The 548671-nt window shown below is 39.8% G+C and overlaps 30 protein-coding genes and 3 long non-coding RNA genes across 64 annotated transcripts; 13 read left to right on the top strand and 20 right to left on the bottom strand.

Moving 5' to 3' along the window:
* Window positions 1-48451: 48451 nt before the first annotated feature.
* tspan18b (tetraspanin 18b) lies at window positions 48452-85681 on the top strand. Of its 2 annotated transcripts, none has more exons than XM_034684793.1 (9): window positions 48452-48744; window positions 72663-72743; window positions 80971-81066; window positions 82180-82374; window positions 82662-82736; window positions 83077-83175; window positions 83411-83587; window positions 84271-84354; window positions 84836-85681. In XM_034684793.1, exons 2-9 carry the CDS (start codon window positions 72741-72743, stop codon window positions 84881-84883), a joined length of 777 nt encoding a protein of 258 aa, XP_034540684.1. In that variant the 5' UTR covers window positions 48452-48744; window positions 72663-72740; the 3' UTR covers window positions 84884-85681. The 2 variants fall into 2 exon arrangements, with proteins under 2 accessions (XP_034540684.1, XP_034540685.1); XM_034684794.1 differs by lacking the exon at window positions 48452-48744 and adding an exon at window positions 59999-60135.
* Window positions 85682-89125: 3444 nt separating this feature from the next.
* Window positions 89126-161016, top strand: LOC117813809. 6 transcript variants are annotated; one of them, XR_004631456.1, is made up of 4 exons: window positions 89126-89283; window positions 95968-96072; window positions 112070-112153; window positions 112311-112574. It is a non-coding gene; the product is annotated as an uncharacterized LOC117813809 (long non-coding RNA). The 6 variants fall into 6 exon arrangements; XR_004631460.1 differs by lacking the exons at window positions 112070-112153; window positions 112311-112574 and adding an exon at window positions 160891-161016; XR_004631459.1 differs by lacking the exons at window positions 112070-112153; window positions 112311-112574 and adding an exon at window positions 150481-152129.
* Window positions 104471-128937, bottom strand: alx4b (ALX homeobox 4b). Its single transcript, XM_034684844.1, has 4 exons — window positions 128233-128937; window positions 117378-117691; window positions 109707-109835; window positions 104471-108500 (listed from the first exon to the last, which is right to left on the bottom strand). Exons 1-4 carry the CDS (start codon window positions 128573-128575, stop codon window positions 108180-108182), a joined length of 1107 nt encoding a protein of 368 aa, XP_034540735.1. The 5' UTR covers window positions 128576-128937; the 3' UTR covers window positions 104471-108179.
* Window positions 161017-162203: 1187 nt separating the features above from the next.
* Window positions 162204-167346, bottom strand: lmo2 (LIM domain only 2 (rhombotin-like 1)). The gene is made up of 3 exons (XM_034684705.1): window positions 166622-167346; window positions 164122-164337; window positions 162204-163403 (listed from the first exon to the last, which is right to left on the bottom strand). Exons 1-3 carry the CDS (start codon window positions 166660-166662, stop codon window positions 163175-163177), a joined length of 486 nt encoding a protein of 161 aa, XP_034540596.1. The 5' UTR covers window positions 166663-167346; the 3' UTR covers window positions 162204-163174.
* Window positions 167347-172105: 4759 nt separating this feature from the next.
* caprin1b (cell cycle associated protein 1b) lies at window positions 172106-184071 on the top strand. 4 transcript variants are annotated; one of them, XM_034685437.1, is made up of 18 exons: window positions 172106-172204; window positions 174248-174412; window positions 174542-174604; window positions 174710-174796; window positions 174882-175120; window positions 175235-175317; window positions 178495-178677; window positions 178795-178847; window positions 178932-179015; window positions 180607-180780; window positions 180860-180968; window positions 181058-181119; window positions 181209-181301; window positions 181571-181717; window positions 182049-182202; window positions 182823-183002; window positions 183335-183441; window positions 183527-184071. In XM_034685437.1, exons 2-18 carry the CDS (start codon window positions 174248-174250, stop codon window positions 183611-183613), a joined length of 2070 nt encoding a protein of 689 aa, XP_034541328.1. In that variant the 5' UTR covers window positions 172106-172204; the 3' UTR covers window positions 183614-184071. The 4 variants fall into 4 exon arrangements, with proteins under 4 accessions (XP_034541328.1, XP_034541330.1, XP_034541329.1 ...); XM_034685439.1 differs by having other exon boundaries at window positions 172107-172204; window positions 182826-183002; XM_034685438.1 differs by lacking the exon at window positions 172106-172204 and adding an exon at window positions 173119-173274 and having other exon boundaries at window positions 182826-183002.
* Window positions 184072-186139: 2068 nt separating this feature from the next.
* Window positions 186140-196777, top strand: nat10 (N-acetyltransferase 10). 3 transcript variants are annotated; one of them, XM_034685291.1, is made up of 29 exons: window positions 186140-186283; window positions 186532-186655; window positions 186803-186894; window positions 186984-187155; window positions 187274-187396; window positions 187475-187536; window positions 188261-188375; window positions 188732-188839; window positions 189393-189526; window positions 189617-189710; window positions 189801-189899; window positions 189985-190121; window positions 190226-190350; window positions 190444-190594; window positions 190724-190820; window positions 190938-191054; window positions 191364-191465; window positions 191557-191631; window positions 191718-191834; window positions 191958-192091; window positions 192185-192233; window positions 192318-192414; window positions 192523-192630; window positions 193596-193768; window positions 193847-193966; window positions 195273-195371; window positions 195655-195728; window positions 195815-195895; window positions 195978-196777. In XM_034685291.1, exons 2-29 carry the CDS (start codon window positions 186542-186544, stop codon window positions 196120-196122), a joined length of 3114 nt encoding a protein of 1037 aa, XP_034541182.1. In that variant the 5' UTR covers window positions 186140-186283; window positions 186532-186541; the 3' UTR covers window positions 196123-196777. The 3 variants fall into 3 exon arrangements, with proteins under 3 accessions (XP_034541182.1, XP_034541183.1, XP_034541184.1); XM_034685292.1 differs by having other exon boundaries at window positions 186145-186283; window positions 186535-186655; XM_034685293.1 differs by lacking the exon at window positions 186140-186283 and adding an exon at window positions 186312-186451.
* adal (adenosine deaminase-like) lies at window positions 196384-200041 on the bottom strand. The gene is made up of 10 exons (XM_034685294.1): window positions 199883-200041; window positions 199665-199795; window positions 199424-199484; window positions 198654-198741; window positions 198472-198553; window positions 198215-198341; window positions 197704-197784; window positions 197479-197617; window positions 197279-197379; window positions 196384-196734 (listed from the first exon to the last, which is right to left on the bottom strand). Exons 1-10 carry the CDS (start codon window positions 199925-199927, stop codon window positions 196543-196545), a joined length of 1047 nt encoding a protein of 348 aa, XP_034541185.1. The 5' UTR covers window positions 199928-200041; the 3' UTR covers window positions 196384-196542.
* A 1424-nt stretch (window positions 200042-201465) lies between these two features.
* On the bottom strand, window positions 201466-223236 carry LOC117813923 (tyrosine-protein kinase CSK-like). Its single transcript, XM_034684984.1, has 13 exons — window positions 222727-223236; window positions 214021-214124; window positions 213806-213919; window positions 210276-210388; window positions 208454-208673; window positions 206294-206387; window positions 206128-206193; window positions 205736-205835; window positions 205539-205629; window positions 205379-205452; window positions 203886-204081; window positions 203686-203772; window positions 201466-202519 (listed from the first exon to the last, which is right to left on the bottom strand). The coding sequence occupies exons 2-13, from the start codon at window positions 214033-214035 to the stop codon at window positions 202334-202336; spliced, it is 1356 nt and encodes a 451-aa protein (XP_034540875.1). The 5' UTR covers window positions 214036-214124; window positions 222727-223236; the 3' UTR covers window positions 201466-202333.
* Window positions 223237-223334: 98 nt separating this feature from the next.
* On the bottom strand, window positions 223335-228747 carry edc3 (enhancer of mRNA decapping 3 homolog (S. cerevisiae)). Its single transcript, XM_034684983.1, has 7 exons — window positions 228546-228747; window positions 228167-228332; window positions 227829-228055; window positions 227400-227735; window positions 227153-227306; window positions 226460-226677; window positions 223335-226359 (listed from the first exon to the last, which is right to left on the bottom strand). Exons 2-7 carry the CDS (start codon window positions 228328-228330, stop codon window positions 226025-226027), a joined length of 1434 nt encoding a protein of 477 aa, XP_034540874.1. The 5' UTR covers window positions 228331-228332; window positions 228546-228747; the 3' UTR covers window positions 223335-226024.
* Window positions 228748-231579: 2832 nt separating this feature from the next.
* On the top strand, window positions 231580-238627 carry LOC117814537 (putative leucine-rich repeat-containing protein DDB_G0290503). Of its 4 annotated transcripts, none has more exons than XM_034685933.1 (20): window positions 231580-231717; window positions 231989-232147; window positions 232229-232293; window positions 232383-232668; window positions 232830-232894; window positions 232988-233123; window positions 233226-233351; window positions 233445-233570; window positions 233646-233750; window positions 233832-233990; window positions 234067-234296; window positions 234389-234653; window positions 234879-234972; window positions 235120-235162; window positions 235271-235340; window positions 235486-235584; window positions 236683-236805; window positions 236913-237035; window positions 237955-238021; window positions 238284-238627. In XM_034685933.1, exons 2-20 carry the CDS (start codon window positions 232067-232069, stop codon window positions 238505-238507), a joined length of 2487 nt encoding a protein of 828 aa, XP_034541824.1. In that variant the 5' UTR covers window positions 231580-231717; window positions 231989-232066; the 3' UTR covers window positions 238508-238627. The 4 variants fall into 4 exon arrangements, with proteins under 4 accessions (XP_034541824.1, XP_034541821.1, XP_034541822.1 ...); XM_034685930.1 differs by having other exon boundaries at window positions 231594-231700; XM_034685931.1 differs by having other exon boundaries at window positions 231609-231717; window positions 234882-234972.
* Window positions 238628-238854: 227 nt separating this feature from the next.
* Window positions 238855-241448, bottom strand: LOC117814825 (synaptotagmin-4-like). The gene is made up of 4 exons (XM_034686369.1): window positions 241077-241448; window positions 240451-240607; window positions 239512-239672; window positions 238855-239388 (listed from the first exon to the last, which is right to left on the bottom strand). The coding sequence occupies exons 1-4, from the start codon at window positions 241443-241445 to the stop codon at window positions 239242-239244; spliced, it is 834 nt and encodes a 277-aa protein (XP_034542260.1). The 5' UTR covers window positions 241446-241448; the 3' UTR covers window positions 238855-239241.
* Window positions 241449-245126: 3678 nt separating this feature from the next.
* On the bottom strand, window positions 245127-257938 carry LOC117814413 (AT-rich interactive domain-containing protein 3B-like). Its single transcript, XM_034685727.1, has 9 exons — window positions 257639-257938; window positions 256382-257002; window positions 250984-251058; window positions 250805-250877; window positions 249016-249199; window positions 248394-248644; window positions 247687-247962; window positions 247494-247583; window positions 245127-246259 (listed from the first exon to the last, which is right to left on the bottom strand). The coding sequence occupies exons 1-9, from the start codon at window positions 257663-257665 to the stop codon at window positions 246120-246122; spliced, it is 1737 nt and encodes a 578-aa protein (XP_034541618.1). The 5' UTR covers window positions 257666-257938; the 3' UTR covers window positions 245127-246119.
* Window positions 257939-259539: 1601 nt separating this feature from the next.
* Window positions 259540-263647, bottom strand: LOC117814357 (cytochrome c oxidase subunit 5A, mitochondrial-like). Its single transcript, XM_034685636.1, has 5 exons — window positions 263421-263647; window positions 262468-262584; window positions 260451-260572; window positions 260225-260342; window positions 259540-260137 (listed from the first exon to the last, which is right to left on the bottom strand). Exons 1-4 carry the CDS (start codon window positions 263491-263493, stop codon window positions 260229-260231), a joined length of 426 nt encoding a protein of 141 aa, XP_034541527.1. The 5' UTR covers window positions 263494-263647; the 3' UTR covers window positions 259540-260137; window positions 260225-260228.
* A 3016-nt stretch (window positions 263648-266663) lies between these two features.
* Window positions 266664-267374, bottom strand: LOC117814035 (ribonuclease P protein subunit p25-like protein). The gene has a single exon (XM_034685144.1). It carries the CDS (start codon window positions 267372-267374, stop codon window positions 266664-266666), a length of 711 nt encoding a protein of 236 aa, XP_034541035.1.
* Window positions 267375-268998: 1624 nt separating this feature from the next.
* LOC117814354 (protein mono-ADP-ribosyltransferase PARP6-like) lies at window positions 268999-276515 on the bottom strand. The gene is made up of 22 exons (XM_034685634.1): window positions 276273-276515; window positions 275820-275897; window positions 274821-274915; window positions 274676-274736; window positions 274482-274572; window positions 273986-274052; window positions 273718-273867; window positions 273493-273634; window positions 273252-273383; window positions 272018-272113; window positions 271817-271909; window positions 271605-271730; window positions 271438-271503; window positions 271242-271309; window positions 271084-271132; window positions 270828-270940; window positions 270388-270460; window positions 270105-270174; window positions 269916-269995; window positions 269765-269828; window positions 269583-269667; window positions 268999-269458 (listed from the first exon to the last, which is right to left on the bottom strand). The coding sequence occupies exons 1-22, from the start codon at window positions 276273-276275 to the stop codon at window positions 269362-269364; spliced, it is 1899 nt and encodes a 632-aa protein (XP_034541525.1). The 5' UTR covers window positions 276276-276515; the 3' UTR covers window positions 268999-269361.
* Window positions 276516-280112: 3597 nt separating this feature from the next.
* Window positions 280113-288369, top strand: LOC117814356 (pyruvate kinase PKM-like). The gene is made up of 12 exons (XM_034685635.1): window positions 280113-280130; window positions 280307-280394; window positions 281794-281972; window positions 282125-282216; window positions 283352-283483; window positions 283601-283787; window positions 283878-284148; window positions 284243-284393; window positions 284485-284637; window positions 286747-286913; window positions 287485-287666; window positions 287816-288369. The coding sequence occupies exons 3-12, from the start codon at window positions 281822-281824 to the stop codon at window positions 287920-287922; spliced, it is 1593 nt and encodes a 530-aa protein (XP_034541526.1). The 5' UTR covers window positions 280113-280130; window positions 280307-280394; window positions 281794-281821; the 3' UTR covers window positions 287923-288369.
* A 1766-nt stretch (window positions 288370-290135) lies between these two features.
* Window positions 290136-330154, bottom strand: LOC117814943 (neuroplastin-like). Of its 4 annotated transcripts, none has more exons than XM_034686530.1 (8): window positions 304764-305865; window positions 299832-300255; window positions 298979-299140; window positions 297673-297891; window positions 296806-296952; window positions 295853-296093; window positions 294526-294690; window positions 290136-293416 (listed from the first exon to the last, which is right to left on the bottom strand). In XM_034686530.1, the coding sequence occupies exons 1-8, from the start codon at window positions 305423-305425 to the stop codon at window positions 291870-291872; spliced, it is 3567 nt and encodes a 1188-aa protein (XP_034542421.1). In that variant the 5' UTR covers window positions 305426-305865; the 3' UTR covers window positions 290136-291869. The 4 variants fall into 4 exon arrangements, with proteins under 4 accessions (XP_034542421.1, XP_034542424.1, XP_034542422.1 ...); XM_034686532.1 differs by lacking the exons at window positions 290136-293416; window positions 294526-294690; window positions 295853-296093; ... (3 more) ...; window positions 299832-300255; window positions 304764-305865 and adding exons at window positions 311019-312022; window positions 312185-312261; window positions 314452-314473; ... (3 more) ...; window positions 320418-320586; window positions 329794-330154; XM_034686533.1 differs by lacking the exons at window positions 290136-293416; window positions 294526-294690; window positions 295853-296093; ... (2 more) ...; window positions 298979-299140; window positions 304764-305865 and adding exons at window positions 316074-316347; window positions 318353-318486; window positions 320234-320328; window positions 320418-320586; window positions 329794-330154 and having other exon boundaries at window positions 300131-300255.
* A 6104-nt stretch (window positions 330155-336258) lies between these two features.
* Window positions 336259-340295, top strand: LOC117814115. The gene is made up of 3 exons (XR_004631510.1): window positions 336259-336344; window positions 337030-337496; window positions 338921-340295. It is a non-coding gene; the product is annotated as an uncharacterized LOC117814115 (long non-coding RNA).
* Window positions 340296-342323: 2028 nt separating this feature from the next.
* LOC117814113 (UDP-glucuronosyltransferase 2C1-like) lies at window positions 342324-347462 on the bottom strand. 3 transcript variants are annotated; one of them, XM_034685242.1, is made up of 3 exons: window positions 347184-347462; window positions 344695-344866; window positions 342324-344007 (listed from the first exon to the last, which is right to left on the bottom strand). In XM_034685242.1, exon 3 carries the CDS (start codon window positions 343987-343989, stop codon window positions 342388-342390), a length of 1602 nt encoding a protein of 533 aa, XP_034541133.1. In that variant the 5' UTR covers window positions 343990-344007; window positions 344695-344866; window positions 347184-347462; the 3' UTR covers window positions 342324-342387. The 3 variants fall into 3 exon arrangements, with proteins under 3 accessions (XP_034541133.1, XP_034541132.1, XP_034541134.1); XM_034685241.1 differs by lacking the exon at window positions 347184-347462 and having other exon boundaries at window positions 344695-345008; XM_034685243.1 differs by lacking the exon at window positions 347184-347462 and having other exon boundaries at window positions 342324-343930; window positions 344695-345008.
* On the top strand, window positions 347181-359438 carry LOC117814114 (ubiquitin-conjugating enzyme E2 Q2-like). The gene is made up of 13 exons (XM_034685244.1): window positions 347181-347467; window positions 350727-350831; window positions 350944-351066; window positions 351144-351200; window positions 351308-351460; window positions 352951-353035; window positions 353136-353196; window positions 353299-353389; window positions 353479-353537; window positions 354722-354770; window positions 354860-354955; window positions 356757-356823; window positions 356914-359438. Exons 1-13 carry the CDS (start codon window positions 347309-347311, stop codon window positions 356943-356945), a joined length of 1137 nt encoding a protein of 378 aa, XP_034541135.1. The 5' UTR covers window positions 347181-347308; the 3' UTR covers window positions 356946-359438.
* Window positions 359439-361649: 2211 nt separating this feature from the next.
* On the bottom strand, window positions 361650-370718 carry scamp5a (secretory carrier membrane protein 5a). Its single transcript, XM_034686127.1, has 7 exons — window positions 370433-370718; window positions 369477-369557; window positions 369193-369312; window positions 368034-368190; window positions 367845-367946; window positions 366265-366382; window positions 361650-364520 (listed from the first exon to the last, which is right to left on the bottom strand). Exons 2-7 carry the CDS (start codon window positions 369481-369483, stop codon window positions 364332-364334), a joined length of 693 nt encoding a protein of 230 aa, XP_034542018.1. The 5' UTR covers window positions 369484-369557; window positions 370433-370718; the 3' UTR covers window positions 361650-364331.
* A 2368-nt stretch (window positions 370719-373086) lies between these two features.
* On the top strand, window positions 373087-379413 carry parp16 (poly (ADP-ribose) polymerase family, member 16). The gene is made up of 7 exons (XM_034686125.1): window positions 373087-373216; window positions 375326-375522; window positions 376325-376462; window positions 376553-376759; window positions 376885-377056; window positions 377148-377292; window positions 378713-379413. The coding sequence occupies exons 2-7, from the start codon at window positions 375334-375336 to the stop codon at window positions 378846-378848; spliced, it is 987 nt and encodes a 328-aa protein (XP_034542016.1). The 5' UTR covers window positions 373087-373216; window positions 375326-375333; the 3' UTR covers window positions 378849-379413.
* A 3472-nt stretch (window positions 379414-382885) lies between these two features.
* si:ch73-330k17.3 (cysteine-rich motor neuron 1 protein) lies at window positions 382886-384671 on the bottom strand. Its single transcript, XM_034686417.1, has 4 exons — window positions 384338-384671; window positions 383442-383529; window positions 383161-383356; window positions 382886-383046 (listed from the first exon to the last, which is right to left on the bottom strand). Exons 1-4 carry the CDS (start codon window positions 384663-384665, stop codon window positions 382987-382989), a joined length of 672 nt encoding a protein of 223 aa, XP_034542308.1. The 5' UTR covers window positions 384666-384671; the 3' UTR covers window positions 382886-382986.
* Window positions 384672-386734: 2063 nt separating this feature from the next.
* On the bottom strand, window positions 386735-399285 carry ctdspl2a (CTD (carboxy-terminal domain, RNA polymerase II, polypeptide A) small phosphatase like 2a). Of its 3 annotated transcripts, none has more exons than XM_034686510.1 (13): window positions 398960-399285; window positions 394531-394742; window positions 392497-392632; window positions 392210-392356; window positions 391860-392087; window positions 391358-391454; window positions 390564-390675; window positions 390383-390469; window positions 390235-390297; window positions 390047-390126; window positions 388749-388875; window positions 388560-388655; window positions 386735-387970 (listed from the first exon to the last, which is right to left on the bottom strand). In XM_034686510.1, the coding sequence occupies exons 2-13, from the start codon at window positions 394717-394719 to the stop codon at window positions 387905-387907; spliced, it is 1428 nt and encodes a 475-aa protein (XP_034542401.1). In that variant the 5' UTR covers window positions 394720-394742; window positions 398960-399285; the 3' UTR covers window positions 386735-387904. The 3 variants fall into 3 exon arrangements, with proteins under 3 accessions (XP_034542401.1, XP_034542400.1, XP_034542402.1); XM_034686509.1 differs by having other exon boundaries at window positions 398956-399274; XM_034686511.1 differs by having other exon boundaries at window positions 387736-387970; window positions 391358-391451; window positions 398956-399277.
* A 696-nt stretch (window positions 399286-399981) lies between these two features.
* LOC117813773 (sulfide:quinone oxidoreductase, mitochondrial-like) lies at window positions 399982-409738 on the bottom strand. The gene is made up of 10 exons (XM_034684808.1): window positions 409587-409738; window positions 406149-406353; window positions 405841-406011; window positions 405615-405668; window positions 405332-405526; window positions 405045-405254; window positions 404641-404824; window positions 402917-402984; window positions 402643-402821; window positions 399982-401012 (listed from the first exon to the last, which is right to left on the bottom strand). Exons 2-10 carry the CDS (start codon window positions 406344-406346, stop codon window positions 400955-400957), a joined length of 1317 nt encoding a protein of 438 aa, XP_034540699.1. The 5' UTR covers window positions 406347-406353; window positions 409587-409738; the 3' UTR covers window positions 399982-400954.
* A 1174-nt stretch (window positions 409739-410912) lies between these two features.
* On the bottom strand, window positions 410913-412408 carry LOC117814833. Its single transcript, XR_004631647.1, has 3 exons — window positions 412353-412408; window positions 411822-412267; window positions 410913-411273 (listed from the first exon to the last, which is right to left on the bottom strand). It is a non-coding gene; the product is annotated as an uncharacterized LOC117814833 (long non-coding RNA).
* A 710-nt stretch (window positions 412409-413118) lies between these two features.
* Window positions 413119-420230, bottom strand: LOC117814302 (sulfide:quinone oxidoreductase, mitochondrial-like). Of its 2 annotated transcripts, none has more exons than XM_034685555.1 (11): window positions 419881-420230; window positions 419608-419638; window positions 418979-419183; window positions 418623-418793; window positions 418397-418450; window positions 418118-418312; window positions 417808-418017; window positions 417219-417402; window positions 414506-414573; window positions 414250-414428; window positions 413119-414153 (listed from the first exon to the last, which is right to left on the bottom strand). In XM_034685555.1, the coding sequence occupies exons 3-11, from the start codon at window positions 419174-419176 to the stop codon at window positions 414096-414098; spliced, it is 1317 nt and encodes a 438-aa protein (XP_034541446.1). In that variant the 5' UTR covers window positions 419177-419183; window positions 419608-419638; window positions 419881-420230; the 3' UTR covers window positions 413119-414095. The 2 variants fall into 2 exon arrangements, with proteins under 2 accessions (XP_034541446.1, XP_034541447.1); XM_034685556.1 differs by having other exon boundaries at window positions 418979-419188; window positions 419881-420227.
* Window positions 420231-430037: 9807 nt separating this feature from the next.
* Window positions 430038-444411, top strand: atp8b4 (ATPase phospholipid transporting 8B4). Its single transcript, XM_034685553.1, has 26 exons — window positions 430038-430124; window positions 430241-430354; window positions 430461-430559; window positions 430640-430701; window positions 430809-430881; window positions 431141-431211; window positions 431405-431484; window positions 432947-433105; window positions 433186-433274; window positions 433385-433581; window positions 433793-434001; window positions 435303-435346; window positions 435439-435604; window positions 435691-435879; window positions 436171-436286; window positions 436950-437114; window positions 437195-437306; window positions 437391-437496; window positions 437652-437793; window positions 438162-438345; window positions 439239-439462; window positions 439590-439673; window positions 441101-441346; window positions 441424-441562; window positions 441639-441769; window positions 442778-444411. The coding sequence occupies exons 1-26, from the start codon at window positions 430041-430043 to the stop codon at window positions 443099-443101; spliced, it is 3609 nt and encodes a 1202-aa protein (XP_034541444.1). The 5' UTR covers window positions 430038-430040; the 3' UTR covers window positions 443102-444411.
* galk2 (galactokinase 2) lies at window positions 444001-448333 on the bottom strand. The gene is made up of 10 exons (XM_034685554.1): window positions 448000-448333; window positions 447826-447914; window positions 446921-447044; window positions 446712-446805; window positions 446455-446601; window positions 446211-446309; window positions 445722-445874; window positions 445406-445616; window positions 445037-445238; window positions 444001-444881 (listed from the first exon to the last, which is right to left on the bottom strand). The coding sequence occupies exons 1-10, from the start codon at window positions 448047-448049 to the stop codon at window positions 444674-444676; spliced, it is 1377 nt and encodes a 458-aa protein (XP_034541445.1). The 5' UTR covers window positions 448050-448333; the 3' UTR covers window positions 444001-444673.
* A 1296-nt stretch (window positions 448334-449629) lies between these two features.
* On the top strand, window positions 449630-465178 carry cep152 (centrosomal protein 152). Of its 3 annotated transcripts, none has more exons than XM_034685833.1 (28): window positions 449630-450208; window positions 450351-450465; window positions 453123-453232; window positions 453359-453419; window positions 453530-453832; window positions 454014-454182; window positions 455378-455518; window positions 456108-456247; window positions 456457-456657; window positions 456780-456927; window positions 457582-457673; window positions 457788-457948; window positions 458057-458258; window positions 458501-458605; window positions 458706-458836; window positions 458932-459060; window positions 459146-459284; window positions 459373-459558; window positions 459645-459899; window positions 460095-460226; window positions 460315-460971; window positions 461087-461162; window positions 461247-461414; window positions 461502-461586; window positions 463006-463088; window positions 463360-463516; window positions 463604-463704; window positions 463794-465178. In XM_034685833.1, exons 2-28 carry the CDS (start codon window positions 450379-450381, stop codon window positions 464576-464578), a joined length of 5004 nt encoding a protein of 1667 aa, XP_034541724.1. In that variant the 5' UTR covers window positions 449630-450208; window positions 450351-450378; the 3' UTR covers window positions 464579-465178. The 3 variants fall into 3 exon arrangements, with proteins under 3 accessions (XP_034541724.1, XP_034541723.1, XP_034541722.1); XM_034685832.1 differs by having other exon boundaries at window positions 449635-450208; window positions 453506-453832; XM_034685831.1 differs by lacking the exons at window positions 449630-450208; window positions 450351-450465 and adding an exon at window positions 452448-452525.
* A 1471-nt stretch (window positions 465179-466649) lies between these two features.
* On the top strand, window positions 466650-480539 carry LOC117814905 (very long-chain acyl-CoA synthetase-like). Its single transcript, XM_034686477.1, has 10 exons — window positions 466650-467207; window positions 469293-469502; window positions 469575-469730; window positions 471923-472047; window positions 472135-472329; window positions 472412-472502; window positions 472738-472936; window positions 473021-473118; window positions 479673-479803; window positions 479897-480539. Exons 1-10 carry the CDS (start codon window positions 466748-466750, stop codon window positions 480071-480073), a joined length of 1842 nt encoding a protein of 613 aa, XP_034542368.1. The 5' UTR covers window positions 466650-466747; the 3' UTR covers window positions 480074-480539.
* A 2491-nt stretch (window positions 480540-483030) lies between these two features.
* On the top strand, window positions 483031-496992 carry zgc:101540 (hsFATP2a_ACSVL_like domain-containing protein). Its single transcript, XM_034684766.1, has 10 exons — window positions 483031-483625; window positions 486629-486838; window positions 489844-490002; window positions 490128-490252; window positions 490351-490545; window positions 491064-491154; window positions 492109-492307; window positions 492433-492530; window positions 492667-492797; window positions 494549-496992. The coding sequence occupies exons 1-10, from the start codon at window positions 483148-483150 to the stop codon at window positions 494723-494725; spliced, it is 1863 nt and encodes a 620-aa protein (XP_034540657.1). The 5' UTR covers window positions 483031-483147; the 3' UTR covers window positions 494726-496992.
* A 1463-nt stretch (window positions 496993-498455) lies between these two features.
* tjp1b (tight junction protein 1b) lies at window positions 498456-548048 on the bottom strand. 8 transcript variants are annotated; one of them, XM_034685449.1, is made up of 28 exons: window positions 547654-548048; window positions 524584-524640; window positions 524000-524124; window positions 523793-523895; window positions 523288-523603; window positions 522846-522952; window positions 521638-521806; window positions 521375-521519; window positions 515997-516130; window positions 515135-515240; window positions 514572-514722; window positions 513851-513959; window positions 513536-513755; window positions 510266-510450; window positions 510079-510174; window positions 509883-509965; window positions 509586-509796; window positions 509380-509480; window positions 508927-509277; window positions 508391-508621; window positions 506494-507351; window positions 505916-506004; window positions 505259-505474; window positions 505017-505153; window positions 504452-504920; window positions 504092-504309; window positions 503657-503761; window positions 498456-500260 (listed from the first exon to the last, which is right to left on the bottom strand). In XM_034685449.1, the coding sequence occupies exons 2-28, from the start codon at window positions 524629-524631 to the stop codon at window positions 500166-500168; spliced, it is 5178 nt and encodes a 1725-aa protein (XP_034541340.1). In that variant the 5' UTR covers window positions 524632-524640; window positions 547654-548048; the 3' UTR covers window positions 498456-500165. The 8 variants fall into 8 exon arrangements, with proteins under 8 accessions (XP_034541340.1, XP_034541343.1, XP_034541344.1 ...); XM_034685452.1 differs by having other exon boundaries at window positions 503678-503761; window positions 547654-548014; XM_034685453.1 differs by having other exon boundaries at window positions 503678-503761; window positions 547624-547877.
* Window positions 548049-548671: the final 623 nt, after the last annotated feature.

The raw sequence follows: 548671 nt of genomic DNA, 5'->3' as shown, positions 1-548671 counted from the left end.
TTTTAATATGTAGGACCCAAAATGCTGGTCTCTTCTTGTGTCTAACTGTAGTGCAGCCACCTGCCACTAGCTGGGGCTGTAGCTCTGCTTAATAGCTACTGCCATAATGCTATGATGCTGTACTACCCCATTGTAAACAAGCACAGACAGCAGATGGCATCTTGTATCATGGTGTAGCATAGCAGTATTTTGATCTAGAAGCCTGTGTCTAGTTAAAGTTGCATAAAACCATTCATTGTATAACCAGCACAGGCATGTAGATGTTAACCTGCAAGGAGGACCAAAGGCTTCTGGTGCTTGCTCTGCTAACCATAGCCACACTTGGAAAACCAATATTGACACTGTTGGCGTACAGATTCTGTGATTTCATGTTTTAGTCGTGAATATGTGATTATTCTGAGTGATTCTTTTAACTTTACACCAGTGGGCTAGTCATGATTAAAAATTCTACTTGAAGAACTAGGAAATGAGTTGCTTGAAAATAGGGTCTGTAAATGATGTATGAAAGAGTACAGTCTGAATCTGCTCTCTTAGAGTCCTGTCCTGAGATCACTTTTGTTATGAATTGGCTCTATACAAATAACAATGGATTGATTACTAAGACGTACTCCTGTCTAGTACATTATATAAAGGAGATGTATTCATTAACTTTTTGTTATCCACACATGTCAGAATCAATGACCTTTTCAGATTTGTTAGTGATAACATCTTTATAGATTTTAAGATTATTTGTGGACATTTTGAGATTTGGTGTCATCAAATACCCCAATAAGGAGATTGAATATTTTTGATATTTTTTTAAGCCGACCATATTCACACATTGGCTGTCTTCCTCTGTCATTTAGGGTGTGAGGCTCCAGTTCTGTTGCCCTACCAAGCGGCAACCTCTGGTCTAAAAATATGAGTCCAATGCGGAAGTGCTAAAAACTGCAGTTCATTGAGGATCCGCTTGAGGCTGGCTCCGGAAGTACCGGAAGTCATATACACATGAATGGGAAAAAGACGATCTTTACAGCAGAAATAAACATGTTTACAGCCTGGTACAAAAGACGAGTGTAGTCCGGATAGCTTATTTCTCGATCGGCACACACTGTGAGGGGGGAGAATTTTTTTCTAACGCAGCAATTTTGAAGATATTGAGATTACGAGTCTTCCAATGAGAGGCACAGCTGACTGTGGGAACACTGTAGCTGTTGGCTAGGAGGCTCAAAGCCCACCTCTTTATGTCACAATCGCTCGACAGCAGCAATATGGCTCCCGCCGACGATTGGCCTCAAAACAGCGCTTCAGAAACAGATGGGTGACGTCACGGATACTACGTCCATATATTATACAGTCTATGTGCCCTACCCACTGAAAGTGAAGAGGTGTGGCCAATAATTTGCCTCCTCTGATCCCATGCTGGGATACCTACAGACATGAACCAAGCTGGCGGTGCCACTTCCTGACAGCTTTTCTCCCTCATTATGTCAAAGTGATTCCTACGAGGTGAACTGGTGATAAAGTGCTCAGAAAATAAACCTTGTGAAGTGTTGATATCTTCGAAAAGACTCCTCAATTCAAGACAACCGGTCAGCAGAGGTGGACGAGGCAGGTCTTGACAAATTGGACTCCCTTAGATGGTCTGAACTGTTACAGTTGTTTTCCAGGTTTCAAGTTCTACAAATGAAGAGAGTCAGAGAAGACTGAGACAGAAAAGTCTATACAAAGGGAAAGTTGAAGATACATCCAGTTATATCCAAAAATAAAACAACATATCTGATGACATATTTGCTCGTCAATAGAGGGATAAGGCCACCATGTGTTTGTGGTGAATGTTGTCAATATTTAACATTTCTGAATCTGAGTTTAGAAATTAAAATCTTGTTCCCAGAAGGATAACGATCAATATCTGAAACTACTCTCTAATTGGACTGACCAAATCAATTACTGAAATCATTTGTTAATTTGAGCTACAGTTGATAACTTAGAAAAAAAACCCTGATTAATAATGAGGAAAATAGTTCTTCTAATGTGGGGTTCTTCTTTGTGTGCAGGCTGTGGAAAACTATGTCTTTGTTTAAGGCAGGAGGATACTGTGTGCTGCTGCTGCTGCTGCTTGGCTCATCAGATCACACACACGCATACACACACACCCAACCCACTGAGGAAGGAAAAGCTTCCTCTGTTTTTTCCACATTACTGTCAGTCAGGGCAGAGGAAGTGGGACAGATGATGATCCCTCTGAGAAGGAATGAAATAAAAGCATGAATGATGAAGATGTCAGGCCCATGTGTTCAGTAAGTAACCTGGAATGATTTAAAAGAATAGACTGATTTGAAAAGCAGGTCTCTGGAGGACGTTCGACTCGAGGTGAAACCTTTAGAACACTGTGTTTTCTGTCTATGGAGCATACATGTATGCACTTTACTCTTCTGTGCAAAGCTCCTGCATACAAATGAGATGTGTGTTTACCAAGATGATCTCTCTGTGGCTGTTTGTCTCAGTTTCTAGTTAGTTCTCTGCTTCACTGATGCTCATCCTGGTTTCTGTGTTCTGCTCTCGGCATCCTGTGTTGAGGACATGTTCAGGCAGCACCCCCACATGCCCCTCAGTCACCCCACAGAGGACCCCACCTTCACCTGCAGGCTGACCCATCTGCCTGCCCCCTTCCTCCTCTAACGCAGACCTTTGCTGGCTTTCCTGTTTGTAATCTCTCTCAGGGATCATACCCAAACACTGGCTCGCTCATACATATCCGTCTCATAGATGTGTTTTATAACAGGACCGTCTGCAGCAGATGACTTTTAAGCTTTAATCAGAGCTGAGCAGTGTGAGTCACAGCATCTCTGTATGCATTTGAGAGAGGATCATGCTTGCTTCCATTAGCAGTTTAAATTGTTTCTGTGATAGGCTGAGAGACAGCAAGTGGCTGCAGGTCAGCGGGTGTCCCCTGCCTCATTTCCTGCCTAGCGGCTTGTAGAATTGAGGACAGAAGAAGAATGATTTTCTGACTCGCACTCAGAGCTACCTGATTCTCTATGGCCCCCCCTCTCTCTCTCTCCCTCTCTCCTCTCTCTCTATCACTCCTCTCGTGGGCTAATCCAGTGTGATAAGGCCGAGCCCTACTCTCCATGTGGCCTCTTTGGCCCTCCGTGAGTAAAATCACTCTGCTGCAGCTCCACTGCCTCTGCCAAGCACCGGTGAATATCAGCAATTTGAGTCCATGAAAACACAGATTCCACTCCAGTCCAGTGAGATGGAGGTGAGTGAGAGAGAGAGAGAGAGAGAGAGAGAGAGAGAGAGAGAGAGAGAGAGAGAGAGAGAGAGAGAGAGAGAGAGAGAGAGAGAGAGAGTATGAGAGAGGAGATGAGCATGAAGAGAGGCTCTTGGCACCAAAAGTGGACTGGAAAAAATAAACTATGACTAAGAGTTGGTTACTTTCATATTCTATAAACAGCAGCAGCAGCAGCAGCTGATTTATACATTCAAAACTTCATAAACAATGTTTCTCTAATAGATAAGAACAGATTTGTTTCATTTTAATGACCTTACACTTTTAGGATTTCAGGAAATTTACTGCGGCCTCCCGTCCTCGGGAGTTTGAACTCCCCAGCCGTTCTCCTGTGATGGTTCTGGGGAGTGGCCAACAGGGGCCGGTGCCCCTGTAAAACTGAACCTGGACCCCCCCTGTGGCCCCCCCTCCACACCAAACAAATATTATACAATAAAAAAGCTTCGGTATCACGCCCATGTTACAGGTGGAACACATGCGTGTGGCACTTGGTTTCAGTCCCTTATAGCGCTACACCGCCAGAAGGTAAAGTCAACATGCTCATCACCTACCCTCAGAACTAGATCATTGACAACCCGCGCACTACACTCTTTTTGAGTGTAAACAGCCAAACAGCTGCTGTCAGTCTACATTTTGATCTCGTACACAGTAGTATATCTGTCTAGTATATAGGGATGCACTGATGTTTTGCCAGTTTGTTCTCAGCCGGTCCTCGCCCTTCTCAGTCTCTTTTGTCAGGGTTAATTGTGTCCCTCTGACAACACCCTTGGCCCCAGCCTGGCCCCCCCAGTAAAATTGGTCTAGAACCGCCACTGCCGTTCTCCCAAGTCCGTGCTTCGGAAGTTTGGAAGTCCGCACTCGGCATACTTGGTATTGAGAAAGGCCTTAGGAGTTGTTCAGGCTCCTTGGCTGTGGAACAACCTGCCTGAGGAACTCCCGCTCAATATATAGGTATCTTCTTTTAAATCTTTTTATTTTTTATTTTATCCATGGGCATTTTTTTTTGGAAATGAACCATTGTTGAGTTGTGCATCTTTTATTCCTCATGTCACCCTGTTTTAAGTTTGTTAAATTACTAAAGCTGGTTTTGAAACACACTTAAAAAATAACCTTCATCAAATATGTAGTTTAAATTTTGTTTTTAAAGCTGTTATTTGAAGGCTAAGATACATAAAACCACCACCAGTGATTAATTCTGTCAATGAATGCAGTGCGCATTTATTTGACCTCCTGAAAGCCAGAGCACATTTTTGTTGGCAGGCTTGGACTCAGCTCAGCGTAGCCTGCCAAGTTTTTTTTATCCAACAGAAATGTGGTGTGAGGTGCCCCATACAGAAATCCTTTCCAGACAAATAGATGTATTACACCCATGGTCCATCAACATCTTTATAGAGTCAGTAAGGATGACATGTCTGCAGCTCAATGAGCCTCCTCCACTGTTGTAAAGACAAAAGAGCCAAAATATGAGCACTCCTCTGATTTCAGGACCTGAGGCTTTCAACATGTAAATCATAGGCTTGAATTAACTGTTAAGCCAATCTGTGACACTTCCTTCCCAAGTGAGTAGGTTGTGTCTGCAGACCCGGAGGCTGTCGCAAAAATATGCCGTTTACATGTGAGTGAACGGCCAAACGCACCGATAGTTCACTGTTTTCTATTGAACATGTTTCTGTAAACAGGGCCAAGCTGAGGAATATCATTTGGGATTCCTTGGCACTCCATGATACATAAACAGTGACTCTAGGGGCCTTGGGCAGCAACAACCCATGAATACCGTCATGCTTGATACCCTACTCTGTATGTTAAAGAAGACTGTACTTTATTTGGATGGTTTCATTTTACTTTATCCTTATCAAATAAAAGTAGAAAAGATTGTTGCAGATAATTTAGATTAAAATACATTTCTTTGATATTACAGGAAATTGTTTTACATTTTTCTGGTATATATATTAGATGCAATAATTGATAAGTTATTTTGGAAAAAATCATTAGATAAACTAATGATTTAAGTCATCTCTGGCTGTGTCCTCTGCAGGTTAGAAAAAACATCCCTAAATTATTTTAATTAAAACCCCAGCTGGCAACTCTGCTCCTCTCTCTCTCTCTCTCTCTCTCTCTCTCTCTCTCTCTCTCTGTGTGTGTGTGGTCAGATTTTGACTGACAGCAGGCTCCTCCAAGCAATCTGAGCACCAAAACACCAGCTATCATCTTTTAATTCCACTTAATGCTCACATCTGATCTCATTTCTGACTTTAAACCTAAAAAAGGGACAAAATAATCTGTAAAGGCTTCTGATTGAAAAGAAAATGTTTTAACCATTGGGTCTTTTTACACAGATCCCAGACTGCAGCACCAGTTGTAATTAACATCTTTACGTGATCACACTTCAGGGCTGTGCTCAATGTGCTAATTATCTCTCATTGTGTCCATAAATACCTCATGATCACGCTGTAATATTTTACACCAAAGTGCTTACACAATAATGTTTTACTGGTGGAGCCGACAGGCTGTAAGCTCTGTCTGTATTTTTTTGTTGTTGAACTGTGTATACCTGTGTGTGCTTGTGAGTGTGAGCTCTGTGCTTCAGCGGGAGTTTGTGTCTGATCTGATTGATGGAGAAGGTAGAGGAGGCAGAGAAGCTACAGGCAGCACGAGGCTTCTCATTAACCTATGATAATGCACCTGTCACCCTGATCGCAAAGCCTTGCAGCACATTTGTTGCGGGTGGCTGTGTTCACCTCTTCTTCACTTTCTGTTTCTCGTCTGACTTACCAGCTTTGTCTTCCTATTTCTGTATTATTCTCCCCCAATTTCATGAGCACTCTTGTATTAACACACAAAAACACACCATATTCAAGCTCTTGTTTTGGAGGGTTTTTGCTTTCTCACTTCACAGGAAATACAATGTTTTAACTAAACCGTTAGGACCAGGTTTGATGGGGGATCCGCCACTCCTTTTACATTTTTGTTTCTGAATGGACTACAGATGCTGTACAGGACTCTTTTGCTGGCTGACAGAGATGTGATCCATCTTTGTCTGGTCAGTGATTTAATTTTATTTCACAATGAAAAGGCTGTTCCAGCTTTCTTTCAGCTTAAAACGGGGTTGGGAAAGATTGAGTGGGATCTTCTGCAGTATTCATAAATCCATTTTGAAGTTTATTTGCAAAGTTTTTAGAAACTACTAAATTAGGTTACACCATCAAAACTTAAAAACATGTCTGAGCCAGACTTAAACAATGTTCAAAGTGAATAACTGGATTCATCTGCGGAGCATCCAGTCAAAAGCAATAAATCCTGTCAAACAAAGAGTAAGCGTCAGAGGCTGGAACATGACCTCAAAAACTTAGTTTTGAGGATGCAACTAAACATCACTGCCAGTGGTGTTTAAATGATAAACATATTGTTTATATCTTTACAATTCATGAATTGTGTGAGTTTAATAGTTTATTCACTATTTTTGAACTATGTCATGCTCAGAGGAATAGCTGTGGAATGCTGTTATGATGCTGTACGGCTTTATTCCAGGTTGAAGCATAAAATGCAAAATATCATTGTAGTTCAATTTCAGTCCACAACTTTTTGCATAAGCTAGCTAGCTTACATGTGTTTTGAATTATGGTACATTATCAAATGTTTGCTAGCTCAGCTTGGGCGTTGTTTTCTGAAACCGGAAATTCAGTGACGTCTGGCACAGCGTAGTGCAACCAAGCGGCAACCTCCGGTCTAAAAATATGAGTCCAATGCGGAAATGTTAAAAACTGCAGTTCATCGAGGATCCGCTTGAGGCTGGCTCCGGAAGTACCAGAAGTCACATACACATGAATGGAAAAAAGACGATCTTTACAGCAGAAATAAACATGTTTACAGCCTGGTACAAAAGACGAGCGTAGTCTGGATAGCTCATTTCTCGATCGGCACACACTGTGAGGGGGGTGAATTTTTTTCAATCGCGGCAATTTTGAAGATATGTGGATTACTAGTCTAAATATCACTCAAATGAATGGGGGAAGACGACCTATACTGCAGCCAGCCACTAGGGGGCAGACGCTCTGCTGAAAGCTTCACTTCGAGCCAAGCAAGGTGCACCCCTGGATACCACCGATTTCCTTTCCGATCCAAAACTGAGTAAAATTCAGGCTGGTATCTGCGATACCAATCCGATACCGCCAGAATTTGTGCAAATACACCTAATGTGTCTGGTAAATCTAAAAAAAGTAGTGTATTTCTGAGTAATTTAATTATTTATTTATTTTAAACTTGTAAGTATATCGAGGTAGTGGCTTCATTTACAATATAGCTAATACAACAACAGAAAAAACAAACAGAGGACACAGTCATACAAAATATGTGAAAATGGTGTTTTAAACACTAACAAAAATAGAAAATAAGTAAAACAATAAAACCATTAAAATAAATTATTGTTTAATTATTAAGAACTAGAACTAGTAGTTCCCACCAACCGCGTACCATTTAGACAAGATCTCAATGGTTTAGTTACTTTCCACTGTGTTCCTGTTAATGATATACATTGCCTCAAATGACTGAAGTATCAAAAGTATCAATATTTTGATTTGAGAATCGATTTAAGAGCATAAAGGTCTGGTATCGGAAGTATCGATATTTCAGTATCGATCCGCACATCACTACTTTTCATTCTAAATGTGGATATTACATGGCTATTGTAAGCTTCAAGAGTTGATAAAGTTAGCTGTGAACTGTCAGCCTAAACCAGGCCTCTAAACCCAGGTGTCATCCCAGGAAGTGAAACCAAGAACTTTCAAATTGTAATGGTGAAAACTAGTGGTGACCCCAAATAGTCGAATATTCGACTATTCGTTCTAACGAGCCTTAGTCGACTGCCGATCTTATAGTCAAATATTTGCATATGAAACGTGGATCATTCCATTCAAACCATTATTATTACATTATTTTTCTGTTTCCCGTAAAAATAGTGTCTCATATATCCTATTTTAATATAAATATAGACTTATTTAATGTAATTCTGAGAACAGCTCTTGAAGTGTTAAATCTCTTTAAAATGGTAATTAAATCTCCCCTGGTAATTAAAGGTGGACCATTTAGCGGGGATCTGTGCAGCAGACGTACCTCAGCTGGCCTTTAAATCTTTCTACGTTCATGGTAGCTCAAAATGTCAGGAAATAAAACCGAAGCCTCAAAAACAATCCACAGCATCATATCCACCTCCACGCCATCAGAGAGGATATTATCAAAGACAGGATTTACAGTCAACAAAGCGAGGAGCGCACTTCTGCCCGTAAACACGATGGTTTTCCTCGCGTACAATTTGAAAAGACTCAAGAGGACAAAGACGCGATGAAAGACTGTTTTAAAAGGTACTGTTAAAAGATTTAAAAACCCTTTAGCTGGTTCAGGTTTGATTATGAACATTATACAAATGTTTAGCCTTAAGTTGGACAGACTACCCTCCGCAGTGCTGCTCTCCTCTGTGTGAACACTGTTTAAATATCTCCTGATTCCTTTCTCTATAACGGCGCGTTGTTCCATGTTTAACAGATGGTGGCCTTATTTGAGTTTTCTCTCCATCCCCTCGTTGTTTTTGCAATATAGATTTAAAAAATCTAAGTTTTATACTTATAATATTCTTTTGTCCCTTTTACTTTAAGCTACGAGTCTCTTGATTGTAAAGAGTTATACGTAATATTGTCATGCGGTCACCATCATGCAGACTTTGGGTCAATAAGGAAAAACAACAGACATATTCGACTATTCGTCGACTATAGGCAAAATCTGATGAATCAGATTCGACTAAGCAAATCCTTAGTCGGGCTCACCCCTAGTGAAAACATACCTCTCTTTGGTGATGTGAGGTGATTTAACAGACATTAATTTAAATGACTTGGGGACCCTTAAAGTTGACTCTTGAGTAGGCCTAAACATACTTGGTAACATCCCCCCACTGGATGATACTGTGTTTAAATAAATGTTAAACTCAGAGTACTTATTATAACAGTTTATATTGAAGTTATGAAGAGCTGGAGTGTCTGGCTCCAGTAGCTCGTCTCCTGTCATGATGTTCCTCTATAAGTCATTTTCTCCTCATCAGAAAGACTCCAGCTCCTCCGCCAGATGTCTTCTTTATTCCCTGCAGCCCGTTCCAGTCAGTTTCCCTGCTCTCCAGAGGGCCTGTCTGTGATTTATTTACCCTATCTGCACGTTCAGAGCCAGGAACCCACCCTGAGAGCACACAGGACTCTGGGAACAACACTGAGTCGTGCTGCTGGAGAGCGTCAAAAAAAAGGGAGAGGACTTTGAGGATGGAAACTAAATCAGTCTGGACCTTTAACTGCATGTCAGAGCTGTTACACAGGCTGCTTCAGAACATGTTAAGAGTCAGAGTCTAGTCTGTGTTGAGGGTGTTTAGGTTTGGGGGTGTGTGGTGGGGTGAGGCTTCAGTAGCTCCCATTAGTCACTCTGTCAGATGTTGGAGAGATAGACCAAACTGTGCTCATCCATTTGATGCCAAGCAGCCTTTGGAATTCAGATTTCCCAATATTGGCAGGACTTTATCATGATTAAAGAATGAACATGTGTGGTGTTGGGGATGTCTCTGGCATGACTCTTTGCTTCAACCTCTAATCTTGTCTGTTTCATCTCATGCCATGCAAATCTCTCGGAGGACGATCAAATATTAGTGTTTTCATGTCTCTGGACAATAGCGGCTGCTTTGTTTGTGTTGGATACCATCTGCTCTCATTAAGGGGAAGAAAAGAGCTGATAAAAGAGAGGAACACCCCTTCATGGGGTCAGTCCTTCCTGTTTAACAAGCAGCCAGCTTCCTGTTGGGGCCCATGTCCTGTGACACATGTGACACCTCTTTGTCCCTGAGTGTTCATCCTCAGCGTTTGAGGGGAAACATGCGCTACATTTCAGTGATGCAAATATCCTGTCATCCTTTTTTTCTTTTCATGAATGCATACGCACACCACAAAGATTTGAAAGAATTTACGAGTAGCTCTATGGTGTCAACAAATCAAAAAAAGATAAAAGCAGGAGCACTCTTGTGAGTATCTCAGAAATTACTGTACAATATTCAAGCAACCCCAAATTTTAAGTGTCGCTCTAAGCAATGTTTGGTGGTGTTTATCTACTGAGCTGTCATTAGGAAAAGACAGGCTTTCAGCATGAGTGCCCATTTATTTCCACTGCTTATTGAGCGCAGCTGAAACAGAAAGAAAATAAGCCTTTCCTGATGTGACGAGTACAGAGTGGATATCCTTAGAATGGCAGTCTACTTTGTTTCGAATGGACAGACAATACACAGGATTCAATTCAAAAACCTTTATTTATTCTCGAAAAGACATTGAGGTTTCACTCATTTCCAATGTCGTCGAGATCACAGGCACATTAGAAACAGCAAACAAACACAATCATTCACAAAATAATATATTGATTAAAACAGATACAATTTGAGACCAAGCGGCAACCTCCAGTCTCAAACGATGAAGCCCATGCTGAAGTGTTATAAACTGCAATACATCGAGAATCCGCTTGAGGCTGGCTGCAGAAACACCGGAAACCACATAGACATGAATGGGAAAAAGACGATCTTTGCAGCATTAATAAACATGTTTACAGCCTGGTTCAAAAAACGGCTTGGCTCTATGAAGCTAATCACTCTATCGGCACACACTGTACGGGGGGTGAATTTTTTCTAACGTGACGGTTCAGAAGATATTAAGATTTCGAGTTTTTGCCCAAATAAGGACATGACTGACGTGACTGTTGGCTAAGAAGGCTCACACTACGTCTCACTCTGCCTGGTTGAGTTCCGCATTTCCAATATGGCTGCCGCCGTCAACTGGCTTCAAAACAGTGCTCAGGAACAGATGGGTGACGTCACGGATACTACATCCATATTTTATACAGTCTATGGTTTGAGACACAGTGGTCCAAGATCAAAGTCTTACATTCTGAAAAAGAGGGAATGGATGTCAGCTTTAAAGTCTGTTGGAGGGTATTCCATGATTTAGGGGCATCAAGGGAAAATGCTGATTGACCCAGTTCAGTGTTAACTCGAGGGGCTTTCAAAATGAGCCAATCAGAAGAGCGAGTCCCGTAGGATACATAATTCCATTCCAACAAGTCTGTAAGGTAGGTGGGGAGCTTTCCAACAATTGCTTTAAAAATATACAAAAGCTAGTGTTTGTTCCTCCTTTGCTCAAGAGAGGGCCAACCAACCTTGGATGTAGCAGGAGCAGAGAAGGACAGACACTGCTTTCTCAAAGAGTTTAAATCAAACTTAATTGATGGACAGAAAAGAAATAAACGGTAAATTGATGCATGTGTAATCATGAGAGGTAGGAGATGGGGAGCAGAGCGGATGGCCTTCAGTGGAATATTCTCATATGCTGATTAGTGAAGTCGTGTTAATGAGATTCATTGACAGGCTAATGCAGCGAACAGCATGCCCCCTGCTGTGGCTGTCTGTGCCGTCCCTTCCTCTTAGCCCCTTTCCTCCTCTCATATTTTGCTCTATTTCTTCCTCTTCTTCACAGAGGGAGCCATGTTTACACAGGACTGAGACAGCAGGGGATCCAGCCTTTTCCGGCAGCATCTCCAACAATCACATCTACCTTTAACATCACACGCTTTTCTTACGGCCATTCTGTCACTTTTTTCCTGAGGCAGGAGGAGCAGCCAGCCGAGACACACACATTACACAAGCATGCACACAAAGAAAGCATCCTGGGATTTAGGTGCAGGTGGTGCCATGTGACAGGCAGCCAGCTGGGCCACATTACCAGGAGTAATGACAAACGGGCCACTCCTGTTGTTTTTTTTCGCCTATGAGGAGTACATCACAGCTTGTCAGGTGCTGTCACTCAACAGACTGCTTCAGTATGTGTGTGTGCACACCTATGTGTGTTGCCTCCCAGTCAAGTCCTGAAGGATTCATCGCGGGGCTCAGTAGAAAGCTATGCAGGGGAAAGAAGGGGGCCCAGATGTTTTAGCTCAATAAGCTTAAGGATGAGTTCATGGCGAGAGCATCTACGGCTTTCAGCTCTGTTGACCCCTGAAAGAAACTCATAATCCAGAAAGTTCCAAGACACACGTGTAAATATCCCCTTTATAAGAGAGAAAGAGGGGGATATAGCTATTCTGCAATGCTTTTGTTCAGATAAACTGTGACCTAATTACTTTTTTTTGGCATAAGAGAGCTTAAAAACAGAGATGGGAGAGATGGCCAGATGCAGAAACAGAAACAAATGTGTTGGAATGCCTCTGCGTGTGCATGTGTCTGTGTGTGTGTAAGAAAGAAAGAGGCAGAAAGAGAGAAAGAATCCTGGTGGATGGGGAGGTTTTAAGGAAACACTTGAGACTGTGATTGTGAACGGCAGGAAGGAGGGCTGGAGGTGTTTGCAGTCAGACTAAAGTGGCCCCTGTTAAGCAGAAGTCTGTCTGTGTGTGTAGGTGATCCTGTTTCAGAAGGTAGACCGGAGCTAATGGTCTCCCCCGGGCCACACACTCCCCCAGCAATGTTAGCTGATGGGCTGCTCGTGACAAAGAAGTGAGAGGTCAGCAGGGGTCAGATGGAGGGATGAATCCCGGGGTGCTGCGTTTGCACTCTGGTCACAACAGTGCACTTCCCCCGGCTGAGGAAAAATAAAACAAAGACCAAACCACAAGCAAACATGCAGGAAAAAGTCCCCCACAGATTCTGTCCACCCAGTACTGCTACAAACCACAGAAACTTTACCATCATCACTGTGGACTTAAAGTCATGATCAGCACATACCATCATTTAACCCCCACCTCAAAAACGGACAGGTAAGAGGATTATGTAACAAACCCTTAAAATAATCCATGCACTGTCAAAGTGGTCCAATCCAATCCACTTTATTTATATAGCACATTTAAAAAAAACTATCAAGTTTAACAAAGTGCTGCACAGTGAGGTAAAATAAGTTAAAACACACAGAAAAATAAAACACTGTCAGAAAATAAAATAGAATAAAGTAAAAGAATCATGATAAAACTAATAAAACACTTAAAAAGGGTAAAAACACTGTAAGAGCAAATAAAAATCTAATAAAAGAACAGACAGAGACAGAGACCACACAACTCTCAAGCTGGGTTAAAAGCCAAGGAGTAACAATATGTTTTAAGTCAGGTTTTTAAAGTCAGTAATGTTGGGGACAATCTAACATGGGGGGGGGGGGGGGGGCAGCGCGTTCCACAGTTTGGGGGCCACTGCTGAGAAGGCACGGCCACCCCTGGTTTTCAGCCTGGTCTTAGGGACCACAAGAAGCTGCTGTCCTGTAGACCTCAAATACCTCGCGCGAGTGTAGCTTTGCAGGAGGTCGGTGATGTACCGTGGAGCGATTCCATTTAAAGATTTAAAAACAAACAATAAAATCTTAAAATGAATCCTAAAATGAACAGGGAGCCAGTGGAGGGAGGTAAGGATGGGGGTTATGTGCTCTCGCTTACAGGTGCCAGCTAAAAGCAGAGCAGCAGCATTCTGAACTAGCTGAAGGCGTGCCAGGGAGGTCTGGTTAACGCCTACATAAAGTGCATTGCAGTAGTCCAGTCGAGTCAAAATAAAAGCATGTATAACTCTCTCAAAATCATTGAAAGATAAAAAACGATTTAATCTCAGATAAAAGCCTCTAATGATAAAAACAAGATCAGACAACAGAATTTATCTGTTTATCTAATTTAAAATCATGGTCAACCATAGACCATGGACGTAGTCTCAGTGATGTCACCCATTAGTTTCTGACACAGAGTTTTAAAGTCTAATGATGGCGGTCGCCGTGTAGGAAAAAGTTACTCAATCTAACTTTGGGCAAAGAAGTAGAATTTAGCCCCTTCGCTAACAGCTAGTGTGCCTGCTTGTCAGTCAAGTCAGCAGTGCCCCTTATTATGCAGAATTTGTAACCTTAATATCTCCAAAATATCTCCCTGTAGGAATAGAGAAATCAGCCATTCAGAATCAAATCCTTGTCTGAACCAGGCACATTTTTATTTTTGCTGTTAACATGGGCTTTTGAGAATTGGTGTGTATCATAGAATGTATAAAATATGGACGTAGTATCCGTGACGTCACCCATCTGAGCGCTGTTTTGAAGCAAATCGACGGCGGCAGCTATATTGGCAATGCGGAACTCAATCAGGCATAGTGTGATGTAAAGGGGCGGAGTTTGAGCCTCTTAGCCAACAGCTATGTGTTCCCGACTGGGAGTCAAGTCAGTCATGTCCTTATTTGGGCAAAAACTTCACCCCCGTACAGTGTGTGCTGATAGAGAGATTAGCTACTTATCTGAACCCTTTACTCACATTTCTCCAGCCAAGCTGATTTTTGCCTCTTCATACAGACCAGAAAGCAGGACCCGATGAGCTCGACAGAGAACCACCTTGCCCTTTACAGCCTGAAGCCGTCCAATCAAATCCTCTGTTTTAAAGATCCAGCCCATCACGTCACCAGTGGACAGAGGGGTCATGCGAGACCAGTTAAGTATTTTATGAGGCCTTACCAGACAGACGGGGGGATTGGACTGAGAAACACTGTCTTTTACGGGCTGCTGGGGGATAGTGTGCTTCCATCTCAAGGCTGTTAAAGGTCTCCCCATGCATGGAGCGTCTCACAGCCTTGGGGTTGGGATGTGGTGCACCTGGGCCCTGGGTGGAAAATGAAGCTTAACGCCTTCTCCTCTGTAACCTGTTGTTTGCATGTTTCATTATGCTCATCTAACCACTTATACTACATAAACATCTTTAGATGAGAGGTTTCAAAACTTATGAGCTTGCTTCTGTAATCCAGCTAAATCTCAACACAGTCATAGTACACACCTATAGATACAATGTAAGATAAGATAGTCCTTTAACTTCTGGAGAGTATTAAATCTGGTCTCAGCTAAAACCATAGACTGTATAAAATATGGACGTAGTATCCGTGACATCACCCATCTGTTTCTGAAGCGCTGTTTTGAGGCCAATCGTCGACAGCAGCCATACTGCTGCTGTCGAGCGATTGTGACGTAAAGAGGCGGAGTTTGAACCTCCTAGCCAACAGCTACAGTGTTCCCACCTGTCAATCAAGTCAGCTGTGCCTCTCATTGGAAGACTCGTAATCTCAATATCTTCGAAATTGCTGCTTTAGAAAAAAATTCACCCCCCCTACAGTGTGTGCCGTTCTAGAAATGAGCTATCCAGACTACACTCGTCTTTTGTACCAGGCTGTAAACATGTTTATTTCTGCTGTAAAGATCAGCTTTTTTTAATTGGTGTGTATGTGGTTTCCAGTACTTTCGGAGCCAACCTCAAGCGGATCCTTGATGAACTGCAGTTTTTAGCATTGGACTCATATTTTTAGACCAGAGGTTGCCGCTTGGTAGGGCAACAGAACTGGAGCCTCACACCCTATGTGTGACAGCCAATGTGTGAATATGGTCAGCTTAAAAAAATATCAAAAATATTCAATCTCCTCATTGATTCTGACATGTGTGGACAACAAAAAGTTAATGAATACATCTCCTTTATATAATGTACTAGACAGGAGTACGTCTTAGTAATCAATCCATTGTTATTTGTATAGAGCCAGTTCATAACAAAAGTGATCTCAGGACAGGACTCTAAGAGAGCAGATTCAGACTGTACTCTTTCATACATCATTTACAGACCGGATTGAAAATCTGCTGTTTTTCTTTGAAACATATATCCCTGTGGATCTTTTCAAATATTCAACAATCCTGAAGCCACAAAACTAGAACTGTCAAAGTCCTTGCATTATCATGGCTGAAAACAGGAATATAGCAGTTTTTCAAAACAACTGAGGTTTAGCTTTCCGCTTGAGTTTGATTCAACAGAAAAATAGCTGTCATGTAAATCAGTGAATTGTACCTACTACCAGCTCCATGGCATTATTTCATGACTATTATTAAAGGGAGTTTTCTGTGCTAAGGACCTGTTTGCTTTCATGTTTTTGATACTCCTTCTAGAGGCAGCAGAATTCAGCACTATATAAGTTTATTGTACTCCCTTGAGGTTAGCTTGTGGTCCTGGTTGGTTTTATGCTCTCCAAGCAGCTGCAAGGATAAGTGAACTCTCTTTTACTGACCTTCCCCATCTCTGCTGACAGGCCTTTATGATCCACTCATGCACCCACAAAATTCAAAGCCTGTATCACTCAAAGGAATACTAGTCCTATAAAGGAAGATGTTATTAAAACCACAGCAGAGACGAGGAGGCAGGGCTGCACACCTAACTGAGTTTTACTCTCTAGATTTAACTCACGCTCTCATCAGTTTGTACTCCTGTATCCAGCCATCCACAGAGCTAAGCAGTTTACTGCAACAAGACAGACTTTGTCTCTAGATTGGCTTTGTCATTTTGATTCATGTGGACCAAACTATAGCGAGTGTGTAATTGTGTGATCCTGTGCCTGTTCCCCTGCTCCATGCCCTCCTCCTGGTGTTATTAACTTGGCCCCTTAGACCTGCGCTGTAAGAGATAATAGTGACTGTGGGAACTTGGAAAATGATAAAGTGTTAGAGGAAAGTTTCTTTTTCTTCCACACTTCCTGTTTTTTTCTCTCTCTCTCTTCTGAAATCTTTCTGCTGATTGAAATAGCACCATCTTCTCTTATTTTACCCTCTGCTGTGAGCTGAAGGTGGCTGGATGAATGGCGTAACAGGAGAGAGGAGGAAGATAAAAGAGTGTGAAGAAGAAGGTACAACGGCGAGTATCGAAGAGGCCTGATTTGGCATGCAGCGCACGACGGCAGAGAGCAGCATGTGATTGTGGGTGTAACAGCCTCCTTTTACACCTCTTTTCTTTTCTGATGTTAGATCATCAGCCGCCACAGGGACTCTGTCTCCCACCGCAGAGGGTGATGAACACTGTGTTCACACAAAATCAGATGAAATATCAGGTTTCTGATTCATCAGAAACATTATTTCCTCACATGGCAGAAAATGTGTTTCAAGTGCAACTAGCTTTGATTCTAATAGATGTTGTGCAATGACATTAATCGAGCATATCATCAGGACTGGAAGGGATGTCAGCAGCTTTGATTTTTGCAAATAACTCGGTTATACAAACTGTTCGCTCGTACTTAACTTTCTATGTAGATTGACAAACTAAAGATATAAAATGTAAAGGCTGTTGAGCACCTGTAATACAACCTGATCACAATATACCTCTGACTGTAGAGCTATAACAAAAAGTTGATTTAGGCACAAACTGTCTTGATAAGTTGTATTGACACATTATTTGACAAATCCTAGACTTTAAATTGTGTTTAAGTTATATTCAACAATGTTTCAGGAAAGTAAGATGATCATAAGAAGGAATCGGGCCATTTACAGTGACAGCTCATAGCCAAAGGTGCATTTCGACAAAGACTTAAACCTTAACTAAAAGGTTCTGTGCCCCCCATTGTTGTCTGCGTTTCAACTGCAGGGCCGAAGCCCTGGGTAGATTGTGCAAATCAGAACGCATCTGCGGTGGGCTGAGAGAAGACAACTGTTACAAGCTGCTAAATCAAGTGGATTACGGCTTCTTCTTTTGAAAAGTACACACACACACACACACACACACAAAAAAAAGATAGAACAAAGTAAAGAAAGAGAAATCAAGTGAATCACAGAAGTGTGTGATGTTATTTTGGACGACAGGCGGAATAAAAACACTTTGGTTAATCAGACACGTTCAGCATTGCAGGCCCTGCCCCTCAAAAGCCCCGGGGCTTTTTGAAAAGTACTACCCCCCTAGCAGTCAAAATTTGCGTAGTTCCGGGATAAAGTTCCTCTGGTCGAAATGCCCCTTTAGCATGAAAGCTGGAAAAAAAGGCACTAATGGCTAGCCTCATAGAAAAACTCAAGGAAGTACCTCTTGCTGACCAACAAATACTCTAACCCATAATACCATGTAAAACCCTAACATGTCCTTTTGTCCTTCATTCATTTAATCTTCTAATAAGTTATATCAGGAGATGCTGGCCAGTGAATTTCTCTGCCTATGTTAAGCTAAGCTGCTGTTGGTCTGAGTGCCTCCATTTTTATTGTATAGACACAAGAGTTTTAATATTTACCTCATCTAGATCGCTCAAGGAAGTTAATAAGTAAATCAAAGGCACTGTGATGAGCTTTAATGTTATGTTGATTCTGGTGAGCTCTCTAATTGAAATCGGTTGTGCTGTTCTGGTATGAAGACTGTACTTCCCATAAGCCCCATCACCCACTGCTGTAAAGATGTGTCTCTCACCACAGCATGCATTTGTTGCAGAAGCAAAAGATACGAGTAGAGATCTTTGTTTTAATACTACTTTTCTTTGTTCAAGATAAATTCTTGCAGGATGCAGAGTGATGAGATAATGTATTCATTTGTAGCTATGTACAATTCTTAACTGTAACAATGATGAAACTTTGCAAAATCGGATTTGTTTCTGTGAGTTAGCTTATAAAAGGTGGCCAGACATACTGGTTTAATGTTAGCTGTTAAAGGCACCATGTCAGCCCTGGTGTCCCAATAAATGTCTGCCAAATATAAATATGCACATGGTTTAACTCTTTAGCCCTCAAAGAGCAATGAAGCATTCACACATCAGCACAAACACCGTATCCTGTTCATAGACATTTTTCTCTTTTACTTAGTAGAGCCTGGGTTGTAGAGCATGGGTTCCCAAACTTTTCAGCCTGCGACCCACAAAATATAGGAACCAAAGATTTGCAAGCCCCACTAAATAAAGCAAGCTGCCTATCCCTCGAAGAGATTAAACCTTGTTTAATTCTTCATTTAGCCGTTCTGCAGAAAATTAAGCACCTACATGCACACATGGCAGTATTTCCTGTGGTGCTGCGAACTTGCTGCTGTAGATGCTTTTGTTATTTCATTGTTAACTTACCCTGTCCTTAGGAGTCATCAGGCAACAAATGGAAACTAATGAAACAATTTTGCAAGATTTGATTTGAGATTGAACTATTTTTGTTGATATTTTTTAGAGTAATGGGTAAAATAGGCAAGTTTAGATCTTTCAAAGAAGGAAAAAAATTTGGAAGACATCTTGCGACCTCAAATTAGTGTCTCGCGGCCCCCCAGTGGATCCCGACCCACACTTTGGGAACCACTGTTGTAGAGGGGTCTTGTTCACGAGTGAGGGGAAGAGGGAGCGCGAGATTGACAGATGGATCAGGGCGCCGTCTGCAGTGATGTTGACGCTGTACCGGTCTGTTCTGGTGAAGAGAGAGCTGAGCCAGAAGGCAAAGCTCTCAATTTATCCGGTCAATCTACGTTCTGACCCTCACCTATGGTCACGAGCTGTGGGTAGTGACCAAAAGAACGAGATCGCGAATACAAGCGGCCGAAATTAGCTTTCTCTGCAGGGTGGCTGGGCTCAGCCTTAGAGATAGGGTTAGGAGCTCAGACATCCGGGAGAGGCTCAAAGTAGAGCTGCTGCTCCTCCGGATCAAGAGGAGCCAGATGAGGTGGTTCGGGCATCTGGTCAGGATGCCTCCCGGACGTCTCCCTTGGGAGATGTTTCGGGTTTGTCAGTCTGGGAGGAGGCCACGGGGAAGGCCCAGGACACGCTGGCGAGACTACGTCTCTCAGCTGGCCTGGGAGCACCTCGGTGTCCTCCCAGAAGAGCTGGTGGAAGTGGCCGGAGAGAAGAGTGTCTGGGCTTCCCTGCTGAGGCTGCTGCCCCCGCAACCCGCACCCGGATAAGCGGAAGAAGATGGATGAATGGATGTTGTAGAGTGTCTCTATCTAAAACAATACTTCAACAGGAAACACTTTTGTTAACCCTGCTTCTGTATCAGCCATGAGTAGAAAACATTATTTAAAAATAAATTATCTGAAGAAAAAAATACTCGTACTTAGTTACTTACTTCTTGGTGACAAACTTAACCAGTGGAGTAGACACACCTCCAGGTGAGTGGTGAATATTGACTTGACTATTATTCAGAAAATCTGACCCGAACATAGGCACTAAGACTCTGTAAAAAGAAACAATCCATCTTGACGCTGATAATCTCATTCTACTATGTAGGTCATGAGGAGGCATCAGTGTGAGGGTGCGATGATTTTAAAATAAGTTAAAAAGTCATCATAGTGCCTTAAACTCTTTTATTTCTTTAAACCCGATTAAACATTAGACAAACACTCCATCATTACAAAAACTGTCAGCTATTTCAGACCTTCTGCTGAGTAATCAGCTTCTTTTTTTTCCTTTCCTTCTCTCTTCCCTTCCCTTCTCCACTCTCTCTCTCACAGCAGTCTGGACTTATGTGCCATGTGTTGTGGCTTGTGGATAAGAAAGTGAAAGTGACAGGGCGGTACGGCATTCGTCCCCAGAGGGACATGATGTCCTTCTGCCTCAGCAGTGAGAGAGAGTCAGCCAGTCCTAAGTGAAAGCTTTAACCCAAACTCACCATGACAGAGAGGATGAAGACTCAGCTCTGCCCCGGTGGTGACTGGACTCTCAGTTTGGCCTCGTATGAAGCTGTGTTTTCATGCAACACTTCAAAAAATATGATCTGAAAAAGTACCTTGGGGATCCTTCATATGTTGGAAATCCGGATCCCAGGCATAAAAGGACAAAATTATGTAAAACAGCTTTAAATCTGCTGTATTCTCAACAGGTGCCATGAGTCTGGCTCTTAGCCATCGTCCAATGGTCTGTGGTGTGGAGATAGAAGCTGGCAGCAGCAAGGCCAATCAATGTCGTTATAAATCACTCACAGAGGAGTTTTACTGGCTCGTCTGCTGTAGTGCATATGCAGACGTGCTGGTAAACCTCAGAAGTCCGCCCTGTGATTGGAGAGAGAAATGATGGGCCTCTTGGTTAATGGAGAAAGCAAGCAGCAGAGGAAGCCTGTGTTTTTCTATCTCATCTGGCTTAGATTAGAGCACGCCTGCACTCCAGTGTCACAGTGAGAGTGGAGGAGAGATAGAGGCATTAAGATATGAGGAGAGCAGAGGGAGGGAGGGAGGGAGGGAGGGGACAAAGAGGAGGGTAGTGGAAAGAGAGAGAAGGGAGGGATGGTAAAAAAAAAAAAAAAACAATAATAAAAGCTGAAAGCAGAAAAAAAGACAGACAGAAAGGCATTTGCAAAGGGTTTTTAGGATTTGTGATGAGCTCTGGCACTGTCACCCAGAGTGCTTAGCACAAGTCAGAAGCATAAACCCTTTAGACAGGCCGTGTGTGACAATGGAGGAGGAAAAAGCTCTTATGACAAGACCATGAATGAAAGCAGAGAGTCTGGGTGCAGGGAACAGAGCCAAAAACATCCTTGAATGTTAACACACAGGACGACGACTTTCACCCTCCTCACCTTCAGAACATCCTTCCTCCTGCTGCTTCCGTCAGTGTGGCTCCTTGTACTCTGATGGTTTTTCCATGCAGTCTAAATGAAGTAAAACAAAAGGGACAAAACTGGGAGTATCTATATCACTCACTGCAGGTTGTTGACATGGTTCACCAGCTTTCATGTAAAACTGTGTACATGCACAGTCACAGAAACAAGCTACGGGCATGCTGGAACTAATTGTCTACTCTGTTGACAACTGCACAGACAGCAATTACAAAGGCTTTCAATTAGTTGCCTAATTTCAGTCTTGGCACTCCACCAAATTCTGTTTTTGTTTTTTGTTGTCTCTCATGTAAAATGCACCGTCTATGTGCCTCTCTACATGTAGCTGCATCTGTAACCCAGTCTTTTTTTTAATGGCATTTTCTGTCTGCCTGCATTTTGTCCAGTAAATATATGTGTGTGTTTATATGTGTGTGAGTTAATCCAGGCTTTCAGACATAGCAGTAAGTGGAGGGATTTGAGCCCATCAGTCTGTTTCAGCTTGTTGTGCAGCCTTCGTGCAGACAGGCTTTCTGGGTCAGGCCTAATTGACAACCTGTATTAATAACAGTAAGTGGCGTGCTTGCCTCTGTGAGTGTGTGTGTGTGTGTGTGTGTGTGTGTGTGTGTGTGTGTGTGTGTGTGTGTGTGTGTGTGTCTGTGTGTGTGTGTGTGTGTGTGTGTGTGTGTGTGTGTGTGTGTGTGTGTGTGTGTGTGTGTGTGTGTGTGTGTGCATTCTTGTCCTGGATTTTGCTGTCTCACTGTCCTCGGGCACAGCTGAGATCCCAAACCAACCTCCCACCCTTCTCTAAAATATCACCCCCCAACCCCTCCTTTCTGCCCGGGGTTCCTGCTGCTTTTAGGGATATCAGTGGGACACAGAGGATTTGTGTGTGTTTGCATGTGAGTGGGCATGGGAACGTCCTGCTGTAACTGCAGGCAGTCTTCATCCACACCCTTGTCTGTTTAGTCTCTACATGGGGTCTCTCTCTCTCTCTCTCTCTCTCTCTCTCTCCCTCTCTCAGTCGAGAGAGCAGTCAAGGTTGTTTGGGGTCATAGTCTGAACAAATAAAATCATCTCTACATCATATTTTTCAGTGGACTGTGGTATGAATATGATAAAAACAGAATGAAAAATTTTACTCTAATTATAGAAATAATTTTTATGTCCCTACAAACTCATGAATGTTAACCTAATTTGCACCTTACTAATGGCCCCTTTCCACCGGCCCGTCTCAGCCCTACTCTACCCAACTCTGCTCGGTTTGTGTTGCGTTTCCACGGGTGCAGTACCTCGTGTCAGATACCAGTTTTTCGTATCTGCTCTGCTCTGGTTCCAGGTTAGCTGAGCCGATACTAAAAGGTGACGTCGACGGACTGCCGGCCACTGATTGGTCAGAGAATGTCGTCACTGAAGAGTCATGAGTGCGACGCCCAACACAGGAATCAAACCCGCCATTTTTAAAAAACAACATCAGTACTGTATAATGTCTGCACGCAAAGACAAAAAGCCACAGACCGAGCAGCAAGTACACCATCACCTCCATGTCCTCCATTGTTTGTGATTGTTGTGTTTGTGTCACGTTCAAAATGACGTGAACGCAGTTTCGCGCAGCTGTGTTATGACGACCCCGCCCACTGTGAGTCGGAAATCAGGCTGGTGGAAAAGGTACCCAAACCAAGTAGAGTCGGGTAGAGCTGAGTCGATTCGAGTAAGGCTGGAACTGTGTAGTGGAAAAGGGCCATTAGACTAAAACATCATGAACTGGCAGCTTGATACTGAAAGCAGATGCTATTTTAACAAGGGGGGGATATTTTAGCTGAATCAAATGTTTATTTGCATTTTGAAAACAGGTTGAATCCATAATAATTGCTTATTCGTGAGTCAGGTCTGAAACTGGTCCAAAATATAATGAGTTCTCCCTTGGCCCTTCTACCCCCCCCTCCACCAAGTTTCATGAAAATCGGGCCATTAGTTTTTTTTTATTCTGCTGACAAACAAACATATCTGAAAATAAAATCACCTGGGGGAAGGTAATTAGAAAAGATGGCCAAAAAATGAAAACAAACTACAGGTTGTAATCTGCATTTCCTTGTGGAAAAGGTGCATCATGCCCTGTTCTCATGGTTTTTGTTAGTGTTACTTACAGAAAAGTTTGAGAAAGCTTCAATAAAATTAAACTGTGTGTATATCCTCATAATCTCCCTCATGCTGTTTATTAAGTTCATAGAGAAGATTCTGAGAAGCTGGTGTTAGTTAATAAATAACATCATTGATAAAGGTCCAAAATACATTTCTAATTCGCTTGAAGAGCACAAAGTGGAGATCTTTTAGGAAGTGCTTAACTGGTACCAAAAACACAATCAAGCTGCATGAAATTACAGCACTAATGGAACCATCTTCCTAATGATATTAAATGCACACTGTTATTAACCACTTCAACATTTTAATTAAAATGTTTTCTGTTCCCCACATTTTGATTCGCTCATTTAATACTGGAAAATAGTTGCTTTTTCCCTTTTTCCATTTTTTGTACTCTTCATGATTTCTCCGTCCTCTTTCTTGTGTTTTTCAGTACATGTCTTTATAACTATGATGAGCGCATACAGCTGGCTCTGCTTTTGAAAGGTGCCATAAATTGTGAGTTATAATCAGGACAATCAAAACAGAGAGCAAGTTATAACTGAGACCAACATGTATCGAGACTGATGCAAGACCTAGACTTTAAGAGATCAAGACCAAAGCAAAACCAAGACTGAGGCAGGGTGAGAAAAAGTCAATACCAGACCAGCAGTGAGCTAGAACAAAGCTTTATATGACTGCTTACAGCAATGAATTTCATAAAAGAAGTATTGAAGAAATATCATGTATCTCAACAATTTAACCTCAAAACAACAACTGTCTTCATTCTTCAATGTAAAGTATGTACAGTTGAATGCACAGACATTTTTTTTCTGAAATCTCTGCAGTTGTGATCTTGATTAATTCAACACAGTACTTTACGGTAAAAGTGACAACAAGTGACAACACCTCAGTTAGGCGACTATCTGATGCAATACATCATGATACGAAAAAATACTATATTAATACAATTTGTGCTGATACAAGACTATGCGATACAAGACAAATAGATTCAATTGGATTCGATTTTAATATGAACCGATACGACAGGATACCATTATGACATGACACGATACAATACAAGACTAGACGTTACAAGACAAAACGAGACTATATGATATGATATGATATAATATGATATAATATGATATGATATGATATGATATGATATGATATGATATAATATGATATGATATGATATGATATGATATGATATGATATGATATGATATGATACAATATGATACGATACGATACGATACAATACAATATGATATGATATGATCAAGCGGCAACCTCCGGTCTCAAACTATGAAGCCCATGTGGAAGTGTTATAAACTGCAATTCATTGAGAATCCGCTTGAGGCTGGCTGTAGAAACACCGGAAACCACATAGACACAAATTCAAAAAAGATGATCTTTGCAGCATTAATAAACATGTTTACAGCCTGGTTAAAAAAAACAGCTTGGCTCTACATAAGTAATCTCTCTATCGGCACACACTGTACGATGGGAGGGATTTTTTTCTAACGTGACGGTTCAGAAGTTATTAAGATTACAAGTTTTTGCCCAAATAAGGACATGACTGACGTGACTCTCAGACGGGAACACATAGCTGTTGGCTAGGAGGCTCAAATTCCGCCTCTTTACGTCCCACTCTGCCTGGTTGAGTTCCGCATTTCCAATATGGCTGCCACCACCAATTGGCTTCAAAACAGCGTTCAAGAACAGATGGGTGACGTCACAGATACTACGTCCATATTTTATACAGTCTATGATCATGATACGACACGATACAATTCAAGAAGATACGATTCAAGACTAGACGATACAATATGAGATGAGACGAGACAATATGATACGATTTGATACTTCATGATTTGAGATGATACAAGACAAGGCTATACGATAAGACATGGTACGATATGAGATATAACAAACCATACTATACGAGGCGACTCTTTTCGATTCGATTCAAGTTGAGACAATACAGTTAGTGGTGATACATGATGATCTGATAGGATAGGGTAAGATTATAAGATTCTTTGAGAGACAATACGTGACAATAAGATACTCTTTATTTTCTGCATAAGACATTTTTTCTTGAACTTTTGTGCCACATACGTTTAGCTTGCATGGTATAGAGATAAGAAAGAGTGACAATGGTCAAGTCTAGACAGAGATCCTCAGTGTGGTGGAATTCATAAACAAACTGGACACTGGACACAGAAGACTCAGGAGACTCTGATGGCTTACATTGAAATAGTTTATGTAGAACTTGATCAAGGAGAAATAACATAACAGTACACAGGCAGGAGAGTGCAGTGCAATGCCAAGTCAGTTCTGCAGACAAATCCTCATGCATGTACCTTTATTCCCCCAAAGACGGCACTACAGTTAGATAACCATATTTGGACAATAGGAAACAAAACAATTGGGAAGAAGGGCTGTGCTCTAGTCTGGAGACAGTAAGTTGGTCACAACACACAGATAAAGACAGGACCAGGAGGAGAGACCTTGATTGCTACACTGACCCTGTCTCGTCTATCCCCCCGTAGGCACAGCTGACATAGGAGAAGTTACTCTGCACCTGACACTTAGACTGGAAGAATACACGAGTTAAACATTCTTACATACATATAAGACATACATACATAAGACTATGAAAATTCCACGACACTCAGAAAGTGGTCTTGTGTCCAGCCTCCAGACCAGGATGTAAGCTCTCAAATACCACATGGCTTACTAGGTAAATTAACTTGCTCTAACTCTCTCATATGACCAGCTCCCTGCTGAAAAGTGAAAATGTCGTTACAGAGGAAACCCTCGTGGGCAAAAGGACTAACTGAATGATGTAAATCCTCACCTCAAACTTTTTTGATGGGAAAAAACTCAACTTTTCTGACTCTGCTTGCTGGTGGAGGATGTTCGTTTTTCTTCTCACAATGAAAAAACTTCCTTGTTAATCTTGCAGGATGCACTTTGAGCCAGCATGTGCGTGCATGCTAAGTCTGGAGCTGAAAGCTGTGCTACCTTGAAAGCAAAAAAAAAAGTCAGTAAGCTGTTCTCTCTGGAGCAAATCGCTCCTGCTACTCAGCCTGCTATAATCCCACATGAGGCTGCTGTGTTCGACACACACTCCAATAACCCTCCGCTTGTGTTTTCTGACACACGCCTCGGCTTTATCGGAGCTTCCTGTCTTTCATTAGTTTCTTATCCACTAGCTGGGGCCTGGAAAGAACCTCCCTCTTCTTTCTCCATCCATCTTCTATCCCAGAACAAGTCGCTGCTCCCAGAGGAGTTGTCAGAGCAAAGAGAAATCATGTCCGTGATCACAAAACTTCAGTGCTCTGACAGACTGAAGACTGGAGCTCCAGCAGCTGCACATGTGTGAGAGACAGATGAAAAGAAAAAGCAGTGAAGAAAGGGTGAAATTCTTTGTTTGTTTGGGTGAGTGGATGATTGTTTATAATTCCCCCATGGACTAACATCTGACAGCATGAGGACAATAAATCTGTTGCTCCTTGTTAAGACAATATTTTGGACTTGGACTCCGGCAGGGACTGCTCTGTGGAATGTGAATGTGATAGCTTATAATTCTTCACATCTGCTTTCCTCATCTACATCTTTATATGGTCAAAGTACTCTGTGGCTGGCTCCTGCTGTTTGGTAACAATGCCTACAAACGGCCTGAGATCATCTAATCATGTCCACATCCACATTTTGACATCATTGTGTAGCGTATTCACAGATGTAGCACTAACACATCTTGTTCACTCTCTCTCTCTCTTGCTAACACACATGTCCTTGTGGTGTTTACTTCAAGTTAAAGGTGACATATCACGCAAAATCGACTTTTTAATGGTTCTCTACCTGAAATATGTTTCCCTGGCATGTCTACAAACCTCCCGAAAATGAAAATAATCCATTCTGCCCCTGTTCTGATTTCTCCACCTTTCTGTAAATGTGTGCTGAAACGAGCCGTTTCAGTTTTCCGTGGTTTTCATACGTCACAACGACATCCGCCGGTCTGTAACGGAAGTCAGAGCTCGGAGCTTGTTCAGCCCATAGACTGTATAAAATACAACTCAACTCCGCCTCCGTTTTTCATTACCTGCACACATGTGTGCTAACAAGGAACTTAGGGGGGAGGCATGCTAGTTGTAGGCTGTCTTAATAAACACAAATGTCGGTTTTACTCCCCACGTCTGCAGATTTGAAGATCTAGTGGATGAATTTTTATTTTTCATGGAAAAGTGCTAGCGCTATTTAGCATAGCCACATAGCTACATGTTCATAGCTGTGTACCAAGACCCATGTCAACATACTGACAAATAAAACAACAAGAAACACTAAATCTGTGACAGTTCAGAAAGGTCCTGCTGCAGGCACTGCAGGTAAGTGTGATTAGCTGCAGTTTTAGACTCCGGTAGTGTAACCTCCTCCCACAGCTCCACAGTAATAATATCTTTCATATACTCTTCTTTCTGTCAGTGTATCTCAGTAAACAGGTAACAGGTTTAGATACTTTCATTGCATGTATTACAGGGAAATGGTACAACACATTTTCAACTCGCTATAAGTTCCTCTGCTGCTTCATCACTTTGTCTGGTGTCTCCTTTGTCCATGCTGTCACTTCTGTGTAATGTTTATGCAGCCTAGAAAAAAGTAGCTTTTATATTATTACTATTAAAGGTACAGACAGAGAAAACAGACTGTTCTGAGCAGGGCTGAAAAAGAGGGGTTTACAGGCATGCCAAAATCTGATTTCAAAGTGTTTTTTTGAGCAATAAACTTTAAAGACATGTTTTGGGACCTCTTAGACCAATCTAATTTGATGAAAAAGAGCATAATATGTCATCTTTAACATTACAATGCATATTGCAGCTGGAGCACACTTAATGTGCACATTGTTTCCCTCCTCTTTATGAGAATCATGCTACTTTTGTCTGAACAGGCTGACGGGGCCAAGTCCTGCTTGGCGCTAGCTGAACTCCGTTGTCATAGCGACAGAGCCGTCATGGCAGTTGGAGTGCATCTCCTTCGGAAAATAAGACCAGCGCGGGGCATTATGCATCTCCTCCTGCCGCCTCTTTACTATTAATGGACATAAATATTTATGTGGTTTGGTGGATATTTTCACGGTGGAGGAGAGCCGGTGGCCTGTGGCGAGCGCAGACATGAGCTGATGAAGTGTTCTGTGTCAGACATTTGTGACCGTGTGAGCTCATGTGTGGAGGCACAAGTGCATCTATCAGCAGCTTTTAATCTCTCATGGTTATACGAGGAATAATGCAGGATTTTAATGCAACAAAGGAGCAGGCCTTTTGTTGTGATTTACATACGTTTAAATCTCACTCATCTCCAATGATCCACTAAATTGGACTCATTAATCTTGGTTGCAGAGCCCTCATGCTGCAGTGGTGCTGTTTGCTTAAACACTGTAATGATTTGAGCTGCTCTAGTGTAAAAATGAACAGTTTATCTCTTTTTAATTTCACTGTCACTTTAATATGCCTGGGTTCTCAGGTTTTAAGTAAAAAACTAGGGGCTCGTGGTTGTAGGAACAGAGCTAGGGGGTAAGGATGGATGTCTAGGGGTTAGGAGTTTACAGTTAGAGCAGTGGTTCTCAATTGGTCTAGCCTCAGGACCTACCACCACCTCCCCAATGACAACCATGACCCATGCCTGACTGCCACCTGCTGTATTGGAGTGTGAATAAATTAGTACCCTGCAGAAGGCTTTTGGCTGAAACGCATCTATTGCTGCGGACGTTCTGGACTCCAGCTGATACAGACGTGCTAGACTCCAGCGGCAACAGCTTCTACTACTCGTCTCATCACTATCACCTCTCTCTCTCATTCTCCTCTATCCCTCTTTCAAGACCCAACTCGGTTGAGGCATGATGGCTGTCTAACATGAGTCTGGTTCTGCCTGAGGTTTCTGCCTGTTAAAAGGAAGTTTTTCCTCGCCCCTGTAACTAGCTAAATATTGTGATGTGCAATGCTCATGATGGATTAAGGTGGGGTAAGACTGAGTCTTATCCTGTCTTGAAGTTGGGTCTCTTTTCATAATTTAACATAGAGTATGGTCTAGACCTCTTGTTTGTAAAAGCGTCTTGAGATAACGTTTGTTGTGATTTGGCGCTATACAAATAAAGATTGATTGATTGATTGATCTATTGCTTGTTGCCCAGATTAAAGGTTGTAAAGGTCATTTAGTGTGCTGACTTTTTTACCTCTTCAATAGCCTCTGTGTTGTTGTGCACTCTGAGAAGTTGTAAGTTATAGTGTGCTCCTTTTTTGTTTTTTTGTAGTGGAAATAAATTACCTGACTGCGTCATAGCAAACGCAGCCTTTAAAATAAAGATGAGCTAACAATTTTTGCCATAAGTGCTTTTCCAGGCACACAGTCGGGAAATAGCTTGTGGTTGTTTGCCTTTTGAGAACTATCTACCTGTTACCTGATAGAGTGCTGGTTGAAAGTTTAGATAAGGGGTCGTTTTAGAGGTGATGTGTAATTTATTACCTTTGGACAGATCCAGGCTAACTGTTTCCCTATTTTTTCAACTCTGCACAGGCTAAGCTAATCGCCCTCTGGCTTGAGCTTTATTTATAATATAGACAAGGATGATATCAATCCTGCCATCCGACTCATAAATTAGAGTTTGACCCCAATTTGTCACACTTTTTTTTTTTTTACTATTTTCGCCTTTATTGGAAAGGACAGCTGAAGAGAGAAGAAATGTGGGGAGTAGAGAGAGGGGGAAGACATGCAGCAAATGGTTGAGACAAATTAGCGACTGCTGCAACAAGGATTATTGCCTCTATACATGGGATGCAGGTTTCAACTGCTAGGCCAAGGGTGCCCCCACACTTTTCTTTTAATGCAAACCTGCATCAAAACTGCAAAGGTATCAAAACTGATATTTTTTTTCAAATCAGATGGAAAAAGAGTTTTTCTCTCAGTGAAACAGAGATTTAGAGTCTGGAGACAGTCGAACCACCTTTTCAAAATGCCTAAACCAAACAGAAGTAGAAAAAGTAGTGTTGGCTTACAATAAATAATCACAGCCTAATCTCACTGTATTAGCCTTTTCTGTAGCTTCCCTTTGCTTTTCATAAATGGCACTCACTGGTTACAAGGTCACCCTTTTACTTCAGTGTGATGTTTGAGATCTATATTTTATTGGCTTCTGCAGAGCGAGTATTTCACGCTCCTCGCCTTGCTCCTCTCTTCTTCTTTGTTCTTCAACACACACGTCCTCTTTTGTCTCCCCTCCTTCTCTTAAGATTCTCTTAAATCTGTAACATTATTTCTGGTAAAAGCGTGGAACATAGGCTCCTCCTTGAGGGCTTTTCCACAGTGGGCTCGGCTTTATAGCAGATTAAATCAAAAGAAGAGCCCGTGGAATCTACAGAGAGAGAAGAAAAATCATCCTTTTTTATATTTCATTTGCATTTGCTCATCTTTCCTCTAGGCCTTTTCGTGAACGTGACCCACCTCCCATGGCTGTGTCACAATCCATCCTCTGCATGATGACTAATTTAAATGGCTTTGATAATCCGTTAGTACTATGAATTAAATAGCCATTAGAGGAGGGTTCGCTGGGAAATGGGGTGAATGGAGGCTGTGGCCTGAGTCTGCTCTCCATCTCGCCTCTCTTTCTACAGAGAAGTATTTTCACTGATTAAAGCATTCCTTAAAACAAAAGGAGCTCTGACAAAAGGCTTAGATATATCCCAGGCATTCAAAACTATACTCTGCCTTGTGACTGCCAGTATAGTTTTTTTATTTGATATTTGAGTGCGGGCTGGCCCCCTTCAGCAGCGGTTGATAGCTAAGATTTCATGATCTCATCTTGGTTTCTCAACAAACTGACAGAGCTGACCGGCGCCTGACAAATACGTCATAAAACCCCACTAAGGAAGAAGCCAACAACCCCTTTCAGGTTCTCTTCAAGCAGCGAGAACTAAAATAAGACTGTCATTATTTTTTAAACCTTCTTTTCCCCTAACAACTAAAATTATAAGACTGGCTCCTGTCATGTGAAAAGCTTCTCTGACATGTTTTACTGAATGTAAAGCCTTTATTAAATAGAAACAATCCATAATTTCTGACCTCAATGAAGTTATTTCATGAAAAACTGTTAATATTTTGGTGACAACTTGCAGATAAGTCTTCCCACATCATTTCTTTAATAATTATATTCAGCTGTAGTCCGAACCTGTCTCGTATCTCTGCTTTGTCAGCCTATTACATTTTGTCAAACAGATTTTTTTGCGAAGGGGCTCTGTCACATTAAGAGGTATTTGGTTTTGGGTGAAAAATGATTTAATTAAGTTAGGGACAGGGAATTCGATAAAAAACATAACTGATGGTATTGCTCTACATAATATGAATGTCACAAGTAGTCATTTAGCTGTTCAGTTATTGGAAGCTACAACCCAGTTAGCCCAAAGTCTGTTAGTATGGTATATAGTATAAGGCGGAGACAAGAATCTTTTTAAATTACCATGTATCAAATAATTCAGTAAAAAAGTTTGAAGCAATTACATTGTCCAAAACTTCTACTCTGGATTCTTCAAACCATCATCTGCTATTGCAAATGAAAGCTTGGCCTGAGACCTCACACGTGTTTGTGCAGTTAGTGCACACAGCACAGCACTCACTTACAGATTACATTCACAAACAACCAGATTCAAACTGGAAATCACACAATAACCTCTCACGGTCAAACTTGACTTTAAAGTAAACAAACATGGGGATGAAAAGATGGTTTACAAGCTCAACATTGCTAGCTGTGTAGCTACCTGGAACATCCATTGCCGAAGTCATTTCTGTACAACTCCTCTCTTTATGCTTCATGTCCACAATTGTTGCCATGGTTCAATTGTTGCATTCTTCTTCAGTCAGCTGGCTTCCTGATTAGCTATCATTCATTTCCATGTGACAACCCAGAGTGTCCTCTAGGACAGGGGTTCCCAAAGTGTGGGTCGTGACTCCCTGGGGGTTGTGAGACACAAATCGGGGGTCGTGAGATGTCTCCAAGAAGGCTATTATTTTTCTTTTTTCTTTTTTTTATTGATCTTGTTTTCTTATGTTTATTTTCCTTTTTGTTTTTACTGTTAATTTGTATTATTCCTTTATTATTATTATTATTATTATTATTATTATTATTATTATTATTATTATTATTATTATTATTATTATTATTATTATTATCATCATTATTATTATCATTATTATTATTTGAATTTATTTATTTTTTCTTCCCTTTGTTGGTTTTGTATTACTTATATATAATTTGTTGACTTGTGGTCAACTAAGAAATACTGAAAAAAACCTGCATGACAAAAGTTATCTAAAAATAGTACATTTTACTCATTTATAGATTAAAAAATATCGACAAACATAGTAGCTAAACTTGAAACAAAACCTTGAAAATAGAAAATGTAATGAGTTTTTGTCTTTCTTTTTGCCAGATGACTCCTAAGTTTAGAGTTAGTGAATAGTTAATTATCAAAAGCATCAGTAGCAGCGGGCTAATTCATAACAGCACAGGAAACACACCCACATGCTCATATAGGTAGGTCTTTGGCGCCTATATTTTGGGGGTCACGTGCTGAAAAGTTTGGGATCCCCTGCTCTAGGATATCTGATCACAAATATCAAACATGTTTAATATTTACAAATTTAAATCAGTGAAATTGATAGTTTTCCAAGCAGATCAAGGGAAGTGAAATATCTCTTAACATACCTAATACATAAGGAAAATCTGGCAAGAACATCTATCAAATAAAAACAGACTTTTGTCAGAAAGGGGGAACCAGGCCCAAAATCAGCTCCATTATCTTCTAGTGTGAACCCTGCTTAAGAGTAAAGCTAGTTCCCGCAAATGCCACTTCCACTTTTGCTTAAATAAAATCCTTTTAACAGGTTGTTCAAATGTTCCTTGACTTTTACAGTAGCTCTTTATCACGACAAAAGAGGTCAAGTCAGGGCTCTGGAAAAGACAGGAAGTCACTTTTGTTAAAAGCAAGTTGATTACAATCATGCCTTTCTCTACCAGTCCTCTGAAAGACACATCCCTCATTCTGTTGAAAGGGCTGAGTCTAAAATACCAGTAACTGACTCATGGATGAGGACGCTATCAAATCCGGTTTCCTCATCTTTTTTCCTTTTTTACAGTTCTTCAAACTTCTTGAGACTCAATTAGACAGAAAAAAAGAAGAACAAGTATTTTATTCCTAAGTTTGACTCTTTGGACTTACCTTTCATCACTTTTCAGCTAAAAGAAAACAAGTAGTAATCTGTGCCACTTTACCAGTAGTTTACCACAGGTTGTCACATCCTTGCCAGGAGGGAGGAATATCCCTTCATTATTAAACAAGCCCCTACGGCACCTCACATATGCACAGTTAGTGGTAATTAACAATGCACTCTCCTTCAGGATAAACATTTTAATAACAAAACGGAAAAGCAGCTGAGTTGGAAAATCTTGACTCAGAGTGGTGAGTGGCCAGAGCTGATTTACAACAAGCTTTCCTTCAAAGCTCAAATGAGAAAAACTGATGGAGGTGGCTTGCCTTTTTACACAAGCAATAATCCCTGAATTCACTCTCCATGTAAAAGTTTCATGTATCTGTCACTTTGTGAGTGGTATCACTAAGTCAGAGCAAATTGCACATTCATCCTGGGGGAATATGAATATCACATCAAAGAATCAGATCCTTTTTATTAAGAATATGTACACTGCCAACGCAAAGAGGCATCACTGCTCCCCTGATGGACCTGAGCTCTTGGATTTATGATTTAAAAATGAGCTTTTATTTGAAACTCCAGAGTCAGGTGTTTCCCCTGAAATCTCCTGCTGAGATTTGACATGAAGAAGAAAATAAGAGTCAATCTCCTTTCCTCCGCTTCTTTTTTTCCCATTACTTCCCCTTTCCATCTCATGCAGTGTTTGACATGTTTGCCATTTATTCTTTGATGCTCCAACAGATGGATCTTGATCTTATGCAACAAAGGTATTTCACAGCTCATCACCTGAGCTTTGAATCACCGCTGATGGTGATCTGAGGATAAACGTCCAATCAGGCGCTCTACTTCCACCTTGTCTTGTCCTTGTGCAGATATAATTACACTATTGTGCCTCTGTTTCTCATGATAGACCGATCCAATCAATCACCTGGCTTATCTTTAGACACCGATCACATCTTAGAATAATGAAACAGAGATCCAGGGGTAAATTAATGTGTCACATCACTAAGACGTGATTGAGGTCATCGTTGTTCTGGTGGACAAACAACTGTTCGTTTCTCATCCATCACTCAACTTACTCGACGGCTGTATTGGCGAATGACATTACAAATAGGTAGCCAAGCCATTACTACTATCTTTATTTCAGCTCTTAGGATTTAATAATAATAATTACATGTTTTTATTCCATTTAGTCCAGAGTGTGTTATATATTGGTTGTAAAGAATGGTGTGCATTAGCAGATGCAGCAGCTGTAACAGTAGTGAAATGAATCCCTGTCAAGGCAAACACTGGGGGGCTTAATTGTCCTGATCTCTCAGTAAAGACAGCAACCAATTTGACCCAATTACTTTTATTTAACTCAAAGCGATAAGTCTGGAGTTTTGAAGTGCTGTTACATGAAATATTCACTAATAGTGAGGGGATGCATACAGTAGATAACAGTCAGCACATGCTCTGTAAGGAGAAGCCTGCTGTAGTTCCTACACAGATGCTCTGATACAGACAGGGTCACCTGTAGCACCTTTCACCTTCACATGTTACAATGTTACTTAGCAGACACTTTTATTCAAACGTCATATGAGAACAAGAACAACACAAGCAAATATCTAGACAAGAGGAAACAAGATCAGTAAGAGTAACAAAGTGCTTCAAGACCATTTGGATGCAGGTACTGACAAGCAGTGTAAAGGCTATGCACAAAGAAAATAAGGATTTTTTTTTTTTGTAAAATAAGGAACATCTACAATGAAGCAACCAAACAATTTAAGACCTTCCATTATCATCATCAACAATTAACTTGTCATCACCACAATAATTACCAAAGTACCAAGTGCTGGGTCACTCCAGAGCTGAACACAGATTATCAGAGTAGAGCAGGACAGTGCGAGTCAACTGTAGCTGGAAGACATGATCTGCCACAGGGGACAACAGTGGAGAATAGTCTAGCTTAGTGCATAGTGCTTCCTAAAGAGCTGGGTCTTTAGCTGTCTTTTGAAAGTAGAGAGGGACTCTGCAGATCGAATGGAGTTGGACAATTCATTCCACCATTTAGGGACAACAGAAGAGAAGAGTCGAGCTAGTGATTTTGAGGCCTTATGTGCTGGAAGCACTAGGCGCTTTTCTGAGGCTGAGCGTAGCGGGCGAGAAGGGCAGTAGACCTGGATGAGGGGATCCAGGTAAACTGGAGCAGTTTGGTTACCGCTTTGTAAGTGATGATTAGAGTTTTGTATCTGATGCGAGCTGCAACTGGAAGCCTGTGTAGCGAAATGAGCAGGGGAAATGAGCAGGGGAGTGACATGTAACAGCTCTTTTCCTCAGCACTATGCCTTACTCTGCACAGTGCTGAGTAGTTTGAACGATACCAGAACAGCTGTTTGGGTCAGCTGTACCAGGAGAAACAACAAGTTGAAGCTCAAAAATTATAATGAATACTAAACAAATCTGCAGAAGTTATTCTTCTGTGTTCTCTGGTTCATTAAAGAGCCCCCTTTGTCTCCCCTGTGAGTTACTGTTTTAAGTCCTGGTGCAAATACCCAGATTTTGATAAGATTAGCTGGAACATGATATGGAAAAATTCACATTACTGAAAGCTCTTGTGAGGGGGTTGTGAAACAACTTGAAATTGTCAGTGACGCAATGTTGTGACACACAAAAGCAAACAAGACCATCACTGACAAGATTGACAATCTACTGTATATCATACTTCTTAAAGCCTGTAACTGCTGCAAGGGGGTAAGTGTCAGACAAGATGATTGACAGCACGCTGAGGAAACAGCCTTTCGTTACTATTTTTGACAGCAAATATTCAAAGTGAGTGATGTGTTTCACAGTTAAAAGACTGCAGGATGACCTCTTCTGTCAGAAAACACTGCTTTTGTAAATACAGGACAAATCAGTAAAAGTATTAAGAGATATAATTTTTTTTCACCAGAAGGCGCCAAAATCGAGACAAACAGGAAGTTACTAACAGGAACTTTAAGCTGTTTATTGTGAGTGGCATGATCATTTTCTTTGAGTACTGTTTGTGGAAGTATGATGAATTTAAGTCAAAAATGAATGGTCCTTTTATCTCTGATTTGGTCCCCACCAGCTTCCTAGCCTCCTAATATCCACTCTGAGTCCTTCAGCAGTAAAATTGAGCAATGTAACCAACAGCAGAGTACAGTGAGATTTGGAGCTATTTAAAGCTAAATACAGCTACTTAAGAGCAGTTTAAGTGAGCCCAAAAGTCAAGCTTTGAGCTGTAAACCCAAGCAATGTGGCAAATGACACCAACATTTTTCTTTAAAACCAAGGGACACATTAGGCGTTTTTCGACTGCAGGAACTTTACCCCGGAACTAGGGACTTTACCCCTGAATTACATGTGTTTCGACTGGAGGAACCAGGGTCTAAATGTAGTTCGGGGTAGATAATCTCCCCCCTGAAAAGCCCCTGCTTTGAGGGGTAGTACTTTTTAAAGGTCCTGGGATTTCGGCTGAACGTAACAGTGTTTGTTGAGTTGTTGAAACACAGAGGGAGTTCCTAGGAATGCATACTAATTTAGTTTTTTATTAAGATTTCAAAATATTATTTAATATAATTTTTTTTCTCCATACGTCACTGGCCTGATTTGCACATTCTACCCGGGACTTCAGCCCGCGTTCGAAACGCAGACAACAATGGGGGCACAGGAACCTTTTAGTTCCGGGGAAAGTAGTTCTGGGGGCTAAAAGACCCCGGAACCCTTGGTCGAAATGCATCTATACACTCATTTAAATCCCTTTAATTCTAAATTTTAATGATTAGAGTTCCATCAAACTGTGAATATTATTTGTTGTCTTTCAACAAAGTTCACTTTCATCCAGATTTGAGCTTACATTTAAAAACCTGTTTGCTATTTTTTCTATGCATTGACCTTTCAGGCTGATTCCAGATGGTAACCTCACTACTGACGTCTGCTTTCAAACTAAATGTTTTCCACTGCATGGATTTTCAGGACATGACAGCCTGTGCTGCTGCTGACCTTGTGTAACCATTAGGTGCTTGCTGAGGAGCCCACTTGTATTTCAGTCTGTATGGGGAGAGGAATCGATTCAGAAATACAGTGCTTATATTGTTTTCTTCTCCCCCATCACCAGTGACCTTATAGACATGCTTTGATATTTTTAATTCAGCAGCTTGTTCAATTTACAAGAGCTGCAGCTTGGTGTGCTGTGAGAAAAATCTGTCCAGGTGTGTCTTTGAACATGACATCGCCATAGAAACACACATTCATCCAACGCGTTAAGCTTCTTTTGGACAGTGATTCTTAGATATCCCCTGTTGCATCTGCGTATAAAACAGGTTAGCAAACACGGCTGTCACAGGAGGAGCAGCTTATCTGTGTTTTGTTCTCTCAAATAAAATTATGCATGCAAGTTCTGGCGCTTTGAACATGTTTGTGCAATTTTCAATTTTCTCAGGGGGTTGTGTTTACATCCGTATCCGATGACATCTGGAGTGTGATGAGAACAGAATCTTGTGTTTGTCATCTTAGATATCAGCTCTATTGGAGTATTGGACAGGTGTTTCTGAGGAGCACGCCTGTCCTTTTTATTGGCCTCACTGTGCACACACACACGTAGAAGTCCCTGATGGTTGTCCCAGGGCCTGCAGGATCTCACATCAAGCAGACAGTAATGAGAAAAAGGATAACTGTGCTCCATCAACAGCTGAGCCTGGCAGCTCCTGTCAGCATTAAACGTACATATATAGCCTCTGGTCATGCAGTTGCCAAGGAAGTGTTGGTATCCAAGCAGGAGTTGGCAGGGAAAACATCCCCAAAGTTGATTCAAGAGATTGGATGCCGCTGGAGTTGATTTCAAGCTGCATCCATATTTCATTTATGTATACCAGTTCTCTGAAGGGAAGGCGGGAAATTACCTGAGCATGTGTAAAAAGGCTGGGTCTGGGATCGTCATTATCAGCTTTGTGGACTCAAAAACAGCATCAGTGGTGAGATGGGGCAGTCACAAGAGTTGTGGTTCTGACAGCCCATCGCCTCAAACTGTATTAACAGCTCTCAGCATTAATCCTGGTCAGCAGGGTCTCCTACAGACTGGAGGCCCATTAAAATGGTGACCACCATGACAGTGTTGTTTCCACACCCGGTTACTGCTCTGCAGTTTAAAGCTCTTGAAACCAGACATTCAGGCCACAGATACACACTGTAAAACATTGTACAAGAGTACTAACATTGATTCCTTCATGTTGTGCTGTATGTTAAAGTGGTGATTTAATGAATATCTAATAGAAGCAATTCATTTGTGGTGAGGCATGTGTTGTTCAACAGTGCTGTACATGAGATTTGTGTGTCTATGTACATGACACAACTTCCACCAAGTTTAAAGGAAAGCAAAATAATATATTTCAAACATCCCGCTGACAAATTAAAAATGATTTTTAGATTTATCCGTAGCTTAAAGGCTCTCCACGGCCTTTCTCCTCACTTTATCTCTGACCTTTTAATGCAGAATGGGCATGTCAGTACGTTGAGATCCTCGTGCAGAGGTTTTAAGTCTGTACCAAATGCCAAACCAAAAACTAAAGGGGATGGAGTATTAGTTGTCAGAGCCACACGGCTCTTGAACATACTCCAATGGAAAACAAATTAATTGAATTTTTTCCTTCGACTTTTCACTTTTAAAGCTCCTGTGAGGGTTTTTTTCTGGTTGTGAAACATTCACATTGATGACTCTACAAGACCTACAACAGCAAACAAGAGCATCAAACAGAGAATGAAAATGTTTTTATGAGTACAACTTTCGATTGTTAGAAACCCCAGGATGCACTAATGAATAAATGAGCAAAGAAATAAGAGAAACCACTTGGTCCACAGAGGTAGCCAAAATCAGCACAGAAAAGTTCTTCACAGGAGCTTTAATATTCTTTTAATTGTATTTCATGCAGGGATGTGTGCTATTAATTTATTAATAAAGTTCTCTAATCTAATCTTTTAGTGGACTAAACAATTAGATATAGTCACCCTCACTCGATGGCATCAGAATTACTGTTCAACAAACTATCAGTATTTTGATTTTCATGGAAATACCAGTCACATGTTGTCTCAATGCTGTATTGTAGTTACCTGCCACTAGGCTGGGCTGTAGCTCTTGTTAATGACTAAGTAATGCTATAATGCTCTACTACCCTGATGTAAACAGGCACAGATGACAGATGGCATCTCGTAGCGTGGTGCGGTTTGGCAGGATTTTGATCTTGATAAGGGAGATGAAGTACAATGTACATGGGCTGTGTCTGGTTAAACTGGCATATGACCACTTGATCAGAGCATTACAACCAGACATTGACATTGACAATTTGACATTGTTTAGCAGGAGACTCTGTGGCCCTGTGTTTAGTTGTGTTAAATAATCAATCCATCCATTATCTTGACCGCTTATCCCTTTGGGGGTTACGGGGGGCTGGAGCCTATCCCATCTGGCTTCAGGTGGAAGGCAGGGTACACCCTGGACAGGTCTCCAACCTATCAGATGGGCTAACACAGAGAGACAGACAACCATTCACGCACACACTCACACCTACGGGCAATTTAGAGTGATCAATCAACCTGGTGAGCATGTTTTTGGACTGTGGGAGGAAGCCGGAGTACCCGGAGAGAACCCACGCATGCACGGGGAGAACATGCAAACTCCACACAGAAAGGCACCTGCCCAGCCAGAGATTCGAACCAGGAACCTTCTAGCTGTGAGGCTACTCAGTGCACCACCTCGTGTTAAAGAAATCATGCTCAACTTTAAATTTTCTTAGTGCCTCCTATCTTAAGACAAGTCGGTTAGTCTCAATTTGAATTTTTGTTTTAACGACTAGGATAATGAGTCACATCCCTAAGTAGAATATCCCCAATTCTATGTCTTTAAATATATTATTTTGCGTAAACTGTATTGTTTGCAATTCTTTTTTAGAACGAATATTCTGTGCAACTCATGAATATCATATTTTGTCTTTAAAAAGCATGTTGTAACTTAGACTTGGTAAAGTGCTTTATAAATAAAGGTGATTATTATCATCATAATCAAAATATACTGAAAACACAGCTAAACAGTGGAGGAGGTGGTTTAAACTGCTTGCTATCTCAAAGCACTTTAACACTCCAAGCTTTGCAGCCTAGTTCAGACAGAGTGATCATAACATGATTGTCCCTGTCGCTGTAACCATATGCTTTCAAGAGGGTATAAGGTAGTCCACTTATATATACTTAGACTGCATCAAAGCTGGGTTAACAACTGTGCAGTCAGTCAGCAATAAGTGCTTAAAACAACCGACTCATTCAGCCTGTATTCACTCCTGTCTGAGGATTCGTCTTAGAAAGATTTCTTTGTACATCGACTTAGCACCTCTGTATCTTTTTTGTTTTACCAAGGATATTTTACAGTGCACGAGGCCTACAAAGCCTCAGTTGACAAATCATAATTCATTTTTTAGAAATCTTTTATATCCCACTGTTCCACCTCCAAGTCTCCCAGACCAGAAAATGTGTCTGGGCTGGACCAGTAACCACAGAGCTCCATACTTGCGCTGCACACACAACCACAGTCCCCCTGACAGAAGAAGTGGTTCGGACCCATTCGAATGTAACTAAACAGTGGCGTCTCATAAGGAAATTTATAGCACACCTTCAGCATCTGAGTGATCATGAGAAATACATTTATGGATTTAAAAAATTCATGTTGTCTTTGGGGTAAATGAAATCCCAGAATAGAATGGAAGGGGAAGATAAATTCTGTGTGACAGACAAACTGATCTTTTCCTCCCGGTGAATCAGATTTCTGGAGAAAGAGGAGGAGGAGGAGGGGGGTGCAGTGGTGGCTTCCCTGGCCTACTTTCCTCCATTCACCAGCCAGTTCGTCCTCCTGGGATCACTGGAGGTACAGTATATGAAGGGAGTTCAGCCACGCTTGGCCTGTCACCGCAGGACAGCAAAGAAATAGCTGCACTCAAGAGGGGTGCGAGAGAAGAGGGGGGTAAAGTCAGCACACTTACTGTACGTAAAGCAGGAGCAAGGGCAGGAGAGGTCCAGTCATTCCTTGTTTCCATCTTTACACTCTCCATTTACTCCCGCTCTTCAGCCTCTGTGCCCTGTGTGTGTGTGTGTGTGTGTGTGTGTGTGTGTGTGTGTGTGTGTGTGTGTGTGTGTGTGTGTGTGTGTGTGTGTGTGTGTGTGTGTGTGTGTGTGTGTGTGTGTGGGTGTGTGCTCTCTCTTGCTGCCTGGTTAAACTCTGCGCCGCCAGACGTTTCTGAATCCCTGAAAGAAAAAATACGGTATGAAATATCTCAACAGACTGACATACATCTCTGCACATTCCCTCCCACTCTCTCTGGTTTCTCCAGGCTGCTGTCAGTGACTGAGCTACAGCAGGTATACAGGCTCCGTAATTACTAAGGTGGAGGAGAGCTTCACACAAGATCGCCCACAGGTGTTTTTACAAGTAGAGGATCACACAGAGACACAGAGAAAGAAGTTCAAACAAAAACACACGATGGTGAAACCTCAATACATAAAGCATTAACACACTCCTAAAAGCATTCTAATTTCGTTGCATGTTGATACTTTCATTTTCTCCTTTTAAGCTCTTACCCTCCTACGGATTAGTCCAATTACTTCTTTGAACGGTGTGTGTGTGGGGGGGGGCTTGTTGCTAGGTTACAGCCAGGTAATACACAACATAACTGCAGGAGTCTTCGTCAGGGTGAAGGTGTTACCAAATAAAGATGATTCATTACGTTCCGGCTTCAGATTGAAACTGTCGTTTCTATTGTCACCCTCCTGTACCCCGTGTTCTCCGTCAGCTTGGCGATGTGACAGACACAGACAGGCTCACTAAGCCAGATGGAGATGCATGAATTCACAGACGATTTCATGTGAAAGCACACTGAATCTGAACCGTGTCTCACACATATTCTTGGAGGGGATGTTTGTGACTTGGAGACGGTTTCTGCTTTAATATCTAGGTTAAGGAGGTCTATTTTCCAAAAGATTTGCCTCAAGATCAACATGTAAAAGTTAAACTCTGGAAAACCAGATTATGACTCAGACAATGCACCAGAAAATCTAAGTCTGCAAGTCTATTAAGCTGCAGACTAACTGACTGTGTATGTGGTTTTCTTTAAAGGGTATCCAGTCGTGGAGTCCTGCCCGTCTGCAGCCCGTCTCCCTGTCTTTTAATCCAGGACCTGGAGTCACAGGGTGCAGGATGCCGCGAGACAGGGCCCGTCTCCCCTGGGCAATGGCTGATGCCCCCTGACAGATTGGGGCTACACTTATGTGTTCAACGTCTTGGTGTGTGTCTGTGTTTATGTATTTCAATGTGCATTTCAGAGCTGTTACATTTATTAGAATAATGGGAGACATAACGCACAGTTGGGGGCAGAACCTTCTCGGCTTTGCTTGTTTATTTAGGCAAATGAAAAAAAATATATAATTAATGAATCATAAAAGCATACAGCAGCGTTTCATGACTCATCCTGCTACTGTGATCTGCTCTTTATTTTTTATTTGAAAGTTTCTGACTATCTTTTAAATTTGTTAATGTGAGCCTGATCGAAGTGCTTTAATAGCTCTCTCCCAGATGCCCACAGTAAATCTACATTTAAAAGGAAGGAACATTTTACATGAATCTGTAATAAAAGCAAGTTATGGTTTTAACTTGAGATTATGTGGTGGAACTTTTTCTTGCCAAACATCTACTGGATACTGTGGCTTCAGCGAGAGCTTAAAAAGCAACAGATACAAGACGTGACTGACTCTGCTTGATGCTCTCTTACAAATAACTTCCACATATAATTTCCTGTAAAACAACAACTTATCAGTATTATGTTTTAGTTTGTGTATGACTTAAACAACTGTAAGACACAACGGTGGTAATTTAAGTTACTGTCAGGGTCAGTCATTTGAAGGTACCATGTGGAACTTTCATGTTGTGTTGATTCTGGTGACTCCTTTGGATTGAATCAGTAGTTTTTTCTAGGATGGAGACTGCATTTCCCATGAGCACAGTCACCCACTGTCGAAAAGATGTGGCTCTCACCAAAGCGTGCATTTATTGTGGAAGCAAATGAACAGAAGACAGATCTCCTTTTTAATACTACTTGTCTTTGTTCACGACAACTTCTTGCAGGATGCAGAGTGATGAGGTAACATATTGATTTGTAGCTATGTACAATTCATAACTATATCATAACAACAAAGCTTTGTCAACTCTGATTTATTACCGTTAGTTAGCTTACAACCAGATGTACAGGTTTAATGTTACCTGTCACAGCCCTGGCGTCATGATGTGTACTCCAGTGTCCCAATAAATGTCTAACGTAGATATGCACAAAGTTGAACTCTTTTGTCCCCAAAGAGCAGTAAAGCATTCACACACCGGCATAAACATTAAATCCTGTTCAAAGACATTTTGCTATTTTACTTTGCAAAGCCTTGATCATATAGTTTCTTTATCCAAAACAATGCTTCTACTGGTAATCCTGCTCCAGCATCAGTAATGAGTACAAATCATTATGAAGAAGAACATTCTCTAAAAAAAACAAAACTATTCCTGCTCACTATCTTATTTCTCTCTGCAAAACTTTATCAGCAGAATGCTTGACAAAGCTAACTCAAGGTGAAGGCTGAATACCAACTCCACTTTTTTCCTTAAAAATTCCAACCTAAACACAGGCACTAAAATATAATACAAATATTTCCAATATTGTCCCTGATAATCTAATTTTACTATGTAGGTCATGAGGAGGCATCAGTATGAGAGTGAGACTATTTCACAATCAGTTAGAAACTCCTCACAGTGCCTTTAATCAGGACATGATAGCAAATTCTGAACATACCATACCAATGGCAGCCATATTGGTTGTTTACAAAACTGCCTCAATGGTGCTTAAACCTGCCTCATATTAGATAAACAGCCCTTTTAACAGCACAACATGCATGTCGGCTTGAATAGAAAAGAAGCTGCACATTTAAATAAAATGAAAAAAAGCGTGTATGCCATTTTAAACCTGAATAACAAACAAAGACAGTTTTATCTCAATGCAGCAACCAGACTGCTAAAATTACACCCTGTTTATTTACACACTGGTATTAAAAAAAAAGAAATTAGACAAACCAATCCTGCATCACATTCCTAACAAAATTCAGTATTTTACTTCTCCTATGCTGTTGCTGGGGAATTCCTTTGACTATATCCCCTGTGTGTATCTGCGTGTGTGAACAATGAAGTCTACTTGGAGAGAGCCTGTGATGCATGTCCACAGCCTGTTTAATGAGATAGCATGTGGTATGATGCTATGTGTGTGAAATTGAAGCGCAGGCTGTGTAAATTGAATTAAACGGGTTGGTGTGTGATAAGAATGTGCATGTGAGGATCGGCCTGTAGGTTAGCATATAGTCTGCCTAACAGAGTGTGTGTTATGCTATTAACATGGATACAGGAGTGTATTGTATTGCCAGCAGCACTGATGTAGGAGGAACATGTTGACTGCAGACCAAATCAAGCCAGAAAAAAATGGGTTTCAAGGGATTCTTGTGCATGTAACAAGCACCAGACTGCAATCCAAATTCCCCCGATGTTTTACCTCCACATGGCTATGTTTGAAAGCTTTTTAGTTACACACAGTGACTGTATCTGTTCCATCAAGCAGCAAAACCTTGAACAATCTCAAGTCAGTCTACTAGAATATCTTACATTTGAGTTTCTAGGGCAGACAGCATCACATAGTTTTTTTTCAGTTGCAAATTCACTTTGAGATTTTCCTTCAGGTTCTACAAAAATCTTTACCCCATCACTGGAACTGCAGAACGTAAGATGGTAATCACATTATGGGGCTGTGTCAGGTAATAAGCTATATCCTGAGGGCCTCAGATCACTGCATTTGTTGATTAATCACTGATTAGCAAGGAACAACAAATAATCACTGAACTGAGCAGAGTCTGGTTCTTAGAAGAGAGGGTTTCTCCCCAACAAGGGTGTTCCATGTGATCGCTCCAAAGCGGGGGGAGGAGACGCTTCAGTTTGTGATTCACCTCAGCCTTTTCTTTACTCCCTGAGCCCTCTGAAAATACCAAAGGAGCCAAAAAGAAAATACCTCACAGCTGTTCCCTCTGCAGCCAGGCCATTCCTGCAATGCTTTTCTTGCACAGGCAGAGGCCCTGTATGTCTGAAACGAACTCCTGACTGTTTTTTGAGTCTAACCTTTTCATAAACTTATCTCTGCCTTGTTTACAACTCCACTTGAATCCACAGGTCGTAAGTCATTCTTTACTTCAAATATGCTCTTAAAATTGCAGAATTCCTAAGGGCCAATAAGAAAGGGATTGGGTGAAAACACAAGGAGACTGGGGGTTGGAAGTATCACATATGCCACTGGGAATGTCAGTGTCACGACCTTAGCGGAGAAGGCAAAAAGATCAGTCTCTGGAGCGCTTATCTTGCTCTCCATCTGTAGTAGATTTTGTGACACGAGGAGCACAGAGGGGTAGAAAACACTTTAGCCCCCCCGCTCTCACCCCCTCTAAACCCGAAACAAAAGCACTCCTCTTGTTTTCCGGCTGTGAGAGAGAGGCACACAGCATGAATAATTAACAAGGGACAAACAATAACTATGAGCTGCCTATCTGAGAGTTGTCACTTATCTGTTGCTTGGATCAAAAACAATGTTAAGCTCATTTCTCAAGAAAGCAATACGCATTACTTTCTCCCTTGGGATGCCCTTTACCAGCTGTAATTTGTTGAACAATGTGATGCAAAGTTTTTCATCTTGTCATCATTATGCTGTAGCTGCATAAATAAAATGTTAACTTCCATGAGTGTCTATTAAGGACCATAAAAATGAATGCAATGAATATGTAAGTCCTGCGGTTCCAAACAAAGAAAAATCCCCTACTGAGACTAGCATCAAACTGAAAGAAACATCATATAACTCGCATAACAGTAAATCATTGAATAGTTTTACTTCTACATCTGATTGTTTGTACAAGGCACCACCCAAATTAGTTGTAGGCTTTAAGCTAAAGAGTAAATAAGGACTTTCAGCCATAAACAGTGAAAAGTACTTGAAATTTGAAGTTCTTACAAGAAGAAGTTAAGTTGGTGAAATGTTCTAACACCATATGATGATCATACGCGTATTCATAGTCAATTTATTCATTGACATAACCAGAACACAGCAGGAGTTAGGAGAGTTAAACATGAAGCTATAGACAACAGCCATTAATGTTAGCTAGGCTTAGCTGGCTGTATGCAGCTGGTTGTGTTCTGTGTTCACTGTGCTCACTCAACTTAAAACTTTCAAATGAACACAGTGTTATTTGACTGAATACAAACCACAAACACTGTGGGGATTCCCTGTACAATTTTTGGCTATGCTGCCTCATTTTATACTTCCAGAAGCTAACTTCAGACCAAGAAGCAGGCTAGTTGTGATGTTAAGCCTCTAAAACTGTAACAGGCTTTTACATATTTGGCATATTAAGTGTTTTTTAGCTTTATATGTGTTATAAAGTATCGGTAGATACTAGATTAGTCGGTAGATTTTGTTACAATTTGGCAATGTACAGCTAGCTATTTGGCTAACCTGTTTCCATTTTTTGGTTAGAGTAGCTTATTGTGCAACAAACCTACCTAAGTAGCTGCTGTCAATAAAGAGGAAATGTAAGTTTTATTGTGAACAAAGAGGGAACATTTGGAATCAGATGCATATTTACAAACATATACTCTCCCTACTTTCCTAACTTATAAATAAATATTTTGGTTGGTTTTAATTTTACTTTGAGATTAAAATTAGAATTCTGAGATTAAAGTTAGAACTCTGAAATTAATGTCAGAATTCTGATATTGAAGTCAGAATTCTGAGATTAAAGTAAGAATTCTGATATTAAAGTCAGAATTCTGAGTTTAAAGTCACAATATGAGATTAAAGTCATAATTCTGTGAAAAAGTCAGAATTATGAAATTAAAGTCAGAATTCTGAGATTTAAATCAGAATTTTGAGGAAAAAGTCAGAATTATGATATTTAAGTCAGGAATTTTGAGAAAAAAGTTAGAATCATGACTTTTCCTCAGAATGAAGATAATTAAAAAAAAATTGATACCTTCATTTTTATTTTTTTTCAGTGGCCCTAATCATTTTCCCTATATCTTGGCTCATGTTATTCAGTAGCAATGTTATATTTTGTTCTTATGTTTGTGCAATAAATAAATAAATAAATAAATAAATAAATCAGATGTGTGGTACAAAATGTTGACGAGTGACTTTCTGTGACTGGTTTTGATGGTTTACTTCTCCACAGATTTTTCCCTTGCCATTAAAGTAATAGCCTACTACAGAATGAGCGACAATGGAGGAGGTGAACCGGAGGCGTGTCAGTCGGAGGAGAGTCTCCGCCCTCCGGAGTGGAGCGGGCTGCTGGATGAGCCGCTCAGCTTTCAGTGACTTCGGAAAACTGTTTGCATACCAATCTCCCCTCAACACTGCACGCGTCTCTAAATTGGGATCGCAGACCTCGGAGCGGTGGATTTTATTAGCTGGACGCTACTGGGCACAGTTCACCTCCGAGGACGACCACAGTGATCGGCAATTCTTCAGTCAATTATAGAATTATTACCTCCAGCACTCCCAGGCTGCTCAAATCGACTGAGTAGAGACATTTTCCCAGGGAAACCGTACGGATTGTCACAGACGGAGGTTTGGGAACTGAGCTGCGCTTGGAGGTAAGAAACGCGTCCTTGCTTTGCCAAAGTGTCACAAACTTGAATGCCGTGTGCTGAAATGAAAGCGTAAGGATGGCATTTTGTCTTTCTCGTTTGTTTTCGTGACTGTCTTGTTGCTGAACGGGCTTATTGTATACAAACAGCGTGTCCAATGCGCGTGTTGTGCGCAGTGCTTGATTTCTACTTACTTTGTTGCTGCAAGTTAAGAATCCTCCTCTCGTTTTAATACCCAAGGCATCAAAATCTGACGCTTTTTTACACGTTGCCAGAAACCGGTTGTTTAAGTCGTTTATTCGGCTTTTATAACATGTAGTCTCGAGTTAACCTCAGGTCATAACAGTGTTTCTTCTCATCAGGAGTGAAATGGAGCCAAATACAAACAGTAAGCACCCTCCGGTGACTGACTATGCCCTGAATAAGACTGTGAAATATGCTTAAATATGCAGTTTACAGATAATAATGGGTTAGAGTAAGAGAAACTTGACATCAGGGGAAATCCGGAGCGATGTGTGTCAGCCCTCCAAGCTGGCATCCTTCCCACGGGGTCTAGCTATAACTGTGGAGGAGGAGGAGGAGGGTGTCTGCAGGGATGTATGGGGTCAACACCAGATGGATGTCTCTGACGGCGCTACCTTTGCTGTAGGGCAGGAGTTCACTGTCAGATTGTATTAATCACACTGATACATCATCCAAAACCACCTCATCCTTCTCTCTGTCTATCTGTCTGTCTGATCTCCACTGGAGCAAACATGACACATTCAAGAGCTCTGAGAAAGGGAAAACTCAATACTGCAGCTGAGGACACAGTTAACAAACAGAGCATGTGACTGCTAAGTGAATTCAGGGTTGAGTTCATCATTGGTTCACCCACAAGTTTACATGAACAAAGTGCAGATTCACAGTATAAAAGTTTCAGCTCACACTGAACACTCAAATATTTGTGAGCTGAAAATCAGGTTATAATCAGATTTTGTCCAATAGGAGAAAGGCCCCAGGGGACCCATTAACACACAGTCCAGGTGAGTGCTGGATTTTCTTGCCTCAAGTTAAAGTCTCAACCACTCACTTCACCTCTCCATCTCCCTGAGGCTGGTTCAGTTTGTCAGGAAAGGTGGGGGGAGAAAAGTCACATCACACCCGGCACACACTCCTGTCACGACTTATGAGCCGTTTTACTGCTGCATCATGTCAACATTTCCCTCATTATTTGTCTTTTTGCTCTTTCCACTCCACCCTCTTTTCTTCCTCCCAAAATCCTAATGATCGGGAGTGAACAATTTGTAGAGAGAAACTGGAAACAGAGGCGTGTTTGTTCCCCATGTTGTGGGTGAACATTTGTCTTTTGCTGCGGGATGAAAAAAAAAGCAAAAGAAACAGTAGTATTGATGCTTTTGGAGCAGCTGCCAGCACGGATGACTAAACCCCGCCTGAAGCCTCTCTCTTCTCGGCTTGATTCACATGAGTGTTGGGAAATAGTTTTGTTGCTCAGACACACAAGTGATGTCTGTGGGATATAAAGTACAAATGCAAACAACAGGGGTTTGTAAACCTACAGTGTAAATTACACCGAGGATAAAGGTTAGCAGCAACAATGCAGAGGATAGCAATTAGAAGGGAGCATGTTTGAGTGTATTTCACATCTCCTTCGAGCCAAGCTGGTATTTATTCCGCCTACAGACACAGAGCACCTGGTGTGAGACTTGCCGCTGGTGATCAGTGCGCTCATTTTAATCGTGCCTCTGATAATGTGTTGCTCTTAATCACACATTCACAGAGCCAACGATGAGGAGAACAGCGAAAACAAATGATCAGGAGAGGGAGTATGAGAGAGAGCCTGAGTGTGTGTCTGTGTGTTTGGTGAGTTCACTGTCCATGGCAGAGACAGAAAAGTGAGAATTTTCAGTGTATGGCAGCTCCAGCAGAGAGACGCAGGGTGACTGACTTGATGCCGCCTGGCCTGGCAGAGCAGTGCTCATTAAAGGCCTGAAATTAATCAATCTGCGGTTCCACATGGTTGGTTGCCTTCCTCAGATTTCTGTCTCCCCCTGTCCTCACCCTTCTCACACTTTCACTCTTTCCTTAATATCACTTGATGTGCCTGCAAATTAGGCTGCCCCTGCCTTTTTTGGGCCTTGTCATTCGATCACTGGCTCTGATTCCACATCCACAACCTCCTACCACCTCCTCTATCTGTCCTCCCTTGTATCATCTCATCTATTATTCTTTTCTTCCTCTTTCCCCCATCCTCCCTCTTCTTCATTCCCTCCTCATCCAGCCTGCCAGGCACGCCTGCATGTGTATCGATGGGTTCAGAGCAGCAATGCAGAGGGGGGAAACGAGGCTGGGTCATCACTCTACGCTCGCTTTCCCCTGTATCAGCCCCACTGCTACGGCAGCAGCAGTCCGTAGAGAGCCCAGAACTAAATGGAGTATCTATTGGCTCAATGAGAAAATTGCTTTTTTCGATTGCTAGAGGACCCTTCATTTAATGTGTGTGATGCAGAGGCCTCAGCCAGTAATGGGTTCAGCATCTTTGTTGTCAGGAGACAAGAGAAAATGAAATTTGCTTTTCAGCTGGCAGAAATAATTTACTCTCGGAAAGGTGTGTTTTTCATCAGCTGTTTAACAGCCATGAAGGTGTGTGTATATGTCTGTGTTTTTGAGAGCACCTGGGGTCCAAACACTGGGGTTTGATGTCAGTGCTAAAAGCAGTTTTAGCCAAAGGTCATGTCATATCAGAAACTCTGCTGCCCTTTAAAGCAGCCTGGCTTGGTGTCTTGCTGAAGCTGGATTTCCATGCTCCAACAGTAACTCTGTCACTGATAAAAACACTGTGATCATTGTGGAAACACTGTTCTTAAATGCTAAGAAGGGATGGGTTTCATAAAGGTTCTCTGAAACCTTGAAATGATGATCTGGAGTCCTGTTAGTCCCATAAGTAGTAGGAAGTGTAAACCAATTTCAAATGTAGCCCAACAGGTTTATCAGTTTGTCGATATTATTTGGTCGATATGGGCCTATCACAGATGTAAATCAGTATTGATGCATGTGTCCAGTATGCACTACTATGATCCTCTACATTATTCATTCCTTCATTTTAAGCTATCTGATTAATAAATCAGCCATTTACTTTGTGGCCTTATCAATGTATAAATGTTGCACAATCCACAAAGGTGTCTTTTCCCCGTTGAATTTACACAGAGACGTATCACTCTGTAAGAGGTAGTTTGTTCTCCCTAAAGTCTGTATTGTTGTCAGTCTCAAAAATCCTATTGGCCCAACTCAAGCTTAGTCACTTTCCTTGAATGAGCACGAAAGTTAAACGGCACATAATCCAGTATTATTCTCACATCCTTGCATTCCTTCAGCCCTTGCGTGTCTCCATCTGGGCCAGGAAGCAGAGAATGACCTAAGCGTTGGGCAGCTGGCAGCCCCAGAGTTCACCAAGAGCAGGAAGCTGAGGGGCCTCTCTCTGCTGACGCTTCCTTTTTATCAGGAGGAAGCAGGCCGGCTGTTTATGCTCGACCTAAGAATTCTTTGTGCTTATCTTGCATTCACCCTATTTCCCTCCATAATGGCTGTGCTGAGCAGGTAATGAGGTAAAAGGTATGTATTCGACAAGCTGGGCTCTGCAGATAGTAGGCTTTCTCCAACAGGCTCTCGGCTCAGTAGGCGCTTCAGTTAAGGGTTCGCTCAGTTTCAGGATGTTCAAATCACATCTATCTGGAAATGCCTCCAGCCATCTTTTTTCCCCGCATAATGTTTTTCAGGACTAATAAACCATGTCACTCAGGTGTCCTTTAAAGGCTGGTGTTGAAGAACCAGTGGTCATTACACAGAGTGTTGACACTCAGTAAATCCCTCTGCCTTTGCCGGAAGGTTTCTTCATCACCTCATGCTCTTCTTCATCCCCCAGATGTAGTCAGAGCTCAGAGAGGGGCTTAGGCTGGCTGGGGAACCTGGCACACTGATAGGTATGTGACACGGAGAGATTACCTGCCCGGCTTTGAAGAGCCCTGAGAAAACTCTGATCCACTGAATGATGCAGAAGTTGCCTGACAGTACAGTGAACAAAGGCTATGGCAGAGCATCACACAGCTCTTTGCTCTCTGTGAATAAAATGGGGGTATTTGTTTTTAGCATGCAAGACTAACAGCAATTTCTGTATGAAGTTCACACACAATAGTGCTGGTTGACTCACATTGGGCTCAGTGCTGGCAGTCTGGGCAGGAGGATGCTGGGTGCTAATCGAGAAGCACCAGGGAGAAACTGCTCATTTAATGAGTCTGTGATTGTTTTCCACACTCACTGTCTAACACTGGAGCTTTTCACTATAGATTATACTTGTTGCCAATTTATACAGTTTTATGGACAAAGAACTCTTGTGAAATAAATAACTTGCTTCTTCTTTCCTGCATAAATTGCTTGGTTCCTGTTTGGGAATGAAATGACGACTCAGTGTTTAGAGGAATCCTTTCCAACACAAACGGAGGATTGTATGTTTTATTTGAAACCCTGAAGGAAAGATGTTGTGGATGAAGACACTGGTGTATGTATTGTGGGATTAGAAACTGTAAGTACATTTTATTTAAGGGCTGAAACACACTTCTGGGTCTGCATTTATGGCTTGATCTCACAATTGAACAGATCGCTGGGTACAAAGTTATCTGAGTTTATTTCAGTGCTCTGCTTTGGGCTGGCATTGCAGTTTGACTCAGTGTAGTATTAGTTGTTAACTATTGTGGGTTGTACTATACATTTAAGAAGATCTATAGTTAAGAGTAATTGTTCAGTTAGATGTTGCTAAGGTTAATCAAGAAGTTGAGCCCTGGGATCAGAAATAATGCATAGAATCTGATAGGGAAGTACCAAAATATGGATACTACAATATGTCGCAAGATTTCATCTTGCCATACGTTATCGATACACTGGCGCCAAATATCGATATTTAAACAATAAACAAACAGCCGTTCTAAACAGATTATCTCACAAAAGCCTGCTACAATTTTGATGTACAGAGTCACTACTTCAAGCCTCCACATGATGGCGCTTAGCATGAATAAGAGTGTGTGCTGCGGTAGAGTACTCTTTGAAAGGAAATAAAAAGAAGAAGAAAAAGAAAATGGTGCAAGGCGGAGGATTAGCAAACAGCAGAGAAAAACACGTGAAAGATGCACAGTCGAATTTCAAATCCAAAGTCTGGGCCCACTTCGGCTTTTACTATACTGACAATGGAACAACACTTGATAAAGAGTTTGCAGAGCTTGCTGTATAGGAGAGGACGGTTCACGACCCTAATGCTAACGTTTCTGTAAGCCAGCCTACAATTAATACTTTGTTTTACTTGGCTGTTGTTCATGTGAAATTGATTGACAATGTTTTGTAATTCCTGTGAAATAGATTCAGTGCAGTCAATAAATTCTGAATTTCTTCAGTGACACAGATATCGTGATGTATCGTGGATGATATTTCTTGCAATGTATCCATTATCGCAGAACTATCGTGATAGCATCGTATCGCGAGGGACCTGGTGATACCCAGCCCTAGCATCTGAAAGTTTCAGAGTTTTGTCTGCAGACAAGAACCTGCAGAATCTATAAAAGATGGGCAAGATGTTTCATTGCAGATGCTTTGTGGTTTGTGTTTGTAGAGTTTATCATTAAACAGTCTTGATTGACATTTATTTGTATGCAGTTAGTCAGTGTGGAGGGCAAAAGAGGCTGAAATGGCCAAAAATACATGCATCTGCCTCAGCCATAGTCTATATGAACACTAATGTTTTGCATAGGGGTTTTGCATTAATGAGCATAAACAAACTGACACAAAATATTGATTTAAAATGATTTATTTATACAGCTTAGAAAATAATTTATTGATCTCTTTGCATATCAACCAACTTTGAATTGTGCTAATGTTTTTGCCACAGTGTTAACAGGCAGAGGTGAAACATGCTGGACTGCTTACTGTGCATGGTTTAGATATGACAGGCGAGCTGATCATGCAGTCCCTGGTGTCACTTTTGCTGTTGAGAATGAATCAATGTTGTTTTGGGGTTTTGGCTCTCAGAGTCAAGTATTTAACACAGCCGAGTAATAACAGTTCAGATAACAGATTGGTCTTGGACAGAAGTGTCCCTCTGTGGCATTAGTGACTCAGAACACTAATGCCATTCTTGTGTCTCATGTTGCAAGTCAGACTACGAACAAAGACCGGCAAAGGAAAAGGAAGTCTTGGACTGGATATCCATTATTAGTAATCCAGGTATCCAATGGTTACACCACAAAACCAGAAATATTGTCTGTTCCCCTGACTGTCCCCCTTTGGCAAGTCTCTGTGAACTAAATACACTTCTGCAGCAGAATAATAACACAAATTTCATTGATGAGGAATTGCACAACAAGGCACAACACCCTTGAGCTTCTTTTTCAGCACTGCTCTGCTCATCTTTGGCTGGAATGGTGCTGCACGCCGAGCTCGACCCAGATCTGTTTTTGCAGCCTCTCCCTGTGACTCATTGGTTCTAATGGTTCTCTCGTCTCCTGACTCAGGCATTTTTCTGTTAAAATGGGACACTCTCCCAGCTTCTGGTCTTTCTCTGTTGCTACAACCACAACTGTGTCCTTACCCTCTTCATCTACTCCACCCCTCCCTCCTCTGTCTCCTCTCTCCAGGTTCTGCTCCTCTACTGCTCCTCTTCTTTCCATCCACTGTTAATGAAATGAGAGGCTTATAGCTTTACAAGAATGCCCTCATTAGTCATCTGGGTTTTCTTCTAATGTGGCCTTTTTCATTACAAATTCAGCTCTGCCTTTTTATTTCTTCTGTCCTGAGGGGATCTGAGCGCCTAAATATTCTGTTTATTTTAATCACTGACGATGGGCTGCACAGTGTAATGTGATATGATAATGGCTACCAGTAAATATACACATACACTTGTTCCAACCACAAACTGATTAGGTTATTTTGAGCGCACAGATTATTGTAGAGATGGACAACAGCTTGTTAATGATGACCCGGATAATTAGCCCATTATAATTTTCGACAAATTAAATACATGTCAGGTGTTGGAGCTGGATGTTAGCTCATTAGTTCACTTTCTCCTGTGTGGGTTATGATTGGATGGTGTGGTATGAAGCCAAAAGGGTGCCATTAAATCACATTTATATACACAGTGAAGACCGTTGGTTGGTTTATATGACGCAGCCTAGTTTACTGTCCCAGCTTTTCCAGCGTGGCTGAATTATAGAGTAGCACTAAGAGATTTATTTTGAGCTTGATTTAGGTTTGCATCCCAGTCGGCTAATAACACTTTGCCGTTCCAGTCAGTGATAACGGAACAAACCTCAAATGCGCAAACACAAATGCACATAAAGCTCAGCCACACACAGCAGCTGGCAGTACTCAGCTGGAAACAGGTTTGTTTTATATTTACTTTATATAGATCTTACGTCTCCCTGAATCTGCGCTAACTATTTTGCTTTCAACTTATTAGCATGGCACAGAAAAGCCTAAACTAAGCAAAGATTTATTTTGAGTTTGACTTTAAAGTGAAAGCTGTAAATTTCTGTAGATTTAATTGGGCTAATGTGATTCTCTTCCTTCCTCTCTCCCTGCATTCTGATTATGTGCATTTGTATTCAAATAGCATGCCAGTATGAGAGTAAGCACATTTTTAAAAAGCCCCGGCATGTTTCTTTCTGCTCGGCTGACTGCCTTTGAAGCCCACACACCTTGTCCATAGCGCTGCTCCCTACAGCTGCTGTGGCAGAATAACAGCAGAGTTGCAGCCCCTCCCACAGGGCCAGACTCACCACAGGTCTATCAGACATACGGGCTCCTTGTCAGCTCCCACAACATTGATGGGACTGATCGGTGTTTGATTTTTGAAGGAAATCACAGCGGGTTCCAGCTTCTACCTGGGGAAACTTGGGGGAAGGGCCGGCTAATGATGTATCGCCTGCTAGGATCACAAGCCTCCCAGATAAATGCTCGTGTTACAGGCTGACTTGTTAAAGAACAGGAACTGAAAATCTTCAGAGCATAACCGTGTTGCAGTGTAGGTGAGAGCCATCTGTCTGTGTGCATACAGAGCCTCTCTTGTGGTTTGCCTTGCTTGTGTGCTAACGTTGTCTCACCTGAGGTTACGGCACATTAAGTCCTCTTGTGTTTGAGTGTGATGCAGGTGTGCTTCTTAATCCAGGATTCTTTCCCAGTGTGTCTTCAGTGTCTTTCTGTTTACAGCCTACAATCACACCATTAGACTGTATGTGGTTGAAAAGTGAAGAACAAAGAGGTGCTGAACTTTTACAACAGGGTCTTTAAAGCAACTGACCACTTTATATGACGTCCATTTGCCTCTCTCCCTCTAAGGGTGGGAATGCTGTTATAATGACAAACTGCTGTGTTCCAGGTTGTTATTTTGTGAAGAACCTGAAAAATAATTATCAGTTTGGTGCTTCTCTATTAGTCAGCATCTGAAAAGACAATAGTTTGTGTAAATGTTGAGTGAAAACTAGTCACATTTCAAGTAAAAACATATTTCTGTTAGCCAGTTAGTTACAGTCAAAAAACATCAAATGTTAACATTCAACCCATAGACTGTATAAGATATGGACGTAGTATCCGTGACGTCACCCATCTGTTCCTGAGTGCTGTTTTGAAGCCAATCGACGGCGGCAGCCATATTGGAAATGCAGAGCTCAACCAGGCATAGTGTGACGTAAAGAGGCGGAGTTTGAACCTCCTAGCCAACAGCTATGTATTCCCGTCAGGGAGTCAAGTCAGTCATGACCTTATTTGGGCAAAAACTCGTAATCTTAATATCTTCTGAACCATCGCGTTAGAAAAAAATTCACCCCCAGTACAGTGTGTGCCGATAGAGAGATTAGCTACGGAGAGCCAAGCCATTTTGGAACCAGGCTGTTAACATGTTTATTAATGCTGCAAAGATTGTCTTTCTTGAATTGGTGTCTATGTGGTTTCCGGTGTTTCTGCAGCCAGCCTCAAGCGGGTTCTCGATGAATTGCAGTTTATAACACTTCCGCATGGGCTTAATAGTTGGAGACCGGAGGTTGTCGCTTGATTCAACCTCTTTCAGTTTAAACTAACATTAGCGTGGAAGTGGCTGAAAGCTAGAAATACCTTCTGAGAGTGTCACAAAATACAATAGTAAAGGCAAACCTGAGCTTAATATAATGTTACTTCCTAGATAACATCATGTTATCAAGGATATGGTTGAATGCTAGCATACGCTGTTTTCTCAGCTAGGATAGCTATATGAACAACAACAAAATTTGTCTCAGCTGGACATGACACCTAATTTAACTCCATATTTGCTACCCTGTTAGTTATAGTCAGACAACAGCTAAGGTTAGCATTTAACCCCTTTCTGCTGAAACTACTGTTAGCCATAAAACAACTGAAAGCTAGTAATACCTCTGAATGCGTTGCAAGATACAATAGTACAGGTATTAATCCATAGCAAAGTACTGTACGCCACAAATGTACTTCTTAAGGCGTTTTTCGACCACAGGAACTTTACCCCGGAACTAGGGACTTTTCCCCTGAACTATGTGCGTTTCGACCGGAAGAACCAGGGTCTAAATTTAGTTCAGGGGTAGATAATCTCCCCCCTGAAAAGCCCCTGCTTGGTGGGTAGTTTACATAGTTGTTGAAACACAGGGGGAGTTCCTGGGAATGCATACTAGTTTAGTTTTTTATTAAGATTTCAAAATGTATTTAATATAATTTTTTTTCTCCATACGTCACTGGCCTGATTTGCACAATCTACCTGGGACTTCAGCCCGCGGTCGAAACGCAGACAACAATGGGGGCACAGGAACCTTTTAGTTCTGGGGAAAGTAGTTATGGGGGCTAAAAGACCCCGGAACTCTTGGTCGAAATGCACCTTTAGCTAATGTTATGTTTGCAAAAAAAATTGTTGAATGTTAACATGTGTAAGCTGTTGTTTCAAGATAGCTTAATGGTCATCAAAAATGTTGTGTTAGCCGATTTCCCTCCTGAATTCCCTGTTCATGTTCTTTTCATCATCTAATAATGTTTTGTTTTTGTTTTGTTTTTTAAACCATGTTTTTATTAAGATTTTCATAAAGTTTTACAGAGCGTAAAGAATAAAGTCAATCATCTAGTAATGTGACGAGATAAAAATTGCCTCTATGTGAATGTCGTTAATTGGGGTTCTTCAAATGACCCAGCATCCTCCAGCAATCCAGACTGGTTTTGCTGTGATGTTTCTTGAACAGCTTTCAGCTACGCCTCTTACTTAATGATGAATTTACTTGCCTGAATGGCCCCTGCATGTCTGCCTGAATAATAGCCTCCCCCTTTTAACAGCGGATCAAATTTACATGTTGTAGACGGTTATTTTTACTCCTCAAAGGGGAAAACAATTAGACAGCAAAGACCGGGCGCCGCACTGCCTCATGATTTTTTGATGCTGCTTTATGAAATTTTCAGCCCACCGCCACTTTAAAAGTGCGCTCCTCGAGACAATGTTCACAGGTCAGTGCACTAAAAACATGGCCTCTGTCCTTTGGGCAAACAGTAGGTCAGTGCCAGTTGATGTGTTACGGCCACAAGAAAACCGCACTGCCATTACTGTGCAGGGAATGTGCTGCATTTTATAAACCCAGAAGAGGATCTCATTTAAAACGTAGTTCTTAAGAAACCATGGTTTCTAAGAAGCAAAGAGCAAAAAAAGATAGAAGGGGGTGTTTCTTTTCTGTGAAATTTCTTTGTAATAGTTATTACAGTAAACACATGCACACCATGAAGCATAATTCATTTCTCTCTAATCCTAACCTCGCTGCGTCCTCTTTTCTTTGAAGCTTGGAGCCAAAAGGGAGAATCTACCGCACAGAAAAGCCCTCTGCTGTTTCCCCATTTGAAGAATGTTAAAGAAGTTTGATCATGGAAAATGTATTTCCAGTCTTCATAGTCTTAACATTTCTGGCTATAGATTCCTGGGATCACCTTCATGTGTGTTTGTCAGAGATAGCACAGACACAGCAGGTGTGAAATTAAATTGGCTGCAGTGTTTGGCGATTTAATCATAAAAAAGAGTGCAGATGCCGTTGGGGCTTTTTTTTATTTTTTTCAGTTGAGCGTCAGGTGATCTTGGATGGTTTCCCACTGATTTGTCACCTGTTCCCCTGCCAGATTGACAGTCCAACAGCAAAGTCGTCAAACCTCATTTTACCCACCTGGGTGCACCCTTAAAAAGTGTGAAGTGTTTGTGGATAAAACAGCTTAAGTTTTTTTTCCTAGAGTTTCTTTTGTCTCACAGTACTGTGCCCCGATCATCTGTCCTGATAACACTTGGCAGGAGTCAGATCCCATGTGAACTGTTTCAGCACAAACTTTGAAGCCAAGGTAATTTTGTGGGTGTTTCTGAAAACCTCTCAATGTGTTGAGGGGCTTTTGGCATTTCCCTTCAAGCAATACAGTAAAAATAATCATTTGTCTTCCTAACTGGTGGCGCAGCTGTTGGCTCCAAACTGCTGCCCTAATTGGATAGAAACCAAAGCGGATTCAGCACAGAGTAAAAAAAGACTTCTTTCTTTAATACTTAAAAAATGTTTAGTTTCAGTCAATAGCTGGACATGATCTCATTTGACCTCACCACATTAAAATGATGCACTAAAGACACAATGAAGGCAGAGGAAGCCAGAGTTGTGAGCAATTACCAAAACCACTTTTGCTTATCTCTGCAGGCAGTTTGGAATTGGACAAGCTGCTTTTTTAAACGTAATGAAGAACAGATGTCCAGACTTTTCTCTCTCTGAAAACATCTCCGTGCTTGCTTTCCATACATTCGCCACATCTAGAGCAACCCCGACCTCACCCTTGATAATTCAGTCTATACCATGAGCTCTGAAAACACCGCCTTCAAATATTTGGCCTGTTCTTCATTTGTGTATATTTATTCTGTTGCTTTTGGCTCGAGTCAGAGATCTGTTGTGTTTCCGACGAGCTTGAGACTTTGCAGACAGTGGGAGAGTTTTCAAACTTAGAAAACAAAACCATTTAATGTATCCTCCTGTTCCTCCACAGCTCATTATTCTGAATATCTTCTGTAATCTCCTCCTGCTTTGTTCATATATTCCCCATTTGGTGGCTGGTATCAACACAAGTCTCATGTAGAGAAAATTAATGAGTCTTTTTCTTTTTTTTTTGGTCTTGTGGGCTTGTGCGTTGTCTCTGATTTCTGGATTCTTTTTTGCACAGACTGTATCACAGAAACAGACTTATTTTAGCAACCTGCAAAATTCATCTGTTGAACATTTCTTAAGTTATCTCTACAGGTGATTAGCACATCAATCACACATTCTTTTTTGCTTCAGCTCACAGAACGATGAGCTGTACGTGCATCTCAGAGACAGAAGATTTTTTTCCATTGCATTTTAAACACTTTGCGTGCAAATGCTTGAATAAGCAGAGTAGCAGCACTTTGTTTCACCATAAATATCTCGCTGTGGTCAGTCCTGTGGTCATGTTACAGTTGTGGAGAGCACATAATGGGCTGTTTATTTATAACAGTGAAGTTGCAGTGCGTTGATAAGAGGAATTCTCCCCCTGCTAAATCTGCAGTGCACGGCACGCTTGAATGCATTACCCAGAATTTCATCACCACCCTCAATTAATACTCAAGACAACATCAGCAGCATCTGCTCAAGCAAGACAGTTGTTGAGAGAATTTTAAATAAGCTCTGCAGCAGTGTTTTTACCATTCAGAACTTGTAATCTGCAGCATTAGCAGGTTCATCAACAAGCTCCTGTGTGAAACTATGGCTGCTTTTTAAAAAAAAACTGTGTGTGTTTCGGTCTTAAATCAAACCAGCGTTTTATAATGGTTTGACCTCACCGTGTCCAGTGTCCCACCGACCACATTCATCCCCACACAATTGTCTCCGATCCATCATGTTTTGCGGTGTAAACCTATTGACTTGTGTTTCTTCAGGGACCTAATCTTGGCCCGCCTCCAAGCAGCTCAGTTTCCATCCTCTCCCCATCTTTCCTCTGTCTCCCATAAATCAATGTGTTGTAATTGCATAAACTCCCTTTCCCACAGCTCCGGCCGGGAGGCTGAGAGAAAGTGTTTCACTATCGCCATTTAACCTTAACCCACTGATTCCCACCACTGCCATGTCCCCAGCTTGTGAAAATTTTATTTGGGCCTTTAAATATCTCTGTTTGCCGACTTTTCTTTTATTGGTGATGTTTGATGTTTTATGCATTGTTTTTCCAGGCGGCAAAGCGTGGAAGTTATCTTTCTCACAGCTGGTACTGACTCTTTACATCTGGCTAATACACTCTAAGCTCAGCAGATTAAATCTCATTTCTCTGAGTGCTTTTGTGTTGAGCCAAGCATGATTTCTCCTGACGTCTCCCCTCTGGTGGCTCCCTCGGCCTGTCAAAGGAATGTTTCTTAAAACGCTGCTGCATTTTCACAAGATTGTACCCTGGAAAATGTCCAACCCTCTTTTTCCACCTTTCAGTCCCTCCTTACTTCCTCTTGGGACTCACACACAGGCAGGAGATCTCGTCAAAGCATGGCTTTCAACTCTCTGTCCTGCAGGTACGGGGCTCAGAGTGATCCAATGTGGAGAGGAGTGATGCAGAAGGTTCTTTGCAGTGGGCTGAAGTCTCACTCACACGGTTCTTTATCCTAGTTTCATCTTCTGCTGCTCCAGTAATCCTCCTGCCGTCAGTCTCACTCTGCTCTGCTGAAGAACACGAGTGATAAAACCATTTCTCTGCCCCTCATGCAGAAGCAGAAACACATTTTCGAGCTATTTGGCCATTAGTGCAGACATATTTGACAGTGTGAGAGACAAAAAGCGTGAGTCATTTTCACTGCTCTCTCTCTATGTGATGTTGTGAGTTTGTCACAGCTTGTTACCTGCTATCACCACCACCGCCACATACAGGCTGAGACACATGGAGGATTCAGAGGGATTCGGGTGTTGTTGTTGGGGTTTTTTTTGTACATGTGCAGCTTTATGAGGAGGTCCCAGTGTGGAGCCCTTCTGGGCTGAGGAAATGATCCAGATGCAGAGCTTCTGGCTCTCATAACCCAGTGGGACATCGGCCCTGCTGCTCCCGTTCAGCCCCCTACATGATCCTCCAAGACATACACACACAACATCTCTGTGCAGCAACTTTTCTGTTCTATAAAGTGCCTTTGCATACTGATTTTTCTATGCAGCTTATTCAATTCTTGTGGCTTTCAGTTTTGCAATGCTGCTTTGAGTGTTTCAAAGCGCTCAGTCTGTTGCCTCAGTAACACTTGCAAGACCCGTATATATTTTTCCTTTGGCTTGATAGACAGAGTACCTATGGAAGACCAACACAAACAAACAAAACATAAAATGTGTCAGTCTGTGGAGGAACTGTGTGATCATCTGACCAAAATAAAAGGAAAAATAGACAACAGTAAGTTTTGATGGTGTTTACTCGCCCTAGGTGTGTGCACTGTAATGGATGCTTATTTGAAGGTTGCATAAAAATCAAACTCAATTTTATGCAAATAGCTCACTTTATATGTGTTACGTGACCTACCTTCTTAAATCCTAAAGCTTTGGATACTAAATAAACATTATATTTAATAACTCAGTGGATTATTAAAGCACATGAAACTGGTTTAAGCAGTTTGTGATCAAAGAGCTATTGCCTGATTTAATAAATGAACTGTATGCTGTGAACTTGTGAGATAGAAGAGTGCATTTGCAGGGACATTTATAATTCATTGAGATTTACAATTTGACATGTGATTATCATTTATTTTGTATTTACTTTTGCAGATACAGTACAAGAATAGTTGCACATTTATTGATACCATTCTTTAAATAGATTGGGTTTTCTTGTTTTTTTTCAAGATTTGTATTGATTTTTCACATTTTAACAAAGAAACAAAACAATAACTGTGTTCTTTACAGCAGAAAGATTTATCGGAAACAATTGTTGGTCGAACATTCAGATTAAGACAGAAATAAATAGAAAAATAAAATAGAATAAATAAATATTCCACCATCCAAGCTAGGGTATCTTCAAAAACAGATGAGAGAAAAATAAATGATATCGATAATAGTTATTATATCAGTAACAGATAATAACCCATGCAATAACCAATATAATGTTAGAACATCATGTAATAATAAATCTTTATATCTGATTAACTGAGCAGTACAAAATGCACCTCAGAGTTAACATTTCTGTTCTAACTAAATGTTAATATTTTATGTCTGCATGTGTAACATTTTCAAGTTGTCAGCTTAGAGGTCTTGTTGTGTTGCCTCCTATAATCAGTGATGAAACACTCAGGGAAAATTCCAGGTAGATTGTATTCAAAGCCAGTTTGTTTCAAAAGCCAGTTGTTTCAGTTCTGTTGTCAGGATTAAGCAACAAGTTGCTTCCTGTCCTCCTGTGTGTTGTTAGTGGAAGAGCAAATGGCTTTATTACTGCAACAATTAACAATGCCATGACAAAGTTGTGAAATCCAAAATACCAGCAGACCTTGGATATAAACTGGGCAGCAATCCTGCCATCTGCCTCTATGAATGAATGTTTGTACTCGTGCGTAGTAATGTGACCCACATGTTTGTGTTCATAAACAAGGAAGTCACTGCGTTGTTTCAGTGCAGTATTTACAGTGTTGTTTTCCCCTCATCTGAACATGGTTGAAACAGCAATTATGTGCCTGAAATGCACCAAATGAAAATATTTTCTGGATTTAATCAATCAATCAGAGATACTCAGTACTAGTATCCGAATGATAGAATGAAGAAGTTGAGCTCTGCTGGGTGTGCTCAGTGAGGTATGCAGTGAAAACCATCAGCAATGGGAACCAGACCTGCAGGGCCTCAGATTTTGGCTGAACTGATGTTGTAACTACCAGGCAGAAATCCAAGTGTCCCTCACACCATCTCTTCACTGGGATCTATATTCATCATGATCCTAGTTGTGTCAAAGTTTTGTTTTTGAAACCCTCAGAACCATTTGATGTACAGGAAAGTGCCAAGTGGTCATGGAGCAAAATCAGATTAACAAAAGCAAAACATCACTGCTCTGGCTCAGCTTTTGTGCACATGAATAAAAAGCTTTGGCATTGCTGGTGGGGAGTCCTAACTCAAAGGCCCACTTCCACTGGTTTTCATTATATAAACAAGTTGCATCTGGTCCCATTGAGCTGAGAACCTGTTTCCACTTCTTATACTTCTTCTGCATTCAGATGTTTACCGCATTGTTAGTCGGTAAGCTAAACAGCCTCATGCTATTTTAGCAGATGAAAGTATCAAGCTGAGGCCATACTGAAGACAGGTACTGCATAAACAATGACAGGTAACAGTACAAGCAAAGGACAGCTCTTACAGCCAGAGACTTGTTTTACGATCATTGCAGAGTTCCTAAGCTTGAAATTAGAATACAAATGTACAGCACATAGGGTTTGGCAAAGTTTGAAACGAGGCTTTGAAATGGTTTCCACTTGTGGAAAATATAACACCTTCTGTATTTACTCCCATATTTCGTGACGTCTTTAAAGCTCCTGTGTGAGTTGGGTTTTCTAATGAAACTGTCTTGTAACAGTCGAATGTACCACTCATTGAGAAATTCTTCTGTGGAAAATGTAAGCAGAGACCATTTTGGCAGGGTGTAGTTAATCCCTTCATTTGTCTTGTATCCCACAGCAGCAGTTTCAGGCAGTAAAAACAACATAATAGAAATATTATATCTTGTTGATTATGGTCTAATTTGCTTTTGCAGCTCATAAAGAGGACACAGTATTGATATAAGTCTGTTTCAAAACCAGGGAAAAACTCCTCACAGGAGCTCAAAGGTGCAGTATGAAAAAAACCTTGAATATACTCACCAGTGGTTGTAGTACAGGTGCCTAGCATTAAAAGATACTTGGAGTACCTTTTATTCAGAGTGAGTATTGGTCAGTGGTCCAGTTTAATGTGAAGACTGACTGATTGATTCTTTTTTATAGGGCTGAAACAAGTGATCAGTCGATTAATGGAATGACCATCAGGAGATTAAAGCTCCTGTGAGGAACTTTCCCTCTGAGTCGACTTTGGTGCCACTGTGGACAAATTGGCACCTTTTATTTCCTGATTTTGCCCTGAACATGTCTAAGTAGTTTTTTCCCCCTTAACCAGAAAGCCTTGTCCTCCTGTCTTCTAACTGTCAAGTATATCACTCATCAATATCCACCCTGTAAAATAAATAAAAACCACTGCCTCTGCAGCTGGCAGTCAATTCCCCTATCTGGCACGTACCCTGCTGCAGTGGTTTCAGGCAACACAATAACTATGCCAAAACATTAAATCTTTATGCTAATGTCCCTATTTGCTTTTGTAGCTCCTGAAGAGGCATCCTCATAACTTTTCAGTGTGTTTCATAACCAGCTAAAAATTCCTCACAGCAGCTTTAATGACCACTTTTACCATAAATATATTGTTTGAGCATAAAGCCATTATTCTTAACTTCCCATGTTTAATGTTCAGAATTGGATGGTTTTAGATTATTTTATTTGATACATAACTTGAAGTAATTGGCTTATAATCTTTTGATCTGATAAAATAAGAAATCCGATTTCCTTGACTTTGGGAACTAGAGAGAGAATGACAAGCATTATCACCTGTTTTTGAAGCTTGATAGACCAAACTAATAATCTAGAAGTGGACAATAAGTATGGGCACATCCTTTGATGATAAAACAGTCATCTGTTGAAGCTTGAGTCTACTTTTCTCTTTCACTTTGATGCAAGTACATATCTGTTAAGTCGTCGACCTCCTGAGGTAGCACTCTATACCAACTTCATCTCTGTGCTGGCTGCTTGGATCTTCATCCCAGCTCCTCTCTAAGTTTGAGGTTCTGAGAGCTGTAAGCTGCATGATTCTCAAGCTTTACTGGGTTTTTAGGATTTAACTGGGATGGAAATGTTTACCGTGCAACTGTTCAACAGCTCACAGGGCCTGAGAGTGGATCGGGAGGAGGGATGCCAGTGAACAGGCCCAGCCCCCTCCGATGTATGTGCGTAGTAATGAACTCTTACCTTGCTTTGGAAGGCTGCACTGCTGGTATCCTTGCAGTGTTTTTGTAACCCTCACTAAAAAACCCTTGCTCCTAATTGTATCCCACGGGGGCCCGAGCTCTCAGTATTCTCAGCCTTTCCTGTCCCTTGTTCTGATCCTCCCCCTCTCCCAACCTTAGCCCCATCATCCCAATTCGACAGGTCTTTCCTCTTTAATCGCCCGACTTCAAAGCGTTGTTGTGATGCCCCCCAGCCCCCCCCCTGCTCCTCAGAGACAGGAGGGGGGCTAGCCTTTGGGGCCTGGGAAGTATGGTGAAAGTGTGATGTGTACGAGGCGGCTAGTTAAGTAAGACAGACATAGGTTACAGAAAGTAACAACAAGTAGTTCAGCTGCTGTTCTATATCATGTTGTCATGTTGGAGAGAAGTGGTGTTGTGTAATTATAGAAGCAGGTAGCAGATGTTTGAAAGGGTCTGTGAGGCACTTTTCATCATTCTTTGACCAGGGCGTCTTTGTAGAGGTGAAACATAGGGGCTGCTACAAAGAGAAGAGGCCTGGCTAATGTTTGCCACTCACTTACCCAAGAGGTGGACACAGTGTCAGCTTTCATCAACATCAAAACCGCACCATAAGAACACATTTGAAGGAGTTGCTTTCTTATTGGGATACCGTAGAGCTACACAATGAGTTTGATCTTCATGTTGTTGCTGTGATAAGTGTGCTCTCCAAATGAGTGTTACATTCCTGCTTGGTGTGTAACCTTCTGTAGTGCTGAGAACAAAGGGAGAGTGGGTTAGCTGCGGGCTAAGAGGATAGACCGAGTGATTAATTGAGCAGTGCCCCCTGATCAGAGTGGGGATTGTTTCTCCATCGTGGTGGTTTATCTTTATCTCTGCTGGTTGACTCACACTGTTACATCAATAAATCCAGATGGGCTCAGGTGATAATTCTACCCTCTGTAAAGTGGCTGCTCAGTAGATATATCGCTACCAGTAATTGCCCTCCTCCTAATTTCTTTAATATTACAGCATGATGTATATGGACTCTGTCTGAATTCACTTAAGTTCACCAGAGAGAGCAGACACCTGGAGCAGTGCGGGTTTTGCTTTTACTCAGCATGTTTGTTTCAGGAGTGTAAAATGCCCTTAAGGTCATTATCTATAAATTTGAAGGTTCCTCTCTTCAGCTCAGATGTTTGCTTTTGTCAACACCGGTGAGAAATTGAGGTCAGACCCAGCTGCGAGGTAGGTGTAGATGGAAGAATTGTCACTTCCTCCCTCAGTTTTTTCCACCGTCTACTTCCTGTCCCAAGAGGAAGTGTCACGGATCAAACTCCTGCTGTTCTCTGACATCTGACACTTCAAGGTTGCCCGCCTGATTGGCAGGAAGAGGTGACTTGTGGAGCTGAAAAGAAAACATATATGACGAGTCCCAAGCCAGTAGTGTGAAAAGTGGAGGCTGCTATACGTGCAAAATGAAATTCTATACTTGCCTGTGTCTAGGACAATTCACATTAAACACATTGAATGTTGTTAAAACTAAACTGTCACATTTAAATTAAAATAAATGTGATCACATGTTAATGGAGCACTTATGGAATCAGTACTTTAAAACCATGAACCTATAGTCTAGTGGATGGATGTCAGGTCTGCTGATGGACTTACCTATGATCTGTTTTTCAGTCATGTGGACATTTTAAGACAATGTTTCCTGGCTAGCAGTCTTCAGGCATTACACTCTGTGACACCATATTTCTTTGTTGTTTGACAGATGGTCAATGTTCCTACTGCATTTATAACCATATTCATTGCAAATAATTCATTGGTTGCCTATTATTGGTTACTTACTTTGTTTCATTTTGCAACTTTGTTCTTTTGTTTGTCAATCTTTCATTCCCCTGCCACTGGAGCGGTGAGTGACGGCTGGCCTCAGTCAAAAGGGGGACACTCCTTTTACATAAAGCTGGCTACACACAAAATAATGTTGGTAAAGATTCAGGGCCCAATATGCCATCCCCAATTATCAGAGGGATGTTGATTCAAGGCTTATCGTAACAGATTATTTGTCCAATTAATCCTCAAGTGTTTGAAGTCAATATGACTATTTCACTGCTCCTGACCAAGTCGCAGCATCACCGACCTGGAGTCATAAATATCGAACATGTTTGATAACTAGATTCCAGGTCAGAATACCTCCAGCAGAATAATTGCGTACTCACCTCCAGCTTATGCTATAAAGCATGAAGTCTGCACCAAAGAGTCTTGTTTTTTGTTTTCAGAACACACACAGAACAGAACAAGAACCAGGAGAGGCAGCTCATGAAGCTGATTGACCTCCATGTTTGTTTTTTCTTTGAAGTCATGATTGATCACGTACGTTTTTGTGAGATCTCGTGTGGACCTCGCCATAGTGAAATTGCTAACACATTCATTAAGTGTGCAGTTCAGTGGTCTGATGGATTCGTCTATTGTGTGTGGTCAGAGGATATTGATGTTTGAAACCGTTCTGAACCATCTTTAAGTGTGTGGTCTCCCAAGGTTTTAAAATAGGTTAAGGTGTATGGCCAGCCTAAGTGTTGCTGTCTGTTGAAATGAAATGACATTTGATTGCTTTACTTTCTTATGTGTCATAAAAACATTTCATATTCTGGTCATACAGTAGTTTGTGAGTTGTGTTGTTTGGTGGCTGAGAACGGCCAAACAGCCAGTGGCAGAGTTGGAGGAAAATACGATTTGTATTATAATGTTACAATGTTACGATGTCATTTAGCAGACGCTTTTATCCAAAGCGATGTACATACCGTATTAATGAGCACCAGTTAGGCCAGACTTTCCTCACGGTGCTGCACTTAAATGTGCATGGATTGGGTGAAAAATGAAATGGTGTTCTTCCTCACAGTTGCACCCAAGGTCTCATATGCCCCACATTTTGGACCCAATCCATAGCAGCACTGGGAAATTTACACAACTTCACAGTGAATAAGTAATTCTGTTTTACGAAGAGGGACACAATCTGACCGGAAACCAACTATGGTCGAAGTTGACCCTTGCACCCATGAGAATAATTAGAACCAAAATCCAAACAGATTCCTCCAGGAAAAAAGCAAAACAGAGAGAGAGAGAGAGAGAGAGAGAGAGAGAGAGAGAGAGGAGAGAGAGAGAGAGAGAGAGAGAGGAGAGAGAGAGAGAGAGAGAGAGAGAGAGAGAGAGAGAGAGAGAGTGCGAGAGTGAGAGCGAGAGAGAGAGAGAGGAGGAGAGGAGGAGAGGAGCAGAAGGAGGAGAGGAGGAGAGGAGGAGAGGAGCAGAGAGAGAGAAAGAGAGGGAGGGAGGGAGAGAGAGAGAGGGAGAGAGAGAGAGAGCACCAACACTGCCGCAGAAGGAAGTCCTAATTTCACTCCCTGAACCAAAAAACACAACTATTTGCAGCCAACTGGGCGCCAGAAGATAACAATTTTCTAACCAATTTGGTGTCTGTGAATCATATTCCAAAAAGGGATTATAATTTAACAGAATAAATCTCTCTCATACCCCAATGATCTCCCAAAATAACACAGTAATTATCACGCTTCATGTGATCTGAGCTGAGACAGTCCAAAATAGTCCATATCTATTTGGGTATTGTTTAAGATATAGTCACGCAGATTCAAGACTCAAGGGTGGAATAACGACCTGGTCTGACTTGGGTCCATAGAGGTGGGCCTCAACGTCAAGTAGACCCCTGCTCTTTTCACAAGTTGCTATGTGAAGTAGATGAAGAAGTACAATTGTATCAACAAGGGACTCTGTAATAAAATCGGATGAGCATTTTTCGTTTTTATTCATTCTTTCTCTCTCCTCGGCTGCCTCGTGTGAATAGCCGCTGAGCTGCAGGCGATATACACATTGCATACTGTATGTAGAAGCACATAATTCATAATGTGCTACTGTCTTGCACACAGGATAGATGTTGGTGATGCAATGATATTGTCAGAGCCTGAAATATCAGCCTAGCCTAATCAATTACCGCCTTCCTTGATGTTTAAATTGCCCGCAGTGCTCGTGGGCTTAAATGTCAATGACTAGCTGGTGAGAGAGATTTATTTAACAGGAAAGCCATTGAGTGGATGTAGATGAAACCTTTTCTCTGGTGCCGAGTTGTTCAGCGCTTTGTCGGACCCTCAGTGGCCTGGCCTTTAGAGTTTCCCCCTCGAGGGTTCGTCCTATTGTTGTGCTTTCTCAGCCGTCTGCGCCGATCTCTCTTCTCACCCCCATAACTGATTCAATGAGGCTCTTGCGATCCGATTGGTGCTCCACTTTCCTGTAAAAGGGTTTCCATGGAAACCGAAAAATAATGCAGACCCTCACCGCTGTTGCTCTCCAACAGCTAATAGCTCTCTAAACAGGGGTCTAGGAGAGAGTACCTCTGCAACAGGCTGCAGGGTAAAATACGACCACTCTGGTTCTCAGTGCCAGATTACAGGCATGAGGATGAAGGTTATGCACCCATTCGCTGCTTTTATAACAAAACAAAACAAAAGGGAAAGGGATTATGGTTTTACTTGTTTACTAAGCTATATGTTGAGTGTTTTGTAAATGACCCCTTCCACTGATCTTCATCCTATGGCTCCCCATGCATGCACAGCCTCTGTGGAGATGTTATTGATTCCTTGAGCATGTGCTTTATTCAGTGTGAAGTCAAGGCTCTCTGATAAGGGAGTGTATCATTCCAGTGCATCTCCCCTCTTCACCGATTTGTCCTGTCCTCGCTCGGGCTCTGATTGCCTTTCCTCGATGCAATCACAAGCTTTCTGTATTCTGTATGGGGGAGGTTGTGTTGCTGCTGCCACTGTCAGTTGGATTCTGCTTCCTGGTGAATCTGATGTCTGTTGGCAATATGGTGTGTCGGCGGGAAGATGTGGCTGGCTCAATCAGCCAGAAATACTCCTGGGATATTCACCATCCCCAGCCCCTGTCAGAATGAAAAAAACCCTGCCTGTATTTCACCATCTAATGTGGCAAGAGCTCGCTGCATGCTGTTCAAGCCTCCGTAGGCAGCTCTCCACCATATTTGATGCTGTATAGTTGTCACCGCCAGAGCTTTGAAACCAGCTCCAAAGTATTGTCAGTCGAATCCATGCTGCTGACTATTTTTGCACACTGGGGCTGGAATACGAGCAGCTTAATTGGCTCTCATAGCAGCATCTTTATATTCAGCTGAAAGACACTTGTGGCAAAGCACTTTGGAAACAGGGAAAAGTTTAAAGCGTTTTCGTGGTCATTAGCCACACTTGGCTGGAGACGTTATAGCACATTGACGGTTAAAGCCAGCGATGTCTGGTGAGGGAGTGATGTATTCTTATTTCAGTGAATAATGTATGAGTTCAGACGCTCATCAAGGTCACATCAGAAGCTGTATGAGGAGACTGTGGTCTGTTGGATCTTCTAATAAGGATAATTAACCAAGTGAGAACATTGACAAGTTCTAATACCTCCAGCAGACATTAAAATTTTACCTGCTCAGAATGCAGCCCTGGACTGCTACTGTGGAGACTGTACTTTTACACTTCCATGTTAATTTGCCTCCAGGCCAGGAGGGGAAATATTCTCACAGATAAAACCCTCTTGCAGTCTTAAATTAGCTCACAGCTTGAAGCGAGCGCTTCATACATAATAAATGCAAACTCTGTCATTTTAAGTGTCCTAGAATTTTTATTTTCAGTGTTTTTTCAAGCTCAGTCTTTTTCTGCTTCAATGACTTACACACACCCAAGACAAATGTGCCACTTTTTGTGTCTCCTCGCCAGTGCTTCACTGTTTATTCATCTCAACAGCTCTGTCCTAACCTCTGCTTTTTTTTTTTTTTGCCTGTGCTTGTGGTCCAACAGCCCATGAAAACAGGAGCGGAGAGAAAAGCTAGAGAAGTCATCAGCTTCACCTGAACAAAGAAGCACAAGCAGATACACATGGTAAGTTCACGTTTTCTCTAGTATAAAGCATACTCTGCGGTGAGGAAAACCTATGATTTTCATCTTCAGGGCATATTCCCATGTGAAACACGTCTCTCTGCTTTGGTTTTCCCTCAGCATTTGTAATCCCTGGCTTCTGCAATGAATGATTTTCACCAAATCCAGCAGTGCTTCCACTCCAGCAGAGACATGTTAAATCAGCGAAATAACCGGCAGAGAGCCCTTGTTGACAGACTCTTTTCAGTGAGATGCTGACAGCACAGGCGCAAAGCCATTGTTGCCATTAACAGGAGGAGCAGTGCTGGCGAGAGCCAGAGCGTGAAGCGGGTCCTGCAAACAGCAGACAAGTGCTTTTGTCCCTTTAGCATCACAGCAGGCCAGCACTGCTCTTTGTTATCCTCTGATTTGCCTGGCATTTGTAACATTAGTATTCCAGGCACGGCTCAGTTGCAGACATGTATAGATTGAGAGGTTAAAGGGGACTTTAGGCCCAGACACATCAGTTCTAATCAGTCATAGCACAAAACCATAAAAGCAGTGAAACAGGCAAGTATGATTGTGATAAACCACCAGAATGTAACCACAGTCGTGAGACAGTTTCAGTTTTTTAGAAACACTTACCTTATGCTCGTGTGGGGAGTTTGTAGATGCTCATGAAACAGCCCAAGTACAAAGGCTACAAAAGAAACCAGACTAGAGACAAGTTTGACTATTGTATGTATGTAGTTATTTTAATGCCTGAAACCACTGCCATGTGTATGTGTCAGATGAGGGGATTAACAGCCTGATACAGAAACCGACTTATTTACATTTCCCACGACAAAGATGATCCATGTCTCTTAAAATAAAGTATAATTCGTTTTTTTGTTAAAAATCTTGCACATGTGGTGCAAGTTTGGCTCAATGGTTAATCATGCGCCCCATGTACAGAGGCTATAGTCAATAATATTCAAGCCGAAGCCCTTTGCTGGATGCTATTCCCCACTCTCTTCTCTCCAGTTTCCTACCCACTGTCCTAAATAAATCCCTAAAAGCCCACAAACTAAAAAAGAAAATATATGTGTGAACCTGAAGTTCAACAAAGAGGTGACATGTGTCCACAGAGGGTGCTAAGTCAATACAAACTGTAAGTTTGTCACAGGAGCTTTAATTCCGGTGCATCACGGTTTAAGTCTAGTTCTCTGAATTTTGATGCATGATTTCTAAAAAAATGCAGACAGGGTAAATAATTAATTTTCAGATTATCGTACCAGTTTAAAAAAAGGAGAACAGAAGTGTTTTTTGGGTAATGAAAGAAAGGGTAAAATTTAGATGAATGCCCAAGCTTTGAGGTAGAAATAGCCAGAAGCATTTATATCTTTGGTCAGTCACTTCCAAATAAAGTTGTGATGATCATCTTCTTTTGCTTATATTTGTTGCTTTGTTGTACCAAAGAGCATCTTTTCTTCAGCTTTTCATCACAAATCTGTCTTAACAGATAGATCTTGCCTGGCCAAAGTTGTCTTACCTTCAAAGTTTAGATTTTAGCTCATTTTTAGTCTAAAAAACAACCGTCTAGAAAGCTATGTTAACAGAAGGAAATAGATATCCTGATGTCTGTAGTGCCAACCAATCAACTCTATCTGCCAACTGTGTGCCACACCATGAAGGAATCCAGTTCTGCTTCTGGATGGACCTTGTGTTGAATTGTCTTTTTCATATTTCATAATAAAACAAAATCACTCATTTATTTTTTCTAAAAAATCCTTAATGCAATCATCATCTAATCTCTTTGCTCTATAATCCAAGTCTTGTAGTCTCATACTTACATTAAAAATCACAACAGTTCAAGGTGTTTCCACTGCAGGGAAAAACAAGCCGGATATAAAAGCCAACACTGCAAAGCATTAACACACTTCTGGTTTATTTCTATGCAGTTGTTATCAGCAACGTATGTGGTTTCTCTTTCATGTGAGGCTCCTACAAAAACACAAACATTCACACGTTTTATCCTCAAGGCTTTGTTTTAATCTTTGCATCATGCTGGAGTCCCTCGTCAGTAACACAAATTGGGTTACGATGTTCCTTCTGCTGCTTGTCTTTTTTCTTTAGGTGAACTTTCTCTGAGTGTGTGCAGCGTTTAGATGTGTATTTGCACCATGGAGTCACCAGTAAATGATAAAACAGTGCCCAGACTCTCTTATAGAGGGGGGACTGGCTTTATTCAACTGACATTTGCCCTTGAACATCGTGTGAGTGATCGTTCATTAGACAAATGGCAGGCCGAGCTGTCCCTATGTCGTAAAGTGCTCGGCTCTGCTCCCTTTTGTTTTCTAACAGGAACTAGTGCTAAGTGGAGATGCCAACACAGCTCTGCAGACAAAGGCCACTCTCACCCCATATCCGGGTTACCTTGGAAACCAGGGTCCTTATTAAGGGTCTGGAAAGATTCCAACATGTGTTGAAAAAAAAACAACACAGATATCAAAACTTTGAATTTGAGCCACATAGAAGTCAAAACTCTGATCATGCATTTCATGGTTGTAAGTTCTTTGTTCTATGTCAGGATTTGGTGACACATCCAAACCCATTGTGTGTATTTTGTGCCGCTGCACATGTTTACACCCCTAAGTGTCCCTTTGTGTTTAATCCCTTGAGGCTAAAAGTGTTGTCTTTCCTTAAATCTCCCATTGTTTACTTGTGCAGAAGCCATCTGTGATGGAAACTCTCTGGCAAAGACAACAACAAGCTCAGTTGTGCAGTTTTTTTTTTTTAAATTGAGAGAAGATGGCCAACAAATCAATTGTCTCTCGCATGAGGGTCAAACTCTGGACACTGCACACTGGGTGAGATAATTGTCTGGAGTTTTAACAACTTTTTATTGAAAGAAGAGCGATATTGATTCTACTCCTTGTGGCTCTGCTCTGACATAACTGGAGGACTTGGCTACAATTGCAGGAAAAACCCACTGAAGACAGAAGAAGGCAGGACAGCAAATGTAGGAAACAGTAGGATTTCAGGGAATAATTCCCCTGTGTCGCCAGAGTAACTACTGAGCACTTAGTTTTGAATTGAGTTATAACTCATTTTTGTGGAAAGCCCCAAAGGCAGTGTGTCATCCTACAAAGCAACCCGTGGGAAAAGTCAGAGCCGGGTCTTAACGGGCGGCGGCGCAGGAGTGTTTATGTGCTCATTGTGTGCTGCTACCACATGTCCTCACCGCCAGACAAGCAGCAGCCTGAGAGCTGGAACTCCAGGAGATCAATGCATCATTGAGCATGTGCCTGGGCCCGGGTATTGATCCAGCCCTGCACAGCCAGTTTGTATCTCCTCTCAGGCAGATAGAGGTGCTGACACAATTGAGTGAGTATCTGTGTTTTGAGAAAGCATGGATCACACACCACGTTCAATGAGAGCCCAAATGTGCTCATCTCAATCACACATCCCCTATCAGTGCCCCTCCCTCTTCAAATCAATCCTATCTAAGGAGCTGGAGGACGGAGGATCGATATCACTGTAGGAGTATGAGCAGCAAATGTTGGTCCTGACTGAACAGCTGGATGTGTGCCCAGCCAGGATGCCAGGAATGTGGCCTGCAGTGCTGTTTGACAACACATGGCCGGCCTGTTTCTGACTGAGCATTTGTTCACTCTGGGAGTCGTCTCTAGTTAATCAGCCTGTTGTTCAGGAGTGCGTCAGCTGCCCGGTCAGAGGACTTCTGCCCTCCGGGATTCACAAAAACTCATTCCCCCAAACTGAAAGGGGCAGGGAGAGCGCCTCTCGCAGGCTCTGATAAAATTGCTTGGGATTCACGGCACGTATGGGAACAATGGCCTGAAATGATAAATGGCTTTGCAAAGCAGAGTGAATTCATCCGAGACTGCCTACTTTTTTTGTTGTGACCCAGCAATACCCGAATATGCAGACGCTGATAATGTTCACTACTGCCATACATGCTCTGCAAAAAAAAAAAATCATTAAATCAGGCTTGCTGGGTAGTTGCATGTCTCAACTTTAGACTCTAACCAACATTAGGACCTTTGCTTCAAGCGGTTCCTCCAACTTCCTAACCCAGCTGAGTTTGTGCGCTCTGCTCTCTGTGTGAGCTACACCCACACACCCTGTATATGCCGCGCTGCCTTTGAGCTACACTCGCACACTTTCTCTCTGTGGTTGTTCCCTGTTGTCTGCAAGCTGTATGCCATCTAAAGCAGCATACAGTGTGCTAGCTGCTTAGCATTCAGCACACTTCAAAGCACCTCAGTGTGACAGCACAGCCCAGGGCTCATTCTCTCCTAATTGGAGGTTCATTAAGGGACATGGTGCGCCTCAGGGGAGCCCTGCTCACTGCCAGAGAAGCCCGTCTTTAGTTGGATTTTGGGGTGTTTACTTGCTGCGGCTGATTTAGGAAGTCATGGAGAAATATGAAAATGGGGTTTTAATTGAGATAAAAGTTGATGTGGCATGCGTGCGGTCCTCAGTGTCATTGTCGGAGGGTATTAGCGCACTCCGGAGAGAGCTTTAAAGTGACATCCGGTAGATGGAAAAACACACCTGCTCCCGCTGCATTAGAGAGTCAGAGGACGAAATGTGCCGTCCTCTGGGGTTCAACTACAAGTGATCATTTAGAGGGTCAATGACATTTAAAGGGGTCAAGTTCTAGCCCTTAAAATCTCTGCAGGGTTCCAGTATTAATGATTATTTGTTATGCAGCCTCATGCTCTGGATGAAGTGAATTGGCTGGTTATTGGAGGGGGGGGGGGTTGGAGTGTGGCGTCAGTTTGGCGAGGAGCAGACACAGTGTCCTTGTCGTGCTGATCCATTCGTCCGGGGCGGTGGCCAGTGGAGCGAGGGAATATGGACTCACTTCATTAATCGTGCTGAAAGTGTCGACTTCAAGGAGAACCACCCAAGGGTGTGCTATTTATATAAATGCAGGACTCTTAATGTGGGGCTATGTCTTCCTTATCTTTTAATTACAGTGAGTTGACATGACCATCATGGTTGATTGTGTAGATCAGTAGACAAAAAATATATAAGAGAAAAAAACCCTGGTCTTCTGCATTAAGCATGAAAAAAGGCCATTATAGAATTCCTCTCTCTCATACTGAGAAGAATTTAGGTCAGATGGTTTTGCCCTCATTACCAAGCTCTGGCTTCTATCGGTGCTGTGAAGCTGATGTAGGATCAGTTCCCATTAATCCACAATCAAACTCAACCATGCCAGACTCCACAAACCCAAGCTGGCTGTGGATCAGTCCTTACCAGGAGTAAACAATGGCTTCTTAGTGCCGTTTGGCATTTCAGCATGTCAGAAACGGGAGACGCAGCAGACAGTAGATGGAGTTGGCATTTACATGAAACCTCAGGGCAAAGTCTGCCACTCAGATTGTCAGATTGAGGACAATTTATCAAACTAATAAACACATTGTCTTCATTTACAGCAGCGTGGTGTTTCTCACTGCTGTGTGTGTGTCATGTTTGTTTATAAGGGGTGGGTTTTTTGCTGGTGAACACAAACAAAACGCCACATTATCTTGACATGTTGCTTGCCTTGCAAAGCGCTGCACCTGAAGAAGATCTGCCTTTAATCTCAGGGTAATTTGTCGGTGTTGTTTTAAGGCTGCAGCTCCTGGAGTGTGAACCACGTTCCCCTTGTCTACATAATGTTCTCAGCAGAATACTCACAGAGAATTAGTGGTCTGATATCTGTGGCCTGGGCATGATCGATGAGGACCTGGGCTCCCATGGGAGTCATGGGAAAGACCGGTTTGTTTACTCTGCACTTTCTCCAGGGTCTCGGTGGCAGTTTGATTTATACTATGCTGCTTTGCACCGCAGCTATGTTATTGGGAGCCTGGCTCGTAGTCCACTTCATTCTTAAGCAGCCAATGCATTTTAATGTAGAAAAAGAAAATTGGCTCCACATCTGACGGTAGGTTCGACCCTGGGATGGGAGCGAAGAGCAAAAGGGTGAAGCTGGAAGAGAAATCAGACGTTTTGTTTGGGGAATGAGATGTGAGCTCAGCCCTGAGAGTTTTTCCAGCTGACCCTTTTCCTCCCTCCTCCTCCTCCTCTGTTCCACCTCCTCCCCTGCTCCAGTAAATACAGTTTGCACTCCTCACAGGGGCCCAGGGCTGACGGCAGGGTGCATGAGGGGATGAGAAAGAACCTTTTCTGATGCTTTTCTGTAAGACTTTAATATATGCAAATCTCAATTAAGACCTCCTGTGCCCTCATTAGGCCTTTCAGTGGGGCTTAGGAAAGGGAGGGGTTAATTAAAACCCCTCTCAGGCAAAAGGGATGTTGGTTGCTCACAGAGTACCACTAGGAGAGTGATCAATACCTAAGCATATCATTATGATTTAGAGGAGGTGTTTAACCGCAGCTCTAAATCAATTTCCTTACGTCTGGGGAAGGGAGGAGACAGAAGAAAAATAAGCCCTCTGGGTGGTGAAGGGAAGGAAATGTTCTTATTCTGTGTCAACTCGCTCCCACAGCAGACAAAGACTGCCCTCACATCTTTAGTATTGTTCAAATGTATTGTCGCGGCAGCTTACACAAGCCTGCAATGAGACAAAATAAACTTTCTCTGGAGCTCACAGCACATTGAAAATAGAAGCAGAGGGGAAGACACAAAACAATAAAAAGAAAAACAGACTACAAAGATATGGGTTATGACCATCTTATTCACACATTTGCCATGCTTATGTGAAACATCATTTCGCAACCAGTGGAAGAAGAGCTTTTTTGAGGCAGCGGTTTAGAGAGATGATGGGTTATTTCTCCTGAAAGTGAAAATCAGTTTCTTAAGGGGTGAAAGGGTCGTGACTGAATTACACTTGAGTGACAGCAGAGCCCCTTCACCCCCCTTCAAAGACAGACAGGAATCAAAGCTGGCATGATCGATCATAGCCCGAGCTTCACCGCGGCCTCAGAGCAGCAGAGAGATCAACCGGAGGAGTTGTCTGACAGCACAACAGGCTCAGGAAAGACTGCCTAGAGATTAGAAGATTACATCTGATGGACGTGCTGCAGAGTACCGACTAAAAGAAGAGAAAAGAAGCCATTTTAACTTTTTTTTGTTTCCAGTTCAGAGGTGCCAATGCGGAGCTAAACCTTTTCCAATTCCTCAGGAGAATGGTTTTTAAATCCGCTTGTTACCTATCCTCAATCCTGGCTATCACTATGAGAGAGCAAATTAATAATGACTGCTACAAAGCAAAGAGTGCCGGGTCGTTTCTGCCAAATAATTAATTTTCCTCTTCGACTGAGACTGCAATTATAGCCGCTCGGCTCCACAGATTGTTTCCACTTCAGTATTTTTATAGAATACGTAGAAATGATTCCCTGGGCGATTCTTTTCCTCCCTGAGGGGGAAAGTCTTCTTCATTTGCAGCTTGGTAGGTTAAACAAATGCTTTAATAGAGGTTCTGTGGTGCATCAGATATATAAAGGTGCACAGGGTCATGGATACCCAGACACCCATGTTGTCCCTTAATGCAGGAGAGGCTTTCTTCATTAGCCAGGAGTGCTTCCACTCATCAGGGAAAGTGTGTTTATGTCAGGCAGAGGGCTTACTGCTTCTCATTACATTAAGAAGAAGGCAGTGAAGGCCACACATTGTTGGTTAATGCACACAGAGCCCTGGTTGTATCCTTAAAATACTCTGAGATAGACAGCCCCTGGGGTCACACCGAGCCCAGGGGACTCCATCTGTCCAGGGACTGGAAGTGCTGATATAGAGTCCGGTTTTCTGACTGTGAAAGCACATTTTAAAATGACACAAGTTGTCACAGTGTGCGGTGCGGTGAGATGTGTTGTGTCAGGTTGGGTCGACACCATGAAGCCCAAACTTGTAGTTACTTAGGGACTGCTGAGAATGTATAGTGGGTACAGTGCGCCTGAGGGGATAATTCTAAGATTTACAGCTGAAAATGGTCTAAATTAACTGACAGGACCGTGTGTGTGTGTGTGTGTGTGTGTGTGTGTGTGTGTGTGTGTGTGTGTGTGTGTGTGTGTGTGTGTGTGTGTGTGTGTGTGTGCGCACGTGTGCGTGTGTGTGTGTGTGTGTGTGTGTTGAATGTTTGAGTGGCAGAACTCATTAAAACTATTTTGTGGAGTATTCTTTTCTTGGCAGCCTTATCAGGATGCTTATCCACAGAGCAGGAGAATGGGAATACTGTGAGCATTTGGCAGGATTCATGAAGTGGCACGTTTTCATGTTGTTTTTGTTGTGTTCTTTCAGGGGCAGGGAGAGGCTTCAGCACGGGGGACGACCATGGAGGGGGACTGTCTCAGCTGCATCAAGTACCTCATGTTTGTCTTCAATTTCCTCATCTTTGTAAGTATAGTTCATCCCTCTCTCCAAGACACTCAATCTGGCCATCTCTGGTGATACTGTCAATCTAATGATGTGAGATGGGCTCCTGGCTGCCCCCTGCTCGACTCCCTAATGGAGCCACATTTGCATTTCATTACACAGAGGCAATCTTGATTCTATCAGATTCTCTTTTGATTAGATTTTACTGCGCTGACACACATCTGAGCCACACTGTGCCATGCAGACTTTGTGACTGGCACCTGAGTTTATCAGTCCTGATCAGACAATCAAGAGTAATCCTGTTAGTGTGAGCCTGTGAAGGGGGAGGGGGGGGGGGGGGAGGGGACTGAGTAAGATGGTTTTGTCTCTTTTCCTGCTTTATTAAGCGCAACCAAACCGTTTAGAGACTCTACTTAGACGTGGCTGCTCAAGGCCGGGGTAATAATGCAATCAGCAGAGCAAAGAATGAACTGGGCTGTTAACATCACTCAATAACATCCACTGTTTTACTCTGCCAGCCCTTTGTTTCCCTCTATGGTCGTTTCACATCCGTTCAACACTTCCCCAGAACCAAGTTTCAAAATGGCTACCTCATCTCCTTCTACCATAACCTCCACCTCTGAGATGCAGAGGTGTTCGTTTGAAGGAGCCCAGGTCTCTCCCACTGACAGGAAGACAGGGATTGTGGGAGAAGTGTGTCAGGCGCAGATCTCCCCCTCCCCACTCTTCAGTTCCTACTTTTCTTAATCACATGAGTCACCTCGCGGTGGCTGCAGATAGGGTTTTAGTCAAAGGGAGGATGGGAGCGGATGGAGGCTGCATGTCTTCAGCAGGTTGGGGGTTATATGAAGCTGCGTGGATATCTTCACCCACCCCCACTGAGGTATTATGGCTCTGTAGATCTCCAACCATTTATCTCCCCTCCACTGACACACAAACCTTTCAGAGATTTGCATTACCAGCATGTTTCCTGACAAAAAGGCTCAGTTTTATTTTCCATTATGACAGCTTGTTGAATGTTTGGTGTGTCACTGGGGGATATGAAGCTCTCCTCTGAGTTCCCATTAATTTTTAAAATGCAGCCAATTTCTGTTTTGTCTAACCGGAGTCCTCTGTCCTCTTTTTCTCCCTCAGCTGGGGGGCTCTTTCCTCCTGGGAGTGGGAGTGTGGGTCCTGGTGGACCCCACAGGCTTCAGGGAAATAGTAGCAGCAAACCCCCTGCTGTTCACCGGGGTCTACATCATCCTGGGCATGGGAGGCATGCTCTTCCTCTTGGGCTTCCTGGGCTGCTGCGGAGCCATCCGTGAAAACAAGTGTCTGCTCCTCTTTGTGAGTTGGCTGACAAATTCAACATGTAGTTGCGTTTCTGATCTTGTTTGTGAGCATGTATGTGGATTATTCTGACTGTCAGTTTTGGGGAAGCTGAAAGCCAAAAGAGCAAAATGCTCCTCTATTTGCCTTCATGCCTCATGCCTTTTGCATTATTAATGCTGAGTGAAGCGGGCACAGCCAGAATGTGATTTTTAAGTGACTGACATGCACTTTTCTGATGATCAACCACCTTTTCCCATTCTCTGTCTTACACTTTCTCCATTTTTTATTTTGTTTTCTTGCAGTTCTTTATGCTCATCCTCCTCATCTTCTTAGCAGAGCTGGCTGCTGCCATCCTGGCCTTCATATTCCGGGAGCATGTAAGTCTCAACAGTATTTTCTGCCTCTTTGATCACCTGTTTCTAATAGGACTGTCTGATAAATTTCAATAGGTAATAGCGGTATTAGAATAAGAAGAGCTGTCATTTATACCCTGCACAAATTCATCCTCCTCATGCCTTTTTTCCCAACATCGTTTTTGATTGAAATAATATTTTTTCCAGTGCTGCTCATTTCTAAAGCAGCTCTGTTCTAATGCTCAAACACCATTAAGAGTACTGCTTCACTTTAGAATTGCACTCCAAGAGTAGTCAAACTTGGTGAACAGCTTTTACCCCTGCAGTGACACTAACCATGTGCTCCTGCCTGCTATTTTTACAGCTGACCAGAGAGTACTTCACCAAGGAGCTGAAGAGACACTACCAGGGCTACAACAACACTGACGTCTTCACCTCCACATGGAACGCCATCATGACTACAGTAAGGCCACAGCACACATGGCAAAGGGCTCACATTCTGGAGCTTTTACCAACTCATTGCTTCCACCAGCAGTCTGCAGAGACAGGGAGGTTTCAGGCGTCAGGGGGCTATATTTTATAGATACAATCCTCAAGATTTAGGTCAATATTCATGCTGGATTGGTTGGACCACAGGCCAGTGCACAAATAGGCACTTTGCAATAAAGGCTTTCTCTCCAATTCTTTCCTTCCACCAGTTCGACTGCTGTGGGGTGAACAGCCCAGAAGATTTTAAGGACAGTCTGTTCAGGCAGCTCAACCGGAATCATGTGGTACCAGAAGCCTGCTGCCAGCGTGCCAGTCAGGCTGGGGAGGCGGCCTATATCACCCAGGAGCAGTGCCTATCAGGAAATATGATGTTCCGCAATAACAAGGTAACTTCTGCCATCTACCACTGAGATCTCCCCCTTCTGCCTACTCCCAAACCTCCAGCAGGCTTAATTAGAGCTGGAGACAGTTGAGGGGTGACACACAGGGGCTGCCTGACTCCTCTATGGCTGATTAGTGCTTCTCCACGTTGTGGGTGTCATGGGAGGCTATCTTACTATGTGTGGAGATGGTGCATGTATGTAAGCAAGTGTGTCTGTTTGTGTGCTTGTGCCTACTTTGACAAATTGGAATTTTTCGAGAGAATACATGTGTGCAAAAACAGAGGATAATAAGAGTATGAATATGTGAAAATTAGGACTGCCTCGCAGTTCAGCACTCGCCCACGCACGTCCCTGCTTCCATGTGTGTGTGAAGAAAGCCTCGAAGTGAAATGTAATTACAGTGAAAGCTGATAGGAAGAGGTTTTCACTGCACTCTCCACCTGTTGTTTTTCCTGCCAGTTGAACAATGTGAGGTGTCCACAATGTGTGCGTCTGTTCATTCACACAAAGAGGCCTCATTAAAAGGCAGTGTGGCTGGAAGCCCTGCTTCCTCCTCATTCAGGCAGGCCTTTGTTTAAAGCCTCACTCGATTAAAGCTGTGATTCTCCTTTAATTGTCTCCGTAATTCTGCGAAGTTTATTGCCCTGTGATTGTCTCCTGAGTGCAGTGTCTTTGTGTGTCCACAGGGCTGTTACTCTGCAGTCGTTGACTACTTTGAACTGTACATCTATGTGGCTGGAGCGCTGGCCATTGTGGTGCTAACCATTGAGGTATGAAATATTTTTACTGGTCAAATTATCACATATACAGCATTTCTCTTCTCGCTCTAACCATGTGAATAGTCATTTTAGAAATGTGGAATCCTACATGAAGCAGAAGACATTTGCCTGAATATGTGTCGTGTTATGCTTGGTCTTGATTGACCTGTGTTTGGCAACAGCTCCATCTAGTGGTGCAACTTGGTGCTACAAGAACATACATTTTACTGAGCCACCTTGATTTTAACACATTTCTGTCCTGAGTGCTGATCTCAATTATTCAGAGTCCAGCTTTTCTTTTTGTTACCCATGAAAAATACAGATGTAGATTCAAAGTAGTGCTACTCAACTCATTTGTATCTCATGTCCTACTTATGTCCATGTTTAAGTCTGTCTAAGGAGGTCATGTATGAATACAATTGTGTTGATGGTTTTACATGTGTGTCTATCTTATTACATCATGCTAATTATTTTGTCCTCTTCTCGCCCTCAGCTCTTCGCCATGGTCTTTGCAATGTGTCTCTTCAGGGGAATCCAGTAGAGCTGCTCCACCTGTGAACTTCTTTTTTTTTTAAAGGGAATTCAGGAGAGAAGAAACAAAAATGGACACTTGTAAATTTGTTGATCTCTTTTTCTATTGGCAAATTGGTAGAACAACAAACTCAGACTCTTGTACTTCACAGCTGGACTTTTGAGGTACTGGGTGGCAAAAAAAAATAACACACACACACACATATAAACCTTAGAAAATGTGGGAGATCAGAAACAAAACTGATGTTAAACGATTTTTGTGTAAAGTGGAATCAGTAATTTTCCCGACCAGGTCTGGCACAGACTGGGCGCAAAGAAGACGAGCATGAGGACCAGGTGAAGCCTGAGCAGAAGGCACTGCACTGACTTTTGGATGAAGAATATTTATATTAAGTAAAGTTGGCTTAACTGTAAAAATGTGTTTAATGTACACTTTGGCTGTTACCCTTGACCTTTCATACTGTAAACTGTAACACACTCCCTCCCTCCATATGCCTTTTTTTTTTACAGCCACTCTTCTTCAATGCTGTATTATAAAAGCTCTGCGTGTGTGCGTGCTTGTGTGTGCGTGTGTGTGTGTACATACTTGATGCTCTTTTTGAATGTGTATGGACTAGATTGTGAGCATGAGGCTCTTCATGACCCTTCCCAAGCTTGAAAGCCAACCTCTGGTTCTTTTTCTATTTGTATGGTGATGTTTATTGCAGTAGTGGTTCCATGTGGTTTTAGGTGGTGAAATGTATGTGTATGCATTTGTATTAGATTCTTGAACAAGTTGACAACATAAATGGCATTCTACAAGACTGAACTTTTTGTTCTGATTTTCTTTCTTACACAATTTAAAACCATTTTATGAGAGAAGATTTTTTTCTGTATGAATGTAATCCAGGCTTTCCATCTAGTTACAGTTTAAATCAAGTTAAAGTTGCAGTTTGAAAAAAAAAAAAAAAGAAGCCTAATTTAATGGATAAACAAACATACATTTTAAAACATATTGATTTTTTATTGAACCATATTAGAAACAAGTTTCAAAGTCAAACTGTTACTCTAAGATATACAACCAAATTTTAGAGTTTCTGCTCCAGCTTTGAGGCATGGGTCCTCGGTCTCTTTTAATAACGTCATTAATCTCTGCTACACCTTTTTGACATTTGAAATATTAAAACATCAAAGATGGATGTTTTTTATTGATCAGCTGAGGCATAATAAAAGATGGTTAGGGCCTGCAAAATGGCTGTTGGTGTTAGTGAAAACTCAATAGTACCCAAAATGCATTAGCTTATTGATTTTTTTTCCTGCAAAAAGTGCATGACATTTAAGACTGACGGACAGACATTATATGAAATATGGTTTGGAAGATGACCGCTGAAATGATATATTGCAGCAAGTGCAGCAAATGGCAAAAGGATAGAGCGAAGAGAATTGAAACATGAGAGGAGGCACAAAGACAGGAAATTGATTAAATATGAAATGTGTTTATGACAATACACTAAAGTCTGTCAAGTGAAAAAATAAATGAAAGTTCTCTTAGCTGAGTCAAGACTGCAGATAAATGACAGAGGGATAATGAATCACCAAATAGTTTTTTTTATTATTCTTTTTGATACCTGGACTATACCCTAAAAGTGAAAAATGCACCTCTGCTAATCATACATCCAGGGGCGATTCTAGGATCGGATGTTTAGGGGTGCTGAGCCGGGCATGATACATTTCACTGTTTTGTACATTTTAATGCAATTTCATTCCCACATTTGTGAAGGAAAAGTAAAACACTTTTTGGGAAAGTCTGTGACTAAACCATCAAATCTGATAAAGGTTATTTAAATGCTGAGCCACAGCAAAAGAGAAATGGATTGGAATCATAAAAGAAACATGGTAACCCTAATTTATGGGGAAAGACAACTCATTTTGATACAGCAGCTCCTCAACATATACATTAACAGTATGTATGTTTTTGGATTAAAACAGCCCCCTATAGTGAGTACCAAAAATACCAAAAATTGACATTGGAGTTATTTTTTGGACTTTCATTTTAAATGCACAACATGTAAAACGGTGGAGCTGCTGTATTTTTCTCAGGTCTGGCCGTGTTGATAACGACACATTTCGTACGCATTTTCATCGCGTAGAGATGGGAATTCAGAAGAAATGTCTCTAAAAGTACTGTACGGTTTTGAAACTTTTCTAGGTTGTTAAAAGGGACACAGTACAAAAAAAAAATCCCTCAAATTTTAAGGGTGCTGGGATTCAATTTAGAGGTGCTTCAGCACCCCCCAAAATGGGCTAGAAATGCCTATGCATACATCTAACAGGGTTTAATCCCCAGTACAATGGAAAAGTACTGTGTTGATGAGCTGGAAACATCATGGTGGAGTTTCAGTTTTAAAAATAAGAAAGTAACAATGGTCATCCTTAAAAACACACGCTCACTATAGCTTGTCCCAAAAAGTAAGACTGCAGATTTCAGGTCGCTGGTATCACAAACCTGTCTAGCTTTTGACTATCTTAAACAAAAACTGAATGCTTGAAAACACTATCATTAATTCAATGTAACATTATTACTTATGAAAGATGGCTATCTAGACATTTGAAAAGAAAACACATATGGAATAGTAAATAGTCTATTGCACTGTGTGGTCTTTAGGAATTATTTTTGCTTCTTTTTGGTTTATTTAAACTAAATTGTTTATTTTCTTTAGTATATTTTTTCAAATATTGATTGTTTGTCAGCAGGTACCTCTGGTTATCAGTAGCCACCATAGACTGACTAAATGTTTTACTTGTAGAAGTCAATTCTCAATACATTTCAGGGGCAGCAAATTTATTCCAGTGTGGCTAAAAACAGTTTATCTTTATAATGTTACAAAGGATGCTTAAAACACTTTTAACCACTGTTACTTAATCATAGCCATCATGCTTAACCTCATACTCATAGACAGGTATCCATACACATCATGCAGGCTTGCTAGTTATACCTAAAATCTCTAAAAGTAGTATGGGAGGTAGAACCTTCAGTTATCAGGCCCCTCTCCTTTGGAATCATCTACCAGTCAGGGTCCGAGAGGCAGACACCCTCTCCACTTTTAAGAGTAGGCTTAAAACTTTCCTTTTTGATAAAGCTTATAGTTAGAGCTGGATCAGGCTTGGACCAGCTTTTGTTATGCTGCTATAGGCCTAGACTGCCAGGGGAACTGGCGCACTGACACAATGGGATCCTAGCTCGTCCCCTTCCCCCCAACCCCCTCATCACTTACTTTAACTCTGCCTGTCCCATTGAAAGTGACTAACCATAGACCTTTCTGGAGTCCCTGAGCTCCATTGTCTCGTAGGTTCCTCTGAGCTGCTGTAGGCCATAGGCATCCTCCTGCTGATACGGACGTGCTGGACTCCAGCTGATACGGACGTGCTGGACTCCAGCAGCAACAGCTTCTACTACTCGTCTCATCACTATCATCTCTCTCTCTTACTCCCATCTATCCCTCTTTCAAGACCCAACTCGGTCGAGGCATGATGGCTGTCTAACATGAGTCTGGTTCTGCCTGAGGTTTCTGCCTGTTAAAAGGAAGTTTTTCCTCACCACTGTAACTAGCTAAATACTGTGATGTGCAATTCTCATGATGGATTAAGGTGGGGTCAGACCGAGTCTTACCCTGTCTTGAAGTTGGGTCTCTGTTCATAAATTGACATAGAGTGGTCTAGACCTCCTATGTTTGTAAAAGCGTCTTGAGATAATGTTTGTTGTGATTTGGCACTATACAAATAAAGGTTGATTGATTGATTGATTTTCATATTTTATACTTTTGAACTATGTTGATGTAATAACTGTATTTCTATTAATTGTTAATTTTGTTAATCTGTATATTCTTATGTGATTTTATTTTTAGTATCAACTACTGTCTTTATATGTGTCAATTTAGTATTTTTTTTTATTATTTTTTTTTATATTAGAACACTATTTGGGTAGAGGCTTCAAATAAGCTCTCTGAGTTTTCTGCCTCTTCCTGCACATTATATTACTTATCTTTGCTGTTTTTATATATCTGGAGCTGCAAAGCTCTTTTCATAAACCTCACCTTTAGCCATTTACCTTTTTCCATGATTAAAGTCTACATTTTTGCAGCTGAATGGAGAGTGCAAAAAATCAGGTTTGACTCAACACGAGCCCAAAATGTCATGCCCAAAGAGTTCACACTACCAGCTGAGAGATCGTTGGCCAGTAGGGGGCAGTACAACTCCCAAACAGTGATGATGGTGTCATACCTAAAGGTGAGCTTCTCATGGTGCGGCCTGTTTGCCTGTAAACGTTGATTGGCCTGACATGTTAGCCAACAAGTGCTGAAACTCAGATTATGTCGAGACAGAGCAACATGAACATGAATTTCGAGTCATGTATCCTACGACCAGCTGGATGTAAGTAACATTTTCACTCTACATGTCACTTTATATAGCTGTGTTTTGGTTTCAGTTGTTCTATTAGCTACATCTGCATTCAAATGTAATGAGTGATGAGGTAATAACAAGGCTAGGTGTTAGCTACTTGGTTAATCATGTCTACTGGTCACAAATTGGAATCAGTATACAAACACACACACACACACACACACACACACACGCACGCACACACGCACGCACGTGTGTGTGTGTGCGTGTTTAATCTTATTCACTCTACACATGTCCTAGTAGTTTGGAATAAGAATAAAGATTTTTTGATAATGATTTTTTATAAAAAATTTTAACTAGCACGCTTATTTATCTTCATTGAAGGACACAATTTTCATAGAATAGAATAGAATGTACTTTATTAATCCCTGAAGTTCAGATGTCTCACATAAAACAAGTAATTCAGGTGTCTGTCAGCTCATCTCCTATTGGCTATAGAGTTATGAAGCCCTAATGGCTGCAGGGGTGAATTATTTTCTGTATCTCTCAGTCCTGCAGCGCAGAGAGATTAGCCGTCCACTGCTGCTGTTTCTCTGGTCCTCAAAGAAGTTGTGAAGTGGATGATCTGTGTAATTTAGAATGGCCTCTAGCTTCTTCTGTGTAATTTAGAATGGCCTCTAGCTTCTTCTGTGTGCATCTCTCCACCACAGCCCCCAGTGAGTCCAACCTGGTTCCAATCACAGTGCCAGCTCTTTTCACTAGTTGGTCCAGTCGCCTTGCATCCTTGTGTTTTATACTGCTTCCCCAGCAGACTGAAGCGTAGCATAACACACTTGCCACCACAGACTGATAAAACATCTGCAGCATCTTACTGCAGATGTCTAAGCATCTGAGCCTCCTTAAGAAAAAGAGGTGGCTCTGCCCCTTCCTGTAGGCCGCATCTGTGTTAAGGGACCAGTCCAACTTGTTGTCCAGGTGTACACCTAGATATTTGTAGGTTGGCACCACCTCGATGTCCACCCCTCAAATGTTAACTAGCTGATGTCAGAACCTGGATATTTGGAAATCTACTACATTTGGTCCATAACTAGCAAATATTGACAATTAAAGGGACAAATTGCTACAAATGGATCAAAACAGAACAACTGTCTACCATGAACATATTGGCCCATGTTTTCTAACAGCAGTGCGTTTTCTTTTTAAAAAGGATAAAATGACAGTATTAGCTTAACCTTTTAGTCAGCAAATTAGACTGAAGTTAGCGAGGATATGATTATTGGTTAACACTTCTGGGAATGTATTTGAATAAAACTGACTGTCAAAGGTTTTAGCTTTTAATTTATTGGGATTTCTGCTTATCTTTACACTAAATACATTTTTAAATTGAATTATCATGTTCAGATATTTAGTCAGACAAAACAGTATGCTGTATAGGAATTTGAACATTTGTCATTGTCTCAACAGAAATCAATAATGAAAATTATAGCTTTATGCAATTTTATGTCTGGTATTTGAGATAACAACTCATTCAAGAAACACCATACACTTTCTATAATGTAAGTTAAGCAAAACAACATGATACTGATTCCAATCCTGAGTTTAATACATATTTACAAACACATAATCTCCTACTATCCTAACATATTTATATATATATAAATATATATATAAGTTTTATTTTTATTATTATTTTCACTATTGCTTTTAGTATTAATCCCTCTTATTAACCCTTATGTTTGGTTTTTAGTTGTATCTAGATATTGTGTTCTACATTAATGCTTTGTCTTTGTGTTGATTGTTTTTATTAGCAGGGCCACTCAATAAGGCTGTTAGGGTTTTGTTTTGGCTCCTCCTGCACATTAAGATAAGATAAGATAAGATAAGATATACTTTATTTGTCCCCCATTGGGGGAAATTCTTTTGAGCAGCTTACAACACGGGACAGGGGAAAACAACAATGTACTAACATAGTTAAAAAATATAATAACAATAATAATAGCAACGATAAAGGTAAAATAGAATAGAATAAAATAAAATATGACAACTATTATAGATGTTAACACACAATGTACACTTTTATCTGATAAATAGATAGGTATGTTATTGCACAGATAAAATTGCACCAGGTTATTTAAAAACAAACATACACAGTATAAAGAACAGTGCGATTCAGATGGATACAGTAGTTATTTGTGAATGTGCCAAGTCACATAGTAACTGCCAGATAGTGAAATCAAGATGATAACAGATGATTACCGGGACATTGTGGTGCTGGTGTTAAATAGTCTGATTGCAGATGGGATGATGGACCTGCGGTAGCGCTCCGTCCTGCAGGGTGGGAGTCTCAGTCTGCTGCAAAAGGAGCTGCTCAGGGACCCTACAGTCTCATGCAGGGGGTGAGAGGGATTGTCCATGATGGATGTCAGCTTAGCTAACATCCTCCTCTCACCCACCTCCTCTATGGAGTCCAGAGGACAGCCCAGGACAGAATTAAATTACATGTCACTAAAGTTATAGGTTAGTTTTATTATTGAATTTACCTGTTATATCTTGGCTCTTTTTATAGCAGTAATGTTTTGTTTTTTTCTTTTATATGTGCAGTACAATAAATGAAAATAAAATAAAATACAAGGGGTTTCTAAAACTTTTGAGCAGGGGTCTGATATGTAACTGAATCTGATTCTGTGCTGCTCCACATCACTACCATTGAACTGATAACATGAGAGCATACAGTTTTTAGAGAAGAAGTCATAAAAGTGGGATGACTGGTGTGTACCCAGCTCCTTGCACTGTTCTCTCCTCTGCCTCACCAGCTCTTTGGAGACACAGACCCACAGTCATATGTGTGTGAGGAGCCTGGAACGTGATAAAGTGAAGTGTTAGCCTGGCCTGTTAAGCTTTGGGGAGGCCATTCATGGACTGAGGTTACCATGTCAGGCAAAGCAGGTGTTACTCGTTCCCTCATTCCTGGTTGACTTCCATCATTTAAACTGGCTGCTTACAGGCACTGCCTTCACACTATGTTGTTGTTTTCACTCACCTCTCTGGAGGTGTTCTTTCCATTCTGAATATGAGTGAGCATCCTCTAGGGTTAGTTATTCAAAGGCATGCATTGAGTCTAGAAAATACTTATCCTCAGATGGACATCTAAAAGGACTAGTGTGCAAAATTGTATTTTATCAGAAGAAAATATCCATCATGATTTTGCTATTTTTACTGAGACGTTTATGTGTATACTGGGAGCCCCCTTTATATAAGTCAAGTCACACTGCTGTGTTTCTGTGTTAGCTAGGCTGTTTTTAGTGACTGTAGAAGCAAAGGTCAGATCTCCTGCACACTTGAGAAGAGAGTGGGTGAGTAGAGATGTTGACGGTTGGTTGCATTCACCAACCTCACCACCAGATGGCGCTAAATCTTTCATCTCTCCTCACAGTCAACTTTATAAGTTCAGTTGTTGCAAAAAGCTCACTAAGTCTTGTATAGCTTCAATCTGATTCTTTACTATGTAATCTGAAGAAACACAACAGAGTGAGTCACCAGCTGCAGTTCCACTTCATGACTCTATGAATAATTTAACGTATCTTTGTCGAGCTGGACGAGGGTCGGTATCCTTTTATCAGTGGTGGACAAAGTACAGGTCTTCATTACTTAAGTCAAAGTAAAATCCTCCTGGTCAAATATTACTCCAATACAAGCGAAAGTTGTTTCTTCAAATTATTCCAAATTTAAAGTTCTGAAATACTTGCTTTTAATAATACTGAAGTATTTAAAGTATTTTTTTAAATAACTCAAAACATATTTTCACAAAGCATGATGGCAGTCAAGAATGCATGGGTGTAGATTCTGCTCCATTCTGTTTATCTAGAAAACATGGTTTCATATCTAAAAAGTATACCATGAAATATATAATATGGCTGTGGTGCTCAGGTGGAGAATCATCATCCTTCTCAGTCATAGCCATCATTACCACGACTAAATGAACGGACTGATATGAATAACGTTTGATCTGATCTACGCTCAACCGAAGTATGGCTACACCATTAAGACAAACCAAACACAAGTACCTGAACAGTTTACGGTCTTTGGGATCTGTTTTCAGAAAAGAAAATTCATGAGCTGACTTCAAAGCAAAAGTAGTGAGTAATTAGAGCACTGATAGAAATGTAGTGGAGTCAAAAGTATGATATTTGTCTTTCAAATGTAATGGAGTAAAAGTAATAAGCACCCCAAAAAATAATACTCAAGTAAAGTACATATACTCAAAAAATTTACTTAAGTACTGTACTCAAGTACATTTACTTTGTTACTGTCCACCACTGCCTTTTATCCATTTAGTATTACCATTTAGTATACAGTTTGTAATTTCACCAGTAGATAATACATGAATAAAGAATCACGTCATTGTAACATGCCATAGAGGTCTGAATTGCCTCTAAGTATATAAATGAAAATATCAATAGCATCTTTTGCACTTTGAAACAAACCAGGCAAAGTCACAAGATTTGCATATCTGAACAGATTGAGGTCACTCTTGACTTCTTTATGTTAGTCAATATGTTTAAATGATAAAAATAGATGCACAGGTTTTATTTGCTGTGCTTTAACTTCCTGAAGTCCTGAAGTACCCTCAGAGTAGACTCATCATTAATGTTTCCTGGTGTTTCTCTGACATTTTATTCATATGTTAGGGCGTCTATAAAAAAAAGGATAAACCTTTATAAGTGAATCAAGTCTTCCAAACAGTCCATTCAACAAAACATGTGATATTCATTTCCCTAACAGGCCTGTAAAGGCTTCTGAAGAGCAATTCTTTTCGACTTTTGGAGCATAAGAGTAGCTGTTAAGCTCAAGGTGAAAAGAACGACAGCCAGCTGACTTCTTTTAGTTTCCACGTCTCATTATCATACACTGCAGCTCATTACAGTCAGAACTTTGGGGCTTGTGCAGCTCTTTTCTTTGTGTTCCAAAAACACTGGGGTATGGAGTGGTCAGAAAATATTTACTGTTGAACATTTTATTGGAAACCTGGACAACACCTCACAAAACCTTGAATAACCCCCTACTAAAGGACTGAAGTGGAAAACACTGAATGAAAAATGATAAATGAAGCCCCTTTGGTGTCTTAGAAGCAAACTGAAACAGTAACCTAATCCACCACATGAGGGCAGTAGCAGTCCTACTTTATGTTCCAGTTGTCTATTTACTTCTGAAGGCTCTTTGTTAGGAGGCACTTTGTCATGTAAACATACAGTTTCTGCAAGCACTTATTCATTACAGTGTTATTTTTGTAGCTTTTGTGTTTACAAATGAAGCCTGTCGTGTATTTGTTTCTCATTTTCATTGATCAAAATGAGAGTAGGTGCCTGCCACACAAATTAAGCAGAGCAACACTTGCATGTGTCACAATGTGTCCTCTTTTACTTTGTAACTCTGTAAACACAAGCATTAACTGTGCATAAATTTAAATCTCACAAGGGCTGAATTTCTTTATCCTCTTAACTCTTGAGTGTTGTTTGAAGTCAATGTGACATCACTCCAAGGCTGGACCCTCAGATTAAAACAGTGTGTCTTTGGTATTTTAGGCACATTTTCTGTTTGACCTGCTGATCAGAGAGTAAGCACCAGTAGCAGTCAGTGTGTCAGAGTGCACCTTTCCCCACCACCACCACCACCACCACCACCACCACCACCGTCTCTCCCCTCATTTGAAGTGTCTGCACTGGTTCAGGTCAGGATCACGGAGAGTATTTAACAGCTGCTAAGTGTTACGTGTGGTCAGCACAAGCAGCTCCTGATCATGGTGGTTAACTCTCTCAAGCATGCTGCGTTCACATCACACACAAGTGATTTATTAACACAAGCCTTGAGGTGAGCATCCTGATGGCATCCCAGCAGACACACATAGTCGATAGCTTTTATTTGTTAGGTTTTGTTATTCTTCTGCGATGTTGTGAGTCAAGTTTAGACTTTTGTGATTTCAAAATCTTGCAGAAATCAACCCGAGGCTGATATTGTGTGTTGACATCTTGTCAGAATTCCTCTGTTCCTGTGTGTTTATAATAAAAAAGGCTGGTTTCATTTAAGTGAAAAATACAAAAATAAAGGGTTTATTCTGATTTAATGTGAATTGACAGTTTGTGGTCAAACCGCCTTTGATTATGTCAGAACTTTTTCCTCTTAATTGTGGCCAACAGATCTTCCCCTGCGAAAGCTTTTGAATCCTCTCTATGGTAACAAATCCTAACAAAAGACCAGACATGAAACAATATACTTTTAAGAACGCTCCTTTGTTCTCGTAATGTGGCCGGTTACAGGAGCAGGATTTGTAGTCGTCTTCTTTGAGGAACTTGTGTAAAAGCTCTTACAATCATTTTTGATTTTCTTTTGTGTGTAGGTCACAAAGGATTGATGTCGCAGTATTCACCTCTTTGCTGTAGTGCAGTCTTGCACCACCTCGTCTCTTCTTTCCTCATAAAAATTCCTAGCAGAAAAAAAAGGGAGAAGAGAGCGAGGGATGGGTTTAGGATGAAGTGGGGTTGAGGGGATCAGTGTTCAGTTTGTTTTAACCCCCCTGTTTGGAGAGGAAACTTTCATTGCTTGATGATTTATGAGTGGTTAGACTCTCAGGGGAATTAGAGAGTCCTTTTTCCTGCATGTAATAACCCACCCTCTAACATAAAACGTACGTTTCTCCTGTATGTCGTGTTTATCCAGTGTGAAAGGTGTTAGGTCCGGTGGGGCGTTGAAGGGCCAGAAGAAGCCTCTGAGGGCCATTCAACAGAAACCATGCAGAGGGCAGCGATACACATCTGCTACAAGGTGACTGCAAAACCCATCGTGAAAACTTGTGAATGTAAATACACTCAACAGCACAGTTTGATACACAAGACATGCAGTAAACTAGACTGTAGCAGTCTCTCTGGCACAGAATGAATAGTCTCATAGCTACCGAGTCCCACAGAACCAGTGGCCTTGGACTTTACCATGTGGCTTTAGTGATGCACAGTGTGGTGCCCGTGACCCAGTGTGAAACAGGAAGTGAGTCTGCAGGGATGGGTCGTTTCTCAGGCCGAGTTTCGTCTCTGTCTTGAGAGATTTTTTTGCGTTGTGTGACTCACTTGTAGAGCATGTGTTTCCAGTCCCTGCAACTTGGATTAAGATGATAACTACAAATAGATGGCCCGAGCAGTCCCATGTGAGCGGACCACAAAGTGCTCTATGGTTACAGAGCAGAGGAGTAATGTGTAGCAGCATGCTGTCAGTCGAATGATAGTGATTGTGTGAGGCCACTTAATTTCTCCTCATAAGTTATCTCCTTTCTCACCTTTCTGTTCCTCTAAAGTTTCCTCTCAGCTGGAGGCTAATACGTGTTTAGCAATCTCATTGCACACTAGATTTTCTCAGCCTGTGGGCCTCACCGCTGAGCCATCATCCCCTGCCTGTCAATCAGGCCCAGACTGACCCGCTGCACATGAGTCTGAGCGAGGGGTCGGCTGTTGTGTGTGTCTGACCTTTGAGCCCTGCAGCAGGAGGGCTTCTAGTGCAAATGCACGGAACACAGCCGGACTTGAGTGCACAATAAATCAGGAGGATGCTTCGCCGCCCCCATATCCACAAGATTCATAATTGGAAGCATATTGTGGAGAGGAGAGACAAAAAGCTGCATTGGAGTAAAGAGGTTGAAGGGTTACAAACACTGCCTGATATTGAATTTGAAAGTGTTTGAAGGACATTCAAAGGTTACAGATTTCAGAATGTGGACTCTTAAATTTTAAAAGGCTGCACACTGGCAGAGAAAAAACATTACAAATCAGAAGTGTGAGTGTTTCATTACTGCAGCATGCCAGCTGACAGTTGAAGCATGTTTTATCAGTCATATTATTTATGTTCTAACATATGCTTCTTGTGAATAGAAAAACCATACTGCCTTTATAACCCTAACCAATGTAGTCTCGTAAGAAATGCTTCTGCAAATATGCACTGTTATATTCGCCTATTACTTTAACAGAGCGGCTCCTCTACAGCAGTCCACGAATGCTGACTTCACCCACTAACCCAGAGCTTAGATCCACCGTGTTCACCTCCTTTAGTCCGCTTTAACCTTCACCCATTTGTCAGAACCACTTTAAATACTCCCTGTTTATGTTAGCATGTCAGAAAGCCACACTAGACATTTCCACACTGTAATAAACTGCACTTTTATTAGCGGGAGGCAGTGAATGATGGGAGCCATCGTGAGGTGGTGTCCATGGTTACAGACCGCAGAGATGCCTGTCAGGCAGCTGGCAGGCCATTGGCTGTTTGTTAGCCTCTGTCAGCTGATGGGAAAATGAAGGAGAGGCTTGAGATTAACTCGGGGAGCTAACACGATCTCTGACATGTGAAGATGTTTGCACTGATGACTCACTGCAGGCTGGCGAGGAGCGGAGTGAATCTAGCTCTGCACAGGAAACACTTGTGGTAATAAAATATTTCTCAGCCTCATTGCATCACTGACAGTTTAGATATTGGCAACCGAGTGGCCGACACAATAAAAAGCCAAAGATGAAACTTAAAGTCAGATTAAATAAGTTTGAGGATCCTCTACTTAAGAAAAAAATGCAGTGAAAATAATAATAATAATAATAATAATAATTCATTTTATTTATAGGGACCTTTCTGGACGCCCAAGGTCACCTTACAACATTGCAATAATAAAAGCAGCACTCAACAGTAAATAAATATATACATTAGAATAAAGAATACAATACTAGAAAAATGAAAGGGAGAGGGGAAGTCATTCCAGTCCCAAGGAGACAGATTCAAGTGTGTATGCTTGGTGGAAAAGGTGAGTTTTGAGGCGTGATTTGAAGGTGGTGGGTGAGGTGGAACTTTGTACATCCAGGGGGAGAGAGTTCCAGAGGCAGGGGGCCGAGTGGCTGAAGGTTCTCGGCCCCATGGTGGTCAAGCGAGCAGGTGGGAGGTTGAGTTGGATGGAAGAGGAGAACCTGAGACTATGGGAGGGTATTTATGTTTGGAGGAGGTCAATGTGGTACTAAGGAGCTAAATCGTTGATGGCCTTGTAGGTGAGGAACAGAATCTTGAAAATGATGCAGTATTTAATGGGAAGCCAGTGGAGCTGCTGCAGGACAGGTGTGATGTGGCTGGTGGAGGGGTTTCTGGTGATGATGCGAGCAGCGGAGTTTTGAACCAGTTGAAGTTTATGAAAATACTTGATAGCAGTAAAAATCCAGATTCAATTAAATGTATTAACAGATGTATCAAAAGAAAGGTACTAATGTTGAATTTTTTATACGGATTTGATTTTGGATTAAACTTGCAGCTGCATCGTATTTCACTTCTGTGTACATTCAAGGTTTTGCTGCTTTCCCCACATAATGCAGTATACTGTTGGGATGTTTAACTTACAGGAAGCATGACATAATGTTAGCATTTAGCCTATGATATGCTTGTAGTGTTGCAATCCAGTAAGGAACCACATATTTTTATGAACTCAGCCCTCTTTTTTTCCGCTTAGCAGTAAGGAAATTAAATAAAATGATCGAGTTTATTCTGATTAAGTTTTAAGTTGCGTAAAATTGAAACAGGTTAAGAACAAGCATCTCGAGCTCACTTTAATAAACCTAACTTAATGTTGCTCTGTTACATGCTGAGTGAAAAGAAAATACAGATAAGACATCTCAGCAACACTCACACATGGGCCTCACGCAGATTGAATGCGCTGCTGTACGCTGTGAGGTGATTCTGATGGACTGGTTATCAGGGATACTTTGGTTCTGTGACAGTTTGTCTTCAGGGGTTGTGAAAGGGAGCTGTAAAGGGAAAACTGCAGAAGACAGACTCTGACTTATTATTCTGTAAAGTTAGTCTCCTCACAGCTTGGTAGCAAACATCCAGAGTTCCAGTGCTGGTCTTCAGCCAAAGGAGTCTGAAGCTTGTGTTTTTGTAACGTGAAAAGGCTGGACAATGGCTCTGACATGCAAATAAGACATTTCACCACACATCATCCACATAATGAGCATAAAAAAAAGTTAATTCAGTGATGTGGTTCTGTAGATAAGTAGTTATTAGATAAGTTAAAGTCTGGCCTGGAGTCAGAGAGCCCATTAGAAGGAGCTCAGGGTAGTAAAGCATCCATGCTCCTCTCACAGTAAACCTCCACTCTGATCTCACCTCAGGGCCAAGTCCTCCTCCTCCCACTACACTACAGTGACCTGCCAGACTCTGTGATGCATTGACATGCAAAAACATATTTTTGGGTGCAGTATTTTTCTGTCATTCTGAGTTACATTTTTAAAAAGTACATTACACATTTAGAGCTCGGACTACAGAAGGGATTAGTAAAATACTCCTGAAAACAGACACTGATTCTTTTAGATCAGTGGTGTATTATGGCTGTTTATGATATGTCTTTGTGTGTGGAAAGCATAAATGTGAGTGATCTCAGGGATGTTTTGCTGGACACAGGGATGGCTCCTCACAAAGACGTGCTGAGGTACCACAGTGCTGACTAAGGCTATGTTCACACTGCAGGCAAAGGTGGCCCAAATCCGATGTTTTTGGGGTCAAGTGACCAGGTCAGATTTTTTAAGAGGCAGTGTGAACACTCAAATCAGATTTTTTTTCAAATCAGATTTAGACCACTTCCATATGTGGTCCTGAATCAGATACAGATCTGATTTTTGTGCATTTGATACTTTCACATCACTTTATAGCGACACGTCACAATTCTGCGCGGCGGTAGCCTTGCAAAAATGGAGGATAGCAACGATGGAGCGCCTCAATTGAGTGTCCTGCTGAAGGAGTCTTGAAGAGAGCCGCTGAGAGATGTAATTGAAAGTTGCCCTCGACGTCCAGAAGTTTTGAATAAACTCTGTCTCTGTGAAATTATTATCCCAGACCCACCACTCCTGACTCCGTGTCCGCATCCACGTAGACCTTTCAAATCGTATTTGAGGCCACAGCTCCGCAAAAAGCTGAAACAAGTAAATTGGCTCCCTTTTTCTTTACACTTGACCTCCTCTGCACCTGGTCATTCATTCTATGGCACAAAAACTTTAACAAAGGTGAAAATGCTGACTTCCTCCATGTTTACGTTTGTGAAACAGCTGCATGTGACATCATTGTTACTGTTCTTTTGCACATGCAGGGCAGTTCGAAGCCGCAAACAGTTCACACTGGAATCGGATACAGGTCACTATAGATGGTAATGTGAACAGGCAAACAAAATCGGATCTGAGCTAAAAAATCTGAATTGAGCATTAAGCCTTGCAGTGTGAACGAAGCATTACAGCCACTGCTGGAGACTGCTCTACCTTTTGCAATCATCTTATGGACAGCATCGATGTATTACGCTTCTACTGGCTCTTTTGAATCATAATAACATGTTACTTTAAATAATCTGCATAAGGAAGACTTGAGTTTTGTGTCCGCAAATGGCTGTATTGAATTTGCTTTACTGACTCTGATAGGAGAGCTTATTTTTTCAGGTCAGGGTACTCCTCATTTACCTTTTGGCCCTTTAGAAATCACAGAGGTCCATTTATTGGTGAATAAGTGAGAGGAGCATTTGCCAGCTTTAGTGTTAACCATAAGGATCATTTACAGTGTAAGCAAAGGTGCCAGCTCTAAAATATGACCAATAAGATTTTCTTTTCTTTGTGCTGAAAGTCGATATAAGCTCTGATTTACAGCCTCGGCCATGCTAACGATGGCCCTTAATGAGCAGCTCAAGCATCCACTTGTTTATGGAGCACGCTGATTGACAGGCAGAGCAATGGAAAAACAAAGCAGTGAATGAGGAATTGGATCTGTCCCCTCATTGCCGTATCAGCAGGGCACTAATGTAGTTGGGTGAACTTTGAAGTGCCCTAATGGTCTTCATGGTCCCTTAACCATGCAGGCTTCTATTAGGGGTGTCAGTGGAGCCTGGCTGGAGCAGCGTGACCCATTACGTTTAATGAGAGCTGTTCAGGGCACAGTGGGCTGCTCTTCTTCCTCTCCCAGAGTGTTTATTTATGTCATCTACCCGCTTTTTGAGACAAAAGGAGAGTGTAGAGGCAGGGGGGAGGTCTCTGTAAGTCCTGATTTTTGTCAGGGTCACTGATTTTATCAGTCTGGAGAGGGAATTGAGTGAGCATAAGTATGTGAGTAAGATGGTCTCACTGGGGTCATGATTGGAGCCTGAAACTTTTCATTTTCTGAGTGTAAATGGATATGTCTTCTTACCGGTGATTTGTCATTTGTTATGATATTCTCTTCTTTCAAAGACCAAAGCCAAAACTGAATTGATCCTCTATAGCCAAACCTGAGAAACACAGGATATCCACTAAGAATTGCAAAAGCACAATCAGAGAGTGTGTTGAAATAGGTCCACATAAATAAGGTTTATTGTTATTAGAGTTTTTATTAATACAAAATAAAGATGAAGGAGAAAAGTTCTGTTATAGATTTTTGTATTCAAAACCCTGCAATGAAGCAGGTCCTCTCCACCCTTCCATTGTTGTCCTACTGAGAATCTCCAGTTTCAGCTCGAGGCCTTTGTCAGTGACAGCAGCCCTCTCTTGACTTTCTTCGTTCTCGTGCGATCACACAGTGCTCCAGTTAAACTCTTGCACAACTGTGGAAAAGACGGCAATTGTTGCTGGGAGCGAGCAGAGATGGGAGAGCTCCAACATTCTTTGAAGGGCAAAGACCACAGAGATGGCAAGATGTGAATTGGCACAGGTTATACTTTTTTTCCTGGCCATGCCTTCCCTTTGTCTTACGTGAGAGTTGTTCTAAGTGGTCGCTCCTTCTGTGGATGATCTGCTGCACAGAGTTTGAACTAAAGGGTGGATTGATTACAGACAGAGACTTTTTTGTGTTGGAAAGAAGTTTTGAATTGATTATAAATGTTTTTTCTGGGGACTGTTGGGTTGCATGATTGAGCTCATATTGCTAAAACAAAGAACATCTGTGTGAAACTATTTTGCATACTGTATTGCATGTCAGCTTCCTCTGGCCCTGGCTGTAGCTGGACTGTTAGCAAGAGACCACCTGGAGATATTTAGGGCCAATTCAAACTATTAGGCTTAACTTTGGGCCTAATGGCTTGGACGGGGCATCCCATCTGGAAGCTGCTGATGCGAGACAAAGAATGGGATCACATATCATCCGCTTTCAAGACACACAGAAACACACACACACACACACACACACAAAACATGAATGTTGACTCAGTTGTGTTTTAAATATTTCCATAATTTCACTTTGCTGATTGTATTAAGCTATTTGTGTCATTGCTAATCATTGCATGCATTTGAGCGCCTGTGTACATTCACTGGTCTTATTTTGATCACCGCTTTGATCTGAGCATCGTTTAGAAAAGCAGATTTGATTTAGCTCTCATACTGAACATAAAGCTAACTAGCTAAGACCAGCGGCTTGTTAGCTTATCTCAGCAAGAAGACTTAAAACATCTTACCTCACTTTGTACAGTGATGACAAAATTAGTTTTACAGCACCTTTTAAAAGCAAGAAAATTACAATGTTACATATTGTGTTTTAAAGTCCCTGTGAGATGAGTAAAACGGATGCCCTTTAATAACCTACAAGATTTGCAATTTTTTTTATTTTTTTTTGTAGTTCTCTTTTTATTGAGATATCTTGTCATTATAACACGTTTCAATACATCTTAAAAACGTGACATTTTCTTTCTTTTTTAATAAAGAAAATATTTATGAAGTAAAAACAAAAACAAACAAACAAACCAAAAACAACAACCTAATAATAGGATGTCGTTAACACATCTAGTGAGAATTTACTTTTATGAAAATATTTATCCAAATATCTCAATTCTAAAATCACTTTTCTTTTTTCATTCATATAAGTCAACTGGCCCTTCTTTAATATTGCAAGATTGACAAATTCAGTTTGGTAATGTTTAATTCCTGTAACCAGTGTGAGGGGTAGGTGTCACATCAGATGTTGGAAGAAACAGCCTTTGTTATCCTTTTTACAGGACATACATACATTTTCATTTTAAAGAGAGCAGGATAAGATTTTTTGTCAGAAACCCCAAACTTACACTTATACAGGAAAAGATAAGTTTAGAGACGGGAGACATCACTTCAACCACAGGGCATGCCAAAATTGACATACACAGTAAGTTCCTCACAGGAGCTTTAATCAGAATAAAAATTAAACAGGGAAAATAAAACCTTGTGGTCCAAGTGTTCCCTAAATGTTGATGCACATTTTCCCCCTGACACTTTATGTACATTTTCAGTTTAAACATATAAGCCACTCACCTTTTATTATTGTGAAGCAGTTCATAGAAATGGGCATATCATTTAAATCTACACAGTATACATCATTTAAAAAAGAGAGACAAGGGGACCCAGAAACCTAAAGACACTAACATGAAATTTAGTAAAAATGTTCTAAAATAATATGGATTTTTCAAAAAGTAGATATGATATAAGAAAGATTATTAAGGCAACGTAAAACTGATGAAACTTTGCTCACAAAATTCTCACAAAAATGAGAAAAGCCATGTTGATGGCATGTACATTATTTTTCTACTGAAACAATCCCAGAATGCAATGTTTCTCTTTTTTTAAGTAAAAATCAAGGTACTGTTTTCCTGGAATACACAGCGATTGGGCATCATGATGATAAATCATCAGCGCCTTTAGTATCATTTCACTCTCACTACAAGTTCAACTACTGTATGTTATACTGTATAACTACTGTTATGTATCATTTATGTAGCACATTTTGATATTGGCCACACAACAAACAATCTGTCAATCTGTCATTTGATTTTGATGGAAATGTTGATCATTTTATTGTTGTTGTATAGAAGTCTCTTTTTTTCTCCTGACTGCACATCCAGTTTAGGTATTCGTAAATAAACCCTTAACCTTGAACTTTTCTTTTTAAGAGTTATATTTTTGGGGCTTTTACACCTTTATTTCGAGAGGATAGAGCAGAAAACCGTGAGAGAGAGTGGGGGACTTACATGTGGGAAATGGGCCACAAGCTAGAATCGAACCTGGGCCGTCCCCTACATAGGTACACAACTGAACCACAAGGCTAAATCTGCACCCAAACCTTGAACTTTTCAACTGAGACCCAAGTGAGATGAGCACACAGTGTGGTCACTCATTGGTTAGAGGTAGAAATGAATAAAGACAGTTTCAGAGTCTACAATAAAGACACAATATAAACTCAGTCAGCTGTTGGAGATTCATTTATTTCAAAATAAGTTCAAAACCTTCATAAACAAAAACAGAAAGTTACCTTTTTACAAACCATGTCCCGCCCCTATACAACAGATCTCAGAGATCCTGTTCATGGTGCCAAATGTGGATGGACTCTAGAGACTCAGACATTGAACCCTCGCCTCTGTCCCGATGGAAGTCACAAAATTTAACAAAAAGAACTTCTCCAACACTGTAAGTGCAATAACTTATTGCAAAGGCACATTATATAAAGACACAATCAAAAGTACAAATACTGGATTAATATACAAAAAGCTGCTTAAAGCCATAAAGAAAATTAGAAAGCAATATTCAACCTCTGTCAAAGTCCAGAGCACCTCTTCAGAAAAACAAAGAACATTATTTTACATTTCTTGGCAATATTGCTGTAATACTTCATTGGTTTATCTCTGGAGGTCTATTATTCAACAAACAAGCAAAACAAATGTACAAGAAAAAAAAACTATCTGTATATTGTTCATATTTACAAAATATGACATAACTATGGACTTCAATCACTTCAGTAGTATCAACATGGACGGAGCTGCAGAGGAGGGGAGCACTGAGGGAGGGAGAAGAAAAACACAACAAAGTCTGAATTAAGTCGCACATGTAGTCATGCATTAATTTCACCGGACCGCATCCCATTTTAATTTTGACATTTTGTTTTTGATTTGTCGTCCCAACTTCCAGCAGAGTCTATATTAGTTCAGAATGTTTCTCCTTTGTTTAAGAGGTCTTTTGTCTTTTTATCAATACAATTTGTTCAAGCTGTGGCCAAAAAGCTATGTGTGTGGAATATATTTACAGCAGGAACTCACATGTCAAAATAACCATCATCAGCTAATAAACACCTTGTTCACAGGAAAGGGATCAATTTGAGGACAAGAGGCATCTGTTTTGTTGTTATAGGGATTTGATAGGGATTTGGATGATAATCAGGCTTTTGGAATATATTTTTATTACAAGGGGGGCATTCACATGCAGACAAAAACACATCTGGATGCTACAACCAATCGTAGTCAGAGATGTTCCAATAACAGTTTCCTCTCTGATACCAATCCAAATATTTATACTTAAGTATAAGACACCAAGTACCCCTCCAGTACTAGTTATACACAAAGCATTGGTGGGAAAACACTTTTATTGATAATTAGCTATCTTTGGCAAACATAACACTCTTTGAAAGCAAACAAATGTTTGTGTCTAATTGGTTCTGGTCTTGGATCAGTGCATTGACTGCTGTAATTGCTGACATCTGACACCATATTTTAGGCACTTCAAAGTCTGCTACTGGCATCAACATTAGAACAACCTTTATCATAGAAATATGTGAAGTGGCAGTCAGCTTCTAGACCACATGTCCAATTCCAAAAACCATACTCCATGACGTTTGACATGACATGATTTAGTAGCCAATGCTTTACATCTTTCCAACCAACTGTATATAAAGATGGATGACACATCTTCAGCTTCTCCCATTTATGTGCAAAACTGATGCCAAAATACCTAGAGCAATGGGCACTGAGATTTGCAAATATGGAGTCTGAATCTGTACAGAAGGGATCGGCTATGTTAACTTACCAATACCCCGTCTCACTGTCAACATGGAGGAGGGGGACTTTATGATCTGTACTGCAGACAGTCAGTCAGGAGAGCACCAAATACTTTGCTATCACTTTTGGAGGACTGTCATCTCACCCTTCATTTTATTCAGCCTATAGTTTGTTGGTAACCTGAACTTATGTCCAGTTTATGATAACGATGACATGACAACGTGCTCGTAACGTTCAACGTCAGCCATCTTGGAGGCTAATGGGAATGATTCAACAGTGTTTAAACATGTCCCATATAAGATCAGTCGTTGTGATTGGCTTGTCCTAAAATGACAATAGACATCTGTAGAAAAACAAAGGGACCGAAGGCATCTGCCATATAACACAAGCCCTCAGATTCATCTGGCTCTCAGGCTACAGTTTGGAGCGACGCAATGAAACATTTCAAGATGTCACATTGGGTTTAAGGGGAATGTGATGGTGATAAATTGTGATTTTCACTTTTTCCTTGCATGTATCAATACTGAAAAAAGTTTAGTTGCAGTCCAACTCTCAAGCAGGAGGGTTGTAACGGGCACACATACATTACAACAAATGACCACTTGTGAGAAGCGGCAGAAACAAACTCTCTTGCCTTCATTCTCACAGGGGGAAAGAAAACAGATATGTAGCCCAGCGGGCGTCATAGAGAGATCAGCCAAAAAGACTAATGAAGCCTGTCTCTAGCCTCAGCCGGCAGCCCAGCTCTGGTGACAGGCTTATTCCAGCAGGGTAACACACAGAGACACCCCTGCAATCACTGGACATGCTCACCACATTCCTGCAGTCCAGCTCTAATGTCATCACATTACCTAAACATTACAGAACACTCGGTTGGGGCCACTGATTTGGCCTGCAGTCCCTGGCATGTGACGGATCCTGTGAGCAAGCTACAAGTCCAGGAGTCATCTCTGCTGAGCCCTCGTCTATCGAATTGATTATTACAGCTTGGGGAGCTGTTTGTGCAGTATGTCCTCACTCTGAACGCTGTGATGTAGTGTGGTGTTGCAGGCCAGGACGGCTCACTTTGATGCTAATTAAGTGTGTCTATTCCTGTTGGTTGCTGATTGAAGCTGGCATGGCTAGTTGGTGTTGAAGGCTGCTGCTGTGCGTTGCTGCGCCTCGTCTGCCTGTGGAGACAGAGTTTCCTGTAACCTGAGGCCTGAGCCCTGCAGGGGAACCTGTGGGGGCAGCCCTGGGGGAGGAAATGACTCGTTGGTTTGAAATTGCTGCCAATCCAATGGCTGCTGTCCTCCTCCTCCCTGGGTAAATTGGCACAGGCTATGTCTGCTCTTGCTCAATTAGTCTCTGTTCACTTGTTGCATTCAACCTCTGTCCTTTTCTGCATGAACTGCCCACTGCAGAGCCGAGATGAAATGAATGTTTTCTTTCATAACCAATTATTCTTTGCTTCAATGGTAAAGTTAGTGTCCGAAAGTGACAGAAAGTACTTTGATTGCATCTGAGCACACTCTCACTGAGAAGCCTCTTTTTTGTTGTATGTCTTTAAAAATCCATAAACTGAATTTTCAGATAGGTAATTAATCTCAGTTGTTCAGTGTAGGAGATTAGTTTGATGTTCTTAAAAATAGGGCAGGATTTGTGGTATGAAAAAAAGGATAAAGAAGTAAATAATCTGAATCAAGCTTAAGTTAAATACCGTAGGATAAGGTGTGATTTGGCACAGAATTCCTGTTTTCTAAAAGTATTTTGTAAACCATATCTTTTTGCTTATCTTACTGAAACATGTCACTATAATGTATGATACCCAGTTCACCAGGGACTCAGCCCCCATGTATCAGTGAGACCTGAGAGATCAAGGAATCAAAATGAATACATCTCCTTCTAGCACACCTCTGTATTTTTCTCATTTTCAGCATCTGCTGACTGTCACAGTCACAGCCATTATCTTGGTTGTGTTGGCCGCTGTAACAGCCTCTGTTATCTCCAGTCTCTCCCTGTTCATTTGACCTGCGTTATCATTAGTGCTCTCAGAAAAAACTCCCTCCTGCCCCCACCAGCTCTAGCCGATGGCTGCTCCAGAGAGGAGGGCCATATGGGGGCAGGGTGGAACCAGGCTGGGACATCATGTAGCCCAGGAGATGGCTGCACTGTGTTCCTTGGCCTTCATGCGCAGCGCGGCTATGCTGGACGACTTGCGGTCTGGATCAACATTGAGATCATAGCCATTGATTCCCCCGCCCATACCGGGACCTCCAAAAAGGCTGCCCATGTGTGTCTGTCCCATGTGGCTGCTGCTTGGACTCGGCACACCAAGGAAGTCAGAGACGCCTCCCGGACCGTGAGGGTGAGGCGGCATGCAGGAGGTGACGGAGTCACAAGGCACGACACAGCCGGGCACTGGAGATGCTCCGCTGCTGCTGCCAATCCATGAAGGGTTCTGGATCTGTGGGTAAACAGCAGTGATTATGAGTTCAAGTATAAAGCTCAAATGACTGTTTGAAAACAGGGTTATAACAAGAAAGAGATCGCTCATATTGATGAACAGCTGAATCTGCAGTTCTCCTCTGTGAATGTTAGATCCTTGTTGAGCTCTGTGGTTCACTTTGATGTTTTAAGATCAGTCTAACTGCTCCCAAAGTATTCTTAACAAAATGTAAAAAACAAATGTTCACTGCCTGCCCTTCTTCAAACGGCAGACAGACAAAGTCGAAAACCACAGTTTAAAGAAAATAATTCAGCATTGAGCAGCTGAAGAGCTTGATATATCCCTCAGGTTGATACAGACCAAAACAGGAACTAAAAAGGCATTTGTTATTGATTATCCATTTACAAGGTTGACGCAAGTATCAGTCTAATTTAAGGATCATTTTACTCCATTATGTTGGATGCAAAAGTGATTTCTGTTCGACAACAAATTTACCAAATCAACTTAAAATGTGTTATTTTTGCAGCCAATACTTCTCTCTACTGTCCCCCCCATGGCTAAAATGCTACCCTTCATAATTAATAGTTATGAATGGCATACTTCTTAAGCAGATAACCTCCTCTTGTCTTAACCTCTTTGTATGTGGGCTTAGACATGTCGTCTATTCAGCGCCTGCAGCTTGTTCAAAATGCTGCTGCTCGCCTCCTGACTGGCAGGAAAAAGAGAGAGCACATCACACCTGTGCTGCGGGCTCTCCACTGGCTCACTGTCCGTCACAGGATTGATTTTAAGATTGGGCTTTTAACGTACAAGGCCCTAAATGGATTGGCACCATCCTACTTGGCTGATCTTCTCCATGTTCACAACCCAGCTCGAGCACTGAGGTCAACAAACCAGCTGCTCCTGGATGTGCCTAAAAGTCGCCTTAAAACCCAGGGGGACTGAGCCTTTGCAGCAGCGGCCCCCAAGCTCTGTAATGGCTTGACACTCCAATTAAGATCGGCCCCCACTGTTGAATGTTTTAAATCTTTGTTGAATACACATCTCTTCTCTTTGGCCTTCTCCTCATGAAGAGGACATTAATATCCTGTTATGTTGTTGTTTATTGTTGTCTTCATGTACTTTGTACTTTTTACTTTTTATCTTGTAAAGCACTTTGGCCAACACTAGTTGTTTTTAAATGTGCTATATAAATAAAGTTGACTTGACTTGACTTGACTTTACCTGTGCATAGTTCTCAGGCCGAGTCAGTAGAGGCAGCTCGTACGCAGTAGAGAAGTGTGTTCGGACCTGTTGCATCTGGCCAAAACGCTCCCTCTTCCTCCACTTGGCTCTACGATTCTGGAACCACACCTGGAAAGAAAACAGTACATCAGTAAAATGCTTAAAAAATTAGAGCCAAACCCCACCAAACAAAACTTGTTTATCATTTTAAACCCAGCCTTTATTGCCCTCATGTTGCGTATAAAACGGAAGACTTGACTGAAAATGAGGCCATCCCTTCCTCTCAACAAGACAAAGTAAGAAATTCAGCCACATAAAACGAAGATAGTGCAGCAGATAAATTTTGCAGCACATGAAAGTCGAGGCCCAGGTTTTAAGACTTGACGTGTCTTTAAAGTGCCGTCCACGCGGAGCTATTGATGTGAAAATGGTGAGTCTCCCCTGGTGCTGCACGTTTCAGCTCCTCCCTTTGATACACGGGCGTCTGCCTCCCTTCAGGCTGCCAGCGTCGACAGATCCACATCTGGACCTGCAGCCATTCATAAATCACTATGAGAGAGGTGCACTCTCCCCCACATGTCAGCACAGTGGGATACAGCGGGGAATCCCTCTGTATCATCCACCAAGCAGAAGTTCAACTTTTGACCAAGAATATGCTCTCCTCGGTCCGTCTTTGAGATTATTAAGTTTTGAATGAAGCTTATAAATTAGGTTCTTCTGAGTAGTTTCTCCATGCTAGATTGATAGCTGTGCTACTTTTGCAGACGGGTCGTACTTTCAGTGCCTGCTGACAGACCAAGTGCAGGTTACTTAAGCCACCTCTCCCGGAGCTGTGGAATGAATTAAAGGAGAGAGGGACTGAAGACTTGAAGACAGTATGTTATGAGCAAGTAATGTAAATATGCAGACGGAATTCAGTGGGTAGTTTTTGCTGAAGTTTGCAAAATGACTGTCTAATGTAGTCATCACTGCATTTGAAATTTCTATTATACAAACGACACCTATTGTCTGTTCAATCCATCATCAGAGAAGAGTCTTTTTCCTCTTTTTCTGCATTTTTTCAGTCTCAAAATTTTTTATGAGTTTAGTCAAATCCAAATTTTGTGGTGAATGTCATCTTAAGTGAATTCCTTTTGAGGCAGGTTTGTTGTCACATGATTTCTGAATCCATGAGCAATCTGAACTCGTTCAGCAGTTGTAGTTAAAATAAGCAACACGTATATTTATAGCCCAATAAAACCTCCAATAGAGACTAACTATAGACTTCTATATACTGTGTGGAAATGACAATGCATTGAATATTTTCAGTTCTACTTCTGGTGTCATGTTCTTCTGTAGCTGCTCAGAAATAAGCTATCAAAATGACAAATTCTAGAGAAGCAAAGATAAGCTGAATTTTAAAGCCACAGAAAATGATCTGTTGAATAGAAATTCAAAAATGTCCAAGCACGGATGCCAAACATTTAATAGTTCCAGCTTCTGAAATATGAGGATTTACTCCTTTGCCTCAGCAAACTGAATTAAGTTTGACATTTAGAGATGTCATGATATTATACTTTTCCTGTTTTCTGGTGTTTCATACACGGTTATCTTTATATTTAACAAATACATTTCACGATAATTTGAAAGACAATAGTCAGTTTTACCCTCAGACAATACGTAGTCATCATTAAAGAGGGTTTCTATGACGTAAGATCAGAGAAAAGCAATATCTGCCTATTTGTGCAATCTAATGAAATCTAATGAAAAAGATTGATATCAGAACTATTAAATCAATGTTTTGAATTATAATCCAGTGGTAGCCACCTCTATTTCTTCACATTTTCCACTTTCTAAACCTCCTGATCATCAGCTGTTACTTTGTTTCAACAAAACATTCTCACATCTCCATGCAAGAGAAAAAGAGATTAAAGTGGGACACTGGGACTCATCACATATTTATCTGTATCTATTTGTTGGACGCCTGAATCTTCTCCTCCCAAGAGGGAAAGGGAAACTTCTTTAAAGAGGGAAAAGAGAGTGCGGTCCTTCTTCGACACAGGGGTATGAACTTGGATTGTGGGTTGATTCCCAGCCCAATCAGCTTGTGGTTTCCACAGTCCCTGACATGCAATTTCCCCTCAGTCAACCTCCTCATATCTTCCCTTATAGCTCTCCCTCTCACCATTTTCTTCAGTCAACTTATCAAATGAGATAAAAGAAGCTAAACATGCACACACAAATCTATGATTCACATACTGAATCAAACAAATATGGCTGAATCCTTTTCAAAGACAGGACCTCCTCTGGCACATTTAGCTGTTGCCTGTGTTTCTGTGAGAAGCTGACGTAAAGAATAGTTGTCTGATTCCGACATTCCTCAGGTCAGCTGGCGAGATGAGAGGACAGCTCACCCTCACAGAGCCGTAAACCGATATCTGAGGTTGTGGCTGAACCCCAATGTCAAGGTGAGGGGTTGTTGCCCTTTGAATTATCTCATAAGTTTGGAGGGGGGCTCACGGTCTCTGTTATGACCCCCTGAGGATGTGGAGTCTATTATTGTTAAGGGTTCTTCATGTCTTGGCTCTGATTCTTCTTTGGTATTGTGTGCTCATAACATCACAGGTTTCCAACTACAGCCCCCCCATCACAAAAGCCTCTGATTGGACCAATGATCCTGAGTCTGACTTCAAATTTAATTAATAGAAACGCATGAAACTGGTTGATTTTTTTGGTTAATGTTGACCCAGTTTATGGTTATCATGCATGACTATAATCATGCTACATGCTCCTTCAAATAATGACACAGCAATATTTGAAAAGACCACAAGGTAATTTTACAACCAAAGATCTTCAAAAACTATTCTAATTGTCTGAATGAAGGAGAAATCCCCTTCCTTGGTGGCACACTAACAGAATTTTAACCTTATTGAAAGTTGCAACCCAAATTATTCTTAAATATCAGCTGGCTTGACATTCTCTCTGTCGCCATTCAAGTTTTGCAACATAAATAAAAGCTAACAATAATGAAAAATAGTTATATTGGCCTTTATCAAAGTTATTGGAAAACATTGTTGGTTGAAATAACTATGCCAATACTTTGGCTGCACTTAACAGACCAAAAGGTATCGGTCATAGATATTTCCTGAATTAGAAAGTTCCAGCGTAACTTCAGAAGCAAGTTGAGTGCTTCTATTCATTTGGACGATTAAAGGTGTCTTCTATTTTTATTTTATATTCCCCAAAAGACAACTTTGTTTTTGTAGTGTTTGGCTTCTTGCTGCGTTACGATCATAGGCTGTAAAAATAATGGACTTAGTATCTGTGACATCACCCATCTGGTCCTAAGCGCTGTTTTGAAAGCAAATCGACGGCGGCAGCCATATTGGAAATGCTGAACTCAACCAGGCAGAGTGTGACGTAAAGAGGTGGAGTTTGAGCCTCCTAGCCAACAGCTGTGTGTTCCCGACCTGGAGTCAAGTCAGTCATGTCCTTATTTGGGCAAAAACTCGTAATCTTAATATCTTCTGAACAGTCGCATTAGAAAAAAATTCACCTCCCATACAGTGTTGGCCGATAGAGAGATTAGCTACGTAGAGCCAGGCCATTTTTGGAACCAGGCTGTAAACATGTTTATTAATGCTGTAAAGATTGTCTTTTATTAATTGGGGTCTATGTGGTTTCCGGTGTTTCTGCAGCCAGCCTCAAATGGATTCTCGATGAATTGCAGTTTATAACACTTCCTCATGGGCTTCATAGTTTGAGACTGGAGGTTGCCACTTAGTTACAATGGAAAAAATAACACCACTGCACTTAGAATGGCGCATTTCACTATAAAATCTCTCGTACGGCTCAGTCGTCAAACAGAAAAGTAATACAAAAACAGAATTAAAACATCACTTAAGTAATTCAAGTTTGAGTGACCACCTACAAGCTAAGCATGGAGGTGCAGCTAATCAGACTGATGTCAGTGGTCAACTGCATCACAAAAGCCAACAGGGCACTATTTATGAGAGTGTGAATCACCACAGACCTGTTGAGGGAACTAAATGGAAGAAGTTAAATCAGGACAAATCAGGTAAGAATTGCTCTACATCATTAATTAAGTTCCACGATGAGGCAGAGGTGAGCCTGCTGTCCGTGTCGGTGCCAGAGGGGTGTTGGATCCTTGTCCAATTCTACTTCATTGTTTGCTGCACACTTAGTGTTTTGGTAACATTACTGAAGATTGTGCTGTTGATTTCAAGGTCTTCATTGTCAGAGCCCAGTCCATCGGACTAATCTGAGGTATTTATTCATCAGTCATATTTGTATATTCTGTATTATTCATGTTATTTAACTTACTGCTAAGCATTTCTGGTTAGATGCTGTCTATATTTCATTGCTTGTTTGTACCTGTTACATGCTCGATGACAATTCATTGAATCTAATCTAATCTAATCTAATATGGACTTAAAAAACATTTTGGAATGTTAAATAATGGAATTTTAAACATGCGATTAAAAATTGTATTAATAACAAATAAGTATTGAAATGTAGCGAATAATTATGATTAAAGAAATTAACAGTTTGAGTGCTCTAATTTAAACCTTTTAAGGTAATGCATACAAGTTGAGTATTTTGATTGTCTTTTGGTGTTATACATCTACTTTCATTTCTATTAATATGATGCTAACACAGGACAAAGTCAAGTGAAGATTGAATAAGTCAAACACAAACACCCAGGAGATCGTTGCCTCTATACTGTGTGAAACCTAAATACACTGTTGCCATTGTTGACTAGTTTAAGGCACTTAACTCATTAAAGTAACTTCACTTATGTAATAATAAACATCTTTTTTTCATCTTTCTAAACCTTACCAATCTGAGACTGTTAACTGTCTTTAGCAGTGTCATTCTTGAGGTAGGTCATATACATTACTGTGTTCTTTGAGTCATCACCACTCTACATGTTCAGTCTTTCAGTCATAGGGATATGTCGGGAAAATGAGATGAGTAGATCCGTGACTAACATAACACAAGAGAATCATAAACTGGGGCTTTTTAACATCTTCACCTTCCTTTTTAAATATAATCTTCCATCAGTTATGGACCTATCATCTCTTTTGTGATGGCTCAAGATAACTCAGCTTTATCCTCTCCTCTTAATCTTTTCCTCGCACTCCAACCCTGCTGTCTAAGTTCAGCCTCTCCTCTCTCTCCAGCCCCTCACCCCTCTGCCGACCCCTCTCTCTCCCTCCATGTCTCTCTCTCTCTCTCTCCTCCCTCCTCCCTTTTAAGTCACAGAGGGGAAGTGGGGATATTGGAAAGTGAGATGGGAGAATGTTCAAACTGGAGCTTGTTTTCATTTCATGTTTAATTTCCTGACGCCTAAGCCCTTGGCTTTCCGCAGCTAACCCCTCTGACCTTTCGGAGGCGTGCAGACGAGAGCAGCGGACCTAGCATACACATACGTACACGGAAAACACACACATTTACATACCGTGTTATATTCAAGATTCATAAAAGTCAGTCTGTAACAAATGCGTTCTGCGGACCTGGTGGCTCTCGCACACTTGCTCGAACCTTTTGCAAACAAGCAAACAATGCCTGAGCTCATATGTGCCCCTTGTCTTGGACTCTGAGTACCGAGTGTGTCATGTTTCACAGAGGGTTTGCTCTCCGTAGCTTTGCCTTTGAACGGCAATAGGAATGAGAGCGAAGCCAAATAGTTTGGCAGGGAGATCATTCAGGGAACAGTATGAAGTCAGATGTGTCCTTTGCTGCTCTGCGTGTCTCATTCCCAAACTTCTAACTTTCGATGTTCATTAGAAAGGAAAACCAGTGGTGTGTTTGCACAACTAGAATCTCAATTAACTTCAAGAATTTTTATTATTACTCATATCGATCAAAAGTGACCCATCCTCTATAAAATGCTGAAAAGGACCATATTTAATGACTGCAAACACTTACAACTCTTGTTGATTTTCCTGAGCAGACATCTGCGAGGAAGGTGGCTCAGAGCTCTCAGAGCTCAAAGTGCTTGGCGGTGATACAGTAATTGCTAAAGACGTTGACAGCAAAAGGCAGCTTACAGAGCCATTAAAGAGCTTTATTTATGCTCTGGAGCCAGCGGGCCGAGCAAGAGAGGAAGAGGGAGAGAGGGAGGGCAGAGTGCACAGCTCCAAACACGGCTTTGAAGTCCAGCCGTCTCACCTCATCTCTGTCATCCAGGACGGCGGCGATTGATAGACTGCCTAGGCACTCACTTACACACAGACGCCTCCCCCATAAAAAAAAAGTCAAAAGAAGGCCGTGTGCCTAGGTTCAAGACTGAGGTTGAGAACTAATTGTGCTAAATAAACTAGTGGTAGCAGAAGTCGCAGATGGGATTGTGGAAAAGTGCAGCCCTGCTTTATGAAGACATTGATCATCAAGCTGAGGATGAAACTGCAGGACCCTGACATTGGCATTTTGGCAGAAAACATCTGTACTCTGAATTTCTGTTGTTTCAGAGATGAAAAGGATTCTCTGCTCGCTTGCCAAGCCTGGAGCACCCCTTGGTATTCAACAATTGCATGTCCCTGGACTTTGTCTTGATGGACCTTCAGATGAAATTGTGGGCTTTAGTCTTGATTGCGTGCATATTTAGGGTCTGATTTTAGAAGTATGGGTCAAACCTCACAGTGACTCAACAGAGAAAGTCAGAGGAGGGAGGTAATTATATTCATCTGGGGAATAGATGGGCCTGTGTGAACGCAACATGAATGTACTTATTTCACTGTACCACCACAAGGACCAGACCGGGATTCTGTCCCTGACTGTGTCCTGGACTGTGTGTGGAAATTGAAACTGGCATCTCAAAGTGTTTTTTATATCCTCGCCAAATAGCTTTGATGACTTCTCTTTCCCCCCCCCCATGTTTTCCCTCCGTGCCTGCACAGTTGTGTGATGAAGCAGTTTGAACACGGTAGTGCTAGGAAGAAACCCTTCACCCCTGACCCTTCTGCAGAGCCTGCAGCGTGTAAAAGCTAAGAGCAGAGTATTCCCTCAGTCCCACCCATCCTACTCTGATCCAAACCTGGCAGGCAGAAAGAGAGATGGAGAACAATAGGCCTTGCTGTCTGCTGCTCTGAAACAATTTCTGTCAAACAGCCAGTCTGAACTCTCCCAGCCCTCTTTTTTTACACTCCCAGAGTGATTATTAGCATGCAAACATAGACGAGTGCAGTCAAACAACAGCTCATAGAGACTGTCCTCCTAACGAGGCACGGCCACAGTCGTCAGCAAAACAACATACTTTTATAAAAGACAAAGCGTTCTTGTGGCCGGAAAATTTTCATGAATGCAAAGGAGGAAGTCAGGTGTCATGTTTTTGGGTGACAAAGATGTCATGGAGGTGTGTTGGAGGGGTGTATGAGTCAGCAAGACATCTGATTTTGACATAATTTCTCTTTCTCTAACTTCTGGTTTATTTGTGAGCCTCTACTCTAACAAACTATAACCATGAAACAGGTTTGTTAATCAACCAATATTCTTTGTTTTGGCGGAAATGATACAGTCCTGCTAAAATGTCTTTAGCTCAGATATCTATCAATGCTGTCTCTGTTGTTATGACCCAAAGATGAAATATGAGTACGTTTGGGCTTGGTTACCATTACTAGATACTGGTAAGTTTTAATATGTAACCAGACTTTCATATTTTCTCCTCACCTGCACACGAGCCTCGGTCAGGTCCGTCCTCAGTGCCAGCTGCTCGCGGGCGTAAACATCTGGATAGTGTGTCTTCTGGAAGACCTTCTCCAGCTCCTCCAGTTGGTAGCTGGTGAACGTGGTGCGATTGCGCCTCTTCTTGCCCTTGTTGCTCTCAGCCTCGCTCTTGTCCAGGGGGCTGGAAAGGTCTGAGCCCGGCCGCTCACCCTGCCCCTTCTCGCCCGGTACTTTCAGGTTCAGGTAGCTGCCTTCCATCCCAGGAGGATCGACGCTTTGGGGCAACTCTGAATCTGTCAGCCCACTGTTGTCTTTTCCTGAGAATTAGTTTAAGAATGAGATTGAAAGAAGTGTAGATGGTTACTTTGTGGTTCTTTTTTAGTTTACTCATCACAGGGAGTAAGCACTCAGTAAAAGCTGGCTCTTTTGAAAAATGGCTCTTAACACAAAGACTTCATTGCAAAGAGAAACTGTCGTGTTCGAAAGAAGCGGGTCCAATGAAAGATGCTACCCATGTGCATTTTGGAAAAATGTAGGATTGAGGGATTATGGAGTTTAACTATGATTTGAAATACAAATCAAGACATTTTGGTCTCTGTTGCATCAATTCTGTCTATTATTCTTTTTGATAGATCATTCATACGCTCTGCAACTCGATGGACGTTCTACACAAGATCTCTGGAGTGCAGCTACAGTTCTGTGATGTGGATTGGCAGCGCTGCTCAAAAACCTCATAAAACATCCTGGAGATTTTGGTTTAGATGTTACTCTGCGGTTCTGTTAAAATACATTTAAAAAATTTGGTTCTGGTTGGTGTTTTTTTATTTTTGAAAGTGAAATTTTAAAAGGAAAAAAAAGTTATAATTCCCTCTAGTGTGGTTTCACAGATAATATAAATCATATTTTTACTGCAATAATATTATTTTCATGCAAGCTATTAAAAACAACTTTCTGACCATTTTAGGGCTGAAAAATGAATGACACATGTTGTCAATAGAAGTCCTATAATTACTGTTACTGCTCTATAATTGGAATATACAACAGAGCACTACTTTGTTTAAAGTGTGGCTGAATAAAACCATGGTGCCTCACGTTCAAGTCAGCGAGTGTGTCTGCTCATCATCACGTTAAAAAGCATCCACATAAAGTGACATTCACCTAAAGCTTACATCACCTCTGTAATGTTTTATTTTGAAGGTTCAAAGGCCTTGTCTGAATGCAGTAAGTCTCCAAGTAGCAGAGAAGTAATGTCGTTTTCTGTTTGAAAGGTATGTCACTACACATTGGCGTGACCTGTGACACAACCCTTGAAGGCCTCTGCCTCACATCTCTCAATCACGCCACCTGAAACCCGAGCCACGCAGAAAAACCTGCTCCTTCTCCCCAGCCGGCGTGAGGCAGGCCTTGTGTATGGTTCGGATATAGCTTTACTCTACAGCCTTGCCCCCCTCAGATGTAAACAACATTGTGTTTGTCACTTTCACTTTTCGAGAGCGTCCATTTTGCGACAGACCGCGCTCTGTTTCTGTCAGCGCTCGCTGGCTTTTTTGTTTCCTTTTAAGAGATGAAGAAAGCTGTCCCTTCTCCTCCAATAAACAAACAGCAGTGTGAATAAATAAGCTGAAGGGCTCTGGTTGCTGGCTGGTGAGAACAGTGTGCTCTGTCAGCTGCTCTGTTTGCCTTTCCTGCAAATGGGCATGCTATCCTGACTGAATTGGTCTGAAACCAGCTCAGAATGGTCTCCTCCTTGCAAAGAAACCAGCATTTAAGTCTGGTGCAACACAACACCAGCAATACTCTTGTCCAACAACATTGACTTCAAGTAAGATCACTTTCAGGACAATTAATTTAATAGGTATGAAAATTGTCACTTCACATTTCTGTTATGAGTAATGTCAGTAACAGCCTCCTGTCATTCTCGGTAACCCAGTGCAACATGGGGAAGAGAGTTGACTCCTTGTGGCACTGGTGAGTCACTGAGCCAAGCGTTTTAGTGGTAAGTAAGATGACTAAATAGTTTCAGAGTGATGAAGCTAGGCGGAGGCTGTCTGCAACATGCATGTTTGTTTTCATGGATTAGTGCTCCTCTGGCGAGTGTCTCCCACAATGAAATGTCAATAGTCATCCTCCCGGTGCTTCAGCAGCCCTCCCCTGCTCCCTGGCTCAGACCTGCCCTGACCACGACACTAATGGAACTGCACAGCTAGCCCAGCTGGAGTTCATGACCTCATATCACTGTGGCCCACCTGTCAGAGTCTCTTACAGTCTCCACGCAGGCAGATGTTCTGACATCACCAACCCCTGCACTGGCCTCATATGCTAAAGCACTGTGCAATATTTTCATTCTAGCCCTGGGCTGCAATGTTAAGAAGTAAGGCAGGTCAACTCCAGGTTCCCTTTTGGCATCTGCATCAGGGAGAGAAAATGAAATTATTCCGCTGAGCATTGCATATATCCGGTGAGGCACAGGGTGCAGCTGGGTGCACAGATGAGGGGATAGGAAGATGTTGGGTTAGTGGATGGAAATGTTCTATACAGAACTGTATCACTAACAGTCAGGGATGTGCATGGTTAGTCGACTCAATAATTGAATGTCATCACCTTTGCTAGTAAGCACCAGAAGTATTGACTGAGCTAACTGGTGAAGAAGGCCAGCGCAGTCCTGGACCCTTTGGAGGTGGTGGCTGACAGGAGAATTATGGCCAAGCTGTCGTCTCTGATGGACATTTTTTTTCTATATATATTCTTGTTGGAATTCTTGTACTGTACACCTCCTTGTTTACTGCTGTAACTCTGTGAATTTCCCCATTGTGGGATGAATAAAGGAGTATCTTATCTTAGTATCTTATCTCTTAATGCCAAGTTAAACAAACTATGAATACTTTCATTGTGGCCACCCGCCACTAGCTGGGGCTGTAGACCCTGATAATGATTACAGTCATATTACTGTAATGCTCTACTACCCAGGTGTAAACAATCACAGGTGAGGGATGGCATCTTGTGGTGGCAGTATTTTGATCTAGAAAATGGATATCAAACTGTCTATTGGCTGTGTCCTGTTGAACTGGCATATAACCACATGACCTTAGCAATGCATAACTAGCACAGGCATGTGGACATTCACCTACAATGAGGGTCAAAGGCTGGTGGTGCTAGCTCTGCTAACTGTACACACACTCTCAAGACATTTGACATTGTTTACCTGCAGTCTGTGACCACGTGTCTAGCTGTTAAATAATGCTGAATTCTGAATTTTTTTTGAGTGTTGTCTTACCTTTGGACTTGTCTGTCGGAATTTAAATTTCAGTTTAAAACACTCCAAAAATTAGTAATTTGAGAATATCCCTTTGAAAAGTTACACAGGAATCTGCAGCAATAAAAACATTACTTCCTTACAGTTAAAGTTGGGAATTCTAGGTAATGTGTTTCTATTCTTCATGAAACATTTCAGCTCTCGTGTCAGTACATTAAATATAAACTACCATAGGCAACCCGTTAGCTTAGCTCAGCATAAAAAACAGTAAATAAAGAAATGCACTTCTGAAGCTTATTATTTGAGGTGTATTAATTTGTTTAATTTTCTGGAAAATATAAATTTAAAATTGAGAAATTTTCAAGTTGTAAGAACAGTTGGAGGCAGGGCAATTCTAGGATTGGATGTTTTGGGGTGCTGAGCCAGGCAAGATACATTTCACTGATTTGTACATTTTAATGCTATTTCATTCCCACATAAAGGAAAGTATCACACTTTTTGGGAACGTGTGTGACTAAACCATCAAATCGGATAAAGGTTATTTAAATGCTGAGCCACAGCAAAAGAGAAATGGATTGGAATCATAAAAGAAACATGGTAACCCTTATTTATGGGGAAAGACAACTCATTTTGATACAGCAGCTCCTGAACATATACATAAACAGTATGTATGTTTCTGGAGTAAACCAGTCCCCCTATAGTGAGTACCAAAAATACAAAAAATTGACATTGGAGTTATTTTTTGGACTTTCATTTGAAATGAAATGCACAATATGTAAAACGCAGTGGAGCTTATGTATTTTTGTTGTTAAAATATTACGTTTCAACCAAGTACTGCATGGTTTTGAAACTTTTCTAGCTTGTTAAAAAAGACATAGTAAAAAAAAAATTTAAAAAAAATCTCTCAAATTTTAGGGGTGGTGAGATTCAATTTAGAGGTGCTTCAGCACCCCAAAAATTGGCTGGAAACACCTATGCTTGGAGGACCTAAAACCCTTTTCCGGACTGCCAAAAACTGGAATGATTTATTGGTATTTGTGAGGGACCTTTTAAAACTTCTCCATTAAGATATGTGCGATGACTGGCTTAGACACAAGGGTGCACTAATTGCTCAAACATGGACCAATGCATAACCGGCAGCCGCTGTCTTTGAAATGTTGTCTAACAGTTTACAACTGTGGCCTTAAAAATGGACTAACTGTGAAGTCTACATTTCCATGTCTCCTGTAGAACTCCACTTTTATGAAACTCACTATACAACAAACAAACATCCCCAACATGGCATTCCCAATCTCAGTGTTATTGATGTTGTTGTATTATACAAACCAAATGCTGGCTCAGGACGTCAGTGGTGATAACGAAAAAGGTTCTCATGGGTCTTTGTGGCCTGAAAATCACCTCATTCCATGTCCACGACCAACTGTATGCAACAAGCAGGTCGGTGGCTTTTCTTACTCATTTAAAAAATGAGTCATCCTGTACATCAGAGGTACCAGACAGATTTTGTGACCTCAGCAGAACTAGGCTAGTCCATTCCCAGTTTCCAGTCCTTATGCTCAGCTTGGCTAAACTGTCAGTCCTGGTGGCTTTATATTCACTAAATAGAAAAAAGGGACATCAGTCTTTCATCGTATTCTCTAAAAAAAATAATAAGTACTGTTGTCAGCCTAGTTGTTTTAACTTCTCAGCTTTAAACAGACTTTTATCATCACCAGAATCTGCACTAACCAACATCTTTCTCTTGTCTGGTGCTTCAAGCTCATCTCTCTTTTCTCTGTCACGCTAACCACACAGAATCCTTTGCCACAAACATCTACGAGTATTCCCGCATGCTGAGCTGTCTTTTCTGCACCAGCTCTGCAGAACACAACCATCACACACTGCTTTCTTTTGGGAGCCAAGATTCCACTGCACTGGCTCCAGCTTTTTTTCTGGCATTCAGAGGAATGTGTTTTTGACTTGTTCTCTCTTTAGCATTCATCGATGTGTGTGCACAAATGCATGGAATATCGCTGCCTGATCCTGCAATTTGCCAGAGTGAGTGTGTGACAAGCTGCAGACCTCTTCAGTTAGCCGAGGTCACATGTTTACTAGGGTCAGCAATTTAATCACTGCTGAAAACAGAGAGGAAACATCAAAGTGTAATTTAACTGGTTGTAAAGCAACAGGGCACCCTCTCAGTTTTTATGGAAAGGGACGAAGAGGGTCAAGTGAAGCCAAATAAAAGAAACACTATAAATTAGTAACCTGGGGAAGGGTTAATGACCAAACACTAAATAGAGAAGGGAATGCTTTTAAACAGAGTGCTCTGAAATGTTCTCCTGAAAACTGACTGCATTATGTTACAACTGCTCTCCACTTATCACACCTTATATGGACCAAAAACAGTCAAATATTCCATTGGCTTTGGTGACTTTTGATTGTACATTCATTTCTGGTCCGCAGACATGCTTGAGGCTATTTTATTCTTCCTGCAGCTCAGTCTAAGACCTGATGTTGACTGTTGTTTCCTCAGAGGAAGGGAGGCTCCCAGATGTTCCTGAGGAGAGATGTATGCCAGTGGCTCACGCAGGAATTCAGATTCCCTGGGAAAGCAAAAAAATCTGTCTGCTCAGCCTCAGCTCCTGATAAATTGACACGATCATGACCTCACTACTGTCAGAATACCTTCAGGTGCAGCTCCAAGACTTTTGTATCAAGGGGAGAAACAGTGGTTTGGGATTAAATGAGAATTTTAGGGAGATGTTGGAATAAAAAGAAGATGAAGCAAAAAAATTTTTAAAGAGATTTTGGGAAGGAATCTTTTTTTTTTAAAGAAGTAAATGGAACGACATGTAAGCGGCAAAATAAAACACTGAATATTAGGGTTATGTACCTTGTAAATGCAGTCAGTCATTTTTTATTGTCAGGTGGTTAACAGTTTAAAGGAAGCATTAAATATCAAATCATTAAAATAAGGAGGGATCTAAGTTTGCATCCTGTCTGATCAAATTGAATATATCATCTGTACTCTAGTAGAATATTGTGATTGTACTCTACGATCACATTCATGCTATCTGCTTCATATTGAAATCACATTTTCATAAAGTGTTTTTGCATGTTAGATCATAGAGAGAAGACAGTTTGTAGTGCAGCCTGTTACCTCGGTTTGCATGCGTTTGAATTTTAGATCAAACATTCAAAATGATCTCTCTGCTGCTAGAAAAATCTATTTTTACATGGACCTGAATTGATCTTTTTACTTTTCATTCTGTTAATTGATTTTCTTAAGTGTCCTGTTTTGCTAAGTCAGCAAGCCTATTACCCTTTTCTGACTTTACCACTGTTCTAAGTGGCCAAATTATGTGGCATTTAAAGACTCGTACATACGAATAGGTGACGATAATAGTCAATTTATTAGGCTCAAGGAAGTCATGGTAAAGACCCAGAACAGAAGGCGCTGATCAAAATGTGTGCCAGCTGGTTAAAGTTTCCAAATAATTTCTTCTTTGTGGTCTGAAAGCAGGTTTGGGTAGGCGGGCGAGAGTTACCTCTCTCAGACTAGAACCAGAGTCAACGCCTGCTGTTCAAGCTGCAGGAGAGCCGGAACAAATGCGAGCAGAGAGAGAGAGAGAGAGAGACATACTTTCAAATAGAGTTCTTCCAACTTTTCCTAAACAGAACACTGTACTCGGAGTTAAATTCCCACTGTGTCTTCTCATACAATGGCAGGCAGATTGCTGCAGCTTTGTCTCAGGAGCCACATTTTTTTTAAGTCAGAAATTCACCCTTTCAAACATTCATTACTTAGTCTTATTTGTTCTGGTTCACAGACACACGCCGGCACCATCACAGGTGTCATTCGGGCCTTTGCTTATTGTTAACATGGACACAATGTGTTAGTCATCAGCACATGCATATCCTGTTACATCACTTCCCACAGCCTTTTAACATATATTGGAGTGCTTTATTTTGACAGGATGCTTTTCAAACCATGCCAGGACTTTTTTTTTAAAGAGGGGTCTTGTTTTGGTTTTCATCCAGTCTAGAAAAATGTTTTACATATCACAGGATGCTTCGATTTCCCACTGACGGGAGGAACAAAGAGTTGTCTGAGCTGTACGCAATTTGCTTTAAATTGTTATTTTGTGAGAAGAAGACAAAGAGGATGCGGCACAAGCGGCGGGTACCACAGTTCACATAAAAACTACACTGAATGGGAGTACTCAACCTCAGTATCAACCACAGGCCTGCAAACATGATGTCTTCTTTTCATCTTACATTTAAGGAAAGCTTGATAGTATTTTCTTTTGTGTCTTGAAAGTTTTTTGTCGTTATATTGCAAAAAAATAATCTGTATCAAGGAAGAAAACTAAAAAACTGGTCCAAATTTTGAATCTAAGTTTATATATTTATTAAAAAATGGTCAGCGCCACAGAGTTCAGTGAAGCATACGCATGTAAATAGTCACTTACACGTGCGGCTTTCCCAGAATCCCTCTCATTCCCCTGAGTCCCTCAAATCATTACCCAATCTGGATGTCCATTTCTGACTCACTGCTTATTTGTATAAGGTATTGTAGAGACGGGGTTATGTAAACCAGTCGCACTCTGTCATCTCAGGGACTCTCTGCAGCTTTGAGAGTTGTGATGTTTGGGGAGTATGAATAATAACTATAGGAGCCAGTAATGCACATCTGCCTCAGATTAATGCCGACCTCTCCTGCAGAGCTGACCTGCATTCCTTTGCTCTCCATCAGCTCGGGGGGCTTTATTTCATTCATCGCTGTGTGAGCAGGTAGACGGCTCCATCCCTGCATCGCTGTGGGACAGTCTCACCGCTGAACATCAAACCCGTCAGCATGCCAGATGCACTACTGTGCACAAAAATGTGTTCAATGTTTTCCCAGGGATGGGATGTTATGTTTTAATTGTCATTTATTAATCTGAAAAATCCGTTTGATTCACGCAAACCAACGTTAATCTTTCAGAATATTGTCTTGTGAATCTATAAATTAAAAGGAAATAACTACAGGAATATCTGAAACTTCAAATCGCTTTAAAACATAGAGCTGTGGTGAAACTATATTTAAATACAATACTTGATGTGCATTGGAAGACTGATTTTGAAGAAATAATTGGCTAAATACATATGGAATAAAAAAAAGTGAAAATTGGAATTGGAATTTAAAGTTTAAAGTAGATTTAAAAATCTTGTTTTAACAGGATGAGCACATAAAGTCCTTATCTTCACCTTTGCTTCTCTATTAAATCTAAATATAGGCCTGTGAAGAATGTGACCATTTTAGCATAAACACACAATATGTTCTCAGCTGCTGAGACACTTTTCTCCTCTCTTTGTGTATATTTATGCACACAGCTTCAGCTTTGCATGTGACATTAACACATTTACGAGAATGTGGTGTTGCCATCTAAACAGTGTTCTAGCTGAAGTTGCCACACAGAAAAACTCCCTCTGGGCTCGAGCTGCCTTTTTGTGTCATCGCGATGGAGATAAAGCATCAGCATTGAGCAATATATCTCCCATTGAGGACCACACATTGGAGCACAAGCCTGTTGACGCCTGAGGCTTTGGCAGGACCCCAAAGTATCCTCCCCGGAGCCACGATGCCTTCATCTGGCTGCAACATTTTCAATAACAACAATGCGCAGCTCCCCTCAGGGGGAGGCATGTTGCATTTAATGACGGTGTTTAAACGGTTCTGTCAATGCACGTGCCAAATCGATTCAAACTTCAGCGCAGGGGTTCTCCAGTCAGTTTGGGCAAACTTTCAAACTCCCAAGAAAAAAAAAGTGACAGATCAGCGTGGAATAAAGAGTGCCTCCAGATTGTCTCAGGAAAACAGATTACTTTTCACTTTGTGGATGTTTTTTGGCAACGTGTGTAGTGGCTACTGCGAAAAATAATAAGTTATACTGCAGGCCGAGCTGTAATTGGTCCCACAGAGCAGAATCAGGGCAGTTAAATTTCACACGAGCCTACAACGGATGCTAAGTTTTTACTAACACAAGATAAACATTTAGCGTGACGTATTCTGAGCAGCGTTCAGATGATTTTTCTGAGCTGCTGTTTGTTCGTGACTTTGAGTTTCCGGTGCGCGTAAAGGTTTGGTTGCTGCATAAAAGTTTCTATAAACATCCAATTTCAACCACCATCATACGGATGTGTTCTTCTGTAACATCCACAATCATGATAAACATCTGGATCTGAACAATGAGGACGCTTACCAGTGTGTACGTAAATAACTCTCCATTAAATGATTTGAAATGTCTCTGTTAATGCTAAGTCAATACTATTATTAAGTATTTATTTTTCATAGATACTGTTGGGGCTATCGGCCTATAGGTAAAAATGAAGTCTCCTCAATACACGATTTAAAAATAATATAAACTCCATGTCATTAAATGTATGATTTAAATTGCATGATGCGTAATGAACTGTACAGTAAACGGGTGTATTTTGTAAACGATGGTTTAAAACGAATTAATGACTCTAAAGCTTTTGAACTTGTTCCTTAAATCCCCGTTATTTGTCAGCACGACTAACAGTCCCTTAATATTTGTGTGTCTTTGAATGTGCTTTTATCTTTGACAATTTGGACCTGAAAATTTGGAACTGACGGTGTAGCCATCCGTCGAATAAATATGGATTTCCCTATACCTGTGAAAAAGTAACATCAGCGGTCCAAACTTATTTTTTGACATTAAAAACAACCTATGCTACACATGAAAACGGCAACAAACACGGTTGGGCCGATGTGTTAGAGACGCTGCTTAAAACAGTCCACTTTTTCTTCATTGTCACTTCATTGCGCATGGGTTTTCTGTGTGTGCGTTCACGCCCCAGAGACTGGAGACATATTGTGCATGTAGGAATATGAAAATGGTTTTATGATGAGGATCACTGTTAAATTTATCGATACCAGATTGTAGACGCAGGCCGGTTTGATCAGTGGCTTCGTCCGGAACAAAGTTAGAGTATTTCCGAATGGATAAAAATCCTGTAAACACAATATTGTAAAATGTATAAACTACACTTTTTAATAATGTCTTTACTCTTTAGTCAAAGCACATCTATAAAAAGGGGGGTTGTATTTGTACACTTGCAGCACACTTTGCAAGGTTACAGAGCAGGAAATGACTGAATGAATCTAAAATACATTTCAGATTAATTCACTATTGCATTTTTAGAATTAATCTGAAAATATGCATTTTGTTCTAATTTCTGCAGCGTTGAAGCTATATGCAACATAGGATCTATGTTCACATTGGTGCGTAAAAGTTATATTTTTCAGATTTCTCTCGTCAGAGCGCACCGTTTCCCTCGTCAGTTTGATAGGAAACTACTTTGCTATTCATAAAATATGTATTAATTAAAGAAATACTTCAGTTTAAAAGTTTATTGATATGTGTCCTGCTGGGTCCCCCCTCTGTTCCTCTCCGCTCCTCGCACATATGCTTACTAACTTTCAAATGCTGCAGCCTTTTACGCACAGGGACATTATTATATCCGTTATTACTTGCAAATGTTCCCTCATGTCATGAATTTCCGCTCAGCACAAAGCCGATGTATCGCCTCGTTTGTGCCTCTCTCGTGTGCACTCACCATAGCAGGGCAGGAGCGTCCCGTTGAGCCCGCTGTCCGGGTGCAGCTTTCCTCCCTCGGGCGGAGTTTTGCAGGTCGGTCTCTGCATGAAGAGCTGATAGGACTTGTTGAATGCGCCCTCCTCTGAGCCATCCAAAGACTGGCACTCCGGCTGGAAGGGACTTCGGGGCTTTTCTCCGTACGGCTGCCCTTTCCCCGGGATGAACGTGGGGCTGTATTTGGTTTCAGTGTTTGGGAAAGTCCTGAACGGGTTTGCCTGGTGGTCCCTACCCTGCGCAGTAGAAGTGCTATAATATGAATCCATCGATGTCATATCGCAGTATGAGACGCACGCTGCGTTCATACCTAAAAAGTGATATTAAAAAAATCCACACGCTTCTTTTTTCCCTCCCCTTCCCTCTCTTTAAGACAGCAGATATTCTCACGCGCTGACAAACTCACACTGACGCTCTCGTGCACACACACTCTCACACTCTGTGCAGCATCTGGGACTGCTTAAAAAATGAATCAGATGTTTTCCAGAGACTGCAGACTGAACAAATGCTAAAAGCCCCCTGAAGGTTTGTCGGGGTAAAGAGAAATGCCTCGCTCAAGCTGATGCCGCCTCAGTAGCCTGCAGTGTATCTGACACACACACATGGACCCACACACAAAAAGACACACAAACACACACACATTAACTAACGTAGGCCCACACCGGACTGCAGCCAGTGCTATTATGCAGCCAGTAGATATGGGAGGTCAAAAGCTTTTTCTGTAAACACGCGGGAGACACAACACATGACATTAATGTAATTAGAGATGAATGTGACCGCTTTGATTCTTGCTGCTCCATGTCTGAACAAATAACCTCGCTGCTCTTCAAATCAAACTTTAAAGACTTTTTCTTTTTAATCCAGTCACTCTCATTATTAATGAGCTGTTTGTGTTCTTTCTGTCTGTCTCTGTCTTGGACTTTGATATGACTCGTAAACAAAAGGATGAAGCAGGAATTTGGAACAACAGCAGGCCCAAAGTGAACAAATGTTAAGCTAAAGTAAAAATATAAATATTTTCTTTACATACTAAATCAAACAACGTTGGAGCAGGACCTCATGTGTGAAGTCTGTCACTGTGGATACATTCACTTAAAATGATGAGGAATGTGTTTTTAATATTAAATCAGCTTCTGATTAGGCCTGTGCCCTGCGCGTTTTAACAGGATAACGCATGCGCAAAAAATTTGCCTCTAAGAAAATAATTTAACAAAAGCAAATTGGCCTTAAGCAAAGGGTTTTAAATGACAGTCTTTGTTTACTTATTAATGTTTTAATTATAATACTTTTTGCAACTGGAGTCATCAATGTCGTTTACATCAGTCTTAAAGAAATTAGGGGGAAAAATTGTAACATCCTGGTTTTAATTTGACGCGACATAAAATATATTTTTAGATTACTATCATTATTATTATTAGTTGTAGTAGTAGTAGTAGTAGTAGTAGTAGTAGTAGTAGTAATAATAGTAGTAGTTTTAGTAGTATTATTAATAACAATAATAATAATAATAATAATGATAACAAATATAGCAATAATAAATATAGTAATAATGTTGTTGTTGTTGTTGTTGTTTTTGCCAGAAATTGTATTTATAGTATTACAAGTAGGCTTTATTATTAGCTAATTATGACTAATCGTATTATTGGTATTTTGATCTGTGTTTTTTTTATTGTTGTTTGAAACGCTATCAGGCTATTATTCTATTATCCTTTGAATTTGCACCGCCTGATATATTTTGCAAAAAGATCAAAAGAAAAATGTCCTCACTGTGTTTTGATTGCGGCTGTCAGGCCTGAACGCAGATTTATTCAAAATGAACACATAAATTCACTCCACCTTCCTCCTTTTCCTCTCGTTTTTCGTCATAATGAACGCAATAATAATTCCTCGAGACGGAGCTCGTGTCTCGTGAGTCGTATAACACGACATGTCGGCCACATCTGTTGTCCCAGGAGGAGGACACATTCATTAAAAATAAGAAAACAAAACCACAATGTGATGGAAATCACATTTCTATTTAACGCTGCTGTTCTTTTACGTCTTCTTTAAAAGCAGGACATTTCTGGCATTCATTTTGGTCACGTTGTGGCAGCTGAAATTGAAAAACCTCTGTCGTTAAACACCAATTGACTGGTTTGGGCCCTGCGCACGTGCAGCCTCTCCAGTGTAGTCTCGTTCACCACTGGCACCTCTCTCGCTGTGCAGGTATTCGTTAACGAGGTTTTGTCTCTATTTTACATTTGGTTAATTAGAAAATATCTCCCGTAAAGAAATATTTTCAATATCACGTCATGAGATCAGTTCTTGCTGCACACCTTTTTTTCCTGCAACTTATTTTTTATCACGCGGGTTGTTAACACGATGAAGTTGGACCGGTATCTGTTCCGGGTGTTTTCACGCTCAGAGCTGCAGTTTGTTGCAGTCCTACATTAAACATGTTGTCTGTAAAGATTTTTTTTTCTAAACTGACTGCATTAAAATCACCTTTCCTCGCTGAGATTATGTGTTTGACAGAAAAAAGAGACTTTATTTGTTCCTGCAGCCTTCTCTTTCACTGTTCTCAAAGGAACCAATGTAGCTCAACATCTGTATTCGTTTGATGACACATCAAATCGATGTTGCATTTGAAGGATTAATAATCCTTGGTGTTGTTGGAATTATTCTGATATTTTCAGGCATAAAAAATAAAAACAGCTGTCAGATTTTTAAAATTTCCTTTTTAAATTCTAATATTTATTTCCACTTGATTTAGCTGTTTGTTTGTGCACAGAGTTGAGCAAGCATTTATAAACAAGAAATTGACACAGGCACCACTTTGTGTACAAACACCATTTATGATAAAGATGACAGGGCAGGATGAAGTGGCAACTGTTTGTTTAGTTTCTCTGTAGACTTTTTGAAAGTGAAATATTCAGCAGAAAAACTGATATAGACATTTAAGTGTAAGTGTTTTATCCATAAAGTGAAAGTCAAGTATAAAATCTAAATATCAACAGACTTATTTTTTAAGTGCAGGTCTCTCTTAATATAAACCACTCTACTGCTACAGGCCAAAGTCTGAGCTGTCACAGATATCCATCACTCATGCGTGGCATTCCCTCTAAAAGCTTTCCACTGAATGAAGACTTGTCTGTTTGAACCATGTCCAGGTATTATCAGGTATTATTGGCTGCTGTGGCGGGATGGGCTCCACACTGATGCAACATCTCAGAGCCTCTGGGGGGTTTATGTTGGCACTGGGCTTCATGAGGACCAGCAGCGGCGTCCCTGAAGCTCCTCCGGCCATCAGTGTTGTTGAATAAAAGGCGTGGAAGAGCGGGTAATGGGCTGGAGAAAGTGCTCCAGGTTAGACTTTTACGTCTCAGCGATGCCATGTTCAGCTTGGTTGTGGGAAAGGCCAGCAACAGGAGATGGGAAACACATAGCCTGTGTGTTCTGCTCGATGGGAAGCTTTTTTAAATTACTGATATGTTAAAAAAAGCATGTATGGAAACTCACCAGAAGGCCTGTAGTGATCTTGTCTTAGATTTTAATTTCATCCTGCAGTTGTTCTCACGTTATTCAGCAGGACTGATTCGGAAACCTAGTTCCTGTGGTGCCCAGTGTAGTCATGGATGGTAATATGAAGTAATTAAAGGAATGTTGGGAATTCATAAACCAGCAGAGGATTCTCAGCCGAGCCTGTCAGATTGATGCTGCAGATCAGATATCACTCCGTCAGTTGTCCCTAAATCTGTTTTAGGGGGAAGTCTCTTCGGTGATGTCTGTTGTAGCAGGGTCTTTTCCCTTCTCTCTAATTTGCAACTGTTTTGATTGCTTTAATTGTTCTGGCTTTCCACAGTGGATGAAAATGAATTCTAGCCGTACGTGTTTCCATCTGGTACGCCATCAGCCTTGAGTTAAAACAAAGCTGCATTGTAGTTGGTTTTGCTGTTGTTTCAAGTAAGTCAGACAGAAAGTGTGATCCAGGAAAGCCAATATTTCCTGATTTTGACAAGTAATAAGATGCCATTACTTTATAATACTATTGTAAAGCTATGACACATTGACACAACATATGATGTTGTCACCAGACACTTGAAGGTCTTTGATTGGTTAAGAAAACTTCATGAACATGTAACTGCTGTGCACCAGAGGTAGAGCTTAGTTTAAGAAGGCTAGGTTGTCATCCCTGCTGAGGTAATGCAGCTCAATCAGTAAAAATAAATAAAGGATTGTCTGATTATGGCCTAAGAGTGTGTGACACAATTCAAAGTCCTTGTTCTTGATGAAAAGATTTTTGTAATTCAGTTACAGGAAATGTGCAGACATGAGTCTGTATGATATAAATCCTCTGTATCTCATACCAAATGGAGGGATGGTAGTGGCTTACTGTAGAGACCAAGAGTCCAAAACAACCAAAAGACAAAAGATGACCCCCTCCAAAAAAAAAAGAAATGACAAAATCAATGAAAAAAGTCACACAAAAACATGAAGGACACAAAAAAAGGTGCAAAAAATATAAACAAAAAAAAAACAAAAACAAAAGAAGACAACTAAGGTGTGCTGGTTTGTCTCAGTTGGGGGGGAGCAGATGCCCCATGCACTGAGGCCTCTCTCTCTCTCTTTCTCTCTCTCTCTCTCTCTCTCTCTCTCTCTCTCTCTCTCTCCATCTCTCTCTCTCTCTCCTCTCTCTCTCTCTCCTCTCTCTCTCTCTCTCTCTCTCTCTCTCTCTCTCTCTCTCTCTCTCTCTCTCTCTCTCCCCCTCTCTCTCTCTCCCCACACTTCCTGTCTCTCCTAAGATGATCTAAATATAAAAGCAAAAAGCCCAACAGAAGGTGGTCTATAAGATGTCTTTTTTTTTTTAAATGTTATGATTTGTATTTTATTTAAGTTGTTTACAATAACAATTACACATATACACACACATACACACAAGAATGACAATCAAATACAACTAAACAGTGTAGGTATAGCAATATATACGGAAATATACATGGCTTTGCAGGATGATAGGCAAAAAGAAGTATCATTCCTGTGTTTGTACATTCTGGTATATCTGGATGTACATGACAACCAAAAAGCACAAAGAAGATACCAAAAGAAAAAAACAAAAAACAAAAACAAAACTACAAGCAGCAAACACAGACACAGAAGCATGACTAAAACAACACTAAAATATTTAAACAGAAAACAACTTTAAGATGTCTTTGTCCAGGGGCCCATTTCTGCATAATCATAGTTTTAGAAAAAGGGTAAAACTCTTTCTATTGTATTTATTTATTTCAAAGAGAAAATTTAACCCCACTTTTTTAACAACCAGAGTCGAGATGAGGAGCAGTAAGATGAGACAGAAATGTGTGCATGTAAAGGGTTGATTGTGTTGTGCTCACATAGAAAGAAGCAGAGGTCAAGCTCTCATTTTAAAAAAGATGAGATCCACAGTAACATCTTTGCATCTGATCTTCTGAACGGCGTGTTCCATCCTCAAACTGCTGTTTTGTTGTCATGGCAGAAGGAAAACAATTTTGCCATGATGGTGAATTTTTTTATTTTTCAAGTGTCAAACAAACAAAATCATTTAAGCCACAGACATGTTATCAACATGGCTCTGATGGTAGTTGTTGTCGTGGAGTTCCCGTAGTGCTTAGATGGAAAACATGTTGCTGTCTTACCTGTGCACAAACCATCAGGTGACATTTCCTGCTCAGGTTTAAACAAACATCATAACTAGAGGAGCTTCTCTGGAACTCTTGCAAACAGCTCACCATAAAATATTCACCCTCTGCATCTGTATGTGTGTGAGAGAGTAAAAGAGACACCAGATTTTTATGTGTAGCTTTAAATTGGTTTCACATGAGGCGGGCACCCACTGCATCAGCAGATTCTCTGATCAAATTAAGCAGAGATGAGGGGAGAGAAAAAAGAGGCAGTGGTTGTACTGAAGTTTAATTCAATAAACAGGACCAAGCAGGCGCAGACAGAGGGGACGCTGTGCTGCCTTCATCTCTCAGTTCTATATCAGGTTTAGTTAACTATTAACCCATGAGGAGGTGCACATCCATCCATCACCACCCCTGCAGCAGCAGACACAGGCCCTCTGCACTCACTGCTTGAGATAATAAGACAGAGGACACAGAGAATAATAATGTACTGCCCCTGTATTTAAACCATCTCTAAATATATTCTTGTTGACTTTAAATTATCTGCTAACATTTCAATCAACCAGAACGTAGTCTGCTACTGTTTTGAATAATTGTTTTTTTTTTAATCAATTTTTAAATATATTTTTTGGGGGGTTAATTCCTATATTGAGAGGATGAATGATAAGGTAGGAAGAGAGAGTGACAATCCTGTGCTGCCCGTCTTGAGGAATTCTAGCCTCAGTGCATGGCACACACTTGGCTGAGAGCGTAGGGGCGTAGGGTGCCGGTTTAGGCTGAGCTAAACCGGCACCATACAACACCTTATTTTTTAAATCCAGATTCTTTAGTATGATAATTCTCTGTTTTTCTCTGGACTAATGCGTGTGACTTTGTTTTTGTTTTGTTTTTTTTGCTTTTTTTTCCCTGTTCTCCTCCATTTTGACATTTTATTTAAAAAATAAATGAAAATGTATCAATAAAAGGAATCTGCAGATAGGATGGTTGATTTATTTTTATTAAGTGACAAATCTGTAGCCTATAAACATTCACATTGTAGCACTTACAGCCAAAGTTCATTGACTATTCCCATCCATATAAGCCTTGAATACATGAAACTCAACTACAGAAACTGCCGTTGTCTGTGTATTGTTTACAATTTCTTTATCAATTTTCTTTGATTATATATCTATTTTTTATGTTAGTGTTTACTGCTTAAATTTTTTTCCTTTTGATTTCTTTTGGTACCCCCTTGAAATCAAGATGGTTCATCTCAATGTTTCAATCCCAATGAATAAAGTTAAATAGCAGACTAAACCACCTGATGGTATTTGCATTTCTGCAAAATATCAGTTTGATCATTTAAGTTGTAGTTTGTAGATTTTAGTGGCCACTAGTGGGTAGGTTGCAGGATGCTGCCAGTTTTTATTAGCTCCTTGCATTCTCCCTTTTCAAGCATGAAGCAAAACTTACTATGGTCTTGGAACAGAAAATGCAAAAAAGCCAAGGATGTCATTATAAGAGTTAGTTTACTGATTATCACTGATGAGCATTTGTCAATCATGTTTTCGGTACAGAGAAACAGAATGAGATAATGATAAACTTTATTGAAGTGTTCTGAACAAAGGCACAAATTGATAATAAAAAATAATTCTTACTTTTATGACTATATTCTTATTATAGAAACAGATTCCACCTATTTGAACAACATCATTGTGCCCAGAGAATCAGTCTAGCCAGATGCACTGACTAAACTGAAGCAATAAGTTTCTCAAGGTGTTCAATATTGACATCAGAGTGCTCTTGCTCAATGAATTGTGCCAGTAGTGCCTACATATTCCAGGATGCATTGCATGCAGGCTACCATAGCCATATTTTCCTGCCTTGCATTATTACATCTGAATATTCCAGCCAGCCAAACACTGTGAAATAAACATCCATCTGTACTCATATTATGGGATGCTGCTTTGTCTGTTTCCAGAGTAGTTTCACAGCTGATTTGAAAAAAAAGGAAAGGTGGAGATTGGAACAGCAGATTAAGGTAGCTGCGGGGGGTTTTAATGCAATATAGTAAACTATGAGCATGAGAGATAAGGTTGAAAGTCTGCAAGATTTTCCTTTAATGAAAATAACACTGGGTCTGTGCTAACAATGGATCAAACATTTTTACATGTGGAAGCTTGAATGTGTTTTTTTCCTTCAATAGTGTTAATATATTCACAGAGTTGCCTCGCTCTAATCATTTGAAAATTGAAGCAGCAGTCATGATGGTTCAAACATGGGACATGTGGGACACTTCAGAGGAAGTTGTGGACACATGCTGTAGATATCAGAGGAAAACGCACACAGACACACACACACTAGACATGTATTCTAAAAGGGGAAACATCTCTGCCTGGGTGTTAAATGTATTTATTGAACACTAGTAGATGACAGCTGAGTCCGTCTTTGCAATGAGAATGTGGAAGATCAGTCACTGAATACAAATAAGAGAGATAATACAGATACTGTGTCATTCTATTGATGCTGGACGAATAAATTGCAAACAGAAAATGTTGAATGAGCCAACCATTTGGAAAAAGATCAAATGAATATCCTACTATTTTGAGCTCAAAGATCTGGTGAGAAACTCTCAGTTTGTGCTGATCTTGGCATCCCTGATTGACAAAATGATACACCTTGGCTCTTCACTGATCTTTCCCTGTAACATTGTAAGTGGTGTAAGTTGCTATCTTCCAAGAGTCAAATGTATCACTCACTGGCTATGTTTACATGATACTTTTAATTCCTCTTTAATTCAGAATAAAAATTAATTCTTCTTTAAAAAGATTAAAAATTACCATGTAAACACCTAATTCCAAATGAAAATGACCACTCCATATTAAACTTAAATCCGAAGTAAGTGGCTGGTTTATTCTGATTTTAAATCCGAATTGAATAATTCCTCGATCATGTATACGTTCATTCCGCTTTAAATTAATTCCGGTCGTTCTGAGCATGCTCGTTGCCTTGTCCTGTCGAGATGATGCATATATTCTGCGCTGGCAGGCACATATTCCAGGCTGAGGTAGAGCAGCCGTTGCACTAACCGGCTTTGATTCGCCAAAGTACGGTCCTCGGCCTCCCTTCTCCAGTCCTCTATCTATCTTCTCCTCCTCAGCTGAAGCAGTGAAGCAGTATGTTTGTGTACTTATTGTGTGGTCTTCCATGTTGTAACCGAAAATAAAAGAAGCAGGAACTGGAGTCTGTTTTCTTCCTGTAGACGTAAATACGTCACACCCGCCCCTGTCCAATCAGAACCCTTCCCAACCCCCAGATCTTAAGCGGAATTGAATAAATTTGATTAAATGTGTTTTCCATGTAAACCTCGATTCCGAATTACTATTTCCATGTAAACGTGAAGGAGAATACTTTAATTCCGAATTATTTAATTCTGAATAATGAATTCTGAATTAAAAAACATCATGTAACCGTAGCCACTGAGAATCTTCACTGTGGAATATGTAAACATAAGCTGCGGCATATCTAACTTCATGTGACACCTACCTACCTTTATAGGTCACATAGAGTCATCATTGTCCATTTTAGTCTGATTCATGACAATCTAAAAACTCTACAGGAGCTTCAATGTTAGCTGTAGTGTAAGCTTTAACATTGTTGGAAAGAGCCTGCTTCATTTATTCCATATTTCATCATGAAAAATTAAGTTAGGGGCAACATACATCGCTGTTTAAACTCCACCTCCTTAGTAATTTCATAGACATACATACAGTCAGGTCTATTGCACGACAGAAGTAATCTGTCTGTAAACAACAGTTTTTATTCTCCCACATACTTGTTTGTGTTGTTTACTGTAGTCCAAATTTACACTAAGTTGAACGTGCTGATTCATTCGTCTATTTACAAGAAGGCCTAATTGAGGTCTGAAAGCACTTCAAACTCACTTCTCTTCAAATTATTATGAAACGTTTTGCCGACAATCATAGCCCGCTCTGTGGGTGTCTGTGTGTTGAAGTCTAAATTATTATAATTGAGCCTAACAGGAGCTGATATTTGCTGAACATGTTGATATACTGTCGTTTTTCTTGAAGGGGAAATTGCTGGGTTCATTTAATCTGACCTAATGTGGCTTGCTCAATTACATTGTACTTGTGTTTGTGGAGTTCTGAAACTACAATTTGTTAAGGATTATGCTGTACCATGAGCTTTCTCTCTCAGGTAAATTATTTTACTAGATTTTTTTTTAAGTCTGAAATGAATGAAACTGTATCAGGTATATACGAATATTATCCATGTTGTCATCCCGAGTCCATGCTAGGTAAAAGCCAAAAATACTACGCCTTTATTTTTTTACCCAGGTCTCAGCTGTCTGCGCGTTTGATACAGTTTTAGTGAGTGTTTACGTAGTAACAGAGCACCATGTGTGTGCTGACCCAGCCTGATCTTCCCACAGCAGTGTCTGGACCTGGCGAAGCGATGTGCGCTGAGACGCAGCTCCAAAACAAAACAAACGGGTCTGAGGGAACATGTCTGTGGATCTAGAGTTCAGCACAGCCACACAGGGCTCAAGGAGGACTCCTATCTCGATGGGGAAAGAGCCACATTCCCTTGAAATGAGCTTCTCGAGGATGAAAGCCTTGTGTGAGCTCCCCAGATGACCCACGACCCTGTCTGTATTTGTGCAGGGGGGAGTCCTGATCCATGGTTCTCTGCCTCCCTGCTGGGATCTTGGGGAGTCGTGTTGGGGTGGCCAGACGAGCCCACCATTCTGCCCTTGGGTATTTTGCTTTTGGGGTAAAGAGAGACCCTCAGATGAGCCGGCCCTGTCACAGCAGTAACCTTTCACCCTCTGAGTTTCAGAGGTGGGCCATAGGAGACAGATCCTGGAGCGCTGTGCTATCCCATATCAGAATTTGCGACATACTTATATCTAAACAAAGCACACAATCCTTTTTAATGCTTTTAAACATGGTTTCTTCATATTAGCTGAAGTTTGTACTGTGTGTGTGTGTGTGTGTGTGTGTGTGTGTGTGTGTGTGTGTGTGTGTGTGTGTGTGTGTGTGTGTGTGTGTGTGTGTGTGTGTGTGTGTGTGTGTGTGTGTGTGTGTGTGTGTGTATATATCTATATATATATATATCTATATATAGATATATATATGGATGTATATACACAAATACATACATTACAATTGTCAACCTTATATTTCAGTTGTATCTAGCCGTTAGCAATAAATGACTTCCAGCCAAGACTCCCCTTTCCATGTACTGTTAGCAACTTGAGAAGCAACAGTGTGTTCAGATTAACAGTGAAGCAAAATTCTACACTCCAGATATGTCTGCAAAATGCAACTATTTCTAGCGAATCAAAGTTTCACTGTAAATGGTAAGCTATCCAGATGATTCCCTCAGATTTATTTCAGCATTATGAACCATAAATCAAAATCTTGTGATTTACTCACAACTAATGGGTCTCAATTTTGCTGAAGCAATAACATCAAAATGCAGATTTGTAAAAAGTAAAGATGCAAGCTTTGCAGACCTGTCCCCAAGAAGAAAAGAAAATAACTTTTAAAATTCTTGTTTGTTGAATTAAGATGGGATCAATATCTTATGCATTCATGGAAGTCTGGACATCTAAACCCTGACTGGCTTTCACAACAGAGTGTTGAGCAGATTTGTAGCTCAAGTTGAAACTTTGGGTCTAGAACAGATTATTAGCTGCACCTACATACAGATTTTAGAGAGATACGTATATTGTCGTCAGATTATCATTGATATGAGCCAGGATGTCATTGTGGTGGATTTCGCTCTCCCGGCTTTTGCTCTCCATAAGGTCTGTTTTTCTTGCATACACCAAAACCTGCTGATACGTGACCAGACTCTACCTCTACATTTTTAATAATAAGAATAATTCATAGGATTTATATAGCACTTTTCTTAATACTCAAAGTCGCATTACATAAAATAAAATAAAGTAAAAATATAACAGGTACATAAAACAAAACAAGGACAGAGGTGGGGCAGGGGTAGAGGTCATGTGCTGTATGCTTTTTTGAAACAGGTAGGTCTTGAGGTGGTTTTTGAATGATTGAAGTGAGACAGAGTTGCGGATGTGTGGAGGGAGAGTGTTCCAGAGAGCGATGGCAAAGGCTCTTTTTATGTAGAAGTATAGATGGCTATGGCCGCCATATTTTGGTGTCCATATTATACTTGCCAGTAGTTAGAAAGAGCGTAGCATCTCTTAGAAAACTTGGTTGTCTTTAGCTCCAGAAAATAAAATTTGTGTTAGGAGGTGAGCAAAGAATCGCTCATCAGCAACCTGTTTACTACTTTATTCTCTACCTGCGATGTTGTGTTGATATCATCACACTCAACAGCCTCTGATTATTTACTCCTAGGATGAGAGAAGAGGGATGTAGGTTCACCAGTCAAAAGAAAACTTGTAGATCAATATCTGGTGGTTATATGTTTGAAAAGTAGCAGTGCTAAAAGTTCAGGAGTGATGGTTGATGTGTGGGATATAGGCACTAGTAGCGTGTACACCAGGACCACACTGGCTAACCTCTACCCTGCCCCTTAGGCTTTGCAGGATGTCAGATTCAGCCCAAACACACTGAACTACAAACAAACACAGATGCCCCAAATTCCACTTTCACTTGAAACAGTTGGCTGACCCCCTTTTCCCCTCTGTTCAGGTTACCTCTGCCCACTCTTACCCTCAGGCCAGTGGTAATCCAATAGAGAGCTCACTTTAAAGGAGGGTGAACAGGAAGACACTGTGGGTGACTGGTTGACCAGTGCTGCCTCCACCTCCCTCCCCATCAGCAGGAATATGCTCAAGGGGGTACATGAGAACTGAGTGCATGTTGACTGGATTGTTATCGTTGATTCCAGCCTCAGGTTACACAAACTTTCTGTCAGCTCTGAAACAAAACATTTTTCCCCTCATGGTGAGATATATTTTCTCTTTGAGTACCTTGCAGTTTTTCACCTTTCTAAATGGACACAATAGAGCAATAAAATGGTCAACAGTCATGAATGTGATACAAAATGTCATTTCCATCTTTACCTAAAACAAAACCTAATGTACATTTTTGCAGCGTTCCAGGTTACAAGTTGTATCCATTTCTGGTATCAGACGTAACAACAGGATTTCACAGCTTCTCTATCACTCAGCAACTGAAAAGACGACGGAATATTTAAAAAAAATTGATATCGGACATGTATTACAACATTTTGATTACCTGTTAGTTTCAGTCTGCAACAGCGCTATAATTAGGGATAAGAATTGAAAACCGGATCCGACTTAGAACTGGTTCCAATTGATCAATTCCATCGGAATTGTACACCTCAAATGTTATCGATTCTTCTTAAAGATTCATTTCCTAGCACGACGTCACGTCACATCGCGTATGTTGCATTACGTCACACACTTTGCGAAGCAGAACTCATTCAACCACGAGGATCTCCAATTTAAATATTTTCCTCCAGGCTGCAGGGGCCACGTCTTGACTCACTTGACCAAAAATGAGGCACCGAGAGCGGGTAAAATACCTCCGCGATGACCCCCGGAGGAAAAGCGTTTTTCCTCTCAGAATTTAAAGTCTTTTCATCCAGGCTCCAGAGGCCACATCTGGACTCGCGCGGCCGAGAATGAGGTCAACCTATTGTGCAGTATGTTCAAGTTGAATATGTTCATGTTCAGTCTTGTGGAGACATAATTTGGGTAAAAATAAAATGGTTCCTTTTGGTGCAGAAGACTGTGTAGAACTACTTTTTTTCCCCTCAAAAAAACACTCAGGAATCGTTAGGAGAATTGATAAGGAATTGGATTGATGAGCAGAATTGACAATGGCATTGACATTGATAAAATCTTATCAATTCCCACCCCTAGCTATAATGTAGCTTCACTGTAATCATGCGTTTGTACTTTGACTTTTGACCCCTCAACAAGGTAATAGTGTTGTCCCTGTGTATAATTACATATTGGGTTACTTTGTGGAAGTGCAAAAGCCAAACACAAAGCATGAGCTTCACTTGGTCATATGTACACACACACAATGCTGTGCCACCCTGCCAGCATTGTGTGCTCCGCCGGCTCACATATGATCCCATCTCGCCTCTGTGATACCCCCTGATGCTGGTACAGCAGTCAGACGACTGGGTCCCAGTCAGTCCCTCCAGGATTTCGCGGGATTTTTTTGTGATTGTTGCGGCCCAAAATGCCTGAATTTGCGACAGCTTTTTGAAAAAAATTGCGGTAAAAGTGGCGATTTTTTTTTTTCCAATAACATCTCAGGGGCAAGTAAATATGCTAAATTACAGATGTTTTTAGAAAACATTCTTGATGTGACCACTGTGACTGTATTTTGATTTACTTGATTCACAGAAAAACGCCATGAAAGGTCTGTATTGCACATTTACGACGGTCCCTAAATGCACCTCGCAGCGACAGAGGCACAGTCAGTCAGTTCACAGCACTCTGAAATGAATCTGCATCTTTGATGACGAGGAGTTCATCAAAACTTACTAAAGGTGTCTGATGTATCACCAATCTGAAATAAATCAAGCTGTAGACGGGAGCTTTTTACGGTAATAGCGGCAAAAACGTCAAATATTAAACAGTTGTCCCCCGGTTGTGTCTTTGTCACTAAAGCACACCGGGGGTAAAAATAATCAATGAAGATGAGACAGATGCATGGAGGTGAGGAGAGCTGGTTCATAAAGCACACCTGCTGCAGGTACGTGACCAAGCAAACACTGAGCCCTTCAGATAATAACTCTAGTATCTATAAATAACAACGTTGTCATCGTCACTTGTCCTGCCTGCTGTCCCCTCTTTTCACCCGTTCTCCGTGCGTGTTTAGCTGTTGAAAAGTGCCGATCAAGTGAGGACTTATGTTTATGTTACAAGGAAGTCAGTTGATGATGAAACCAATGATGTACAGGGGCTGAGATTAAGGTAATTGGTCAAATTTGCGGGAAAGTTGCGGTGATTGTATAAAATTGCAAGGCTGCGAAAAAATCGCGCTGATTGGTTGAATTTGCGTTGATAGTTGCGATCGCGAAATCGCAACTTCCTGGAGGGACTGCCCAGTATTACATCTCTGTGCCTTGAACTGGCCATATGAAAAGGGCATTTGAGACCTTTGCTTCTCAGTTGCTTTCACACACCTGAAGGTTGGACCCCGAACACTTCGGCATCCTTATGTGTCTTTTTCTTTTTTTTTTAAGTCAGTTCCTTGTGTATTTGCTCAGACTTTTCTTCCCTTGTCCTTTCCCTCTCTGAAGTCACAAGCTCTCTCCCACTCATACCACTTCGATTATCTCTCCTTTTTTCATCTGTCACTACATTGCTCACTTTATTTGTCTTTATTTGACTTCCAGAGCCAGACATTGGCATTTCTGAATTCTCATGTCTCTAGAAGCAATATCCGGTTTTGGTTTTGTGGTTGCACCACTAAATATCCTGACCAGAAGACATTCTCTTTGTGCAGCAGGGCATAGCCCTCCACCTCCAGCTTCAGTCACATTACAGGTTACGTTGGCTCAAGACACATATGTCATGAAGAAATGAAAGGTTGAAATCCAAAACAGTTTTCCCATCTTTTTCTCTCTTTTGCAGAGTCCATGTGTTTCTTCTGTCTGCTTCTTCGCTGCCTGTCATCTGTATCTCAATACGCAGTAAACAAAGCAAAACAAAGTAATGGCTGTAATTCTACCAGAGGATTGTTTCACCTGCTAGTTGTTAACACTCTTCCAGAAGTGCTGCATGCAGATGGCTCACATGGTTAATGTCCATCTTAGACTTCTAGGTCGTCACTGAGCCAACAGACAAGGTCGCCTCCAAGAAACAAACAAAGCTGCACTCATCCTCTTAATTGTCAGGAATGTCCTCATTGAGACAAGAAAGACACCCATTCACATGGTGCTTAATCAGAGTCATGCTCCCTGCACTAAATTTTGGAGGACACTTGTTAAACAGCTGCCTTATCCTCTTACAAGACACTCAGTGTCCTATTTGCCCTGCAGAACCACCACAGGACAATATTAGTTCGCAGTCCGGTCTCAGTCCAAGGCCACATCCGTTCACTGCTGCCTCAAACAGCGTGTCACCTTCTGCTATGGTGTTGAGTTAACTATTTTATGTGTTCATGGTTGAAACATCTGGAAAACCACTCAGGTGAAATTTACACATCTCAGAAAAAGTTTTGAGGAGGACTGAGTGATTCTCACAGCTGTAGTTGTAATCTTTTGAAGCAATGGATTTCAACAACTGCATATCAGTGCATTTGTGATCTTTGGTAGCTAAATGCCTACAGTGATCATCAGCTGGATGCTGACATGTTCTGTGTGTTGTTGCAGTGCTGGCCATTTAGGCTGATATTTTGGGGGGTTTATTCTGAAAACGATTACAGATATTATTGATTCAAGAGGGGGAACCAAGACACTCAGGTTGTGTGCCAATAACCTAAACAATGAGAGAGGCTAAAACCTTCATAAGGTTAACCTAACTGGATAAGAAAGTGTGATCATTTTACGTGACATCTCATTTACAATGTTACAATGTCATTTAGCAGATGCTTTTATCCAAAGCGACGTACGAGAACAAGAACAACACAAGCAAAGATCTAGACAAGAGGAAACAAGATCAGTACGAGTAACAAAGTGTTTTAAGTCAATTTGGGTGCAGGTACTGCAAAGCAGTGTAAAGGCAATGCACAAAAGTAAGTAAGGATTTTTTTTTTTTTTTTCAAAATAAGGAACATCTACAATGAAGCAAACAAACAATTTAACAAACAATTTAAGACCTTCCATTATCATCATCAACAATTAACATCACCACAATAATGACTAAAGTACCAAGTGCTGGGTCACTCAATTATTTGTACAAAAGATGATGCACAAGAAAAAGAAACAACTATTAAACAAACAAATATTAAAGAGGGTGTATTCGCTCTAACTCACAATACGTATGTCTATTTGCTGTTCTTCATGTTATGCATAATACCTAATAATACTAAACAGGCCATAAATCATCTGAGGGTAGCGTAACGCTATCTTAGCTTCATCTGACTACATCACAATGTTGTGGAAGGATGTCCATTATAGTCAGGCTTTCATCAAGCAGGTAAGATGTAACCATCTTGAGTGAGAAAGCGTTGAACGTGTATTCTAAATAGTATCTCTATTTCATTGCTAGCAATTCAGACTTAAGGCTTTTTTCGACCAGGGGAAATTTACCCCGGAACTATGTGCGTTTCGACCGGTGGACCAAGGGTCTAACTTTAGTTCAGGGGTAGATAATCTCCCCAATAAAAACCCCTGCTAGGGGGGTAGTACTTTTCAAAGGTCCCAGGCTTTTGGGGTTCAGGGCCTGCAATGCTGAACATGTCTGATTGATAGATTACCTGCAGTGTTTTTATTCCGCCCGCCTTCCTTAATAACATCACACACATTTGGCCACTTTCTTTAATTTGTTCTATCTTTTATAAAAAAAAAAAGACCCCTAAATTCCCTCGATTTAGCAGCTTGTAACAGTAGTCTTCTCTCAGCCCACCATAAATAAGTCTCACCCGGCAATGCGGTTTTAAAAATTTAACTGGAGACCTTCAGCTGAACGTGTGAGTGTTTGTGGAGTTTACACAGCTGTTGAAACACTGAGGGAGTTCCTGGGAATGCAAACTAGTTGTTTTTTTTAACTAAAATTCAAAATATCCTCATCCGATATTTAATGATCGTATAAAGACGTTTATGAGGGATGCATCCGACTGAAAATCTGCAGTTAACAGGGTCGCTGTTTAAAGCGAAACTCCGGTCGATCTCTGCCACAGCTTTTTGAGTTAAAAAATATTAAAGCCGTGTTGAAACATCTTTGCTGCTCACGCTTATCTCCTCTCGTGTTGATTCAGTGAATCCATCTGTGATGAAATATAGCAAGATCTAAAACAGGCTAACAGGCTAACTGTTGTGTTGCTCATATTGATACCTGCCTGTCTGTCTGCTTCTGTGGTGTCATCTGTAATGAATGGCACTCGTCTTTGTCCTACTGCCCTCTACTGGTTTGGTGATGTAGTGAATTTATTTAGTGAGTTTGCACAATCTACCCGGGACTTCAGCCCGCGGTTGAAACGCAGACAACAATGGGGGGCACAGAACCTTTTAGTTCAGGGTAAAGTAGTTCTTGGGGCTAAAAGACCCCGGAACTCTTGGTCCAAATCCACCTTTAGGTTATATCGCAACAACAATGAAATCCCAATCCCAACAAATTCAGAACTCTAATTTTGATCCACTTTTATTATGCAAAGTACATTTTTATTTATTCGCTTCTGTCTGTATGATTTTACCATTGTTATTAAATATGTGTGTTACATGTGGTTTGAAATGATCTAGTTTTTATTAAGTATTTATCTTTCATTAATAGAGTTTTCCCTCTATAGTGCAGTTGCCAGTCTATTATCGTTTTATGGTGATTATCAGCATTGAGACACAGACTATAAAAGACTGGGTATGCAGCTGTAATACAAAATACTTTTCTGGTTCTGTAAATGGAAAACAGAGGATTTTTTTTGCATGCAGTCTTCATACAACTGATATGTACTTTATTTAAACCCTCTTACTCATGCACATGCCAGCAGAGTAGCCAAAGCAGTAAGCTGGCTTGCATGCTACAAAATGTAGGGACATAACAAATGTCCTTTTGGCATACTAATTAGTATTTCAAGTGTATGTAAGTTGCAGCCTAGAGGTTTTTCAAGTAGCATTGAAGGTAGAGATGTATTTGTTTTGACTTGGGAGTTCAAATGACTCTAAGATTTCTCTGGATTTGGATACCGCAACTTAAATTTTTCCACCTGCATGGACAAAACAACAGATGACTAATTCTCAAAATTCACCATTAGTAGCATGAGCTCTGTTAAATAGTGTAATAGAAAGTATATCTTCAGTCCCTTTGCTTTTCTGAAAAAAAAAAATAATACAAAAATACACTGCATGTGATGGTGACTCAACTTTGATTTGTGGGTTCTGATTAGATCTGAGTCAGCTGCAGTAGTCGTCTTCACATCCAGCAGTCTGCAATAATTATAGTAACAGAGCTTTACCAAATATAAGTGGAGAATAGAGCCTCTGGCTGCCCTGCAGGCCTCTACTCTCACTGTTGTGCTGCGGGGTATTACTGTAAATCTATGGGCCTCTTTGGCACAAGCCGAGCGGGTGTAGTCCATCTTTAACAATGTGACAGTTGGCAAGTGGGCTGACCCAGCATTAAAGACACATGTTGGATAATTCACTGGTCTACACACACATTTGCCAAAATTGCTCCCACAAGTCAGCTCATCAAACGGTGGTGAGAATTTTCTGACATTTCCACAATCCCGGATTTAAGATTAATATTTTCTTTTATATTCTATAACAAGCCCTGACTTTCTAATCCCACTGAGAGCCTGTGTCCCTTTCGGTTAAGTAATGAGCCGTATTTTACAGACTGGAGCTCCTCTGGGGACTTTGAGTTACTCTGAGAATTAGCAGACTTGAAGTAATTTATGTATCTGTTTCAGTGCATCAGAGTACAGCTCTGGAGTGGGATGATTTGATTTTCTTTATTATAATGCCAGTTATTTCTGCCAAATTTGCATGAGCTGGTGCAGACTGACAGCAAACAGCCGTGTGAATGTAGGCCTAACAGTTCCACACACAGGAGTAATATTTCATTCTTTGTGTCACATTTTGGAGTAATTTCACAGCGCTGTGTCTCTGATGTCTTTCAGTTTGAAGCTCTCTTCTTCGAGTTGTTGAAAGCAGTTAGAACTGTGTGCTCAGTTTGATAGCTTTTGACTGAATATTGGCCTAATCAGACTTGGATAATGGATTCTAAAGATTGATGTATCGCAGCACAGGGATTTGAGGAAACTCTGCTGGCAGAATATAATAATTGGGATGTTTTTGTGAGCTTGATCCCAGTCTAAAGATAGTCCCTCACATGGCAAACACAAGACATGGCAAGTCCGAGCACTAAACCTGTAAACTGCGTGGCTCCTAGAATTGGTGGCCTGGACAATTAGAGCAGAGGGGTCCTCACAGGGGTGCTGACCAGAAGCCGAGCAGGGCGCGTGATCAGGCCTGAAAGGTAGCAGCGATGATGTAGGGTCACAGACAAAGGCTCCACTCAGTGTTGCTCTTTTGCTTTACGCCTCACACTCACGCGCACTAGCCTTCGATTGCTTATTGAATTACGTCTAAACACTCAATTAAAGTCACATGGAGGAGAGGCATATGTTGTCCGAGCCCAGCCACCGGGCGCTGGATAACGGGTGCTGTGTTGGTATTCGTGGGAAGTTTCAAAACAAGATGTCTGAAATGTTAGCACTGTGACAAGCGTCTCGATCTCTGAATGTTATCAGTTTTGTTTAAGGACAGCTCTGGGAAAGCACCATCGTGGATGCAGATCAAACGGACATGCTCTGCAGCGACTTCCTCGTCATATAACCTGATAATATAGAGTGAATGTCAAGATCAGAAGTCACATGGTGTCAAGTATACATTTTTTGTGATATACCCTTAAATGTCTTTCTAATAGTTATTTCAGTACCACAGTGTTTGCTGGTAAGCATTAACATTCACAGCTGACTGAGGGGTGTAAAATATAAACTGATGCTTATTAATCATGTTAATGTTGTAGCATCTTGCCTGAAAAGCATACCTGTTTTCTATACAGCTGTGTCAGATCAAAAAGTGTTTTTTCTTTTCCTTTTTTACCATTTTAGTTTCATCTTGTCCCGAGGCAGCAGTTACCCTGCCTGAATCGGTAAAGGTCCATGAACAGCAAGGGCCAAACTGTACTTACAAAATAAAATGAAACAAGGTGTAAGGTTCAATTAGGAACCTTACACCTTGGATCATTGGGCTCTTCCGTACTGCCAAGATACTGCCGGATAGTTACGCCCCTGTTATGCCTCATCTGCAAAGTGTAAAGCATAATGGTGGGGCAGAGTCGTACCGCCTCTGTTCTGAGGCTTTTGAGGTAGTAACAGAGGCGTAAAGGGGGAGAGATGGTCGCAAAGTGTAGTGTCGAAACTGGCAGGGCAGAACATGTGCATATCTCAGTGTTTGTTTATTTGGAGCTCCCACTGTGTGTTTACACAATGTGCCTCTCTCATTTCCGTCAGGCTGTAATGCAATGTGAAATCTGGAACAACCAATATTACACTAATACATAGTTCAGTGTGTAAAGGCATGATGACTGTGGAATTGCATTGTTGTCAAAATGTTTAAAGGTCAATCCTGCAGTGGGTTTGATTACATGACAGACACATATACAATATATGAATAGAAGTCTATGGAAAAAGGCGAAAAACCAAACTTGTCATTGCTGCCAATGGAGCGCTGAATGTAGTTCCTGGAATAAAGACAGTAAAACACAGAGGACAAAATACAATTTTAAAAGTCCTGAAGTTTTATGTTTTTTTTTCTTAATCTAGGCTAGGCATTAATACTATACAGATTTTTAAAATAGCAATTATCTGGGGCGCTGGTGGCCTAGCGGTCTAAGCGCCCCACATACAGAGGCTACAGTCCTCGTCGCAGAGGTGGCCCGCTCGATTCCCGGCCGGTTGACCATTTCCTGCATGTCTTCCCCCACTCTCTACTCTCCACATTTCCTGTCAATTCAATTCAATTTTTTCTGTATTGGCTTGAACAAAGACATGTGATTGCCAAAGCACATACAATTCATACACATACATTACATATATATTCATAACATGTGATATTCATTACATGTTATATTCATTACAAATATATTAGTTACATATTATATATATTACATATTTTATACACATTAATGAACGATTACCCATACAGCATATCTCAATGTCCTCACTTGATGCGGTGTGCTCATAAAACCTTCACCTAAGATCAAATATTATGGGATGGTGCGTCCCTCAGGCTGACAGGCAGACACATATTTAGCAGCCAGAGGAGCTGCTGACCCTTCCCGCAGGAGAACTGACACATTTCCTGTCTCTCTTCAGCTGTCCTATGAAATAAAGGCTAAAAGGCCAAAAATATAACTTAAAAAAAAAAAAAAAGCAATAATCTAAATTGTATTATTCATAGCGCAAGATAATATGTCTTACTTCAAATCTAAACCCAGCCCCATACGGTATAACTGTCACATTAAATTAAAAGCAGCAAATCATATATTATCACATATATCATATTTAAGATGCTTGACCCACATGTTTTGTAATCTTTGCCTGAAATTATTAAATAAATGATAAAGTGTTGTTTAAATAGGTTATGTAGACAAATCAATTGACAAAATAATTAATTATCTTAACTTAAGTTAAACTTTTGTTAACAGTTTTTGATTTTTTTTATCCCTATAAAGCACCATTTAACTTAAAAATGTGCAAAAAAAAATTGTAGATTTGCCAGCAAAATCTGTTAGGACTTTATATGAGTAAGAACATTTCTACTGAACAACATTTTCATTGTTACATTTTAAAAATGTTAAATTGCATTGACATGAGTTCCAAAATAGTTGGTAGGAAATGCTGGTTTATTTGGATATGTCCCTGTGTATCTCCAAGGCCACATGCAGGGTAATTTCTAAGCCTATTCTCGCTCCATGTGGAGATGGAGTGTGTCTGTGGCCAGGCCGGGTGTTGAGAGGCACCAGTGAGCGAGGAGGAAATGGGGTCTGGCATGTTGACTCAGGAGTAAATCTCCCCGGACCTCTCAGAAGGCTGCCATTAGAGTTTAATCACCCTGTAATCCTGGACACACTCTGCAGCTGAGAGGGAGGACTGATGAGCATGCAGCGTGCAAACTGTGAGCATCTACTCATCCAGAAGCTGCAATCAACGCTGTGGATGGATGAGTGCAATCCAACGATGAGGACACACAAAAAGTCTGAAGAAAGTAATCATACCCGCTTCTTTACACGTTCCATGCTTCCTATTTTATTAAAAACTTTCTCTGCTTTGTGAAGCCCTTATTATACTTGTTAATGATACTTGAGTGTGTTGTTCTTCTCCCTTGTTCTACCTTATTACCCCTAATTTTCTCAAGGCCTTCAAAAAGTGTTTCCAATGCCTCAACAAGCCTGGCTCTTACTTTTCATTATTCACAGCTTATTTTTAGACAAAGGCGTCATTCTGTTGTCTGTGAGAGCAAAAAGGCAGAGCAGCAGTGAATTGTTTCAGGGACATTTGCATAATACTGAGTGACTGAGTCCCTATTTTAAGCTGAATTCTTTCCAGACATCGCTGTTGAAGCTACCAGAGGGAAGAAAGAAGAGCAAGTGTAGAGAGAAAGGGACTATCAAAGGAGAGGAACTAAGCTTTCATGTTAGGACACTTTGATTGTGTTACAGATTGGTTCCAGGTGAGGCAACTTTAAAAAGAAAAGGAAATCCAAGGGAAGAGAGAAAATCGTAACTAAGGATGGCATTGGCAGGATTGAGGCATTATGGGGAGATTTAGAACAGCAGGTGGAGAGAATCAATGAGGCTCAAATATTCTGTTTTGTGGTGGGTGGTAACTGGGGGGTTGTTGGGGCTTTAACAGCTTGGGAGAGTGTCTTTATTCAATCATGGACAAAGTTTTCTGAGGTAAAATAAACAATGAAGGGAGGCAGGTACGTTTGCTCAGCACTACTTTAAGGCACTGTGAGGAGTTTGAACTAACTTTGAAATAGTGTCACTCTCATATTGATGCCTCATCATTACCTACATAGTAAAATCAGATTATCAGTGACAAGATATTTGTTTTTATTTACTCAATTTTAATGCCAGGCTGGATTTTTTGCTAAAAAGGTCGAGTCAATGTTCAGTACTCACCTGGAAGTGTCTAGAACTCAACTGGTAAAGTTTGGCCGTGAGAAGTAAGCTAGCAAGCAGGAGGAGTTTTCTTTAAGTTTTAAAGAAGATATATATATATATATAAATATATATATATATATATATTTCCATATCTTTTTATTAGATTTTTGCAGACAGTACAAAAAGATGTCACACAAGAGTAAGATAAGTCAGAGTATCTGCATAGAATAGAACAAAAATCCCCAATTAAACAGAAAAACAAGACAATAGAAAATAAATTCCCGTTACCCTGCTAACCCTCACCCTCCCAGCTTCCTAAGGTAGTTGTTAAGAAGAAATTTGAAAAGAATTGTATTCCTTTAGAGTTCTTTTAGGGGAATTTTATGTCTTTTAAAATATGTTTCATTGCTTTGTCTTGACTTGTGTGTATTTATGAAATGCCTGTTTTATTTTGCTGCCCATGTGAAGCACTTTGTTTTGGGTTGTTGAAAAGTGCTCTACAAATAAAATTATTATTATTTTTTTTTTTTTTCTGTAATTTTGAGTACTCATTGCTAATACTGGAGCAGGTTAGCAAAATAACGTACATTTTCTGCTGAAGAATTATTTAAGATGGAGAAACTCTACAACTAGAGATTTACAGGGTAGAAGAGCAAGGACAAAAGAGTTCAACTTTGTGCATACTTACGTAAAGTTAAACCTGTGCATCTGGTTACCTTTTGTAAGCTAACCAGTATAGCTATAAATCAATACATTACCTCATCACTCTGCTTCCTGCATAAAGTTGTCTTGAACCAAAAAATCATCTTCTCGACAGTGGGTAATGGTGTTCATGGGAAATGCGGCCTTCATCCTGCAAAAACACTACCGATTTTGTCCAAGGGGGTCACCAGAACCAACCCAAAATGGAAGTTCCTCACAGTGACTTTAAATGGAGTTTAAAGTATGTGTACATTGCAAGTATTTCCATTGAGTGCAGCTTTTACTGAAGTACAATCATCTGACATCTTGTGCTTCTTTCATTTAGGGCTGCAACTAAAGATTATTTTCATTTTTGATCAATCTGACCTGTATTCTGTAAAAAAAAACCTTTAATCTACCTCAGAGAAAGGTGACTTTATTGAAGCATGTTTTTTAATGGATGAACCCTAAAACTACAAAATATTCAATATATTACATTTTGAGACAAATAAAAAGCACCAAACTTTGAAATTTGAATGCCAAGAACATCAACATGTTTGACGTTGTTGAATGAAAAGAAACAGAACCAGCTTATAAGCCAAGTATTATGTATACACCGGGAATATAACTTCAGTTTGCAAGGCTCTCTATGCACAAACACACAACTGAGCAATAATACACAAGAAGCCAATCAGCAAAAAGTGTCTTTATGGCTTGATCAGTTATCAGATTAACTTTAGAACAATGCTTTCAACTATTAAAGGATGAAACTACCCACAATGCAAAGTCCTCTACGTTTTTATTATCTACTGAATGCAGGCCTTTTACCTGTAATGGAGCAATATTTACTTGTTTCAGCCTTTAAATCTTCGATATAAAAACCCTGCAACCTAATCTTCTGTCCTGAAGTTCTTCACAATCTGTCAAACTGTGGTCCACCATCTTACCAGTGTGCTTCCATGCCTGCGCTGGCTTCATGCAATGATTGGAAGCAGGCATTGTGTGGGAAGTCCAATTAGAAACGGGAAATTGCTCTGAGCCCTGCGCTGTGTAGCCAAACTTTGCCGCATGGTCACTTACCTGCACATCTGCACTGGTTTTGTTAAAGCAGTAGCCACCTTTTTCCACCACCTTAATTGGAGTTTTCCATCGCTGATTGCCTGAAAGAGAGGTGTATTGCTACGGTCTGCTTCCTGGTAATGGTCTCTGGCTTTCCACTGATGTCTGATGAGAAGGAGGTGGAAGTCAGGTTTAGATTTATGCCAGGAAGTCCTTTTTTTGCTTATCTAAATAAAGCAAGTAAAAAAAAACAACAACTTATGAGGTCCCTGAGATGTGTGGTGCAAAATGTCACCTACTGTCACCATAATGAAGTGGTTTTGAAGTTTCATAGACATGAACATGTCGTGATTCAACAAGAAAATGTCTTCTAAATGAAAGGAAATCACAGGGATTTCACTGGAAAAAGTAAAAGTATTCACTGAAAACAGAAGATAAATCTCAAGCATCATGTTAGATTCTCAGTTATGAAAATCATTTTTCTACTTTCGGACAGCTTTTATAACGAGCGTCTCTCTCTCTCTCTGATAATAGTACAGACAAACTTCACATTTGACCTATAACACCACATCTACTCACTCACTTTCATACTGAACCCTCGAGAATGTTTTCATCCGTCATGTTGGTTAATTTTCCCGTCTATTCATCCGTGAAAGCACAAGGAGTCAGTGGTTTTGGAGTTATAAAGCATGGAACATGATTGTACTTTCTAATCCATATTGTGTGGTCTTGACATGCAGCTCCATTTATTACTGTGCAATATTGTAAGTCTGTGTGAGAGAAGAATGGTTCACCTAACACCTCGCCCATCCCTTAAGGGCAGCACTTTCCCTCCAGCATGTTTGATGCAGGTCGTGGGACAAAGCCTCTAGTGCACTGTGTATTTGGTTCATCAGAAGCCAGAAACACGGCTCAACATATGGGGATCATTTTGGGAGAGGAAAAATGACTTATAGCCAAAGAAACATATTTGGAAAAAAACAGAAGGTATATTGGCTCGAAACAGATTTACTGCACTTGCATCACATATTTTTTCCCAATTTAAAGTATTTCAGCTATGATAAATGCAGGAGTGTGACGGTGTGTGCTTGTGTACAATAAACCTGTTAGAAATGGTGATAGATAACGAAGAACATTCACTCAACTACACTCATAGGGATAGTCCCAAATTTGAGGAAATTGGCCCTTTAAAACCAGGGTTATATAAGTAGTTTAACACCACTCTCCTGCTTGTACAGCAAATATATATATAAATATATATATATATCTCTACAACCCACATTGGTTAGCTTAACTTAGCATTAAAGCTGTGAACAGTCAAGAGGCATGGGCAATCAGTAAGATAAGATATCCTTTATTCGTCCCTCAACGGGGAAATTGAAGTGTTACAGCAGCAAAGTAGACAGTGCAAAACAGTATAAAGCAAACAAGAGCATATAAAATAGCAATTATTAAAAAGTTATTTGCAATTCAAATTAAAGAAGTAAAAAATAAGCATATCTTACAACGTATATACACAACTAAATAAGTAAATGTACAATATTTACAAAACCAATGACGCAGTGAAAAATGTGCACAGACTTGTAGCCTATTATAAAGCAATGTACAGAACAGAACTGGGAAGATGGGTGGAAAGACGTATTGCACATGTAAGAAGAGAAGGATAAACTAAGATGAAGTAATTATTGCACGTTAATAAATAGATTGGGGAAATATTGCACTTGAGTCCGTTTTGGTGATGTTATTGTTATTGGTTATAGAGTCTGACCACTGCAGGAAGAAAAGACATGTGGTATCTCTCCGTGAGACACCGGACATAACAAAATCTGTCAACCCCACCTTTCACCAATCACTTCTGAAAAGTGAAATTGTCCTTTTTAATTGATTTGTTTACTTGTAAACTGGAATATCTGAGTTTAATAACTGCATTTTTTATAACTTTTGGACAGAGCCAGGCTTGCTGATTGTCCTCTGGCTAACCAATCTGACGGCTGCTCTGGCAGCTTCATGTTTATGGTATGGATATGAAATTGGTATCAATCATTTCATTCAACATAGCTGAAAAGTTTAGTACACTTATTCCACCATCCATATTTTATGGACAAAAGATAAGCTACAACCAGCTGCTGGTTAGCTTAAAGCTGCTGTGCTGGGCAACATAGTGGGGCCGCCACTTGACCAATCAGGACGGAGGATTGGAGATTAGCTATGATTGGTCCATCATAACGGGAACAAGGGGAATAATAACATTACTTTAAACAAAGGCATTTGAAAATGCAGAAATTTCGCAATAGTCTCAAATTACTTCACTTACCGATGAGTACCGATGGGTATTATGACCTTTTCTCCAAACCCAGCAGAAAAAAAGTAACGTTTTTGACACCATTCCTACCAACAGCAGCTTTAACTCAGAATTAGATGAGTAAACAGTCATCTAGCTGTGTATAGCTGGGAATTTCTGAGCTGATGAGCTGCTGGTGTTTCTTTTACTTGCATGAATATTCAACTCTTGGTATTTCCTACAACTCTTGGTTAGGACAGGAGTATATATGTCCTTGCAGAATATAAAACAGATTAATTTGCTTTTTTTTAACCCAGAAGATTTATACCACTCTCCTTATGGTGTGGTAACGGAAAAAAAAAAAGCTACAACCATAGACTGTATAATAAATGGACGTAGTCTCAGTGACGTCACCCTTTGGTGTCTGAAGCAGAGTATTGAAGCCTATCACTGGTAGACACTATGTTGGAAAAGCTGACTTAACCTATCAGTTGACCTAACTACAGGCACTGAGGTGGAAATGAGGCGGGCCTTTAGCCTCTGCACTAATAGCTATAGTGTGCCCGCCTGACAGTCAATTCAGCTGTGCATCTAATTATGCAAAACTGGTAATCTTAATGTCTTGGCTTAGCATAAAAGCTGTAAACAGTCATCAAGTGGCCTGAGCTTGGCAATCAGTGACAAACATTGTCAACCAAACCTACAAACAGTTTCTTAAATGGGAAATTGTCCTCTTTATACTTTGTGTATAGTTGTAAGCTGTGAATTTATAGACTATATATTTCTTTACACTGGATAGAGCCAAGCTAGCAGTTTCCCCCTGTTTCAGTCTTTCTATTAAGCAAAGCCAACCGACTGCTCTGGCAGCTTCACATCACCAGATATGTGATTCGTATCAATCATCTAAATCTCAGTAAAAACAGGAAGGAGTATGATTATTTTTCTCTACCATGACAAACTACAGTTAATGAAATGCTCCTTAAAGATTTGTGCATCTGTAATAATAGTTAAAGAATGAAACGTGTAATAGGTAAACACTCATTTTTGTGAACTGAGTTGTTTGATTTTTGATACTTCTGATACTTTTTCAGTTACACTTACAGAGTACTGTCACATTTTTTTGTATCACTACTTTTGGTTAACCAGTCCCTAAAGTCATAGAATCCATCACATCACACATCCAAACACATGGCTCAACAAGAGGCCGGTGTAAGAGAGCACTATTTGAAAGTCTAAAATATGAAGACGCACGCAAGGAGTGAGAAGATAGATAAGATATGTAAGGTAAATACAAATAGGTGTGAGAGATTGTGTGAGGTAAGAAAACAGAAGGACTGGAGGCAGCTCAGTCCTGGAGTTTTTCTAGTGCCCCAGAGGTCCTCTACCTAATAAATCCTTGGCACATATTTAATCCAGTCAGGGGGGCATGGTCTGGGAGAGTAAGAGGATGCACACTTATTACTCACCTATGCACCTCTGTGTGCATGAGCAACCCCCCACTCCTCAAGCTACACCCTTCCCACCCACCACACACCCTGTCCTGCATGCAGACTGCAGGCGCTCTGACTATCAGAACATCGGAGCAGGAATGTGACTCCTGACAGGCACATCTCTCAGGACCACAGACTGAATATGTTCCCAATTAGCTGCATCTGATAAAGTGTGAGTGCAAGTGAAACCCAAGGCAAGCATGATCAATAGCACTTGACTCATTGTGTCATATGAGTTTGACATTGACAGGCTGCACTGTGATTAATCACCATAGTACTGAAGATAATTGTCTGACCACATCTTCCTTTGTAGGTGTCACTGAACTCTTGCTGTCATGTCTATTTCTGAAAAAGGCTTGTCACTTTCAATTGAGCTCTAATTAATCTTTTCTCAAACTGGCATCCATTCTGCACCCAGCTTTCCCTTAATCTGTCCATCACTTATTTCATACACACACACATGCACTTGAGCTTTTTTTTCCTTGTGCATCCTCCTAAGATCCTCTACCTGGACCAGAACTGCCATCTGCTGCTCACGCTGCAAACTGCACCAGATTTATGCCGATGTGTGGTTGTTGTTTCAGTTTGATAGAAACAAGCTGCAAGCCGTTGCGGTTACATCCCCTGAAAGTCTCCTTGGTTTTTCCATGCACACACAGCTGGATGTTTTTAAGATTTTTACCCGTACGGGACGGCTGTGACATGGGCATTGGAGATGAAACAGGCCTGCCTCAGCACACAAACACAGCACTACACTCATGGCCTTGTGTACAGCTGCTGGGGATGACACAAGAGGCACAGGGCTTTATTGAGTCCTGCTGAGGCTGCTGTGAGAGGCAGGCAGGGTGGTGCTCTGGCAAAGCTCAGCCTGCAGGGCAACCAACACAGGAGAGCTGGGCCGATGGAACGCAGGCGGCTTGGATGATGTTGAGGGACTCTGCAGGCTGATGTGTTGTGTGTGAATGTGGTGAGATGAGACCTGGCCTACCCTAAGCTCTAGACTTATTACACCCTGTGAACTCTCTATAGGAAGAGAGCAGCAGATAAACACTGCAACACCCTTCTTTTAAAACTGGGGATTCTGCTGAACAGCTCCAAAAACCACAACATTGATCCATCAGCTTGAAGCATAATTTATTTCCCTGTTTGTATGAGGGTTGCTCATAGACATGATTTTGCACTGATCCAAGTTTTGAAAGACACCAACAGAAAAAGATGTATCAGTTCAGTTTGGGACAAAGCTGCGCAGCGCTGTGAAGCTGCACACATGTCGTTTCAGATTGTTGTTTTGTCAGTAATTTTGCATCTTAGCTATTCATTCAAACTACAGCTGAGGCTCTTTGGTAAATCGTTTTGCATGAATCTGGTCATAAACCAAAGTATTGGACAATTCAAAAGTTTCAGATGATTCAGATAAAAAGTGCAAAATCAAAGTTTTATAGTCGTTCCTCAGAGGATCTTAAAAGTCTGTACCAAATTTTATGTCAAGCCATCTAAAAGAAATTGCACTCAGAACCAGCATAATGGCATATGATGAAAGTCAAAGGATCAGCAGAGTCATCAGAGCTCATCCTGTGAGGATAGTGACTGTCTGGGGACGATGTCATGTAAATCCATTGAGTAATTTTCTGAATGTTTCTTAGAATAAAGGAGAAACTTTGATAATCCAGTAAAGTTCGTTATGTTTCTGTCACTGGGTACAATGAGTATCTGTACCATATAATGAAAATCCATCTGAAAGTTTCCAAGATATGTGACTGAAAGCAAAACTGTCAGCCTGCCGTAGTCTGTCAACCAGTTTGTTATTAAGAGGTTAGACAGAGAACAAGAGTTAACCCACCTCAAACAACATTAACTTTTTTTTTTTTTTTTTTTCCTGTGAATGACTTTTTTCTAGATATTTGGTCATAAAGCCTTCCAACCTAACAACATTAATCCCATGAAATAAGCCTTGATTTGGTCTAGTAACAGCGTGTTATGTCATTTCTGTTGTAAATGACCGGTGAGATAAGAAGCAGGGTATGTTCATTCGACTATTGAAGCAAAGAAGTCATAATCTTCGATCTCAGGATCCTTTAATACTGTCTGTTCCGAGGGTCGGGACTGAACTTGGGAAAAAGGCCTTCAGGTTTGCTGCTCCCTCGACCTGGAATGCTTTACTAAAGCAGGGGTTCTCAAACTTTTTAGAGCCAGGGACTCCTTACAGGTGAGAACATTTTCCAAGGACCCCCTAATAATTGTAACATAGATTAAGCACATGCTTACTACCATTTGCACTCTTAGATGCCCTTGGAACTATTTGTATTGTAAAACGTATCAATATAAATACTTCACACCTGTTCCATAGTGATAAACAGATAACACTTCAATTTGAATCATGTAAATACCACTTCTATATATTAAAACGGAGGGTCATTTCATTCCTTGTGGACTCAACATGACAGCATTTATACTTTTCAAGTAATTGATCTTAAAAGCTTTCAGAAAATTAACAGTAGCAAGACTCACATATCCCTCCGAGCCACTAAATGGTATCCTAACAATGGTATATATGCTGTTTTTAATGACACAGTACAATTTTATAATTTATTAGAAATGTATTTGAATTATTTCACAGACCCCCACGCTATGGTACATGGACCCCCAGGGGTCCCAGGACCCCACTTTGATTACCACTGTACTGAAGGATCTAAAACTGTCTGATATGATATCTTTGAATGCCTTTAAGCGGTCCATAAACGACTTGGAGGCTGAAACATCTGTCTGAAGATGTTTTGTTTAAATGTGACATGCTGTTTTTCTGGAGGTACCTGTTCTGTAGCTGTTGTATGCATCTGCTATTTGTATTTATGTCTATTGTGAAATTGTAACTCTGTAACTGTGCTGCTGCCTATCTTGGCCAGGACTCTCTTGGAAAAGAGATTTTTAATCTCAATGAGCATTTCCTGGTTAAATAAAGGTTTTTATAATAATAATAAAAAGAGAAGTGACACGGAAGTTACATAATGCAGTAACTCAGTCATGTTTTGATAGTAGTAACTGGTAAAAGTAATTACTAACTTTCATTAAGTTGCCCAAACTGGTCACCAGCATTGAAGATGTTATAGACTGCTGATCTGTTGCCAACATTTTCCACACTTATTCCACTGACATATAATTCATCAACTCATATCTTGTGCCTGGTGTTCAATATGGAGCTGATTTGTTGCTGAGACCGCCGTGTGGTAGATTTTTTTCAACACATTCATTCCTCAGACGTTGCTTAATGCCACACTGAAGATTCTTCAATCTGCAGACCTCCAAACAAGCAAAGGCGCAGCATCCCTCTGTGCGCCTAAACTGTAGATTCCCATCTCTAATGTGGGAAGACTTGTTAGAATCCCCATGAGTATCTCTTTCAGCGACAGCGTCATCTCAGCTTGGGTGGGTTTTAACATGGTGTGTTTCTAAATTCCTCCATCTTTGAAAGAAAAAAAAACCTGTTGTCAGGGTGTGACATCATCCTGGAGCTTCTGTGTTTCCACATTTAACCTCCTTATGGAAATCATTTCATGCTGATATTTTTAATCGCTTTTTTAACGCCAGTCAGGGTGTTTAACACTGCGGTTCTCAGCGGTACACACAAGAGCAGCTTATGGATTCAATTATTGCTGTTTTGCCTGTAAAGATAACTGAGGATGGCAGGAGGTGGTGGGATGGCACTGCAGAAGCATGCCTTGTGGCTGCTTCAGAGTGAGCTGACAGATGGAGGACATGAAGAGAGGACTGAAGCCCACCAGCTTAGAAAAAGTCAGAGGGAGCAAAGGTACATGAACATCATGACTTCATTAATGCCAGTTTGTGTCGTTTCTGTAGGATTGATTCTCTTTTTGCCCTGTTAACCACATGAGTTTACTGTGAGACGAAGCTGAATCCCCAACAGATTTGCAACAAATTAACCACATGACATTCAGCGGCTCACTGGACTAAACCCTGATACCTGCTTTACTTTGGAGTTGGTGGTTGAGATTTTTTTGCTTAGAGGGACACCCTGTGGCTAGAAAGCGAACTGTATCACTCATCTAATAAAGGAAAAAGGACAGGAAATACTTCAACATAATGATCTACTGATATATTAAACCAACCCCCAATTTATTTCTCTTACAGGCCAAATCTGTGTCTAAATTGTTTGCATATTGTTCTCTTATTATCTGTGTTTTAACTCTATAACTTGTTATTTTACAGTAACAAGAACATGAAACATGCTTTTATTTATATTTGCAAGAAGTAATACAACTGCATCATGCAAAAGCAATTAAAACATTTTGCTATTGGTGCAAAAAGAGTTATGAAAGCCCCTTAAACAAGTCTGAAGCAATTTTTACTTCGATCTTGTTAGATGTGGGCCTATTCATTGCCAGTTGAGTCCTCCTTTTTAACCCTCCTGTTATGTTCGTTTCTCAGGAAGATCAATAATGTTCCTGGGTATTTAATTATCCAAAAGTGTCCGAACCCAAAAAAATCCCTATAAACATTTTTTAAATCTCATTACTAATTCCATTACTAACCATTTAAATCAATATTTAGTGCAATAGTGTTCTTTAATCCTCACAGATCATGCTTCAATGATGATATTGCACTTGTGGAAAGACCTAAATATAAATACAAGAGTTTTAAATTATATAGATTTTGTTTTATTTTATTTAGATTTTTTTTTAAGTGATGTTGATGAATAATTATATTTATTGCCAATGAAAAAATACAGGAGGGTTAAGCATTGTGTTGTGTAGAATTCCTGCAACTACTTACCTTATGACTTACACCCTTTCTCTGCTGATCACTCAAATATCAAGGTATTTAGTTATCACTCCTGAGTGTAATAAAAACTGATAAGACTATACAACAATTAAGGATACAACTTGTGTGTCTGTGGTTGTCCAAAATGTTTATTTGAATGGATCTATTTTAGTATTTTTCAAAGAAAGACGTGAAAAATTATTATTTATTTAAATTGGAATTTATTTATTAAGTTGACAAGTAAATAGTAAAAAAACATTTCAAGGTGTATTTCCAGGGAGTTGTAACAGTTACAAAAGAGACACATCTGCAAAGTCAGTAAAATTAGTATTGCATGAGTTCCCTCAATCACTAGAGGGCGCCACCAGTTCAACCTGGTAAAACAGTACAATCATACAGATCAGGACTTAATGGCATGAATATTTCATTAAACTTATATGAAATCAAGTAATTATATTTTTACTGGTCTGCAATTTCTTATTCAATCCGCCATAATTTTATATGGAACTTTCCTTGTGAGAACTTACTAATTATTTTGACTAACCATCTCACTTAGGTGTGTTTCAGTCTGTGCATCTATAATGAATGAAAAATCAAGCAGTCCTTTCAATAAATCCCTACACTTAGAATTAAATTATTTTGCTCCTAAGACCTTTTACCCCCCATAAACAGTGGTGAGCAGGAAGATTAATTGTTTGTTTTGTATTATTTTATTTATTAATAGATGAATTAATTTCAGCAAAAAAACAGATCCACAAAATAAATTGTTACTAAAATTCTTCCTGAATTTTTCAGACCAGACTGAGACGATGCAACAGAGTCTGACTACAACGATCTTGACAAAGATTAAGTATAAGTTTATTGAAATCCTCTACAATTCCAGTGTATGTAACAAAACAACTATTGTTATTGCATGATTAAATGTTTTCAGTGTTAAAAGTTTTTTTGCATTTATGAAGCCTCTGATGAAAAGCTTTTTGTTATTGCTGGTGCAGTCTTCATCAGTCTCCATCTGGAAGAAGTGCAGAGATGTAGCGTCTCTTGAGTTCAAATGATCCCACATCAATATCAGAAGCATGTGAAATCCTGCCGGGCAGCAAGGAAGGTAACTTCCCTGTAAAGCCAGGATGCAAAGGCAGAGTGACACTCCTCTTTGATGAACAAGATATTTTATGCTAAACCATGCTGCTGTTGTTGTTGAGTTTGGTCCACTCAAAGATGTCCTGCTCACACACAATGTCTGAGTTGATGAGGAGGTAGCGGTCACCCACGCAGAAGTGTTTCTGGCAGGCAGCACACTTGAAGCACTCCAGATGGTAAACCTTGTCCCGCACACGCATTGTCATCTCAAATGCACGAATCCTCTTCTCACAGGACGCACAGAGACCGTCCTGACCGAACAGCCTGCACGAGGAGAAGATATAAACATTATACTGAGTGGAAAATTGTACACAGGACTCATTCTCTGTGACGTGAAGCTTGAAGGAGTCCATCAGGTGGGAGTTTTTAACTACTGTAGTGATTACCATCTTTTAACCACTGATTCCCTGAGTGTGAGCTGCTGCCAAATAGTAGCCCTTACAAGTACTGCAGGTGGAATGTGAGAAATCATCAACCAAAATGCCTAACTGTTAGCCATCTTTGACCATTTTTAAAAACATTTGTTTTCAATTATGTTTACAAAATATAGATAGTACAACAGACATAACACAACTTGGCCCCAATGATCCTGAGTTACAGCAGGATTAGGATTAAATAAATGAGTGATTATTAATCAACATAAGAAATGTCTGTAAGATGTTAACACAGAGCCCATTTATAAGACATGATGCATGATGCTGTTATTATGCATAAGCCCTAAGGGGATCTTGCATTTGGTACTGAGTATGTGTGTATAATCTGTCGGTCTGCAGCTAATTTAACTTTATTCTGGTGCTAATCACTAAAATGTTGTTACATTTCATATCTAAGAAGAGTAAAAAAGAACACAGGACATAGTCAGACTTCTATTCACTTACTGTTATCACACTGACCGGTAACTGTTGATCTCTCCTTGTGATAACACAAATAAACAACATCTTAATGAAATTCTGATGTCACCACATCACACCACGACACCTACCTGAGGTAGTCTCTCCGGCATAATTTCCTCCCCAGTTTGTAATAGAGCCTGCGGCCCACCTCCCCCAGCCGACAGCCACACAGGTCGCAGCTCAGACAGTCTTCGTGCCAGTACTGCTCTATGGCCTTAAGGAAGAACCTGTCACCGATGCTCTGCTGACACCCACCACATGTCAGCAGAGACGGGGGCATCTGCAGGACCTCATCCACCGGCTCCCTTTCGGAAAAATTTAACTTGTTAGAAAAATCTCATATTCGCTAAAATGACAAGAAATAGTAAGAAAAAAATGCAAAAACTAGTGACTCCTCTTTCTTGTTTATTTCTTGACGCCAAGCCTTCCAAACAAAAAAAAGTTTACTGTTGACTATCATGGTAAAGAGCAGAAAATGTGGAACTGATTTTTTGGTATTCAAGCTTTCAAAAATTACACTTGTTGCCAACTTCAAAGATTCAGTTTTATCTGTGAAGTAATGTAATCATTGTTTACTATGGTAGAATATCATTAAACATGTCTGTATTTTTCAATTTTCATATTAACTTACTATAAAGCCTTTATTTTTGAGCTTGACATGCAAATTGATAGTCCCTTGACTTCTAATCAGTTTATCTTCCTATAATTTCTTAAATGCATTTGATGCTGTCCACCTGAGGGAGCCATTTGATATAATTAGAAGCCACCAGATAAATGCTATGTCAGTAATCCATCACAATTCAATTTTTAATTTGTCTTTGATTGCACAGTCTGATAACATCACAGCCTTCAATATCTGCATCTGCTTGTGCCTTCTCTTTATATCAACCATAACAATGTTTAGGGGCATATCCAACACCCATTACCCTGCACTTTTCTTTTACAACTCTTAATTAAAATGTAAATATTGTAATTCTCTTGTGCAGAATCCTAAACACATTTCCCCAAATTCAGCCAGTTATTGCCATCTCTAACAGACTTTTAATAAGGCTGTTAGGGATTGAACAATGTTTGGATGCACAGCTTGAGTTTTGAAATGCTGGCTGGTTTTAATTGAAGGGTAAAGCTCTTTATACAATGTGGGGCTGTATGCCTAAAAAAGCAGACAATAGAAACTGTGAAATCAAGACAATTGGAACACTTCACATAAAAATGGAACATCATAATCTTTATTTGTGACAATGTGTTTAGCTCTTTTGAGCAATTAGTGCAAAAATGTAATATTCCTAGAGCCCATTTTTACAGATATTTGCAGCTTAGAAATTGTATTGCCTGTAAAACTGACCTCTTTCCCTCATGTCCATCTCCATCCCTTTTGGGTGAAATTTTAAGTCATAAACCAGATTCAGAACGAGTTATTAGTATAATCTATCAGCTGATGAACACATATAAGCTCATGTTTCTGGAGTCACTCAAGAATAAATGGGAGGGTGATTTAGGTCAACAAATGTCAGAAGAACTATGGCAGAAAATAATTGACAGAATCTGTTCTTCTTCTATTTGTCTTAAACACGTAGTAATTCAATTTAAAATTGTACACCGTCTGCACTGGACTAAAGCAAGACTTTGTAAGATTAAGACAGATCTTGATCCTACATGTGACAGATGTCTACAAGAACCTGCCACTCTCATGCACATGTTCTGGACTTGTCCAAAACTGAACAGTTTTTGGGAGTCCATCTTTAACACCTTGTCAAACGTTTGTAACACTTCATTAGAACCATGTACTTTTCTAGCCCTGTTTGGAGTGACTCCGGGGATCATCGGTTTGACTAAACAACAGACCAACATAATAGCTTTTTGTACTCTCTTAGCAAGAAGGATGATATTACAAAAGTGGAAAGAACAATGGCCACCTGTATATGGACACTGGGTAAGAGGTAATGAACTATGTCCAACTAGAAAATATAAGATACACTATAAAGGGGTCAATTAAGAATTTCTTTGACACTTGGCAACCTTTCTTAACTTTCTTTGAAACTCTAAGTGCTGACGAAATTGTTCTTAGTGTGTAATGTGTAGATGTATGTGTATGTGTATATTGTGTAGGTATGTATGTGTATATATATGTAGAAATGTTTATCTTTTGTTATTATTATTATTATTACATGTAGTTTTGTCTTTTGATTTCTGGCAAGTATGTTCTGGTACTGGTAATGAAACATGGGGGGGAGGGGAGAAAAAAGAAAAAAGTTTGTACGATGAAAATTACTGTTTACTTTTCTTGTAATATATTATTAAAAAAGACCTTGATCAAAAAAACAACAACTGGAACTTCATTATTTCTTGTTAGTGTTTTATTGTATTATATTTTTTTCACTAAGAGCCAATTTTACTCATTTAAACACGTATAGAAAAAATTTGCCAGTGGAAATAAATTTGATATTTTCACCCGACAGCACGAGACCCCTGACCTCAAGCTATCATGCACGTGAGATAGTTTCGCTGTTACAATACAAGTGCGTCATTGAAAGTCTTTGAATGTATCCCACATAATATTATCACTACATGATACATAATGCTACTTACTCATTTGCTTCCAGTGTTTTTCTTTCTATAGTGGATGTCATCTCTAAAATCTGACAACCAGTCGTATCCAGATGAAAGGTATCAGAGTCACATCCAGAACCAGCGGCTACCTGTGAAGCTGCCTTGCGGGAACACTGGAGCTTAAATCCTGCTGCACCTGCTCCCACAGCCTCCGAGACGCCACTTGCAGCCGGATTTGAGCGCTCTCTTTTTTTTGTCTGTTAAACTGACACACAGTCGCGTCTTGTGGAAATGGCCGCAAGACAAGAAAATATCGCTCTAAGCAGCTCAGCGATGATGGAGGACGCTGTCATCATTTCCTGAGGCAATAACCCGCCGTGACACCTCCATGTCTGTCAAGTATACAGTCTCTTCCTGAGGCCACTCTGACGACCCGTTTTACTAAATGGTCAAAAAGCAAAGCAAAAAATAAAAAAGGTAGTTACTCCGTGTCCTCGTGCTGATTTATTTAAGTGAGAGGGCTGCTCACGTGCTCCTCTCCGTAATTGTGCAGCAGCAGCAGCAGCACGAGCCACGGCAGCAGCAGTATCGTGTTTAAATACATCAGGCCCCCTCTCTCTCTGCCTCGCTCTGCTTTCGTTTCCCTCTTCCTGCTCACGACTGTTTGACAATGGGGGGAAATGGGTCTTAAAGCGACAGCTAAACACGGCTCAGGCTGCTCAGCCAGGCGTGCAGGCAGGTCGTGACTGGGACTAATGAGTCCATTATATATAAGCTTTGTTTCACCAAAGAGCCAACAGTACGGGGCAAAAGATAAGGGGAAGCGTGATTTCATTACCACGGGTCCTGTGGGAGTTTGTCTGCAGTTAATACGCGTCCAAGTACTTCATGTGAACTGTAACAACCAGAGTCAGAATCAGAAATACTTAATTTATTCTTGGGGAGATTTAGTTGTTATAGAATGCTCTTATACACAGTATTCAAAAAAGCTTTATTGCTAAGTGAGCTCGCACACACAGGGAATTTGAAGTGGTGAATGGAACACTGGTACTTAACATGAGAGTAAGAGCATAACATGAAGGGCATGTCAGGGCAATAAATATATAAACCTAAACACATATCCAAAAATTCTAAATAAAAATAGAAATACTATCTGTACAAAGAAATGTATAGAAGTACTTTTAATGACATGAAATAAGTTAAATTAGCCTAAGCCAGACTACACAGTATGAAAAAGTCAAAATTTGAATAGAAAGAAGGAATAAAATAAGATATAAATACGAATTAAGTCATATAAATTGGATTAATAATAAGTACAGAAATGCAGAATAGTTACAGTTTTATATGTACAAAAGTGCTGGGAATTAAGGTATTATGTACAGGATGTTGAAGTGGCAGGGATAATGCACAGTATTGCACGTTATTACACAGAGGACAGAATATAGTTCAGTCATCATAGGGAGGACTTGTACTGTCTGATGGCCACAGGCAGGAATGACTTCCTGTGGCATTCTGTGGTGCATTTAGGGGGGATCAGTCTTGCTCTGAATGTGGGGTGTATCAAAAGTTAAACAAGAACTTATGAAGGGCTACCTCTTTCTAATTAGGAACCCCTTGCTGAGCAATTATAAGTTCTAAGTAATGACTCAATTTATTCATTTTTAAGATCACTTGGTCGATATATAAAACAACTTTTTGTTGATAACTTCTAAAACATATCTCTAAATATCTCTCTCTCTTAAAAAAAGTAAGAGTGGAAAGAAAAGTTAAAAATAAGGTAGCGTTAACAAGATCAGATGAATACAAGAAATAAATAATTAAATAAGATAAATAAATGTTAAAGCAATGATTCAAATAATAATGATTAAAATAATGATAAAAATAATAACAGTGGTGAAGCATACTTAGTCCATTTACTGACACACTACCTAAGTTTAATTTTGAGATACTGTGTAAAGTTTTCCTTTCCGTGACTTTTTACCTCCTTCCCACAACAATCCATGGGGAATGATTGTACTTTTTCTTCTACAGTTCCTGGAAAGCCATTAGCTTCTTTGATTAACACACCAAACATATAATAATCTTATTAAATGGATTATGTTTAATGGCTGTATTATTGTTTATTAAAGAGCCTCTATGTTTTCAGTTATGTGGGTGATTAAACCTGCTTTGTGCAAGCTCTGATGAAATTTACACAAGGTTCTAATACATTGATGAAGGAACAGGAAAGGCACTCACGTCTTTCGACCTTTGTGTTCATAAATGGGTAATTTTGCAGTGTGATTTGTGCACAGCAGAGTACTATATTGCCTTTGGTAGGGTTGGAGTTAATTAAAAATACACTTTATTTCATTGTCAAGGAATCACAACATTATAACACTATATAATGATATATTTCTGGTTTAGAAGTAACTGCAGTTTTAATTTCATGAAGCATAAAGGTAAAAATGTCTTCCACATGTATTTAAGTATATCAAGGCAATACAAGTCAAACAGGAAACACTCCTATATTGACCTTTAGTTCTCAAATAATAGTTTCTGTTATTGTTATCATTTATAAAATCCAGGATTTATGTCAACAAAGAAAGTTGATACATTTCACTTATCAGTATGTTCTCATTGTTGTTTTCCTTCTGATTGATTTAAATTAGCACTTGGATCACAAAATAGACATACTGACTTAAACAGTATTGGCCAAGAGAAGGTGTTATCAATTATCCCAAAACAAGCTCCATTTAAAGTTGTGGTAAATGGATGCAATGATATTCCCACATTGTTGGTGTCCTTGCAGCCTTTCCTTTTCAAACCAGAGCGACTGTGGGCCCTTCCTCTTATCTGCTGCCAGAGCCTCAGGTCTGCCTGCAGGAGGGAGGGACACACACACAGCAGTTGGACTGGGCAGAGAGATAAAGCACATTGACTCCAGCAGCCTCACTCAGCTCCTCAGACAGATGCAACCAAAAGAGGATCGCAGTTAAACTCTAAATTCAGGCTAAATGTGTCCCTGGGCTAGACGATAGTTGGACTGTGCAGGCTTGCTGGATAAACACAAGGCTGAGATGGCCCAGGGGTGAACATGGCACTGTGTGGTGCCAGTTGTACAAAAAGAGGAGCAGCCTGACAGAGATAAAATGCTAAGCTGCATGTCCTTCATAGAAAACATTTTGGGGACATGATTTTTCTCCAATTTTCTTTGCACATTGTTAATGCTATAGTGTCTTTCTTATGAGTTCACACTGAAGCCATGATACCACCTTTTAACCTCTGTTAGATTGTTCATCAATTTTATATCGCTGTAAGAACCATTCTGTAGCTGATCTTGGGTTCTAAATCATATAACAATAATTTCAGTTTAAAGGGAACCAAGCTGTCATGAAAATTTATATTTTGAAATTTCATCACACATTTTTAGTTAACACAAATGCACATTGCTCAGATATTATATTATATTTCCATACATCCAATTGCTGAGGAACAGACTGAATGAATGGAGTAGCTATTAAATAAACCCCTTGTTGATTATTTTGTCAATTGTTGTTTCATTGGTAAATAATAAACCTTCAGTCCCAATGTGCCAAAGTATATTAAGCATTTTCATAGTGTAATACACTGACCACATCACTTAGTTGGGCTATGTTTTATGTGTTTTCATTTTTATAAACATAATCAGTTTGCTCCATTGCAGAATTTTCCTTTAAATTGTTGCCTTTCATATTTTGTATCCAAAGAATCATTGACATTTCATCTGGAATTTAAATCAAGTTTCATGGGTTTTACAGTGATTAGTTGCTCCTAAGTCTTAGTGAATGATCCCACTGATGATTCAAGAGCTTAACTGAAATAACATGTATGGGGGATGAGAAGCAGTAAAAGAGAAAGCCAGTTCTGATATGACACACAAGTCATCCTCTCCTTCCTGTGGAGTCAACAGAGACAGCCCAGAGGATGTGCAACAGGCATGCAGAGCAAAGATGAAGCTTTCCTGGGGGTTACTGCAAACTTTATTCACTTCCTACCCTTTCCTCACACATGATGGCACCCTGCTCGTGGCCTCTCAGATAGACATGTCGAGTCCAGATGGTTCAGTGTGATAGAAGAACCAAGGCTCCCAGCGTAACATAAAAACTGTACTTTGTTGTCATTTGGCGGTGACACTTTTATTTGTGGCTTTTGCCCTCATAAAAGTCACTGCAAGCAAGAAAGTAGCCAACATCATGTCTCAATTTAAATCTATGTCACAAACTAGGTACAGTTAGGTCGCACATGTTCTGTTAGAGGCTATAATGGCAATATTTTTCAGATGTTTTTTCTGTTGTAGGTCAACTTTAGATAGTAAATGGTTAAGAATGCCGTCAACCTTTTAGGAAATGGTGTCACTCATGTCCAGCTTCCTGTTTTGTCCATTGGTACTGAGAGCTTTACGGAGTTGAAAGCAATGTGGGGTTCAAGGACTGCTGGAAAGAAAAGCATCAGCATGAAGCAGTCAGTTAAATTATGCTAAATATATAGCATTCCTTTATTTCATCATTCAGAAAATAAGATTATCTTTGGCAGAGAATAGCAGGGAATACATGCAACATTCTACCATTTTATCAAATCATTAAAGATTCCCTGTTAAATGAGTCAGAGTCATGAGCCCAATCAGTGGTGGAACAACATTTGTTAAACATACATAAATTATCTGGACACAGACCTGCAGGCTTATTTCCTAAAACAAAAGAACTCTGGACATGTTGACTCCTTGATAGCATGAACACTGATCAGCAAAAGCAACCCTGACCACTTCCTGCCTAATCTGAAGAAATGTGATGGTTGGCTATTGTTTGAAAGCTGCTTTTCCACATTGTCAGGTCCAAAAGGTGGATTTTTTTTTTTTTAAATAGCACATTATTATAACATGGGTATACATTTTGATTAACCATAGGATTCACTTCAAGTTAAAATTACAAATGGTGAAGGTCAGAGGTTAGAAGAGGAACCACCCTGCAGTTCTTTGTGAACTTGGCCAGTGGACTGTGTTCAGTGTTGTTGTTTGATTGAAACTCGGCAGGCTGCGGAAATGACTCTCTCGTTGAAAGGGAGCTTCACTTACCCTGGGAATCCTCCCGTAATCAGCGTTATCCCTAAAAGAAAACACTTTCAGTGGAACAGTGCAATCAAAAAGTCATGCAGCCATGTTAACTGCTTCCTGTATTTAGCAAAACAAAAGAGAGCTGGTTTCACATTCAGTCAGTTTTCTTCTCTTTAGACACGATGATTATTAGATACAATGCTCAAAAATGAGGTAAAAACTGAGAAACATGTGAACTTTTCCAGACATAACTTAAATATTCTGATTACCAATTTATTTTGATTTGGGACAATATGCAGCATTTATTCAGTGTGCATTTGTGCTGAACATGTTATCGTGTAAAATGATAGTTAATCTTTAAAAGTGTATGCAGTGCACATAAGTGTATATCCTCTCCTGGAACAGTTTTACTTTCTCGGTGTTTTGTTGTTGTTAAGCTGTATAAACCACTGAGCTTTACCGCCACCTACTGTGCAATTAGCATAAAACAATTATGGACTGAAGTTGAAGCAGCTTTGTCATCTCTCTGGAACCAGTCCTGTGCCTGTGGCGTAAGTGTCTGCAAAGTTTGTGTATTTGATTTATTATTAATACGTGACTCTACTTTTTCAGATCTACATTTGTGTTTATATTAATATTAGCTGTGTAAGACACACTGGTTTTTATCAAATTGGCACTTGAAAGCTTGAAAGACTCAACACAAGACCGTTCAAACTTTCACTTTCAGTTTATTTGTAGTGTCTATAGCTTTTCAGTTCTTGTTGTACACAGAAACGTACAATTTTGAATTATTTCCATCATCATTCTCAATGATAATTAGATGACATTTTCGTTCAAACAAGTCCATATTTTAGTTTGTGTGTGAGTGAGTGTGTTTCTGGTTTCTAGTTTCTACATTTGATATAACTATTTCGACTGATATATATATTTTTTACTAATTAAAAGCTAGAATAAAAGTTGTACTTAAGTTAAACTTAAAAGTATATAGGTTTTTCCAGTAGTAGTCATGTTCAGGTATTAAATTCACATTTCCCTGTTGAAACTGGACTTAAAGCTGTTGTGCAAAAAAAAATAAAAAAATAGCACAGCTGTATGTTATCATGACTGATGGGTTGTGCAGAGTGACAGCTGAAACCAGCATATGTTGGTGCTGTCAGTATGATGGGACGTCTGCTTCAGAATAAAATACTTTATATTGCATAGAATAGCCTAATCAAAGCTAATGATTGTGCAAATTTTCTGCCAAGAGGCTATAGATCAATTTGCCTGATCAGAAGTAACTACTAAATGATGATGAATTAATACCAGGCATAATCTTTCTTTAAAATGTACAGTTATTTTTTCGCTGGCACTACAAAAGTCTCGAAATCAATCCACAAATGCCCAATTATGATTTGTTTTTGCGTTTTTATAAATCAGGCATATCTGCGACAGCCCAAAACGGACCTTCGCCTTTATAAAGAGTTTCTCCGTCTTTCGAACCGTCTCAGTTGTCGGTGAGGCCGGCGGGGCGGATCCCACACTAGAGTGAAAGAGATTATAAAGCAACACAACAACAATAACAACTTGGCCGTTTCGCACATATCGCTAGAAAGCTCCCCCGTGGATTTAAAACATCAAGGTGGGTGAATCAGAATTCGTGCTATCACGGTGAAGAGGCTCCCCGGCCGGCTGGTGGTTAGCACGCGTCGCTGTAGCTACCGTACAACTAAGCTAGCAGCGTGAAGATGCTAAGTCAATGGTCTGTGCTAACGGTAGTGCGGCCAAGGCCATTTTAACAAACCTCAGAGGGAACACTGGAGAGCTGACCGCACTACTGGGGAGACTGAGGGGCAGAGAAAGGGCAGACGAAGATACCCCCATGTAGACCATGCTCATGGGGAAACATTGTGTTGAGGAATACAGGGTTTACAGGAGGCATCCCTTTAGTTAACTATGATGAACTGGTCTAGGGACACGGGCATACAACTTCAGTCTGACGGCCTCATGCCGTTACGAAGCTGTTCTCAGCTTATAGCGTTGCAACCTTGGTAGATAACATACTTATACTCAGTGATTCACAGGGCTATGTGTTCAGATACGAGCTGCAGGTCAAGCGATCTGAAGGCTGATTTATAATTTGGTTATTTTCGATGCACTGTCTGAATACCTTGTTCCATGTTTTGTAGTCAAAGCTGTCTAGTTTGCAAGGAAATCAAACGGAATGATTTCCATGTAAGAGGACATGAAGCAATGGCTGATTGTGGCACGATAAGATGAGTCCAGGGGGCTGAAATTGATGCTTTGTATAATGGCTTTTATGTAAAGACTAACTGTAAACCAAACCATACTGCTTTAAGTGTTTATTTATTTGTACAGCCATAAACTGGCTAACCTAACTGAGAAAACAATTGGCAGGGTAATAGAGTATGAAAATAACTGTAAGCTGCATCCTCAGTCCCATGATGCTGTCCTTAGATAAACTACTGAGCACTGACTGGTTTCCAATAATTCTGATTGGTTATGTTGTTTTTGTATAACTCTCTGTAGAAATGCATACAATTCTTTGTGTTGATGAAAGCATCTCTTCACTGCCTCCACATTTTCGTTTCTAGATGCCCTCAGTGATGAATGCAAATGGGACAATGCAGTCTGTCAGCCCAGATGTGGGATCCGCTCCAGGGTCAATGGGTAGTTTTTCACTCTGTGGACAGTCTGAAGTCTTGAAACAAGTGCTTGGTGTCATCGACAAGAAGGTCCGCAACATGGAGAAGAAAAAGGTGAGTTCTTGAGACTGACATTTGGTCCAGATCTGTCCTGATAACGGCATGTAGATTCATCTCTGTGGTGTAAAATACAAGTTATAACAAGCTATTAAAAGGAAACTGTTGTTGTGCTTTATATTTCAGAGCAAACTGGATGATTATCAGGTCAAGAAGGAAAGTGGGGAGCGTCTTAATCAGGACCAACTGGTGGGTACACTAAAGCTTTCATTTTTTCAACCATAAGTTAAAATGTACTTGAGGTTATGACAAAATTTACAAACATGTGACATTTCTCTTTCCTACATTTTTTAGGAGGCCCTCGCCAAGTTCCAGGAAATCACGCATAACTTGGAATTTGCTCGAGAGTTGCACAAAACGTTTATTGCAATGGGACAAGATGTAAGGGCCACCTTTTTTTTCTTTTTCTGAGTTCTCTCAGTGGTGTGTACCTGGGTAACTAAACATATTTTTGTATGATTGTTAGATCCAAAAAGTGGTGAAGAAGTCTGCACGGCGGGAGCAGCTGCAACGGGAGGAGGCAGAGCAGAGGAGGCTGAGGACGGTCCTTGAGTTGCAGTTCCTCTTGGACCGGCTGGGAGACGAGACTGTGCGGCAGGACCTGAAACAGGGAGTTGGCGGCTCACCGCTATTGACAGATGCAGACCTCACAGCTTTTGATGAGTTCTACAAGTTAGTGGGCCCAGATCGTGACCAAAACATCAGGTTGGTGTCAGGCAGTGATATGTTTATGGGTAAATCTCTCAAGCAAGGAGATTTCCTCCTCTGCTTCTTCACCACCGAACAAGGAAATCCATCAACTTGTGTCTACTCTTGCAGGTTGGCTGACCAGTATGAAGATGCATCTGTGCACCTATGGGACCTGATGGAGGGGAAGGAAAAGGCTGTGGTTGGAACAACATGTAAGTCAAATTGGAATTAAAGTTGGGAATGGAGTGCAAGCAGACAACCTTAGTATTTAAGGGAATATTACTTCACTTGTTATTTGCATTACAGTCAGGGGTGCTGATTGGCTGCTCTTTTGTCAGTTATAGTTATTTCCTGCTTTTCTTAGTCTTTTCAGATAGTTATATAAATAGTTATCTGTGTGCTCTGGAAAACTGGTCAGACAGTTTTTGAATGTTTGTTGACATTGGATCAAATGACTTGATTCAAAAAAGGAGCTGTCTAATCAATCTGTGCTGACTTGCATTGTCTGACTAATTTCTTGTTGACAAGTGCTTATGAAGAAACCTCCTAATCCTGAAGAAGAGGATACTCTGTAAAGCTGTTTTGTAGTTGCATGTAAAGAGACAGTTTGCAAAAAGTTAATCAATATCCAAATACTATAAATGTTTTCCAGCATTATTGTAATTTAAAGCAAAGTTTTTATTCAATAAAAACTGGCTTTATTTATATGCCCAGCTGGTGGTGAAAATTGTTGGCAGGACATGTAGTCAGATGGATGGTGACACAGTGATCGTCAACAAGCTTTTTATTGTTTTGAAGATGGCCATAATTAATGTGTCACATACTTTCAAGTGACCCAAAAACACTTTAGATAAAGATAGCCAGAGCTCCAAACAAGTGCAGCTCTATACTGTACTGCAAGCCATTAATCAGTCTTAATATGTTAATGTAGCATGTGCATTGTATTGTGTTAATGCAGCATGTGTGCAGTGCTCTGATGTGAATAATCAGGGCTCGGGGATATTGGCGTACTGCATTCTCAGCGATCTGGCCTCAGGACTCGCACTGCTGCATTCTGCTCGGGGGTGAGCGCTGTGGGCTTATCCTGACTCAGCAGCGGGGCAGGGTGCCAGTGGCTCTGTCGTCTGTGGCTCCACTGGTCAGATCTCTGAAGCCACCCTATGATACTGGTGGTGGTGACCCAGTTCCCTTTAATGACACCAGCCAGCCACCTCACCTCACTTAAAAGGGCTCACTAGGTGACTCAAGGTGATATTTATTCAAGCAGAAGCAGACTTCTGGCCTGAGGCATAAAAGTCAGTAAAGGAAATAACTTTGATCTGCTTTGCATGAAGAGCCCAAAGTGGAAATGCCTGAGCTAGCTTAAAGGCTCCTCTAGTGTTCAGAGAATCCCATGTAGAGTCACAGTTGTCCTACAGGCATATTTGTAATGTAGTTGGCAGTACTGTCTAATAAAGGTTGTCAGTATGAACATTAGGGCTCCCCATAGGTAAAGAGTCAACCATTAGTGAACTAAGCACTGCATGTTTGTGATATTTAAGTATCTTATTCAGGTAGGATGTGGTAATATTATATAGAACAGGTGCTCTGTGAGTTCAGTGCAGCAAAACCACAACACTTGACTCTCAGATTGACAGATTGACAGATAAGATGGAGATCTCCTGTTAGTCAGCATGATGGCCGAGCAGGGAGTGAAAATAGGCTTGATGAAGAGCAACACAAAAACAACACTTGTAATATCGGGAATGATTCTGGATTCAGCTTAAGCAACGTGTTCCAGCACAAAGACTTAAGATTTGAATGTTACAGCCAAAATTCTCACTACAGTATTTATGGCAACTCACAGCCCAGATTTTCCTGGTAGATTTATTCCACAGTGGTTTGGGATGTCGTGCTCCCCTATCATACTAACAGTTGATGTAAGTGTTGACTTTTTTTTTTCAGTTCTTCCTGTGACTGATGCATGTTGGGGGTTCGGCTTTTGCATTCCCCCCAAAATTGGGAAGGAAGTAGTCGGAAAAATGTGATGTCAAATTTTCTGAGCACTTATCAGGAAGAGGGAACAGTTGAAGCCGAGTATGTTGACAGCTGCTTAATGTTTTGCTCTTGTTGTTTATCAATAGAGGGATTTTTATTTTAACCAAACACCACATTCTTAACATGGGTCCAGACCATAGACTGTATAAAATATAGACGTAGTATCTGTGAAGTCACCCATCTGTTCCTGAGCGCTGTTTTGAAGCCAATCGACGGCGGCAGCCATATTTGAAATGCGGAACTCAACCAGGCAGAGTGTGACGTAAAGGGGCGGAGTTTGAGCCACCTAGCCAACAGCTATGTGTTCCCATCCGGGAGTCAAGTCAGTCATGTCCTTATTTGGCAAAAACTGGTAATCTTAATATCTTCTGAACCATCGCGTTAGAAAAATTTCACCCCCCGTACAGTGTGTGCCGATAGAGAGGTAAACTACGTAGAGCCAAGCCATTTTTTGAACCAGGCTGTAAACATGTTTATTAATGCTGCAAAGATCACCTTTTTCCCATTCATGTCTATGTGGTTTCCGGTGTTTCTGCAGCCAGCCTCAAGCGGATTCTCGATGAACTGCAGTTTATAACACTTCAGCATGGGCTTCATAGTTTGAGACTGGAGGTTGCCGCTTGGTCCAGACCGTAGCTTTTAGAGCATCATTGTCAGAGTAACAACATTCCCACCATGTGGGAACACATTGTCAGCCATGGTCTTGAGACTAGTTAAACAAAGAGAGTTTGTAGTTTGTTAGGATTGAAATACTCAACGCTGTGAGAAACATTTTAAAGTTGTACATAACCTAATGAACCAAACCTGACCTCACTGCATTGTGATACCCTGTCAACTGAATTTGATGTTTTCACTTTACCAACCTTTACTTTCATGAATTACAGGATAACTCTGCTGTTTTTATTAGTTTATGGAACCAAATGTGACTGACATTGATTGATCTGCAAATCATTTTCTTTATGAAAAAAATTCTGTTTATATGTTACATTCAAATATATATTCCTAATGTTTTTTAGATAAAGTTTACATTGGGGCAGGGATGTTGGTCTCACTTTTGTATGGTCAGAACAGATCGGTAAAGCAATAATGATAAATGTATGCTGACAACGTTCAGTGTCATTACTCAATCTTATGTGAGGGACAGAGTGGCATACAGCAGGCATAAGAGCAGTGTTTGGAGGCATTTCAACAAAGTTAACATGTAGCACATGCTAAGGCTAAACTTGTCACAGTCATTTGTTTCCATAGAGGAAGCTCACAACATAACTGTCTGTTTGATTATTGTGAAGTCCGTAAATATGATCCAGTTTCACTTTCCAATAAAAGGCTCACTTTAACTTCCCCGCTTCTAGACAAGGCACTGAAAGAGACTTTGGACCAAGTTGTGCTGAGTGGGTACTTTGACCGGGTCCCATCCCACCAGAACGGTGTGTGTGAGGAGGAGGAGGAGGAGGAGGAAGAGCAGGCCTCAGCAGCAGCGGCAGCGGCAGCAGTAGCTGAATCGTCAGAAGCAGAAGAGCAAACAGTTGATCCAGGTCCTGACTGTTCTCCCAAGTCATGCTGCCCTCAGCTTATTGTTTTCCAAATGCTAATGTAATCACTGCAGAGTGAGGTCAGCTCTGCATTTTACTAAAACGTTTTTCTTCTTACAGAAACTGAAATAATTGAGGAGTTCATAGAGCCAATTTCGGTTGAAACAACAGAGGTGAGATACATTTTCCTCTCTCTTGAAGCTGAAACTGTGTATACATTTTGCATTGTGCTGATATTTGTTGTTTTTCTCCTCCAGTTTGTAAACAGACAGTTCATTCCAGACAGCACTTACAGTGGCAGTGAGAAGGAGCAGGGCGATGAGTGGACCTCGGAAACAGAGGTAGAGGAACAAAGAAAACAGGAAGTGTTTTTCTTGCTCTTTGTTGCAGATTGTTCACCTGCTGGCTTCTGGTTCTAAGTTTAATTATATCCTCAAAGTGTTGTGGCATCAAATGGTCTCTTACAAGAATGAAGTTCCCTTTTTTAAAATCAGCTTTTACCTATCTGGGACATAAATCAGTTGTATTGTCATAAGTGTTTCAGTAGAAGAAAACTCAGATACATTTTCATCTTTAAAAAAAAATTCATGGGATTTCAAAACTTTTGCATTACTTTTAGGACCTTTGATTGTGGACTTGAGACTCCGGTCAATCACAGGTTGCTCCTGAAAAAACTATTGTCTGTTTTCTGCATGATGAGAGCAAGCATGTCATCTCAGATGGTTAGGTTGAGAGAAACTCAGAGGAAATCCTGCAGAGAAACAGTTGTGTTGCTTGGCAGTTATCTTTACTGCAAAGCTTCTCAGGAAAAGACAACTTTTTAAATATGGGTTCATCACTCTCTGCAGGAGGTGTGTGTGTGTGTGTGTGTGTGTGTGTGTGTGTGTGTGTGTGTGTGTGTGTGTGTGTGTGTGTGTGTGTGTGTGTGTGTGTGTGTGTGTGTGTGTGTGTGTGTGTGTGTGTGTGTGTGTGTGTGTGTGTGTGTGTGTGTGTGTGTGTGTGTGTGTGTGTGTGTGTGTGTGTGTGTGTGTGTGTCAGAGGAAACAATGACAAGCTGGAGCAAGTCCTGGTTTTGCTCACATTTTCTTGTTTGTGAGATCAGATGAGGTGGTATAAAGTTCTGTGTAGAAGCTCTACTGTCAGAAAAGACAAAGTTGAAGGCTGAGTAGGTGTTGGTGGGAAACCTTATGGGAGACCTAGTCGGCAGTGGTTTCCTTTCTTTTTAATGAACTTTTTTTCTGACAGAATTTGACAAATGTGTATAATATAACAATAATAACAATTAACAAGGAAAAAAAGAAAGAAAGGTGATTAATAATAAAATAAAACAATAACTGAAGAGGAGATGGGTCTTGGTCAAACCTTATATGTGACAGTGAGCGGGTTGTCTCATATTCCAACAATCGGGGTTGTAGAAATAAGACAGGACATGGGTCAGTTTCCATTTTTTAGCAAGAATCTTAGCCAAAAGGTTTGTTTTCTGTCAACATGGTTGTTGTCGTTAGCCACAGGGCAGATATTTGCTGTTTGTCAACACTACGTTCCTTCTAGATCTCAATAGCTGTCAACGTCCTGATTGGAAATACAAACATTATCCTGCAGATGTTGAATCCTAATTATCAAACACTTACCTGGTGATGGGGAGAGGTTTACTGATCAGAGTTTGGATCGCTGGATAGCTTGGCCTCTCATCTGTACCAGTCAAGGGCCAAAAAAGACTCAGCCTGTGTTTGTTGCAAAGGACGGATCGGGTCAGAATCTCCCAATCGTCCTGTACTCTTGTTTGGCTTTGTAAGTCTCAGTTTCAAGCGGTGAACTTTTTACTTGCAACCCAGGATGTTAGAATAACAGCAGTGTCTAATGAGCGTCGAACCACTGATTCATTGTTCCACCTCTTCTTATAGTTCACATGCTCTGTCTATCTACCCTCAGGCTATCAGTGCAATGCAGCAGCAGCAGCCTGTGCAGCCTGCAGCCTCCCCTGTTTCCCTGGATACCCACCCCATGGGCTTAGTGTCTCCTTCCCCACCTTCGGACCCCATGGCCAGGAAGCAGGTGGTGCAGGACTTGATGGCACAGATGCAGGGAACGTATAACTTCATGCAGGTGAGGACTGAGGACTTTGTGCTATGAGCCGTTTACTGTAGCTGGTTAGCTCAGTGCTCATCACTCCTCTGTTTCTCAGGACTCTATGCTGGAGTTTGACGGACAGCCCATTGACCCCGCCATCGTCTCAGCTCAGCCTATGAAAGCTGCTCAAAACATGGACTTACCACAGATGGTCTGTCCTTCAGGTACGTTTACTGAGTGAGAGTATCAGCTATGATGACAATGTGTGCTTGAAAATGTCACTCAGCTGGATTTTCTCCTCAAATCTTCTCAGTTCACCCAGAGTCCCGGCTATCGCAACCCAACACTGTTCCTGTCCAACCTGAGCCCTCACAAGTGAGTGACTGAGCTTGAGTAGGCAGTACTGACTGTGAAGACACCCTGATGGAAAGGAGACAATTTAACCTTATTCTGTCTGTTTTTAGGTCCCTATCGTCTCACCAACTCCGCCCCCAATGTTTCAGACCTCACACACACCAGATCCTCGACCCCCAACAGAATCCATCGACCCCATTCAGGTAAGCTAGAACTTAAGTCTCTTTTTGACACAAATAAATACCCAATGTGTGTCAGTACTTCACCGTAGGTTAATACATTTTATGAAAAGCCAAGAAAAAGGAGCAGAAAAGAGACCCCACTCCATCAGGAGAAGAATCAATAAATCTGAACTTTAAAACCTGCAACAGTGTTTAAAGGACATCGAGAATATTGTCATCCCCCTCATTCACTCTGCAGCTTCACATGATGCATTTTCTATACCAATAGTGTTATCTCCTCCTTTCAACAGACCTCCATGTCCTTGTCGTCGGAGCAGCCTCCACCCTCCACGGCTCTCCCACCTGCATCTCAAACGCAGGTTTTCCAGCCTATTTCCAAGGCTCCTCACAGCAGCGGCATCAATGTCAACGCAGCACCATTCCAGTCAATGCAGACAGTAAGGCCTTTATGCTGACACTTATTCTCTATAACTCATTTAAACTCACTGAATAGTTGGCTTATCATCATTTTATCTCTTAATTAAAAGACTACACTGGCTGTGACAATCTGGAAAGATCTTGTTAACGTTAATGGTAATGCAGTGACGACTTCCATAAGAAGTACTTTTAGAGTTCTAAAGTGCCCTCTCATCAAAATGCAGTTGAAAACGTTTGTAGAGAAGCAGCTATTTCCAGGAAATAGTGAGTAATGGACTTAAATCCTAATGAGCCTGTGACCTTTCCTCTGGTTTTGGCTTCACAACAATGTGCTCCTTGTTCACCCTTCAGGTGTTCAACCTCAACGCTCCGGTCCCGCCAGCGGGTGAGACGGAGGCTTTGAACCCAGCCAGCCAATACCAGAACAGCTACAACCAAGCCTTCAACAGCCAGTCGCAGCATCCTGTGGAGCAGACGGAGATGCAGTCAGAACAACTGCAGTCTGGTGGGCAGATTTTCACTGTTTTCTCATTATTTTACTGACAGGACTGATTTGTACTATGTTTTGGCCCTTTTCCACCGGCTTGTCTTAGCCCTACTCTACTCGACTTGACTCGACTCTACTCGGTTTGTGTTGCGTTTCACGGGTGCGGTACCTGGTGTCAGATACCAGTTTTTCGTACCTGCTCTGCTCTGGTTCCAAGCGAGCTGAGCCGATACTTAAAGGTGACGTCGACGGACTGCCGGCCACTGATTGGTCAGAGAATGTCGTCACTGAAGAGTCATGAGCGCGACGCCCAACACAGGAATCAAACCCGCCATTTTTAAAAAACGACATCAGTACTGTATAATGTCTGCACGCAAAGTTTCTCTGTGGCCTGCGACAAAAAGCCACAGACCGAGCAGCAAGTACACCATCGCCTCCATGTCCTCCATTGTTTGTGATTGTTGGTCGGGCTGGTGGAAAAGGTACCCAAACTGAGTCGAGTCGAGTCGAGTCGGGCTAGAACTGTGTAGTGGAAAAGGGCCTTAAGTCATCCCAGATTTAACACTGCAACACTTCATGCTCAACGAGATACTGACTTGCATCTGTTCTGGGGGAATGCAACCCCATGTTTTTTTTAGTAGTTGGTGCCTTTCATTCCCAAGACCAGTCAGGGGGCCATCAGCAGCCTTCTCCACAGGGCTCAGGCTTCGGCAGGCAGCCTCAGTCATTCTACAACAGCAGGGGCATGTCCCGTGGTGGACCTCGCAACGCCAGGGGGATGATCAATGGCTACAGAGGATCAGCTAACGGATTCAGAGGTCAGCTCACAACTTTCAGCAAACAATGATGCCATTTCGTTTCACCTCAGCAAGCAATGTTGCGTACAAAACGTAACATTACTGGCTTTATCTATCTGGTGAAGTATTACCTTCATGTCATTGAGTCATGCAGCTTATGTCAGTTATGTTATGGCATTACTTTAAAAAATGAAGTAAAACGAAGTGTTTTTAATGAAGGTTTTTTTTGTTGGTTTGTTGGGGATGGATGTTGGAATTACTTTGTGTCACCTGTTTTTACAAACTGAGATGCATGTTTGAACACATCTCTACAGCCACAGCTTGTTTCATTGATAATGTCCCTCTACTTGCAGGCGGCTACGATGGTTATCGTCCTCCTTTTGCCAACACCCAAAACTCTGGTTATGGACCCACTCAGTTCAGTACACCTCGGGACTACTCGAATGGGAATTATCAGAGGGTAAGTCTGCCTCACACTGGCTTCATGTCATCTTTTTCATCTGTTGGAGGTTCTAAAAATGTATTTTTTTCTCTCCTCGCTACAGGATGGTTACCAACAGAACTACAAGCGCGGGGCAGGTCAAGGATCTAGAGGAGTGTCAAGAGGCAGCACTCAGGCAATAAGATCCTGAAAAAGCCTTTCTTAATGACTGTGACTGACTAACTTGCACCACACTGAAAATTCTAAATTCAAGAATGCATTTGCCCCAGCTCACTCATGTTTTTTTCTCTCTGTTCTTCATCAGTGGTATTTTTCCTGTCTTTAAATCAAAGTAATGCCTGCTTTGATATTTGAAAAAATTAAATCATTTTAATTTGAAAAACGCAAGCGAAGCTGTAAATCTAATCATCGGTTTACATGAGCAATGTGTGACAATATTCCTGTAAACTTGAAAGATTTCATAAGTTATTTTTTGTATAAAAAATGCACCTGCCACTGCTGGTCCAATCCTTGGGAGTTTAATCCCTCTCTCAGTTCTTTTCTGTCATTTTGGTTCAAAAAAGGATTTTATGTTAAGAGCTCCCGTCTCCTTGTTTGTAAATTGATGTTGCTTCAAGAGTTTCAATAAAGTTGTGTTGCATACCCATGCTTCTGCCTCAGTTTTCTACTGTACAGTTAATTATCATTGAAGAAATTTTGACCCTGTTTTCTCTGAACTGTTTAAAAATAAGATGATATTACACCATCTCTTGGCCTAATATGACATAGTGGCTGCCATAATGTCAAGTAATGATTGTTCTGCTCAATTCTTGTTCATTAGAAATAGTGGCAGAAGATGTACCTAATTTGATCAATCTGCTTTTCAGACCAATTATGTTCCTCAACATTGGTCAGTTGTTTTGGCTCAATGTTTATTTAACAGTTAATCATTTTTTATTCTACTAAGAATACGATAAAAAAGAAAATCAAACTTAAAATCTTGATTTTGTCGAGTTGGGCGGGTATTTGAGTTTTGCTTCGACATGCGTAAAAGGGTATTATTTTCCCCGAATTTATGCTCGCAGGCTAAATTCATAGGCGTTCTCTCTTTCTTTGGCTGTTATCACTGGTTCCCTAAATGAGTACGGTATGCATAACCATAATAATAATAATAATAATATCTTTATTTATATAGCATCTTAAAAACAAATGTTTACAAAGTGCTTTGACAAACAAAGCATGGTTCAATAACAGCAAACTTTTCGAACGACAGGGAGGAGGCACTTAAACAATGCAAAACAAAATGCACCGCAAGAGGTTAAAGGGAATACACGTCAATTAAACACAATATAGTGGTGGGAAATAGACCAGTAAATCGTTGTTGAGATGTTTTTCAAGGATAAATAAATAAAATAAATAAATGGATAAGTAAATAAAAGCATTAGAAGGACAACAAGAGGTTTTCAGAATAAGAGGACGACATCACACCGGGAAAATTAGAAAAAATGTTCAGGATAAATTAGGAACATTAAAATAATAAATGAAAAAAAAAAATCAAATACAATTTAATACTATTAATTATTTGGATAAAAACTAAAATTAAAAATAAAATAAAAGTAAAAGTTATTAGAAAGATAAAATCACATAAAAGAAAGTCTGTAAAAATGGGTTTCAAGTAGAGATTTAAAAGATGTCACTGACTCTGCGAGCCTTATCTCCTCAGGGAGGTTGTTCCAATGAGGTTGTATGTAACGACTACTTTCTTTAATTGATAATTAAAAAAGATGAAACAAATAAGGGTGAATAAAGTGCCCATCGGTCATTTTCCTATTCGTTTTCTTTAATCATTAATTCAGTCAAAAACTCAAGGATACTTGACCTACTACCATAGGAGACCAAGAGGACTAGTTACATTTTTACTCTGCACCTGATGTAAAATTATTTTTAACAACTATTAAGTAATTGCAATATGGGGCACTGTTTGTAAACTTGTGCACACTGAAAATAACAGCAAAATTTTTCCACATTTAGCTCCAAAACGTCATAAAAATGTAGAGTGAATTTTTAAAAGTAACTTTTTTTTTATCACATTTAGAGGAATATTTGTGATCTTCTTCACATTAAATTTTCTTGTGAAAAATATATCAAGTTAAAATCATTGTTAAATCCAAATGCTAAATCTAAATGTAAATGTTAAATATAAATATAAATGTTAAATGTTAAATATAAATTTGAAATGTTGCTCCGCGATCTTAAATATTTAGCTGATATGTAGCAGTGTGAATTTTTTCAATATTTAGGATTGCAGAGCAACATTTAACATTTACATTTAACATTAATATTTAGATTTAACATTTATATTTATTTTTAATATTTATATTTAACATTTATATTTATATTTAACATTTAGATTTAGATTTAACATTTAGATTTATTTTTAACATTTAGATTTAACAAAATCTTGAAATGTTAACTTAATATATTTTTCACAACAAAATTAAATGTGCAGAAAATCACAAATATTCCTCTAAATGTGATTAAAAAAAATTGACTTTTAAAAATTCCTCCTACATTGTAATGACGTGTGCACAACTTCACAAACGGCGCCCCATATTGCAAAGGTTTAATGTTAATCTCCAAAATCACTACGGTTGTGCACTATGGTTGTGGAGTATGTCACCTATGAGGCCAAACTCAGGGCAACAGTTTGCACTTACGGCCTTAGAACGTCGCGCACTATTGACGTCATGCCGGGGGTCCTCCATGAACGGATGTCTCCACGTGAGAGTATCAACAGCATGATGGCTGGCATGTAAATTCATCCCTCAGCTTGGTGGTGATTTTCTGGAGATTCAACAACAAACAGTGTGTGTTTCAGAAGGTAATGGTGTATCTTGTGTTTGGAAAGACTCTGTGTTTAGACCTCGCTCTGTGGTACATTTTTAAATCACGTGCTGCCGTAAACTTAGTTGTTTTGGTAGTAGCTTAGCTTCAGTCCATGCTCCGTCCTAACTTAGTCGACAGCACTTTGTGGGTGTAACTTATATATGTATGTCACTCTGAATCAATGATTTTTTTTCATGTGTGTGTTGAAATGTACTTTTGTACTCATGTGGCTTTTCTGTGTAGCAGAAAGACGATGGCAACAGTACGCAAGAAGGTGGACAACCGTATTCGGGTCCAGATAGAGAATGGGGTCGCTCTGCAGCACCGGACCTTGTTTGTGGTGGTCGGAGATCGTGGGAGAGATCAGGTAATATGTCACCCCCTGTTCACTCAGTCCAGTTTATCAGTCTCAGGAGCTTTGAGCTTGATTAACATTTTATTTTGTCCATGTAACTGTCTGACATTCAGGTTCATTGTCACATCTTATCAACCAATGAATCTGTCTCCTATCCAGGTTGTCATTCTGCATCATATGCTGTCTAAAGCTGCAGTCAGAGCACGACCTTCTGTACTCTGGTGTTACAAGAAAGATTTAGGATTCAGCAGGTGAGTCCGAACTCTTCTCAGGGGTTTAGTTTTTGGAGTTATTGTCTTAAATGGGGGGAAGAAATAATTCATCAAAATGTCTGTAACAGCAACCGAAAGAAGCGCATGAGACAGCTGCAGAAGAAGATCAAAACTGGCACCCTGAATCTGAACCAAGACGACCCATTTGAGCTCTTCATCGCTGCAACCAACATCCGCTACTGCTACTACAACGAGACACACAAGATCCTGGGAAACACATTCGGCATGTGCGTCTTGCAGGTAAGTTGTTCCTTTGTTTCACCAAGAATTGGTGACCAAGGGGTCAGATAGATTAATTTGGAGTTGATGGAACCGATCTATTTGAGTCTTTAAAGCCTTTCATTGTTTTCCCCCACAGGACTTTGAAGCTCTCACTCCTAATCTCTTAGCAAGAACAGTTGAGACTGTAGAAGGAGGAGGTATCGTGGTGTTACTGCTGAGGACGATGAACTCTCTGAAGCAGTTGTACACAATGACCATGGTAAGCTTATAACGGTCTGTTTCAAACTCTATAACCTGTTCAGTGGATTTTGGATCATTGTGGCTTCTCTCCCTGCAGGACGTTCACTCTCGATACAGGACTGAGGCTCATCAAGATGTTGTGGGAAGATTTAATGAGAGGTTAGTCTCCCTCCGATGTCCTAGTTTTACTCTGTGGAATTACATCTTAATACCATGATTAATATTTCCTTGTAATTTTTTAAATCTCTTTATTGGGGTTTTTTCTTTTCCACATACACAAATTGCAAAAGTCTGAGACATTATAATCCATGCCTCAAACTAACATACAAAAAAAAGTATAAATGAAAACCAAAATATAGAAAACACAAGCAAAATAAAATAAAATACCCAAACAATGACATATAAATTAGATTTAAATAGTAATAATACTACAACAATACAACAATACAACTTGGAGGATGTCAAGTGCCCTAGATTTTGCTAAGTTATTTTTTCATGGGGTTGTTTTTGTTATAGTGGTCTATAAACGGCTGCCATATTGAGTAAAACATATTTATTTTTCCTCACAGGGTGAATTTTATTTTCTCTAACTGCAAATGCTTCATTACATCATTCATTAGAGCTAGATAAATTGGAGGGTTTTTTTTATTTCCAGTTTAGCAGAATTATTCTTCTTGCTAACAGCGTCACAAAGCATATCACATTCTTCTGGTTGTTTGATTAAGAGAGCTCCATAGCATCTGTCCCAACCCCAAACATTGCAAGAACTGGGTCTGGTTTGATATGTCTCTTGGAAAATCTCTGATAAACTCTGGAATATTTTGATGCAGGAGGTGGCGATGCTTGGACAAGTCCATATATTTCCTTGTTTTTTTTTTGCCAGATTCATTCTGTCTCTTGCATCCTGCAAAAACTGTGTTGTCATTGACGATCAGCTCAACATCCTGCCAATCTCCAGCCACATGGCAAATATTAAGCCTGTTCCTCCAAAGACTCAGGTAACTTTTTATTTTACTCTGTTCGCTTTTTACTACTGTATGTCTGTAGCATTCACTATCTATGTGCTCAAGAGAAAGTCACTACAGTAGAAGCAACTATCAATGCTAATTTTTACAAAACATAGACCTAAAGATACCATGTTTGAACTGCTGTGCTTTGGGATCATTTCTCTTTAGAGACATGAAAAATGTTTGCTGTCATCACACAAACCCTTAAATTAGTTTTTACCGCCTGAGGTCTTCTGTATTTCTGTGTCTTTTTTATTTCATAACCTCAAGTTGTGGTTTGGTTATTTTGGTTTTCTGCCTGCTTGTTGGCAATTCTGCCTGATTTCTGACCAGTCTGTTCCCTACAGGAGGACGGATTGTCTCCCAGAGAACAGGAGCTAAAAGATCTGAAAGAGTCCCTTCAGGACACCCAACCTGTGGGTGTGTTAGTGGACTCCTGTAGGACCATGGACCAGGTCAGGACCTATCCTCAAACGAGACACTTCATCAACATTCTCATTATCACTTTTTTTTTTTTTAGAATATTTTTATTGACAATAAAGCATCACAGCTTCATCTTAATCACATATTACATAGATTTTACATTTCCCCCTCACACACAAAATAAACACATCCATCATTTAACAACCTCCCACCCCATCAACACATTCCTTCAGACTTGTAAACAAAGCACAGCACAGTCTTAAATCACTGACTAGATGACTTATCAACATGGCAAATCAAACGCACGGTAAACATATACACAGTGAGTAAATCGATACAGGCAACAGAGCCTCTCCTTATCTTTTAACTATCACTCCTTGGTCTAGGAAGCACCCTCCAGAATACATTACATAATCTTGGCCCCGCATAATCAAGAGGGTCCATATATGATGAAATATTCAAATTTTTTATTATTTTTTCTCATTATCACTTTTAATGAATGCACCAATCAAGTCTATTAAACACAATCACATTTGGTCAAAAGATCGTGTCAGTGTTTCTGACATGCTGTGTATTGTCTTCCAGGCTAAAGGAGTGCTGAAGTTCATTGAGGCGATCTCAGAAAAGACTCTGAGGAGCACTGTGGCTCTGACTGCTGCCCGTGGAAGGGGAAAGTCTGCAGCTCTGGGACTGGCTGTGGCTGGAGCTGTGGCTTTTGGGTACAGTTTTATAACACCACATAATTATGACTGTCTCATTCATTGGATCTTGTCACATTTTTAACAACGGTTTCCTGACATTCTGCACAGTTACTCCAACATCTTCGTCACCTCTCCGAGCCCTGACAACCTGCACACCATGTTTGAGTTCATATTCAAAGGCTTCGATTCTCTGCAGTATCAGGTATGCTGCATGAGAGTGAATTGGGAACATCCTAACCATGCTTTGTTCAGAAACAAACCCCCTCATCTTCTCCTCTTTGTGAATTTGTAGGAGCATCTTGACTATGAAATCATCCAGTCTTTGAATCCAGAGTTCAACAAAGCCGTGGTGCGGGTGAACATCTTCAAAGAGCACCGGCAGACCATCCAGGTAAACAAGACAGGACCACCCATCAGCACATGTTGATGACAGCTTTAAGTGGTCCTTTCTGACCCTCCTGTCATGTGACCCACAGTACATCCACCCGGCTGATGCAGTGAAGCTGGGTCAGGCTGAGCTGCTGGTCATTGATGAGGCTGCAGCCATCCCTCTGCCTCTGGTGAAGAACCTGCTGGGACCATATTTGGTCTTCATGGCCTCCACCATCAACGGGTCAGTTTGTGCATGAAGATTGTTAACATCACAAAATACTACTTCTCTTCCCTCTTGAGTATTATCAAGTACTGACACTGTTCTGTTTCCTCTCACCTCTGCAGGTATGAAGGCACTGGGCGCTCCCTCTCTCTCAAGCTCATCCAGCAGTTGAGGCAGCAGAGTGCGGACAGCCAGCAGAGCATGTCGGCAGAGAACAGGTCCTCAAACACAACACGGCTAGCAGCAGGTAAACATCCCTGAGTTTTACTCTGTACTGTAAGTCTTCATTCTGCTCACATCATCAAGACTGACTGCTGTCTCCCTGTTTCCCCACACTTAGCTCGCTCTCTCCACGAGGTCACTCTCCACGAGTCCATCCGATACGCTCCAGGAGACGCTGTCGAAAAATGGCTGAATGATCTTCTCTGTCTCGACTGTCTGAACATCCCCAGGCTGATTTCTGGCTGCCCACTCCCACAGACGTGTGACCTGTATCCTTTACAAGAGAAACACTTTGATTTTAAACCAGTGGCACAAGTATTTCACATAGTAAAACTTGTAATTCTTAGTACTTGTAGTTCTTAGTAGTACTCATTTTCACCTTAACCTCTGCTGCCCAGATATTATGTGAACAGAGACACGCTGTTCTGCTATCACAAAGCATCTGAAGCTTTCCTGCAGAGGCTGATGGCCCTTTACGTGGCGTCGCATTACAAGGTGAATTAATTTGTTTGTTTTTACACAACCTGTGTAAGAAGGAGCGTAATGTCCCACAGGCTGTTGTTTGTAATCTTTGTGGTTATTTGCTGACTCTTTGTGTCTCATGGGATCCAGAATTCACCAAACGACCTGCAGATGTTGTCAGACGCCCCGGCCCATCACCTCTTCTGCTTGCTCCCTCCTGTGCCTCCCACACAGAACTCTCTGCCTGAGGTGCTTGCTGTGGTGCAGGTAAAATCATATTGATCCTCTGTTTTTATTTTACAGTTCACAGCATGCACTGAAAGCTAATAGGGAGAAACTTTATTGCAAATCTGTCATAAAATAAATCTCAGAGAATACAGATTCTTTAAAAACAAAAGGTTATTTTTAACTTCTATTGAAAGCGCAGTTTCTTTATTTTTCCATCCAACATGTCATTATTGCCGATAGGAATCCTTTATCCTTTGTTGTGCTCAACGTAGTAAAAGGGAGCTTATTGAGTTGAAAGTAATACTTGTGTTTTAAATTTTGCACATCCGTTCCTCCGTGGTGCCTCAGGTGTGTCTGGAGGGAGAAATCTCTCGTCAGTCCATCCTCAACAGCCTCTCCAGAGGAAAGAAGGCCTCTGGGGACCTCATCCCCTGGACCGTTTCAGAACAGGTACACACCAGCATCAAAACTCTACCTTTTTAAAATCTCAGTATCTCACATTCTCACAGAGCAAGCATGAACCCTCTGCTTTTGTTTTCAGTTCCAAGACCCGGAGTTTGGAAGCCTCTCTGGAGGCAGAGTGGTGCGGATCGCTGTCAACCCAGACTACCAGGGGGTAAGAACTTCCATAGGACTTACCTTTTATTTTTTCTTATTTATCTGAAAGCTCTTTATGCAACTGTTTTATAACCTCTCCACCAGATGGGCTACGGCTCCAGAGCTCTGCAGCTGCTGCAGATGTACTATGAGGGCAAGTTTCCCACCATGGATGAGAGCGCACGCTCGAACAACAGTGAGATCACACCGGTCAGCAATGAGGTAATACCATGAAATACAATCAGTTGTTCTTTAAAGACATCGGTTCATCAAATACAATCACATTAGATAGAGTGAACACACAATGTTCTCACAGTAGCCCTGTTGTTGTGTCTTGTCATCCAGGCTGTTAGTCTACTGGAGGAGATGGTCACTCCTCGTAAAGAGCTCCCTCCTCTGCTGCTGAAGCTGAGTGAGAGGAGAGCAGAGAGGCTCGACTATCTGGGAGTTTCTTACGGTTTGACTGCAAAGCTGCTCAAGTAAGTCCCCACTAATCATGGACAAAAGAATGTTGTTGTGATATTCTCTAAGTTCCAGAAATATCATAAACTATTTTTTTTGCATCTTGACAGGTTCTGGAAGAAAGCAGGTTATACTCCAGTGTACCTGAGACAAACTCCTGTAAGTGTCATAAATGAGTCTGTCTTTATTTTGTTTGAATAGGCTGTGCTGCTGTCTCATTGATGTGTGTGTGGTTGTTTCTAGAATGACCTGACAGGAGAGCACTCATGTGTGATGCTGAAGGAGTTGAATACAGATGAAACACCGGAGCAGAGCCGGTGGCTGTCTGCTTTCTGGAAAGGTGAACTTCGACAAATTTGCAAAAGATTAAAAAAAGCATCCAGAGATCTATTTTTTTTTGTAAACTTGAGGAGTCTGAATATTTTTTATTTTTTATTTTTGTCCTCAGATTTCCGTCGGCGCTTCCTGTCTCTCCTCTCCTACCAGTTCAGCAACTTCCATCCGAGCATGTCACTCAGCATCCTGCAGAATAAGAAGTCCAAGGAGGAAACCAGCAGTAAGTACCAGTTCTCTAATAACTCACCCCTCCTGATGTCCCTCTCCGTCTACCAGCACAATGTGTGTCAGCTAAACTTTGAAAGCCAGCATTTACTAGATGTTAAAAACTGGTTGAAAAGTGAGTTTTTCCACGTTTATAAAAAGATATAGATTAAATATATATGTTTACACCAGATTTCAGCTCATAATCTGCTTTTGTCACAAGATTCACACATAACTGACAGTGTCTTTCAAGTCACATCATATGTTTTGCAGCTAAAATGAATGTATTACAGAGCATCACAGTCAGCAATGGAAAAATCAGTGAGGTTTTGATTTCACGACTTTCCCTGTGGAGGTCCCACACTCTCCTCTGTAAACTTCTGCCCTTGTGATCAGAATCACACAGTCCAAGCACCAGTGCATGTGCATTTTTCTTTTACTTCTTCTGTGGGGAATGTTGAAAACGGCTTTCTTTACGATGTTTCTGAACCTTCTCGTAAACATCACACAGCCTATAATGGGTGAAATCACGTCCTTGCATCGACAGGATTTAGATGCTTACTTTGAAGAAATACCTTTACAACAATCTACCCCATCCTCCTTTCATCTCTTTTTTAAAAATATTGTTTTTGGGCTCTGTACACCTTTATTTATAGAGGAGAGGACAGTGGATAGTGTAGGTAACTAGGAGAAAGTGGGGGAATGACATGCAGGAAAGGGGCCACAGACTGGAATCGAACCCGGGCCACCCGCTGTATGCGCGCAATTTAACCATTAGGCCACGTCGTCGCCCCTCCTTTCATCTCTAAAATGAACAATTTAACAAAGCTGTGTTTTCTGACACGTTGATGCCATAACTGTGTCTTAGCCAGTTGTAAGCTGCTCTAGGACACTCACTCTGTTTTGGACCAAATGTCATTATTGAAATCCAAGTTTGAGCTCACTCAGAGTCCTGATCTGACTCATCTTTTAAATCCCCAGCTCTCACTAGCTCTGAGCTAGCAGCCCACTTCAGCCCCTACGACCTGAAACGTCTGGAGCTGTACTCCAGGAGCATGGTTGACTATCACCTCATCATGGACCTAGTCCCAACTGTGGCACGCATGTTCTTCCTCAAACAGCTTGGTGACCTCTCTCTGTCAGTGGCACAGTGTGTAAGTATTTGGTCATATTTTTTTGTGTTAAGAACTGAGTTTTATTGTCTTGCATCATAACTGTCTCTTCTTTTCCAGGCGTTACTGCTGGGTGTCGGGTTGCAGCACAAATCTGTGGACCAGCTAGAAAAGGAAATTGAGCTCCCGAGCTCGCAGCTCATGGGTCTCTTCAACCGCTTGATCCGTAAATTTGTACAAGTAGGTCCCTTCTTCCAAGTTATTTCATATAAATAAGATGTCTTTAAGCCGGCTTTTAAAACACTGCATGATTATATACATTTCCAATTCATTCATTTAATTTATGTAAATCCTCAGAAAAGATTGAGAGAGAACCCTCATTTGTGATGGTGCAGAGGTACAGACCACAACAGAGCACAGACAAATAAATCGGGCAGTTACAAATAGGTGGGAAAACAAGCAAGAATAAAACCGGCAATTCATAAATTAAGTAATGTAAGAGCCAGAATGTGACGATAAACTACATAAAAGCAAACACTATACTATAAAAAAAACCAAGGGAAATTTAAGTATTGAAGCAAATACACTTGATATTAATAAGATTAGAAATTAAAACACTAAAATTTTCTCAGTGGTAGTAGTGTAGTCCAGTGGTTCTCAATGTGGGGTCCTCGGACCCCTAGGGGTCCGCGAAACATAGTGTGGGGGTCCTTGAAATAATTATAAAAAAAATCTGATAAATTATAAAATTGTGCTGTGTCATTAAAAACAGCATATATACAGATAAGAACCATTTGCGCCAATGAAACCAGCATATTGTGCCCATTACTCCCACCCTAGTTAGCTTTGGGCCAATAGAAACTGATATGACTGTGACACTCACATCAATCTGTCACGTATCACTCATTCACACTTCACTCCGGTCACAACTGTTCCTGCCACTACTTAGCATTGTTTACTACATTGCGAGCATGGAGCCATTTATAAATCAGTTCACATCGTCAAGTGATGCTAAGCCCAATCTAGCTGAATTAAGAGGCGAATGAAGCCAGCCAAGCTAAAGCGACATCTGATCACCAGGAATATAAGGACAAAACTAAATACTTTTTCCAGCGAAAGAGCGAGGAATACATCCGCCAGAAAACACAGATGGTGAAGTGTTTTCTGTTTATCACTATGGAACATGTCCGAAGTATTAAAATTGATAAGTTTTATAATTCAAATAGTTCCAAGGGCATCTAAGAGTGCAAATGGTAGTAAGCATGTGCTTAATCTATATTAAAATTATGAGGGGTCCTTGGAAAATGTTCTCACCTGTAAGGGGTCCCTGGCCCCAAAAGGTTTGAGAACTCCTGGTGTAGTCAACTTCACATTTCTCTGTAGCAAATTCAAAGTATTTGGATCACAGAAACTATTAGCAGATTTTCAGTTATAAATAAGACCTGAATGTATATCTGAAATGTATCTCACATAATTGCTCAATAGAAAGATGAAGACTTGAGAAGTGTTGTGTTAATAAATAATGCTCTGGCCTTTATTCACTCAGGTCTTTACCAGCATCCAGGAAAAAGCTATTGAGGCAGAGATGGCTGACACCAAAGACGTGTCCATGGAGCCAACGTTCAAAAGCCTTACTGATGATCTGGTACGTGGTCAGCAATTTTTAATTCACTAAGATTCGTTTTTGCAAACATTTGCTGACTTCAGCTTCTTTTGAAAATAATCTTTTATTTCCCTTTTTTAGTATTTCACGATATGCAAAATATTTTTTGATTATATGCTGTTTGACATTTTTGAACTCCTATGTTTTCATAACAGAGGCCTTGAGAAACTGTTGGGATCTTAATCATTTGACATTTCGTAGACCTCGCTCTCTGTTGAGATAACAATTTGAGGATAACTTCTTTAAAATGTTTCTTCACTCACAGAATGAAGCTGCTAAGGAGTTTGAAGAGAAACACAAGCAGGATGTAGAGAAAGTGAAGGAAATGGACCTTGAGGAGTGAGTATGAGCTTTGTGTAGAATTTTTGAGCATCTGTCACTGCGTTTTGTTACTGTAGTAATAATAACTTCTTTTGTGTTCACAGATACAAGATCCGTGGGGCTGACGAGGAATGGGACCAGGTGTTGAAGACAGCCGGGGGCACGGCTATTGTCAGCATCAAGAGGTGCACTGACCTTCACGATCTCTCACTGTAGTGTGTGTGTTTTTTTGTTGATTTGTTTTTAACAGTGTTTTACTCCTGATAGTGACAAGAAGAGGAAGCTGGACGGAGGAAACTTCAATCCCAGCAACGGGACTCCCCAACACGGGAAGCTCAAAAAGAAGGAAATGCAGCATGGGAAATTCAAGAAGAACAAAGATAAACACGGCAAATTTGGAAAGAAGGTGTGACAGTAAGAGTGCTGTGTGGACAGGACAGTATGTGTGTGTGTGGGGGGGGACAAAGCAGCAGCAACAGGAAAACTTTGGATTTCTTTGATGGACTTTGAGATCCTGAAGAGCACCCAACAGACTGTATTTCTCACAGGATGTTTTTTTTTTTTTAGATTGTTCCCTAAACCACTCATGTTTTTTGTGAGTTTCACGCTTTGATTTGTGTTCGTGTGCAGTGTTCCAGACATTGTATGTCAGCAGAAAACACACACACACTCATTGTAGTAAAAAGGTATTTTTTACTTGAGTGTTACACACATTTTAAGACCTCACATTTAAGTCGATACAGTGTCCACACAGATGTGTAAAAATACAATGAAAAGGTTTTTGTTAACTATAGTTTGAGGTATATGATTGGCTTAAATCCCTGCAGGGCGCTCACTGGAACACCTGAGGTTTCATATCAATCCATTTCTGTTTGAGCTGCTGTTTCACGTTGTCTGGGGCGAATATACAGTCGATCGCCTGCTGGGAGAGCTTCCAAATCTCCTCATGACTCAGACCAAAAGTGGAAGCTGCCAGCTGATATTCCTGAGACAAGTCTGTGCAGAAGACTCCTTTATCGTCCGTCTGTAATGTGTCAATAAAATAAAGTCATTAATGGGGAACTGGAGTCTTATCACCACAAAGTGTCACCTCAGACTTTACAAAGACCTTACAATTTAAGATGACCTCAGACTATGTAGAAAAAGCTATAGTATTAAACCCTCTGGTGCATGAGCTTGTTTCCCTCCAAACCAAATCATATGAAACCAAAATACTGGGTCACCAGAGAACCCTTTTCCCAAAACCAACACATAATAGTAGTAAGGACCGGATGTTTAACTTCATTACTTTCATGTCCTGTCTGATTAGTGCAAGTATGGAAAACTCAAGTAAATTCTAACTTTTATGTGAAATATTTTCTAAGTTAAATCAAGAGTTAAGCACCGATGTCGGCTTTTTTTAAGTTTGATATTGTTGGACGAAAATGTTTCAAGTAAAATGGCTTTCTTTCTTTAAAGCAGGATTTTGGCAATACTACTGAAAATATAGTCTTTACATCCTTCAAGTCCTATACAGCTCCAGAGAGAAACTTTAAGGAGGAATTAAATGTTAAAAAAAGGAAACTTACACAAATCACACTGGGATGTCCCAGCTGGTACCAGTATTTGAAATGATGTTTGGAGTAACACGGCACAGTCTGTCCCTTAACATTAGATGTCAGGCACAGCTCTGAGGGTAAAAAAAAAACAAAAACCGTTGAGAAATCAAAAACAAAATCCCTCTTTTGTGGTGCGACACAGAAAACGTATCATTTCATTTCAGTCTTACCCAGAGGTATTTTGTTCTTTAGCACTTTCTCAACAAGACTTTGAGATCCTCCCACCTCTGGATGCAAAAAGGTGCCGTGACCGATCCTGTCTGGAGGCAGATTCAACAGCAGGTCTGTCTCCTCGAGCTGTGATGGTACCTGCAGCACATGTTGTGATATCACCAATATGATGTACGAAGAAGATGATGATGATGGTGTACAGAGGATGTTAAACGAGTTCATACTTCTGAGAGGTGCAGAGACAACTTCAGGCCACAATTCTTTGCCTTCTGCAGAGCAGGTAGGAGGTCTTTGCCATGCCCAACCTGAAAACAAAACTACATTTATAAATAATCCTTTTGTGACAAAATACACAACAAAGTTTCTACATTTTGGGAGTCTTGAACTTGGAGGCTTGGAGAATTCAAACTGACAATGACAGCTTTTCAAATATCTTTAGGGACTTATAAGAAAAGTATTTAAGCTACATCATATTTGGATAAATCACAGCTATCATCACCAGAAAGAAAAAGCAAATTGTACCACAGCAACTTGAAGACAGTCACACTTTCAGCAGACAAAATGAGATATTATTCCTCTGATTAGTTTGTATTTGAGTGTGAAAAGTAAAGTCATTCATTCTGAGTATACTATGAACTCCCGTAAGTACTTCAGTGTAACAGTTTGTCCAACTATATCCTATTTAGTGGCTATTTGGAGTGAAAGTTTTCATTTTCCCCAAATTACCAGACTGACCGTTGGATCTCCACTGAGGTCAAGTCCCACCACCATCCCATCAGAGGACAGCATGTACTCCTCCGCCAGCTTCACTGTCTCCATCGCAACTTCGGTCCCATTTCTGCGGTCAATCGCTACCAGGAACCTTTAGGACAAATTAACACATTAAAAAAAAAACAATCTACCACAGCCAGCACTCTTAGTGGATCTTTGTTGGGATGTGATTCTGTTGGTGCCCTCAGCTTGTAAACTGAAATACTGCTGGCATTACCTACCTCACATCTATGTCCACTCCATCGTTTTTACATTGTTGCATGGCTTTTATGATAGTCTCAATGTATTTCCTTTTTGTCAATCCTAGAAAAAGACAACATTTTTCCAGTTTAACACTGAGGTAATATCCTTCTTATGGTAAAGTTGCAATCAGGCATGTAAGCACCAGGTGTGACATCTTTACCTGTGTTTTTCTCCTCCCTTGGTGTACTTCGAAGTTCTAAATATTTGACACCGTCAGCTGCAAACTCCCTGATAACATCTGTAGCTACCTGGGAAAGTAATAAAAGAAACACCTGTTGTTATATTCTGGGATTGAATAAGTAAGTAGTAAGTAAACTTTATTTAGTATAGCACCTTTCACAGACATAGTCACAAAGTGCTTTACAGAGACTCAATGTCGACAAGACAATACAATGAGGAATAAATACGATAAATAAAGAAAGCAGACAAAAAGACATCAAATTATGACGGAGGGTCGAGATCCATAACAAACAAATGTGTCTTAAGCTGCTTTTTCAAAGTCTCAATCGAGTCAGCACAGCAAACTTGGGGCGGAAGACTGTTCCAGAGAGATGGAGCCACATGCCCAAAGGCACGGTCACTCTTAGTTTTAAGCCTGACATGAGGCACAGCAAGCAGACCCTGATCTGAGAATCTGAGGGGTCTACTGGGGATGTAAGTGTGGAGCAGGTCGGAGATATAAGAAGGTGCTTGATGATGGATTGCTTTGTATGTTAATATGAGGATCTTAAACTGTATTCTGAATTTGATTGGTAGCCAGGGTAAGGAGAATAAGATGGGAGTGATGTGGGATGCTTTACTGGACCTGGTTAACAGTCTTGCAGCAGCGTTTTGAATTAATTGTAGTTGGTGAAGAGAGGATTTATTGAGGCTGGTGAAGAGAGAATTAAATAATAAATATTTAATACATAACAAACAGCTGATCCTCACCATCAGGATATCCTCCTCAGTGTCCACCAGTTTATGGATTACTTTGAAGACCTGAAAACACCTGCAGACATGAGTGCCATGTTGATTAGTAAAAAAAACAAGCCCCACTTCCATTCACTTCCCTTTGTCAGAATATGGAAAACATATCTGCAATTAAATAACCTGCGAGTAAACCAAGTACATACACGAATTAAACGGAGTACAATAATTCAGATTATACTTTAAAGTCAGTTAAACTCACTCATCCAGTGTCCTTAGCTGTCCTTTGCCAATAGCAGTCATGTCATGTTCAATGTTGAGGTGAGGCTTTCTGCTGATGAGTTTCTCGATAGTTTGGAAGCTGACGGAACCATTGAGGTGAGCGTGAAGCTCCTGTGGAGGACAAACGTAAAAAAAACTCCAACAAACATAATTTCCTCACATCGAAATACTTATGCTAACACGTGTAACTTTACTCACCACTTTTGGCAGCTCCCGGTAAAAGGCAGAAGCCTCATTGTCCATCACAAGGTGAAACCTAAAACGCAAGTCGCTGTCTGAATCTTTCCGTCAGGCACTTCACGAAACTGTTTTCAGGATACATTTCACTGTAACACCAACGAGTGCAACACCATTTAAGTCCTTCCCTTTCCCACACGAAGGTTCCGCTATTTTTGCTGTACTTACGTTACTACGGTGGCCCTGAGGGCACTTTTTTTTTTTCGAAAGATGAAACACTTTTCCAATTTGGAGACAAAATTACATTTTGGAAACCATTTTTACATTTTATAAAACAAAATTAAATTAGCAAAACACTTTGACCAAGGCAAAAACAAGTTTTCCTTAAAGAAAACAAATTTACAAAATCAAAAAACCCTTTTACATGTGGTGAGACAATTTTACAAATGACAGAACACTTTTACTTACACTTTTAAAACCAAACCCTAACTCTAAACCTAATCATAACCCTAACAATAATAACAACCCTAATCCTAATCATAACTCTAACCCTAACCCTAACCCTAATAATAACCCTAATCGTAACCCTAACCCTAATCATAACCCTAACCCTAATCATAGCCCTAACCCTAATCATAACCCTAACCTAAATCATAACCCTAACCCCAACAAAAACCCTAATAATAATCCTAAACCTAATCAGAAACCCTAATCATAGCCTAACCCTAACCCTAACCTTAACCCTTATCATAACCCTAACCCTAATCACAAACCCTTATCATAACCCTAACCCTAAACCTAACCCTAATCAAAACCCTAACCCTAAACAAAACCCTAACCCTAAACATAACCCTAACCCTGATCATAGCCCTAACCCTAATCACAAACCCTAATCACAAACCCTAATCCTAACCCTAACCCTAATCATAAACCTAACCCTAATCATAACCCTAACCCTAATCACAAGCCCTAATCATAACCCTAACCCTAATCATAACCCTAACCCTAATCATAAACCTAACCCTAATCATAACCCTAACCCTAATCACAAACCCTAATCATAACCCTTATCATAACCCTAACCCTAATCATAACCCTAACCCTAATCATAACCCTAATCCTAACAGTAACCCTTATCATAACCCCCAGGGCCCATGCTGAAAGTGGGCCCTGGGGCAGCCGCATCCTCTGCCCCTGTGGTTGCTCCGCTTGTGGGAGTAGCCATTGACTTTCTGAAGGAACTTGATCCATCAATGGCCACTATTTCACTTTCCTTCAGTCAAAACCATTCAATTCTGCCCATTCATCATCTCTGTTTAGCTTTAGCACTGTCCCACAGATTGTTTGATCAAAGGATAATAATAAAATTACAATGTAGATATCAAATAAGGAAATGCTGTAGTTGTAATGCTAAAACAAGCGTAGTTCCAACCTTAGTGGTTTTCTAAATACTCATATTTTGATTATATGATTTGATTTGATACTTGATTCTTCAATTGGACAAAATGTCAGGATATTTCCTTCTATGTAGCACATATTTGCCACATATGAAAAATATCAGAGACAACTGATATAATTGAAGATTTTTAAAAAGATGCTTTGCAGAATGACACATTTTCTTTTCTTTATTTGTTGAAAATGACAACACAATACATTTAAAATTATCCTCCTTTCCTCATTACATACAAAATCTTGACAGTTTGGTCAAATCCAAACATTTCCAAAATGTGTTGATGTCGGATGGAATATTCTGCACATGTATCACCTACATGCATGTTCAGGATGGTATGGTAATATTATCAGTAGTAACAGTGACATTTGTCTAAACTTGTGCTTCTTTTTTTTACTTACAGAGGAATAAAAAGTAGGCATAAAACATTTAAAATTATAAAACGATAAAAAAAAAAAATAAAGCTGCATAATTAAAGACATTTTAACTTAGTTGTTTTAACAAAATAATTCAACATTTATGCACATGGTGTACCTGGAAACAGACGAAAATAATACAGCCAGACATAATGTATCAAAAATGTATTCCTACTTTTGAAGCATGTTTCCTTTGTTAAACGTATATAATGGATCCAAATATGAAATGATGCCAATAAGTATGGCCGAGGAAATCACTTGAGGGACATAAAAATATATTCTGTAAAAAGGTCAAGGCACTGTGGCTCTGAGGCAGCACTGTGTTTAAAGGAAAGACCATCTTTATTACAATCAATCATTCACTTTTAATCTCTACAGACAGGAAAAGTTGGCCTGTCTTAGATACTGAACTTTGAACAACTGGAATTGAGGGATGACGCTCAGAAACGTAATCTTTGACTGTTTATGGGCAGCACGTGACAGTTTATGAAGAACTTTGCCAAAAAAAATTGGTTAGCAATCTTTGTTTTTATCCCAGGTTGTGTCCAATTACTCAAAATGAAAGAAGAAGAAAGTCAGTTTTTGTTTCCGTTCCTCTCAGATCTGTCATTGCTTTTTTCCCATCCCTTGGCTGATATGTTGTTGCCACTCCTTTAACATCTGAAAGCTTGGCCGAGCAGCAGGATCCAGGTTCCAGCACTGTTTCATGATGTTATACACCACTTCAGGACAGCCATCTGGACAGTCCATTTTATATCCCTTCTCCACTCGAGGCACAACGTCTTTTAGTGGCTACAGAAGGGCAAAGAGAAAAGTTGTTAAATGGTGTGTTGGTTTACATTGTTTTTTCCTGTAAAGGTCTCAATACCAATGTCCAACCTGTTTGACTGAACATGCTCAAACATCAGAGTAACAAACAGAGTCTGGACTGTAAATGCATTGGTGATTTATTTTCCCCTTAAAGTTAGGGTTGGTAGTCTCGGAAAACTAGCATGAATTTGAATGCATGATTTCAGGACTCCGTCTAAACCCTCCCCCCTTCCCCTCGGAGCTCCTCCAAAACGACGCCCCCGCTCACATGCAGGAGCGCCACTGATTTGCAACCACATGATTGTGACTGATTCAAAACAAAACAAGTTAAAAACACAAACAAATATGGCTGCTGTTAGTACTCATAACTGTCATGCTAGCATTATCCAGTTGTACTGGTGACACGATATCAGGAGAAAAGCTTTAATACATGTAATACTGTAACAGCTCTACTGTTTGTTAAACGTGTTCAGTGTAGATGTTCTTAATTCCTACAGTGTTGACAGTTAGTGAAGGCATCAGGAGAGGTGTAAAGTGTGCAAGCGGGAGAGAGGAGAGACAAGAGGAGAAGTTTTTCATTCATTCAAAAATTGATTGTCGCTTTGTTGGTTGGCGTGGTCACGTCCGACAGTGACTGGTCGCTATACATTTTCTGTAGGACTTACTAGATGTCATTAATTATTTTGCTTGTCAGAGCCCCTGTGGTGAGAGCTTTTTAGACTCTGATCCGAACTACAGTCCTGAGCAAAGCATCCTCATCGGGTCAGAGGGGACAGGCCCAAGGTAGAGCGAGAGGGGCAGTAAATAGAGTCAGGGGAAGCAGAGGCAGGGGACGGGGACCCGGGGAAATGTACGCGCAGGAGGCGGACAGAACGGCAGGACAGGATTTCATTGGTTTAAAATTGTGGACCCCAAAAACAGGGATTGGTTGGTGTTTTCGCAGGTTTACTTTGGCTGTAGATATAAGCTTTTTTTCCCACTCTTTTTCAAGAACACATTATGTATTGATTGCTATCAGGACATAAAGATCATTTTAACCAGTATAACAAAAATTGTATCTAAATCTGACAACCAACCCCAGCTTTAAAGCCTTTAATTCTTCTTCATAGTTTCTGTATGACTCTTTCAAAGAAGAGAGTGATACTTACAATTCGTGGGTAAGGCACTCGTCCAAAAGAGTAAATCTCCCAAAGCAATATACCGTAGCTCCAAACGTCTGATTTGGTGGAAAATTTCTATTGATTAAGAGAAAAACATGCTCGTCAGAAAATGTTTCAATCGTGGAATGTACACATGGCGCAAATCACTCCACTGAACATATTCTCAGTCCATGTGAACTCCTCTGCACCTTTTCTCTGAGAGCCTCTGGGGATGTCCACTTCACAGGGAGCTTAGCTGTATCCTGAGTGGAGGAGGCCTCTTTGGTCAGTCCAAAGTCACTGACTTTGGCAATGTTGTCATCCGACACCAGAACGTTGCGGGCGGCCAAGTCTCTGTGGACAAAGTTATTGGTCTCCAGGTACGCCATTGCTTCACAGACATCACTGCAAAGGTACAAGATGATGAAAGTCAAAACCTGAAGACAATGGAACTTTTAACTCTTAGAAACAAAAGTTTGGAGAAATATTCCCTCATGTCTTAACAAAACATGGAAGATCTCTAGGAGCAGTGTGGAGTCGGTCTTTCATATTTCTTGGGGCTTTTATGTCTTCATTTAGAGAGGGCAGGATAGAAGATAGAGCAGGAAACCAGACAGAGAGTTGGGAGTGACAGGCAGGAAAGGGGTCTCAGGTAGGAGTCAAACCCAGGTTGCACACTTGAGGAATAAAGCCTCTGTACACGAAACATGCAACTCAACCATTGGGCCAATGTGGTGCTCCAATGGAGTCCTTCTTGTAGATAAATCTTCAGTTTTACTTTCAGTATTTCCTGACAACAATGTTCTTTTACTGCTGACAAACAAGATCCATGCATCTTAAACTTTGTGCATCATTAGCAAAGCTCTTTCCTTTCTTTCCTACATTACTGCCTTCACTGCTCATGACTGTCACTGTTACAATGTGGGATTGCATATAACTAATAGACATCATACAGCTTTCATTGTCCTTCTCTTCCATGAAAAAATTTTACATTTTGAGAAATGTGCAAGCTGAAGCTTCTACAAAATGTGTAGTTTTGAAGAACTTTGCACATTTTCGAACCAACGAACCAGATGGTAAATGATGAAATATTTAATTTAAGACATTAACTGTCGGTGCTAAAGCAGCCATGGTAAGATAATTAATTCATGTTTAAATATCTGTTTAGAAAAACAAGTATTTGAGCGCCGTTGGCCTAGCGGTCTAGGCGCTCCCCATGTACAGAGGCTATAGCCCTTGTGCAGCAGTTTTGGGTTTGGTTCTGGTCTCGGCAGCAGTTTTGGGTTTGGTTCTGGTCTCTGCCGTTTGCTGCATGTCCTCCCTGACTCTCTGCTCCCAACATTTTCTGTCTCTCTTCAGCTGTCCTATATATTAAAGGTAAAAATGCCCAATAATATAACAAATAAAAGAAAATAAAGTCTTATCTAAAAATGTGTTTAACCCCCCTGTTATGTTCGTTTCACTGGAACAGCAATAATGTTCCTGGGTCAATTTGACCCGGGGCATATTCAATTATCCAAAAGTGTCAGAACTCCAAAAAATTAAAGTTAATATAATTCTGGTTGAGCACAAAATACAAGCATCAATGTCCACTGGAAAACATCATAACATGCTCCACAGCACCCTCAGTTTTGAAGCACTCCACAGTCTACTCTTGATACTGCATACATGTGATATTGCTTTTCATTTTAGTATTACTCACAGTGCAAAATTAAGGAGAGCATCTCCCCCAAGTACCGTCCGGCCTCTGGATCGTAAGTAGTCGACCAAACAGCCCTGAAAAAAAAACACAAAAACATGAGCCGTCTTTGTAACATTGTGGTCAGGATGATAAATACTCAGGCAGACGACTGACCACCTACCTTTGCCATGTACTCAGTTACTATAAACAGACTCCCATTCTCCTCTACTATCACTCCAAGCAGCTGCACCAGGTTGTCGTGCCGTAGTTGCCTGGGGAAAGAAAAGCACACAGACATGTTGACTTGTTTCCATGTTTCCTATTTATTCATTTTACAGGAGAAAAACACACAGGAGCTAAATGTGTCCATTTCCTTACGTCATGACGGATGCCTCTGCAATGAAGGCCTGCGCTGTGGCATCATGTTTTATACACTTTACAGCTACTTTGGTCCCCCTGTAGTCTCCCACCATCACATCTGTAACAATGAAATAATGACAATGAGATTTAAATGAACAATGAAAGAACAGAAACATGACCCTAACCTGAAATCAGAAATGGACTCAAATTTGGCAGGAATTACAGGGACATGTTGAGAATTGATTATTTCAAGTATTTACCTTTTATAAGCTACTTTTTAAAGTTTACTTCTTGTTTAATTGTTCAAATGTATATCTGATCTCTGAGACATGTATGCAATAAAATAAAAAACATGCTATTTGTAATGCAAACTCAGACAGAGTTATGAAAATAAACCTGAAGCTACTTGCCTCCAAACTCTCCTTTTCCAATAACCTGCAGCAGCTTCAGGTCCCTTCTGTTCATCGACCAACCACCTGTTAAAGAGGAAAACATGCAGCTTCAACATAACAGTCTTATATTGATTGACAAAGGCAACAATGATGTAGCTGTATAACTTAAAAAAGAATGACTTACTCCTAGAGAACTCATCCTGAGCTGCCACAGTCCCTTCCTCCAGCTTTGGCTTTATTAGTTTGGTGCACAGGCCATCTGCATCTTTGGTGTAGTGCTACAAATGAAGCAAAAGCAACAAATAAGCAGGGGTGAAATACAATCATAGGGAGACAAAGACTGAGAGACATGCCTCACACTTTTTAAAATATCTCTTTATAATCATTATTAAATGATCTGCTATTGGAAAGACTGTAACCCTCCAACATGTAAACAGTGGATTAGAGAGCTGGAGAAGAAAAGGTATACTGTCAGGGGATCGGCTAATACGTTTTTATTGATATGGCAGCCCTTTCTGAATCATGTTGATGTTTTAAGCTCTGATAATTTTGTGGATGAGTAACCTATCATGTCAATGTAAGTAATAAGAGGCATATGAATCAAACTGGAAGGACCCTTGAGATGCCCCTTTGGCTCGGGCTGCTGCTCCCCTCTTTTGTGTGTTTCAGTGCTTGTGTAAGCCTTAGATCACTGTTTTTCAACCTTTTTTGAGCCAAAGCACATTTCAAACATAAAAAAAACCTGAGTCACACCACCAACCAAAAATTTTACAAGATGACACATTTAGTCTCTCAATATATGAATCTATTTATCTTAGAGAGGGACTTTGGCTACTTCTTAAACTGTGTCAGGGCGAAGCATCTCATTTACAATAGCTTTTTCAGGTAATGTTAATGTCTCTGCCACAGTGTGTGGCTTTTTTGATTTGGCTACGAGTTCAGATACTAAGTAGCTAGCTTTGAGAGCTCTCGCAGACAGTAGTTTTTCTCATAAAAGTTGCCTTTTCCACCTCCCATATTACGCTCTTCATCCGGGCTAGAATTTTGTCCAGGGACCAGTTTGGAGTTTTCATTTTCCCTTTTTGAATATTTATCAGTCGCTGTTGTACGCCTACGTCTTTTCACATACACCTCTCGCACGCATCATTAATTATATTGTCTTAAATTAACAAGGTCATTAGTGTGCTATGTTGCCACCCAGTGGGTGGGTAGCGCAGGTCAGTACATGGACAAGTATTTAATTACTCCACCAGTCACTACACTGCAGGCACAGACGCACTACATGGCAAATTGTTTGCAGTATAGGAATCATACTTTTTTTAAATAATTAAGGGAAATTTGACAAAGTCCCATGGCACAACTGATGATCTGTCATGGCACGCTAGCGTGCCGCGGCAAAGTGGTTGAAAATCACTTCCCTAGACAATGGTGTACTGTTTTAACCCATAACATTTCGCTTTATTAATTTTTGTATTAATTTCAATTATTATTGTATTTCATATTATTTATTTTATTATTATTATTTTATTCATTTGTTTTTATTTCATTCTATTGTAATGTTTTGACATTGAGTTGTATTCCCTCTAAATGTTACCATGGGTGGTGGTGGTTGGGGATTTCATTAATCAGTATATGTCATCACCGTGAATTATTACTGTTGTATTGAAAAATTTATAAATAAACTTTGTTTAAATAAAAAATATCTGCCATCCTTCTTCTTCTCTTGATTTTCTGTTGTTTGGTTGTTTCTAAGTTCTTCATCATGTTATCTGTTCGTTCTTGCATCACCATTTTATCGGTGCTGATGTTATTTTAGGGTCTAAGATTAAAAGATATGTATAAGATGGAAGAGATTCAGTAAAAATACTAAGATAAACAAATGCAACTGTTACAATTCAGAGGCAAGAAGCACTTCAAAATGACCAATAGAGGGCGGTGTAGTTGAATTAGTAAAAACTTAAATGAAAGGTGGAGAAGGTTTTCATTAAATAGGTCATACTGAACTTATACATTCTTCTCTGTTCTGTTTTCTAGAGTTTTGAGTGTTTGTATTTGAAATAAGTAGGTTACACAAGAAAAAAAAGTCTCTCTGAGAGTAAAAGTCATGGTGTCTCTTTGAAGTTAGAACTCTGAACCTCAGCAGACTGTTCGCTCTTCCTCTTTGACACTTCCTGTTCATTATTTGTTCCAGGAACTGTATGTGGTCTATGTGGTAGCTGAGAGACACATTGACTCTTAAAACAGGAAAGTACAACTTATATACAGTGGACCAAAGCTCCATTTGGCACCAGAGTGAGCACTAAAACAACTTATTCATAAAACAAAACCTAATTTAACTTCCTACCTCAACCAGCTGCATCAGGTTTTCAAAGAAGGCCTCATCGTCGATAGTAAGCTTGCTGTTGTTGTACATGATGCGGTAGTGCTCCACCTTGCCGTCGCAGCTCACACACAGGGTGTAGTCGCCGGGGAAGTTGGTGCTCTCTCGCACCAAGAAGAGGCCTGTTTCAGGGGGGTCCAGTAACAACTCTGCCTGGTCCCGAGTTATCTTCCCATGAAACCATCTGTGAGCAGAAGAACCAGAGAGAGAGAGAGAGACCAAACTAAGTCACCAACACAGATGAAATGTATACATGAGCCTCTACAGAAACCAGGGATTGAGATCTACTTTGATTGTTTCTACTGGTGAACAGTTACAAGGAAGAGAAATGGTATAATCAGCTGCCAAAACAGCCCTGCATTAAAACTTATTATTGATCTGATTTCAAGTGCTGTTAAATTATACTGTTTATATATAAGCAAAGGTCCACTAAATGTCCAAATCATCACCGGGTAAAGCTGATACATTTCAACTGCAGGGAAACTACAGCCTAAAAATGACCTCTTAAAACTATTATTACATATAATAAAATGGAAATACTGACACAGCAGAATCATTGTATTATAATACATTACATAATACATTACTTTGACATATCTGTACCTAAAAAAGGGTTTGCTCCTCCGACACTATAATAGCATGCTTGTGCCGTTACATGAGTCAAGGTGTTAGTACTGCGTGTGAAGACTGTTTGAGAGATTCTTTTAACTTTTTCTTATAAATGAGACATCACATCTTCCTAAACAGGAACTACTGTTGGGATCTATTTTGGGACTGCATTACAGATTCATTTCCATTATCCACAGACTACAGTTTATCTAACCGTATTATGCACTTCATCATGTTGTAATTACCCTTAAATAAGCTCTAAATTCAAATAATACACATACTGTTCTGGAGATCTGGAGAAGTAGGTTAGTGTCATTTGCATTTCTCCTGTAGCTATTTTTATTATCGAGAGGGTCACAAAATGTACGGTTATTTTATTTGCATGTGGCTCCATGAAGAAAGCTGCATTTAAATATGGCACATAAACCTTGTTGGAAAGCTGAGATAACGATGTAGTAGATTTGGTAGACGTTAAAGAAGGCACCCTGTTAGCTCTGTATTACTGGATACCATAGATATTTTTCAGTCTAAACTTTCAGCCTCCCAGAACATCTTATATTTTAACTGTCACAGTATATATTCGTACTGCCTGATGTTAATGTCGGGTTGATTGGGTAAGAGTGACTTAAATAGAGCGCTGACATTTTGTCATAAAACTTTTTGGAAGTGCTTTTATCACTAGATGTTTGTCTGAGTAAGTTTGCCTACATTAAGTCTTTCAAGGTCTTTATAAATAAAACTTTCATTCATACCCGAGCACATGCCTCTACACAGAAACCTGTCATGCGGACAAATGGGGAGATTTTAGAGATTACTTCAGTCTGTCTGAGATACAAAAAGAAACAACAGGAAACTGCAGCGTTCACGCAAAGCTGAGCTGGAAACAGACACGAGTGCTCTGCAATTACAACACAGCCCGACCCAACTGTGGTCTCCATTCACATAACTGAAGCGCCACAGCCACGACAAATAGGCTGTCTTCCCTCAGGAACCATGAGAGCAAGGAGGAGAGGGAAAAGACTGGCTATTTTGGCTGTTGCTGCAGACATCCCACAAAGCTGGAGTCAGGGCAACTTCTGAGATCCAGACAACAGATACATGCATCTTTTAATTGACTGAAGTGTAAGATTACATTAGGCATCAGAACTAAATAAAGCCCAATAATCTTTATACTCACGGCATTAGACTCAGCTTGCCTCCATGTTTCACACCCTCCCTTTTCTGAACATAATTGGCTGGAATGGTTCCCTCACGACCTGCAGCATTTTTAGCTTTGTACCAGTTTGGATCCTAAAACACAGAGGAAAAATAAATACATGTTTATGTGCAGTTGGTTTTATGACCATAACATCATTCCATGTGTTTTAATCATTGACTGTATATAAAGATGGATGGCACAACCGCTCTCCAAACATTAGGCCAAAACTTTAACAGCTCCCACTGGTGACTGTCTGAATTATAGGTCATAAAGCCCGCCTCTTCCATTACAACAGATAGAACATGGGTCAGACTAGAAAATTAAAATTCACGTTAAATACATTTTTCTCAAACACTCCTTCCATCAGTTTGTTCATTTATTGTGTTCATTTATTCCAAGGTGTTGAGGTTTATTTTAAATAAGTCATTTGATGCTAACCTGATGCTACCTACTTGACTGTTCACTGTTCACCCCTCACAGCTGTTCACTGTTCAGCCTCTACCGGGTTGGAGGCTGATCATGATTTCAAATAGACACTCTGGTAGTCACTGTGTAAAATTTTTCAATCTTATCAGAGATTAAAACAACTGACCCTTTAATTCTACCCTTCCATGTGTCTTAATTTACTTTATAGCTTATTCTTTCTTTTTTTGTTTCCCTTGTAACCCCTGGCATACATACAGTCAAGCCTGAAATTATTCATACCCCTGGCAGTTTTTGACTTAAAGCTACTTTTATTCAACCAGCAAGGTTTATCTTGATTGGAAATGACACAGGCGTCTCCCAGAAGATAATAAGATGATGTACAAGAGGCATCATTGTGGCAAAAATAATTTCTCAGCTTTTATTCACATTTGAGCAAAAAGTGGCATGTCCAAAATTATTCGTACCCTTTGCAAACTGTCACAGTTTATGGGAAAATCCAAATTTCTATACCATTCCAAATAGTCCTAGTTGTTCTAAAGCATCCTAATTACCCTGAGTCATTGGGAACAGCTGTTTTTATCAACTCAACAGGTGAAAAACAGCAGCTCTCTGCAGTTGGTTTGTGGACAGTCATGGCTAAGACAAAGGAGCTCAATGAGGACCTGTGGTTGCGCATTGTGGCTGCTCACAAGTCAGGAACGGGCTATAAGGTCATATCTAAATGTTTTCAAGTTCCAGTGGCTACAGTGCAAAATATTGTTAAAAAATACAAGACGTTCCGCACGGTGGAAAATCTCAGAGGATGTGGTGGGAAGCCAAAAGTGACATCTGTGCTGGCCAGGAGGATAGTGAGAGAGGTGAAAAGAATCCAAGATCACCACCACCAAGGCCATCCTGGTGAATCTGGGCTCTGCTGGTGGCAACGCCTCAAGGCAGACAGTCCAACAGACACTGAACACTGCTGGGTTCCACGGATGCAGACCAAGGAGGACGCCACTTCTCCAGATAAGGCACACAAAAGCCCGCTTGGCCTTTACAAATGCTCACCTGAACAAAGAAGAAGACTTCTGGTCTTCTGTTTTATGGTCAAATGAAACAAAAATGTAATTGTTTTGCCAAAATGATGTATCCTTCATATGGCGTAAAAAAGGAGAAGCCTTCAACCAACCCTCAAACATTGTGGTGGGAACCTAATGCTTTGGGGGTGTTTATCAGCCAATGGACCAGGGAACCTAATCACAGTAAACGGCACCGTGAAAAAAAGAGCAATACATCAAGACTCTCAACAACAACATCAAGCAGTCTGCAGAGAAACTTGACCTTGGGCACCAGTGGACATTTCAGCACGCCAACGACCCAAAACACACAGCAAAAGTGGTGAAGAAATGGTTAGCGGACAAAAACATTAACGTTTTGCAGAGGCCAAGCCAGAGTCCTGACTTGAATCCAATTGAGAATCTGTGGAGGGAGCTAGAGATCAGGGTGATGGCAAGGAGACCCTCCAACCTGAAAGCGTTGGAGCTCATCACTAAAGACGAATGGGCAAAATTACCAGTGGAGACATGCAAAAAGCTGGTCAGCAATTATAGGAAGCGTTAGATTGTTGTAATAGCCAATAAAGGCTTTTCTATTGATTATTGAAGAAGGGTATGAATAATTTTGGACATGTCACTTTTTGTTCAAATGTGAATTAAAGCTGAGAAATACTATTTTCCACAATGATGCCTCTTGTATATGGTCTTATCTTCTGGGAGACGCCTGTGTCATTTCCAATCAAGAAAAAACTTGCTGGTTGAACAAAAGTAACTTGCCAGGGGTATGATTATGAATAATTTTGGGCTTGACTGTATCTGTTTGTAAATTTACCGCTGTGTTATTGACAACAACCGCAATGAAGTTGATTTTAAAAGAGTGAGAGTAATACGCTTTACAACGGTATTTGCTTTCATATCAGCGCTATGAGTAGGTGAACGTACCCACGGTATCAAAAAAAACAGAGAAAGAGTGAGAGTATGCGGCGGTCTCACTACCTGTTGATGTTATTTTTATCCTTTTCATTGTTAAATGTCATTCTTCTGAGTTCACACTGGTGTTCTATCGAAAAGTGTTTCCTATCAAGATGTGATACTAAGCAACTCTGCACATGACAGAAACCTGGGGGCTTGTCACCAGTAGGGTATTATTTAATAGAGGACATCACGCTTCTCTTGAATGGTTTTGTAATTGAGTATCAAATCATGCAACTATCACTCTGACAATGCAAATGAAGAGAGTATTGGTACTGGGAGCATTATTTGATAGGGGATATTGGTGCAGTGAAATACACTTCTCCTGATATCATAAATACAAGTTTCATATCAGAGTACCAACACATGCTCACCTTATTCTCACAGTAGTTATCCCTGTCTGTTACTAAAAAACATTATTAAATAACGCAAACCGACCGCCTCTGCTATCCATTCATGCTACAGTAGGACTTTTCAACGAGGCAGCTAAACTACACAGAACATCGACTGCATGTCCTCGCTAACAATCAATTCTCCAGAGGATTTCCTGTGGCGTTCTAACATGAGCTCACCACTACTGTACCCTAAAGTGATACCAAGGGGCTGGCCGTAAATATTCAGGATGAAGTCAGGGTGAAAAATAAAGCTCCTGTGTTCACACATGCAGCTCACCCTGGTATTTTCAGGAAGTTTTCAGGAGCTTTGAGCATTTTTGACAAGGGCTTAACACAAGGGTCATTAGACTTTTCATAACTGTGAGTTGCCGCATCAAGTCAACGCAAGAGTTACAGTTGTTTTTTCGGTAAGTGGAAGGGGTGTGAAGTCCATTCTACTTACTGTATGTCGTTTCCCCAAATTACATCACCAGTGCAATATGACAGCAACCTTATAAGTCAGATTTTAGCTTCACTTTTTTTTTTTTTTTTTAATGGGAGAAGATGGAGGCATGTCATCCATCTTTATAAACAGTCAACAGTTTTAATATCTTTAAAAAAAAAGCTTGTCACAGTCAAATTTTTTTTAAATTCCTTTTTAGGAACATGAATGGAGCCAGAACTGTAACATAAGACACTTTACCTTTGTGACAATAATAATTGTCAACACGTCTCCTTTGTTGAAGGGCAGGTCCTGCTCTGATGTGCCTTTGAAGTTGTACCTGGCCACACACTCTGTGCCCTGTGGCCATGGAGTCTAAGGAAACACAGGGAGGTCACTCAGTGTCAAAGAATACACTCATCAGACATGTTTTGTTCTATATTCACCCCAGTTTGTACCCCAGAAGCTTCTTTTACCTGGACCTCTGTCATGTTGAGGCGGTTGAATCCTGTCACAGGTGACTTTTTCTAGCTGCTACCATTAGAGCTGGTAAACACACCCACACACACACGTACAGAAGCTGTGAAGAAAAACAGAATTAAGTAAGTACAACACCCCAATGTTTCAGAGATATTCACTTGACCATTGACACATTCTCTGTGAATTTGTGGTGTTGCTGTGCAGGGGGGGCACGCCAATTCAAAGCAAACAAGTCAGCAGAAGACACAAGAGTCACATTAGATCTGCTAGTGTCAGTAAAAACTACTCACTGATACAGAAAGCAGAACTAACAAGTTTTCTTTTTTTAAATAACACTTTCACAACTGGGGCTGAATGTTTCCATGACGCAGAGAAATAGTGTTAACATGAAGAAAAGGCTTCAGAGTACTGAAAAGAAGTGACACTAAGCAAAAGTTCATAGCTGTACTGTAAAACACAGCATGGAATGATACTTCAAGGGATTAAACTCCTATGTATTAAATATGATAGTCCAGTTCTTTTTGACCGAAAATGGAAAATCTCTCCCCCTCCAGCTTCATCAAGATAGCTCTCTTTAAGCCTGGAATGCAAACTTGCGGTGAGATCTGACCAGGCCCGAGGGACTCATCCAGCCCAGCGTCTCTTTACGTCAATAAAGCAGCCACTATGACAGCAACCTGAGGCCTGAGTCACCAGGGCAGTGTTTCCATGATACTCGCACAACAAATCAGAGCAGAGGCGTCGCAATGAAATGATGACCTATGGATAAAGTCATCCTAAAAAGAAACCTCCAAACTCTCTTCCTCCCAAAACCCCACTTCCTCTCTACATCTCTTCCTGTGTCAGTTCCCATGGAGAAGTGGTGAGGCATATGGAAAATCTTGGCTCAGATGTATCTGTCACTTTACATGAGGTCACATCCTCTGACATGTCCCATTACTATGCTCTTCTCCTTCCTGTATGAGGGCTCAGATTCAAAATAGACCAATAAAAGGGCGGGGCTGTTAGAACATAAGAGATATAACAGATCCTCTTCTGTTATCACTCTTTAAAACTCTTCATTTAGGAAGTATTTTTCCTCCATTTAAAAAATAACACATATCTGAATGAATCACCAGCCTCCTCCCAGACACCCAATGAGAAACTTAAAACTCTCATGTGTCCCAAAGAGGACTGTCATCACTCGTATGATGAGGATGTGGTGGATGTTGTCCCCTGTGGAGTACTGCAGCTGTCTTTCTGTATTAAGGGACACATTTCCCACCCTTACCCCTATCTTTCCTGTTACACTCTGAAATTTCCCACCATGCAGAAGCTCATCATAGGAGAGGGAGACAAAGCATATTTTGGGCCTTCAATGCTCCAATACTCATCTTGAATTATGACAAAGTATCCAAGTAAGAAATGCTTTTTCATCTTCTCCTCATTTATCATCTCGTGATCTTAGATGTTTCTTGTGATCCCCCCACCCCCATAGCATATCTTAACTCCTGGGTATATACCGGTGTTTTCCTAAAAAGTTCCTGTGAGGAGTTTCTGAGTGGTCATGAAATGGACTGAAATTAACAGTGATGCCTCTTTATTACCTAGAAAAGCAAACAAAATTGTTAGAAAAGGTATTGATCATTTCTGTTTTGTTATTTAAAAGCCTGAAATCGCTGTGAGAGGGTATGTGTCAGACGAGGTGATTGACAGCACGTCAAGAAAAACCCCTTTTCTGAATTAAATTATTCTTAATGAGTGAAATAGTTCACTGTTAGTTGGAAGTAGAAGGAGATAATATAGTTTACACATGTACAGGATAAAATAAGCTCACGTTATTTATGAGGCACTGAAAAATACATTTTACTAAACTTGCGACTCAAAAACTTTGACTTGTCCTCTTGTAAAAACAGATGGATTATTCTAGCTTTTCTGGCTACATCGCTACGTAGACAGTGTAGGAGAGAGCCACCACTCCCATACGAAGAATGGGTAACTATGACTTAACTAGTTGCTTACAAGAGGGTGACATATTCTCTGTAGGACAAGCTAAATTAATACATGAGGCCCTCTTACAGCTTGGCTTTCCATGACTGTATCTTAGAGGTCAATTTAATGAATTAATTTACAACCCCAATTCCAAAAAGGTTGGGACAATGTGTGAAATGTTGATAAGAACAGATTTTGATGGTTTGTAAATAGTGCAAAGACATGTTGAAACTGAAAATGTGTATTGTTTGATGAAAAAAATCATGCTCATTTAAAATTTCATACCAGCAGAATGTTTCAGAAAGTTCAGACAGGGGCACAATACACTGAAGAAGTTGTGTGATGCTAAAAAAAACACCTGGAGGAACATCTATCAACTAGGTTAATTTGCAACAGGTTAATTACATGACTGGGTGTGAAAAGGTCAGGGAGACAAAGTCTCTCAGAAGTAAAGATGGGAAGAGGTTCAACACAGTGTGAGGAACTGTGTAGGTACATACTTCAACAGAAATTCAGAATATTGTTCCTCACCATAAAATTACAAAGAATTGGATCACTTCTTCAAATACAGGACACCTAATATCATATCAGAATTCAAAAAAAAAAGTTCTCTACTAAAAATCAATACTGGAAGTTTGTGTATCATGCAACCCTCAGGCAGCACTGCATTAAAAATAGACATGACTCTGTAGTGGAAATCACTGTATCGGCTCAAAATCCCTTTCAAAAACCACTGGTAAAAAACTGTACCAGGAAAAGAGGCAGCCATGGAAACTCCTCTGGACCTGAGCCAATTCAAGATGGACTGAGGCGAAGTGGAAAACTGTCCTGTGGTCTGACAGATCAAATTTGACATTCTTTAGAAAATCATGGACACAATATCCCCTGCTAAATGGGAGGATAGACCACACTGCTTGTTATCAGCACACAGTTCAAAAGCCAGCATCAGTGATGGTATGTGTGGCATGGGGATCTTATACATCTGGGAAGGCACCATTAATGCTGAACAATAACTACAGGTTTTGGAGCAAAATATGCTGCAATCTAGGCAATTTCTCCTGCAGTGCAGATATTGCACATTTCAGCAATGCAATGCCAGATTACATTTACATGTCTTACAACAGCATGGATCAGTAGTGGAAGAGTCTGGGTGTTAAACTGGCCTGCCTGCAGTCTGAACCAGTCACACATCATGGAAAGAAAAAAATGGGGACAGGCAGGAATGGGGACAACAGTTCATTTTTTAAACTCAAGGAACTAGTCTCCTCTGCTCCCAAACGATTAGAGTGTTGTTAAACGAAGAGGTGATGCAATACAATGATAAATATGCCCCTGTCCAATTTTTTTTTGAAACATGCTAGTGGCACCAATTTCAAATTGAGCACAAATTGAACATTTCGATATATTTTCAATAAAATATAGGGTTTAAATGATTTGCAAACCATCAAATTCTGTTTTTTTTATGAACATTATACAGTGACCAAACCTTTTTGGAATTGGGGTTGTATTTCTTGTCTTATGGAGAGATGTATTTTACTGGAGAAAAAAAACATGTATGATTTTTTATTGGTTTGTGTGTGTGTTTATATGTGTCCCTCTATTTTTAAAATTCCTTTTCTCGTGCCATGCACCTTTATGTACAAGATGTTACTTATGATAAGGCTTGGGTAATATTATTGCATATTTGAAAAATCCATAAAAACCTGTTGGATACACAACACAAGTAATTTACCATTATAACAAAGAAAGATAGAATGGCAAAGGTCATTCTAGCTGTAAAATGTATTTTTCATCTTAGACTTAAAAAACGTTTTCTTTGGAGTTCTTGTTTAGCACAGTTGATAGAGCAGGCTACAGTCCTCCATACAGGGGCCCACAAATGAAGGCCAAAGATTAAAGGTGACATATCATGCAAAATGGACTTTTTAATGGCTCTCTACCTGAAATATGTTTCCCTGGCAGGTCTACAAACCCCCCGAGAATGAAAAAAATCCATTCTGCCCCTGTTTAGATTTCTACACCTTTCTGTAAATGTGTGTGAAACGAGCCGTTTCAGACTTCCGTGTTTTTGAGGGTTGAAGAAGAGGGTTCTTCAGGCATGCCAAAATCTGATTTCAAAGTGTTTTTTTGAGCATAAACTTTAAAGACTTGTTTTGGGGACCTCTTAGGCCAATATATATTGATGAAAAAAGCGTGATATGTCACCTTTAAGGTTGACTTTACAAAATTGTTTGGTTATCTATCTCACAGTTTTAGAGACATTTCTGGCAAAAAGTAATTTGGTCACCAAAGCCAATATGGTTCTAAGGACTATGAATGTGCGTATAAAATAAGGAGTCTGTGTGCCCCATGATCAGTGCAATGCTCCTGTCTGGACCATATAAGCTCATAAATCTTTAATATAAAATCTTGTAAGAGTATAAGTTATAAATGGAGGTAGGAAGTAATGCCCAAATCACGTTGATTTTCTGATTGGAACAGCTTAACTGTAGATCTCGACAAAGTCCTTGGTGAATGAGTAAAGTGATCTCATCAAGAGCGGAATGAATCAACGGGCTCAAGGCTGACATGCAACAGCTCTTTTTAACTTGTCTCTTTATGGGGCAGTGAATGCATCTCAGCAGCAAGCCACCAGCAGCCGAGTGAATGGGACAGAACTCCGTCTGTCATGGTGTCACATTGCTGCTTCCAGAGAGCTCTATGGAGCCAAAGCTTGCTCTTTTCAGGGCAAACACAAGGCTGTTATTGTGAGTCAGTGAAGTTTCTCCTGACCCTGTCTCATTGAGAACTCCATCACCATTAGTCTGTCCAGAGAGAAGCTCTGAGGTCAGCATTTCTTCCATTTTTGCAGGTCTAGAGATCTGACTTGTACTTCATCTTTTATTCTGGAGTACATTCAGCTCCTGTCTACGCCCAAGTTTTCATCCTGAGACTTCTAATTCATATGTTGACAAAAATAGCGGCATGTTTTCAGATTAGAGATATCGTCTATTACAGGTGAAATGATGACATGAGTAACTGCAAGCAACAAGAAACTAACAAACTCAGTTAGACATAACCAAAATACCGTCCACACAGAGAAAAAACATGCCTCAACTGTGAAAACATAATCACTATAAAGAAAGGAGTCCCAACTGTTGAAACAAAGCTCAAGACAATATCATATTCTAATTTTGCACATTTTTGGCTACCTATTGTTCAAACTAAACCAGTTCATCAACATCTACTCTTGTCTAATGCAAGTCAGTCGTAGTCTGAACTGTACAAATGAGGGGCAGCCCGACTGCACAAAGCAAGACAGGACAGGAATGTAGAAATATCTTCTCTAGCCTTGTTTGGATCTGCCACTCCCTTCTATTCCTGCAGACAAGATCTGAGGTGAAACCACTGATCATGTCTGTTGTTGCAAAATCTGCTGCAATACAGCGAAGACGACTGGAGGTCCTGCGGGCTGATTTGCAAATCTGTTACCCATAATCAGCATCATGTGCATGCTTTTTAAAATATAATTTAATATAAAGACTAACAAAGCACCTTCTCCACATATATCCTCAGCAGTGAGGTGAAGTATTCATATTAATAATGTATCTATAAGGCTTGAAAATAAAATGACTTGTTGGAATTAAATCTGTGACTCTGATACTTTCAGGCTTTACAGGAAAGTAGTGTCGACTTGCGGTTTCCTGTCACATTTTGGATGTCTGCGCTGTTATCACTTCCAAGAAAAAAACACATCATCTTATTACATCTCAGGCAATTTAATCTGAATAAGTGCTCAAACACAAGGAAGTGATCTCTACAACACTTCACTATAAGGCCGCTGACACCTATATATATGTTGCTTTTGCATTTCACCAATCATAATAACCTAAATTACATTTTTGAAACCGACATATTTTTGATGACTTACACAGGGCAGCTCATGCTTTTGTTTAGTCTTGACTGGATTTCTGCATTGCCCTTTACACTGGTTTAGCTCAGGCTTCCCTTCACGGCATTAAATTGGTGCAAAGTGCTGCAGCACGACTTGCCACTGGCTCAAGAAAACCAAATCACATAACCACAATCATCGCCTTCTTGCATCGTCTTCCTGTGCACTTCCATATCGATCTCTAAATTTCACCGCTAACTTTTTAAGCTCCACATGACCAAGCCCCTTATATCATTGACCTTCCAACCCCCCATGAGCCTGTGAACCCACTCAGATTAGTCTGTTTTAGAGAGGCTTTTACTTTCATGTTTCTTTACTATAAACCACCTCATCTGACACCTACTCTGACGCAGTGGTTCTAGGCATTAAAAATAGCTACATAGAAATGATCAGTGAAGCTGCGTATGGTCTTGTTTTCTTGTGTAGATCATAAAGAGGCATGAATATTAATTTAACTCAGTTTCATAATCAGTTAAAAGATTCTTATAGTACCTTTAAATTATTAAATTAAAGTTTCTTTGACAAACTTTCAGGTAGTGTTGATTCTAGCGCGACAACCTATCAATCATTTTGTCCTGTCCATGTGTAAGTAGTGTTTTTTAACATGATCTATATCCTGCTTAATTTTAACACTAAAACATATGAATCATCAAAAACCTTCATCATGGAAAATGTATTAGAAAGCTCCTTGAGAGCATGCATGTTAATCACTTCAGCTGACACCTACCTCTACCACCAATAGTGGTTTCATACATTAAAAATAACTATATTTAAATAGTTCATCTTTGAATGATGTGCTTTGCTTTTGTAGCTCATGTAAAAACATCAGCATTATTTCAATCTGTTTCTTAACCAACTAAAAACTCCTCACAGGAGCTTTAACTCACTAATATTGTAATGTGGAAGAAAATCCCTTTTCCATTGGAGACTTTTACTTACGGAGTGTTTTATTTTTTTTTACTGATAAAACTTGTGTGATTTTAATGACATCTTGTGCTGAATGAAAAATTGTTATTGAATATTTTTGCGTTCCTGTATTGGTAATCTTCAAAGAGTAACAGACCTGAATATTTCACAACAGAGTATCCGGTCACAGTCATCACTGTCCATGTCAGTGTTGTTTACATGTGCTCCTGCATCCTTCCTCTCCAGGCCTCCCTGCAGCAGGGTCCTGGGTAATCTACCCCTCATGCTGACCATCCTGCCTTAGAATCCCCCAGGCTGCTTTGATGGTGCTGCCCTGTTATCATCACACAGCAGCATGCTCACCACCAGGCTAGCAGAACAAAGCTCAGAGAGAGAAGCGAACAAGTATTTCTGTTGAAGTCCACTGAGTTTCCGCCTGGAATGTTAACAAACAAACATAAAGGGTGGTGTGAAGTGACAGAGCAGATGCCAACAGCTCATCTGACAGCCTGTAGGTGTTTTTTAAGGAGACTTTTAAAAGAAAAATCACCTCTGCCTCTGGGCAAACAGCTGGACTCCACAGCAGCACTGCTCACTGAAACCACTGTCTGCAGGAGAGCGGAAGTACGAGTGCATAGGGGAAACTCTGCAGTACAAGCTGTCATTGTATCACTTTAATGGCTTTCAGTTTTGCCTGTGAGGCTCTATAACACAAGCCATTAAAGCAAATGACAGGGCATACATCTTGAATACTACCTTTTTTATCATAAACAAACACAAAATATAGCACTGAAAAACAAGGACGTTCTAGAGTAGCAGGAAGAGAGAAATTCATTCCTGTCGGTCAGGGGAAAATCCCACTTAATTCAACCTCAATCCAAAGTTCAACTAACTGAAACAGTCTTGACTCTTGTGACATTTGAGGAGGTCATGATTTTAAAGGGGATGCATCTATAGGAAGAAGCTCCATGCAAGGCAAAGCAGCCATGCATGAGCAGAGGATGTACACTTCCTTGTTACAATGCTTAGCACTTTCATGCAGTGCAAAAAGTTGCTCTGCAGATGCAGCTATCATGCTGAACATATTACAGAAACTCCTGTCATCTTGTCTCACTAGCTTTACCCCTGTTTAATAACTGTCACACTCCAAGTGAAGGATCCTTAGTGTGGGCCCTGAGGCCGGGCAAGCACCAGAAAGTTGCTGACCTTTGAGGGAACTTCAGTCTCAGCTAGAAGGACATCACCCTAAAAACAGGCCCAAGTGGTGTTCAGTTTCTCTCCCTATCTGACATCCAGGCTGCTGCCTTTAGTCAACTATTGTTCTCTGTTTGTGACTTCCTTTCAGTGCATCTGTTGCTCTTCCAGAATTTTGACGTTTGAAGGTTAGGCAATCAAACTTGAGATGCATTTCATTACGAAAGCCAGCAACAGTTTCCAAAACCTTCTTTACAGATCCAAGACTTTTTGACAGCTTCGGTTGCATGCTCTGCGCCTCCTGATCATTATCAACACTTTAATCTACCACGTTTGGACGGAGCAATGTGAAGAGCTACACGATGCAACTACTGCTGCACCCCAGCTGCCAAAGGAAGTGGTTAAAGTTTGAGGGAGGAGGATGTTTTATAAGGTTACCTGTTTGAACATCACATTTATAGGGCTATTTTTGCTCCTTAGTGTCAATGTAGATTACTTTGAACTGCATGCATTTCATATGAGGGGTATAGATAAACATTGGTTATTATGTTTCAGCCACTTGTCCAAGCCCAATTATTTCTGCCGAGTGATTTTGTCTTCATCTGGGCTGTCAGTCACTGTGCAGCACATTTAAATTGAGACCTCAGGTATGTGGAAAAACAACAACTTTACTGTATTGTTAAGCAGATAATACTCTTACCTGTTTGTGGCCAAAAGAGATTCTTCTACAGTTCAGTGTCCCTTTTCATCTAAGTGGCAGCAGGCAAATCCCCATCCACGAAATAAACAAGCGACAGTGAATGACGAAGTGCAAAACAACGCAGCAAGTCCTGATGAGGAAGTGAAATGTGCCTCAGGTGACCCGAAGCTTCAGCAGTCCCAAAGTACCTCAATAAAAGCAGGCAGGGCTGGTATCTTGTTCGTCTCCTGACAACATCATCTGGAAAGTAGCCTTTTTTATATGAAGAAATGTGTCTTCCTCTTGAAACGATACACTGTAGCCTCGAGAACCCGTTTGTGGAAAGAAAAGGTGAATGAAGACGGAGAAGATGTGACAACACAGCTGGATCAAAACTGCAGTGGTTGTTTGGCTGCAAATCAGATTATAATTAGCGTCAATTTCACGCAGCCCAACTCCTTTTCCCTATCAGAAACATTCAAGTTTTTTTTGCCCCACCTTGATTTTGCATTGCACATGCGCGTTAACGTCAAGCTGCTCTGGCTAAAAATGGATCACTGGGTCTATTTGCGTGAAGTTGGTTAAAGAATTTCATCATCAGTGATAATAAAAGTCCACAAACACAGTTGTTTATTATTTTTCATTGTTTAATTCTGCAGATTTGACACAAGAGGACTGCACAGGATTTTTTTTTTATCTTAACAGTGAACTTTGCTCCCAAAAGGAAAACAGTTGTGCTGTCTAGACAAAACCTCCCACACGCACGCCCCTGAATTGCTAACTGACTTCTCATTGGTGCAGATCTCAGAATATTCAACATGTAAACTTGTATGAATAACCTGCGTTTTAACAACTTTAATGGAACTGAAGTGTGTCTGTGGCAAGCAGGATCACTTCATTGTTTCTGACTGTTCGCATTAATGAACTCACACCTCTGTGAAGAAAACTGTTAGGTATGTGAAAGCTGACATAACAGCAAAGTAAGGAAGAGCCTAATTGAGTGTGACTTCACGGCCCCCTGGTGGCCAAAGAAAAACAAGAATCCTCTTTCCTTCACATTCAGTGACGCTGGCTCATGTTTGCAGGCCAGACTTGTCTCAACAGCTGAGACATTACACATCAGGCCGTAGGAATGTTGGAGAAGGGACAAAACCTGCATGCATGACAGTGATTTTCAACACTTAAACAAATGTGTGTTGACAGGTTTACATGTTATGCCATAGCTAAGATGACAATTTGTAACCTGTTACTGACCACAAAGATACAGGATCCAAGGACCTGTTATGTGCTCAATGTGCACATCTTTTAAAGATTAGTGCGTCTAACACAACTGCAACTTCTCTTGTCACATTATATACAGGCAGTAACAATGCAGACATCCCCCATACCTTCAAAACAAGCAGCTTTTCTTGAGTTAGATTCACAGTCTATGTTTAAGTGTCCTGTGGTCGAGGACACAAACAGGCTTAATGCATAATCAAGACCCAATCTAAATGGATTAAAGAGGGTGCTCAGTGCAGATGATCAATGCAAAGGAATTCTATACAGAGTATCTATAATCTGACAATACAAGTTTTGTAAACAGACATTAGCTTGATCACAAAATTAAAAAAAAAAAAGTTGACATTCAAACATGTTTGTTTGACACTTAAGAAGGACCATACCAGTGGTTTTAAGAGAATGGACTACATGTCCATCAAGTTTGCTCCCATTCAATGTAATACAGTGACTTTGAAACCTGGGATTAACAAACTACTGCTGTTGTGATTTTCACTGCACATTTATTCTACGACAATGTAATAATTGAAAACCTAGAGGGAAAGAAAATTGTTCAAATATGACAAAACGCTGGCATGCCTTAAAGAAAGATCAACACCAGGATTAAATACACATTTGAGCATAATGAGCCCAAAACTCTCAAACACTCCGGTATGGTTCTTAATCTAATGCAACAGAGTCTAAATGAAACCAGAACAGACAAAATCTGTTCCACATGATGACCTCATTCAAGATCACATTTATGCTTGTCACTAAACTTACATGTGAAGACTGAGCTTTGCTAAGTTCTTTGTGGTAAGGCATTTTTCACGGGTTGGACAAGAATGACAGTACTTTAAAATCTGATTTCATTTTTGTTCAATATTTGTTTGTGGCAGCATTTTTCATCAGCTCCTCTCTATTACTTTAATGGATACCACAGGAAAAAAGGTGATGAAAATCCCTAACACTCTTGTAGTTTTTACATTAAAACTTAAGTTTTTCTTTGCTCCAAAAAAATTTTCTTTGTTATTTGAAGGATTCCGTTTTCAGTGGTGGATGTGATAAAAAAATAAAACACAGGAAACATGCCTCAGCTTTCAGTACAACAGCTGAACGATCTGCAGAACGATCTGCAGAACTGGAGATTGCCTTGTTTTGTAGAAGCAAGTCCTGACATGACGTCATGACTTCCGTTATGAACTGTATTAACCTCAGTTTGCGCAACTTTTTTTTTTCCACTGAAGGCAAGATTCTTCAAATGGATTTAAATTCATCTTATCATAGCCCTTGTTATCACAATGTAATTACTATCACAATCTATCATGGACAAATACAACCTCTGGTATCTGGATCCTCTCCAGTAGCTGCCCGTTTCAACACTGGCTCAGTTTGAAAACAAAGCATTTCTCACATCAGTGCCAAATATTCAACATTTGGTTGGATGGCATTTCTATCCTACAGAAACAATAGACAACTATAAATGAGTTCTGCAGGGTTTGGCCGGCTGTGAGTTAAGCCATTACCAATAACAACAGGAGAAAGAGCTGGAATTTGTTCTCACATTTATATAAATGTGATAATATTGCATTTGCATGTATATATTGGATCTTTTCAAGGCTCTGGAATAAGGTGAGATTACAGAGATGTTCAGACATTTTCCATTTAAGGTCAGATTGTCTCATTCAGCTTAAAACTAAACTCTATGTATTATAATTTTTAATACCTAAATTATATTTCTGTAAACCTCTCTCACGAGTATCTTTTAATATCATATTGTAACATGATGTAAACACAATGGATCTACATAAATGGTGAAGCCTGTGATGGTCAATAAAGCTCTGTTCTATCACAAACATGCCTCTTAATCCATACAGGACTAATGCGCTACTCAGTGGTCCACCAGTAAGAGGGGAAAAGTCCCATTCACATGACAAAGGGTTAGAAACTGAATGGATGAACTGAAAAAATGCTGAAGCTCTGGAATATACAGTAAGGCGCCAAAACCCACATGGTCATGGAGGGTGAACGATTCAATCTGTCATGTTGGACATTAGTCTCATTATGCAGAGTGCAAGGGGATGACAAATTTGCAGCCAAAAGGAGAATGGTATTTTATTCCCATTTCCTGGAACACCTGGCGAGGAACACCAATGTCACACAGGTAAACACTGCCAGCCCCTTCCCCAAGAGGAAGGGGGAGGCAGAGAGAGAGGGACCATTTGGCTTCAACTGCCTGCTTCTGTCCACTACCAGGAGGGTCTAAGCTGAGCACTGGTGCTCGGTTCTGGTTGGCCCAATCTGCAGCTGCTCTGTACCAAGGCTGATCCATCAGGAATGTGTTCTCGTGGCAGTCCAGACAGTTAATGATTAGGTCCACCGGGGTGTCTGGGAGGTCTGTAGAGCCAGGAACAAAATGTTGAAATGCAGGATTTATTACTTGAACCACCTCTGATGCTAAATGTGAAAATAAGAGTAGAATAAATATCATGCCCACCTTTGATACTTGACACCTGTTTGCCACCAGTTTTGTTAAAGAGTGAGAGCTCACTGGTCACCGAGTCAAGCATCTTGACAAAGTTTGGGAGAAACAAGACGACTTCCACTTCATGATTGGCCAGATGACGACCACAGCTGATGCCCTGAGCTCCCTGAACATGTGGGCCACACAGCAGAGCCACTGTGGGACGCTGGTGTAGATTTTTTGGCGTAAATCTAAAAAAATGAAGCTTAGTTTAGTTCCTATTTAGAAGTTTTGTGCTTCTAGCAACTGTTGTATATGTAACAGTGTATATGTTCTGAGACCAAATATTTCTGTTGTATTGAAAAAAATATATAATTGCTCTAATACATTCAACAAAATATACAATATAACCATGTTATTAGGAAACCATGCAAAACATTTTAAATACTATCAAATACAGCGCCATCTTTTGTTAATCCATTTCCTCTCTGGAAGTATAATAATGGCTTTCTTGTTAAGTATTGATGGCTCTCAGAGGAATCTCTCTTGACTCATCAACATTTGTATAAATGACCTTGCCAACAACACTTAACCCCTGAAAACAAGTCAGCAGAAAATGAATGCTGTTCTGGCAAAATATTTATTCGTAGCTGATGATTGTTGTTGGATACTAGGTCATCAGGCAACAAAAACCATCCATGCCTAAAACCGTCGCCACTTCCTTACCGGTTGGGCCCACCAAGCAATGTAAGTGCCATCTGACTTGCACACACTCCAGTCATCTCCAGTCTTCGCTCCAGTGAGAGACCATAACGCTCAGCGACTGACAGAAGACGCTTGTGTAGTTCATATGTTATACTTGGTACAACAAGCCCAGAGTCTGTTTAGAAGAAAAGTACAAATGAATGTTAGTGTCTGTATTTATATAATTTGCCCATCCTAGTTTATCTATGTTATTACAATGTGCACTTACCAGTGCAGTACTCTTTAGCCCCAGGCTGTGGTACAGTGATCTGCCTGTACACAATAGGTTTGGCCTCCAGAATGTTTTCATCATGACGATACCTCGAGGGTGTCTGCTCTTGAGGTGTCCCACGTGACCTTGCACCATTTCGGCGCTCAGTTGTGTCGATTTCTGAGAAAACTGCTGCTTTGTCAAAGAGAGCCAAGTTTCCCTCAAAATCAAAGTCTGTATCCAGCCCGTCATCCATGCCATCTCCGAAACACTCATCGTCTCTGTACTTCTGACCATTTTTCACCCCATTCTTTTTAGGAGTCACTTGGTTTCCCCCACGACTACTAGATGACCCTGTAATCAGGGAAAATATAAATATATTGGTAATTCAGTGACAATCAGTAATATGGTTCTTATTCTGACCCAGATGCACTACATTTCACTTACAGGAGTTGTGTCTTCGTCGAAATCCTTTTGGCTGGCCTGGTACATCCAGGTGACGTTCGCCATGGCTTTTTGAGCAGTGCTGAGGTGAGTTCAGTTTCTCCACAGACCTGGGGTCACCCTTTGGGACTGCAACTGGGGCACTGCTTATTTTTGCAGATGCAAAAGAGCCGTTCTTGGCATTGCCGTTTCTGATGTCTAATATCTTTAGTTCCTTTATGTCAATGGCACTTCAGGAATAAAGCAAAACACAATACATATTAAATGCAAGAAAGAGTTGCTGAATGTGGGTTTAACTTGTGACAGAGATCCATGAAGTTAATTACATGTGGTTAACTCACCTAAATGTGACCTCGGGAACGGGGCACTTGACTCCATTATGGAAAGGTTGTCTTAAGGCGATGGTTTGGCTGGACTGGTCTACAGACACAACCTCTCCTTGATAGACTCCCAGCGTTGGCCCACAGTTGATTGACACTAAACTACCTAGCCAATCAGCAGCCATGACTGCAAACAAAAGATAAAATGAAAGGTTACAATCATAAATGCGTCTCTAAACATTCTGTAAAGTCACTGTAAACTTTCTGGTCATTCTCAAATCAAATCATCAAGCGACTCATTATGCTAGCAAACGAGCGTGATATGTAGCTAGCCAAGTTACCAACTAGCATAAGCCTTGAGAGGCAAACGCGATACTTGAACAGCACCTGGGTATTTCACCTTATATGAATCACTGCGAAGAACTCTCTTTTCAATATCTGAAATAAGTGAAGTGCTAAAATAAGTGCTGAGAGGAAACGGTTCTCTTATTCTTCGTCTTCGTGATTTACAGCGGTTGGAAAACTGTTAGCTTTTAGCTTTTTCAACGGCCAATAGCTACTGCTAGCTCCTTGATGACCACTTCCGGCTTACGCTACACGCAACTTTCGAAATAAGAGCGTCAGAGCGTCAACGAGAGAGCTGTTTGCATGAAAAAGGCCTGGCATACTACTGCTGCCCATCCACCAACAAATCAAACAAATGTTCGTTTATCTAAATTTGTTCAATGAAGTAGAAAATGAAGCATACGAATTAAACAAGTACACGGAGAAAATAGTAATTAATTACATTTGTAAGTGACAACATGTAGTTAAAAACTTTGGTTCCACCTCAAATAGTGTGAATAGGGTGAATGGAACACTGGTACTTAAAAACAAGACAGTAAGGACAATAAATATTGTTAGAGCTATTTGTTTATTTTTTGTATTTAGTTGTTTATTTAGTTTGGAATTAATAAGTAGTATCAGTTGTTAGATTTATTTAAACTTTTCTTTTTATAACTCATTTAAGTTAGATTTTGGGGCTATATTTTTTGCTAGTCATTTGTTTAGTGTATTTAGATTTTTTTGTATATTTAGTATTTCTTTTGTTTGTTTTTGTTTCTTTGGTAATTAGGAACTGTGGGCACCTGAGGTTATTTAGCTAGGTAGGTGGCAGAAGGCCGGCATGCACCTGGGTGGGCCTATGTTTTTTTTACCAGCGCAAGAGGGGCAGCAGGAGCTGTGATTTTCTTTGTTCCTTTTGTTTGCTTGCTTGCCATCAAAATAAGCCATTGGAAACCGCTGAACTTTTGCATGGACATTAGACTTCTTTTGCCTGCGTACATCACATCCCCACGGTGCATCAGTGACCCTTTGATTAAGTTTAGTTAAAGTTTGAGTTTAATACTTTAATTATTCTTTGAGTTTTTTATGACAAATGGCCACTACAAATATAGAAACCTAAAAATTAACCTTAAAAATTCTAAATAAGAATACAAATTAAAATACTATCTGTACAAAGAAAGGTATAGAATTACTTTTAAAACATAAATAAATGAATTAGCCTAAGCCAGAGTGCAAATTTTAGTGGATGAATAAGATATGTTATAGAATAAATTACAATATTGCACGTGGTTGTTAAGATATTGCACTGGAAATTAAGGATTGCACATGTAAGTGATGTATCACAGGAGTCTTTAGTGGTTTACAGTGTGATTGTTCATGAGGGATAAAGCCTGAGGGAAGAAGGTGCTCCGGTGCCAGGATGTTCTGGTGCTCAGAGCTCTGAAGCGCCGGCCAATGGGCAGCAGGTCATCAGGTGGTCACCTGGGTCAGAGGGGTCTGTGAGGATTTTGCCTGCCCTTTTCCTCATCCTGGAGTAGTACAGGTCCTGGAGGGAGGGCAAGGGGGCGCCGATGATCCTCTCTGCAGTCCTGACTTTCCGTTGTAGTCTCCTCCTGAAATAGTTCATGATTTCAGTTAAATATCAAACATGATGACCATTTTTTTGAGTTTCTGACCTTTTCATTTGTTCAAATATATACATTGTAATGAAATACATACAAAACATATTGGAAGCAGATTTGTTTTCTTAATGTTTAATGCAACAATATGTTACAGGCAGCATGTGCTGTCATGATAGTGTGTCCAGTTTCTCATTTTTGTAGCTGCTAGGACAGGGGGGGTCAAACTTATTTTAGTTCAGGGGCCACATACAGCCCAATTTGATCTCAAGTGGGCCGGACCTGTACAATCATAACATAACCAATGTATAACAAAAACTCAAAATTGTTCCCTTTGTTTTAGTGCAAAAAAGTAAATTCTGAATATGTTCACATTTAATAACTAAAATGAAAATTTCACCAAATTGAGTCTGAAAGTGGGGCCAAATGTTATATTCTTCAAACACTGAGATCTGCTGCGAACACACCAAGCATACAGGTTTCCCATTCACCTGACACACAGTAAAAGAACAGAAAGATTATAGTAATGAAGAAGGTAAAGTTGACTATTATGGACCCCCCCCCCCCCCCCCCCCCCCCCCCCCCCCCCCCAAGCTTCAGCATGAACAATTTGCTTGGACACTATTGTATGCAGGGGTCCAAAAAGTCTATGAATTTCCATGGGATTATACAAACTGCAAATATTCTTTTTCCTCACTTTGAGAAAAAAAAGTCCCTGAGTGCCATTCAGGTGCCCTCTGTCAGCTGTTTGATTGTAGGAAAAATTTGAAACAGCAGTTACATTTAATGAAAAATTGCAGTTAATGTCTTCTCTGTAATTTTTTCACTTTGCTAAGTCATCCCATGGGCCGGATTGGAACTTCTGGCGGTTTTGGCCCGGGGGCCGTATGTTTGACACCCCTGAGCTAGGGGTTTGAGGTTGGGCCTAGGATTAGCATATACAGAGCTGGTTTTCAGAGTTTATATTGTTCATTTGATCTTTGTTTGATTTGTAACGTTCCAGCAAGCATTACACTCAGACCAGTTTAAAGATTAATTTAAGCTGATAATATATTTTTTAAAGATTGAGCTGAAATTTGATCTAACCATGCATAGGCAAAGGAACATCTTTGTATTTACTCAGTAGCATGCAGTATTTCACACTGAGCTGCTGAATATTATTATGCCTACATAACCATGATACAACCTGACAATTAATCACATGGTTGCTTATCCTTAGATAACAATTAGACCCTAATTCCTCAAAAACCACCTGCCTCAGAGAGAATACACAATGCAGTTCTCCCTCTGTGTTGACAAGCAATAGCCTTTTAATCCAACCGGAACATTGGCTGCTGTGGAGAATTAATCAAAGACAAGCTATTTGTATCACTGTTTAGGAAATGTTCTCAACAACTCATGTCAACAAACAGTCGTCAGCAGACTTAGTGAGATCATGTGGAGACGATCCCAGAAGTGTAAGCACATGACCCCCCCCCCCTGTGTATATGGGTTACCATGGATATCCAGTTCAAGGGCTGTACACTGAAAAGCTTGCAATCAAAGCTGTGTGGGGTTTACGAGCAGATTAAGTGAGCATTGTCAGTAGACAGGGGAGAATCTCGGCAGCAAGGTACTGGCAGACCAAGTGTAAGTGTCATATTTGGCAAACTCCAGCCATTTAATCATATTTGAATAGATTTTATCAGATATTTAAGAGTAGAAAAAGGTGTATTTAACAAACCTATAATAAGATTAAATGTTGCATTAGTTCACATACACACTTTAATGATCAGACCGTGTTAAAACTAGTTGTTGATCATCAAGCAAGCAATGGAAATATCAAGACACATGATCCAAGAATAGCCACAGTCGCCACCAGCCACCTTTGTGTGAAAATCTACCCCTGTCACCCGGGCAGATATGTGTGGGAGATGAGGACCGAAACATCTCTCATACAGAGGAAGGTAAGCACTTGGACTGAGGAAGACGCTCCAATATGTTCAGACCATCATGCAGAAGTTCGAGTCCGTTTTCAGACCTCGACATGTGGGACACAAGATCTCGCTTTGCAGCCCAGGTGAGACTCAGATATGTTCTTTTTTTCTGTTCCAACAGGTTCACAAACAGTTGTTTTAAGATACATGCTTTTCTCTTCTAGACCTCAGCATGGAGTGGCATGGCAGCTGTCTCTGGGACAGGGTTTCTGTCCAAAGTCAACACAAGGTAAGAGGGTAGAGTTTTTACAGTTGAAAAGAGACAACAGTACTATTAATTTCCAAGTTAAGGATGTAATAAGTTCTGTCTGATTAAAGCACATGTGGGAGCACTGGTAGCTTCAGACAGAACGACCCAGGTCTGCGGAAGTGGCAGTCGTTGTCCCATCTGGAGCCTGAGGCTGGGACATGGCCCTTTCCTCCATCTCCAGGGTCTGAACTGAGGGCTGCCAGAGGTGAACGAAGCTTCAGACAGGCTGAAGTGGGACAATGGATGCAGGATGCTCATGAGCGTCTGGACAGCCAGCTCAGTGGGCTAAGAAACAAAAACTCACAGCTAAGTTATAACAAAACTGCTGCACATCTCCATGACATTAAACATCAGGTGAGTGAAAGAGGAAATATAGATTATAATCTACCTTTTTGGATATTTGTCCCTCCTTGTCACCAGATGTTTTGGAAACTGGAATGTCACTTTTCTGCCTTGGAATGTTGTGTGACGTGTTTAAATTGCTGTTTCTTATTATCACATTATCTCTTGATCAGGAGAAGGAGTCCGCTGAATTTTCCCAGTATGAAATCAGTCGGCAGCGAGGACAGCTTCATGACAAGTAAGTGCAGTGAAAACAAAAAAGAGGAAAAGGGAAATCTGAATAGCCGTGAACAAGATTGAAATTCCTTGTCTTGTTAAATTCACTCTCAAGGGTCATACAGCTGGAGAAGGAGCTGTTGCAAATGAGGTCTAGTATGGGAAGAGGAGGCAGTGATCAAACAGAAGAGAAAACTTTTGCATCATTCAGCAATATTTTTCCATTGAGTCAAGAAGACCCAAACAGGCAGGTGTGTAAACTTTAAATACAGATTTTTTTACGATCCATTAATTGTATTTTTCTGTACTTGTCATTGCCAAACATTGCTTTTACACATGGGTTTTTTATTCAGGATAGTCAGAGGGTTGATTCAGAGCTGCATAAGCTTAGAGAGGCTCTGAAAGAAGCTGAGGCAAGGGCGAAGACACAAGAAGAAGAACGAAAACAGGCGCTCCAGAAACTCCAGAATTCAGCAGAGGTCAGAAAAAGAGCTGGAGGGAAATATTTACATTCAAATTGTATTCCCTTTTATACAAGATACTGTGGTTACAGTGTCTGCTGTGTACCATAGATACAGAGAACGCTGTTGAATCAAATCGAAGAGATGAACCAGAGGCTCAGCAACACGAGGCAGAGTCAGTCTGAAGTTCAGGAACAGCTGAGTGACGCTAACAACAAGATCAGCCAAGCATGCCTGGTCAGTCTCTTTTCTAACTTGATATTACAAAGCTTTATAAAGAGAATTGCAGCTTGAATATGTTATTCTTCTCAGGACAAAGCCACCCTGCTGACTCAAGTGATAAAACTGGAGGATAATATAAAAGAAATGAAGAGCAAACAGGCAGAGGATCAGTCTGAGAAAGATGCACTGATCAAGGTATCATATTTGTATATTTAACAGCAATGTCTGTGGTATCTAAGATTGAGTATTACGTTTTTTTGCATGTGTTTGGTTCAGGAAAAAGCAGATCTGCACCAGAGGAACAAGGTCCTCGACCTGCAGCTGAAGAGGGCCCAAAAGGGTTCAGAGGGATGTGAGGACTCTGATTCCAACAACAACAACAAACAGGATGAGGAAACAGATCAGATGAGAGAGGACTCAAAGGCTCTCAGAGAGGTGAAACTCTTTTATTTTGTTAAATTATTATTTTTCTGAAGTCTGTATTAAATGATTCATGTTGTGGCCTTAACAGGTCAATGAAAAGCTGACACATAAGCTTGAAATGATGAATCAGAAACTGACGACATCACAGTACGAGCTGCAGGAGATGACAGCAGAGAGAGACATCCTCTCCAAACAGACCACAGAGCTGAAGTCAGAATGCTCTCAGCTTGTCAGAGAAGAAGACAAACTGCTCAGTAAAATGAGTGAAAGTGGACATGAAGAGCTAACAGAGATTATAGAAAAGTGCTGCCAGCTCAAGTGAGACTGCACTCATCAGCCATTCTTTATATTCCAAAATTAAGCATGAACTAACATTCTTCTTTCTAATGAAATACTCACACTCTTTCCAGAGAATCAGTGGAAACATTGGAATCAGAAAAAGTGAAACTGCAGGATCAGTGCTTGCGTCTGGAGGCAGAGGTCCTTGAGAAGGAGGAAAAGCTACAGGTGCAGGAGGAAGAGTATAAGAGGCAAGATGCATTGAGAGTCCAGGCCATAGAGGGACAGAAAGCCATGACCTCACATTGGACTGAGAAGTGGCAGAAGGTGGCTTTGACCCTGCAGGCCACACAGGAGGAGCTGGGAGAACTCAAAAAGAACAACTTCAGAAACGGGGTGCGTTCTTTTCCATTCCCTTTAGTTTAATGTCAGTTCCAAGCACAAGATAAGATAAAAAACTATTAAAGTACTATTTTTTAAAAGCACTTTCTCTAGTCATCTGACCACACAAAGCTCTTTTACATTACATGTCACATTCACCCATTCACACCACATTAATACACCAATGGTAGAGGAAGTACATGCCAGTATTAACTAATCTCATTCACCCACTGTCACCAGAAGGAATCTGACTCACTGCTGAGGGTTCAGGTTGTTGTATGTGAACCAGAGCCAGAGAGGAGCAGGGATCAGGTGCAGCTTCATGGACATAAAGGTAAGGGTTATCATACTTCTGAACAGTGCAACACTCTCGGAAAGATTACTATTTGATTACAGCAGCAGTCCATTTCTCATGGGAAAATTAAGTTATTTTATTTTTTAAACACTAGGGGGCATTCAACTGCTGTGACTGTTTTAACAGGTGGTGAAGCCGTGCAGACTCAGGATGCAGAGGCAGTAACAGAGTGAGCAGATTTGAATAAGAATTTCATTTTCAAAATGCACCATCAGCAAATTCTACAAATGAAATTCTGTTGCCTGTGTCTCTCATCTGTACTCTGTCTGTTTATCAGCTTATCAGAATCCTCTTTGTTAAGGGAAGCACCATCAGACTCCCAGACCAACCAAAACAAAACCCCTCAGGTAACGAAGTGTTCCTGCCTCGCCGAACAGTATATATGCAGTTTATGTAAACATGTATAGTAAACATGTTCATAAAAACAGCCCTCTTCAGATGGTCTATTGATGTTTCTATGAACATAATAAAAGACAGACAATTTGTCTTCAGGTCAAAGATGAGAAATCATCGGGGGAAAGCATAAAGGATACAACTGTCTGTACAACTGATCCAGAGACCGACCAACAGAGGAGGCTAGTCACTGAGCAGGTACTAAACAAAGTGCATGATGCCAAGATTTCAGTTGAACTATTTTATCCAGCAGGAGGCTTTATGGAAGGTAATGTCTCTATTTGTTTTCTGTGTGAGTTCAGAAATGTTGTGGATTGACCATGATATTGAATATAGACACTCGTGTTCCACAGAGGATGAATCCCCATACACTTCAAAGTCTGACCTTTTCTCCAGGGCCAGCAGTATTGAAATGTGTGGTTTTGACAGCAAAATACTTTAGAGAGTTTAGTAATATTTTAGAAACTAAGAACAAAAACATCAATGTTCCCCACAAAATATCAGAACAATCTGACTCCTTTTTAGTGCTATCATCAGGTCAAAGATAAATTTGACAAAAATATTGGACCACATTTAAGCACAATTTGAGGTACTTACACTGAATTTATTTTTCTTTCAAGTTACTACTTCCAATAAGCGGCCAAGTGTGGACGTTCCCCCATCAGTAAACCTGCTACTTTAAGGTTCAGATTAATAAAACTGTACAATTATAAAGCATGGTATTGTTTAAGATTTGGGCCTACCACAGTGTTTCTTTTGCTCTGATTCTTCTATTTCTCTGCCTACTTTTAAGAAGGCATAGAAGTAAAACCCTTCATATTGAGCAGCCTGCTTTTACTTTAGTAGAAGGCTTTAGTACCAACAAAGTTATTTCACCAGATCATTTTTCATTTCTTTTCATAATTTTAATGAGAGGGAGGAAAATGGACAGAGTCAGAAACGAGGCACAGAGTAAAGGAAACAATGGTGGATAAGGGGCAGTGGGTGGTCAATGTGGGGCTGTAGCCTCTGTACAGGGAGTGCAATTTAACAGCTGAGCTAAACTGGTGCCGGGTTGCTAATATTTTTAATATAGTCAATTTGCCTGTTCAGATTTTTTTTATTTAAAAGCATATCCATTTTGTTGTGGTACTTTTACTCATTCCTTCCTCCATTGAACAAATGCTTACAGCTAACTAGAAAAGATGATTATAGCTATTATGAATGACCTCTTGTTAGTTCTGTCTTCTTGAGTATAATTTGTAGGGCAGCTCGAGTGCTTTATCAAACCGGCTGTTTTTCTGATTATGTTTGTAGTTAAAAAGTCTGTTTAAGGAGCGAGAAGAAAAGGAGGTTCAAACAGTTGACAACAGCTCAGGAGGAGCTCAGACAGGAGTCCCATCCCCACAGGACCGGTTCCAAACTGCTAAAGCCATGAGGGTAAGAAGTTTGTTAATCAGTAATGACAACATATGAGAATCATCATGGTTTTATCTAACATGAATATGTACACAATGAACATGTCTTGTTTCATGATGCTCATTCAGAAAGCAGGGGACAGGGGGATCTGGCAGCATGGCTCAGGTTTGATGCCGGTGTTTGAGGAGGACGAGGAGAGCAGTGATTGTTCAGGAGGGGAGGATGGAGCGCTGACAAAACTGTCAACCGAGGTACAATTTCTCAACCCAAGCCAACACATGAATGCTTGAATTAACACTAAATAGCATGTTTAATTTGTAAGCAGTACATACACAAACAGCCTAAATAGTGTATGCATTTGTGGGGTCAACTTGTTTTTATGCCCTATCACTTCACTTGGCTGTCAAGAGTATGAGCCGGCCACAACACCACTCAGAAAACAGTCAGTGTATTCATATTCCCGCACTCATATGGCTTCACAGATGTTGATGTTGCATCTGAAACTCATGCAAATTAATATCATAAATGGCATAATCTTTGCATGCAGATTACATCTTAAATTAATCAAACTACTCACACATTTATTCATTACATACAGTCACACATAGAGTACATTCGGACTAATCCCAGCTTCTGCTTTAATGAAAGAGCATACAGGGAGAGGTATCTGTCCACTTTAAACATTGTTCAGCTGTAATCTGACATATGACTCCTTCCACTATGTGAATAATCGGATTTGAAACTGAGGAGTAACACATCTGACTCAGCTATAAGAGGATAGGAAAGAGTTACAGCTGCAGCCTGTAAGCAGAGATGACACCAGAGAAATAGTCAGTTTACACGATGAAAAGACCATACTAAGTTTGTCCAAAAGTTTTACAAGTAGTGGGCATCTTTTATTTTTGAAACTAAATTAGAAAATCTGAGAAAAAAATCCCCAAATTGAGTGTGTGACAAAAGATTAAGGTCTTAAAAGTTATAATTTTACCAATATCAAAACTATCAGTATCAAAAAGACACAAGAACCAGTCATGTAAAATCTCCAATCTGCAAAACCAGTTTTCAGAAAGCATTACTTTGAATATATACTTGAAGTATTTACAAGGAAGGCCATTAGTGCCTGATATGACAAAGCTATGACAGATTTGAAACTATTCTTTCCTCTGCCAGATGTTTGATCACACTATGGGGGCAGGAATCATCAATCTGAAGGCAAAACATGAGAAACTGCTGCAAGGTGAAGTTCCTCATGTTATAATGGTGTAATAATGATTAGTGTAGATGTGCTGTGAAGCGGTCTGTGATTATTGTTTACCTAAAACAGGGATATCTCTTCAAAAAAGCTAACAATACTGAATTATTTGGAGCATGTTGTGCAGCCAAATATCATGCTCTGAACCACTGGTGAATAAGTCCTTTATCCTGAATCCTTTCCCTTATTCTTTCCTTATTTGACATTTTGAAATCTTAACTTTTGTGTAATTTTCCATCTTATTTAGCTGCACTAAGATGCAAGCAGCCAGTACACGCTTGTCTGCAGACTGCAGAAAAACTATCAGACACGCCCTCTGATGTCAAAGTGCCAAACATGCCAAATTATTCAGCTGAGAGCAGCCTGCAGCAGAAGAGACCACCTCCATTCTACCCGGATGGAATATTCCTGGCTGAGGTTATTGACATCTGTAGCCCTGATGAAGATGCAGAGGATGGAGTAGATAAATGATGTGTTTGATTAATACTTCAGCTCTTGGTGATGCTTGCTCTATGCTCTATTATTAAATTGTGTGTCCTTTAGCTCATACTGTATGCTTTTACTGGAATAAAAAAGAAAAGACTCATTCACCACAATGATTAAAATATGAGATTCTTCATTGCTGATATTTGGCAGATGCTTTTGAAATACTAGTTAAATATTTTGTGATGTTTTTGTGAGGTAAATCTACATAAAAGTACAAAGACAGTAAAATACATGATCAACAATTTGATAATGATACCTCAGACAACAGTGTTAATACAAGTATTTTATTTATGTGATTTGACCTGATATGGTTCTTCCATTATTGTTACAGTTTTAAAATCACAGAATTATTTCTTTATTTAATTGAATTTCTTTGTTCCCTTTACTTTGAAAGATATTGAAGAAATTGTCAATACATCCTGCTAAATCGAACAACATATAGAAGTTCGCCCCAAAACATGAACAAGTACTTTGTTCTGCACACAAACTCTGGACCCTCATTGTTACATTCATGAGGACATTTAATGCTCTTACAGTATGTTCCTCTAGAAAACAAACACAGTTTGGAACATTAAAATAAGGCCATTGTAAATATGTATTTGCACCATTATGCCTGCAATGTCAGTAAACACATCATTTGAGGTACAAATTGAGTCATAAGCTGTGTTCACTTCATGGCAGAGGTGATCTCAACTGTTCAGCACACATTTGTCAGAGCTTTACAGAGGCTCAGGTTGCACAGTGTGCCAACGTGCCTGCTCCACCTGCAGGCTACACATATCCCTCCAGTGAGCTCGTCCTGCATCTGCAGCCTCTGCACCAATAAGGACTTGACCAAGAACTTTACAATCCGAAAGGACCCGATTCTGTCAAAAGAAAAAGTGGCAGTTTTATGGATTTTAAATCAGGTACTAAAACAACAAATAAATGTGTTTATTCAGAAAAAGGGCTTAATTCTGTGTTTGTGAGCTTGCAATTGTGATATTTACCTGCATGATTAAAAACTCCAACATAAGCGTCAGCTGACAGATGTCTCCTGGAGGCAAGTCAAAGAGGAAAGAAGCATTCCACACTGTACAGGAGGCTGCTTTAGTCTCACTGCGGCTGATCACACTGCCTTCATGATGTAGATTGACCACCACCCGGTATTCTATGCAGAGGGATTACAGAAAATATATATCAAAGCATTGCTATTAAACATATAAACTGAGGTCAAACAGAGGCTGGAAAGATGGGACTTTGTTATTTTTTACAACCACGCTAACTACAGGGTGGCACTTTATTCTGTATTATCATAAGACAGGAATCAGATTGAAATGCTGCCCAAACTTAAGTTGACAAACACAAAAACTGTAAAATATGGAGCTAAAATTAAAAAAAAAAAGAAATAATGAATGGTTATTCTGAAGTCTAAATATTCATAAAAGATACTTTCATAATCTTTTATTAAACAAGAAGTGGTTATCCAAACAGATGTATGTGACATACTGTGAATGAAATAGTTAGAAACATAAAATGACATGGTGCATGTGTTTCCCTGATATAAAATGTAATGCCCAGACAGACAGACAGACAGACAGACAGACTGACAGACTGACTGACTGACTAATGCAAACAAAGATTAGATTTGTCAGATCAGAGATCCAGATGAGATTGGAACATTTTCCTGAGGATTGTGAGTAGCAAAGGATTAAAGCACAATGTCATTAAAAAAGGGATGATCTCCTGCAGCATTCGGGTCCTGTAAGACATCATTTAATCTCCTAAACATTAAAAGCAAACATAGGGAATTATTTTACCTCTGCCCTTGAGTGGCAAATGTCCCACGCATGCTTACATAATGTCTCTGTACATGATGATCTTGTGGGATCTCTTTTAACAAGTTTACATTCTTGTCAAAGTTAAATCATGATAGATGCTGATTTTACCGGCTTCTGGAGACGTGCGAGCAAGGTCATCCAGGTTGTCCGCTCTGAGGACCGTGGCTTTGATGCGATGTGCAAGAGTCTGATACTGGAGCAGGATGAAGATCTGTGGAGGACAGCTAAGCCCCTTACACACCAGTGCATCCTGGGAGATCAGACTCTGGAGTCAGGGCAAGAGTTCAAAGAGCAGAGAGTGAAACTTCACAGATGGAAATACAGCTCAAATCTTTTGTAAACAAAGAAAAAAATCAGATACGTTTTACTGTACAGACTACAGAAAACATACAACCACGAGACACAGCAAATCATACATAAGATTACACAAGACAGGCGAAAACACAGACAACCATTTGTTGACTCATCTTATTTCAGCCAATAGTTTCAACTAACCATCCAGCAATAAAGGCTCATACAACAGGTGTGGGGGAAGCTGCTTTTTGATCAAGACACACATTTTTCATTCTTGACCATAGAGTCCACAATCTGTGCTTAACTGTAAAGTTCAAGTCCTAAAAGTTCTCATATGGGGGGTCAATAGGTGCCCAAGAACAGATGCTGTTGCTCCCTAACAGGTAGTTACATTTCTTTGTAGCTGGACTATAAAAAATATTGATTAATTACACTTTTACCTTTTTCAGATTCCACTTGTTTGGGTTAAGCTCTTTGGTGAAGTGAAATGGATTCTCTGCTCTCCAGTCTCTCCCTCTACATTCAGCCTCCACTTCACCCAGTGTGCTGCCTCTCAAGCTGGGTGGCTCCCGTGTGTATATGGCTATCCTCAGCACACACTTCTGGAGCTCCTTCTCCGAGCTCACCTTTAGAAGCAGCAGCAGGCTGGGGCTCTCAGGACCGAGGCCTCTCTGGACGGAGGCCTGTATGGGGCACGGGTACAGGGGCTGCAGGCTGCCCAGCACAGACAAGTCCTCCAGTTTGTGAGGCGTCCCAATCAGGCTGAGGATGGAGACTGCCAAGGTTTGCTGCTCTGGAGAGAAGGCCATAGTGAAATGGAGGCAGGGTTTTGGTAATGTTGGCTGTTGACAGATTGCATTGGAGCCATAGTTGAGTGGAGCCAATGGGATATGTACTTCAGGGATAGATGGAGACACAGCTCCCGAGCTGGTGAGCCTACTGTGTTCATTATAAGATAAACTTCCAGTCACTGTGCAGTGCCTCTGAAGGGCCTTACGGGTTTTAGCCAACAGTCCCAGCTTGGGAAAGACAGGCAGGGAAGCATGGCTGTGATCTATAGGTCTATAAAAAGGAGCTGTCAGTGGAGGTGTACTAAAGCGACGCAGTGAAAAATAACACTTTGGCTGCTCCTTCTGTTCAGAAGCAGCTTGAGCCTGGTGAGCGAATTGCATAGAGGGAAATTCACCCTGAGAAAAGTCAGGGCTGGTGAAGGTGGAGGGGTACTCAAGCACGTCTCCATCCAGCTCCTCGTAATGCTTTCTGGATGCTGTGGTCACAGCAGAGGGAGGTGGGCTCTGAGCAATGGTCAAAGGTTCAGCAGGGGACTGTGCTGACGACACCGGATCTTTGTGTTTCGTGACACACATCTGACTTTTGCTCCAACAAATACAACATCCCAGGAGCAAACATAGACAGAAAACAATCAGTCCAACTAAAAGAAGGATTTGGAGGTGAACTGTAGACAGAAGAATAACAGTGGATTAAGATCAGAGAAAGAATAATAACATCAATCAGACAGCAAGACTGGAACAACTTACATGTAATATTTCTCAATTTGGCTACATGCTGTCAAGTCTGCCTTTAAGCAACAAGCAGATACCTGTGTGTACATTTAAGAAATAGTTGCTTTTTGTTATAATAACTTCTAAGGCAGTGAGGACTTGATTTTTTGATTAGCTTGTTTTATACAGAAAAAATGAGAACAGCAGTCTTGATCAGTGCAAAAATCTATGTTAAAACCTGATGTGTGTTAGAATTGATAACAAATGAAAATTGCATTAGTTTTCACAGAAATGTGGAATTTAACCCTCACAACTGCATCATTTGTGGTATAAATATCTCAGCAGCCTGTGTTTATGAGAAGATAAACTACTATGAGCACTTAGGCATTTAAAATAAATTTCCTTATAATGTTTTTGTTACTAAATATGAACACAAGTGTTTATCTTTAACCTAAAAAAGGGGATTTTTTTCTTCAGCATACCTTCTAGTTGTTTGGTGAAAAGGACCTGCACCAGAAGCCAGAAGAAGAGGATGACCATGATGCCCTCAATCATCCCCTTACAGCAGAAGAGCAGCACAGACTGCCACAGAGGCTGATCTGGGTACTCTTCATCTTGGTAAGGCATGGTGATAATCAAGGGCTGAAGGTCCTTCCAAGCCTGTTTCAAAAGATCTGCAAGTACAAGCCCAACGATCCCATTGAAGAAGATCACTTGCTTGTCTTAAAACAACACATTCAGGCTTTCAGTCCTGAAAATATCTCCCAACGTAGTTCTGCCTCACAGGATCAATCAAAGCCATTGTTGTCATCATGTGGATCCTTTTGAAACATATCTGTAATCAGTAGTTTAAGGTCTGAGCAATAATATATGTGACAAAATCCCCACATTGCATCCTTCTGGGACAAGATGGACGCCCTTTAGGATGACAAAGTTAAAGTTTAGGAATTACAAATGTCTTTGCTGGTGAAAGCTTTAAAAAAAATCCTCTTGCTTTCTTCCCGTTGCATTATTCCAGTCTTTATACCAGGATAGTGATTTCCCCATCTGTACAGTGACATGACCAGTATTGTCCTTCCCTGACGGATGGGACCGTGGGCGGAGATCCACTTCATAATTCCTTTTAAATCGTGCCTGCAGCATCTTTCTTCTGCAGTGATCCAGATGCCGATGCAGCAGTGACAAAGAGGAAGAGTAAATCCTGCAGCTCATCCGCCCGCGTCCACCCTGTGACCCATGAGCTCTTATCTCCATTAGAGCAGCTTCTGTTGCAGGTCTGCAGCATGGTTCAGGAATTCACTATGAATCCAGACATTTTCCACACATCATTTCATTTTTATATTATTTGCCTAATCAATGCAATGTGATGTAAAACACATTTTGTGAAACCAATGAACAATTTGCAATAAAAAAAACATAACATTTAACAGTTAAGATTCTTTAAGACAGATATTACAAACAGGGGTGTCGAGGTGAAGATCAAATTAACATGTTTTTGGATCCAAAACCATGTGAACTTTAAATACTGTGTAACAGGTTTATAGGAGAGAATACTACCCTCACTTGGAGGGGTGGAACCAGACTTTTGTGAATGAGCAAGCCAAACTGGGGCACAGACTTTTGTAGGGGTGGCATCTTGTCTTACTCATATCTTGTCAATTCATATCTACTTTGACTACTAAGGTGCAAGTAACATGCTGTCTCACAGTGGAAGGGAAGAGGGTTCCAATCCAAGACAGGGCCTTCTTGTTTGGAGTGAACTGCTTTGGCTTTCTCCAACTTAAGTGTTGACCTAGATTTTGTGTGTTTGATATGAAAACTAAGTTATGCTAAATAAGTTAGGACTGCAAGGTAGCCTTATAGTGTGGTGGGTAGTTCCTTCACCTCTCAACAGAAGGGTCAACGTTCCAATCTAAGCCAGGGCTCTCCCAAATGGAGCTGGAGTGTTGTAACTTTCTCCGACAGGAGTTTGAACCTTTATTTTAAACACCCAGACAGAAATGGAAACTAAATTAACCCTAAATTACAAAAATGTCCCTCTCCACAGGGGACTACGATTTTCTAACTACCAGAGTGAAATGGATAGTTAGGAACCCCCATGAGTAAGTACTGCAAGTAGGGATGTAAGTGTGGTGGGTAGCACTCTTGGTAAGCTGGACCAAGCCGAAAGTAAGCTGAAAATGAATCTAGGCTGGAGCTTTTCTGTGTGGAAAAAAGTAATCTGGCTTTCTCCTACTGGAATGTGGTCCAAAATTTTGATCTACCAAAATGTACTAGAAAACCAATTGACCTACAAGTGATATCGGCTTGGTGTTGTACTGGCACAATGGTAAGCACTGCTGTTTCAGTGTTCAAATCAAGACTTGGACCTATCAATGTGAAACTATAGTGCTCAAGCTTTCTCCGACCAGAATGTGGTCCATGATTTTAAACTACAAAATACATAAAACCTTACAAGGCAGCACTGACAGCTGACACAGTAGTGTGGTGGTTTGGTCTGCCACCTTCAAATTAAATGATGCTGAGTTCAAATCCCAGACAGGGGATTGTTAGATGGCATTGACATGCTTTCACCTCACTGAATTCTGAACTGGGCTTTGAACTACCATGAAATGAAACTAACAAAAAGGCCAGCACTGCTGAGCAGCCCTGTTATGTGGTGGATAGGAATGCTGCCTTTCAATCAAACAGTTCTGGGTTCAAATCTCAAACATAGACTTTAAATGTGAGATGGAAATGAAATGCTTTCCTCAAACTGTAGTTTAAGGTGTGCTTTTACATCAAAATGGCAGAATGAAAAGATCGAAACAAGCAAGCACTACCACTACCAAGTTGAAATCTTTGCAGGCTTCAAGACCTACAGTATACTGCAGCCAGTCACCAGGAGGAGCTCCCACAAGATAACTGTTGTTCCATCTATTCTTTTATACAGTCTATGGAACATAAAAAAAGGGTTTACAATTTGACAATGCAAAAAAGAGAACAGTCTTTCTGCTGCACACAAGATTGGTTTATTTCTCATGGCCACATGTCCAAGAATTATTTCAATCAAAGACCAAAACGTGTTTTTACAGTGACATCAGTTTGCAATGACATGTCTGCTTGATTGTCCACATACAGTATCAGAAGCCTTTCAGCAGAAGGCTTCATGCACACATGCTGCATTAAGTATTGCATATTTCTCAAGAAAGAGTGAGGTAGCACCGTTTCAGTGTTTACTTGTCAAAAGCTTGAGGTCATTAATGTTACATTCTCTGTCTATAGAAACTCAACACAGCATTATTTGATAAGGTACAGTGTAACAGTAATGTGTCATTCCTGAGTGCAGAAGATATTCCAGAGAAACTTACCGACAAGGAAAGTGTACTGAGGTACATTTGTATCACTCCTGACATAAACCTTCTCTCACATGTTGTCTTTGATTCACAGCTAGCAAGAAATACATTTGTAATCCTGAAAATGATTAAATAAAAGTGTAAAATAAAACAATGAAAAATATTTAAAAAACACCTTCCATCTTGTTTTTTTTTGTTTTGCATGTTGTAAATCCCTGACCACTAATGTGAAATGTTTAAAGCAAAATAGTTACAGACGAGCTGTGGCACTGAGCTAAGGCTTTTTGGTCTTTATCAGCTGCACTTAGGCAACCACGCTGTTCTACTCTTGAAAAAGGCAGCTACAAAACAGATAATACACTATAATGTATTGACATGACTGCCTCTACATTTTCAGCTTCTAACAGGCACTAAGGTTAACAGAAACCTGAATCTATCATAAATTTAATTTTGGAGTCTGTAAATTCAAACATTAGTGTCCTCTTCACATGACTCATTTTAAGCACATTACACCACAAGAAAAAAAAAACATAACAGCTTCATATGTTACAGTTGATTGTTTCCAAGAAATCGTACAGTACTTGTCGACATTAGAGGTATATAGTGTCATCATTATGCTTAGATTAGATTTTAACACTACCAAGCCCTAGTTTGGTCCCTTGGAAGAGTTGGATGATGAAGACGAGGGACTGTGTGAGGAGGAGAGGGCACTGAAACCGCTGGTTCCTGCCATAGTTACAGCCTGAGACGCCACAGCAGCAGCTGACTTCTGGGCAAACAGCTTTCCTGCAATGCAAAAATTATATAGACCATTTCCATTAAAACAGCAGGCATTAGAAGCAGCTATCACATACATACTCTAACAAAAAGAATGACGTACAGTTACATTAGTTGCACCTTCATCACTGTCTGGTTTGGATCTGCAACCAAACTAGACAAACACAGACTGCGACAGACTATAAGGACTGCAGAAAGAATCATTGGTGTAGACCTGCCCCCTATCCAGGACTTGTACCGGTCCAGGGCCAGGAAACGGGCAGGTAGCATCATCACTGACCCCTCACACCCTGGACACAATTTTTTCAAACTCCTCCCCTCCGGCAGGTGCTACAGATCACTGTGCGCCAAAACAACCCGCCATAAGAACAGTTTCTTCCCCCAGGCTGTCACTCTGATGAACATTAAAACATAACAGTGTCATACCTGTCAGATAAATACTCTCTGACAAATATACAATGTAACAATTCTCCAAGCAGATTTCACTAATTTTATTTATTTTATTATTTAACTGTCACCTACATATACTTTTTTTTAAATCTAAAACTACCTCTGCTACTCACCACTGCACTATTATCATATTATTTTAGTCTGTACATATTAGTCATGCCTATTTGTTGTTCTTTGTATTTATAGCTGATGTTATTGGTATTATTATCATATTTTTATTTTTATTATATTTTCATTTTTATTTCTATGCCTTATTCTTATGCCTTGTACAAAGAGAGCACAGTTTACCAAAGTCAAATTCCTTGTGTGTTCAAGCATACCTGGCCAACAAAAATGATTCTGATTAGAGGAACTAATCTGGGAATGCTTTCAATTGATCTGCTATTTTCTAGGAGTTTGATGAGAAGATCCACACCACTCTCATGTTTGCAAACTAGGGCTAAATAAATCTAACACCATCAGGTCAGCTAAGCTTTGAACACCTAGCGTGGCTCTATCCGAAGGTAACAAATCTGCCTACAAGTACCTCTAATCTAATTAATTAACACGTTATTTCCTGTTTGTTTGTGACAACATGTTGTCACTTCTCCAAGACAGGAAACTGTCCTTCACATAATCTACTGTAACACCTCAAGACGTTTTTTTACACTAAAGTTCTTGGACAAACATAAAATACAACGTTGATAGCCAAACTTAGGAGGTGCCGGTAGGGAGGGTACTTTATCTTGTGGAATAGTAAGGAAGAATAAGTTTAAGTACAAACCCCTGCTTCCTTTCAAATCGAATGACTCACCTGAGTAAATAGTGCCGTTTACTTCCACGGAAACACTTATACTGGCTGCTCCATTAGTGGAGATACTCAGAGACAGATCCTGTTTGGGTTCTGTATGAAAAATAAAAGAATACAACAATAAATTGACTTTCCTAGCATCACTTAAATTAATATAAAATATGATGTATTACATCTAACAGCAGAGGCAGCTCACCTTGTCCATTGTTAAGCTTGAGGTTCATTGGGTTGAATTGAGTGGCCAAGGCCAGCAGGTTTTGCTGGAGAGCCTGCTGCATGAGGCGCTGCTGCTCCTCAGCCAGCTGCAACATTTTCTTCTCTGGACCATCATTTGAGGGTCTTCCTCCTCCTCCTCCTCCTCGCTCTCTCCTCTCTTTTAGATGCTCCAACGCAGCAGCCTGTGCCAACTGCTGCTGTTGCAGTGCCAGAGCCATGGGCAGCCGGCTGGGTAAGACAGGGGTCAACATCTCATCTAAAATTGAAACATATTAAAGGATGTTTTTAAGTCAGAGTAATAGTCCTTATAAAAAGCATTTCCCTTTAGATGAAATGTCAGTAGTTCAAAATATGCCATAATATGAACCATCAACATAACACCACAGTGAAGCAGAGAGAAATTTGTTTTTTTCATTTCAATTTTTTAAAATGTGAAGGAACATTTTTCCACCACTAGAGGTCACAAGAATCTTTATTCCTCATTTCACCCACATCACTGAAAAAGTAAATGGAGGCAGGGTTGCAGTTTATACGACTAAAAGTGATGAGGAAAGTAGGAAAGTTTAAAAATGGAATTTCTTAAACTTGACCAAAGAATGAAGGTGGTCAAAGCTGCAGACTCCTTGAAAGGATTGGTACAGAAAGTTTGAAACTTAAGAGAGTGTAACACACTACACTGTGTCATACCTATGTTTCTCTTTGGATTTGGACTAGCAGATGCTGTCAGGCCATTCTGTCCAGTTGGGGTGGTCTGCATGGTGGGTGAAGAAAGGAGGGGATGTGGGGCAGAACCTGGAGAGGGTGTGTAGCGGTACAGGCTGCTGGTGTAGCTGGGACGTCGGCCTTCTCTGCGGTTACTGTCAATGGCAGCCTGCAGCTCACCTGGAGAACTCAGGCCCTTTTTCTCACACTCGAACGAGTACAGGTACTTCATATACCTGCCAGGAAAAGATTCATATGAGTCACATGATCTGGTTTCAAGAGGCACAATTATATTTCGAAAATATGGCCTTGATTTCAATTATCAAACTTAAAGCATCAATTTATAAACTGGAATCACTCAAGAGTTAAGAAACTATTAGCATAAGATGTTTTGATCTTAAAGCTGCTCTGAGGAACTGTTAGTTTGTGACGATTTTGGAACCCCTGTGGCCAATGACGTATATCTTACCTCTTTGCCGATTTTGTCCTGCGCATGCCAAGAGAGTATTTTCTGACAAAGAATCTCATTCTGCTCTCTTTGAACAGTCAATTATATCTCTCACTGTGCATGTTTGCCATTTCTGTTACAAAAGAGAGAGACACCTACTGGGTGCGGAGAGTGAATGCTGCGCTGGTGATGGATGTTGGCAGGTTGAGACCCTTGGTGATCTCCCTCCAGATCTTCTTGTTTATGACCTCAACCAGGCCTCCCTTCTCTGTCACGAGCTTATAGAGTCGGTACAAGTCCAGCACTTGCTTGGCCATGATGGGAATGCGGTTCACAGGAGTTCCTAAACCAATGAGAGGTAAAAAAAACATGAGCAATTAATTGATTTGCTCTGAATTATAATCCAAAAAAGTTACCATGTCTTGCAAAAGGACTTTTAGGGTCAGAAGAGGGAAATAGCGAGAGCAGTAGTCTGCCTGGCCCACCATAGGGCCTGAGTTTAGTGTTAGATTATACATGCTGAGCCATATTACCTATGTGGATGTCTAATAAAGCTTATTTCAGATGGATGGGGGTGGGGGTAAGTCCACTACCACAGCTCTGGTGCTGCATTGACCTGAGTACGGGGGGAGGGGTGACTTTAGAGCCAGCAGTGCCTGCCAATCACAGGACTGACAGCTCACCCTTCCAATCCCCATTTGGAGTAAAGGCAATTAATGAAGGAGGGTAAAAAGGCAGTTGGAGCAATAAGATTACTTTGTGATTAAGATTAACACACAACACGGACACGCACACAAACATTTGGCATGGCCATGATCGATGCACACAGGAGTAAAAGATGGCTGACCGCTTCTTTAGTTTACTTTAAGACAAACTGTACTTCATTAGATAACTCTGTTTGAGAAAAGGCTGAAGGCTGTTTCTATTCAGGATATTCCATTTCAAACTGAAATACAATAACAGGATCTTTCAAAAGTGCCCAATCATTTTATTCAATTCTAGAGTGGTTATTGTACCAATAAATATGAAGTTTGTGTTTACCTGTGTAGCTTGAAGGTCTTGCTAGGCCATACATTATTTGTTTTACATTTTGATAATAAAATATGAGTCTTCTACTTTGAACAAATACCCAAGACTAAAGGCAGATGTATTGAGCAATTTGTTTTTAAATTGAGTTTAATTATTTAGGGCAATGCACATTTTAACAGTATCCATCAATGTAAATATGCCAGTATTAGCACAATACCTGAATTTCATCCATAGCCCTATGGCAGGTAAAACAAAAAAAACAATTTTACAGTTACAGGACACATTATATCAGGAGATTTATCTTTATATTACTCAACATTTAAGACATTTTAGTGGTGGAATAAATTGTTCCACCCTATTCTCCTGGAACTTCAATATTCAAAACATTATTTTGCCAATTTGTTGTAAAAATTAAGAAATTTAAACTATTTTGTTAAACTTCCTCTGTACCTACAAGAACTATTCTTTCAACATATATTAAATATGAAAACATGGAATCCTGCTTTAATTGTCTTTATGATTTACAATGCACAGAAACAATTATTTATGTATTTTTTGTGATTATACAAAATTAAAAATACGGTAAATATTTAAAGGCAAGCTCTATTGAGTTATTCAGGAATCTTTATACCCTAAACTTTTATCATCAGTACATGATTAAAGCAATTTTGTGATTAGTTGTAGCATTTAATGTTAAACAAAAGATAGCCCCCGTCATTAACAAGTAGCTATTTTCAAAATTTAACAAAAAGTGTGAATTTTATTGTAAGAGCAATGAGGGTGCCACTTTTTATTTAAAGCTTCAAAATAACCCACACAGACCCGAGTTTACAAAGCAGCATTTTTAGCCCCATTAGTTACTCACAAAAAATCAACTCAAATGTTCTTAAAATCAGAAGACTCGGGCTCTGAAACTCACCTCGTTTTTGCATGAAGACAAAAAGCTCATCAAGAAACTCCTTCCGTTGTGGGTCATTATCCAGTTCGTAAAGCTGCAGGATGCCCAAAATAAACAATACATCAGGAACATGTCTGTAAACTGTTTTTTTGATCCCTTCTGAAAGTCGCTGGTTTCAACATACTTCCAAATCTACAGACCTTAGCAAAGTCTCTGGATGGCTCCCCTCTCACTTTTCCTCCATCATTGTCCTCAGCCCAGATGGCACTTCCTCTCTGTAAAAACACCCAAAGAGAGAGATAATTGAACAGTTTGTACTCTGGATTATACAAGGAGAGCTTTATATTTAGGATTTAAAGTGAATTCTAATTCAAAGTTGACTATTTCAATCTTTTAAGAAAGTGCATGTGACAGGGAAATGTTTTTAACCTCTGAAACTTACTATCAGACTTGCTAGCAGACACTGAGCATCATCAACCATAACAAATTTAATTTTTACATATATATGCATGTCTTAAAATAGTCTTTCTGCGGTTGTCATTTATCCTCATGGTTTCCCCCTTCTGTGTCTAAACATGCTGTAAACAGCTGCTCACTGTTAGCATCCGCTTGCCAGCTCTGTTGTGTACACATTCAAGCATATTTTTCAAAAGAAAGTATCAATTCAAAGCTGGCAACAGTATCAGAGACATTATGCAAGGCCTCATTGCTCATTAGGTAGTTTAATAAGACATGTTATTCTTCCATGCCCTCCCCCTGAACATGACAGTTAAAGGTTAAAAATGTGAGAGAAGGGCAGCGTGTGTGCAACTGTGTGGAAAAGCCCGCTGAGAGGTTATTGTCCTGCTAACGCGCCCAAAGAGCTGTACGATTCTGCTTGTCTTTAGAATGCTCAGTCAGTGCTATTACATTACAGAAATGATTTGTTTTAATGTATCATCTTTCCTATCCTCGTTTAAAATATGTCAGTAAAGTTAACTTTCTATCACTCTTCTTTATGTAGCTGCAGTTATTGAGATGTCAAACTGTCTTTTGTATGTTGATGGTTAGATTTATGAGGGACCACATGGTCATTACATGCTTCTGTTTTGTAATAAACAAGCATGTGTATAATAGGCAACAAAACCTGTTTTTAATCTGACAAGATCAAATGCTTCAACTAGCTTTCTTACTGTTTATCAAATAAAACACTTTCATTGTCTTCGGTCATCTTTCCTTTCTAAAAAAAACCCAATTGTACTTGATGTCTGCACTTCAATCTATCAGTTTCGTACTTCACACAAATCATACTGCTAGCTAAATGCTGGCATGGCAGCCTTATCTAACTTTGCTCCAACAAGAAAAAACAATTCACCCTCAGAGCTGGTAAAATACATGGGAACTAATAATCTGCTGGTTTCCACTCCTCCAGGAGACCTCCTCTTGTTTACAATAAAAACACTATTCAAACTGCTAATGCTGACACACACACCCACACACAGCTGCATGATAGTGTCACTCAGTGTCTCCCAGACCCTGTTGTTTAGCACCATGAGATGATTCAATACTGGGTACACTAACAAATCCCCAAAACTTGATATTTTGGCAAAATCTTCTAAATATTTTGTTTCTTTGGTTACAGCAGAATGGATATCAACAGTTTTCTCTCTACATTTATTTCACTGTTTTAACCATTTAACTGTTACTTTTACACGTTCAACCATTTATCTATATAAGCTAATGCTAGCTGTTCCAACGTAGCCATATTATTACAATATTTCTGTTACTTTTCTTAAACTGTACAAACCATTTCTTATATTTTTTCTTAGATTAATTATTCAAATTCCATTGACCATAAATTCCATTTACATTTCAATTTCTGTTCACAAATTTAGCTAACTTTTAGCTATCTTGCTAACAATTTTTAGCTGACTCATTCAACCATTTATCCATTACTTTTATATAGATAAACAAACCATTTGTCATTATCTAAACTAGGCTAATGCTCAAACCTTTACCCTATTGTTCTCATTAATCTTTTACTTTTACTTCTGCTTACTTAAGCTATATCTTTAGCTTACTAATTCAACCATTTATCATTTACTGGCTACACGCTAACCATTTTAAATTTCTTTAAACTAAGCTTGGTAGTTCAACCTTTACCATATTTGAACAATTCCTTCTTCTGGTCAATTAATGTTGCTAACTTTTAGCTACCAAACACGTTACTTTAAGCTACCTATTCCAGACATTTATCGATTAGGGCTGCAATTATGAAGATATTCTAACTATCAGTACTTTTAAATAAGCTTGTTAGTTTAACTTAACCATATTTCAACACTTTATCTTTTACTTAAAGTCAACATATTATGTTACTTTTGGCCATCTTACTGGTTGGTTTTAGCTGACTCATTCAACAATAATTTATTTAGTATTTGTGTAGCTTATCTGCTTACTTTAAAACTTTCACATACTATTATTGCAACACATATAAAGTTGTCCTATTACAACAGTTAATCTCTTTTTATTTAAATGTGATTTATATTTTTCTTTCAATAACTTTAGCCCCTTTAGGAATTTCTATGTACCCTGTGCTTAAGGGAAAAACCTCTTAAGGGATCACTATCGAAATGAACCCTTGTGATCAAAGGCTTCTTGAAGTTGATATAACCCTTTCCTCTGTTTTTTTATAGTTTATCTGAAAAATTGAAATGTCTGTATCCACTTTCCACTAAAGACTGTGCCCCTGTGGTGACTGAGCTGTGACACATCTGATGGCCTCAGCTTAAAGGACCCATGAACCCCCACCAGAAGCTTATTGATGCGAAGGTAGATAAACATCCAAGTCTTTTCACCATCAAATGGAAATAAAACCCATCCCCCTCTTATTGATGAGCAAGTGAGACCTACTGTGGATCTATTAACAAAGAGCTTTCAGTTAATTGCTCACAGAGTTTTCACACATGCAGCCGTGGGAATCCTGATAGCATTCAGTATGTAGGTCAGGAAAAGGTTTCTATTGTTTCTTCAAAAAAGGCTTGCTTTTATTAGGCTTTAAGATTATTTAGAATATTCAAATTAAGAATTAAAGTGTTAATGTATATAGCTAGTACCACAGAAGTGTGTCAAAGTAGCCCAATACATAAAAAAAGGACATTTCATTAAGGATATCTTTTAGAAATACCAGTGAACATTTACATCAACATCATGCAGGAGTTTCCTTTTGATAATGAGCTTCATCAATTTAATCCGGCTGCTCCAGCAGAGCAGCAGTGAAAACTTATCCCTCTTCAAATTTCAATGTAGCTGCAGGGGGGACAAAAATTTTAATCCAAATCAAATTATTGAGCCTTTAGTCACCCGTACAAGTCAAGATCATTTATCTGGCCCCTTGCTGGGCTTTGAGCTGGGCCTGATGACAAAACGTGGGCCTTATATCCCCTCCCACTCCATATTTAAGGGTGTACAGTAAGACTGTACACAATGGGAGGACAATAGCGCGGCTGATTCATTGTGTCCAGGTTTTTAAAGACGTTTAAGTGATGAAAATATGAAATGAAAAGGAAAGGCTAATGAAGGAAAAGAGGCACAGAGGAGGGCAAGAAGTGTATAGTGTTACATCTATTGAAATCAACATATAATTATCTTGCATAAGATAAAACTTCAAAAGCGCATCTTAGGTTGTCTTTGCTTTTGCGCTGCGCTATTGTTCGACAACCTGCTGATTTTATTCATGCTCCAATAAGTGAGTTAGCAGGAATTAAGAATCCTACGTCAGAGAAAGGCTACAACAAACACCCATAAGAAATATCTGCTGTTAATCCGCTAACATTTAAAGGTGTTTACACAAAATGACCATAGCAAACGGCTAATATGTTCTGCTCTAAGTGACAAAAACTAAATTTTAACAGTGTCACACACATGAAACACCCGCAGTTTGGTTATTCAACAACTTTTAACACGTCCCCTGAACTCATTACTGTGCTTGAAATGTCCTCCATTGTTTCTGGTGTTGTTTTTTAGTCGTAGAACAGGAAATGCGTTCTCACTGCAGTGGCCATATAATGTATTGATTGCCTGCAGCTGAATTAAGCTGCCATTTAGTGTTGCTTAGCGACCGCTAAATTATGCAAAGCTATCCACTGAGCTAGAACTACATCAGCAGTAAGTTGAGGTTGAGGTTTGAGTCGAGGTTAATGAACAAACAACTTAGATAGATGTTATGTTTATGAAGGGAAACACTAACTTTGACTTGACTCATACACTACTTTAAACTAAACTCTGTCAAAAGAGGGAAAGTGAATAAATAAAAGTCTGTAAATGATGGTCAAGACTTCAAGGATCGAACAAAAAGGCTAATTTTGCTCCTCTAAAACTACAGTTAGTCCAGTTTATGGGTATTTGCTTGCTGGTATGCCGTGAGGCACTAACCCAGCTGTCCCTCTGCTCACAGGCCCCATTAATCATAATGTATTGTACTGAAGTGGGGCCTTTTTGAGGGAAATGAACACACAGACGAGCCAATCAGATTGGTCTCCTTAAAAAAAGGGAAAAAAGAACATGAGGGGACCCTCTGTTTTCTAGAAGAAGTCAAACATATCTGCAGGAGGAAGTCTGCTTGATACAATAAGAGAAAGTGTGACTGCCTTACACAGCAGTTTCTAACAAGCACAAGAGTATAAGCGTGAAAACACACTTGTGGCCATTTCATTAATCCTCTGCTCTCATTTCAACTCCATGTCTGTCAGGTTACTTTGAACCGTTAGGATTGGACCCAGGCCAAGACCAATTAGCTCAGCTGGTGGTGGTAAGAATGTGTTTTTTTAAAGCGCGAGACAGGAGGTGAGGTACGGCAGGAGGGGAGATCACTGGCCTGGCCCGTAATTAAACGTTATCAAGATTGGGCTCCTTGCCAAAAGGGACACGCTCCTTTTTATTCAACATGTGAGAAAACAGGAGGTGGACCAGGCAGCGGTGAGCCTGACTCTCAGCAGGAACAAGTCAACAATTACCACTAAGAGAGGGAACACACAGCAGTTTAAAAGAGGGGATACAAATGTTCATTTTCTTTCTCTCAATCAAAAACCTTTTACATCACGTTTTTAGAAGTGCTAAAATAAAAAATAGGAAGGTCCAAGGAGCAATTTACATTTCTGTGTCAGGACAATAAATCCATGCATTTAAACTCTTCATAATGCACCTTTTAATCCAAGAGAAGGACACTGTTTAAAACCAACAGTGATGCATTTAAATCTTTTTTAAAAACCTTTTCCTTTCCAATTTGACTCTTCTGAATCTTCTTAGCTTTAACGGCCTGGATTAAAACTTGTACTAATAACTCTTTGTGGCTGTATATACAGCTTGAGAGGTCTCTCATTGGAAGAAGTTATTATTTGGAAGACTTTCCTTCAATATCTTTATTCATTATCAGAATATTTCATAAACTATTTAAAGGACATACTGATGTTACTTGAGGGCTCGGTTTGACAAATAGGTCAGCTTTAATGAATCCAAGAGTGGGCTATGATGTCATGCGAGGATTTTATATCTGTCATTTGTGAGAAAAAACATCTGTATGACCACCTTTACAGAAATAATATTGACATAAAAATGACTCACTTGTTTGAATGATTCATCAAAGCTCCAGTCTGAGAAGCTGTTTGGTGATGTAAAGGCTTGTTGGCTTGCTGGAGACAGCACCTCCTTCTCATCATGCTCCTGTTTTATTGCAGAAGGAGGTGATTCAGACATTTTCTTGACCACGGAAGCCTGAGGCGTAGAATACGGAGGGAAGGGGAACCCTGCATCCTGCTGGACTCTGGGCTTCTTTGCTTGTTGAGGATGCCCGTTCTCCTCCTCTTCTGCCTCCTCTAGGTCGTCTTCCAAATCATCATTCTCCTCAGGCTCCATTTCCTGATCATCCAAATCTGAATTTCCATCTTCCTCCTCATCTGGACTTGCTCTACCGTGATGTCTGTTGAAAGCTTGATAAGTCTGTCCATCTGTCTTGCCAAATGATGCAGGCTCTAGTCTGGATCCAGAGGCCCTGGCTGCTGCAGCAGCTGCTGCTGCATGTTGAGCAAAGAGAAGCTGGGCCTGGAGATGTTGTTGCTCCTGCAGGTTCATCCCTAGTTTGGCCTCTTGTTGTCTCTGCAGCTGCTCCATCACGGCCTCCAGCTTCAACCCTGCAGGATTAAACTGTTGGCCCCCGGGTGAACTGCCCTCTTTGGATAAACTTGACTGAAAAAAATAAAACTCTGAATGAAGGAGATTTCAAATCTTACACCACAGGACAGCTTTAATCTCCAGGGAGAAAAAAGAATATGAGTCCATTTCCTTCGGTCAAATTGTTACATACAGTATATCATAAAAATGCAAACATTGGTGTTTTTTAAAGTTTTGTATTTTTACTGTTTCATTATTAAACAGGAGTAAATGTAAAACGTGTTCCAGCGAAATACTGTGGGGGCCTCAGAACACACTAATGGCAATTAAAGAGAGACAAAGCTTGACGGATTGTGACAATTATTAACAGAAAACATGAATTTAGATCAATGTGGAGGCAGAGACAATTGTTTCTCGTTTCTCATGTTAGATTGTCTTTGTTTCAGCTCTGCTCAAAGTCCCCCAGGTATCCGAGAATTATCTTTCATATTTATTCGGTTCAATTAATGAGAAACTGACTTCTATTCACTGGTATTGTAGATGAAAGCTAATTTAAGGCAGGCCTACATTAGAATTAACGAAAAACAACATATCACATTCAATGTGATCGAAGAACTGCTTTTGAAGTGAAACTGTTCCTGCTAATGTCTTCATTAACAGTGATTCGCTTTGTTACTGTAACAAACACGAGTGCTAGCCGTCGACACTCACCATTTGCGCCTTCGAGTAATCCATCATCACCAACAGGTCTTATCTAGTTTTTCCTTCTTTCCTTCGGCAGCAGTAACTCACATCGCATGACCAGGATGTTTTTGAGGCAGAAATTTTTTTTTTTTCTGATCCAATGTGACTTAAAAACCCCGGTAGAGCTGAGACTGGAGGAGGGGTGTTGCTCTGCGATTTACCTCCCTAGTCACCGCGCATGGAAACTCAAACATCTTTGATTGTCTTTGACTGAGTGGCCTACACCCCCAACTTGGATGAATGAAGGGCCCGCCCCGTGCGTAAAGCTCGTAAAGTGTGCTTTTCTTGCCCGCATCTGTGGAGCTGCCCACCCTCTTCAGCAGGAAATCCCACCCACTGATATCACCCAATACAGTGAAGGCAACACGACCTCTGCTAAAAATAATACAAAATACGTTTTAGGCCGAGCTGCTTCATCCGCACTGCAAATTGGTTTGACCTCCACACCTTGATGTTAAATTTCTTCTCCATGCTTCACTGGTATGATTCCACTATTCTGGTTACATGCTACATTAGTCATTGTCTTTTTATGTGGTGTGAAACAGGATTACCGGAAAAAGTAGCCAACAAAGGCGCTCAAATTAAATGTAAACGGTGGGAATAAGGTATGGTAATAATATAAGGTCTGATGTAATCTTATTGAAGCACACAAGTTAAAATTTGGAAATATTTCAAACAATCCCATATTATTACCCCTGTCTTTTTTCGATTACACGTTTTATGTGGATTCAACACATACATTTCTAGTACCCGTTGCAATTCAATTTGTTTTTATCACCTGCATTTATTGGTATCTTAATTCCAATAATGAAACACAATGAACTTATTGAGTTTGGCTCCTCAGTCCTTTTCTAAAGCGCTTATATTTTTACCAACCAAAAACCTTCAAGGATAGTGCTGAAAATATTTTCTTATGGGAATCAGTGGTTACAATGTTACAATGTTACAATGTCATTTAGCAGACGCTTTTATCCAAAGCGACGTACATATGAGAACAAGAACAACACAAGCAAAGATCTAGACAAGAGGAAACAAGATCAGTAAGAGTAACAAAGTGCTTCAAGTCAATTTGGGTGCAGGTACTGCCAAGCAGTGTAAAGGCAATGCACAAAAGTAAGTGAGGAATTTTATTTATTATTATTATTTTTCTTAAATAAAATAAGGAACATCTACAATGAAGCAACCAAACCATTTAAGACCTTCCATTATCATAATCAACAATTAACATCACCACAATAATGACCAAAGTACCAAGTGCTGGGTCACTCAAGAGCTGAACACAGATTCCCAGAGTAGAGCAGTGGTAATGGTGGTTCTTGCCCATTTTTTTTTTTAAAGTAAAGAAAAGCTTCTACTGAACTCTGGGTGCATTTCCCTCAGAGTATGTCAGACTTAAATCCAAAGTAAGATTCAATTATTTTATTCTAATCACTATAACTTGAAGTGAAATGTTTTATTAAGAGACTCAAAGATTAATTTCAAGTGTACACACCCTCATTCTGTCCCTGTGTCTTTACTTCAGTAAGTTAAAAGTCGTAGTGACCTTGCAGCAGGAGCTCTAACGTCAGTTAACAAGCACGGACACCTATTTTGTTGGTGAACCAATGGCTGACTTGTGTGAATAGTAATGAAAGAGGTCAAATAGTAAAATGCAAATGTTAAAACATATTTCAACCCTGTGCTGTGATTGTCCCTCTACTACAGGAAGGTGTCTTTGCAAAACACATTGCTTCCTTTCTTACTTCAACACCAGAGGAAACACATCTTGATAACAACTCTTTAGTATCTTTGACTTGTTACTGATTGGCATTACTCTTGGTGTTTTACATTTAAGAAGATGAAAGCATATCCTGCTTAATCCCCAAAAATATGATTCATTTTTTTTAATGAAATGTCAAATTTAACATAAATACAGTTTCCATGTCATCCATAAAATACATCACATTGAAAAACAAAATCCAGTAAAGTCCAGACAGAACTGCAAGCATCCTAATCCTTGATTACACATTAATTTACTATCATTTTTGGCAGGATTCCAGTTTTGTTTTGATAACAACGTACACCGTTTTCCATTTGTAAAAGTTTATTCATCAGCATGAAAAATTTCCCTGAAATGATAACAGATGTAATGTTGATTGAAAACTGAAGAATGGGTTGTACATTCACATGAAAACGCTGCTCCCTTGTGGTGAAATGAGGCTCACACAAAAAAGGTTCCAGACACTCGGACAACATGCACCGTGAAGTCACACCCTGCTCTATTGCTGCAGTAAGCACTTGTTACAGTTTAAAATATCCCAAAATACTTGTGACTTTCATAAGCATACATTTTCCTTTATTAGGTTCATCAATATTTTACAAGCAAAAGAACTTAATAAAGGCCAAATTAAATATCACACGTATTAGATGAGGCAAACATTAAAGTACAAGGTGTCTCTGTCCTGGGGATGTCAACCATAGTTGGATCTGAAACAAGCACAGATTTAATGTCAGACATCGTTCTTACAAAAAACAACAAAACTCACATGACAGAGCAAAGTGTTTGATACCTACTTATCTACACTTTGTCAATTCCCAGCTCTTCAGGTGTAGAAATACCAAGTTCCTCTAATGTTGGCTTCAGCTCTTGAATCAGGTATGGGTAGATTTCTTTATGAGGACCAGATTTGTCCTAAGGGGTAACAGATGTCATAAATCAATAACTTAACCAACACAAAGAAGGTGGCTGTTAATATTCTCTGAATTATTAGCAGGTTAAGACACTCTTTTTGTTTCTTACCTTCACAGCTTCCAAAATCCTGATGGCGCTGGCCAGGTCGTTTAACCTCCGACAGGCTCTCAGTGCTGCATCAAGAATCTTTGGCTCAGGTACCAGATCATAACCAATAAGTGTGTTCATCCCTGGAAGAAGGAAATGCATTTTAACTAGAGTACAAAGAAAGAAAACAACACTTCACGATAACTGATTTCATTTTGGAAGTTCCCTAAAGAATAAGGCTAGAGTATTTTATATTTTGCTCAAAACAATCACCTGGTGAGTATGAAAGGTTTTTCTTTGTGCAGCCTGATCGACAGCCGTGTATCACATTTCATTTTAGAACTATTTTAATAATCCATTCAGTTACCAGGTGACCTACTCTTTCACACACACCAACCTGGAGCCAAAAATACCCCAGAGCATGTGAGCGAATGTCTAATCCATTGCTGAGAGAAGTCACCAATAACTGCACTACCTACTTTAAAGATGCTAGCTTAGAGCTTAAGAGTCCAACTGTTTGGGGGAGTTTGCTGATTCTGTTTCAATGAGACTCCAATTTTCATGTCCTTTGTAAAAGGTATCCATCTTAAATAGAAACCATGGACTTGGACTGGCAACAACCCAAGGGTAAAAAAATCAGGAAGTATTGAGGAATGGTTAGACAATAAAAGATCACAAAATACTTGCTACATCATCCTTCAGTGTTATTTCAAAATCCGAATGAGGAAATTACAATTTGTTCAACCTGTTTAGTTTTTGGTCTTTGTTTTGTGGCATCTTTCTGGTAGTGGATCTTTGTTTTTGTTGCCAATGTTGAAAGTGTACATCCTTAATGTGAAAAAAATCCTAATAAGATGTTAAGATTAGGGCTGTAAAGAGATTTAGTTTTTTAATTGTAAATTGAATTGCATGATTGATGTCAATTAACTCAAACAATTGCATATTAATCATGTTTTTATAAACAACTATGGTCTTGTTCAGAGTACAATCTGGCTGAGCTTTGAAGCTGAACTTGCCATTCCTAAGACCTGTTTCTTTATCCATTTCTGTACAAGGAGGCTTGTTTATGCTTGCCATCTACTGCGTTACTACTGCACCACTTCCTGGTTTCCAATGGAACGAAACGAGGGTCAAAAACACAGAATGTGTGTGTTAATCGTAGTTCAAAAACTGTAGTGGTGTCAAAAGGAATTTGCGTTACTATTGCATTACCTTTGATAGCCATAGTTTTAATAAATGAAGCACAAACAAATGTGCACTGCACACCCTCAAACATTGGTTAAAAAACAATCAGACATGTACCCATACCTAAATACTGATCCTTAATCTGATGCCTGTTCCCAGGGATTTTGTCTGCCTGTGTTTTCTTAGTCTTGATATTGTCTGCCTGTGTTATGTTAGTCTTGATATTGTCTGCCTGTGTTTTGTTAGTTTTGATAGTCTGCCTGTGTTTTGTTAGTCTTGATCTTGTCTGCCTGTTTTGTTAGTCTTGATTTTGTCAGCCTGTGTTTTGTTAGACTTGATATTGTCTGCCTGCGTTTTGCTAGTCTTAATATTGTCTGCCTGTGTTTTGTTAGTCTTGATTTGTCTGCCTGTGTTTTGTTAGTCTTGATTTGTCTGCCTGTGTTTTGTTAGTCTTGATTTGTCTGCCTGTGTTTTGATAGTCTTAATATTGTCTGCCTGTGTTTTGCTAGTTTTAATATTGTCTGCCTGTGTTTTGCTAGTCTTAATATTGTCTGCCTGTGTTTTCTTAGTCTTGATATTGTCTGCCTTTGTTTTGTTAGTCTTGATATTGTCTGCCTGTGTTTTGTTTTGTAATTGTCTATCGTATGATTTTTAGCTGTAAGTTTTTTAAGTCTTACTGTGTCTGTGTTGTCTAGGTACCTGCCTTGGGACTATGGATGAAATTTAGCATCTGTGCTAAGTCCGGCACATTTACATTGATGCTCAATGCATTAATGGTGATAAGTGTTTGTTCAATGTTTGATGACCCATAATATCTTTCAAGATGAGGTTTCTGCATCATCTTCAAACATACCTTTCCTCAGCTCCCATGCATCAATGTCTGGCTTGTTAAAATAGGTGATCCAGCGGGCGTCAAACTCCTCATCTGTCTCTTGCTTCCCATGTGAATAACACCTTGAGGTCAAAACAGCTGCAAAAATAAAGACAAATTTAAGTTAGACACTCAATCACCATTTAAATAACGCATTTACGACGTGACGCAGAGTCAGACAATTCAGACGTGCAAACCAACCCGGTCAAGGGTATCTTCCCTGATTGAAATGGGGAGAGGACAAATGCTGCTGTCTAGTAATGTAATGCTGCTGGCTCACTGCCGACGTCCTGGTATGACCTACCTACTGCACCTATCGGGCTAAATGTACTCGGACAAACAAACAAACCTAAAATATCTATTTATACTTCACAGTTCATTCAAGGGGAAGTGGGTATCAAGAGACAAATGTCACAACTATCTAACATTTATGCGCACCGCAATTCAGTTTCATGATATAAAAGATCCAATGTAGCATTAAGAATCACCACCAATAGAATAACAAGTGTTGCCTTCTTTTAATTACTGATATGCCTTCATGTCAAGACAACTACCGGCTAGTTGCCTGAACACATAACTAACCTAGTTATTAGCATGTTAGCAGCAGAACCACAGGGCCTCAGACACAGCCTTCAAACTGGGTCATGGCAAGGACACAGACACCACCATGCTGAACACAGGGGTGTTTATAATGCAGCACACAGCAAGGGTATGCGGGCAATGGCAAGGTTGAACAACGGGTATCGCAATGTATCTAAAAAATCACAGCTGGAACAATTCAGAGAGTTTGAAAGTGATAGTTACACCAGGTTAAACTCCCTTCAGCTAGCTAGCTTAGCCGCGCAGACGCTGACAGCTAGACTTGATTTCCGTTACAACCTTTCAGAAGCTACATAATCAAACATTTCAGAGGTCACAGTAAAATTCACAAATACCTTGACACTGTGGTTGTGTGCGGGTCAAACTCCGGACACCGGAGACCGAGAGTCGGACGGCGGCTCTGAACATGTTGCGGGACAGCCAGTGACACAAACCGGTCAGATTGTGGAGGAGGAAGCTACAATGCTAAGTTGCTTAGCCCGGTCACGTACGCGAGGGGGTAAGCGTACTGCGCATGTGCAGACTCCTCATTGATGTATTTTCCCCTGCTGTCTACATACTGGTACTGACCATATATAGTGTTTCAGACAGTTTATAGAGCTGGCTTTGATAAGGAAATAATACTGTACTGTCTTTGTTTTAAAGTTAGTTGACCAAAGTGTTTATGTATACACCATTATTAAATATAAAAGAGATGCATGAAATTAATTATTCTGATAATAACATTTTTTTTTTTAATTTACTGGGCTGTGTTTCACCTAAACACAAAAAAGAGTTTTTGAGATTAGACAGTAATTTACAAACCTACATACACAAATAAAAGAATGAACTGCCCATCAGTTCTTTAAAATATATGCCAAAATTGGTTAACCTCTTCGATAATTTCAGTTTTATACAGATAATTTACCAAGTTTTCTCCAAGCGGCAACCACTGGTCTAAAAATATGAGTCCAATGCGGAAGTGCTAAAAACTGCAGTTCACCGAGGATCCGCTTGAGGATGGCTCTGGAAGTACCGGAAACCACATACACACCAATTCAAAAAAGCCGATCTCTACAGCAGAAATAAACATGTTTACAGCCTGGTACAAAAGATGAGTGTAGTCTGGATAGCTCATGTCTCGATCGGCTCACACTGTAGGGGGGTCGAATTTTTTTCTAACGCGGCAATTTCAAAGATATTGAGATTAGGAGTCTTCCAATGAGAGGCACAGCTGACTTGATTGGCAGGCGGGAACACTGTAGCTGTTAGCTAGGAGGCTCAAACTCCACCTCTTTACCTCACAATTGCTCGACAGCAGCAATATGGCTGCCGCCGCCGATTGGCCTCAAAACAGTGCTTCAGAAACAGATGGGTGACGTCACGGATACTACATCCATATTTTATACAGTCTATGCTCCCAACCAGATTTTTGAACAGCTTTTTCCACCAGGCTGTCAGGATACTGAACTCCACTCACTACCTCCCCCCTCTGCCCCCTGGACTGTAACACACACACACACACACACACACACACACACACACGCACACACACACACGCACACACACACGCACACACACACGCACACACACACACACACACACACACACGCACACACACACGCACACACACACACACACACACTACATACAAGGACTCTACCTCAGCTGCTTTTGCACATTAACCGTTTACTTAATCGTTTTCTCATCTCGAATACTGTCTGCACCTTAATATCATTTGCACTGCTATCTATTTTCATTGTCCATTTTTAAACTGTCACTGCACTACCTGCACTGTGTACATAGGATGTTTTTATAGAACTGTATTTTATTATATTTTATTGTATTTTATATTTAAATTTTAGATATTTAAAAGCTGGAAGAGAGAAACAGCATCTCGTTTTTCCTGTATGTCTCGTATATACAGTGAAAATTGACAACAAAAACCTTTGAAATTTCCTCCTAGCCCCCCAACACAGATCAGCGTGTGCAGTCATGATAGTGCCGGACTCATAACCAATCGGAAGACGTAGTAGGGGCCGCCCCTTAACCAATCAGGACAGAGGATTGGAGATTAGCTATGATTGGTCCGTCATAATGGGAACGAGGGGAATAATAACATTGCTTGATACAAAGGCATTGGAAAACGCAGAGATTTCGCAATAGTCTCAAATTACTCCACTTACCGATGAGTACCGATGGGCATTATGACCTTTTCTCCAAACCCAGCAGAAAAAAAGTAACGTTTTTTTTACACCATTTCTACCAACAGCAGCTTTAATTATTCTAATAACAACATTTATTTTTAAAATTTACTGGGCTGTGTTTCACTGAAAACAAAAAAGTGTTTTTGAGATTAGACTGTAATCTACAAACCTACATACACAAATAAAAGAATGAACTGCCAACAGTTCTTTAAAATATATGCCAAAATTTGTTCACAAACTTCCATTTCTTTTCTCAAGACCTCGGCTTATTTGCCTCTGCCTGTTGAGCATGGCAATGCTGTATGGGATGTTTTTTAACATAAAGAGCTGCTTGTGGATATGATGGGTAGTTGGAGCTGGCATGGAGGGGGTCGGCTCTGGGACACCAAAGCTCACTGCTGTGAATATTAATTAATTTCAGTTACTTTGTCAAGATCTCAAATAAGCGCAAGAGGATCATGGCTGGCATCCCCTGAGTTGTAAGAGCACAAAACAAAAAATAAAATTATGCTTAACTTAACTAATTGATATGGGCATAGGCAGCATGGCATGTTGTGATCTAGCCAATCACAGGGCCCACCCTATTGTTTTATTTTCTAGATCGCCAGATAATTATTCTGTTATCTCGGGAACAAGAGTTCTGTTATCTGGAGATTATAAGATAATTGAATCTGTTCTGTAGGGGGAATCCAGCTTTGTATCCCCAGATAACAAGAAAAATAAGTCAAGACCTTGAGAAAAAATTACTTATCACAAGAAAACAGGAAAAAAATGTTCAGTACCCACTAAAGGCATCCATAGTTTATTTTTTTTAGGTCTCCTCTTTCCTTCAATTCTACAAGTGTGAGTCTACATTTATTTGAAGCAATCATGCATTGAAATCCTTGAAAATATCTTCAAAGGTAGAAGTCTATTGCTTTAAAAGAAGAATCAATTTATTGTAGTGATGATACATTGATAATACACATCATTATTAATAATCAAAACACTTCATTCTTAAAAAATGAATGAAGGAACCCCCTCCAAAGACAAAAACATATCAAAGATAATGAAACTTTGAAGTGTTTGTACTATGGCGGTGCCTGACTTTGTGTGGTTTTGAAGTACTTTGTTGAACTTCTGCATCAAGAGAAGTCATATATTACATTAATTAGCATTTTGACAATCACATTACTTCCATTACAAAGTTACTAAGTGTTAAAATACATTACATTTTAGCATGCACTTCATTATGTATACAAATACTTCAGAGAATAGTCTCTTTCATCAATTATCAGTGAAGCTGCTCCTCTGTTCTGATTATGAATGGAAATACTGTTCATTATTTTAGCCTCCGGAGGCCAATACCTCACAAATACATCCAAAACCTGAAAAAGTCTGATCAAGCAGATGTCATTTTCCTGACATTTCTCGTGATGTAGTCACGTCTTTAGGTGTCTGTGGAGAACACACACTCCAGTTGTGCAGACAGAATCTCTTGGCTGTGTGTGAGGAAAGACTGTGAGCTGGTCTGAGCAGAGCTCTGTGTCTCTTTTCTTCTTCTGTGGTTACACTCAGGGTTTCAGGTGGTTGGTACCCTGGTTCCTGGGGATCCAGAGGGTCTTTAGAGAGCAGGATACAGATTGCAGGTACTGTCCTCTTCACAGAGCATTCTTCTCCTTTTTGTGGACTCTTCCAGACCTCATTCACTGTCTTGTAGAAGAGCTTGGACACTTGGTGGAGCCCTCCCACTTTTCGTTTCAGAATCTCCACACAGGTGATGGTCTTGGTGACTCCTCTACCCGAGCCAGTGAACACCACCTGCCTCGGTGATGTCCCGTTGTCGTCTTTTCCCTCTTCTTGCATGCGAGCTGTTGCAAACCGAAGCAAATTGCGGATCTTGCTTCCTTCTTTCACTTGCATGTGCAGGATGTCTGCTGCCAGGCCAGGGATCGGAAAGGGACTACTGTCCTCTGTGAATTTGACTCTCCTGAAATCACTCTGGCTAAGTTTTTGAGGGGAAGATGTAGATGGGGCATCCAGGTTAGATGTAGTGCACTGCAGTTCCATCACTGTGCTGATTGCAGCTTTTGAACTCTGCATCTGACCCTTGAGTTCAGTCATTGCTTACAAAGTATTACCGTAAACAAAAGCAGTCGGATGTTTTTTTCTGAGTCTGCAGCCTCAGATTACTTGCATATCTCCCCTGAGATTAGAACAACGTTCCTTGTTCATTCAGTGTTATGGTCCGGAAAGTGATCAGCTTTGTAATCCAAACTTGTGACTTATCTTGATCTTGTTTGTTTCCTCAGTCCACGATGCTTCCCCTGTCAGTCCCTGAGCCCTGAGATGACAGCCAGCGGTATGAAGAGGGTATTTCTTCCTCTAATCCCATTGAAGTGAAGGAAAAGATGTCCTTGCTCTATTCAGCACTGAGGACAGCTGATGCCAACAAACACATATGAGGCTCAGAGAGAGACATGTAGAGTGGGACATAGTGCTCTTAAAGGCACATGCAACATTTAATAATGTCACATTGTAGTTTGTTGGTTTTGGGGGGAAGCTTTTGTGGAAGCCTTGAGGGCTCCGAGATTAGATTCATCCATGTGGTTGCTTGAATTATATGGATGAATAAACACGAGTAAATGAGATTTAACAAGGCATGCACTTGAAACAACCCTTTGTTTCCACTCAGTTTTTTTTTTCTATTGACATACTTAATGTGTCTTTTTGCAGATATTGCACCAAACCAAAGTCTCACTGTTGCAAAGATATTGAGTGAAAACTGTTTTTGCAGTATACAACATGGTTTTCAAGACAACTTTCCCTCTGCACTATCATCAGAGAGCCATATGGTCCTTGAGAAAAGTCTTTCCTTTGGGCTAAACAGCAACTTCACATTTCTCCTCCCCTCAGTCCATTGCCTGCTGGTCTGACCCAGAAAATGCTGCTACTTCATCTGTGCCTGCTTTGAATCAATGACATTTTTGAGGACAATCACACCTTGGGGCTGCTGGGTTAAAGCCAAACTTGCACCAAATTATAAAACTAGAGGATATAGGAAATGATCTGTATCCAGATGCAAACAGAGGTGTGTAGCGGGTTTGTTTGAAGGAGATGAGGCAAAGAAGGAGATCAGGAGGCAGCTGTGGGGCTCATATGGAATCAGTATACTGTTATAATGCTGCATTTCTGCCTCACAGGATAGTTTGCACCCCATGAAATTCACTAACTGGAACAATGGGCACACAAAGATGTGGCTCTCTGCGGTGTTGATGCAGAATGCAAGTAACGTTTAGCTCCCAGGAGAAGACTCCCCTTTACTTGAACCTTTTTAAACTGTCCATGACTGAATGTTGCCCCTCTGTGAGAATACTGGTGAAGCATTTGGTGAAAGCTGTGTTACATGGAGTATGGCCACTGTATGCGGTGTATGTACTACAGCTATCTAGCTTAACATGCCCTCACTATCTTGTCTCATCAAAACGTATGTAGCAGTATCTCCTCACTGACCTTTTGACATACCTGCCATAACTGAAGAATAATATAGTTTTATTGACTCTGTGTTATGAGTAATCTCACAAACTATATGTCATTGCTTAGACTTCCCTCTTGTGGTGCAACCTATGTATTACACCAGTAACAGAGCAGACCTTTGAATTATGGGCAGTCTGCACACATGAGGCACATGAAACACATTTGGCAAAATGAATAATTGTTAAACTTTATTTTAAAAAATGTAGGGATATAAAATGTACAAAATACGGTTTACAGTGCAAATTTACTATCCTAGTTACATAAATTACAACACATAATAGATTAAGGTATAAGGCAAAAAGCTGTAATAGTTCCATGACAAAACAAGCTAGTTTCATCCGTATAAATGTCTGCATTGATAATAAATAGAGAGAAGCCTATTTTAGAGTTCAGATATTTTCTTTACTTAGCGTTCTCTATTCAAACAAAATCTGATTCATGTCATATAAAGCAGCTAATTTGATATGCTTACTTATCAGACCAATAAAATCCTAACTCTCAGTCAGTGTTTTTATATGAAACCTGCATAAAGAACTGTGTGGAAATACTGTACGTGCTGTGCATATTTGTTTTCTCAGCACGGCTTTGAAGCAATTACTTGTATAATTTCCCTGTGGATGTTGGCTTCCTGAGTGTTGATTTGGACATCTCCCACCTGGCCATTCTCATACCTGAGAAACACAAAGGCACAAGAATGTAGGAATCCAAAAGAAAGTCTGGAAACATCTTATAACACTAACAGGCAGAAAGGTTTTTCCAGGCAGCTAAGTATCTGCTGCCTCATGTTGTACTCACACAAAGAGGAATCGTGTGCACACATGGTCTGATATCGGGCACACCCAGATGTTCCCATGTTTTTCAAGCTCCTTTGAAGTTATTACTGTGGAGATATACAGATTTATTTTGGGGATAAAAGCATGATCACATTTTATTCTTGTAATCCAATCTTTGTAGGATACATGGATTATTTCAGCCACCTTCACAGAGAGCGATGCAGTTTAAGTTACTGTTTTGCAGAAATCTGCCCTGTGCTGGCTGTTCCTGAGACAAGGAGGGAATACAAAATGAGATTGGAAAAAAAACATTGTATCGAATGCCTCTTTTTGACAAACCTGACTGACATCATACCTGTTTGATTTGGTTTAAATTGTTGTTTTTCATCAGGAGTTCTCCCTTTGTGGGCATTTGATGCCGCCCTTTACCCATCTCTGAAAGATACGTTTAAAAAACATATTAAATAAGTAAAATTAAGTTCTATATAAAAGTGTTGTTTTATATGCTGCGTTTTCTGAAAGATAGTGCAATTTTCATACATACCAGAATATCCAAATGATATGCCAGAGATAGGACTCAGATAGATGCCTTTTCCATATGCAGCTCCATGAAGCTTCAAGAAACAGAACACAGACATGAGGCTAACAAACAATGACATTTATTTAAACTTCCACTGATTTCATTTGTTTAACTGCAATTCTTCATCTGAGTCTCATAAAACATACATCCCACAATCTGTTGAAATCCCATTGCATTTAAATTCTTATATTTACTTAATTTAAAGAATGAACATATTAACAGAACAGATTGTTGTCTCATACTCTACCTGTAATTTTGTATAGGATGCATTAACCAGTCCGTTTCTTAAAATAGAGTGCCAGTTTTCAATGTGAGAACCACTAGAAGAAGAGGAAATAGGATGTTAGTAAATGACGAAGGGATTGTATTCTGTATGCAGCTAAAAACACAGGAAAGGCCTTCCTGTAATATTGTAATATTGTTTTATCCAAAATGCTACATTTATTTTTAATCTATTTTTATTCACTCATCATTTTATTTTTTCACTGATTTTATTTGTTTTACAGATTTGTTCTCTTTATTTTGGTTTTTTAAGATGTTAAGCACTTTGTAACGTCTGTTTTGATAAGTGCTTTATAAATAAACTTTATTATTATTATTATTATTATTATTATTATTATTATTATTATTATTATTATTATTATTATGTTATAATATAGAGGTTTCAAGTGCTTTGATTTCACTTACTGGAAAGCAAAAGTGCTGCCGTGCAGTTTCTTTGCAGTTTGAAAGCAAGCCTCTTTGGAAGGCGGGCTGCTGATCAGCAGGAACTGATGGGGTGTTTTCATGAACTTAAGTTGCTGGTTTGTACAAAGAGATAGAAAATATAGATGCACAAATGTTAGTACATAATACAGTACAATATTAAAGTAATGTGGCTGCACAGTATGAACTACTTAGCCGCTAAGACACCAAACTCTAGCTGTGAACTACTGAATCATACCCTGTTCAGTGGAAGCTTGACAATGTGTGATCTGTTGCTTGCTAAAATCCTGTTTTCAGACATGCAAACACACACTTGGATATCAATCTTTGAAATATTTGGATTTGAAAACTTACAATAGAAGTATTAGCACAGTCAGTGATATTTTAATTACTCACCATTGTAGTAAGGGATGAGCGAGAGGATCTATCTTATCCATCTGCTTCTTTATTTCAGAGTATGGACCCTGGAAGTGATAAGAAAAACCTTTATTAGTCTAAGAAACATTTACTAACTTGAAAACATTAAAGTTGCACCAGATGTGAATCTGTAAAGATGGTGTCTTAATGTAAGATTTATTTTGAGATTAGTTACCTGTGCCAACCTCCTGATTAGCAAGACACTGTCGAGAGCTTTCTGCAGCCTGTCGTAGCTCTTTCTCTGAAGAATGGAATCAACATTTTGTTAGAAAATAAAAAATAGATATAGATAAGCCAATAAAATATTAAGTCAGTGACAAGTTAAAGTAGCTCAGCTGATGCCTTTGGGCTGAAGGCTAGAGTTTTGGGGTTGTATGGATCCACAACAGAAGGGTAAGGTTCAAATATGATGCTCTTGCGTGAAGACTGAAGAGCAGCTCGGCACATGGCAACCAGCAGGTCAACTACCTGTGGAACAGAAGGTACTGAAATACAGCAGTCTTACATTGTAATCATCCAAACTTTGTCTAAAACTAGGAATGTGTCTTACAAACCTCTGCACCAGTAGCAACCTCTTCTGTAGCTCCAGACATGACACCCAGGGTATAAAAAGAAAACACACACAGCTCCCTGCTGCAAACTGCTGGCTTAAAACATAAAGACGAACAGCAACATTTTAATAACATTCAACTATATTTTTATTAGTTTAATTTTGATTAGTCACTGAACCAACTGTTACTTTCTTTGCAGTGTACCTTTAACATGGGGCCGTTTTGAAACACATGTCGCTCATCACAGACCACACAGTATTCATTCAGCGTAGGCAGTCTCTGCTCAGCATACCTCACAATCTGCGCACATAATGAAAACTATTTATAGTTTGCTTTCATTTCAACAAACCTTTGTTAAACACAGACTTCACTTTGATAATAATCACATTGGTGTTGAGTATTGACTGTATAGAAACGAGCCTTTGTCTCCTCCCATTGTATGAAAGAAGCTAAAATACTGCACTGCAAAGGGTGCTGGTGCTGACAAGTTGTGCTAGAGACATATTTTGGAGTCAAGGCATGCTAAGAAGCGATCTGGCTATCAGAGCTGTTGAATTGACCTCATACCTATTCTGCTACCCAAAACAAACCGTTAACTTGTGGATAAAATGGCAAGAATTCTTAGGTAGGCACAGTCCACAGCAGAACAGATTCTTGAATTGATTTGAGATGGACAGTCATAGTGACTCTTGTTAATGTTAGCTATGTTTTCTCTTGAACATTCTACTAATCTGGTGAAGCATGCTGCAAGAGCTGTACTTGTCAACTGAGCTGTCAATCATGAGATCACATCCTTCAGTATGAGAAGAACTCACTACTATTAAAGAGAGCATGTTTGATTTTTTTAAATTTGAGTTGTATTTAAATGTTGTAGTTTGACCCATGTTCCATCTTCTAAAATGGAGGAAGCAGGCTTTATGCAGCCAGTCAGCGGGGGGGCTCTAAATGTTTGGCTTCTCTTTAGGGGAGCTGTTGTGCTGTCCATCTTTCTATACAGTCTGTTGGTGTGTTCCATGTGATCTTGGAAGTCAGAAATTCCAAGATGCCACTAAGATGGATCATACTAAATTTCGACTTTGAAATGGGATCTCCAAAACTCTGCAATGACCTTGAGCTTGAAATCCAAGATGGCTGCTCCCAGTATCAACAATGAAAAATATGCATTATTAATAGTAACTGTCATGTTGCCTTTGCGCATAAACTATCACACTGTGTGGTTATTGCCTGGTATTAGCTAACAATGCTAATAAAAAAAATTGCTTCCAATTTCTGATCTTGCAAGCTAAGCTTATTTTCTTCTCTTTTTATTTTATTTCTGGGGCTTTTTTTTTTTAACTCCTGTTTCTGTTAGAACCACTTCTTGTTAGCACACACTGGATTAAAAGACTGTGTGCAGTGACTCTTGAAAACAAATGAAAGTTGTTCTCTTGTGGTTTACCTGTGCTAAGAAGCCATGCTGCAGAGTTGGGGGGGTCTTACAGTGCCCAATGGCCTGAGAGGAGAAAAGCAGCTCAATCAGCTGTTTGGTGCTCAGCTGTGCTGAAGACTTGACTGCTGACACAACCACCCTCTTTAGGAGAAATCACACAAAGAATATAATTAAACACTGAATACAAACTTTAACCATAATTCACTTAGGAAAGAAAGTTTTGGAACATAAGATGAAGGAAAATCATCACCTTTCCATTGGGTGTGTAGGTGAAGAGTTCTCCGGCGGGATTCTTGATGGTGTAGGAATTTGTGTGATTTGTGAAACGGTTCAGTTTTATCTGTGGTAAAATGATCCTTCCTCCAACTGAAGGTTCATGGAGATCATTTGACCTGTTTGTGGTGAGATAAAAGACAGTGAACAGAGACTCAAGACTAGTTTGAATCGGCATTAAAGCTGTTGAAGTGTTGCATACTTTGATGGCGGGAGCCAGATGTTGAGTCGAGCTCGAAATTTCTTCATGGTTCCACTTGGCTTGAACCAGTTTTGTCTGCTTTTCTGTTGCACCATGATGTTCTCATTGGTCAGGTGTTTCCACTCCCGAGAGAGGAAGATTGTGAGAACACTGGGAGACACAGATGAGGAGTTTGTCAGTAGGTAGGCTATGATTGACACGAAAATGGCTTAAAAATCTTAACTACAACATATGTTAAGAAATCAAAATGTATAGAATGATCACTCACTTCTGTAGCTGCTTCCCAAGGCTGAAACTATCTGTGTTTGATGGCTGAAAGACTTCAACTGAAGGTGCTGTGATGAGAAACATCAGCTAATGAGGAGGCCTTTTCAGTAAATACTAACTTAAAGCTCCTGTGAGGAACTTTTGGTTTGCATGGTTTTTGGAGTGGACAAAGCAGCGCCTTTTTTTCTCTTTCCTGATTTTGTCCTGTGCATGTGTTATTATTTTGTTCTGCAGACAAATCTAGTACTCCTGCCTATTAAAGTCTAAGTTTAAAAGCTTTGACCACTCCATCTGACAACTAGCCTGTGGCAGTGGCCACAAACCTTAAAAATAACTATAAAGAAAACACCAGTCTTGTCGCTGATAGTCCTGTTTGCTTTTGTAGGTCACATAGAGGCTTCAGTATAATTTTTTGTCTGTTTCATAGCTGTCTTAAAATTCCTCACAAGATCTTTAAAGTCATAAGCTTGGTTTTCAGCAGTGTCGTCGTTGCTCACCAGGTCCGTCCAGATACTGAGACAGAGAAAAGTGGAGACGGATGACAATGGGCTCTGATGCATTAATCCTCCAGGCCTTGGCCGATTCATGCTGTAGACACCAAACAATGTAATCACATTACACAGAGCTGAAAGCCACAACTTAAACACGTCAGCACACTAAAGTAAATGAGTGTAATTTAGATTCAACTTACATCCAAAAAGTCTATATTCATGTTAAGGTCAACATCCACTTCATCAATAGACCCATACTCCCTGAAAAACATATATCTGACAATGAAGAAAAACCTGCAGAAACCATTTCCTCCTAAAGTTGTAAATAAGAAACAATGTTCTTACATTAGCAAGACATCAGAATCTGAATATAAAGTCCTGACTGCCTTGATGTCCTTATCTAGCTGGGGGTGGTGATTCCACTCAGTGGCATGGTTCTCCTGCAGAGACAAACACAACGCTTTTTACCTTATGGAGAGAACAGCTGAGCACTGCAGAAGGCCAAAGATTAAAACGCACACTGACTGAAGAAATGGAACGCAGCTAATCAATCTCTATTTTTAGCACTTAGAAGACTTACATAACAACTAAACACAACCCACTACATTTTAGTGTCATAAGCACCCATTAGGTTAAGTTTAAAGTTGTTTTAAGTTATATTTTTTATTGTATATATTATCATGTTATATTTTTCACATTTATAAATACTGACTGACCTATACTTTCTTACAACAACAAGCTTAATTGGTCTCCCTTACCTTCTTTGAACCTAAGTCTAGCCTAACTAGGGACAGGAGTTGGAAACTAGCAGTAGCTATAATCTCTATATGCAAAGTATAAATTACTAAAGCTTTTTTTGTAATAGACAGAAGTCATACTATGTAATTTGCATTGCCCCTATTATATATCCTATATACATAAAATAGAATACCAGTCATTGTAAATATGTGCAGTGGAAAAATTCAAAATGTGTTTTTCTTCACTGTGCTGTAAAATCATCTGGTGTGATATCTACCCCCTTGCAGTGGCAGGCATTAAAAACAATAATATGAAAATAGATCATCTTTTTGTTGATGGTCTTGTTTGTTATTGTATTTCATAAGGAGGTTATTCTGTTTCACAACTAGTTAAAAACTCTTCACAGGAGCTTTAAGATAGAAACACTTATCCCAAACTTTACTCCAGAATATGCAGGCCAAATGGTCCAGTGACTCTTTGTTAACTTGTGCTTTCCATCATACTCCCATACTGCGTTTCTGTAGAAAGCTGTCTTCGCCTGAACATAATAGAGTTATTTATAAACTATCTAAAATAATCTTTAAAAAAAACAGACAAAAAACTTACATCTGAAGTACTAAGGCCTTCCTCCATGTCACTGTCCTCGTCACTCTGGCTGTCTGTCCATGGCTCGCTCTCTGTCTCCTGTCAGGTTAATGGGACAATGAGTCAATGAATAGATCCTCTTAATGACACGGCTAATTTGTCTCCTCTGCCCACCCAAACAATGTCGGAAACTGACCACTACTCAGACTGACACTGATTTGCACTGCACTGAAAAGATTTCACACTGTATTTACTGTAGACAATAAATATGTCATCAGAGTCTGTGTTAGCTTGTTGAGATATCATGTTTTGTCTTTACAGCGAACAAAAATGACAAAGAAAACAAAATAATTTTGAAGAATTTAGACCAGCCAATCAATAGACCTGCTAATTATTTAGTGTGTGTGATAAATAGAATTGAAAAAAAAAAATAGAATATGAAAAGGAGTTGAAAACGTGTGCATATAAACTCACCATATGGTCAGTTCTTCAGCAACAATCATCAGTCTCTTTTCTCCTCTGTGACCGACACAACTAAACATTGCACAGGACAAAACACGTGACTAAATTATTTCACCTACTTATACAATGTAAGTTTATGAGCATATTTCTGTTATTTTTTTCTCCCCAACTCAAATATGTTTTCATAACTAAAATCATTTCTAGATGCCTTGCTTAATTTTTTAGCATTTTCAGTGATGTTATTTTAGAAAAGTATACAGAAGATAAGAACATATGTCGGTGAGGTCAGTTCAACAGAGCCATGGAGGCCCTTACCTTTCCTGGCTGAGAGAAAAAACTGAGTTCCCACATGTACCACTGAACTAATAAAGTCATGCTGTTACAAAAAACATCTACAATGAGAAAAAAAACTTAAGTCCGTATGTGACCTGAAAACAGGAAAAACAGCGAGTATTCCTGTTTTAATGGCTTAGTCTGTTTGTGTTCAGCCGTCCTCTCCCCCCTCTTCTTTGGAACAGCAGGAAGTCCCACATGTTCAGGCTCCGACTTCGGTGTCACACGATTGGTTGTAGACACTTGACAGGCTGATCAGCTGAACCTGCTCTAGACACACACACACAGGGGAGAGGCTGGGGATGACCTGAAGCTGTAAGTCTGTCACTCACAGTACCTCATGTCCTGTCTATGTGATGTGAGTGTCCCTGCATCTACAGATTGCATGGTTTATCTTTTAAAGGAAGAAAAAAGAACTAAAGAAATCAATTTGTCAGACTCATAAATCAGTGTTAAGACTGTGAAGAGAACAAAGATCCCCTGTTGGCAGGGCTGAAGGATGCTGGTGATGTTTGGCATTTATTAGTCTTCCTGTCTGCCTGCTGTGTTGCAGTCTGACCTTAATCTGCAGTTACCCTTGTTAGCAGTCGCCTGCTGCTCTGCAGTCTGGCCAGATTAGACACTTCTAGGAGCGCTTACATCTGTGGAAGTCTTCCCTCAACAAGTTGCTTTTCTCAGAGTAATCCACTTAGACATGGGTGGGTGTTGGAAATGTGGCCTTATCTATTTATAGTAGGTGGGCACATTATCATGAACCCCTCTACTGTATATGGACATTTTCAATGCTGTACACGAACAGTAAGAGCATAAAGCAAGTGGAAATTCTCCCGAGATGAGTCAGTGCATCTGAGGAGGGACATGTGTTATCTTTGTAGAGATATTGATTTGTATTGTATAGTACATTTGTGTTCTTGTATCCATCCCCACCTCGTTTTAAACACAGAGGGTTATGTCACTATATCTATATGGGATTATCTGTCAGGCCCACAAAATAAATGAAAAACAGGTTCACAGTGAACGATCCACAGATCTGATTTCCACAGCAACTGGCTCTATAGAATGCCTATAGCATCTGTTGTCTATATGGGGAATCATCAAGAGACAAACTGAAGTAAACACAAGCATTAATATATACTGGATTATACCCGGGAGTGATGTAAGTGATATACAGCAACTCTGAGTCAAATGTTAAATACATTACATCGAATGTGAAGGAAAATAAAGTACACTTATAAAACACATTAAACTCACTGAGAGACTTCAAGACTTCTGTAACTTTACTTTAGATGTAACATTGAACCATTTGAAAAATTACTAAAAATGTTTTCAACATGCAGCTCATATTGAAGCTGCTCTGTTTTGATGTATGCAGAGATAAAATGTTGACCTTTGTTAAACTCATGAAATAATGCTTTCTGCACATTTCAGTTGTTTTGCAGGTTGACAATCCAGACACTTTAACCAAACGTCCACAAGAGGGAGCTGTTGTTGGGACAAAAAGGGACTCAGGCACAGGTTTTATCCATAATTCGTGCCAATATGTGCACTATATGATAAACAATAAGACTGTGACTATGTCACTGCAAATGTACCTTCTACAATAGATTTAGAAAGTTGAAATATTTTGGACACAGAAATGCAGTCATTTTTGCAGCATGACTGCACAACAGACTTTTTTTTGACTTGGTATGTAATTAGGATTTGAGATGGTTGTGCATAAAATGATTGATTAAAGTAATAATAATTTAATTGCATGTTGTAGACCTCAGTGTTAGACCAGACAGTCAATTCCTTTTGGTGCCATATCAACACAAACACTAATGCGCACATGCAGCTGGGAATCAGTTAAACTGTGATCATTGTATTGGGTGTTTCATTTCAGAAGAAAAATGCAGTTTTAATGCAAGTGTTTTACCTGTCTTAAAACTTTGAGTCAGAGTTGAATGCATTTCTCTGTAGTTGCAGCTCAACTCTCTTTCAGCCGGCATCACAGTCATAATGTGATCCTTAAATGGATTGGGGGTGGGTGAAAGTCAGTTCAGATTACATCCTCCAAAAAGAACATCATATTCACATGTTATAAAAAAATATCAAAGTGTTATTATACTTATTATACTTAATTCAAGAAAGAAATATTGGTCTTACAGGGCTTACTATGGATGAAGTTGGTCAATGTAGTTGTTTTTCCGGCCAGTTGGCTTCCTCATGATGCAGCAGATGGGCAAATATCCACTGTCCCTAAACTAAAATAAATACTTTATCTTAATATTTAATTGTTTTTATTTTCTAAGGAGGAATATGGCCTCCTAAAATTGAAGAATATTGAATGATGTTCAATTTTAAAAGGAATACACATAAATAAGAGTAGAAATATGGGATTCTCCCTTCAGTAGTTAAAAATGAGCTGAGGCAGCACATGCTCATTGTATTAAATAACATTGAAGAGGAGAGTGTACATATATGTTAAGCATGGCACTGGGTGTATCCCGTTTTTGTATGTGGAACACTATGTTCTTCATATGATCCTTATGCTGTATGGAGCCAGGCATGGCTCAACTGTATCTGCAGCACAAATATACCACAACATACTATACCTTGACAGAATGACAAAATGACACATGGCAGGGCTTTACGACTATTTTTGGCAAAGTCTGTCATCAGTTAAAGTGGGAAACTATGTATACATTATAACCACACATTAACCTCTACGTGAATTGCAGGCATGCTTAAAGTCCGACCAAGCATACTGCAACCCTGTGTGTCCAAAGGTATAACATGAAGTCTAACAGGTCAGAAAAAAGGATGTAGTCAGCTTTAGATCAGAGGTACAAGCATGACCATAAAAGGAGGGGTAAACATCAAAACTAAAATGACAACAAACTAAAAATGTGTGTTAAATGTGTTAAGCACTTTGAATTGCTCTTTGTATGAATGGTGCTTTATAAATAAACTTGCCTTGCCTAAATGTATGTGAATGAATTTAATTTGAAAAGAAACATATTGTAAAAAAAAAATTATTTCAGAACAAAAACAACAATAGATTTTTCTTGTGTTATGATGAAATGTCCTCACATGAGCAGGCAAGCAGGATATCTCCAACAAGATACGTTATCTAAGACACTGATTTCAAGTGTTCTGACAAAAATTAGCAATTTATGTTTTGAGAGGTAATGATGACAAAAATCTGAGTGTTTCAATCTGCAGAGGTAAATTTTGGACACTCCTATTGGCCACAAAAGTCGCCCTTGTACAAATTTCTCTTGCAGGAGTTTTTTTTTTACATAGGCCTATTGCTTTTTGTTATTATGACAATAAGTCTACAAGAAAAAAAGATAACATATGACAGAACATTGTTGGCAAATATGAAAATGGATTTCAAACCTCCTTTCAAACAGGGTAAAATAGTGGCCTCAATTCTACTTAAGAACAAACTGTCAATTATGGTTCTTCGGTTTCAACCTGGTCACCAAGGCTCATGTTTAAGTATCAGCGGAGGGATATGCAATTTGAAAGGCGAACAACACTCGCAGCGGCAAAGTATCCCTCCTCTATATCATCCCATTTCGTGCAATTTCATGAACTAAAAGATATATAATTTACGTACAGGATAAAACTTAAGGGTTTAAATAGACATTGAAATGTCTATTTAAACGATTAATCTTGTCTGAACTATCGCGCACTATATTATGTGTCGTCGTGTGCCTCCTCCACAGGAAAGAAGTCCCGGTTCGTGAGGAGGATAAAAACTGTCACTCGAGCTACAGTGGCGGCGTCTTGGTCCAAGCAAAGTTCACCCAGTCGGTAAGTAGCAGCTAGTAGACTTCACTATCTGAGAAAAAGAAGGAGGAGAGGTTTTGTATTTGGTTAAGGATGAATGTCATTTCTGACTGTATAACCTGTCGAAACAGACAATTAACAAACTTACTAAAGTCTAGAAAAGAAATATAGTGATGATAACCATTGTGCATACATTTAGTTTTGTGATTTGATGTTCAATATTTAAGGCAGGCATACTGTATCTGAAATGTTATTATGACCTGCAGCATGACAAGAGTGCATTATTGCTTGTGCATTAATATTTTATTTGCAAACTTCAACTAGAATGATGCCTGACTCCAAACTATTTTCTAATGTTGTATCTTTTCAATAATGATCATGTTATACTTGATATCTGCTCTGCTTCTTTAACTGCAATGCTATATGTATCTTTTTGGGATAAAGTAAGTGTGATCTTTGAAAACTGACCATATAGGTGTCACCAGTAGCAAAAGTAGTAGCTTAAAGTTGCATGATTAATAGCAGCCTAATGTATTTGTAATTACACAATGCCTTAGTAGACATTCTTCCATTGAAAAAACTGCTCTGAACTTTCCTTAAAAAGTTGTAAATGCCTTACATTAGAAAGATTCTGTTTTACTTCCATGAGATCATGATGTATTTGGCCTTTTTTTTTGTATTTTTCTGCCTCCTATTTATACACTCAGCTGACAAAGTTATTTTAGGTCAATATTATGTGCAGGAATGCCCTCCTGGTACACACTCAGCTTGTTTCCATGCACTGACTGACAACATGACACATCTGTCATGCTTGCTGCATACCTATACTGTAAGCTAAATCCTGATAACTTTGTTTTCCTGTTATTGAAGAGTATTTGGTTTCTCAACATGCACTTCACCATGCACAGACAGGCAGCATATTAAAGGTGTTCCAGACTCTTTCAGGACTTATTCTTTGTGTGTGTGAACAACCTGCAGCCTCTGTGTAAAGTGTCCTGCTCCTCTTCTTCAGCTGTGTATAAACTGTCGATGAAATGTGAGAGTGTAGTCGGGCGGGCACAGACTGTTGCTGTTGCTCTTTTGCACTGGCTGTTCGGTCAGCTTGCACAGTCACTCTGCACTGGTGGAGGCTTAAAATTAATCCGCAGAGAGGTCACACCTTACTATAAGTGTGCACTTTTCCATTGACTTGATTGATGGAACCTTTAAGAGTTTCTGGTTTACTCTACACTCTTTGAATGTGCTCTTGTCTATGTAACCAGACATAGCTCTCATGGCAGTATCTCGGTTTTAAGTGCCAGGAGGCAGTTTGCAGTGTTTCATGTACAACTTAATGAAAAGACAAAATCACCTTAATGACTCATAATACCTTTAGTACAAACTCATTGATTATTGCACTGTTTTTCTTCTCTTATCTCCACAGGACATTTCCTGCAGACAGAGATCCAATCATGTCGAAGACAAAGGATATGGGTTCTTCCATCATCCACACCCAGCAGATGCATGCTGCTATGGCGGACACCTTCATTGAGCACATGTGCTTGTTGGACATTGACTCTGAACCTGCTGTGTCTCGCAACACTGGGATCATCTGCACGATCGGTCAGACTCATTGACAAATACTCTGTATTCATCAGTTTTTTCTGAAATAAATGTAAAAGTGATCTCTTTGTGTGTTGGTCAGAAATGTCCATAGGATAGGATCCACAGAAGGATCTTGGTGTTTTACCTGTTGTGAAATTTTCTCCATGCAGGACCTGCCTCCCGCTCTGTGGACATGGGCAAGGAAATGATCAAGGCTGGGATGAACATTGCAAGAATGAACTTCTCTCATGGCACACATGAAGTAAGTCAACCTCAATCTATGAAACTTCTCTCAAACTCTGCAGCCTGCTGCACCCCATACATCAAAGTGGTGACATTACAACCTAGGACTAAATACCTGAAACACCAGCTATGACACCAAGGTTTCATGTGTGTGAAGGAGTGCAACATGTTAGAGAGTTTGACCCTGGACATATCAGCACAGCATTCTCCGTCTCTATGTGACTCAGTATAAATTTACCCTTTACAGCCACAGTCATCAGTGTGTCATTACTCTTGTGACTGTCTGTGGCTGTAATCTGATCTACCAGCTTGTGCTTGCCCCCTCAGTGCCAAGTCTGTGTTGTAGCCTGTGATTTGGTGAGCCACCACCTTATACAAATGACCCCTCGCCTTTAAAAGTCATTTCTCTATACCTTTTTCTCTGCCACTTGAGTGGATGAGTGGTCAGATCTATCATTAGCTGTAGTAAGAGCACCCACATCTGATATCTGGAGCTTCAAAGGTTAACAGCAACTCAACTCGGAGGTTTGATTTTTACCTGTGTGTGCAGTGCAGCACGGATAAATCAGAAACGGAACATCTGTTTTTTAGTACTGGAGAAATGACAAAATATGTTAATTTTAGCTTCAGAAAATCACAACAAGGTGGTTGTGTATTTGTTATGAGAAGTTCAAAATAGATATGACCCCTGTCTCATTGGTCTGCCACTTGTTGGAGCAGCTATTAATAGGTCTCAGCAGAAGGACAAGAAGAACACATTACTCTTTGTCGGAGAATAGTAGCATGCTTCATGTTTTACACATTGAGTAGGTTATTTATTCATTGTTCAAAAACCTTAATTTAAAGGATATCTTTCAAATATAATGAAACTGTTGTTGTTATCTCTGTGCAGGAGGTGCTAAACTGGTCAATGCTATTTAAAAACATTTGTTGCAGCTGTCATTCAGGTTTACTGTATGCACTTATGTAACAAGGGTCATGCCAACCCCATGACTGAATGACCACATTTGTCCACCTGTTGTTTTGTTTCTCATTTTATCATCTAAGAATTGAACACATATAGAGATAATCTTCCCCCAGTAAAATAGTATCTTCACCTATGATTTTTTTAAGGTCTATAATTTAACTCTTTTTTTTTTTTTGATACCCAACAGTATCACGCTGAAACCATCAAGAACATCCGTGATGCAACTGAGAGCTTTGTGCCAGGATCTGCTGACTACAGACCAGTGGCCATCGCTCTGGACACCAAGGGACCAGAAATCAGGACCGGTCTTATCAAGGGCGTGAGTTCAAATAGAAAAAGGCTCCATGAAGACATTTTGGATTCCGGCATTAACAAATATATAGATTATATTTGGTGATATTCTGTGAATAATCAAGCTCTCTGTCCTCATGTGCAGAGTGCTACTGCTGAGGTTGAGCTCAAGAAGGGTGAAACCATCAAGCTCACATTTGATGACCAATTCATGGAAAAGTGTGATGAGAAAGTTCTGTGGCTCGACTATAAGAACATCACCAAGGTTGTGCAGGCCGGATGTCATGTCTACATTGACGACGGTCTGATTTCTCTGAAGGTCAAAGATATCGGTAAGACCTCAATAAATCGTCTTTTTTGGCTCATCTGCTCTGATTTTGTTGACAGAAATTGAGAGCTTATTCTTCATTTTGTGTCCGAAGGCAACGACTTCTTGATGTGTGAAATTGAGAATGGTGGTATGCTGGGCAGCAAGAAAGGTGTCAACCTGCCCGGAGCTGCCGTCGACCTGCCCGCTGTGTCTGAGAAGGACATTCAGGACCTGCAGTTCGGTGTGGAGCAGGGTGTTGACATGGTCTTTGCCTCCTTTATCCGCAAGGCTGCTGATGTACAGGCTGTGAGGAAAGTTCTTGGCGAGAAGGGCAAGGACATCAAGATCATCAGCAAGCTTGAGAACCACGAGGGTGTGCGCAGGTGAGTGGACTCCAAAAACTCATGCTTAAACGGCAAAGATGTGAATCTTTGTAGAATTGTTAAGGTATGACTGACTGATCCATTTGTTTAATAGATTCGATGAGATCCTGGAGGCCAGTGATGGCATCATGGTTGCACGTGGAGACCTGGGTATTGAAATCCCAACAGAGAAGGTCTTCATTGCTCAGAAGATGATGACTGGCAAGTGCACCAGGATTGGCAAGCCCATCATCTGCGCCACACAGGTCTGTGGCATCAGCGGGAAAACAGTTTGATAACAAAAAACAAATGTTGTGAAGAGAACGTGTATCAGATAGTCTTCTTGTTGCTCCTCAGATGCTGGAGAGCATGACCAAGAAGCCCCGCCCTACTCGTGCTGAGGCCAGTGATGTCGCCAACGCTGTTCTGGACGGCAACGACTGCATCATGCTGAGTGGTGAGACCGCTAAGGGAGAATACCCCTTGGAGGCCGTGCGCACACAGCACATGGTGAGAGAGCCCTTGAGTGGAACCGTCTTTTCTGCCTTTGTGTGCACCACAAGCATGTTAAAGCAACACTTCAAGCCCATATCAGTGTTCTGCATGTTTGGATCAGGGTTTATTAATACATAACTAAAGTTGTGCCAAATATTTTTTAATGACTAAAGCTACTAAATGCACAAGATAAGGAAAACATAGGTGCAAATAGCAAATCTCATTGCTATATACTCAGTTATTGTCCAGGCTTTGATGTGCAGAGGGTAATTGTTCCATGGTGTACGATACCATAAGATACCCTACTATACCCTACGATACCCTACACTACCCTACGATATGATAGGGTATGGAACTGTACATCAGGACATAATATGATATAAGTTAAGATAAATCATATAATGAGATATCCCATGCTACACTGAAATATAATACAATATAAACTATACAATACATACAGTACAATATGATTACATAAATTAAGATATTACATAATAAATGGTATGTGTTAGTGGAGAACGGGGTTGGTTGTCACACTTTTTACTGTTTTGATGATTGCTCATCATCAAAACATCTTTCAATAGTCATTCCTACATTAAATTGAAGCTTAAGGTGTTGGCTTGAAATGTGTATCCCTCTCGTTTTCCAACTCATTGTAACAAAGAGGTAATTAACTATCAAAGACACTCTGACACATTGTGACAACCAACCCCATCACGGAGATTGTTGTCACACACTATGGGGTTGGTTGTCACAATGGTATTTCAATGGGAAAAATCCTTTAAAAAAGGCAAGAAGGCAGAACTAAATTTGAAAGTTTAATTGCACTGACAAGTGATAGGCCAACATAACTTCATGCATTTTAACATAAAATGAGCAAGGAACATGAACAGGAAACACATCTTTAGGCCAGCCTATATAACAACATAAAGAACAAAACAAATAGGCCTAACAATAATGGCCTACTCAACTAGGCTACATGCAATCACTGTCTTAGTTACAGTGATGGCAAATGTAGGGTCTGCGCACTCCAACTAATTTCACCATGCATGATTTTGCCAACATATCATGTTTTGTTATAAACCCATCATTTAAAAGCCTAGAAGAAAAATACTGAGGAGCTGAATGTTTACAATTTGACATGAAAAACACAAAAAGTCATCTCACCTCAAGTTCAGCTGTCTTACTCCAGAGAAGACTATATAGGTGAGCTCTGATCGTAATTCTGGAAATGTCCATACCCCAAATTGAGAGACAGCGCCCCCTGGTGGCCAGATATAACGAGTGTGCCAACCAACCCGTGTAACAACCAACCCCGTTCTCCCCTACTATATGATATGAAACAGTTAAGTGCAATACATTTCCTTTCCCAGTAATAGAATAAAAAAAGATAAAATACATAAGTATATGTTACATTATGAAGTGCTTTGATACATTTTATGTAATACAGTATGATTAGACAGTACAAATGACACAATAAGATATGATATGATAAGATATGAGAAAAATGATTCATAATGTTCAGGAAAGATATGAAATAATTCAATTTGATATTCTGTAATGTGACATGAAACAATGAAAATAGGTATATTATTATACGATACTATACAAATAATATGATCAAATGCACTTCAGTGCCTCTGTAGACAAATTTTCTTGGACTCGGTCGCTGCACACATTTAGCTTTCTCCACAGACAAACAACAATCAACCCTTTCAGTGTGTGAGTGGTATCAGCCTGATTTTGCTAACAGCTTGGTTAAAGTTTGTTTAACTTAATTTGTGTACCCCTGTTGCATTGCCCCTTCCCACCCCCCATCCATCTCCTACCAGACGACTTGTCTTTTTTTGCATTGTGCTTTAACTGTGTGATCATGTTACTCAATCAGCATGTGTCTGACGATCTGCAGTGCAAAGCAACAGCTTCTGGACATCAAGGCCATCGCTGTTGTTTAGCTTCATGTATGAGTGTGCTGTCAGGTATGAAGAGCTCTACACTGAGGTTAACTGTCCCTTTGTTTTATCCTCTAAAATACACACTCAGTCCTCCAGCTGACACTCTGTGGTGACTGCAGTCTGACTCTGCTCTAATCTGCTTTGTTGATTTTTCTTTTCAAATGTTCAGATTGCCCGTGAGGCCGAGGCAGCCATGTTCCACAGGCAGATGTTCGAGGAGCTCCGTCGCACCTCTCACCTGACCCGTGACCCCACAGAGACCATTGCTATGGGTGCAGTTGAAGCTTCCTTCAAATGCTGCGCAAGTGCCATCATTGTGCTCACCAAGTCTGGAAGGTGAGAATCTCAGAAGAAGTCCCTCTTGCGTCCTCTCCTCTGCATTCTGAGTCATATTATTCTCCCTGTCGCCCACTGTGAGCAAAGAAACTGGTGCATTATAATATCGCTTCATCCCTCCGCCTCCACTCCCTTCCTAACACAAGCCCTCTGCTTTCATGAAGTGTGCCAACTTTCACTGCGCTCACAATCTGGGCTCTACTAGTGACCTTTTCAATCTGAACCCTGACATTTTCCAAGTTAATTTTAACTCCCTGTTCCTTGCCCTCATTTTTGGAAGTTCAATCCCACAACACATGTTACGGAGGATGCAAAGCTGTCAGCCGGGGGAACTTCCTAATCATAATGGCATCATTAAAGCAGCTTTAATGAGATTTTACATGGACTTGAATGGAGTCACAGTAGAGAGCTATCTCCAGGCTTTGCTGTTGCTTTGTTCTTAAACTGGAGGAGACTAAAACAGAGCTAAAATGAGTGCTAGCTGAATGCTCGCTAACTTTTTTAGAAAGGGTTAATATGGAAATATTTGCAATTACTCATCTTTGCAATGATTTATGCTTGTTACTTGCAGGTCCGCTCACATGCTGTCAAGGTACAGGCCCCGTGCCCCCATCATTGCTGTTACCCGCTGTGGCCAGACCGCCCGCCAGGCCCACCTGTACCGCGGTGTGTACCCTGTGCTCTACACTAAGGCTGCCAACGACGTCTGGGCCGAGGATGTTGATCTGCGTGTGAATTTTGCCATGGAAGTTGGTGAGTAATTGTCATGCTAAAACTATTATCAAATGTAAAGTATGCAAGATCTTGAAGACAGGAGAGGTGGATGAATGTCTATTGTAGCCAGAAGTCCAGAAGTCATCATGCTTTATACTCAATGAACCGATTTTTTTCTCTATCAAAAGGCAAGCACCGCAAATTCTTCAAGTCTGGTGATGTGGCCCTTGTTGTCACCGGCTGGCGCCCCGGTTCCGGTTACACCAACACCGTGAGAGTTGTGCTGGTGCCTTGAACATCATCCGAGGACATTAGTAACCACTCCTCTTCCCTCTCCATGTAACCTCTACCCTCTGTGTCGGACTTTTCATTTCTCAACAGAATCACAAAAACAAGCTGCTCCTTCAAAGTACCTTTTAATGTGTTGTCCAAAAACAGTAACTCCCTGAATTGTAATCCATATTTATTGATTTATTGTCCAAAACCTGCTGCCGAAGATTGTACTCAGACCCTCTTAATGGAAACTCTTCCTCATGTTTGTGCCGACCGTTCAGTTGACTGAGTAAGATTCAGTTTTATTTTGCATGCACTGTGAACTCAACTACCAGTACACGCGGTGTCATTTCCATGGAGTTTGGTTCTTTGATTGCCAAGAGTTACACACACATACTGTATGTAGTGTACTTGTTTTCCAGTGTATTGTGTTGAACTAAAAGTTGGCAAAAGTGTCACTGTCTGGTGATATGGCATGACTGGTTGTCTTTCTATTAAAAGGAATTCTTGGATCATTGGTGATTGGTGCCCTTTAATCACTCTACACTGGGGAGGTAGGGTTAAGACTACTTTGTTTCAAATTTAGGAGCAACAATTTGATTATGTCTCTAAAAATAGAAACTAAATGAGGAAAGAATCCTTAGTGAGTGGCTATTGGTCTAAGACAGTCATTAGCTTGTAAACCAGTCATTTAAAGTGCATAAATGATGAATCAAGGCAAAATGAATCTACAAAAAAGTTGGTCAAGTATCAAGATCACTGTTGAACGCCACAGCCCTCATTATAAAAACACTGATTTTCACACTGCAAGTTTGATGTAGGAGGAAAATGAATGCAAAACTAAATGAAAGCCTCTGCAGACATTGTTAAATATTCAGTTAACACATGAGAAATTATGAATAAATTCTATGACTAAAAAAGTTTTTAACAGTCATATAACAATAATCCTAGAAATCTTATAAAAGTTTATTTTCAAATTTTTCATCACACTTCCAGATTATTGAAGGTGAGTGTTTAATTTATTCCACATCTTTTTATTTTATTTACAAAATGTGTCCTTCGAGTGGCTGTTTATATCATAATGCAGCTTTTCAGAAACTTTCTGTCCATTAAGACAAACAGACAGCTGTTTATCCGTTCTTTGATTGGCTGTTGCTTTGGCATGAATTGACAGAGCTTTTTTCATAACGCTGGTTCTGCTATAAACATTTTACACAGGGCATTCTATAAAATGCTAAAGAAAACATGAATAAAATGTAACTTCATTCATCATTTTATAAATATTTTTTTCATGGTGATGAGATGAGTTTTCACAAACATTTTAGATTATTTTGAAGTTTTTGTAACAGTCAAACAAGTCAAGCTTTATTTATAAAGCACATTTAAAACAACCTCAGTTGACCAATGTCCAGAGTCTGCCAAGTCACATCATTATTTATTTCAAAAATATATGTAATTATTTGATACGAGTTCCTTTGTGAACTTTTGGTTTCTCAATATTGGCGTCCTCTTTGGAAAAGGCATTACATTTTAACAAAAAAATATTCACTGATCGAGAATCTTTACCATAGCAAATGTTAAAAGGCTGCTTCAGCAGCAAAGCTATTCACTTGTTCCAACACCTACCCCACCGCAGCAGTTTCAGGCCTTATAATAACTATAACTTATGAAATGCAGGAGTATTCAGTCTAAATCCTTAGGGTCCTGTTTGCTTTGTAGCTCTTAAAGAGGCATCAATACTACTTTAAAGTCTGTTTCATAACCACTTAAAGGATAGGAGATTTAGGATCTCTGCTCAAAGTCTGACCAAATGAAGTTTAACCAGGTTGTCTTTCAAAATCCTTCATCCCAAATAAGAGCAAGCTGTTTATCAGACCCAGGACAATCTGTTTAAGTACAGAACAAGGGAAGTAAAGGTCACTCTTTGCACATTATGACACATGAACAAAGTTTTGTGTGAACCGGTTAGCTTCACCTCAAAGGAGAAATCACATTTGAAATAATTTTAATCACAAATCCAGCAGTTTTCATTGTGAAGACCGCTAATAATTTCCTTTGTATTTATGAGTCGAATATTTCGCAGATTATAATCCAGGCCATTTTGAACTGTGGCACCATGCTGTTCTCCATTTATAATCCGGCTTAAGTCTGAAACTTCAGCCTTTTAGCAGATTCTCCCTCAGTGCCTCCTGCTCTCTGTGAAAAAAGATAAATCAACAGCGAGGACAAGCATTATTGATCATATGTTATTTTATTGCATTGTATTCAGTAGCTAAAATAAAATATTCCTAACATACATAGGTGATGGAATCTTCAGATTTGTTGGTTAAAAGGCAGCAAAATGAGATATAAATATATAAATAGATGAATGACTGACACCTCCTCTCTTAAACACACCTTTAACTTAAATGCACTCAAAGAAACGTTACACTCAGTCCGAGCTGATGCCTCCGGTGGGTGGTGTTGTGGTGCAGGGGTTGGAGGAGAATAGTAATGAGGGATTGATCGAGCCCATTGGCGGTGACTGCTAGTGACTGACAGTATCTCTCTTCCCTTACTGCGCCGCAAACGGCGGGTTCAGTTACCAGGCAGTGAGAGCCACTGGACAGGATCCTCCGATGGTTTGACCTGCCGACCTGCTCGATGCTCACAGTTCCTCGCCGGCCGCAGGTCCAGACAGAGAGAGAGCGAGAAATATTATCCAAACACATGAATTCAGTAACGAGTAGAAGGAGTTTAAGAGTCTGGTTTTAAAAAAAGCAGTCTGTGACAGATGTCTTATTGATTCAGCATAGCATCACAAAGCAGCAATTGTTCAACAAGAGATGTCAACATTTTTACAATCAAATAATGTGAAATGAAAGAGGTAAATATGCAGCAATATGACCCATCAGGGTGTCTGGTTAACCGTGTGTCCTAGTAACTGCTTTTAGCCCTTTGACTGGTGCAAGAAACATTCAGATCAGTCTTAGTGCATTGCTGGTTTCAGGACGTTTGATTATCCACGATTGCTTTTATTTCATTTGATTCCCTTGTTTTAATCTGTTCTATCTAAAAACAGAATCTCACTCATCGACTCAAGTGCTTCTATTCACAGTAACCATAAAAAAACACAGATTATTGCATACTATGCTGATGGCACACAAACCTTGGCTCAGGCGTATGTTCTGTATTGGGACACGAAACAGAAATGTGTGCATTACCTCTGAAACCAGGTTCACTTTCCAGTTACTCAACAGAAAACCCATCATCGACCCCAAGTTCAACACATTCAAAAATTAATCCCACTTCTCCCACTCAGACGCAGACAAACATTACATTACATTCATTACTTCAGTTTCTCTGAATGTGATCTGATTTGTGTGACCCATTTAGGGTGTGCAATATTGCTGAAAAGCTCTCCTGGAAGACATGCCGTCATCAAACCGTTACCTTAGGTGATCTCTGAAACGAGCAAAGTGCACAGTCTGTCTCCTCCAATCTCTTTAAGGGGGAACCCTGCATTCACTCGACACACTCGGTGTTGGGGAAGGATACAAAATAGGACAAGAATTTTTGGTTTCTGGTTACAGTTGTGGACAAATTTCCAACCGAACGTGAAAAGCTAAATGACACAAGATTGAAAAAACAATGGGGTTCAAACAATTACTTATAACAAATCACAGAGTGTGGTTATAATACAATACATAGAACAATTGATATTTTCATGAGGTGCTATATATACCCATCAATAGGTTTTTGATTTATTACTATATTCAGAGATGCAATATCCTGTAGAAAAAAACTCCATAATTGTCCTTTATCCTCCCAGATTCATTCACTCTGATTAAAAATGAAATCATTGATCTCCAATCTGATTAAAAAACACACCCTCCTACTTTAAAATTTCACAAAGTAGTGGCTGAACCAACGCCAAGTAGAAGATTGTCTCCTTTTTGTTCAGGCGTTAAAGGAGGGTGTGTCTGAACCTCACAAGTTGGATGGAAGTTTGGACTGTCTTTGTTCGGTCTCTAACGTCGCAGCAGGGGATCTAGCCTGGGGAACACTGACGGGCAGGTGCTGAGGTTCTGACCCTGAATGTGTCCGACTGATGGGAGTGGCTTGCCCCGGGATTTGGCTGTAAGGTTTACTGACAGCCATGGGGGAGGAGAAAGGGCTTGATGCCCCAAGCACCCCCTCCGACAAGCCGCTCATGGCCGAAGGCCTTTCCTGGTGTATGGAGCTGTGAGAGCCTGAGATAGTCTTTATTTCCTGGGTAAAGAGATCCACCGAGGACCCGGCCCTCTCTTTGGGGGTACTCGCATATCTGGCAGGGCACGAGGTCTGAGGGAGAAGAGGGCTGTGGGAGCCTGCAGTGCTGGGGAGCTCACTGTGGTAAATTGTCCTTCCCCTTACAGGGCTTTGTATGCTGGGGCTTTGGACAGGAGGCGTGTAGCAGGGCGAGGCCTCTGCAGAGCCGTACTGTGCCAGGGAGGCGAGGGCCGAGGGCTCGGGAAGAACCTGGGGGAGGAAAACAGACTGGAGACCTGCAAAGCTGTGCTGAGCCAGGGAGGCTGCAGCCCCAGCTGTGACTGCAGACCCCTGTGGAATGAACCCAGTGGAGGGCTGCGTGCTGGTGATGAAGGGAAACTGTGGGAGGTTCAGACCACTAGATGTCCTGCCTGCTCTGTCGTGACTGTACCCCATCTGCTGCATGCTACCATGAGAGATGGGCTGCAGCTGGCTTAGAAGTGGGCCGACAGAGCTGCAGATCAACGGACTTATGGCAGAGGCAGAGGGGGCTGGGAATCTTCCTACCAGCCTCCCTGGTGCCCCCTGTTGGAGCAAACCTATGGGGTGAGGCGGGGTGGTCATAGCACCGTGGAAGGGCTGAGAGTGGAGCTGGGCAGAGCAGGTGTAGGAGACGGTGGTCTGGCCGATGGGGAAGACAGAGGCCATGCCAGAGTGGGGAGGATGAGGTAAGGGCTGGTGGGGCGGCAGAGGGGACAGAGGCTGCAGGCTGCTGGTAAAGATGGGCTGGGACGTCAGGGTGGGTGACATTGCCCCGGTGGGGAGATGAGCTGCCCTGAGGGACGCCAGTGTAGGAGTCTCAATCCCGGATCTCAACATAGTGGGGCTGACAGGAGATGCGGGCCCAGAACCACAGCTGCCGGATGTGTTGGCTCCAGGGTAGACCCTCATTGGATGGCTGGTGGGGTCCTTCAGGGAGCCAGAGCCTGGTGCCAGGGGATGGTGGAAGAGGATGGGGGGCAGCTGGGATTGATGGGCTAGAGCCAGAGCCAGCGGAGTGGTGGCAGCAGCAGCCTGGAGTGGGGCCTGAACCAGTGGGGCCCAGATGACCGGGGTGGGAGATGGTGGTGAAGGAGGGTTGAGGCTGGTTTGTATCAGATGCGTGCACTGGGCCATGTCACGGTCATGCTGCACTATTCTTTGGATGATCTCGCTCTCTTGGAAGTTTAGGGTACCAGAGCTTTGGTGATGCTGGACTTTATGCTGCAGCACAGAGTTCCTCTTTCCTGTAAAGGAAACACAGAACACACCATGCTGGTTTCATTTTTCATCAATGAGAGGATGCAACACAACTTTAAGACTGCTCATTAGCAGACGAGTCCTGCATCTATTAACTAGGGAGCTTAAAGGTGATAGCTCAACATTACATAAAACCCAGTCAATTTAGAATGATTTACAGAGGTGTCCAGTTCTAGTGTGGCTGCAACAGTGAGGACAAAGTCAGGTCGTAAAACTTGGAGAGAAATCTCAATAGACACATTTGTTATTCTTTGCACACACTTTCCACAACTCCTCCTGTAGATGGATGCAGAACAATGATTTATTGATCCACTTTCCCCCGTAAGAAAACTGATGGAACATGTTGCCGTTCTTCTTTATTTCAAAAGTGAAAGACAAGCTCACAAATCAGGCTAGAAAACTGTGCCCTTCACTCTAACATCACTGTTTTTTTGTAGTAAAAATTAACACCCAACACAAGTATCCAAGCATTACATTGACTTTGACTCCTGATGGACACTCTAAGGAAGTAAATTACACTTCAGTCTAACAGTTCTTTAAATCATTACAGATTGCATAAGAAAGAGGTGAGCTAAAAAAAGATCTTGTTCATTTATAACCAATTTTTTTTGTAAAGTTTGATTGTAAATTGAACTGTTTCGTGATGCATTCAAATGCGATTACTGTGTTTAGTGAAGTCAGAGGCAACAGATACTAAATGCAAAGATTTTAGATGCCTTAATGATGACCTGATTTACTATGAATGTAATCAAATGCTGTTTCAACATGAGTGTTTGGATCTGTAAAATGTTTTTTAATATTTCCTTTTTTAGATGGACAAACTGTATTCAGATTCATTCATTCATCTTCAACTGACATCAACAAGCTGTTGGGAATGGTATTGGCAGCCTTCAAAACCACCATCATTGTAGTTTTTCTGTATAATTGTTAAAAACAATTACTGAAAAAATATTACTACTCAAATAAGGCCAGATATAAAAAAAAAAATGGAACCAAAAAAAAGAAATAACAAAATATGAGTAAAAAATAATCTTGAATTATAAAACACTAAGTTTCTCTTGTACAGACCGGTTTAATTTGTCTTTAAAGAACTCACCGATGCGATCCAGGCGATCGAGGGCTACAGTCTCAAACGCCCTCCTCATCATAGGATATTCCTCCAGCACCTCGTTGAAGTTATCCACAGACAGAGAGTACAGCCGACAGTAGTTATCCGCTCGCACGCTGGCTGTCCTCCTGCCCCGGGTCAGCAGACAGATCTCTGCAAATAGCGTCCCAAAAAAAATCAAAAACACATTCAATTATCTCCGTAAAATGTTTCCTGCTGAGAACACATCACAGATTAATGTCAAGTATGTTTTTAAAATCAGCCATTAACATGAGGAGTTATGCGATTATTTCCCACTTTTTTTCCAAACAGGTTGGGTGATACATTACAAGCACATTTATATCACTTTAGATCCATTCATAAAAGGAAAGGCAAAAATAGTATTATTAGTATGAGACGATAAAACATGAAAAGGCCGGTGCCTCTGAACTCCACAGATGGAGCACTTAATGCAATTTCTGCAGCTTACAGTTTGTCCTGACCTCATCTGTCGTGCCAGATCAGGAAAATAAAATAATGCGCCATTTCAAAAAAAAAGGAAAAAAGAAAAGAAGACATATTTTTCAGGACAGACATATTGAGGATATACAAACACAAACACAGACTCACACGCTCTCTCTTTTCCCTGTCCTGTTTACCAAAGTTATCTATTTATTTCACATGACGACATTGGATCTCTGACTTATTTCTTTAGACATTTTGAATACATTTATTTTGTCCTTAGTTTTAACAACTGTGTCAGTGTGTGACTGTTTGTGTTGCTTTTCTCAGTAGTTAAAGCCCCCAAAAAATCCAACCTATTGTAATCTCTATATCATCTGTATGTTAAAATCAAGAATAGTTCAACAAACAAATGGTTTAAAATAGACTTCATATTTGAGATGATATGATAATTTTCAGATTTCGAAATGTGGGTTAGTGAATATTCTTTTCATTTTGCTTAATGATGACACTTACTTTGCTCCCAAGCCAGATAACAACAACAGCAGCAGGTTGAGCCCATATCAAGGGCAGTGACAAATGGTGAGTTGGATCTCAGCTTTAAACATTGTGTCAACCAAAGGGAAAACCCCACAAATGGAATCAAAGATCACAAAGCTTTGCTCCTCTTAGTCCCGCGCCCTTTTAAGGAGATGATGTGGACAATTTTCCCCAGCTGTAATAGTCGGGGAAGTTAATCTGCTGAGTGCCAGAGCAAAATAAATCATAATAAATCATACAATCACAGCTCCTTCACGTACATCCAGGCTGACTTGCTGCCAGATACAGAATATTAGCATGTAGGACACACAGCAGGCTGTTTCTCAGACATTACCTCCAAAATAAGAGCCATCAGACAGCTTGGTGTCTTTGCTGTTCTTGGTCAGCACACTGACGACTCCATGCTGGATGAAGTACATCTTCTTGCCAATGGTCCCCTCTCTGATGATGTAGTCTGCTGGCTGGAAGACCTCGAAGCGCAGTTTTGTCAGCATGGAGGTGACAAAATTTGGATCAGCGTTGGCAAACAGAGGCATGGAGGCCACAAGTTTACGACAATTAAAGTTGATGATCTCCTGCAGAAGAGACACGCAAGGAAAATAATGCCTTAGATTATAGTTAAGTGAAGCCACACACACACGCACACACACACGTCAGCGTAACTGCATGTGTACATTTCAATCATTATAAAAGCAGGAAGGCTAACAGCTTAGTGCTCCATTAATGAGGTTCTCTGCTCACATACAGTCTACAGCCATTACTAATCAGATTACATGACTATTAACATTAGCATGCAAAGTGAGGGAGCCGTATTAGATTACACAAATAATTAACTGTAAACCACTTAGAGGAAGGATGCTCACTTCATTTATTTACAGTTTGATGATAAGACACAAATCTTATGAAACAATTATAGAAATTTGTAAAAAGATGTGTATCTGGTGGTTTGTGGCAAGCCAATAAAAACAGGGAAATGTGGCGATCAATGCACATCTTTGGGGCTTTTTATGAATGAAAAATATATTTTTTAATTATTCTCATTGTGTTTTCTACATTGCCTTTCGCTGTCTGTAAATATAGCAGCTGATATTTATGGATGCTCACGATGAGAGATGTATTTGTTGACAAAAAGTCAATTAAAACACACAGCTATACATTGTTCTGCAAACCAAACTACATGTTTTTACAGTGCTTATAAAAGGTGATTTTTACTTGAGATAGACTCAACTTTATGATGACTCAGCAGTGTTATTATCAGGACCAGAACAAAATAAGAAGACTTTTGACCTCTCTGAGCGGCTCGTTCAGCTCCTCCAGGATGCTCTCCTCGTCAAACATCTTGCCCTGGTAGCGATGCTCGTAGTAGTCGTGGATCCTCTGGCGCATGTCTGCAGGGAGTTTGTGGAAGGACATGTACTGCTCCACCTGTTTATACTGTAGCAACGACAGAAACACAACAAGGCCTGATTATAAAAACAACAAAAGTGGATTAAACTATTTCTGTTGACATCAAAACTGCATGTACCTGCAACTGTATTTGTGACAAAGACGAAATGCAAAGTCATGTCAAAATGGATATATTAAAGTGATTGATGTGTTGGCTCAGATGTGGACTATAATGTGTCTCATTATGTTAACTGTCAGACCATCTGTGAAACCTGCCCACAGAGCAACGCTGCGCCTCCATCCCATCTGACAAATACAGCAGCTCAATGCAGGCTGCAGCTAATAACATTAACTACTGTGTCCTTCAGCCTGTACTCCACCAGCACAGCACATATGAGCGGAGCGTGTGTCTAATCTATGGATGTTATAACCTGCTGGAGGACACATCATTCTAATGCCCATAAGCAAACACACAAACAATCACCACTCTCATGGCATTATTTCTTCTAATCTATTTATAGTCTCACTTTGTGTGTGTGATGTATCCTCTCATTGTAAAGCTAATATAGGAGGTGTTTTCTGTTTAACTTTGACTTTACAAAGCAGTAGCCAAAGTTTTTACATTCAGTTTGTGTAGAAGAAGTAGTATGCACTATAAAACCAATGCTTAATTCCAGTCAAGTATTTCTGTGGAGTATATGAATGAGGCTTTTGAGTCCCTCAGGAAAGGACATTTTTCTTTCAGCCAGCCTCAGGCCAAACACCCACCTTCTCCTGGTACTGCCTCCTGGAGGAGTCCAGGGACTGAATGAGTGCAGTTGCATGCCCCACGAACATGGCGAAGCAGGTGGCGCCCACAATCATACTGAGGATGGTGAGCCACACGTCAGCCATGCCGATGGGGGGGTACAGGCCGTACCCAATGCACAGCATGTGACTCATGGCCTTGAACAAGGCGTAGGAGTACTGCTGACCCCAAGTGTCGTTCTGTGAGAGGCAAAGAGGAGGAAGAGGAAGTTAAGCAAAATATTAGAAATACTGATGCTGCAGGCACATCTGTGAGATTACAAGTTTAAGATCAAGACGGATCTGACTGAGTGAATTTATTTTATAGATTTTTTGCAGCTGTAACTATATCTAAAATACAGATATCTATCCTACCTATATAACCATTCTTCACCAAGCAGAGACATTTAAAGGCTTTTCTGTGAGACCTTGTATGCACTTATGAGTTTTTCATAATAAAAATAACTGCAATTTTTCTCTCACTCAATTAATTGAACTGTGTAGTCTAGAAAATTGCACACAAAAAAAAACTGAAAAGTGCATATTATGAATTACCACAGCCAAGGATCATGTAATGTAATATATTATGATGACATAACATAACATAACACAAAATAACATAATATAATATGATATGATATGATATGATATGATATGATATGATATGATATGATATGATATGATATGATATGATATGATATGATATGATATGAAATGAAATGAAATGAAATGAAATGAAATGATATGAAATGAAATGAAATAATATAATATAACATAATATAATATAATATAATATAATATAATATAATATAATATAATATAATATAATATAATAAACATAATCTTGTAATATAATACAGAACAATAATATAATTAAAATATATCTATATTATAGACAGAAGTGCTTCCATGTGTTAAGTATTTATGATTAAATAAGCAGCAATAAAACAATAAAGAAAGTTTAAAGTCGTTGGTATTAAGACTGTAACATTAAAATAAACCCAGATAGTTTACTTCATCAGGAGAGAGCGGTCACACTAAATCAAACTACAAATTCTGATTGGTGCAAAGAAGTCTATGACATCATCTTTTTCCCCGAGTCCTGCTCACCTCAAACTGTACAGATGCTCTGACAAAAGAAGATACTCTCTCAGTTCTAGATTTTTTTATAAAATGTTATATCACGCAAGACCCAAACATTTACCCTCAGACTGATTAAGAAAAAGTTGTAGGAGGCTTCAAGAAGTACACATTTGTGTGGTGTGTGACTCATAAATAATCCACTTACCACCATCTTGTTTCTGGTGACCCAGCAGTCAGGAGGAAAGTCCTGCAGCATGGGAACCAGGAACTGCAGACAGCCGTCCCAGTGACACAGCAGCAGCATCATACCGATCAAGTTCATGATGCGTACCATGGCGCTGGCCAGGTCATAGGTCATATGGAAAACCTGTAACACAGATGATCAGGATTCATCAAACATCATAAAACACACATCAAACGGTGAATAAATCTATAACGTTTGAATTCTCTCTCATAGGATGGGAAACATACAGAAGGTGCTGTGTGGGCCGATAGATACACAGATCCTATATCAGGCTATACTGTTCTTAATCTTCTAGAGGCTGGTTCAGTGTTGCATAACAATGTGCAAGCAACATTAATGGCTTGTGGGGAATGCAGCCTCAGTTGGTATTATAGAAATAAGATAATGCAGAAAAATATTTGTTGTTCAGTAAAGTTGATGGAGTGTGTGAAAGAGCTGAAGAAGGCTCTTGATTTTACAAAATGTAGGATCATGTTTGTGATATCATAAATTTATAGACTTAAATCAGAGGCGGATTGCATTCGTTGCTGCAACTGACAAAAACTTTGTTAATGCTGTTTGTGTCAGAAAATCAAGAAATGCCTATCTCGTTTTCTCAGCTAAAACCCAAAAGAAACTGAATGTACTTTTGCAAACACTCTGAGCATAACATTTAAAAGACTGGAAGCGAATTTTTGGCTTCTGTAAAATTGACTAAAAGAATGATTAAAATCATCGCTGACTCATTTTCAGCGGGGTACTTTGGCAAGTATTCAGCCCTATTAGCCTGACAGCTCATATGAAGATCCAAACAGTATGTCCCTGCAGGATCTACCTCCTCCCACTGGTGGATGTAGCGGATGAGTCTGGAGAGGCGCAGCAGCCGAAGCAGACTGAGGATCTTTGTGAAACGGACAATCCTCAGAGCTCGGGCAGTCTTGTAAAAGTCTGAGTCGATGCGGGTCTCTACGATGAGAAAGATGTAGTCCACGGGTATGGAGGAGATGAAATCCACCACAAACCAACTCTTCAGGTACTTGATCTTGATCTGCTGCGGGTCCAGGACAATCTCCGTGTTGTCCTCCTTGACAATGCCCGTGCGGAAGTTGAGTACCAGGTCCATGAGGAAGAAGGTGTCCGAGACCACGTTGAAGACGATCCAGGGCGGCGTGTGCTCATCTTTGAAGAAGGTGATGCCAACGGGGATGATGATGAGGTTTCCCACCATCAGCAGAAGCATGGTCAGATCCCAGTAAAACCTGAAACACATGGACACAAGTTATTTATTTGTAAACAACAGCTGATCAAAATATAGTATTTATACAACTTAGGATCCCCACATACGAAGATGGACAGAACAACTTGAAGATTATGAAGCTTAACAGTAACATGTGAGGATGCACAAGCCATTATTTATGTATTTTTGGGGGCATTCGTATTCCTTTTTTTAGATCTAGTCATGGAGAGTTGACAGATAATGGTGGAGGAAAAGTAGGGACCTAAACCAGCTCGACCAGCAGAAGCTCATGGCTGTTTTCAACACCATTAAGTGACAAGAGCACTCTATCTGCACCTGTTTCTAAATGTGTTCTCCAGTGTTTTGTGAAGCAAAAATCCAAACACTTGCAGCTTTCAGTTGATCCAATGAGGATTTGTTGCTTTACTTGTTCAAATTTTAAGTGTCTCTTTTTTTTTAGTTAAATTTTGGGGCACTTTTGCCTTTTTTGATAGGACAGTTAAAGAGAGAGAGGTAATGGGGAGAGCAGATTTTGGGGGAAGATATGCAGCAAATGATTGTGTCCCAGAGTCAAAACAAGGACCACTGGGATGAGGACTATATCCTCTGTACATGGGGCGCATGCTTAAACCACTAGGCCAATGACGCCCCTAAACATGTGAGCTTTGGTAAAATTTTGCAACAAGCTCATTGTGATGGGCAGTAAAAAATACAATTTTTGTTTCCAGCATTGTTACATATTTGACAGACGAAACAAACACAGTAAAATAAATATTATAATTTTTAGATTAATCTGTAGTGGAAATACTTGGTCAATGAAGCCCCAATTACAGTATTGATTATAAGTTGTCTGGACTTCTAGTATAAAAAGTTGGGAAACAGAAATGCAGGAACAGATCATGAATAGACAGCAGTTTTATAAAAAATCCTTTTCTTTTCAAACAGAAAATAACAAGCAAAGGTCTCGCTTTCATAATTTTCTTTGTACACACTGAATACGTGCTGCAAATTCAAAGCAAAGTACTTCAAATAGGAATAAATCCCTGAGCAACCTGCAGTCTCACACTGCGACTCCAATTCCAGCAGATTTATGTTGAAGTGAGCAAAAGCGATACAAACAAACTGCCTGAGCACAAACATTAACAAAGCGTTGATTCTTGACAGCAATAATACTCCTCTAATTCAGTTCAATACTGGGCCTGTGGCCACAGGGACGCAGAGGAAAATGGGTTATTGGAATTCATCTGAAAGGCTCAAGAGGAAGTATTGATTTTCACAACTAACCAAATCCTCAAGTGTCAGCTGCACAGAGTTCAATTGTATCTATAATTGTATAAAGAAGGGGGCTGATTTTAGTTATTGTTTACAAAAGGAAAAAATAGCCAAATATTTCCAGCTTATTCCAACAAATTAGGCAAATTACAGTCAACAGTTATGAAGCATAAAACAGTAATCTGGTCTGAGTCCATTTTTCATTTTTCCTATTTATTCCCTTGAGTTGCAGACAGCTTTACACACAAGGAAACAAACAGGTTTGCACAGCTCGGTCATGCAGACACCAGCTGATACAGGGAGAATGTTTGTTAACCAACCACTGTCTTGAGTGTTTGTGTGACGTGTGTGTGTGACGTGTATGCTGGATCCATTTCAGAAGACTAATTAACCAGTGATCGATCCAACAGGAGTCTGACACACCTGCAGGGCCACCACAAAGTGTCTGTTTGTGAGTTTTGGTGTGTGTGTGTGTGTGTGTGTGTGTGTGTGTGTGTGTGTGTGTGTGTGTGTGTGAGGGGGGGGTTCACATACGAGGGCGCATGCATTACACCACTTAAGAGATCCTTGGGGCAAGTGAGGCAGCATACAGTCACCACATGCTATGAGCCCATGTGGTGTGATTGCATTGCATGTATCAGATTGGTACAGATCATTAATACCAGACTGCGTTTGGCCAGTCGTTCCAATATTGACACCAATATTTGTACAGATTTCAGAACAACTGTTGTCACAAACAGCTAAACGTTCTGCCAACAGGTACAAAGTTAAAAGCTTTGATTAGTCTTAGCTGATGGTGAAAGAAGAGTAGATGACTAAATGTGTGATGTTGTGATGTCGCAAGCCAACTCCAAAGAGCCAAAAGGACTTGTGTTCCCTAAAGTGGCACACTTTCTGGGCTCAAACAGGTCTACAAAAAAGGAGAGCGACATCAGAGATGTAATCAGGGTACATAACAGCTTACAGATGCAGATTTCAGCATGGTCTGACCTGATCTAGTTACTTACACCAATCCTTCACAGGAGAACATTATTAAAATAGGTGACCATTTAGGGCAGGGTGGCCATTTGTTCTAATCAGCTTTCTGTTGTTCTCTGCCAAACAAAGCATTTGCATTCCTCTCTTCATCTGCCCGTTGTCTCTGTGGTGACACACTGGTCCTAATTGCACTTCCCCTCTCTGGCTAAATCCACCGTTATCTCCTGGGAATCCATGTCATCTCCAGAAGTCAGCTCCCATCAGCCAGATGTTGAGTAGTTAGTATTACTGCTCTGCACACGTCACCGTACTGCAGAATGCTGGAACAGCTGGACCACAAATTAAAAAAAAAGAAGGTCTGCAGGGGACAGTGCATTACTGCCGTCCCCTGCAGACCATCCGGTTTGCTCATGAGCTGACTGTGCACGCAGCATTCAACCCACAAAAGATCAGACAACTTGTGGGTGTAATCTGATGTTTCAATGAAAATAAAGCAGACTTCTGTGAGGGTTTCTGGACCACTACTGGTCCAGAGAGGAATCTTGGACTATTTGGGTCAGAGTGCAACAACGTTAAAAGAGCATGTGAGCACACAGAGTTACAGGCAAAGTGAACACAAAAAGGCTTAAAATGGTGAAAGGAGCTTAGATCAATCAGGACAGCTGAAAAAGGGATCACATTTGTACTAGAGATACTTATCTCTTGCTGCCAGCGCGCAGCTGAAACACAACAGCCTGCATGCAGCTCAGTGGCTTAACACACACCTGTACTGTGGCTCAGGCCCACCAGCAATCATATTAACCATATTTACGCAGCGTGCCAGTTCAGCATCCACACAAAGCTTTAATAAAAGACAGCAGTTGCTGGTGGAATAAACAACAGAGGGACAGTGTTTGTAAAAGACACAAGGCAAGGATGCTCAGGTTGCTCAACTGATGCGCCGTGGTCATGGAAACACAGTGTGTCAGCACACAACTGGTAAAAATTTCTGGGAGAGGAGTTGACTTTTTGCAGGATTAAGATTGGATTCAACGGTGTCCCATAAGCCAAAGAACACCCAAATACTCTTTAAAGTGCAAGGGTTTCCACCTGGTTCTTGAAATAAGATCTGCAGGGTAAAAAGTTCACCTTAGGAAGCGAACGCAGGACACATAAAACCCTGTCTCCTGCTCAAAAGTGTGACCCAAAGCAACATGAAGTGATGACACCTCAGAGTCAACAGCTGGGCGCCCTGATTCCTCACATCATTTTATTTCAATCTCTCTTTCTGTCTTTCTCTCCCTGTATTTGGTGGTGTGTCCCCTCCCTGTCCACACCCTCTCTGCTCCATTAGACTAATTGTACTGTAATAATCTGCACTGATGTGTGCTTCTAATATCTTGAATGGTCATGTTACCCTATTTTGATTACCCCATTTCCAAGCCCCTGCTGCACTCTCTGTAATCCACTGCCCTGGCTAAATGATAAAAAAAAAAAGTGTAATTCAGATGAGTGGAAAAAAACTGCAGTGACACACATTGGCGTACAACTGGCCGGTGAAAATATGATGACAGTGAGCCTCAAGGTTAAATGTCATGAAAAAGGCTTGATGGCGGTGATGAACAGAGCATTGGTTTGTATGCAGCATGCGATGAAATGTAGAGCGTGCATGCATGCATGGCTGCTAAATTAGGGAATTACAGGAGTTTGGTGCACAATTTTATTTATAGATGGAGGAAACTGTGCAGAAATCTGGCTGCTTGGGTTATCATACACCCTATTCTTGTGTAAACGAGCCTGTATGCATGCACACTTCTCTCTGCAGGCAAACAAAAGAGCGACTTATTGTACATCCATATGTTTGAAAGAATGCAGCTGTCATTGTGCTTATAAGAGGATTTCATATGCCAGAAAACTCCTTTACATACATTAAATGTTTCCATGTGAGAAAGACCTGCAGAGAATTTAAGTCTATGGAAAGAGATCAGATGCAGAAATGAAGCCATTTATCTAGTCAAGGTGTGTATGGATTACTGAGGCACATACAGCTTATGATATTCTGCATGGACTAACACTCCTGATTATCATGTTATCATAATATCATCACAGTGATCATAGCAAAAAAAACACTGCTGGCATATAGAAGATAATCTGTGTATTTCTGGTATAAGTTTGCTCTGATCTTATTGTATTTTGCAACAATTTATTCAGAATCAAGATGAAATGATAAGACATGAAGAAATGTGTGACAGCTCGAAGACACATCTGCATGAAAATTAATATTTTGTGCGCACATATTACCTAAAATCACTGTACGGGTGGATTATCCAGAAGCCAGCAGACTTTACTCGCTCCCTCTCGTGCTCCACGGCCCTTTCACTCCCCAACATCCGCAGGGAGAACTTGTTGACTCCCGGTTGGAGCATCGCTCCAAACTGCCGGTGCATGAAGCCAGCTTGGTACAGCCGGTCGTCCTCAGGTATAATCTGCTCAGTCCCCTCCAACTTGATGAAACTTGACTGGTCAAACGTAGACGCTTGCCCGGTTGCACCGCTTAGACCCCCCGCTCCCCGCTGCTGGGCCCCGGGGCCGCGCTCACCGGGGAAACTCTCACTGACTCCAGCGTCAGCTTCGGGAATGAGGCGCCGCTGCTCCGCTGGGTCTGACCCGGGAGCATGCCGCCCGGTGATGGAGGAGATGCTGCCCCTGAATAAGCGGCAGTCCCCGTTCAAGTTGGTCTTCACAATCACATCCCTGTCCCTGTCTAGGTCTTCACTCCTGGCCTCTTCAATGCTCCTGCAGCTGCTCGCAGGAGACGGAGAGGACAAATGTTTTAGCCGAATACTTTTCCTCTTGGTGTCCTTGTCGCCGTTGTCTCCATCGTCAATCACAAAGGGTTTTTGCCCAATGTTTTGCGGCAGGCTGTAGAGACGTTTGCGCATGGATGACTGAAATCTTTCCATTGTGAAAAAAGCAGAGGAGACGCGCTCTAAGGATAGCCCGTACAAACAGAGGGATGAATCATGAATCTAACACACTTGGGGTGCTGCTGGAGGCAAAACAGTGACGGCGCATCCGCAGGACAGGTTGTATCTTCTCTGACACTTGGGACGTGCCTCTCATCCCCGGTTCAACCATTGAAATGCGTCAACAATCCGACGGTCATTTAGAAGCGGTTGACGGGAAACGCATGTTAATCCAGGTAACCCCACAGCGTGCAGACGAGAGCGCATCAGGATGCAGCATGCTGAGCGGCGGACGTGCCAGAGTGGGAGAATAACGCTGCTGCTGCTGCTGCTGCTGCTGCTGCTGAGCTCCTCAATGACAAAGCAGCGTCTCCACCTCCCCAAAATATCCGAGCTCTCTGTCAGTGCAAGGTGGTGACACACACGCACGCGGCCGGCTGCTGCATTCAAAGAGCGCTGACATCACAGATCCATCAGTCCCCCCCCCCCTACCCCTTTCTAATAACGTGAATATCGATGGAGCTTATCTATTGGGTTGCCATAGGAGCCAGGGAGGCACACGCGCTCACCCCGCCCCGTCAGGACACGCGGAAAAGGATGATTCAAGGATGCGAGGCAGCCTTGGAGTTGACAGTCAACTAGTTGGGAGAAAAAGCGATGATGGCACAGAGCCTCATGTTCGTGTCGACAGGCCTGGAGGAGAAGGAACGATGTTGTGCCAAACTCATGCCAGACGATTTATGAAGAAGTACTTTGACAAACTGACAAACACCGTCTATAAAGCCCATATATGTGGCCCTGTGAACACTTTTATAGAGACCCAATTTCTTAAGCCTTTAAGTTGTTCCACTGATTTTTGACATCGTAATTTATTGAGGAAAACTAGACAGAGAAAGTCTCACAATTGTTCAGATTCCATAAATACCACAATAATTCAACACAAAAGCATTGGAAGTATTTCGTCCATCGCAGTTTTTGTGTTCCATAAATGTAAATACGTATATTTTCTGAACCCTCCTGTTATGTTGCGGGTCAAATTGACCCTTTTAAAAGTCTATTTTAGGCAATACCAGCTAAATGCAGCATACAAATCTGGGCAGCATGTGAGAAGAGGTGTGGTATTAATTTATCAACATCATTTCTTCATAAAAAAAAAATCAAGTTGTAAAATAAAATAAACAAAAATCTAAGTCATGTCAAACTATTGTATTTATATTTAGGGCTTTCCAATGTACATAAAAAAAGTTTAACATTAATTTTAATGAAAAACGAGTGAGTTATCCTCATTGAACCATGATCTGTGAGAGTTAAAGAACACCAATGGACTAAATCTTGATTTAAACGGTCAGTAATGGAATGAAGAATTAGGTTTTACAAAAAGGTGTACTGGGATTATTTCGGGTTCTGACCCTTTTGGATAATTGAATATGCCCCCGGGTCAAATTGACCCAGGAACATTATTGATGTTCCAGAGAAACGAACAAAACAGGAGGGTTTTAAGGTCTGTATTGGAAGCTATTAGGAACACCGACAGTTGCATGTGTGTAGAACTCAATACTGCATCAGAGATACACATTTCATGTCATTGTAGACAATTCTAATATGCATTAAATACATCTTTATAACAACAACAGTATAAATACGTATTTAAAAATCATTTTAGAATCATAGAAATAAAAGGAAAATGTAGTAATTCCCACATCATAAAGCTACTTTGAGGAACTTTCTGTTTGAGTTGATTTTTGTGCCACCTATAGACAAAGCAATATCTCAACTCACTTGCTGATGTGTAAGCAGGGTTTAATGACCAAAAATAAATCAACCTTTACTCTTAACACAACCAAATGTATCACTCACCATAAATCTTTGATGTGGGAAGTTTAAACAGGAGAGCCACTTTGGCCAGGTAATGTCATTTACTTTATCTGACACCTACCCCCCTGGAAGTGGTTTCAGGGATTTAAAATAACTACATAGAGATATAACATTTTGTTTCTGGTGGTTTCGTTTTCTTTTGTGGGTCAAAAAGATACAGAGGTATTCATCTCAGTTTATTTCATCACCAGCTAAAAACTTCTAACAGGAGCTTTAAATGTGCAGTGTAGTATTTAGCAACAGTTAGCAGAACATATTGGTATGTTTAAATGAGTGTATTGTTTTGTTTTCTTTAATTTAGAATGAGCCTTTTGTATCTAAATATGAACAGGTCCCCTTCCACATAGGCCATCTACTGAAGCCCAGAATGGACAAACTAGTAGCATTCACATTTTTGCATTTAGTGAGTTGTCGTGTGAAATGCACCGGATGGAGGATGAAGAAGTAGAGAGAGTAGTTTTGTGCAACAAAAAAAATAATGTTGAAGTTGGTATAAAACTTGACAAATGGCATTCATACAGGAGCTTCTTGTCCTACAAGGCCACTGTCGCTTCATCGATTGAAGGGGTGAGCAAGGGAGCATTTCAATCTAGAATCCGACTGCCATATGTTGCTAAGTAATCCCATTTCTACACACCACACTTTAAAGATGAACTCTTGAAGTTACAGCTCGACAATGCAGAGAAGTCAGTGTAAATAAAGCTCAGCTCTCATTCCTGATACGATTTGTTTGAACATTTCTACACTGAGATAAAACATTGTGCTGGGACATATTCTGCCACCTATTCTATCAATCCCATTCACTTTTACTTAAATCTGAATCACTTTATTCATTCCCAAAGAAAAAAATTTAAAGGCATGTGCACTTCATAGAAAGCTGTATAAAGGAGATATATTCTTATAAAATGTAGGCAACTCCCTGTATTGTTGCAGGAGCATGAATACTCTCACAGTCTACTGTTTCATTTTTATTCCCTGGAGAACACATTTTCAGTCATGTAGAGAAGTGATGAAACACCTCTCTGACACAGACCAACATTCATTTAGTGAATGGTTGTCGGCAGCTGCTGGTTTCATTACTGTGGGATGATTTAATACAAACTTCACTGAAGTGATTTACACTGCAGGGATTTTGTAAGTGGTTATTCCACAGGACAGGGAGAGTTGAACAGTTTGTTCCTGCCAAAATGTTTCTTGATGATACAGTGAAGTAGTAAACTAATTATATTCAGTGATATCTCAGAGCTCAAGATAAGACAGAACACACATCTTTAAAATGTTTTATTTATGTGTATGTTAAATATCGTTGCTGTCAGGCAGAAACTTTGTACCTCCATATTTAATCATTTTAATATTTTTCCATTAATCACTGCTATTGATCTTCCTTCATTTCTGTCAGTCTTTCTTAAATGTAACAGATGAAAGAATAGAAAAAAACAAAACACCTGTGGTTGAATCTTATGCAGTGTAGTTACATTAAAACCTACTTTCTGGAAAGTGGAAGCTTTGGAGATCCAAGGTTTCTGCGACGATATGGTAGATATGGTGTGAAATGAAAAGAACACGACTGAAGTAAATAAAACATGTTTCATAAAGAGCTTTTCTGTCCTCACTGCAGCTCCTGCCGATCCTTTTGTCCTTTTTCATTTATAATCCTTCTAGCAGATCTCATGACAACATGTTGTTGTCATCGCTTTGAGTTTTTCAGTCTCCTGATCATGAACTGTCCTGATACAAATTTCACACTATGTGCCATATTTAGTCCACTCCAGTCATCACTCTCCATGTTTGCACGCAGGAAAACCCTGTGGTTGGGTTCTCTATTTTTGTCATTTGTATCCACTGTAATTTTGTCATAGAAAGGATGGAGGTTTGGCTGAATCTAGATAAAAATGAATGAATGGATAAATAAAGCACCACACGGCTTTGCACCGTGTCTTAGACTATATTGGTCCCTCTCAAGGCAGGTGTCAAACAAGGACATGGACTTTAGAGTATGTCCTGAAAAAAGTTAAGGTGTCTCAATGAAGTATTCTTAGCAGCAAGGATAAAGTTATATTAATGATGAAGCATAAGTGGCATCGTTGGCCTAGCAGTGTAGACGTGTGCCCCATACACAGAGGCTGTAGTCCTTGTCGCAGAGGTCACAGGTTCGATTCCAGCCTTGACCATTCGTGCATGTCCTTCTCCATTCTCTGCTCCCCACGTTTCCTGTCTCTCTTCAGCTGTCCTGTCCATTAAAGGCGAAAATGCCAAAAAATATGAATTAAAAAATATTAAAAAAACTATGAAGTATTATCTTGATTTCCAGTGTTTAAAAACTTCAGTGGAAATGTTGCACAGGGCCGACCAATGAGCCCAGACTGCTTCTACTTGTATTGTTCCCAACCAGCAGGCACAATGAAATACTGCCCCCCTCTGCTGCTCTGCTGCATTTTCCCTCCAAACTAGTTGAATTTGCTGCCCAGAATAATGAACAGAAGAAGAAAAAGACTCCTCATTTTTAGGCGCAGCTATGAAAACCATGATCTGAATATTCTGAAACCGTTTTAAAGAGGCATTGCTATAGGATAATCTTTTTGCAACATTAAATATTTCTAATAACCGTATTAAAACCTCAAAATAGGGAGACTGCACACAGTTTGTAACAATACTGCACCTGCTAGGATGATTTACTAAGAGTCTAACTTTTATATGGACCGGATCTGTTTCCATCATTACACACAGCTCCATATAGCAGGTGCTACCTGGACTACAATCCCACTATGATCACACTATAGCTACTCATGATTAGTAGTTCTTCACTCATAGGTCTGTGCTTTGAGGAAGACTTTTAAAATGACTGATGCAAAATTCAAAATCCTCATGTGTCATCAGCAGACTGAGACTGAGGGACAGGGCTGAGAGAAAAAAAATGGCACCAGCTGCATGCGATGGGGCAAGAGCAAGCAGAAAGTCAAGACACATTTATGCTGAAACTGTTCCAAATTGTTTCCTTACTGCGGAAACTTCTATTTTTAAGCTATATTCACAGTTACATCATCCTTTTATGCTCCAGAGCATTTTTCGAGAGTTGATGTTTTTGGTGGAAAACTGTCAAATTTAAGAGTTTAGACTCTGCAAATATCCTGAAAGAAGCCTTATTTTTCTGTCTTTGTAGATTCCTAAGTCTTTCTCCGGTTGTTTGAAACCCCTATAACTTAAAAAAAAAATGTTACAGACATGATGTCATTTTCCTTTAATTAACTCCTCACTTATTATGATACATCAAAATCAACAGAAAGAAAAATATGTCAACAGTATACACAGAGTAAAAACAGCTTGGTGTTATTCTTTGAATTGAGGGTCTCTGTTGGAGTGGTGTTGCCTTTTAATGCTCACTGATTATTGTGCAAAGACTGTGAGTAAGCCCAGGTTTTCTTAAGAGGCTGTTTATAACGATCAATGCAGGCAGAGTACTCAAACGCAGCCACAAGATGATGTTTTTTTAGGACAGTTTGAGGAATTTTGCTCATCAAATGAAGATGTATAAATGGTCGTTGTTGCTCTGATGTTCTAAGTCCATCATCATGTTGCATGTGTTTGCTGTAAGTCACTCAAACTATCACTAGAGGGTGCTGTTCTCCACATGCTCTTATTTCCCTACACTCAAATCACCTGTGTGTTTTCATCTTGTGTGCAACTTTGCAAAGAAATCAACTCAGCAGGCAACATGTTGTTTTTTTCCAGATATTTATTCTTAAAAATTAGTTGCGATCTTGCAATTGCTTCACATGTGTCAGTCCTGACGTGGGCATCTTTTCTCTGCCTCCCACGTCAGCTGGAGAGAATTCATGCAGCTGTGCAGAATGCCATCAGCGCTCTACGGTGATCCTACTAGTTTAAAGCTTTGTCACAGAGAAATCAAAAGCTGCAATGGTTTTCAATATATTGATATGGATAATAATTGCATAGGATAATAGCCATGCTGTACAATACACATACTTATAAAACAATATGTTTAATGATTAGTACAGATCTCCTAAAGTAGGTTTATACAGGTTTTTGTTATTCTCAACATTTAAGTGCATCATATCATATGAATAGTCTTTATATTAATGGTGATCTGATACATAGTTATAGTGATTTAACACATACAGTACATACATACAGTAAGGTTAACCTTAACCAAATGTATTAGAGGGACATTGCAAAGCCCTTAAATGTAATAAATATAGTCTGATAAAATGATAAAACTTAGAAAATGGTATGCAGCGGAATGATAAAACTATACACAGCTGTCATACCAGATTATGGTGGCATTTTCTTTTACATTGCCAAGTTTTGTTTTTGCACACAGATTATCTACATGAAGCTGCTCTCAGAGGAAAGAGCAACCAAAAAAAACAAAAAAAAAACAAGAACAAAACATCTCTGCCTTCAAACAGAAGGTCAACATCTTGCATGCATTATTTTTAGAAGTAGTAGAAATGTTAAATCAATGGATAAATGTCAAATCATAAACGTCAACACCGGCATGCAGCAACAATGGTTATTATGTTAACAATTCCATAATGTTTGAGCACGTCCTTCAACTCGCACCCTCACACAACAAAATCATAAGGCATGCCTCAATTTACTCCTCCACGAGCATACTTTGAATGGCAGATAAATCCTATTAACAACTGGTATGGATTCCGCTTGTTTACCTTCATGTGGTCAATACATGTTGGATGACACCTGCAGAGAAAAAAGGCTCATCAGCGGGCACGTTTATCTGTTTCCTCTGGTTGTCAAGAGCTTTCAGTGATAATTTCACAAGGTAGGTCATTGTGTAATTTGTGACCACAGGCGTGTAATACATATTTACCAACGACCATCTCTTAATAACTGATGACTTACTCAGCAGACAGGCTGCTCAGTTTGTATTCCTCTGGCGGAGATTCTTGTCTTTGTGGTTGTTGGTAGAATTGGTTTTCCTTAAACAGGAGGGAAACAACATATCAGTTCACTGCCTGAATAAACAATGTGATTATTAGTGGTCAAATATCTTATCAATTGATTTTCAGTTTATTGATTAAGTGTCTTCATCCACATTCTAAAAACGGATCAATGTTCAGTTAAAACTGCTTTAAAATCATCCTTTTTGGGGAGCTGGTGGCCTAGCGGTCTAAGCGCCCAACATACAGAGGCTACAGTCCTCGTTGCAGGGGTCGCCGGTTCAATTGCTGGCCGGTCGACCATTTCCTGCATGTCTTCCCCCGCTCTCTACTCCCCAAATTCCTGTCTCTCTTCAGTTGTCCTATCAAATAAAGGCAAAAGGGCCAAAAAATAAATAAAAAAATAAAAAAAATAAACCATAAACAATAAACCATAAACCCTTTAGGGGTGCTGGTGGCCTAGTGGTCTAAGCACCCCACATACAGAGGCTATAGTCCTCGTCCCAGGGGTCGCCGGCTCGATTCCCGGCTTGTCGACCATTTCCCCGCCCTCTACTCCCCACATTTCCTGTCTTTCTTCACTGTCCTATCAAATAAAGGCAAAAAGGCCAAAAAATATAACTTTAAAAATAAATAAATAAATCATCCTTTTATGCAATGCCAGTGTGTAATCAAAATGACTTAATACATGCCCCTGGTTTCACACAGGGGTAGCACTTCTTATCCCTAACAAGTCAGTGTTAACAGAAGAATCCTCTTTACTCAGTGATGGCAGTAAAGACTGCAGTTCTTTACAGTCTACCTGAAAGTAAACAGCTGATTACCTGAACACAAATTCTACTTATCTTTTTCACTGCAGAGGAAGTTACCTGGGTAGAGTTACAGTTTTGAACAAGTCACAGTAATGTCTTGAAAAAACTAAATTAGCAACTCCACTAATTTGTACATGGCAAATAGCATTAAATTATGGTTCGTTATCTGCTTTATAAGTTGTGGTGAGCCACTTCAAATACAACACTTTCTTCTGATTTATTTGAAGTTTTTTTTTATTTTTCCCACGTTCCTGTCTAAACATCAGGAGAAGTTCCAGGTGTTTACAAATCTTTCAATCCAAACTGTTCAAAACTGCACAGTAGCTTTGAATGCGCAACCTATAATGGAGAAAAACTACTGCCTAATACAAAACAAACACAGCTATACTTGCATCACCATACATGTTGTCAGATGTGCACCTTTGACATCATAAAAGGGTCTTTTTCCAAACAAATGAAGCCCTGAGATTATCTCTTTTGCAGAGCATGCTCTGACTTCTTTGTTTGAAGTATTCTGGCATGAGAGACTCAAGGAATGAGATTATTTTTTGCAGTTTAAGTGGAAGACAGCACAAACACAGTTTGCTATTTTTGTTCTGCAAGTTTCCTGAGAGCTATAGAATATTAAATCATGAACCTCTGCTCACTACACTTAAGACTTTCTTATCTTCAGGCATGCATAAAGAACTGGTTATGGACTTGTCTTTAAAATACAAAAATCTGGAAATATCAGCTCTCATATCGGTTACAAGCATAAAACTTGAGAGGATATACTGTGGGATATACATATATATTATAGGTATTTATTTTTGCAGTCAAATTTTGTATCACGCATCTCTTATCAAACTGTATCATAAACTATTTATTACAGCTTTATTACAGCTTATCAATGAGAATAGGGGGACTTAAAGCTCCTGTGAGGAACTTTCTGTCTGTGACGGTTGTGGCGCCCCCTGTGGACTGAGTGATATGTCCTAATTCTTGACCAGGTTGTGTTTCAGACACATAATATCACCCTTTTGTCTATTAACAGTTAAATGTATCACTCACTTTAAAACTAAGCTGTGAAAGTTGTAAATTAAATTTTTAAAAAAAGGTCAGTCCAAGGCATCATTGTAATTTTTGTCCGTGTCATTCCCCAATCGAAACTCCTCACAGTGGCTTTAAATTCATAATAGGGCCTTAAGTTACCTCATCATATGCTGAACAGATGAGTGAACTTGTTTAGACTTTACCCTCTAGTTTATTTAGACACTATGAAGCCCACATGCAACATGTGGAGTCATTTGTGACCCAGATTTCAGGAAAACTGTGCTCATAAGACAGTCATGAATTAAATATATTGATATACTACAACAAAAACACACAAACAACTAAAACAGGTATAAAGTATGAGAGGTACAACGTTGATACTTACACTGGTCCAGCTGGGTCATCATCTGAAGCAATGAGGAAAAATACGGAGAAATGATCAAACAAAAAAAGACAATTATCGCAGGGACGTTGCAGACGTGGATGAAGTAATGAGAGTCACAGCATCAACAAACGGAAAATGGAACAACATCTGTAACTGAAACATGGTGAAACAGGTTTTTAAAAACTTGTGTTTATGATTTAACTATGAGATGGGATGAAAACGTAGCCGCACAAAAGTATTTACAAAAAAGTCAAACATGGAGTAGCTCACAAACACTCTGAATGTGGTTACATGCAGCACGACACCACATTCAAATAAACAGACAAGCAAGTAAGGACGTCACAAACAGACAAAAATCAAATAACAACATACTGATATCATGCAGAGCTCACAAAGAACAGCTGTTCATTCGGAGATTAGTGAGAAGCAGCTTGGTTCATATCAGCTCTACTGAAGGTAATACAGTCACTAAATATTCAGCAAGACAAAAATTCACTCACATGCCTTCTAAAAAACGCTTAAAGTGCGATGCATATAAATAACATTTTTGTTGGTAACAGAAAAACTGAAAATCCTGAACTGCTCTTGACACTGATGTTGGCAAACAGAAGTGCATGGTGTGCTGTGAACTGGAGGAAGATGAGGCTGAATGCTTATTGAAATTCATGAAGCATGCAGAGTCTCACACTTACCACAACAATTTTTAGGTTATGCAATTAAAAGTAAGGGGGAAGGGAGGGGTGGAAGGAAGATATTACAACAATCCTTTCAAATATTCAACATCCAAAGCTAACCTCATTTATAGCAATGCAAGGAAAATAATAAATTATTAACATTTCATGCAAGAATTTGCTGCATGACTCACGCAGTCCAACAACCAGTTTGTGAGACTGTGAGGATTCTCAAGGTGACTGAAAACCCTCGGATAAAAAATCTGCAACACTTCATTTGTGATCATGTGTTGAACTGTAATGACTATTTGTTGCCTTGCAGTGTCACTGACAGCTCGGAGCTGTCAGTCATCCGCTGCACGCTGCATCTAATCAGCACGAGACGACATCAAAATTCCGTTTGAAAGGGAAAGGTCGCCCAAATACCATTAATGCATAATTTATGATATAGCTAGTCCCCTGAAAATGAAGTACTCCGTAGTATCAGAAAGTCCCAGGATGGTATGCGCAGGTTATAGAGCTAAGTGATGTGTCTTGTGGATTAAGTTTGCAGCAGCTTGGGGACGGCACAAGGTCCCAGAAAAGCTGTTAATAATTGAAAGTGTCCACCTCCTCAACACTGCAGTATCATATTCCTAATGAATATTAAATGTATGAAACTGTCCTGACAAGGTGTGACCTCCTGCAACAGTGTCTGCTTGTTGGGTCAACCTTGCCAGACTGAATTATTGAGCACAGGCAGAGCAACAGTGTCAAGTGACCCTGCTGGTGTCTGTGGTGAAGGGATGACTTCAGCGCACACTGAGAAGAAAGTGTGCCTCCTTTTAAAGTCACCACACTGACAAAGGTTTTCAAAAGCAGACAGACTCCACAGGAGCAGATCCATTTCAAAACTGTTTGCCCCTCAGATATATTTCAAACAGCAGAATAATAAAAATGCTGGTGACTCACCGTCTTGTAAATCCTCAGGCTTCTTACGCTTCTCATAAACCACGATGATGACGATCAGGATGATGATCTCAGCCAGCACCCCAAGGAGAGGCCACAGGGGGGCCAAGTGGCTGCGGACCCTCAGCACGGACTTCTCCTCACGGCTGCCGATCATGTTGGTGGCGTTACAGCTGTACTCGCCTGGGTCCTGGCCGATGTCCAGCTCGATGATGTGGAGCTCGGTGTAGTTGTCTCTGCTGCTGACGAAGAAGCGGCCTGAGGAGTTGTCGATTTCCTGACCAGGGGGAAGAAAGACATTTAATAAATAACGTTAGGAGGTTACTGTCTAAAAGGGAATTTGTTACTTTCATCTCAGTCAAAGTTTAAACCAATACAAAATAATGTGTGCAGTAATAGAGGAAAACCAATAAAAGGACTTCAAGGATGCTTTCTTCTATATCTATCTGTTTTGTTTACATACATTGCAATGCTTCCATTATTCCTTCCTCTACTTTTATTTGTGTCATATTCAGAGTTATTACTTTGTGTTGATGTTTAACACATTGCATGAAATAACTTCTTCTTGACCCTCAGTATTAGCAGCATAAATATATGTGACATAAAGATGTGGTGTTGTACAGAATCCAGGGGAAGAGCAGATAAGAACGCTGCTGTAGAAAACCTGGAAGCTGAAGCCAAAGTGGATTTTAAACACTTTAGCTCGTGTTTCCCCTCTGCTTGGTGCCTGCAAGACGTTAAGTGGATCTTCTCATTAAGTGTGTGTGTGTGTGTAAGAAGAAAACTGAACTTGGATAAAATTGCCAGTCACCAGATACAAACCGTTAGCAGGTTTGTTTTTTTGTCTTATGGTGAAGTATTATTATCATGCCCGACAGCAGAGTGTCAGGGCCACAATAAAGGAGGAAAAATATTCTGAGAAAAAAATGTATCATGATGAGGATAAAGCCGTGACTTTACAAGAATAAAGTCATAAATTTAGGAGCACAAAGTCAGAATGTTACGAGAATAAAGTTGTACTCTAAGTAAACAACCTGCCTGTGCTGAAATGAGGAATGTGGTGCACTGTCCAATAATGCTAACTTTTTTTGCACAATTTTTTCAGAGACCTGATGCTTCTAACAATGTGGAGATGAAGTGACAAAATATTAAGAGTTATTATAAAGTGAAACCAAAGTATAACATATTAAGATGCTCTATATCCCTCATATTAGTGCAGGCAGTTGACTCCTGTTTCTATATTCCCTTCAAGATAAGATAAGATAAGATAAGATAGTCCTTTACTTGTCCAACAACGGGGAAATTCAAGTGTCACAGTAGCAGAGTAGACAGTGCCTATAAAGCATCAATTATTAAAAAGTTAATAGCAATTAAAATTAAAATTAAAGAGGTAAAAATAAGCATATCTTACAACATATATATAAAAAATTAAAATTAAAATTATCTTTAAAATAACAAATTAGTTATGCCTATATTGTTATTATTTTGTGTTTACAGTTGATGTTATTATTATTATATTTATATTTGTTTTTATTGTATGCCTTATTCTTATGCCTTTGTACAAAGAGAGCCCAGTTTACCAAAGTCAAATTCCTTGTGTGTTCAAGCATACCTGGCCAATAAAGCTAATTCTGATTCTGATTCTGATTCTGATTAAGGGCAAATTCACGACTTCATTCTTGAAATATATTTTTTCTCCTCATGTGGCCCTAATAAAATCCTCTACAATGGAATATAAAAACAAGTTGATATTAAGTTTGGCTAGTCCAGGCTTTCGGGTTCAACATTGCGAAAAAAACCAAACAGAATTTAGATGTGACAGGTGACAGCGGATAAACTGCTCCACCTGTGGACTCTGTATTTAGAATATTTCTAAGTCAAATGCAAACTCAGCATCAACTCACTGTGTTCCTCTGTAAACTGTTCAATCCAATAAGATATCCCAGCCATATATTCTACCTTCACAACATGTCAGATTTTATGTATTCTATAAGAAGTTTAATCAGTGGAGTATTTGATTATTATTGATTTGTATCTCTTTCATTTACTTTAATCAGAAGACAAGAATACAACAAGCACGTTTCACTCTTCTGCTCTCCAGTTAAACACCACCCACTGACTACAACTGCAACAATAAACACAAAGTTGCACTATCACCTTCCTGACAAATAACAACATCATTCTTGTCCAGATAGCTTATCTGCAGCAGGTCTTTTGTATTAGATCGTTAAAGATGTAAATTAGTTCAAAGTGTCTAGAGACTGTGCGATCATATCACATACCCTGTAAAGGCCGTTGTCAAACTTGCGCCAGGTCCAGACAGGGTGAGGATAGCCCACAGATTTGCAGTACAGTAAAGCACGCTGACCCTCGTTCCTGTTCTCACTGCGCTTGTGGCCTGTGATTTCAGGGGCAGCTAAAAGAAAATAACAAAACAGCAGATGAATGGTTAGAAAACATTCAAGAGATTCTCAATGAGGAGGTGGAACAGGTCTTGTGTGCATGCAGGATTCTACTAATGTAGGTATTGTCATGTTAGTCGCATTGAAATAAGTGGTCTGAGTTTTTTCTTCTTTTTCCAATGTTTCATCTACAAGAAAAAAGTGAGGCTAAAGAAACCCTGTATATACTGCATTTAAATTCTTAATAAAAGTTCATCACATTTATTAAGAGCAGTTTTTAGGCAAGTAACAGCTGCTTCACGGTGCTCAAAAACTAATTGTGAAATAATAATAACTGCTTTTATGAAGAGTAACTTTAAATCATAATGCAAAAAGCTCCTTCTAGAGTTAAAAGGTAAAAGGCTCTATAACTGGTGTTAAAACAGCGGCAGCAAACTGATATCTTAGAGCAGGGGTTCCCAAACTTTTCAGCCCACGACCTCCAAAATATAGATGCCAAAGACCCGCGACCCCCACTGTTCCTCAAAGTGATTTAATGTGGCTTCATTAAGCTGGTCTGCAGAAAATTAGCTTAACTATATGAGCATGTGTCTGTGTTTCCTGTTCCTTTGAATTAACCTACTGCTACTGATGCTTTTGATAATTAACTGTTCACTAACCCTAAACTTAGGAGTCATCTGGCAAAAAGAAAGGCAGAAAACTCATTACATTTTCTATTTTCAAGGTTTTAATTCAAGGTTAGCTAATATTTTTGATGATATTTTTCACCATAATGTGTAAGATTTACTATTTTTAGATAACTTTTGTTATTCATTTTTTTAATGCATTTTTTCAGTATTTCTTATTTCACCACAAGTTAACAAATTATATACGAGTAATACAAAACCAACAAAGAAAAAAAACGCAATAATAATTATAATAATAATAATAATAAAGAAATAATAATTAACAGTACAATCAAAAAGGACGATAAACATTAGAAAACAAGGTTAATAAACAAACAAATAATAACAATAAAACAATTTTTTTTAGATAACTTTTAAAAAAAAACAATCTGGAAGACATCTCAAGACCCCCCATTTGTGTCTTCCGACCCCCCAGGGGATCCCGAACAACACTTTGGGAACCCCTGTCTTATAGGAAACAGTGCTGCACATTCTGAGCATTTTCATAACCAGTGAGTAACCATTCATGATGAAGAAAAGCTAGTCTATGAATTTAGATTTTTTTAATTGTAAAATGACTGAAACAAGTGCTTGGCTATCAAAATATACTGAATATAAGCTCATTTTCTTAAATTGACTTAAAGTGAAAGGTATATGTAATATGTCAAAGTAAGAAAAGACAACACAAATACAATGATGTATTTGAGTTTAGCACAAAATATAGTCAATCGTCCAGGTGAATAGAAATGCCCCAGAAAATAAAAGCAAACTGTCACAAAATTCAACTGGCCTCCATAGCTTTGCATGTGACAGCAGAAAGGCTGACCAGATTTTGCCGTTGAGACGTAATCCCTCTGCCATCAGACAAACAAGACACCATCTGCTACCACTGAGCCGGGCATCGGTTAGATGGAGGTGTCAAGGGCGCTGACTGCCCCTGAGCAGCCAGCAGAGCCCTTTGAAATCACAGGTCGTCACATGACAGGCCGATAGTGCTCAAGGCCACTCGGGCCATATTTTTTTTCATCTGTGACATTTCTAATGCGGCCTTGAAAGTGACAAAAAAAAAGGCCGTAGCTCACAAATCAACACCTACATTTAACCTCGATGGTGGCGTTGGCTGAAGGACTCGTCTCGAAGGTGTAGACACACATGTACAACCCAGCGTCGTCTCCTCTTGGTTTTTGCAGCCTGCAGAACACAAACACACCAGGCTGCTAAACTCTGATATTAGCACATACACACATCAAATCTGTCAGAAGCTTTGCGTGAACTCCCACTTGTACTCGGTGTTCCTGTTCAGGCCACGTGTTTCCGGGATCTCCTCCCCGTTCTTCATCCAGTAGCTCTCCTGGTGGAGGCTGTGGGCGCTGGTCAGGTTGCACTGCAGTGTGAACATGTCGCCTTCCACGGGGAGTTGTGTGTGCTCAGAGGCGGTGATTGACGGCTCTGTAAGAGAGACACAGATCAGCGAAGACAGAAGTGATGCTTGCAGGAACTCGTGGGTGAGGGGAGATGTAAACAGCAACACATAAAGGGTTCAGACAGTCCACAGCCAACACACTTTATACAATACAGAGCAGGAATAGAGCTGCGAAGTGGGAGGAATTATTTTGGGAATGAAGGGTTCCTTAAGTAGAAGTCATCCTCTGCATCATTAGCTGAAGGTGGAAGCAGAAGCACTTCAGCACAGGAAATGAAACTCTCTCAGCTGAGTTATCAGTAACTGAGGTGAGCCACTGCATTACAAAATATCTGCTTCTTGATGGAATCTAAGTTACAGTACAAGACTATATGGATAAAAAGGGTAATGTAGAACTACATCTCCCAGGGTGCACCTTAGTGAAAATTATCATTCTCTGAGTTTAAATTCCTGTGAGGCAGAGCTACAATGACTCTTAAAATAATGTATATAATACAGGCTAGACACTTTTAACTTCAAAATAAAAGATAATTAAATTTGACGTTATGATTATTTTATATCATGATGTTTATTCTTCTCAAAAACAAAGTAACCATGGCATAAACTTACATTAAATTGCCATCTCGCCCTGTGTTTCTATGTAAAGCAGCATAGAAGATGCAGATATTTCTCTCCACTCTGACAGAAACAGGAAGGTTTAACCTTTCAACATTTGCTCAAGGTTGATTCCTTTAAATGCTAAAATAGTCTCAAAGATAAACCGTTACAGCTCAATTCACAAGTTGTAATTTTGCACCAAAGCGGAGTCCCCTCATACGTAAGACATCCTACAGTTAAGAGCCAATAAGAATGACTGTAAGAAGTTAAGGTGCAATCAACCACTTTATACCTTTCTCTAAGAGATGGAACAGCTATCTACTTCTAAATCCTCAAAGAAAAACAGAAGCTCAACATGAACATACTTCAACCAGGTTTAAAATCAACCTGTGAAAAATCCTCACTTGGATTAGCTTTTACACCGTGTAGATCTTAAGTGGAGTGTTGGGAGTATTCTGCTTAATCCTGATTATCTACATCTCGTTTGCACATGTAGACACCAGTAAACATCTCAATCTGAGTGTGACAAGCTGAAAGAGGAGATTTGTGGACAGGACACCTGGTATGGAGCCAAAACCTGAGATAGAAGAGTAACTTTTCATTTCTCTTTTCATGAAGTGAATAAACTCACTGACCAAATCTCAAATCTGGAAAATGCTGTTTTAACCTTAATACTATTGGCAGCATTGCCGGAATAAAACCAGCATAAATTGGCAATATTTTATTACTAACCAGGATTTAACTGATTAGAGAGTAAAATTACGAGATGAATTACTCTTGTACAAATTATGAAATACTGTAAGCACAAAACATTGTATTCAGATTTGGCTGCAAAAGTGAGAACAGACATTAAAGTTGTAGCTATAATTTTGTGAATGCTGTTTCATGGGTTTAGATACATCTGTCTCACAATAATGAATTTTAATCTAATAAAATAAATCAATACATTTAGGCATTCATACAGTTATTTAATTTTATGTCTATTGTTAAAAGTCATTTTAAATACTGGAAAACTTTGGGTGTTAAAGATAAATTAATTTGACATTTTGAGCCTAAGAAATAAAACATATCACAACCATGATGATGATGTAAATAAAATGATGATGCTGGTACTGAAAAAAAAGAAAGTCAGTTCAGGGAAATAAGAAGATGACAGCTAAAAGGGAATCAAAATAAAGTAGAGGGGAAACAGACAGGAGGGGATTTGGCTCTACAGGGTGAAGGGTTTAAAACTATAATGACTAGCTGATGGTGTCTCTTCCTTATTCCAAATCTGTAAGGGGGGATGGCACCCACAGAGGAAGCTAGGAGTCCTCTATGGAGGTCTGAGGGAGGCTGAATCACACAGGTGTTAAATTCAGCTGCAAACAGGGTGGGTGGGGAGGTGTTTCCTCTACACTGACCACTCACTCTGCAGCACCGTTATCGTGGCCTGAGCACGGATCCAGGTGGTGGCCGGATTTTGGTGCAGGTCGTTACGCCGTGGGTCGTTGCTAGCTCTGCACTCGTATGTCCCAGAGTCATCCAGCGTCAGACGAGAGACACCCAACACACTCACGGCGTTGGCACCATAAGCCGTGCTGATTGACACCCGGCGCTTACGGGCGCCGTCCCACAGCTGCCTGAAGGAATCAGCTCGGTTGATCTCAGAGTACCACCACTGGATTTCTGGGGTGGGGTTTCCCACCACGTCACAATACAGCTCAAAGGTGTCTCCTGTGAGCTTAGTTTCAGAGAGAGGGGATTTCACAAAGCCCGCTGGTGGTGGTGGTGGTGGTGGTGGTGGTGTTTGTGGAGGAGTTTTAGGGGGAAGCATGTCCAGAGATGAGGCCAAAAAAAACAAAAAAGAGATGTGGGATGGAAAGGCAAAAAATGTCAAGATAAGTAAACAGGAAAAAGAAAAAGAAGAGACAGCATATGAAAAAATAGTAAAGATAATGACAGACAAATTAAAACAAACGAAAGGTGATATAAATAAAGAAAAAGGTGATTTAAAAAGAGCTACAGTTGAAAATAAGTCAAGAAGTTTTCAATGATCTGTGGATAATTTTAATGATCACATAATAATTTATTAGGTAGGCCTGCAACATAAGAGAATATGTTAAGTGCATTACATTATTCAGTATTTTAATACTTAAATAAAGTGTAATTAATAAGCAGGTATTAACAAGGGCTTATGAGCTTTAATTTCAGTTTTTATGCCTGTCTGCTGTTTTTCAATTTTACACAATATCTGTTATCTAAATGTCCCTCCTCAAGCCAAATAACTCCATTGAGCACCAAGGAATCCGAGGGTAGCTGCTAGCTAGCTTGAGCTTCATGTAAGAGCATGGCCTTTATTCCCAGAACTTCATCCAAATGATAGGTACACATGCAGAGTGAGAATTATTTCCTTTTTTTTCTGCGACTAAAGCCCTTGTAAGGAACTTCCTGTATTTAGCATTTTTGGCACCCCATGGTCAAAAGAAAACTCATCTCTTCACTGAACTTGCTCTGCAAGTGTATAATGTTTTTTAATTGTCAAATGCTTAACACAGTTTGAATATGGTTTGATTACATTTTTAAAAAAAGGGCTTTTCTTCAGTTTGATGTCGATCATGAGGTCTGACATGTACCCCCCTCACAGTGGTTACAGGCATTCAAAATTACGACACGTAAATTCTCAATCTTGTTGCTGATGCGCTCGCTTGGTTTTGGAGGTCATAAAAAGACATCATTGTAAATTTCAACCTTTTTCATAAGTAGCTAAAAACTCATCCAAGGAGCTTTAATTCAGAAATGTGCAATTTGTATATTTTGAATGCCCATGTTGTGATAACAATGAAGCTACAATTTGTTGTGAAGTCCTACTGTATGGCCTTAAATTTGTTCAAATGTATCTGTCACAGTTTCCAAGAGCTGAAGTTGAAATCTTTTTAATGGTTTTTTTTCTGACTGAAGCACAAATAGATTAGATCCTCTTTCAGAGAAGATCACTAAACTCTGCAATTACAACACATGAAGCTGGAAAGTGTAAAAAAGGGCTTTCATACAACAATACAGTCAAACAAAAAATGATGAAAACATCAATTTATCAGGATCACTCACTATTTTTGGTCAAACAAGACAGAGAATGAGACGACCTCAGATCTGCCTGAGCGCTTATTGCTTCTATTCTGAGGAAGCTTTAATTGAATTCTACTGGGACGTTCTTGCAGGAGCTGCTCTCACTTGGTTTTGTCAAATTAATGACACCATATAAAACTGTGCCCAGCTCGCATGGTGCTCACACCCAAAAGTCCTCTAAGTGACCTTCATTTTCATGCAATCCTGCCAGTTAAATGAAAAATATGCATACTACTCAGAACAGCATCAGGTGCAACAAAGTCACCTCTCATACAGCACACCACAGTTTATTTCACTGGCTGGAAATGTCTTCCTCTCTGAACCAAATACAACTGAAATAATTAATCATGGCTGCACAGAGAGGAGGAGGAGGAGATGGAGGAGTAGAAGGAAGAGGAAGGGTTTGTAATCATAAGCGTGGTCTATAGGCACCATTGCGAGCACATGAGATTGAGAGGAGATTTATAGAAGCCGCAGCTCCGGGTCTCAGGGGAGCGTGTGGGCGCATGGTGATAGACCCCCTCCGTTTCCATAGAAGCACTCAACAGCAACAAAGTAGGAAGACGGCCAATAGATCAGCAGATGATTACACGACAGACAATCAGATGTTTTTTCTGCTGTACATCCCACAACCTGATCATACATACCAGCACGTTTACTGTAGGCACAAACAGACTATCATACACTGCATAAACACAACACGCTTAAAATGATGCAGCCAGAGCCACAGTCCTGCAATAAATCCTAGGTTCATGAAGGTTCTAATGTTAGCGTTTAAAGGAACATTGCCCTACCCATCACTACAGCACCTCCATCTGCAGCCTCTAAATAGAACCCCTCTACAAACAGCTTCACTGGTAAACACAGAGGGCACACAAACACCAGTAAATACCATGACAGGGACTGAAAAAACAAACACCTCAGCTACAAACATGGAATTGCTGAGAGACAGCTCCTGTCACCTCTGATGCTCTAGATGTGTCAAAAGTGCTGAGCCAGGAGCGCTGTCCCTGCATGCCTCTGTGCTCTACATGTTTAAAACATGTCACTAATGGCCGCTGATGTCGTTTCAGTTTGGAGTTTGCTTGTGTGTCTTTTGTCTGTGATGATGGAACTATAACTTCCTGTGTCATGATTACTTTAAGAAAAACCTGGGAATCTGAAGCTAAATGCATATTCAAAACATCTGCGGCACAACCAACTCACTATTTTCACTCTCAATAAAACATTATGTTGGGATAGTCTTGCAAATGTTGGCAAACGGTGAGAAATTTCCATCACAACCATTTCATAAAAATAAAAAATTTAAATTTCTTGTTCAGTCATCAAAAAATGATTACTATTTCCTTCAGTTTTTATACATACACCACACATCTGACCACTTTCTTAAGTTTTATTCACTGTTTTGATGTCAAAATGTTTACTTTTTTCACAATATTACCTCCAACTAACTCTGTCTGTTAGTAACTCAGACAAACTTATTTTTTTAATAGCTATTTTTAGGTCATTATTTAAATTTCCTCCTACTACCTCCAAAATACAAACATGCTCACACTCATTTATTCATATATTATTTGATTCCAGTTTTCTTTTGCCATTTAAATGTCCATTAAGTACTGAACTTTACATCAAATTAACATTTTACATTGCCTCCGTTTGCTTACTAAGTGACTTTTTTGTTTGTGACAGATTAAAACCAAACTAAAGAAAAAATGAATAGTTGACAGATATCAGTTTTTAATGGCTGATGACGATACTTAGAGAGCAGGTTGACTGAAATACTACGCCATTATCCCTTTGTTGTTGTTGTTTTGCATTTAATAAAATACAACTGAATAACAACATCCTTTATTCCATGCAACTTACAATCTAATATACAAATTAACTTATCTTGGGGCTATGCAATGAATGCTTTAGAACATGACTGATATTTATGTCAGAAGCAATCTTTAACTGCATTGTTCTATACTTCATGACAACTCTTCTGAAAAACCAGCCAGTCACTGGTTTAGATTTGATATGCTGTCATTTAGGATGGGAAAAATGTTTTATCATTTAGTGGGGCGTTAAGCACTAGCAGCCACACTGATGAAGCTGCCTGCAGTGTCTGCAGTGTCTTTGAATCAGCCTTGTTAGCACAGACATCAGCGAATACCAATTGTTTCAAAATGCCATTACTCAGCCTGATGAATCTAGGATTGGTAGTCACAGAAAACTAGCATGATTTTGAATGTAGCATGTCCTCAGGACTCCGTCTAACCCTTCCCCCCTTCCCCTCAGAGCTCCTCTAAAACGACGCCCCCGCTCACATGCACCAGCGCCACTGATTTGCAACCATATGATCGTGACTGATTCAAAACCGGTCCTCATCACATCGTTTGTGTTTTGCACTACGTCAACTCATGTCACACTCAGCGGTAAGAAAATAAATTATCATAGTGAAAGTTAAAAACACAAACAAACATGAAATGTACGCACAGGAGGCGGGCAGAACAGCAGGACGGGATTTGATTGGTTTCGTCATTTGGCTCCTGATGGCAGGGATTGGTTGGTGTATTCCCAGGTTTACTCCGGCTGTAGATAGCGGCTTTTTTTTTCGCTCTTTTTAAAGAACACATTATGTATTGATTGCCATCGGGACAGAAAGATCATTTTAACCAGTATAACAAAAAGTGTATCTAAATCTGACTACCAACCCCAGCTTTAATTGGTCCATCTCTATTAAAAATGTCTAACAAGAGAAATACAAAATGAACACATTTGTTGTTACCTCTTTGACAATAATTTATTTATTGTTGATATTAGAAAAGGAATACCCGTTAGTTTCCCGGTGCACAAGATGCCAACACCAGCGTTTACTCCAGACTGACCAAACAGTCCAAATAAATATTGACTTGACCTTCACATTGAAAGAGCTGCAACTATAAAGTCTGACTGAGAGCTTGTGTCTATGTTTACTGATTGTAAATAGAAATAAAGTCAATTTCTGCTTTAAATGAGGCTTCATGTAGTAGTGTTATTTTTGAACACATCTTAAGCAAACACATTTTGTTTCATCACATCAAAGAAATCATTGCATCATCTTAAATAAGGCTACATTTATCCAAAGACCAATCATAATCTGTCTTCCAGCCGCGTACTGTCAGCCCTTATAGCTGAATGTGGTTATTCTTAATGCTTGGGACAGAAAATATTAAATCAAGCTCTTAAACCGCTGTCCCTTTGTTGAGACTGACACCAGTTAGTAATCGATGCTTATTTCTGCTTCATGAGTCAAGCTGCCAATCTAACAGCTCAACATGACAACAGATGGCCTCATACAGTCATGAGTTATTCCTTGCAGACATTTTCCCTCTACCTCTCCATGAATCCATTTAAACCACAGCGTAATAAAAAAGTACATCTGGCCTCTTTACCAGTTAATGTACTAAAAACTGTTGTGTCACATACTGTTGAGCTACTTTAATGATAAACTGATATTACATCTAAACCAAAGTAATCCCTGGCAGATAGCAACGATATACTAAAAAGGAATATATACATAGTGAGCAGAATAAGAAAACTATTGGGTTTTGATAATTGTTTCAACATTTAGAAATTCAAAAATCTAACATACTGTAATTATCCTCAAATTAATGCCATGGTTTGATCTTCAGCGCTTAATTTTTAAAGTCCAAACAAGATTTAAATTCAAATTATCAGTTATTTTACAAATTATTATTATTATACTCAGCATGTAGTTTTTGAGGTTTGCTTGATAGCTGTTGAATTTCAAAGTCAAACTATTAAAAATCAAAGACCCGTGTTATATTAGGACAAGTTTTATGAAAAAAGTAAGACATCCCAGCAAATGACAACTGGAACTACTTTATCATCCTTTGGTCAGTTGACAAAATAACACTTAGAATATCTAGCACTAGATGCTATTTGAAACACCATGCATTCTGTCTTTTCAATTAAAAAACAGTTGAAGTAATGACTGGATCAATCAGTATTGAAGATAATCAATATACTGCAAGTAGGTTGTAGATTGTAAATTATATTTTTAAGACCTTCTATTTTCATGCCTAATGATGTGTACTACACTTAATGAGCATGAAGACACTTGCTTCAAAGATAATACATAGAATAGAGATTCATATAAAACCTTCACTATAATATAATTTAGTAATTTTGACCCAAGGTGATCCCTTCTAATGTTTTGATTACAGTAATTTGAGTAAGTAAGAAACAGAACCCTCTGTTTGCATTGATCAGATCAAGACTAACATCTTGTAGCATATCAATCAGACTTAAAAGGACAAACAACAATATAATAAAATGCAGTCATAAAAAGAATATTATGACACTTCCTGAAGTGTTCTATCTAAACAACTTCTGGAGGGTAGAGGCAACAGACTATCACATTTAGCCATCGGTCCATTATTAACCATTATTCTGAGGTTTGTCTCCTGGAGCACTGATTAAAGATGTTACGAGTGGGTGTGCAGTATAGGAGATGTGTAATGCATTTGGTCAACTCCAGGGAAGGGCTTAGGCTGAATAAAAATCACTCTCACATAATGTTTGCAAAAAGCATACAATACAGACGTACTAACACTCAGCTGAAACAGGACTCCCACTGCTCCAAACTGGTTGCTGCTGGGAATGAGATTTATGAGCAGAGGGGTCACTCGGACAAGAGGAGCAGTGCTGAGAAATCAATGCCATCCTGCAGTGCAGCGCATCTCAACGAAGAGTTAACAGATTCACTGTTGCAAGAGGACATTAAAGCCATGGTTCCCAGTGCAGCATCTCTGCTCTAAAAATAGAAGCATGCAGCAAAATGGACTGATGCTATTTACAGAGCCGCACTTCTTCTGGAGGTCTTACATCTCATTACATACATGTTGTGCTCTGTTACAGGAGCAGGCGCTGGAGTGATGCAGGGATTTATCTGCACCCAGTATGGGAGAGGATACCCTGCTGGATACTAAATCCTGAATTCCTGAGCCTTATCCTGGCATACCTGTGCAGACCCAGCATGTTGATTGTGTGTGTTTGTGTTTCTGAGGAGAAGAGGAGATTTTTCGCATAATTTTGACACCAATTCCCACATGCACCTTTCTCAATCTCTCAACCAAATGAACAGTTAACTTGTCCTTGCTGATTGATCGGCTCGAGTATTCAGCTCCACACTTCAAAGGACATTTTAGGGACACCGCACACAGGCCTTCATGTGGCCCACTTGAGCCCGCAACGAAAACAGATTGTATCATATTAATGTTTTATTGGCCCTTGGTTTCAAAAGCCAAAAAAGAAGCGCTTCATTGGACTGATATACGTTTCTTTAAGTGCAGCATTTAGGGATTATCTGCTGAGACTTGGCAGCTAGAGAGGCAGTCGTGACGGACTGACAGCATTCTTAATCACAGACACGTCTTGTAATGATTCATTAAAAACACCCCGATGCAGAAAAGCAAGAGGCATGCCTCCTTAAAAACCGCATTTTCAACCATGATGTGAGATGAGCGTCATGCATCATTTCCTACCGTTCTGGGAAGACACGGACTGCAGCATGAGCGCTCCAAATATCACCACCGAGAAGGACATGACTGCAGCTCTTCGTTTGCCAGGTATCATCTTCGAAGACGAGGGATGGAAAATGCCGGTATAGGCGAGCTTTAAGGTGACCTGATGCGGGATATGATGATGATGATGCGGGGTGGATTATCTAAAGAGCTCGCACCTCCAGTAACGCCAACAGTGTCACGCAGTGTGGGGCAGGCAGTGTCGCTAGGTAGACTAGTGGGAGCCTTCCGTACTACTGTCGGCTACCTGTGCAGCTCTCTACTGTCAGCCCGGTGCAGTAGGGGAACCACCTTTTTAAACGACCCGTGTTGTCTTACATCTCGCGAGATCTTGGAGGGGAGGACGGGCACCTCACCATACTTCATAGAACGTCCCATCATGCAGAGATGAGAAATCAGGTCCATTAAAAAGAAATATAAAAGTGACCATTTTCTCTATAACTAAGTGTTGAGCGTAGGTACACTGCAAAAACTCAAAATCTTACCAAGAGAAATGTTTAGTCCAAATGTCTTATCCCACTTGATTTAAGATTAATTTACTTAAAGGCCCTGTGAGGAGTGTTGAAATGGCTGAGAAACAGACTGAAAATGATACTGATGCCTCTTTATAACCTTCAATAGCAAACAAGTCCATCAGCAGCAACACTGGCACCTTCTCTGTTGTAATTTTTAATGCCTGTAACCGCCCTGGGGGGGTAGGTGTCAGACCAGATGATAGACATCTTGCTTCAGAAACATCCTTTATTTGACTGTTTTCATGGAAAATAATCACATTTCCTGATAAAGTTGACTGTTGAACACAACAGGATGAGGCTTTTGTTGAAAAACATACTTTTGCATGTATAGGACAAGAGATAAGAGGTATCACTTTGTTCACAAGGGGTGGGCCAGAATCGGCACAAAACAAAAGTTCCTCACAGCACCTTAAACAAGTAACATTTGAGCAAGATGGAGGGACTTGTTTTAAGACAATGCATCTTAAATATCTTGTTAAAAAGAAATATAAATGTGACTATTTTCTCCATAAAGTGTTGAGCGTAGGTACACTGCAAAAACTCAAAATCTTACCAAGTGAAATGTTCTCATTTTTAGTCAAAATGTCTTTTCCCACTTGATTTAAGACACATTTACATAACAAGTACCATTTGGGGAAGATAGAGACTTGTTTTAAGACAATGCATCTTAAATATCTGGTTAAAAAGAAATATAAATGTGACTATTTTCTCCATCACTAAGTGTTAGCGTAGGTACACTGCAAAAACTCAAAATCTTACCAAGTGAAATGTTCTCATTTTTAGTCCAAATGTCTTATCCCACTTGATTTAAGATTCATTTACTTAACAAGTAACATTTGAGCAAGATGGAGGGACTTGTTTTAAGACAATGCATCTTAAATATCTTGTTAAGTCGAACAATCTCGATGAAATTATCTTGTTTTGAGTTGTAATTTAGAAGAAACAAGGTTTATTTTACATTTCATACATTTTTAAACAATGAAAATACATTTAGAAAAACACACAAATAATAAATAATCAACATCATCTTTTTAAATTCTCTGAGTGGAAAGCTTAAAACAGCCTCTTCACCATGACTACTGTTAAAATGACACGTGATCATGATGTCTCTGAATTTGTCGGTACAAAACTTTTGAGTAAATTACCCTAAAAGAACCAGAAGTGACGCTTGCGCTTTTATTAATTAGTATCGATATTTTATTAGAGTAATCGATACTCAAATGAGTAGCATGTAAATATCGATATATCAATACCACAGAATCAATACACCCACCATTACTTATTTGTGGAAGACGGATAATCTTGATTTAAGACAAACACTTTACTTGATTTAAGTAAATGCATTTTATTGGAGAATCTATCAGAAAACAGCTCCATTGATAAAAGAAAGAAAGAAAGAAAAGTTTTTTATTTAAGGGTTGGTTACAGTTTTCAGGCACTGTTTTTTTCTAAGCCACATAAAAGTATACATCCTCAAACTACATGCACACAATGAAACACCTACTTTTGAGCATAGCTGGCTTATCCTAAAAAAACAACATGACTGAATATTAGTATATCCAGCTAACTATGAGAAGACATTATATCTCAAAATACTTAAATTAAACTTTGTAATCTTATTTCAAGTACAAGATGGTCTTAAACCTAGAGAAGTGCTGCTATAATACAACTCAAATTAAGGTGAATATATCTCAAATGAAGAAGTTGACATGTAATGCATTAGTGAAGAAATCTTTTTTGGAGTGAAAAAATATTAATTGTAAGCATGCCTGGCTTATTCTGAGACACTGAGCTTTTAGATAATTAAATATTGCTTAAAATAAGTTTTCCCTGCTAATTTCAAGATCACAGTTTTCTAAATACTATGTCTTAATTTAAGATAACTTACAAAGCAAATTTTAATTGTTGGCAGATTTTTTTGCTCATTTTAAGGTAAAGGTACCTTGAAATACGTTTTTTTTTCTTGTTTTTGGAGGGGTGTATGCAACGATGATAAAACATATTAAAGTTTAGTGTTGCCAGATTAACTAATTTTTTTAGGATAATTTCACATGAGTGAATTATGTTGGGCTACAAAGTTACCCTATCAAATTTAGTATATCTATCAGTTAGGAGTATTCTCGAAAATATTGATCAAGACCCAGGGGCACTGCCAGGAATTCTGTGCCCCATTAAGCCCATACTTCCCTACTGTAAAGTTCCAATATTTTTTGGGGCCCATAGAATCATCCTGACTTTTCCATCCCATATGGCGGCTCTGTCAGGACCAACGATAGGCTATACTGTGCCTAATACCTCCTGACTTTAAATGGTGCAGTCGGTCAAGAAGCTTCACAGGCCGACTAAGCCCTGACCTCACACGTGTTGAGGCTTTAAGTAGACTTTTAATCCTGTTGCTCTTAGAACTAATATAGGGTAATGGCATGGCAGCCTCATACCTACAACACTTATTACACTTCAAGTTATACTGTCTGAGTGTCATAGAAACATAATTTTAATCTCAATCGTGTTTAGGACTTTCTGCTCACTGGTGCCCTTTCTATTTTTCCACCACTGATCATGTCATACTAATTGATTAGGGACCTGAATGATACATGCACTTCAAAGATATGAAGCAGATGTTTGAGAGGGGAAGGTCCGAACTGAAACCTCAAGTGCCAAAATCTATAGTTCCCCAACTGGCCACTTGAGGCTGGCTCAAGAGGCAAGTCAATCCCTGTTAGGCTTTAAAAAAGTTTTTGGCTTAGTTTTTCTGATCATAACAATCAGTGGTTGAATGTCTACTGTATATTGCCTCACATTTTAAATCATATAAGGCATATGGTAATGTTTAAATAAAGGCATGATCACTTTGAGTGACAGGTGGACGCTGCTATAGCTTTTCTCTAGGTGTCCCCTCAGCTATGTTTTGAATTTGGTCTCTCAGCCGTGTCTGTGTGTTGGTCCATTTTGGAAACATTATCACAGCAATTGCAAGACACAACCCTGGCTTCCTGTTCTTTAAATGTATGAACAATCAGGTCACTGTAACACAACCACGAAATAAAGGTCCGAGCCTCCTCTCTTTAGACTCTTCTAGAAGTTAGAAAATGTGGAGTGAGAAGATAGGAGGGTGATTGACTCTTTCATTTGATACTTATATCTATTTTCATATATGTCCATCTTGTGTTTGCAATAAAACAATTAAATGTTGACTAACCCCAAAGGCAGCATGAGACACATTCATTATTGTTCAAACACTACTTTTCAAAGCAAAACTGGCCACAGTATTTTTTGTGAAACACATTTTGTTGTGATCTTTTCAATAAAGTCTGCTGTCACTGGACTATATGTTTTGTGATGGTCTTTTCTCACTCTATGGCCAGATTATTCAAATAATATTTAGTTATTTATTCAATGTTAAATCATGTAATTTGCATTTTAGTTCTTTTCACATGCTGATGTTATAATTCACTTCTTAGCTGTGTTCACATGTGAAATGCTGATGCGATTTACTTTCACTTTCGCAGACACTGTGCAAGCTGTGGTTTGTGATTATTCAAATGTTTATTTGCATGTCACTGTAGTCGGTTTACCAGAGAGGCCACAAGAAATGTCTTATACAATGTATCCAACATGACACAGACAGGGCATCAGTTCAGTAAACCTCATGAGGTCTTTACATGGGGTGCCTTGGAATGCAGGTAGCAAAGGAGTTTTTTAATATTTCATGACAATGACACGCAGAACATGTAGAATCTGATGGGTTCTGTTTGCTAGTTTTTATGGAGCTTGTTGATGTGTTAGTGAAAAATAAAATCATCAGTGTCAAAAATGTCTGAGGAATTTGTCTCATACAGTTAACTACACTACATCCAAACAATTGATTGTGCTGATGTTTATACAGCTTGATTTTTACAGATGAAACACCTTCTGTTCCTTTCTTCACAGTATGTCATGTATTTTTGAAAGAGTGCTCCTGAGGCTTGATCTAAGAGCGCTGTTGAAAGCCTGCTGTTTCAAAAGTAGCATTGTTTTTGTTAAAGATTACTATTTGAGTTTTTTTATGTCTTCATTGAGAAGATAGGACACAGAATAGAGTATGGAATTGGGAAAAGAGAGTAGGAAAGGCCATGGGTTGAACTTGAGCCTGTGCTGCCTGCTCTGGGGACTATAACTTCTGCACATGAGGCACTACTGAGCTAAACCAGCACCCCAATAGCATTGTTTTCAGCATTTTCCGGATAGGTAAAAATTTGGGCCTCTTACACTTCTAACTGCCTAGCAATCCTTCCAAAATAATAATCATAGATGCTTCAATATTCATCGCATTTACTGTGTCAGTCTTTTAATAATATTGTGGCGAGCTCGGCCGAAGTAAAGAGACAGTGAGACAGTGTTTTCAGATTTAAATCACACCTGTGGCCCATACACCGCTTGCCTCCAAGTGGTGCTATTTATTGACTCAAAGTCAACAGACAGAAGTCAATCGGAAGCATAGAAACACACACTCTGAGTCATGGTCCAACACAACAAACACTTTCCCAGCAGCCCTTGCTCCCCAGCACTCTATAAATTAAACCATGTAACCAATCAGAAGCGCTTAAACTGCAAGCTCCTAAACATGACAGACAGAATACTCCCACAGGCCCCCACGGCCGTTACAATATATTGTGAAGTTGATACATTCTTCTAGGGAAGTACAACTGACAGAATCAAACAGCTTCCTGACTTCGAAAAAAGAGTGAGAGTATAACAAGAGGTTGAGAGAGAAAACTCTCACGGTAGAAAGAGGTGGGAAGAGATCAAAACTGAGTTACAAGACTGAGAATAGTTCAGAGAGATTCACTTTCCCATCGAGGAGAGTATTTTTTCTCTAAGTATCCTCAAGTTAAGGTGAGTTAATATTAATGTCCGAGATAATGTTGAGACAGCATTATGGTGAACTACTTCCTTTTGATTAAATCTGTAGGTTTTATATCACAAAAAATTAAGTGGTTTTTTTTAATGCATTACATGTACAGCAGATACATTAAACATTTTTCTTAACAAAATAAAATATGAAAAACTGTGTAGAATCTAATGACCTCATTATATTTATAGTTTGAATGAATTTGTACTCCACATCCTGACTCAGATAAATATCCTTTTATTCTATTTGACATTCATTAAGTACTTAAAATATCAAATTAGAGCAATGCACATTAAACTAACTTGTTTATGAACACTAACTTTGTCATTAACAAAATATGTTTCAGAATTCTTCATATTTGTTTCACTGTATCTTGTCTTGTGTTTTTTTGGCAATCTTTTTTCAAATGTTTTTATAAATACAGTGTAATATTATTATTATTATTATTATTATTATTATTATTATTATTATTATTATTATTATTATTATTATTATTATTGTTGTTGTTGTTGTTATCATTATTATTATTAACATCATCATTATTATTATTATTATCATTTATTTCCTGCCTGCCAAGTGGGTGTGGTCTTTTCTCGTTGCCGAAACAGTAACTGCTGCTAACATCTTTATCAAAAAGACTGAAACCAGGAATTGACGGTTACAATGACATTAAACCTGTGGGTTTTTTTGCTTTAAAATGTGATGATTGTTTCTGTCACTTGTTTCAAAGGGTTAAAAGAGACAAGCCAGACTTTCCTGTGCTTTTCTCTTTCTGTTTTCCAGATCCTTTCTAGTGTTGTACTTACTCTCTCTCTTTCTCTTTTCCAGATCCTTTCTAGTGTTGTACTTACTCTCTCTCTTTCTCTTTTCCAGATCCTTTCTAGTGTTAAATGTAGTTTCAACATGTATTGTGAAAAACAAAGGTGGTTTTGTAGTCTACTATTTCCTGTTCTGAATCAAACTGAAACTCAACCCACTCACATTTTACTGATATAAATACTGCTCTTCCGCAAGTTGCAATGTAGAAGAGTGTAGGTTCTTGTTCAGGGTTCGAAGAAAGAGTGACAGAAGTGATCATCAGTTTGCCTCAGTCTGAAGCATAAACGGTAGGTGCTTCCAAATATGACACAGTGTGTGACCATTCGAAGTGGTGATAATTTAGGGCAGAAAGTGAAACCATTCTTTTCGTCATTGTTTAGCTTTCTGTAAGACTGGATGAGCATGACACACAAATAGACACTGTACACAATATAATACGTCTTATTACCGCCAAGGAACTAGGGATGGGTATTGTTGGGGTTTCATCATTGTTAATATGGATACTGCTTATCAATACCGATACCTAACGATACATTTCTTAGAATTTGTGCAAAACGTGAAGACATGACTGGAACAGATATTAAAAGATTCAACATTTTGTTTGTTGAAGCTTCTCTGGCAATAAAGTTTCACTTCCTGAGTGAAACACAATTTAAAAAAAAAACTGGTCTTAAAGGTTACAAGTGTGACCCATACTACCTGTGTTTTGAGGTTCTATGACTCTTTGATTCCAATAATAAATGTCTCCAGCACACGATTTGTGATACAACATATCTAACACCTTCAGTAATCAGTTGAAAAGTAACTTCATGGTCCAAGACAATGCAGTTAGTGATAACTTTGTTTTTCTCTGAAAATGAAAACAAAAACAAGACATCAGTTATTTTAGTTACCACTTGCTTCATCGTCAGGAATTCACTTTTTCTCAGACTTTTAATCTTCTTTCTTTTTTTTCTTTCTTTTCTAATACAGGATCAAAGATGACAAACAGAGCCTGGTTGACTGCAGTGATGAATGAAATCAAAAGAAGCTCTATTGTGTTAAATGGGGTTTTCAGCTTCATCCTTGTTTGCTTGGAGAAGTTAACAGAACTGGAGTTTTCGTGTCCCTGTGACCCAAATTGGAATGCTGTGTTCGCTTCAGCATTTTTTATTCTACCTGCAGTTATGGTTTTCGTGCTGCTGTTAAGCATTCGAGGATGCAAGAAGTGTTCGGCAGAGTTGAGGAGAGATATATTCATCAGCCTTGTTTCCCCTGTTGTATGGCTCATCCTGCTGTTCTTTGATGGACAATACTTTGCCTGTGCTAGCACATGGTGGTCAGGAAGGTTTGTCATAATTGACAAAGCTGGTCCTCGGAAATGGTGTATGCCATACAATCACAGCTTATCTCAGGATGATCTCGTGAGAAAGACTCAAGGATGGTTTTCTTTGTCTCAGGTAAGGACCAATCTGATATCTCTGAGATATTTTGGATGGGCATATTTCAAATCTTCCAACAAGGCAAAAGCCCCTTTTCATGAGTGCTTAATTTAAATGTCTCAAATGTGGGCCACACAGTGGTGGAAAAAAGTTTTCGGACACCCCATGCATTTGTGAAATATTGCATTAAGAATCACTATTTTTCAAGAGCAATTTCTTTTAGGATAGTTTAAGCCAAAATGCTAAACAAATCCTAAAAAAGCCATAAAAAAATTAAAATTGATTGAATCCATAACAATGCATAAGAAATTTTGAGTAATGGGTCATTTTGGTACCAGTGATCTGTATATAAAGCTAGCACATTTGAAAGTTCTTCAGAGACAAAAATGGCTAAAACAAGGAACCTAACGCAGTACAAGCTTGAAGATACAGATTCTCAGCCAGGAAGGGTACAGCTGCCATCAGATAGCCAGGAAGTGCAGATGCAGTCCATCAGCAGTTGGATACACTGCAGAAATACAGACAAACCAACAGCTTGGAAGATAAACCAAGATCTGGGCGTCCAAGGGTTTCTTCAGCAAGAAATGGCCGTATCCTGATCCGCATGTGCAGGGGAAACTGCCGAATGACATCACAGGAGCTTCAGCAGCAGTGGTCAAACCAAACTGGTGTCCAGTGTTCCACCCGCACTGTATGTGCCAACTTTTAGATCATGGTTTAAGGTCCTACAAGGTTGTCAAAAATCCTGGATGGCATTATTTTTGTTCAGCATTGAACACATACTGTTATTTGTTGACTTTGATGCAATGTTGAGAACTGATATTGAAACTGTCAACAATTTAGTTTTGTTAGTTTTTTTGTAAAAAATAAACAGAAAAATATATAATTTGTACTACAAGGTGGTGCAGTGGGTAGTGCTGTTGCCTCACAGCTAGAAGATTCCTGGTTCGGGTCCCCAGCCGGGCAGGTCCCTTTCTGTGTGGAGTTTGCATGTTCTCTCTGTGCATGCGAAAAATTTGCTCACCAGGTTGATTGATCACTTTTAATTGCGTAGGTGTGAATGTGGTGTGAATGGTTGTCTGTCTCTCTGTGTTAGCCCTGTGATAGGTTGGCGACCTGTCCAGGGTGTACCCTGCCTGCCTCTCAAAGCCAGCTGGGATAGGCTCCAGCCCCCATGACCCCTAACGGGATAAGCGGTCAAGATAATGGATGGATGGATATCATTTGTATTTGTTTGTGTCTGTCTAATGCAGCCACACCTTTTGAAACACAAAAAAAATGTTTCACAAATATTTCATGATAATATTTGAGATTGAGTAAAATTTTAAGGGTGTCCGAAAACTTTATATGCCTCCCTTTTCTGCTAAAAAATGTCATGGTTAACAGATGTGATAACCAGGTTGATTGGTCTTTTCTGTGTTATTCTTTGTCTTGCGGTCTAGGCCATTGGACTGGGGCTTGCTTTTGTGCTGGCCCTTGTTGTAGGAATCTACCGCTGTTGCTGCAAAGAGACAGCGCAAGTTGAAGAAAGTAATATAACTGGTCAATTCAGGGACAATCAGGATCAAGATAACATTGCACTTTCCAATAGATTTGGCTATTCTTCGTTTTGAAATGAGAATAGATGAGCCCATTAAGTAGATGAGGAAGGTAGCTTTGGAATGATCTTGGGAATTTCATCATGTCATCTCTTGTAGATTTGGGAGAAATCTATTATTGATAATGTATATCATGGAGAGCTGCAGCTCTATCACTTAAGGGGTATGATTTTGCTTTCAATCATCCTGCATATTTGTTTGACCAAGCAATGCTTTTCTGCACTGTTCTGATTTTTCTGTATAAATTCACTGAAACAGTGTAAAGGCTGATAGACTGCTGTTTTAATGTTTCCTCATTTTGTAAAGGCATAGTTTGAGGTATGAATGCTCTTCACCTAAAACTTTTTCAACTCAAAAAAAAATCGAAGAAGCCAAAGGGGTCCATTTAATTGTATTTACTCAAGCCTTACTCATGTCCACAGACAATCACATTAACACATTTTATGAGCCATACAGTGATTTTTTGTTGTGTCAATTCTGATATTGTCACTCATAAATTTTTTTGTCTCCTTTATTTCACTTGGGTGTTTTTCACATCATTTTTATTTTTTACTTTTTTCCCAACTGTTAAATCTCCACTTTTTAGGGGTTGGGAAATTGTATCGTCTCATTCTTACTGGTGGCGCTCATGGTTTACATGGCATGCACAAGAAACAGCAGGCAAAATGAAAAGTGTGAAGAGCCCGGTCAAACTGAAGAGGAGGTATGTGGTGTTGAATCTGTTCCCCTTCAATGTCCCCCAGAAAATCCATAGGAAACACAAACAACAAGATGTTTGTTTTTCACATGTAAATATTGTGTATAAAATGATATGTGCTGGCAGGTCCGGTAGTGAAATTGATAGCTGTGCTTTTTACGCTACACGCTGTTTGTTCGGTAGCAAATGCTAAGACCTGAATAATCTGGTTTAGGACATATTTTGGTAAAACTGACAAACCTCAAAACCAAAGTCTTGTTCATTTTAGCTTCCTGTACGAGAGATGCACATGCTCTAACCGCTAGCTAAACTGTTGCCATAAAGCTGATGTCTGGTGGGAATGTTGGGCAGGGGTTGGTAGATTGTGTCTCTCCTGTTTCTTAAAAATGTAAGATAGATTTTACTCTTTGAAAACCTGCTTCTCTAACTGTGAAAATGTTTCATGATCAAGAAAGATGTAACTTTGGAAGTGAATTCTGTCTTAAAATGTGAACAAATTTTTTTTGTTTTGTACTTAGTTTTTTGGACTTTTTTTTAACCTGTAATGCAAATTAAGTTTTTATACAGGACATTTTTTTTTATCTTATAGCATGTAAGTTCCTTTTTAAAAGCAGAATAAAATATCATCAATGGATGTAACAGTCTGATCTCTGATTTTTAATGATATTCATCAGTACAATGCAGTACTTCAGCTCAAGCTTTGCAGTCAACAGCTCTACAGTACTTCCTGTTCAGGTCTAGGAAGTGGCTTTTCATTGTGATTGTTGTGACGTGGCTCTTGAGCCTGAGCAAGATCACACCATTATGTATCTTGTGTCACATTATATCTCTATTCTGTCCTTCACCACATCCTGCATTTCAGAGTGACACACCACACAACAGTTCACTGTGAAAACATACACATACATTATTCTACAAAAATAAATACTGCAAGTAGATCAAATTTTGAAATAGAAATGGTCAATATTTGCTATTAACGCTGCTCAGACCTTCAGCGATTTTCAACATTTAAACTATTACACTATTAAAACATGGGCTTAGTCCCAGTGATGTCCTCTATTGGAGTTTGAAGCAAAGTTTAGATGCCCAACAATGATTGTCAACATTAGAAATGCTGACTCAACCTAAATTTTGGTTGAACTAAATAATTCAACTCCTGCACAGAGTGTATGAAGAGAGTAAAGGGCAATTCTTTTTTTTGTTTTTTAACCAGTCTGTAAACATGTTCATCTCTGCTGTCAAAATTGGCTTTTTTCATGGGTGTTTTAAGGGTCTCCCAGGCTTTGGTAAGCAGTCTCAAATGGACACTTATGGAACTGCAGTTTTTAGCACTTCCACATTCATTCATTCATTCATTCATTCATTCATTCATTCATTCAATCAATCAATCAATCAATCAATCAATCAATCAATCAATCAATCACTCACTCACTCACTCACTCACTCACTCACTCACTCACTCACTCACTCACTCAATCAATCAATCAATCCATCAATCCATCCATCCATCCATCCATCCATCCATCCATCCATCCATCCATCCATTTATTTAAATGGCGCCATTCAATTATTAAAAAAGACCCAACATAATCATGTGGTGTGCCGCAGGGATCTGTCTTGGGGCCCCTAATTTTCGAACTATATCTGCTACCACTAGGAGAGATCATGAACCCTCCGATGCCTGCAGGTTATCCAAGCTCCTGGACTGCATAAACTCAATTAAGATATGGTTGACTGACAACTACCTCCAGCTTAATAATGACAAAAAAAGAGGTCTTAGTTGTTGCCTAATAAGCCTGATAATTTTATTTCCGTCATCTCGCAGAGCATTGGGTCCCTGTCTGCTGCCATTCGCTTCTGCCTCCGTAATCTGGGAGTTTGATTTAATCAAACTGTATCATTCGACACCCACATCAAAAAGGTTACCGGTTCATGTTATTTTCACCGAAGAAATATTAGCAAACTGAGATCCGTAGTATCAACTCCTGAACTGGAAATGCTCATACAGGCACTCATCTCTTCACGTATTGATTACTGCAACTCTTTCTTTACCTCATTCAGACCGCCTGCAATCAGTTCAGAATGTGCCGCCAGAATATTAACCAGGTCAAACATTTGTCACATATCACCCCCGTATTACGATCCTTCCACTGGCTCCCTGTTAGCACAAGAATACAGTTTAAAATTCTCATTCTCACATACAAATCCCTCCATGGTCAGGCCCTAGATTACTTATATGAACTACTTCACCCTCACCAGCCAACCCGTTCCCTCAGATCTGAATCATTACACTTACTAACAGTCCCACGCACTCACGTTAAGACCCGTAGTGACAGAGCCTTTCAGGCCATGGCCCCAAAGCTGTGTAATGACCTGCCCACATCCATATGCTCTGCAGAATCAGATGGGGTGTGAATGTCTTTCACATAAAACTTTTTCAACTAAAAAAAATCAAAGAAGTCAAATGGGTCCATTTAATTGTATTTACTCAAGCCTTACTCAGACAATCACATTAACACATTTTATGAGGGAAAAACTCTCACAGCCATGTGGTGTCAATATTGTCACACATACATTTTTATGTCTCCTTTATTTCACTTGGATTTTTTTCACATCATTCATTTTTTACTTTTTTCCCAACAAAAATAATTCTCCAGAGAAAGCTTACAATTGAAATACAAATAAATGCTACAAGAGAAATAACTGCTAATAAAGCAGTGATAACATCCACAGAGTTGTAAACAAACCATGACATTTTGTAGGACTGTGTCTGCAGATGACGGGCTCCTTTATGTCTTATGACATATTCTATCCAAAACACTGCCCGGTCCAGTGGTTTCATGGGCTGATCTTTGTGCAGCCTGGAGAGAGTCTGCATGTTTTCCCTATAAGATGAATTGTATAGAGCTGCCATCAAGGCTTCTGCAAAGATGTGTCTATCAAGCACGGCAATATCAACAATCACTGCTCCCCCCTTTGCTCGGATTCTGGACAGGTTGTCAGGCTGATCGAAGAATAAGGGAAGTCCAACAACAGGCACTCCGTGGTAAATTGCCTCCTGGACCCCATTGGTGCCACCATGGGTCACAAACACTTTAGTTTTCGGATGTCCTAAGAGGTCTTTCTGTGGCAGCCAGTTGACCAGTAATGTGTTGTTCCCCAGGTTGGCTGGTCTTTGTCCCATATACCTCCATACAACCTTCTGAGGCAGCTGGGAAAAAGCTGCAGCAATCTCCTCAGTGACATCTAGAGGAAGATTTGCAACTAAAGTTCCTAATGTCATCACAATGACCCCATGGTCTCCAGAGCTCTGGACAAACTCCTCCAGGTCTGCAGGTAGTGGCTTTGGAGGCTTGCACTGAAATCCACCCATGTAGACAATATTTGGCATGGTTGGACGAGGAAATTCAAAAACAAAATCATTCCTCATAAGCCATATGTCTGCGTCAAGGAAAAATGTTGAGTAATCCACATCAGGACCAAAGTACTTCTTAACCAGAGGTTTGTAATGAGGCTCTGTGATGTGTGATAGTGTGTACATCCCAAGGACATAACTCAAAACATTGGTCACTCTTTGAAAGAAGGTCATCTTATCTGTGAACTCTGTGGCAGTGAAAGGAATGTATGACAGAGGGGAGGGGGCAATAAGGAAATGAGCTTCACCTTGAATGGTCCATCTGACATTGAACACGAGAGGAACCTGAAGCCGGCGTGCCAGCATGGCCCCTCCACCAATGCCTGGGTCGGTCAAAACCAAGTCATACTTGGCTTCATGCAAAGACTTCATCAGGTTTTCATCCTCAAACATCTGAACCACCATTTCACTCATCCCCTTATGGAACTGAGAGAACTGGTCCAAAACTAGTTGCTCCATCTGAATACGAGTCTGGACGCGAGACCACAAAGATGTACGCTTATCCTGAAGCCGGATCTCCAGCTGTTGATGCAAAAAGGTTTCAAAGTTTTCTTCAAATCCGTTAGGCCTGGGAAGTGTGATGGAGGTGTAGAGAGGAGACTTCTCTGTGATGTACCAGCTATCTGACGTTCGGATAACGGCGACCTCGTGGCCTTTGGCATGAAGCTCCTCTATGAGTACTTTCATGTTTACCCAGTGGCTTCCATCCAATGGGAACACCAGAATTTTGCCCCCTGATGCACTGGATAGTTGAATCAGGAGTAGAGCAAAGGTGAGCAGTGACGGATGAAGTAACTTCATACTGACGTCCCTCAGAGGCTTTAAAAACACACAAGAACAGTCAATATAAGATCGATGCATGTCATGGATAGCAGTCTATTAAATATTTGAACATGAAGTGCAGCGGAGGAAAATAAGTAAAAGCCTTTTCTCAAGCACTATACAAAAGAAGAATTTTAAGGACTCTTCGGTATGTAGTATTTCCTTGTTTTTCTGCCTCCTGCTTGTAATCCACCATAATCGTCAGGGAAATGCACTTTGCTCTCTCAAGTACTAGTTCATTTCTTCTGCTTGAAATTTTTGACAAATTACACATGATTCACGTGTAAACCACATTGTAAATGACCAAAATAGCTGATGGGGCCTGTTTCACGCTGCACAAGTCTATGTGTTGTTAGCATTTCGAATCGAAGACACATCTGGATAAAATAAATCTAGTCAAATACTGTAAACTAATTCCACTTTAACCAGATTTAGGAGTCACTAAAACACTGAAGTTCAAAAGGGTGATTGACTTATGTCATACACTGAACACAACAACTTGTAATATATACAGTATATATCATGTCCTTGCATCAGTTGCATAAGTTCCTTCTATATAACTTCACACCCACATGTACCTACTAAGTATTGAACAGTACATTTTAGTAGTACAGAATGTTTCAGTAGCATTGCATAGCTGTTTTTACTTTTTATAAGCTAACAGAGATTTGTATCAACACTTACCCAAATCCACTTTTGCAGGGCAGGCAATCCAACTTCCAAGTGTCACTTCAGTTATGGAGGGAGTTATGCAATATGGTCGGCTTTTTGCACACCTTGAGAGAGTGTCGAAAGCACCTCCTGCAGCAGCATGACTGGCTCGCATGTAGTAACATGCTCTGTACTATGCACAGCTCTGTTATGAAAGAAGGTGTGAAGGGCTGCAGATAAAGGCTGTGTTATGACACGTGTTTACTGCCCACAGCACTGCTACACCAGAGTTCAAATTCAGATGTGATAACAAACACGTTTATATGTGGTGCCATCTAGTGTTGAGTCAGTGCAGTTCATGGACAAATCTTCATAGCTGTTTACATAGATAGAAGTATAGAAGTATGACTTTAACTGCTACACATATGGTCAATAATAATACTCTATTACCCCAAAATTCAGAGTGTTTCAAAAAAAGGCCAGAGCCTTTCTTTAGTCAGAGATTACACTTGAAAAAACATAATCCCACTAAAAAAATGTCACATCGATGACTTATTCATTTCACAAAGATGGAATTAAAATCCCAGCATGATTAAGTTGGTTGATTTATTACCTGCTATCATATCTTATAACACAAATTTCATACATATTGCATATTGGTTATACCTGGCCAGCAACAGATTTGTGATTTGCAAGGTCAAAATTCCCCAAACGATCAATAAGAAGGTTGATATAGTGCCTTATAGTGCAGTTTCTATTTGGATTGCCATTGATTTGGCAGGTAACCCATTCAAAGGTACCTGGAAGACTGCTTTATTGAACAAACCTTAGTTGATCAACACTGTTATGTACTATTAGTTGTCTCCTATGCATCAGCTTGTCTGTGATGCTCTGTTAAATGTAGTAAATATTGAGTTGGAGAAAAGTTAAACTACACAATGACACAATTTCTACAACACTCAAAGCATAATTTTCTAAATTATATTTTAGGGAAAAGTGGAAATAATGAACTATTATACATCTGTAAAGGCCTATATCAACTCATGTTATTGTAAAATTGTAATAAATGCACACGTATGCAGTAGCAAATTCAAATGCAAGTAACAAGGATAATAAAGTCATACTGAATAAATATATATTGTGCTTTTGGAGAGTTTCGTGAACAAACAGATTCAAACCATTTATCTAATTTACAAATTAATACATTTTTGAGCACTGTAGTTGGCAACACTTGGCCATATATCTATCACTGCCAGAACATTTAGGCCACAATAAGACCACTTTTGGATCATTATGATTATTACTGCTTGAAACTTAAAGATTATTTGTTGTATTTTGATATGGAGATTATTGAACTGACCCTTTTTTTGTTCTCAAGAGACACACACTGGGTCAGGGGGTAGAAGGGGACTGCTGATGGGGTGTATATACATTTAGGTCTGCTTTAGAATGTAACTGAATGGACAGGTACCTTGGGGTGCCATGCCATGTGACAAAAAATAATAGAAGAAAAACATTTTTATATATCAAAATCAATTTATTGGACAGAAGTTTGGTGCCACAGCTGAGTAAATCTAGATTTTGAATATTAACAACTGGCTTCAAAACCTGTACTAGACCAATTTTTAAGATTCTGGAAGGAGACTCAAACTCCTAAACTGAAAATGTGGAGGGAGAAGATGACAGGAATTGCAGGATGTGAGAAGATGTTGGAGAAATTAAACTCCAGAAACGATATGATTAAAGAACAATGGTAGAGCTTCAGTGACTTTAAGACTGGGGAAAGCAACATGACTCTGTGAAGAATGCATGGTAATTGCCATTAAAATGTAAATGCAAACATAAATGTAAATGAAAACGTGAATGCCCACTGTTTCCTGCCAAACTCTTTCATTTATTGATTTATTTAGTTAATCTATTTATTATTATTAATTTTTGTTGTTGTATTTATTTACTTATTTTATTTTATGTTGTCATAGTCCATTTTATTTTATTTGCCTTTGTTGTTCATTATTCTTGTACGGAAGAGGATAAAGGCCACTGGAAGGAAGAAAAAATAAAGTAAGGTCCAAGAAAAAAGTCAGAATTTTAAGATTAAAGTCAAAATTCTGACTTTTTTTCTCAGACTAATAATAAAATATGTTGGACCTTCATTTTTTTTCAGTGAAATAAAGTAAGAATTCTAAGATTTAAGTCAGAATTCTGAGATTAAAATCAGAATTCTGAGGTTTAAGTCAGAATTCTGACTTTTTTCTCGAACTATTAATAAAATGTATTGGACCTTAGTTTTTTTTTTCATTGGATTAAAGTCAGAATTCTGAGATTTAAGTCAGAAGTCTGACTTTTTTCTCAGAACAAAAACATAAAAAAATCTATATTGGACCTTAATTTTTTTTTTCAGTGGCCCTCCGTATTACTTGTTAAAAAATAAAACTCAATAAAATTACTAATCAGTTTTTTTAAACAAATGAATGTATTATAGTTGTATAGTGTGTAATGATTGTGTCTATGATGAACCTCACCCTCCAGCCCTTTGTTGTTGTTCTCACGCTAACATGCGAGATCCGTAGACCCGACTCACTGCGCGGTCACATCCCGCCCCGACTTCCCCTCTGCCAGCGGCCTGCTGCTTTGAGATGAGGAGAAGATGTCGGTGTCGGGGCTGAAGGCCGAATTGAAGTTTCTTGAGTCCATTTTTGACCCAAACCACGAACGATTCAGAATAATAGACTGGAAACCCGATGAACTGAGTTGCCAATTCAACGTAACAGGAGAGAAGCTGCTGATCATTCACTGCAACATCACGGTGAGTCCAGGCCAGCTCTGCGCACCAGCTAACGCAGCTACTGACTATCAACTGGAACACAATCATTCCGGGGGAAGGGTTCCTGTTTACCAGTTACAGACTTAAAAAGTCTCCTTTTTGTATCCCTCTTCGACTCAAGCCATCAATATAAAATTAACCCACCTGATTAATATAAATAAGACTGAACTAGAGTGAAAGACTCTTTGAGAAAGTATAAAAGAATCAATCAGATACGACGCTGCGGTAGCTTCTGCTAGCTTGTCTTGTTAGCCAAAATAACTGCGTTACTGTCTTTAGTACTACAGCTAATAACTTTATAACTACTCAACATACGAATCTACTTTAATGCGTTATATAGACAAGACATGGGAGACATTTAGCTGTTGTATAATGTAATTTAAATTAAATTTATTTGGACAGGCATAGCGTTGATAGTCGGTTTCACTTCTTTAACGTTAAACAGACAGGAGTGTTGTTCCACTGTGTTTTCTGCCATTTCAGTAAATAGACGGATCCCTCTGACGAAGTTAACAGGCATATTTAAAAAGCCATGATGTTAATCCTCCTTTATCAGGACAACACAATATGCAGAAAGCGATATAATGTTGATTTAATGGAGTCAGGGCTTGATTGTGCTCTGCTATTTTTTCAACCATGTAACACAGGAGGCTAAGCTGTACATGCATGTATTTTCTTCACGTTGCTAACATCAGGGTGGCCTAAATGGCAGTATACATACATTTTAGTCGTTTACAGTGGTGGACAAAGTACACAGCTTCATTACTTAAGTGAAAGTATAGATACTCCAGGTCAAATATTACTACAATACAAGTGAAAGTTACTCCGTCACATTATTACTTGAGTTAAAGTACTGAAGTACTTGCTTTTAAAAATACTTAAGCATTCAAAGTACTTTTTAAGATATCTCAAAATGTTGTATTTTCACAATATATCTGTGCAGTCAAGAATACACAGAAATACATTCTGTTACATTATGTTTACCTAGAAACCATTACTTGAAATCTCTGAAAACTATATCATGGAATAAAAACAGAAGTTACTCCAAGCACAGACAACTTAGTTTGAAATGTTCATCTGGAATGAAACAAATGTTACGTATCTCAACACGCTTTCTCAGGTTGGACAGTGAATGTTTGTGTGTTTGGGCAGAGTGCGAAACAGGGACAACATTTCAAATGATACGTATCATTCTTCATTTCAAAAACCTCTAACACGGGCTGAAGATATGACCATGGGTGCTCATGTGGAAAATTATAGCCATCATTACCACCTCTAAATGAACTGCCTGATCTGAGTGAAATTTGCTCTGTGTTTGCTCCACGTTCAACCGTGGAGACGCATGATATACAGGTACGGCTAAACCACTGAGACAAACAGAACTACACAAACACAGTTTACTGTCTTAGGGATCGGATTTCAGAAAAGAGAAGGAAATTCATGAGCTGACTTCAAAGCAAAAGTAGTGAGTAACTAGAGCACTAATGTAAAAATAATACTCAAGATACTCAAAAAATGTACTTAAGTACAGTACTCAAGTAAATGTACTTTGTTACTGTTACTTTTTATATAACTTGTAACTGATCATAACAAAATGCAGCAAGTATTTTGGTTATGGTAGTCGTATGGTTTATGTTTCACAGGTTGCTCACTCACATCCACCTGAAACAAAACCCTGACCACATCCTCTTTTCTGAGCCAAAACATCATCTAATTTTCATAAAGAGGTTTGCATAAACAGGCTTGTTAAAATGTGCCCCTTTTCAGTGTAGTCAGTTGAGGCCCTTAGTACCCCAAGTGTATCATATCTGTAGATGTGTCACCAGTGTTTGACAATCTGGACCTACAGGATTTAGTCAGACAGTGATAGGAAAAGCAGGTCCACATAGAAACATGCAAGGTCTGAAGTGCCTTATTTGGGAAGGTCCAGTTGGACCTGAATGTAAGGATATTTTTTAGATTTGTCCTTATCAAAGTTTGTCTCAGAAAGGTATGCAGATAGGTGGAGAGGTGAATGTCGTCTGTTTGTGTTGATGTAAATAAATGCCCTTTCATGCTGTTATTGAGAGGCATACAGATTAGAGGTGTGAAAAAATATCAATACGGCAATATATTGCGATACTTTGACCTCCGATATAATATCAATATTTTAACTCAATATCGATTTTAGAAAAAAAATCATATTTTAGCCGAGTTGGTACTAAAATACGACTTCAGTGTTTCAAAAACAATAAAGTGAAAAAGTTGTTTTCAATGACTGAATTTGTCCTTTCAATTTTGAGTAATATTGTGTGATTTACATATACACCATCTCTATTTTTTTCTTAGTTAACTGTGTAGAGTATTGAAATATATCACAATATTGTGATATCGGGATACCATCTTATCTTGACCCAAGTATCGTGATGTGTATCGTATCGTATCGTGAGGTTCCCTCCAATACTCACCCCTAATACAGATGTCCTTAAATTGAATCAGGTGCCAGACCACAACATGTCGTTCTTGAACATATCAGAATAACTGAAATGACCATATTCCAATTTCATATAGTATCAAATCTAACACTCAGGTCACTGTTTTGCCTACAAGTCTCAATGTGTCACTGAAGCCTAATAGCACAGGATTTCATTATATTTCAGGATATACTCCTTTGAGAAGTGTCAGGATATACTCCTCTGAGAAGTGTCAACATTATAATCTGTCTGATTTCTATGACATGAGGAGGCGTGAAACACATCCAGAGACATAACTTAACTCAGTTGTAACATTAAAACTCTACACAACTGTTATATTAGTATAAAAACTTGACATTATTTCCCATAGATTACACACCCTCTGTAAAAAACTTGACAGATTTGGACCGTTATATACTGCATTGTGGCCTCTAGAATATTCCACAGTCCAGCTGTAATTTTGACTTGCTCTTGTACTGTTATGAATATATAAAGTGATGGCTCATCATTCAGCCACTTGTCCTCAAATGCTGGAGAAACTCTTGCAGTACAGCTTGCTGCAGTTTTTACAGTGGGTGGCTTTGTGTACTAAGACGTGTGGTCTGACATTATTTAAAGCTTCGGACTAAAATTAAACACTTCAGAAAGATAAATAGAATACATGGTATTATTTTAGTTTCATAAAAGCAGCAATGTTCTGTTCAAAAGTTAATGTTCAAAAGGTAGGCAGTGAATCCATGAACACACAAGCATCAGTGGATGAATTTGCGTGTCTTGCTGTGTTGCAGGAATCATATCCCTCAACACCGCCAATATGGTTTGTTGACTCTGATGATCCCAGTCTGGCTGAAGTGTTGGAGCGCTTGGAGGATGTGAGGAAAGGCAGCACATTGGTAAGTTGGCTGATGTGTCTCAAGCGTCACAAAGGCAGGCAGGCTCAAAATGGTAGTGTCACACAAGTTAAACGCTAGTTGCTGTTTTCAGTGTTGATGTTTTCTCTTGCAGCTCCTTCAGCAGTTGAAGCGCCTCATTTGTGACCTCTGTCGCCTTTACAACCTGCCACAGCATCCAGATGTAGAAATGCTCGACCAGCCTCTGCCTGCTGGCCCAATCACCCATGAGAGAAAGGTACTGGCCCAAAACAAGATCAAAATGTAATGTTTGTTTTGTGTTTGTAAACTCACATTGGTCTCATAACACCTCAGCATGGCCCATCAGATGAAGTGACGTCAGAAGAGGAGGAAGAGGAAGAAATGGGAGAGGTAACTATGTTTGTTTATTTACAGCTCAGATGATACATATTGATAGCTAAATGTTCAAACTCGTTTTATGTACTGCTTCTAATATTGATTTCTTTTTTCACTCGCAGCAGGACATTGACCTGGACCAAGATCTGGACCATTACGACATGAAAGAAGAGGAGCCAGTGGATGGTAAAAAGTCAGAGGACGATGGGATAGAAAAAGAAAACCTGGCAATCTTGGAGAAGATTCGTAAAAACCAGAGACAGGATCACTTGAATGTAAGTGCTCATTCAGTCTAGGATTAATGTCATCTTAAATAACTGATCCAGATCTAAAGTCACCTCTTTATATGACGGGAGTGTAAACACATTTCACAGCCTGTAACTACAAGCTAAGGAAATAAGATGAACAGCAATTCATTTGGAATATTGATCAAACCCCTGCTGCTGATAAATCTGTCAGTGTAGGAGTTCAGCAAGTCTTTATATTTAACCAACCATTCACTATTTATAGAAGCCAGGGGCTGCTTCTTGATCATTTCACCATACTATAAAACTGTACTACAGGTACTGGACACAATTTGTTCAGCTTGATTTCTTCTAAAAACATAGATTTCTTTAAATTAGTGTGGCCATGCTCATGTACAGTAAGGCAAGGCAAGTTTATTTATAGAGCAGCATTCATGCATAGAGCAATTCAAAGTGCTTTACAGAGTATAAAACAAAAAAACAGAACAGTAACAATCAACAAAAACATACAGCAAACACTTCAAACATTAACATTTTATATGTGGCCAGTTATGTTTGATCTACTCTATCTCTCTCTGTGTACTTATGTAACTTAACGTACATAGTAAATAGTGTTGGGTCTTATTATTTATTTGAATTAGGAGGGATTATTATAAATAAGTAGCATTCGGACTCATTGTTCCTGTCACTGCGGACATCGTTTAGCTTCAAGCGGCAACCTCCAGTCTAAAAATATGAGTCCAATGCAGAAGTGTTAAAAGCTGCAGTTCATCGAGGATCTGCTTGAGGCTGACTCTGGAAGTACCGGAAGTCACATACACATGAATGGGAAAAAGCCGATCTTTCCAGCAGAAATAAACATGTTTACAGCCTGGTACAAAAGACGAGTGTAGTCTGGATAGCTCATTTCTCGATCGGCACACACTGTACGGGGGTGAATTTTTTCTAACGCGGTAATTTCAAAGATATCTAGATTACGAGTCTTCCAATGAGAGGCACAGCTGACTGCGGGAACACTGTAGCTGTTGGCTAGGAGGCTCAAACTCCGCCTCTTTACGTCACAATCGCTCGACAGCACCAATATGGCTGCCGTCAAGCGATTGGCCTCAAAACAGCTCTTCAGAAACAGATGGGTGACGTCACGGATACCACGTCCATATTTTATAGTCTATGTGTAGCTGCTGTCGAGTAAAGAGTTTACATAAACTCAGGGCTTGCTATGCTAGGTAAATAGACCATTTACTGTACACACCCAGTGCATCACTCAGCCACGACCTCACACACGTTTGGCTTCTTGAAAAAATAAATCAGACAACATTTAAGTAGTTGCCATGGTAGTTTAGTTGTAGTTTATGCGACTGTCTTTCAAAACGCGACTTAGTAACAGACAGAAATGAACATTCAGCTCATGATCTGTGATTACACTCATATAGAGCTGCCCACCTACATCACACTGTATCATCCCACATGTTCCGGTGATATACCATCTGTGTGATTCACCTTTGTGATTTATGCTGCAGGGTGCAGTGTCAGGCTCTGTGCAAGCCTCAGACCGCCTAATGAAGGAACTCAGGGAGATCTACAGATCACAGAGCTACAAGACAGGTGACTGCAGAGATTTGTTCACTTCCAGTGGTGATGATGTTATTTTTTAAAACATTTTATCAGAAGATCAAAGTAAACCTCTGTTTGTGTTTCTTCCCAGGTATTTATTCAGTCGAACTAGTCGGTGACAGCCTTTATGAATGGCATGTCAAGTTAAGGACGTAAGTTTTCACATTATTCTACTTTCATATTTACCAAGTGTTTCAAATATTGGATACGTTTGTAATTACTCTTGAGATTTGACTTGTTCTTCTTCATTACAGGGTAGACCCAGATAGTCCATTACATAGTGACTTGCAGGTCTTAAAAGAAAAGGAAGGAGTGGACTACATTCTGCTCAATTTCTCGTATAAAGTGGGTGCTAAGATATTATTCAAAAACATTTCTCAGGGGGTTTAAGAGTTTTTCTTGAGACTGACATTTTTGTCTTTTTTCTGTTGCAGGATAATTTTCCTTTTGACCCACCGTTTGTACGGGTTGTCTCACCTGTGCTCTCCGGAGGGTGAGTGTGTAATGATCCATCAGATCCAAAAGAAAGTATTGGCTCTCTGGGGTTTGGTCTATATTTGTTCTGCACACAATGCTGGATTTAAGAATAATTTGGAGAGTGTAACTCAGTTGGATTCCCCATCATGAATAGAAACAGATAAGATTAATATGGGCTGAGTGAGAGTTTGCTTCACAACCAAGTGGCAACCTTTGGTCTAAAAATATGAGTCCAAAGCGGAAGTGCTAAAATCTGCAGTTCATCGAGGATCCGCTTGAGGCTGGCTCCAGAAGTATCAGAAACCACATACACACCAATTCAAAAAAGCCAATCTTTCCAGCAGAAATAAACATGTTTACAGCCTGGTACAAAAGACGAGTGTAGTCTGGATAGCTCATTTCTTGATCAGCACACAATGTAGGGGGATGAATTTTTTCATAACGTGGCAATTTCGGGGATATTGAGATTACAAGTCTTCCAATGAGAGGCACAGCTGACTTGATTGACAGGCAGGAACACTGTAGCTGTTGGCTAGGAGGCTCAAACTCCGCCTCTTTACGTCACAATCGCTCGACAGTAGCAATATGGCTGCTGTCAAGCGATTGGCCTCAAAACAGCGTGTCAGGGGCGCTGGTGGCTTAGCAGTCTAAGCGCCCCACGTATAGAGGCTACAGTCCTCGTTGCAGAGGTCGCCGGTCCAACTCCCGGCTGGTCGAGCATTTGCTGCATGTCTTCCCCCACTCTCTACTCCCCACATATCATGTCTCTTTTCAGCTGTCCTATCATTAAAGACAAAAATGCACAAAAACACAACAAAAAAAAACAGCGCTTAAGAAACACATAGGTGACGTCACGGATACTACGTCCATATTTTATACAGTCTATGTTCACAACCTATTGCTTGAAGATGTTGCAGTTGTGAAGCTACTTTGCTCTACATGCTTCTCAAAAGGTCACATTGGATCCTTTTAAGAGTTGTTTTATGCTTCTAGGTGAAGGATGGGCTTTATTTTATGACCGTCTCTTTGCAAAAGTCAGAACTTCTCCTGCAAATCAAGACATTGCCAAAGCATTTATAAACATAACAAACTAGCAAGTCTTTGTAAAATATGTTAAAGGATGTGTATGCCTGATTAAATACATACTTTTTTAAATCATGTCTTTCATGTCTTTAATCCCAAATTCTGTTATTTTCCCAGTTATGTTCTAGGAGGAGGGGCCTTGTGCATGGAGCTTCTCACAAAACAGGTGTGTAATGAGTGTGGTCCATATTACGATGCCATTTGCCCCAACCTCCAACAACACTTTTAATGCTTTTGTGCTGTATTTGTTTTCAGGGCTGGAGCAGTGCCTATTCCATAGAATCTGTCATTATGCAGATAAATGCAACTCTGGTGAAAGGAAAAGCCAGGGTGCAGTTTGGAGCCAATAAGGTACGGAATCTCATAAGTCAGCTCTCAGCATGTCATTAAACCTCATCTCAAGGCAAAAGAGTTTATAGTTAGGTCAGTGACCTCACTCAAAGATGTGGTGAAGAGTCCGCTCTCAGAGGGAGGTATGAGGTGCAGTTAATTCATTAAATAGGGATAGTCAGGCATGCTTTGGGACACATTCTTATCTAGTGCAAAAAAAAAAGGAAATATATATCTGGTGGAGGGGAGGGGAGGCGGGGTGTTCTGATGATTAAAGAAACATTACACTTGAGACTCCTTAGCCTTCTTGCTTTGCAGCAGTCATGCTGTGTTTCAAACAAACTAGTAAGGATCATAAACTACCAGTTAAAAGTTTGCACACCTTCTCATTCAATGGTTTTTATTTATGTTAATTATTTTCAACATTGTAGAGTAATACTGAAGACATCAAAACTGTGAAATCATATGGTTTTGCCATAATCTGTATTACAACATTAGTCAAATAGGGCTATCCATTGTGTACTAACCCTACCTCTGAACAACACAACTGATGGTCTCAAACACATTAAGAAGGCAAGTCATTCTACAAATGAACTCTTGACAAAGCTCATGTTAATTAGAAAACATTCCAGGAGACCACTTCATGAAGCAGACTGAGAGAATACCAAGAGTGTGCAAAGCTGTCATGAAGGAAAAAGGGGGCTACTTTACAGAATCTAAAATATAAAACATATTCTGGTTTGTTTAACACTTTTTTGTCAATTAAATGATTCCATATATGTTCTTTCATAGTTTTGATGTCTTCAGTATTAATCTACAGTGTTTTTCTAATTAGTGGGTTGCCACCGGTGTAATGCACTGGTTGGAAGATGAAGAAGAGAGTGGTAATTGTGCAAAAAAGAATTTGTATTGATGGAAACAACTTGACAAATGGAGGGTCATACTTGTAATGCATCACAGGAAAATCTTGTCCTCGAAGGCAATGCTTCGCTTCAGAGATGCAAAGGGTGAGAAAGGAAGCGTTCCAATTTAGAATCTGAATGCTAGATTTCACTAAATATTCCCATTTCTACACTCTATACTTTCTTGGGAATTTTAGCAGTAGAGTCAAGATAAAGTTTAACAGACACAGTGAGTCACACTTTAGGCGCTGAGTTGGAGCTTAACCCTCCCTCCCAAACCTATACAGATCAATCCTTTGCCCCTCAAAGGAAACCGTTCATTAGCCCGTTTCATATTTTCAGTCGGCAAAAGTTGAAGCTGCACCATCATCTTGACTATGTACCTTCATATTGACCCCGCAATCGCGTAATATTGGTGATCCAGTGTTTGACTTCACATTTCCTGGGGTGGGGCGACTCAAGGCAGGATGATACAGGAGCTTCAATATAGTGCCTTAAACAGTCAATGTGAAAAGGACTAATGATTGAAGTGTTCAGGGATCAGATGAATGCTAACATGGCTTATTAAACCTAATGACTTACATCCTTTTGTCCTGTCACTTGATGTAATGTGGAAGGAGAACAATGAGAGTTTCAGTGTAAAGCTTCAGCTGCATTTACTGAAGGGACACTATATCTTTACACAGACACTGAGTGAGGATTATAGTAGATGTATTTGCAGTAGTTCTTTTATATTTGGATTGAAGTGTAGAAACATTCAGGAAAAGGAAGATGCTCATCAGCATGCACAAAACTGTCCTGGCTTCTAATGAATATTGAACATTGCCTTTTGTGCTTCATCCTGATGGTAGTTAAATTTTTTCTACTGTCGAGGAAGAAACAATTTCTGTGCATCTAACAAAACATCATTTGTTTTTCAGAACCAGTACAATCTTGCCAGAGCACAACAGTCATACAAATCCCTTGTGCAGATTCATGAAAAGAATGGTAAGTAAATGTTCCTGAACTCTTCAGGCTCCACAGTCAATCAGCATTTTGAATCCCATGTCAAAGAGGTGTGTCTTTTTGTTGTTGCAGGCTGGTACACACCACCCAAAGAGGATGGATAAACAGAGCTACTACCACTATGCACTGAGAACATGTCTTTGGGTCAAAGTATCTTGTTTTCTTTGGAATATTTCCCCCCCTCTGACTTATCTGGGGATATATCATCTTTAGTGCGGAAACCATCTTGTTGGCTCATCTGACAGGTATTCCTCCACCCCCCCACCCCCTGCTTCGGGAAAAGACTTTATATTCTGGTATCACTCGGCTTCTCCCCTCAGTGTTTTAGTGAGGAGGATGATGTGAGGGAATCACTCGTCCTGTTTTCTAAACATGCTCATTTGTCTTTTAAAAAAAAGAACTTTCTCCCTTTAAGTGAGGGGAAATGCTTTTTCTTTTAGCTGCTTTGACAAAGTGGGCTTCACAAACTGTCAGTTACCCCTCTTTAAATGGAACATTTTAAAAGAAGATTGATATAGAAGCTCTTTGAGAGGCATATCGCTGCACCTGTTTTTATTAACCATAATCTCTTATCTTATTTTTCCCTGTTTCTTTTGGAAGTTAACTGGTACACAAAATTAAGTGTTGTTTTAGAAGTTTTCCCTTTTTTTTTCTTTTTTTTTTTATTTTATTTCATCCTCCAAGAAAATTAATGAGCCAATTTTAATTTTTTGGACACTTCTCTTTCAAAATGAGGAGCCCTACTACCAGTCTCTCTCTTTTAGTCCTTACTGACTGTTAAAGTGGTGTGAAGAATTTTGGGCCAAGCAGAATCCGTGTGCTACATTTTGTGGTGATTCATCTTAAAACAGGGTCAAAGGACATCAAATAAGAGGATGAGTGGATGTTTTTTCCTCCAGAGGATAATACGATGAGTGTTGTGGCATCATTTTTGGAGGCTGGAATAGACCTAATGTTAAAGCTCTTTTTGCCTTTTACTTCAGTTAACACATCTGTCCAGCAGGTACTCAGTTTGACTCTCGGTCTCTCAGCTGGCGATAGCTGCAGAGCTCGCTGGTAGATCAGATGCTAAAAAACAAAGCCGTTTGTTTGCAGAGAGATCAGCATGTGGCACTAGAGCCTTGACTCAACTGCTCTGAAAAAAAGAACATAGCTGGATTTGATGGTGGATGACTTTGATGAAGCAGAACTGTGATGGGATTAAATGAAGGGTGTTAGAGTGTGATTTATTTTCTTCATCATTCCTCACGGGTTTGCGGCAAAACATGTTTAGTCAAATATTCAAGACATTTACTGATTGTTGAAGTTTCCCCGTGCCCAGTTTGGATTTCAGACTGTTACCATGTTACATGACGTCACACAGCTGAACTTAACTCCCTTAGTTGTCCCTATCAGCTACTAAACGCCACGCACAGAGCTTCCTTTGCCACAACAATACACTTCAGACGTGTTTCGGATTGTTGCAAAAAGGATGCGTTCAATGAAGAGAGAACTTACCTGAAACACTCTTTTATTTTGACTTCAATAACGCAATATACTGTAGTACGTCATCAGTAGTGCAGATCCCCATACTACAGGACACACACTGTATTGATCAATCTGTTGGCTCTTTTGCAGTTTATCTGTTAACACTGTCTGCAAAAGTATGTTTGAATGGCAACTCAGGTAACAAACAATACTTAGAAGGGGGATCTGAACATGCACATTTGGTGTTTGGGGGTATTTTCTTGGATATATCAACACTGTTCCGCGAGTAATTTAGGGTGTTTACCCGCTGATCTGATGTCAAAGAAAACATAGAGCTTTATGATAATATGGCCACATGTTTGATCTAAATCAAACCATGCAGGAGGCAGGACATTAACAATAAGGAGGCCATTTTAATAGTACTGCAGAAGCATGATGACCATCCAAGCTAACTGCTCATTGATACAAACTGCTGTCGTTTTTTGGCTTCTGCTGAAAAGTTCTCAGTGTGTGATCTTTAAAATATTTCTGATAAACAACTTTGCACAACTGGCAATAATGTGCCTGGAGAGGTCAAATCTAACACACATTCTTAGCTGAATATTTAATCAGGAAAGATGTTTTTGTTTTTGTTTTTTCCTTAGCACACCGCTTCACATCTTGTTGTTACATGTCTGTTACAGTTGAGGGGGTGGAGTTATCAGGTTGTCCTCACCTCTAAGTCAGTCTGTGTTGTTTAGCTGTACAGGGGAGTTTTTTTTAATTACTTTTTTTAGTTTTAAGAAACAACTCCCCCTCCCGCTTCGTAGCCTGTCTGCCTGTGTGATTCCCTCCCTGAAAAAAATGCCAAACTCCGCTCAGAGGGGACGTTAAGAGATGATTACATTTTAAGGTGATGCCGTGATGAACAGACTTGCACGCTTCTCTTTCTGGACTGTGAGTTGAAAAAAAGCTTCATTTATCTCAACTGTTGTTTCATTATCTGGCACCAGCTAACAGATGATCAGGTCTGGCGCCCTTGGCTCATGTTGGTTTTGTTTTATTTTTCATTTTCCATTTGAAGAAATTTTGACCATGTACAGTAATTTGTAAACTTGCATCAAGTTTATGAATAAAGAATTTTAAGATTATCTCTGGTTTACTGTTCTCCCGGTGTATTATTTGAGTCAATAGATGAGTGGATGAGAGTTCTGTGGTTACTTCATTGACTGCAGATATCGCCAGGATACTGACATCTCTTCTTCTGTTAGATAAATATTTAGTGGATGAAATAACTAACTGCTGTTTTAATTTGACGTAGTAATGAAAACTGTTCTGTTTAAAGAGTATGATGTATCAAATGGCTGAATATAGGTAACGTTTCCTGTCTCACAACCACATCCACAATTTGCCTCAAAGAAAACGTATTTTTTGCTTTTTCCTGGAAATAATATTTTTTGGTACTTATTCACACTTTGGGTTTTTTTTGTAGTTTTATTTTTTAGAGATATTTTTTGAGAAAAATCCAGAAATCCTGCATTAATAGGAAGACAGTTCTCTGTTTAAAGCTCCTGTGGGGAACTTTCAGTTTGTGTTGATTTTTGCGCCCCCTGTGGACAAAGCAGTACCTGTACTCTCGGCTGAATTTGTCCTGTACATGTGTAAGTAGTTTTTTGTTTTTTTTTCATCAAACAATGTCATCCTGCTTTAACAATCAAATGACTTTCTCATTAAGAATTTTTATTGTGTAAAATGTAATAAAAAGCTGTGTCTGCAGCGTGCTTTTAATCTCCTTGTCTGGCGCCTAACCTGCACCAGAGGTTTGAGGCATTAAAAATCACTGTATAAAAAAAGTCAATCTTAACATTGGTGGTCTTGTTTTCTTTTGTAGCTGTTAAAGAAGCATCGAATGCAAATTTCAGTCTGTTTTATTACAAGTGAAAAACGTATCAGGGGCTTTAAGTTCTCAAAGTTTCAGTATAAAGCTCAACAACAGCTTTTTAATGATTGATTTTATTATAAATGTTAAAGAGAAAAATTATGAAGACAGATTTTTTTTAATAAAAAAATGCATTAAATGAGGCATACTATTTATCAAAGAATGGCAGACTTATTTTTGATATTTTTCAATAAAATAAAAAATTAGACTCCAGCATGAAATCACCTAAGAAGAAGGAATACATTTTTTTTTAATAAAAAAAAAGGATATCTTGTGTTTTGTTGATTATCAGCCGAATTAAAATTTAAAGTATGTTTTTTTACAGGTTTATTAGTTGGTATAACTTTAAATTGATTCTGCATATACAGTTGTGCTCATAAGTTTACATACCCTGGCAGAATTGATGGTTTCTTTGGTAGTTTCTGTTGTCTTTATGATATTAAAAGAGAAAGCACAGTTGTTTGATACAAATGTTGCTTCACCCAACCACTAACCATGAGTGAAAAAAAGTGTTGCTCTTATCATTCATGAAAAATGGCCAAAAAAATCACAAATTCTGCCAGGGTATGTAATATTATGAGCACAACTGTATTTTTGTATTTATTTTTGTATTTTACCTTTTATTTTACCAGGAATAGTCTCATTAATTTAAAAAGTCTCTTTTACAAGGGAGTCCTGGCCAAGACAGCAGCATAAAAAGTTACATCAATTTATAAATTAGCAGTGTTAAGCTCTAAAACATGTGCACAAGCTGATCAGATCGCCCTTTATCCTAGTTTTAAAATCCTCCAATCGAATTAAAGAATCCAGTTTCTGGCGACCCTGAAGCTCAAACCAAGAAGAGGGATCAAAGATATTAAAAGCACTTTTACCAAATGCAGAGCGAGTCCGAGGAATGACAAAAATAATTTGTCCATGGGACCGAAGATGACAGCCACTGACAACTTTAGGAGTCAATAAAGAGCATAAATAAGACGGCAGCTCCTGTAGTATGGCCTTATGAAGAAAGATTTACCAATGCTCCATTCTTCTGTTGTGTAAGGAAGACAAGCCTACCTTTTCATACAAGATATAGTGATGTGTGCAGAAACCTAAACCAGAAACAAACGGCAATGCATCATGGTACTCCAAGTCCAACATTTTCAGAGTGACTGAGGAAGCATGCATATAAAGAACATCACCATGGTCAATTACAGATACAAAGGTTGCTAGAATGAGCTTTTTACAAGCAGCAAAGGAAAAACTGTATGTGTTTGTTAAGATAGTTTTTACTATGTGGTAATTAATAGTTGCTCAGAATTCAAATTTTACTCTTCATCACAATTAGAAGTTAATGTTCCTTCTCCATCTACGGCAAAGTTTGTGAAATCCTGCCCGGTGTGTTGAAGATCTGTATGCAAACTGAACAAATAATCAAACGGGATGCAACAAGAATTGTTTAATATCTATCAGGGTAAGACCAAATAATACAAAAGTAATACACAAAAATGTATTCCTCATTGACCTCGCTCATGGAGACACAGCCTCCTTTCATTCACCTTTATCAGAGCATGTTTCTACTGGATGTGTTTATCCATGGCTAATATTTACCTCACCTCGAGTAATTATATATTTATATCTAGTTATGATATAGTACATGATCATACATATCAAACAATATACAGTACATGTGGGAACAATAGGTGTGGTCAAATGGAAAATGGCTTTCAGAAGCTTTGATACAGCAACATGAAATGCAGTGTTTTTTGCTACATGATAACTATACAGCTGTAATTCCAATAATCACATTAACTGTGCTGTATGTACATAATAATGGGCTCATTCAAAGTTTACCATGAAAGCGCACTACACACAGAGGAAAGTAGCTTGTTGGTTCATCTTTGTACCTCCATTACACTTAATTTACGATTGGCTAAACTTTGTGCATTTACTAACAGATGAACGTGTGGATGGTACAGTTTATAGGGTTACACTCAAGGTTACTGTATGTGCATCTGCTGGTGAAATGTTTGATTATACTAGTGTCCAACTGGAAAACAATACCCAATTTCATTAAGTTGTGGGTCTCTATGATTCATGTCTAAATCTGAGGCCTGCACAACAGGACCCACTAACTCCTAATAAATCTACTTTGAATATATCTATCTTAATATTGCTGCACTGTGATTTACTGTGAATTCAGTTTGCATTGATGTCAACAGGTCACCAAGTGCAAACATTACTTTAAACTTTCAAAAAATTGTAGTAATCAAAAAAAAAAAAAAAAAACAGCCATGGAAAGACAACAACTTCAAACTCACTCACACATCATCCAAAATACGCACAAAAAAAATCTGGAGATACAAAAAAACAACTAAAAAAGTAAAAACAACAGCCTATATTAAATATCACATCATCACAATCAGACAAGACGCTTCACAGGTTTTGGAACAACGAGCATTCATATACAAATCTTCACATTTGTTTCAAGTCTAATACTGTTCGACTGTAATCATCACCTACTGAATGCTGAAGACGTTTTCAGACAAATCAATATGACACCATCTCCAGCCTCACGAGGGCTACACATAAAAACTCCCCCTTTTCAATTTCACTGGAAAAAAAGGAAATAATGGGCTTGATTTTATAGTCTGTTTTCTTTATGTTAATATCATATTACAGCTACTCATAGAATAACACCAACAGCCACAAAATGACACACCAAGGCCTGAAATCCAGAGCTTCAGAAACAAGTAGTCATTTAAGCATTTACATGTAGGGGTACGTGGGAGAATTCGCCAAAGGGGGGGAGAACATCCATCACTTCATACGATGCTATGACCACCTACAACAATGATTATTAATATTTACTGTACATTAAACCTGCATGTGTTTTGGTTTTCTTTCACTTTTAACATGTACAACATTGATTTGGAATGTTTTATCCAATGAACTGCAATCCTAAATACTGCATGTGCTTCACTTTTAACATGTTAAAGTTGTGTTTTCACTGAAATCAACCTGCTTAACACATAACCAGTGTGCAATGACAGAACCAAACACCTCCTGAATGCTTGAATACAGGTGATCAAAGGGAGACGAGAGCCCAGCATGATTCCACTGCCTGGGCTTTAAAGGTAGAATTAAGAACCAGGGAGTCATCACCTGTCCAGAGTATGTAAAAATGACGACTGAAACGGACAGGGTTTTTCTGACACAGATCATCTTCTCACATGTTAATAAAACAAAAAAAACAATCTGGTCACCAGTATATGAAGTATAAAAGCTTTCTGCAAGAATTAAATGTATTAAATATTGCAGAAAGTGACTCTGGAATAGCTTTAAGTAATTTATGTCCTCGTTTGTTTTCTCTAATTCAACCTTAAAATAATTTTCCTGTGTTAAAAAAACATCTTTCATAGTAAAATTTTGATTCTGCGTGGAGACATTAATCATATCAACATATGCACTGAGGGAAAATTTCTGCCAGCTTGAAACACAGACAACATGGGGTAGTCATCATGTCATCTTACTCTCTGCGAGAAGCATTTTTAAATAGTCAAATCATTCATTTAAACGTCTCTACACATTCTGCATGTACTGGATTTCAAACAATGGCAGTCCATCAACTGAGCGTCAAATGATTTAGTGTTTGGAGACCTTAAAGACTAATGGAACAATGGAGTTTCTACAACCCATTGAAAAAGATGAAATGTAATTTCAAGATGTTTAACAGGAGGCAGAGGCGGAGGAGTCTCTCTGTTTCAAACAGATTATCCAACCTGAATAAACTGAAGAGGGTCAGGGTTCTGGTTTTACAAATATTCTGTTTCTCCACTTTAAAGCAACACACTGACCGGCTAAAACAGAGCAGTATAAGAGATTATAAAACAAACAGCAGCTTTTTAATTACTGGCTGTTGATTCAAAGGTGAACTGACTTTAATTATTAACTCCCATGTCACGCCTGTGAATCAAATAAAAGCACACTCCCTACAAATAAAAATCATGACATTGTTCTGTTTGAATTGTACCGTGTTATAATGAAGGGCACCTAATTCTGAGTTGTGTTCTTAATTGATCCCTTTTTAACTCTCCCACACGGCAGCCTGGCCCCCTCCTCTGTCCTACATTGGGTCGTCATAGTTGTAGGTGGGAGCTGCTGAGTACTGGTTCTGCTGCACGGCTCCTTGTGCAGCTCCCATCGCCGCCTGCTGAGCGGCCTGTTGGACATGAGGGTTCTTCCAGGCTCCAGTGGCCCACTCCTCCTGGGCCTTACCCAGGCTGCCTCCACTACCACGGTAGAAGTTATGCACCTGCAAAGTAGTTCAAAAGATCAATGTGTTTTATGATGTTTTTCATTACCATGGTCAAACTAAAATCATACTGATTTCTTAAAGAATCAGTCAATGCTTGCAATTCCATTTTGAATGCCAGGAGTTGGTTACGCAATGATTTAGATGACACATAACCCCAAAATTATAGTCTAGTTCATTTGATCATACCTGGAGTCCGTTTCAGGCAAGGTGACAGTAGAATGTGCCAGGAGTCCACCAAATATCACAGTAAGCAGAAAATCCTACACTTTCAGCTGCTTACCCAAGCAAATTACCACAAGGTGTTAAATTGTCCGAGATTAGTTAAAAATACTCAAAGGTTTCAAAATTATAGCTCAAATCAATGAAATATCAAGAGCTCAAACACACTCAGCAGCTGGCCTACTTTACTAACAAGCATTTTGTCATCAGTCTCTTGAACGACGACAGAATTGGTCACATGGGAGTTTACATATTGTGTATCTACAAAATCATTTTAATATTTATTGAACGTAATCTAAGTCGTACTTTGCAAATACATTTAACTGATGTCAGGCCTCCATATATGATGACACTGATTTTGTGGAAGCTACCAATGACTTAGCTGGTGTTAAAACAACAAGAGTAAACAGTAAGTTAGCATGTTTGCCGAAATCAATGCAAGCATAAGCAAGCAAGGTTAATTAGGAAGGTAGCTCATTTAGCTAATTTCCAAACTTAGTTTGCTAAAGTTTTCATATCTACTTCTTATCTTGTGTATATAAGCCACAAAGTTTAGACCTACTCCAGAAGGTAGCTAGGGTTGCAAAATTCTGGGAATTTTCAAAGTTGGAAACTTTCCATGGGAATAAACCAGGACTTTACTAAATTGAAGGTTGGCTCTTAATAGGGAACTTAAATATAGTTGGGGAAAATATATTTTAGCATAATCCTGACTAAAACAACCAGATTTAATGTAAGTACAGTTCAATATATATGGGCTGAGGCCACGCCCCCTACATGCACTGTGTATTCCTCCATCACATGCACAGATGAATTCTAGAATCCTGCAGAGGCTAGGCTTGAGAAGCTTGAGGGAAGATGTTTTTTATTTGCATTTTAAATGGGATTTTGTTGGGAATGCATTTTTGTTCATTTTTGAATGGGTTGGGTCGGGGGGATGAGTAATACTTAACTCAACATTCATGTTTTTGTTCTTCAATGAAAGAATTGATTGTCCAATAAAATATTTAACAGTTGATAAAGTTCCACTTACACATAAATCTGTTTTAATTTTATTATGTTGGATGGATGTCTGCTTATGACAAAACAAATATTTATGCTTGGATATGATACCTTTCCATTAAATTACCCTCAATTCCCAGCTAATTCCCATGGAAAATTTCCAATTTTGAATATTTCCAAAATTCCCCAGCTTAACTTCCCATGGAAATTTACCAGGAACTTTACGGAAAATTGTCCACCCCTTTGCAACCCTAAAGGTAGCACAGCATGGACCTTAAATGTGAACAATCACTGAGGAGACACAAACACACCCTGTAGCTAGAAGCTAAGAGGCTATTACCAAGAATATTCAGTCAGGAATGTATAAAAATGACTGACAATGGGTTCAAGAGTAACATACTCAAAGCAGTATCTCTATAAAATCTTTTAACAAATACAGACACTTAAAAATACTAATATCTGCATCCACAGAGGAATCAGAAACACTTTTTTAGTGAAAGAAGTAGAAGTGTATTGTTACCTTTGTTAGTGCGATGAAGGAGAGTACAGCCACGGCAGTAAACATCACAGTGGGAATCAGCATGACCACAGCTGAGCCAATGTTGGTGCTGAAGAATGTGATGGTAGCCAGCCAGCCACTGATTGGGACAATTAAAAACAACTCAGTACAGTTTTTGTTGCTCATAAATCAGCAGCCTCATAATGTTCTAGTTGCTTGGACATACAGTATATGTTGATTTAAGGTAGAGGTGTCTTGGGGGCGATAATGCATCACTTGAAAGAGACAGGTTTTTGCGTTTTGCAATTGAGGACCTTTAAAACCTCAGTACCCAATTGTAGTCATCAAATCCTAATAATCAGATGTTATATTTCTAGATTATCAGGGTCTTAAAATTCCCAATGACGGCACAATTTCCTTTTAACTCTGCGTCAGTGCAGGGTAATAACTGTACATCCACAAGCATATTGAAAACAGTAGGTGCTCATAGCTTTTTCTAAAAACAAATATCAATGTAGTCGGTTTTGCAAACACCAAAAGCTGAGGGTCCCACAGTAATCTCACTGTTAGTATTAAAAGGTGGGGTCATAGTGCCAGACTTTAGAAATCACAGTTCAAAGGTAATATGACAAAGTTTTAGGACTTTTTGAAGCTATTTCTGCATCATGTAGAGGTTTTCTCTACAAACAAATGAACCCAGCAGACAGTTAGAGCCCTTTGGAGAAGCCTATTCTCAATTATCTCTGAACAATGAAGTGTGTAAATTTTCAAAGGCTTGTGAAATTACTTGCTTGTGTATCATTGCTTGCAATGATACATAGGAACATGGTGGCATGGCATTTCTTTATAATGCATTTTCATCATTTAACCCTCCTGTTATGTTCATTTCTCTGGAACAGCAATAATATTCCTGGGTCAATTTGACCCGGGGCATATTCATTTATCCAAAAGTGTCCGAACCCCAAAAAATCCCAATAAACATGGTTTTTGAATCTTATTGTTAACCCCATTAGTAACCATTTAAATCAAGATTTAGTTCATTGGTGTTCTTTAGTTCTCATAGATCATGGTTCAATGAGGATAACTCACTCGTTTTTCATTAAAATGAATGTTAAAACTTTTTTAAATGTAAATTGGAAAGCCCTAAATATAAATACAATAGTTTTACATGACATAGATTTTTGTTTATTTTATTTTACATTTTGATTTTTTTTTCATGAAGTGATGTTGATAAATTAACACGACTCCTCTTCTGTCACATGCTGCCCATATTTTTATGCAGCATTTAGCTGGTTTGGAAGGCAAATATTGCCTAAAATAGACTTTAAAAAGGGTCAATTTGACCTGCAACATAACAGGAGGGTTAAGTAGAGTTGGGAGATATTTGAATAAATATGTTGAGACATAATAATAATACAGATACTTGCGTAGAGAGCATTAAGGTTAACTACGTTATTTAAAAAGAGTAAAAATGTGTCAGGGACATCATCATCATCATCATCAAAGTTCCACATAATTTATTTCATAAGAATTTTTTTTAGTCCTCCAAATCAACATCTTAGGTAACCTATCTCTGACTGATCATACTCTGAAACTCTTACCACACTCCCCAGCCTGGAATGCCAATAGTCTGGATAATACTAATCACCACTTGGGCCATGAAGACGAAGAAGAAAGCCATGAAGTTGAAGGAGCTGTCGGTCCTGCATACAGAGAGTAATCAATGTTAGAGATGATGTCATTCAGCTGAGCAGCAGGTACTATCGTTGAGTCATGCTCAAGCAGCTCACTTGAAGGCCTTGTAGATGGGCCTGAACCAGCACACGTAGGAGCAGGGGGTGAAAAGGATGAGCCAGATGAAGGCCATGCCAAAGTTGGTCGCTCCGCCACCTCCACACATCCACGCCAAGCACCCAATCAGATTAACAGCCAGCGTTGCACTGTTCACTGTCAGCATTACAGAGAGGGAGAAGGGATGACCAAGACATGAAAGACTGAAGACAAAAAACCTGTTTGGCAAACGTCCCATAGGCTGCATTACTCATAGCTCAGCAGGACTGAATCACCAGGAGTCTCTGCAACTACACAACACAACATACCCAGTCCTATATTACAGCTGCAGTAATCTTATAGATCCTGGAACTACAATTTATATAGCACACACAGCACAAAGTTTCTAATCTACAATGACTAAACCTTGAGTACAGACTAGACTACTTTTTACCAGACTTACATTCTTGTTTTCAAACAGCAGAACCTACATGTGATGATGAAAAACATACCAAAATGCTTATTTCAATGTAAACTGTCAACATCATTTTTATGCACTGTTATCACTAAATGCAGCAACTTACTGTTGCTTTCATTATGTTTTAGTATGCTGTGTATTTCCTCAGTTAATAGATCAGTTGTCTTGTCAATGTTATAACAAAATATAATGAAAAAAACTTGTAAAAGTGTCAGGGTCCAAAATATCTTTGAAGACCAGAATCAAAAGAGAAACATCAATCAACTTTGAGCAATAAATAAGACATAATTTTTTTACATTTAAGAGGATGGAACATCAGACAATTTGAATTTTGCTTAAAAATACCTTTAAATATTTATAACAATATTTTTATGGCAATTGACTTATTCAGAATCAACTAGATATTAGATCTGTGAGGATGTTGATAGTCAAATCTGGACAATACTCATAAAAATTAATTAGAAAACATAAAATTATTGAACTGCTCTGCCCCAGACAGTGAGACCAGTTGATCTGGTTCCAGAGCTACACTGGAGTGTTTATGATGTTTGGCTTTCATAATATTTTGGGTTAAACACAGTGGCACAGCAGAAAAGGAACAGAGGTGGAGCATAGCATGATGCAAACCCAATATACATTAGGTGCAGAGAAAATGTAACGCATACAGTCAGCACATTAACGTTGGCTGCAGGTGCACTCACAGATCCATAAGTAGTAGAGCCTCTTGCACATGGTGCGGTGCTGGTCTGGGATCTCGTTGAAGTCTTGGTAAAAACATGGCTTGAGGGGGATGAATCGAGGCAGGGGAGGGAAGTTGTTTTCTAGGACACAAAGACACATTTCAAGGCGGCTGCCCACACACCAAATTCATACAGAAATCAAGTCAGGACAGCTGCATGCATGATTACAGTCCAGCTTTTGTAAATGGGTTGATGTTGCATTAACAGCAAGCTATGAGAGAGCACTCTGAGAGAGGAAAGCTCACCTGCCATGATGACCGCTCAGTATTTTCCTCTACTCACAAAGAGGAACACAGACTTCAATCTCAGATTCCTTCAAAACCAAGCTGCAGAGAAAAAAATGGGGTGTTTTATGAATACATCCCTCTCATACTGATCTCCTTGTAGTCAACAGGCCACCATCCTTCATAGGCTTCCCTGTGAATGTATGCACACACTAGAATCAAATCAAAGGCTTTAAACCCCTATATAGTTTGATCAGAGGTAATAGTTCTCCCCTTCCAGTGTGCCCATCCTTGTTGGTGCATCATACATAAAAGCAAACATGCTTTTTGACCACATATTACAGCTGTAATGCGCGCTGTGGGTGGACATTGTGGCCTTGTCGCCATTCCCATCATGTACTTATAACCTATGGACGCGAAATAGGCGTGTTACAGGCCTGCATATTCTTCAGATTTGACTATTTATGATTAGTACAGTGGTCTGTTTTGTCTCCGAGTCTGTAATCCACCAGCTTCCACATTTATTTGATTGTTTGTGAACCACATTTCAACGCACATGATGTAGGATGTAGGGCATGTCTCTGAAGGACATCTTTCTGCCACAAAATCAAGCAATCCCTGCAGAGAAAAATAGTGTAGTACGGGTTGATCTCGTTTATTATAACTGAAAAAGATGCCTTAAATGTGTATTATTTCGGTGGATAGCAGGGATGCTGCAGTAGGGCACAGTGCATCGTGATCACAGGCGATGGAGAAGCGTCCTTCAGCCTGTGCGACACGGTGCATCCGTGCTTCATCTTCTTCATCCGGATTGACGGCGAGCAGGTCAAGCCCGAACTCATCACATAGATAAACCGGTGCATTGTAGAGATTTTCAGGTTTTATGGAAGCCGGAATCCGATTTAATACAATGCATTCATCCCCCGCCTTCATTCAGATGTTGTAATTAATGAAATGCAATGATTCAAACGCCTTACCTCCAGGTTAGTCCGAGAATATCGCTAGAATCCTTCTGTTCGTTGAAATAGCATCCTCTGGATTAATCAGCAAGAAAACACATTGGAGGAAACAGACAGACCAGGCACTGTTCACACTGAAATATGTTACGTTATTTCTCAAATGATGGGTTCGAGGGTAAGAGGCGGTCACGTGACGTAAGGTCTTTTCTTTACGCACATACCCCCCCTCCTCCCTCTGCTGCTTTTACCCGCCCGGGCAGGACCCGGGCCCAGCAGAAAAACTGGATTTGACGCTGGCCTGATTAAACCAATCATAAAGCAGGGACATCATCAGGTCCCGCCCCTTGGTGATGCTGTCCACAGTGCTGAAAATCAGTGGAGGCATTACACATCTGATCTGATTGGTCTCCAGATAGACAAAATAAGTCACTATAAAAATATACAGTGGTGGAAAAAGTACACAGCTTCATTACTTAAGTTAAAGTATAGATACTCCAGGTCAAATATTACTCCAATACAAGTGAAAGTTGCTCAGTCAAATTATTACTTGAGTTAAAGTACTGGAGTACTTGCTTTTAAAAATACTGAAGTATTCAAAGTACTTCTTAAACTATCTCAAAATGTTGTATTTTCACAATACATAAGTGCAGTCAAGAATACATAGGAGTACATTCTGATACATTATGTTTATTTAGAAACCATTATTTGAAATCTCTGAAAACTATAACATTGAATAAAAACAGAAACTAAGTTACTCCAAGCACAGACAACTAAGTTTGAAATGTTCATCTGGAATTAAACAAATGTTACGTATCTCAACACGCTTTCTCAGGTTGGACAGTGAATGTTTGTATGTTCGGGCAGAGTGGGAAACAGGGACAACATTTCAAAAGATCTGTATCATTCTTCATTTAAAAAACCTCTAACACGGGCTGAAGATATGTAGATGGGTGCTCAGGTGGAGAATTATAGCCATCATTACCACCTCTAAATGAACTCCCTGATCTGAGTAATGCTCTGTGTTTGCTCCCCGTTCAACCGTGGAGACGCATGATATACAGTTACAACTAAACCACTGAGACAAACAGAACTACACAAACACATTTTCCCGTCTTAGGGATCAGATTTCAGAAAAGAGAAGGAAATTCATGAGCTGACTTCAAAGCAAAAGTAGTGAGTAAATAGAGCACTGATAGAAATGTAGTGGAGTCTAAATTAATAGGTTCCCCCCAAAAAATTAATACTCAAGTAAAGTACAGATACTCAAAAAAATGTACTTAAGTACAGTACTCAAGTAAATGTACTTTGTTACTGTCCACCACAGCAAATATATCAAAAACACAATGATGGTTGAAGTTTCAGATACTTGGGGTGAGGGTTATCAAAGCTCACAAAGAATATATGTGCAAAACAGAGTTACATTTTGAGTACCTTACCACCATTTTCAGCTCATATAAAACACATTATAGGGAATTCAATTCTTTATCTGGCATATTTGTTCCATACAACAAATACTCTTTCTCAAAGAACATTCAATGCATTTCATACCATCCAAATGCGGCAACAAAAGCACAGAAGAATAATTAAATTCAATACATTGGTCAGGACTGAACTTAGAAAAAAGGCCTTCCCTGGACCTGGAATGCCGTACAAAAGGATCTGAAACTCAAACTAAGAACATATTGTCTGTTAAAAAAAATGTATCATCCAGAGCTTTACGTCACCCTTAACCTAACCAGAGCTCAGAGGTCTGTCTGTGCTCAGCTGAGATGTGGTATCCTTTCTCTGGCATTAGAAACAGGTTGCTTCCACTCTGTTCCAGAGGAGGAGAGAAAGTGTTCCTTGTGTGATCTGGAGGAAGTTGAAAATGAAATGCATTTTTTATTCTACTGTCCTTCATATCATGATCTCAGGTGCCTCCTTTTCAACAAATTATCAGAAAACTGTCCTGATTTGTTTTCCATGTCTGATGAAGATAGACTTCAGTTCCTGTTTACACACAAAGTGTTCCAGTTTGCTCAGTTTGTGTTAAATGCTGTTCAGCAGCGTAGGAGCACACTCTATGTCTGATTTAGTTGTTGTCACTGTAAAATGTCTGAAGTGTACCACTGTGCTTTTGAATTACTTTAGGTCATTGTTGGACATGTGCAGTATTGTAACTCCTCTTCTTTCTTCTATTTTTCTTTTTCTTCTTATGTTGTTGCTCCTATTTTGTTTTGTTTTTGTAGTGTCTTGTAAGTCCATATGGGCTGGGCACCTTAAGGTGCACGACATGATGAATAATAAACAAACTAAACTAAACTAAACCAAACTAAACTAAACTAAACTAAACTAAACATTATTGACTTATACCTGATGTGTAATTCATTTATGAAATACGTTTTGATTTTGCTGAGCTAATACCATCATGTCATTATTACCCTTGGCTTGAGTAATTTCTGTCAGAGGCTCAGGGTAAATGTTAGGATTTGAGAAAGTTATTTTTTTCTTGCTTTCACTTCTGAATGATACACGCTGCTTTCACGTTTCCTCGTAACTTTCAAAACTATTGATGCTTCTGACAATCGCAAAACGAAAAAAATCACACACTGAAATTGTTTTCTGGTAATTGAATTATGCTCATCTTCTTTATTATTTTACCGACTCGCTACTCTACTGTTCTCCATTTCTAATGTTTGTGTTTCGACATAGCGTCCATGAGCTTAAATAACAATTCCCGAATTTCCACGGTACATGAACGCAGCAATACCCAATGCTAACATTAGCTGTTCGTGCAGTGCTATGAGTTGAGGAAGACTGAAGGTAATTGCAATTTATGATATAAAACCGGTGTCTTTCTAATGAAACATGCTTATAGTGAGTTTCCCTGATGCTTTCGGGATCCTACATTAGTATGTCAATGCTGAATGATGTGAGACTCCTCGGAGACAGACACATTAGCAGCTCTTCACTTGTTGTAGCTAAGCTCATGCTAGTTAGTGTTGCTAGCTTCCTCACATTCTGCTATGCTGGGGCCAACATTACTAGCTAACTTATTGCAGGAACTGAACACCAACGTCAACTATTTCATGCAGAGTTGTCCGCACAGGAAACAGATCAAGTTGTGTCTTTATATTTTAAAGTGTCAGTTTTTGTTTTCATACTGAATTTAAAAGTTAAATCTTTCCTAAAGTAACGTTGTGCTTAAGTTTGCAGCACTAGAAGAGCCAACCTGGACCAGTTTACGTGACGTGTAGGGTCCCTTACGAACAGGTGGTGTGGTGTTGTGCTAAGTTTTGCATGGCAATCAGAAAACGTCATTCCCAGTAAGAGGTGATGAGGGAGAAAAGTTCTTCATGGAATGCAACCCTTAATCGATAAGGCAGATACGGAAGAGGATTAGGGCCACTGGAAAAAAAAAAATGTAATTTTAAAAATATATATTATTATTATGAGAAAAAAAGTCAGAATTTTGAGAATTAAAATGATTAACATCATGATTCTTACTTTAATCTCGAAATTCTGACTTTTTTCTCAGAAAAAAAAGATACGGTGAAATTTCATTATTATTATTATTATTAATATTAATATTAATATTAATATTATTATTATTCTAATTATGATTAAAAAGTCAGTATTCTGACTTTAATCTTAGAACTCTGATTTTTTTTTCATGATTCTGACTTTTTTCCCCAGAATTCTGACTTTAATCTCTGAATTCGGACTTTAATCTCAGAATTCTTACTTTAATCTCTGAATTCTGACTTTAATATCATAATTCTTACTTTAATCTCTGAATTCGGACTTTAATCTCAGAATTCGGACTTTTCTCAGAACAAGAATAATAATAATAATAAAACATTTTGACCTCAATTTTTTTTTATTTCTCTGGTGGCCCTAATCCTCTTCTGTAGGCAGATTAAATTTGTGTCAGTGCATTTATTTTATTATGACTGACATTAAGACTTGTTTCATAGCCCTTATAATTCAATTCAATTCAATTTTGCTTTATTGGCATCAACAAAGACATGTTATTGCCAAAGCACATACATTCATACACATACATTATATATTCATAACATATTATATTCATTACATTTTATATTCATTACATGTTATATTAATTACATTTTATATTCATTACATATATATTAATTACACATTATATAAATATTACATATTTTATATGCATTAATGAACGATTACCCATACACCAATACAGCCCTTGTATCCCTTCCCCTGTTTGCTTCACTGTTATAATTCATAGGATTTATATAGCGCTTTTCTGAATACTCAAAGTCGCTTTACATAAAATAAAACTAAAAATAAAACGGGTAAATAAAACAGAACAGGGACAGAGGTGGGGCGGGGGTAGAGGTCATGTGTTGTTTGCCTTTTTGAACAGGTAGGTCTTGAGGTGTTTTTTTGATGATTGAAGAGTTAGGGATGTGTGGAGGGAGAGAGTTCCAGAGAGCCGAGGCAGCTCTCTGTCCCCCAAAGTGCGCTGCTTGGACTTGTTGATGGGGGACAGGAGATTAGCATCTGATGATCTGAGGCGGCGAGATGGGGACTGACGTTTGAGGGGGTCAGTCAGGTATGAGGGGGCGAGGTTCTTGAGGGCTTTGTAGGTGATGAGCAGGATCTTGAAGTTGATTCGGTGTTGCATGGTCAGTGGAGGGGAGGCCGTAAAGAATGCTGTTGCAATAGTCAAGTCTGGAGGTGATGAAGGCGTGGATAAGGGTTTCTGCAGCAGAGGGGGAGAGAGAAGATCTGAGCCGTGCAATGTTGCAGAGGTGAAAAAGGATATTTTGGTGACGTTTCTGATGTGTGGTTTGAAAGAAAGGGCGGGGTTGAGGATGATGCCAAGGTTATCACCTAACTTAACTTTTGCCTGTGCTCACTTGTGTGCTTTCTCTTCACTTGTGTCTGCAGTGCCGGGAATGCAGCCCCCGCTCCCCCCTGAGGCAGTCAGAGAGCTGGTGTGCTCCTGTCTGCACAGAGACCCGGTGGCAGCTGACCTCCGGTGCAGCCTGTTTGTCGCCGCTGCACAAAACTACAAGAGGGACTCTCTGCTCAGACCCTTCCCTCCTAAATACATAAGTGCTGACAATAAGGACTTTGAAGACCTCGTAAGATTTTCTTGTTATTTTGAAAAGTACATTATTCAAATTTAGCAAAGATCAGATAAGATATTCCTTTATTCGTCCCACAACGGGGAAATTTAAAGAGTTACAGCAGCAGAGTAGACAGTGCAAAATGGTATAAAGTAAACAGCCTATAAAATAGCAATTATTAAAAGTTATTAGCAATTAAAATAACCTAAATATTGATTGAGAAACTATTGAAGGAGTGAGGGGTTTCTTTTTTACTTGTATTGTTATAATAAACTTAAAAGCCTCAAGCATAGTGAAGGCACTGAATGCATGCACTTGATGGCAGTGTTGTGCTGTTGGAGGTAACAACGGTGTGTCAGTAAAATGATGATTAAGACTGCAAGAAATTGATAGGGGTTCCAAACCTTAGGATGGCTTTTGAAGTGGTTTGAGAGGTAAATGTTTAAACTCTATCAGCATTTTATTTTGGCCAGAATATTTGTAGTACAACAAACACAACAGCACTAGTTCTGTAAATAGGAGTGGCGTTCTTTTTGTCTTTGTAGGATTATAAAAACAACATTTTACTTTATGTGATTAACAGCTGATGTAAGTTTCATGTGTTCAACTCAACGAAGTTAAGATAAGATAAGATATTACTTTATTGTCCCCGGAGGGGAAATTCAGTTGTTACAGCAACTCAGATATAAGTACAATCAAGAAAGAAGTTTCAATAAGTTCTGGTATTGCTGGTATGATCAGGGATGAAATATGTTTAATATTTTCTTCAACAAACAATATTTTATTATCTCTTGCCCTGTTATTTTTTCTTCTGTAGTTGGCGGATGTGAACTCTTTGCCTGGGGTGAGAGAGCTGGTGAGACTGAGACCCAGAGAGGGAGATCATCATCTGGCTCTCACACACTGGATTCTCTCTTCAAAGAGTTTTGCTGTGAAGACACTGCAAAAAGAAGAGGTACATACCTAAAAGTAGAGATACATAAACAACGGAACCTTTTGACTTGTTGCTTTACTGTTTACAGCATGTTTCTTTGATATCCACCAGTACGGCAAACTTTGTAACCTGACAGAGAATGAAGGGATTTCTGCACCTGTGCCAGACTTCCTCTTTGAGCTGGAGTACTGTGATCAGATGAACGCCAGATTTGAGAAGACAAGGGCGGGCAGAGACGTCTTCTATGCATTCCACGGGAGCCGACTGGAGAACTTTCACTCTATCATTCACAATGGGCTGCACTGTCACCTTAACAAGGCTAGTTCAGCTTCATCTCCTGTGGGGAAATTCACTATTTTATTTTTGTGCTGTTGAAGAATAGTGATTTAGTCTTGACCCACAAAAACTGATCTGATTTGGTGTCTTTTGCATGTTGTGTACAGAACTCAGTGTTTGGAGAGGGGACCTACCTCACCAGTGACCTCAGCATGGCTGTCCTCTACAGTCCTCACAGCAGTGGCTGGAGAGAAAGTATTCTGGGTCCGCTGCTCAGCTGCGTTGCCTTGTGTGAAGTCATTGATCACCCTGATGTAAAGTGCCAGGTGAAGAAAAAAGGTAACGCTACCTGTGGCACTCACAGATGTTTCCTCCTGCAACAAAGACATCCAAATGACTTTAAAAACCCTCAAATCATTTCTCATTTCAGATTCTGAAATTATTGACCGTCAACGCTCAAGAGCAAAGAACAGTGAAGGAGGAGAAGTACCGCAGAAGTACTTTGTTGTAACCAACAACCAGCTTGTGAGAGTCAAATACTTGCTGGTTTACTCTCAGAGGAGGCACCTGTCCAGGTAAGATGATGTTCATTGTAGGGACTACTAAGAGCCAAAAGCCGCTGAGAGGCTGACGTTGGGCCTAGCTAGTGTCGCACGCGCTAAAAGCAAAAATCACTAATGCACAAAAAGCAAGTTTAACCTTTTTATTAACAAAAAGGATAATCAACTCATGATGAAGTGCATAAACAGAAAATAGCGATCATAAGCGTAAACTAAGTGTAAACTAAGCGGTCAACAAAAAGTACAGAGACCCAGCTCACCCCCTCTCATTACCTGCAAACAAAAGAAAACTGGTGGCCTAAATCAGGGTTTTTCGACCTTTTTTGAGCCAAGGCACATTTCTTACATTCAAAAAATCCAGAGCCACATCACCAACCAAAAGTGTTACAAAATGACACATTTGGGCTCTCTATTTATGAATCTATTTATCTGAGAGAGGGACTTTGGCAACTTATTTAACTGTGTCAGGGTGAAGCATCTCATTTACAATGGCTTTTCCAGGTAATATTAATGTTTCTGCTACAGTGTGTGGCTTTTTTGATTTGGCTACGAGTTCAGCTACTAAATAGCTAGCTTTGAGAGCTCTCGCAGTCACTGTTGTAGTTTTTATCATAAAAGTTGCCTTTTCAACCTCCCATATCACGCTCTTTATCCAAGCAGCAACCTCCGGTCTAAAAATATTGTCCAATGCGGAAGTGTTAAAAGCTGCTGTTCATCGAGGATCCACTTGAGGCTGGCTCCAGAAGTACCGGAAGTCACAAACACATGAATGGGAAAAAGACGATCTTTACAGCAGAAATAAACATGTTTACAGCCTGGTACAAAAGACGAGTGTAGTCTGGATAGCTCATTTCTCGATGTGCTCTCACTGTGGGGGGCGTGAATTTTTTTTCTGACACGGCAATTTCGAAGATATTGAGATTACTGGTCTTCAGATGAGAGGCACAGCTGCCTGTGGGAACACTGTAGCTGTTGGAAGGCACAGACGCAATACATCGCAAATTGTTTCCAGTATATGAATAATGTTTTTTTTAGACTAACTAAGTGAAATTGGAAAATGTCCCACGGCACACCTGGCGATCTGTCACGGCACACTAGTGTGCCACGGCACAGTGGTTGAAAATCACAGGCCTTAATGAACTCAATATCCCCGCCCCTAACACACATGACCCGTAAATAATCTAATTAACTGACCCCACAATAAACCATATCTTAGACAAACAACAAAAATAACACCACAAAAGGTATACAAACAATATCCTACCCTAAACCTCAAAATAACATCATATAAACACTTGAATCCCTCATGGCTCCAACATTGATGATAAGTGATTACATTTTTTTAAACCTAGAAATTAAACTCAAATCCTTGAATAAGTAGTTTTTATTTGTTATTGCTGGTAAACAAAAGCTCTTGTTTGTGTTTTCTTGTCAGACATTCCCGCAGCTCCTCCTGGCTGCTCAGACACCATTTTGCCATCATGATGAGTCTCTACCTTCTGCTGCTCATATTCATCGGTGCCTTGAACTCCACCGCCTTCGTATCCTTTTGGAACAGACTATTCAGGTGACAAGCCAGCAGGACAGACGGCCCTGGATGATTGTTATCCACTGTGCCTTCCTGATCAGAGACTGACTGGAGGCCCAAGCAAAGAAAAAAAGTTTTATGCACCTTTCGACTGTTTGTTCTCTACAATCCTACTTTTTATTCTTTGTACAAATAACTCTCATTTCTGTTACTCTAAGATAACATATCTCTTTAGCAGCTACACATTGATGTGCTCTTTTTGTTGAGATGGGAAATATGAGCATTCTGCATTTAAGAAATGTTATGCAACATTTTCACCTGTAATTGTATGGTTTAGTAAAGATCCTGATTTGTAGATCAGCTCTGTTGCTGTGTGTTTTTCATTTTCAGAAGACACAGTTTCACTATAACTAAAAGGTTGAAAGAAAAAAATGGCTCTGAAAATGTATCATGTTAATGCAACTCTGTAATCAAGTGTTGATATCCTATTTTTAAGATGAATGATTTCTGTAGCAATTTCTTTTATTTGTTTGTTTCTATTACACTTAATTGTCAGGCTGTTGAGCAGGAACTAATGTTCAAATTAAAATTAGGGCTGATTCTTGTAATTATTTGTATTATAGATTCATTTGCTGAATATTTTCATGGTTATTTGTTTTTTCCAATTTAAAAAAAAAAGAAAAGAAAGAAAATGCTCTCCAAAATTCAAACTGCCAAAAGTGGCATCCTCAGATTGACTCATAGTCCAAACCCCGGTAATAATAATAATAATATATTTTATTTATCACGCACTTTACATTTGGAAAAAATCTCAAAGTGCTACAGGGCATAATAAAAGGGCAGTAAGAATAAAAACAGGGTACAACTAAATCACTTTAAAAAGAACAAAGAAAAGCAGCAAAAGCACAGCCTTATTTATGAGACTGGAACCAGGAGTGTTCTGACTTTTTGCATTAATAGTCAAGGAGTTGAGAAATAAGTTAATCATCAGGTATTAAATATTTAATATCTCTAATTTAAATGCTCTCTTTGTCACATGGAAAGTGGTACATTGTAATGATAGATATCAAATATATTTTTTCGGTTTAATTAAACAAGTTATTCATTTGGCAAACTTAAGCTGTGTTGACATACAGTGTTCATAAGGTGAAGCATAGAATTGCCTCTGAAATCCTCATATTTAATAAGGTTAGGTCTGCAGTTATACCTCTGGGGCAGTAAAGCTTGGAAGTCGACCTTAACCCTCCTGTTATGTTTGTTTCTCTGGAACAGCAATAATGTTCCTGGGTCCATTTGACCGGGGCATATTCAATTATCCAAAAGTGTCAGAACCCCAAAAAATCCCAATACACACAAATTTTTATCTCCATTACTAACCATTTAAATCAATATTTAGTCCATTGGTGTTCTTTAATTCTCACAGATCATAGTTCAATGAGGATAACTCGTTTTTCATTCAAATTAATGTTAACATTTCTTTTAATGTACATTGGAAAGCCCTATATATAAATACAATAGTTTTACATGACATAGATTTTTGTTTATTTTATTTTAAATTTTTATTTTTTTTATTTTTAGGAAGTGATGCTGATAAATTAACATGACACTTCTTCTGTCACATGCTGCCCAGATTTTTGTGCTGCATTTAGCTGGTTTGAAAGGCATATATTGCCTAAAATAGACTTTAAAAAGGGTCAATTTGACCTGCAACACAACAGGAGGGTGAAAGGCAGCATGCTCATTATATTGTATTAAAGGTTATAGTTTTATTCCAAAGTGGACTTGATAAACTTAAAATTGTGGTGTTTACTTGGCTTGTTAAATCACTCGTTATCCAGACATTCTGAAAATAATAATCATACACTGAGCTGCAGTTTGTGTATCATGTTTCCTTTACATGATAATCTCTTCTATTGTTCAAACTCTTAACAAGAGTTTCCTCTGACAGGGGCACATTTATTACAGCTGGCAGGCAGACAGTCCTTTGTTATCCAGTGTTTTTATCATTGACAAAAAGGGAGACGGCTATGGGACTGATAACAGGGGCGGCCTGCTTTGGTGACAGAATCCGTTTTACTAATAGAGAGCTGATATGCTGATGTGTATCTGCAGAAAGACGCACAAAAACAGATTGAAGGTATTTCTGCTTTCTGCAAAACAACTTTATAAGAAAAGTACTAGATTTAGAAATTCAAGATTTAACATGGAATATACGTTTCTTGCAGTTCTATAGAAGTCACATTTTTAAACAATAACAAATATGTTCAATTTACAGTTATTTTTGAAGCCTTGTTTCTTGCTCACTGATAACCAAGGTTTCCTTAAGCAGCAAGTGTCTTTCTCCTCTGACACGTGCTCATGTTTGTTTAGTCAGGAAATTGTACCAGGAGCCGCACAGCCCTTTCTTCTCTCTGACTAAAGACTGGATATTATTTACACACTGTTATAGTGATGCAATCGTCTGATGAGTAAGAAGATGAAAGGAAACCCAGGCCTTTGTTTTGGTATAAAAAATGATTCCTTCTTGCGAAATCTGCGAGATAAACGTCTTCTCCTCAGAAACAGCTCACATTTGAAGGACACAGAACAAACTGTCCATTGTTGGTCCACACTTTATTCCCTTTCTGTGCAAGCTTCATTATTGCTGCCTCATAAACCGTCTGTTATTCAATAACCATCCACTGTCAGGGGGGCCGCGATGGCGGGGGGCGCTTCAAGACACTAAACTTTCAAAATTCATAAAATGAGATCTGTTGAAAAAGAAGACAGACACTGCACAGTGAAAACACCATTTCATGTACAACGTTGTTGTGCATCTCTATACTTCCAATATTTTTTATTATTAATTATTCAAATTGAGGTTTCCAAACTGGTTCACTGACTGGTGGTTCAACATCCTCTATAAGAGGAGTTCTTTTTGGAGGACTGAATAAAAAACAGAGTTAATGCTCATGTTAGCATATCTGTGTGGCTGAATGATGCTTTGAACCAGCTAAACACCTTTCACCACCTCAGCTTAATGTGGTATAATAACAACATTTACTAATTATCAATAAGCATAGAGCACAGCACCTACAGGCAAAGTGAATTACGTCTTCTTCTTTTTTTGTTGCAATAATCTGGTTTTAGATTAAGGTAACAGAAACATAAATATTTAATGAAAATCCAAGACCAGTAGCAAACAATACCTGAACGTAACTTCCTGGCAGTCATCCAGGTTGTTCAGATAATTCAGACTGTAATCCAGCCAACTGAAACAATATCAGCATTTTCAGAGCCAAGTTGCATGTGGCCAACAAGTAACACCTTACCTTACGCAGATGTTGTACAATTATCATGCCCAGTTCCCTAGTTTTTACCATAATCTATTCTCCAGTTTTTATTTTACATTGTCTGATTCATTTAGATGCAATAAATAGAAAACAGAGCTTAGAAAAGTTGATAATACAGAGATAACAGGGGTGGATCCAGCAGAGTATCAAGGGGTGGCCTGGGTCCCCTTGAAATTGGGTGCTGCCCCAAAATCCTAAACTGTGATTGGCTCTTTGCTTTATCAGAGGCTGGACACACAGCGGCTTTTAAGTTCTTTGAAGAAGAATGAAGCAAAGAACATTTATTTGCTGCAACTCTGTTGTGTTACATTTGAAAAAATATCTATAAACACAGAAGCATGGCATGTTTTAGATCTTTGATGTTAGTATTTAAAGTAGATTTTTGTAGACGGAGAGGGTAAATAATTGCTATTTATTAGTGCATGTGCATGCGCTTCTTGCCACCTATTCTTTTACGTGTTTGTCCTTTATGCAACAAATATCACTACTTCACTACTTTTTGTTATTTCAACAATTAAAGCTAAACAAACAAACAAATGCCACTCCTGTATGAGTCAGTGTCCCAATTTGGCCACCTTAGTCAAACAGGTCTGAATCCGCACCCTGAGAGAAAACCCCCAGGCTGCAACATCATCATCATCATCAACCTCTAAACAAATAAAACAAAGAAATACAGAAAGATAATGGATTTTATTTATCCTTTAAAATACATACAGTTTCACAGTTTTTAATAAGACTTACAGTGCATTCAACATGTGATTTTTGGATAAAGAAGACTCAGAGTTTATAGATAGCTGCCTTTTTACATTTTGCTACATGAGCTAGTTTCTTCTATTTGACATGGTGGAGCTACTGCTGCGAGTTTGAACAGGCGGGGACCAAACACAGAAAGTGCCCCTCAGAGTGACTCTACAGAGGGAGAAGACACACAAGACAAAGTGTTAGATTGGTAGGTGTTTTTTAAAGGAAGTGAGTGTCATGACAAATTGCAGATGATTTGATGTTGATTTGTGCATTGTTTACCTGCAGGTTGTTGTGACACACAGGATGATGATTGGCCGTCAGGTGATTGTGCACACACTTTCCAAAGCGCTGTAGGCAGGCAGAATCTGACGGCGTGCAGGTCTGAGGGCATGACGGGGGCTTCAGAAGCAGACAGCTCGAACAGGAGGTGTGTTGGCAGGAGCCCTGGCACTCTGTTTTCCCTAGAGACACGAACCTACCGAGCAGCAAATTCAAGTTGTTTTAAAAATGCAGCTCACGAAGGTAAAGAGAGAAAAACATCTCTTTGTTGTTTCAGTCACCTGGCAGAGCAGATTTCAGAGGGGTTGGCCTGACAGTAATCCTTGGTGCACTCTGGGTGACAAACCTCTGGATCCAAGGATTCAATCACTGTACCAAACACATTAAAACATATTAAACTCAAAGATGAACCTTCAAACCTACACGCCCTTTGTTATAAAAATGTGATATTTACATCTTTCTGCAAGCAGCAACAGAGCATAAAACACCTCTTACTATGTCTGATAGCGTATCAATAACGGTGTCAAGTCTCCTCACTGTGAGGAGATAAGAGGTGTAATGATGGCTTAACTGTGAGCAGAAACCTTTGAATCAAAGGAAGCCTTGACCACACTATCGGTCTTACAGCTCATAAAAACCTGGTTCTGTGTCTCCCACAATGACTTACACACCGAGACTGTACAATTTAATGCATTGTTATTGACTAAAGTAGCAAGCTTTATAAATAATAAAAACTGTAGCTTTCCTTCAAATAGCAACATTAAAATAAGGCTTTTATTTTTTAAGATTATGCAATGAAACGTATACAGGAAAATATGATGGTGACTAATATAAAGCTGATAGGAGAAATGTTTCCTTTATGTAAGCCCTTTATGGGTTTTTATTTTATGGTTATTTATTTGGCCATACATTTTTATATTACATTAGCTTTCACATAAATAAATGCATAATAAGTAATATTATTATCATTGTTTAAAAAAGTTTCACTAAAAGAAATGCAGGATTATTGTTCATTTTAATTCAGTAGTTTAATTTAATTACAATTTTAATTCATATTAATTCAGTATTCAGGCATTGCTACACTTTTATTAAATGACTGTCATATGTTTAAGATGTGATGAAAGGTCCAGCTTCATTCTCTGTTTGATACCTCTGAGGCTGAAAACTATGATCTCACCTGCTTTACAGATTCCTTTGCGCTCTGTGTCTGCTTTGTCACCCGCTGAGTCCTGGTTAACACACACCAGCCCCTCATCACACTTGCCCAGGTACTCCCACGTTCCTCCACAGGTCTCCCCCTCAGCTCTAGCACACACTGGGCAGCAGCCACAAACCCCCGTTGTGATTCCACCTTTACACTGGAGCTTCAGTGCCCGCCGGGAGGAGCAGTGTATGCGCTCACAGGGCGGACAGTGAAGAGCCTGGAGCTGCTGAGCTCCTCTGGAAGGCATCTCCTGTGACCTCAACACCCCTAATAAAGCACTCAATAAGAGGAGTGACCACATCTTTGATCTGCCTGATGTCAGCTAAAGGTTGAGTACATCCTGTCATCACCTTTTATACACGTCGGCCCCTGAGATCACACACCAGCAAGACTTCATAGTTTATGATCCACAACCTCCACCCCCCACCAGCAGCCAATAGAGGAGGGCAGGGGGGTTCATTGGGTGGATGTAGTTAAAATACACTGTTAATTATCCCCACGTCTTATCTGCACACTATCAACTGTGTGGTTTTGTTTGGAAATAATTCTTCAGTCTGAACATGGTGAGATAAGTCTGATGGAGACTGGTCCCCTTTGTATTTGGAGTCACATGACCTCTGGAGGGGGTAATTCAGTGCACACCTACAATCAGGTAATGACCTATTTCTAGAAAGAACAAAAGGATCAGACATCAGAAGGTTATCTGATCAAGACATCTCGTAAGTTTCGTATCTACGCATAAAAACTCTGGCGGGTAGTGTGGATGACAATAAAAAATGCCCACTATCAGTAAATATCTATCAAGTGTATAAAAAATGTTTTAAACTGCTGGGCTGAAATATAGGTTCCACAATAAATTACCAGTAAGTTAGATGAATTCAGTTTTTCAGGTCCAAAGGATTCTAATGTTATCACATATTTTACAACTTATTTAAAGTTCATTTAAAGTCAAATTTTGCAGTTTATATGATACAAATTGGAACAAACTTTTGAACTTATGAATCCATCGCAAACTAAACGTAACACTAAATTTGGATGCTTTAAAAAGAGCACTTTTATTATGAAAAAAATAAGTAGTGGCCATGATGATATCAGAACATTAGCAACAGACTCTTGGGAAATGTCCTGCTTAAAAAAAGGTTAACAGATCAATGTCTCTGGTCCATCACAGTCACTGATATTTATTCACTGTATTTTCAGTTTTCCTAATCTCCAAAGAACCTTTATAGTCTTAATCTGAGTTTGCATGTGCCTTTCTTCACAGTAGCGTGTCCAGAGGGGTGGCCATGGGTGGCACTGGCACCCCTTGAAATCCAATTGGCCACCCTAGGGGCCACCCCCAAATCCTAAACTATGATTGGCTGTTTGCCTTGTCAGAGGTGGGGTTTCTATTAAAATCTATAATTTGGGATGAGCTAAAACACTGACAGTATATTTCTTTATTAGTGCCCTCAAATGTTTTAAAAAACATCTTTTGTAAGTCCTTAAAGAAGCTTAGAAGATTTATGCCACTTTCTCATGTTTTTTTTTTTTAAGTCAAAAGGAATATAACAACAGTTTGATACTTTAATGAAAGTAGGTTGTGAAGGCATAAAGGGTAAATGTTATTTATTTGTAAATGCACTGGACACCCCTGCCTATGTGAGAGCCTCAGTTGGGCCACCCGGTCAAAAAGTTCTGGACACGCCCCTGTTTCTTCACACTGTCACTAACTTCAGAATTGTAACGCTTTCCTTATAATCTTGAGAAAGGTTTGTAAATAATGCCATTTAAAAAAAAATGAGATATAACCATGTTTACAGCCTGGTACAAAAGACGAGTGTAGTCTGGATAGCTCATTTCTTGATCGGCACACACTGTAGGGGGGCGAATTTTTTCCTAACGCTGCAATTTCGAAGATATTGAGATTACAAGTCTTCCAATGAGAGGCACAGCTGACTGCAGGAACACTGTAGCTGTTGGCTAGGAGGCTCAAACTCCACCTCTTTACGTCACACTGGCTGACAGAAGCAATATGGCTGCCTCCGCCGATTTGCCTCAAACAGCTCTTCAGAAACTGATGTGTGACGTCACGGATACTACGTCCATATTTTATACAGTCTATGGTTGGGACGTGGTCTGAAAATCTTGGGTCCCTCTGAAAAGAAACCTTTTCACTTTTTACATGGCTGAATTGAGCTCCTAGGTTTTTTTTTTAATGTTGATGACATATCTGTCACTTACTCCTTTTTGTGATGACGCCTAAATCAGTCAATTCTTTATAAGTCAAAAGTAACACAGCAATTGTTCAACCAGTATAACTTACAGACTATCTAGGCACTTCTATGTATCCAAAGTTTTGTGTTGAAATAATTAGCAGGGAGCTCTGAGTCGTAGAAAAATGAATTTATTTTCAAGGAAACCATTAAGTAACACTGAATACAACAGGAGTGATCATTCAATAGTCAATAAAACGTGTGACTCCTACATCGTAAAGATCCCACATACAAGACGTCTTGAAAACAACATTTCAAAGCAAACATGTTGGCAATTTGCTGGTGCTACAATTTCATCCCCCCCGCCCACACACACATAACAAACTGAGGTGATACACACCTGTGTAGAAAAGTGACAAGATTTCACATCAACTTACAAAGGGCTGGATGTCAAAGTGCAAGATGCCTGAAGCCCCCCCCCCCCCCCCCCCCCCCCCCCCCTTCCCCTCATTGAAGAGGACGATCAAGGTGTCGAAATCGGACTTGGACTCTCAAATAGAAATCTCAAAAATTAGAATTTAGCCATTATGGCTTCGTATTCAGTTCAGACCCTATGCTAGCTAACATTACATACAGTTTTAAAATATCGTTTCAGAAACATTTTCCTCCCAAAGATATTTTTTTTATAAAAGAAAACTGCACCTTAATACAGACAGCTGCATGTAATGGAGTAAAGCATCACAGGAATAATGCAGGCATACAACAGAAACGCAGCCGTTTTATCCACAGCCGCAAACAAAACACACTAACATTTTGTTGGTTTGTAAAAGCAACCCAATCAGAGATTACATACTAAAACCTGAAGTGAAAATAAAACGACTTAAAAACCTTAAAGAAAAATACTATGTACAAATATTTACAAGAGCGAGTACTATACAAGTGTGACTGGCCGTACGGGGTCAGGCTGAAGCCGTCAGGGTCCATATAATCCAACACTGCATGACATTCAGATTAGTCAATCCAAAATGGTTCTTAAAAAGACAAAATACCTTCAAGGAGGCCGTCTTCAAACCTCGGACTAAAAAGAAGCGAGCAGAAAGTGAAAAGTCTGCCGCAGTGAGCTCATCTGTTTGTTCTCAGTCTGGTTTAAAAACGTCCAGGGCTTTCTGACTCAAACTTAGCTCCTTATTTTCTTTTTTTTTTTTCATGATTCAAGGAAAAAAAAATCTAATGATTATAATGGCAATGTTTTGTTTGCAAAGAGAAAATCCATTGAATATTTCCTTCTGGGATTTTTTATTTTCCAATGTTGATACCATCTCGGACTTCAAAGAGGAACATGAGTTCAGTCTGGAGGGAGCAGGTCGTGCAAGCGAAACTGTTCTCGGATGTGCGGTCTGACATCTTCATTCTGTGACAGAGAGAGAGAACAGACCAAACATAATTTAATACCGAGAAATGGGCTGCATGAGTTGTTCCAAAATTGACATTTAAAAGGTGTTTTTTGACCCGGAACTAGGGACTTTACCCCGGAACTACATGCGATTCGACCGGAGGAACCAGGGTCTAAATTTAGTTCAGGGGTAGATAATCTCCCCCCTGAAAAGCCCCTGCTTTAGGGGTAGTACTTTTCAAAGGTCCTGGGACTTTCAACTGAACGTAACGGTGTTTGTGGAGTTTCCACAGTTGTTGAAACACAGAGGGAGTTTCTGGGAATGCATACTAGTTTAGTTTTTTATTAAGATTTCAAAATGTTATTTAATATAATTTTTTTTTCCATACTTCACTGGCCTGATTTGCACAATCTACCCGGGACTTCAGCCCGCGGTTGAAACACAGAGAACAATGGGGGCAGAGGAACCTTTTAGTTCAAGGTAAAGTAGTTCTGGGGGCTAAAAGACCCCGGAACTCTTGATCAAAATGCACCTTATGTACAAAAGAGGTATTAGGCAGTTACTGTTAATCTGAATACAGAGGTCAAAATGATTCAAAGTACATACCAGCTCCACCAGCTTCTCGAGGAAAGGGACAAGCTTGAGAAGTTCATTGTCATTTCTATCCACAAACCAGCTCTCGATAGGGATCCCGTTAGAAAGCTGAAAAAGAAATGAGGTGATGTACTAACACAGTAGAAGAGAGACTGGCTTTTTAAAAGGAAGTGGTTTAAGTCTTGGGATGAAAAGTCGTACCTGATAGGCGAAGGCTTGGGGTGAGTTGTCGATTATTATCGTCTTGGAAAGATCCCGTCCGAGGATATTCAGGTCTTTTATGTAATTTCCTTGAACACACACACAATGCTCACGGAAAAGTCTGTGCCTGAAAATCACAGGAGACATGTTGTCCAGTTATAAAAACAGTGACACGGCGTTCTGGAGTCAAACAAAGAAAAACACAACCTCAGGTTAAGAGTGTGGAGGCTCTAGGTGACACGTTCCTTGTTGAGTCTCTGACTGCATACAATTCTGCCTCGTCCCTTACTGTGGCTAGTGTTGTAGTCAAGACCACATTAACCGAGAACAAGACATGTCCGAGAACAGAGTGCACTGAGACCAAGACAAGACCAAGACATTTAGGGACCGAGACAAGACCAAGACCAAGGCAGGGTGAGACCGGGACAACACCAAGACCATATGTATCAATAAGAAATCATCATGAGAGTTTACAAAATAAAAGACTTCTGTATATTTTATTTAAGTTTGCTCAAAATACAATTAACAGCAACAAACAAGGTTTGGTTTTGTCTTTGTTGCCTTTGTTTTGACTCCTTAAGTTTTGTTTGGTCATCGTTGGTTTAACTTTTGCTTTAGATCAGAGTTAAACTGTGTTTTCTGTTGCCTGTGATCTCAGGAGAGATAAGAGGTCGTAGCTGAGCAGGATTATTTTATCAAGCCTTTTTTTCTCATCAGTTGTTTCGGCTACATTTTCTAATATTTGTAGTGTTTTTATCTGATGGGTTATAGGTGTTGATCCTGAATCCTGTGGCAGGTATTTAGCTGTGCCCTTCTCTCAGTGTGCCTCTACAGTTTTTTATTGAATGTGTATTTATTGCTTAATTAAACGACTTAGCAGACATCTCTGGTCACAGGCACAGTCTCTCCTCCTGTTGTCTGTCTCATTAACGCCTGAGTTCAGGGGGCGTCATTCACTGTAGCACCAAGAAAGTCGCAGTCGTAGCAGGTGAGGAAAAAATTAATGAATTGATAAAGAGGGAGGGGGGGCTTCCTCTCTTAACACAGTAATGACAGGGACACAGAGTGCATCAGTGGTGGTCTCGACCAGTCTTGATATAAAATACAGGGTCCGCCCAGTCGAGACCTTAAATAAGTGGTCTCGAGATCAAGACCGGTCTTGAATACTACAACACTAACTGTGGCTGTTTTTTTATACGCTAACATTTCATCCTCATTGTCACAGCTAACTTCAACAACACCACAGAGCCAGCTGAGCATAAATCAAAACATTTGCTATGAAGCCGTCACAAACTCACCTGACCAGCTGTTTCTTCGGGTCCAGGATGTTGAGCAACTTGTCAGCGTACACTTTCTTCGACGCCGTGAAGAGAATAATCTGAAATTTAATCCCAACAGCAATTTATTAGCAAAAAGTCAAAATAAACAAATAAAATCCAGAGCCACTTGTAAAACTGTAAAACTGTAAAACTGAAGAGCATCTCACCTCATACATTTGTGACATGCGTTCCAGAAACTCGCGGAAAAAGGGCCTCAACCGAACATACACCTTCAATGCAAAAAAGGTCAAAGGTTAATCACAGCAGCAATAAAAAGAGAGCTCTTTGTGATTAGTGACTTTTTACAGACACTACCTGGTATATGACGTCTTGAAAGAGCACAGGGAATGTCAGGGCTGCATCTTCTAGCTCGTTCAAACTACAGTGGACCAAAGTTTCGTCCTGACATACAAGAAAAGAGGAAGAGAAAAAAGGATTAGCATCAAGTGATTTTTAAGAAGATTTGGATTCAGCCTAAGAAACTCTCACTGCTCACCAGGTCCAGGACGAGGGAGAACTCTGGTGTGCTGCGTGTTTTTAAAGGTAGCGCTGGTTTACGTGTTAACTGCTCTTCTGTCAGTGGAGGCACGTGCTTGATGAAGAAGTACCTGAAAACAAGAAAACAGGGTATATGTAGTTGTTTCTGTTTTCTAATTTTTCTTTTGTTTTGTATTTTATTGTTGTTAGTTGTTTGCTTTATCTTTAATTTTCACTGAGAAGTTAGACTACACATTTTTTTCCCCTCTTATCCTCTCTATTTAATATTCTTATTATTGCTATTATTATTAGATTTTTGACTTATTTATTTTCAAACTGTGAATTCCAATTACATTATAATTTATATTACTTTTTGTGTCTTTATTTCCTTTATTTGCATAAAATGTAAAAAAAAAAAAATAATTATAATAATAACTGAGTACAAATGATTTACTTTGACTGTGAGAAATACAATAAAAATATCATTAAAAAAAATCAAGTTCTACTTTATTTATAACATGACAGGGTTTAAAAAGACACAAAAATGTGCAAAATGTATGCTGTCAGTATTGGAGGGAGGCACAGTTTGTTAACATGATTGATGTCATGAAAGAATCCTCTGGTTGATTGTTCTGTTTCTGCTGCCATCTAGAGGTTCACAGTTCTACATTACAGAGAGCTCTGTTCACCCACCAACACACAATGTCACCTTGAGTTTAACTTCCAAGCTGAATCAAACAGAAACAACACTGCTCTCTAAAAGTGTGTTATCAGATCAGAGCAACAAGGTTTTTCAGCTTTCAGAGCACTTACGGATCAAAGACTTCCCAGTCCTCATCATACGAGGTTTCTGCAGGGGCTGGAGGTAACGTGTGTCGGTAACTGCCGTCTGGCATGCACCCAGGAACTGCTGAAGACGGAAAGATGGATAGGTTACAGTGTTGTGATATTGAGCAGAAGAGACAGTTAAAGTCAGGATGTCATGTAAATGCGAAGCCTCTTTTTCACTAGCTCACTCAAAGGAAACTCTCTGTTGTCTGTTTTTCAGGGGGGAAAGAAAGGAGAAATAAATGCTACCACCGTTAATACTATTCAGAGGTGATGAAGAGGATGCAGATATTTTCTGAGCTTCTGTAAGATCATATTTGCCTTTTCAGAAATTCTGCAGCATTCAGTTCAACTTTGTTTATCAATTGAAAGTTTAACTGCTGAAGACAAAGACAGTAACGCCTGAGCTGACAGGTTTCCAAAGAGCAGTGTTGTTGTTTTTCTAAAATCTTGTTTTCTGGCTGAGAATATGTGACTGCAGTCATACCTGTTAGTGGTGGCATGTCAGATTCAGTGACGATTTCCCCTTCTTCTATGGTAGTGTCAGGCGGCATCTGAAGCCTCTGTGGTAAAACCGGGGCCGTGTGACACGGAGTGATGCCCTCTGTGGACGTGAGGGTGCTACTCGGGATTTCCTCTGCCTGCTCGATGTCCAGCTGTTTCATGATTTCCTCTGCCTCCATCGCTTGGCCAGGAGAGTCTGAACCAGGAGTAGCTGCAGACAGATGATGAGAGGGGTCAGCAGAGTCAACACAATCTCAAAACAAACTTCAGAGACACAGGACGATTTTTAAATCAGTCATGCAAATTTTATAAGAAAATATCTGATTTTTATACCAGTTTTGGTTGCTGGTGAGAAAAAGTTGAAGACAGGGGAGAAGATGGTTCCTAGAAGGGTGGTGCGTGGTGGGCTGCTTGCTGCCTCGACAGGAGCCTCCAGTTTACCATTGGGTTTAATGGGTTTACTGTTGCAGGTCATTGTATCTGCAAAAGAAACTTGTTAAGAACAACCCAAGAACAAAACATAGGCACATATTTTCCTTTAGACTTTCTTTTAGAAACATGGCATATGATCTACGACTACTCTGTAGTAAAGAAGACAGCTCTATCTGAGTCTGTAGTACCTTTGTTTGGACTTTTCCGGGACACTCTGGCGACTGATTTGTTGGCAAGGCCTCTAGTCTGTGGTGTTGAAGTGATTAGATCACTATCAGAATTACAATCAATACGACTTCTCTTGGCGGGGATATCCTGCTCCACCTGAGAAAAGTAAAAAAAGAATTACAACACTAGTCACGGTTACAATGATTCACATTCGAACAAGCTCAAACTAGGTAAAGAAAAAAAAGGGCTGTCAGCGTTAACGCGTCAATGCGATGTGAGTCAATCAGTTGAGCCACGGCTGCATGTCCCCGCTCTTGCTGCCCCCGCCATGAAAAATGACGACACCGCTGCACTGTTAAATGGCATACTTCATTTAAACCCCCAGATGGCTCAGTTGACAAGAATAAATTAAGATGCACTGTGTCAAACAGAATATCACCAAAGTACTTGGCAGTAGGTGCAGCTAATCAGTCTGATGTCAGCAGGCAACTGCATCATGACGGCCGGCAGAGCCACACTATTTTGGAGTGTGTGATTCACCATAAACTAAATCAAAGAAGTGAACGACAGTGCTTGCTAAAAGGGTGGCAACATTGAACTCAGGGATGTCCTCAGGTTGGCATGTATGAGCCATTTTACCTATGTTTTTTTTGTTTTTTGTTTTTTGTTTTGTTACTTGCACAATCACCACAAGGGGCACTTCAGGTAAACGGGCAGGTAAATGCTACAAAAGGGGCACAGGTGAAGTAGTGATCTTGGGAACGGGAAGAGCACACGCTTTTTACCGCTCGTCTTAGACCAAACTGTTATCCTCATCCTGCATATCACCTTCAAAGTAAGTTGTCTTTACCTGTTCATCTTTTGGATCAATAAACGGCAAGAAATAACGCAACAAAAACACCTCACTCCCGCACCCAGACAGCGACTAAAATCAGGTCAGAATAGTCACTACAGGCATGTTGTGATACGTCTCACACGGGACTGCCACCAGATCCTTGTACGGTCTATATCTGATCCGCTGCAGTCCGGCTCCGTGCGCTCTCGTCCATCAACACCCACCGGTTAGGTTTTCAGAACGCAGCAGGGAGCAGGACCGCCGGACAGCTGGACTCATTGAATCAGGGTTTCTCCTCCTCCTCTCCTCATCCATGTTGTCTTTATCAGCCTCTGAAACCCTCTGACTTGATAACTCCAGGCCTGCCTCCGCTGTAAATGATTATTTTGTTGTCCTAGTTAAGTTAAAAACAATCTAACGATAACACAGACTGTTTTATTCTGAAAATTAACCTTCTTTCTGTGATGAATTGATGCGTTGTGCACCGGCATCCAGCAAAAATCCTGCGTATCTGATCTGTTGCGTTCCGACCTGCCGGCTCAGAGACCCAGCTTGAACACAACGGAGCGGATCCAATGGAAGTTAACATTGACTAGAATAGAAACCTATCAGATCAGGTGCCGTGACGGATCGGAAACGGACCGGACACGGATATGGTGGAATTTGGCCTTTAAAGTTTCATGTATTCATGACCTGTATGCAACAGAGACAGCAGCCAATTTGGAGCTTCTGAAAAGTGCAAGTGCTATCAGGATCATGGTTTGTCAGTGAGTAATCAGAATTATCTTGTTTTCCATGCACATTTTTTGGTGTGTAACAATGTTATCCTTCAAAAACAACAACTAAGAAACCAATTAAAGAACTGTATCTCAGAATAAGCACTCTGAAGCTTTCGCCTTCCTCAAAGTCACGGTGTTAGACAACACTGGTGTAGCAGTGCAGCAAAAGTCAAGACTATTAACACATTTCATTTGATTCCCAAATCATACACACTGCTAAGAACACACATTATCCACAGTTTAATATGAACTTTTTGTCATGTAATACAATATAATGGAATTTTAAGCATGCCAGAATTAACCATTGAAATTCTGCAATTAATCAAGATTTTATAGCCCAAAATACTTAAATAAATATGTGCTCCTCCTGAGTATTTTCATGCCATAGCAGCAAAAACTGACTTATCAACCAGCAGCTGAGAGCCATGATGAAAACCCACCTTGACGGCATTTCCACGGATAAACTTCTTTATCGTGGAGAACAGGCCGGTTTCATTCTTCTGCATCTTGCCTCGACCTCTCACTGGGGAGGGCTCCACTTCACAGTGTTTCCGTTTGGCCTGGGACGGCTGTGTTCGACGGCCTATGTTCGGCTGCTGAGGAGCTTTTCGCACTCTCAGCCTCATCATGCTCCAACGTCACATAGAAAATTCTGACAAGGGAAGAGAAAGACTGTGAAGGGAATGTTGCTTTAATTCTGAGAGCAGAATATTACTCTGAGATCTGTAAATATGACTATCTGTTTGCACTGGACAATAAGACCCAAAGGCAATCTGTATATCATGCACAGTTTCAATGTATATGACCAAAGATTTGATGCAAACTTAAAGTAATGGACTGCTTTTGATACTTTGAGGATAATCATTAAACATTTCTTAAATCAGACTGAAGTCATAAAGAGGAGGACACACTCTGTTAGGCATCTTAAAACAAGATAACCTCATACACAGCTTCTTAAATGAAAATTGAGCTCAACTACAATCTAAAGATTGTCTTGGACTGTACTCCAAATGCTAACGTGTGTTTTAATTTTCATGGTAGGACTTAAGGTTGTGTCTATGCTTGGGATGAGACTGACTATACCTGCTTTACAGGTCAAAAGTAAACAGCACATAAACAGAAACTCTTAATCTGTCTGAACATAAACTACTACTACATAAGAGATGAGCAACTCATCAAATTCTCTCTCTCTTCACATTCTATTAACAACCAACAGCTTCAAATAGAATTGACCAATCAAATTAAAGTCATAACTGAACAACCATACAGACACTGGACTCTAGAGGTAAACACTGATCTGGTTATATGTGGAAAATGAATATATACACTAATAGTGTTTAAATGCATAAACATAAACTATCATGACTATGATCTGCTGTCTGGTACACAAACTATATCTCACGATAGTCTCCTTTAACTTTCCCTGTTGCATCTGCTCTGCATATTTGTCATTTATCAGACTAAAATAACTAAAGCGATATGAAAAGCATGAAACTAAATTATGTCTGTTCCACTCTTGAGCTCCAGTATGCTGAAATGTGATAGGTCTTTAATCAAGTTATCTAGGTGTATTTTAAATTTTTCTGGTCCTGCTTATACTTTTCACCAGAAAAAATACAAAGGGCTGAGAATGGCATTTATTTTTAAAATGATTAATCTCTGGATTATTTTGCTTGCCCCAGAAAAATGTTCGAACTCTCAAATCTACTCGAATCAGTTACTCAATAACACATTTATAAAGTTTAATAGATAGTTTGTAGTATAGTTTTGTTATTCTGGTTGATGGCAGCTTATTTATTTACAATTGCAGATCTTAAAACAAATAAATTAAATACACTATTTAATCTTTCTAATTTATTACCAAGAACAATTATGAAGTCAGTGTATTTGGACGATAAGGTACTCTTTGGTGCAAAACAAATAATTGTCTTTTTTTAATCTGGTTTTGTACGATTATTAAATTAAATACCTTACACTGACCTGTTTTAATAATTGCAGAATAACACCCGTTTTGGTTTGATATACATGAAGAACTAAGGGAGGTGTTTGATATAAATGTGACTTTTAGTTGGGAAAAGCTTTGTTGGACACCTCCACACATCCAATAATAGAAAATGTTTTTATTTATTTGGAATATTGAGCACAGCTGCCAGGAAAGCAATAACCAGAAAATGGCTTAAACCTGCCCCACCATCTATCGATGACTGGTATGATATAATTTATGACATTTTTTAAATGGAACGGATTACCTTTTCTTTGAAGCTTCGGAAAGACTAATTTGAGGAAGTGTGGAGTAAGTGGATGTCTTATATTTCTACAAAAATACCTTTAGTTTAAGGTATTCAAACTTACTTCTGTGTATCCGAGTATTTTTATTTATAATTTTCTTGTGAAACAGACACCCCATGTTCTGTCATTGTTCTTTTTTGTTTGTTTTTAGTGAGTACTGTCTTGTAACATTGAAAAACAAGGTGGATCGCTATAGGGTTCAAATACTTTTAAGCCCACAACCCCCAAAATATAGATGCCAAAGACTCGCGACCCCCACTGTCCCTCCAAAGTGGTTTAATGTGGCTTCATTTAGCTGGTCTGCAGAAAATGACCCTACCTGTATGAGCATGTAGCTGTGTTTCCTGTGCCGTTATGAATTAACCTACTGCTACTGATGCTTTTGATAATTAACTTTTCACTAACCCTAAACTTAGGAGTCATCTGGCAAAAGAAAGGCAGAAAACTCATTACATTTTCTATTTTCAAGGTTTTATTTCAAGTTTAGCTTCGGTTTTTGTCAATATTTTTTTACTATAACGGGTAAAATTTACTATTTTTAGATAACTTTTGTCATTCAGATTTTTTATTGCATTTTTTCAGTATTTCTTTTTTCACCAAAAGTTAACAAATTATATATGAGTAACACAAAACCAACAAAGAGAAGAAAAAATAAATAAATACATCCAAAAAATATCTGTTCTCTGCACTTTACAGCTGTGACTGTGAGCACACATTACTTTCTCGCTGGTTTCAAACTACATTTTTATATTTACTTACTGTAGGCTTGAGGTTATGTATTTATTTATTTACTTATTCATAGAGTCTATTTTTAGCTTGTTATCTATTCTGTATGCTGCTGGACCTGAGTAATGTGTTTTGTTCCTTCATGTTTTTAAATGTGCATGAATGACAATAAAGTGAACCTTGAAAAATACAATAATAATAATAATAATAATAATAATAATAATAATATTTAACAGTACAAACAAAAAGGAAGATAAACATAAGAAAACAAGGTAAATAAACAAAAATAAATAATATTAATTCTTTCTTTAGATAACTCAAAAAAAAAAATATCTGAAATACATCTCACGACCCCCCAAGGGGCCTGACCCACACTTTGGGAACCCCAGCTATAGATGACTAGTAACAAATGAAGAGTTCATTTGCAAAAACAGTTAACTCACTTTTGGAAAATTAAAAAAATATATATTCAAAAAACACGTTTTTTTCTAATACTAGCTTTTGGTATGATCAATCATCTGAGGTTGGGTGGCTTTGACTAAGTCAAAATTACTTTACTAATCAAAGATATCTTGAAAACTTTATTAGGAATCTAAATAAAAAAGAAATATGTTTTTTGAAAAAACTGAGTCATCTATTTTTGCAAATGAACTCTTCAAATGTAATTTGTGCAATTGTGAACTCGTATGATTCCAAAAAATAGATAATAATAATAATAATTTCAGAATAATAAATAGTCCTTCTTTGGTCACCACAGTCATTTAATAAGGTTTTAAATAAAGGTATAGAAATAAGTGAACTCATGTGATTCCAAATTTAAAGTATTATGAATAATAATAATAATAATAATAACAATAATAATTTCAGAATAATAAATAGTCCTTCTTTGGTCACCACAGTCATTTAATAATGTTTTAAATAAAGGAAAAGAAAATAATTGAACTCATGTGATTCCAAATTTAAAATATTAATAATATCAATATTAATATTAATATTAATAATAATAATATTAATAATAATAATAATTTCAGAATAATGAATAGTCCTTCTTTGGTCACCCCAGTCATTTAATAAGGTTTTAAATAAAGGTAAAGAAACATGTTATCATGTCAGTGTGTCAGGCAGAGCAGTGCCTGGAGTGGGCGGTGTTCGTGATAAACATTGAGTCCTGACAATCCGTAACAAAAGGCCTGAAATGATCCTTTCTGATTGAACCTGTGTTTATTAAAAGGGCTGCTGGTTTCTTTAAGATGCTGAATGGTGCAGCAGCTTTGTGATCAAATAAGATGTGTTAGCAGAAAAGCATCTCTGGCTGTTATGTAACATCGGGCTGTAATAACACCAACGACGTCAACCAGCTAACATTAGCCAGCTGCTGATTTTTCAACAAACACCTGTCTGACACTCACATCCTAACCGTGGTGGGACACAATCATGAGTTTCTACACACACAGGTTGATGTAAAGTGCTTGTAATTGGAATGTGTCCAAACGTAACGTGAACCAGATGCTGTGGTTTGGGGTCCGTGGGCAGTGGACACAAGCTGCTACAGAGAGCTAGTTGTGAGCAAGGCTGTCAAAAAATGCCAATGGCAGCAGAAGCGAAGCCGTGACATTTTCCACTAAAGCTCCCACAGCACGTCTGAAGTCTGTCCCTGTAAACATAAATGTGTAAATCCTGAGAACTATCCGTCAGTAAGTCAAACAAAGCCACCTCGTAGCTAGCTAGCAAAGCGTCATTTTGTTCTCCTCCATGTCTGTTTTCAGCCATTAGACTACGCCCCCTAACATTAGCCTCTAAGCTAGCAGCAGTCATTGACTACATCTTTTTGTTTACATGTTGTTTTTTACCTACTGATGATTTTTTTAGGAGCTCCTCAAATGTTGCCGCTGCGTTGTCAGCTCTCGGCGGCCACCGATCCGGGCCGGGCCGTTGGTTGTTGCTGCCGGCAGCTGTGTCAGTCGCTCGGTGCCTCAGTCACTGATCACCCATGTCTGTGGACGCCATTTCCCGCCTCATCACAAACATAACGCTGGTTGTGCGCAGGAGAATGCGACACACACACGTACAGGGGAAACAACGTGGCGGAGAGTGGAGAGAGGACTCAACAGGAAAATGGCTATAATGCGTGTGCGCGCCGCTATACTAACTCACTATCACACTTTATCCCTACTGGTATTGTTGTGTGATTACAGGAAAGACGTGGTGTACATACTGGTGAACTGAGTGCATTGATCCGAGCTGTATTGCATGTCTATTTCTTCCCAGATACAGCTGTTGATGCTGCTATTATTTTAACCCTGGGGCATATTCAATTATCTAAAAGTGTCAGAATCCCCCAAAATCCCAATATACATTTATTTTAATCTCATTATTAACTCCATTCCCAACCATTAAATCAAGATTTAGTCCATTGGTGTTCTTTAATTCTCACAGATCATGGTTCAATGAGGATAACTCACTCGTTTTCATTAAAACTAATGTTAAAACTTTTTTTAATGTACATTGGAAAGCCCTAAATATAAATAAAATAGTTTGACATGACAAAGATTTTTTTTAATTTTATTTTACATTTTGATTTTTTTGTTTTTATGAAGTGATGTTGATAAATTAATACGAAACCTCTTTCTGTCATATGCTGCCCAGATTTTTATGCTGCATTTAGCTGGTTTGGAAGGCATATACTGCCTAAAATAGACTTTAAAAAGGGTCAATTTGACCCGGAACATAAAAGGAGGGTTAATAACATTTAAAACAATTTTTTTTCTGTTTTTATTTTTATTTTTTAACATTGATATGGGAGTGCAGCTTGATTGGGATTTAATGACAATTACGCACAATGCACTTTAAGTAAGAAATGAAAATAGACTGTCAAATGTTGTGATTACAGTCTATTGTGAATCATCACAGTAGGCTTAAAGCTGCTGTTGGTAGGAATAGTGTAAATAACTTTACTTTTTTTCTGCTGGGTTTGGAGAAAAAGTCATAATGCCCATCTGTAACATATGCTGCCACCCAGACAATACTTTTTTCTGCATCTATTACAACAGCATGGCTCTGTAGTGGAAGAGTCCATGTGCTACACTGGACTGCCTGAATTCACTGCAATGCACTTTAAGTAAGAAATCAAAATAGACTGTCAAATGTTGTGATTACAATCTATTGTGAATCATCACAGTAGGCTTAAGACCCAAAGTTATCCCATTGCTCACAAACAACAGACTGTGCAAACATAACAGTTTAACATACTTAGTTACTCAAAATATTCAGTTAAACTTCTGGTTGTTAAAAACAAAACAATGAAGTGCAACAGTGTTAAAACATTACTAAGTATGCCATCATAACTTCTAATAAGCAATTGCTTCTTCACATCAATAGCAGAATAACACTAGATTGTTTAATTGTAAAAAGTCCTTAAAAAATGTAAGAGTAAATCTTTTAAAATTGTTAACTCATGAAAAATTATCACTTACAAAAAAATATTTTTGTTACAGATCTTCAAAGATTAGAACGGCATTTGCAGTATTTTTAGAGGTGGTTAAGTTTAACACTCTTCCATACAGATATTTTCAATCAAAAATTGTAAACAAAGCATGAATACAACACAGACCTGAAGATAGTGCAATTGCTTGACTTATAAGAAACTACGCTGATAACATCTCAAGTGCAGAAGGACCTTACATTCATGCCTTCAAAATCATCACTATAATAATCAAATGATCTAAATAATCACCATGATGAAGCCACTATCTGTGCCAGGCCTTAAGAAGACTGGTGGCTTTAATGAGTTACTTCTCTCCCTGGAGTTTAGGGAATGTTACTCTTAACTTGCAAAGGGATAGTGTTGTTTCATTTCATCCCAAGATGAAGGAGTTTCCTGTATGGAGCAGGTCCACCCCACAAGCCCCTGAAGTAGGAAAAATAAAGAACATCAATTGATGATAGTGAATGATCCCTTTAACCAATTTTTAACGTGTAAAATAATTAAAAATCTAATACCAAAAAAGGTTTGGATGCTGTGTAAAGAATTGAAAAAACAGATTTTGATTGTTTGCAAATCAGTTAGACACCATGTTCTATTTAAAATAGAGCAGATACAACATATCAAGTGTTAAAACAGATCTTGTTAAAATCAAAAATATATTTTCTTTTTTTTTGCCAGCAGTAAGTTTGAAGTTTAAAAAGCTCTCTGTCCTTTGTGCTCGTTCTGGAATGACACTTTTAAAGCGTTTTAAGATATTTGCCAAAAGACCATTGAACCTGATCCAATCCTGGCTATTTTTGGAGTTCCAAACGGCAACATAAATATCTCTGCCCCCAAGACAATTTTCTGGCATTCGCCACACTCCAAGCCCAGAGACTCATTCTTCGAAACTGGAAATCAGACAAGCCCCCATCATTTATTAGCTGGATCAAAGAAATGCTGTTATTAGTCCCCCTTGAAAAATTTAGATACAACAGAACCAAGTCCCGTCAGAAATTCATTACTATCTGGGCCCCATTTATAGATTTTACTCTCACTGTTCCCTTTTCACAATTACCATAATGTTGAGTCTCCATGTCAATACACTTCTATTTTTATTTATTCATTTTTATATATTTTATTCTATGTATTTATTGTTATTTACATGTTTTATCTATTTTCTTTTATATATTTCATTCTATGTATTTATTGCTATTTACTTTTTTTTATATGTATAAATTTTTTTAAATTTATTTCCTGCTATGGTTATCATTATTACTATCATAACATACATATACATGTTTGTTTGTTTGTTTGTTTTTACCCTTATTCTTCTTTTTCCTGTCTGTTTTATAACCTTTCGGGTGTCGGGTGGTTTGGGGGATGTTGGGGATGTACATGTTTGTTTGAATATGTACATATCTGTTCAAAAGTAAGAAAAAAACTATAAATAAAGTTATGAAAAAAAAAAAGGTCTCTGTGTTCTTCAATAACGGATGAAAAATATTGAACTTATTCAAAGGTTTTGGAGCAACATATGCTGCCACCCAGACAATGTTATTTTTCTGTATCTATCACAACAGCATGGCTCTGTAGTGGAAGAGTCCATGTGCTACACTGGACTACCTGCAGTCCCGACTTGTCACCCCATGGACTGTTGAGTGGCATAAATCCATAACAGGTAAGAATGGGACAACTTTTCACTATCCAAACTCCAGAAACTGGTCTCCTTGGTTCCCAGACAATTATATAGTGTTGTTAAAGGAAGCAGTGATGCAACACAATAGCAAACATGCCCCTGTCCCATCTTTTTTAAACATGCTGCTGGCATCAAATTTAAAATGTGCACAGATTTTTCATAAAACAACATTTTTCAGTTTCAACTTTTGATAAGATAAGATACTCCTTTATTCGTCCCACAATGGGGAAATTCATGAATATTATATTATATGATATGTTGTATTTGCACTATTTCAACTTAATATAGGGTATAAATGAATTGCAAACCATCAAATTTTATTCAACTAAGTTTTAAACATTTGACACAGTTTCCCAACTTTTTCCAAATATGTACCTTAGAAGTCCATGCCAGTAGAGGGGAGGCATCATATCAGCTTTCAGGTGGTACATGATTCGTCTTTCTTTGGCTTGATTGATGGGAAATGTTTCCAGTGGTTGTAAATTGTAGTCAAACTCTGCCAGAATTACTGAATTGTAGCTCGTCACCAACGGACATGAGGTATAGCCATTATACTATAAACAAGGAGAGGCTGATTATGTACTTGCATATCATTCCAACAAAGCAAATATAACATTCCTCGTATTCTTGATGGTAATTCCACACCTACTTTCTTATCTGGCTTTTCATTTTTCAGTATTTGGCTGATGGTTCTGTTCAGGACAGCAGACTGTGCAGCTGAAGATGAGAAAACAAACGGTGAGCTTTTCAAGTCGTTTTTAAAAATTTAGTGGGGCAGCCGTGTACCAAGAAAAACATTTGCACAAGTAACATGTAGCATATAAAAATAACATGACAGAACCATTTCACCACCAAACCTATTCAGATTTCCCTGCAGTGATAAATACCACCATGACACTTTGCTTGGTATTAGTAACACAGCTCTGAAATGGTTTAAGCCTTTTTAAAGAAAGTCCAGTTATTGTTTGTATAATAATACTAGGTCAGCTGTTATAGGTGTTCACTGTGGGGTCCTCCAAGGCCCAGTGCTATGCCCCATCCTTTGTTCCAGTTACTTGCTTCTTCTTGACTTATCAATGCAACCACATTTTAAGTAAACATTTTGAGCTGCCCATACTCTGACACTTGCAGTGTAGCTTCAACTTTGCAAACATTTTTCAGAATACTGCCAACCAGCTAATCTTCCTTCATGACATCTATGCTTTAATCATCTCTGGTGCATTTCGAGGAAAAACAAATTTCTCTACAAATGAAAAGAAATCTGTGGAAAATGTTGTGTTTTCACAACTAGTCATTTAGAGCACAACAATTATCTCCTGCATCAGCATAATATCCCACTTCCACCACCAACTTGTCAAAGATTCAGCTGCCTGGATGCTTGTTCAGGATCGGAAACAATCGCAATTTACTAGTTCTGGCTTCTCTCTGCATGCAAACTGTTTCTTTAAGAACTGATTTCCAAATGTTAGTTATAACTTTCAAAGTCCTGAGAGAGGCAGCCTTGCACCTCATTATTTATCAGTTCTACTTTTGCCCTATATCCCCTCCCACTAGATGATAGGAAGTGCCCTTCCTTGATTTTCCAGAGTCTTACCTTACACCAAGGTGATACAGCCATTGCAGTCCAAGCGCCTGGACCTTGGAATTAAACTCCCTAAGCAGATCAAAGTTGCACCCTGTAGCTTTTTAAAATCACTTTAAATAAAAACTTGATTCTAATTGTTATTTCTAGGTTTTCAAGTGTTGACCTGTCTTGTGCTCAATAATACTTTAGTTTGTATGGCTCAGTTTTTAAAGTTTGGTATTTAAATGTAGACATTTTAAATGTTATCAACACTGGAATCCTGTATTTACATGAAAATCATTCGGTAAGTATTTGCATAATTACACTGACTTTATACTGGATTGGTATGATTAGGCATAGTGTTGTTTGTTCAGGCAGTGATAAGAACCACTCATGATCAATAATGCCAAGTTTCAAGCGATTTCTGACCAATTAACCAAGAGTTCACAGACAGGAAATTGCACAAATGCAGAAAATACTCTGGGAACAAAGGGTTAACCTTTTCACTGTGTGTTCATAAAGTCCAAAGTACTGACCTGCCATATGCTACGAAATAATTAATCTTCTAAACAAAGGCTTAAGACCTACTCTTACATTGCACTGGATATGACAAAAGCATTAAGCTTTACAGAGTATGGTGTATGTTTTTAACCCTGTGGGAAATTGGTTATTGCACAAAACATTTAGATAAGAAAAACTTTTGAATTCCAACACAAGTTACAAAACTGTGTTTCCTGTTTAAAACAACAGGATGATTCATAGTGTTGCATTATAGCAATGTTTCAACTAATGACACCATGTTCACTTACCGACAGCAGCAGCTGTTCTGGCTGTGGGCAGGTTGGTACAGTCTCCAATCCCAAACACATTTTGGTACCTCTTGTGTTGAAGGTTTTCTTTATCAACATCCAACCAGCCAGCTTCATCAGCCAGTGGACTGCCTTTAATCGCTGAATTGGGTCCCATTGGTGGCACTACATGAAGCATTTCATACTAAATAGAAAAAAAGAAAAGTTGATGAGTCATTCACTGGTCTTTGGTCCCAATCTGACATTCAATGGGAACAAAGGATGAATAAATGTATATTGTGTTTGATGTTTTAAAGATACAGGTATAAACACAAGAGGGCATCATTTTTAAGAACACCCTCATTCATGACATATGCGGTAGATACTACGCTTCCTTGTAAAAGACACTGCTGAGCTGTAGTTACCGCAATCACTGTGGTTTCGCCTGGTTTGTCCAGATTTTCAAACACAGCTTCTTGCTTGTCTGCCCGTACTTCAATCAGGTTGGTCCTCACGTTTACTTGAAGGTCACGTTGTTTCACAATCTCCCACAATGCATCAGCATATTTCTTCACCCCAAAGATCACAGGTAGTGATGTGTTGTATATTAAGTTGGCCTTTGCCCTTTTTCCTGACTTGGGTAGAAACACAGAAATATTGTAATCGAACTGTTAACAATTGACTATATTCATACTTTTTCAAATGTTAGTACCTTTCTAAAATAAGCATCTGATAAGTACATGATCTTCTGTGGAGCTCCAGGACATTTCACAGGAGTGTTAGGAAAAGTGAACACAGCATTGCCCTCTTTGAAGTTCTGCAAAGCTTTCCATGTTTTCTCCACAGTTTTGACTGAGTAATTTGACCCAATCTTTGGATGGTCCAGTCCTTCTGCCAGTCCTTTGACCTGTATTCAACAACAGTGTTACATTTTGAAGGATGCACTGAATTAATTGTTAGTGGATAAAAGTAGAGTTGAGTAAATAAAGCAGTACCTTCTCATAATGGAGTTGTAAACCAAGAGCCACAATCAAATACTCATAGGAGATCTGTAATATGAAATAAAGACTTGTTAGGGCTTTAAGATCAGTCTATAATATTGTTTAAATAATCTGTCTGTGAACAAAACAACACTCTATTCTAAACCAGCAGATGACACATGATCAGCAATCATTTAGATTTTCAAACTTGTAGAAAAAAAAATTCATAAGGCAGACATACCTCATTCCCATCATCTGTTCGGACAGTGTTTGTGTCCGGGTTTATCTCCTGAACTTTAGATTTCACCCACTTCACTCCTGATGGCATAACACTCGCAGTGGAACGGCCTGATGATGCGACAGTTTTGGCACCAGCACCAACCAGGGTCCATATTGGCTGATAGTAGTGAGTCTATGAAAAAGAGGATAGTTGAAATAATGCAGCTTCACTTAATGGTAAAAACACAATAATCACAGCTTAATTGATGATTTTTTTTAATTCTTTGGAACAAAATACAGCAACAAATAACAACCAGAGTGGATTCTTGCCTCACTGGGCTCCACAACAGCCACATTCTCGGCCCCCATCATCCTCTTCATGCGTGCACTCATTGTAATGCCTCCACTTCCTCCTCCCAGCACAAGCATTTTGTAATGTTGTTTGGCAGAGGCCCGGCTGCTTGTGTGAAGATGAGAAATGGAAATGCCCGCAGAGTGGCATTGCCTTAGATGTCGCAGTGCAGCCATTCTGCGTCTGAAGTGTAATAACAAATAGTTTTACATAAAAGACAAACCAGCAATACTGTCTGTTAATAAAACACATCCACTTATTGATTCAAGATTCAAGGTTTTTATTGTCAATTTTCACTGTATATACGAGACATACAGGAAAAACGAGATGCTGTTTCTCTCTTCCAGCTTTTAGATATCTAAAATTTAAATATAAAATACAATAAAATATAATAAAATTGATGCTCTTTATTCACATTCTGAGAACCAGGATTAACTATTTTGTAAGTGTGAGCACTGTAAATAATAGTGAGGCCAAGAGTCAAATAACTTCTCTGAGCAGGTATCAGAAGCTGTATTATTTTCATCTGGTCAAATATTAAGGCTCTAAAGTCAACTATTAAGAGAAAGAAAATAATTTATCTGATTATGGCGCCACAACACATAGCTACTGTAACAACAGACTAACCGAATAATACCAGATCAACTTACAAAAAAAAACTATTTAATATTTACAACAAATTCACAACAATAAATCTAAGAAAAACAGATTTTGATGGTTTGCAAATCATTTCAATCCTAAATCTAATTGAAAACAGCACAAAGACAAAATATCAAATGTTAAAATGTTACTATGTATGAAAAATACATGCTCATGTAGGCCAAAAACCAATTCTGTATGGAAGTGATCTTCTACATTAAAAACAGCCACGACTCTGTAGAAATCACTGCATGGGCTCAAAATCACTTCAAGAGAACATTGTATGTGAACAACACAGGTAATCCCTGCATTCACTGAAGCAGGTAAAACTGTATTTTTTTTGTTATACATTTAGGATAGACTGTGGTGAAGTGGAAAACTGTCATGTGGTCTGACAAATCAAAATTTTACAGTCTTTGAGAAAAGTGGTGGATGCTTCGCCTTCTGCTCTAAAAAGGAGAGGGACCACCTGGCTTGTTCTCACAGGTTCACAGTTAAAAAGCCAGAATCCCTGATGATATGAGGATGCATAAGGGCCTATGGCATGGGTAGCTTACAAACTTGCATATTCCAGCAAAAAAATATGCCAATATGCCAAACCCAAAGACTGCATAAAATATGGACGTAGTATCCGTGACTTCACCCATCTGTTTCTGAAGAGCTGTTTGTGACCAATCGTCGGTGGGAGCCATATTGCTAGTGTCGAGCCAGTGTGACGTAAAGAGGCGGAGTTTGAGCCTCCTAGCCAACAGCTGCAGTGTTCCCGCAGGCAGCTGTGCCTCTCATTGGAAGACTAGTAATCTCAATATCTTCGAAATTGCCGCTTTAGAAAAATAATTTACCCCCCTCACAGTGAGAGCACATCGAGAAATGAGCTATTCAGACTACACTCGTCTTTTGTACCAGGCTGTAAACATGTTTATTTCTGCTGTAAAGATCGTCTTTTTCCCATTCATGTGTATGTGACTTCCAGTACTTCCGGAGCCAGCCTCAAGCAGATCCTCGATGAACTGCAGCTTTTAACACTTTCGCATTGGACTCATATTTTTAGACCGGAGGTTGCCGCTTGGCCAAACCACATTCTGCACTTCCTGCAACAGCATGGCTCCGTAGTAGAAGAGTCCGGTGCTAGACTTATCACCAATTGAAAACATTTGGCGCATCATGAAACTTAGAATATGACAAAGGAGAACCCGAACAGTTGAGCAGGTATATCAGGCAAAGATGGTAAATTTAACTTTTCAACTCCAGACAGTTTTGTTAAAAGAAGAGTTGATGCAACACAATGCTAAACATGACCCTGTCTCTACTTTTTCGAAACGTGTTGCTGACATCAAAAATGAGCATATAATAATAATAATAATAATAATAATAATAATAATAATACATTGTATTTATATAGCACCTTTTAAAAACATGTTTAGAAAGTGCTTTACAGAGCACATGACAAAGGTAAGGAGAGCTAAAATGAGTTAAGTAAAAAACAATAATAAAAACCATGCAGAAATTAAAAAGTCAGTGATGAGTTAAGAAATAAAAGCACATTTGATAAAATATAGGCCTATGTATCAATAATAAAAATACTACATTTGTTTCAAAATTTGATATGTCATCTTTTCCATATTTTCAATTAAATATAGGCTTTAAATCAGGCATGTCCAAAGTACGGCCCGGGGGCCAATCGCGGCCCAAGGTCCATTTATTTATGGCCCAAAGCTTCCATCTTAAATTGTGTTATTTATAGAACAGAAATTAATCACCTTCTGAATCATCTGTACATTTGCAGTTTCTTTCAAACGCACAACCAAAACTAAAGTCAATCCAGAAACGTCTCAAAAAGCTTCATATGGACTGCTTTTATAAAGCCAAAGCACTGGGAATTCTGCAAGACGGCAATAAAGAAGAAAGACAATAATTCTTAAAGTTGACAGGTTTTCAAATTAATGTTTTCATCATGATGTGAAAATGTTCTTGATGAACACTAAAAGTTCAGAAGACACAAAAGAGGACACAAGACAATATCAAAATGATTAAATTGTACAGAAAAGGGAAAAAATTGGTGCATAAAAATTGTTCAGAACTTTGGAAAATAATTATTTTGTTCTTAAAATGTTGTCTGCTGGTCAGAAAAGTCTTAAAAACAACATGAAAAGAAGTGTGATGAAATCCAGATCGTGATCCTGCCATAGGAATATAATGATTCAACATTTTTTCCCACATTGCCCGACGCTAATGAAAAACATTTTCCTCCAAAAGAAGATAATGTTAATGTTTACATAGCTTGTGGAGAACTGAGGATTTCTTAGTTACTGTTTGAGAAAACATTTAAAATAATTGTTATTAAATATTTATTTCATATATAACTTTTATGATTGCTAAGTCTCAGTAGGAGCCACTGGCCCTGAGGTATTCTGACATCATCTGTGGCCCTCTTTAAAAAAAGTTTGGACACCACTGCTTTAAATGATTTGCAAACCATCATATTCTGTTTATATTAACATTTAAAACGTCTTAACTATTTTGGAATTGGGGTTCTACTTTTCATACTGCAGCCCAGTTTGACTTAAAAACATATAATTAACGCATAATGATATAAATAAGTATGTCACATTTAGCTATTTTGTTACAATCTTGGCCTGTGTAGCCATTTCACTGCATGCTGTTTAATGAGCCTCAATGTCAATCATTCCTGCACAGTCGACAGGGTGGAACTGTAAACATGTTATTTAGTCGCAGTTTCTTAATCGCCCAAAAGGACAGGCTCATAATGCACTTACCACCAGCGCTGCAGCTATTCTGTCAGTTTCGACCAGAACTTGAAAACACACACCGAGCTGCTTTCTCTCGATGGGTCGGCAGAAGCACCTGGCACAGCTTGTGCAAACTTTGGACGCACAGTTTAACCCAACTTGAACTTTCAGTCGTCACTATCGAGGGACGGGCAGAACCATAGACTGTAAATAAAGGGCTGAACCTATTTAAGTCCCGCCTCCTACATCATTTTGACCAATTACAAGCAACCATTCCTGGCTGTTAGGTGTACAGCGCATAGACTGTATAAAATAGTGTATAATATTACTATTATATATTTATATCATACTGGTTAAAATTAAATCTTAAAAACATGTTAGTTAGTTATCAGTTAGGTAAGCTAAGGATAGTACTGGTTAATATTCAATCTTAAAAACATGTTGTAGTTACTTATCAGTTAGGTAAGCTAAGGATTGTACTGGTTAATATTACATCTTAATAGAATGTTAGAAATGTTGGAAAGTAATCTAAACTAACTTATAAGAGGAAGGTAGTAGGCTAATAAAAACAGCTGCTTCTGAAGCTCAACTGTCACCTCAGAGAGATTCTTCAGGACTGAGTTCATGGCCTTTTTAAACACTTCCAAGTTGTTTTAGCACTTTCAAGTTATGTTTTTAAGTAAGAATGTACTGAAAATAAGTTAAAGGTTAAAAAAGAAAGTTTGGAAGGCATAGATATATTTTTTATTGTAATGTTGGAGTATTGATGTTCTGGAGTTCTGATGACATCTCAGACACAGTTTGAAGTTTCAGCCCATTTTAAAAAATGGAAGTGAGTACATTAGTTTGTGCACAGTGCAGCTCCTCTTTCTTTAATGTTTGAAAGTAAACCACGCCTAACAGCATTCATTTTGGCATTTTCCTATTTATGTCACTTAATTAAAGGCAGTGTGCTCTTCACATTGTTATTAGCGTTTCCAATACAGTACAATTTTATATATGATACTACTCACAAGTTACTCACTACTTGAGTAGTTTTTTTTATAGGTACTTATTTACTCTTACTCAAGTACTTATTTCTATGAGAACACTTACTTCTACTTGAGTAACATCATTGTAAAGTAACAGTACTTTTACTTGAGTACTGTTTCGGTTTACTCTACCCACCTCTGATTACACGACCAGGCGGATTTAACTACTTCTAAAAAGTGGTGAATTAAATGTAATCTCAGAACTACCACTAATCGATGTGTGCGATTTTTATGCAAAATCCATCCTCAAGACCTAATAGGTTGCCTATTAAACATTACACAAGCAAGAACAAGGACACCTGAACTTAGAGATGGGTTCTTGTAAATTGTTTTAGCCAAGTTTTATTTTGTATCACTCAGAAACATACAGTAAGCAAGCTGTCAACTGTATCTTACAAACCGTTTGTCCTATTAAAGGTGCATAGGAATAGCAATGATAACATACCACCAAGGTTTTAATCACAGAGACAGAAATATGAAATCTGATTTGGAAGGATCCATACAAAACATACAAAAAGAGAACAGAAAGAAGAAACAATTTAAAGACATCTGAGAATAACCATGACTTTTCTCAGGGCACACGTTCTAGCATCTCAACATTACCATCAAAATTTGCTCAAACCAGGTCCAGTGCCGGCACAAAGGAGACCAGAGGGCACTCGATGTGCTGAGGCTAAATGAAACTGAGGGGAGGAGAGAAAACACAGAAAGAAAATTAGGTTTACCTTGTTATGTTACTGAGATCTTAAATGACATGGAGAGCAATAATTCATACAGCATGAAAGGGATTTTATAAAACTCAAACCTGGATGAAATTTTACTTTGTTACACATAATACTGTTGGTAATACATATTTCCTTTGACAGAGTCTGTTGAACATCAATTAGTTTAACCCTGTAGATCTCAGATTATAATTCTGTATGCCCTGGATCTTCATTATGGGAAAAAAAGGCATAATGAGGCATACTGCTGTAGCACTGGGCTACATGTGCTTCCATTACTATGAACAGGGGTGATGTAAGTACAGATGATATCACATACACCTTGTTGCTGCCATAAATACTCACTTTACAATAAAACTGCAGCAGAAAATAGTCCCAACAATTAAAATTTTAATAACTTTTTTAAATGTCTGAGAAGACTAGGTTTCAACAACAGACGGGAAAAGTAAAAAAATATTGAAAAACTGTGCTTTGATCTTTTTTACGAGATTTTCAGTTTACATACTAACCTATGCGTGCAGTTAATCCCTTTCCATCTTTAATGGATCAAGCCCTCCCTTCACTTTTGGCAGTACTATGCTGGGGCTGAATAGCATTCAGTACATCAATCAGCTCAGTGCATTTCTGTTTGGTTTCTTCGCCGATTGTGATCTCTATCACAGGTATCTGCCCAAGAAGGTTCAGCACCTTTTTCAGTGTCTTGATGATGTGTCTCAGTGCAGCCGGCATAGACATCCACATCTTTACTCTGGTCTTTATTTCTCAAATTCAATGTGCTCTGCCCTGCCTGGTCCCCCTGAGTTGTGCTGACATCATCATCATCATTCTCTGAGTAACAGAAGGGGGGGTTTGTGGACCAACATCCTCTGATGTGGATGCTTTAGAGACACGCCGACTGCTGTATTGAACTCTCTGTCTTTTGGATGTTGTTTGTTGAGGAAGTGTTCTTTTAGCCCTGCAGTGCACAGTAAGCACATATAGCAAGCTTCATATAGGCAGTAAAATGAATATCAGATCACAAAGCCCCTTACACATCATACCTCTTGGGATGAGCTGACAGTGATCTTACGCTCGTGATGACAGGAAGACCACTGCTTCCCGGGTAGCTGCAGTCTTGACAGAAAGAAAACAAACACATTTTCATTTCAAAACTTTTTCACCCTCAGTCTCTTTTTCTCACATTCACACTGAAGTATTTTTGTTACCAGTTTGTGGGTTGGAGGACCTCAACTGGTAGGGAATAGCTGTTGCACAACCATCTGGTTGTGACTCAGAACTAATCAATGTGTTAGTGTCGCTGGATGGGGTATTGGACGAGGTCTGATCACATCATCACAGAGAAAATATATTGTTCATCAATGTCTATATTAAAACTTTTGGAAGCAATATCTTTATCTGCAGAAAAATGGCACAAGTTTAAGTTAACACTCTGAACCACATCTCGGGAGTAAAGGAAAAATATACAGTTTCTTGCAGCTGTTATCTGGGGCCCTGCTTGGTCACAACCAAATGCACTTCTTCCCCAAGATTCTTCGTGTCTGTCAGAGAAAAGACTTCCACAATGTCTGCTCTCGTGTTTCTTCGATTATCCCTCCTTCGATCAGTCTCCTCACTCCTCGCTCCTCCAGCAGCGTTTAGAGCTTTGGGACGCAAGTTAAAATGGCGTGTCAGTAAATACCTCCAGTACGGCCGAGGAACGAGGAGCCTGCAGTTTTGAGATGCTTTGAGATGCACCCATTCAGTATTTCAGTATGGATGTTAAAAACAAAAATAACATATATCAAAGAATTCAGGCCTACAATCATGGTTTTTCATCAACGATTCACTTTAATGGCATTATTACATTAGATTTGTTTACATTTGTGGTTTTAATCATTAAAGCATAATGAATCAGATTAAATCAGCACTGACACACAAAAAAAACAATCACTTTATACAAATCTAGATTTCTATATCACTAAATATGAAAAGCACTTTGTAGTTTAATGGCTAAGCTTTCTTAAACACATAAACCTGAACAAGTTTGGGAGCGCAAGTAGTTACAATATCATGAAACTTTAAAGACACTTGGTTGCCTATGCATTGAAATCTGAAACAGACATCAAGTATATTTAGTTGCTAAGATGATACAAGACTGCAGACATAAAGTCAATCTATCAGTATACATACATGTGTACATGATATACTCTACCTACCCAACCTACTGGCTTATTAAAGTGCATTGATCTATCATCTCACCTTAAAAGCTTTCAATGGGTAGCACCATCTTATTCTTAAATGACCCACTGTTCCTTATCAACTCTTGGAGGTTACAGGCCTGCTTCTGGTACCTGAAGTATCCAAAATAGATTGAGAAACAGTCCCATAGTTGGGACACAAAAAGCTCCTTTCTTCTTCTCTCACTCTCAGTCTGATGTTGTGGTTCTGTTAACATTCAATGCGCTGCAAAAAAACTGCCAAAAGGCCAAGCAGTGCAGAGCAGTGGTAAGAAGACACAGAACTGCAGGATGGAGTGTTTATTCTGTGTTTGTGCAGTTAGAGCAGCTCTGTCATTATAGGAGTCTTTTTCTTTTAAGGTCTCGTCAATCCACCATCTGCAGCAGGTTTCACTGCATATATTTAAACAGATACATGGTCAAACCAGTTATGATATGTCATGAAGGTTATAAATTTTAATATATTACCAGTCCCTTTATGTGTCCACCCTTTTAATGAATATTGGTTTTAATGCGCTACATCTGTCCTTTAATGTAACAATAAACTTGATTACTGCTCATGCAGTTTTATTTCATTCCAAGATGAAGGAGTTTCCTGTATGGTCCTGGTCCCCCCCACAGGCCCCTTCAAAATAAATAAATTAATTAAGAACATAAATTAAAGATGTGGTACCATGTCTGTCATTAAGTTAATCATGTTGTTCATGAATTATCTACATACCTGAGAAGGCCATGCCAGTAGAGGTGAGGCATCACATCAGCCTTCATGTGGTACATGGTCCGACTTTCTTTTGCTTGGTTGATGGGGAATGTTTCCAGTGGTTGTCCATCATAGTCAAACTCTGCCAGCATCACTGTGTTATAGCTTGTAACCAAAGGGCACGAGGTGTAGCCATCATACTATAAAGAAGAAAAATAATGATTATGTGCTTGCAACAGAGCAGTTGTAACATTCCGCATATTGACTTAAATCTTACTTTCTTATCTGGCTTCTCATTTCTTAATACTCTGCTGATGGTTCTGTGCAGGATAGCAGACTGTGCAGCTGAGGATGAAAACAAATGGTTAGTCTTTTACATTTTTAATTGTAAATTAGGAACAATGATTTTGTGTTCAGGGCTACACGGTGGTGCAGTGGGTAGCGCTGTTGCCTCACAGGCAGGTGCCTTTCTGTGTGGAGTTTGCATGTTCTCTCTGTGCATGCGTGGGTTCTCTCCGGGTACTCCGGCTTCCTCCCACAGTCCAAAAATATGCTCATCAGGTTGATTGATCACTCTAAATTGCCCGTAGGTGTGAGTGTGTGTGTGAATGGTTGTCTGTCTCTCTGACAGAGAGCCCTGTTATAGGTTGGCGACCTGTCCAGTGTGTACCCTGCCTTCCGCCTGAAGCCAGCTGGGATAGGCTCCAGCCCCCCGTGACCCCTAACGGGATAAGCGGTCAAAATAATGGATGGATGGATGGATTTTGTGTTCCATATCCACACTTGACACTGTCCTTTAACCCATGCACTGTATGCATACTGTGACAGTAGTCTGTTTGAGCAGTTAGTATTAAAGATAATTATGAGTATTCCTTACAGCTTTGTAATAAAACTAAAAAAAAAAGACAGTAGTAATTCGTTTTGGTTATTGTCTTGTTTTGGACTACCAATCGCACGCTCAAAAAGTGAGTTTACTAAACCTGTAAGCAAAAATTACTGAATACCTCTTGGAATTTTCTGGGTAGGATTCATGAGAGAACCCAAATACACATGCACCCTGAAAACCTACACTTTGCGTTCACATATGCAGCTCATCCCGAACATTTTGGGAAGATTTTAGTGCAACTATGAAGAAAGTGGTAAAACATCCACCCAGACTTAATCCATTCTTTTCAATGACAGCTCCCTAGTATAATTTCTTCAAGAAGTCGGGGTGAGCCAATGTGAGAACCTATTTTATACAGTCTATGGTGAGAACACAGCAAGAAAAATTCATCACAAGTCAGTGCGCAGAGTAATGACCTTTATATCATGCTACCACTTCGAACCCTGAAGAGCAACCCCTTACAAAAACATCTCAGGTTAAAGAAGGAAAATCATTTTCAAAACAAGGACAGCAATGATGATCTGCACATCCCTTTGTCTACCCGAAGCGGTGTTAAAAACACTAAAACTGTCATCATAGTGTAGGTCTCTGTTGCTTTGTCTGCCATCATGGTTTAAACATTACATTGTAGCTAAGGATGTACTGATCCTACTTTTTAAGTACCGATATCGATACCTGGGCTTTGGTGTCTGCCGATACCAATACTAGCCGATCCGTCGAAACATTACCGCTGCACATGTTGCAAGTTTCCGGCGGAGTTGTTAGCAAAAGAAGCGTGACATGCACCTAAACTGCAGAGCCTCTGTAGTTATCCTCCATCATGCTCCACCAGGCAAAAATGCACAGACCAGCCGGCGCTGATGACGTAGGAGACGCACATGGCTGTTGTAAACACAGAAACGCATAGAACTGAGATGAATAGATCTGCCATATGGATCGGCACTATATATTGGCCCCTTGTCACCGATATCCGATCTAGCTTTTTGAGTCTGATCTGGCCGATATCTGATACCAGGATCGGATCGGTGCATCCCTAATTGTAGCTTCTGCAGTGTACTTTTAAAGTGATCTGCAGCGTACTTTTAAATTGATGTCCTGCCTCCTTGGACTCATCCTGCACCAGTCAAACATCCCCCTCCAACACGGAAGACTGCGCCCTGTGAGGGACATGTGTGAGCAAGCAACTTTGGACAAATTCAGAGGTCAGAGCATATGTGAAAGAGGCTTATGAATGGTATCTGAATTTTGTCACTTTTTCTGTGCATTCAGTAGTAGTATTAAGGATTCTGAACGCACTTTTATCTCTGGTCCTACAAATGAGAATGAAAGGTCTTTGCTTGTGCCAGACAGATATATCATTTGGCAAATATTAGACTGATATTGGTCTTTTACAGATATATTAAAATCAGCACTCAGGCCTTGTTGTTTTAGATAGGCACTAGTATGAAAACTTTTCACAAAACATATGATGAGGACATAAAGCTTGAAGTGATTTAGAAATGATGTAATCATACAGTTTGTCCAGCAGAGTGCGCTCCAACCCCAAATTCCTAAATTGCTCATTTGTCATTTCTGTACAGGAAGTCAGACTGTAGAAAAAAAGCTACCCTTTAGATGTATTTGTACAAAGCTAAAACTCTCATAGATCCAAAAGAAAAAATGTGAGTTCTTCTACACATGAAAAAAGTGTTGAATCTCAATTTGAGATCAGATCATATAGTTGCATCAGAACTTTGCTCTCTGAGTGGAAAACATGAAAACACAGGGTATACATGATGATCAAAATGAATCTTTACTGCAGTGAGCTGGCAGTGTAAGAAGTGATAAGTGCTAGTTTATAACCTGGTGTCATAATCGATTTGCCGAGTTAGGATGAACCTGCCATCACTCAATCCACAGATGACAAAGGTGTGTCCCTCAATGCCTGATATGGCGTCTGGTGTATGATTTTATAGTCTATTATAAACTGACGGATATTTTGAAATGCCCAAAAAGAGTAAGCACTTATCCAGTGATAAAACTTTATGAACTATGTGCAGCAACAGTGTACTTTCCAGTATTGCATTGGTGCAATGTTCCAACTGATGACTCAATGTTCACTTACCGACAGCTGCAGCGGTTTTAGATGTGGGCAGGCTGGTACAGTCTCCGATCCCAAACACATTTGGATACCTTTTATGTTGGAGGTTCTCTCGGTCTACATCCACCCAGCCAGCACTATCAGCCAGTGGACTGTCTTTAATCACTGAATTGGGTCCCATTGGTGGTGTGACATGAAGCATCTCATACTAAAAGGAAAGAAAAAGCAGAATTAATCAATTACTCACTACAGTCTCCTTACCTGATTTAGGAGGAAAAAAGTAAATTGTAGTAAGTGCTAATTCCATACAAGCTGTTATAGGAATAACTTTTGGGCCATCATTGAATGTTTCGTTGATAGGGAAGCTAAAGAGAAATTAAAAATATTGGGAACAAGACAAGACAAGACCAAAGAGAAAACCCAGGGCCACTGTGTCAAGGACTAAGGGGATCCAGGGATCCAGGCTGTCACTGTTCCAGGCTGTCACTGTTGATCTTAACTGGTGCCCCGAAAAACATTTTTTTAGAAACATGTCAATACACATGTTGTACATGGCACAGGCATTTGATACTATTAAACTTCTTTTTAAAAGACACTGTTGAGCTGTAGTTACCTTAATCACTGTGGTTTCGCCTGGTTTGTCCAGATTTTCAAACACAGCTTCTTGCTTGTCTGCCCGTACTTCAATCAGGTTGGTCCTCAGGTTTATTTGAAGGTCACGTTGTTTCACAATCTCCCACAATGCATCAGCATATTTCTTCACCCCAAAGAGCACAGGTAGTGACGTGTTGTATATTATGTTGGCCTTTGCCCTTTTTCCTGACTTGGGTAGAAACACAGCAATATCTTAAGTTATAGTTTTAAAAGCACACTTGACAGACATTACATGTACAGCATGCTTGTTGTATCTGAAATTTAAGTACCTTTCTGAGATAAGCATCTGATAAGTACATGATCTTCTGTGGAGCTCCAGCACATTTCACAGGAGTGTTTGGAAAAGTGAACACAGCATTGCCCTCTTTGAAGTTCTGCAGGGCTTGCCATGTTTTGTCCACAGTTTTGACCGAGTAGTTTGACCCAATGTTTGGATGGTCAAATCCTTCTGGTAGTCCTTTGATCTGCATATAAAAAAAGATTACAGTTCTACAGATGTGACTTCATATATGATGGAAAAGATTAGAGTTGAGTAAATAAAGCAGTACCTTCTCATAATGGAGTTGTAAACCAAGAGCCACAATCAAATACTCATAGGAGATCTGTTATATGAAATAAAGACTTGTTAGGGTTTTAAGATCAGTCTATAATATTGTTTAAAATAATCTGGCTGTTAACAAAACACCAGTCTATCTAAACCAGCAGATGACACATGATCAGCAATCATTTTGATTTTCAAACTTGTAGAAAAAAACATTCATAAAGCAGACATACCTCATTCCCATCATCTGTTCGGACAGTGTTTGTGTCCGGGTTTATCTCCTGAACTTTAGATTTCACCCACTTCACCCCTGATGGCATAACACTCGCAGTGGAACGGCCTGATGAAGCTACAGTTTTGGCACCAGCACCAACCAGGGTCCATATTGGCTGATAGTAGTGAGTCTGTAAAGACAGAAAAGTGAATAGGTTTACTTGACTGTGGAATAAGTCTCTGAGGGACTGAAGCACAAAAAACATAGCTGAATGGATAAGAGACACAATTAGATTTTTATTTTGTTGTTTATTTTAATTGGCCTTTGTCTAAAATAGGTATGAAAAATAACAATCATAATATATTGGATTCTTGCCTCACTGGGCTCCACAACAGCCACAGTCTCGGCCCCCATAATCCTCTTCATGCGTGCACTCATCGCAATTCCTCCACTTCCTCCTCCCAGCACGAGCATTTTGTAATGCTGTTTGGCAGAGGCCCGGCTGCTTGTGTGAAGATGAGAGATAACAATGCCTGCTGGGTGGCATTGCCTTAGACGTCGCAGTGTCGCCATTCTGTTCCTGTACTGACAAGTAGGAGTTTTAGTTCACAATGACTCAGATTAACTCAAACTCTGAAAACTGCAACGCTCACTGATTTGTTTCATGAACATTTTGACTATCAGGAAGTAACGTCTCTGTGAATATGAGTACTGTAAATAACCCAAGTGAGGAATCAGAGTCTGAGCACCCCTCTTCTAGGATTACAAGTTACAACATTTTTTTTATTTTGTATCTAGTTAAATATTTAGGGTGTTGATATGTAGTCATGAGATCTGTAAGATCATAAATGGGATTGTGGCTGTACTACACATTTCAGTTGTATCAAGGGGTAAATTAACCAGACTAAACACACACAGCAATCCATTTGCTGGCTCCAATTGAAAATGGTTGGACAGAGATAGATAGTGGACTAAAATTTTAAGAATACGATGATCTGCTTTACCTTGTCTGGGAGACCCTGGCTTAGACAGCCCCTGTAACACAGAAACCAGAGACCATTAACCTAGACAGACACACAAAGGAGGCAGCCAGCTTTCTTTATGTAGGTTTTGTTTACATCATCATTCTGTATGAGCTTCTGTAGTGCCTATACTGCGTCATTAACTCACCAACCCCCCCAAAACTCATATCTGTACAGGCATCACGTCCCATATGTCAACATGGTAGAACGACTGCAAAGTGAAATGTAGAAATTGACGGATTGACAGATACTTACGTAAACCAGCACTGCTTCTGTCGCCCTGCAGAGGATTCAATCCGTCGTGCATGAGAAGTGACACTGTATCCTCCTGTACCTGTGTAACCAGTATCCTAATGTGAACTTGAAGTTACTTCTCCTTTAGGGGACGTTTATAACGCCCCCTGCATCATTCGACCAATCAAAAGCGAGGATTCTTCAATAACAGTGTAACATGTTAGGTCATGAACTTTCGTTTTCTGTCTTAAAGAAGCTGATTTCATTCATCGTCGGAGGGATATCGAGATACATCATGTTAATAGGCTGCGGAAAAGTTAACAATTCCACCTCTCAGTGTTTGGTTGTCCGTTCGCCCAGCACTGACTGAAGTACTGATGGGATTTCAGGCTCTTTCTAGAGAGTCGGTTCTTTTGGCTCAGCTCATCACAAAGAACCGACTCTTTCGGCTCCTCAGATTTTTTTCTTCCTTAAATGAATGTATTACCTAAAATAATGTAAAACGACATGTAAAATGAGTTACTACTGTAAAAAAACATCCATTATATCAAATGTTTATTATTTATAAAGCTTTATTTATATACTCAACATGGAGAAGAGTGCTTAAAAAATGTATTATAAAGTGCAAAAACACTCAATTAGACAAAAAGGTCCGATCTCTGATTGTATGTATATTATTTATAAACTTTTAAACACCTTAATTAACAGCAGGTTCCCTTGACTGTCTTTATTCTTCCAATTGCACTGATGAGGTGCATTTTGACCATGAGTTCCGGGGTCTTTTAGCCCCCAGAGCTACTGTCCCTGGAACTAAAAGGTTCCTGTTCCCCCATTGTTGTCTGTGTTTCGGTAGATTGTGCAAATCAGGCCAGTGACGTATAGAGAATTTGTTTTAAATTAAATAATATTTTGAAATCTTAATAAAAAAACTAAGCTAGTATGCATTCCCAGGAACTTCCTTTGAGTTTCAACAACTGTGTATACTCCACAAACACCGTTACGTTCAGCTGAAAGTCCCAGGACCTTTGAAAAGTACTACCCCCCAAGCAGGGGCTTTTCAGGGGGGAGATTATCTACCCCTGAACTAAATTTAGACCCTGGTTCCTCCGGTTGAAACACACGTAGTTCAGGGGTAAAGTCCCTAGTTCCGGGGTAAAGTTCCTGCAGTCGAAAAACGCCTATGGATAAACAGTTCTAATGTCCATGACCTGGATGACTGAGAACTTTCACAGACACTTCTAATGTGCCTTTGCAGGTTTTTTGTGGACCCTGATTGATGACATGTTCACCTTGCACAGTCTACACTCTGCCTTTAAAGGTGACATATCACGCTTTTTTCATCAATATATATTGATCTAAGAGGTCCCCAAAACATGTCTTTAAAGTTTAAGCTCATAAAAACACTTTGAAATCAGATTTTGGCATGCCTGAAGAACCCTCTTCTTCAGCAGTCCTCAGAACACTCTGTTTTCCCTCTGACCACGCCCCCTCCGGAAGTGGATGTGCCTCGGCTCTCCAGCACGTTGATCTAATGTTTACATGTTGGCTGAATATATACGGCTGCTCAGAGATCACGTTACTTCAACCCTCTGAATCTGATCCAGAATCTGATCCTGACGGAGAGGCGCCTGTAGCAGGACCTTTCTGAACGATTGGTCATAGATTTAGTGTTTCTTGTTGTTTTATTTATCAGTATGTAGACATGTGTCTTGGTACACAGCTACGAACATGTAGCTATGTGGCTATGCTAACTAGCGCTAGCACTTATCCATGATAAATAAAAATCATCCACTAGATCTTCAAATCTGCAGACGTGGGGAGTAAAACCGACCTCTGCCAGAAAGGCAGCAGGACCTTTTATGAAGGATTGGTCACAGATTTAGTGTTTCTTGTTGTTTTATTTGTCAGTATGTCGACGTGTGTCTTGGTACACAGCTACAGCTACAGCTATGAACATGTAGCTATGTGGCTATGCTAATTAGAGCTAGCACTTATCCATGACAAATAAAAATCCTCCACTAGATCTTCAAATCTGCAGACGTGGGGAGTAAAACCGACCTTTGTGTTTATTAAGACAGCCTACAACTAGCATGCCTCCCTCCTAAGCTCCTTGTTAGCACACATTTGTGCAGGTAATGAAAAACGGGGGAGGGATTCAGTATTATTTTATACAGTCTATGGGCTGAACAAGCTCCGAGCTCTGACTCCGTGACAGACCGGATATTGTTGTTACGTAACAAAAACACGGAAGTCTGAAACGGCTCGTTTCACACACATTTACAGAAAGGTGTAGAAATCAAAACAGGGGCAGAATGGATTTTTTTCATTCTCGGGGGGTTTGTAGACATGCCAGGGAAACATATTTCAGGTAAAGAACCATTAAAAAGTCAATTTTGCATGATATGTCACCTTTAAAGTCTATGCTGTTGAAATGCGTCCAAATTTTACTGCGTTTCCTGCAGTCATTTGTTTTCTCACCTTTCCAATCACGTGAAGTTTTAACAGGAAAAGACAAAAAAATAAAAATAAATCGGCTCCCTATCAGAAGCCGGTTCCTGTCGTTCACTTCAAAGAGCCGGCTCTTAGAGCTGGATCGTTCGCCAATGACACATCACTAGACTGAAGCCATGTCTGGCAGCATGTAGCCCCGTCGTCCTGGGATAAACTGTAAAGCTTGTTTACAGAAATGTACTTAAACTTGTTGTTGCTTCCCGTTGTCTACAGGCTTAGCTAGTTATGAAGCCGGAGACCGTATACATTCTATGGGTGAAACAGGCAGAGACAGTAATCTGCAATTAGGAGTATCCAATTTTCCAATTTCCCAATTCCCCATGAATGCATCACTTCCTGCAAAAAATAGGAAGGGAGACTGAATTTAAAGGATCCCAGACTGATTCAAGCAAATTCAGAAGGTATCAAAACATACTGTAAGCTTCATTCTAGTCTATGCGGAAAACGTAGTTCCCTTATTCAACAACTGAATAGCATGCTGTATCTCTTTATGTCATGCACAAGAAAAAAAGTTATGGGTGTCTTATCAAAAGCAGTGTCACAAATGTGTAAGCATCAGGTTTGTGAGCTTTTTGGATAACAAGCTCTTATTGTAAAGTTCAAAAGCTAAAAAAAACTCTACATAAGAAACACAAACATTGTACACATGTATTTAAGAGTCCCCACTTTTTGAGTGAATAAACAGCTGTGTTTATAACAAATACAGTCATGCCCTTTTGTGTTGTTTAATCCCATTGTAATGTGAGTGTTAGGCGGTTTTATTTCCGGAAGGCTCAGCCTCTCCCTGGGCGCACCTTTTTTATGTCTTACACTTTAAAGAACCACTAGTTCTGCTGTTTGCATCAAAACATGTATCGTTCTGTGGGTTGTGGTCAACTTTTTCCTTTAATGGATGATGTGGTGGTCAGATCTAATCAAATGGTAGAGCTGGTCGACATAAAATTGTTTGTGTGGCCATCAGCAGAAACACAAGATGAGATAGTTTTTTTCTTTGCTAACTGTGTTACCTAGTTCATAGCAGAGCAGTAGTCCAACACAAAAGACAAGGCAGCTGTAAAGTCAGAAAACTATTCAGCACTGCTAAGATGGGCTTTCAGTTTACAGCTATGGGAGTGTTGCCTGTTATAAATATGAGTGCAGTCAAGTCTGTTTTATTGAGGGATATGGGATTTGCACTTTTCACCATCATAAATGCAGACATCTCCAGGTGATTGCAGGGGTCCAGCAAAACAAAAGTCTTCAAATCTGAATGGATACAGCTTTACTTTTAAAGTGACAAAAACTGCAAAAGAATCCCATAAATGAGCGGCAGCCAGTTTGCTCACCAGGTGAAGTGTAACCATTTGTTTTTTGTAGCAACTCTCAGCCCTGAGTTCTAAGGTGCTACAAGGGAACCCCCAAGTTTCCCAAGTTGTGTCCATTAATACCATAGTTTGCAGCTGAATAAGTATTGCAATAATACAAAAAATAGTTAAAGTATAGTAAAAATACACCAACATTTCTCTACATTTAGCTCCAAAACGTCATAAAAATATCGAATGCATTTTTAAAAGTCACTTTTTTATCACATTTAGAGGAATATTTGTGATCTTCTTCACATTTAATTTTGTTGTGAAAAATATATTAAGTTAAAATCACTGTTAAATCAAAATGCTTAATATAGATGTTAAATATAAATGTTAAATATAAATATTAATTAGAAATATAAACGTTAAATACAAATATAAATATTGAGTATATATCTAAATATTAAATATAAATGTTAAATATAAATATAAATGTTAAATACATGAAATCAATTAGTAAATTAATATTTAATATTTATATTTAACATTTAAATGTATATTTATATTTAATATTTAGATATATATTTAACATTTAGATTTAGATTTAACATTTAGATTAAGATTTAACATTTAGATTTAGCATTTGGATTTAACAGTGATTTAACTTCATATATTTTTCACAACAAAATTAAATGTGAAGAAGATCACAAATATTCCTCTAAATGTGGTTAAAAAAAAGTGACTTTTAAAAATTCAATCTCCATTTTTATGGCGTTTTGGAACTTAATGGGGAGAACTGCTGCTGTTATTTTCAGAGTGCACAACTCTACAAACGGCGCCCCATAGCGCATGACATATTTAAGATTGGTTAGTAGCTGCAGCACACACTACCAGATGTGACATTCCATGGTAGGCAAATTCAGCAAAGTTTTGGAGATGTGGATGCCTAAAGACTCTGTGGCAGTTGTTTCAGTTGCCTCTGTAGTTATTGTCAAAGTTCAGGGAAATTGCAGCCATGATAACAGCAGCTGTAGTATTGGCAATGGCAGCAGCTGCATCACATGGAGCCAGCTCTCACACTGCAAGAGTTGCCCATTATAGTTTTTTGTTGTTGTTGTTGTTGTTGTTATATGAGTGTTTTGAGTCAGTTTTCCCAAAGGATTTTTCACACAAAGACAGAGTGCAAGCAAGCAAGAGAGGGAGGGAGGGAGATAGAGAGAGAGGGAGAGAGAGAGAGAGAGAGAGAGAGAGAGAGAGAGAGAGAGGGGGAGAGAGATGCTCATTGCAGCTCACACACACTCAAGCACACACAACACTGCCTCTTCTCTCTGATGAAGCCTCAGCTCCACGTCGTCGCTCTCGGTGGGTGATCATCAGTGAGTTTAACAGTCCAGTCTTATTCTTCCTCTACATATTCCTCTCTTAACAGTACAATTATCACTTTGCATCATTTTCGCAGACCACACAATCTTTTTTATTCAGGAGTGGGCTCATGGTGTCAACTGTGAAGCTGCAGAATGTGGTGCCTGAGTATTACAGCAATGGTCGCCACTGAATGACAGGATACATGGAGACAACTCAAGAAAGCGCCAGAAGTGACAGACTTGTGAAAGGTAAAAAAAAAAACCCTCTCTTTTACTTTATTCCTCTGGAAATTTAGAACCACACAGCTTGTTAAGGGGTTACACTCCCAGCTTTGTATTGCTCACCTGGGATCTCTTTGCTAAGGATGCTCAGTTCACTTGGGATTTACCTGCTGCTTACGCCAACAGTTCATTAAAGTTGCTTGACTGAACAGAAAAGAAACAAAACACCAGTTTGCACTGTGGGTTACCTCAGATAACACAGGTTCAGCCATAATTCACTTAAATGCCATAGTGGAGGAAGTATTCACATCTTTTAGCGTGAAAACAATCCCTTACAGGAGAAACTGCTGTGTTAAACATTTCACACTGGTAAATGAGGAAAGTCAAAAGTAAAAGTACTATTAAAAATAGTAAAACTGATTCTGAATTGAAACAGTAGATTGTATTATTATGACTAATACATTTATATCATAGTTTCATTTTATTCACTCAGATTTATTTTGATATCTTAAATCATAAGATGCGTCACATGTTACGTGCTCATTATCAGTGGTGCCATATAGGGGAGAAAAGTTAATATGATTCTAAGCTGCCCAAACATTTTTTACACCCTCTGCAATAGTGAAGTGGTGGAGCCAAATGTGATATTTTTCAAGGGGCCCAAACACGCAAGTGGCTCCTCTGCTCATCACACAGTATGTCTATTATGTGAGTTATACATCTGTTAACTAAAAAGGCATAGGTATTTTCACCTTTATTGGATTGGACAGCTGAAGAGAGACAAGAAATGTAGGGAATAGAGAGTGGAGGAAGACATGCACCAAATGGTCAAGGCTGGGAGTAGAACCTGCGACCACTACAACGAGGACTATAGCCTCTGTATATGGGGACGCATGCTTTATCTGCCAGGCCAACGGTGCCCCTGGTTCAACTTTCAAAATAATCTTTATTTCCAACGAGAGCCAGTTTGGTGTAACAATCCACACAAAATAAACTAAAATAGCCCCAAAATGTATTACAAAGAATACAAGTAGTAAGGTTTTATTCACAACCAGATTGAAACGCCCTGAAATAAGAGTGTGCTGGTGAGGGGGGGGGGGCTGTGTTGTCTCACTGGTGCAAGACATTTTAGTTTTTGCTGCATCTTTTCTGCACATCCTAACAGTTCCTTAAAATGTTCACTTTTTTCTCAGCATTTAAAGGAGCTCTTTTCAAAGCCTTGTTAAAACAATCCATGTCATCAAGGTGGTTTTCACAAGAACATCAGCTAGAGCTATCCAAAAAAAAGGAAGTGGAGTAAAAAGTGCAACATTTACCTCTGGCCTGTGGAGGAGTCGAAGAATGAAGCATAAAATCAGAATATTAAGGTAAATAAAGTGCAGTCTAATAATCTGCTGATAAGTAATATTTCACTTTCTATTTCTTCACATGACTTTAAGGGGGACCCTCAGGAGATCCCTGGAGAAGATGGCATTCTGGAGAGGAAAAACTCACGTCGGTAAGATTTGTTTTTCTACATCTTATTTGGTATGGAGTGAACTGGTCGCAGCTTTAAAAGGTGTGTACATTGTTAGGGTAAAAGCTAAAAATTGCATTGAAGGGCAGCAGTTTGATCATTTGTCTGTCCTCCAAAAGCCAGTTAAAGTTGCCTCACTGAATGCTAAACGTTGATCCACATGTTTTGCTGGCATGGTAAGATAAAAGAAAACACCATTCAGCACTCTCTGGACACGTTTCTTGTATGTGGTGTAGGGTCCTGTGATCAATATCTGCCTCAAATACATACACTGAGGTGACTTTGTTGTCCTGTAAGTAAAGACTCATATTGTCATTATTTTAAAAGAGACTCAAGAGTCTTCGTATTTTTCAGTTACATCTTTATCTCCCTCAGAAATACTGAAAGGGATCTTCAGTTATTATGTTGCCATCCTTTTGGGAACAAACATTTCCTGTAGCCCCTGAAAATTATCATCTAAAAGCTTTCTGTGCTGGTATTGGACCCAAGAGAAATATGGTCTGAGTTATTTCCTGGAGTGTTTCAGAATCTTTTTATTGTATGATGTTACTGTGAGCTGAGCTAACTTCATGCTGTTGTAGACAAACAATATGTTACATTCACACATCCTTTAATGAGATGTTTAAGCAGACCTTTAAAGACCAAAAGACTTTCTTAATAATGAATGGTCATAGTAACTGATAGCCGGACGAGGGCAAGCTGTTGTGTGAGAAGGTCTCTCCTGTTGCAGCTGGGTGTGTACACACTCTGAATAATTCAACAATGATTTAACCTCATTGGATCTGATAGCCTGCTCCTTTTTTTAAAGTTATATTTATGAGCACTTCACCATTATTGGATAGGACAGCTGAAGAGAAAATGTGGGGAGAGAAGGGCACACTGCAAAAAGGGTAGCTTAAATATAGGATGAAAAAACTTAATTCAAGGTGAAGATTTCTTAAACCTAGTGAAATTATCTGTCCATGCAGCAAGTTAATTTTACTTGATAAGAAATCTTAAAATGAGATTGTTAAATCTAGAAATAAGCAGGCTCTTAAAAGTATTACAAATGGTTGAAATAATTAGAATATGATGATTTTTTTTTATCTCAAACCACTTGAAAACAAACTTCCTACAGCACAGTTATAAGTGAAATATACTAAATATAAGCAAAGAAAAGCTCATTTATTTATTTTGTCCACTTAATTTGAGCAAATTAAGGTCTGGGGACAAGAAAGACAACGATTTCAGTAAAGAAATGAAACAGTCCACCGACACAACATTGATACAAATATGGCTCTAACAGAGCCAAACCAAAACAAATAAATTACCATTTTGCACAGCAGAACTATGAGCAATCAATAAGATACAAGCTGAATTGTGTCTCGAATAGATGCCTTATGTGTTATTCTTAAATCAAGCAACCTGAAGTTGTTACTCAATCTTGAAACAAGTTTTATTTTGATGAGACTTTAGATGAGACAACCGATGTAGCTTTTTTTAGCAGTCATTCACACAATCTAAGATTCCCAGACTAATTCAGAGAAAAAAGACATGTTCATGATCAATTTAAGATTCAACCATACATACAAAAATTAAAAACAAGTCAATAACTCTAAAAACAAGGTAATTCGTCTAACATGTCTCAATCTAAGAATTAAAATCTTGGCAAGTGCCGAATTATTTGCAGTGCAAGACATGCAGCGAATGGGCAAGGCGGCGAGTCAAACCAGTCACCACTGTGACAAGAACTACAGCCTCTGTGTATGGGGCACTCTATATCAACAGCACTTCCTACTTTTATCCTGGCTCCATGTTCAATATTTAGAGTACTTTGATGATCTAGTTTCAGTGTTTTTTGTGGGTTAATGCATTTCTTGTTGGCTGTTTACAAAGCGTGACCGAGGATACTAATGAACCTTAATGCATACAGTTCTCAAATCATTTGTAATAGTAAAGATAGAGTATGTTATTCGTTTCCCTTTAGTGGGTGCATAAGTCATATTATGCACCCTGGTGGATTCATGTGATTGATCCCTCATCTCAATCATATTTTCAGCTTTGATATAATAATAATAATAATAATAATAATAATAATAATAATAATAATAATAATAATAATATTTAAAAGGCGCCTTTCTTGGCACTCAAGGACACCGCACAACATATATGTATATGTTGTGACATCATGAGAGGTTTCTAGGGCGGTACGAGGTGGGAAAGTGTAAAATCAATCCGAAACAGTCTCAGTTCAGGTTCAACAAAAAGGAGGGGTTTATTCAACCACAGGTATAATCACACCAAACAAAAAGGTAACTCAGGTAATTGTTCAAACAAGGTCTCAAAGGTAACTTAAAGCATCCCGTAGGAGAAAAAAGTTCTTTTTAAAAATAATCAAAAAATTAGTCCATTCAACTTAAAGTCTCTGTTATGAAAAAAACAATGTTCCTTTTAGTCACTTTCCTATGCTCAGTTCTCAGTGTTCCTTCTCCTCTTCCAGCCGTGTGCTCCTCTCTCCCAGTCTGATTTCCAGCTCCTTTGTCCTGCCTCAATCAAGGCTCTTAAGCACCTGCAGCTGTCCAGGTAGTGGTGGCTGCTGGGAGTTGTAGTGTGCTTACTTGCGGCCATTTTGTCTGGGTGCTGATATCCATGGATCATATAGCACCCATCCACAACTTGTCCTCACAGTTTAGTCTGAGCTTGACTTTTCAACTACTTTAACAAAATAGTGACATGAAAAATCCTTAGGAGACTTCCAGCTAAATGGTTAAGTTGCACACCCATATAAGGGGCGGCCTGGGTTTGATTCCAGCCTGTGGCCCCCTTCCTGAATGTCATTACCCCACTCTTTCCTGGTTTCCTGCTCTATCCACTGTGCTCTGCACTAAATAAAGGTGTAAAAGCAAAATATATGACTTCCCTCTCAGGCAGCCATGTGGTGTGGTAATAGGGTGTCTGCCTTTCAGCTAAAAGGGTCTGGGTTCAAATCCCAAACATGGTCTTTCAACGCAAGATGGGAATGAAACACTTTCCTCACTCTGTAGGTTATGCTGTGCTTTTGAACAGTCATGTCAAAATGGTGAAATGATAAGACCTTCAAAAGCAAGCATTGTGGTGGGGTGGATAGGACTGCTTAGTTTCAGTCAGCTAGTTCTGGGTTCAAATCCAGTGCAGGAGAGTGCGAAGAAGGAGGAGGCAGGGAAAGTTCAAAAGAAGAAGGAACAGGAAAAGCAAAAATCAATAAAATATCTACACCCCTGAGAGTGTGCAGTTAGAATCTGTTGTATTATGTTTCTTTAATATATGAACTTGTCTCTTCTCTATGTAGAGAAGGAACGCCATGTGAAAGCAAATGCAAGGGACTACAATGAGAAGTTCCAATATGCTGTAAGTGCACCTGCAAATATCTTCACATCTATACCTTACCGAAAAGTGTTAACTTCTTTTACTCCACTATTTCTACATTTGAAACGTATGTTGTTGTTCTTTTTTTTCCCTTTAAGGACAACCATATCAAAACCTCAAAGTACAACATTCTCACCTTCCTGCCCATCAACCTGTTTGAGCAGTTCCAGAGGGTAGCCAACGCTTACTTCTTAGTGCTGCTGATACTGCAGGTGAAATAAATGCCTGCTTCTACATACAAATATGAATGAATGTAGTGTTATGGAGGTTGATCCTGTGAAACTGAGAGAGCTAACTTTCATTTTTTTTCTCACTCAGTTGATTCCAGAAATTTCCTCCCTGTCATGGTTCACAACCATTGTGCCTTTGGTGCTGGTGCTGGTCATCACAGCAGTAAAGGACGCCACAGATGACTATGTAAGTTCACTCTTTACTATTAAACTGAATGCTCCTTTTTCTAAAATGGTGAAACATTTGCCACTTTTTTGAAATTTCAGTTCCGCCATAAGAGTGATCAGCAAGTCAACAACCACCAGTCTCAGGTTCTGATCAGGGGAAGGTATTTATCACTGTCCTCTCATTTTGTATTATACTGCTGAAAAGTTAAATCCCATGCACACAGGATTTTCTGAAGGACTTTTATAACGTTAATTTTTGCTTTCCAAGACTGCAGAATGAGAAATGGATGAACATCCAGGTTGGGGATATCATCAAACTGGAGAACGATCAGTTTGTTGCTGTGAGTAAGATATTCAATTTTACAGCTGATTCATTTAGAGTCGCCCTTTCATTTTGTTAAAGCTTTGAGGAGAAGATGTTCGTTCTATCACTCATTTTTAAATGTTTTAGAGAAATAAGAGTCAGTAAAGGTTTAGCTTTCTTAAAGATTTCCTCACAGTGATTCAGAGGCTGGTGGTGCTCCTGCAGGTTCTGTTGTGCAAGGATTGATTTATTTCCTTTTCTCCCCCCTGAGTCTGTCATATTGGTTTTACACACAGGCAGACATCCTCCTTCTCTGTAGTAGTGAGCCGTATGGACTCTGCTATTTAGAGACTGCAGAGCTGGATGGGTAGGTGATGCATCAGAGTCATAAAATTAAAATAAAGAAACTGCAATTGAACATTATTTTTGTGTAATGCTGTTGGATTATGACATCTATAGTTAATATATAGGAAATTGATTCAAATTTAAGAACATATTGGCCTTTCTACATTTTTGCAACAATATAAAATAATCTTTATTTTTCTGGAATTTCCCCACAGGGAAACAAACCTGAAAGTTCGTCAGGCTCTGACTGTCACTTCAGAAATGAAGGATATTTCAAAACTAATGGACTTTGATGGTGAGATGACTCCTGACATAATCAATTTGTAGTCTGATATGAAGTACAGTTGACAATAAAACAGAAGATATGCCCTGGGGTATGCGTTTTACTGTAATGTTGGCAGATGACCCAGGATATAGAGATACAACATGAGCTTCAACCTCTCATCAAGAACACTAAGTCCAGAAGCATGGAGAGCCAGAGTCGTAATTATAACATAAACAGTCAAAATTACAAGAGAAAATGTCAAAATTATGAGAGGAAAAATATGTATGAGATAAAAAGTCATAATAGTGACATCAAAGTAATAATTATATGATAAAAAAATATATTATGACAAAAGTAATAACGTGAGACAAGTGAGACAATACTAGCTCATAATTATGTTTTGATCTAATAATTTTGGGTTTTTTTATGTCATGATTATTACTTTAAAATCACTTTAATTACTCGATATTTAAACATTTGGATTTTTCTTTTAGAGGCTAAGTCTCTACTTTAATTTTATGGAAAGTATCTTCCATGGTCCCTTCTAGCTCTGAAAATTAAAAAAGAAAAGAAAAAGAAGATGAAGATGACAGCCATAATGCAAACCGCCAAATAATTTTTGGTGGCTTGGTCCACTTCCACAGTCTCTTTTAACCCTCCTGTTATGTTGTGGGTCAAATGGACCCATTTTAAAGTCAAAAATAAAAATAAAAATGTTAAAAGTATTTTTTTGCTATGAAACTTCTTCTGCTTGGCTTAATTAGCGTGGACAACATATAAAATGAAAATGGTTAATTTCACACATTTGCATTCCCCCCTGCATGCTTATATTAAAAAGATACTGTTCTTCGTCAGTTTGACCCAGCAGTCAAAGTAGAGGCTAAAAGGAGTCAGTCAAGTGTCAAACACTAATTGTTTCTTTGCAACTGTGTGACATAATTCACCCCAATCACTTTCAAATGTACATAAAAAAAAGTTTTAACATGAATTTTCATAAAAAAACAAGTGAGCTATCCTCATTGATCTATGATCTGTGAGAATTAAAGGACACCAATGCATTAAATATTGATTTAAATGGCTAGTAATGCAGTTAATAATGCGATTAAAAAAATTGGGGGGATTTTTGGGGTTCTGACACTTTTTGAATCATTAATTATGCCCTGGGTCAAGTTGACCCTAGAACATTAATGCTGTCCCTAAGAAACGAACATAACAGGAGGGTTAAACACATTGCCAAAGCAAGTTATCAATGGCAGCATATAAGAAAAAAAGTATAGTTTTAATAATGCATTAAATATTTTGTAATAAAAATGCGATATTACATTTATGGAGGATATCCATTTAGCCACCAAAAGGCTTGTCGGGCATGTTGACTTGTGAAACTCCTTTGTGTTATTGTTTATATTTTGATGCCTACATTTCTTTTAATGCATTTCCTTCTGAAGCGTTGACTCTCGTCTGTACGAATACATCTGATTTTTCCCCCCCTCAGGAGAAGTAAATTGTGAACCACCGAACAACAAGCTGGATAAATTTACAGGAACTTTATCCTGGAGAAACAACAAATACTCTCTAGACAATGAAAAAATACTGCTGCGGGGTTGTGTGCTCAGAAACACGGAGTGGTGCTTTGGATTGGTCATCTTTGCTGGTAGGAGTTTTCATTTAGATGCTGTTTCATCCATCATCATAGACACTCTTTGTGAAGTTATATTCCTTCCCCTCTGACAGGACTGCAAACTAAACTGATGCAGAACTGTGGAGAGACTACATTTAAAAGAACAAGTATCGACAAGCTCATGAACACTTTGGTTCTGTGGGTAAGAGAGAGATGAAGAACATTTAAGTGATAGATGCTTTGATATAAAACATTACTGAGACTCTCGATTACACCTTTTTAATGATTATAAAGTGTTGATCTATGTTTCAGATCTTTGCCTTGCTCATTTGTATGGGACTCATTTTGGCTGTTGGAAACACCATCTGGGAGAGCTGGACCGGCAGAAACTTTCAGGTGTTTTTGCCATGGGATGAGATTCAGAGCAGTGTTGTTTTCTCTGGCTTCCTCACCTTTTGGTCCTACATCATCATCCTCAACACTGTGGTGCCCATCTCACTTTATATCAGGTAAAGACTACAACAGACATGTTGAGTTTCTTTCATGAATACCACTCACCTTTTCTGAGAATAACTTACTCTGTTGCCCTGCTAAGGTCAAAAATATACATATAAGCATTTTAGTTACCCAACAACTGTTCTATACTGTCACACATTACAAGGAACTCAAGAAACAATTCCCCATATTGCCTAGTGAAAATATGTTTAAACCTTCTCCCAGTGTGGAGGTTCTGCGGCTCGGTCACAGTTACTTCATAAACTGGGATCTGAAGATGTACTACAGGCAGGTGGACACGGCGGCCGAGGCTCGTACCACCACCCTGAGCGAGGAGCTGGGTCAGGTGGAGTTCATTTTCTCGGACAAGACTGGGACCCTCACCCAGAACATCATGGTGTTCAAAAAATGTTCCATTAATGGACACACATATGGTATGAAGATAGTTTTACCACTCTTTTAAAATTGCAGTGCTTATCTTAAAACTCCTGATAGAAACATATTGACAATTTTGGCACCCCCTGTGGACAAAGTGGTACCTCTTACTTCTTTGCTGATCATGACCTGTATGTGGAGAAAAAAGTGAAATTTTTTTTTTTACCTTGCTGTACATCATCTACCGCCTCGCAATGCTTACAGGCATTAAATATTAGCAAAAAAGCCTTTGTTTTGCCAAAGGTCTGGTTTGCTTTTGTGGGTTGTGAGGATGCATCACTGTGGATTTCAGTCTGTTTGATAACCATTTAAAAACTCCACACAGAAGCTTTAAGTAAGTGTTTTATTAAGACTGAATGTATTTGAATTGAGAGAGAATTAACACAGATACATGAAAATCTAGCAAGAAGATAAAACAGAAAATATTTAGTTTCATTAGTTACTAGAGGTACAAACTAATTACACCCGATGAGGAAGTTAAGATAACATAAGATATTAAATGATCAATGATTATAACTATAAGTTATATTGCACATGATAGTGAAAGTGTTCATGGTATCCATAGCATATATATTTCCAGAACCCCCTCCTTCCACCAAATCACCCCCGTCCTCCAGCAGCTCCACCCCCGGTCAAATTCAGAATCACCTTCAAAATCCTCCTGTATACATTTAAGGCCATCCACAACCTCCCCCCATGTATCTCTCCGATCTCCTCCACATTGCCACCCCATCTCGTTCCCTCAGGTCTTCCTCCTCCCTTCACCTCTCTGTGCCCCCTGCCCGTCTAAGCCCCATGTGGAGCAGAGCTTTCAGTCGCTCTGCTCCCCAACTCTGGAACTCACTCCCACCAGACATCTGTAACATTGACTCACTTCCCCTCTTCAAATCAGAACTCAAAACCCATCTGGTCCAAGCTGCATTCCCTGTTTAACTGCACCGCTTCATTTTAGCTTGGTGTTACTTTGCTTGTTGTTTTTATTTATTTTATCCTGTTGTTTTTATTGTGTGTTTAACCTCTCTGTAAAGTGTCCTTGAGTGCTTAGAAAGGCGCTTTAAATAAAATGTATTATTATTATTATTATTATTATTATTATTATAGGGTGGATTAGTAATATTGCACACAACTACTAGTATAACCCCCCGTATGATTTCACCAAGCAGCCACCTTCAGTGTTTGAAAATGATCCCAGTACAAAAAAATGGAGGCATCCATATTGATCTGTGATATAAAACTAATAAGTCTGTCACACAGAGAGAGAGACATATTTCTGATGCGTAACAAGATATTTTTCTCATAGGTGATATCTATAATGAATCCGACCAGAAGGTGGAAATTACAGAAGTAAGTAAGTCAAAATGAACATTAGATAAACTTAAACCCGCTACTAACACGTTTGATGACATAACTTTGTTGTTGGTGTGTGTTTCCTTCAGAAAACAGCCTGTGTGGACTTTTCCTTCAACCCTCTCAGTGACAGAAGATTTAAGTTTTACGATGGCAGCCTACTTGAAGCTGTTAAACTGGAGGTTCCTGCAGTGCACGAGTTCTTCAGACTGCTGGCTCTGTGTCACACTGTCATGTCAGAGGAGAAGATTGAAGGTAAACTGTTAATACAATCCATCTGCAATGGACGGATTTATGTATTACATGAAAACAGTTCTGACTGATGTTTCTGTTATGTGAAGGCAACCTGGTGTACCAGGCACAGTCTCCTGACGAGGGAGCGCTGGTCACTGCAGCACAAAACTTTGGCTTTGTCTTCAGGGCTCGAACCCCCGAGAGCGTCACGCTGTGTGAGATGGGACGAGTGGTCACCTACACGCTGCTGGCCATACTGGACTTCAACAACGTGCGCAAGAGAATGAGTGTCATTGGTTAGGTCTTCACTTATAACAGAAAAGCTCATGAGTAGCCAAAATGATTTCCTGTCTCTATTAACGTTGCAGAAAATTACTGCATGATCCAAAATTAACCTTGCATTTATTTGTCTCCTCTGCTTCACATTTATTTTATTCATGTGCCATTTTTAAATAAATCCAAATTTTCTAAGAATTGCATGAAGAAAAAAGTCTGTATGTTCATGCATAGGTTTGCATTCTATAATCCGTGTATTGTTATAAATATTGTTAGTATATGATTGTTTTTCTTGCTGTGTTTTTCTTCAGTCAGAACTCCAGAGGGCCAGATTAAACTCTACTGCAAAGGAGCTGACACTATTATCTTTGAGCATCTGGATCCATCCAGTGAGGACCTCATGTACACTACCTCAGAACATCTCAACGTGAGGTTTATTATATTCAATCATTTTTCTCAGTCACCACATTTAAAAAAAGGCACTATGCATATTTCTAACAGCCTCAAATGAATTAATAAACCAGACTAAAAATGTAATATCCCTTTATTTTGCATTCCACAGCTGTTATAGTGTTTGTTGTAACCCTTCTGTTATGTTGCAGGTCAAATTGACCCTTTTTAAGGTCCATTTTATGCAATATATGCCTTCCAAACCAGCTAAATGCAGCACAAAAATCTGGGCAGCGTGTGACAGAAGAGGTGTCGTGTTAATTTATCAACATCACTTCATAAAAAAAAAAAAAAAATTAAATAAAATTAAATAAACAAAAAACTATGTCATGTAAAACTATTGTATTTATATGTAGGGCTTTCCAATGTACATTAAAAAAGTTTTAACATTAATTTGAATGAAAAACGAGCGAGTTATCCTCATTGAACCATGATTCGTGTGGATTAAAGAACACTATTGCACTAAATGGTTAGTAATGGAGCTAAAAATTAGATTTAAAAAATGTGTATTGGGATTTTTTGGGGTTCTGACACTTTTGGATAAATGAATATGCACCGGGTCAAATTGACCCAGGAACATTATTGCTGTTCCAGAGAAACGAACATAACAGGAGGGTTAATTGGATCATTGTAATTGCAGGAATTTGCTGGAGAAGGTCTCCGAACATTAGCTCTGGCCTACAAAGATCTCGATGCAGATTATTTTGACATTTGGATGAAGAAACATCTGTTTGCCAGCACTGTGATGGAGAACCGTGACGAACAGCTGGCTGTGCTCTATGAGGAGATCGAGCAGGGCTTGAAGGTAACACTGCATCCTTTTTTGATTAAGAGCTCAAAGAGTTGAAAACACCAACAGCAGACTGAATGCTGTCCTTGTTTAAGCTTCTAGGAGCCACAGCCATCGAGGACAAACTTCAGGAAGGAGTCCCTGAAACTATCGCCCGTCTTAACCTTGCTGACATCAAGATCTGGGTCCTCACAGGAGACAAACTAGGTAGCAGACAACCAGAAGAAAAACAAAAATATGTGCTGACTTCTTACCTGTCTGTAAAAAGATGTTAATTGTGAAACATTTTAGAGACAGCGATGAACATTGGATACTCCTGCAACATGCTGCGAGACGACGTGAATGAAGTGTTTGTGATCTCTGGAAACACACCACTGGAGGTGCAGCAGCAGCTCAGGTGATACACTGCACATTTCCATTTCACAACAGGTGTATCTTCTTAAAGCAACAGAAAAATGATGCTTAGATTATTGTGACTTTACTGCCATTCAGTACAGGTAACCTTCTCAAACATACTTTTAATGTTTGTTCACTGCTTCCCTCTATCTCCAGGAGTGCTCTTGAGCACATTCTCGGCCTGAGTCGAGTTTGTGGTGCAGACGATGTTGCAAAGACAGATATGTCTGCAGATGATGATGTGTTTGAAGAAGCCATTATTGCAGAGTATGCTTTGGTCATCAATGGGCACAGTTTGGTGAGACATTCAAAGCATTTTCCCGATAATTCAATCCTCTGTTGTGCTTGTTTTGTGCCTACAGGATTGACTTTGTTAAGTGTTGGTTGTGTTGCTTTTTGCTGAGTACAACATCCCTGTACCTGCTGCTGACTGTGCTGACTTTATAATGAGTAGAGCTGCTTAAGGTCCTGAGATTTACTACATGTTTTCATTAGGATCCATTTCCTCCCAGATGATTTGGAGCCTCTCTGGGGACACAAAGCACAACAGCTCAGGTGGAGATGCTACATTGAGCCGTCGCTTGGTGTCGCCTCTGCAGGGGGTTGACGTTTTAGTCTAGTAATGACTGGTTTTAAGTGGTTGTGGTGTTTATGTTCTCCCTGCAGGCTTACGCTCTGGAGCCGCAGCTGGAGCACGTTTTATTGGAGCTGGCCTGTTTGTGTAAAACAGTGATCTGCTGCCGGGTCACTCCTCTGCAGAAAGCTCAGGTGGTGGAGCTGGTGAAGAGGCACAAGAGGGCGGTCACTCTGGCCATTGGAGATGGAGCCAATGATGTCAGCATGATTAAGAGTAAGTACGCTAAAGAAAAAGGAGTGCTTTTGTCTTCTGAGGTGGATACTGTCTGTTATATTTTTCTGGAGGCCTTGACAGCTTTAGGTGTGCTCTTCCGATGCTGACTCTGGCCTTTCTGGGCAAGCTACAAGACATTTAAATGCTTGAGCCCATTCTGCATTTTTTAAGACAAATTAGATGTATGTAAATGTAAATGAATAAAACATGAAACAGGCTGCACGGTGGTGCAGTGGGTAGCGTTGTTGCCTCACAGGTAGAAGGTTCCTGGTTTGACTCCCCGGCCAGGCAGGTGCCTTTCTGTGTGGAGTTTGCATGTTCTCTCCGTGCATGCGTGGGTTTTCTCCGGGTACTCCGGCTTCCTCCCACAGTCCAAAAACATGCTTACCAGGTTGATTGGTCACTCTAAATTGCCCGTAGGTGAGTGTGTGCGTGAATGGTTGTCTATCTCTCTGTGTTAGCCCTGTGATAGGTTGGCAACCTGTACCAAGCCTTCCGCCCAAAGCCAGCTGGGAAAGGCTCCAGCCCCCCGTGACCCCTAACGGGATAAGAGGTCAAGATAGTGGATGGATGGATGGATAAAACATGAAACAACTTTAATATATTACCTCCTCTGTGCACATGATTCTCCCTAATTCATGTTGATAGCTCCACAACTGTAGTTTAAGAATGAAGACAACTCCAATGATCCCTCAAACTACATCTATTATTTTTGTTTACTTAAAGAGACACCTAGTGGCAGAAATAACACATTGTAGCTTTAACTAAAACCAACAGTATTAAACTTCAATACATCTATGTTAAATTAGCATTTGGATCACATTTAATAGTTTTACACATAGTTCATATATTAGCCACAATAGGCCATGATGCACTCTGTGTCTCTTCCTCAGCTGCTCACATTGGCGTTGGTATCAGCGGTCAGGAGGGGATGCAGGCTGTCTTGGCTTCAGATTACTCCTTCGCTCAGTTTCGGTACCTGCAGAGGCTCCTGTTGGTGCACGGACGCTGGTCCTACTTCCGCATGTGTAACTTCCTTTGCTACTTCTTCTACAAAAACTTTGCCTTCACGCTGGTTCACTTCTGGTATGGATTCTTCTGTGGTTTCTCTGCTCAGGTAAGTAAGCCAGTTACTTTTGTTCATTAATTTTTTTAATGAAATAGGATTGTTATCATTTTTTTCACCTGTCACTATATTTGAAAGCATTCATTCATTTATAAACACAGCTGTTCTTTTTCCACAGACTGTGTATGACCAGTGGTTTATTACGCTCTTCAACATAGTCTACACTTCTCTTCCAGTCCTGGCGATGGGATTATTTGACCAGGTACCATTGTTTACTGTATGACAATGATACATCAGTGATTTATATTATTAAGGCAGCTTCAAATTAACTAATTCTTAATCAGACAAAGTCCATTTATTTTCCGGCAGTCTCCCATTTCCAATTCTGTCCATTTTGTTTTTCTTTTCAAGATTCCAAACAGCCACAGTCATGATAGTCATGATAAATAAACAAACGTCTAACCTTATAGTAGGTACTACACCAATATAACGTATGTGTGACTAACAAACCCTTAGAAGCAGAGACAGTCCATGTAAACTATATTTGATGCATTATCTCAAGATCACAAGTTAACGTTCCAGCTGGTTTTCTGGCCCCCCTTACACCAAACATCCAGTCATCAGTCAGGAATCTTGGAATAGTATTTGATGACAGGCTGAAATTTGATCTACATGTAAGCTCAGTTGTTAAAAATAGTTTTTATCATCTGAGGATTTTATCAAAAGTAAAGGGGTACTTGCCACAGAGAGATCTTGAGACGGTAATCCATGCTTTTATTAACAGTCGACTGGATTACTGTAACTCACAGTATTTTGGCCTGGACCACTCACTCTCGCACCGCCTGCAGCTGGTACAAAATGCTGCTGCCCGTCTCCTCAGTGGCAAATGTAAGCGTGAGCACATATCCCCTGTCCTAGCTTTGCTGCACTGGCTCCCGGTTGCTTTAAGAATAGATTTTAAAATTGTATTGTTTGTTTTTAAAGCTCTAAATGGCCTAGCCCCCCAGTACCTGACCGAGCCTCTCCAGTATCATGTCCCTGCCAGGACATTGAGATCATCTGGTCAGTTGTTATTGGTCACTACCAAAACGAGGCTTTAAACCAGAGGTGACCGAGCCTTTGTAGCGGCTGCCCCTCGGCTCTTGAACAACCTGCCCCAACATATCCGCTCTGCTGGATCAATTGAAGTTTTTAAATCCTCTCTTAAGACCCTACTTTTCTCCCTGGCTTTTCATCAAGGTTGAGTGGACATCTGGCATAATCTTATTTAAGTTTTAATTTATCTTATTCTATCTTATTTTACTTTATATTTGCAGTGTTTATGTATTTTAGTATTGTATTTTGGTATTGTATTGTATGTTATGTTTGTCATTTGTGCTGCTTTTGATCTGCACAGCACTTTGGTCAACCCTGGTTGTTTTAAACGTGCTCTATAAATAAAGTTTGAGTTGAGTTGAACATTTTAGATTTTGAATCACAAAGATTTTTGCAATCTTGAGATAGCAGCATCAAAAAATAGTAATTGCAAGCTAACTAACCTGTTAAACCCATATCACTTTATGGTGAATTGTTGTTCCATCTTATTGAATTTAACATCTGCCTCACAACTACCATGAAGTCCTTAAATCCATAACCCTTTCCTTTCCATTAAAACATTTAAAACACTCATGCCATCTGTGTTTCCTACAGGACGTTGATGACAAGAACAGCCTTCGTTACCCGAGCCTGTACAAACTCGGCCAGCAGAACCTCCTCTTCAACAAACGGCAGTTCTTCCTGTGTACGCTGCAGGGACTGGGAATATCCTCTCTGCTCTTCTTTATTCCATATGGAGCTTTCTCTGTCATGGTCAAAGAGGATGGCTCTCTCTTTACCGACCAACAAACCTTTGCTGTCACCATAGCAACATCCTTGGTCATTGTCGTAAGTGTTCAGGTAGGAGAGACATTAAAATAGCTTTGTTGATTTGAAATGTCACATCTGTACTTTTTGATACCTGTTTCTGTTCTTAGATTGGACTGGACAAACACTACTGGACAGCTGTCAATCACTTCTTCATATGGGGCAGCTTGATAATGTACTTTGCCTTATTGTTTGCAATGCAAAGTGACGGCATGTTTGGTATTTTTCAGAGTCAGTTTTCATTTGTAGGTAAGTTTTGCTCCATTTGATTTACACAGAAACAACAGATTTGTAGAAATGGATCAAATTCCTTTTTTTGTTCCAGGCACAGCTCGTAACTGTCTGTCAGAGGTGAGTGTGTGGTTGGTCATTGTGCTCACCTCTGTGGTGTGTGTCATGCCCGGCTTAGCGGTCAGCTTCCTGAGAGTAAACCTCTTCCCAACTGTGACGGATAAGGTACATGAACTCAATTAATAAACACTGTGATTAAAAACTGTAACCATTAACTTTGAACATTCCTTCCAAGGCTGTATTTGAGAAATGTAGAAAGGAGGATATCGGCACATGTTAATTATCACTGTTATGGGCCAAGATTTCAGCATGCAAGCCTTCATCAGAGCAAGTCAGAGCCAGTTTGAGTGGTAAACTTTCCACTATGTATTTCAGAAGAGGAAACAAAACCAAATAGATAAATAAAACAAAACTACTTGTGATTTATTTAATACTTCTTTAGACATTTGTTCATTATGTTTTAGGAGAAAATATAGATATTTTTTCTTTGTTTAGTAAATAATGGTACCAACATTTTAGATAAGAATTAGACCAACTCGGGCACAGGTGGCCTTGCGGTCTAAGCATGCCCCATATTCAAATAGGCTATAGTCCTGGTCTGTCCTATCGATAAAGGCGAGAATGCCCAAAAAATATTTTTAAAAATAATAAGAATTGGACCAACCAATGAGAAACACAATAACAGTTCAAAAGACTGTAAAAACACACTGTTAAGGTTTAGCTATTCTGATACTTTCTTCAATTTTCAAAAAGGAAGGAAAAAAGTCCCTCAAACCTTGTAATATGTATATATTTTAAATGTATACATTTTAAGACTCTAAACCATCAAGTTATCTAAAAGTATACTAAAAAATGGGAAATAATGACTAAGGTCCTTGTGGCACATCTTTCATTTTCTGTTGCTCAACATCAAACATCACATAACCCCAAAATTGATGTTCTTTTACACTTTGAAAAGGTTATGTCAGTCCGTTTTAATTGAAGTGGTAACTCCACTGTAACCCACTACTGTATTTTAGCACTACTTGCCCATTAATATGCCAGTATTAGCAATTAACTACAGCAATATCCAATAACATATCAGTCACAGGGGGCATTTTAGGCAGAACAAGTAACTTTACTTTTGGAGAATTGGCACTTAATTCCTCTTCTCCTTCTGTTGTCTTTCTACAGGTTCGACACCTACAACAGTCCAGAAAGAAGGATGGACCTCAGACGCAGAACCTGAAGCGAGTACGCAGGACGAGCTCCCGACGCTCTGCATATGCCTTCTCCCACCAGCAGGGCTACGGGGAGCTGATCACCTCAGGGAAAAACATGAGAGCGGGATCTGTGTCCTCTGCTTGCTCTCCTGGAAGGACTCCCCTCTGCTCCACCTGGATAGAAAGCGTGTTGAAGAGAAAAAACGAAGTCTCCTGCGTCTCTGATGAAAACCTGGGAGCACCAGAAAGCACAGAAGGAGCAACACAGACTGAAAAGCAACAGCACTCAGACTGAGCTTGACCTTTGACCTACAGGTACTGAACAAACTGTAGGACACCATATGCATGGGTCTCACAGGCAAAGCACAAGGTTTGAGTATGATAATACTCAAATCCTACAACACAGGAATACCTCATAATTTAAACAGTGCTGTTCATGTGGACTCTGTTGGATGTTAAAGGCCAATCAAAACATTATCCAGACATACATTTACCCCAAAATGCCAGTCATTTCAAAACAATTCTTAAAGAAGATAGTTGACTTTTTATCATCTAAGACGTTTTTTTAATGTGGAAACTCAGCTTGATTTGAGGAGACATATGTTAAAACGAGATATTGCATGAGTTGCAAAAGTTTAAAAAAGTATTTATGTTAAATTTTTCAGCCTCAACTGATTCAGTTTGAACTGAATCTGAAGAAAATTACAGCATTTCACAACCTCAAGAGGAACCTTTAGACAGCACAAACAGACTACTGTCTCAACAAAAATGAGCACAAAAAAAGGTTGCTTTGAATGCCAGTACAAGAGTTCATTAAGTTGTTAAGGCTATTTTTCTATAAAGCCTATGCACCAAAATTCCCAACCTCCCATCAAAGAACTAAAATGTTTCCTTATAAAAAAAAAATGTAATAAAAATGACAAATGAAAAGCACAACTTACTTATTCACTGGAATGCAATTTATATATAATAAAAATTATAGATAATTTTTTCAGCTTCAGTTAAATAAAAAAAAGAAACGGGTGAAACTGGCATGCATGTCTATTTTCTTATCCTGCATGAAAATCCTCCCAAAGTAAATACTGGCATTTAAATACTGACATTATACAGCAACTGAAAATTTGAATAGTTTTCATCCATCTCCAAACATGACGCTCACATACTCATGTGACCAAAAAGTGTTTTACAAACAAGAATTATTTGATCTTTTTAATCCATCAATCTTTTAGAAGACGTGATTCATTGATCAAGAAGAGTTTCGGGAGTGATGAGAAAAAGGACCCTGAGGAGATTTTAAAAGCAGAGTGCTTCAGTTACATTCAGTACAGTACAGTAACTCGTGCCTTACACCACTGAACCTCCACCATCACTGCTCTCTAATGACCTTAAAACCCTGCCGGGAGAGCTTGAGCTCAGCAGGGGATCTTATAGTCAGGACGCCCCACACTGGTTTCCCCACTGATCCCACAACAAAACAGAACACAACAGCACATTTAATTCTTGTTTTGTGTGCTCATTTTGTAAATATTTTGTTCACATGTAACATGTTAAAAAGGATAGATAGATGGTCTACAGCTGCAGAAATTAAACTTGGATTTATTGTAACTGTTGTGTTTTGTTTGTCTGAGATGAACAGTGACAAAGCGACTTGGAAATACAAAATCAATGAATACAAAAGTCCTTCATCAGCCCTATCATGATTTAAAAAAACACAGAAAGTATTCCCTTTGTAAGAAATTGTGATCACTATTAATCATTTTTGGCCCCTATGCTCAGGTATAATATGTAAACAGAACCACTTTGCCTTTACGTGTTCACATGTTATGTGCAACCTGTCATTTATTCAGTGAAAGACGCAATCATGTTTTCATTCCTCGAGGTAAATGGCAGCTCCTCCTCCTGGCTTTGACAGGAACAGACTCTGTTTCTCCAAGGTTGCTCTGCGTGGATCAGGAAGGTAGAAGGCCTCCCTCACTTCCTGTAAGAAAGACTCCACCTTCTCACAGGGAACCATGGAGACAGCACAGCCACCCCATCCTGCTCCTGTCAGCCGTGAGCCCACAGCCCCCGACTTCCTGTAACCAAGGGAAACAGGATGAAAAAAGTTTGATGCAACAACAGCCTTAATCATGTTAGATGCTATATGTTAGTATTCAATGAATAAAGTCAATGTGGACCTGAGTCTGGATCTGTCAGAGCAGTGAGAGAGGAGAGACGTTTTTGTACTTACAGACAGATGTCCACCAGTTGATCCAGTTCAGGGCAACTGCACTCGTACAGGTCTCTGCAGCTTGCATGGCTCTGGTTCATGAGGTCTCCCAGCAGCTGTATGGCTTCAGCAGGTTCAGAGTCGCACACACTCTTAAACCGCAGAACCCGTGCAGCTTCACTGTACACATGCTTGGCTCTCTGGTGCAGTTTAAAATGTGTCACTGAGAGAAAAAAAAGCATCCAGTCGATTTGCTTTTTGGACATAATTAATTTCTGATCGTTATAAAGTGAGGTTAAGGTTCAAGGTTCAAGGTTCACTTTATTGTCATTCAGTCACATTTAAAAACATGAAGGAACAAAACACATTATTCAGGTCCATGTTCCTTACCATGTTGGGTGTTTGCGCTCAGCAGCTCAGTGGAAAACTGATCAGAAGTGATGCCCAGCACCTTGCAGATCTCATCCCGGCTGTACGGCTCAGGGTGTAACACCTCGTCCACCAGGGTTAGCATCTCCTCCAGGGAGGCCTTCAGCTCCGTCTGAACCTGAGCCAGCTTCAGTAACCCGCTTGAGTCCAGACTTCTTGCCTTGGCCAACATCTGAGTTCATATCAACAAAGACATTTTTAGATGGAGAATGGACTCATATGTTCAGTTCCATTAATCAGGAATCAGGCTGAGAACCCCTGGATAGTATCTCGATACCTTCGTGGCGATCCTGCACTCCACAACACGGATGTTGAAGTGAGAAGAAGCAGCTTTGTTCATCTCCACGCAGCAGTTAGAGATCACAAACACAGCTCCATCCGGGAGTTTGACATCAGTGGCTCTCAGAGGCTGAAACTCTATCAGCTTTGCCTGGCAGAAGGTTGAAGAAATAATACAACTTATCAAATTTAATTTCCAACAAGATCAAACTACATCTAAAAAACATTCATTTAGTCATCAGTTCAATAGAAATGACTTAATACATATTGATGGCCAAGGTATCAACCTGTGAACAAAATCCTAAGCCACGTTGCAAGCTGTTATTATAATTTGCTGGATCATCAAAAGGTCAGTGTCAAATAAACATATCTTTATTTCTACTTAATTCTGACATTTACTTTGTAAATAAATAGTCTGGCAGAAAACATGAGCCTAATCAACTTGTACAACCTGTTTTACTTCACATCCTTTAAGAAAGCTACCTACAGTTCCTTTCTCTGCCAGGAATGAGATGGATTGGTCCATGCCGCCTCCCTCTGTGCCAATGTAGCGCTCACATTTGGCACATAGCTCTGCCAACGCCACCTGGAGGATCAATGAAAGAAGGACTAAGAAAACACAACAAATACCCTCTCATATTGAGCTCAACATGTATGTAACATGTAAATATTTTTGATTATGTTTTGTGACGAAATGCATCATTTGCGAAAAATAAATGAATAAAAATTACCTTTGAGAGGGACTTCTGATTGGCCTCCATTGTCACCAGCCCGGCACAACAAACTAAGGCACTTGAACTGGACAGGCCTGAGCTCGGAGGAATAGTTCCATCTACAACACATGACATCCCGGCTAAATGAGCCAGCTCAAACTTCTCCTATAAGAAAACAAAGCAGGAGGGTTAACATTGTCTGGGGATAACATTTAAGTACTACATGCAAAATTCTCATTTTTCATGTATGTACCAGAACAAACACCAGATCTTACCTGGATGCCTTTGACTCCACAGAGAAAATAATAATGCCACTTTGGATTCTCTCTGTCTATAGCTATGTCCCCTGAACATGAGACGGTGAAATCCCTACACCATAAAAAATGCCAAATTTAAAAAACACAGTGCGAGATTTATGCCCCTAACTGAATTATACAAGCACTATTTAAACACATAACAATAACTACCGGTGTCCAGGTCTTACTTGTATAGAGGATTTGTGTTGGCCAGTGTGATGGTGCCTGAATGGTTCACAGATACAGCTGCGAGGATACTCTGTTCGATTGCCATTGGAAGAACAGAATAGCCACAGTAGTCAATATGCTCTCCTGTTGAATATGAGAGAGAGAAGATATTTGAGAAAAAACCTACTGAAGACGAGACCTCATTTTTTGTTGACATGATATTAAGTTCCTTAAAGCTGCTGTTGTTAGTCACAGAGTAAACATCTGTTCAGAGAGAGGGACTTCGAATGTCAACACTATCCCTCCAAACCAGATTTCCTCTTAGCCCCCCAACACAGGTTGGCGTGTGCAGGTGAGGTGATTCTTCTTGAGCCTGGTGGGACAGCTCAGGGTATTGTAACCCTTTCTGTCCGTGTTTATATGTTGTGGCAGGAGGAGGAGGGAGGCAGATGACTCAAGAGGTGACAGGATACTGTGTGCAGTCATGATAGTGCCAGACTCATAATCAATCGGAGGACTAGGGGCCGCCCCTTAACCAATCAAGACAGAGGATTGGAGATTAGCTGTGGTTGGTCCATCATAACAGGAACGAGGGGAATAATGACATTACTCGATACAAAGGCATTGGAAAACGCAGAGATTTCGCAATAGTCTCAAATTACTCCACTTACCAATGATTACTGATGGGTATTATTATTATTTCTCCAAACCCAGCAGAAAAAAAGTAATGTTTTTTACACCATTCCTACCAACAGCAGCTTTAAGGCACATATATGCAGGTCAAAGAAAATCTATACAGTCTGTTGGAGCATCATTTTCTGGGGATCCATTTTTTTTCTCTTAAGCAATAAGCAGCGTCAGCAAAACGTGCCATAAATGTCAGTCCAGGGAATAACTCAACAAAATCCAGGTTAAAATAAATTACCTATTAGATTTACCCGTCCAGGTGCACATGCATAGAAGAGAGGAGAGTCTCCATACTTTGTTTCAAAAGCATTTTTTAAGTTTTGTAGTCTGTAAAGAAATGAAAATCAATAAATGTATCAGACAGATTATGCTAAAAATATGCTGACAATAACCTTGCTTTACTACTTCTCACCTTTCACTGGCAGTAATTCCGATCCTTACTTTCGGTGGGTTAGTGGCCATTTCTTCCTTTGCTGAACAGCTTTAAAAATAGCTATAAAACAGCAATGAATAAAGTTCTTGTTGTCGGACTGCAGAGCTCAACGTGTTTTATATCCTATCAGCTGACTGTCACAAGAGGATCCCGGATGCCAAAACAGCTGAGCCGAGGTCAGTTCTTCAACATGAGAACAGCTGAGCTAAGAGAAGGTAAATATGTTTCTGAAACAGATGAACTGACTCTGAAACAGTTCAGTTTGCAGCTCCAAAAAAATAAGGAAGTGTCTGCAGGACAGGAGGCGTGGCTCGGCGGTAAAACGTACAAGGAAGGAGTAGTGCGCGATGACGTCGCAGAACTCCCTTTCAGTAGATTATATTATTATCATTCAGTAATAACCATAGACTGGATAAAAGGTAATAACCCGGTAAATCATCGAAATCACACATTCTGGCACCATGATGAAATAATTAAATCGAGATAGCAAAATTCACAGTTTTAAGAGGATCTAATTTTATCCCATCTTTACAAATGGGGTATTTTACAAGGCACTATTTATCTCTTTTTTACGACTACTGTTGCAACAACAAAAACAAGTGTGGTTCACAAAAATTTCTACAAAGAACATTGTGAGATAGCACTTTAAAAAAAACAAAAAAAACAACAACTTTATTTTAGATGTACATAACAAACAATGGGTACATTCAGAAGGAGCATCATACATAAACAATCGTTAAGGACACAGAAACAATACAGCTTAAGTTGGTAATTTAAGGTAAATGAGAAAATTATACATACATAGAAAATAAATAATAAAATAAGTTGAGTAAGGAGAGGGACTCATTTTACAATTCAGTGAGGAATTATTTTAGGGAATCATATATTTAAAGTTCTCTTGGTCCTTTCATTATTCAATGATTTTAGGTATATTTGGAAATCATTTACAAAAACAACAAATTTGGGGGGAGATTTAAATAGCACATTTCAACTCAACCCCTGATGTTTTATGAGCATACCGCATCAAGTGAGGACATTGAGATATGCTGTATGGGTGACGGCATTGTATATTAATGCGTATAAAATATGTAGTGTATATAATACGTAATGTATATAATATGTAATGTATATGTAATGTATATATATGTAATGCATATATGTGTATTAATCTTATGTGCTTTGGCAAAAACGTGTCTTTATTTATGCCAATAAAGCAAATTGCAATGAATTGACTAAAATTTGAACTAGATAATAAATAAATAAATAAATACATGAATAAAAAAATACATGAATAAATAAATAAACAAATAAACAAATAAATAAACAAATAATACATAGATAATTAAATACATGAATAAATAAATACATAAATACATGATTAATAAATAAATAAATAAATAAATAAATAAATAAATAAATAAATAAATAAATAAATATATGAATACATGAATAAATAAAACTGTTATGAGAATAGTACAAGTTAAAGGCAGGTCATGAGTTTGCTTTTAAAATGTTTATGCTTTGCATGATTTAGAGCACTGCATCGCTTCGTTTCCAAGGAAACAAGGCTACTGCACTTCCCATAATTCAATCTGTTCCCATGGAGGCGTGATTAGCTTCTCACTTCCGGGGTTGGTACATTATTGTGACTGAAAGAAAAATCCCCATTCTTGCGATATTCGCCAAATTGAAGTCATAAATAAGTATAACATGCGAGTATTTGTGAATTAGTGTCAGTCATGGTGATATGAGACGCATGAATATTTACATAGTTGATGTTCTACCATGTGTTCTATGGTTCTATGGTTCTACCTGGTTCCACTGCAGTGGTTTGGCGCTGCCAGTGCGCGCGACTTTTCAAAGTGGGCGAGTCTGCGTCTCTTAAAGAGGACGTTCAACCGGCTACACACAGAGCTAGGGTTAGCTTTGTGCCTCTCAGAGTTTACCACTCTGACAACTTTACCTATAAGTTTAAATAAGCCGGTCATTTGGTAACGAAACTACAGCACTGATGTCGAGTAGTCAGCGAATGTTTTAGATTATACCGAGGGAACTTTGTTCGTAACCGTTGTACGAAGCTAACGTGGCCAGGTTTCCTCTATTCAGCTAGCCTGAATGCTCTGTGTTGTAAACAGTAGTATGGAGAAAAGTTAATAACGTGACCCAAATAAAGGGACTATACCAGCGGGTAAGTTAACCTTCAATACATTTTGGCTGATCTGTATTAGTTTGAACTGTATGTCAACTTGTGATGATGTACATACTGACCTTACATGTAACACCAAATGTAACTAACACTTCCCTTGTCTGTTTTTGAAACCCCTCCACAGAGTACTCTACACAAACAGGCTTTGCATCATGTCTATTGATTTTGACAGTGCTGCTCTTCAAACCCAACACGATGAAGAGGAGTATGACCAGGAGGACTATGCAAGAGAGCAAGAGGTAACCCCCCCAAAAGCATCGACACTATACTGTACATTTGTACATGTGTCGGGGTTGGATTGTGCTAGCAGCCAGTGTGATGTTGTTATTGGTAATATTTTGATAGCATGTGAGATGACAGAAGATACCCAGGGCATGCTTCAAGTATGAAACAGCAGCGGCATCACCAGGAATTCTGGCCCCCCTGAAAAGATATCTCAGTGGGCCCCATCACCACAGCTGACCCTTAAAAATATACCATTGCTGCTATAATACTGGTTTATTTGCAATAAACAAAAATATATGCTTATCTATCCTGGTTAACTGACTCAAATCTAAGCTACACATCAATATTATTTTTTTTACAATTTCTGCAAATGTAACTGCACAATATTGACCTTCAGGCTGTCCACCTCTTTAAACAGGATTATTTGAGGCCAGGTGACTGGTTGAATAACAACATGGGGGCATTATTTGGTATAATGGAACCTCATGAAGTCAAATAAAACTCTAAAAACCTACAGTTTACTTTCAATCAGATTCAGCCACACTTGATGCTATGAAAATATGAAAACAACAAGCATTTTAATGCATAGACAGCTGTTTAAATCACACTAATAGCCCATTGTATATGCCTTTATAACTTATTAATCTCATATCCATATTGATTGATCAAGGCTCACGGTCTGTTCCGCAGCCGCTGTCCACTCAGCACCCCAGGAGCTGCCTGCTGCTGACAGACAGTTGGGTCCAACAGAGACTCTCCCTTTTTCCAGAAAGGAATTCTGAATGTTTGTTTATTTATTCAGACAATTTCAGTTATCTTATTGCAGTTATTTTTTTTTATAATTTTGTTTATTGGAAGCAGCTTCACAGGCAGCAAAGGAACAGTACAATGTGGTACATAGGACTTCCATTCTTCCCATTTTTTCCCCTCTTTTTTCCCTCCCACAAACCCATCCCACTTGTACTTCAAAAAATAAAATATAAACAATACATAATACATAAACCAATTACACAAATATGGAAAATAATAAAATCCAACCTAAATGAAAAAATAAATATTTAAAAATAAATAAAATAATAATAATAGTCTTATTGCAGTTATAACAAAACAAAAGAAAAGTGTAGTAGAAAACACGTTTTATTTCAGGCCAATGAAGGCCCCCCCTCTCCCCATTTGGGCCCTGGGTAGTCAGTCCCACTACGACGCCCCTGCTGTGAAACAGTAAGTTCTAATGGGATTTCTATGTTCTATACCAAACTGTGATGATATATGATCTATATTTCCCTGTTGACATATTTACAGTTTTTTTGACTCATTAAATCCTGTCAGGCTTCAAAATGTTTTATTTATTTATTTTTGGTTGTCTGAGTTAATGTTGTAAAGGGAAGTGTATTAGGTTTGCATTGTTGAAAGTTTCACAATCACTTTCAGCTTCACGGCTTCAGTCATACTGTGTTATTACTCACACCTTCAATCTGTTACGCTGTCAATCTGAGCTATTATTGGCCAAAGGAACAAGGCCTCCCTCCAGGTGTGTCACACTGAAACTGTGGTTTCCCTATACTTTCTCTCTATTTAGGTTACCTTGTTTCTTTGCTTGGCTTCATTTGTACTGATTACAGCGAGCAAGAAGCAGCTGTCAATGTTTTTTCAGTGGGCTGTGACACTCAGAAGAAATGGACTTTGGACGAATATTTATCCCAAGGATGTATTTTTAGCTCTTTGATATAGCTTATGTATTACATGTGAGTTGTTGAAGTGGAAATATTTGCCTCCAGTAATTGGAATGTTTCTGCTCCAGTTAACCTTGCTATATGTTTTGTTGAAACAATGGAGTTCATTGGGAGCAAAACACAGCAATACAGCAGGGAGCTGACAACATGCCAGACACGTTTGGGATGTTTCACACAGACGGTCTTCTCTTCAGAAAGATTAGTACTAGATGTTGACATGTTGCCTCACAGCTGAAGAAGAAGAAGTGGTGCCTTTTATAAGTTTGTTAAAGGGTAATATGGGTCCTTCGGTTGTGGACACTGTGGAGGATTTGAAGAGTATTCAACAGTCCTTGTGGAAAGTAAGTCCAGCTGGCTTTGCTTGTTCTATCATACATGGCTGGTTGTCAAACAAGCCTTGTTGATCTGTTACTGGTGCAAAGGAGGATTTGTTTTTGAGTCATTAAAGATGAATACATGTTTTGATAAAAACGTAATTTGCTGCTTGTCAATGTTGTGTTTTCAGTTTGTCTTAACCAAATGATTCATTAGCCTGTTTTATACAAACTGCTTTAAATTAATCAAAGAAGAAGCTTATTATGACCTTCATGATTGATTAATCTCATACACATTTAAGAAGCTGAAACCAGATCACGTTTTGAAATTTTGAGAACTTATCATAATGATTAAAATAATTCATACATTTAATGTTCACATGCTTTAGAATGAAACATGCAGGAATGAGATTATTGTAAATATTAAATGAGCTACACTGAGCCTTTTCAATCTCAGTACCTCACAATGTTGTTCTTAACCCATTTAATAGATAACACATTCTCTCCATTCACATTCTGCCTCTAAGGTTGTCAGTGATTGGTTCCCAGCTATATCTGTATTTCTGTTCAACTTGGTTGCGGGGCAACCCTGGTGACTCATTTCCATGTGCTGTTTTTCCACAGCTGCAGAAACTGCTGACAGACCTGCCTGATGACATGCTGGAGGACAGCAGAGACTCCTCCTCCCCAGAGCTGGAGTACTCTACCTGCAGCCATAAAAACACTGGCAACAGGTAACACACATGTTCGGGCTGAGACTTCAGTCGACTCAGCTTGTGAGATTTTGGCTTCTGTCCAAACAAGGAGACATAGCTTTTAACAAAGTAATGTAATTATGCTTATTTGCCCTTTCTGCTCAGTCCCCAGTCTACGTGGACCCAGCAATGGTCAGTTCATCCAAGACCAACCTCTCATGAACAGGTTGGTATTACATTTGTTGTCATTTTTTTGTCCTTTAAATATCAAAAGGTAAAACAAATCAGTTTAACCTAAACGTTTCTCTAAAGACTCACAAAGCACATCTCTCTCAGGAGGACTATGCTTATGAGGATGGAGCTGTTCAGATCAACGGACACCTTGGTCACCCTCAGAGTCAACCTCTGCCTCACACCTGGAACCAGCAGCCACAGGGTCATCAGTTCACCGAGGGAGATTATACGTACACCAGTATGGGAACAGAGAGATCTACAGAAACCAATGATTTCTCCACGGATGAATATGGTTCTAAACCATACACCCAAGGCACTAATACCTGTGCAGTGTACAAGGAAGAGGGAGGACACAGGGAAAACCAAAACTATGGGGACCACAACAATGGCAGAAACCATTTTCAGGTGAGTGAAGTGAAAGTATTTGGTCAGATTTTCAAGTACAAGTAATACAACTTTATTATTAGCTAAGGAAGGAGAATGTTTTTGTTTTTTTTCAATTGTAAAACTTGGACATGATTATCTTTGAGCATTTTAAAACTACAACGTGGCAAACTCACTTTGTGTCTTTTGATATGCACTCCAGAATTCAAGGTCTGCAGCAGGAGACAAAATTGTGGATCCATTCAAAGCCAGCTACAACCCTCACCATCCTGCCCATCAGCCAATGTTGAACAAGATGTTCAACGCTAAGGCTGCAGACCAACAAGGTCAACTAGACAATCTGCAAAGAGAATTTCTGGACTCAACACAGCGTAAGTCTGAGTCTTGATTTAGTAACTGAAGAGTTTAGCGACAGCACTGTAACAACTTGTGATATAATGTTAATATGTCTTTACTAAGGTATCCATGTGAATAATCTGAAGTGCTGTCTTTAAAAGTGATGTGGAGCAATATGTTCAACCATCATTTTCTCCACATTGATGGCAACACAAAGCAAATAGGTCAGTTTTTTTGATCCAGAAGAACTCTGAGGCCTCAGACTCCTGCTCTTCTGAATGGATATCCTGTGCTCAGTGTTCTGCTTATAAAGTGTGAAGCGGCTAAGATTGAAAGGTGCCGCAGAGACTAAGTGGGATCGTGTTTGTGACGCGTCTTGCCATAAATCAAAATGAAAGTCCAAGGAAAGTTTTCTATTTATTAACAAAACACACACAAAAAAAAAAATCAATACCAAAAAAGATCTAATTAAATGATGACGGTGGCGGTCAACAAAAAATATTCAACCCCACTCACCCTCTTTGTATACCTGCCGCCACACAACTGAACAGGTACTTACAAGTTAAACCAGACCCATGAACCCAAAACCGGAAATGAGGTAAACCATAAAAAGGAAATAATCATGATTAACAAATAAGACATGCAAATCAACATAATGGCCCCTACAAAATGACTCTGTGTTGAAAAACTATTTGAGAGAAATAACAACTTGCTTCTAAATTTCAATTATAGTTCCTTTTTTATATATATATTTATTTTTGGGGCTTTTTGCCTTTATTTTATAGGACAGCTGAAGAGAGACAGGAAATGTGGGGAGTGTAGAGAAGGAGATGACATGCAGGAAATGGTCGCGGCTGGGAATCGAACCGGCGAAGAGGACTGTAGCCTCTGCATGTGGGCCACTTAGACCCTTGGCCACCAGTGCCCCATAAATTTCCATTTTAGTTCTGTATTAAAATGAGATGTATTCAGCTAGACTGTAAGAAAAGTGCAATTGCAAATGTGTAGGAGTAATTCTGGACTTAATGCTTGACCTTTTATAATTTTTCATCATGATGTTAGGACAAGGGGATCTAGACTGATAGCACTTTTTACCACCATGAAAGTACAAGCCTGAAGTGTCATTTATATAACATTTCCCTTTTAAAATGTCATCGCTGAAAATGAAATGTCTCCACATTTGTTCTATAAGCTGCTCATAATTGGTGGTATTTCTCTGCTGTCTTTCAGAAACTGCTGATAGAGAGCAGCTTGCTCAGCTGCAGATTTTAAACCAGGCTCAGCACAGGCAACTTGAAGACTTGGAGCGGAAACTAGAAGATTCAAGGCGTAACATGAGATACCTCGAGCATCAGTTTGCCATTGCCAAAGGTATGTGTCGTTCATGCAGGGATTACTCCTAAGAAAGAGCCGTTAACATAGCATTTTAAAGCCCTTGTAAGCTAATGTGAATAAACTGACTTTATGATGCTACAAAGACTTGAATGTGAGGTTGTTGACCCTTTTTATCTGATAGATTTAAAGACTTAATTTTATGCAGTTCTGGGAATTACAAACATTTCTAATAGATATGATTACATCACTCACTCCTGGCCACTTTAAATAGTTATAGACACACTATGCTATACTGACTATCTCAGTCAATATAACTCTTCATCAAAGAAAAGGATGAACTTTTACCAATAGTCCAGCCAGAGTTTTATTATCTTGCAATCGATAGCACTCACGGAGATTGAGGAAATAAAGCAGGATATGCCCTCACATAGATCTGTAGTGTGTAGTTACTGTGTGTGTGCAGCATTATACACTAAAATATAAGTAATTTGCCCCCTGGTGGCTGTTAGAAGACTTGCACTAGTTACAGCAGCGTCTGCATTGGCCTTTTGTGTCCTTGTTCTCTTGCTGGATGTCCTACTCAGAGAAACTTAATTAACATTTTTCTTTTTAAAATCATCAACAGACGAGAAGGATGGCCTTGCAGTTAGTCTAAAGGAATCAAGCCGATTAGTTGAAGAGTCCAAGGAGAGAGAGCTTCAAATGCAAAACAAATTGAAGGCGATGGAGCAGCAAGTACAGCTTCTTAATGAGAGAGACCAGGAGGTAAGTTCTGTGCACATACACATCCTGTTTTCCTCCATCTCATATTCTTATCTGTCTGCAATGCTGTAGGTTATCCTTTTCTCTAAGAAATCCAGTCTTATTCAGGGTTTAATTATGAAAAAGCAGTGTCAGCTTCATAGACAAAAGCCTGCTTTGTTCATTAACGTGTCTTTTATTAGTGTTTAAAATAGTGAAATATTGTTGTCCAGAACACAAAGAAGCAGAGGGTGGCAGAGGCTGCAGTGGACAGCTTGAAGCAGCAGTTGTTGGAGCTTTGTCGCTCCGACACATTGTCCAAATCACGGCAGCAGCATGACCGAGACCTCACCATCATGAAGGAGCAGCATGACTCTGCATTGTTGACTCTACAGCAGAAGCTAGACTCCAACTCTCAGGCTCTGGATGAACAGGTCTGTTACTGCTGCAGAACAAGCTATGGAGCTCAGAGAAATTATGCTGGTTTAATAAGTCCATTGCAGAAATAGTAAACTCCTGTGTTGTTGTTGTTGTTGTTGTTGTTTGTGTCACTCAGATGGATGTGGGTCAGAGGTTTCGAGAGCAGGTGAAGCAGCTGGAGCGTCAGAGAGAAGAAGAGCAGCTGGAGAGAGCCAGAGTTGTCAATGGCCTCACTCAGCGTCTGGAGGAGAGTCAGCAACAGTGTGCCAAGCTGCTGCAGACCAGTGAGCAAACACATTTTTATATTTCATGCAGATATTAAGCACATACGTTGGGAAACTTCTGGTCATTTTTGTTTTACATTTAATTAGCTAGATCCCAGATTTGATTTGATTTGATGTTTTTATTTCGAACATGTAAAAGTAAAATAGAAAAAAAAAATACAAGTAGAAAAGAAGAAATAGTTATACAGAAGAAACAAAATCAATCAGTTCCATTAGCAAACACTGAAATATTTTACTTTACATGTGCAAAAAGGAGTAGGAAGAAGTTAAAACGTATCTAATCCTAGCCCTTTATTCACTATTATCTGGCATTATACTAGTGCACTCCCACAAAACAAATCTTCATATTTACACCGACAATCAAAAGTAAACCCCTCATGATTATCAACACTTGTCTTCCTCCTTGTACCTCATGAAAATCATGTCTTTATACTTCTTCTTGAACTGGATTATGTTCTGACATTGCTGTAGCTCCATATTGAGACTGTTCCACAGTTTTACTCCACAGATTGAAATACAAAAGCTTTTCCTTGTCGTCCGAACACTCACCATCTTTAATCTTAACTTCCCTCTTAAGTTATAACCCCTCTCTCTTTCAAAGAACAATCTTTCTTTCAGATCATCACATCCTTTTTGTTGTTGTATTCTCTTCAGGTTCTGTGCAGGAGTTGACTCAGTTGCAAGTAAAACTACAACAGGCTCAATCAGCCAAGACCCTCAGTGAAAACATGAACAGAGTCTTACAGGTTCATTCTCTTTTTTTTGTCTTGCCCAAGAATGGAAACAGTATCAAATCATTCTTAGTGAAAAAGATGTTTGAAGTTTATTTAATTTTTTCATCTGTTGTTTGTACTCTAAAGGAGGACCTGTCTGATTTAAAGGAGCAGATCACTCTTTATGAATCAGCTGTGAAACATGGAGTCATTGCTTTAGACCTGAGCAGTGAATGGGAGAACCAGCTGTCTGAATCCTGCATGGATTTAGGATTAAAGAAAATAAACAGGAAAAATGGACTTCACAGGTACACATTTAAGAAGTCTCTCTGCACTGACTTTTTTATATACTTTTGAACATTTTTCAAGATCCTTTAACAATAGCTGAAATCTTCCTTTCCATTCTGTCGGGTCAGTACGGCCGTGGCTCACCTGTCAGACTCCAAGCTTCCCAAAGATGAAGCTTTGCGGCTGCTGCGAATGGAGATGCAGCGCTGCCTGGGAAGTCTGAAGGGAAAGCGTCAGAAGATCAGTCAGCTACAGGAGGAGCTCCAACTCAGTCAGACGAGTGTGAACGAGCTGCAGACCCAGTTAGATGAAGCCAAGCTCAGCTTATCAGTGAGTACATCCCTTTACAGCAAAGCACACAAGCTGACTAAAACAGAAAAGTGAAAGGATCTGAATGGATGTGTGGATTTGAAAATATCCAGAATCTGAGTTCTAAATAGTTTTATTACTCTTGACAGTGTTATGCAGCTTTAATAAATGCATGCAGATGTAATAGATGTATGATCAAGAGTAAGAGATTTAAGTTCTTTATTGTACCAACAGTCATATAAAAAAAGCTTTGTGTCCCACAGGTCAGGGAGACCACTCAGCACAAACATCTGGACCTAACTGGAGAGTCTCAGAAAGAGTTCATTCAACTACAAGAAGATAAACGACACTTGCAGGAACAAGTGGAGGTCAGTCATAGTTTATCAGTAGAGTGATTGTGTTTCTTGTTCTTAGTTCTGACCATGGGAAAAGATTGAATGAAGTGTTTATCCTCTATCCAAACTCTAGGTGTTAGAAAAGAAGAATAAGGAGCTGAAGCACGGTGAGGAGAAGGTGAGGTCTGCCAACGCTGAGCTTTGCACCAAGATGAGAGAGATGATCCAAGAACTGGACCAGGAGAAGCAGGAGGCTGCTCAGAGGTAAGACACAGAATTCCATTAAATTTGTAATTTGTATTTCAACATTAAATCACCATCAAGTGTGTTCATACAAACGTTACTGTGTCTTCATGGAGGTCTGAGCGGATTCATCAGCAGTACAGGGATGACGTGGTGCATCAGATCAGAACGGAGCTCATGCTGGAACATGACGCTCAGATTGAACAGCTGACTGAACAGAACCAGCAGCAGGTCCAACAGTTCCAGTGAGTCCCCTCCCCACATGTCTCTGGAAACTACAGATATCTTGAAACTTTCAGCTCATTTACAATACCTGTTACTTTTTCACAGGTCCCAGCTGACTGAGGTCAATGATAAGATGTTGGCTGTGCAGGAGTGTTACTTATCTGTCTGCAAGGAGAAGGATATGCTGGAAGAAAGCATACGCAGCAGGGAGAAGGAGGAGGAGGCTTTGGTAAAAGATAACGAGGTATTCAAGATATCAAAATGGATTTGTATTATCAGAAGTTAAATAGAAGTTTTCTTTACACTTATAATGAATTGTTTGTTGTCATCAGCAAAAGTTGAGAGAGGAGAGTGATATGGCTGTGGTCAAACTGAGGGCGGAGCTTGAAGCTCAACATCAGGCATCATTAAACCAGATCAAAGCTCTGTGGTCCAAGGAAAAGGAGGTGGAGATCCAGCTACAGGTGACCTCTCAGGTAGACTCGGCAAAGGCTGCTTGGGAAGAAACTTTACAAAAGGTATGTCTACAGTCACTGCCCAACTAACTTAGCTCCCTAATGGTGATAATATATCAGACCTCACAGTTTGTGCTGCTCCTGTGCAGGCGGAGGAGACTTGGGCTCAGAGGCTGGAGGAGGCTAAGAGAGACAGGGAGACTGCTGAGGCATCCTGTCAGACAGATCATACTAACACCAGCAGAGTGATGATCACTGTTGAGGAAGTGGACTCGAGAATCAGTGCCCAGAAACAACAGCTGCAACTGGAGGCTGACAAAGTCAAACACAAAGCTGTTGAGGAAGCCAGAAAACAAGTTCAGAGGGAGCTGAATGAGAAGCACCTGGAGGACATGGCCAAACAGGTCAGGGGGTAAACTTGACAAAGAGATGCTTAGGCTGTGTTATCCATTCAAGCATTTTTAGACTTCTCTTTCCAGTCTCCAAGCTACATGACATTATTTAAAATGTTCAAATTAAGTTAATTAAAGTTAAATGACACAAGTTTTACATATATTTATACACATACATATCATTTTCTCCTTATCCCTGTGTTTCAGGTGGAAGGTGCAGTAACCAGAGCCTACAATCGCTGGATTGAGGATTTGACTTCTCTACCAGAATACCAAACTGCACTACAAACAGAGAGAAAAAAATGGGAAACACTATATGAAAAACACACAGAACAACAGGTGTGACACAGTTTTATCTTTTAAAGTTACTGCCATTATTTGGCTTTTCTTTTACGATCAGGTGTAATCCTTGATTTTAATCTCACAGGTATTGAAGGCCCTGAGAGAGACAGAGGAGCAGTGGCACAAAAAGCACAGGAACCAGTTAGGGGAGCAGAGCTCTGGCACACAGAGGATAGAGGAGCTCCAAGGGGAGATGGCAGCTCTTCGTAGTCAGCTGGAGCAAGTGAGGAGTGAACAAGCTGCCCTGCTGAAGGCTGAGCTGGCTGGAGCTAGAGCGATCTGGAACCGAGACAAACAGCAGGAGATCTCCGTCATCCAGGCCCGCACTGAGCAGGTGCACCAGAGCAAGCTGCAAGAGCAGCACAAAAAGCTGGAGCAGGCTTTGCTGCATGACAGGGAGGATGCAGACCTCCAGAAGAAGGAGATTCTTGTGCAGATGGAGGCCAAGCTTCAGCAGACTCTGAGGGTCAGAGAGGAGGAGTGGAGATGTCAGCGTGCAGAGAGGGAGCAGAACCAGAGACAGCAGATGAGAGATGAATTTGTGAAAGAACTTCAGGCTTGTCTGGCAGAGGTTCAAAAACATCTTCACAGGACTCAGACCAAAACAGATCACCAGGTCACTGAAGACACGAGGAGGAGCAGCGGTGCCTCATCAGACAACACAATAAAACAGATCATCCAAACATTCTGTAAAGACACAGTCAGCAGAGCAGTGTCTCATGCCAAAAAGGAATGGAAGAAAGTAAGTTATCATATTATGTATTATCTAAAGTTGAAAAAGACTTTGTTTGTTCATCATTCAGGAATACATTGTTAGTGAATTTGCTTTTCCTTTGTTTTCTTTTGTGCTTCCACAGATCAGTGAGGAGAGACTGAGCCAAGTGTTAAAAGAAACACAGCAACAGCATGAAAGAGAAATCAACACAATGCAAAGTATGTGATGTTCTCTGTAATGCATATGACTAAAGGACACTGGAGTGGCCCTGATGCATGACAATGTTGTGGTTTTGTTTACAGCTTCTGTGTCTCAGAGAAAGGAGCAGGCGCATTGCAAGAAGGAGTGCACAGAAACTGTGAGTAAGCTGCAGAAGAAGAACCAGGAGCTCCAGAGACACTTAGAGAAAGCCTGTCGTCAACTCCAGAACACTGTAAGAGAGCACAGAACTGCCATGCAGCATCTGAAAGGTATGTGCTGTAGTTACATGCCATTTCAATAGATTTACAGGAACGAAATATCTCTACATGTGTGGTAACAGTCACTATTTACTGTAGGTGAGCATGAAAGCAGCCTACAAAAAGCAAAAGGGGAACATCTGCAGCAGCTGGAGGAAGCGAGGAGAGCCAAAGAATCCTCAGGGTTTGTATAGTTTTTATGATTTTACATCTTAGGTTCAAAGACCAGTGACTCCATTTATACCCTGTACTAACTTGCCAAGTTTGACAAACATTAAGCAAGAATGCATTTCTCCCTCTCCTCACCTTTCAAGTGTCAATGACATGGCTTAATTATCTTGCATACAGGAACGTTTCTTCCAATAAAATGGTTTCAACTTTTTTATAACACCATATAAAATATTCAACCTGCATGTTATAGAAGATAAGCCAGTCAACCATAACTGTTATGACTCGCTTGAAGCCATCCAGCTATTTTCTTCTGTTTATCCGGGGTCAGGTCACGGAGCCAGCAGTCCAAGCAGACCGACCGAGACATCCCTCTGCCCCGCAACATTTTACAACTCCTCACGGGGAAGCTTGTTTTAAGCTTGAGGAAATTTTAATTTTAGTCATTTTTTGATATTTGAAAACAAAAGATTCAGTTTTCAATTAAAGCCCTAAATATTCACATCTGATCCTTTATTAGCTACCAAACTGGATCTGCCTTCATTTAAAAGGAATTTCGTTTATTTTCTGGACTATGTCAGGGTTCCCACGCGTCCTGGAAAACCTGGAAGTTGACCAGTTTTCCAGTACTGGAAAACACCTGGAACATGGGAGTACAAGAACAAGTAAAATTGTCCTGGAAAATCATGTATTGTCCTGGAAAATTCAATTTAAAAAACACATCCCCATTCATTGAAAGCTGAATGCACACTGTGCTGGAAAAGACAGCAACACAGACCAGTTCGGATGCGCGACTTGTTTCACATCTTTTCTCCCTCACTTGGTCATAATCATGCATTCACAGAAAGCGGCGGTATATTGTTTATGTTTTATGGTAAATTAACCCTGTGGAGGGCTCTTTTGATTCAAAGAGTCCAATATTTAAGAGTGACAAGAGAGCTCGGGGGTCTGTGCCTCACAACTTTTCCTTTAGGCTGAGAGCTTGATTACTGTACTGTAGCTAGTAGGAGTGCAAACTCCCGATAGTGAAAACAAACGGAACAAAAAGAGCGACACAGCTGCACAGAAACTGCACGTTGTAGACATCGCTAATCACAACAGACATCGCCACGCAGGAAGACAGTTTAAACTTTTTTAAATCTCTGAGAGAGTTCAAAACTTCACTGAAAGTTTCCTGGAAATGCCCTTTGGAAAAGAGTGGGAACCCTGTATGTGTCTGAATCATGTTTAAGGTTCTGATTTTTTTTTCTACCATGATTCTTGTGCACTAAATGAAACAACCATGTTCAGTTTTAAACAAAACTACACAGATATACAAAACGTATCTTTTTGTGCCTCATTATGAGTGTTGTGTTATCTAAATTCAGATAGATATGAGTAATCAATGGATAAGTCATTTAAATGAAAGCATACTAACACACATTTTTTCTTATAGGATCTCTGATCAACAACAAAATATTCAGCAAGGCCTGGAGGAGATGAAGCAGCAATATATGTCAACTGTGGAAAAGATCAGAGGTTGGTAATAGTGTTGATTTGTGATGGACTTGTTTTGTGTTTGACATAATCTGAAGTTAGAATTGCACCCCCTGGTGGGATTAAGGGAGGTTTTACTGCAGACAAAAGTAGATTTCACAACAAGATGTAACATTTTGGACCATACTATGTTAAAACTACTACATGATTCAGAATTCCATTTTAAATCAATGCACATAAACCTTTTCAAAGCCACACTCTTGTAGATTTACATACTATGAAAGCACAGCTCACGTTCATGTTTCTATGGCAGGAGACATGCTGAGATACCTTCAGGAGAGCCGGGAGCGAGCAGCAGAGATGATCCGTACGGAGGTGCAGAGGGAAAGGCAGGACACTGCCAGAAAAATGCGACGCTATTACCTTACCTGTCTGCAGGAGTTATTGGAGGATGGAGGAAAGACGACAGGGCAAGAGGCCATGATTGTCCTAAACTTGTTTGCTTGCTTCATCATGGCTCCCCATGGCAATTGTATTGATCTTCCTGTCCTCTGCAGGGCTGAAAAGAAAATAATGAATGCTGCAAGCAAGCTGGCAGCCATGGCTAAGGTGCTGGAGACCCCTATCAAGAGTAAATCTGGACAGAACAGTTCACAAAGTGAGTCCTATTCTGTTCATCTTATCAGTGTAGTGTTTTGCTGTGAAATATGAATGGTGTCTGAATCAGTGTTTCTGGTTGTTTGACAGCTGCATCCTCAGCTGGCTGCCCTTCAAGTAGACACACAGGTTACAGTAAGACTCCATCAATGCTGCCTGAGCTCCCTGACATCAGGCCAGAGGACAGATCCCTGAGGGAAAGGACTTCTGCTGACTCAGAGCAGAAACAAACCGCTGCAGTGAGGACTAAACCTTCTGTGTCCAGGACAGAGGAGGCCTCAACAGCTGCTGGGATAAAACACCAAACTTCTACTCACTCACACCTCCGCGCTCTCAACCCTTCTCAACAGATGTCTTCGTCATCCCAGGTGGATTGTGTCGATGTTTCTGTGAGAAATAAAAACAGGGAGTTGTACCTGCAGGGAGGGAACCCCAAAGCAATAGACTTACAGCAACAGAGCCAACCGTTTGTTGTCCAGGAGGCTCCTGTCAGAGAGGAGAAGCGCACAGACTGGCGCTTGACCAGCAGTGACTCAGAAACAGGCCTTCAGGTTGCCAGACTCTCCAACTCAGGGAGGAAAGTTGAACCAGTCAAACCCTTCTCAGCATCTCCGTCATCAGCCTGTGACTTCCGAGAGTTTGGTGGCCTCACCCCGGACGTTTCTGACTTAACCGTTTATAATGAAATCGCAAAGAGGACCCCTCACATTCAGACCTCCAACTTCCCCAACGCCAAGTTGAGTTCGCACAGGGAGCCCACCCCTGGCTCTGAGGGCAAAAAGCAGCAGGGAGTTTGTTCCAAGCCTGTGTTCTCAGAGCTGAGGCAGCGGCAGCAGGACAGTGGCTTCGACAGTCCGTTCTACCAACACAAATGACAAAGTGAGGGGGCAGGCATGAGGACAGGTATGAGAGGACAACTGACGTGACAATGTTTGTTACCTTAATGAAGAGTGCCTTAAATGCAGTGTTTGAAGTTTACACGATGTAGAACCTTTGACCTTATATCTGCTTGCAGTATTTGTGTTTATGTGACTGAACTTGGATTGAATCCTAGATGTTGGATTGGCCTTAACATAGTTAAAGACAAAGATACATAAACCCAAAACATAAACATTATTCATAGGACACTTGCAGGGCAAAGGTTGGTTTCTCTGACCATTACCCTGAGAGGTTTGTTACATACTGCCATGATAAACTAAAACATGAAGGTGTTAGTACATACTGATGTATCACTTTAAAGAAATGTTTCAGTGTTTGCATTAATTCATCAGGTGTTTGCTCTCAGCTGTGTGCCTGCTAAGACTTTTCAGGTCAGACACCAGACAAGGTTCAGGTCATGCTCTGTTCTGTTCTCATTATGTATGTTTGTTACTGTGTTATTTTTTAACATTTCCTGAATGAGATGTGCTGTGCATAGTTTATACATGTTTTTATACGTCTTTAAATCTTTTTAATAAATCATATACTGACGAAAACGAAGAATTCATTCATTCCTTCAAATTCGCTAAAACTGGAAGTACGTCATATCAGGTTTTAGTTGAAGTAATGTCAAATAACACAAATACAATCAAGTTTGTTAGCATTAAGAATTAAAGTAAAGAACATTTTGGATTTGTGTACCATAAGTCAATGAATCAATCAGACTTTATTTATACAGTGCTTTTCATAAAATGGCATTGTAACACAAAGTGCTGTACATAAAAACAATTTAAAATAGAATAAATTAAAAAAAGATCCCACCCCCCAACCCCACAATCCTAAGGTTAACACAATATATATAACAATATGGATAAAAAAATAAAAATAAATAAAAGTTGCTGAACGAACTGAGGAAACGCTCTCATGATAATGAGGAAACACTGGAGGTAAAATAAGGTGTTAAAACTCAACACAGTGAATTAAAATCACCAAAATAAAATACATTTCTAAGATAATAAAACAATAAAATATTAAACCATTAAAAAAAATAAGATGCTATACTCGAAATAAATAAATAAAGTAGAATAAAAGTGATTCAATTTTGAACTAGATAAGTTAATAAATAAAACTGTTAAGAATAAAACTCACTTAAAAGCGAGACTAAAAAGATAGGTCTTCAGTTTGATTTTAAAAATGTACAATAATGCTATTTTAATCTATTTTTCAGTCGACTAAAGATAATTTACAATTTTTTAACTAAAATGAGCGATATATGCACAAATGAGCTTTATACTAGTTTAAGTCTCACAAAGTAGCTGACTTAAACTTTATTTGTGACAAATGGACAAAAACTTTGAGCTGTATAGAAATATGAGCTGCATCTCTTCATTTGATCAGCTGACCCATCGGAACAGAAATATTTAGCAGATAAAGGCTTACTGTATTTTAATGTTTAAATTGTTGATATTACAGAAGATGATTAGGGCTACTGGAAAACAAATAAAAAATTAAGGTAAAAAATGTTTATTATTATTATTCTGAGAAAAAAAAGTCAGAAGTCTGAGATTAAAGTTAGAATTCTGAGAAAAAAACTGAATGAGAAAAAAGTCCGAATTCTGAGATTAAAGTCCGAATTCTGAGATTAAAGTCAGAAGTCTGAGATTAAAGTTAGAATTCTGAGATTAAAGTCAGAATTCTGAGAAAAAAATCTGAATGAGAAAAAAGTCAGAAGTCTGAGATTAAAGTCATGAATCTAAGATTAAAGTTAGAATTCTGAAAAAAAAATCAGAATTCTGAGAAAAAAGTCAGAATTCTGAGAAAAAAGTCAGTATTCTGAGATTAAAGTCAGAATTCTGACTTTAATCTCAGAATTCTGACTTTTTTCTCAAAAATAAATAAAAAAATATTTTGACCTTATTTACTTTTCCAGTGGCCCTGATCCTCTTCCGTATTGATATCCAGTCCTTCTGTTGCTCTGTTACTTTATAACAAGATTCGTTATTTATTAAATCCTACTTCATGAAAGCTCTCTGATAAGCCCTCACTGCTCCTCCTCTTCTCCTGATGTTCCATAACTTTCACTCCCTGAGTGACTCCCCACACTGCTGTGCACTTCCTAAATCACCATGTTAATCCTGATACTACTAGCAGCTGTGGGTTTTTTTGCCATCTTATTTCCACGAAGCTACTTTTTCCAGGATGTCCAACACGTGCTCCTTAGAAAGAGAACGTCGAAACGTATCCAGAGCTACATGAAGACCAACTACACCATCGCGGACCAGTTTGCAGACACAGTGAAGGCGCAACCACACAAACCGTACCTCCATTTCAAAGATGAAACTTTCACCTACCTGGAGGCCGATGAGCTCAGCAACAAAGCTGCGAGGGTCCTGCTGCAGAGGGGGTGTGTGAAAGGAGGAGACACGGTCGCGCTGTTCTACGGGAATGAGCCGATGTTTCTGTGGCTGTGGTTGGGTTTGCTGAAGATCGGTTGCCCCGCAGCTTTGCTCAACTACAACATCAGATCCAAGTCCCTGTTGCATTGCTTCAAATGCAGCGGGGCCAAAGCTCTGATCGCGGCTGAAGGTAAAGTTTGTATCCATCTACTACTTTGTTGTTCAGCATGATCTGACACTGAGTAATGAGTACTTTTGCTTTTAATTATCTAGACCTTCTGGACATTTTGTTCCTAATCCATCTGAGCCCTCTTGTATTTATATGGAGATTCCTCTGCAAACAGCTACAGAAAATATTGAAAGGCTACTTATGTCTAATGCATACCCCATAATACACCCTTCTACTGCTCGTGTTTTTTTACTTGAAGCTAAAATGAAAGAGCTGTACTTTTTTTGCAAAATATTGCCAAAGGAATGAGCAAAGGCTCAATTTAAAATAAAAGAACAAGAGCAATGTACAGAGTCCCTGTGGTGTTTTTACAGGGAGTGAAATCAGGGCCTGTCAGTGAGGGTCCCAGACCCTGTTGATGAGTCTAAAGAACTACAGTCCCTGTTTGAGGGGGGTGTCAAATGTTTTTGTTTGCCTCTTCTGGGCTTTCGTGTTAAGGAAGTATGTGTTCAGTTCTCTCTTGAGACGGGGCTGGCGATGGAAGACCTTTCCAGCAATGATTTGATGTTAAATTTAACATTAATTTCCATAAAATGATATACAGTATATTTTGTTCAAAAGGAAAAAAAAATGCAGGAGTTAAGAAGTTCTTCTTTTGCTGCATAAATAGGACACCTGTCATATAACTGGAGGAATATTGTGAGTTGTGGAATATCTTTCTTTCACAATTATTTTTATTGATTTTGTAAATACAGTGCATGTAAGCATTGACAGTGTAAAAAAGTAGATATAAAGAGTGTGTGCACCAATGGCAGTACTTCAATACAACACAATGCAACAATTTTACTGGGCTTTTCATGACCATGACTCCAAGCCCCTCCCACCCAAACCTCAAATTACTTACATAAGGCAAAAAAAAAAAAAAAGACAGACAGACAGACCAAATTAGGTAAAATTAAAAAAAAATAAAAAAGTTAAATAAACATTAAGGCATCAGATAGATAGAAGGAAGAGGTTGTTTTTAAAAGTAAACTTAAGACTTACCTTTTTAATCTAGCTTTTAATTTGGAGTAGTTTACTTTAGCCCTGGACTGCATTATTATTATCATTTTTAATAATTATTTTAATTATTTTAATTATTATTATCTAGGTTTTAACATGTATTTATTGATCTTATCTGTTTCTTGTGTTCATCTGATCTTGTTAACACTACCTTATTTTTAACTTTTCTTTTCACTCATACTTATTTTATTAATTTTACTGTGTTGATTTTCTTTTCTTTTTTAAGTATTTCTGTTTTTAATCATCCCTTTTATAATTTTACCATTGCTTTTGTTTTCTGACTTTCTGTTACTCTGTGCACTTTGGACTGCCTGTTTTTATGTATGAAAGGTGCTATATAAATAAAGTTGAGTTGAGTTGAGTTGAGAAGGGGAAAGAGAGAGGGAATGGGGGGGGGGAACCAAGCTTCATCTGGGTGAACAGTTGTTTTGTTTAAGTATTTGGTGAAGGGCTTCCAGGTCTTGTCAAAATAATTTCTTGATCCCGCAAGTGAGAATCGGATCTTCTCAAATTGAATATGACTAAGGATCTCCCTGAGCCAGCTGTTATAGGAAGGAGGGAGAGTGTGCTTCCACCTGAACAGGATGAGGCGTCTAGCTAGCAGAGTCGTAAAGGCTAAGACATGCCGTTTGGTCAGTTGTGGAATATCAATTAAAAAGTGTATTTTGTACAAGGAAGGAGATACAGAGGCCGGGCCAACACATTGAAAGGATAGAAAGATACATGAACATAGACGAAGTAAAAATCTTCTCCATTTTTTAAGATCTTGAAATAAATATATTATAACAAATAGTTTTATTCTATTTCAATGTACATTTGTTTAGTTAGTGATCTTATTTATAAGATTATTAGTCATAGTTTTTATGTTTTTTGACCAATTGTATGTGGAACATAAAATGACAAAGGAATCTTGAATCTACATGTACAATTAGTACACTGTGAGGAGGCCTGCTAAAGAGTAGGGATTAATTCTAATAAATATAATTCTGCTTCAGTTTGGACCTTCTAACTGCAGGGATCCTCTTCATTTGGTTTTATTTCCAGAGCTGCAGGATGCTGTGCAGGAGGTCCTGCCCAGTCTGTTGGAGCAGCAGGTCACTGTTTTCATCGTGACTGACAAATGCAGGATTGCAGATGTGGAGAGCTTCAAAGACAAAATGAACAAAGCCTCCTCTGAGCCTCTACCCAAAGATTTAAGATCACATGTCACCATGAGGAGTCCCGCAGGCTTCATATACACATCAGGGACTACAGGTGAGCTCCTTTAAGTTTTCAACAACAACAATATGAACTTTAAAAGAAACTAAACTCTGGCTTCTTGAACAGGTCTGCCTAAAGCTGCAGTCGTCACTCATACCAAGCTGTGGATGTACAGCGTGTTTCAACGTCTCTCAGGAGCGAAGTCCAGTGATGTGATCTATGTCAGCCTTCCTCTGTATCACAGTGCTGGCATTGCAGGAGTTAATGGAGCCATTGAAAGGGGTATGCACACATTTGAATATGTATTGAGTTAACAGTGAAGAGAGAGTTTCAGCACCATCAGTTGTGGTAGTGTGGGCCATTTTGACTTGGGTGGGTAGCTCATTCCACAGTTTAGGAGCTACCACTGAAAAAGCTTTGTCACCCCTCGTCTTTTGTCGGCTTTTTGGCACGACGAGACGCATCTGATCAGCAGACCTCAGTGCTCTGGAGGGGGCGTAGATGTGTATGAGGTCAGAGATATACTGAGGTACCAGACCATTTAGTGACTTAAAAACGAACATTAAAATCTTAAAATTAATTCTAAAATGGACAGGGAGCCAGTGGAGGGAGGCAAGAACAGGGCTGATATGTTCAGTATATATAGTACAAGTATAACCTAACATGTAAGCAATAAGGAGGATGGTAAATACATAAGGTGGATAATATGTGAGAGTTATCTCGGGGATATTCACTCTGTCACAACAACACATGAACCACGCACAACCACATGCTGACTCACACAGCCTCCCTTCAACCTGATGAATCAGCTGTAATGTCTATGCTGTTCAGGAAAAGACATTTCGGACAAATTATTTAAACATGCAACTTTTGTAATTTAAAGGGGAAGTAGTAATCCTGCATGTCAGAAACAGGTTTGCAAATACTTCTTCAGTGAGTCTCTACAGCAGCATGATGGAACACAGATTTCAATCTATCAATCAATCTATCTTTATTTATACAGTATAGCACCAAATCACAACAAATGTTCTCTCAAGGCGCTTTACAAACAGAGCAGGTTTGGACCATACTCTCTGTTATAATCTTAAGAAAGACCCACCATCAAGACAGGATAAGATCCAGTCCCATCTTATAGGCAGGACTCAGTCTGATCTCTTCCTAATCCACCATGAGCAGAGCACTTTACAGCATTTAGCAAGTTACAGTGGTAAGGACAAATTTCCTTTAAACAGGCAGAAACCTCAAGCAGGACCAGACTCATGTTAGACAGCCATCTGCCTTGACCAGATGTACGACTAAGTGGGAAAAAAACAGATGATGGCCATTTTCATCCCAATCAGGAGGAGCACAGAGTCACTGACTTCTAGGTTTTACATTGCATAGTTTAGGAAAACAATAGAACACTATGGCACAGAAGAGAGGACATATCACACCATATTTAACTCAATTACATTTTTTGGGGGGGTGGTTGTTTTTTTTCTTCATGATTTTTTTGAAAGAAACATATAGTCACCCTATTAAAATAATGGCCTAAGTCATTTTTTGATGAAAATTAGTTTTTGGCCTAAATCATATCTTGATGATTCTGGCCACCTCTGGTAAAATCGCCTTAATCCTTAGTTGAAAGGATTATGCTCTTTATGCCCTATAGGACAATGGCCTATGTCAAGAGGTTGACTCAGGCCATTTTATTCTTCTCCTAAGGCAACATTTTTGATTCTTTAGGATACACCCGTCGAGTGTCATCACTTCTCTGACAATTTGCCACATAGTTAGTCAAATCAAGATGACCAAGAATGAAGATTCAGGGGATAAACTTAACAGTACTGGGATAGGTACAAAAACCCAGCAAAGAAGAGCTGGACAAGTGAGGAGAGGGACATGCCTACTCAGCATTTGATTGACCTGACATTTGTTCAATTTAGGTTAGAGTTATTTACGTTTTGAGTTTGCTTTATGGAATTAAAGGACAGTTAATAGTCAGGTTTCTAAAAGTTGTCAAAAATGGATGTTGGAAATGGGTTAATTTCAATGAAAACCCAGCAAAGAAGACCTGGAGAAGTGAGGAAAGGGACTACCTCCTGACCAATTTGATTTACCTGACATTTGTTTTATTTAACTCAGGGTCATTTCAGTTTTGAGTTTGCACTATGGAATGAAAGGGCAGTTGAAGCCAGGTTTAAAGTTGCCTCAGTCACACTAGAATGTTCGAAAATTGGCCTAAGTCACTTTATTCTTTAATGTTACATAATTGACACACAACGTTCTATGTATGTCAACAGTCATCCACTGTCAAGGCCTTTCTGATTGAAATGATTAATAAATATCATATGCTCTGCATTTGGTAAGGTTTTTTGTGTTTTCCCAAAAACTTAAAAAAATGACATAGGCCATTATTTTAATAGGGTGACGATATTGAAAATTGCCAACCTAGTCCATTAACATTATATTTGTTGTCTTCTCATTGTGTGCAGGTAACACTGTGGTTCTGAGAACCAAATTTTCTTCATCACAGTTCTGGGACGACTGCAGAAAATACAACGTCACAGTCATACAGTACATCGGAGAAATTATGCGCTACCTCTGCAACGTACCAAAGGTATTTTAATGCACGACAAAGCACCAGAAGTAAGAAGTCAAAGCATCCAAAAAGTGCACATGTTCATTTACATTTTCTCCCCAACAGAAACCCAATGATCAAACCCACAAAGTGAGACTTGCGATAGGTAACGGGATGAGGGCAGATGTTTGGAGGGATTTCATCAGCAGGTTTGGAAATATTAACATCCGAGAGTTTTACGGAGCTACAGAGGGGAATTTCTCCCTGATCAATTACAGCAACAAGATCGGATCCATTGGGCGAGACACCTTCATGCACAGGGTAAAGGTCCACTTGTATTCCATTTAATGAAGTAAACACTGTAAAAACAATCAGTATGTTGACCTTTGTTCTTATTTTGCAGTTGTTGTTCAGTTATGCTGTGATCAAATACGATATAGATGAAGAAAAGCCTGTGAGGGATTCTTCTGGTTTCTGCGCAGAGGTTGCACGAGGTGTGTCTGACTGTTTGTAGCATTAAAGACACAGAGGTTGTAGCCTAACTTCACAAAGAAACAATAAGAAGACTAACAGTGACAAATGTTTGATGATTCTGTGCATCAGTGAAAGGCTTCACTCCACTGCATCTCAAAGATCACTTGACAAAGTTAATGATTTCACTGTACAAAGCAAACACAAAGTTTAGTGTTGGTGTCTTCTACACAATATACCTCTTTGAACTGTCCTCAGGTGAACCTGGACTCTTGGTGTCTGAAATCACAATCAGGACGCCGTTCTCTGGCTATGCAGGCGACGCGCAGCAGACGGAGAAAAAGAGGCTACATAATGTCTTCAAGACAGGAGATATGTACTTCAACACTGGTGACATTCTACGCGTCGATGAGGACAACTTCATCTACTTTCAGGACAGAGTTGGAGACACTTTCAGGTGAAGTCATCTCAGGGTTTTTTTTGTGTTTCACTCCAAAGCTTAAGGAAATCCCTTTCAAATGTTTTGTCTTGTTGGTAACAGATGGAAAGGAGAGAACGTGGCAACAACTGAGGTCGCTGACGTCATCACGATGGTTGACTGCATCAAAGAAGCAAACGTGTACGGAGTTGAAGTGCCAGGTAAGTTTCTCTGTAAAGTCCTGCTTAATATTTGATTAGGAATTTAAACACACTGCAACAACTACAATATTCACTTTACATAAACACAAGAAAGAAAGAAGAGCATATTTTCTAATAGTTGAGAATATTTTTTTTGCTTTGAGTGAGAAAACTAGTAATTCTGCAGGTCCCTCAGTCAACAAAGTGAGAACCTTTAGTTGTTTCAGCTCTTAGTTAAACTTCAGTTCGCAAGCATGGAGAAAACTCACCCAGCTTTCAATATCCTGATGAAAGACAGTTGATTAACATTTAAAATGCTGATATTTATTTTCTCTTCTCTCATTGTATTTGTTGTGTAACCTCAAACAGATTTTCAGATCTTTTTTTGAATATTCTTTTAAGTGCAAGAGAAACAAACTGAACACCATGTTGACAGTGTGATGCACACTGATGTTGTGTCCCATTTTACCAGTCATAACTTATCAAAGTGGCCTGTGTCTGTTTCTTCTTAACGTGCACTCAAATCTAGTGGAACTTTCCTCAGTTTGCCAACACTATTTACACTTTGTCAGTCAGTGTAGATAAATGTAAGGACATAAACTTTGTTTGAAATAGTTTACTTTGCTCTTAGACGAGGGGAAGCTGAACAGTAGTGTTGTTTTGGGTCCTCTTTCTTGGCCCAACAGAAGCACCAGCATATACATGCACAGACACACACAACCATTCCAACAATTTAAAGCAGAACATTTTCGTCACCCTGCAGAGACTTACAGCCAGGGCGTAAAATTAACTTTTTACCTCATCTGCCATTGGCTAGTGACCTCCAAACATTTATAGGCCAGAAATGTTTTTCACCGGCCAAATAAAAAAATAATGCCTTATTTGATTTAAAATAATTACCATACGTTTTTATTATGAAAATCCAACTCAAGCATCACTTAAAGAATACAGTTATGTACAGATAAAAATAGATTATTGCTATTTTATTAGGTTTTACTTCATTTCAAGGTGACTACTGCATCATCATGTATTAGAAATATTAAATATTAAAATATTAGAATATGTGTCGCTACATCTTCCTCGAAAAGCTCTTCCCGCTGTGCTTCTTCAAGCAAAGGGAATGAATAGAACTCCAGTAGCTGATGTCACGCCGTTACCAAATCACAACACTAGTACAGCGCGCCACGAGGATCAAAATAGCCGCACAGTCGGCAGAAATGGGTGAAAGTATGAAAACAAAACCTCACATGCAATACAAAATTTTCCATCGGCCACTGGCGGGTGTGTGTTTTTGATTTACACGACAAACTCATTTTTTACCCGCCATTGGCGCTTGGCAGGTGTTAATTTTACGCCCTGCTTACAGCCCAACTCTCATCTGAACTAGCCAATATTTAGTGCCTGTGAGAGTATTGTTTGAGTCCAGATTTCTGGCTCTGCTGTTCTCACTTGACAGCATGGTCGGCCCACTGAGTGTATCCTGCCCCATGAGCGTAACATTCATCTTGTTGTCTCTTCTCCTTCCTTTCTGGAGCTCTGCTTTTATGCTTTAGCTTGCTAAAAATTATGCAGATAACTGTTCGTCTGATTATTTCTCATCTTGCGTCATCATACATGGTTGGCAGAAAACTTAGGCTCACACAAGTTATCACATACGTGGAGTCTTAAGGTCGATGTACAGATTAGCATTTCCCAGCAAGCCTTTCCTTTGTAACTTTTAAGAAGAAAGCAACCAGATACAGTTTGTGGTTTGTATAAGTAATGTTCATTTAGGATAAATGTACTTTTATGACTCTCACATAAGGACAAGTAAAATACAGTGACTACGGGACTGAGTAGAAACAGTGAACCACACCAGTCAAGAGGGTGGTGTCAATAACTATCACAGACACCTTTATATATGAAGGGGATTGGATGTTGTGTCATTCATTCAGACAGCGTATTCCTTCATTGAGATCAGCTGACAGATTTTTCAGCTGACTCGATTAGGACAGTCACCGAAGTGGGCACCCCCATATCTAGTCCCAATTGCATTGCACCTGTTGCACCACGAATACTTGCATCAGTGCAGTTGAATATATCACATTAGTGTGTGTCTCTGTGAGCCCAACTGGACATTTGTGTGTGTTTTCTGTTGATGCCAATAGAGCATGATGTTTTGCACAGAATTTTAAACTACTGTTAATCTTCAACTTCCGTTCCAAGTCAAACTTTAACATATGTTAAAGTATAATCAACATAAACAGCTTTCAGTACCATAAAAACACAACACATTTCAGATATGGAGTGCTATAAAAAATCTATACTTGGATTATAGTAAGCACAAAAGCAGAAAGATGTGCGTGCCAAAAGACATTAAAATATATAAGACAGTATATACACACATTTGCAGTCATTGCTCAAACATGCTAAATGTAAACTACCTAAATGCTGATGCATGCAAATGAGCCTGCTGATCAGTAGTACCCGAGAGGGAGATGACAAGAAAACACAGAAAGCTGAGATGCTTGGCTCAGCTTGCAGAGAGGGCATATTGTTCAGGAGTCTCAGCAGTAGGGACCCAAACAAAAGAAGTGGATCAGCGTTGCAACATGATCTGCTGCTGTGATTGGAGGGAATTTATCACAAAGGAAGGCGTCTGAATTAAAAAGGTTAGAACTACAGGTGACCGCAAAAACAGACCTGCAATCATCCTCAGGAGAGAGTCTGCAAATGGTCTGAGAAGGGGAACATGTCAGCTGTGAACTCAAAGCATCTCTACTCCACTTTATATCTGTTTTATTATGAACACTTGATAGTATCTGAACTCAGCTCACATTTATTTCTATGGTCTCTCTTTCAATCCATTTAGAATCCAAAGTTATATGTCTGAGTGTGAGTAGGGGGATTGTGCAGAGTTGACAGCCCTTTATTGACACAGCTTATGTAAACTCAACTCAACTCAACTTTATTTATATAGCACCTTTCATACATAGACACATGTAGCCCAAAGTGCTTCACAGAGTAACAGACAGTGAGAAAACAACAGCGATGGTAGAATTATAGAAGGCATGAAAAAATAAGAAATACTTAAAAAAGAAAAGAAAATCAACACAGTAAAATTAATAAAATAAGTAAGAGTGGAAATAAAAGTTAAAAATAAGGTAGAGTTAACGAGATCAGGTGAACACAATAAATAAATAAGATAAATAAATACATGTTAAAACAATGGTTTAGATAATAATGATAAAAATAATAAAAATGATAATAAAATAATAAAATAATAATAAAAATAATAATAATAATGATACTGATAATGCAGTCCAGGGCTAAAATAAATTACTCCACATTAAAAGCTAGATTAAAAAGGTAAGTCTTAAGTTTACTTTTAAAAACACCCAGAGAGCTCGCTGTTCTCATGTCCAGAGGCAAAGAGTTCCACAGCCTAGGGGCATAAAAACAAAGAGCCAATCAGAGGTGGTGAAGGACAGGCAGACAGCGTGCAAGAGTGCAAGGTTCAAATAAGTGAACTTTGACCTGAAGGGGCTGGAAAACATGCATGCTCACTAAATGCACCTCGTGTTGTGTCTGTTTGAATTACCTACAACTGCATTCAATACAATGAACTGAATTCTGACTGACACAGCAGTTAAGCACAGGTAGACAACTTTCAGCTGAATCACCAGAATCTCTCTCTACTAGTTTTTTCAACTAGTGGTCACTAAATCACTCTTTATTTATCTCTTTACTTTTATCCTATATACTTGTCATATTAATCTTTTTGTTACATCTGTTCCTCGTGTTGTTTTGGAGCTGATGCAACACTTGAAATAGCACCCTGGAGATCAATGACAGCTTATCTTATCTTCTTCAGCTTTATTGCACCACCTCTTTACTGTGTCACAAGTCATCCTGGCACAGAGACTCAACACATGTATATTGTTTGATTCAATTTGACCTACATGTGACAGGGTTGTTACCGTTTTATCTGCAATAAAAAAAAAAGATGCTCCTTTTATCATTTAAAAACCCCTCTAAAGGCTTGTAAAGCCTTTCTTCATATATGGGTGCTACAAGAGGTTAGGGGGCGTGTCTAGACTCTTTGACAGACTGGCTCAACTGTGGCACTGACTCATGCAGGAGTGGTATGAAGTCTCTACACACACACACACACACACACACACACACACACACACACACACACACACCAGTGAAAATAATGTATTTCCTCTTTCTATCTCCACTAATCATGTCTACATTTTTTACAAAATATCAAACAGAATACATATTCCTGTGTATATTTTTAACACAACAGAGTGGCAACATATGAATTCTTAAACTTCATTGTTTAAGGACCTAAAAAGGAAAGGTTTGTCCAAAGTCACAATTTGAAGTTATGTTTTCCGTTAAAATATTACGAAAGCTTCTTGCAGCCAGTTGCAACACAACCCTGGTAGTTAGTTACTATTTTAACATAAGTCCTGCAGCTGGCAAGGCAAAAAGCCAGTTAAAGTTGTTTTGTTTTTGTTTTGGGGTGGCACTAGGGGCCCAATGCCACCCTGGCCATCCCTCTGGAGTCATCCCTATAAGAGATCGCTGTCTGAACATCTGTGTGAGAATGAATACAAATGGCTCATGTGGTAGCACATAACTTAACTCAATGAATACTCAACATTTTGCCCTCTCTTTAAATCTCCTGAACATTAAAACTGTAGAAGAACTTAGAGTGTGACTGCTCTGTTTGCACGTTTTAAATACAAGGGAGGCAAAGAATAATTAAAGGGAAGTGACATAATTTATTTATTTTTGGTTTTGTTTACGTTGCATCATCAAACATTTCACTCTGCAGTAGTGTGTTATATAGAAAAGCTTAAGGGCTTGTACTTGCATCGCAGAGAACTGGCACGCAGGCTAGGCTATCAACCACTGCAGACGGGGTCAACTCTACTGGGTAATTTGGCCAATTTTGAGACAGTCTGACCCAAACATTGATATCAGAGTAGGTGTGTGCTATATTTGGAAATGTATCAGTACTTTACTTTGCAGATTAGTGTCATGCTTGAATCTAATCAACTTGTGCCCACAAACTCTGCCAGAAATCTGGGTGCCATGATTCATGACCAGCTGACCTTTCATGTGGCCTCGATTGCTCGGTCTTGTCGATATGCCCTCTACAACATCAGGAGGATCAGACCCTACCTGACACAACAGGCCACACAGCTTCTGGTACAGGCCCTGGTGATTTCATGCATTGACTACTGCAGCTCTCTTCTAGCAGGCCTCCCTGCGTGTACATTTAAACCTCTGCAGATGATCCAGAATGCAGCAGCACGTCTGGTCTTCAACCTGCCCAAAACAGCACGTCATCCCGCTGTTAATCCCTCTTCACTGGCTTCCAATGGCAGCTCGAATCAAATTCAAATCTCTTCTTCTGACCTACAAAACAGTGACAAAAATGGCTCCTGCCTACCTGCAATCCCTCATCCAGGTCTACACTCCATCTCGCCCACTTCGCTCTGCCTGTGGAAGACGCCTGGTGCTCCCAGCCCAGCATGGCTCTAAATCTCTAGCTAGACTCTTCTCCTCTGTTGTTCCCAACTGGTGGAATAAATTACCTAACTCCTAACGATCCGCAGAGTCCCTTTCTACTCTTAAGAGATGTTTGAAGACTCAGCTGTTCAGGGAACACTTAGGCACTTAACCTAACCCTTCTCCTCTTTGTCCTCAGGGGTAGAATGAATCAGAAGGTCTAAAACCCAGCTCTTATTGAATATTTAGCACTGAATATTGAATGCTGTTGAATGTTGAATGATATTGTTGACTTGAATTATTTGTTGTGATTAACTGTGGCTGCATTATCTTTTAAAAAAACCAACCCAAAATGGCACTTCTTCTGGCACTAGATAGCAGAGCCTGTGGCCAATCAACTTGAAGCACTTTGTTGCACTTACTAAGGTTTTTCCCTCCAGTCTAAATTATTGCTTGTGTTGTACATCGCTTTGGACAAAAGCGTCTGCTAAATGAAATTGTAGAATTGTAGTTGAAAAGCCCTTTTGTTTCAACACTATTTGCAGACACAACACACATATTTCCCTTCATCTGCAGCATGCTAATCATAACTAATAGTAGCCTAGCTTCCATGCTGGCTCTCCACCTGCTTTCTCACCAAAAAGCTGGGCTGCCTGGAATCCCCAAGTAATACACTTAATATTGGCAAGTAACTCATGCAAGCCTATTTACAAAAACAACCCCAGCTATCCCTATAACAAATATCCAGGTCTTTCTCTGGACCCTACATTTCCCACAATGCAATGATCTTGACAGCTTCTTTCAACAAACCCTCCCTGCTGTAAACAATCTTGTCAATTCTGTACCCACAGCTTGCAATGCAGACTTTCATTTTTTAATTTTGTCTTAAACCCTGAGCAGTAAATACCCTAAAGATGTCATAATGGTGTCATCAGGGTTTTTTTGTGTTACCTGACAACATGTGGCACTTTCATGTCGAAGTAGATGATGTTCTTATGATGTGAGCGACTCCCATGTCCTTCAGTGTACTGTTGTCTTTTGATTGGCTTATTCTGTGTTTCTTCCAGGTCAGGAGGGGAGAGTTGGAATGGCTGCCATCTCTATAAGTGATGGACAGAGTTTTGACTCTGCAGGTGTTTTTAAACATGTGGAAAAGTTCCTGCCGACCTATGCAAAGCCCCGTTTTATGAGGATACAGGTAATTTATTCAGAGCGTTTTGTGTTAGCCTTTGAGTTCCAGCTCCCTTTCCCCTTACTCTGATTAATTCATCACACTGTGATTTTATTCCAGAGTTCTTTGGAGGTCACAGGCACATTCAAGCATATGAAGACAAAGCTGGTCCAGGAGGGCTTCAACCCAAATCAAATAATGGCCCCGCTGTACTTCATGGATGAAAAAGTCAAGGATTACATCCCACTAACGCTGGACGTTTATGATTCAGTCATGTCGGGGCAGATTAAGATTTGAAGAAGCTTTCTTTGCTTCTTTTTTGAAGGGAAAAATGAACCTGCTTATACTTGACCCACCTGTGAATTTAGCACATTTAAAAAAGTTGTTTTGTAACATGATTTATCTTTATACTTGCACGTTTTTGTATTCCATTGATTATTTCAGTTGATGACTTTGATTCTCCGTGACAGAACTTGTTTAAACTTGTTGCACATAATTATGACACTGACAAATAAAATGTACAAACCAGATCTGTGACAACATCACGTTTTTCCCGTTGAAGCTGAAAGCTGTGAACTTAACAGGTCTGCGGAGGCTCCAAGTCACCTCTAACTTGCATTCCATATGTGTTTTGTTTTTATCATTGTTACTACTTTCTCAACAGGGATGAATGTTGGCCTTTCTCTGATGTGTGTCAATGAGTCTTAAATATCTCTCGTTTTTTTAATGCAGAATAAAGCATTGATGTGTTGTAAGAAATAAACTGACCTCTTCTTGTAATTTGGCACAGGGTGACACAGAAACCAGCAGGAGATTTGAAGCATTGACAAGTTGTGTTTTAAATACACATCCTCTTGCCAAAATGTGTCCTCTCAGTAAACTAGTGTTTTCTTGACAGGACAAAACCACCCTGACGCACAGAAACAATCACATGTGGGATTCATGTCCATTTTGAGGCCTGATAGTGACGTCAGCTGAATGTCATGTGTCCATTAGGTTGTCTATTTGTTATTCTCTTGACTCATGTACCGCTGTTTAAGATAAGGCTTGTTAATGGTGTAGCTTTATTATTTCATTGAAGGTTTTCTTGTGCTGACTTCCACAGAGGGAGAAACTTAAGTTGACCTTTCATCTAGCACCACCAACAGGTTAAAACTTAAACTTATGCAACAAAGTCCTGACATAAAAAATGGCTTCTCAAACCTTAAAATCAAATTATCATGCAGTGTTTGTTTTCTGTGTGTGTGCACCAGCAATTTAAGCACTACTGAATGACTCGATGGAAGATAAAAAAAACTGCTCAGCTTTATTTATTCTTCTGAAATTCATAATTTTCTTTGTGAAATTTTGGAGCAAAATAAAGCATCGTCCCTATACACCTCAACATTATGTAATCTCACGAGAAAAAGATTATCTTGGGTTACTCCCAATTATGATTGTTAAATAATCATTTATCAACAGCCTGCATTTGCAGATTCAGACCAATCAATGAATGGAGTTAATTAAGTCGAGTTCAGGGAATGTAAACTTAAATACACAAGTCTTCAAATGCTTGAATGCCGACCATTAATTTAGGGGGAATTGGAAAATTTTGATTTCAATCCTATGTTGGCAGTTTTTACAGTAGAGACGGTTCTTTAGCCTATATATTTTTTGTTAGATACTCAGGGTGTGCCACTTTGCAAGACATTCCTGTTTCTGTGTTTAAATTAAGTCAGGTCAAATCATTTGGGTTATGTCTTTTTACTCTCATTTCTACAATATTCTGACACAGCGTGGACTTTGTATTACACCGGTTTAAATAAACATATTGTAAAGATAATGACTCTCTGTGTTAAGACACCCTTTACCAATTACTAGGACACTGAACTGTTGCATTAAAAACAACCAAATAGATAAAAATTAATATCTGTGCTTTTTTTCTGAATGAGTGCGTTAATTGTTTATAACTTTTAGCCTTGCCCCTCCTCACAGATCAGATAGTTCAGTTTAAAGAGCTCACACCTTTCTCAGACAGCAGATTTTGGATGCAGGTGGCCATATGCAGATTTTCTGCTGTTATTTATGGCAAATTGACCCTTTTTAAAGTCTATTTTAGACGATATATTCCTTCCAAACCAGCTAAATTCAGCATAAAAATTTCGGCAGCATGTGACAGAAAAGTATTGTATTCATTTATCAACATCACTTCATACAAAAAAAGATTTTTTTTAAGGCACAAGATCAGATGGAAAATAACAGCAACAGTGATCCTATTTGTTGGGGTGAAATCCATTTTTAAAGCTATGAGACACAGCCAAAACCAGAAGAAAATACCAACAAAAAACACTCAGAAGGGACTTGACAGAGTGAATTTAAACAAATGGTGACAATTCTTTACAATAAATATATTTAAAGAACCTTTTATTTCTTATTTTTGGCATCAATAGAAAGCAACATGACGGTTGAAAAAATGGCAATGTGAGAAATGACTCACTGTTATATTGCGGGTCAAATTGACCCTTTTTAAAGTCTATTTTAGGCAATATATGCCTTCCAAACCAGCTAAATGCAGCATAAAAATCTGGACAGCATGCAGCACAGGTGTCATGTTCATTTATCAACACCACTTCATAAAAATACAAATAGAAAAATTTAAAATAAAATAAACAAAAATGTAAAACTATTGTATTTATATTTAGGGCTTTGTAATGTACATTAAACAAAGTTTTAACCTTAATTTCAATGAAAACGAGTGAGTTATCCTCATTGAACCATGATCTGTGAGAATTAAAGGACACCAATGGACTTGATTTAAATGGTTAGTAATGGAGTTTGAAATATGATTTAAAAAAACGTGTTTTTGGATTTTTTTGGGGTTCTGACACTTTTGGATCATTAAATATGCACTGGGTCAAATTGACCCAGGAACATTATTGCTGTTCCACATAAACTAACATAACCTGGTCTTGAGACAAAATTCAAATGTACAAAATATATGTAAAATACTTTTTTAACTTCACAAGAAAATAAAAGTATTAATCAGAGTGTTATATTAATTTAAATGATAATTCAATATATGATAATGAAATTCTACAAAATCAGTTATTTTATTCTAATACTTCTGCGCCTCCACCCCACACAATAACATGAATATGCATCGAGAGGAAATGATCAGTCCACAGTGGACGGGAAAACACCCGATACAGAAACTCGAAAACATTTCGGGAATGAAGGGGGGCAGGTCTGCTCCGAGCACCGCCCCAGTCCGAGTGGGTGAACTTTGTCACAAATCACACAGAGCCGCGTTATTCCGCCTCCTCTGCTTCTTCTCCACTGACACACAGGGAGGCATAACACACAGATGAATCCTGCATAGTGTGCTCTGCAAAATGTATATCTTGTTCACCGTGTTCGCCGGACTGGCTATCTTGTCCCTCGCTTTTCTAAAATCACTTTTTCCTTACTTTGTCGAGGACTTAACCTACATCCTGAGGAGCCTCAAACTCGGCGCCAGGCTCTTCAAATACAAGAAAATCAAACCTTTCTACAGCATCGTGGACTGTTTCTTAGATGCAGCAAAGAGGCATCCTAATAAAACCTTCCTGCACTTTGAGGGTCAACAGTATTCTTATGGAGAGGTGGATAAACAGAGCAACAAGGTGGCCAGAGCGCTGCAGGCTGAAGCTGGACTGAAGGCAGGAGACACGGTCGCCTTGTTTCTCGCAAACGAGCCCAGTTATGTGTGGACCTGGCTCGGTTTGGGCAAGCTCGGCTGCCCGGCTGCTCTGCTCAACTTTAACATCAGGTCGAAGTCTCTGCTGCACTGTTTCTCCTGCTGCGGGGCCAAAGTTATCATCGTGTCTCCAGGTAAGGTGTCAACTACTGCTGGTGTGATTAACAGGGGCGCAGGGAAGAAGAGTGGGGGTCTATTGCTCCCTCTGTTTTTTGTTTTCCTCCACCATGACTCCACCAGTCCAGCACGCTTGTTGCTCCCAAAAGTACATATATCCTCTTTGATAGGTTCTTAGGCCAAATGCTTATATTTGGCATGTTTGCAGTCTAAACCCAGCTTGTGTTTATATAAATCCCTCTGCACTCTGATATAGGCTATTAATGTGCTTATTGCACGTCTTCTTTGCACTTTCTGCAAACAATAACCAGTGGTGGACAAAGTACACTTTTACTTAAGTCAAAGTACAGATCCTCCTGGTCAAACATTACTCCAATACAAGTGAAAGTTGCTCTGTCAGATTATTACTTGAATTAAAGTACTGAAGTACTTCCTTTTAAAAATACTTAAGTATTCAAAGTACTTCTTAAAAAAATCTCAAAACTTTGTATTTTCACAATACATAAATACAGTCAAGAATACATAGGAATACATTCAGTTACATTATGTTTATCTAGAAACCATTACTTGAAATCTCTTAAAACTATATCATGGAATAAAAACAGCAACTAAGTTACTGAAAGCACAGACAACTTAGTTTGAAATGTTCATCTGGAATGAAACAAATATTATGTAGCTCAACATGCTTTCTCAGGTTGGACAGTGAATGTTTGTATGTTTGGGCAGAGTGGGAAACAGGGAGAACATTTCAAATGATACGTATCATTCTTCATTTCAAAAACCTCTAACACGGTCTGAAGATATGGCCATGGGTGCTCAGGTGGAGAATTATAGCCATCATTACCACCTCTACATGAACTGCCTGATCTGAGTGAAATTTGCTCTTTGTATATACAGGTACGACTAAACCACTGAGACAAACAGAACTACACAAACACATTTTACTGTCTTAGGGATCAGATTTCAGAAAAGAGAAGGAAATTAATCAGCTGACTTCAAAGTTAAAGTAGTGAGGAACTAGAGCATTGATAGAAATGTAGTGGAGTCAAAAGTACAATAATTGTCTTCTGAATGTAGTGGAGTAAAAGTAATAAGTATCCCCCCAAAATAATACTCAAGTAAAGTGCAGATACTCAAAACATGTACTTAAGTACAGTACTCAAGTAAATTTACTCTGTTACTGTCCACCACTGTAAATAACAGGTTTTATTTTTGCAGTGGTGCTTTTTATATGTATTCAGTGTACAGTAGATAATACAGTAAATTTAAAATATGAAAGACAGCTTATCCAAGTCTGAGTACATCCTTTGATGCACTGCTGCCCACAGGAACTTTTCAAACGTGTGACTAATTTAGATAAACTAATCATAAAGCATGTTAATGAGTAGATGCATTTACAGCTTGACAACCCTTGTAAATAAATTCATTCATGCATTCTGAGAAAAGAAAAGTCTCTATGCATACTCTTGTGTATTATATTCCTTGTTTTTCTTGTGTTTTTTTCAGCCTTGTTGTGTCTGTGTAAGTAGATTTAGGGCAACAGAAAAACAATGGATTACATTCCTGTCATGCATCCACATTCTTGGCCTATAAAGCTGTTTCTGAATGTGATCATGGGGTGTTTTCAGGTTTTCCAGGTAGTGTGTTATTGTGGTGTAATGTATTCGCTTATAAACCTAAGCATTTATATTGTACGCTGCTTTCTTCCTCATCTCAAAAGAAAACGTACCTACTTTCAAGTTAATTCATTCACGCTGTAGTGATCAAACTTTAAGATAAACACTTGAGTGTATTTGAGAGGTTTAAGTTTTACTGATGTAAAGGATCTGGTGAGCCTCTTCAGACCTACATTTTACATACAAAGCATCAGATAAGTACCACATGCAATCAAATCTTTTATGGCAGGAATGAAGCTGTCCGCCAATTGACGCCTGTCCCTTTAACTATCAGAGCATCTTTGATATGCTCATCATGTCCAGAGCACACAGCAGAATACACATGGAGCTTCATGTGCATACCCCAGCAAAGATTTGGAGACATGAAAACTTCCAGAAGTGATGGCTCACTTTGCAGGGTTGGTTACTCAACCTTTGGCTGTAGAAGATTAAATGATCTGTAATTACTTTTAAAGTATTTAACAAACATCAAACTAACAAGCAACAACATTCAAATTCAATTTAACGGTTATTACACCAGTAACTGACTTCTCTGAGCAGAGCTGCTCTTTAACCTGACTCCTGATGTCTCTGATGTATTACTGTAAGACTGTTAGTTGAACTTTACCCACAGAAAGACAGACAGACAGCGCTGATCAGCTGTCTGTCTCAGACTTTTACCCCATTTTAAAGGCTGTTAATGATTAGTCTGTTGTAATCTGTGTTAGAGGTAAGAAGTGAGGACAGTATGTACAGGATTAAAGTTGAATTGCATCATTGCACAATGAAAAGGTTATGTAGGGTTTCAGGGGAACCAACATTAGAATTTAAATGTTTAGCTCTGAGTTGATAGTCTGAATTGTCATCCATTTCTTATTCTGAGAGGATGAATCCAGTCAGATTTATTTCCTCTTGTTCCTTCATAGACTAAATACATTTTATAAACGGGCAATAGTCTATCCTAGATATCTGTGATTTCAACCAAACTCTGTTTTCAACCATAACAGTGTGATTTTTGAATTTCTATCTTTTATGAAAATATAGATAAGAAGAAAATTCCAGCACATCCATGAGCCATATGAAATCACTATCTTTAAATATCCTCAGCAGGTGATATCAGGAGCGAAAATATGTGCTTGAGCGAGTTCATTTTAGGTAACATGCACTCTGAAGACTTCTTCCCTTCACTCCCCTTCTGGAGTGAAGCGCCTTGCTTCCTAGAAATGCATACATTGGGGCATACTTGTCTGCACCATGTGCCTTTTCCTGTTGTAACATGATACAAGCCCACATGTGCAGCATTGCGCAACAATGCACTCTGACATACCTCCATGTGCAGAGCTGAATGTCTCTCTGTGTTTACAGAGCTGCTGGATGCTGTGGAGGAGGTTTTACCGACACTGAGAGAGCAGGACATCAGCGTGTTCGTCCTGTCGGAGTCCTGCCGTATCCAGGGCATCAATGCTTTGTCTGAGAAGATCTCGCAGGCATCAGATCAGCCGCTGCCTCGGGACCTCAGAGCCAACATCACCATCAGGAGCACGGCGCTGTACATCTACACTTCAGGAACAACAGGTATGCCTGGAAACTCCTCTATCACACCCACAAACTGAAAGAAAAAGCCTACAATGACATTTGTTTATATTACTCATTCATTTTGGCTAGCACAGCAATAAATCCTTCTTCTTTCTTTTTTATTGTTTGGAATTTTAGAAACTGTTTCATAGAGGTGTTGATCCAGTTGCTCAAGCCTTGAGGATGTAGAGCTCTGTTCTGTTAGATCTTTGCATAATAAGGAGAGCTGTTTCTGACTCTTTTATTCCAATTGGATTTCTCTGTATGTTTGGCAGATGGCCTAACATTTAAGCTAAAACAATGCTAGCATGTTAGGCAAGAGACATGTATCCAGCTCCCCCACGATCAGCTGTACAGGTGGCTCCCCTGTAGAGTTCATCAAATCCTACAAATATCTAGGCTTCTGGCTGGATTCATCTCTGTCTTTCACCACACCATTGACAACCTTCAGACCAAAATCAAAACCAGACTAGCTTTCCTTTTCCGCAACAAAGCCTCCTTCACTCATGCTGCCAAACACACCCTCGTCATGTTGACAATAGTCCCAATTCTCGATTCTGGTGACATCATTTACAAGATGGCCTCAAGTACAGCACTCAAGAAACTGGACACTCTTTATCACTCTGCTATCTGCTTTGCCACTAATGCACCCTTCCACACTCACCACTGCAATCTCTATAAATTGGTGAGTTGGCCCTCCCTTAATACCCCGGGTACAGCTTCACCACTGGCTGCATTTTGTATACAAGTCAATCCTGGGCAAGACACCTCCCTACCTGGTCTCTCTTCTTCACGTCACCCAAGCCTCATATCGCACTAGGTCCAGTGAATACATCAAGTTCATCATCCCCGGTACTTCTACTGTTTTCGGCTGTAATTCTTTTCGTTTTGCTGCAGCTAACAACTGGAAAACACCCTCAAACTCTCAACTTTGACTCCACTCACAACCTTCAAGCTAAAACTTCAACAGATTTTAATTGACTGTTGCCCCTACTTATCACTTCGGACTGTACTTACATGCATACTTTTGTACACACATACTTTTTTACACCACACACACTGCTTGTTACTTGTTCACTTTTGTTCTATTTTATGTTTATATGTGCGTGTGTATGTGTTCCTGTTGGCGTCTCTTGGTCAGGTCATGTTTGTAAATGAGAATTGGTTCTCAAACATTTTACTTGGTAAAATAAAGGTCAAATTAAAGACATCCACTTTTGGTACACATCAGTGTGTTGAAAGTGAGTTGAATGCATCACCAACACTTACCTACTCTACTGAAGGTCTGAAACATCCCCTGTGGACCTGAAGTAGGGCTGTAGAAAGTTTGCCAGTGGCTGCCTTACAACAAACATTGACTGCAGGTTAACTAGAGGATAAACACAAACTAACACTCTGCCTGCTTGCACAGCTAACAGGGTTAGGTTTGACGAATACATTTCAGAATCAGTTATGTTTTATCCTTGATTTTTACATTGCTTTATTAAATGATTTATTCTGATTGGTCAGTACACTGTTGGAACAGTCTGTTGTTTCTAGATAGCTATGAGGAAACAAACCATTCATATTAGGGATGCACCGAAATTAAAATTCTTGTCCGAAACCAAAACCGAAACCGAAAATGAGGAAACCAAGGCCGAAATACCGAAATAAATTATTATGCCAATTAATATTACTATTGCATTTATGGTTCTGACTGTGTACTAACCTCACTAAAATCAAGGATCTCATTGAACATATCAGACAACGAGAGTGCATGCCCCTCATCTGGTTCAGAGAGACAAGTTCTTTTTTCTGCGCTCTGTTCTCCTTCCTGCGTTGTGCGCTTCTCCGTCTCCAAGCGGGTTCTCCGCATCTATCCCGTCCTGGATCATTTCTCGTGCACGCTGCTTTATTCCCACATCCAAGTAATGATCTTTATAACACAGATCAAGTACAGTCGCGATGAAGTGCAGAGGATCTGAATAGATCTCAGTGAAACGTGTGCTGACAGACTCTAAGAGTGTACTTTTCATTGTTTTCACTCCGTGGTCCGTCTCAACCAAGACGCTTTAGTGCTGCAATTAAAGGAATAACGGAGGCAGACATGTTGGCCCTTATCCAGACAAGCGTGTACTGGGCGCGGTTTTTGCTTGCGTCATCACAACATTCTGTTTCGGTGATAAAAGTCTTTTGGCCGAAAACCGAACATGCCCTTTTGAGCCATTTTCGGCCAAAAAATGTTGGTGCATCCTTTATTCATAGGAACAAAATGATCCCACACTTCAAATCTAATCAACCTGTCAAAAGGAGTCCAGTACACTTCACCTCTCCGCTTGTTGACACTGTGGCAAAACCATCAGTTTCTTTTAGCAGGCTGAATAAGTTAAAAAAAATAGTTTTCTTTTTCAGTATTACTGTTCATTTATTTGGACACACAACTTTAGATTTGTTGCTTAAATTGTTCACCCTATGTACAGAGGCTACAGTCCTCAAAGTGGACAGCCCTTTGCAACGTCATTCCCCTTTCTCTCTCTTCCCAGTTTCAAACTCTATCCATTGTCCTATCCTCTTGATTAACGCATTATAAGTGAGCAAACAAGCAAATAGAGGGCAATTATGTATGATAAACATGTTTGTCTCTTAAGCTAGCAGAGAGCGTACAATGGATTGGAGCAATGGAGCTGAAGACTTCTGCAATGTTGGTAATAAGGCAAGCCTGATCCAGAGCTGTGAACACAACAAAACAAAACGAAGAGCTGGAAATGCTACATGCTGAGAATATGTACCACAAACAAGCCCCTTTATATTACATTTAGTAGTTTTACACAGAGTCTGCAATTATCAAAACAGTTGCTCATATCAAAATACTAAAATGGAATATGTTTGGTTGAACATGCAGAGTTTATGTATGGACAGCATTGAGTAAGGATCTCTGCTGTTGATTTTAAAAGTTGCATATTCCTCCTACTTTGTTTACCTGCTGAAGAGTCTGATATGATTTATTTTCCATTTGACTTCATAAGGTTTACCTAAAGCAGCTGTTGTTACCCATGAGAGAATTTGGGCGGCCTCCTTCCTCCAGGCAGCGGTTGGAGTCACTGCAGAGGACATCTTCTACATCAATCTGCCTCTGTACCACAGTGCAGGCTTCCTCATTGGGATGGTTGGAGGCATCGAGAGAGGTACTAATCCTCCTAATCCCCTCATGAGGATAACAACAAAAGCTTTCACACACCTAGTTTTGTGCACCTAGGGAGGTGATGTACAAGACTGCAATAAGATAAATGTGTGACATTTGAATTTTCAGGTATGACCATTTTCCTGAGGAGAAAGTTCTCGGCCTCTCAGTTCTGGGACGACTGCAGGAAATATAATGTGACTGTAATGCAGTACATCGGGGAAACAATGCGCTACCTCTGTAACACACCCCAGGTACAACAAGTTCTGACCAAGACTAACTTTCTGTTAAATGATTGAACTGTTGTGTTGATGGGAGATCTGGAGCTTTTTATGTCTCTGATCGTTTGCAGAAAGACAATGACAAGAACCACAAAGTGAGGATCGCCATTGGAAATGGAGTCCGCACAGACATATGGTCAGAGTTTCTGGATCGCTTCGGAGACATAAAAGTCAAAGAGTTGTACGCTGCCACTGAAGGAAACATCGGCTTCATCAACTACACATCCAAGATCGGTGCAGTGGGCAGAGTCAACTTTGTTCACAGGGTGAGAAGATGATTGAGACCAATCGGCAGCTGCAGCCATATTGCTTCTGTCGAGCCAGTGTGACGTAAAGAGGTGGGCTTTGAGCTTCCTAGCTAACAGCTACAGTGTTCCCGCAGTCAGCTGTGCCTCTCATTGGAAGACTCGTAAATTCAATATCTTCGAAATTGCCGCGTTAGAAAAAATTCACCCCCCTCACAGTGTGTGCTGATCGAGAAATGAGCTATCCAGACTTGTACCAGGCTGTAAACATGTTTATTTCTGCTGTAAAGATCAGCTTTTGCGCATTCATGTGTATGTGACTTCCTGTACTTCAGGAGCCAGCCTCAAGCAGTTTTTAGCACTTCCGCATTGGACTCATATTTTTAGACCGGAGGTTGCCGCTTGGACACAACACATTATGTTAGATTAGGTACCATATGATACAATCTTATCAAACCGGAAAATCCAAACTTGTGTGCTATGATGAATATCCAGAAACAAAAGCATTTTCAGTTGATGGAGATTTTCTTCCTTTGTAGTTTTTCTTCCCTTACACCCTGATCAAGTTTGACATCGAGAAGGAGGAGCCCGTCAGGAACTCTGAGGGTCTGTGCATCGAGGCAGCCAGAGGTGAGATAATATTACAGGTGTTTTCTTTTTCATTCTTATCTTACATGGCACATGAGCACTTTATGCTATTTCTTACTTTTTATGGTCTTTAACTTCTAATATATAATAATAATATAATAATAAAGTTTATTTATAAAGACGTTACAAAGTGCTTTACATCAAAAAACCACAATAAGGAGAACAAAGAATGGGGGGGGGGGGGGGGGGGGGGTATATGGGCTGGCAAGACAATTTAAGAGGAACAGCTGAGAAAAGAGTAAAGAGAAACTACTAAAAGCAATTGAAACAATAAAACAATTAAAATCAGTAAAACAAATAAAACAATAAGTGAATAAAAGTAGGTTAAAAATAAATGTAACATTGTGGATAAAACAATATTACAAGAAGGCCTTTCGATAAAAAATGTTTTCAGCTGTGATTTAAAAGAAGATACTGATGCAGCTTGCCTGAGATCCTTAGGCAGGTCGTTCCACAGTCGTGGAGCCTGCACAGCAAACGCTCGGTCACCCTTAGATTTTAACTTTGTGACAGGAACTTTAAGGAGGTTCCTGCCTGAGGATCTGAGGCTGCGCCCGGGCTGGTAGAGTGACAGCAAATCACAGATATATTCAGGGGCCAGGCCATGAAGTGCTTTAAAAGTGATAAATAAAACCTTAAAATCTATTCTAAAAGCAATGGGCAGCCAGTGTAGGGTCATTAAAACAGGAGTAATGTGCTCTCTCTTCTTGGTTTTAGTTAAAAGTCTTGCTGCTGAATTTTGTACCAATTGTAATCTATTGATCGATTTTTGAGTTAAACCTGTTAAAAGCCTGTTACAATAATCTAGTCTAGAAGAAATAAAAGCATGAATAATGGTCAACAAGAGTGTTGACAATGACGTGATAACTTTTCTAGCATACAATCTAAAGAGGCAAAGCTAGCTGTTAAAATGTCTCTCATGATTCTTTTGACCAGGTGAGACGGGACTCTTGGTGGGAAAGGTCACGCAGAGATCTCCCTTCGTTGGCTACGCTGGCAACAAGCATCAGACCGAGAAGAAGAGGCTCAGAGACGTGTTGAAAAAAGGCGACCTGTACTTCAACTCCGGAGACTTACTTCGGTTTGATCACGAGAACTTTGTGTATTTTCAGGATCGAGTTGGTGACACTTTCAGGTGAGACATGATTCATTTTGTGCTCATCTTTTTGTTTTCTGTGGGTCAATATTTGGCTACATTAACATTTTGGGTTTGTGAAGGTATCAAGAAGTTGCAGGGGTTGACATGTTGTGTGTTTACAGATGGAAAGGAGAGAATGTCGCCACATCTGAGGTTGCAGATATTCTCACCTTGGCTCAATGCATGTTGGAGGCAAACGTCTATGGAGTCAAAGTTGAAGGTAAATATGGATGTCAGAAATATTCCTGCTCACATCTCAAGTTGTCTAAAAGAGGAATATATTTACAGATAGTGTTAACAGTTGTTTTGGATTCTGATTTATTTTAATATATGTCATATTGAAATGCCTGTTTAAGGTCACGAGGGGCGGATCGGCATGGCAGCTGCCACTTTGAAAGAAGGAGAAGATTTTGACTGTTTAGACGCCTACAAACAAGTCACCACCTACCTCCCAGCGTACGCCAGACCTAGATTCATCAGGATTCAGGTGAGACAGCAGTTTTTAGACATTTCTCTCAGTCAATGCAGCGTGCCCTTTTAATTTACTCATCTGCTTCTTAATCTCTGTTATAAGTTCAGGCTCATTCAGACTGTCTAAGACCAGACTTGCTGACAGAGGAAAATTGTTCTTTTCCCCCTTTTATTTCAAATACCTCAGTCCAGCTTGAGTGGTTACTGAAAGCAACATATTTCTCAGACAGGTCATACAGGCTGTCACTGGGAGCTGCTCAAATGTATAGTTTTTGTGATGCAGCTTGGATCTCTTTTGGAAAAAAAGGGGAATACATAATCAAATCTGTGAATATAACTTGCCTGATAATTTCCTATTTGTGTAGAGTAAGTAGAATTTTCCCTCTTCATCATATATTATCATCCACGAGAAGTGCACTGAGGTTTATGTATCTTCAGAGACCCTGCCTGTATTTTCCGTTTGAACTGTTCTCATGAAATTTGTTTGGCAGCCACCTTTAAGCTGAGGTTTGCAGCTCCAGGCCAATAATGTGGTAGACTGAGAGGACTGGGATCTATAAAAATGTAGCAGTCAGGTGCCAGAATGTAGACATACATCTAAGACCAAGCTTCAAGGGTCCTCGAGTCAGGGAGGAGGAGCCAGCTTTTCAAACTGCAGTAGACAAATCACTCTTATTCTACTTTTAAAAAGACAGAACTGTTTTTTTAGTGTGTGGGGAATTGTTGATGAAAAGGTAGTTAAAAGCGTGATTACAATTTTCTAAAGACTTTCTTTGCTTCCATTAACTTAAATTATTCAGTTTGATCTATTCACTGAAGTATGTCATGTTTCTGTCAAACTGCAAAAATCAAGATGGGAGAAAAGCTGAGCTGATCAAAACATTTAAGGCGCTAATCCAAGATATTTTTTACGAACAGTAGCCATGACTTGAAATGTTTGCCCTGGATTTTCCATCACAGGCAAAACACAAGCTGCACTCCCTTCTTGAAGAAGGTTGTTGAAGGCTGTATGTGATTTGGTATATATTTTAAATTGTGTGGTTAAGCAGTCTGTATGGTAAGAGCCTGGATCACATGAAAGGTCAGTCCCTTAAGCGCCTTGAATTTGAGGAAAGTAAAATTTGTGCAATATAAATTTCCTAATATCGCTAAGATGAGCTGGTGACTTCATGCAGGTCACGTGAGAAGTCCCGAAGTTCTGTCCCATTCCCAGTTCTATAGTTTTAACCCTTAGAGCCTCCTGTCCTCAATCACTTTCCAGGTGACGTTAATTCAGTCAAGAAGGGCTCAGGGCTCAGGGCTTAGGGAGGACATTGAGATTGGGCCATAGATAACCTCATAGAGGTTTTGGGTCAAAGGTCAAACTCATTGTAACCATGCCACTGAGCAACAATGCTGTAATTTTTTTACTCTTATTTCTTTGAGAATCAGACAGGTTTGTCTGATCTCTGTGTATTTGCTGATACAGCTGACTGTTACATATCAGTTCTCTTGTTTTCCCAACTTATAAAATCTGATTCCAATGCTTTGGACTGACTCCAATCATTTCATGCAAGGTAACAAAGGGCCATGGTAAGTTCACTGTGGGGTAAAAATTGCGTCAGCTGCCAGCAATGAAACCAAATAAATGTAGTCCAAAGACTGACGGACAGTGATAAAGAAACCCAGTGTGGTTCTGTTACGTCTCTCTCATACCCGATCAGTATCGGTTTGTGTTGTTCCTCTGTTTGTTACATATTTCTTATATTCATAATCTGTGTTTTGCAGCCTTGCCTGGAGTTGACGGGGACGTTCAAGATGAAGAAAGTGAAGCTGGTGGAGGAGGGATTCAACCCAGATCACATCAAAGATCCTCTATACTTTTTAGATCCTGAGAAAAAGACGTACGTTCCAATGACTGAAGAGATCTACAGAGCGATCGCTGCAAGAGAAATCAAACTCTAACACTGAACTTAAAGCAGTACAGCTCCACCAGAGGACTCGCTTTTGTAAAAAGCAGCAACTCATTTAAAGGCACTATGAGGAGTTTTTAACTGGCTGAGAAACAGGCTGAAACTGATACTGATGCCTCTTTATGACCCTCAAAAGCAAACGAGACCATCTACAACAATACTGATACCTTCTCTGTTGTCATTTTAATGTCTAAAACTGCTCTAAGGGGGTAGGTGTCAGAACAGATGATTGACAACTCGCTTAAGAAACACCCTTTTTTTGGCTGTTTTCATTGCAAATAATCACATTGTAAGATAAGTCTAAAAGTTAAAAGACAACAGGATGAGGTAATTGTCTGGAGACAATTATTTTGCATGTACAGGACAAGAGATAAGAGGTATCACTTTGTCCACAAGGGGGCGCCAGAATCGATACAAGCTAAAAGTTCCTCACAGCAGCTTTAAGGAACTTTTTTTTATCTTCTTTTAAATTCTGATGAGCATGAGATAACCAGCACCAGTGGGTAAGCATCAAACACAACAGAACACAGAGTGTCCTCATCTTCACATCCCCTCTCTGCAACCTTTATGTCCAGATAGACAAAACTTCAATAAATAAGATAAGAAGATTACAACAAAAATGTCACCCACATGTTTACACACACACGTGCTGTACAAGTGAATAGTTCGACCACATGACAAAAGCAAACAACGACAGAGTTGTATCGGTATCTGTGGCAGCTCAGGGCCGGGAATCACTGAACTTTACTTTACATTACACGGTTTTCCACGAAGAAAAATGGAACCAAAGGTCTTTTCTAGTTTTTCTAGTCTTTTATTGGGTTTTTTTTTTTATCCTTTTCCAACTCTCTTTCTATTTGTTTAAGAACAACTTAACAGATGGAGGGCTTTCTTTGTTTTCAAAATGGAAGGATGAATCTCTTAGAAGTTTTTAATTCTCTGCTCGTTTAAATTTGATTTCACTGAATATTAGGCGTAACGTTTAATAAGTCTAAAGAAAAGTTTGAGATCAGAATTCACTTCCAAAACGTACTCAATGGACCATTGATAGAGTGGACCATTTATAATAAAGTAGTTATTTGATTGATTAGCTAAATGTGATTTGGCATTTATGTCTAAGTTTTCTAAAAACCCTGATTTCTATAGAAAAGGACTGAATAATGTTTGTTTCATAAATTAGAGGCAGCCATTAGATTTGTTAAAATAATCTTATAATCTAAATTAACTATAAATTGTTTTATTATTCTGGATAAATGTGACACTGAATTTTCTAGATCAAGTTATGTCATCTGCATAGAGGGATATTTTGAGATTAATTTGTTGAATTTTCGGTCCGTAAATTAAGTTTTTAACTCAGAAGACCAATAGATAGAAAATTTTAAAAAAGCAAACACAACAACATCCTGGTCTTATTGATTTCTCCTTAAAAGGTTTATTTTATTGTGTACCAACTGTGTAAAAGAGCCGCCCTGATCTCTTTTTGATGAGGGCTAGTGAATTATTTTTGGATAACTTTGGTAACCTTTTTTTCTTATTTCTTCCTTATGATTTTTTTTTTTTTTATTACCACACCCTGAAAGCTTTTTTCTGAGATATTTCACATTTGTTTTATCTTTTCAAATAACAATATTATTGATTTTTCAGCATAGCTCTGGATGAAATTAATAGACATCACAAAATAATCTCTATCCAAAGAGTTTTATAAATTCAGCAGTTTTTTATCATGTGGATATTTTTGGGGGGATAAGTGAAAAAAACAAAAGACAGGAATTGGCTGGGTATGTCCGTTTCATAAAAATCATGATGTCATGGTCAACAGTATTACATAATGAATATAAATACACTGTTTTAATCAGATATAGTAGACCTTGACAAAACAGGAACACAAGGTTTTGTTTTTTGATGAAGAAAATCTTTGTTATAATTTTGCTGAATTTCAAATGCAAAGTTGAATATTTATTATATGCAAGAAATCCATTCTTCAAAAATCCCCATCTATCGCTCTGATTGTCTTTGACCTTTATGGAAGAGATGTTTGGTGTCTATGAATAAAACATGAAGTGAAGGCAGACTTTTGTTTGAGGACCTTTTTAACATTCAGCTTATCTCAGGTATAGACTCACTGTGAAACATTACATCCGGTCACTTTTTTATTAACATGTCTACAGTGTTTTGTAAATGTTTAACACGATGCAGACAGTGTGTAATATATAGATGTGTTTCACTCACTGTTTAAACAAATAAACTGGTTTCTTTAAACAGACCGTCTTCTTTTATGAGTGACACATTGAATTTGATCTATTTAAAGTTTTTCTCCGTTACATCAAACATTGTTGGTTCATCGTTGAACCTTTGCTCTGATCTTGTGTAAAGTAGTCTTTGCTTTATCAGTTTGTGTGAACCACGGTGTTATCATGTAACCCGAGTCAGGGAGTGTTTGGATCTGTAGGTTACCCTGCCCTCAGAGTAAGCCTCTATGTTTGAGCTCATGGAACAACAGATAGAGAAGTGTTCTGACTCTGTTGGGGTGAATGATTTGTGAGATTGACCAACACAACCTTTGACATGAAGTGATACTCAGACTTTATCACAGGCTTAGTCACGTGACAGACATGGCAAAAAAGTGTCCAAGTAAGGGAAAGTTTGAGGAAACGAAACAGGAGAAAGTTAAATGTTTTTTTTGCATCATATACATTTGACTTTACTGTGCATGTTAGAGCCATGTGTGTGTGTCAGTATTATGTGTGGACTGTTTTATTTGTTTGATGCACTTGTGTGCACACTAGGGGGCGGGTGTGTCAAGGCAGGTGTAAAAAGCATATAGGGAAGAAGCTGCCTACCGGGTAGCATACAGTTTTTGACCAGCTCGTTGTTGTCGCCATTTTGGCTGTTTTCGTCATATTTGTCATCGTCTCGTCCACAATAGCGTTATGCCTTTAATTCTACAAGTTCCTAGGAGATGCAAGTGTGGATTGATCAGCTGAGCGTTTGTTGTATGTCGATGTAAAATAAACCCTTGTTGATGTCAATGCACGATTGGACTTCATTCATCCTGACGAGGAGGACGCGTCAACTGAGTCCCAGTAAAGCAGCCCCTCAGTGGCTTATAGGTGTTTTGTTTCGTTTGGCGAAAGCAAGCCACTACAGTGCAGAATGATGAATTTTTCCCTGTCTATTTATCCTTGATCACAGGGTAACTTTGATCCATAGCCCCCACAACGACCTCAAAGTTGAATAAAACAGTGTGAAGACAAACTAAACACGAGAACGTTTATTTTAGGATTGAGATATCGGCTCAAGTTTAAGACGGGTGTTTCTAATAAACTGGCAGCTGAGTGTATGTGATGAACGTGTCTGGAAAGAGTCTGTATTTTAAGGAGGGAGACTTAATCTGGATTCAATACAGCAAGGGTACAGCAACAGTACCCAAGAAAATGCTTACAGTTTCTATAAGAACACCAAGAATGTAAATCTCTGACCTGATTTGACATCAGTGTGCAGAATAACCTCACAGCTCAGCTTATCACATGTGGGATCGCTTTAGAAGCAGCTGAGGACGGGAGAAAACGTTAATCAACCATCACATTCTGAAAATACAATCGCCAACGTCTCAACCCACCAGGGAATTCTTTGAGCTGTTTGGCAGGAAAAACCTTCCGGGTGTGTCAACACACAAAACATCTGGAGGTTGAGATCAACACAACACACTGATCCGAGGAGCGTTACTTTAAAAATGAATTTATTTATTAATACAGTGGTATACTTAGAAATGTGTCGCAAAGGAAAAACAAACAAACAGTTGAACCGAAGAGAAATCAAAATAAATAAAAAGAATGTCAGCCACACAGGAAAGTAAACTAGTGTTGGGTTGAAGCAGTGTTATCATATCAAAAGAAAATAGTACTGATGTGCCATAATAAATTGTCTATTAGTACAAAAATACATTTCAGGGCACACAATACAGCATCCAGTATCACAAATAAAGGAAGGGCCCACTCTTCACAGCAGACCCCTTCAATTACATCTTTTAAAATTATTTAAACCAAGCACTTCTCTAGTTTGTAAATAAGAATAAAAAGTTTTCTGACCTTAAGTAAAAATGCCTTAAGTAGTGTATGTATATGTTGGTAGAAAAGTCGGACTTATTACTGCTTATGTCAGTTCCAAGGCTCAGGGGTATAACCAGAATACAAACATAACCAATGTAACCGCTTTCTCTTTTTAAACAAACATTTTCTCTTTTATACAAAATAACAAAGATGTACAAAAGTTCATTTACAGAGAACCAAGGCCATATACTAGCAATATGTACAGCCACATTTTTAAACATCTTCTAGCTTTTTTGTATTTCCTCAGACTTCATATGCATAGCAGTAAAAGAAAGCATACCTTTTCATCAGCCTCGATTATTCTCGTGTGCTAAATCCGAGTTCACTGTTAATGAGAAAAAATGCAGAGACAAACTTTTTCTTCCGTGGTGATCGCTATAACTGAAGGATCCGATGTTTTGAAAGTTTTCACTGAAAAGTTAATATGCAGATAAGGCATCACTGCTTGCAGTGTACGATGGGATTTTCATGTGTTGAACTTAGTAGTAGCAGGCTTCTGGACCTGAGTCATAGCACATGCATAGATCTCTAGACAGCAGGAGTTTGTAAAATCAAGTCAGTATATTTATCTACGGTAAAACATTGCTACAAAAACTTCAGTTTTAAAGAGAGAGAGCCCCGCCAGAACAAACAGGCGCCTCGTATTAATACCTAACCTTCATTATTCGTACTTTATCTTCTTTCATGAGCCTCATCAAGTCCTCAGAGATCATTGATGAGTGAAACGCATGACCACAGGACTCAGAAACTAAAGTTTTGCATATACCAACTTTACTGTTTGTGAGTCTCTGTTTGTGTTTTCTTCTTTTTTTTTTTTTTTTACAGTACGCAAAAATCCCGTTGCAATATTAAACAAGATTCAAAATTCTCCTTCTTCCTCGCACTGCTCTGACCTTTTACAAAATTAGCTTAAAAATGTCAAAATGAGAGTATTCAGTCTGTGGCACTGGTCATGCATTCCAACTTCAGTTCCTTTGTTTAAATAACTTGTTTTAATCTTTATTTTTTGCAAGCCTTGAAAGCACCAAAAAAATGAAAGAAAAAACAAGAGTGCAGCCTTAGGGATGCTGGACTCCTCCGACTCTCCTCCTGTGTGTGTGTGTGTGTGTGTGTGTGTGTGTGTGTGTGTTTGTGTGTTTCTTCTTCTTCTTTTTTAGTGTATTTTTTTCCGTTTTTTTGGGCACAGTAAACAACGTGAGAGTATCAAGTTCATACTTCATCGAGCATCGTGCACCTCGCCCACAGGAAGGAGCGCGACAGGGGCGGACTGTGAGGTTCCCCCCCTGTGTATCACATTCAGTAACAGGCCAGCTGTTGCCCTCTTCAGAAATGGTCAATGAGCACTGACACACAGTTTGCACCCACCAGGTAGTTTGGGTCTCCAGGGAGAGATTTGTTCTGCCAGGTTTTAGGATCACCTGCAGGATAAAGAGACATGATGTCAGCTGCAGGAACAACCTTCTCTTTTAAACACAGTAGATGAATCATACAATGAAGTCTTAGTAGAAAACAAGGAAGAAAGAAACATTTGATGATGGAGTCAATTAGGTTTTAAAAGTGCAGGAAGTAAAGTCCTGTTGTTTGCCATGCATTTCTTTTCTTAGCTAAGAGTTGATGGATCTTCGAATTAACTCACAGCTACCTCAAAATTATGAAATGTACCTCCAAGTTTGCTTCATTTCAGACACAAGCAACTGATCAGCCTTTCAAAACACAACAGAACCTTACCAATAAAAGAGATGTGGCAGATGTTAGCGGTGGGATGCAAGCAGGCTGGATTTAAGCTAATAGCATGACCACTAGAATCTCTGCGAGGGGCTGGATTGCATTGAGGTACCAGCTATTTGACAGGGGATAGGATTTATTCAGAATAAAAGTTAGAACTGTTGGTTGCGTTGATGTTGATCATTTTCAAAGGACTGCTGTAAAATCGGAGTCAATTGGCCCGGGCTCATTTTAATCATAGAACCTAAACCTAATATCTTTTGAACCGTCGCGTTAGAAAAAAAATTCCCCCCCCCCCGTACAGTGTGTGCCATAAGAGAGATTAGCTTCATAGGGCCAAGCCGTTTTTTGAACCAGGCTGTAAACATGTTTTCATTAATGCTGCAAAGATCGTCTTTTTTGAATTGGTGTGTACGTGGTTTCTGGTGTTCCTGCTACCAGCCTCAAGCGGATTTTCGATGTATTGCAGTTTATAACACTTCCGCATGGGCTTCATCGTTTGAGACCGGAGGTTGCCGCTTTGTTGTGATTTGGTAACGGCGTGACGTCAGCTACTGGAGTTCTATTCATTCCCTTTGCTTGAAGAAGCACGGCGGGAAGAGTGTTTCGAGGAAGATGTGGTGACACTTATTCTAATATTTAATATTTCTAATACATGATGATGCAGCAGTCACCTTGAAATGAAGTATAACCTAATAAAATAGCAATAATCAAATTTTATCTGTACATAACTGTATTCTTTAAGTGATGCTTTAGTTAGATTTTCATAATAAAAACATAAAAACGGTAGGTAATTATTTTAAATCAAATAAGGCATCTTTTTTTTTTTTGGGCTGGTGAAAAATATTTTTGGCTGGTAAATTTTTGGAGGTCACTAGCCAATGGCAGATGAGGTAAAAAGTTAATTTTACACCCCGGAATGTACCTCTTTATATAAAGCAGTTTACAACAACATATCTCTTAGTTCATTAAGAAGTGAAGTCCTGCTGCTGCTCTGGATTTTTGTAGCACGAACATCGACTGCCTGACAGCATTCTGCTCACATTGTTTCCTCTCATGCAGCTATGGCTCTCAGTAAATGTGAATTGTGGTTTTAGAGTGAGAGTAAAATAATTAGGTGCTTCATTGCACAACCAATTAGATAAATAATCTTTGTTCAGGCTCTCGAAACATGCAGCCACACCCGGCTTGTTAAAGTGACCTTGTATTTAATTGGGGCCTGCTCTTACTCAAAGTTTTATGCTCCTTTAACCCTCCTGTTATGTTCGTTTCTCTGGAACAGCAATAGCGTTTCTGGGTCAATTTGACCCGGGGCATATTCAATTATCCAAAAGTGTCAGAACCCCAAAAAATCCAAATACACATTTTGTATTATTCAAATTTTTAACTCCATTACTAACCCTTTAAATCAATATGTAGTCCATTGGTGTTCTTTAATTCTCACAGATCATGGTTCCATGAGGATAACTCACTCGTTTTTAATGAAAATTAATATTAAAACTTTTTTAAAATGTGCAATGGAGCCCTAAATATAAATACAATAGTTTTACATGACATATATTTTTGTTTATTTTATTTTATATTTAGAACTTATTACGTTTTTATGAAGTGATGTTGATAAATTAACACGACACCACTTCTGTCACATGCTGCTCAGATTTTTGTGCTGCATTTAGCTGGTTTAGAAGGCATATATTCCCTAAAATAGACTTTAAAAGGGGTCAATTTGACACGCAACATAACAGGAGGGTTAATACTACAATGATACTATGATGCATTTCACACAAGATCACCATTAAATAAGAGTGACCTGGTTGACAGTTGCCCCCTTAAATACATTTATATCATTTTACACTAATTTGCATACCAATCATAACTTTAAGTTGACTATAGGTAAATAAATCAATCTCTGGGTGGTTAATGTTCTGCGTTCAGAGCAGCTGATCAGACGTGTGTGTAATGAGCATTTCTATAAATCTAGATTTCAGCTACTTCAGAGGCAACAACTACAGAGTGACGAGTGTTAATGGTAGGTAGAGGATTCAATACGTTTTAACTGATCACTCGAACCAATGATGCTTTGATAATTATCTGCGTTGTGTTTTTTTTTACACATTCAATAATATGTTGCTTTAGTTTGATACGTCTTTAACTTAGTACGAACTTGAAGCACTTTGTTACTCGTACTGATCTTGTTTCCTCTTGTCTAGATCTTTGCTTGTGTTGTGTGTTCTTGTTCTCGTATGTACGGATAAAAGCGTCTGCTAAATGACATTGTAAAATTGTAGTACATCTAAATTATGGATGCAGGGTGGTGACATGATAAACAGGCAAAGGTCAAACATTTTCATCAGTTCATGAAGAGAATGATTTTCAAAGATGAGTTACCGAGTGAAACTAAACAAAGCAGCTTCTGTTCACTATGATGCTGTTTACGCTACTGAATAAAAAGTAATGAAGGCATGTAAGCCTGGGGATCATTTTTATTTTCTGGAGTGATTTATTTGCTAGATTCTGTCTCTATTAATATTTCCATCTTTAAAAAAAATCTGATAATACTGAAAAAATGACTTTCTGGGTTTCCTAGAGCCAAAGAATCCTTCTCAACTGTCTTCAAAATCACGAATTGTTGGTTTTCTATCTCGTAACAAAAAAAGAAGAAGAAGTAGCAACAACTGAGGAGAAGAAATTGGGAGTTGTCAGCCATTCTTGTCAAAAAAAGGACAATTAATGACACAAAAGTTAATTATTTTTCTATGACGGACATAAAATCAGTTAGCTGATTATCTGTACGTTTCAGCTCTCTGGGCTTAGTTTTGTTTTCTAATAACTGTGTGGGAGCTGGAGATTAGAATAAACAAGGCTGCGCAGCTCAGATTAAGCATGAAAAAAAAAAAGGAAAGCACTCCAGCAGCACATGCATGGAAGAGAAATGAAAGAGAAAATGGAAAAAAGATGAGCTGGTGGAAATTATTCAGACACCAACAAAAACTCTCCTCTCTAATCACTAAAGCCCACAGACCCCAAAGGACAGAGAGAGGACAGCGTACCCGACGAGGAGTCGGAGGATTTTAGAGCAAAAGACCAACCATCAGGGGTCATAGACGCACAGTGAGGTAAGCGCAGCTCCACCGGCTTCAGGAACTTGAGTCCGTGAGGGCCACACATCACCAGCGGACTTAGCAGCGTTTCTCCTGCACGGACGTAGAAAGAGATTTGAATTCCACAAATAAGAACATCCAGGGATTAATCAGCACACAGGATTATTTATTAGCCAGTTAAAGAGCAGAAAAGACTGACTGCCAGTCTTTCATGGTGTAGGAGCATTACCTGTTAAACCTGTCAGGTTGATTAAATTACTACAGCGTCTAGGGATTAATAAATTTGTTGGTTTGCTCTAAAAATAACAGCCGGCATGGATGTTTACGAAGCTCATTAGCGCTAAACAAAGAAAAGTCACACACCTTTCTGTTTCTCTCAGACACTGCGATTCTAAGGATTTTTAAAGAAACTCAAAGACACACCTTTCTCCTTGTCGAGGGGGGGCAGGATGCTGTTGTCCCGGCACACCTTGAAGTAAATCTCCTGCTCCACGCTCTCTGGGATGGCACCCTGGGGGATGATGATGCTGACGCCCGTCTCGATGGAGCTGAGGACGCCTCCGTTGCAGTTGAAGATCCCCCGGGCAGTGGCCACCACAGTGTGTCCTTCATCCTCATCTTCATCGTCCAGCGTGCTGGGGCTGAGGGATGGAGGCAGGGGAGTCAGCATCATCAGTCATCAGTCAACATAGTGTCGGCAGGGAACAAAGCCCAGCAGAGGTCATGGGGAAATAAAGAACTGAACAAATAGGGTTCAGTATTTCCCTGCAGAGAGAGTCTTACCTCACAGGGATGGCCTTTGGGATGGCGTTGATGTTATTGTGCTGGTATTTGGGCCTGTTGTCCATGGTGCGTGTGAAGGTGTCCAGGCCACTGTCGTGATCCAGGGGCTGAGGAGACAACTGAGGCTTCCCCCCGCTGTTGCTCACCACGCCGGTCTTACAGAGGAGGTCAGTCTTCACCTGTGTGTCATTGGGCAGCAGGTTGTGGTTGAACTTGGGGCTCTCAAACTTGCGCTCAAACGGCCGGGCTGAGCTGGTGTACGGCTTGGGGACGTAGCGGTTGTAGCTGGTTGGGGCAGGAGCACCAATGGTCTTTGGGGGTGCTGTATCTGTGCCGTTGACTGGTTTATCTAGGGGCCCCCTCGGGGGCAGGTAGCCTCCTGGTGTGGGTTCATCCCTGCTTGGCGGCCTGAGAGCTGCCAGTTCAGGTTTAGGATTAGGCGAGGTCATCGGCTCAGGTATGGAGTTCACTGGAAATGTATGAAATAACAACACTCCTTAAAAACACTACAATAAAAGTTCATGATGAAGTTTGATGGTAACAAAGATAAAGTGTGTATGCGTACCGTCACCGGGGCTGAGCTTCGGCAGTGTGTTGGGTGGGATGGCGGACACAGGAGGCCCGTACTGTGAGGACGGGCTGATTTGAGGCAGAGGTTCATATCTCTTCTCCACTGGACTCACCTTCTCTACAGACTCAACCCTGCAGAAACAAACAGTGCAGGTGATGCACGCTTCAGCTGGGGTGTGCTTTAAGAGGAATGCTGTACTCCAGCCAACAGTGCTGGCAGGAGGTGTGTTGTTGTACCTGTTGTATGGGTAGGACAGCTGAGCTGGTTTGGGCAGATCATGGAAGCGGTTGATGCCAGGCAAGGGTTGGCCCATGGCCTTGCTGTCAAAGCTGCGGCGATCAAAGTAGGATAACTGCTTCCTGTAGTACTCCTCATCCTCATCGGGGTCATAGTGGTTGGAACGCATCGCATCATCTAGGGGTTTAGGATGAGGCTTTTGTGGCTCGGGAGCCCTGCAGAGGAAGCAAAAGGAAACATGTAAAACAGCTGCAGAGATTTAAACAGCAGGACTGATCTGAGGAGTGCATGGACAATGTCATGTTTATTATTATGTTTATCATTATTGTTATTAGTGTTGGCAACAGTGCTTTCATTTTAAAACCAAGACCTGATGAGAAAATATTCAAGCATGTTTAAAAGCAATCCAAAGGATCAAAACAGTGCTCAGTGACGTTCCTAAAGATCCTCCCAGCTTGTGAATATCTGCATGTTTCTGTGCCTCTGTTAAAACCACACCACAGCCAGGCCTGCAGCCAGGTGACCTGTGTCCACTAGGTGGAGCTCCAACAACAACAAATTTCTTCCAAGACGCCTTTGCAAAGGATCTGTGCTGTCCTTTACCCTCCATGTCTGCAGCCTGTGTGCTGTGCTGTGCTGTGACGTAGACCACATACCTATAGGACTTCTCCTGCTCCAGGTTGCTGAGGGAATTGGCTTTGAGCACCGGGCCAGGTGCACTTGCAGGCTTGGGAACATCTGCAGGCTGGGAAGCAGAGAGAGAGCGTCTGTTTAGTGCTTCTCGCTTGTGATCCAGGATTTGGTTCACATGAATGGGTTGCATGCACACGGAGGTCTTGTGCACGGCAAGACAGACAGCGCACAACTCCGGTTAGATTTCTCTAGTACTACCTTTAATCTCTTATTTTGCCAGCTCCAGGATTATATTGTATCAAATTAAGAAACACAGCTTTTACCGTTATCTTGTTTTTTGATGTTTAATCAAGCATGTCTTCTACCATCGTTTTAATTGTGTGATTCTCTTTGGTAATTATTGTTTTAGCCCTAGAGTAAACAATCTCATCCTCATAGCCTGCTTCCTTTGGTAAATTAGACAGGTACAGGACATGAATTTGCAGCGTTCATTAAGTGAATACGCTCATTTTAAGTTAAATTACCAGGTAGTATATTATTTTGTTTATCTCACTGTGTGACACTCTGAGGTGACGTCAGCACCCCTCTGTGGAGGACTCACCCTGAGTGCTGATGAGTCTCCCTCTTTAGCCCTGTCCATAGAAACAGACCGTTTATTCTCAAACATCTTGACTCTGTTGAGCACCGACTGCGGCTTCATCGCCGGGTCCTCGTCAAGGTCGTCCCGGGGCGGAGGAGGGAAGGGTTTGGAGCCCGGCGTGGTAGCTGGCTCACCTGGCGAGGGCAGGGTCTCTGGTTTTGGAGGGGGGATTGTGGCTTCAGAGTTCATCATAGTCTCATGCATCCCTGGCTTGTAGCCCCTGTTCGGCGGCCCTGGCATGTAGGTGGGCCTGAGACCCGAATCGCCGTAATACTGCTTCGGGGGCTCTGGCGATCGAGGTGAATTGATGGGGAAGCCGTGAGGTTCTGCCTCATAAGGAGAGCGAGCGTCATAGCCAGCTGGTGGTGGTGGGGGTGGGGGCTCATCGTAACGAATGGGCCCGGGTTTGCTGTGGCGTCTGCCATCGTAGCCCACAGGTGGGGCCTCGTCGTAGCGCGGCTGAGGAGGGCTGTAGTCCCTCCCTGGCCCGTCCTCGTACGGGGAGCGGGGGCTGTAGCCCATGGGTTGCTGGTGGCCCTGCTGGTACCCTGCGGGCGGGGTAGACGAGGTCTGCTGGTCATATGGGGGCCACTGTTCGCTATAATGAGGCACACGGTTGTCGTAGTGCAGGTGAGAGTCAGTGTTGTGAGGCTTTGGTTCTGTGTAGCCGCCTCCATCGTATCCGTAAGGCGGGTGGTCATATTCGCGGTATGGCTGTTTGTCCTGGTACGGCGGCTGGTGCGTGTAGCTCATAGACTGCTTCAGGCCGTGGTTGATTCGCACAGGGTCTTCCATATTATACAGATCTTTCTTGTACATCTGTAAAGAAATAACCACAAATGAATACATCCATTTAAATCCCACCACTCTGAGCTTTTAACCACCACCATGTGACGGAACAGAAAGCAGTCAGGGAAATGCTTTCCAAACACCAGATTAAGAGAAACTACCAGATTAAATCCAATTCTGGGATGTAAACTGAAACCTGAGAGAACTGAACAAGTATAGCATTAACCAAATCATTGGAAAGTAATCCTTTAACCATGTCAACAAACATCTAGTCAAAGTGCAATTACACAAGCAAACCCTTCATTACCCAAGAACAGTTCTGAATGCCTGTTTGACAAGACGCCTTTCAAGAATGATAAAGAAAAAACTGGCTTTTACACATTAACACGTTAGAAATAGAGAGCAAAAAAGCAATTTGCACATTTCTGAAAGGCCTCATTTCAAACATATGATGTGTAGCCTGTAGACAGCAGATCTAGTTACACTTGTTTCTATGAAAGAAGGTTGATTTCTCGTCATCTACTCAGGACAAAGGTGCTAAACGGTAGACACAATGCAGTGTGCTGGAAGTAAGTTTGTTTGTCTTTGGTCATTACTAAGAATACTGTCTGCAGGTTAGCCTTCATCATGCAACCAACATTCAGTTTGCATCTAATGCAACGTCAAAACTACTGGCACTACAACAGACGACACATCTACCACTATGATGCCACTGTCAGTGCTTCTATCGTTTATCTACAGAAGAGTTAAAGCTGAAAGAAACCCAAAAACATTAGGAGCCATGCAAAGGAAGTAGAGGCAACAGTTAGGGCTGGTTGTGGATGTCTTCACCCTGTTCAAAGACTCAGATGTACCAGTCCTTCTGGTCTCCCAGCCCACTGTGGTGCATGTGGACTAGTCTGTCTCACATTTTCTCTGGGAGCCAGAGGCACACAGTGGGCTCAGTGAGTCACACAGTGTGGGCATGTCATGCAGAGAGCGAGTGGAAAGCATGTGCGAGAAGACAGGCAGTTAAAACAGCAGGCTGGGGCCCAGGCCCGGTCCGAGTGGCTGGTGAAACAGCGGGTACCTTTGATTCTGGACCGGGCGGTCCAGACGGGTGGGGTTCGTGTGGTGGTGGTGGGGGCTGAATAAGCTCAGGGGCAGGGCCGGGGCTGCTAAGTGAGTCAGCCTGAGGAGCTGCGGCTGCAGCAGGCGGCTCCTCTAGGTGCATACCCTCTAGCTGTACGGGCTGCTCAACAGCAGGGGGCGCTACCACCGGTGGAGGCAAGGAGGGCAAGGGCAGAGCAGCCTCATCTTGCTGTGAAGTATTGTTAAGAGACATTTATGACACAGCCTGCCAAGGGCACATAAAGAATAGCTCACCCCAACACCAAGGTCTCCTTCCTTACACAGAAGCAGTTTAATACCAGCCAGAGAAACAATCGCACAAATGTTGGAATAGATAAACAATTAGCTACTAAAACATGTTTATCACTTAGCAAAGGACATTTAATGTTAACAAAGACACAACACTGAACACAGACGAGCTATACTCTGCTCTGCAGTCATAAACTTCATTCATGTCTGACAGACACAGCCTGCAGAGCTGGATAGACACTTTACCTGTTGAGGGGCGGCCATTTTGAAAGAAGCAGGATCTATGCGGCTGGCTGGGTCGGACTGCACAGGGTGCTGGTATCCAGGGTAACCAGGGGTGTCCTGAATTACAGGCGGGTCCTCTCTGACAGGCTCTGAAGAGCGTGTGATGGCGGGCTCTGTGGGCAGACCCACCTCATCGTTCAATGTCTCATCTAGCTCCTGGTCCGTGTACGCTCCGCCCTCCGTGTCCGTGTCCTCATAATCAGAGGTGTGGCGGCTGTCCGTGCTGTACATGGAGTATTCACTTCCTGGTGCCGAGAGGTAGGACAGGCGGTCATCGTGGATGTCTAAATCATCCTCTGTAGTGCCATCCGCCTGAGCAGAGCATAAAAATGATCACTCACATGTAGCTTGGTGGGAATGAAAGGATGCAATATATTGTTCAATGAAATGGAAGCGAGCAGGCCGCTCTCTCACCTTCCCCTCAGACACCCACACCAGCTGGTTCTGCTGCTGCTGAATGGTTTCCTTCAGAGCTCCGTACCAGCCGTCGTTCATGTTGTTCAGGTTGATGGTGGCTAAGAGGGAACAGATTTGAAGATCACTCACTCAAAAATCAAACAAGTGATAGAAATAATTCACCTCTTCACTATACTGTGTTTTAACCCGCTCTGCTGACTCACTGGTGAACAGGTGGTGATTATTCTTCCTCAGTTTGATGGCTCTCTCATAGAGCTTCCTGGCACTCTTCCTGGACTCTGGACACAGTCTGGTCCTCATGTTCTTCACACCCTGCTTATTATCGGGGTTCAGGAAGACGACAATTGGGTACCACTGAGCGTAGTTCAGCCTGTCCACAGCATTCGGAGTGATGTCCAGCACAGCATGTTTGTCCTTCAGGAGAGAAAGAACGGAAAGGGATGAAGAATATCTTTAAAGCTTAACATTACATTGTGCAAGATTAAAGGAGACACACTCACTCTGTCAATGATCTGCTTAATGGTGTGAAGACGGATGATTCCTGAACTCCGCTGGTCTGTTCCTGCATCTCTCGGTTCACTTTCTGCAAATAAAAATTCAAGAGTGTTATGTAGAAAAACAAAGTGGAGGACCAGCAGGGTTCCTGTCAGCTGATGCAATCTCTTTTTATCTGCAGCATGATGCAAACAAACATACTTGCAAGCTCAAAAAGCTCCAGCTCTTCTCTGGAGAGTTTTTCTCGAGCAACATCAGCGATGGGCCCAAATATCACCACAGGTCTCAGGAAACCAGCTGCACGAAAACAGAAAGTATTCACACTTTAAGTAAGCAGCCTTTGTCTCACTGTGACATACAGAACAGTAGACGCATTCAGACTCCTCACCCTCTCTCAGCACAACTCGCTCATAAGCTGGGAACTTTGTCTGGACCGGCTGAGAGGAGAGGTCCTCTCTGCTCTTCCTCAGGTTCCTCTTAGAGCTTCGAAGACCACGAAACCTCCAGAAGTCGGCCCTGTCGCCCCCTGCTGTTTTCGGGAGAGTGTATTGCACGCTGGAGAGCTGCTCAGCTCTGTTGATGAACGGCAGAAGGACAGGGACAGTTCTTAATGTGACATGAGCTAATGGATGTGTCATAAACTTGGCACGGCTGACCTCAACACTGCCAACACCTAAGGACATTACATGGGAATGAAAATCACAACAAATTAAACGCACATATTGGACCTGACTGCTCTGAGAAACATCAATCCAGAATGACACTTTTTAGACAGATTCAAGCCGGAGCAGATGTTGCTGACATTTGTCCTGGTCAACTTGTGAATAAACAAACCTCCGACTGTGGCACAGGGAGAGTGGATCCTATGTGGGACTAAAACTGGGATATCCTGTAATTTGACAGTGAAACTGAACAACACTATCAAACAGCAGCCTGTTGCACCAGCTGTGTGTAAGTTCTGTCCTAAGTTTGGGTGCAAAACCATACGTTGAAACTAGTTTGTTTGTAACTTAAGTTGTGTTGTTCTTTGGTTTCACCACAGAGACGTAAGGTTCATCTTAACTAGTAGACAGTAACCTCCAAACTAACCAAAACATTGTCACAGATATGACGTTTACACTTCCAGCAACCAATCAGAGGAAAGCACCAATTTTGATGCATTATCTTTCATGCCTAATCGTCTCAGAACTGACCGACAGCTGAAACAAACTAAAGTAAGGTGATAACTATAGCCTGAAGCCTTAATCTACGGTGTGTGTATAATAACAGTGAGATTGAGTGGTAAATTTATCAACTACAACATATGTCAATACTCAGGAGCACAAATCTTGGTCATCATATTTTTCCAAAGGATGTAATCTCTCGTGGATAATGCGTTGCTGAAGTAATGTGCTGGGAGAACTCTCTGTATCTCCTCATCCTCAAAATCATCCCACCTTTCAAAATGACGTGCCATGGAAGCCGGTATACTCTACGGAGGACTTTACACCTTCTAGGAGCTAAGTGTGAGATTTACGTTGTAACTTAGGCTTACATTGGAACTATCTCAGATGGTGCAACGCACAAAACCTTAGTATAGTGTAAACTCCATCCTAAATGAGAAATTGTGTTCAAACTAGGCTACGTTTGAACTTACACCAGGTTGGTGCAACAGGTGCAGGTCTCCAATACCTTAGTTCACGTGTCCTCTAACATGAAGCCCTACTTACATTTGTTTCTGCTTTTACATTTGACTCTCAGGTGAAAACAGTTGTGAAAAAGTATATTTGAGCTCAGAACCATTTCCAAGTTAAAGGCACAGTGTGTAGAAATGAGAGTATTTAGTTATTTAGATTCTGGAACGCTCCCTTGCTCACCCCTCCCATGGTCCTCCATTTCTCAAGTTTTTAGCATCAAAAAAGCCTTTAATTACAAATCATTCTGCACACAACTATCTCTCTCCTTCGTCTCTCAACCAGTACATTTTACGCAGTCACAAGCAACTATTACAAAAAACATGGATGTTACTAGTTTGTCCATTCTGTGCTACCGTAGAAATATGGCAATGCAAGATGGCTGATTTATGTAGATATAGAAGACTAATTCTAAGTTAACAAAAACCAAACAGTTCTGATATTGAGTTGATTATTCATTAACCAAACCATACTTATGAATATTATATTCCATATCTATCAAGTCTGTTCTGCCAAATGCTTCTAAATACGACACACTGCATCTTAAAAAAACCATTTCTCACTCAATGACTCATAAAAAAGTAATTAAAGCCTCCATCTCTTCCTGGCTCCATTATTGTAACTCCCTGTGTACCAGGATCAGCCATTGTTCCTGTCCCGTCTGCAGCTGGTCCAAAATGCTGCAGCCAAGCTTCTGACTGGTTCCGAGAGAAGAGATTATACCAGTCTTATTGTATCCTCTCTTCACAGGCTTCCTATATGCTTCAGGTTTGTTAAGGGTTGTCTTGTTTGCTGTTAATGCCCATAAAGGACACATCTAACGTATCTGACTGACCCTTACAAAAGGTTCTGAGCCCTTACAAACCCTCCAAGCCCCCTAAATCATCTAACACAAGCTTTGTGACGGTCTCCGATTCTAATCTCAAACTCAGAAGTGACCCCGCTTTCAAAGCCAAGGCTCCTTAACTTTAGAACAGCAGAACCTGCAAAACCTGCCCCCTCTGTCAACTCTTTAAAGTCTTGCTACAAAGGCATACTTTTAAATGTCAGTGTTTAAGTCCTCCTTGTCCAGAATACGTGGCCTGTTTTCTAGTGTTAATTTCATTAATGAAATTATGAAGATAAATGTTCGTCAACAACAAATTTTTTCATGACGAAAACGACACAACGACGAGCTAAAGTGCATCACTGATAATAAAAACTCTGCCGAACATATGTTTTGATTTTGAAGACGAGACGATGACAAGACAAAAACATTAGTGGCCGACCGTCGGACATCCAAAATCCATGTTTTCCCCCGCTGTGCATCTAATCTTGCATCTGTCTCATTTTCAATGATGATTTTTACCCCCGGTGTGCGTTAGTGAGAAAGACACAACCGGGGGACGTCTGTTTATTATTTGATGTTCTTGCTGCTTCCACCGTAAAAAGCTCCATGTCTAAAGCTTGATTTATTCCAGTTTGGTGATACAACGGACACATTCAGTAAGTTTTGATCAACTCCTAGTCATCAAAGATGCAGATGCATTTCAGAGTACCGTGAACTGACAGTCTGTCTGTCTGTCTGTCTGTCCAGTGCGACTGTCACTGCAGTTCAATGACCAACATAAATGTGCAATACAGCTCTTTCATGGCATTTTTCTGAGTCAAGAAAATTCAGAGAGGATAGGACAGTAGACAGAGCAGGATACCACGAGACAGAGTGGGGAGTGACATTGGGAAAAGGGGCCGCAGGTTGGAATCAACCTGGGGCCACCTGCTCCACTGGCACACAACAATGCCAAACTGGCAACCCTCTGCTGCTGTTTTTCAAATGCGCTTCATAAAGGAATTTCTTCACTTGACTGAATAATAAAGGAATCAAACTTACTCAACTGTATTAATAAAAAAAAATCATAAAAATTTCAAAATGTAATTATTGATGAATACAAGTATTTTGTTAAACTAAATGAACAGCAGACACGTGTCTGTTGTGGTGCTGTCACCTGTTCTTGTTGGGAATGATGCCCCTCTCCACCTCTTGGTGGTTCTTGCCAATACGAATAGCCAGCCAGGAGCCCAGCTTGCCATTGTAGAGGGTGTCCACCACACGGAAGACCTCCCCCTTGTTAAAGCTTAGCCCATAGGGAGATTCCTTCTCATACTCAAAGTGTGTCCGGATGTAAAAGGAGTCCCCAACGTCTGACTCCACGATCCGCCGATACACTGAGTAGAGAAGAGCAGTGAGTCAAGAAACACTAAAGATTCCTCTACTTACACACATTAATCTCACTTCTCCACTCCTTACTCACTTCACTTACCATCTTTCTTCTTCTGGGCGAGAATAGTGACCTCCTCACCCTTAGGAAGGTCCAGCAGGAACAGCACCGCCTCCTCTCGGATTATGTTTGCAAAATCTACATTATTTACCTGGAAATTTAGGAACACAGAGGTGTTAAGAGTCTCGACCTTTCAATTCAGGTTAGGAGTGAGCTTTGTTGTTCAGAGAGCATGTGCAACAGAAAGTATTAATCTCTGTTTAGATAAAGGTTTACATAACGCTTCCTGTTCTCTGTATTGCCTTGGTAACTGCAGGTTTAACAGCACTGCAAGAACTCCAGCCATCCCTCATTATTCTTGAGGAAAAGAGGAGGAGGTATAAACAGAGAGATATATGGCTTTGAGGAAATGGGACAAACACAGTGAGAGGAAACAGTGTTTTTTTGTGTGTGCTCCCTTGGGGCCATTGCTAAGAGACCAGCCAGGAGGTACAAGAATTTTGGAGCAGGCGGTGTGTAAAACTGAATAAAAATGGGGAAAGCTTGAGGACACATTCCCCATAAAACACAGTTTTTTGAAGACACTATCAGGTACCCATTGTTAAAACAAGAAGAAAGGAGAACAGTTATTTTATAACATTAAGTAACAACTCTTGTTTTTTTGCAATCTTGTTTTTAGAGCTGTTTGAACTGGAAAGCAACCACTGGATTTTAGCTATCAGGTTACACACTTTCTGTGATAAAAAGAGAAAAAGGATCTCACCCTGAGAATTTGGTCGCCCTCCTCCAGGCCCTCCTTAGCAGCTGGGCTGTCCTCCAGCACTCCGGCTACAAAGATGCCCACGTCGTTCCCCCCAGCGAGCCGCAGCCCCACACTCTCCCCCTTCTTAAACTTCACCAGCTTCATGCTTGGCCTGAGGATAGAGGATGAAAGAAATTGTTTTGTACTTTGATTTTCTTTTTTTTTTACATGAATCTATCGAATGGCATCTCGTTCCAGTGCAAACTGCAGCTGATAAATAGTCAAGTGTTTCATTTTGTGGAGACATTTTACTGTTGAGGTGGGTTACAAAAGCAAAGTAGACCTGTTCAACAGGTCAAACAACGTAAGACTCTGTCTTCAAGGACATGTCATTTCTTTTAAAATAGACAAAATAAATAATCAGACTTTATTGTTTATCACACTATTCTGTCATCTCCATGTTGGTCACTCAATCTGCCATGAAATACACATTTGATTACAGAATCAGAACCTGAGCCTTGCAGCAGGATGAACAAGAAGACTTGAAGATTTGACGGTACAACATATTATACTGTTAATATTACCGGAGGATGCTATCATCATGGGCAGCGCTTGGCACAGGAGCATCAGAAGGACTGACTGGCAGGTCTACATCTGGCTGTCCAGGCTGAGCATACACCGGCTTTGGCTCTGAACATAAAAACACACACACACACACACACACACACACACACACACACACACACACACACACACACACACACACACACACACACACACACACACACACACACACACGCACGCACGCACGCACGCACGCACGCACGCACGCACGCACGCACGCACACACACACACACACACACACACACACACACACACACACACACACACATTACACTTTATGTTCAAATATGTTTGCAAACAAATGCTTCAAACACTGTCACAACTTAACAATGCTGTAGATCCATGTGTTTAACTGAGACAAGTGCACTTATAAAAAAAACACACACACACACACACACAAGCAAAGTATAATCACACAGACGGTTGAGCACACACAGACACACACACTCAAGGCACAGAGTGTCCTGAGCAGGGAGGTCAAACAGAAAGGCAGCAGAGCGCTGCAGGCTGGGGAGGAACGTCAGACTCGATCAACTCATACACTTTATTTTCACTTGGCTTCCGGCAAACTCAGCCAGGCTCAGCAGGCGTCTGGATCTAACTTTTTTTTGTAGTTGTGCTTTTAAAAAGGGCAAAAATGACTGAATATCAAACCAGATATCGTGATTCCATCATAAAGGCTTTTCATTTTCAACTGCGGGGAAACCCACATTTGTATCTTACTAATAATAGAGCATTTATCTGTGTTAAGTTCTGATGTACTGACAGTTCTGAAACCATCACATTATACAGTATCATTGTATGTATGTTCGCTCTCTAACCTGGGAGTGGTGGGAGCTGTTTTTCCTCTCGAGCAGAGGGCACCTCCTTCGGTTTAGGCAGAGGAACCTCCTCTGCCAGCTTAGCTGGTGTTGAAGCCGGCTTCGACATCCGCTCATCATCACGACTTCTGTGACTGCAGACAAAAATTGATTTTTGGGTACAACTTATCTTTCAAAAAAAGAATACAAGAGGTTATAAATAGTGTATTCAGGAGATGTAAAGCTTGAAGGCAAGCAGAGAGCTTTAAGGCTGACAACACACAGTTCAAAGTCTGTACACCACTTATTCAAAACGTTAAGACTGTGGGAGTTTTTCTTCTGACTGCTGTAGACACGCACAGGCTGAGAAAAGACAAACAGGTAAAAAGAACAGCTTGAGTGTGAGGCTGATTATAAGTCTTCAAGGGCACTACTTTGTCTTTCTTTGTCGTTTTTCTTTTGGGCTCTATTTTTAGAGCAGCTTATCTAAGGTGTCAGGCTGGATTCTGTCCTTCAGGTGAATTCCACTGTGTTGCTCTGCAAAGGTTCGACTAAGATGTCACTTTTAAAGGTGACATATTATGCTCTTTTTCGTCAAAATATATTGGTCTAAGAGGTCCCCAAAACATGTCTTTAAAGTTTATTGCTCAAAAAAACACTTTGAAATCAGATTTTAGCATGCCTGTAAACCCCTCTTTTTCAGCCCTGCTCAGAACAGTCTGTTTTCTGTGTCTGTGCCTTTAAATGAGAATGAGCTCTCTGACCACGGCCCCTCAGGAAGCGGATGTGCCCTTGGCTCTCCAGCACGTTGATCTAATGTTTACATGTTGGCTGAATATACACTCTGCTCACAGGCCCGCGTTACTTCAACCCTCTGAATTTGATCCAGAATCTGATCCTGACGAAGAGGCACCTGCAGCAGGACCTTTCTGAACGATTGGTCACAGATTTAGTGTTTCTTGTTGTTTTATTTGTCAGTATGTCGATGTGTGTCTTGGTACACAGCTACGAACATGTAGCTATGTGGCTATGCTAACTAGCGCTAGCACTTTTCCATGAAAAATAAAAATCATCTGCTAGATCTTCAAATCTGCAGACGTTGGGAGTAAAACCGACATTTGTGTTTATTAAGACAGCCTACAACTAGCATGCCTCCCTCCTAAGCTCCCTGTTAGCACACATGTGTGCAGGGAATGAAAAACTGTGGAGGAGTTGAGTTGTATTTTATACAGGCTATGGGCTGAACAAGCTCCAAGCTCTGACTTCTGTTACAGACCGGATGTTGTTGTGACGTAAAAAAACCCACTGAAAACTGAAACGGCTCGTTTCATCACACAATGACAGAAAGGTGGAGAAATCAGAACAGGGGCAGAATGGATTATTTTCATTTTCAGGGGGTTTGTAGACATGCCAGGGACACATATTTCAGGTAGAGAACCATTAAAAAGTCGATTTTGCATGATATGTCACCTTTAAAGCAGTAAAGCTCTGTAAACTGTAACACAGTGACCCCGGCTAATTCAGAGTTATTAACAGTAAATGAGACAGAAGTTTGATTATTACTGACATTCCTAAAATGTCTTGATGAGAAATCAGAGGAGATGTAAACAAGTCTCACTTCTGTGTGGCCCGAGTCCAACCGCCTGGTCACATGGCTGCTCACTGGCACAACTTTACTGGCAAAGTGCTGCTTTATTCACAGGCTGAGTGACCAAGCACACACAAAAGGACCCTGTTTGAACCGGCTACACATGGACAAAATCCTTTATCAACCCATCCTGAAGGAGAGCCTTTCTTAAACTGCCAACTTCCTCCACTGAGAGAACTTGCCACAGGTCACAGATCAGGTTCGGAGGAACAAAAACATCCTGTCATAGCATCTCCCTCCTGCTTATTAAAAACACTTTGGGAAATGAATTTCTGAAGTGCTCCAGTAGCCTAGATGTGTCTGAAGTAAAGAGTTACAAAAAATGTTGCTATTTGTGTCTTCACTTATTTATACTTCTGTTGTTGTAAATACTGTCAGAGTGAATACAATATTTTAAAGGTGACATATCATGCAAAATTGACTTTTTAATGGTTCTCCAACTGTAATATGTGTCCCTGGCATGTCTACAAACCCAGAGCTCGGAGCTTGTTCAGCCCATAGACTGTATAAAATACAACTCAACTCTTCCACAGTTTTTCATTACCTGCACACATGTGTGCTAACAAGGAGCTTAGGAGGGAGGCATGCTAGTTGTAGGCTGTCTTAATAAACACAAATGTCGGTTTTACACGTCTGCAGATTTGAAGATCTAGCGGATGATTTTTATTTTTCATGGAAAAGTGCTAGCGCTAGTTAGCATAGCCACATAGCTACATGTTCGTAGCTGTGTACCAAGACACACATCGACATACTGACAAATAAAACAACAAGAAACACTAAATCTGTGACCAATCGTTCAGAAAGGTCCTGCTGCAGGTGCCTCTTCATCAGGATCAGATTCTGGATCAAATTCAGAGGGTTGAAGTAACGCGGGCCTGTGAGCAGAGTGTATATTCAGCCAACATGTAAACATTAGATCAACGTGCTGGAGAGCCGAGGCCACATCCACTTCCTGAGGGGATGTGGTCAGAGAGCTCATTCTCATTTAAAGGCACAGACAAAGAAAACAGACTGTTCTGAGCAGGGCTGAAAAAGAGGGGTTTACAGGCATGCTAAAATCTGATTTCAAAGTGTTTTTTTGAGCAATAAACTTTAAAGACATGTTTTGGGGACCTCTTAGACCAATCTAATTTGATGAAAAAGAGCATAATATGTCACCTTTAACAGAAATTAAAGAGCTTGACATTGAGGAAGTGCTGGAATTGTGATGTGATGACACGAATGACATGTTCTATATTTATGATGAGGATTTTTTTTTTTATGATTTTGCTACATTTTAGTTTTTTAATGTATTATTATTGTTTTTCTATTATCATTACTATTATTTTCAATGTCATTTTATTTATTGTGAGGATTTGTCTAGAATTTTCTGAAACTGTACTGACAATTCAAGCGTTACTCATATTTATTACATTCTGTGAATACCCTGTAAAATGTGAAAATCAATAAAACATATGTTTAAAAAAAAAGAAATTAAAAAGCAATATCAGCCAGACATGGACAGATATAATAGAGAGTAAGGTTCAACTGTAAAGTAGAGACAGCCGACACTGAGAGTTGGTAACCGTCTTTTGTTCCTTCAGCGTTGGAGTCGTACTGTCCTCGTGCCAAACATGCGGTCTGCCCACCAAAGCATTCAAGAGACACAGGGATCCTGTGATGCTTTCACAGGACTGGCACCTCAAGTCAAAACACGAGATGTCACTGAATAATTGATGGTGTATAACGTCGCTTCAGCAACATAAAACATTGATTTATTTAATTACTGCACAAATGAAAAGTACATCAGAGTAGTTTGTTAATGTCAAACTAGACCTACTGTTCTATGAATCTACATCACATCTATCTGGTACTTACTACCTCTCTCATTAGTAACTATTGGCACTAGGAAGTGTTGACAAACTTACGGTATTCTCCAGCTGTTTACGTTTAAAGGAATAAAAAAAGGCAGAGGGTGAGTGTTTTTGAGGGTGTATTCAAGTCTCTCTCCAGAGCAGTTTTCATCACTTTGCATAATTTTGCAGTTATGGTTTCAAAGCTTTGATTAGAATAACAGAGGACACTCAGCGATACACGTTGAGCAATTGACATTTACACCGAGCAGGGCAGGCCTGGATGTCTGCCCTGATTCTGACCAGGATTGTCTCTTTTGCAGCTTAATAGAGACTTTTATTATTCTCTGGTCAATAGGCGGTGTGAAAGGGGAACAACTCAGGTGCTCTGTTGAGTTAAATAAAGAATTAATGAGGTACTTTAAAACAAGATTACAGTAAAGAAGTGCTGAATGGGCTGATGGCCGGTTTTAACCTATGACAAAAAAATCGAAAGTCCTTCACAACCGAGACAGCAGAGTCGACCTGCTTTAATAAACTTTGACAGGTAAAGCAGCTGCTGCAAAATGAACACTGGTATGAAAACTACACATTTACACAGCTTTAGATTATTCAGCTAAATCAATCATTATGACAAAAAGGAGATCTCAAAGTGATGTGTTGGAAAAGAAAGAAAACCCTGAGAAGAATCAGTTGTAGGGGAGAACGGGGTTGGTTGTCACATGGGTTGGTTGGCACACTCATTATGTCTCGCCACCAGAGTGTACTGTCTCTCAAATTGGGGTATGGACATTTCCAGAATTTGGATCAGAGCTCACCTACATAGTCTTCTCTGGAGTAGTCTCTCTTACAAAGTGTGAGGGGAAAGATATAGTTTAGATTTTTATTAGCTAGCTAGGTAGTTGTTATATGGTTGTTAGCATTGATGCTAGCAAAAAAATCCAGTTGGGGTTGGTCGTCACATTCGCTTTGGGGTTGGTTGTTACATGTGACAACCAACCCCTATGTTGTCAAAATTATGCATGGTGAAATGAGTTGGAGTGTGCAGACCCTACATTTGCCATCACTGTAACTCAGACAGTGACTGCATGTAGCCGAGTTGAGTAGGCCATTATTGTTCGGCCTATTTGTTTTGTTCTTTATGTTGTTATATAGGCTGGCCTAAAGATGTGTTTCCTGTTCATGTTCCTTGCTCATTTTATGTTAAAATGCATTAAGTTATGTAGGCCTATCACTTGTCAGTGCAATTAAACTTTCAAATTTAGTTCTGCCTTCTTGCCTCTTTTAAAAGATTGTTCCCATTAAAATACCATTGTGACAACCAACCCCATAGTGTGTGACAACTAACCCCATAGTGTGTGACAACCATCCCCATGATGAGGTTGGTTGTCACAATGTGTCAGAGTGTCTTTGATAGTTAATTGCCTCTTTGTTACAATGAGTCGGAAAATAGAGGGATACACATTTCAAGCCAACACCTTAAGCTTCAATTTAATGTAGGAATGACTATTGAAAGATGTTTTGATGATGATCAATCATCAAAACAGTAAAAAGTGTGACAACCAACCCTGTTCTCCCCTACTATTGAGTAACAAAGAAATACAGCATAACCTTCAAATTAAGAAACTGGAACTGTTGATATTTTGAATCTAACCTTGAAAATATACTTAAATCATCAGGTATTCATCAAGATTGACTTATTGGTCACCTGTTTTGGTGTCCTTCAATCATGGACGCATCACATTTAAGCACGGTATGCAGAAATAATCACTCCTTTGGTGTTTCTAATGTATCGCTATGTTTTATATCAACTAATGAGAGCAAGTAGCAGATATAAAGTGGCAAAAAAAAATTCTAATCACTTCAAAAAGTCACCCCCAAAAACTTACAATACGAATGTGAAGATTGGAGATCTTTACCTGCCATTGCTGATTTGAGGGGGCGAGTGTCTGGAGTGGTCTGAGGGTTCGGATCGTCTGTCCGGTGAGCGGGAGCGGCTGCTACGACGCCTGTCATGCGATCGATTGGAATGATCGGATGCCAGTGAATGGATATCTGAAATGTCTGATCAGACAAAAGAGCCACTGTTCAGCGAGTACGCCCTGATATACACGTTGACATGTCGGGCTTTTTCAAACAGCGCACTGTTTCAGCTGAATCCAACACTTAACACCGCTCTCACCATCTCTGTCAGAGGCGTTGGCTGAAGCAATGCTGTCATCGAGGTCAGGGATGTTCAGCAGGGTCGCCCTGTCGTCCCTCTGAACCACCATTTTTAGCTTGCCCTTTGACCTTTCTATCAGCTTCTTGGCATCTATCAAGGAGAGGTTCTCTGTCACTGTGCCATTGATCTGCAAGGAACAGAAACAGAAGGCATTTACTATGACACTGCACAGAAAAGGCGTAGAATTTCAATTAGTTAGTGAAAGAAGTCAAATGAAAGATGTCTTTGTTTCTCGGTTTTAAGCAATAAAATTGTCATATGAGAAGTTAAGTTTAGGCTACAGGCATATTTTCTCTAAGGCACAAGACCCAGATGGAAAATAACAGCAACAGTGATCCTGTTTGTTGGGGTGAAATCCTTTTTTAAAGCTATGAGACGCAGCCGAAACCAGAAGGAAATACAAACAAAAAACACTCAGAAGGGACTTGACAGAGTGAATTTAAACAAATGCTGAAAATTCTTTACAATAAATATATTTATAGAACCTTTTATGTCTTAAAATAAACATTTTAAATAAATAAAACAAAAATATATCTCATGTAAAACTATTGTATTTATATTTAAGGCTTTCCAATGTACATTTTAAAAAGTTTTAACATTAATTTAAATGAAAAACGTGTGAGTTATCCTCATTGAACCATGACCTGTGAGAATTAAAGAACACCAATGGACTAAATCTTGAATTAAATGGTTAGTAATGGAGTTAAAAAATAGATTAAAACAAATGTGTATTGGAATGTTTTGGGGTTCTGACACTTTTGGATAAATGAATATGCCCCGGGTCAAATTGACCCAGGAATATTATTACTGTTCCAGAGAAACAAACATAATAGGAGGGTTAAAGAAAAGTTGTTATACACAGACAGCTACTTTATGTGATCGCCAAATTAAGACAGAACACAGCATAATCAAGTGCTTCCAGCTGCAACTCTAAGTGCTGTCATGGAGATTAAGTAGCATGAAATATAGATCGGTTGATAAAAACACACAGAGGCTAGTTCAGTGTAATATTAAGAAGTCATCCAGAGGAAAATGAATTCTTCTCTCTGTCTTAATCAACACAAAGACTGAAATAAGAAAGTAATAATGTCAATAGTTTGGATCATGTCAAATATCTAATTACATCTCAAATGTCTCCCCATGCTTCTTGCCCTCCTTCCTCTTACCTTCAGTACAACATCTCCTTCCTGGATGTTGCCGTCCCTGGCTGCCAGGCTCTCAGGGGAAATGTCCTTGACGAAGATGTGGCTGGCCAGGCGCAGGCCATATTCTGCTTACAGAGTGAACGACAGCAACAAAGACCATATTAGCACAGAGCTCACATGACCACTCCACACTGACCGCTCTGTGCTGTCAAGCCGCCGCTCCCGCTGGGATTAACAGTACTGATTAAAGAAGATTAATTGCTCTTTGACTTAGATTTACTTGAGTTAACTTGGATTTTGCTGCGGCTGGCAAGTTTTGTTTACTCTGGCAGCTGACCAGTGCTGATCTGGAGGTCTTATTCTCTCCTAAAAGGTCCGCCTGTCTGGTAATTGCTGGGTAAATAAAATAGCAGGTGATTTTCCCTCTAGCCTCCTTCTCTTTCCCCGACTTTGTGAGCCTCACCTTCATTTTTGCGAGATTTGACAAGCGTGACCTTAGCAGGACGCGGGGGCAGGTTGTGTGAGCGGCGGTCTGAGCGTGGGGAGAGACTCCTCTCCCGTGAGCCGCTGCGCTCTCGTTCCCTGTCCCTCCGCCCACTGCTACGCCCGCTTCTCCTGCCCATGGCCCCGCCCACGCCGCTGTAAGCACCGCTGCGTCCGCTCCGCGTCTCGTATATCTCTTCGTCGTAGCTATCCTCCTCCTCGTCGTGCTCTGACATGGTTTCCCTCTCCCCGAGGCGGCCCATGGGGACGTGCACCTTCCTCTTTCGTCTGATTGTCTGGTTACAGCATAAAAAAAGAAAATGAGACGGGGCGGTTACATAAAGATGATTTAATCATTCTTGATCATGAAGTTTTTGCTTCAAGTTAAATGTTTAAGAAATGTCTGACATTCCACTGCAGTGATGGATTTCAACGAATACTGAAGCGTTTCCTGCAGAGATTCAGAATGGGATTATCACACTCACAATTTTGGCAATTTTCCCACTTTTCCGAAGCTGCTGCACCGCATATGCATGCTCCACATTGTCCATGGAGACAGCATTGACCATAACGACTCTGTCATTTTCCCTAAAGAGGAGACAGAGAGATAAGAGACATGCTGGAGTCTTTCTGTAGCAGCCAGGGTAATTTAATACTTATCACCATCTGCTCATACTGGAACAAAATCTTACTGCAATAGGCCTTCAGCCGGGCCGCCTTTCAACACATCTGAGATGACAATGGAGGTCTCGCCGCTCTGAAAATGAGGGTTATCCCGACCTCCTGATATGGCTATTCCAAAGCCAAACCCTGGTGCCTGTCGAAAAAGAGAAGAGAAACAAAGATTAGGATGCTGATTTAGCTTTCTGTGGACCAGAATACTGAATGTCATGTAAGACGTACTGATTCAGAGAGGAAGAGTGGACTCTCTTTGATTCAATTCTACATTTTGATGTCAAAATGTAACAGCCATAGACTGTTTCTCCTACTGTTTGTCATTGCCAGCAAACACAGAGTTAGCTTCAAAATGCAGTTTCTCTTTGCAGGTTTTTAAGCACCACGGTCAAAATTGTGGGACAGATGAAAACTGTGATGACTCTCCTGTTCTATCCGTTCCACCTGCATCTGTGTGCATGGTGAGCACACTTACATGATGTGATCAGGAAAACTGGAGGGAATAAAAATGCAGAGATGGGGGGTGGAAGAAAAGAGAGGTAGAAAGAGAAACACAAAACTGATGTTGGGAGCATCTGAAGGAGAAAAAAGAGGAACCTACCCTGTGTAGTGTTACTGTGTGCTGTTCCCAAATGACAGTCTCCTCCATTGCTGCGCTCTAGGAGACAAGAGATAGAGAACAGTGGGATTAACACGAGAGGGACGACAGACTGAGATCCAAAGAAGGCTGAAAGCGGGAACAGTCTTGTGACAGAAAAGAGACGCACAGAATCAGTCACCAGAAGAGTCACGTGCTCGGCCAAAGTGTCCTTGAGTAAAACAACAGTGAAACGTCCTTGCATGAAGTCATTAAACATCCTCACTACAGCTGGTAAATAAATCAATTCAACACTCAGCCGAGGCCCAAGGCTTTTTTTTTCCTGCTGCTTGCAACAGAAAGCAACATGCAAAATAAGCATTTCTTGTAATCACTGAATCAGAATGAAAACATATTTGTCTTTTGTCAGATTAACCAGAGGGACAGCATTCTTCAATCCCATCGTTTCTGTCTGGTTGTATCAAATAGACTGTCTGTGCATGCCTGCCTGGCGTAGAGGTAACATGAGGTAAAGGTGATTGAATTTCAGGAGGAGACACAGACATTGCTGTAGCAAAAAATAACCACTGATACAACTGTTTGTAGGAGATATTCAAAGATTTAAAGACTGTGGGGGATGTTTGGATTGGAGAATGAGAAAAGATGGGTGTGCCATACAAAGAGGGGTGATGATCAAACTCTGACTGATGTATGTGTGTGATTATTTATGCACATTTATATAATGATGTGTGTAGGGGCCATAATGTTGATTTTCTGTCTTATTAGTTAATCATGATTATTTCCTTTGTTATTGCTTACTTCATTTCCTGTTTTGGGTTCATGGGTGTGGTTTACCTTTTAAGTAACTGTTCAGTTGGGTGGCGGGAGGTATACAAAGGGGGTGAGTGGGGTTGAGTATTTTTTGTTGAAGGCCACCGTCGTCGTCATTATCATTGTTTATTTCGATCTTTTTTGGTATTGATTTATTTTGAATGTTTTATTAGTAAATTGAAAACTTACTTTAGACTTTGATTTTGATTGATTTTGCTAATTTATTGCTCTATTTTGCTGTTTTCACATATTTTAATTGAAAATTGGAGTCTTCATTTAGCTGTTGTTGATAAATGATGTGTATATTGTTTCCATGGAGAAATGTAAAACTCTTAAAAACAAAAGGAGAGGCAAGTTTTGTTGAATGTCTCGACAGTGTTTAGACCATAGATTGAGTAAATAATGGACGTAGTATACGTGACGTCACCCATCTGTTTCTGAAGCCAATCGTCGGCGGGAGCAATATTGGATGGGCTGAAGTCAACCTAAATTAGTGTGAGGTAAAGAGGCGGGCTTTGAGCCTCCTAGCTGACCGGCTACATTGTTCCTGCCTGTCAATCAAGTCAGCTGTGCCTCTCATAATGGAAAACTTGTAATCTTAATATCTTTCAAAATTGCCACATTATGAAAAAATGTCACCCCCTGTACAGTGTGTGCTGATTGAGAAATTAACTATTCAGACTACATTCGTCTTTTGCACCAGGCTGTAAACATGTTTATTTCTGCTGTAAAGATCAGCTTTTTTGAATTGATGTGTCTATGGTTTGTGGTGCTTCCGGAGCCAGCCTCAAGCGAATCCTCGAGGAACTGCAGTTTTTAACACTTCTGTATTGGCTTCAATTGTCATGACTGGAGGTTGCCGCTTGGTTCAGACACATATTTGAGAAGATTACTCCTTTAAAAAAGTCCAAAAAGTTACATTTGTTCAAACCCTTTGGAGCATGTAATGCACGTCTCTTTGGATCACTTCATGGAAACAGTTTATTTCTTCTTCTTTCTTTTATACTTTATTTTTGTAAACAGGCACAGTTAGACAGCACAGCTCAGTGAAACAGAAACAGTAAGTCATCTAAACATCCGTGTGATATACTAGTGGAAATACAGTCAGTTCATGCAGTAATGGCTTATTAATCCTTCAATGCTACGTACACAGTCCTTTTTTCCCAGTAATGCAAACATTTTCTGTTCTAAGGTTTCGTGAGTAAGTCATTCTTTCAATACTAGACATGATTTCTATCCACTCAGTCTCTGTTGGAGGATTGGGTTGCAACCACTTTCGTGTCAAGGCCTTTTTGCTGGCTGCTAATAGAATCTTTAGCAAGTATTTATCCTTAACTGAGAGGTGGGCTGCGTTGTTACCCTGATAAATTGTTGAGAATGAGCAGTCAATCCCTGCTCCAAAAATGTTTTTTAATGCTGTAATTACTCCCCCCCTGATACGACTTGATTTTTTGGCAATTCCAAAATATATGAAAACAGTCTGCCAGTCGTTCTCCACACTTCCTGGAAACAGTTTATTTCTAATTTCTACTACAATTATTTTATTCGGGTTGAAGAAAAAATTGTCAGTGTAAGAGCTTCTAGTGTTTGCTCCCAAAATAGAAGCAGCAGCAGCTTTTAACCACAGCTGTAAATTACATTTGCAAAGTCTGCAGGATGATCCATCACCATCTTTTTCCAGTGACAGATGATGATGGTCTGACTACAATCTAATTGCGGTTGTATTGTGCACACTTATACTTAAAAGGCACATAACTACAATCAATACATCTGCATTATGTTCAAACAATTGCCACCTGAGAGGTTTGGAGAGGATTATACTGCGCCGTGGAACGCAGTAAACAAAGCTGCGAATGATGAACAGTGAACAGTGGAAGAGCATACGCGTTTTATAAAAGGCGATGATAGTAGAAGACAGGAGCCCACTTCCATTCCATTCCCTGAACAAAGCTGAGTTTCTATTCAAAGGATGGAGGCAGTTCTAGTGTTTCTGTGTTCCTCATGGGCAAAGTTTGAAATGGATGCCAATTGTCACAGTGGCTACAAACACAGAGCTGCACAAAGCATGTTACTGAGTTTGTTTCAAGTTTTACTCTGCTGCCTTCACACACTGACACATAGGGGTGGGAATTGATAAGATTTGATCAATGTCAATGCCATTGTTGATTCTGCTTATCAATCCAATTCCTTATCAATTCTCCTAATGATGCCTGAGTGTTTTTTTTGAGGGGGAAAAAAGTAGTTCTACACAGTCTTCCGCACCAAAAGGAACCATTTTATTTTTTCAAAAATTATGTCTGCACAAGACTGAACATGAACATATTCAACTTGAACATAATGAACAGTAGTATTCTCGGCCGCATGAGTCCGGACGTTGCCCCTGGAGCCTGGAGGAAAAGACTTTGAATTTGGAAAGGAAAAACACTTTTCCTCCGGGGGTCATCGTGGAGGTATTTTACCCCCTCTCGGTGGGGGAAAGTGTCCCGATTCCGAAAGGGGAGAGGTAGGCGGGGGTTCACCTCCCCGATAGAACCCTTGTCTACTTCGGCCCGACGCAAACCCCAAGTTTTGATGCCGAGTCAACAAATGCTTCAGCCTATTTGAGGTAGTTGTGCTGGAAAATGAATCGTTCAGAAGAATCGATAACATTTGAGGTGTACAATTCCGATGGAATTGATCAATTGGAACCGGTTCCAAGTCAGATCCAGTTTTCGATTCCCACCCCTACTGACTCACCTAGCATTGTGTTTGGTTTTGTCTGCAGCACACACACACACACACACACACACAAAGTTTTAAATTGACCACATGTGTGCAACATTACAGTACCTGATCCTATGTCTGCAGGGCATGGAGTATAATGATACAATGATTAAACCCTGCTCCATACATTAGACCGCTCTGAGAGTTAGTGTTTAAAATTCAAGCACACCCTCCATCACATTAACAACCAGAGAGGATAAGATGAAGGTCGCCTCCTTCAGCTGTTGGGTCAGCAGTGTCCTCGGCGACCAACAGCTCACTTCTTATCTTATCTCTCCTTCTATATCATTTCACCTCCACCACAATCTCACGACACATTAGACATTCAATGACTGCGTATAAAATACTATCAGGTCCATCCCCTCGAGAAAATTACCTGCCACATCACAGCACCTAATGCAATAACCCCCATTTCGTCAGGTGAAGCGATCCCAGGTCTGTGACCTTAATAGGTGAGACTATCGCACACTATTTCACTCCCTGCTTCGCTAGCTGGTTTCTGAACACCAACAGTATGGCCGCCTTGGCAAAGGAGGCATCAGGAGGAGTGATCTCATGTTGCGGCACATAAAGTGTGATGACAAAATGAAGTGCACATTAAAAGCAGTTTCAGTTTCAGTGCTTGGACCTCCAGCTGTCATTACAACCACCTTGTTTGCAGCTTCAGGCGCTGAACAACTTGCAAGTGTCAGCACAGCTCATGTTGAAGATTAACAAGCAACACATCAACATGACAACCCGCTAATGGTTCGGCTATCGAGTTCCTAAAAGTGATAATGATGCCTAAATCTTGGATGAGTCAAAGGCAAAACATATTTAAAAAATGTGATGTTTTAAAGGAAACAATGGCTACGTTTACATGAGACTTTTAATTCCTCTTTCATTCAGAATAAAAATTAAATCCTCTTTAAAAAGATTAAAGATGACCTTGTAAACATCTAATTCCGAATTCAAATGACCATTCCGAATTAAAGTAAGTGGGTGGTTTATTCTGATTTTAAATCCGAATTGAATAATTCCTCGATCATGTATACGTTCATTCCGCTTTAAATTAATTCCAGTCGTTCTGAGCATGCTCGTTCCCTTCTCCTGTCGCGATGACGCACATATCCCAGATTGGCCGTCCGAAGCAAGCGTTGGACTCGAGCCGAGACTATTTATTTAATAGGAGCCTTAGAAGAAATGGATATCATGAAAAGAGTTGATGGACGGAAGCATAAAAATGTGGACCTTCTTAAAGCTGTAGCGTCCAACTTAATCGTGGGACTTGTCACTTGTGTGGTCACATGTTGTAAACAAAAATTAAAGAAGCAGGAACTGGAGTCTGTATTCTTCCAGTAGACGAAAATACGTCACACCCGCCCCTGTCCAATAAGAACCCTTCCCAACCCCCAGACCTTAAGCGGAATTGAATAGACGATTAAACCATAGACTGTATAAAGTTTGGACGTAAGATCCGTGACGTCACCCATCTGTTTCTGAAGAGCTGTTTGAGGCAAATCGTCAGCGGCAGCCATATTACTGCTGTGGAGCCAGTGTGACGTAAAGAGGTGGAGTTTGAGCCTCCTAGCCAACAGCTACAGTGTTCACGGAGTCAGCTGTGCCTCTCACTGGGAGACTCGTAATCACATTGTCTTTGAAATCGCAGCGTTATAAAAAGATTCACCCCCCTCAGTGTGTGCCGATCGAGAAATTAGCTATCCAGACTACACTCGTCTTTTGTACCAGGCTGTGAACATGTTTATTTCTGCTGTAAAGATCATCTTTTTTGAATTGGTGTGTATGTGGTTTCCGGTACTTCTGGAGCCAGCCTCAAGCGGATCCTCGATGAACTGCAGTTTTTAGCACTTCCGCATTGGACTCATATTTTCAGAGTGGAGGTTGCCGCTTGGTTGTAACCAAAAATAAAAGAAGCAGGAACTGGACTATGTTTTCTTCCGGTAGACGTAAATACGTCACGCCCGCCCCTGTCCAAAAAGAACCCTTCCCAACCCCCAGACCTTAAGTGGAATTGAATAAAGACGATTAAACGTGTTTTCCATGTAAATCTCAATCCGGAATTACTATTTCCGTGTAAACGCGATGGACAATACTTTCATTCCAAATTATTTAATCCTGAATAATTAATTCCGATTGAAAAAACATCATGTAACCATGGCCAATGTGTATTCTGCTTTTGCACAACAGGAAACCCTGATCTGAGGCAGCAATGTACCCTATTGTCTCTGCTGCTGTCCTGTTTTATGTTTTATCTCCCAGGCTTCCTTCAACACATCATCCTTAATGTGTGTTATGACCTGTCGGCCAAGTGCCAAACGTAAGCTGGTGTCTGAGAACACAAGCAGCTGAATAAGTTGCCGCAGGTGGCCCCAGACGTTCTCAGCTTGGCAGCAACACTCACCAACTCCTCAAGAAGCTTATGGTGGGACTCGCACAAGGACAGGGGAGGGAGGGAGGGAGGGAACAAAAGTTTGAACTGGGGAACTCCCCCATGGCCTTTTACGCTGAATACACTGCACTTGAAAGAGGAGGGAAAAAGACATCTGAATATTAACAAGACTGCTGAAAGCAGAGGCATGAATTCTCTCTGGAAAGTTTGCTCTTCGGGGAGGAGGATTTATGCCCCCTGTCTTTTAGATATGCACTGTGAAAACGCTGATGCTAAGAACTCTGACATTCTGTCTGAATTTATAGATGGTTTGCCACTAAACTGCAAAGTTTTAGGAGGTACTTGTTTCCAGTTGACATTTGTACTTTAAGAAATTCTTTATAGGCGGCATAACACAAACATGCACACACACACAAGCATTTAATGTTCAGGCCCTGTGTTGCAGTAAAGACTGCGAATTTGTTGACTGGAAAATGTGATTAGAGAATGTTTACAGAGTGTCGATGCACTACAGATAAATCTCCATAAAGTTAGCGGAACGTAAAATTTCAAAACGGAGCTAAAAGAGGAGGAATCTGACGTAGAGGAAAAACAACAGAGTTCAAGGGGGAAATATTAAACAGATTCACCATAGTCCTTTGCATGTCCCCTTCTCCCACTCTCCATTTTCCCTCACAACACACACATACACACACACACACACACACAAACACACACACACACACACACACACACACACACACACACACACACACACACACACACACACACACACACACACACACACACACACACACACACACACCTTTCACTTTGAAGGGATGTAATTTTGCTTTCTCCTCCTGCAGAGCTTGTTGCTCTGGTAACAGAGGGGGAACAGTGCGGTGTTGTTCAAGTGGCCTGACATTTTCAGGCCGTGTCTGAAGGTTCCTCTCAACAGTGAGAGGTTTTAAAGAGAAGACACGGCTGAATTCATTTAGGAACAAATTATTTTTTTTTTTTAGAGGAGCACTATTTACTTGCTGCCACATGTATATCTAAATTCAGTTTGCACTAATTGCCTGACATTTGCCAAAAACAAACACATTACTGCTCCTTTAAAGTAAGATATCTGCAGAGTTAACAAATATAAGTAAGGAATGATTACAGAACAACTACACTGCATTTAGTTTGAAGTCTCACGACCAAACCAACAGCAGAGTGCTCTGTTCAGAGCCAAAGACACAAGTCTCAAAAGTCAAGTAAACAGAACAGAAAGCAAATAAAAGAGTCAACTCCATACTTCTCCTGTGTACACTTTGTTCTCTTCTGCAGCATCCAGTGACGGATGACTTCTGTAGAAATGTTGTGAATGTCCTTTATGGCCGCTGACAACTGATGCCAACAGAAGCTTCACGCCACAGGCCAGAGCCAGGGCTGGCAGCCGCTCCACAGCGGAGACGCACCATGTCGCATGGGTCATGCTTGGGGGGATTACAACCAAGCAACTTTGGGAGCCAGCTCTACAACACAGATGGACCACAACACAGATGGATCTCACAGCTGAGTGGAGAAGGGACAGGAGTGGAAGTGGACTGTGTGGAGCCAGTGAACAAATGGTCAACAACACAAGAGTTCTTTAAATTCACTGAAGTTAGAACCACAGCCGAACAGACTGTCAGAGTGTGTCTGTTGAAGGAATACTCTTCTGAGAGCAATTGAATGTGACTCATGTTCACATCAGGACTTGAAGATCTTCATCTACAATCCTATTCAAATTCCATTCTTTGGATTTGTCATTTTGGAAATATACTTGAATTTTTATGCTCAGATTTTATAACTAATGTTTAAAATGTATGTTCATAAATAGTGAACTCCATTGCTCTTCATAATCGCTGTTATCGCAAATGAAGAGCTTTGCAATTAGGGTTGCAAAGGGGTGGAACATTTTTCGGTAAATTTCCATGGGAAGTTAAGCTAGGGAATTTCGGAAATATTCCACATTTGAAATTTTCCATGGGTATTATGGGAATTTGTGGGAATTAACTGGGAATTGAGGGTAATTTAATGGAAAGGTATCATATCCAAGCATAAATATTTGTTTTGTCATTAGCAGACATCCATCCAAATTCATACAATCAAAACAGATTTATTTGAAAGTGAAACATGAATGTTTAGTTAAATATTACTCATCCCCCCAACCTAACCCATTCAAAAATTAACAACAATGCAATCCCATCAAAGTACCGTTCAAAATGTTAAATAAAAAAGCATCTTCCCTCAAGCTTCTCAAGCCTAGCCTCTTCAGGATTCTAGAAATCATCTGTGCATGTGAGGAATGCACAGTGCATGTAGGAATGCACAGTGCATGTAGGGGGCGTGGTCTCAATAGCCCTGCAGTAAGCAGTGTGCTATGTGCATGTGATTGAGGAATAGCATAGATATTCAACTGTACTTGCATGAAATCTGTTTGTTTTAGTCAGGATTATGCTAAAATATATTTTCCCCAACTATATTTAAGTTACCTATTAAGAGCCAACCCTATTTGCAAGTGACTCTAAATAACTGTCCAGGATACACATTCAGAATAAAAAGCTTTGTATGAAAACGTGGGCAGTTACTAAACAAAAAAAAAGAACAAGGCTTTTCCTTTGAAAAGCATACACAAAGCGTAACCTTTCTTCATATTTAATTCCTAGGAAGTTTTCTACAGTGCTAGGCACAAATATTTTTTAGACAGGGTCAGTAAACTGTGTTTTTTGGCAGAGACGTGTGTAGCTTGCAGCAAAATAGGTTAGCTGCAATTTTTCTAGCTTCTCATTGGCAACCTGAAAGTCCTGAGTTGCTAACATGCACGCTTAATTAAAAAACAAAGCTTTTACTGTGTGTGTGTGAAGCATGAATAAGTGGTAGAAACACTCAAGCAGAGCGGAGACAATGCTCAAAGAGGACGTGCATGCCACTGAATGACAACAAGTGCACACGAGTTACGTAAAGTCCATGACAAAAGTATTTCGTGCCTTTGTTTTGGAGCGGTGGAGAGGGGGTCATGTCACATTTGGGGTGGCGGGCTGCTGCTTCGAATATCAATACATTTTTTACTGTTTGAATTATATGCAACCCTGGAATATTGTTCCTACAACCCTGGTTCACATGAACTAATTACTGCAGTGCAGAAACAATGAGTTGGTTTAAGGAAAAATCAATCAAAAGAAGTAGAATACAAAATGATAATCCATTGAATAATTATATTTTCAATTATATTTAAAGGAAACTGCAAATATATCCTTGCTTTTTTTGGGCATTTACTTAAAATGAAAAAGCAACTTTGTAAGGAGCAACAATTTCAAGACATTCTGAGGGTCTCTGAGAAACTTAGTTATTTCTTGCTGTTTATTGATCCAGATGATAAACAGGTACATGCAACCTACTTTGATGGTGATATGCATGATGAGGATAACAGTGTGGTCTAAGACAAGCGGTAAAAACCATGTGCTCTTCCCGCTCCCAAGATCACTACTTCACCTGTGCCCCTTTTGTAGCATTTACCTGCCCATTTACCTGAAGTACCCCTTGTGGTGATTGTGCAAGTAACAAAACAAAAGAACAAAAACAACATAGGTAAAATGGCTCATACGGTGGGTGATATTACTAAATTCTGAGGCAGATATTTGTAGCATATTGTAAAAAGATACCGATAAGCAAGTAAAATAATACACTGCAATGACAAAAATGAGTGCTTGTTGTGTGGTTTGGCAGCCCCATGTGAGGCCACCAGAATTGAATATTAGCAGATTTTGGTCGCTGATGGCAAACCTACGAGCCACTTTGGCAAGGAACCTGCCTTTTGACAGTTCTTTTCATTTCCAAATACAAACTTGGCTGGTAAAATGCTAAAAGGAGCTGATTTAAGGGAGTAGTATTGCATGCCATACCTCAGATCTCAGGCCTCATTAGACCATTTCCAGAATTTGTGCTTTTTTACCGTAAAAACAGGACACAGTCATCTTCATCTGAAATGTGAAAGTCCTCACTGGAATAGAAAAGCTCCTCTGTACCAAGGAGTGATTCTATTCATCCACACCAGGTGAAAATTAGAAACCTGAAGAAGCAGAAGAGTATCTCCGTCTCCTGTCTGAGACAAAAGTCCTTAATATACAATGAGTCATCACAATACTAACCTAACATGACCCTCCAGGAGGGAAGCAAAAATGGTGTTTCATTCTGTATTCATTTTTGGAGTATCATTAAAATTAAAGAGTGCTGGCTCCCTCGCTCTCTACTCAGCAGAAAAACAAAATCATACTTCTTCCACATCCACAGAGGGAACAGAGGCAAAATGGTGGGCTGTTCAATCCTCTGACTGAGAGAATAGATTTTATGCAGTACTATGGTTTAGGGCTGAGGCAGAACCTTATTCAATTTTGACCGCTCTGGGACCAGAGGAGCTAAAAATAGCTCTCATTAATTCTGCCGTTGTGATGCTGCAACAGAGTGATTTAAGGGAAACTTGCAGCAGCAACACTGGAGAACGTTTAATAACCTCCTGTTATATTAAATGCCATGCATCGAAACAAATGATGCAGTACAGCAAAGAAAACGCATTCTCCTTCTCCCCAATGCCCATTTGTTGGATTTGTCTGTAAAGGCCTGAGGGACACAGGAAGAGGTGGATGATTTTCACAAAGCCTTTACAATACCAGGGCTGTGAAATGTGGCTGTTTGAACAAGTAACATTGACAGAGGAGGTTTACTGTCAATGCTGAGAAACACATAATGAATTCAGCAAATTTGCTCATGCAAAACTTATCAAAAAATCCCACAAGTATGATGCATTTCCTCGTTTTGTTGAAGCAGACTGCAGCACACTTTAAATTCTGTCAAACAACTGAAGCCAGACACCACCATCCTTTTTTGGGGACCTGAATGTTGTTCCTTAGTCCAGCTCCAGATAAGTCCCCAAAAGATAAGAACAGCAATAAAGCTAATGAGTCTCAGTCTCCTGCTGGGAAAGAAACGCATCTCATTTCCCTCACAAGCATTTAACGAACCAGGATGACACTGTCACAAAGACTAGCATGCCAGCAAAGAACAGATTGCTAAGTCCAACAAGGGTACTGTCAGAAAGAACACTATGCAAGTTGCACAGCAGCCAAAGACAGAAAACAACAACAGTATCAGTCTCTGCTGTGACTGCTGGCAGTGAAGCAGCAAACAAGTAGAATAAGATGATTGATCACTTCAGAAATTGAAAACGATGTGCTGTGGAGTGCTGACAACTGCTAAAACTCTCCTGCCTCGGAGAGCATATTCAGATGCTAATGAGGGCCAATACCTTGGCCCCCACCAGGGGGTCCCCTGAGAGACAAGTGACACTGTGCACATACAACATGTGCACACACTGTACTGTGGATCTCTAACGGAGGGGAGATAGGGGGGGAGATGCAGGAAAGCACGAGTGATAAGAAGGTCAGGAGATTTAATCTATTAACTGTGATATAAAACTTAATTACAAACCATTAGAGCCACGAGCAACACAGTTGTGTTATTTAAAGGTTAACACACTCCAGCACTGTGTCTTAGTCTCTCTGATTTGTTACTAAAGTATTTAGATTAAACTGGATGCAGAGAAGGTCAGAGGTACTTACATCAGTTCATCGTGGCCGCTACAGAGGACACACACCAAAGCCTCTCCAACCTCGAGCTACTCCTCTGTAAATCCAGCAGGAGATTCCTGCAGACGCACTTCAGCAGCCTCAGTGCAGAACCGCACCAATCATCGCCAGGAGATTCTCGCCCCCACCTTCCTCTTCTCTTCTATTTTCTCAGCTCGTGAACTACTGAAATTACGACCACAGGTGAGGGGGTTATGAAACACACCTCGCAGCTACGCCCTAATGTTTCCTCTGTCCTGCACAGGTCTGCATCCTCTCCCAACATCTTCCCTCATCATGTATCTCTCCCTCCAGCTCTCTCCTTACACGCTCATGGGATCGGAGCAAATCCCCTCTAGCTTGGCAGCGATCTGTGTGGGATCTGCAGTTCCGCTACAGCATGGGACTCCTCTGTACTAGCGAACATCCATCCGCAGTGTAAACTGCTGTATCGGACTTAACCCCTGAAGTGCCGTGTTGAACCAGAGCAGTATCTGTCAATTCTCTTTGCATGGCGGGCATTAATATGCCCCTCCTCTTCAGGTGTGCTGCATTACATGCATAAATTATGCTCACCGTGTCAGTGAGCCCGCAAAGGATTACTGACCAGCACACTGACTACATTATAAACAACAGATGAGGACAATACATTTTGTATTGTCAAAGTGCAACATCATCACAATTAAATCTCCCCTCTGACAGAGACTTGGAGTTAACTGGTTGATTGGAAATAAACAGAACTAATCTTAACAGCACCATTGAGAGAAACATACTTGTGTTGCAACATGTAATGAGAAAAAGAGCCACACAATATGTTTCAACCTGTTACAACATTACAGGACAATCACCATATATTATCACAAACAACAACAACAGACTAATTAGGTGCTTTAGTGAATGAACAAGTAGTCCCATTGCCTCTGTTGCAACATGTGGTAAGCACATATAATGGCATTGCTAAGAAAAAATCCTACAGTAGTTTACAACAAACCAAACAGAGAGTCTGTTCTACTCTGTGATAAACCATAGACTGTATAAAATATGGATGTAGTATCCGTGACGTCACCTATCTGTTTCTGAAGGGCTGTTTTGAGGCAAATCGTTGTCAGCAGCCATATTGCTGCTGTCGCCAATTTTGACGTAAAGAGGCGGGCTTTGAGCCCCCTAGCCAACAGCTACAGTGTTCCCGCCTGTCAATCAAGTCAGCTGTGCCTCTCATTGGAAGACTCGTAATCTCAATATCTTCGAAATTGCCGCGCTAGAAAAAAATTCCCTCCCCCCCTACATTGTGTGCCGATCGAGAAATTAGCTATCCAGACTACACTTGTCTTTTGTACCAGGCTGTAAACATGTTTATTTCTGCTTTAGAGATCGACTTTCTTGAATTGGTGTGTATGTGGTTTCCGGTACTTCCGGAGCCAGCCTCAAGCGGATCCTTGATGAACTGCACTTTTTAGCACTTCCACATTGGACTCATAGTTTTAGACCGGAGGTTGCTGCTTGTGATAAATACATGAACAGTCTGCATCATAACAAGCAGCATTCAAAGGTTGAAGTAAACAACATGATCAGGAGTGTTTATTTTTGTTTTTGAAGTAAGATTATTTCACCCCATAACAGTCCAGGACTCCAGACATACAATGTTTTCTATAGACTGCAACACTGCACAGTTGCACAAACATTCATCCCAAGGCAACTTAAAGCATCTGCGCTATGTGCCAACACGCATGTTCACTGAAACATTCCTCGTTGTCTACGAAAGGACAGCTTTTCCTCCCCTCAGCACCAACAGAGCACACACAAGACATGCTAGAGCAACCTTCTTATGTGAGGTAGAACTTTTGTGACAGGTCATAATGAGAGGACGGCGGCAGACACGTATGACAGATACTCAGAGCAACATTTAACTGTGAGCTTCGACTGGATACCTTAGTCTGAGTTAAACTTAACCATCTCAGCTGAGTGTTGCTCATCGCATTCCCTGACCTTTTCAGACTATAATTATACTGATTTATGTACGGGTATCGTTGGCATATGCTGTATAATTTTCTCTATTAGCAGTAGATAACCATGCAGTCATCACTCAAATTAATGCAGTGTGTATTCAGGTTAAGTGGCAGCTGAGGACAGATCTACACTGCAAAAAGCCAGCTTTCAAAAACAAGAAACAATATACAAAAATTGGGGGTATATGCCTTAAACTAAGCAAAATTATCTGCCAACAGAACAAGAAAATTTGGCTTGTTGAGACTTTCCAAAACAAGTAAAAAAAATCTAACCTCAATGGACCCAGTAATACCTTAAAATTAGTGTATTTTCACTAATAACAAGTGCATTTTTCTTGATAGAAATAAAAAAATATAAGACTTCTTCTCTCAATATGTTGCTATGTCTCTCAAATGCTTGTGCCATTATCTTGACATAATGACATGCACTAGGCATTACATGTCTTGAAACAATAGACTGTATAAAATAAGAACGTAGTATCCATGACGTCACCCATCTGTTCCTGAGCGCTGTTTTGAAGCCAATCGACGGCCATATTGGAAATGCAGAACTCAACCAGGCAGAATGTAACGTAAAGAGGCGGAGTTTGAGCCTCCTAGCCAACAGCTCTGTGTTCCCGCCCGGGAGTCAAGTCAGTCATGTCCTTATTTGGGCAAAAACTCGTAATCTTAATATCTTCTGAACCATCGCGTCAGAAAAAAATTCACCCCCAATACAGTGTGTGCCAATAGAGAGATTAGCTACGTAGAGCCAAGCCGTTTTTTTTTAACCAGGCTGTTAACATGTTTATTAATGCTGCAAAGATCGTCCTTTTTGAATTGGTGTCTATGTGGTTTCAAATGTTTCTGCAGCCAGCCTCAAGAGGAACTCTTGATGAATTGCAGTTTATAACACTTCCGCATAGGCTTCATAGTTTGAGACTGGAGGTTGCCGCTTGCTTGAAACCAGCAAATTTATACTTAAAACTAATTTACTTTTCTTGATGGAAAGACAAAAGTTAAGAATATATTTCTCATTATGTAGGATCATTTTCTTAAAATTCTTTAATGGGCCAAAAGCTGTTGAATTCATAAATCATATCAATGCCTTGTAATTTGGAATAACTTATCTGAATGAATTATTTCAGTTTGAAACGGTTTGAAATGTTAAATGTTTAAATAATAAGTGCCAGTTTACAGTACTGTGCCAACTGTACTAATATATAGTAGTACAAATTTTCTATTGTTTCATTAAAAATAAAACAGTGGATTACATTTGGCTGTCATTTGTTTTAATTGTGTGAAGAAATACAATTGTGTCAAAGTCATGATGTCTTATTTCATGCTTGAAATAAGAACTCATGAAACAGCTTTGTAATAGTTGATATTCTAGTTTCAAGCATGTATTACTCAATATAGGTCATAAAATCACAGTAACAAGCTGTAATATCTTACTGAGATTATTTAGGACCACAACACTCAAAACAAATGAAACACTCTTACATAAAAACTGCTTAGTGAGAAAAACTGTCATTTCAGGCAAAAAATAAGTAAATTTCACCCTTATCTGAGATATTCAATCTTACTTATATTCCAGTTTTTGCCGTGTACATGTGATGGTGAGGACTTTCGTGACTATGGAGGATGAGACGTTTGACACAAAAAATGCAACGACAGGAGATGAATACATGTACACATTTTTACAAGTATTTGGCCCAGATTCATCATCATCAGAACATGGATTTAACTACACACCGAGGCCAAGTGGGTCATGACATCCTACCTATCAGTCAGGATAATGACCGAGCTGTACAAGCCTGACAGACGGCACGTCACTGCTGGCAAAGGGGGCAAGTTAAATTTACATCCCTCAGAGCAGAACCCGGGGAGTGGCGACAGATTCCACACATAGTTTGCTCTCTCCACTACCTCCAGCCTACCAGCCACCAAATTAATTATTTCTGCATCAACTAAAAGAGGCATGTGGAGAACTCGGGCTTGCTAAAGCACTATAAGTCAGCAGTTTAACAATTACTATGTTTTCTTTTATAATATCTAATTCATGACGACAGAACACAGGGGTGTGATAGCATTCCCTCAAATAAAAACACTCCTCACTGGTCAAGCTGTGTGTCTGGTACTACACATTTTCCTAATTTGACCTCTTTTTTTTTTTTTTTTTACATATAATATTAGAGGAATTTTAGAGCTGTAGGGTTAGCATCTTAGTATGTACAGATTTAATATTTTTAGGTCATCCAGAGGTGGAAATGATCACTGAAGAGTTTCAACAGGGCAATGCTTACAACTACTCCAGCAAAATTACCACCAACAGTAAACATTTCCCTCCAACAGTGCATGGCTGTTTGTTCCATAATGAACGCATAATGGATCATTTAAATGGAACAAACAACACTGGCGCACATAGACACTATTTGCTTGGCAGTGCAGTTAGTGGGACATTTAACCTTTAGCACATGTGAATTAGACTATGTGGTTTTGGATCGTTTGCACAGGTTTAGCCGTGCAATCTTTTTGTGAATCAGGCCCTCACTTTGAACTAAAATATGAACAATTATTTTTCTCAGACAGACTGAATTTCATATAAAATACCTGCCTATAATACAAGACTGCTTCATATAAAGGCCTGGTACCTTCTGTAGCAAAAGCAAAAAAAGGCCTATGTTTATATTTGAGGATATCTGGTAATACTATAACAAAATAAAAATATATTTCACATAAAAAGTGGTCATATCAGAGGAAAACCTTAACATTCACACTAGGGCTGGGCGATAATTTGATAACCATAATTATCGCGATATAATTTTTCTCAGTATAAATATGACAAATGTTCAATAAAAGTTTGAAATATATAAACCTGTAATTACACCCCCAAACCACTGGAAAGGGAGGGGCGCTAATGAGCATTACATGCTTTGACACCCAACATTAGACAGAAGAATAGGATGACATTGAACGCTGAAGACGCTTGTAGCAGAATGTAAACAGAGCTGAAATGAGTGACACAACAGAATAAAACTTGCACATCTTACTGACTTTGCACTGTCAGAAATTATGGATTCAAGAAGTTAATCAGAAAACTAAATCCAGGTACAAGCTAACAAACCGTCTGGTTTCTCCAACTTTCACTCGGACCAAAAATCTGCCTTTGAAATAAAATGAAATAATGATTTGATTTTTATTTTCATGACAATTATCGATATGAACTGATATGAAATATTTTATCGGGATAACATCATTTCCAATATCGCCCAGCTCTAATTCAGACTTCTGGGGTGAAATAGTTTTCTGTTGTAGCTTATCTTACAGATGAAGGTGATAAAAAAAATTCAAAGCTGATTTGCATAGAAATCAGAGCTATGAATTGTTATGCCTCAGCTCTATTTACCACAAATGTCCCCCACCTGGTGAATGTAAGCCAAAATACAACACTCTTGTATCTCTGTTTTTGGTCTCCACCAGCCCCTAAGAATAATATGTGACTCCCGACTGCTACATGATCCACTTTGTGAAGCAGTGTTGAATAAAGAGCATGCTGTATTCAGAGGGTTATTAAAGCTACTGCATAGAAAGCATACGCCCACCATAACTGTAAATGCTAATTATACTGATAACAGGAAAAAAGGCTGATTTGCATCTACATTTGTACAGACCATTTCCCCCCCAAAAAGTATAAAAAATAAACCTTTGATACTCGCTCAATATGTGAAGAATCTCTTTCCAGGCTCCACAGCTGGTGTAGGTGATCTTACCCAGGGTCTAAGTGTAATCTGAATACATGGACCAGCAAATCAGCTCCTGAACTCAATCAGCCCTGTGGAAGTTATCAGTGCCCCACACAGAGCACATAAGAGGGCAGGAATGTGCTGATAAGCTGAGCCACTGACCTGCACCCCGCCTCTTCTCTGTCACAGTGATTGAAATGAGAACAACGCAGCCATGAAAAACAGTCATGATAAGGGATGTTTCCACGTTAGAAGAAAAAAGGTGGTGCATGCTGAACTTTGATTGATGAGCGGTTTTGCAAGCCTCTTCATCCTGATAATTCCCCCCCCCCCCCCCCTTTCAAACAGAGATTTACGATGGACAGATTTATGTGGGAGAGCTTCTGATCACAGGAGCTTTGCCCATAATGTAAATGCGCCATTTATTAAAACGTAGACCAACCGTGTTACGTGAACATAGTTTTTGTCATATTTTCAAAAGGTAAGAAGTCTTTGCCATGCAATAACCTTTCAAAGTCCAAGTAGCTATCCATCATCCTCCCAACAGCTCAGATTATCCCCAAACAGTATGCTAAAACTGAGGTGGAATAAAATAAAGAAGCAGGGGAAGACAGTTCATCACCTGTTTAAAGTCAGACTTAGAAAAAGGCGATGATGAGGTCTCTAAGTGCCTGTATACAAAGTCATTGTTGAATCATCATTCGTCCAGTAATTCAGTTGGTAATAGCAGACAACAAAAAAATACATTAGCATGAAAACAGGTTCCAGTTGTATTCGCAGCCTGAGTCAATATTGCCACAACAAGAACATGCTCGGTAGCATCTAAGAGGAAGCAAAGAGAGAGGGGGGATTAAATAGGGCTGCAGTGATTGACAGAACTTCATCCAAAAAAAGGGTTGAGTTATTGGCTCAAGATCAGAGAAGGAAAGCATGTCAAATGTGTGTAGTGTAGTGTAGTGTAGTGTGTCTCAGTGGATAAAAATATCCAAATTATACACAAGATAATCTATAAGTGTAAGCAAAATCATCCAATTCTGAATACAGCAGGCTGTCAATTCAATCATTTTCATTTTGATTGTCACCTCCAGGCTATCACTCGCAACTAAGCTAAGCTCACAGTCACACGTTTTGTTTTTTTTTGGGGCATTTCTACTGGACTCTCTCTTCACCAGTAATCTCTTCAATAAGGTAACTGAGGATATACACTTTGATCCATGTAATAAAACACACCTTTTAGGTAAGGATTATCTACAATGCAACCTGTGGCCTGTTGCACCAGCTGTGTATAAATGGTGTCTGAAGTTAGGGCAAAAAGTCTTCACTAAACATACGTTGAAACAAGTTAGGTTGTAACTAGGGATGCACGATATTGGATTTTTTGCCGATATCCGATATTTTACAACTCATTTAGCCGATTATCGATACCGATATGTTTTTCCCGCACACCTAATTGCAGAGATCAACAATTCTCTTCTGTATTGGAATTAGCATACAGTATTATGGTGATGCTCTTATCACATTTGATATGTAATATTCATTTCTTGTTCAAAATAAGAAAAATACTTGATACTTAAAACTGCATATTTATTTATGACAATTGCTTTCAAACAACATTCATACAAAAAGATACATCCTACTTAAAACTTTGATGATGCTCTCCCTGAGAGAATCATAACAATCCCCACAACCAGGGCAAATTTGGCCAATTTCACATTTGACATAGCAAGCAAACCTAACCTCTGTTCACAGGGAACATGTGAACTGTGCAACTGTACAGCAATTAAACCCAAATTAAATAAAGTGTTTACTCCTTGACAGTAAATGTGCCTGAATTAGTCAGCTAAATGTGCCTTACAGACTGCTGCTTAAATTCAAATTTAACTTAAAACATGAGCCCAACATGTGTGCAGCAGCCCATTATTTTATCGGATAATTATATCAGCTGATACTGATAACATGCTGATAATATCGTGCATCCCTAGTTTGTTACTGAAGTTGTTCCACTGCTTGGTTGCACTATGTGGACACAAGGTTCATCTGGACTAGTTACTAGTAATATCCAAACTAACCAAACATATTGTTGCAGAAATGACCTTCTCATTGGCCAATCAGTGAAAAGCTCCTTTATTAATGTAGTGTTTGGTTAAGTTAAAAGCTCTCATACCTGACTGCTGAAAACAACCACTTTATGCTCCTGCTAATCGACAGCCAGCAACGTAAAGGTACATAAACGGTGATAAGGTAATATCAGTAACATCGAGTGGAGAAGTCATTAACTAAATACATTAACACAACAGTACTCCATTACTGTGCAGATGAAATGATCTCTGCTCCTAGAAAACAGAAGCAGGAGTATAGGTCAAAGTCATGATCATGCATTTTTAATTGATGTAATCTATAGTGAAGAACCAACTGCCTTCAAAAAACAGCCAGTAAACCCTCGCCTTCTCCTGCTGCAAGCTGTCCCGTCTTTCAAAACGATGCACCATAACAACCGGTATTTCACAGAGGACTTCACACCTAACTCAGAGCTAGGTGTAACATTTAAGATATAACTTGTGATTACAGCTGGTGCAACCCCTGTAATGTTAGTGAAGTGTAAAGTCTGAACTGAATTAGAAATTACTTTGAAGCTAGGCTACGTTAGAACTTACTGGTGATAAACCCAGTGCCGAGGTTTATCATCAAAGCGTAGTATCTCAAATGTGAACCATGTGTCAATTCAACACATAGTATTGAGCAGTGATACGGTCTCCTTCATATGTCTGTTGTGACGTAGGTTTGTTGTAATCAAAAACTGGATAAGCCCCTGCAGTAACAACAAGAACACAGTAATATAAAACAGCAGCCAAATATGACTTAAGTGGGCAAAATATGAGATAACAGTTGTCCTTCCAAACCCACAGTGACTCAGATGACTGCTGCTCCCACGACAGCTTAGGGCAACATGATTTACAGGTCATCATGTATGGTTGCCCTTGGGCAGATAGATATTCTCCTCATCTCTCATATCTCAGGCCCAACACAGCCATCACAAATTATTTAAAGATAAAAGAGTCATGCAAGACACATCCAACAGTTACACCAAACATCACCCGTACCATCTGTGCCTCCCCCCACTTCATGTGACAAATCTAATGCCCTGCACAGCTGCCATAACTCTTACCATTACTATCATATGACCAGAGAGACTCACACTCTAGGGGTGTTCAACTTAGAGATGTGCAGTTAAGAAAATCATCATACTAGCATTGAGGTATGTACCTCATTGAGTTGTCTTTTAAAGGGCTGCCTTTACATGCAAAACCTGTTACCCATCATAGAAACAAATCAAAGACAACACAAGTCTCTAACTGGGGAAGAGCTTTTCATTCTTCTATCTTGAATGCAGAGCTTGAGTACAATGACAATATTAAGCCTTATTGACCGCTAGAGTACAATATGTGAACTAAACCATGGTAATTGTTTCCCATGGCAGCCAAACAAGCTAAAGAAACTGTATTATTGCTCTCAGTGGGAACGTTAGCAAGGACACAGTTCAAAAGCTTCAAGCAACATCATGATATTTTGAGAACCAAATTAGAAGATGCTGATGTTTATATGCATTCTTCCTCATTTAATACCTTCAAACACTGTCATTCAGCTAGGGTTGCCAACAGTCCTGTATTAGCCAGGGCATCCCGAATATTGGGCTAAATTGGTTTGTTTCATATGGAACCTCAAGTGTCCCATATTGACTATTAAATCTTGTGAATACAGCAGACTGCGCTCTACAGATCCTAGATCAGATAAAACGGCAGTGGCAGATCATGTGCCAATCACACCGCCTGTCATCCAATCACAGGCCCCCTAACGGGCATCAGTTGTATACAAGCGGCAACCTCCGGTCTCAAACTAAGAAGCCCATGGGGAAGTGTTATAAACTGCAGTTTATCGAGAATCCACTTGAGGCTGGCTGCAGGAACACCGGAAACCACATGTACACCAATTCAAAAATGACGATCTTTGCAACATTAATAAATATGTTTACCGCCTGGTTCAAAAAACGGCTTGGCCCTACGTAGCTAATTTCTCTTTCGGCACACACTGTACAGGGGGTGAATGTTTTCTAACGCGAAGGTTCAAAGATATTAAGATTACCAGTTTTTGCCCAAATAAGGACATGACTGACTTGACTCCCGGACAGGCACACATTGGCTAGGAGGCTCAAACTCTGCCCATTTACGTCACACTCTGTCTGGTTGAGTTCCGCATTTCCAATATGGCTGCCGCCGTCGATTTGCTTTCAAAACAGCGCTCAGGAACAGATGGGTGACGTCACGTTTGTGTACAGCGCAAATGCGCCAAGTCCTGCAAAAAAAGTGTGGAGAGGATTTTCTCCCTGATGGCCATTAAATGGTCAGACTCGAGAAACAGATGCAGAACAGAGCTGATCAAAATTAACTTCAAATATCTGTAAACTCTGACTTGTCATGTAAGGACAAAACACTGCTTGAGTCAGTCAAGAGCAGCAAAAAGTATCCATGGAAAAAGTACATTTGTTGAGTCATACTCCTCTTTTGCATTTAATTTTTCTTTTGCCTGTTTCTTTTTTTTTTTTATGTAAAGAGCCAAATTGTGTTTTCTTTGAGGTTTATTCATATGAGGTTATATAATGATACAGTAAGAATTAAAGGGAATATACACACTTTCTGCATTTCCAGTTGAATCAGAATATGAATATATGCTGAATTCACACATCATGCTCACACCACCATGGCACCGTGCACCTGTCCCTTATTATTTAGTAGTGAGAAAGTTGGCAACCCTGCATTCAGCACGTTCATTATTATACCAGAGTGGGCGTGTTACCATGAACCAGCAGTACACACAATCTGTCCAAGAAGCTGTAGTTATAAGCAGGCTATAAGCAGACTAAACACACTATAACATCATACAATATTCAACAGGTGGAGACTGTGTTTATAGGTGAATGTGAGCCAAGGTCCAGGTGTTGGTACAGTGAGGTAGTTAGCTCACTGTAGTCCCCTTCCCCAAAGCAAAGACCCTCACACACACACACACACACACACAATGAAGCAAGCAATGTTATGACAGTCAGTGCTACCAAATTAAACTCAGCTAACAAGCTAACGCTAGCCAAATGCTACCTAGCTTCACCCTAAACCCACTTTTGGCTTCACGAGTTGACCATCACAACAAGGTGAGCCCCAGCGTGACCTTACCTTTCACTCACAGAACAAACATTATCTCTCCACCAGCCTAGCTTATGACAACACTCCCCCTTCCACTTCTACAGACCCGACACTTCATTCATCATGTACCCCCGTTTATCCCCTCTCTTGGTCAAGTCAACCCCAAAGCTGGCCGACATTTTGTTCCAGCAGCTAACACGGCTAGCTCATCCTCATCGCTCACGTTACCTGGATGTGAGAACAGCCGGATGACAGCTCCACTTCCAGGCAGTTTAGGACTCTTTATTGCGTTTTATGCAAGCTCGATTAATGCTACAGCAATAGCTTAATCATGCTTTCAATTAGTAGATAACGTTAGCATGTTGGGGGGCTAGCTAAGCACGTAGCATAGCGCGTAGATGCGGTTTGCTAGCAGTGAGGCAGCTCAGTTTCCTCCGTTATCAGAGGCTCGTATCCGCAGGGGGACACACATCCAGTCAGCTCCTGCGGCTACAGCGACCCATCCAGAATTAATGCACTCACCACGGAGGAATCAAGAAAAAACAAATTCACCTTCGCGAAAGCAATGGTCCCCGCGACGAGCTGGTGAAAATCTTACAGGATAGGAATGGGAAAGATCTTCCAGAGCAGCAGCCGCCGCACTGCAATGGCAGGCAGTGGATGAAGCCTTCTTCTCCCCCCCTCTCTGCTCTCACACTTCGGCTGCCGTCACCGCCGCGGTGACAGTGACAGGTTCGCCTGGAAGAAACCATTCCGGTTTGTCCGCGGGGGGGCATGAGGGGAAACAGGGATGAAAAGAGGCTTCCACAGCAGCAGCAGCAGCAGCACTGAGCGCCATGATTCCAGCGCGTCGAGGAGGATGAAAATACAGCAATGAAGCTTGTATGGCTCCTATGTATGGCTCCCGTTAAACAGAGCTATGCCCGCAGTATGAGGAGGGAGAGATGCGACTGTTATCATGCCATTAGCTGGAAATACATCTATTAATAATGAAGCTATTCTGAATTACCAAAATAATGAAATAAATTAATGAATGAATAAATAAAAAATGCAAATCCTAAAAAAACCATACAACTCTGCAGTACAGTTATCAAAAAAGTCTGTTTTGAATGAATCTGCCTTCTGACTGCAGAATATCACCATTTTCAGTAACAGACCAACCTATTATTGGGGTTTTAGACATTTTGACAAAATAACAATAACAATAAAAATCGTTTTTATTTAATAATGAAGCCACTCCGAATTACAAAGATAATTAAATAAATTAATGGATAAATAAATAAATAAATAACTAAATAAAAATACAAATTCTAAAAAATCCCTACAACTCTGCAGTACAGTTATCAAAAAAGTCCCAATCTGCCTTCTGACTGCAGAATATCACCATTTTCAGGAACAGACCAACCTATTAGTGGGGTTTTATACATTTTGACAAAAGAACAATAACAATCGTTTTTTATTTAAACCTCCTGTTATGTTGTGGGTCAAATTGACCCTTTTTAAAGTTTTTAAAAAAATGTTAAAAGTATATTTTAGGTATGAAACGTCTTTGCTTGGCCCTAATAGGTGA

Source organism: Notolabrus celidotus, chromosome 6 (genome assembly GCF_009762535.1).
Source record: "Notolabrus celidotus isolate fNotCel1 chromosome 6, fNotCel1.pri, whole genome shotgun sequence".
In the NCBI taxonomy this organism is placed as follows: Eukaryota; Metazoa; Chordata; class Actinopteri; order Labriformes; family Labridae; genus Notolabrus; species Notolabrus celidotus.
This window is presented reverse-complemented; position numbering and strand designations above follow the sequence as displayed.

What these genes read in the sequence shown, in the direction of transcription:
- tspan18b (XM_034684793.1), top strand. An exon ending in TCTTCAATTTCCTCATCTTT is followed by an intron (nt 81,067 to 82,179) that starts GTAAGTATAGTT and finishes TTTCTCCCTCAG; the next exon opens with CTGGGGGGCTCTTTCCTCCT. An exon ending in TGATGTTCCGCAATAACAAG is followed by an intron (nt 83,588 to 84,270) that starts GTAACTTCTGCC and finishes GTGTGTCCACAG; the next exon opens with GGCTGTTACTCTGCAGTCGT.
- alx4b (XM_034684844.1), bottom strand. Translation starts at nt 128,575, where the DNA reads ATGAACGCAGCGTGCGTCTCATACTGCGATATGACATCGATGGATTCA. An exon ending in TGACCGAGGCTCGTGTGCAG is followed by an intron (nt 109,836 to 117,377) that starts GTGAGGAGAAAA and finishes TTTTCTTTCCAG; the next exon opens with GTGTGGTTCCAGAATCGTAG. An exon ending in GGCCTGAGAACTATGCACAG is followed by an intron (nt 108,501 to 109,706) that starts GTAAAGTCAAGT and finishes GTTTACCCACAG; the next exon opens with ATCCAGAACCCTTCATGGAT.
- lmo2 (XM_034684705.1), bottom strand. Translation starts at nt 166,662, where the DNA reads ATGACATCCACTATAGAAAGAAAAACACTGGAAGCAAATGA. An exon ending in AAAACACTGGAAGCAAATGA is followed by an intron (nt 164,338 to 166,621) that starts GTAAGTAGCATT and finishes TTTTTCCGAAAG; the next exon opens with GGAGCCGGTGGATGAGGTCC. An exon ending in TGCCGGAGAGACTACCTCAG is followed by an intron (nt 163,404 to 164,121) that starts GTAGGTGTCGTG and finishes CTCCTCGTGCAG; the next exon opens with GCTGTTCGGTCAGGACGGTC.
- caprin1b (XM_034685437.1), top strand. Translation starts at nt 174,248, where the DNA reads ATGCCCTCAGTGATGAATGCAAATGGGACAATGCAGTCTGTCAGCCCA. An exon ending in ATCAGCTAACGGATTCAGAG is followed by an intron (nt 183,003 to 183,334) that starts GTCAGCTCACAA and finishes CTCTACTTGCAG; the next exon opens with GCGGCTACGATGGTTATCGT. An exon ending in CGAATGGGAATTATCAGAGG is followed by an intron (nt 183,442 to 183,526) that starts GTAAGTCTGCCT and finishes TCCTCGCTACAG; the next exon opens with GATGGTTACCAACAGAACTA.
- nat10 (XM_034685291.1), top strand. Translation starts at nt 186,542, where the DNA reads ATGGCAACAGTACGCAAGAAGGTGGACAACCGTATTCGGGTCCAGATA. An exon ending in AGTTGTACACAATGACCATG is followed by an intron (nt 187,397 to 187,474) that starts GTAAGCTTATAA and finishes CTCTCCCTGCAG; the next exon opens with GACGTTCACTCTCGATACAG. An exon ending in TCGATTCTCTGCAGTATCAG is followed by an intron (nt 189,711 to 189,800) that starts GTATGCTGCATG and finishes GTGAATTTGTAG; the next exon opens with GAGCATCTTGACTATGAAAT.
- adal (XM_034685294.1), bottom strand. Translation starts at nt 199,927, where the DNA reads ATGGACAATGAGGCTTCTGCCTTTTACCGGGAGCTGCCAAAAGTG. An exon ending in ACCTCAGTGGAGATCCAACG is followed by an intron (nt 197,785 to 198,214) that starts GTCAGTCTGGTA and finishes TTTTGTTTTCAG; the next exon opens with GTTGGGCATGGCAAAGACCT. An exon ending in GACATCCCAGTGTGATTTGT is followed by an intron (nt 196,735 to 197,278) that starts GTAAGTTTCCTT and finishes GACACATTACAG; the next exon opens with ACGGACGATAAAGGAGTCTT.
- LOC117813923 (XM_034684984.1), bottom strand. An exon ending in CAATTATTATTGTCACAAAG is followed by an intron (nt 210,389 to 213,805) that starts GTAAAGTGTCTT and finishes TCTGTGTTTTAG; the next exon opens with GATCCAAACTGGTACAAAGC. An exon ending in GCTCTCCTTAATTTTGCACT is followed by an intron (nt 204,082 to 205,378) that starts GTGAGTAATACT and finishes GTACCTTTGCAG; the next exon opens with TGATGTCTGTGAAGCAATGG.
- edc3 (XM_034684983.1), bottom strand. Translation starts at nt 228,330, where the DNA reads ATGGCTGCTGATTGGCTAGGTAGTTTAGTGTCAATCAACTGTGGGCCA. An exon ending in TTGCTTGGTGGGCCCAACCG is followed by an intron (nt 226,678 to 227,152) that starts GTAAGGAAGTGG and finishes TCATTTTTTTAG; the next exon opens with ATTTACGCCAAAAAATCTAC. An exon ending in ACAGGTGTCAAGTATCAAAG is followed by an intron (nt 226,360 to 226,459) that starts GTGGGCATGATA and finishes CTGGCTCTACAG; the next exon opens with ACCTCCCAGACACCCCGGTG.
- LOC117814537 (XM_034685933.1), top strand. Translation starts at nt 232,067, where the DNA reads ATGTTCAGACCATCATGCAGAAGTTCGAGTCCGTTTTCAGACCTCGAC. An exon ending in AGAAAGATGCACTGATCAAG is followed by an intron (nt 233,751 to 233,831) that starts GTATCATATTTG and finishes TGTTTGGTTCAG; the next exon opens with GAAAAAGCAGATCTGCACCA. An exon ending in AAACTGCTAAAGCCATGAGG is followed by an intron (nt 236,806 to 236,912) that starts GTAAGAAGTTTG and finishes ATGCTCATTCAG; the next exon opens with AAAGCAGGGGACAGGGGGAT.
- LOC117814825 (XM_034686369.1), bottom strand. Translation starts at nt 241,445, where the DNA reads ATGGCCTTCTCTCCAGAGCAGCAAACCTTGGCAGTCTCCATCCTCAGC. An exon ending in ACAAGTGGAATCTGAAAAAG is followed by an intron (nt 240,608 to 241,076) that starts GTAAAAGTGTAA and finishes CCCTGACTCCAG; the next exon opens with AGTCTGATCTCCCAGGATGC. An exon ending in TCGCACGTCTCCAGAAGCCG is followed by an intron (nt 239,673 to 240,450) that starts GTAAAATCAGCA and finishes CCCTCTGCATAG; the next exon opens with AATACCGGGTGGTGGTCAAT.
- LOC117814413 (XM_034685727.1), bottom strand. Translation starts at nt 257,665, where the DNA reads ATGATGGATTACTCGAAGGCGCAAATG. An exon ending in ATTACTCGAAGGCGCAAATG is followed by an intron (nt 257,003 to 257,638) that starts GTGAGTGTCGAC and finishes TATTTTTTTCAG; the next exon opens with TCAAGTTTATCCAAAGAGGG. An exon ending in CATCCAGAGACTTTGCTAAG is followed by an intron (nt 250,878 to 250,983) that starts GTCTGTAGATTT and finishes GGCATCCTGCAG; the next exon opens with CTTTACGAACTGGATAATGA.
- LOC117814357 (XM_034685636.1), bottom strand. Translation starts at nt 263,493, where the DNA reads ATGTTCAGAGCCGCCGTCCGACTCTCGGTCTCCGGTGTCCGGAGTTTG. An exon ending in CACACAACCACAGTGTCAAG is followed by an intron (nt 262,585 to 263,420) that starts GTATTTGTGAAT and finishes TTATTTTTGCAG; the next exon opens with CTGTTTTGACCTCAAGGTGT. An exon ending in GGATTTTGGAAGCTGTGAAG is followed by an intron (nt 260,343 to 260,450) that starts GTAAGAAACAAA and finishes GTTACCCCTTAG; the next exon opens with GACAAATCTGGTCCTCATAA.
- LOC117814035 (XM_034685144.1), bottom strand. Translation starts at nt 267,374, where the DNA reads ATGACTGAACTCAAGGGTCAGATGCAGAGTTCAAAAGCTGCAATCAGC.
- LOC117814354 (XM_034685634.1), bottom strand. An exon ending in TGAATATAGACTTTTTGGAT is followed by an intron (nt 274,573 to 274,675) that starts GTAAGTTGAATC and finishes TGGTGTCTACAG; the next exon opens with CATGAATCGGCCAAGGCCTG. An exon ending in CATCCTATACAAAATTACAG is followed by an intron (nt 270,175 to 270,387) that starts GTAGAGTATGAG and finishes TGTTTCTTGAAG; the next exon opens with CTTCATGGAGCTGCATATGG.
- LOC117814356 (XM_034685635.1), top strand. Translation starts at nt 281,822, where the DNA reads ATGTCGAAGACAAAGGATATGGGTTCTTCCATCATCCACACCCAGCAG. An exon ending in TCTCTCATGGCACACATGAA is followed by an intron (nt 282,217 to 283,351) that starts GTAAGTCAACCT and finishes GATACCCAACAG; the next exon opens with TATCACGCTGAAACCATCAA. An exon ending in TCTGAAGGTCAAAGATATCG is followed by an intron (nt 283,788 to 283,877) that starts GTAAGACCTCAA and finishes TTGTGTCCGAAG; the next exon opens with GCAACGACTTCTTGATGTGT.
- LOC117814943 (XM_034686530.1), bottom strand. Translation starts at nt 305,425, where the DNA reads ATGGAAAGATTTCAGTCATCCATGCGCAAACGTCTCTACAGCCTGCCG. An exon ending in CACCCGTACAGTGATTTTAG is followed by an intron (nt 300,256 to 304,763) that starts GTAATATGTGCG and finishes CATGTGTTTCAG; the next exon opens with GTTTTACTGGGATCTGACCA. An exon ending in GGAGGCAGTACCAGGAGAAG is followed by an intron (nt 296,953 to 297,672) that starts GTGGGTGTTTGG and finishes TCGTTGCTACAG; the next exon opens with TATAAACAGGTGGAGCAGTA.
- LOC117814113 (XM_034685242.1), bottom strand. Translation starts at nt 343,989, where the DNA reads ATGAAGTTACTTCATCCGTCACTGCTCACCTTTGCTCTACTCCTGATT.
- LOC117814114 (XM_034685244.1), top strand. Translation starts at nt 347,309, where the DNA reads ATGTCGGTGTCGGGGCTGAAGGCCGAATTGAAGTTTCTTGAGTCCATT. An exon ending in TGCTCAATTTCTCGTATAAA is followed by an intron (nt 353,390 to 353,478) that starts GTGGGTGCTAAG and finishes TTTCTGTTGCAG; the next exon opens with GATAATTTTCCTTTTGACCC. An exon ending in GCAGATTCATGAAAAGAATG is followed by an intron (nt 356,824 to 356,913) that starts GTAAGTAAATGT and finishes TTGTTGTTGCAG; the next exon opens with GCTGGTACACACCACCCAAA.
- scamp5a (XM_034686127.1), bottom strand. An exon ending in GCTCTACTACTTATGGATCT is followed by an intron (nt 368,191 to 369,192) that starts GTGAGTGCACCT and finishes TAATGCTGACAG; the next exon opens with TGAACAGTGCAACGCTGGCT. An exon ending in CCCATCTACAAGGCCTTCAA is followed by an intron (nt 367,947 to 368,033) that starts GTGAGCTGCTTG and finishes CTCTGTATGCAG; the next exon opens with GACCGACAGCTCCTTCAACT.
- parp16 (XM_034686125.1), top strand. Translation starts at nt 375,334, where the DNA reads ATGCAGCCCCCGCTCCCCCCTGAGGCAGTCAGAGAGCTGGTGTGCTCC. An exon ending in ATAAGGACTTTGAAGACCTC is followed by an intron (nt 375,523 to 376,324) that starts GTAAGATTTTCT and finishes TTTCTTCTGTAG; the next exon opens with TTGGCGGATGTGAACTCTTT. An exon ending in TGCACTGTCACCTTAACAAG is followed by an intron (nt 376,760 to 376,884) that starts GCTAGTTCAGCT and finishes TGTTGTGTACAG; the next exon opens with AACTCAGTGTTTGGAGAGGG.
- si:ch73-330k17.3 (XM_034686417.1), bottom strand. Translation starts at nt 384,665, where the DNA reads ATGTGGTCACTCCTCTTATTGAGTGCTTTATTAGGGGTGTTGAGGTCA. An exon ending in CAAAGGAATCTGTAAAGCAG is followed by an intron (nt 383,530 to 384,337) that starts GTGAGATCATAG and finishes TGTTTGGTACAG; the next exon opens with TGATTGAATCCTTGGATCCA. An exon ending in TCTGAAATCTGCTCTGCCAG is followed by an intron (nt 383,357 to 383,441) that starts GTGACTGAAACA and finishes GCTGCTCGGTAG; the next exon opens with GTTCGTGTCTCTAGGGAAAA.
- ctdspl2a (XM_034686510.1), bottom strand. Translation starts at nt 394,719, where the DNA reads ATGATGAGGCTGAGAGTGCGAAAAGCTCCTCAGCAGCCGAACATAGGC. An exon ending in TCCGTGGAAATGCCGTCAAG is followed by an intron (nt 392,633 to 394,530) that starts GTGGGTTTTCAT and finishes TACTTTTCTCAG; the next exon opens with GTGGAGCAGGATATCCCCGC. An exon ending in CCGGAAAAGTCCAAACAAAG is followed by an intron (nt 392,357 to 392,496) that starts GTACTACAGACT and finishes TTTCTTTTGCAG; the next exon opens with ATACAATGACCTGCAACAGT.
- LOC117813773 (XM_034684808.1), bottom strand. Translation starts at nt 406,346, where the DNA reads ATGGCTGCACTGCGACATCTAAGGCAATGCCACTCTGCGGGCATTTCC. An exon ending in TACAACTCCATTATGAGAAG is followed by an intron (nt 405,527 to 405,614) that starts GTACTGCTTTAT and finishes TGTTGAATACAG; the next exon opens with GTCAAAGGACTGGCAGAAGG. An exon ending in CAGAACAGCTGCTGCTGTCG is followed by an intron (nt 402,985 to 404,640) that starts GTAAGTGAACAT and finishes TCTCATCTTCAG; the next exon opens with CTGCACAGTCTGCTGTCCTG.
- LOC117814302 (XM_034685555.1), bottom strand. Translation starts at nt 419,176, where the DNA reads ATGGCGACACTGCGACGTCTAAGGCAATGCCACCCAGCAGGCATTGTT. An exon ending in GAACAGATGATGGGAATGAG is followed by an intron (nt 418,451 to 418,622) that starts GTATGTCTGCTT and finishes TTCATATAACAG; the next exon opens with ATCTCCTATGAGTATTTGAT. An exon ending in ATGAGAAGCCAGATAAGAAA is followed by an intron (nt 414,429 to 414,505) that starts GTAAGATTTAAG and finishes TCTTCTTTATAG; the next exon opens with TATGATGGCTACACCTCGTG.
- atp8b4 (XM_034685553.1), top strand. Translation starts at nt 430,041, where the DNA reads ATGAACTTGTCTCTTCTCTATGTAGAGAAGGAACGCCATGTGAAAGCA. An exon ending in CAAGAGAATGAGTGTCATTG is followed by an intron (nt 435,880 to 436,170) that starts GTTAGGTCTTCA and finishes GTTTTTCTTCAG; the next exon opens with TCAGAACTCCAGAGGGCCAG. An exon ending in CCTCACAGGAGACAAACTAG is followed by an intron (nt 437,307 to 437,390) that starts GTAGCAGACAAC and finishes GAAACATTTTAG; the next exon opens with AGACAGCGATGAACATTGGA.
- galk2 (XM_034685554.1), bottom strand. Translation starts at nt 448,049, where the DNA reads ATGGCCACTAACCCACCGAAAGTAAGGATCGGAATTACTGCCAGTGAA. An exon ending in AACACAAATCCTCTATACAA is followed by an intron (nt 446,806 to 446,920) that starts GTAAGACCTGGA and finishes TTTATGGTGTAG; the next exon opens with GGATTTCACCGTCTCATGTT. An exon ending in TCCTGGCAGAGAAAGGAACT is followed by an intron (nt 445,875 to 446,210) that starts GTAGGTAGCTTT and finishes ACCTTCTGCCAG; the next exon opens with GCAAAGCTGATAGAGTTTCA.
- cep152 (XM_034685832.1), top strand. Translation starts at nt 450,379, where the DNA reads ATGTCTATTGATTTTGACAGTGCTGCTCTTCAAACCCAACACGATGAA. An exon ending in TGCCAAGCTGCTGCAGACCA is followed by an intron (nt 456,928 to 457,581) that starts GTGAGCAAACAC and finishes TATTCTCTTCAG; the next exon opens with GTTCTGTGCAGGAGTTGACT. An exon ending in CAGCAGGTCCAACAGTTCCA is followed by an intron (nt 459,061 to 459,145) that starts GTGAGTCCCCTC and finishes ACTTTTTCACAG; the next exon opens with GTCCCAGCTGACTGAGGTCA.
- LOC117814905 (XM_034686477.1), top strand. Translation starts at nt 466,748, where the DNA reads ATGTTAATCCTGATACTACTAGCAGCTGTGGGTTTTTTTGCCATCTTA. An exon ending in AGCTCTGATCGCGGCTGAAG is followed by an intron (nt 467,208 to 469,292) that starts GTAAAGTTTGTA and finishes TTTTATTTCCAG; the next exon opens with AGCTGCAGGATGCTGTGCAG. An exon ending in AGAGTTGGAGACACTTTCAG is followed by an intron (nt 472,937 to 473,020) that starts GTGAAGTCATCT and finishes TGTTGGTAACAG; the next exon opens with ATGGAAAGGAGAGAACGTGG.
- zgc:101540 (XM_034684766.1), top strand. Translation starts at nt 483,148, where the DNA reads ATGTATATCTTGTTCACCGTGTTCGCCGGACTGGCTATCTTGTCCCTC. An exon ending in CGAGTTGGTGACACTTTCAG is followed by an intron (nt 492,308 to 492,432) that starts GTGAGACATGAT and finishes GTGTGTTTACAG; the next exon opens with ATGGAAAGGAGAGAATGTCG. An exon ending in CTATGGAGTCAAAGTTGAAG is followed by an intron (nt 492,531 to 492,666) that starts GTAAATATGGAT and finishes TGCCTGTTTAAG; the next exon opens with GTCACGAGGGGCGGATCGGC.
- tjp1b (XM_034685449.1), bottom strand. Translation starts at nt 524,631, where the DNA reads ATGGAGGAGACTGTCATTTGGGAACAGCACACAGTAACACTACACAGG. An exon ending in ATCATTCCCAACAAGAACAG is followed by an intron (nt 510,451 to 513,535) that starts GTGACAGCACCA and finishes GTTCATCAACAG; the next exon opens with AGCTGAGCAGCTCTCCAGCG. An exon ending in GAAGCTCAGCCCCGGTGACG is followed by an intron (nt 504,921 to 505,016) that starts GTACGCATACAC and finishes ATACATTTCCAG; the next exon opens with TGAACTCCATACCTGAGCCG.